The sequence below is a fragment of the Diabrotica undecimpunctata genome, chromosome 1 (genome assembly GCF_040954645.1).
Source record: "Diabrotica undecimpunctata isolate CICGRU chromosome 1, icDiaUnde3, whole genome shotgun sequence".
NCBI lineage: Eukaryota > Metazoa > Arthropoda > Insecta > Coleoptera > Chrysomelidae > Diabrotica > Diabrotica undecimpunctata.
Window position 1 is genome coordinate 177,167,111 of NC_092803.1, and position 576,716 is coordinate 177,743,826.

Below are 576,716 nucleotides of genomic sequence, written 5' to 3' on the forward strand. Positions count from 1 at the left end.
TTCGATGCACACAAATTTGGTAGTCAGACATAATTACTTTGGTGTTTTGTAATAAATCAAAATATATTTAGATAGATACCATTTTTTTACAGTCAGTTTGAAAAAAATACTGGTTACTGTGTAAATACCTCACTTATCTATTATAACTTTGTTTCAGGATAATAATAGCTTAGATAACGACAAAGATAGTTATCCAAATGGTAAGCAACATGGTGCAAGTGAGGACAATAGTGCAGCTAGTACAGCACATAATACAACTGTGGAAGGCCGGAACACCGATTTATCTGAGGAGAGTGACTTTGACGACAATATTGCAGATCCTGATTTTCAAAATGATGAAGCCCCATATCCAGAAAGTACCGATGATTCGTCAGACAGCAGTGCCAATACGGGACACTATTCTAACAACGAAAATGATCCTCAACAAGTAAACCAAGAAGAGCATAGGAAAGGAAGACCAAGAAAAGGAAGAAAACGGAAGTACATTGGACAAACAGAAGCAATTCGGAAAACTTTAAAAAACACCAATAAACCATATATTTCTAAAAGAGGATTACACATAGATTCTAAACAGTTTATTGACTATAAATGTAACTGTAAAGAAAAATGTTACACAAAAATTAATAGTGACATCCGCAGAGAAATTTTTGAGAAATACTGGAATGTTGGTAGTTATGATCTTCAAACATCATTTATTACCGCCTTGGTTCAAGAAAATTCAGTTAAAAGACGAAGAAATCATATTCAAGGTAGTCATTTAAGATTGCATTCAAGAACATACACGATGAATAGGTTTACGGTGTGCCGCGATATGTTTGTAAAAACCCTAGGAATATCCACGAAACGCGTAAATACAGCACTTAAAAAATCAAGAGTATTAGACTTAAAAGATAACCGCGGTAAGCATCAACATCATAAAAGGTTGTCTGAAATGAAAAAGGAAGAGGTTAAGGCACATATTAACAAAATTCCAAGGTATAAATCTCATTACCGACGAACTCAAACAGATAGAGAATATTTACCTACTGATATGACACTTGAAAAAATGTATAACTTATATAAATCAGAAAACAATAGTCCTGTAAGCTTCTCATATTATAGGCGTATTTTCTACACAGAGTTTAACATTACACGTAAACCTTTAAAAAAGGATACATGTAATAAATGTGATACTTTTTCTGCAAAATCAGCGGCTTCAAATATCGTTAGTGATGTAGAAAATTTTAACCAACAACATTATGAACACTTGGAAGCAGCCGAAAAAGCTAGAAAGCAAATGAAAGAAGATTTTAATGAAGCAAAATCTAATCAACTTGTGGAAACTATAACATTTGATCTTGAGAAAACGTTACCAATGCCAAAAATTCCAACCAACATTATTTTCTACAAGCGACAGATTTGGTTGTACAACCTCGGGATACATACAGCCACCACCAACAAAGTCCACTGTTTTATTTGGCCAGAAGGTGTCGCTGGACGAGGATCGCAGGAGGTTGGATCTTGTTTAAAAAAGTTTATAGATCTCTATCTAGGCCCCGAGATCAAAGAAATTCGTTTTTGGTGCGATTCATGCGGCGGCCAAAACCGCAACATTAAAATATGTTTGTTACTGAAGCATGCCTTACATAATCACCGTACATTAAACAAGATAACAATAAATTTTTTGGAATCGGGCCACAGTTTTTTGCCCAATGACGCTGATTTTAGCGATATAGAAAAAGCCATAAAATTTCAGCAAAGATTGTATGGGCCAGAAGATTATGCAAATGTCATGAGAAGCTGCAGGAAAAAAAATGCAATAACAGTGAACACCATGACTACCAATGACTTCTTAAGTTCAAGTAGTCTAGAAAAAATGATTGTCAACAGAAAAACCGATATTATAGGACAAAAAGTAAACTGGTTGTTGGTTCGAAAAATTAAAATCGAGAAGGAACGTCCATTTAGTTTATTTTTTAAATTCTCACATAATGATGATGAACAGTTTACGGAAGTTGATTTAAAACCAAAAGCTAAAGGTAAACCACAGCTGTCATTAACAACTGACTTGGAGCTATCATGGCCGACTGGAAAACCTATTTCTACGCCCAAGTTAAATGATATTAAATCTATTATGCATTTGATTCCTGAAAACGAGCAAAACTTTTTTACATCATTGCTTGCTAATGACGCTATTATAGATGATGTAGATGGTTATGATGGTGACGTTGATTTTGAGTTTGAAACTGAAAGTGAATAATGAAGCAGATTTTGTTAAAAAGTTCTATCAAAAATACTAATTACCATTTTTTTCTTTTCTTTTACCTTTATTGATACCTGTTTGTAGCATTAAATATTGTTTTTACGTTTTTGTACAAGGAACCACATTACTTTGTTGGAAAATAAACGTGTTTTATTTGGTGACTTGACATTTTCTTGTGTTTCCTGAAACCCACTCGTTGTTACTTTATCAATAAAAATATTTTGTGTTTCTTTATAAAAAAAATATTCCTATTTATACATGGAACCAAGTGACTGGTTCTTTTTAAAATTGTATAAAAATATTGAAATTAAATTTTTAAAAAAGGAACCAAGTAGCATATTTATTTTATGAATGATATTTTTTAAACAACTTTCAGACAACAGAAGTATAAATTACCTATACTAATATTGGACGTGACCTACAATATCTTAAAATAACCGTTGTTCAAAATAATCGATTCTAACTGATGACAAACAATTTTGTTGATTTTCTCAGCTGTTACTTGATGGTGCTTGGTTCCCTGTTCTATATCTACATCCAAACCATGTCTCGTCCAGATAAATTATTGGTCAATCTTCTGTACGGTACTTTCTTATGGAAGTTATATATTCAGTACGCCACTTTTGTAAACGATGGGACTTCATAAGCACTTGCCTTTTGTCAATTGTACGATATCTGAAGCCCATTTTAGACAAAATCCTCCAAAGACTAATGCGGCTACAGTTTATTTGTGTATCATCATTAGTAAGCCGTTGTTTTAAAGCATCTAATGTAGGTATCCGTTGCTCTTCGTACATTGTGTAAATTTTTTGTCTTATTAAGTCCTTATCACTTTCGTCAATACATTTGGTAGAACCGGCATCCTTACGCTTCCTTCTTGACTTAATGGGATTTGATGTAATTCTTTTCACTGTGGTTAGAGGTATTTTCGTTAAATCAGATATTTCACTGGCAGCAGTATTAGCAGTAAGTCCTCTTGTAAGTAAAGAACTATATATTGTTTTTACGATTTCACTAGCGTCAGCAGATAAATGCTTTTTCTTTGCTGGAACACTGGAAGAAGCACCGTCAATGTTTTTCCACGGACGCCACAAAATGCTGTTTTATAGGTATAAATAGGTATAACACTGGTAACACTTGTAACACTTTCAACTAAATGAAACAAAATTTAAAAATTTCTCATCGGTTTTATATATACAAAGTGACATAGAAATCCGAACACCCAGTTTAAATGATTTTATTTTAATAAAATTTTGTATAAGTACTTAATGAAGCATAATAAGTAAATGATTAAAATTTCAAAATGATTACATTGCTTTAAAGCCCTTTTACCTTTAATAATGTATCAATGCACCCCGATGTGTTACGCATTCTCCAACGCGCCTAGACATGCTTCTGATCAGGTGGTCAATGTCCTCTTGTGTATCTCATTCCAGGCAATCACCAACTCCTCTCGAAGGGCTTGTAGAGTCTGAGGAGGACGTTGCAAATTGAGCAATCTCCTACCCATCATATCCCACACGTGCTCAATTGGGGATAAGTCGGGAGATCTTGGTGGCCATGCTAACAATGTGACATCATTATGTTGAAAGAAGTCTACTGTGGCTCTTGCAACATGTGGCCGGGCATTATCTTGTTGGAAAGTTGGATTTGCTAGGGTGTCAAGATAGGGAAAAAGGTGGGGTTCTAGAACTTCTTGGATATAACGCTGCGCGTTCATGTTACCTCTGATGAAGATTAAAGGTGACCTGGAACCATAAGGTATAGCACCCCAAACCATAACTCCAACAGTGTGATGAACATGTCTTTCAACAAAAAACTCTGGATTCCTCCTTTCACCACGTCGCCTTCTAACCCTCGCTCGACCATCGTGCATGCCTAAACAAAATCGAGACTCGTCACTAAAGACAATACTGTTCCATTCCTGATTCCAGAGTGACCGTTCTCTGCACCACTGAAGGCGATTACGGCGGTGTTCTGGAGTTAAAGGGAGGACCCAGTGTGGTCGGTATGAAAACAGGCCAAAACTTCTCATTCGTCGGTAAACACTTCGCATGCCAATAGGTCTTCCGTGTTCTGCAAACCATTCATTTGCAATGGAGCTGGTAGTGGAGAAACGGTCTCTTAAGGACAATAATCTTAGGCGGCGATCTTCACGGTCTGTTGTTCTACGGCGGCGTCCAGTGCCCCTTGCTCTTTACGTACGGCCTTCTTGAAGCTATGCCTGACAACATCTAACCACGGTGTATACACTTCTTTGCACTATAACTGCAACTTCCCGAAAAGAAACTCCAGCTTCCCGAAGTCCCATTATACGGCCCCTATCTAACTCACTAAGTTGACGAAATCGTACAGGTCTCCGTACTCTAGGCATCGTAACCAATCGTAAAGAATGTCAAGAACAACAATCCGCCAAATTTGGATCTTTACTGCGGCTGAAATATTCAATTTTAGATTGTTAGTGAATTTAAAAACAAAAAGTATAAAAACCGGAATCTCCAACTGATAAGGCTAAATACTTTATCACTTGTTTTTTTCAGTAAGATAAATAAATTACACCAAATTTTATTGAAATAAAATCATTTAAACTGAGTGTTCGGATTTCTATGTCACTTAGTATACTTTTACAAATTATACAGAATAGAGGAACCCTGTATAATTATTCCAGGAAATATTTAACGATTAACAAATTTATTGTGGTCATTAAAAGATCAACCATTGATAGTGAAACTCACTGTTAAAATGTTTACAACTTTATGAAATAAAATGTATTCTAATCGTTTTTATAATTTTATACGATTTTTTAATCGTTTTTATATTACCAGGAATTTATTATACAAACAAGATAACGACACTCCACAGTAGCTTCAATTTTACCTGACTACTTACCTGCTCAACTAATGTTGACTAAGCTGGGGTACTTGCGGTACTATAGACTAGGTTACTATATATATAGGTTTATATATATATATATATATATATATATATATATATATATATATATATATATATATATAAACTATACCAGTGTTACAAAGAATTAAATAATGTCATAAAATAAAAATCCATGTATAATACATTTAAATAAGTATAGGTGAAATATAAAAATAGCCTTAAATGTTAAATAAAACTTGGAAATACGCCACCTGCCAATTATGTGAAGATTTAAACATAAGTAATGACACCGACATATGAAGCACGTGTCTATTTTAAAGTTAAATTGAAAACCAATGTAGTTAAAAACGCAACATTTAATAGTAAAATTATCACATGATTATTAAAAAGCAATTAATAATTACTTATTAGAAAGCATTTAAAAGTGCATAACTGCAAAATTGATGATTTAAGGCATGTTTTCGATATTAATTGCCAGTCGCCGTTGTGGCATTAATTCATATAAATTGAAGTTAGTTCACCTTGCAAACTGGCGCTCAGGTGTTTTGTTAAGACTTCAAGGGAAGTTCGCTAATATTAGCATTACTAGCATCCATGCTCCAACGGAAGAAAAAGAGGATGATAAAAAGTCATGTTCTAGGAGGCACTAGACCGAGAGTACGATGAGTGCCCAAAAAATAACATCAAAATAATAGCAGGAGACTTAAATGCCAAAGTCGGAAGAGAGAATATATTTTCGCCCACCATCGGAAAAGAGAGCCTACACGTAGACTCTAATGATAACGGTCTCAAAATCATAAACTTTGCGATGTCTAAGAACATGGTACTAGGGACATGGGACACGATTTTCCCATAAAGATATACATAAGGGAACTTGGAAATTTCCTGATAATGAAACTATTAACCAAATACAGTAAAACCTCCCTTAACCGAAACCTTTTTAACCGAAACATCGATTAACCGAAACGGCTGAGAGTTTCAATAATTTCGTCAATAAAAAGTAAATGTTTATCGCAAAACGTAAACAATTCCATTAATTTCAGTCACCGATTGATGTCTATGTGTGTTGAGAAATCACAAAAACCAAGAGCTCTAAAAGATATTTCCGAAAAAGCACTTTCAGTTATAGAAGCCAAAAAAGGTCATGGATGTCGACCACTTTATTTTCAGAATGGTTCAAAAATGAATTCCTCTCAAGTGTAAAATCCTTTTTAAAATCAAAAAAACTTCCCATCAATGCATTGTTCCTTGTTGATAATGCGCCAACTAACCCTCAAAATCTACAAAATGGTAACAATTGTCAAATTTTTGCCACCGAATGTCACAAGCTTAATTCAGCCGTTAGACCAGGGAGTCATAGAGACATTCAAGAGACATTATAGAGGAGCATTCTTAAGACATCTGATATTACAGCTTCCCGAAATTCTCAAATCTTTAACAATGAAACACGTTTATTGGTGAGCTGAGTCGTGGGCCAAGATCAAATCTTCAACTTTGGAGAAATGCTGGAACAAACTTTTTGATGGGATTTTGATTGACGATCCTGAAGAAGAAAATGGTAAGGAAACGACAGAAGAAATTAAACCTTTTATAAAAAATTTGCCGGGATGTGACAATATTAACCAAGAAGAGATACGTGAGTGGTTAGCAGCCGATGACATGGAAAGTGAATTCATCGACTAGGACATCATTGATATGGTTCTTTATCCAGATAACCTGAGCATATCAGATGACGACCCAAGAGGCAACAGGCAGCACGAGACCGCCGACGAGATTTTCAACGACTTAGAGCTAAGAATTTTATACAGTAGGCCTAATTAGTTAGGGACACGACTAGGTTCTTAATTTTTGTTGTTATTGCATAAAGTTTTGTCCTTTTCAGATAGCTTTCGTTTCGTCGAACAATCGAATGACGCAAACTCATGACTTTCTGCAAATGAACGATGGAGAGAGAGAAAAACATCGTTGTCAAACGAAAACGCAAAAGAAAATAGAAGATTTCTTTAAAAAAGTATTTTAAACTTGTTCATTTTCCTTAATTTTATTACTTTATTCTGGATTTACTTATTCAAAAACATTACGAAATCAACTCATAGTATTTTTTAATACCAATACTTTGATCAAGAATATTATAAAAAACAATGTTATTTTTAACCGAAATTCTTGTTATCCGAAACGGCCTCCCCCCCAATTATTTCGGTTAACGGAGGTTTTACTGTAGATCATACAATCATCGATGCAAGACACTGCTCTAACTTATTAGATGTTAGGTCTTTTAGGGAGCAAACATACATAGTGATCACTATTTAGTTAAAACACGATTTAAAGAGAGAATATCCAATTTAAAAAAGGAGATCCTGAGAAAGAGAGAAAAAAACGACATTAATAAACTAAACGATTCCGACATTGCAAATGTATACAGACAGCAAATAGAAGATCAAATAAGTACAATAAACTTAGAAGAAGAAGAAGAAGACATCAACCAACTATAGATAAATATACGAGATATTGTGTTACAGGAATCGATTGAAATATTGTCAGAAAAAAGAAATCATTGGTTTGATCATGAGTGCGAAATGGTCACAAATAGAAACATACACGGAGAAAAAAAAGAAGAGTATAGACGTCTTAGAAGAGAGGAAAAACGTATCCATCGACGTAAGAAGAGGGAATACGAACAGAACACTCTTAATGAGATACAAAGTTTATTCGATAAAAATGAAACGAGGAAATACTACAAATCCATAAATAATAGCCGTCTAGAATTTAAACCACGATTAAAAATTTGTAAGACACCAACGGTGAAATTCTACCTGATAAAAACTCAGTTCTTAGCAGATGGGCACAACATTTGAGCGAACAACACAAGAAGTGTCAAATGCCATCCTAAAACTCAAAGAAAAAAACGGGTGTGGCAGTCCAGTGGGACTGCCGGTAGAAGTTATACTTCTATACACGCGTTCGCCTTTACAAATTTATATGGGAGTCAATCTGCACAATCATTACATATGTAATGCTATAGGTAAGAGAGAGCAGAAAGAGAAAAATAATTAGGTATACAGGTACATGGTGCATCGTTTGCTGTATATAAACATTTGACTTTTAATGGGAGTATAGTAAGTAAATGAAGGAATGAATCAATATTTTAATGAAAATATATATTTTTATTTTTATATATGTATAAAAGGGGTTGAATGCAAAAAAATTTTTTACACATACTCTGCAGTAAAATTTATTGTTAATTTTGTTATTAATATAAAAATACAATACAATACACTGCCACATAATTCAATATTATAATACAATACAAATTAAAATGCAATATTCATAAGTATTTAAAAATGACAATATAAATAATTTACGCATATGTTTAATTTACCATGATAATAATATTAATAAAAAAATAATAATATTAAATATGTTTACAAAAGGAACATTTTTATTCTCGAGAGGGAAAGAGAGAGAAAATATATCTTCTGTCTCTCTCTTACTTATGTCTTACATATGTAATGATTTTGCCGATTCACTCATTCCAACGTCGGACGCGCGTATAGAAGTATAACTTCAAAAAACGTTTGTGGAAGATAAAAATAAAAAACCAACAACTCGGATTATGTTGTAAATTTTCATTTTATTCTAAAATTTAGCATTTTCGCGTATGTTACATATATTTAATAAGACTAACGTGGAGTTTTTAAATATTTCAAAAATAAAAAGGGAAATTAATATTGGGATTCGAACTCACATACACCAGCGTATGAACCAAACACGTAAAATATTTGCCAATTAGACATGACACAAACGTATTTCAAAATTGACAGTTTTCGGTCATACAGTGATTTATTGAGATTATTATTTTGAAATACAAAAGGCTAAAATAATTATGAACATTTAATAAATAACACAAAACATATCACATAAATAATAATATTAATAAATATTATATATTATTATTATATTACAAAAGGAACATTTTTATTCTCCAGAGAGGAAGAGGGAGAAAATATATCTTCTGTCTCTCTCTTACTCATTATCTTACATATGTAATGATTTCACCGATTCACATTCAAATATATGTCTGTTTCTAAAAACCCCCTAAATATCCAAGAGAGAATTCAAATTAACAACCATAACTTTTAAGGATGTCAAAGAATTCATATATCTTGATCGCTCGTAAGCGCAACAAATATGACAAGCGACGAAATAAAAAGACGCATAGCAATAGCAAACAGAACTGTTCACGATCTTCAGAAACATTTAAAAAATAAAAATATAAAATGTGCAGTAAAGCTCAATATATACAATTGATAAGACCGGTTTTGATATATGGGGCTGAAACGTGTACCTTATCTCAAAATATGAAAGACTTCTTGGTATTTTTAAGAGAAAAATTCTTAGAAAGATTTTTAGATGGGCTGAACACATTGCTAGGATGTCAGATCACGAATACATGAATAGATTAACATTTTCAAAACCAGAGGGCACAAGAAGCAGAGGACGACCACGAATAAGATAGATTGATGATGTGGAAGAAGTCCTACAGATTCTAGGGGTTAGAAGATGGAGGGAAGTTGTCAGGAATCGACAGGAGTGGCGACTTCTTTGTGAGCAGGCCAAGATCCACAACGGATGGTTGAACCACTTATGATGATGATATTAATGTTTGAGTTATAACACAAAGAAATTCACCAAAAATACTTACTTTTGGTTGACAAAATACAATAGGCATCACTGTAAGCGTAATTACCGCACGAAAGGTGGCGCAGCACTGGAAATCATGTCGGGGCACGTTGTCTGCGTACCCCTTCCCTTGTTCCTTCACATATTGTACACAGTTTAGATAATATTCGAGTTGTTACAACCGTACCCACGAATGGCAACAAATAGAGTGGTAAAAACGGCAAGAGACGGTTCCCCAATAGGAAGACGATCAGTAGGAAGACCACAAAAACGATGGAACGACAACTTACTGGAGGCACACTGAAAAACAGACAGAATCACGTCTACATAAAAACAAGAAGAATAACTATCTACTGTTGCACATATTAGGTATATTATTAACTAACTAATTCTTTAATTATAACCCCAGACTTATGAAACCAAGAAAAGTACAAACTGCCAAGTCGATCTCCTATTCATATTGAAAACCAATAAAATATCTAATTCATCTGCTATCTTGTTCTCTGTTCATTTGAATAATTAAATAAAATCTAAAATTATTGATTGGACCTCGTATATTTAAGAAATTCATTGGGCTTTAGTAAGGTTACAAGTTTTTGTTGTGTCATTAGTGGTTTTTTATTTATGTTAAAAAAAAAATTAAGTAAATAAAAATTTTAATCAATATGAACTCAAAAAATTTATAGTAAAATGAACTTTTTTAGTTCATTAAGTATTTCCTTCAAAATTTTACTAAAATAACTAAGTACTTATAAGTGTAGTAAACTTTTTCTTCAACCAATTTCTTATTTAATAGAGTACGTAGTAGCTGAAGGCTTTAAAATAAATGTTCAGTTATTTATAGATCTCTGAATAGTCTGAATACTATTTATATACTACAACATCTATTTACACATGTCACATTATTACTAAAAATAGAAATCTTCTGGTGCGCCATTTTGTTTAGGACAAAGGCGTGGTGATGAGACACTTATCTCTGCTCATCCGACTATCCGATCGAAGCACGGTTTTGGTAGTAGGGCGGTGAAGACACAAAACATGCGCGTATAAACGGAATCATCCTCTTATCATTCGATTCGTTGGTTGTATTTCCTTTTTCGCGTTGACGCAATAAACACAATAGCCTGATAAATTTGTTATGTAAAAAATATATTTATCTAGACGACTTAAATCTTTTATAAAATATGTACTTACAAAATTCGGTGACAGGGCCTGGAAATACCCTATCTGATTGTATTTTTAATTGAATAGATATAAATATTTCTCCCCCTTTGACAATTAACGAAGTAGATAGGTATATTTCTAGGTACCTGACACTCCACGTGTAGGAGTGTAGGTACCTTATGATAGGATGATAATTAGAGCGATTGAATAATAACATGCAATAATAGATATTGATTATTAACTTTTAAAGTTATATTGAAAGGATATAAGTACGTACCTACTTTCATTTAAAAAACTGCAATTTAAATTATCAAAATACTAAAATTATGTTTAAAAATTTACATTAAACTTAATAATAATTGTGGATGACACAGTATAAGAATACAGCTCAATGTTAAGTGAACTTAAACTGGCACAATCAAGACTCTGTCCAAAAACTAAAGAGATATGAACAGATTACTTTAAGATTACGTATATTCTAGACGCAATTTGAAAAAAGACGGGAAAGAGACGAAAAATATTAAAAAAATAGACCAGAAGTTTTTCAGCTAGGGTTTAAATATGGTAAGTAATGTGATAACAGACAAAGAGAAAATCTTAAAAATAGTTGACTATTTCTACACGACATTGTATAAACAACAAACCAAAAATCATCACACATCAGATCCACAAAACCAAGGGTTTGGTATACCCGATATGTATCACCGCTATATTTATTCTTTATGAGGAAGACAGAGCGCTCTTTTGTCGTTTAGTGGAATTAGTTAGGTGAGTGCTGAAGTTTTACAACGTTCATATTTGTCGATTTTGTTTTATCGAATTTTTTGTAAGTAGGTATTTCATGGTGTTTAAGAATAGTTTTCTAGTTTCATATGCAAGGTTACAGCATCTTTAAAGGAATGTGCAAACCATTTTGATTCATAAATACAAGAAAAGCATGTATTTAGGATTTAGGTATATAAAACTAAGTTGTTTCCCTTTGCCGGACCATTTTTAGGTTAGGAATCGTACTTAGTTTATCTACATAAAGTGCAAGTTTCCCATATTGTACCGGTACAATTTTAGATACCATTCGGTATTTAAGACCTACTTATTTTCAAAAATAAATAAATAAATAACACACACCGTTCTTGTGTGTTTTAGATGCCCAAACGAAAATATGGGACTAGGAATGTGGACGACATGAGCCGGGCTCCTCAAACATTTCATAATGGAGATAAGGGATTAAATGAATGCTGCAGGCAGTAGTGCTGCTGCAGTAGCACGACTACTGAAAATAAGCTGGGTCGACAGAGTTAGAAATGAGGAGGTCCTTAGACGGCTGAACCAAACAACACGACTGGTCAATATAATAAAGAAACGCAAGCTGAAATACTTTGGTCACATTATGAGACACCCTGAAAAATATGATCTTTTACATCTGATCATTCAGGGAAAGACCCAAGGTAATCGTGGTCCTGGTAGAAGAAGAACATCATGGCTGAAAAATCTAAGGCAATGGTATGGAAAATCAACTACATCGTTATTTAGAGCTGCTGTCAATAAAGTCACGATAACGAATATGGTAGCCAACATGATATCCAACGATCGATAACGGTCATGGAACTAGAACAAGAAGCAGGCAGTATGGAGTCCCTAAGCCTACCTGAAGCCCTCACAAACCTAGACATGGGAATCCGAGTGAACGGTGAATACATCAATAATATCCGCTACGCCGATGACACTGTGTTACTAGCAACCAGCCTAAACGATCTGCAGGCCTTACTAGACCGTAATAGAACTGAATATTAAGAACTGAACCTTAATATTAAGAAAACTAACTTCATGGTTGTCAGCCGTACAAATTTAGATCCCGGGGCACTAATGGCAGGTAGCGAAGAGATCCAGAGAGTCGACAGATTCACTTACCTCGGAACTACCCTCAACGTACAATGGGACTACGCTCAAGAGATTAGATCCAGAATTAAAATGGCACGGTCTGCATTTATTAAGTTGAGATCCTTGCTGTGCTGCAGTGATCTCAGTTTGGGAACCAAGATGCGGATAGTGAGGTGCTACGTTCTTCCAGTGTTACTATATGGAGTTGAAGCCACTGAAAAACGAATCGAAGCCTTCGAGATGTGGATATACAGAAGGATACTAAAAATATCTTATGTGACCATGTCACCAACGTTGAGGTCCTACAGCGCATGACAAAAGAAAAAGAAGTGCTTAATTTAATTAAACAACGTAAGCTTGAGTACCTCGGCCACGTGATGCGGAACGAAGAAAAATATCGAATTCTTCAACTCGTTATGCAGGGTAAAGTATTTGGCAGAAGAGGACCGGGACGCCGTCGTATCTCGTGGTTGAAAAATCTCCGACAATGGTTTGGGATGACCTCAGCGGAGCTGTTTCGCGGAGCAGTCAACAAAACCATGATAGCCTTGATGATCGCCAACATCCGGACCGGATAAGGCACTGAAGAAGAAGAAGCCTACCTTAATCCGTCATCTTAAGGAGAACTATGTCAAGTCAAATGAAGAAACGAAGGCTTCTGGCCGAGGCAGTATGTTACCAATAGCAGTGGAGAAGGAGCTAGTTGATCACATCTTAAAACTGGAGACGTTGATGTTTGGCCTAACGATCAATGATTTTCGACGGCTTGCAATTCAAATCGTCGAGAGAAATCAAGTACCACATAATTTTGTTGATGAGAATACTATTGATGGAACTCGCAAGTTGGGTCAGTGTTCAGTGGAGAACGTGGAGTCAACGCAACAGTTGTTTGCTGTGCGAGTGCTTCAGGAATTTACGTTCCACCTATGCTTATATTTAAGCGTATGCGAATGAACAATATTTAAGGGTTGGTGCTCCACTAGGGAGTATGGTTCAGATATCAGAATCAGGCTACATGGCTAGTGATCTCTTTGTAAAATGGTTCCAGCATTTTATTAATTCAGTAAACACAACAGTAAAAAAAAAATTCTTTTGGTGCTGGATGGATGGGCATACAACGCACTCCAAGAATCTTGAAGCAATTTTACGTGCTAGATAGTACGGTATAATAATGCTACAATTGCCTGGGCATACGACTCATCGCGTGCAGCGATGATGTCTGATGATTACTTTAAATAGATCATTCTTTAAGCCTTTCAAAGGCTACTACGCTCAATCAGTTGAAAAGTGGCATAGTTCTAACCCCGGATTATGTGTCACACAACTTCACGCAGCTGGTTTGATATATGAAGCTTATGGGAGAGCGGCAAGCATTGAAATTGCAGTCAATGGTTTCCGAACTAGTTGATCGTATGGTGAAAATTTAAATGACCATAAAGGCAGTGAAACGCGGGAAAATGATGAAAATGAAGAGTCTAATGAGACAAAAAAGGAACCACTTAGGTTTACAACAGGAGCTAATGTAGAGTATGAAATAATCTGGTCTAAACTACCTAGTCCTAAAAAGAGTTTAGCTATGACTACTACACCCACTAGGCCTACTAAAAAAACTCATGAAGCAAGTCCAAAACTTAACATTTCAATTGATTCAATTTCCCCGATACCGAAGCCGCATCCAAAATCCAAGAAGGGAACAGCACAAAAGGCAATGGTTTTGACGGGAAGTCCTTATAAAAAAAACAGAATTAGCTAAACAGCTACAGTTAGCGCAGGAACAGATAAAACAAATAAAATCGATTCGTCCAAGAAACTTGTAAGTGCTCCAAAAATAAAACTAGAAGGTAAAACTAGTCTTAAAAGGAACACAGAAGCTATCAAGAAAACCTTGAAAAAAGAAATGTGAAAAGCCTACAGAGTCTGTTCTTCTAAATGCCGCGTGTGCTGTTAAGTGTGTTGATGAGGACCATGCAACTGGTTGTCAACGTTTTGGGAGGATATGATACTTGGAGAATAAGAAAAGACTTAAATACCTTGCCATTACATGCACTATCCAAGCTCAGACGTCGTATCTTAATATATTTTACGATATCTGGTTCCTGGTATATTCTATAACGTTTGAAGTTGTACCGTGATCTCCACACTCCATTCTCATTCACTGCTCGGTAGATTTGTCTTAGTATTTTTCTTTCGAAACATCCTAACATGTTTTCATTAATTTTTGTTAGAGTCCAGATCTCTGAACCAGAATACCAAGACAAAATTCTTGAATGGCAACCAAGAGGTAGGTGAAGACCAGGAAGGCCTAGAAGAAGTTGGAGAGAAAAAGATGATAAAGAAATCAGAGAAAGAGAACTGGAGGACGATCTATGGAACGATAGAATGAGATGGAGATTGGAAATCGGAAGACGTCGAAGGACGTTGTAAACTTCTTCTTCTTCTTCAAGTGCCATCTTCGTTCCGAAGGTTGGCGATCATCAGGGCTATACGTATTTTCGAAACTGCTGACCAAAACAATTCGTTGCTGCTACAGCTATACCATTCCCGTAGATTCTTTAGCCAGGAGTTTCGTCTTCTTCCTATGGACCTTTTTCCTGCTATTTTCCCTTGCATAATTATTCGAAGCAGTTGTAAACTGACATTATATATATATATATATATATATATATATATATATATTTAGGTATATATATATATATATATTTATATATATATTTTTCAAATTATTTTTTCGACCGTACTGTTTTAAATATTGATTTAGAGTATCAGCAATCGGTCAGGAAATAAAACTCTATTTGTTCAGTCTCTCAATATTTCGTCACGATTTTGTGACTTCTTCAGGAGAAAACTGTAAATTTATTAGAATAATTAATGATTATATGTAAACAAAATGAATATTTTAATACTTACAACTATAAGAATGAAAATTTAAATTTTTCTAGCATATCTAAATAAATGACATATTTTTGTTTGATTTTATTAAGGAGTTATGGTAACCATAACTCTTAAGTTATTGCGGTTACCATAACTCCTTAATAAAATCAAACAAAAATATGTCATTTATTTAGATATGCTAGAAAAATTTAAATTTTCATTCTTATAGTTGTAAGTATTAAAATATTCATTTTGTTTACATATAATCATTAATTATTCTAATAAATTTACAGTTTTCTCCTGAAGAAGTCACAAAATCGTGACGAAATATTGAGAGACTGAACAAATAGAGTTTTATTTCCTGACCGATTGCTGATACTCTAAATCAATATTTATATATATATATATATATATATATATTTATATATATATATATATATATATATTTATATATATATATATATATATATTTATATATATATATATATATATATATATATATATATATATATATATATATATATATATATATATATATACTACAGAGTTTTATTTTTGTATTTGTCGGTAGTATTATTTTTAGTGTTAAGGAGCGCTCCTAGGTATATAAATTCGTTCACTGCTTCGATGACATCGTTTTCTATAACAGGTAAGAAATCAATTTAGAGGTTAATTTGTTTATTATTTTTTAAGCAATTTAAATAGACGACACAGTAAACTGAAGGACGATAATTTTCTATGTTCTGTGTTACTTTTCTAAAATAATATAAAAGTATCTGTAAAAGTCTGGGACAAATCTATAATTTCATCATGAATCACTTTTTATTGGTATTAAGTTAATAAATAAATTAGATTGATGTTTTCACTTTAAATTTATTATATTATTGCATGCACCCTTTTAACGAGACGCCGGTGATTTTAGAAAAGTTTTCTTGCTTTTCTTTATGTAAAACCTTTGAGAAGAGCACCATTCTCTTTCACCGGCATGAAAGCAAAAATAATAAATTAACTTATTCTTCGAAGCAAACATCAATTCCAAAGAAGACCTTCAAGAGCGAGCGTTTCCTATAGACACAAAGTTAATCAACGTCATTGTTTCTGTTAACTCAAAATGATATTGGAGGTTTTCCGAGGGCATGAGACAACCTATTTCTAAACATCAAAGAGACACAGATTTGCAACAAAGGGGGTAACTGATTCCTTTAAATATCATAGAGTACATGCATACATAACTAAATCAGAAATGTTGGGAAAAATGGGCAAGCGAAGATATTTTCTAGTGATTTTTATTTCTTTATTCATTATAATTTTGTATAGGTAAATAAGGTGTAAATAATATTATTATAAAAAAAGTGGTACAGTACTTGGTACTGTCGACTAGCGCGAGGCTTCATACTACGGTTTCTGCATTTTTTAATTTTAGTAAGTAATTTTATTATTTATTTATTATTGTTTTTATTTTACGATTTTTTTACAATCATCCTGTTTTTATTGTGGTTAACTTTGCTATAGATTTTAATAAAATTCAAAAAGTTTACATGTTGTTTAACGGACTGTCCTTGTCTCGTAAATTGACTCTTCCAACTATTTCATGACGCTATTTTCATGACGATCGCCTCAGAATTTTACTAGAGAGAAAAAGTAATACAAGTGTGTGTGTGTGTGTGTGTGTGTTTATATATATAAGAACATAGCATTAGGACTACATGTAGTACCTGGTATGTTGGACTCGTATGTTATAATAGCGACTAAACCCTTTCCTTCTATTGCCTCTGTTTTCCCCACGGAACTGCCATAAGCCATTACTTCACGGTGGGAGAATCTAGCTATTGCTCTTCCTTAAGGTTGTTGAAGTCATTGCTTTTCTACTTCTAACCGACTCTATAAAAGCTCGTTTCCTTTGAATGCGACGAAGATCTTGGATGACTTCTATCACAAATGTGCTGGTTGCATCCCAAGCTGCCTTCGATGAAAGCATTTCTCCTACTAAGGTTTCAGAGTATGGCGTAGCAAGCAGGGCCTGGCACTCTGGAAAATCGTCATATTTCAAGTGATAAAGATATGCTCGAAAGAAGCCATATTCTGAGAGCAATTGCGTCAGATAGTAGTGGACATCGCCATGTTTGCGGTTTAGCCAAACATTCACCTTTTGCTTCATTCACCATGCTGTTTTGCTGTTCTGTTTTTCTGAGTTCATTTAGGCACAATTATAAAGGACTTTCCTTTCTTTAGCTAGCACTCCAATAGGTAACATCCATAGAAATATAATACAAGATAGACTGAGCGTTGCAATACCAGCCCGTTCCCCTAGTGCGACAGCGAAAACTGACGCAAAGCAATCCCTGCATTCCTTTCTAATTTACCGACTTTCGGCTATGTTTCCTAGGTTCCGAGTAAATGTATATTCCGGTTTGATTTAATAGTGATAAGGTTGTCTTTACTACTGATGATTTAGCACTGATATGCTCCACATGCTACTTGAAACTGAGTCGGGCATCAATAAAACTGAATTAATTTTTATTATCAATGGCTTACATTAGACACATGTTGACCTGGCAGGGTTTTTAGATATACAGGACTGGCCCTGCCATAGGGTTTAGGTTTAGAGTCCACAGTTTTTTCTTTAATTTCGAAGTTGTTGAGATTTTTTTGTTTGCCTATTTTTGTTGCTTCCCTTAGTATCCTTATTTTGTAATGTAGAAGTGTGGAATAACTGCAATCTGTTTGCACGAGCTGATTCTGATTGTGTGACCTCAAGACTATGCAAACCTACTGTACTAGATGTTTTCTAATGTTGCAGGAGTTGCTTTTATTTTTAGGGCTTTAAATAAAATTGATTTTTCACTTATTCTTTGTAGTGGTTGTAATCAGGTGCAAAATAAATATTTCAAAAAAGTTTTCTCTATATTTATATGGATGGTCTATACAGTGACAGATCTAGAGATTTGCCCTGGGGGAAACTTCCAACTAGGGGTAGAACTTGCAATGAAATATCAACCAAAAGACATGTACCCACAGATAAACCCAAACTACATAAAAGACATATATAACGGGTTTTCTTTAATTTTGGACCTCTTTTAAGTAACAGGAAACTAATATAGTTTGACCTACAGACAATTAATTACAATTTAAGGATAAAAGGATATAGTATATTGGTTACTGTGTGACGGATAACTCTTTTAGACAGCAGACTCAGTAAAACACAGGTTTAAATTAAATAAAAATATATTCGAAATAAATAAATAATAAAATAAAATTAGATCCTAGGTAATATATACAAAAAAAATTAAAACGTTAATGCTGACAATGATGGCATTGACGACGATATGACCCTCTGCTTAGTATATGCGAAAAATAAAATACAATTACTGACATAAAATCTAAATAGCAATTACGGTGCGTTAATACACACAGATGGTAGGGAACGGGTCGAAGGAATGGAGATAAAACCGGCCAATAAACACTCGGTCCGGCGAGGAACAGACGGTGACCAATCAGTACTTGGGCACAGGAGAGAATAGGTATGTTTCAGATCATTACTCCAATATCGGGTACGGAACTGCCACTAGATCAGTACTCTAGCAGAAACAGTTGACCTTCAGTCAATTCCCTAGGGCCAGTGGAGTTGTCAGATCAATACTCTGATGGAAGTCTCTTTCTCTTGCGACGGCTGTCCAAGATACCAGACCGTTCTCCCAGTGCGACAGAGAAAACTGACACAAAGCAGTCCCTGCATCTCTTTCTAATTTGCCAGGTTTATCGACCACGTGGCCTAAATGACCAATGTGAAGGTCACGTGGTCGATAAACCCGGCCTATTAGACAGAGATGCAGGGACTGTATTGCAACAGTCAGTCTATCTTGTATTATATGTCTATGGCTAAAACCCACAAATTTTTATTGCAGCGCTTAGGAAGGAAGAACAAAAATAATCACAAAAATATGCAAGCAAAAAAGTGGAATCATATTATGACTAAAAGATCTAAAAAATACAACAATCATGTACATATGAATTAAATTGTAGGTATAGAGGAAGGTCGCCTAATATTAGGATAACGCCTAATATTGGATAGCTAAATATTTCAAAAACAAATGCAATAACAGGTACCATATATCCACGGAAGCCTAGATTATGTAAAAGCCTACTTATTGTAAAAGTCGTTGTAGAATCTAACGATAAACCATCATAGCATACTTGCAAATTTATTGAACCACACATCCCTATTTTTTTATGTTTACCTATTTTTAGTGCTGAAAATATTTCAAATAAGGAAAGAACTTTAAATGGTTTTAATCGGTAGTGTAATGCATGTTAAAGTTTACATATTTATGTAGTTTTATTAATGAAATCTTTGTCTGTTTATCTTAGAAAAATTGTAAACTGCAATTAAGAAATGTGCTTAATATTGGACATAGAAGTATTCTCAATATTCATATCAATAATCATGTATCTACATTAAAGAACGTATTTGTTAATGTCCCCTAAAAAAAGAAAGCATAGAAATAAAGCAAACTAAGGAGATGGGATATTTGAAAGTGGCAAAGCATACGATGCACCAAAAGCTTTATTAGAATTTTATTGTAAGAAATAAAATCCACTGGAATACCTCAAAAATTCAGCTCTATGTCGTAAGCCATTGCTTTCCGAAGCATTAGAGAAAGAGTTGGTTGCATTCTGCATTTGAAATGAGGGTTTATAGTTTAACGTCAATAGATATTGACCATTTAGCCTTTCAGTTGGCTTTAGCCAATAATTTATCACATCCATTTTCTAAAGCGAAGGCTACTGTAAGCAGAAAATGGCTGTAGAATTTTTTAAAGCGTTACAAGAATATTTCTTTTCGAATGCCACAAGGTGTATCTGAAGCTAGAATCAAAGGATTTACTAAAGAAAATCTTTATGATATTCTTGAACCAAAACTAAAAAAATACAATTTAATCCAATCGGGATCTATAATGTTGAGTCGGGATAACAGAAGTTCAACACAAGTATACTAAAGTTATAGGCTTGACAGGAAAAAGCAGATTGGAGTATTTACAACTTCGGAAAAAGGTTAGCTTGTCACAGTTGTAATATGCATGAATACAAATGGGCATTACATTCCTCCAATGGTGGTCTTTTCGAGAAAAAAATTTAAAGCAGAGCTGATGGATGAAGCACCTCCTAGAGCAATTGGAAGATATTATCTTCTGGATTTAATCCTATTTATTTACGCAGTGAATGGATCATATTATTTTCTATACTAAGCCATTCGCCTTCTGTTAGGTTAATTTTAGACGGACAATACTCGCACACAAGAAACTTGGATGTCATTAATAAGGCTCGAGAAAATAATATTATTGTAATATGTTTACCTCCACACTCAACTCATAAGACACAACCTTTAGGTTTAGATGTAGCTTTCGTGGGACTTTCAAAGACCATGGAAAAACATTATCCTGGAAGAAACAATTTCCCCGTACCAGATTGCGGGTTTGTTTGGAAAGGCATATTCAAGGACAGCATCAATAGAAATTTCTTTGCATGATTTTCGAAAATTTGGCATTATGTCATTTGATAGAGATTTGTTTCGTGACCAAGATTTTGCAATTAATGACACATTAGAAACTTTCCTTGTTGATTACAATAGTAGCTTTCATGGGACTTTCAAAGACCATGGAAAAACATTATCCTGGAAGAAACAATTTCCCCGAACCAGATACCTGGTTTGTTTGGAAAGGCATATTCACGGACAGCATCAATAGAAATTTCTTTGCATGATTTTCGAAAATTTGGCATTATGTCATTTGATAGAGATTTGTTTCGTGACCAAGATTTTGCAATTAATGACACATTAGAAACTTTCCTTGTCGATTACAATAGTAGCTTTCATGGGACTTTCAAAGACCATAGAAAAACATTATCCTGGAAGAAACAATTTCCCCGTACCAGATTACGGGTTTGTTTGGAAAGGCATATTCACGGACAGCATCAATAGAAATTTCTTTGCATGATTTTCGAAAATTTGGCATTATGTCATTTGATAGAGATTTGTTTCGTGACCAAGATTTTGCAATTAATGACAAATTAGAAACTTCCCTTGTTGATTACAATAGTAGCAATGAAACTAAATCTCCAATTAGTATCGAAAAACCAAAACAAATTATCATTCGACAAGGCGTTTCTGTACAACCTGGCGAAATAACTGCCAGGGTTGGTAAAATAAGCAACCTTATCTGTTTCACCTGGTCCATAAGGAATTAAACGAAATAACTCATGCAATAATGGTGCAACTACTTTAATTACTGGATCGCCTTATAAAAAGCTCTTGAAGAAGCATAATCGCCTAAAACTGCAAGTAGAGTTAACAAAGTGGTAAACTTTGACTATAATCCATTCAGAGAATTAATAAAAACGAAAGAAAACATAAACGCTGGCATTAGTTTACGCAAAGAACTCAAGCAAAAAATAAAAGGAAAATAGAAGTCGTGTCTTCGGATTCATCAGAGTCTGAGCAAGAAATGTCAGTTGTTGATTATCAAGATGACATGGATCAAGAAGAAGAGGATGTGGAATGTATCTACTGCTTTGAAGTTTTTTTTTCCGATAAAGCTGGACAACAATGATAAAGCTGCTATAAATGCTATTTATACAGATGGTGTCATGAAGCATGCTGTGGGTCTGAAGGCAACAATAATTTCATTTGAGAATTTTGTATGGATGGATAGTCACTATTAACCTGTATTAATTATTTTTGTACCTTTCAGAATAATAAATATCGTTTACTGATATTTTGTAGTCACTAAAATAAGAATTAAATTGTTTACATTGTAGGATAAAGTAAGGTGTATTCGTGAATATTCGTATAATTATAGGTTATTTAATTAATGCGGTTAAAGGTTTTAATTTTATACCGTAAAAATTATACCGTTTTAAAATTTTGTTCAGGTAAGATAATTTCGTGATATGGATATTCAATTTCGAGATAGAGGTAAGGTAAATTCGTGACAATCCAATTTGTGCGCATAAAATTTGTTTAATAATAAAAATTCAGAAACCACTTTCTTAGGTTTTTGATTGGTTGGGGCTAGAACACAGGATGATGACGTAGATGGTGCATAAATTGGTGAAGAAGGAACACTTTCAGGATTGAGGCCTAATATACATGGTGATGACGTAGATGGTGTATCTTATTGAAGAAGGCACAACACTTTTACAATGAAGGCACTTTGCTCTTGAATCGCGTTTCTTTCTATTCGGATTTACAGCAACTGGCTTTGTTGGAAGAGACAATATGTTGCCAAATGGATTTTGTTGAGTAGGAGCTCCTACACATTGATTAGGTATCTCATTAGAAGTGAGTAAAGAAGGTGCAAGAGCTTTCTTAGGAATAGCATTTCTATCAAAGGGGCATATTCCAGATATTCTGAACGCATTTGTAATGTTTGATGCGGAAAAACTTGAAAGGTATGCCGGATTCAATGAGCCTTTAATGACTTACAAACGCCTACATCAAGTGGCTGTAACAGATGGCTAGTAGTAGAAAAAGATCTCACTTTTGATCCATCCTTTTTGGAGAAAGTTTTACTTGTGTATTTGGTAGGCAATCTTTCTTTAAATTATCGTTCCATCGAACCCCTTTGAAAATAATAAACGGTGCAATCCATGTTCCATTGGCACAAATACATCCCATCATGGTTTAAGATTCGCCTCTACCTGGATATGCTCTTTTGTAGACATAACGTTTTCCAACAGAGGTAACGACTTTACTTGGTTTGACCACATAAGTTAGTCCGGTTTCATCGCAATTCCAGAGACGATCGGGATTATTCTGAACTCCAAGTCTAACCATTATTGTTTCTAATTTTGTATAAAAACCCCCAGTATTTCATTATTTGACATTGAAGCCCTGTATGCAGCCAAATTTTCAGGAACACGCAGTGTTAGATTGAATCGCTTTTTGTACTGAGCCCACCACCATTTACTAGCAGACTCGTTTTCTTTATTGAAGAAGTGATCTCTCTCCGTACGTTGTGCAAGTTGAAAGGCTATCTTTCTTATCATCTGCACCGTCAAACCAAAACCCAATTGTTGCATTTTTATAATGTAATTAAACAACTGAGTTTCAACTTCTGCAGTAAGAGCAAACGGCCTTCCTAGTTTGGCAACTTGGTGATTGTCATCTTCATTTCTACTTAAAAAATCTTTCAGTGTACTCCAGGCTATTCCACTTTGTTTACTTGCCCTGTAGATGGATAGTTTCTCTACTCTTACAAGTCTTGAGGCTTCTAATAAATCGGAGATTTCATATTGGCGATATTTTCCTTTGGATATTTTAGGCATTTTGAATTCTGAAAAAAAAAGACACAGGTAAGTTCGTGATACCCTGGATGTTAGAAAATCTTCATAATATTTATTATTTAATATTTATAGTTCACGTTTTTATTATATCTATGATAAAAATCCAAATAAAACTAGAGTAAATACACCGCGAATAATTAGCTACATTTTACCACGCAAACAAACGTTAAAATTCGTAAGAAAACCGTCTCACAACTTATAAACTATAAATAATAAAACACCGAATGCACTTCCGATTTCAAGCTCTCGTCAACACAAGGAATAACACTGAAAAATAAGTTTTATCCCGGTTCAACAGAGCTTCGCAATTTGACTTGCAGTGATGGGGAAGGTTGTCGAGTCTTTCCGCTAGAGACTGCAACAAAACTGCTGTTATAATGCAATAGGCTAGATCGTGACGAATTATTAGAAATTTATCACAAACTTACCTATATCACGAATATTCCTTACTTTACCCTACATGTACACGAAATATGAGTTACCCTTATATCGGATACCCTATCCAATATTAGGCGACTATTTTGTAAACTGCCTAATTTGGGTTTTCTTTATTAACATTTCATTATCGCCTAAAAGTATCTTCTAGAATTATTTCAATCCTACCAGAACATAATACAAAGTTATACCAGCAAATTATTAAGAACAAAACAAAATTAGTATAATTATTTTTTTGTAAAAAGTAGCGTTTGGAAAAAATGTATCTAATAGTAGGCGACTCTCCTCTATCTACTACAGTATATTTTAAATAATGTTTAATCGTAATAATTCTTTTTAAAACCCAATACATTATGTATAGTTTAACTTAAAAACAGGAAAAATATGAATTCTCAGTAAGATAGATAAAATTCTTGTCGGAGAGTGTATTAACAAAATCATCACCTGTCGACAAACGTAGATATTTTTAGCAAGTTGTAAGTGGTGTGAAGCATTGAGTTAATAGCTTTCTAAACATCAAAGCTTTTGCGGTTAAAATGGCTCTGTCACAAACAGTCACCGAGCGTGACCGCACAAAGCAAAAGTTAGCTGGACATGCACATTCAACTGTCCTCGTTTTCACAGAACACTATTGGCAACTTTATAAATTTTCAATTCACTGTCACAGCAGAGTTCTGTGCTGCCCTTTATATACCAAGTATGGATATGAAAATTAGATTGATCACTGAATTTGGCAGTACATTTATAATATAAATAACATTCGACAATTACCAATTCATAGAATGTATTTACCAATTATATTAAAAGGAATCTACATAATTTTATTCAAATTTAAATTTGTTATTGCTTAATTTGAAATATATTTATTTACTTTTTAGAAAGCCTTGGAAAATAAAAAAAACAGCTATTAGAGGGCACGCTATAAATAGAGGAATTAATAGATCCGAAACATAAGAGAATGCATGGATTGACTATTTAAAGAAGTTATACACAGAGAAACAATAAATGACGTTGGAACCACATATACTAGAAACTACCATAAACGAAGAATAACAAGTAGTAAAATGGAAGTCGATGGAGCTAGCATTGAGCAAGTTACGGAAATGAAGTACCCAGGAATGAGAGACGTCACTTTCCAGCTATGGAGACGTTTTAAAAGAAATAAGAGATCAAGAACAAAAAGCAAATACATCAGCAGGATTCCTTATTAACTCTACATGGCGTAACTGACATATTAACTGTGAGATTAAATCAAGAATCTATGGGGCCAGTACAAGACCAATGACGTACGCATCAGAAACAAGATGTGACTCAGCTGAAACACAGCGAGGACTGGAAAATGTAGAAATACTCTCGTATCAGATTGTACTTATGACCAACAAATAGTCAGAAATAAGTATTTAAGGTTGCCTTCTATCGATATTTCGTTTTTTATTTTCCTGTTTTGCAAGATATGCCATTACATTTTACCTTTATATGTGGATCATCATCATCATCATCATCATCATTGGTGCTATAGCCCTATAAAAGAGCCTCGACCTTCCCAAGTCTATTACGCCAGTCAGTTCTATCCATTGCCAACTGTTGCCAGTTTGCTGCGCCTATTTGTCTACCATCCTCATCTACACCATCCCTCCATCTGAGTTTTGGCCTACCCCTACTTCTACTTCCCACAGGTTGCGACATAAGGATTCTTCTAGGAGGGTTGTTCTGCTGTGATCTTGCCAGATGTCCTGCCCATCTTAGTCTTCCTATTTTTATAAAGGATACTACGTCTTTACCACCAAATATATGTTTATATCTGTGATATATCTCGTAGTTGTACCTCCTTCTGCAAACACCATTTTCACAGATGCCACCGAATATTCTTCTCAGGATCCTTCGTTCAAATATAAGCAGGAAATTTTCATCTGCCTTGGAAATGGTCCATGTCTCCGACCCATATAATAATAGATAAGGGTCGCGGACCCTTAGCCTTCCTGATTATCCAATATGCTGTACTCTGTTGAGAATGCCACTGAAATTAGTTTATGCTTTCGCCCCTAAGTACCTATTGGAGCGCTTGCGTCACTCGGTCAAACTGTCGCACAATGAGATAACAACAAACGTTTTGGGGATCATCAAACAATTAAAATCGACCTATTTCTTGATTGTTACTGACAGGAAACTGGAAGGTAAGTGATAATCTTAATATACATTCTTTAATGGGAAGGATTGGGATCATTTTTAGTTAGATCAAAGTTATTTTATTTCGGCTTTTGTCGAAAAAGTTATTTTAATTATAAATCTGATAGTATGGCTGCTCAAATTGGATCCCATGTTTGTTCCTAAATCGGACCCCGCATTTTTAATGTAGAAATGTCAGTTTCCATCGCATATAACGTATCCTTTTGGTTTTCTGTTTCAGAATGCCAAAAACAGAAGGGGTGGAGTCCATCAAAAATGAAAGATGGGTTGGAAAAAAGTAAGTAAGCATTATAATGTACCGAAAACTACGCTGATGAGATTATCCAACCTGATATACTGCGTTTCAGAGGAAACAATGAATGTTAAAAGGGGCAGACGTACAGTTTTAAGCAATAGTCCTGAGACTGAGCTGGTCAATTATTGTCTTGCTATGAAGGCTTCGTTTTTAAGCTTACTCGTAGTGACCTGAGGAGAATGGCTGTTCAGTTGGCAGAAAAGAACGGTATCGAACTTCCGTTTAAAAATGACTTCGCAGGAAGGAAGTGAATTCGACTTTTTTTAAAACATTATTAAGCTAAATATTCAGAAAGGAAACCGTCTGGTACATCTAACAGCAGCGCCGTTGGTTAGCAAAGAAAATACAGAGAAGTTCTACAACCTTTTAGAGGATGTTTACGATAAAGAAAAGTTTACCCCAGGCAAAATTTATTATATGGACGAAATCGGAATCACTGGTATATTCCAAATTTGCGAAAGTAATCGGCATGAAGGGGAAAAACAAATGGGTGCTTTGACTTCAAGAGACAGAGGAGTTCTTCTAACTATTGTCTGCTGTATGAAGGCTGCAGGTTCTTTTGTACCTCCTCTAGTAATTTTTCCGCGCAAAAACATGAGTGAACAATTAAAGAAAGGTGCAACGCCCGGGACGATATTTGCAGTACAACCTTCTGGTTGGATACAATCCGATCTTTTCAGCCAATGAATTCAAAATTTCATATACTGGTATCATTCTACAGAGGAAAAGCCTGCATTACTCATTTTGGAAGGACACTTTACCCACACACAGAACATTGACGTCATTAATCTAGCTTGAGCAAACCAAGTTACCGTAGTGCCACTGCCTCCCTGTTGTTTATACAAATTGCAGCCTTTGGATAGGACGTGAATGAGTCCTTTGAAAACCTACTATAGCGAAGAAGTGAGGCTGTGGCTGAGGCAAAATCAACGTGCTCTCTGCGCTTATGATATAATGGACCTATTTGGGAGAGCCCATGCTAAATGCCAAATAGCTCAAATTGCTATTAATGGATTTGATGTGACGGGGATATACCCTCTTAACAGACATGTGTTCTCAGATGCAGAATATATTGAAGAGGCGAACAAAAAACCATTATCTTCTTTGTATGAAACCGGTAAAAGACAACCATTAACATCAGGCGAGCGATCGACATTTTCTGCAGCACACGAAGGCGAATCGTCAACATTTTTGGGGTTGACCTGTCGAACATCACCAAAAATTAGCTCCTCTAACGCAACAGGGCCACAACTAGGGGCAGAAAGCTTGTCAGTCTACAGTCATTACTGCGTCGTCCTACAAGGCACAACTAATTGAAACCAAAAAATGCAGAGAAGATAAAGAAGCTCGGCGTGGTCAAGATCAAAAGAGCAGACGTGGTCGCGTTTCCGCATCAGGGATCTCTTCGGGAAAAGGGAAGCAACTAGCGATTTCAAGAAAGAAGATGATCATCTATCTAGCAGTAGTAAAGAAGAAGCGAGTATTTCTAGCGGAATGTCAGATGTGATGGAAGTAATTCCAAGAATTTTAGTACCTAATGATGATGACGCGGAATGCATCTTTTGTCTCGGTAAATTTTCCAATGACACGAGAGGAGAATTGTGGGCAATCTGCATCATGTGCAGTTTGTGGGCCCAAACAGACTGCGCAGGGGTTGAAAAAGATATATAAATCTGTGACATTGATTGTGTTTTATTTCGCTGTGTCATTGCTTTGACTCATTTTCATTGCTAATTAGAATATTTTTATAGGTGGTTCGAATTAGGCACCAATTCTTTAAAATGTAAAAGTGTAAACTACTTTTGATTTTTTTTTTAAATAAGAAAGGGATTTCAAACTCTTGAAAATATCAGTTAAAGCCATGGAATACATGAAATGCTCATAGAGCGTGAATTTTCTGAGTCTACCTATTTTAAATATATCTATAATCTATATAAGGATTTTTACAGCTTTCGCCGCCTTACTTCTTTAAGCCGACGTCTCCAGTCCTTTCTGTTCTGCCATTCTCCATCTCTAAGGTCTCGTCTTTCCATGGCCTCGTCCACTTCATCCCTCCATGATCTTCGGGGTCTACCTTTTTTCCTCCTTCCTATTGGGCTCCAATCCGCAATCTTTGCTATCCACCTTGTATAATCTGTTCTTCTCACATGTCCATACAAAATTAAACGTTTTTCTTCAATGTAGCTGAGTATGTCTTGTTCTACTGCCATTCTTCGTTTTATCTCCTCATTTCTGATGCGATCCATTTTTGTCACTCTACAGCTTCTTCTCATGAACTCCATTTCAGTTGCTGTGATTTTGGACCTGTTTCGTTTATTTATTACCCAATTCTCTACTCCATAGGTCATTATACTGCGTACCAAGGTGTTATAAATTCTCTTCTTTGTATTTCTGGTAATCTGTCTATCCCACAGTACCCCATTCATTTGTTTAATACATGTTCTTGTCTGTGCTAATCGGCTGGTTATCTCTTGCTGGGTGGTTCCATTTTTTGAGAGCATGAATCCTAAATATTTGAATTTGTCAGTGCCGTTAATTTCCCTATTATAGTCTATTTCCAAGTTTCTCACTGGTTCTTGCTCTGTTGTTAAATATTCGGTATTTTCTAGATTTATTTCCAGTCCATTTTTTGTGTATTCCTTTTCTAACGGAGCATATAGCACAGATCTTCTTCATATTGAGCCGTTACCACTTGGTATATGTGGTCTATACAAGATCTTCCTGCCGTGAACCCCGCCTGATCTTCTCCGATTTTATTTGAAATAGATTTTTCCAGTTTTTCTTACAGTATATTTCCATATAACCTGCCCATACATACTATCACACTGATGCCTCTGTAGTTCCCGCATTTCTTCTTATCTCCCTTTTTATGTATCGAGGTTATATATGCTTCGGAGCATTCATCTGGTATTTCGTTCAGGTTTATGTCGTTACTGAATATTTCGTGTATAATTCTGTGTAGTTTGTCCATTCCGTACTTAATTAGTTTATTAACGATTCCTCCAGGTCCCCCTGATTTTTTGTTCTTTAAAGTCTTTATGGCATTCTTTACTTCAATTAATGTTATCTCAATCTGTTCTTCATTCTGATTTTGTTGATGTTCCTGTTCTGTGTCTGTCTCTATGAAATCTGAGCGGTATTCTGTGAGTAGTTCTTTATAGTAGTCTCCCCCCCCCTCCGAATTCCTTGTTTCTCCTATGTATTGTTCAATTTGTGCACATGTTTTTTCCCATTCTTCATTCTTTTCTTTTGCCCTTCTTCGTTTTACTTCTCTGTTTTTCTCTTTGTACTTCTGTGTGTCTTCTGGGGATTGGGTGCTCATACTTTTCATATATAGAATTTTCTTTTCCTCAATATATTTTTTGGTTTCTTTGTTTATTTTTACTTTGTGTTGGGTATTTCTTTTCTCAAGTTTCCCCAAAGCTTCTAATGCCGCCTTTTTTATGCTGTGTTTGACGTGCTCGTACGTTTCTTTGACGTTTCTGAAACCGAAATTCTGTAACTTCTGGTCCAGTCTTCTCTTTTATAGGTCCCTTATGGATTCCTCTTGAAGTAAATTTATGTTGAACTTCATTTCTTCTTCTTTCTGTTCATTTTCTACTTGGTCTTCTTCGTGTTCTTTCTTCCTTCTAGTTTGGGTGTTCAACGTGTAGGGAAACCCAATTTGTAAAATTATTAATCGGTGGTCAGTGCCACATTCGGCTCCTCTCTTTACTCGTGTATCTCTAATTTTGATAGTACTACTTTTGCTGACAATTATGTAATCGATAATGGATCTGATGTTTCTCGTTGTTTGTACATACGTGTATTTATGTATGTCCTTATGTCTGAAAAAGCCGTTAGTTATTTTCAGATTGTTCAGTTCGCACATCAATTAGTCTTTCTCCATTATCGTTTGTCACATCTTCTCCAAAACGGCCTATCGTGCTATCATTTTGTCGTTTCCCTGTTCTTCCATTTAGGTCCCCTGCTATTATTATTTCTTGTGTTGGTCTCACTTTTCTGATCTCTAATTGTAAGGTATCCATGAACTAATCCTTTTCTGAATATATATATATTAAATATATATATACATTGATTTTGTCGTTGGTTCATACTTTAACTCCTATTGGCCACCATATTTCTTAATCAATGATTATGCGAAGACCAATTTTCATGATAAAGTGCCTGATTTGAATAATCACAGAACAATAAAAAACCCGCTAATAAAATATAAGAAGGACAATAATTATCTTCAGTAGTGAATATGGAAATTAGTTTTTGACACTGTCACGATATCTCATTTGCATTTATGACGAACAGGAAATTAGAACGTGTGTCAAAATAACTACATGGCTAGAACGTACTTATAGCTATCCACATTAACTGCAAACAAAAAGCAGTGGCGCATACAAATTTCCATTGAAAATGTAGGTGACAAAAATACATAAAGAAAATGGTGATAAAGAAAATTAGTCTGTCAAAAAATTATTGTTTTATTAATTGACGATACTATTATTTTCTTAGCACATTAAATTCATCTATAAATCCAAAAATTACACTTTTAATACCACATTCACGATTTCTAAATGAAGATATAACTGAAAGAACGTCGATATGTAAAAGCCTTGCCTTGTGGTTTACCCATTTGTCAAAAAGAATCTTAGTTTGCTGTCGGTTTTTGGTATCGTCAAAATTGTTAGCTCTTGGATTTTTGTAAAACCAATATATTAACAGGTGGGAATTAATAACCAAGACATCAAAAATAAAATTGATAATTACTTTAATGTTAAACAAATAGCCAGAGGCACTCATGGAAAACTGTGGGTTTAAAACCTGACATGTTATATTACAAGATATAGAAAAAAGTGCCATCCTCAAACTAGGCAAGGAGCAAAGACTTGCGGAATCACACGGGCTCTAAGGTGCATATTAACACCAGATATGCAAGCCCAATTGGACTTCCCTCTTTTGCATATCGTTATAGGGGGGACGCGACAATAGACTGCGAGAAAACCTGAACAATGTATTAGTTATATCGAACATAGTAACATCATAAATGAAATCAGAGATACCGAATGGACGCTAGATAAAGGTCTAAACTACCTTTATTAATTCGATCTATGCAGACGAGAGGGAAGGAGCAGGAAAAACACTCGACCCAAACTGCAGGGTTATACCTGGTATACAGACAGGTCTAAAATTGTAGAAGGTTAGGGTGTAGGAATATTCAGTGATGGTGAAAATGTAAACATTTGGATTCACTAGGAGAATATAGCTGTGTATTCCAGGCAGATATTTATGTAATTCTGCACAGCGCAAGATCAAACTGAAGCGGATCAATATATGGATAGTTCATCGGTCATCGGGCAAATTAGCTGGTGGTATTGTCAGAAGAGGATCAGTGACAAATTACTTCGGTCCAGAGTCCCCAGAAGCTCCACCTACGATCGGAAAAAAGCCAGGATCCGGAGACAACATAGCTCTCAGTAAGAAAGTATACTCGGTCAAGCACATGGTAAAATGTGTATTCGACGGATCTACGCTTCTTCTTCTTAAAGTGCCGTGCATTTCTGCGTAGGCGTCCACCGTACATCGTCTTGTCAGGTGAGATGTTAAATAGTCAGGATTAAATAATTCTGTTTTTAGCAGCATTAAGAAGCATTTCATAGCTGTGGATTCCTGTCCATTGTCGAATATTGCACAGCCATGACATTTTTTTACGTTCCAGACCTCTGCTACCCTCTATCTTCTCTTCGAGTATCAGTTGCTGAAAAGTATATCTTTCTCCTCGTAATATGTGTCCCAAGTATGCAGTCTTCTTACTTTTTACATAACTAAAAAGTTCCCTATCCTGTAAGCCCGCTCTTCTGAGTACCTCATTTCTGACCCTGTCCGTCCATGATATTCTAAGCATTCGACGCAGGCACCACATTTCATCAGTCAGAAACTTACGAAGCCTCGAAAAAGCATTTCTGGCTTGTCCAACTCTGCTCTTTATTTTATTCTCGGGGTCCCAACTCTCGTTCAGAAAACAACCCAAGTATTTAAATTGCCTGACCTGCTCGATTTCTTCTCCAGAGACATATATCTTTGCGTTGGGGTAATCATTTCTACTTATAATCATTGTTTTTGTCTTCTTGATATTTATTTTCATACCCCGAGCTTCTACGCTAATAGGGCTGAAGTACTGTAGAAAACAAGCAAGAGTTAGCTTAGAGTCATAACAGATTTCCTTAGAGGACACGCACTAATCATGGGACACCTGCATTCAATAAGGCTACTTTATTTAACCTTAAACTACAGAATCAGTAGCAGAGAACCTGAAACAGTCAACCATATCTTGAATCACTGCGATTTATTAGATCACAGGCAGCAAACACCTTTGTGAGACTACCAAGTGACTCTAAAAACATGTAGTATCCATCCACTAGACCTGTACAATCTAATACAGGATCCCAGAATTTTAGAATGGGTTTTATGAAGGTATGGTAGAAATACAATAAGACGCTTAATTGCAGTACAATCAATTTACAATGGACACTAATGAAACAATTGAAAAGTTTGAGATGGGATCTACCAAAAAATTTACTGAAAGATACTTTCTAATTGAATACCTGCCACAGAACTTCTCTGGGACCCTATTGTACTCTTTCTTAAGACCAATGAAAACTAGTTAAGTCTTTGTTTCTTTATTCCTAGAGATTTTCATCAGATCTCATAATAAAAATTTTATATATTATTGATGTGTCTTGCATATAATGCACGTATCCTCAAGTATCCGTCTATTCATTATTACTCTCTCTCATAGTTTTATGGTCTGGCTAAGGAGATTTATGGTCCTTTGTGCATCTCTGAATCTTTCTTTATTGTTGTTCTTTGTTTTTGAACTAAGACACTGCTTTCCTACTTATCTGGCATTTGACTCACTACCACAATTCTTTTAAACAAACCTATAATAATTTCTTTCAAATTGTTCATTTAAGAAACTGTAAAAAGTATTTTTTTCTATCTGCATCAATATTTTAATATTTTCGTTTCAGATCCATCTAATCTAATATATCTTCTCATTTCTTGAACACTTATCGGGGCGTGGTGACAATACAAATATTATCAGATTGCTGTTTCCATTGGCTGCGATCATGTGCCAGATGGACTGCTTCATATAGGGATTTTTCCACCAGAGTCTTCATTTGGTTTGCCCATCGGAGATTTTCCTGTCGGTCTTCGGCCTTTTACCTTTCCTTCTACTATCAATAGTTCCAAAGTCTCCGTACTTCTGGATATTGTGCCGAAGTAATTTATGCTCAGTTTACTTATTGTAATAGTCTGTTTTTTATGAGAAGCTCTCCCAGAATTGACAGGATAGTTCTGCTGTGTGCTGTCTGGCCAATGTCAGACTTGTACTGATTTAAATGGGAATGCTTATTATCACACATCGAAGATCTGTGGGTGGTAAAAACTCTCCCAGCTGGTTTTTAGAAAAAACACTTTTAAATATAGCATATATACTCATCACATCAATATTAATGGCGTACCAATAAGTAATTTTCGATATGCAGATGATACTGTTTACTGGCCCATAATATCGAGGATTTACAGATGATGCTAAATAGAGTAAATACAACTGGCAACCAATTAGAAAACTAAATTTATGGTGATCAGTAAAAAGAACATTCAACATATCGACCTGAATATTGAAGCCGAACGTATTGAAAGAGTACACCGATTTAAATATCTGGGATATACAGTAATTGATAAGTGGGACCCAGACGTAGAGATTAAGATCCGAATTGAAATAGCCAGATCCAAATTCATCAAAATGAGAAAGCTTTTAAGCAACTACCATCTAAGCGTTAACCTCCGATGGCGCGCCACGAAATGCTACGTACTCTCTACGCTACTTTACGGAGTTGAAGGGTGGACGTTAACAGCAGCAACTATAAAGAAGTTAGCGGCTCTAAAATGTGTCTGTATCGACGCATACTGAGAATACCTTGGACAGACAGAGTGACCAACACAGAGGAATTAAGACGAATGGGTAAAGAGGTGGAATTGTTAACAACTGTCAAAAGGAGGAAAGCGTCATACCTGGGCCATGTGTTCCGTAATGATAAGTACAGTCTGCTACAGCTTATCTTGGAAGGTAAGATTTAAGGTGGAAGAAGAGGTTTGGGCAGAGAGAAGAAATCCTGGCTAAGAAACTTGAGAGAATGGTTTCAAATACCAGAAGCTGCAAACATAATACATGCGGCACAAAACAGAGAAACCTATCGTTTGATGGTCGCCAACCTTCGGTAGAGGACGGCACATAAAGAAGACTCTTCACATATTTATACACTACAAAGCAGCCTACGACTCTGTGAATAGAAGAGAAATGTTCAAAGCAATGAAAGAGCTAGGAATCAGTTGGTAAATTTAATAAAATTAACTCTTGAAAAATTTGAATATAGAGTAAGAATTCAGGGGGAACTTTCTGAACCTTCTAAAACAAATAACGGGTTGCGCAAAGGAGACCCTCTCTCCTGTATACTGTTCAATCACGCTCTGGAAAAAGTAATACGTATGTCACAAATCACAACCATTGATTCAATATATAACAAATCAGTGCAATTCCTTGCCTATGCTGATGATATCAATACTGTTGGGAGAACGGAGAACGCTGTAAGATAGGAGTATGTAGCATTAAAAGATTCAGCTACAAAAATGAGTTTAAGAATAAACACCAACAAAACGAAGTATATAAAAATAAGCACGCAACCACAACTCCTACGACCACTAGTTATAGAAAACGACGCCATCGAAGCAGTGAACGAATTTGTATACCTGGGAGTGTGCCTTAATAATGAAAATAATACTACCGCAGAGATAAACTGCAGAATTTGCACGGCCAACAGATGCTATTTTGTGCTCAATCTCTTTCTTAAATCCACAATTATATCGAGAAATACAAAAATAAAACTCTACAAAACAATAAAACGCCCAGTCCTAACATATGGTTCAAAGAAATGGACCCTAACAAAAATTAATGAAAACATGTAAGGATGTTTCGAAAAAAAGTACTAAGGCGAATCTATGGAGCAGTCAATGACAATGAAGTGTGGAGAAGACGATACAACTTCGAACTTTATAGAATATACCAGGAACCAGACATCGTAAAACATATTAAAATAGGACGTCTGAGGTGGATAGGGCATGTAATGTGGATGGAACGAAATGACCCAGCTACAAAAACGCTCTTTGATAAACCCATTAGTAAGAGAAGAAGAGGAAGACCCAGAACAAGCTTCCTTGATAACATCGATGAAGACATGAGAAATATTGGAATACGTACTTGGCGGAGGAAGGCGCTGGATATTGACGACTGGGGAGAAATTCTTGAGGACGCTAGGACCCACGCAGAGTTGTAAAAGCAGAATGATGATGACTTAGTTGTCGATTGGATTTCACTTCTCGGCGTTTGTCAATTTAGATAAACAATTGGATTATGTTTATTCTACTCGAAGATTTTAAGACGCAATTCTTGTTTCTTTTTCGAAGATTTGTAAGATATAAATTAAAATCTCATAAAGAGAGGAAGAAAAAAATGATACAAACTTTTAACCTACTCCATTTGAAACTTTGTTTTCCCTTCAGTTCATTTAATTTTGTCTCACTAACTATTACCTTGCAGTGTAGTCCTTACATTGAAGTATATTTTCTTTTCTTGTCATAAACTAATTTATTTGATATTTACGTTGTATATTTTTGTATGTAATAAGACGGAATTTTTACAGAATAGCTGTACATGAACTTGTATACCATCTGAGTGGACATACAATTTAAATATATAAAGAGTAAACTAAAAGAACTCATAGTTCAATTGAAAAGATCAAAGCAGTGATATTAAATAATCTGGATTTTAAAAGAAAGATAAAATGCATAATTTATGTCAATAAATTAGTATGATTTAGTGCATTATTATTAGCTCGAATATATATCATAGATAGGCTATAAAATACAGTAAAAGAAAAATGATCTTATAATATTTTACCAGCTTTCTTTACAACGGTATTCTGTGAACGTCTACCCCGTCTTTATAAATTTACGAGCGTATTGATTTCCTTGTCTTTCAAGTAACGTATGCTCGAGGTCGCTTATAAAACTAGTGATAATAATTTTACCCTCGATTCCGAGAGCTGACAATATTCGTTACATAATTCAATAATCGAACTTTAATTATAGAATAAATAACGATAGGTGTCTTATTTGTATGTTATGGTATCAATTTGTACCGTTTTGAAGGAGTATCGCCTATTTATGGTATTTACATTGAATGTTTGGAATTAATTTATCATGTTTCAACCGAGTGTTGCGTACGGACTAAAAATATAGCCGATGGGGTTAATTATCTAGCACGAACTAAACGTCAGTCAAATAAATAACTCTTCTCATCCCTTTGTAGATTAACTAGGTAAACATTACGGTATTACTTGTTTGCACTTTATCGGCATTTACTTTAATTTGTAAAAGGTATGAATATTTAAATTAAAATTAAAATAATGTAAATTATTTAAATGGTAAAAATAAATGGGATGTTATAGGTATCAGCGAAGTTAGAAAGGGAGGTGAAACTTTGAAACACTGAAATCGGGCATATATTCTGATCAGATTTGCCCTGAAACTACATCAGTTGAATACATCGGTTTCGTTGTCCATAAAAACCACGCGAACAAGATAGTAAACATCCAAAGTATATCATCTAGAGTGGCATATCCTATTCTGAAGCCGAACAGTAGATATTAACTCAAAATTATCCAAAAGTATACGGTATACTCCAACAACAAACCATACAGACGAAGAAATCAAAATGTTTTATGACGATATATCTACTGCGCTTAATGACTTTCGTACTCAGTTCACAATTTTATATGGTGATTTCAAAGCAAAAATAGGTGTAAAAAAAGCAGAGCTAGAAATATCCTTGGAAAAATTCAGTTTCCCAGGAAGAAATAACCGAGGAGAAAGGCTACTAGAATTCCTACTCCAGAATAATTTATTCAACATGAACAAAAAGATGCACAGAAGATGGACCTGGGAAAGTCCAAACGGTAGAACAAGGAACAAAATCGACTACATCATAAGTGACAAAAACAAATAATTAAAGATGTAACAGTACTCAACAAGTTCACCACAAGCAGTGACTACAGAATAATATGCTAAAGTCCAAATTAATATAAAAAGAGAAAGCATCATAATGATTAAAAATAAATCTTATTGTATCTGGATACCCCCACTAGATATCAACCAATATCAGGTACATATCAATAATAAGCTACTACTGCATGAAACCCTGAGAACGATCTTAACGACTAGAATAATTGAATCACAAACGCCTTACAAGGAAGTCACCGAGTGCACTGTCCTAAAAGAAAATCAGATAGTAACATAAGTCCATATACTAAAACGACGCTGGATCAAAGAAGACAAATGAGAAGCGATATACAGACAGCCACACTCTAAGAGAAATAAATAAAAGTATTTCGAAGGAAATCAGGAGAGACTTAGTTCTACATAGATCTTTTAGGCTGCTCACAAATGGGAAATGCGAAATTCATAAATTAAGAAACAAACAAAATGAAATAATAATAGATACGAGTTAATACAGGTCGTCGAAGAGTTTTACGAAGAATTATATGGAAGTAGACGAGAAGATCAAACAGGAATACAAACAGCCATTTCAAAGAAGATCATGAATTAAGGTTCCGAACTTATGCCAGAGATAAAGGTAGATGATATTCGACAAGCATTAGGAAAAATAAAAAATAACAAAGCGCCAGGAGATGATGGAATTGTAATAGAAGCTATCGTAAATGGAGGAGATATGCTATTAAATAAATTAAGGAAACTGTTTAATCTATGTTTGCAGCAAATAGAGTGCCCAAAGAATGAAACAATGCTATAACCATCCTTTTGCATAAAAAAGGAGATAGAACGGATCTAGAAAATTATATACCTATTAGCCTGTTGAACCACATATGCAAGCTCTTCACTAGGTTAGTGACATTAAGATTGGAAAAAAATTAGATTTCTACCAACCGAGAGAGCAGGCAGGATTCCGATCAAATTATGGTACCAATGATCACCTCCATACCGTAAAGGCGCTCATTGAAAAATCTATAGAATACAACAAATCTCTTGTCCTCACTTTCATAGATTTTCATAAATCGTTCGACACGATCGAAATAGACAGCCTTATAGAAAAAATGAATGACAGCAGTATTGACGATAGGTATAGTGAACTTATTTACAATATTTACAAAAATTGCTGATGTTGTGGAATTTTGGAAAGCATAGTAGAACTGAAATGGAACTGAGCAGGCCATGTAGTGAGAAGGCACGACTCACGATGGTCGAGAAAAAATTACAAATTGGAGGCCAAGAGCAGCCACACGTAGTAGAGGAACACCACCTACACGTTGGGGTGACGATATTAGGCGTATCACCAAAAATTGACAACAAAGAGCACACAATCGTAAAGAATGGAGGAGTTTAAGGGAGGCATATGTCCAGCAGTGGACGTGATAAATGAAGGCTGGATGATGACGACGATGATGATGAATATTTATGTTGCTGTTATATTTTACTTCATCTCTTCATCAGTATTATTCTAATTCTCTGAAAATTAGTAATTTTTGTAAATCGAATTCTATTCTTTCAGAAACTCCTCTAGATTCTTCTTGTATTTAGAACCACTTCACACAGGGACATATTTAAACCAGTAGTGTTTAAAAAATTCAAAAGATTCGTGATTATTTATATGTCACTAATGTCAGTTGTTGTATAAACGACACTTATAACACAGAATGCAAAGCTTGGATATGAAAAAAATTTCCATAATTTAATCGTATTTTTCCATAATTTTAATGCCTATTTAAGAGATTTTGATGAACTGTAATAATTATAAATATTAAAAGGGCACAATTCTACAAATTTTAATTCGTTAAAATTTTGAAATCGAGAATTCATTTGTTATAGAATATTATCAAACATTTCGACGTAAATCGTCGATAGGTCACTGTGTCGCGACGTTATTAAGTTTCATTTTTTTTCTTTCAAGTTTTAACCCCATATTTTCAATTATATCCCAAATATTTTTACAATGCTATCGTTTTTTAATTATTGTATTTCGAAAGTCATCAATTTGTCTTACACAAAATGCAATGTCATTTGACTTTGTCTGTAAAATATCAAATAAAATTCAGTAAAAGAAAAAATCTCTACAAAAATATTAAGAAAAAATTGAAATCGAAATTTTCTTTAAACCAATGTAAATACCCCTTAGAGGCATAAAGGTCTTAGCATCCCATTTTTCTCCATTATCCCAAACGTCTTAAAAAAAAGTCTATCAGCGAAACACGGTGTTGAAACACTGTTTGCACTAAACGTCCATTGTAGTTCCATCTCGTCTGAGCAACTTTGGAAGCCTTTTCTGAACGTGCATATCCAAAACATGTATTATTTTTGATGATTTTGAAAAATAGGAAGCCAAGTCATTTAGCGTCGAGAAGAAAACTTTAAGATTATCCTTGCCTTGAGATAAAACCAAATTAAGTTTGTGTGCTAAACAGTGAACGAAAAGTTCCTGTTTAAATTTTTCCTTTCCTTATATCAATTAAATCTTTCCTTTAGCTGGAAGACTTGCTAACTGACCAGCCATTACCGCAGTACCATCGTAACTCTGCGCGACAAACTTGGGATCATATTCTAACTTCGAAATAGTATCACAAACAACTTTAAACATAGCCTCTGCAGTTCGATCGCTAGTTATGTTAAAAAATTCTAAGAATCGCTCTTGAGGAATGCCATCAACCACATATCGCACAACAATGGATAACTGACAAAAATTAGTTAAGTACATCTGTTGTTTCATCAAGTGAAGTTAAAACAAAGAGTGGTTTTTGAATCTCATTTTCAATGTGATCCATTACAACTTCAGGAGTACATTCAATTGAATCGTTTTGGATTCTATCTGTGAGGTGACTAAGAAAACTGTCAAATTAATAAAATGATTTTTTAGGGTGTCATCATATTTTGTAAATAATTTACAAGGTCTATACAATTTGACCCCTTTACTAAAAATTTAATTTTTGCTCTCCCAAGAAACAAGTTATATCAATTAATCATTTTAACACATCTCTTTGTTTTACTCTTTCATTCTGAAGTCTGTGGTATATTTTCAAATCTTTGTCCAAACTATGTTCATTGTGATATGTCTCGAATGTCTCTTACTATTTACATGGCGTTTACACTTTTGTGAAAATTCTTTAAATCTGTAATGCTGACTGAGTTTCAATTTCCAATTTTTTGCTGGTATTAAAAAGTAAAAGTAAGGCCAGCAATATAATTTTGATACAATTTTGCAGCCGGTTAACCATTTATACTTCTTATAAAATCCCACGTGAAAATGTCTGGTAAATTTCAACTTTTGACTTATTTTGTTTTGTAAATTAATAGGGTCCTTTGACCTACTAGACTTCATAACTTGCAGTTTCTCCTGATAACCTCGACTTGAAAATTCTTTTTTTTAATAAACAACACACAATACAAACACAGTTTTCTACAGTGTTCACAAAACCACACGAAAGTCCTTCACTCGCTCCTTCCATTGCGGAAAAAGATAAACAAAAAAGAAGAACAGCAGCACAAAATTTACAACTTTTTTTTATCTCAATGAATGACCCTTATTCTTTTTTTAAATGTAAATTCAAAATTTTTTATCAGACTCCACCTCTAGAGTTGCACGTAATTTAGTAGTTTAAGTGACGTTTAACAAACGTCATTTAATTTTTTTATAACTTTGTTATAACAACTCGAGAACAGCTGGGCCAATTTGATCAGTTTTGTAAAACCAATATTTGTAAAACTAAAAGGAAGGTTTAAAAGGCGAGAAAATATAATGTCATTGTAAGGAAAATAGTAAAAACAACAATTTTATTTTCATATATAGTATTTTTCATATAAAAATGCGTGCACGTCATTTAAGATTTACGACGTCAGAACCCCACAGCGTTGCCAAAACATCAGAATAGTTAGTAAGTGAGGAATTTTTAAAATGTCAACTATTTGTCAAACTATTAAATATCAGTAAATACACTTAGTTTTAAGACTATTGCAACACACTAAAATAAATAAGAAAACATTTTAATACAAAATTATATATTCTAAATCTTAAATTTACCTCTATTTAGAGCATTAATAGTAAAAACGTCCCGCCATTATTTCTTGTTCAAAATAATCTATCTTATATGAAAGCTTATCAGCTTTCTACAGACTATTTAGTTGTTTTGGCATAGCACAATCACAATACGTAACAATAATTAGTTTTTAAAGCTATTAATCCAAATTTAATATGTATTTATAAATACAATTTATTAATATTTAATATATTATGACCAAATTGTGTAAGAAATCAAAATATAAACAAAATTCTTACTCTAAAAAAGCGGCAACACTTTAAACAATTTTGCCACACGCTGAACTGTCAAAAAATTTGAAGAATTCCCATATCAGTTGCGTACAATTGTCTAATATATTTAATTAAAGTTTTTATTTTGCGGAATATTAGACTTAAAGAGTTCTTTCATAAAATTTATATTATTAATAATAAATAATGTTTTTGGTTATTTAATCAATATAATTCTAAAATTCCCAATATAATGATGATTACATTTTTCTGTAAGTTATTATACCATGTTGACGCCTATGAAAGATCGAACAGTTCCGTATGTGTTTCGTATTATTAGCCGTGAGGGAAATTTGAACTCTAAGGTTGACGTTCTGGAAATTTTAAATATAAGTGATGTCACTTTATATAAATTGTGACGTTCACGCATTTTTATATGAAAAATACTATACAAACAGGTATATAAATACTGTTTTGGATTGACGTCACTAAAACCGTGGCTATCTTCACATCTATTTACTTTTTTATGTTGCGTTTTCATCTTTTACTACTTTAAATCTTAAAAATAGTTTAACAATCAATAAAATTAAAATGAAATAAGTAACCAGTGTATATCTTCCACGTCTAATTCATATTTAACATAGCCTGTAATTTTTTTGTCTTTTGGTTTTGAAATCTATACCTATATGTAAAAATACAATGCTGTTTGTTAGCCTCACTTAGACTCGAGAAAATATGATGAAATTGTAAGAAAAATAGTAAAACAGCAATCTTATTTTCCCATGCACACAGTTTGTATACTCGGTTCGCTATTCCCAGTCCCAACTGTATAGTGAATTTAGTAATTATTTTTTTGCGAAGTTAGTTAATTTTTGACAGACTAAAAGTGGCTGGAAATAACTATACAATCAAGCATACGTACTCATAGCCAATATTAATAGTAAACAAACTAAATAGTAAATAAAATACAACTTTGCGAATTACCGACAATCAATATTTATTTGTCTGCACCATATAATAAATAGTTATGTTAAATTATAACAACTAAAATATATTTTTTAAATATATACTACACACAATTTGACGGGTTTAGTATACATTTCCACTATTTAGAATAATTCTTCTTTTTTTTAAGAAAGAAGTCTGCAATAGTAGGATACTTGAGCTATTAATACTGAGAAGTAGGAATTGTTGTGTTGTAGGTTTCCGACAATGAATCTGTCAAAATATGCCCGAGCTAAGCGAATGGAGTATACCTGTCAAATAGGGTGCAGTGCTTTCAGAAACGCACATAAATGTTAAGTAAGAAAGATAGTTTGGACTATGGGATATTAAAAGACCCGTAGTATGCTCATTTCATTGTTTGGTCTGTCATTTACTCTTTTATTTTTTTATTTTAGTTTATTATCAAGACATAGTTTTTTATGCAGCTTGATATATCTTTCTAAGAAAATTTCTAAACGTTCGACTAATATTTAACAGTAAACAAATATGTTATTGATTTTTTTTGTGACTCAATGAAAGTACTGTCATTTACCATTTTTTGTAGTGTGATTAGTGAAATAGTTTAGTTGTTAGTGTAGAATTTATTACCTTGATGCCATGAGAGTGACGAAAAAACATTTCTAATTTCAGTGATATTGGCGAGGATCAGATCGCAAAATCAAGTAGCCCTAACGTTGACTTCATCTGGAATAGCTGCAACTTTAGGTATTAGAAAGCGGATGAACTGCACATTTTTAACAGCGCAATGGCGAAGATTTTACCGGTATGCATACAGATCGTTTCAGACGAATGTCTTAAGACGTCCTCACAAGAGGTCATTGGAAGCACTGGACAGAACTTCAAAAGGTATTCGTGACAATCAAAACATTTTTGGTGGAGCCATGATTCTATCGTCAGGTGATTTTCGTCAGACTCTTGCAATTATTCTCCGATCAACTGCTGCGGACTAACTAAACTCATGCCTAAATCATCCAATTTGTGGTGGTACTTAAAGACAATTATTGACAACTAACATGCGAATATTTTGTAACAAGATCAAAGTGAAATTGTGTTTTCGAAGTAGTTGTTAGACATTGGAAACCTTAAAGTTGCTATTGATATTTAAATGGGAATAAGCCACAATTAAAAGTTAAAGTACGTTTGTTGACGTTTCAATTTCCATATAATAGCTTCAGAACAATATAAAGTCGCTATTGATACGACCAGCACATTACCTAAACATTTCCGTTACTTTACAGACTCGATAGAGGAGCTTGCTAATTCAGCGTATTTTTCTGGACATAGCGCAACCGTTCATTAACCATAATTGCCTGATTCAATGAGTAATATTGGCGTAATGAGTAATATCAAAAAATGCATATGTCGAATTTTCTTTCCGGAAAGTTGTTTTTGTTCAAATCAGTTGACTAACCAGGATGACGTAGTTAACTATCCCACACGGAGTTTTTGAATTCATCGGAATTGCCTAGACTCACTAAAAGTAGGATCAGTTGTCATAATACTGCGTAACATTAATCATTCTCGACTGTGCAATGGAATGAGACAGACTGTAAAAAAGCTAATGAATAATGTCATTGAGGCAACAATCATCAAGGGAAAATATAAAGTCTTGATACCGCGTATAACGATAATTCCAACGGACTTAGAATTTGATTTTAAGTTTCTACAATTTCTCGTGCTTTTGGCTTTTGCAATGACGATAAACAAATGAAGTTTTCATGAAGTTTCCATGTTTCACGTATGGAAAATAATACGTCGCGTATTTGTCAGCAAGAATTAAATTGATTCAACTTTTTCATTTATACTATTAATTTTTTGGTTTTCTGTTAATTTTAAGTTATTTAATATTGACCCATTATTTAATTCCAAGGCAGTACGAAGCAAAAAAAAATAAAAATGAAAATATATTATGGAACTTTTCTGTCTCTAGGTATACTGCATAATTTGAAATATTTATATTATACTACTGCTATTTATATTTCATACTTGAATATATGAGTGGTTCAAATCTGTTTTCTTAGTGTAGACTAATCAATTTTGCTACGGAATTACAAATTGGTTATAAAGTGTTGCAGCCGCTGTCTTCAAATATGTATGAAGGGCAATTGTTAAAAAGAGCAATCTTATCGGAAGGAATATCGGAATATATGATCTCCAAATAAAGCAAAACAAAAAGAATCTGTTTTGTTTAATGCAAACATCCAACAAGCAGCAGGCCAAAATAAACAAATTTCATATGCATCAATCTAGTAGGATTTGTACACAGCCGAAGGGCAGTGTACGTTGTGCTTGTGATAGGAATCCGGGAGAATACCAGGATTGTCCCGGAGTATCGACCGAGATGTTCTTATCTACCCACCACTGGCGGGGCATCTTTGTAGGCGTGACCATGCGCTAATGGATGCGCAACCCAATAATAAAAACTTGCGACTTACGCTGTATTGATATCTGTCCTGTCAGGTAAAAACAAACGAGAGAGACAAAAAAAAGATCCTTTTCCATTATTGTGCCGGTAGCTGAGCTTCATCCAAAATAAAAATTACAGCACAGTCGCCCCGGTGAAGTGATAAAACATGACATCCAACAACGGTTTCTGATTGGTCTACTCTATAAAAAAGACTATTCAGATTCTTCTTGTCTCGATCTATACTGTCTTGATTCCGTTTTTCGTATGATGTGCTAGTTGATGACATGAAGACGGTAGAAATTTTAGTGATTTTTCCCGGTTGTCTACAATGAGATTTAAATCTGTAGCGCGAAAGAGGAAACTCTCGGAAAAAGGTAGGATTCCTACAATTTTTCTCATAGCACTTTCAATAATAAAAAACGCACTATACTTATGAATATTTCGACATCCTTAATTTTATCTATTATTTTTTAAAATAAGTTATAATTTTTTTAACGTAAATTATGTTAAAATAAAAAATACTGTTAGGACAATTAAGGAAAACAACTACATTTTTCCGAATCCATCCTCAAATCGCCTTCATTTCTATATTTAAAGTTAATCGCAAAAAAGAAAAGAATAAAGAATAGTTTAGAATTTCCGATGCATTTGTAAACTTAGAGGTTATGATTTTCTCCTATTTATCATTTCTTTTCAATGTATACCATTTTCACTTTGGTTTATATTTGGCTTTAGAATTAAATTAAATTAAAATTACTGAAGATGGTTTTAAAATATGATCAACACTGTCTATTTTATTTCCTAAATCTACTAAAACTGTTATCATCATAATTTCTGTGCCTTTATCTCTGTTATTAATAGATATTGATATATTAGTTTTAAAAAGTAAGAAAAATAATGCTTAAACCGATAAAATGACATGGATATCTTTACAAAAAAACCACAGACGTTGCTCAGTAAAATAATTTAAAACATAGACATGATCTATTATATTTTAAGGATTTTTCGTTCAATTTTTTAACTATAAAGAAGACTCCATAGCAACATCCAATTTTTCAGTTATGACTTTTGTTGTTATTTTGAGTACTATCCTCGGTATGAAATAAGTCAAACCACCTTGTTCCTGGATTTTTTTATCTTTTTTAAACGATTGTGTTTCGTTGTTTTGAAGTGCTGAGGAAACATTGCTTTTTTATCTTCTTTATGTTCCTCTTCTATCAGAGATTTGCTGTATTGGTTATAGAGGCTATTCTGTTTTGTTCAGAGCTTCTTTAAATAATTCGTTTGTGGTGCAGCCAAATAATTCATCTATCAAGGATATAGTTGTACGGCTAGGTTTCCTTCGCCCTTCAATTTTTCCTTACACTATATTTATGGAGAAATGTGTATTTTTGTTCAGTACTACTTCGGGTTTCCAATCACTCGAGGTAGTACTTCTGCATTTGTAAACCGTCTTACTTTTACTTCGTCTGATATTTGACCATCTATTCTTATATTTGCTCTCTAATTGCTATATAAATTTAGATTATTCGCAGATATTTATTAACAATGCCTTTACTCGCAAATATATCTGAATGAATCGTGGTGTACACTATCGAAAGCTTTTATAAAGTCTGTGAAACAATGAGAAGAAATACATAAACTCTCTATAGAGCAAACATAACCTCTCTACTATCAAACATTTCCTGAATACCATCTGTATTTTGCTAATATCAAGTTCTAGCTTCTGGTAAATGTGGCTATGAATGATTTTAGAAAAGATCTTCAGCATCTTCTTCTTCTTTCAGTACCCTGTCCGATTATCGAACGTTGGCGATAATAATAATCGGCAAATAATATATACAATGTAAATATATAATTGGCAATAATAACTTTGTTTACGGCGGCTCTAAATAAATTAGCGGTGGTCTCTTAATACCAGTTTGGGAGATTTCGGAGCTAGGATGTTCTTCTTCGGCCTGGGCCTCTCCTTCTGGCGATCTTACCCTGTATTATGATGTGTAGAAGGTTATACATCTCTTGATGTCTCATTACATGACCGAAATATTGTAACTTTCCAATTTTTATCGTGTTTGTTATTTCTGTGCTTTTTTTCGTTCGATGTAAAACTATTTCATTTCTTATTCGATCAACCAAACTTATCCGCGATACTCGTCGATAAATCCACATCTCAAAGGCCTCCAATTTTTTCATTAATGTCTCCGTAAGGGTCCAGCTCTCCATACCATACAGCAATGTGGAGAATATGTAACAGCGTATTAATCTGATTTTAAGGTTTAACGTAATATCTCTATTAATTAGAATTTTCTTTAATTTATATTCTTACTTCTTTATTTATATACTAGTTATCGTTAACGTTTGCGCCCAAATAGGTAATATTGTGGACTCTTTCTAACTCTAACAACCATAAATGGCTGACAACCCATTAAAGTTTTGTCTTAGAAGTATTAAGTTTTAGCCCATATTCATCACATGTTTCGGTTACCCTGTTTATAAGTCGTCACAGGTCTTCCTTAATGGAGGCAATATGTACCGTGTCGTCTGCATATCTCAGATTGTTGACATTAATTCCGTTGATCTGAATGCCTGTATCTTCAACTAAGGCTTCTTTGAAAATAAATTCGGAGTAAATATTAAAAAGTAGAGGCGATAGAATACATCCTTGCCTCACTCCACGTCGTATTTTCACTGCTTCCGTCGTGTTGTGTCCAATTCGTATGTTTGCACATTGATGCCAATACAAATTTTTGATAATACGGAGGTCTCGGTCATCAATTCCCACCTGTTGCAAAACAACCATAAGTTTGTCATGGTTTACTCGGTCAAAGGTCATTTCAAAGTCGATAAAACACATACATACCGATTGTTCGATATCACCGCATCTTTGAACCATGACCTGCAAATTGAAGAGTGCTTCTCCGGTTCCAAGGTTGTTTATGAAACCAAATTGTGTTTCACTTAGTTGTACTTCTATTTTGTTGTAAATTCTCGAGTACAGTATTCTTAGGAAAATTTTCATTACATGATTCATCAGACTGATCGCTACACTGTTTGGCATTTATTTTTTTCGGTATCATTACAAATGTTGACAGTAGTCTGTTGGTATATGTCCTGTTTGGTATATTTTATTGAAGAGGCTTATAAGAGAATGTTTACCCTATCGTCGAGTAGTTTGATTATTTCGCTTGGAATTTCTTTTGGACCGGTTCCTTTCCTATTCTTTGATAGCTTTATAGCTCTTTTCTTCAGCATATGACCAATTAACGAATGTGTTCGATGAATGTGGCTATGAATGATTTTAGAAAATATCTTCAGCATATGACCAATACCAATAAACGAATGAGTTCGGTGATAGGTGATTTAAGCTGCTGTAGGTGTTGTGATGAATGTGGACAGCAACCATTCTTGAGGCATTATGCCATTTTTATATATAGTGTTAATAAGTTTTAAGAGTGCTACATTGATTTTGCAGACTCCACTTGTTTTTTCAATTCTAATATTTTTATTGCATTTTCTATTTCTGCCTTTAATATCTCTGGTCCCGTTTCACTTTTTACCTCTAGAAGGTTGTTTTTGTTATCTGCAAATAGTTCATGTGTCTATTGAGTCCATCTTTACAATTAGTTTTTTAGACCTATGATTATTTTACCATTTCTATCCTTAAGTACACCGGTCTGACTTTTCTTCTCTACTCCTGATATCTCTTGTACTTTTTTACACATATTGAAGATGTCATTTTTACTGATATAATTTTGTATTTATTAACATTGTTCTGCAGATTTATTTTTCTGTCTAGTTCTTTGAACTTCTGTGTATATGTTGTTATATCTTGTATTTGCTCGATTAACTTCGTTATCGCTTTTGTTATCCAGACTTTGTTTCTCTTAGTAGACTTTTTGTTTGGGTACTTGTGATATGCTGCTTTTATCGGTGTATTTATACAATTTAGCTCTTATCTGTGTCACTACTTTGTAGCTTTTTTTTTTTAAATGTGCTTATTCTTAATATAGATAGATAGATTCAACGAGGTGGCGTTTGGCCTATTTCACTGCGACCTTTTCAGATCTAGTGTGGTTCTTCCAGTCCGAGATTAAATTCTCAAGCCTTATTCTTTTTAAAAGGTCTAATAACTTCCAGACTGAACATATAGCTCCTTGTCGGTGCATTTTCTTCGCCTAATGTGAAGAACCGTACATTTACCAGGCTCTCACACTGATATAAAATGTGCTCTGCTGTTTCTTCTTCTAGGTGACATAATCAGCTTTAACAGCTTGTTCAGCTTACAGTGCCCTGTTAGCAAACCTACTATTGCTTTGACTGCTTTCCAGTCTTTATTTTTAGGTCTGCCGCAAATTTTGGCAAATGTTCTGGAATAAACTGTTTCCCGTATCTTTGTCCTGGTGAATTCCTTCACTATTCTAGAGATTTGTGATCTACCCACTTTCTTGTCATCATCATCATAAGTTGCTCGACAATCCGTTGTGGATCTTGGCCTGCTTACAAAAAAGTCGCTACTCCTGTCGATTCCTGGCAACTTCTCTCCATCTTCTAACCCTTAGAATCTGTAGGTCTTCGTTCATATCATCAATCCATCTCATTCGTGGTTCTCTGTTTCTTGTGCCCTCTGGTTTTGAAAATGTTAATCTCTTCGTATATTCGTGATTTGACATCCTGGCAATGTGTCCAGCCCATCTAAGTCTCTGCACTTAACGAATTTCACAATATCTGGATCGGTGTATAACTGATATAGTTCAAAGTTGTGTCTTCGACGCCATAGCCCATTTCAACCCATAGACAAGAAGTCTTTTATCATTTTGAGATAAGGTCCACGTTTCAGCCCCATATATCAAAACCGGTCTTATTAAGGTCCTGTTCATGCTTTACTGCAAGTTTTATATTTTTATTTTTTAAATGTTTCTGGAGACCGTGAACAGTTCTGTTTGCTATTACTATGCGTTTTTTTATTTCGTCGCTTGTCGTTTTTGTTGCGTTTACTAGCGATCCAAGATATGTAAATTCTTTGACTTGATCAAAGGTATGGTTGTTAATTTGAATTCTCTGTTGGATATTTTGGGGGTTTTTAGAAACCAACATATATTTGGTTTTTTCCTTGTTTACCACAAGTCCTAATTCACTTGCTGCGTTCTGCGTAAAACACTGCACCATGTCTCTCATACTTCTGCCTACTATAACTGCATCTTCAGCGAATGCGAGAATTTGCGTCGATCTATTAAAAATAGTTCCATTCATTCTAATATTTAATTGTCTGATTAAGCGTCTAATTAACAGCGTCCCCTTGTCTTAGAACATTATTAATGTCAAAGAACGTAGAGTTTTCTCCTTCAATTCTAACGCATGAGCTTACGTTTTGCATTGTTAGTTGGGTCAACTTAACTAACTTAGGTATAATTCCAAAGTCTATCATTGCATACTATAATGCAATTCTTTTCACACTGTCATAGGCTGCCTTGAAATCAATGAAGAGATGGTGTGTTTCTATGTTATATTCTAGTGACTTTTTTAGAATCTGCCTATGTGCTTGAATGTGATGTGTAACCCACTTTCTTGTAGCCGTTGTAAAAAGAAACTACCGAGGAATAACCCTTGTGAATACTGTCTATAAAATATTGTCAAACATCTTATATACAATATTGAAATTCTACACAGAAGTCTGTCTGGGAGAATATCAAGCAGGTTTTGGGCCTGGATATTCAACCATTATCCAGGTTTTTACTGTACACTAAATTCTCGTAAAAACTTAAGAGTTCAACATCGATACATCAAGGGCGACTCATCAACTCTCTTTGAAATATACAAAAGACTTAGACAAGGCGACACGCTGGCATGCCAGCTCTTTAACACAGCCTTGGAAAATATCATTCACTACGCCAACTTAGACAACAGAGGAACTATATTTAAAAAAATCAGTCCAGACTTTAGCATAATCTGATGACGTAGACATTATAACAAGAACCAGGGCAAGAGTCACAGAAGTTTTAACAGAACTAAGGGAAGTAGCAGATAAAAATATTACATACAACTCTGAGTTATACAAGAGCTAGTAATGTTCATGCAAATCTTACTAATAATGACCAAAATTTCGAACGAGCTAGTTTATCTATCTGCGTATATATTTCCTTAACAACAACAGACAGGAGAAATAAACAAACGTTTATATGTTTTCTTTAAACGTTTTAAAATGCAAGATTAATAAGAGTGTGATAGTCCCGGTCTTCTTATATGGATTAAGGGTATTCTTCTTCTTCTTGTATTACCTATCCGTTTTGGATGTTGACGATCATCATGCCAGTCTGTATTTTACACACTGCTGCTCTGAAAAGTTTGTGGTTGTTGTGTTAAACCACATACGTAGATTTTTCAGCCAAGAAATCTTTCGCCCTCCTGATCCTCATTTTCCTTCTCCTTTTCCTTTTAGAATTAATTGCAGCAAGCCATATCTTTAGCTGTTCTTCATGATGTGACGTCCTGGTTAGTAACGTGGTAGGTAAAGGATATCTTCAGGATTTGACGATAAAGCCATATTTCGAAAATCTCAATTTTCTTGCTGCTAGCGTCTGTCAGAGTCCACGACTCATCTTCGTACAATAGTATAGAAAAGATATAACATTGTAGTAACCTGATGTGCCCTGCCCAGTTCCACTTAAGCGTCGTGGTTCTTTCGATGACGTCTTGAACCCCTGATCTTTGCCTAATTTGTTGGTGTGTTACGTGGTCTTGAAGGCTCACGTTCAGCATTGCACGTTCCATGGCTCATTGTGTAACTCTGAGTTTATTCGCAGATTTTGCCGTGAGTGTTCTCTGCTTCATAAGTTTGTACAGGCACAACACATCGGTTATAAACCTTTCGCTTGAGACACATGGGAATTGAACTTTTTAGAATATGGCTTAATTTGCCAAATGCTGCCCATGTCAGGCCTATTCGCCTCTGTATTTCACGTGTTTGATTCTCTCTGCTTATTTTGATCTCGTGTCCCAGATATTTGTAAGTGTCTGTTTGTTGTATGGTGTTATTGTCGATAGTTATATTTCCACTCATTACGAGATTTGTTATAGAAGTTTAGTTTTCTCAAAGTTTATCTTTAATCCTGCTCTTTCAGACAGACTTTTAAGCGAATGTATCATAGAAACTGTATCCTGTAAGTTATCTGCGATTAATACGACATCATCTGCAAACCTTAGATGATTTAATCTTTCTCCATATATATTGATGCCCATATCTTGCCATTGAGTGTTCTTAAATATTGACTCTAGAGCTGCCGTGAACAATTTTGGTGAAATATTGTCTCATTGTCTAACTCCTCGACCTAAGCTAAGCTGAATTTTTATGTGTCTTCGTGTTGTCGTATACTTGATGTAGCGTTCTCGTAGATGTTTTTGATTAGTGTCGTGTACCTGTAATCTATTCGGCTTTGATTTAGGGCTTCCAGTACTGTTTCAAACTCTACAGAATCAAAAGCCTTCTCGTAATCGACAAATGCAAGAACCAGTGGTATGTTGTACTCGATGCACTTTTCTATTAAGATCTTTATGGTATGCAAATGGTCATTTGTGCCATATCCTGCCCTGAAGCCTGCCTGTTCCTTGGGCTGATAGAAATCAAATTTAGGTGTTAGTCTCTCTTTGTTAAGATTTTCATAAAGAGTTTGTACATATGTGTCAAGAGGCTGATGGGTCTATAATTTTCTAATTTAGTAATATCGCCTTTTTTGTTTAACAAGACTATCACTTCATTGTTCCAGTCTTTTGGAATCCAAAATCAAGTAATTTACTATCCAATTTAGATGATCAGCTATTAATTTATCAAGACCAGGAGATTTATGATTTTTAAATTCATAATTATCTGTTTAACTTCCTCTTCTGTGGTGGGTAATAAGACAATGGAATTTTCTATATCAGTATGTAGACATTTTCTGTTTGATTTTTCCATTTTTTTTTGTTAGTTTGGTTTTATTTTTAAATAAGTTATAAATACATATTTTACTTTTAAATCCCATATCGATGCAATAAAATTAAATATTTATATAATTTTATTTGTGTAAAATACAAAAATATACAAATAATAAGATAATAAATAATTTTATAAGACCCAACTGTAAAATCTAATCTAATCTACGAAATGAATAAGAAAAAATGATGCAATTTTATGAGTGAAAATTCATTTAAACGTAAAAATATGGAAAATAAATAACTATAAGCTTTTAAAAGTCTCATATTTAAAGGGTTTAGCTCAATGGACGCCAGTTTAAAAAAAAAAATTATCAAAATTGGTAGACTAGAAGTTAGAAGGCGCACCACCGCCTCTCATCGATTTTTCTATATTTTTAAAGTCGCATAAAAGAAACAAGGTGAAAATTTATATCTACGTAACTTTGACACAGCAAAGGTATTTGTGTAAAAAACAGACCTCAAAATTGAAAAAGTTATTCTATTTATTTATTAGCTTAAAAATTGTACAGTTCTTTAAAACGTCTTTAGACTCTTCTATTCAACGGATTTGAATGATTGGAATTTTGTTTGAAAGCATGAATGCCCTTTTATATGTAAAAAAAATTCAAGAAGAAGAATTTAGAACTTTTTTCTTGGTTCTGCATAATTTTGAAAACTTTTTTTTCAAAAATTCACATTTCAAAATTATTTTGCGAAAACTTTTTATTTTTAAATTTAAAAATATTTTTGAAGGGGGTAGAGGGAGATTGAAGACTACATTTGAATGGTTAATGGTTTTAGCTAATTTTGTAATAATAATAATAATTTTTTCAATTTGGAATCAATTCTGTCTTATAAGAAATTTAATTGTAAAGCTTTTTTGTCTTTAAAAATCTTTTATAAAATGTATAGGTGCCGAGATCGCAACCACAAGGAGAAAAAAAATTTTAATTTTTGAACAGATTGTTTAATAAACAATTAAGCCCACCATTTGAAATGTTGCATAGTGAAATTATCATTTCTAAATACGATTTACCTATGTGTATGAGGGTGTTCTAGAACAGATACCACCTGGACTATTATATTCAGGATAAAATACTCTTTTTACCTAATTATTCTTAATATATATATATATATATATATATATATATATATATATATATATATATATATATATATACTTATATATTCTTAACATTATCGTTTTTAATAAAATGTGTTAGCTGTATTGGCGAATTAGCTTAGAAAGGCCCGCAGTCATATAACAAAAGAAAATTTAGTTTCGCCCACCAGAGGTAGATAAAACGAACTAGGTTTTAAAGTATACTGCCAATATATCTTCTAGTCTAGATTAGAATTCTTGCACAGTTCCGCCACTGTAACCTGTGACCCTAAATAAATCGGCAACCAAAGTAACCAACTTGATTTACCGAACTCACACGGACAGTAATTATTCTCCTTTGAATCGCGAAGACCCTTTCCGCATCAGCCACACTATTTTCCCCTTAACACAAAAGCCCCTGTCCTTCGTGTTATGTTTTAATGGAGATTTCAAACAGCTTTAATGCGTGCGATGATAAAAGCGCATCGGGCTTTGCTAAAAAATATTGTGCTGCTCTATATTGCTTTTCTTTATTTAGCAAGAGTGTGATTTTTTGTTTTCGATTTTTTTATGTCGATATGAAAAAACTGGATATGGGTTAAAATTTAGCTAATTAAAATATTAAAATATAAAACAAAGCAGAGGCATTGTTAGGAACTAAGACAATATTTTAAAAAACCCAGCGGCAGGCCAATTTTTGATTAAAGGGAGACACATGTTTCCTGAATTTTTAAAATTATTTTACTTTCACCTCTAAGCCAGGACAATATATATATATATATATATATATATATATATATATATATATATATATATAAGGTTCTTGAACTCCTAAGTGGAGCATAGAGCTTCAGTGAAAACGCGCCATCGGGTTCTATTTTGCGCTAAGGCCTTCACCTCATTACAAGACTTTCCTTGGCCTCTTATCTCGTCCATGATGGATCTTCTCCAAGTTTGTAGTGGGCGACCTTTTTTTCTTTGCCTTTGGGGATTTCACTCTAGGGCAGTCTTTGCGATACTGGAACTATTTTTTCGGAGTGTGTAACCGATCCAACCCCACTTTCTGGACTTAATTTCATTTTGTACCCTCTTTTGTTCGGTCAGGTAAAGCAGATCTTCGTTTCTGATGGTGTTAGGCCAGAATATACGAACAATTCTTCGTAGACATTTGTTAACAAAGACCTGCAGTTTGTCTGTGAGGGTGTTTGTCACTTTCCAGGTTTCACATCCGTAGAGTAAAACAGACATGACATTTGATCGGAATATTCGGATCTTTGTCCTTGTAGTATACTTGCCAGATCTCCAAACAGGGTTGAGCGTGCTGAAAGGTTGTTGGGCTTTTCGTATCCTCATATGAATATCGTCTTCTGTATCTCCGTTTTCTGTTATGACACTTCCAAGATACGTAAAGTTTTCCACATTTTCAATCTGCATATTGTCGATAGTAAATAGCGTGTTGTTCCTTGCATTTATTCTCATGAACTTGGTTTTACTAATATTGATTTTCAAACCTATTTTATTGGCTTCAGTGGAAAGTGTTTCCAATTGGTAAGCCAGATCTTGGAACCTTTGACTTAATAGGAAGATATCGTCCGCGTATTCTAGATCGATTAGGCGTATGGTTGACGTTCATTGTATCCCTCTTATGTCGGAGTCTAGTTTGGAGAGAACATAGTCTATAGCTATGTTAAAAAGAAACGGAGAAAGCACGCATCCCTGTCTAACTCCAGTAAGTACGTCGAATTTGTCACTGTTGATCCCATTGTGTGTCACGCTGCATTTCGCATCAGTATATAGTGACTATATAATAGAAATTATTTTTTGCGGGATGTTTCTTAGCTCTAAAATTTTCCATACAGCAGCGTGAGACAAGCTATCAAAGGCACGTTCAAAATCAACAAAAACCATGTATAAAGGTGTGTTCCATTCAACCTATTGTTCCATTATTATCCTCACAGTATTAATGTGGTCTATGCAGGAGTATTCTGGTCTAAAGCCTACTTGATTAGCTCGAACCTCAACCTTGTTTGTTATTCTTTTCACAATGATGGTCGTGAAAATTTTATTTATGACAGTAAGTACAATTTTTGCACAGTGTGAGGTTGCCTATTTTTGGAAGCTTGATAATGTTACCTTTTTTCCAGCCCGCTGGAATGTGGTTTGTTTCCCAGACCTCTCGGATTATGGGGAGCAAAAATTCAGCAGTTAGATGCCGATCAGCTTTAAGTATTTCAGCAGCAATGTTATCGATTCCCGGTGACTTGTTGTTTCTCAGAGATTTGATAGCTGCTAAGCCAGGACAAGAATCACCCCAAATTTTTTTAATAACAGTGTATGTCAAATAACATTGTTTTAAAGCCCTTACAATTCCCTATGCACTAGTATTTAAATTTTTAAATTCAATTAAATCGAAAGTATAAAATCGATTTAAATTCGAAAGAGGGACATTACGATAAATATCCCTGAAGTATACATCCGTCATTAAAAAAAAAAAAAAAAATTATATTATTTATTTTACTTTATTTATTTGTCATAATTCTGTCTTCCACCCATCGTAAAAGTACCATTTTCACAATCTATAGTAGTTCTTTGTAATGTCCCTGTGAAGAGATATTGTGTTTTGGTAAATCAAAATAATACAAAACTTTATTCACGAAATATTTAAGAAATTTAGAAATATTTACTTACATAAAAATACTAAAAAAAACATTATTTTGAATGAAATTTTGAGAAACAGTTCCTTCCCTTCATCAGACACAGATGAACTTCACATTTTTAACAAAATATATGAGTCTTATTTTTGCATCACTCCAATTTGCACCTAGAATTGTTTTTTTCATCTACATTGGGAGTATGATTGTAGCCGTCATATCTCATTTCTACAAAAGGTCTTGCTTCACACTTTTTTTTTGCTTGAACTGGCGAATCTGGCCTTACTTGGCCTTCCTCTCTTAGATGTATTTTTAAATAGTATTAGATGCTCTGCTACACCTTCGTGAAATGCCAGAAGGTCAATTATCTTGTTTTTGGTGATTCCTAACGCAAGATCTTGGTGTTTGTATTCTAGCCATGAATTCACTGAAGCCAGACCAATTGCATGAAATATCATCCTAATAGTCCATTTTCTAGATCTGACGAATGAACGATAAATGCTTAACAAAAAGTCAACCTCATCCACCCTTCCCATATTTTCATTATACATTTTTATTGCTTCTGGTCTTGGGATGTGGAGGTAACTATTTGTTTTTCTGTCCCATCTAGTACAACAGTCCTCTTTTCCGATTCCAATGAAACTGGACGCTGTGATAGAATTCCGTCTTTACTAAGTGCAATAGAAGAAGAGCCACGTCCTTTTTTCTTTAATTCTTTATCAGTGGATAGTTGAGCATTTAAAAAGCGGTTTACTCTTATCGTACCCACTGCAAAAATTGATATTGTCAACAAAAATTGGAAAAGATGGTATTTTCCGAAATAGTTGTCGAAGTAAAGACCATGATTTTCTTCACTCATTCTTTCTGTGAATTGCATGACAACCCCGGCGGCACTGCCAAAATGTTTGTAGACCGGCTGTATTTCAGTAGTGCTACCTTGATATATTAAAAAGCCATACATTATACTACTTTGTCCTGCCAAAACATAAATTTTAATTCCTTACTTTTTCCGCTTATTTTTGAAGTACTGTTTGATGTTCAGTTAGCCTTTAAATGGAACTATTTGTTCATCAACACAGAGACTAGTTTCTAGAGGAAGCTCCTGACATCTCTTCTAATACAATCATATAGGTCCCGAACTTTCCAAATTCGGTCTGTGTTATTTTGGGGACGACTAGAAATATCCACTAAATGTAATGCAGGTCTCAACTTGAAAAATCGGTGTAGGCTAATGGAATGGAATCTTTTATTAGCGATTGCCAATTGCGATATGTACACCAATAAATTTTTTATTTCCTCCAATGTGGTTGGACACATTCGTGGTATATTCTTTTGAGTTATATATAAATTAGTCATGTTCACCATCTGCTGCATTACTTCTTCTGGAATATATCTGATGAAAAAAACAATAGGAGGAGGTATTTCATAAAGAAGGTCTGGAATAGGTTTATATCACTTAATATGTCTTGTTTTATATGTAATATTTCTGTTTTATAACTATTTCCTATTTTAGATCATCAACATTTTCTTCTAGTTCCGTTTCATTTTCATTTGGTACTTCTAAGCATGTTTTGCCTAGTTCTCTATTTTCTACATCATCTGCAACCAGGATTGAAAAAATTTTATCTTTGACAGTTGTGTCTTCTTTATTGTCGTACTCTTCGTCAGACAACAACGGAAGAGTCGTCTTTATTTTCTAAATAGTACAAAAGTTCCTGTTCAGTAATGGACTTTTTCTTTTTCACATTTCCTGAAATAAAAAAGATACCATAACTAGCAACAAGTACAGTTATATTAAAAAAAAGGGTACAAGTATTAGAAAGAGAAGTTAACGTCATCCTATTTGTGTAAAACCGGCTGGGATTTTTGGAGGTTATCAAATGTCACAGGTTATTAAAAATATAAATCATTGGCGTTGAGAATTAATTAGACGAAACCATTTATTCAACAATTATATAAAGAATAATTTTAATGACTGTTACAAATAGAATTTAGTACTTGGTGATAGAACCGTCTGCTTCTATAACTTTATTTAGTCTATTTGGCATACTTTGAATTATATTAGATATCATATTTGGATCAAGATCTTCCCAGCACTCTAAGATTGTATCCCACAATTGATCTGAATTTTGTGGCATAAAATTTCTTTTATATATTTTTTTAACAATTATGCCCCAAATGTTTTCAATTGGATTTATATCTGGACTGTGCGCAAGCCATGGCAATACTTCCAGGTTTTGCGTTTGAAACCAATTCCTTACGGCATGGGCAGTGTGGACTAAACAATTATCTTGTTGATATATAAAAGTATTATTAGGATACAATTGCTCAATAGAAGGGAGCATTACGTGTTCCAAAACGTTAATGTAATTGTCGGCAGTAAATCTTCCCTCTAATCGCCAACAAACACCAGGTCTCTGTATACTAATCCAACCCCATACATTTACAGAAAAACGTCCAGATTTATTATGAGAGTGAATATATCGTTCTTCAAACCTAGTATTGGCTGGACGATAAACACGGATTTGACCGTTATAGGTCGACTGAAAAGTCTTTTCATCAGTAAAAATGACGTTGTTCCAAAATTGTGGGTTGCGGTAAATATAGTTTAGTGCAAATATTACTCTTGCTTGCCGATGTTCAACAGTTACTAATGGTTTTTTAGCAGCTGGTCGGTTTTTTAATTCAGATTCATTGATCCTTCTGCTTACAGTAGGTTGGGCACCAGGAAATCCCGTATGAATCCTTAAATCCTTCGACGTCGCAAATGGATTATCTCTTAAGAATTGAACTAAAGCAGCATCTTGTTGAGGAGTGGATACTTTGGAACGCCCTGAACCAACTTTTCTTTTTAATGATTGTTGTTGGACCCATCGTTGCTTAATTCTGAAGATTGTTTTCAAATTTCTATTATAGAAATTTGCTAGCGCACGAATTGACCATCCTTCTTCCATTTTCGTAATTATTTGAGCCTTTTCAATCTCACTTAAATGACGAGGCATATTAATTTTTTTGTTGTACGTAACGTTAAACCTTCTATCAAATTAAACGTCTTTGACGTCTATGAGTTGCATTTTTGATCACTTATGACATTTGATAACCTCCAAAAATCCCAGCCGGTTTTACACAAATAGGATGACGTTAACTTCTCTTTCTAATACTTGTACCCTTTTTTTTGAATATAACTGTACCTAAGTCAAAAGGTCCAAATCATAAAAATAGTAAACGCAGCCAAGACTCACATAGAATTGTAGAGCCAAATGATGATGATCAATGAGTATCTCCTGAAAGGTTGATTTAAATGGAATAATAAAATCTAGTTCCAAATTTAACAGTACTTATTGAACCTAAACCCAAGAAATACTGATTTTATATTAAATCTAGTATGGTTCAAGAAACTCAATTTAAAGTTAATCGAAGGTTAATTTTGCAAAAACAAATAAATTAATTTTAATTAAAATTAGATCTCAGGGCTTCTTTTATCGTTAATTATAATATTCAAAGTATTCTTTAAGCAGTTGGCTTTGAGAAAAGGATGGACAATAGGAAAATACATTGAACTAAATAATTTTGTGATACTAAACTATTAAATAATTTAGTAAAACACAATAAAAAAAATAAAGTCAATTTTACAATTAATCAAAATCATATATCATATGCGCTAATCTGAAGAAAAACTAATGTTGTATCACCACCTGTTCCTTTGAATGACCCCTTCTTTAATTGGGTAAGATTTATTATAATTATTTTCTTAATATCCCTTCATTATTTTATTATTTTTCTTTTTTCCGCCGATCCGAATATCAATGTTACTATTTGTAACTACTTTACAGGGTCCCAAGTTCGACCGGTGTCGCAATCAAAATCATTCTTAATAACGAACCGTATTTTGTACGACCACAGTAATTTTTTAGATCCATTACAACTTCTTCAGAGAATTCTACAGTGTCGAAGTACTTAGTGAGCCGTAATTCGATCACCCAATCGTGCACTAGTTGTCAGTATCATTCATTTATCTATACTAAGGCAGCCAGATCAAGTTGTATGTTTCAGTTATTTTAAGAAAATCTAATAAGCGATCTAAAGACACTGCATTTTAATAACGACGTAGCCCGTAGTAGCATTTAGCATTTAATATTTAAAATCTTTTTAACGCTTAAACAATACATATTTTATTATTATTATTTAAAGTTAGTAGCATTTTTTTTGTACCGTCTCTATTTTAATCATGATTAAAGGTAAAATGGAATTATTAAAGATATTTTTTTTGCTCTTTTTTTTTGATGGTATGTTTATTTATTTATTTCGATATACAGTTAATCAGTTCCAAAGGAGACTTAGGAGTAGGAGTAAGTTAGGGCCTTTTTTATTTTCATAATATACACCTGAGTTTATATATAGGATTTTGCTATATTAAATATACTTGTTTATAAAGTGAATTTTACAATTTTTTATTTTAATTTTATTTGTTCTTTACTTACAGCATTATAAGATTTACTTAAATCCGTCTATATATTGCTAATATTTTTATTTCATTTTGACATTCATGTCTTTCTTTTATTCTCATTTTACTGTAGCATGGGCATCCTATTTCTGTTTTTGGGGATTCGAATATCTAAAACCAGTAGCGCAAATTTTGTGTGAAGAATTGTTCTTTTCATTTTTCTTTTTGTTTTTGTTTTATGAACGACTTTCGCGTGCTTTTTACCTTCCTAAACGACCTAGCCCATCATCTACAACGTCTGAGCTGCGGTGCCTTCGAGTGCAGTGTATCCAGTGTCCTGTGCTTACTTCTTAGTAGTTCAGTTCACTGTGTATGTAGTACAGTATAATACAGTTGTCCCTTGATAATCCGACCAGGTATGGGACCAAAGGTGCATACATACAGTGTTTTGAAGAAATCTTTGATTGTCTTTTGCTTTTTCTTGTTTAGACAGTATGTCATAGCTTGTTCTTGTATCTCCTTTAACATCAACATTTTTTCAAAGTCATATGCTCTCTCCTCGCACCAACGCATCAAAGTGTTTGTAGCCAATATAGTATCATCACAGTTGAAAGTGAAGGTCTCACAGCATTGAGATTGTCATCGACAATCCACTCTTGTAAAGCTTCTCTTGATTCTGATGAATTGGTCATCGTTGCAAATTTGAAGAGCGTCATCTAGTACAACTTACACAGGTTGGTCATTGATTCTTTGTTAAATTCGATTGGAAGGAGTGGGTTGTTGAGCCAAATATTCTCCCACGATTTAATCAGTCTAGTAGGCTTGACTTGCTGCCAGGCAAAGGTAGCATTGGTAATCGCTTCTTTGATGTAAATTTTTTTTAAAACTGAAGTGATGTCAGTATTAGGTTGACTTACAATATACACAAGGAATTGTTTCTTGTAGTGTGCCTTGAGAGTTTTTATAATGTTTTGATCCATGGGCTGAATCAATGCAGTAGTATTTTTCGATAAGTACATTGCCTCGATATATCCATGGGCAGTTTCGATCTTTAATTCGTCCTTATCAGGATGTCCTGGAGCATTGTCTAACAAGAAGAGAGCTTTGACTGACAGTTTCTTTTTTCTTAGCTTATCTTTAACTTGTGTGACAAAGCTGTTCTTGCACCAATCCAGAAAAACTTCTTTTGTCACCCAAGCACGGCTTTGCCACATGTACGTAGTTGGTAGCTTCTCAATTAAAACATTTTTGAAGGCAGGAGGTTTTTTGGACTTACCAACGATTAGCAATTTCAATTTGTGGGATCCTGATGCATTTGCGCATACCATGAGAGTGAGAAGTTCTTGCTGAAGTTTTCTACCAAAAACTTTTTTTCGTCTGAAGTAGCAAATGCCTGTATTGGAAGTTGCCGCCAGTTTAGACCGGTTTCATCATTATAAACTGGTTCGGGAATTAGGTCTAATTCGGTGATCTTTTTGCTCAAATTCTGAATAAATTCAGATATCTCAGACTCATCTGCACTCAACTTCACTCCACTCATCTACAAAAATCGTATTTCGTACCGTTTTTTGAACGTTTGAAACCAACCCTGACTAGCACGAAAATCAGTTTTCTTTGTTAATTCCTGATAAAAAAAACTGAGCTTTATTTTTTAAAATGTCAGCTGAAATAGGAGCTTGTCTGCTTACTGGTTCGTTGTTGCTTAAACCAGATGTGCAGAGCTTCTTCATGCCAAAATTGTAATTCACTCATTGTAAGAGTTTTTATGTCCTTACTCCTTTGAATCATGCTCTACAGATTTTATAAATTTTTCGATTTTGTCTTTGTTTTTCATAATGTCGTACACTGCAGCTCCTCCAATATCTTAGAATCTAGATATCGCAGTCGGAGTTTCACCACACTCGCATCTCTTAATAATAAACCATTTATATTTTAGACAGCGTTTCGTGCTTTCGTTTTGAACTTGTGCTTGCCATTGAACTGAATCTTCTAAACAAATTAAATAAAAGTTTGGCATTATGTATTACTGTATCTAAAAACCCTATCGAACCGAACTGCTCACGGAAAACACACGAAATGAAGCATCCGGTAAGAATGAGATTCATGTCGCGACAGGTTCAGTACAAGCAGACACGGCGGCAACCTTGACGGGAGGTGCGTCGGACTACCGAGAGTGTCGAATTGCAAAACGTCGGAGTATCAAGGGTGTATTGTATTATTATTTATATTCTTTATATTTATTGGAAGTTACAAAACACATTCTCAAAAACCAGCTAAACGAAAATTTACTCATTTTTATAAGATCCTTAACTAACTTTAACAGGAGCCCGAAAATAATAAATTAAAAAGCACAAACATCGTTGACTGACATTTGACTTGATAAAAGTATTTTAACGGAGTTGTTGTCATTGTTGTTTATCATTATTTTTAAAAAATATTAAAAAATGTCCTGCAAATTACATTTTACTCCCTCGCATCAATATATGTCAAACTGAGTATATTTAATAGCCGAGAATTACCTGGATTACCACTTCAATATCCCCTATCCTGTTTCTATACTATAAAATCAGTTAGGGAGTGACTAGGGAAGCGTGATGCATATCGCGTTTAGTAGCTAAGCGACCGCCTGTCCGCATCCCCTTTGCTCGATGCACTTCAAAAAGCTCGTCCACAAATCCGTTGTTAAGGAAAAAGTATGTTTTCTAAAAGGCTTTTTATTTCTATAAAGGGTCTTAATAATACAAATTCGAGATTCAATCTAACTTGAAGATCCATATACAGTAGCAGAAACAACCAAAGTTATCAGATTTGGTTGTTTCAATTGACTTAATAGTACTAGCTAAAGTTAAAGGAACTGCAAGTGCTTGTTTGACGATCAAAGCAAACTATTAGTACAAATTTAGTACAAAACACACGTAGGTAAATGAAATCTGTAGAAACAAACATTTCAAGTCAACCGAAATATCACCGCACTCTACACATCGAACTTGGGAATATTTTAACAGAGTAATACTTTTGAAAACATACAACAAAAAAATTTCTACCACTCATTATTAAAAGCTGAAATAAACTTAGTGTTGCGAACTTCTTTAAATGAAAAAAATAAATATTTAAACCTTTGTTTTATTATTTTAATTCATTTAGTTTTTTTCGTTGATAAACAGCATGTGAATATTTTTTTACTTTTAAATTACAATTAAAATTGGCTATGAATACATGTGCTTGCAGCCACATCCAGTGGAAGTCAACATTTTACCAACATAAAACAAGATAATTACTAAGTGAAGTATAGTAAGGTCCTTTCGTTTAACACGGGCATATTTTGACAGATTCATAGGCATACAAACAACAAACAAGGCGACTACCAAAAGAGCACTACAGAGTATCTTCATTATTAATGAACGTATAGCAACATACGAAATATCATAGGGCACTATAGATGAAAATGGATTTACTATAAGACAAATTTTGATTTATTGACTTAAAGAAGGCCTCTGGCTGTATACAAAAATAAACAACTGATCGAATCCTAACATGTCACATAGCAAATGAAAAAAGAGGATATAACGAATATATTTAGATACAAAAAAGAAACAAAGCGACTACCAAAAGGGTACTACAGAGTATATTCATTATTAATGAACATATAGCAACATACGAGATATCATAGGGCACTATAGATGAAAATAAATTTACTATGACAAATTTTGATTTATTGACTTAAAAAAGGCCTGTGGCTGTATAAAAAAAATAAACAACTAATCGAATCCTAACATGGCAAAACAAGGCAACTACTAAAATGGCACTACAAAGTATCTTCATTATAAATGAATGTATAGCGACATAGGGCACTATGGATAAAAATTGATTTACCATAAGACAAATTTTGATTTATTGACTTACAGAAAGCCTCAGGCTGAGTACAAAATAAACAACTGATCGAATCCTAAAATGCGACATGACAAATAAAAGGGAGGATATATAACAAATAAATTTAGATAGAAAAAAAAAACGGGTATGGCAGTCCAGTGGGACTGCCGGTAGAAGTTACACTTCTATACACGCATTCGCCGTTACAAATTTATTTGGGAGTCAATCTGCACAATCATTACATGTGTAATGCTATAGGTAAGACATAGCAGAAAGAGAAACAGAATTAATAACAACTTACTAACAATTAATAAACAACATTTGACCTGTAATAGGAGTATAGTAAATGAATCAATATTTTGATGAAAATGTATATTTTTATTTTCATATATGTATGAAAGGAGTCGAATGCAAAAATTTTTTTACACATACTCTGCACTAAAATTCATTGTTTATTTTGTTATTAATATAAAAATACAATACAATACACTGCAACATAATTCAATATAATAATACAATACAAATTAAAATGCAATATTCATAAATATTTAAAAATGACAATAATATACATAACTTTTCTACTTACGCATATGTTTAATTTACGATGTAATAATATTAATAAAAAAGTCCTCCCCGACTGGGAATCGAACCCCGGTCTCCCGCGTGGCAGGCTGGGATACTGACTACTGTACTACCGAGGACATGACAATAACGTATTTCAAAATTGACAGTTCTGGATCATACAGTGATTTATTGAGATTATTATTTTAAAATACAAAAGACTAATATAATTTAATAACATTTAATAAATAATACAAAACATATCACATAAATAATAATATTAATAAATATTTTATTATATATATATATATATATATAATATTATATGTACATATATAATATATAATATAATATTAAATACAAAAGGAACATTTTTATATTCGAGAGAGGAAGAGAGAGAAAATATATCTTCTGTCTTTCTCTTACTCATTATCTTACATATGTAATGATTTCACAGATTCACTCCCATATAAATTTCCAACGTGGAGCGCGCATATAGAAGTATAACTTCAAAAACAAACAAAGAGACTACTAAAAGGGCACTACACATCGTCTTTGTTATTATTAGACATATAGCGACATACGACATATCACGTGACACTATGAATGATTGATTTATATATAAAGCATAAGGTAAATATAACGTAAATTCGCTTTATTGACCTGAAAAGGGCCTCTGAATAATTACAAAATAAACTCTCGCCACTCAGGGCGTTAGGTCCCTTTTTGAGCTGGGAATTTATATGTTGCCTTAAAACATGTAATCTATGATGATGATCTAATAGGATTGAAAACGTTCTGTAAATTTATAAATCCATTTTGGATAATTTTAAAATTTTAACAAAAATTTTATACCATTTTACAAAGGAAGTTTTTACTTAATTTTAATATATTTTAATCTGAAATAGTACCATACTGTATTTTACCTGATGGTATGCAATTATTACTTGAACTTATACATCTGCTATGGGCCATATTATTCAACCAATTAGCGAACGTATCTAAGCAGTCGAATCGCCTTTATCGGAACTATATGGGTCAGCTCTATTCACGCAACATAACATGGCAATTCTTGCATGGAAAAGCGACTAAGTTAATGTCACTTGCGGGTGGAGAGATAAGGGCGGATTAAGGGGGCTATTAGTTCTCGTCTGGATGTTCGTGTTAGAAGTTCTTAAAGGATTTATGGAGGAAAAATAATAAATTTGGTAATAACTTTATGATAAAGATTTAAAATATTTAGTCATATTTTATAGAATACTATCAATATGAAAGAAAATATATTTACGAAAACGTCATTATACATTTTGGTCAACAAAAAAATTTTGGTTTCATGAACACTTTTAATAGGTCCTACATTTTTAAAAGCACCAATCACAAGTCCATTGTTTTACCTTTGCTTCTTGACAATCCATTCCAGTGCATTCAGCGTGAGCCCATTCCCTACACCTGCTGCAGCAATACCATAGCTCATCTTTTCCTCTTTCATTGCAGATTATGCAATCTCTTTCTTCCTCTGAATCGTTATTAGTGTCAGCATATTCCATATCTACTGACGAGTTAGACGAGTCGTCAAATTTTATTTTTCTCTTAGTCATTTTTCCTTTGCCTTTATTGAGAGTGAATTTCCTATTTTTTTGCTGAAAATTAAAGTCTTTGCTTCTATTTTGTTTTTCAATTTTCTTCTGTTCTTTTATATCCCTTTTCCTCTCTTTTGCTAATTTCGCAGCTTCCTTTTCTTCTAAAATCTTTACTATTGGTGTACTAGAAATAACGAGAGATGGTAATTTCTTTCTGGGTCGTTTTGCTCTCACTTCAGCAACAGGTAATTTAGGTAGACCATTATTCAATATATGATTTGATACATGAGGGGGTGTCTGGCCAGCTATTCCTGATGTAGATGGACCTGGCATATTTGGAATAGAAATATCTGAAATTTCGTCAGATATTTGAACAGATTCTTGAGGTACTGTTTCTTTTAAAACAGATATCGGTAACATTCCTTGAATATCTGGCATTTCCTCTTCGACCTCTACATTTTCCAAAGCAGAGGTAGTTTGAACTTCCGTTGAAATTGGTTTGTCTTTATTTGTTGTTAAAGATGCCTCAAAATAAGTATATCAAATACCTGGCTATCAACAGGATATATGCCAGTGGCTCGAAAACCACTAAGAGCATTTGAAACAGTTGCTGCTTTTAAGTACGCTTTCCCAAATAGGGTTGCAATGTCATACAATATTATAAGACGACTCGGATTACTAATAAAAAAAATCTTCGCAAGCTCGTGAGTATGCTGTTTTCAGAGGTCCATATATTGACACATCCAATGGTTGCATACGATGACTGGTATGCGGTGGGAAACCAAGTAGAGTAATGTGATTTTTCCGGCATAGCTTAATGACTTCCAAAGAAACGTGACTGGTGTGATTATCCATTAACACTAACACAGGTTTGTTTTCTCTTGGACAAGCGTGTTGAATGAAATGTTCCAAATATTTAACAAAATTTTCAGAAGTCATCCATCCAGAAGGATAAGTTACTGCCATGGTCCCTTCGGGCGCTCCATTTTTAAGAGCTGGTTGCATTTTTACTCTTGGAAATATTAGGAACGGTGGTATAAAATTTCCAACGGCATTCATGCCACAAACAGCAGTCACGTTAACTCCTCTTTCTGCCGAAGAAATTTTCACAACTCGACGGTTGCCTCTTGGGGTTAATATTTTAGGATCCTTGGTAGGTACTGAAGAAAAACCGGTTTTGTCAATATTGTAAATTTGATAAGCAGAATATGAATATTTTTGATGCAATTCTTTGTATACCTTAAAGAAAATTTCCACATTTACTTTATTAAAAGCCATTAATCTAGCAGCGGAAGTTGTTTCTGGTTTACGGAGTGATAGATTAAATTTCTTTATAAAGGATTGTGCAAAGTCTTTACCAACCATTTTCTTTGTAGTGTTAAATCTATCAGCAACACCACAATGAACGGCAAAGTCGAAAGCAATTTTTCTAAACTGATCCGTGGTTAATCCAAATACCCGTTTATCTATATCTATCACATATTTTTTAAGTTGATTTAGTTGTTCTTCATTAAATGTTGGTTTAAAGCGGCCAGCATTTTCAGGAAAATTCTGAAATATAAAAGTTGACTTTTAAAAATGAAAATAACTAGGATACACAAGTTACCTCATTAGGATATTTTTTAACATATCTTCTCAGAGTAGGTTCTGGAATATTATATGCTTTTGAGGCTGCATTGACACTTAACTGTTGAGCAGTTATTTCAGCCATTGCTCTTTTCATACTTTCTTTCGACCAAGATTGTCTGTCTGTCTTTCTTTTGTATATTTTGCCCATATTTAAATCTGAAATTGAAAATAGGTATGACTTACTGTTAATTTTAGTTAATTCGGTAAGATGACGAATAACTCGTCATCTTACCCACAAGTGTCATCTGAACAAATTCCCTTCGTTGGCTCAGTGAAGATGTTCGTTCTGTTGTAATGGAAACACCAAATAATAGTAACAGAGTTTATTGTTGAGACGTACACTATGGGTGTAGACCCGGGATTACTTTGAGTAGAGACTGATGAAGTTGATCGTTGAAGACTATATGTTCGTTGAGTGAATATTGATTGAATGCTTCTCTAGTCAAGAGATATTAGTTTTATATAAATTCTATTTGGGTCAATATTTTTCGCGTACCTAGCGTGATATGTGTATTTAATTTATGTAAATTGTTTAACTTTGTCAGTACTTTTGACTGATGTCCAAATTATTATTTATAATTGACCAAATGTGTATGTAACCTAATTAACTACGTGTGTGTATTTAATAACAAATAGATTCATTCGGTCTACTGGGTGATAAAATTATACTGTCCAATTTCGGATATGAATTCTGAAGATTTGATATTGGACACATCTTTTTTTCTAAAAATCGTAAAGTCAAATTTATTATTCATAATGAATATTTTCTGTAAGTAATTTATTCGTAAAAGATATTAGTTTCGAACAAAAAATACAACAGTTATCCAATACTTACTAAAAACCTTTAACACCTTATTTTCGAAAACAATAATATTGTTAGCACTAACAGAATATCGGTACCAACACTTGTATCATACTAAACTCTGGCCGCTAACGTATTTGTAGTCAAAGGCGAGAAACCTTGGAACATCTGTTCGGTCCTGACTGAAGACAGTGTTGCCAGAGTTGTATGTTGGAAAACTATCGGGAATTCGTCATCTTACCTGATTCGTAATCTTACCTGATTCGTAATCTTACCCCCTTTACCCTACATCTACGAAACAAATTCAATTTATGATATATATTGGAGAGATCTTTAACATCACTCTTATTATTGATAGAATTTTGATCTTTCTTTATCATACAATATAAAGGTTTATTATTTACCGCCGATATACACATACGACTATTTTGTTTTCTTGATATTTTCGTCAGTATCTTCATACTTTCCTTGATAATTAACACACTTCAGTCTTTTCTTTGCCAATCCGTTTCAGTAAGGAAGCCGAAACAACAATGCTCCGTAAATACCTGATTCAGATGATGGTTTACTCCGCGTATTCACGGCCGACCCACATATTGAGATTAGAGATGAGATGCCGGGTCCAGTCAGCTAATCATCATCGACCGCGCACTCTCCTCGCACTCACCCTGGATCCCACACATTCGCCATCATCTATTCATGACGCCTAATACCGTTCTTGCATTCTTCTCAACGTACGCAGACATCCTAAGGTTCTGCTGTAAACTCAACCATAGGTAACGCAGACACTCATTCGTCACAACCTGCACTGCTTTTAGATTGATCTCTAACTCCCTCAGTTTTTGCCGCCTTATTAACAAAATTGCTTATCACAGTCATTTTTCATTCTTCTAAAGTACAATCTACTCAATAGCTCTATTTACCCTTCCTTTTCCTTCTAACTATGACTCCCAGATATTGTGGGTAAAAAGCTGGAGACCTGACGTCATCGAACCAGATTGGCAGTCACTCCTTCCGCTTATCTTCCATGGATGTTGCCGGACCATAGTAATATCCAAGGGGCTGAGCTGAAAGCTTTCTTTACTTCCAGTGTCACTTCTGGCATGTAGTGATTCAGCTTTACGGTACCTCGGGTAGTTCTCCCACACTGTTCAACTTTTCCATCAGTCTCTTATATAACAAGCCTTCAAATACATTTGCCATCACGTTTAGCTAGCACAGTAATCTATATTTTGATTTCTTTTTCCTTCTTTCGTTTCTTTTCGATCATAATAAGCATTACCTCCTGCACATTCGAAAAAATACTACCCGACATTAAGTTGCTATACAAATGCATCATCGGTTTCACACATATCTCCATAAATACTCTTCCTAGTTAAGGTAGTAACACATCTGGTAATGGTGCCTTTATTATCTTTGATATTAATTTTCTCTGTTTTTGACTAGTCTTTCTTTGTATGTCTTCTGTTCTATCCATTATATCTATTGTGTCGGTTATATCTACTGCCATATTTGCAAATTTATCGATTAGCTTGAAGTAAGTTTAGTGACTAAGATATAATTTTATTACAATCTGCTCCTAGATCTATATGGTTAATCTTTAACTCCTATTCATTTAGTGAGTAGGTACTTAATAGAAGATTTGTTGGACTCAAATTTGATTACTAAGTTCCCTACTTCCCTATTTAAGCTGGAAATGGGATAAGACAGGGAGATTCCCTGAGTCCTCTATTGTTCAACCTGATTATGGATGAAATAATAAAAAAAGTAAGAACTAAAAAAGGATACCAAATGGGAGAAAAACAACTTAAAATAATCTGCTATACAGACGACGCAATACTACTCTCTCAAAGTGAAGATGATTTACAACGTATGCTGCACCAATTTAATATAACCGCCAAAAAATTTAACATGTTAATTTCCCCAGCAAAGACAAAATGCATGGTTATAACAGCAAATTTACTAAGATGTAAATTGGAGCTGGAAGGTCAGATCTTAGAACAAGTGATGGAGTTTAAATATCTAGGCATCACATAAAGTGGAAGATCAAGTGAATTGAGCAAACAGAGCCGCAGGCTGCCTAAACGAAACAATATGGAGAAATAAAAATATCGGGAAAGAAACGAAAGGCAGAATTTACAAAACAGTCATCAGACCAATAATGACATACGCGGCAGAAACAAGACCTGACACAGAGAGAACAAAAAGGATGTTAGAAACAGCAGAGATGAAAACACTTAGAAAAATTGATGGTAAGACACTATGGGACAGAGCTAGAAGTACAGATATACGACATAGATGCAAGGTGGAGAACATCAAAAACTGGGTAAGAAATAGAAGAGTAGAATGGAATGCCCATATAAGCCGAATGACAACAAATAGAGTAGTAAAGACGGCAAGAGACGGTTCCACAATAGGAAGACGATCAGTAGGAAGACCGCGCAAACGATGGAATGACAACTTACTGGAGGCACATTGAAAAACAGACAGAGTCATGTCTATATAAAAAGAAGAAGAGAAGAAGAATTTTCCAAATTTTCACTAAAATTATGTTCACGAAATTTAAACAACCAGTCATTATTTTTTTTAATTTTAAAAGATTCCGAATGGGCTTTTTTGAATAACAAATCTAAAAAATCCATAAACAGTTATATATTATAGCCATTATATCTAATATTCATCTTAAAAGAGCGCTAAAAACATTCTACATGCTCTTTCTTGAATTCGAACTTATTAACATCGTTGATGTTCTATCTGTTAAATTAACTGTCTCTATTTCAATCTGTTTTGCCAAATCACATTGGATGGATATAGCGCACAACAAGTGCAAATGATAAAATTGTTTTATCCAAATGGGTGTTCTGTTAGGGCGACGTTTCACACGCTTCGGCCATTTTGCGGTCACCATAATCTTCCTGCAGAAAGATGTATTCGCAGTGTAATGGATAAATTTGAGACCACTGGTCAGTAAACAATCATCCTACATTAACGAAATCAAATGCAAGATCTGCCCAAAACATTACTACTGTCTTTCACAGACCACTATTTGGCAAATTTTTCGTCGTGACTTAGAACTATCTCTGTACAAGATTCAACTGCCCAGGAGCTGAAGGTAAAGAACTATAGACAACGACGTGCCTTCTCTGAATGGGCTCTGTAGCGGTTGAACACTAATCTAAATAATTATCTTTAGCGATGAGGCCCATTTTTGGATGAATGGGTATGACAACAAACGGATTTATCGAATTTAGAACGATACCAAACCAGATGAGATCCAGCACATCTCGAAAAGTCACTGTTTGGTGTGAACTGTGGATTGGCTGCATCATCGTTTCATATGTTTTTTTGGAAACTGAGGTTAACCAGGTTGTCAACTGCGAGCGCTATAGGTCTGTGATAACCAACTTTTTTTGACCTGAATTGGATGATATGGACACCAACGACATGTGGTTTTAAGAGGACGTCGCTATATGCTATACAGCTCCGGCCACATTCTGTATGAGAGATTTGAGGGTATGACTGTTTCACGTTGAGATAATGTGAACTGGCCACCAATAACTTGCGATTTGACCCCATCAGACTCTTTCTTGTACGATTTTCTTAAGTAGTAAGTCTATGTCTCATGTAAAATTGGACAGTTCGGATGCAGTGAAATACGTCGAAGGTTTAAATATTTCATACATAATGGCATCGAGAGACCTTTCAACCGAATTAAACATTTCTTTATCTCAACTTTATTTTATTTAAATTTAAAAATCCAAAATCGACAAAACGATTGAAAATATCTACCAAAACAACACAATAAAAGTAAAAGTAGAAGAAGAACTAACTGACCCTATTAAAGCTGGCAATGGGATAAGACAGAGAGATTGCCTGAGTCCTCTATTGTTCAACCTGATTATGGATGAAATAATAAAAAAGGTAAGAACTAAAAAGGATACCAAATGGGAGAAAAACAACTTAACTCTCTCAAAGTGAAGATGATTTACAACTTATGCTGCATCAATTTAATATAACCGCCAGAAAATTTAACATGTTAATTTCCCCAAAAAAGATGCATGGTTATAACAGCAAATTTACTAAGATGTAAATTGGAGCTGAAAGGTCAGATAATAGAACAAGTGATGAAGTTTAAATATCTGGGCATCACATTATCTAGCTACGAAACTGAAAGTGGAAGATCAAGTGAACAGAGCAAACGAAAGGCAGAATTTACAAAACAGTCATCAGACCAATATTGACATGCGCGGCAGAAAGAAGACCTGACACAGAGGGGACCAAAAGGATGTTAGAAAGAGAAGAGATGAAAACACTTAGAAAAATTGATGATAAGACACTATGGGACAGAGCTAGAAGTACAGATATCCGACGTAGATGCAAGGTGGAGAACATCAAGAACTGGATAAGCAAGAAAAGAGTAGAATGGAACGATCATATAAGGCGAATGACAACAAATATAGTAGTAAAGACGGCAAGAGACGGTTCCCCAATAGAAAGACGATCAGTAGGAAGACCACGAAAACGATGGAACGACAACTTACTGGGGGCACATTGAAAAACAGACAGAGTCATGTCTATATAAAAAGAAGAAGAAGAAGACTTTTGATCGTCTTCTTATGTCTTCATTGGATTTGCGATAGCTGAGCTTAATGTCGAGCATTCTCTGTTTTACAGCTCTCTGAGTCACTTGAAGTTTGTGGACTATGTTATTATTAAAAACCCATGTTTCAGTTCCATGTTTTAGAACCGGCAATACATACTTATCAAAACACAAACTTTTTTATTTATAGTATTTGGTAAGCTTGATTTAAATACTGATTGTTATCTTCCAAATGCTGACCATGCCAAGGAACATCTATTATTTTTGTCAGCCTTTAGGTAAACCTTTGTCAGTTCGATTTTTTATCCTAAGTATATATACTACTCAACCTTTTCTATATTATTATTTTCCAGAGTTATATTATCAGTTTTGTCTGGAGATTTGTTTGTTAGACATTTTGTTTTTGCTAAATTTTTCTTAATCCTATTCCTTTTGATTTTGTATTAAATTAAAGACAGGTTTAATTAAGGATCCTTTATAACATTTATATATTTTTCGTGTTTTTCGAGCATTTTTTCGATTTTCATCAAAGAAAATAAATAAAGTATAAAAATATTAAAATTTTTGAAAATATACTCGATAATTTTTTCTGGTTTAGCTAAAATCTGTTTTAAATGAACCCCGGTAGCAGGGTGCGGTTTATGAACAGCTTGTTTTCTGCGGGAAGGGATGATCTCTGTGAGTGATTTTGGATCGATGAAGCCGTATGTTTCACTACCAGGGTGACAACAAAGTGCCTAACAGGAAGATTTAATCTTTGCGGGAAAGCCGGAAGAGACTGCTTTTACTTTAAAGTGTTATAAACGTAATTAGTGCTTTCTACAAACCGATATTTGATTGCAACCAGGGCAATAGAAATGTAAGCGTAATTACATAGGATGTAACATTGAAATAGGAAACTCTTCAAATATGCGATAATAAGAGAGAAAACAAGAAAAGAGCTATAATTTTTTATTTAGAAACTGCTAAAGAAAGTTGAAGAATTGGCGGTAATAAAATAATTAAAAAAAAATGCAAAAGTTTAATCCTAGTTTATTTTTCAATCTATTCATATCACTGGACAGAAAAAGATAGTAAATCCGAAATTCAAATATTGGTTTTTATATTTCCTGTATTTCTCCCGTTTACCTAAAGTACATTATTGCTCTCGCCTGAGTTTTCATTTTGTTTTCAATTTTTTTTATTGAATAAAATTATCCATAGTCAATATCAAAACTCCACGTGCGTAATTAAACAAACAAATGCTCAACACTTAATTTTAAACACGTTGGACAGAAGGTAACGTGTGGCAGGGAGAGGTCCAATGCGCTGGACGGTAGTAGCGGCCCGCTGCCGCCCGCGATATATGTAAGAATAAGAATGCGCACGGGCCGCACGGCGCTCACTCGACTCAGTCGCATCGACACGCGACGCCCTAGGATAATGCTGCGACGGTCCAGGGCGTCACGACGCACAGTTAAGGGAAGTGCAGAATTGGATGTTAACCTGAAAATATGGTACTGTGTGCTTGTTTGTGTGACATAATCCTTAACATGAAATATAGAGCCATCTAAAAAAATAGTTATTTAAGAAGGCCATGAAATTATTTATTTATACGGCTCATTAGTAACCTAGTAAGGCTTCTTTCCGATTTACGATGTACTGCTGAGTTAAGTACGAAGGAGAACTATGTGAACAAATAAATATTAAAAAAGAAGTTAGACAGAGATGCATTCTGTCAACTACGCTGTTCATAGTAATAATAGATTGGATAATGAAGCAGGCCGAAAGTACAAGAACATGAGTACAATGGGGATTATTTAACAAACTAGAGACTCATAACATCAAATAAACAACATATGCAGAATACAACGACCAGACTAAAACACATAACAAAACCTTTTGGATTAAAAATAAATGTAAAGAAAACGAAAATATCTCAAGCAAAAAAAAAACAATGACGAATATATACGATACTGGGGGATACTGGATACCTGGAGGACAAACAAACAGAAGAAGTAGAAGAGTTCTGCTATCTGGGTAGTCTAGTAAATACAAATACAACAGCTGGCACGAAAAAAGACATACCAAGGAGAATAGGCTTAGCACAAAGCGTATTCAAAACATTACGTAAGACATGTGCCTCGCCAAGTATTAGAAAAAACTAAACTGCGCCATTTCCAGACAAATATTAAATCAGCTTTCATATATGGAGCTGATACATGGAAATATAACAAAAATTTAAAAAGAAATGCAATTCTTTGTGAACAAAACAAACAAAATCACAAATGAAGAACTATGGCGAAAGGTGGATATATCACACGTTACGGAAACCCCTGTCAAATATAGCGAGACAAGCTTTACGTCAGTCTACCAAGTAAAAGAAAACAAGGAAGACCACTCGCCACATGAAAGAGAACGATAGAAAAAGAACTTGGACAAGTTGTTAACTTGGAACGAAGTAGGGATGGTCTCAAGCCGAGCCAAGCAGAGCTTTGGACAAGCTTGGAAGAGCTATGGAAAGCGGCGAGAAAGTTTAAAGGGCCACAAGACGCCATACCTCCTTTAAAAAATGCAAAAGGTAAATGGGCAAGAACAGATACAGAGAAATCCGAGACATTTGCAGAGAAGTGCCTGCAGAACAAGATGAACCACTTCATTCTTTTCTTGACGCTCCATATGAAATGGAACTACCAATCTCCCAATTTAACATTAAAGAAGTAAAGCAGATAATAAAAATAAGATAAAACCCAACAAGGCACCAGGATACGATCTCATTACAAGTAAGGTCCTTCAAGAACTAACCCATGATTGGTACAAAATAATTACTATGATTTTCAACGCTATGTTAAGTCTGTACCACTTCCCTCTGCAATGGACACAGATGGCACAGATTATACTTATTTAAAAACCTGGTGATCCAAAAGATGTCAACTCATACCGACCAATTAGTTTACTCCCAGTCATTTCTAAGGTTTTTGAAAAACCGCTGTTGAGAAAAATCAAACCAATATTGGACAAAAAGGGTCTTATACCTGACCATCAATTTGTATTTCGTAAGCAACACGCTACAATACAACAAGTTTACAGATTATACACAACAGTAAGAACTAGTCTCGTAAACAAGCAATACTGTAATGCAGATTTTTAGATGCCTCTCAAGCATTTGACAAGGTGTAGCACACAGGATTTCTGTACCAGTTAAAGAAAAACCTACCTTATACTTATTTCAAACTGCTTAAATCAATCATACCTTACAGAAAGAAGATATTTAGTAAGGTATAGTGAAGCCTATACAAAACTCTTCCCCATCATATCTGATGTACGAGGTACCTCAGGGTAGTGTGCTCGGACCGATCTTTTACCTGTTATATACGGCTGACTTACCAACAAGCAATAACCTTACGCTTGCAACATTTGCAGATGATACTGCTTTCCTCACGTTTCATAGTAATCCAGTAAGAGCATCCGAGATACTGCAACTACATCTAAACAAAACTAATGAATGGAAACTCTGGAGAATTAAAGTAAATCCCTTAAAATTCACACATATTACACTTACTCTAAGAAGAGGTATATGTCCACAAGTTAACCTCGATGGACATCCTTTACTCCAAAAGGATGACGTAAAATATCTAGGCATTCATTTGAATAGACGATTAACATGGACCTAACTTATATGGACAAAAGACTACAACTAGGAATTGTATACAGAAAACTTTACTGGATGCTGGGAAAAAACTCACACCTATCGATAGACAACAAGCTGCTGATATACAAAGTTATAATAAGACCCGTTTGGTCATATGGTTCTCAGCTCTGGAAATCAGCTAGAAAATGTAATGTTATAAAAATACAAAGATTTCTATCTAAAACTTTAAGAACAATAGCTAATGCCCCTTGGTATATCCAGAATGACGCCTTGCATAGAGATCTGCAGGTACTAACAGTCTCTGAAGAGTGCGAAAGAATTTCTGAACAATATCAAAACAGGTTGCGCGTGCATTCTAACACTATGACATACAATCTTCTCCACAACCAACAAGCGAATAGATTGAAGCGGTATGATCCCTTGGACTTACCAAACCGTTCCTGACAGTATCTACAGTATTGGAAGCTATGCCTTCAACAGCTCCCAGCCATTGTGATCTGCGCCGCTTTTAGTATTCGTGTTCGCGTATCTGTGTATGTGCGCATCCCACCAGTAAACAAACCAATATTTGTGTCATGATGCTTTGGTCACTGGACCTTATATCTCTCCGACATTGTAAAGACAAACAATTTTACTTATTGTTTTTTATTGTGAAACAGATTGTAAAAAATCTTAGATGTTATTAAAACAATATATCTATTCAGTATTATATTTTTAAAAGTTTCTATTTTTTTTGTTCCAGTCTTTCTTTAAAACCATTATTTTTTCTTTATTTCCGCTTTGATTTTTTTTTTTTCAAAAACGCTTTTTGTAAAAATTTATTTCTTTGTTCTCGAATCGCATAAATTCTTCGAATGTATTATTATTTCCTAAATTTTATTAATTCTCTGTAAAGAGTGCAATTGCTTTCGTAGAACAAATCGATTACAACAGACCTACAAAATCAACTTTATGGTTTTGCTTGCGGTGATTATTTATTATAACAACGAACGCTCGGACCCAACGGCAGGAATTGAATACCAGAAAGGACAAACGGTGGTCGTCATAAAACACACATTAGTCCGTGGTTCTTCATGCGACGCGGCATGAAAAGCATAACGGCCGAGCTTTCGCAAAAGGTTTTTGGAGGAAAATCTAAGACGACACGCAATCTAGCTATCGCACGCGAGTTACGCCATATTGTCCTTTATGTCACCGATAAGACTGTCCACTTGCATGTCCGGTGATTTAGTGCTTACCCCTGTTTCTGTTAGAATCTCGCATATGAGGGGAAAGAAAAAATTCTCCTCGGGCTTAGATACGCTGCCAGATAAGGCCAAGACAAAGAACAACTACTATGTCACGAAATCTGCTCGCTATTGCAGTAATATTAGTAGTAGCAGTTAAATTATATTTTCTCTAGATATTATTTAAGCGTGCTTTACCGTACATTGATTGATGAAACATTTTATCTATACAGTGTGGACAAGAAAAATATTTTTTAACTAAATTATTTTTTATTGCTCTTTATATAACATCGAAAGTGGTTCATCATACGTGGTATTTATTGCTCATCAAACTATATCTGTATGTACAATTATTTTTACGACCATTTATTAAAAACACTTTGCTTTCCAAAATTCAATAAATTGTTCATTAGCGACGATAAATCTTATAGAAGACCTTTTGCCATATTTTCAAACTTTGAATAATACTCAGGAGTCTGGTATAACAAAATTAACAATATAAAAAAGAATAAATGAATACTACATAAAAGGTATTCCTTAAGCTTTTGTAAACTTATCATCACTTCATTTCTCTCCTTAACAAACCAAACGTTAAGAAATGTAGCAATTGAAGACTCGTTAGTTTGATGAGCCATGCCGTTAAAATACTCTTGCATGACCTTCTAAACAGAACAATAACTGTGAGGAAATAATTTGCCAAGAGAAGTTTGAGTACTATTTTCAGTAATCTGTATTTAGTGCCGTTTCTCATTATGTGTTCAAGATATTCTAACTTACTCCTTTTAATCCTATACATCACTTCGCATTTCACAATTTTCCAAGGCTTCACTAAATATTTCCTCTGAATATAGGTTGAATAAGATAGGTGAAAGTATACATCCTTGTCTAACTCCTCGCAGAATCTGGATCGCTTCCGTCGGTTCATCTTCAAGATTTGTTCTTATTGTGGCTGATTGGTTCCAGTATAAATTTTGTATTATACGCCGGTATATATCATCTATTTGGGCTTTTGTTAGAACATCCATCATTTTTCGGTGTTGAACTGTCTCAAATGCTTTTTGGTAGTCCACAAAGCAGGTGTAGATATCGCAAGTCATATCTCTGCATCTTTGGAATATTACCTGTAGACTAAACGGTGCATCACTTGTACCTACGCCTTTCATGAATTCAAACTGTGTATCTTGTATTTTCTCTTCGCATAGCTTGTATATTCTGCGATGTATAATTGTAAGAAAAAGTTTTAGTGTATGACTCATTAGACATATTAGCCTATATTCTCCGTACTTTTTCGCTTCCTATTTCTTTGGTAACGTAATAAATTTTGATTGAAGATTTTACATAGTATTCTTAAAGATTCATCATAAAGAAGTTTAAGAAATTCAGACTGTACTCCATCTGGTCTTTTAGCTCTCCTTTTAGTGATATTATGCCTGCTCTTATTTCTGCCACTAGTATAGGTGGTCCTATTTCCGTAGGTATTGGGGACTGGTTCTCCCTCTCATCAAAATAAACTTCCTGAAAATTAACGTAAAGGCGTCGAACTGCCGGCATGATCTCATTCTGTAAAAGTTGTAAATATTTGGGCCCGTTTAGGTTTCTATCGATAAAAAATGGACCGACAATATAGTCGCCTAACATCCCAGTCCAAATATTTAACTTTCGCGTATGATGCGTTCGCACTGCAAGACTGAGGTGCTTATTTTTCCGAGAATAATACCTTGCAACGAATGGATTGTGTTTTTTATGTAATGAAAATGAAGATTCGTCAGAAAATAAAATATTTTTTAAAAAGTGTACATTTTAATTCTGTTTATCTAACATAATTTCACAAAACTCCATCCACCTAAAGTTATCTTCTGGAAACAGTTCTTGTGTTGTATCTTAAAACAGTTATACCCATTCCTTTTGACAACTCGTTGGACAGTTCGAGCATTCACGTTAACTTCCCTAGCAATTTGTACACTATTGCACGGTTCACTAGCTTCCACATAATTACAAATATCAATATCCCTGTTTTGACGCTCCTCGTCGACAGGTCTAACACGTGATTCATTACCCTCATAACACTTTTTACAACTGTTTACACATCCCGAAGTTTGAAAATGTTTAATGGTATTTTTAACTGTTGTAACACTTGGTGGGGGTCTATTTTCGAGGGCAACAATAAATAAATCAATTACTTCGCATATCGAATGACCCTAAAAGTACCATGTTACAAGTTGCACTTTTTCTTGGACGGTATACAACGTAATAGACATTTTATTAATTATTTGTTTATTCTTTCAGAACTTCGTTTGAAATTTTAATGTCAATGTGACAATTACGACAATTTGTACCTACTGTGAAATGAATATAGAGGTGAAAAGTAGGTTTTAACACTGTCGAAACTATTTCGATATCTTTTGTTAACAAGTATAGAGTCTATTTGGTTTCTTATAATAACGTCTTCTCCGTTGTCTCTAGGTGATTTCCACGTATACAGCCGTCTAGGTGGTAGTTTATAAAATGTGTTTAGCACGATTAACTCATGTTCAGCTGCAAAGATACTTATTGTTTCTCCTCGTTGATATCTCTCTCCTAATCCATAAGGACCAATATGTTGCCCTTCTTTTCCATTACCTATTTTAGCATTGAAATCTTCCATGACTATAAGTAATTCATGTCTCGTTATATCTCTTATAAGGTTGCTTGTTTATTTGTAAAATTCTGATATTTCCTCATCACTGTGGTCTGCCGTGGGTGCATAGACTTGTACAACGTGTATATTGTTCACGGGTATAAAGTTGTTGACATGTTTAGCATTACTTTTATGTGCGATAATTTTGACTTCATTTTCATATTTACCATTTTCTGATCCTGAATAGTATACTCTGTATTTTTTTATGTCATAATCACTTCAGTCCGGCCACCTTATTTTGCTTGTGTCTATTATTGCTATTTTCATGCGTTACATTTCTTTGATTGCGCATTGGATTTTTCCTGATTGAGCCATAGTCCTAACGTTCCAAGTGGATATTCCCTTCAGACAATTCGTGTTGATTTTTCTTATAGGTCACAGGGATTTTGCATATTAACGACCCAAGAGGCCCTATGGTTATGGAAATCACCTCCATGATCATGATCAGTAAGCGAGTTTGTGTTGTGTTTTACAGCCATTATGATTGTACTAGAGATGTCCATAGGGATCTTTAATATAGTGGTTTCTCGTTGTCTTCTATATTATTATGCTGTTGATCAAACCACTGATTCTTCCGCCTTTGGGGCCGGTTTCTCAGCACCAGGACAAAAGTGTACCCTATCACCTACCAACTCGTCCGCCCGAACCCGTTGGTCAGTAAGTGGGGGATTGCTTATACCGGCAATCATTCGGTGAATTACCTGTTGGTCCACGGGATGTATTTTATTTCTCTCCTACCCACCAATAAATCGGGTCGGGCATTCCCCTAGCCGCCACCTGGGAACGCGTTCTCTAGGAGTTACTGGTTCTCCTGAGAGTCCTGTAAGTAATTAAAAAATAAGGACAGTGTCTTAACGAAAATGATGAGAAAAAGAAGATAGCTGATATTTGTATTACCTGTAAGTAATGTGCGTGTAGACTGGATGTTACAGTCATTTGTAGGTACTAAAAAGTTATAAGCGAAACAGTAAAAAAAGCAGAATGCTTACAATCCGGCCTATAGTTATTATACTCTTCCCTCATCTATTTATTTGGACGTTTAAAATCCGACACTATTTCTGTGTTGTGGATCATTGTTAGCTGAGTATTAGATTGTGCTATTACTTTCTTAACAAAAAATGCCATTATCTTTCCATCTTGTCTTCTAAATATCAAATATATTAAGGTTCACTCAAGCAATTATGCCGCATAGTAAAATATACTGATCGAAAATTAGTAAACAAATCGAAGGTAAACAAAATATTCCATAAATTTAAAGAGGTTGTTAATGTTAATAAATATACGATAGGGAGAGGTTGCCGTAAACTGACCGGATACATTTTTATTATCCGCATTGTTTTAAAAAGTAAAACATGAATGTCATTCGAAACTGCATATACGTTTTAACAATCACACGTCATAAAACTTCATGAGATATGTCACGTCGCAAAACTGGTGAGCATATATAATTAGCTTGTGCCTGACTGAATTCTTTTCGAAGACAACTGCACACACCCATACGCATATACACAAGTCAATTTTAGGGCAACCGCATCATTGCTGTTTATTGCGGAGGAACAAATTCTTTTAAACCTCCACGGTGCTCATTCTTGTCTATAGACAAAACAAAATAAAAGAGATGACCCAAACATAAGACAGGATGTTCTTTGAAAGATGTTACGGAGAGACAAGTAAATGAGTTTTGAAAAATAATACGAGTGCATACACAAAAATTAATCACTTTACATTACGGCGGAAATATGTAGAAACTTAAGAATGATGAAGACGATTGCTCGGAATTGTTTGTTTGATAACGGACCGGTAGTGCATGAGCTTTTATTCCCGATGACTGAAAAGCTGTCGCCAGGGACGGCTTTATGTGCAATTCATAACAGGATTTCATCAGACCTTTGAATTAGTGTATTTCATATCAATGCGTCCATCATTTTTATAGTTAAAATCGATTTCGACATGATAACAATTTCTGCAAACAGGTTTCCCAAATGTTTAAATGTTGAACAAAAGATTGTAAATGTAGAAGCATCGTGTTCTATCTCTGCTAACTGTTTGAAAGACTTCCATATCTTTATGCAGTCTTCTTAATACTTCTTTGTCAGATATATAATCGTTTTAGAGAATCCTAAGGATCTATGTTTCAGCACCGCAGATAAGTACCAGAAAACACAAGTTTTAAGTAGCTGAACTCCATTTTTTTTAAAGGCACGAATTCTGAAAATGTTGAACCTTTCTTAAATCTGTGGCAAAGCCATGATTATTCATTTAGATATTTGTTTTATAGTAAATTGCTCGCCAAACGTAAGGGATATTGTTAAGTATTTAAAACCAAATTTAATTTTTGTCATTCCTACATTATTGTTATCTGAAATTGTGGTTATTTTCCATTAAAGATGGTAAATAAAATAAAAATTCTACAAAACATAGCTTTAGAAACAACCATTAATATTATAAAAATGTTAAAGAACCTTGATTGTGAAATACATTTAAATCAAACAACCAACAACAAATTTCATAAAAAAATTTTCATAAAAAATGAAAAAAGGTTTCATAAAAAATGAAAAAGTTCTTCTTCTTTTAAGGGTGCCTGTCCGTTCCGAACGTTGGCGATCATTCTGGCTACAATGACTATGTTGGTTGCTATACGGAATAGCTGTGTTGAAGTCTTCCGATACCATGCTCTCAGGTTAGCAAGCCACGATATTCTTCTTCGTCCTGGCGACCTTTTTCCTTCAATTGTTCCTTGCAAAATGCATTGAGGTAGCTCATATCTGCCTTGATTTCTCGTTATATGTCCCAAGTACTGCAGCTTACGGCCCTTCACGATGTTGACTAAATCCGCGGTTGCGTTCATCCTCCGTAGTACTTCTTTATTGGTGACATAGCTCATAAGCCTGAAGTTTTGATAGAGTCTCCGCCTTCAATGTCCACGTTTCTACTCCGTACAGAAGTACTGAGTACACGTAACATTTAAGGAGCCTTATTTTTGTTTCTAGGGTAAGGTCATGGCTCTTGAATACAGAGCTCATAGTCAAGAATGCACTTTTTGCCTTTCCGGAGCGACATTTAATCTTTTGGGTATTGTCCTACGACTCATTGATTATAGTTCCCAAGTAGTTGTACTGTGAGACACGTTCAATTCTCATTTGAATCACATACAGATTTGCTTCAGTTATGTTTTCCTTGCTGATTATCATTAGCTTGGTTTTGCTGGTGTTTATATCCAGTCCATATGTTCTACTTGTTTACGTTATTTTGTTCATTAAGTTTTGCAGCCCTTCTATATTTTTGGAAAATACTATTGTATCATCTTATACCGCAGCTTATTGATCGTGACTCCATTTGAATTATGCATCCCTCACTACTCACTCGCCTTGAGATTTTGACCTGATCTATATATTATCCATCTATTCGGAGCACCGCTGATTGATTACAGTACAGGTTAGCTATTATTTTTAGGTCTCTTCCGTCAATCCCTGTCCTCTTCAACACTTACATGATTTGTTCATGCCTGACTCTATCTAATTCCTTCTTGTACTCAATCAGGCATGTAAAAACATCACAGCTGACATCTCTACATTTCTGAAGTAATACCTGCACGCTAAATAAAGCTTCCCTCGTACCAACGGCGTTCACAAATCCAAACTGGTTGGGCTCAATTTGTTCCAGGAATTTCCGGTAAATTCTTTTGTGGATGACTTTTAAAAACAGCTTCAACAGATGGCTCATTAGGCTTATGGTCCTAAAGTCTTCACAAACTTTTACTCCTAGTTTTTTGGGCAATGGTACGAACTCAGATTTGAGCAACTCTACTGGTATTTTTCCTGCCTTTTATATTTCATTAAATATTTCAGTTATTATTTTTATTTGTTCTGCATCTAATAGCTTCAGCAGTTCTGCAGGAATTTCATCAAGTCCCGGTGTCTTTCCATCTTTCATTTGTCTGACGACTGCCGTTATTTCTTCTGATAGGATTTCGGGACCTGCATTTTCTTCAATGGTGGGTTATTGTATTGCTTTAAGATCGTGGAAAAGTTTATATGTTAAGTCAATATTTTTTTTTAAAAACAAACGTTGGTTTAAGGAATGTGACACATCTCAAGGAAAGTTCGTTTAAAATAATTATTTTCAGTGGCTTAAATTTCTGTATTCTCAAAATCAGCCTGGTGAATTGTTGATAAAACGTGTGTAGATAGAGCACACGTATGTTTAGAGCAATTTCTATCACTTTCATGAAAAATGGGGCGTCTTTTTAACGGAACGACCAGTTTGTCCAATATAAAACAATTCACAGTTCTGATTAGGGAACCTATTGACTATATTAGGTTTTTCCTGTTTGTATAAGGGAGTCTTAGTGTTGGAGAATAATTTTCCTATCGACCTAATATTCTTTATCCCAATCTTGACAGGCACAATCCGGAGAAGCCCTGAAATGTCGTAAGGAAATTGTGGGAAAAAAGGTAATGAGCAATAAATGTTTGATGTCAGGACAACTCTGAGAGATAGCTCCTGGTGGACCATTTGAATGTAATAATAAAGCATCTGATTCTCCAGCATCAGCCAGTTGGTAAATGTCTCTAATATGAGACAGTAAACAAATATTTATTAATAAAACGTAGAGAATATGAGTTCTGTAACACACTATCATTTAGCATTAAGAGGGAATCGATTCTGTGAAAAGCATGTGTCAGCCTGTGAACTCTAAAGCTAAGAAATTGGAGTAGGTTGTGTTTAAACCTCGTGGGATGGTATGAGTAGTAATTCAGACCATATCTTTTCTATACCAGGAGATCCTTAATATTTGATCACAACTCCAAATTATATTGTTTATTTCAAGCTCATATGTGAATTGTAGGTGGAGATGATAGGAATTGAAAATTTCTAAGGTAGTTTGGACTTTGTCCGGTGGCAAGGCCAAACAGAGGTCGTCTACATATCTCTTAACAAAAGGGATGTAAAAATCCAATAGTTTAAGTCTATTTAAGATCAAATCGTCAAGTACAAAATTTTATTGAAGATATAGATGACCCCATCTCCAATACATTTTCAATTTGTGTACTTTTGTAATAAATAATGCCTCACTTATGTTATCGTATGGTACATTTATTTAAAACACTAGATACTCATGATTTGGTTTATTAGTTATCAAAGTACAATACTGGATAGTACTCAGTTGACGTTGACAATGTTAACTTAGACCGTTCTCTTGATTCTCAATTCTTAACAATAATGATAATGCTCATAATCCCGTGATTTCCAGCTATTTAACACACGTGAGTTTGTTATCATAATACGTTTGTTATTTGTTAATTGATACAAGTTATTTAATAATCTTTCGACTACATTGCAAATTTCACTAGGTCAGAGTGTGTCCTCGTTACAACGATATTTTCAATGTCGTAAACAAATAATATATTTTCGCAAATGTGTATCACGTTATTAAAAAGATTACTTGAATCTGATGCTTAATTAAATCCCGTTACACTTTCAATACGTTAGAATACAATATACCCACATTCGTATGTTTGATCGACTTTAAGAAGACATTTGACAGAGTAAGATTTAAAGATGTGTCATACATCTCTTGAATAGTAAATAGAATCGCTGGATATTCTAAAAACAATTTAAAATGTCTATCAAAACAATAAGATGGAAGTCAGAATATATGGACAACTCACAAAACCTATAGATACAGGCAATGGAATAAGACAATGGGATTCACTAAGCCCTATGCTATTCAATCTAGGCATGGATGAAGTCATAAAGAGTGTCAGAAGAGAATCATCATCATCATCAACTAGCCTCTAATGTCCACTGCTGAACATAGGCCTCTCGCATGCTTTTCCACTTAGTCCGATTTTGCGCCATCTGAATCCAATTTGTAGTCACTCATTTCATGTTATCTGTCCATCTCGTTGGGGGTCGACCTCTATTTCTGTTAGCTTGTATTCGGGGTCTCCATTCCTAAATTCTTTTTATCCACCGGTCATCAACTGATCTTGCTACATGACCTGCCCAATTCCACTTTAGTGTTGTTATCCTTTCAATAACGTCTGCTACTCCTGATCGGTTTCGTATAGTAGCATTGGGTATTCTATCACGTAGAGAAATCCCTAACATTATTCTCTCCACTGCCCTTTCCGCAACTTGTAGTTTACTCACTGTTGTTCTTCTGAGTGTTAGGGTTTCTGCGCCGTAGGTCATCTGGCAAAATACACTAATACTTTTCTTTTCAGATACATTGGAATCTTAGACCTAAAAATATCCTTCATCTTTCCAAATGCAGCCCAAGCGAGTCAACTGGCTCAATATCTTTGTCTTCTACTGAGATGTTTTTGTTGTGGACTAAATTTGTCATAAATTGTGTTTTTGAAAAATTTATTTTAAGACCAACTCTTTTTGTGGCAGTATGGAGTTCTTGGAGCATTATCTGTGCCTGACAAAGCTGTCTGCCATAAGAACAATAAGAACGTCAGAAGAGAATACAGAATGGTAAACACCGAAATTAAAATTCTCTGTTAGGCAGGCGATGCAATATTAATAGCCTAAAATAAAGATAGTCTTCAAAGACTACTTCACAGATTTAATACAAGAGCAAACGAATTTAATATGACGATTTAAACTCAGAAAACTAGTACAATATTATTCAGTAAAGAGCCATTAAGAAGTTAACTGGAAGTCGATAGAGTTAGCATTGAACAAGTATATATATACACCGGTATTTAGGCGCCACGCCCTTCCGGAAGGGATCTTGTGGAGGAGTATCACTGAGCCGCAAGCCCTTATCTCTTGCCGTACTGCTCCACCATAGGCCGATCAGACACCAGAATATTCTAGTCTAAGCCGCAGATTCATCTAGAATTTTAAACTGCTGCGTAAAGATGGGTACACATATTCGAGCCGAACTGTTCGCGAACTGCTCGTGAGCTGTTCGCAAACAATTCGTTGAAAATATGTTTATGTTCGTTACTATCCAATACCCTAAGTATCTAATAACAAACCGAGAATTAATTTACTTCGTTATTCTAAATATTTTGGTATTTTGTTTACACGGTAGGCGTCATTTTGTTTAACCGAATGATCTCATCGCACACTTAGCAGAAACAATTTATAGTCTCGAATACCGTCCGAATTTAACTGCGAACATTCTTTGTGTTCGTTTCAAAAACCGACAGGCCGTGGTTCCTGACGAGCAACGAACGAACAGTTCGCAAGCGGTTCGTCCGTCGTACAAATTAACGAATATAGCGTTCACAAACGGTAAGCGAACAGTTCTGCTCGCATATGTGTACCCACCTTAAGCCTTTTTTATTTTTCTGTACACCGAGCTGCGGCTCGAACTCACATCCACTGAACCATTCGACAGTTAAGCGAATGAGAATCGGTCGCCTAGCCCGCTTGACTATCTGACCGACCGATTGAACAAGTAATGAGAATTAAGTACATTGTCGACATTTAAAAAAAAGTAAGGTTTCAAGTACAAAGAGCAAATAGATCGGCAGTATATCTTAATGACACTATATGACGTAATCAATATATTAACTGTGAAATGAAATCAAGGATCTATAAGGCCAGTATAAGACCAATAATGACGTACGTATCGGAAACAAGACCCGACACAGTCAAAACACAGAGTGCTGGAAACAGCAGAAATGAGAATACTTTAGAAGCATTACAGGAAACAACTAAGAAACCGAATAAGGAGTGACAATATTAGAAGAAAATGTAATGTACAGGGTATAAACGACTGGAGAATAAATAGAAGAAGGTCTCGGTCGACTGTGCAAGAGATGGAGTGACAAACTTCCGTAGAGGCAACAACCCACCAATGAACAAGCAAAATTGCTTCTGTAGAGGAAGAAGAAGAAGAAGAAGAAGAAGAAGGATATTCATTGGTTGCTCTATTTTCAATCGTACTTCCTATATTCTTCGACATATTTGTCTTTCTATAATTTTCTTCTTTGTTAAGGATATTTTGAGTTTTTTTTATTTACACTTTTTGTTGTCAACTCAAATGACAAATGTAGATTTTTGTTTGTAATTATGTTATTGATATAAAAAATCAAGTGTCGATATGTCGATATTATTAAATTACTATAAAGGATCTGTAAAGTCGAAATTTATTTCTTTATTAGTATAACTGTGGTGTTAAATTAACCCATTTGGAAATCAACCCTTTCCTCCGAACCTAATCTGATTCTACCCATCAGTTTTGTAGTGAGCTACCACGCAACATTAAATAGATAACCCATTGATTGTTTTATTAGGTCCCTATCTCGGATATTTCGAACAAGAGACGTAACTTTTAAATTAGAATCGCTGCGATCCATTCAGAAATAAACAAATTCCAATTAGATAGTTATTTCCACTTGAAAATGAAATGTAGACACGCGATCACGTGACCTCTAACACATCCTAAATTGCACCTTGATATTGAAGGCATTAAACAGACTGAAGAGTATCAATTTGATATGTAATGATTGTGAAGTATACGTCGAACACTACACAAAAGAAAATCACAGTCATTAGTTTAGTGATTCACTGCTAACGAGGGATGGGATTGACTTTTGTAATAGAAAATATTCCAATATCTTTTGGGATCATGCAAAGACGAAATTGTATGTTTTTGAAATATGAATATTTATGTTTAAGGTCCAAGTGAGTGTATTAAGGTCATTTACCCTTAATTATTAAATAAAAAAAACACTCGACACGACACGTCACTCGACACTGAGGAGTAGGCAGATTGAGACCTCAGTGCCGAGAGACAGTTCTTGCAATATAGAACACGATACTGGTGCGTCTCGAGTGAGGGGAGTAGGCAGATTGAGACCCCGAACTCGAACCGAACCGTATCACTCTTGATAATGGCTCCAAAATGGGTGCCGAAACGTCGAGTTTTAAATTCTCAACGCGGTTCTTCCCGAGAACTCAGTAATTTTCATTTATCTGACCGCGGAAACTTATCCGAACATTATATATATATATATATATATATATATATATATATATATATATATATATATATATATATATATATAAACATTTAATACCTAATAATCTTAATAACCCAGTTAAACTTGAACTAAAAAAGGATACCAAATGGGAGAAAAACAACTTAAAATAATCTGCTATGTAGACGACGCAATACCACTCTCTCAAAGTGAAGATGATTTACAACGTATGCTGCACCAATTTAATATAATCGCCAAAAAATGTTGATGTTAACAGGTTAATTTCCCCAAAAAAGACAAAATGCATGGTTACAACAGCAAATTTACTAAGATGTAAATTGAAGCTGGAAGGTCAGATAATAGAACAAGTGATGGAGTTTAAATATCTAGGCATCACATTATGTAGCTACGGAAAGCTCGAAACTGAAGTGAAAGATCAAGTAAATAAAGCAAACAGAGCCGCAGGCTGCCTAAATGAAACAATATGGAGAAATAAAAATATCGGGAAAGAAACAAAAAGCAGAATTTATAAAGCAGTCATCAGACCAATAATGACATACGCGGCAAAAACAAGACCTGGCACAGAGAGGACAAAAAGGATGTTAGAAACAGCAGAGATGAAAACACTTGAGAAAAATTGATGGTAAGACACTATGGGACAGAGAAGAAGATATACGACGTAGATGCAAGATGGAGAACATCAAGAACTGTGTAAGAAATAGAAGAGTAGAATGGAGCGATCATAAAAGTCGAATGACAACAAATAGAGTAATAAAAACGGCAAGAGACGGTATACCAATAGGAAGACGATCAGTAAGAAGACCACGAAAACGATGGAACGACAACTTACTGAAGGCACATTGAAAAACAGTCAGAGTCATGTCTATATAAAAATAAGAAGAAGAAGAATCTTGAACTGTCGCTGACATTGTTATAGCTAAATGTTTTTTAGCGGCTGTTTACCATAATTAGATATACAGTACGTAAAACTTTCAGCTGGACTTAGGTAGTATACATTAAGGTAAGTGTGACAACGCGCTTTCTCGAGTCTATCCTGGAGCTGATACACATTCTGATCATACTCCACTTGTAGCCCAATTACGAGTTCGACTAAAATCCTTAATGCAAAAACAGATTAAAATGGTCAATGCAAAAGATTAGATATGGATCAACTCAGATATCCCGAGATAAAAGTCAAGTTTACAAAAAGCATTAAAATAATGTCGCATTAACAGTCACTATCAATGATATTGAAAGATACTTATTCAACTTAAGAGGCTCTCTATGCAACGGTGTGAATAAAATTATTGGTTACTCTAAACGGAAAGAGAAGAATGAGTGTATCACAGACACGAAATATTACAACTTTATAAGTTATAAATAATTATAAAAATATATTTTCTTGATCTCTCAGCAAACTTCCCAGATCGATCTTCTTCAGGAATATGTGCATAAGCATTACATCCAAATGTAACCGGTAACCTTACCATACTTCAGCTGGTGTACAGTCATTAGGCAACGTACTTGCAGGAATTAGCCAATACAGCTTCTCCCCAAAATGACTTGTCAAGACCACTGTCCAAAATCAAAGATCTAGATTTATCTAAAATGGTACGATTGTATTTTTCCGCAAATTCGTTCTGGTCTGGATTCCTGGGTACAAAATATTGAATAGGTATTCTTTTACTAGTACAAAAATCTTTAAAGCATTTAGAACTATTCTCCCCAACATTATCATATCTTAAATACTCTATTTTCAGGTTGAATTTTGATTCAATTATGGCTACAAAATTCATGAAGCATGTTTCCACTTCATTCTTTTCTTTAATAAGGTATAACATTTAAAAATAACTGTAATAATCAATGAATGAAACATATTAAACTCAAAAGAAATCTATAAAAGTGTCCCATCCACTTATGCCACAATTCAGGTGTATTACGAACAATGTTAACCACATCTTAATACAATTGCTATTCTATAAAATACAAATTACCAATCAATTTTCCAGTAATAACTGCAGTATCATCCCCTATTGTTTTTTACTTTTCAAAAATCACACGAAAATCTTTTTCTTCTATTTGTCTTACTGATAATAAGTTGTAAAAAAGATTGTCACAAACAAAAACATCATTCAAAGTAACTGAAAGCCCTTATTTAGATTTAGCTGAGAAACTACCTTGAAATTTTGCTGCTACAGTTTCACGAACCTTTACTACATTTATTTGTCTATCCACTGTTTTGGAATTAGTCAAAAGTTAAATGTATTTTGACATAAACACGCGATTTGTACAACCACTATCCACAACCAGATGTACACTATTTATTACATTTGAAACACAGCAGCATTTGAATCTACACAGGTAAAATCCATAATACAATACAAGAAATGGCACACATGAAATTAAATATTCTGGGAATAAGCGAAATGAGTTAGCCAGATTCAGGAACCGCAAATATCGGGGAACACCGCGTTTACTATTCTAGAACAGATAACGGCAAATATTAATTCGGTGTCGGCATTATATTGACAAAAGAAGTGGCAAAATCTGTTGAGAACTTTATCGCAATCGACATCAATATAATTCAAATGTATGCACCTACATACATATCCTAGAAAGAACAGAAGAAGAGGTAGAAGAACTATAAAATAGCATTAATCAAATCGTGAAAAGGTTGAAAAAGCAAGACCTAAACAATTGTTATGGGTGACTTCAACGCCAGCAAAACATCATCTGCAGGTGGACCATTTGAACTAGGAAAGCGGAACGATCAAGGAGATATATTGGAGATTTGTGGAAGCACATTAATTAGTAATAATGAACACCTGGTTTAAGCTACACCCAAGGAAATTGTACATCTGGAAATCTCCACAGGATTCTGTGGGAAGGATTGTAAGAAATCAGATTGATTACTGGTTAGTAAATAAGAGGTATAGCTCTGTATTCAAGAGCCATGACCTGAAACTCACCCTAGAAACAAACATAAGGCTCCTTAAATGTTATGTGTACTCAGTGCTTCTGTACGGAGTAGAAACGTGGCGGACATTGAAGGCGGAAACTCTATCAAAACTTTAGGCTTCTAAGCTATGGTTATACAGAAGGATCCTGAAGATACCATGGACAGACAAAGTCACAAATAAAGAAGTACTACGGAGGATGAACACAACCGCGGATTTGGTCGACAACGTGAAGGGCCGTAAGCTGCAGTGCTTGCGATAAATAATTAGAAATCAAGGCATTCTGCAAGGTAACATTGAAGGAAAAAGGACACGAGGACGAAGAAGAATATCTTGGCTTGCTGAGAGCATGGTATAGAAAGACCTCAACACAGCTATTCCGTATAGCAACCAACAAAGTCATCATAGCCAGAATGATCGCCAACTTTCGGAACGGACAGGCACCCTAAGAAGAAGAATCGCAGCTGACTGCAATTTCCTGTTTTGTGTGACTACTAAGTTTATTTTCAACATTACTCATATTAGCGATTAGTTTCACGATTTTTAAACAATCTTTTTGGACATTTCGAGCGAATATGCCCCATATCATGACAATGATAACAACAAACTTTAAAAGCATGTTTGATCTCATGTTTATATTTATCATGACCAACAAAGGTATGCGAAAGAACAGGAGCTCTAGTAAATTCCTTTGTTTTTAAACGAATATCTTCTGCCATTAAACTATTGTTCACAAAATCTACAGTTACTTTGGATGGATCAGAACAAATTAAAATATCAATGGATGTTACAACTGAACTAAATTTGTCAGACATTGCAGATAAAAGTATGGTAATCTTTTCACTATCATCTATTTTACCTCTTGCATAATTTAATTCTCTTAATGTTCTTATCTTCTTTAAGTACTAAGTTATGCAACTTTTTCTGGATTTGTACTCGAGACTGAAGTCCTGTCTTTTCGTAAACAGGTTTAAGAGCTTCCATCATTCCCATCGAAGTTTCTTGAGCTTTAAGTATTTCCAAAACGTTATCCCCAACTAACTGAACAATAATATCCTTTGCAGTCGAATCACTTTTAACAGTCTTTGTACTTATCGTCAGTGCTAGCAGGTTTCTCTTAAGAAATGACATCAAGAACACCATGTTCCAATGTTCTTTCCAATCAAAATTTCCACGAATCAAAACCGGCTCCTTTAAATTGTTTTACATTAGCCATAAACAATTAATTGCTGGACAAAGCCATAACTAAATGACACACGTGCAAAAATTGTGAACACAATTTTTCCTGCAAAGTACACTTTTAGCAGAACAAATTTTACTTTGTTTAAAAACACAAACTTAAACAACTCAAAAACACTTCCAAATTTTTGCAGCTGTGAACATAACCTGTTTACGCAGGTTAATAATAATAACACTATTATTATATTTAATTAGAAAAGAAATACGTTTTATTGTTTTACAAGTAGGTACAAGTGTAAGGTGAACAGAGACAGGTGACAAGTGACAAGTAAGTCATCAGACATGAATAAAAATAAAGCGTGTTGCCAACTTACATAAAATAATTATAGTACTGAATTGTACAGCAACAACTTAAACAAAGTATTAAATCCTGGCAAACATGTATTGGTCGATTACCTCGTTCATTTCTTGTTCCCAAGATATACTTGATAACGTTACTCATTTCGCCTCTTTCTATTCTGGAGTTAAAATCCCCATTAAATGAAATTATTAGTTAAAAATTGATTTGTTGTTAAAAATTGTTAAAATTTTTTTTTTAAAATTTGCTGAATACTTTTTTCAAATAAAATTCAAATTTTTAACTAGATAATAAAATATCTAGATAGATAATAGATAATAAATGTTATAATTAATTTGCTACCGAAAAACTCATTTGCACATAGTATTCCACTGTTTGCTTTTAGTAATAAAGACATTTCCAAAATAATGATAACTGTATGATTGTCGTAATTTTATTTCCGTTCGTTTAATGAAGTTTTTCGCAAACGAGGAGACCAGGAAAAGTGAATTCGCTTATTAGTTATGAGGCAAGTTATGGGCCGTATCTTTAGCAGGATTTAATTAGAGTTAATTAAGTGAGTGAAGTCTCGTAATTGTTCCGAGTTATTGAAGGCGTTCAGATATCCCAAGTTGGCACCACTTGTCTCCTCAATCTTTAGGGTCGTTCTTTGTTTAACTACACCCCGTCATTACTTACTAATTGTATACTGAAGTGGGTCTTAAATTTGTAAAATTTTAATTTTAACTTTATCTTCCAGATGGTTGGATTATTTAAAGTTACGTCTTTTAAATAAAAGCCACCGGTTTTATTATTAATAACTATACGAGAATAACCATTCACTGCTAGATAGAGTAGATACAGAGTATCCCCAAAAATAAACTTTAACAATAATTTAAAACAAATATACAAACGAATTAGTTTATTAAACTTAAAATGAAATGAAGAATACAGGAAGGTAAATACAGGATTTCTTAAAGTATTCTGAAATAATTTTAGCCTTATAAACTGCTCGTCAAAAGGATTTTGCTAGTATTTTTAAAAGTTTTTTTTTTATGAAACTTTTTATGGTAGTCTGTTCCTGAATAGAAAATAATAAAATCTTTAGCATATTAAAACTTCTCTAGTGTGGAACCATACTATAAATAAAATAAAATATAATACACGAAAGGTTGTCTTTCGATCTTTCGATTATCTAATCATTACAACGATAATAAAACTGCTGCAGAACGGCTTAAAACTGGTAGGCTAAGCTTTACTAGCCCCCCTCAGAATTGTTACAGTTATTCTTTGTTTGTTATTTTTGTTATTTATGTATGTATTTATGTTTGTTGTTTGTATTGTTAGATTTCATCGTAACTATATCCACAGCATGGTTCCCATACAAATGTAATTTTCGTTTTGCCAAGTGTGCATAAAGCTTTTAGCGCCGCTCGTGTTTGGAAGCTTAATTCTAAATATTTAGCGGCAAATTCAAACTATATGTTATAAACATCTTAGATCTAGTGACACATCATCCAAAATATCACTAAATTTGCCGTAAGAACATATTGCTCTATTATATGGACGCCTATAATACAACTCACGTTGTATTATAGGTGTATGTAACACCTATTTATAATACAACAAATATTATATTTCAGTTTAAACATTCAGCTTAAACTCACACTGAAAATTTATGTTTTTAATTGCATGCGGGTTTTCTTCTTCTAAGTAATGGGCTTAGAAATTCCGTGTTAATAAAAAATCGGTAAAAATATTTTCCCAAATTAGTGGCATATAGACTATTGATTGATGAGATAAAGAGTAAAATATATCTAATATTAAAAAATAATAACATTAGAATGACTTTAAATTCCTTAACATAAGTCAACTTTGCCCACTCTCTCAAAGTTGCCTAAATCTCATCCCATCTCCCTATCTCCTTACCGAAGTGCGCCCAATTCGCAATATGAATGTGGCTAAAATATAAAATTCACTCAGAGCTGACTCCCAGATAGGTGGGAGTCAGTTGAGCATATCTTTAAGTGACTGATTTTTTTATCCAAGCTATGTACCGGTTTCGCTAAGTGACTAGAAATAAAATTAAGTCATATAGACAAGCGATGCTGTTTCGCTTGGCTGATCTGTAAGTGAAGGGTACACGGTTATATGCATAAATGGAAACCACAAAAATCATATCAATAGGAGCATCTCATCATCAATCTTTGCTTGTCCACAGCTGGACATAGATCTCCCTCATAATTTTCCATCTGTTTCGATCTTGGGCCTCTTTAATCCAATTTCTATGGCAATGTTTTTGATCTTCAGTCCGACGTGTTATTGGACGACCTTAGGTCGTCTCTTAGTGAATCGTAGTAGATCTCGTCGTGCTTAGGTAGGCATCATCTCTTGGTCTATAATCCAGTATCCGCGTTGTCCATATGTTATCTGTCGTTCGAGCCACGTGACCTGCCCAGTTCCACTTCAGTGTTGCTATGCTCTCTACAGTATCAGCCACTTCTGATATTGTAAGTGTATACAATCATGGCATATAGACAGTACACATTCTTTCTCGCGATATGCTTCTCTACAGCCTTTAATCTGAAGTGATTATGGGTTTAAAAACTATTCTGTTCCACGAAGGTATATAACAACAAAAATTGTAAATTCAAATTTATGGCCAGATTGTCAAAAAGAATAAAAAATTTTTATCCATACAATATGTGCTATCTGCTCTCTTCAAATATGAAAATTGTAAATGAATGTTTAACTATTTGTGGAAGGACTTTTTTTTTTGTTTATATTAAATGGTGAATAATTTGTTTTTAGGACATATTAGAGCAAAAAGTAGACAAAAATAGAGGTTTTTTCTATCCTATTTTTGTAATAATTATTAGAAAAAAAAGGTGGTACCATGCGCAACCACTAGGCCAAAACGAAAAAAATATTTAGCGTGAAATGGAATGAAAAAATTTTTGTTTTCGGATAGGCATAAACCTACATCACATGTAGTACAGTGTTGTCTTGTACGATGCCTTGATACTGCAGTATGCACAACGTGCTTTAGCTCCAAGCTGAGGCATATCTGCTTTGTCAGTTCTTATTTCTAGAGGTACTTTTTTTTAAATCTGTTACTGGTACTTGGTTTGTTCATGGTTCTTCTTCCAAACTTAGGCATTTGGGGATGTGCTCCAATCAAACCAGTGGTTACAGCAAGCTTAAATTCTTTAATTGTTAAAAGACATTCCCGTACCAGTTGTAGAGTGTTTGAACATTATACATGAATTTAGTATTGTAAGCTCAACAAAATAAAAAAAAAATGCTATTCTACCACTTTTTGGATTTCCTACCCAATTCGTAGCAAGACATTAACATATCAGATTTATCTACAAAGCCCATATATTTTTTGTAATATTTTACTAATTGTTTGCTTCTTTCCTCTTCACAGTAACATTTTCTTCAAGTTTGTGAAAATTGCTTAGACAATCAATGGGTTTTTATCATCCATTGCAAAGATAGCACGCCATCTTCAATCATTCTCCAGTTTGAGTCATCCCTTTTCATTTTTTATTTGTTTTATGTATATTTGGAAAACCTTTTTAATCTTTTCGATTCGTTCAACATGCGTAGATCTTGTCTCTTAGCAAGTCGCCTTGTAATGCAACAGAATTATAATAGTTATCGAAATAAACTTCATAACTAAATCAATTAACTAAATCTCTTGTAAGATCTTTTATTACTCTTGTCCAGAGGTGTTGCTTCCTTAAATCTTTTACGTTTCTGGTGTATATTTGGCACGCACCCATACCTTATAACCTTTTTATGGGCTTAATCGACATATATTGGCGTAAACTACTTTGTTCCTTAAACCCCATCCTCGATTCGTCTATTGATTGTTGCCTGCTGGGATAAAATTAACTTTTGTGAGTGGTTGAAAGTTCCTCTAGTAATGGCCGCACTTTGTAGAGTTGATCATAATCGCCATTACCTTTCTTAGGTTCTAATGAATTGTCATTTATGTGAAGATTAGTAAGTAGCTATTCAAGTATGTCACGCGAGATGCATGAAGAAATAAACTGATCCCTGAGAGCAAAATTGGCAAACCAGAAATTTCTATAACTGGTCAACTTTTTCACTCCCATCAAAGGTTTATTTCCACAAAACACCTAATTTCTTCAACTGTTGTGGGAGTGTTGTTTTTGTTATTTTTTGGTCTACGTATAAATTCCGTTATTTCGGTCATGTAATGAGACATCCAGAGAGGTATAACCTTCTACACCTCATAATACAGGATAAGATCGCCGGAAGAAGAGACCCAGGCCGACGAAGAACATCCTGGTTCCGAAATCTCCAAGAATGGTATCAAGAGACCACCGCTAATTTATTTAGAGCCGCCGTAAACAAAGCTATTATTGCCAATATGATCGCTAACGTTCGATAATCGGACAGGGTACTGAAAGAAGAAGATAAATTCGTTTGGAAAACAAGTGTATTTAACAGGTTCTTCCTCAACAAATGAAAGCAAAAATGAAGAGGAGTCTGCAAAGTATCGGGAATATTTGGTCCAACGTTTTCTGAGAAAGGACGGAGTTGAGGGGTATTATTTGGGCCGGTGGTTCATTTTAACTCATCAAAAATAATAACTGATACCTGTCTTCACTATCACAGTCACTGCCATGCACATTGTCTTCATTGTCTGTAATATAGTTTTGTTCATCTAAAACAGCTGGCTCCAAAGTCAGGTCGATATCTTCATCCTCGTTCTCATCAGAATCGGATACGTCATATTCTTCGATGGGATATCTCTTAGTAAATCGTAAGCGTCATTACTTGTTATTTTACTCAAATTAAGACGTCTTTTCATTTTGGAAATCTGTAACAAAACATACCTATTAGTTACTCGGCCTAGTGGCACCTATTGGAACCACCAAACAAAATATTAAAATTCACTTAGTTATTTACATAGTTCATAAAGACCCAATACGGTAATACATAAATACATCTATTTATCAACAAATTAACATAATGCATTCTAGTGAAAGAATATTTGTTTATTTACAAGAGTAAATAACCTCACTTTTATTCACTTGTGAGCGCGCCAAATGTATGATTACACTGTGCATAACTCCTCCTAGAATTTTGTACTCGCGTTGTAGGTGAAATATACAACGTATACATCGCTTTCCGTCTAATGGTCCCAGCGTACGACTACTCGGGCAGTAGGAGAAATTGTTTAAAGGTGGTTCCACCGTGGAGCCACTAAGAGGCAAAGGGTTAATGGAATTTATCTGCAGAAGCAAGCTTAATATTTAAGTGTAATTAGAATCCTAACCAGGAGAATACAAGAACCAAATCGACTACATATTGATAAACAATAGAGGTAGACATGTTTTACAAACGTAAAAACTAGACCATGAGCTGAATGTGGATCCGATCATAAATTGTTATGAGCTTGCTTCAAGATAAAGCTAAAAATAACAATGCCGCACCAAAATCAAAACAGGCATGGAGATTTCAAATCCGAAAACATTTAGAGATGCATTAAAGAAAACTACAAGACAACCCAGAAGAAATGTGGAAAGGTTTCAGAAATGCCATAGAAACCTCTGCAGAAAGAACCGGAACCGAAAAAAAGATCATCAAGAGAAAACACTGGATGACAGACAGAACGCTGCAACTTCTCGAAGAGCGAAGGATAATTAAATCTCTCATGTATTAAAGCGACAGCAACAAAAACGAATTAGCAAGGTTAAATAGAGAAATTAAAAGAGCATGTAGGGATGATAAAAATACATATATAAATAAAAAATGCGAAGAACTAGAGAGACATGCAAACTGGTATGAATCCCATGAGCTATTTAACAAAGTCCGATATCTATCCAGTGAATTTAAACCAATCACACAAACAATAATGGAACAAAACCAACATATTATAAATGACGAGAAAGGGATTGCGGAGGTATGGAGAAAATATTGTCAAAGTCTATATGCAGATGATCCCCAGAATGCAAATCACGACGAGTTCACTGCAAAGAGAGAACCAAACATTCTAAAGTCAGAGGTAGAAAAAGCAATCAAAAAGTTAAAAAATAGAAAATCTCCTGGCGCAGACCAGATCACCGCAGAAGTTTTAAAAGAGACTGGAGATGTTGGAGTAAATGTTATGCATATGACCTGCAAAAAGATTTGGGAAACCGGAGAGTGGCCCAACGACTGGACAACATCCACTTCCATCTCTATATTCAAAAAAGGAACAACGCTAGATTGCAGCAACTACAGAACAGTAACCCTAATATCCTACGCAAGCAAAGTTCTACTTCATGTAGTACATGAAAGACTAAAAGCTTTTCTATTGCCTCAGATATCAGAAGAACAAGCGGGATTTGTCCCAGGAAAAGGCACAAGAGAACATATCCTTAATGTCAGACAGCTATAGTCTATAGAAGTCTATATGAAAATAATAAGTGCACAGTAAAAATAAAAAACACCCATTCTGATCATTTCAGAACAGAGGCAGGTGTCAGGCAGGGATGCATAATTTCGCCAACTCTGTTTAATATCTACAGCGAACACATTATGCGAAAGGTACTAGACGGATGGAAGGGTGGAATATTAGTAGGAGGTCAAAAAATCAGTAACTTGAGATATGCTGATAACACTTTAATAATCGCAGCAAATCAAGAACAAATGGAAGACATAATGAGATGTCTGGAGGAGAAAAGCAAAACATGGACTAAAGCTAAATAGAAGTAAGATAAAGATCATGATAGTAGACAAAGCTTGGAATAATCTTTAACACATTAAAGAAATTGGGGGCTTTGAAGTAGTAAATAGTTTCATATACCTGGGATCCCTAATAGCAAATGACGGAGGGTGTGACAGAGAGATACGTAGAAGGTTGACTATTGCTAGAACAGCTATGATGAAACTGGTAACAATTTGGAAAATTCTAGCAAAACAATACACACAAAACTAAGGCTGGTAAGGACACTCATTTTTCCCATAGCCACATATGCATCCGAAACGTGGATCTTACAGAAAGCGGATAAAAATAAACTAGACTCTTTTGAAATTTGGGTATACCGACGCATGTTAAGAATATCCTGGATTAATCATCGCACTAACGTATCGATATTAGAACAACTTAAAGTAAAGGATATATTGCTTAAACAAATACAACAGAGATATTTGCAGTATTTTGGACATATTGCTAGAAGAACAGGTACGATGGAAAAACTGATAGTCGAGAGTAGAGTTGAAGGAAAGAGACCTAGGGGAAGATCTCCAAGCCGTTGGGTAGATCAAACAAAAATATTGATTAACCAAGGGTTACATGAAGCCGAACAACTAGCCTAGGACAGGGAAGCATGGAAGAAAATTGTGAAAAAACTGTAAAGGCCTGATGGGATCTGGACTGAGGAGGAGGAGAATCCTAACCTCTGTTTTATCCCATTTGTCTCTTGTTTATCATTGTTATCTCCTGTTCGTGACCTAGTTTAGTTTGTCTTAAAAAACAATGTCTTGATGAGTGCTTAGACGAGAAACGAGTGTCTATGTTTTATTCTTATCTTAATTTATTTATATTATAGTTTTTTATTATACTGGACTTCCTTCTATTGTTTAGAAAATGTTGTAGCAAGTTATAACTGGTTGTATGTCACTTCTTGCCTATGCCAATTAAAAAAAACTATAAAGTTAAAACAAACTAACAACAAATTTAAATAATCAGTGTTCTGCTCCCTGTAAAATTTTTATATTGGTTTTAATTCTCAGGACCTCAATTACTAAATAGACATTAAAGATCGATTCCTTTCTACTCGGTTCTGTTTTGTCGATAACATATGAATATCGTAAAATTATATTTGTTTTTCAGTAAAAGTAAATACGCGGAACACTAAAAATTTTCAAAAAAGATTCACCGCAAGGGCCACGCAAGATGATGGGTGTCTGGCGTTAATCCTCATTTTATTGCTGTGAAAACAGGACTGAAAGGCGATAAAAGTGAACACCAGTTTGCGAACATATCGGATAACCAAAGGATACGCCTACTTCGGCAATAGTAAAAAGTCGATTTCATTTGACTAGAGTTTAATGTTTGTCTAAATTAAAAAGATCGAAAAAAGGCGATAAATCTCAAACATAAAAATTTCATGGGTAAGATTAAAAGACTGAAGTGTTACAAATTTTAGCGGTTGTTTCTTAACTGCCAGCTGGCTGTAAAGGGTGCCGTGTTCGAGTTATTAATTACACACAAAATCAATGTATCAAAGTTCCTTCTACGTAAGGATGAAAAACGATGTGGTCCGGAAAATAGAACACGTTGCATTTTATTGCAGTACGTATTGATATGACAAATAACTGCAAAATGAATTTTATATGGTGTAATTACTGTTGCTGTGTTAAATTATCTTTATACTGTAGTGACAAGGTTGTAAATAGTTCGTCCTTTAAAACAAAAACACATTTGTAATTGAACTTAAATTAGGGTTGATATTTTTTAATTATTATGTCCAAAAGAAAATTTTTCCGATTTTCGAAAACGAATTCTTTCTATTAACATATAACATATAACATTTCTTCGTAGGTCTATATTTTGGGTAATACCAATATGATTGCTGTTCACAGCCATGTCTTGTCTAAGGGCCTTCCACTTCTTTTTCTTGCGGTGCGTATCCGTTCCGGATATTGACGATGTTGAACTACTTTTTCAGGTTTTTGAAGCAAAAATATTCTTCTCTCTGATCCTCCCTTCTTAAATGCCTTGCCCTGACGAATGAGTTGTAACAAGCCATATATCTGTTGATTTCTTATAACATGGCTAAGATATTCTAATTTGCGCTCTTTGATTGTGTTAATCATCTCGCATTCCTTTCCCAGTTTACGTAGGACTTCAACATTAGTCACACGATCCTCTCTTAAAATTCTTAGGATGTGTCTGAAACACCACATCTCGAAGACCTCAAGATTTCCTAAAGAAGCTTCAGAAAGTGTCCAAGCCTCTACTCCTTATACATAGAAAATACATAGCCTCTGATGATGGAGATTTTAGTACCAAGTGGTAAATCGTGACGTCTGAAAGAGACTTACTCTTGACGAACGCTGATCTTGCTTTCTTTATGCGTTGTTTTATTTCAGAAAGGTGATCCCATTGGCTGTTTATGTTGGTAACGAGATATATGTAGGTGTTTTTTCTGTCAATTGGCTGTTGATTACTCAAAAGCCGTGCATTTATTATTCCGCGCTTACTGACTACTATGTAATACATAGTGAGACAAGGATGCATTATGTCCCCAGTTTTATTTAAAATGTACTCTGAATATATCTTCAAGCAAACACTGGCAGCAGGAAGGCGTATTAGTCAAACAATAATGTCGCGCATGTTAGATAAGTAGAGAATATGGACTAGATCTCAATACAAAAAAAAACAAAATACATACCTACTATGTATGACTAAAATGTATGGCTAAATCACAGAACGTTTTCGGAATAAATATTCCATCTTTAGTGTTGCTGCTAGGTATACATGTTTAAAGCCCCTACATACATGGATAAAATCAGTGATAGTCAGTGATATTATAGACATTACTTTACATATCGTGTTATTCTAATAAGAATAAGAAACTCTTCTATAATTGCTACATATGTATTTGCCTCACTTTTTATGGATGGACTATATGGCCTTTATGCCACTGTTTGGCATTTCTTCTCTTTGTCACACTTCGCTTGTGAGACGATATATCTTCCGATATATCAATTTTCTCCCCATTTTTGGAAGTAATTCCTCCCAATGCTATTTGTACCTAGAGCTTTATGATTTTTAGAGACAGAATTTGTGTCTTTGTCCAGTGGTGGTATTGCTATCTCAGATTCAGATGACTGATAGTGTCTTTGTTCACATTTCGTTGTTGGCTTCTCGGTATTTGACAGTTGCTTGAAGTATTCTCTCCATGGATGACTTATCTCCTCATCGTCTGAAGCAATTTTTCTGTTACTCAGAATTTCATACATCCATAATTTTACAAATAAGACGGTGATCCAACGTATTAAAATAGATCTGGTAGTTATATATACTGTGAAAATCAGAAAAATATCATACTTAGAGCGTATGACGTATAATTAGTAGAACCAGCTAATTCAGCTGATTTTACAAACGAAGATAAAAGAAAAAAGAATTTAGGAGCATCGAAGGACATCGATGGCTGAAGAATATCAGACAGTGGGCGGGAATGAAAAATGTGTATTTGTTCAGAGCAGCTGTCAACAAGTTAACTGGAACAACGTGATCTTCAACAGAGAAGCTTTAACAGAAGAAGACTAGAAACATTCTGCCGCATGTACTATCTTTGGTAGTGTTACGAAGATGGATAGCAACAATTCTTGGGGATTAATGCTGTTATATAGATCGTTTCGAATAGGCTTAAGTAGGCCAGGGAAATAAGCAAAAAAAGTACCCTGTTTTTGACACTCGTCCGGCCAGGCAAACGACAGTTGTTTTTAGTAGTATGGACCTCTGTAACAAAAACCTATATGTTTCCTGCAGTCGATTTTTTGGACTTAATTAGTTATTAACAAATTAAGGTCAAAAAACAGAAAAATTTTGCTTTTTTCGTCTATCACCAAAAAGTGAAGCATTTTAAACAAATTTTACAAGAGAAGAAACTTTTAAGTCATATAAAAACCTTCAAAATGGCGTTTACTAAATGTTTCCATCCTTATTTGTTGCTTAGGAAATTGCAAAATAGGTCAAAAATTTCGGTTTTTTATAAATGTTAATAACTTTTTTGAAAATAAACTTATAACATTTATATTTCACAGAATGCTGTGTCTATAAGTGATTAAAATATTGTTAAAATTTCAAAATGATCGGTCAAATAGTTTAAGAGTTATTTTATTTGTTTATCCCAAATTAATTTTTTTTGCAACAATATAAGTCAGAAAATTATATAGTTTTAGTAATTGTAATGATAGTTTCTTGAAGAAAAAGACTTGTTCTATTATTAACATTAAAAAAAAATTAAGAAAATTAATTTTAAATATTGCAAAATAATTTTGCAAAAACATGTAGATTTTTTGCTTATAAACAATTAGAATAACTTTTTAGCCATTGCCTGTAAGAACATTATTTTTTATATTTTGAAAAGCCTAATTTTGTTTACAAATTTAAAAGAAAAAAAATTTGTCCTAAAATAATTTGAGACAAAGTTAGCCTCTTTTTTTATTTAATTCATAGCAGCTTTGTTTATTTATAACAATTAAGAAATCTCAGTAAATCTGTTATAGTAAGAATTACAAAAAACAGTTGTTGACAAAAATTGTAGGCAGCTTTAAACTCCACATTTTAAAATTAGTTAAAATCTTACAGGGTGTTCCATAAGATGGTGGCAGACCAAACTTATGTTTTTTTAAATGGAACACCCTGTATTTTATTTTAAATTTAAAATCTGCTTGACTTCCACATCACAACAATGTAAAGTTTTATTATGTTATACCAGGTATTTAAAAAGTTATAACCAATATTATCTGAAAATCGTATCAAGTTTAACTCTCTGTATAATTACAAAGAAGTATAGGAACATTGATCTATTGCAACCATAGTTTTTTAATAATTGTTAAAACTTATAAAACATATTCGTTTTTATAATATTCGTTAAATCAAATACAGGGTAAGTCAAAATGCAAGTACATTATTTTCTTGGTAATTTTAAATAGAACACCCTGTATTTTATATCACTATCAAAAAGTACTAATATCCTACTTCAAATTTTATAAAGTATTCCCTATACCTAAAGTTATCAGTTTTCTAGATATTTTTATTTTTCTATCAAAGTATTAATTTGGTAGATATTTTAACGTTTACCAATAATAATTATCAAATATAATTATTAATTCAGTAACGAAATAGCGACACATAAAAGAAAACAATTTATTTGAAATAAAATTTATAAAAAATAACAGACGGAAAATTTAAAAAAAAAAACAATAACAACAAATAGAAAAATAAAAAACAACAGTAATTTTAACTTATCTTACTTAGGTAAGGTGTTCAAAATGACCTCCCAAAACAACTGTGCATACTTGAAAGCGGTCATTGAAAGAGTTGCTTACATTACCTACTAAGCATTTGTAAAGAAATATTTTGAAATGCAATTCGGATTCTATTTTTCATAATCCATTCTTCTTGGTGGTATTTTATATACTTCGTTTTTAACGTAACCCCCGAAAAATGCGTCCATTTTATTGAATTCCGGTGACCTTGGGACAACCTTACCAGTGCGGTTAAATCGATCTTTCAATTTTTCAAATGTATCTTGTATTTCCTTACACTAATCAATCACCATGTATATATATATATATATATATATATATATATATATATATATATATATATATATATATATATATTTTAAAGTAGATGACTTTAAAATTATCTTGCCAATATTACTGAGTTGCACTCTTGGGACGACTTTATTGTAGGATAGTTCATTCGATAACATGAAATTAATTCTAACTTGAAAAGAATAATTATAAAATAATAAAGAATAGACATTAGAAAAATTATTAATTAATATTATTTATTAATTATTTGAATTAATATTTCCAAAGCAATACTATTTTTAGAAACAATTGAATAGGACAATTTGTTGTTTTCATAAAATCTATTATAAATAAATTATTTACAATTTTATTAAAGAGGTATAACTTAATTATAAATATTTATGTTTTTAAATAAAAATTATATCAAATATTATAATAAAAATTGAAAAAAAAAAATTGAAGCAAATTAGATAGTTTATTTACCAATTTATTGAAATAATGCATATTCGTAATGTACGCAAACAGTACATACAAATTAAAAAAGGAACGTTGAAACCCATAAATAAGAACCAGATATACAGCTAACAGCTCCTTCCTCCTCCCTTCGGCTTCCGTGAGTTTCGAAGCCAGCCGATTTTAAGGACCACATTTTGAAGCTTTGTGGACGATTTCGTTGAAAGGCAATCTTTTTAGAATTTGGTACGTTAAAACTATAAAGTATTTTCTTTTAAATAACGCTAATTAGATTTCTTAATTATTATAAACAAAGCTGCTATAAATAAAATAAAAAAAGAGGCTAACTTTGTCCCAAATTATTTTAGGACAAATTTTTTTTCTTTTAAATTTGTGAAAAAATTCAGGCTTCTTAAATATAAAAAAATATTAATCTTGCAGGCAATGGTTAAAAAGTTATTCTAATTGTTTATAAGCAAAAAAGCGACATGTTTTTGCAAAATTATTTTGCAATATTTAAAATTAATTTTCTTAATTTTTTTTAATGTTAATAATAGAACAAGTCTTCTTCTTCTAGAAACTATCCTTACAATTACTAAAACTATATAATTTTCTGACTTATATTGTTGCAAAAAAAATTAATTTGGGATAAACAAATAAAATAACTTTTAAACTATTTGACTGATCACTTTGAAATTTTAACCATATTTTAAGCACTACAAGGTACAACATTCCATGAAATATAAAGGTTATAAGTTTATTTTCAAAAAAGTTATTAACATTTATAAAAAACCGAAATTTTTGACTTATTTTGCAACTTTTTAAGCAACAAATAAGGATAGAAATATTTAGAAAACGCCATTTTAAAGGTTTGTATATGACTTATAAGTTTCTTCTCTTCTAAAATTTGTCTAAAATGCTTCACTTTTTGCTGATGGACGAAAAAAGCAAAAATTTTCCGTTTTTTGACCTTAATTTGTTAATAACTAATTAAGTCCAAAAAATCGACTGCAGGAAACATATAGGTTTTTGTTACAGAGGACCATACTACTCAAAACAACTGTCGTTTGCCTGGCCGGACGAGTGTCATGAAAAAATGCTTATTTCCCTGGGCTATAAGAGTTTACGCAGGGCTTCAGCATCAATGCACTTAATTTACCTGAAGGTATCTATTTCTTGCAAAATAGTTATTAAATATTTATCTATTCATGAGATTATTTATATTCTTATGGTTTATGTAGGTATACCCAGTCGCTAAATTCAGAAAAGTATATCGACCGTTTTTATTATGAATGGTTTAAACAGTATCGGTAAAAGATATAGAAAAATCCAATACCCACTGACGCCAGACAGCAGCCTATTTTTCTAACCTTAAGTGACTAAAAACACACCATTGATACAGTCAATAATGTTTGTGGAAGAAGACACAAGCACTAGTAGTGTCTTATAAGTACTTACTTGTATCTGGTTAACGACGTAGAAAGTACCACACCAATAATTTTTGTTACGGTTTGTATTGTGATAAGTGATTCCTCGCGGTCAATTAGTGGATGCTGCCAGATCGAGCTGCAAGCCTCTACTGCGTATACTAAAAGCGCATAGTTGCGCATAGTTGACTAAAAACTAATAACTCTTCCAGGTTGCAAAGCAATACTACTCTTAAAACGGAATTTAAGGAAAACGTTAAGTTGGTACGCCTCTATAAAGGTTTGGGTTTTAATTTCAGGGAATTGAAAAAGTTTGCTTAGCAGGTGATTACAATTTTTGGTAGTACATACATATCTGTATGAGCATACTTTTTCAATCCTTAATTATGGAAAAAATGAGCATTGTTCTGGATTGACCGATGAACATTTAGATCTGAGGCTGCCTGTTTCTATGTCTAAAATGGAAACAGACATTAAAACACTTTCAAGTCAACTACAACCTCAAAAATTACATTAGATTTTTTACTTAAAAGTCTTACTTAATTTTGTACCTATTGCAATAAATTAGAGTAACAATAAATATGGATAAGAATGGAAAAATTAGTTTTATCTAAAAGAAGTGTTTGACGAAATTTGTCCCGCCGCAATATCCTCTTACATTTATATTTGTGGCCCTTATATCAGAAAAGGTTGCCGATCTGTGGTAGTAGGTTATCATATGTACTATGGTTAGTACATTTTCGTAGACAGCTGTCAAAATTTCAGCCGAATCGGAATCTTAGTTTTGTTTTGTCCGCATGTGGAGATATTGGGCCGATTTGATGCCAACAATGCAGAAAAATGTCCCCATTTGGCGAAAGAAGTGCTCTTTCACCATGACAACGCACCGACTCATATCTCTGTCATCGCCACGACGAAAATAATCAACTAGATCTAGTCCCGCGCGACTTGGAAAGGAAACTATGTTGAGAAATAAATCACCACTTTTCAAAAAAGTTTCGTTTGTTTTGTGGGCTAAGTACTTCTCGGACCGCCGTATGGGGAAGCTTATCTCGTTTGACTTATTATGTATAAACTGAGCATTTAGATATATAAGTCTCTTGCCGCCATTGCTTCATCAATATCGTTGCGCCAACTTCTTCGTGGTCGTTTCACGACCACGACCACGACCACGACCACGACCTTTGACACACACGGATCTTTTGAACTGTTCTCCTTGTCATGGTCAAAGTTTCCGCACCGTAAGTTAACACTGGCAAAACACACTGATTAAACATTTTTCTTTTAAGGCATATTGGTATATCAGAAGATTTGAAATATGGTTCAGCTTGCCAAGTCAGTCTTATACGATACTATAGAATAGAATATTCTTTATTAATCCCATCAGATCATTGTGATATAGGACAAGTCATATAGTACATAAAGCATGATCAACAAGTTATATAGGACAATTACATAAAACAAAATCAATAAAATATAAAAAAAAGATATGCGATATAGAGCGTCTCTGAACCCGTCGGTCCTCATTCCCTGTAGTCTTTTATTAAGTCAAAATAATTATTTAGGTTGTAAACGCATAATTGGTTCAAGCATGCTTTTAATTTATTTTTGAATTTTTGAATATTATTTTCATTTCTTATATTAAGTGGCAAACAAATGTAAAATTTAGATCCTGCAAAATCAGGGCTAGTTTCAAAGAGAGTTGTGGAGTGTTTACACACGCTTATCAACCTCCCGTGTCTTGTCGGGTAATTATAAAAGTCAGAGTTGAGGGTAAAATTTTAAAATTTAGTTTTGACGTGAATAATACACTTATAAATATATAAAGCATGAAAAGTCAACAGTCTGTGTTCAATAAAATATTTACGACATGATTGTCTATTATCAATATTGAATATCAATCTAAGAATTCTCTTTTGAGTTATAAAAACTCTAGAAGAGTTTCTAGAGTTTCCCCACAAGACAACATTATAGGCCATATATGAATAAACCAATGCATAATACACACTTATCAATTGATTGGTGTTAAATAGAGTTTTCAACTGAAGGATCGCATAGTAACCCTTATTCATTGTTTTGCAGACTTTAGTGACATTTTCATCCCATGTCATACTACTTTCTAGAATCATCATCATCACTGGCTCGACAATCCCTTTTGGGTCTTGGCCTGTTCTAGGATTCTTCTCCATTCCGATCTGTTTCGTGCTTTTTTTTTCCAGTTTTTTATTTTTAAGGTTGTTATATCACTTTCTGGAATGCTACCAAGAAATAGTGTCGTATCACCAACGGGTATTTCCTCAGAACTGACTGTGATTTTATAACCATGGGATGGCTTACAGCGCGAGTAGAACTGCATACAAATAGTTTTCTTTGCATTTACCATTAAAGAGTTCCTTTTAAGAGAGATCGACTTCAGTTGACTATATAAGTTGAATGTTGAATATATAAGATACTTTGGACTATACTACCGTAAATGTGTTTTTTGGTTTCTCGTCGAATTGTTTTTTGCTAGAGAAGAGAGTTTAAGGCACGGATGCTGCTCTGCCCTTGTTTATTCTTTCCCTGATTTCATCTGCGCTATTTCCCTTTTTGTTGAAAATGACCCCCAAATATTTGCAGGATTACACGCCTTTGATTGTGTCGTCTTCCAAGACTAGGTCACATATTTCATCTGTTCCCACTGAGAGATATTCACATTTTGTCATATTCATGTTTAAACCTGCCACCTCATATTCTTCTTGCAGTTTTCTTACCATATACCTAAGATCGTAGCTGTCTTCGGCAATTACTACCTGGTCATCCGCAAAGAAAAGTGTATATAGCTTGTTTTCTTCCACCGTTATTCCCATGTTTCTACATTTTTTTACCTATTTCACTAAGGTTGTGTCCAAATAGATTTTAAATAAGGTGGGTGACAGACAGCAGCCTTGTCTTAGTCCCTTTGTTGTTTGAAAAGGAGAGGTGATTTCTTGTCCCATTTTAATTCTTCTAAAGTTTTGTTCGTAATATTTTGAGTGGTGTTAATAAGAATTGGGTTTTTATTTTTAGATACAATACAGTAAAAGTTCCAGTTCCAGCTTTTTTATGAATATAATCTTTAATGGTATCAAAAACTTCGTATTCTCTCATTATCCTGAGATTTGCGTTTAGATTCGCAAGTGCACCTTGTCTAATTCCAAAACCTTACTGAGTGTTATTTATGTTTTTGCCGATTTTCCCCTTCCCAAAAATATTTTTAGCTTATAGCCCATTAAATTGATTAAAGATGTCACAACGCGTATTGTATTATTTTTTATATGGTAATAAATATTGGGAGCATTCATTACACTAGTATTTTACTGGTAATATATAAACTGATAATTTAACTTTCATAAAAAGCAATTTGATAAGTTTTATATATATTTAATTCATCAACGTCTATTTTGTGCTTTATTATTTTTTTAAATATTTTTTAATAGAAGTTAAACATATTCAGGCAATTTAAAGCCTCTTTTTAATCTATTAAATTTGTTTCACTTTCGATATGGCAGGAAAGTGGAAAAGACATTAAAAGTAATATCTCTCCCGTTTTTATTATCCAATTTATTTTAATAGAAAGCTTTTTTTTCTTCTGACAGCTAAAGTAAACACAACTCAGTACTTTGTCCCTTTCTCTTTTCATAATATGTAAAGTATTAGTCATCCATGGTGCATAATTCCTCAAAATTGTATAGGTTACGTAGGGGGCATGGCCACCCAATAAGCATATTATATTGTTCTGAAGCCATTTTCTTGTGGCATGTTAAAGAAACTACTATTTTAATGGGAATAAGTCATAATTGAAGTTTAAAATAAGTTTATTGGCGTTTAAATTTAAACTTCGGAAATCGTGCTCAAATTACAAACATTAATATTGGTAATACAAAGAATTATTCAGACATATACATGTTAAAGTAGATGTCTTTAAAATGATATTGTTAATATTTTTGAGTTGCGTTTCTGGGACGACTTTATTTAAAGATAGTTCACTCGATTACATGAAATCAACTTAATAATACCCGTCAAAGAAATCATAGCATGTGATTTATATTAAAAAAAGGCAAATACACCCAATCATGAGGGTAAAAGTCTCTCATTGGTTATTATATTGTAAATTATGAGCAAAACCCTTTTATTTTAAACTGAGATTGTTGTTAATTTGTTGGATTACTGTATATACAGTTAGGTTATTGTAAGAAAATAGCTTCAGGACTTTTATTAGTTATTTGATATTTATGAAAATTTGTAATAAAACAATTTTAAAACCCTAAATGTTGACGATCAATCAATACAGATCACCATTTCTTCTTATGGTTTCATGTAAGTTTCAAGTTCAATTGCATGCTAAAATCAAATCGCAATGTGCAAACGAAAACAATAAAGTTTTCTTATACTATTATTTCACGTTCGCTATTAAAGTGAAGAGAGGGTGGATAAAAAATGAAGTAACAGACAGACAGCTAAGGAACTGGAGCGGAAATAGGACTGTCATGAATCCGGAAGACGCAACGAACACCAGCACTGTTTTCAAGAGAGGCGTACGCAAGGAACCGTTTATTGAATAGGAAATTGTTAGATTGAAGTCTGATTTTCTTTTGTTGATGATATATTTAGTTTCGGGGCTTGGTTAACTAAATACAGAAGGCAGATGTGCATGTCTAAATGGTGATTTTTGTCTTTAGCACGCGAGGGCATTTAACCCGGCATTTATATAGATTGGAATACTATCGGCATGAAAACAAATATTTATTAGTAAGATAAAATAATTAATTAGCAAGATAACGAATGGACATAAAATTGGACGCCTAAAAAAGTTATTGTAAAGACAAGTCTTGATATGAAAAAAAAAAAAAATAGTTTTAAATGTAAATAAAATTGAATTAGAATTGGATAAAATTGAATTGAATATTTAGATACTGTCCAATAAAGAACTAAATTACTTGTATAGAAATGTGTTATGGTAAACCTCCAAACAGGTAGGTATGGCTCTATGCATGTATCTCCATATATTTCCTGAACACTCTGTAGTACCCATCTAATAGATATTTTTCGTCATTTATGAAGGGATGTACAAAATATTGAAAACATATCCCGGTTCTAGAAGGTTGGCAGATCCGCCTTCCAGCGTCATTTATGCTCAGAGGCCTGTGATGGATTGTTTTCTTGCCTAAAGGGAAAGTCATCATTTCACTGATTTCCACAAATAGATATGAACTCTGTACACTGGTCGAAAAACAAAAAATAACAAATTATTCTAAAATGAACTCTGCACACTGGTAAAAAAAAATAACAAATTATTCTAAAAACATTATGAAAATACTATAGGGAAACCTATTTAATTGGTTTTCTATAAATATGCTCGCACCAATCTAGTGATTTGTTTTTCATTTTTACACAAACCTTAAGTCCATGCATCATAGTTTGGATTTGATCGAAGACATCGATCGTTTTTGGCATTTATGAATTTAATGGCTTTTATGACTCTCTTGATCTAGAGAACTTCTCAACTTTATTTATAAGAAAATAATTTCTCTAGAACCAAAATACCGAAAGGGTTGTTTACCGAAAATACTATAAACAATTAGACTACAATAAAATTAACATTGAAGAAATTGACTTAATAATTGTCTTAAATATTTATAGGAAATAATTAGGATTAATCAATGTAATAAGAACATATTCAAATAAGATTTTAAAATAAATTTATTCTTTATTCTTATTTTCGCTACATGTATTCGTTGTTCTTCTTTAGGTACTTTTCATTGCCTAATATTTAGTTGGAAACTCAATCATTATAGCTAATCTTATGACAGTTTTATAGAATTTTTCATTTGGTCATTTATATAGAAGTGTAAAGTTTTTGTTTCAGAAATTTATCGAAACAGGCGTGTATCACTTAGTAGAATATTGTAGGCATCAGAATTAACGTTAACGCGAATATTAACATACATAATAAAAGTGGCTGTGCAATAGGAAAATTTCTATTTTTTAAAATAACCAAAAACAATACAAATACATTACAAAAATAATAGGTACAACTGGTACCTACAAAAAAAGTTACAAACTACAGAAATAGATTACAAAGCATTGGTGTATACAACATTTCTCGTGAACACTTTGTTTCTGTATTTTAACAGTTTTCCTTATAGTGGTGTGTTCAAAACTTGAACTTTGATATTGAAGCTCTATCTAAACACAAAAAAGCTACGTAAAGCTGTCTTGACCAAACACAGGTTTCGGTAAATAGATCCCAAAACGTTGCAAAGACCGTCACTTGCTACAGGCATATAAGTTTTTTTGTGGATAGATGGTGCTGGTGTTTTCGTTACGGACAGATAGACAGACAGAATAAGCAAATTTATATATTGATATTTAAAATTTATCCAAAAGAATTACAAATCAACGTCAACGCCAAAGACATATCTGCTACCCTCCGGCACGGCATTCCACCAGTTCCGTGACTAACTGCCTCTCAAGTAGGCTCCTTTTAGCTATTCATCTATCACATAACAACAGAGTGTATCAAGTACTGTTCGATATTTAGTTCGCAATTGCCTTTTCTGCCTTTTCGAATCTGTAATGGTGTGCTCTGAAACAACCATGTTTTGTATGCATTATTTTAAGAAGTAATCCAAACGCCGATGCTCGCAGTCGACCCATCTTCTCTGTGTTCTTTTTTCTCTCGTACATTCTTTCTCTTTTCTTCACTAGTACGTGCATCAAAATATACCCGGTGATAACTCCCAGCAGACACTGCTCTGTATGTACTGTAACGATAAGACTACCAAAGAGAATTGAAATACTATTATAAAAATAATACCTCAATCAACCATGGGAGCTTATCGTCTATGGTTTGTTTGGCTCAGACCCTCAAGTGTGAATTCGTCTTGTCTTAAACTATGAATTAAACCATGAACCCTTAGCTGGTAGCAAATAAAACAATTATTTAACTAATCATGTTTATTTAACACATGAACATATTTAAATAGCAAAAACAAACCTGCCAATGCTTTACATTAAGCAAATTTGAACGATATGGCATCGATGGGCTGCTTGCTATTATACTTATGTGACCTCCCAATAAGGTGGTTAGGTCCTCCTGACAGCTGCAGTTATTCCATATTATATTTTGTGTGGCCTCCCAATTAGGTGGTTAGGTCCTCCAATAAAGTGTTTCGGAAATATCCCATAAAACCAATAAAATTATCAATACTGCCAATAAACTTGAATATTAAACAGCCTGTGTTAGAGAAACATCAAAGGGGGCTTAACTTCCTTGTCAAATATTTTACAAAATTATAATGAAACAAATAGCAAATGGCAAGGATGAAACGAAATAGAATTACTATTAAAATTAGCTACATTTTGTTAGATTCCTACATACATAAAATTGAAAACGTGGTTTCGACAGAAGTGAGGCTACGAATATTGAAAATGCTGTCAGAATTATAGAATATAGATTACAATGAAAGTACTCACCCCAAGAGAATTCTGCAGACAATAAAATGAACCTTATAATAATTTTTGCCTTCTTTTATAAATTTCAATTATAGACAAAAAAATAATATCCCACCATGTCAGAAAAGCTGATGGACAGAAAGTAAGTGAGAGACTGCAATGAAGTTAGCACATATGTCATTGGAGGTATGCCTATGATGGAATTAGCTCTTCTGTCAACATAGAACAGAAAATTATTTAGTCTACCGGACAGAGAGAGAGAAGGCAAATATTTATTCTACCGAAAAGAAAGAGAAAGAGAGGGCGCCAACTACTTTTTAAAGAAAAAATAGTTAAAAAGAAACTGAAGGTAAACGAATTAATAAATTAATAAAGAAATTAAAATTAAATAGTTATTTAAATATAAACTAATAAAGATGTGACGTTTATAACGTTACAGTACATGCCATCCTCAATAGGCTTATCCTGTCTGCTTGGGTAAGTTGCCTTCCGTAGAAAAATAGGTGCCACGTAGGGGCTGTAGGGGGTTTTCACTCAGAGTCACATCTAAATATCTTCCACATTTCTTTGAAATCACTGTTGTTTCTGCACATTCGAATTTTAATCTGTCCCTTTTCCATGTTCCCTTGAACTATGGCCCCTAGTTCATGATTTAGTTTTTGGTCCATGATTTAATTTAGTCACGCAAAGTTATCGTCTTGGTTTTTGTTCTCTACATTTTAAAATTCTTTCGTTAAAAACTGGTTCTCACTCATGAAATGATCGCTTTCAGTAGGTATGTATTTCCTACTATACTTCGGTCTCCAGAGACGAAAATGCTAGTTACGCGCGTGAAATTATTTTTTTTAGTAAAATTGGTATCAATTCGACGGTAAAAATTTTTTTCTACGGCGTACAGATTCTTTGTAAATTGATGATTTCCGTTTTCCCCCCTGGGAGGCGGTTTTTAGGGGAAAGGCCAGGGGTAGGGGAGGCAATTATTTGGATCTCTTTGGGGTCCCAAATTAACATTCTTAGCTAAATTCTGTTTGTTCGTATGATTTATAGAGGTCAAATCTCTGAGGATTTAATTACTAACTCTACAATATCAACAGCCAATGAGCTCTAGTGAATGTAATCCCACAATTTTGGGTGTTGTCTGATCCGATGCTAATGAAAATAAATAAGGACTAAGCACTGAATTTTGAAAAGATCCTAAGTTCACATGGAATTTATCAGTCTCTCATACATATGTTCTAACAATTGCTATTACTTCTCTATACATATCTCTTAAAATCTTCTCATACCGACTACTACTTTCTTGTTAACAGCCCATCACAGAACGTCTCGAGAAACTATATCATGATTTTTTAAGACCTATAAAAACAATATCAGCATAACGTCTTAACTAATAAAAAACGAAAGGGGCCATCCACCAAAGTGTCAACTTTTGAAATGCTATGAAAGTTTTGTAATTCCTGATAATGCTATAAAAGTTTTTCAAGCTTTCAAGAATTATATCACAGTTAATTACAACGTAGCTAAAAAATATAAAGTGGCTAAAAAGTTACACCATTCATTAAAAATATTTAAAACTTGCCACTGCTACTGAATATTTTATACAAACGAAATCAAATGCATCCATATGATCTGCCAAGTTAGCCTCTAGCACATCGTCGTCTGGCTCTCCAAAACGTACTTTAGGCTTTGCTGAAAATCAGATGCTTAGAGAATGAAATAAACCAAAAATTGTTAAAAGTTAAAATCTGTAAATAAAAGACAAAAAAGCTGCATACTAGATGGAGAAAGACCTGCTAAACCTAAGGAAGGTAAAAAGAAATTCGCACCTACAACTGTATCATCTTTGCTGTAAGTAAAATTTTCCTAAATGTCAAATACAAACAAAAACTAAAACGAATAAACGAAATAAAGCCAATCATACCAAAAAAATATGCAGTAAGCCAAGAACAACCAAAGCTGTCGAAAGTTTACCGAAAGTTGTTGTCGCCAAGAAGTCCTGGGACATTTAATATCTTTAAAATTATAATCATACTTTTTAATATCTTTAAGATCTTTATTAAAAAAAAAATATTCTTTGTCTTATTAGTTATAAAGTAGCTTGCGTAATTTTTTTATAGAACTCTTTTAAAAAATCATTTATGATGATGGAATTTACTCAAGATCGCAGTGGTTATATACATTCTATTAACATTAACTGTATATAGGTTTTAATGATGTAAGTGTCTCTCAGTATCGTTTATGGGAGATTATCTTTTATCAACGATCTCCCGTTCTCAGCAGGAAATAGAGTAAAGCGCGTCGACCACGCGCTATGGGGCTATAACGTGATTGATTTAAAGTATCCTATACATAGAAAACAGCTTATTCTATCATCAAGTAACTTACATTGTCCCGGTGATAATAACATTGTTACATTACTTTTTGTATGCCAGGGTTTAGTAAGTTATTGTATGTTTGTTTTGTGATAATAAAATATTGTATGTTTTGTTGTTTCCTTAAAATACTTTTATGCACTTTTACAACGTTTAAAGCCATCCGAGCATATGCTGTATATCTTACGCTGTGACATAACTTTTCTAATTACATTTGTTGTTAAAATCTGATTCATGTGTTAAAACTAGTGTTCTTCTTCTGTCTCTTTATAAGCAATTCTGCTAGTTCATTGGCGGATTAATACCTCTATGTGGTTATTCTATTCTTTTTTTTCCATTCAATTCCATTTCCATTCATTTTTCTTTCTATCAATTTCTATTTTACACCTGGTTGGATCTTTGCTGACGAATATTGTTTTAGTTTTCTGAGATGAGATTGTCATATTAAATTCTTTTGCTCTTATGTTAAATCTGTGGACCAGTCTTTGCAGACTATCTTTATCTTGGGCTATCAATATTGCGTCGTCTGCATAACAGAGTATTTTTATTTCTTTGTTTCCCATTCTGTATACTTTTCCTTTGTTAACCCTTTTGATGATTTCATCCACGATGAAATTGAAGAGCATGGGACTCAATGAATTCCCTTGTATTACGCGGCCTATTTCTGTAGGTTCTGTAAGTTGTCCATCAATTCTGACTTCCGTTTTGTTGTTTTGGTAAATGTTTTCGATAGTTATTATATTATTTAGGGGAACTTCTCTATTATTGATATGTTATTGATATATACTTGTATATTAGGAGCTTATTTTCCAGTGACAACGTTGAGTTGCAGCCCATAAGCCAGTACATTCTGCCAGTGGTGGATCTAGACATTTGCCCTTTGAGGGGAACTTGCAATTTGGCGCTGGGGAAGAACTTCCAATGAAACACCAATCAAAAGACATAAAAAGATAAAAAAAACTACCCAAAAGACATAAATAATGAAGGAAAATTTCGCTATTTCCTCCACCCGTGTATCCTCACGCCCCTGCATTTTGCTGAGTGTGAGTTACAGTTGCTCCCTTTTTGTGAAAATATGTTTTTCCATGTAAGTCATTTGTCCAGATGCATACTTAGGTATTTGCCATCTTCTTTATGGGGAAGTTGCTGATTGTTAAGGATAGCTGGTGGATAATTGTCTCTGCGGTTTGTAAATGTAACATGTTCCGACTTACTTTTATTTACTTTGTTTCGTCATTTCTTTAGCCATTGTTGGGTATCATATACCATTCTCTGGAGTCGATGTGAAGCGATAATTGGATTGGAGTGTGATGTTAAAATGGAAGTATCATCAGCATATGTGGCTATGGTAGAGTTAACTGTCATTGGTAAGTCGGCAGTGTATAAAAGCTACAAAACGGGTCCAAGCATACTCTCCTGAGGAACTCCAGTCTGGACTGGACGGACGCTAGAGTATTCTTTATTCTTCAATTGTCGGTTTTGTAGGTAGGATTCGACAATCAAGAAATGATTAACAGGTAGAAGTTTTTTGATTGTATGAGAAGACCAGTATGCCAGATTTTATCATTTGCCTATGGAATTTCTAAAAATGCCGCAGAATAATACAGTTTGTCTGGATTTATCCTTTTTGTTACTCGATGTATTTGTTCGATATTAGCGTCTTGCGGCCTGAAACCGAATTGATGATTTGGTCTTAACCGAAGATTTTTTATTACAAGTTCTAATTTTACGAGCAAGAACTATTTTAGTTTTTATGGAATTACCAACAGACTAACTGGTCTACAGAAGGTGGCACTATTTAGAGGTTTCCCAGTTTTTGGGATGAGTATTCTTCTTCTTTAGGTGCCGTCTTCTTAGCGAAGGTTGGCGATGACCTCTGCAAAGTCTTCTCTATTTTGGGCTTTCCTTATTAAACTTTGAAAGTCTAATCCTGTCCAATCTTTGATGTTGCGCAGCCAGGTCATTTGTCGTCTACCCGGGCCGCGTCTGCCTTCTATTTTCCCTTCTATAATAAGCTGAAGGAAGTTATACCTGTCGTGTCTAAATATGTGTCCAAGATAAGACGTTTTACGCTTCTTGACAATTTCTGTGAGTTCACGTTCTCTATTCATACGCCTTAAAACTTCTTCATTTCATACCACGAAATACCCACATCTCAAAGCTCTCTAAACGTCGTAACGAGCTGACTGTTAACGTCCAAGCTTCCACGCCGTGTAATAGTACATTATATACATCACTTTATCATGCGGTATCGTAGGGACAAATCAAGATTACGGGTAGTGAGTGACTGTCGCATCTTTAAAAAGGTGTTTCTTGCCTGTTCTATTCTACATTTAACCTCTTGTTCTTGGTCTAAGGTTTCATGTATTCAACAGCCTAGATACTTAAACTTTTTCACTTGTTCAACTAGATTGTTGTTGACTAGTATGTTTATAAGTGGTGTGTTTTTTTTAAATTACCATTGTTTTGGTTTTTTTACATTCACCTTAAGGCCGTATAGTTCTCCTTCTCGCACTACTTTGGTTAACAGAATTTGTAGTTCTTCTTCACTGCCAGCAATTAGTACTGTATCATCGGCATACCTGATATTTTTCACGATTTTTGATCGTGAATTATTTGAAGTGACCGGTCCTTAAAACGGAATTAGAGATTTGTGCTAAAAACTTTAGTCATTTGGTGGATAATTCTTTAAGTATTGTAGTTATAATGAGATGGTGACCAGGAGACTACTTTGGGTTACTTGTATTAAATTGTTTTTTTTTCAATTCTTTAATGGCAACTAAGTAAGATTTTCTCTCGTAAAGAAGTTTTCGTTCAAAATTCTAATTAATAAATTAGCTATATACTTGCCGCATACATCTCTCGTTTCAGAGAGATTTTTGAAGTACATTCTGCATACACAACAAAACTAAACTCTGATACAGTAACCGACTGTACAACTAATAATTGTTTATTGAATAAGGAAAAAAGGTTAGAGACATCCTAATAGTCAAGTCTCAAGTCTACCAGGTAAATTTTCCTAGAAATATAATATAAACAAACAATTGATATTTTATTAATGGCCCAAAATTTTATTATAGAAAGCTTTAGTAATAGTAGTATGGATAATATCATGGGTAGTATACAATTTAAAAAAAGACACAAACAAGCTGAATTTGCGAAAAAGGCGAAATGTACAAAAAACCGCTAGAATAGGCAAAATAGGAAAAAAATATATTTTTCCTACACTCCTAGCTTTATTGATAACACAAATGGTAGAAAATCATTTATATGATAATTATGAATTACAGTTAATCCACAGTTGGCCTTCTTCTTAAGTGGTTACCAGTACGCTTTAGTATTCTTGAGTTAAAGTACATATACATAAACATGCTCTTTTATACTACGATCATTAGAGAGGCTTTCGACAAACTGAAAAAAGTATTCTGTAGCAGGGACAATTACAATTCTTTTAAAGATAAGACTTCTAAACTCGGATTCACCAGTAGATTTCAGCGTTGGCTCTTACGGACAATGTTAATCAAATGGAATAGAACGCTGCAGCGTTGCTAGTTCATCGTCGGCCTCAACGTGGCAGAGCCGGCTTCGAACTTAACTCTCCCTTACACATGGAGCACTTGCAATTTTGCACTAACATTCACTGATTTGCTCTAATGACTGTTCCAGAAAATATTCGGACGTCGTCGTAATATAGTGCTCAACAATTGATCATAATTAGGATTTCAAATATTTTAAAAGTTTTTTGACATCCTAGTATGATGACTTAAATAGAATAAATGAAAATAGACGACTTTAATATTCAACTTTTTGCTGACCCTAGTAAAAAATGGCCATAATGGCAAAATTTATTTTATTTCGTTTAAAATTGATAATAAAATCGGGGTATTAATATTACTTTAATTATATTAAATTTTTACAAACTTCGGGTATTTCTGGAGTAAAATATTACTTCGATCCTTATCAATTGTTGAGCACTGTTTTATTTGACGATTAGAAAATTTCTTACATCTCTTGTCATATTTACGGAAATGGATGTTTCGAGACCTTTTGAATAGAATTGAAATGAATAGAAAGAAAATGCCACGATTATCATTTATATTTTAGTATTATTTATACAGGGTGTTTCATTAACAGTTATCCATATAGTAACTGGAGATACCTTAGCACAAAATACGAAGATTCAACCTAAAACACTAATCACGTGCTATGATTTTTGTGACTGATGTTTTTAAGTTAAAGTTGATTTCATATATACTCTATATCGACTATTGCGAGAGATGGGGTTTGTACATGAAAAAAGTGGAAAGAAAGCAGTAATGATGGAACGTCCTGACATAATAAATTGGAGGCATATATTTCTTGGAAAAATACTGAATTATCCATAAAGGATTGTCGAGTCAAAGATGGGAGGCTTGGACAATAAAAGAAGACGTTTCGGACAGATTGGAAGCCTTTGTATTACAGACCTACAGAAGAATATTACGAATAAGTTGAGTGGATGGAGTCGCTAATGCCGAGGTGTTGAGCAGAGTTGGTAAAGAGAATGTTTTAAATACTACAATATCTGGGACATGTCATGAGGGTAGTAAGAATACACGGCAGAAGGAGTCGTAAAAGAAGACGCATCTCCTAGTTAAACAATTTGAGAGCTTTAGAACAGCGGTATTAAAAGTGCGAATTGCCATGATAATTGATGATTGCCCACCTCCTTAGAGGAGGATAGGATAGAAAAATTTAATTTTCTACTATATATTGAAATTGCTATCAGTGAATTGCAAATTCTTTTTTGCCAGTGATCACAAGTTGCCAGTGATGTCATTACTGAAAGGAGGTTGATCCTGTATATTTTCTTGTAGCGCAAGACCAATTAAAATTAAAAGTAGAAATCTATATTTTTGAGGCATTTTTTTACAAATAGTCTGTTTGTCTATTATCGACAATATTCCAAACTTTTGCCTCTCTCTGTATAACACTGGTACTGATCCCTCTATACGGTATGAAGTACACTAACTGGTAAAAAACGTGGCAACCCTATAAATTTCCGAAAATAAAAATTCATTGAAAGTTTTATGCACTGTTCCATGTTGTATACTTAACATCTTTCATTTTTAAAACAAAAAATGGCCATTATTGCTTGATTCCTTAGCATGATATATTTAATTAGAAAGCTACAAAAGAAAATAGTATAATATCGAAACGAATTACAAATAATAAAAATTACGAATGAACTTAAACAAAATTGTCTAATATCGGATATTATGCCCCAAAACATAAATAACCGTTTGCATACGATTTGGAAGAGACAGGAACAAATTTTTGAATAACAACTTGAGAAATACGTTCATATTCTTCATGAAGCATGTTTTAAAGTTCTGCAAGACTTACTGGTTGGCCTGGTTGACTTCTAACTCTGCGATGAATTTCATCCCGAAGATGTTCGATGATATTCAGATCGGGTCTGCAGGCTGGCCATTTTAGAGTAATAATTCCTACTTCCTTTAAGTAATTTTTCACGATTCTTGTAGTATGCGACCGTGCATTACCATGCATAAAGACGAAATTGTCCGCAATAAATAGACCAAATGGAACTACTGCTTCTGTCAAAACATTCTCTATACCGGTGAGCATTTAGAGGACCATTGATGAAAATAAGTTCAGTTCGAGCTTCAAATGAGATTTCAGCCCAAACCATGACATCACCACCGCCAAACTTTCTTCTCTGTATATGCTAGTGTTGATGTTTTCGAACAAAAATTAATCGATTTCTACAGTGTCTGCGTTGTAATTCGAGAACAATAGCCGGTCTTATTGCCATTAGTCCTCTTTAATTGAGGCGTCAATGGGAAGCGATGGAAAGCTCTCCGCACTGTAGTTCTCGGAATACCTAACGTTTCAGATACATAAACTTGACTTCTTCCATCTTGTAGCAATGCAATAATTCGAGTAGCATCTTTTGTAGATAACACCAAATCTTAATTATTCACTTAGTCGAAATCCACGTTTGAAAAGCTAAATTACTGTTTGGTTAAATGTTTTCAAGTTCAGAATATAAGCAGCGACTACGGAAAACAATAACATAAATGTCAAAACTGGCAAAAAATGCATACATGATCGCAATAAATATTTAAATTGAGACGCAATATGAGACAGTGTATAAAACTCCCAATGGATTTTTACTTTCCGAAATTTATAGGCGGCCACTTTTTTGCCGTTCAGTGTATATAATTTCATTTACTCATCGATTTCCTTAATTATTTTTGTTTACTTTTACTGTTAATTACATGACTCTCAATTTATTCAAATATTTACTCTTATAAATTGAGTATAAAACAAAGCATATTTTATTACCACCCTTTTTTATTAAAAATATTTATATGACTTTTTATACACGTGACCATGGAGGACCTAATGACTAAACGAGTGTCTCCCTTTGGACTTTTAGAGGACATCGAGTCCTTAATGTCTTGGCGTATCGTGCTGATTTCAGGAAGTGATACATTTTTTTATGGTTGATATTCCGTGCAGTCCTCTAATAACTTTGATTTTCTTCGCATGATCAATATTTTTATGCTGATAAGACAACTGGACATATTCTCAATACAGGGTGGTTTACGTATATTAATTAAGAATTCAAACTGGCTTCAAATAAACAAGACGATTAAATATCTTAATAAGGTATTATAAGAATATCATTTAATTTATAACTCATTTTCCAATTATGTGCCTTGAAAATAAATTAAACAATATTATATATTATTACAAATCATTGCCAATATAAAGGTAATGGTACTTCATTCTACATTAATTTTGAGTATAATTCTACATGAAAATTTGAGACCTTAAAGTATTGACAAATCACCTGTACAGCCAATGAAATAAACAAATATAATTGTTTAAAAACTACTTGACCGAGTGTGCCCATCTTTTGCAAATGTAGTAATGACATAAAAACTCACATTATGAAATATTTTTTAAATGTTTTTACTGTTTATTTTATTAATCATAAACAATTGAAAAACATGCTTAATTTTTGGTTTAATTTGCAATAACTATCTGTTAATAAACATTTTTAATTTAATAAATCTCATTTTAGAGAGCAAGTATTTTCAAGAAAGTCCTGTCTTGAACGTTTTTATCTAGAATGCGTAGTTTTTCACAATAGTAAAAATAAAAGTAAACAATAAAAATTTCGATAACCACGAGATAATACACTTTTTCTATTGACTTTCGCTAGATAATCCAGAAAATAATAGCGCCCAGTAATTTTTCGACGATTCAAGTGATTTTTCTACTTCGTTTCCTGGGGTAATAAACTAGAAACAACTTAAAAAAACTAGTGTTATTTGTTGATAAAGAAAAGTGACTTAATTGATTTAAAAAATTGTATATTTTGTATTGTTGTTTTTATAATATTAAGCAATATCCCTAACTTATGCCTCGCAGTTTATATAGGGCGAGGCATTATTGCGAGGAAGTCCAATTACTCGTTTGTCGTAAAAGACACGAAAAAAATTATTAGGTTGAAGTTGGAGCACAGGTAGGACTGTACCCTAAAAATATTTTCCAATATTCAGGGCTTCCCTTATTAAAGGGGTGAAATAAACTTCTTTTTTTTTTAATGAAACACCCTGTATATTTGTATATTTTGGACTTTTTGGAATCTTGGTCTCATTTTTGGACTTGATCTTTTCTTTTTTTTAATACTATGTTTGGTAGCGTTATACGTGGTAATTTAAAAGGTAATTACGTTTTTTTATTAATTTATCAGGGTGACCGTGAAAAAATACATAATAATCCAGACTGATCTTTAATTCGTTAATATTTAATAAAATATCAAAATACCTAAGTAGTTCAAAGTAACATGACGTTTAATATGCTGTTTAATCTCATACATTAATTTTTAATTCTCTCATTTATATCTTCTGTAGTTGTAGCTGGTGGTTTATACACCTTATATTTTATTTAACCCCAGAAAATAAAATCTCGCTTGTTTTATTTTGGAAATCGTGAAGACCACCTTCTCGCTCCTTTCCTTGTATATCCACATTCTCACACATTATGTTAAACGGTACTACTTAAAATAATTAAGAAAGTTTCAATCTGTTTCAGAAATGGAATTAGAGGTTCTTTACCAGAAATTTTTTTTAAACCCCATTTATAAAAAGGAACAGACTTAACAGGTGAGGCTGAAGATTGAGAATAATTAAGGTTTACTCTATCACGAGTAGAAGCAACAGGTTGGTCTACAATATCAGGTTGGTCTACAATATCAGACAAAGTACCCTCTAATTTTAACAAATTATAGCGGATAGCTTTATTCAATTTTAATTCATCTACAGAAGTTGGCTGTAGACGGGAGATTCTACCAGACAAATGAGTTAAATGAGAACTAAAAGCTTTAAATCTGCTATCAGATTTTGTACCTGGATAATCAGATATAAGACCTAACAGATCAGAATATAAAGCTAAAGCTTGGTGGTAATCAACATCAAAAGATGAAAGACTTGTGCTTGTGTGTCCCCCAATTAGATGTTAGGTCCTCCGGAGAGTACCCTTGGTACCCTTGTACAATTTGAGTGTAGCCTCCCAATTAAATGGTTAGGTCCTCAAATGGTCAACAAATTTTCATAATAAGGACAATAAACCGTGAATATGGTTAATTAATTCGTCAATAATATGTGGATTTGGTTAATAAACCCAAGAGAATGTTGCAGACCATAAAAATGAAGTTTATAATAATTTTTGCCTTCTTTTATAAATTTTAGAAACAGGCAAAAAAACATATCCCACTATGTCAGAAAAGCTGATTGACAGAAACTAGGAAGGGAGATGAAATGAAGTTAGCACAGATGTCATAGGATGTTCCTATATGATGGAATTAGCTTTTCTGTCAACATAAAACAGAATATTTAGTCTACCGGACAGAAAGAGAGAGGGCGAATATTTATTCTAGGTGACAGAAAAAGAAAGAAAAGAAAGAAGAAGGGCACCAACTACTTTTTGAAGAAAAAATAGTAAAAACGAAACTGAAGGTTAAGGAATTATTAAATTAATTAAGGAATTAAAATAAAATAATTATTTAAATATAAATTAATAAAGATGTGACGTTTACAACGTTACAAGGTGCATGTGTATCGCGAGCCGCAGTTTGGCCACCCCTGATCAAGAAGGTGAGGTGTGTACGTAGAATCGGTTTTTCTATTATTGAAAGCTCTTTTGTGTTCTGCTATACGTTTGTTAAATGTTCTATCCGTTTGACCCATGTAAGTTTTTGGACAGTCGCCACATGTAAGTTTGTATACACTACTGTTGTTGGTATTTTGACTGTATATGTAATCAAGCAGAAAGTACTGGATTTGTTCTCTATTCGTGAAAAGACCAATTTCAGAACTTCTTTATGCAGTTTTTTGTTTAAAATACCAATTATTTACTGCTATTTGTCTAATGATATTCAATCCTATCTCGAAGTTGTTTTTTGACATAAGAATTTCTATTAATCTATTATAGTCTATATATATATATATATATATATATATATATATATATATATATATATATATATATATATATAGATCTATATCAGTTTATAGAGAACTCATGTTTGTTTTCAAGTTTGATAATTTTAAAATCTAGAAAATTTATGGATTGATTCTGTGCTGTTATGTTTTATTGTAAATTCAATATTACTATGGAGTAATTGATATAAGATAAGAATTGGTCAAGTTGTCTGTTAGCTCCTGTAAAGTAAAGTAAAGGTCGTGTTACCTTCTGGCTAAGGTCTAGTGTTAGGGTTTTCAGGTCGCGCAAGCGCCTCTAACATGACTTAACGACTACTTTCGTAGCCGGGACCGACGGCTTTACGTGCCCTCCGAAGCATGATGGCAACTCAGTTAAATTAGAAATTGAAAATTTTGTCGGTGCCGAGATTAGATTTAGTTTCTGTAAAACATACCAGTACAGCGTCCACGTATCTCCATTAATAGATCGGTCAAACGGTTAGAACCTTTAACAGAAGTTTAGGAGAACACAAAAGGGCTTTCAATAATGAAAAAAACAGATTCTACTTACACAGTTCACCATCTGGATCATAGTCATTCTTTTAATATCTAATTTCAAATTATTCACATTCAAAATAAAGGCCTTAAGCTATCTCAATTAGAATCTATGAAAATTAACAAATACCAGTACAGCGTCCATTAATATATAAAAACTTAGATCGGTCAAACGGTTAGAACCTTTAACAGAAGTTTAGAAGAACACAAAAGGGCTTTCAATAATGAAAAAAACAGATTCTACTTACACAGTTCACCATCTGGATCATAGTCATTCTTTTAATATCTAATTTCAAATTATTCACATTCAAAATAAAGGCCTTAAGCTATCTCAATTAGAATCTATGAAAATTAACAAATTAAAAAATACAGATATAATTCTGAATGTCCAACTTGAGACAAATAGCTCTTCCATCCTCAGTTTATTTAGTTAAAGACTATAAAGTGTAGACACATAACAAAAACAGCTCACTTGATAAAGGCATTCTACCGAAAGAGTTGTAGTGATAATAAATTTTGTGAAAGTGTTGATTTGTAATTTGAAAATGTAATACAGTACATGATTTGTATAATTGTTCTAAAAATTGCTGAATTACTAAATTTATCTGAACTTATCTAACTACACACCCCACGCAAATGAGACTGCCGGCAGTGCCGGAGACAATTAAAATTGCCAAATTAAAAAAAAAAAAGTATATTCGCATTCGCGAATGTTTAAAAACTGACATTCGTTACATCACTAATGCAAAACATATTACGATAATCATATTGGCTATAAGGGTTACAGTGACGGGGCAGCCTTGGAAATATGGCAACAACCATTCGATACTGCCACTCCTGCAATTTGGGAAAGAGTGTAAAAAATTACTTTAGTGAAGAATGGTGGATTCATAAAGGTCGCTTATAAACAGTTAATCCTGCTATAATTTATCATCCGAATCTGATGGATGTTAATAGTTTTCTGAGATTAGGAGAATAAGAGAATTTGTAATTGTGTTTTGTTTTTGTACTACTAATTGAATATTTTACTAAACGAATATACACAATTGCGTCACTTATAGCAGTTTTTTTTTATTTAGTTTGTTGTGTCTCAACTACAAGATTATTGACACTGGGTCAATTTTTTGACTATACATTTTACATTACATTATTATAGTTTACATTCAATTTTGTAATACAAATTCGTTTCTCGAAGAAAATCTAGAAAATCTAGCTGAACAACTTCTAATTGGCTGAAGATCACATTATTTGTAAGACCTTGTATGTGGTATTGACTGTAGATTTATTATTTATAATTTTATTGCTTTTGTAGATAAATGAATTTATATCAAGTAATGGTCTAATCCATAACGGGCTACGTCAGGGAGACCCACTCTCCTGTATACTATTCAATCTAGCTCTGGAAAAAGTAATACGTACGTCATAAATCACAACTACCGGTTCAATATATAACAAATCTGTGCAAATCTTAGCATATGCTGATGATATCAATATTGCTGGGAGAACGGAAAACGCAGCACGAGAGGCGTACGTAGCATTAAAGGAAGCGGCTACAATAATGGGTTTAATAATAAACACCAATAAAACAAAATACATGAAAATAGGTACGCAACCACAAACACTACGGCCACTTGTTATAGAAAATGACGTCATCGAAGCAGTTAACGAATTTGTATACCTGGGAACGCTTGTCAATACTGAAAATGACACTACCGCAGAGATAAACCGCAGAATTTGCACGGCTAATAGATGCTATTTTGGGCTTAATCTCCTTTTTAAATCTACAGTTATATCAAGACATACAAAAGTAAAACTCTACAAAACAATAATACGCCCAGTCCTAACATATGGTTCAGAAACCTGGACTTTAACAAAAAGCAATGAAAACATGTTAGGATGTTTCGAAACAAAAATACTAAGGCGCATCTATGGAGCGGTAAATAAAAATGGTGTCTGGAGAAGACGATACAACTTCGAACTCTATAGGATATACCAGGAACCAGATATCGTAAAACACATAAAGATAGGACGTCTGAGGTGGGTAGGCCATGTAATGCGGATGGAGCAAACCGACCCAGCTAGAAAAACGCTCCTTGATAGACCTATTGGTCAAAGAAGAAGAGGAAGACCCAGAACAAGATTCCTAGATAACATCGATGAAGACATGAGAAATATGGAAATACGTGCTTGGCGGAGGAAGGCGATGGATAGGGACGACTGGAGAAAAATTCTTGGGGAGGCTAGGACCCACACAGGGTTGTAAAGCCAAAATGATGATGATGAATGGTCCAATCCGTCATTTACATAATTTTCTCTTCATTTTTTTAAAAGCATTGTACATATTTATATACTTTTTGTAAATTAAGGTATAACAAAATAATTCCAAATCATTCGGTCATTTTCAATTCCAATTAACACATGCCAATGTTATTTGTTTATAAGCATTAATTTTCAGTATCAATATAAGTTATATTTTCCCGATATTAAATAATGTTATTAACAGTTTTATTTATTTCTGTTACAGGTAACAACTCTAATAGACATTATTCAGTCGATAGCAAAGCCATAATGCACATGTACGTAATACGATATTTAAATACGATTAACCATGCTAAATTGATTTGCTAGGAAGTACAGTTGTCAATAGATTTTATTGAGCACGAAACATCTCGGTTTCCGCTGCATGCATCCACAGACATTTGTCATTTTCTCAGAGTAAATAATAATATGCTTCAGTGTTATAATAATATTGCAAATTTTAGTTGTACTTTAAATTTTGTCTGGAATAACATTAGAAATGTACATTTCATTACTCTTTTGACTTAAAATCCTTGTTGATTTATTATTATTAGTAAATTTCAAACACGTAAAAAATTCAATAATTCTCAATTCAATAATTTTTTTAAATTTGAAGAAGCTACATCTTGGGTGACAGCAGGAGAGAGAATCTTTCTCTCTGTTTGTCCTTTGTCTAGTGTTGTGTAAATGTATTTATTTAATGTTTATGACATTCACAAAATTGTTGGATAGCCTATAAATTTGACGAAATGCCTCTCAAGCTCTCAATGCTCTTCAAGCAGCCAAAAACGATTTCTCTCACCATCTGTCTGCTAGACGTCCCATATAGATACCTTTTTAGATCTTTACTGGAATTTATCAACAAGGCGAAAAACAATTTTTAGCGCTTCCCACGATTTTCCGTAACTACCTTGCACAGGAGGCTTTTAATCTATTACAAATTGTTCCAATTGTATATGTACTACCGAAGCGAGTACAAAAACGTTAAGTATTCAACATTTTTAAAATGAATTGTTAATATTATAATAGTACTGAACTGTTACTATTTTGCTATAATAACACCACACATAAATTCTTTAAATTTTAAGAAAACTTATTTTTTTTATTTAAAAATTCTGTTTAATCATTTTAATCATTTTCAAAATTTGTTAAATACCTATATTATAGAATTTATTCATTATTTGCATTTTCATTATTAGCTTGTATTTATATTTAATTACTTCATTTTAATTATGATTGTATTCTAAAAAAAATAATATTCATATGAAGTATGAATATTATTTTTTGAGCATAAGTCGATGAGCAGAGTAATAAATATTTATTTATGTATATTACGCAATAATGAATATTTACTTTAAAAAATATATATAGAATTTAAAGTACAGGGAATACTTGTGATATAGTCGGTTCGCTATTTCCAGTCCGAACTGTGTGGTGAATTTAGTAATTATTTTTTTGCGAAGTAGTTACTTTTTGACAGACTAGAAGTGGCTGGAAATTACTAGACAACCAAACACACGTACTCATAGCCAATATTAATAGTAAACAAACTAAATAGTAAATAAAATGGAACTTTACGAATTACCGACAATCAATGTTTATTTATTTGCACCATATAATAAATAGTTATGTTAAATTACAACAACTGAAATATATTTTTTAAATATATACTACCCAAAATTTTATAGGTTTAGTATATACTTCCACTATTTATAATAATTGTTCTTTTTTCAATGAACGAAGTCTGTAATAAAAGTTTATTTAAGCTGTTAATACTGTGAGCTAGGAACTTTTTTGTTGTAGGTTTCCAGCTATGAATCTGTCAAAATATGCCCGAGTTGAGCGAATGGACCTTACTAAACATTTTTATAGTTTTGGAAACATCGCAGTCATTTCTCATTATGGCCGCCTAAAAACTGTGATAATTTCTATAGGACTTTTCATCAGTCGCCATGTTTTTCGTACAAACAGCTTTGAGAATGACGTATAATAGTATACGTTATACGTCATACGTACTGGTGTGTATTATAAAGTTATTATTTATTGAAGATATATTTTTATTTAATAAAGAATTAACACTGTTTATAACGAAATAAAGGCTTTAGAAAATTTATAAAATAATATATGTATTGTCTTTAATGACTTAGAGCCTGTATCATTCTTACATATTCCATAACAACACTGCTTCGTTGTGACTTTTCGTACAGATATCATAATAATAATAGATTTATAAAATTCATTTGCTAATTGTGGCAATTTATTTATTTTTTTTAACTAGGTTGACTTTCTTTGGGATTTTTTTATTATTTATAATATTTATATTCCTCTTCTTCTTCCTACTTTATAAATGGGCTAAAGACTGTTTTACTTTTAAGCCTCAATTGACATTGTCTGACCATCTTTTCCTCGATCGTCCCAATGATCTTCTTCTATTTGGCGATTTGTCTCTTGTTATTCATACTATTCTATTTTCTGTCATTCTTTCGATGTGTTGATTCCATTCCACTTTTCTTCTTTTGGTCCACACGTTTATTTCCTCTATACCACATCTCGCTCGTATTTCTTCACTTTTTAATCTGTCTCTTAGAGTTTGGCTTGTTATTTTTCGTAAGACTTTCATTTCTGTTGTTTCCAGTAGTCTTTGTATTTTCGCCGTATCTGCTCTTGTTTCCGCTGTGTACGTCATTATCGGTCTTATTGTTGATTTATATATCCTGGTTTTTGTTTCCGTTGTGAGGTATTTGTTTCTCCAGATTGTGTTGTTGAGACATCCTGCTGCTCTGTTTGCCATGTGCACTTGTTTTTGTACTTTTTCTTCCACTTTTCAGTAGCTTGACAGTTTTATTCCCAAGTATTCAGTTTCCATCACTTGTTCTATTATTATGTTATTTACGACTAGTTTACATCGTCTCGGTTCCGCTGATATCACTATCGTTTTAGTTTTCTCTGTTGAGATCTCCAAGCCGTATCTTCGAATTCTTTAATTAATCTTGTAGGTCATCTTCAGTTTCGGCTGTTATTATGGCGTCGTCGGCGTAGCATATTATCCTTATTTCCTTTTTTCCCATTCTATATCCTCTTCTTTTTTTAACTTTATTTATGATTTCATCCATTATCAGATTAAATATTAATGGGCTCAGCGAATCTCCTTGTCTAATGCCAATTTCATATGTGATAGGTTGCGATAGTTTTTCTTTACATCTTACCATAGCTATGTTATCTTTATATATATTCTCAATGGTTTTTACTAAATCCAATGATATTCCCTTTTCATATAATAAATGTATTGCGTCCCGAATTCTCACTCTATCAAATTCTTCAAATCTATCGACACATATATGCTGGTTTGTTGTATTCCAGCGACTTTTCTTTTATTTGTCTTATTACAAAAACTGCATCCGTGCATGATCTTCCTGTCCGAAATCCTTGCTGTTCCTCTTGCAGAGATATCCTTTCGTTTATTTTTATCGCTATTATTCTTGTTGTCAATTTGAGTGTTGTATTTAATAGATTTATTGCTCGATAATTATTGAGGTCTTTCTTATCTCCTTTTTTGAAGAACATCACCATGATCGCTCTCCTCCATTCATCTGGTATTCTGTTCGTGGTGATTGTTTTATTAATAAGAAGTTGCAGTTGTTGTACAAGGTGATCACCTCCATATTTTAAGAGTTCATTTGGTATTTGATCGTCTCCTGGTGACTTTCTGTTTTTTAATTTGTTTATTCCTTCTTTCACATCGTTTTGGAAGATTTCGGTCTTTTCCTTAGTTATTATATTTGGCGTTTCTGGTAAAGGTTCTTCGTTTTGTTTTTTAAACATTTCTGTCAGGAAGGCCACCCATGTATCCTCTTGTATTTCTTCTATTTCAACTAGTTCTTTCATTTCGCTTCTTTGTTGTCTTATGAAGCGCCATACTTGTTTCTGCTTGTTTCTGTAGTCCATAGAAATCCATCTCTAGTACTTTTGTAAATCTTTCCCAGTAATCTGTTTTTGTTTTTCTTACCAATTGATGAGTTTCAGTTCTTATTCTTTTATATTCTTCATATGATTCATTCGTTTTTTCTGACTTATATTTTAGGAAAGCTTTCTTTTTTTGGTGACATTTTTGTTTAACCTCTAGTGTTAACCATGGTGTTTTCGTTGACCACTTTTTGTCGTTATTATTTTCGTTTCAAGGGCTTCTCGGGCAGCATCCAAAATATTTTTCTTAAGTTTTCTCCAGCTAGTCTCTACATTGAGTATCGCTTCCCACATTGAGTGACGTCAAACTTCTCACATCCACTATCTGTTTATGGTGAATATTTCTGTTTGTGATCACATAATCTATCATTGATCTATGTCCTCTTGTATTTTCAAACGTGTATTTGTGTTGAATTTTATGATCAAAAAATGTGTTAGTTATCCTTAGTTCATTTGATGTGCAGAATTTCACCATTCTTTTTCTGTTTTCATTGGTAACTCTTTCATCAAACCTTTGTTTTATTCCTGGTATTACTTCATCTCCTATTCTGGCATTGAAATCTCCCAATAATATAAGTAATTCATTTTGCTTCACTTCTCTTTCCACTAATGTTTGCAGCTCATCATAGAATTCTTCTCTATCGCTGTCAGGTTTGCAGTCTTCTGGTGCATATATCTCTGTTATGTTAATAATTTTGCTGTTGGCCCTAATGTTTACTAAAAGAGTTCTCTGAGATATGTACTGGCACTCTTTAATTTGATCTTTATATTTTGTTTTAATCATTATTGCTAAACCTTCCTTTGCTCTTTCTTGTTTCGGAATCCCACTGTATATTAGTAAATATTCTCCAAGCTGCGTCTTTCCTTTACCTTTCCTCTTTGCTTCCTGTAGGGCGCAGATATCTATTTGATATTCTCTTAACTCTTTTTCTATTTCCTGATCTCGGTTATTTAGGCTTTTTATGTTCCACGTCGCCACTCTCATTATATTTTTAGTTTTCCAGTTCGTCGTCGTTTTTCTCGCTTTTATCGTTACCATATTTTTTGTCCTAGTCCGAGGCTCGTCACCGGTTCTTTGAGTTTTTTTTTATTTTTATATATGGCAGGCTGCTAACCTAACGCTACAACCCTCCTCCTTTATCCGGGCTTGGGAGCGGCAACATCACCCACCAAGCTACTCAATCCACCTAGTGGGCAATGCAGGCGAAGTTATAATATTTATATTGCTAACCTAAACCTAACCTAACATGTTTGTTTACAAAATGTATGTTCGAAAAAAATGGCTGACACTATTTTTTGATGAAAAGTATTATTTTCAGAGTCGTTTGTTATTTAAACAAATGGAAATCCCGCAATGTTTTTTTTTGAAATAGCTTAAAATAATGTATATTCATATTTTCCAAAAATTTTTCCCAAAAGCGTGTGGCTAATAAATGGACCAGAATCGAAAAAGTATCAAATTTGAGTGTTGGAATATTTAGAATGTTATTTAGAAGTTCGCTGTGACAGTTTATTGACAAAGTGATGAAATTGAAAATTTTGAATGAGTTAATGGCCGACAACCGTCACTGATTCAACTGATTGTGTGTAATAGCCAGAAGTGTGTGTCATTCATACCGCGCTATAATAATTGTGGGGTGATCGCGTTTCTGTGCCCATCAAACAATTTGGCGTAGTGTGTGAAATGACAGGAACTAAACTCGGTTTCTTAATACTTCGGCCACGTGTCCTATCCCCGAAATTACTGCGGGGTCGTGTCTAAATTGGGTGCTGCCAGAATCATATCCTCCATGAAAAATGACTTACATCGCTAGAAGGTTTCCAGTATGTGAGCACATTCTGATAGCGAAAAGCATCGCTAAGTAAAAAGCCGTGTCAGGAACAAGTGAATAAAAATCTTTCAAATTTTAATGAGTTCGATTGACGTCCTTTAAAAATATTTATTGAACTTGCGAAAAATTTGAAGAGCTTTGAACATCATCGTATTAAATGCGAGCGAAGTTTAATATTTTAATTTTTAGTGAATTTTAAAGAGCATTACAATTTGCAAACATAGAATGTTTTAAATATGAATAGTCTGGGTGAAATGGATGTCGAATATACAAATAAAAATTTTCAGCTATAACGGAACTATTTTACTTTATGTATATTTTTATTTTCAGTTAAATAGTGATTACAAGAAATAAATTGCATTGGCAATTGATTTTTTCTCTAGTGTTAAACATCATGTTTAAACAAAATTTATTAAACAATATAGTGGCAGTACGGATACGATCAATATGACCACATGAATTGATTTTATTGATTTTCTCGGGGTTACAAATAATGTATAATATATAAGGTACGCGACCTAAATAAGGCAGGTCTTAATTAATTATTTTTAAGTAATTATTTCCAATTTTGAAATAATAATATATAAATAAATAAATAAATTAGAAATAGATGACAAGGTGCTGAAATGGAATGCAAAAGATAATAAACTCAAAGAAATTGAAAATGTTCCAAAAAACTAGAAAAAGAAGAATGGATAAATAAAAAGGAAATAGACAATGCAAACGAAGAGAAAAATGAGTCAAGGTATATTCAGAATAATAAGAGAAATACAAAAAGAGAAAGAGAATTAAGATAGTGACAAAAAACATTAGAACTTGGAACGTGAGGACGCTGCTGAAAATAGGAAAAATGGAAGAACCAGCAACATACTTGAAACAGTACAATATAGATGTTGCATGAATTCAGGAAACCAAATGGAAGGAACATGAAAAATCAAAAAAGAAAATTATGAAGTATGGTATGCAGGCAAAGAAAATCAGGGATATGGAGGAACGGCTTTTATGGTGATAGGGGAAATAAGACATAAACTTATGAAAGTTAAACCCATAAGTGAAAGAATATTGTACATAAGAGTAAACAGCAAACTGAATAAGTTGTACATAATAATTGTCTATGCACCCACAGAAAACAGTGATGACTTGAAAAAACAACAGTTCCACGAAACATTGGAAGAAAACACCAAAAAAATCGCGGGAGGAGATATATTAATCTTTATAGGAGATTTCAACGTCCAAATATGCAAAAAAATTGATTCAGAGAGATTGCATGTGCAAACACATGACACAACAAACAATAATGGAGAAAGACTATAAACTTTAGCAACGACATTAAACATGGTTAAAAGTAACACGAGATATAAACACAAATACATACACAAAATAACATGGATAAAACCAGGAAGACTGGAGGGAAATCAAATAGATCATGTACTGTTTAAAAAGACACACAAACAATCGATAAATAACGTTAGATCTCCTAGAGGAGCCAACATCGATTCGAACCATATACTAGTGATTAAAAAGTGTTAAATAAAAACAACGAAGAATAAAAGGCGAAACGCAAAACAAATGAAGAAACCAAATCAAACAAGGAATAAACAATGCAGCAGAGAAAGTGATGGAAAAATGCAAAATAAAAGAAGAAATAATTGGTTTGATGATGAGTTCAAATTAGCAGTGGAAGACAAGAATAAAACAATATTGAAATGATTAAACACACGCAAAGAAGCGAAACGAGAACAATACAAAGATCAGAGGCAAACGACAAAGAAATTCTTTAAATCGAAAAGAATCAAAAAGTCGAAGAAATTATGAACGAGATAGAAACATAAAATAAAAGACGCAACTCAAAATTATTGTACTCATACTTAAAACTAGGTAACCGAAAAGAGACAGCTAATATACGGATAGCTATAGAAGCAGAAAAACGACAGAAGTATTTCGAAGAAATATATCAAGAAACGGATAGAGAAAAAGAGAGAGAAACAATACGGAACAAAATAAAGAAGAAGAAGAATTGACCTATCCAGAAGTGAAAAAGAAACTATGCAAACTTAAAAAACTTAAACTAAAAAAAATAATGCAGTACAAATAATAGGATATGTGAAAGATATAACCATAGTAACAACAAATAAAAGGGCATTAAAGAAAACCTTCCAAGAAATAGAAAACGAAGCCAAACTGAGGGGACTGGAAGTAAATGAAAATAAAATAAAATTCATGAACGTAAGCAAGAAAAAGAAGACACAAATGACAACTGACAATAGACGCACACAGTTTCGAAGAGGTTGTAACATTCAAATATTTGGGAGTACTAGTCAACAGAAGAAATGAAAGTGTAGATATGAAACGAAGAATTCAAGCGGGAAACACAGCGTTTTATAGAAATAAAAAAATATTTCGAGATAAGAAGGTAAGCCGAAACACAAAAATTAAAATCTACAAAACGACAATAAGATCAATAGTAGTATATGCTGTAGAAACATTTACATTAATAGCAAGAGAAGAAGAGCAACTGAAAGTTTTATAGGGGAAGATTATCAGAAGAAGATTGGGACAAAAGAGGGGAAACGGAGAGGATACTAGAGAATGGATGAATCACGAAATACAAGAATGGATGAGTCAAGAAAACATAGTTAGAGCAATAAAAGCACAAATAATTAGATAGTATAAACACATAATGAGAAGAAAGAAGAGCAATCCGTTAAGAGTTATAACAGAATACGTTATTTCCAGTACACCAATAGTAAAGATTTTAGAAGAAAAGGAAGCTGCAAAATTAGCAAAAGAGAGGAAAAGGGATATAAAAGAACAGAAGAAAATTGAAAACAAAAATTTGCTTCTATTATTTTAATAATAATAGAAGCAAAGACTTTAATTTTCCAGCAAAAAAATAGGAAATTCACTCTCGATAAAGGCAAAGGAAAAATGACTAAGAGAAAACTTGTCAGTAGATATGGAATATGCTGACACTGATAACGATTCAGAGGAAGAAAGAGATTGCATAATCTGCAATGAAAGAGGAAAAGATAAGCTATGGTATTGCTGCAGCAGGTGTAAGGAATGGGCTCACGCTGAATGCACTGGAATGGATAGTCAAGAAGCAAAGGTAAAACAATAGACTTGTGATTGGTGCTTTTAAAAATGTAGGACCTATTACAAGTGTTGCATTAGTTACAGAATAAATGCATTTTACTTTAATTTGTTTACTTTCCTACCTATATATATATATATATATATATATATATATATATATATATATATATATATATATATATATATATATATATATATATATATCTATATAACTTCTTTTTTTTTCTTAGAATAGGCATACCTCGTCATCTTACCCTTCACAATTATTCATCTTACCCTCCACGAAGGGTAAGATGACGAATATGACATAGGTAGATAAATTTTAATTTGAAATATTAACCCTTACGTAATCTAATTTTAATATGTAAAGTACTACTATCAGCCAATTACCTTGTAGTTGCATGCATTCGGTACAAGGAAAAATATCAGTTCTAGTAATTTTTTAAGCTTACTATCGTCATCTTGCCCTCCTTTCCCCTATATATAGGATGAAATAAAATTTCGTTAGTTTATAATAAAATAACGAAAGATTTTTGACACGTTACAATTATACAAATACAGTCGACTCTCGTTAATTCGAAACTCGAGGGACTCTTAAAATATTACGAATTATTGAGTGTTTGAAATATCAAATGATTCAAAATTTGTGAGAGAAAATAAATAAAACTTCGAATTATTAAGTGTTGATCAATTATTATTTATTAACTGCTATTCTATAAGGACGACAAAAGTTTAGAGGCACTTTCGTGTACATACATGTATGCGTTCATAATGTGAATTAATCAATCTTTCAAAAGAACTGTATTATACTGGTTTGTTTCAAAGCACATTACTGCTGCTCAGACTGCTCAATGCTTTTTTTTTGATAGAAAAAGTACCTGAAATGCTTTTTCATCACTTTTGTTTTGTAGACAGAAGGTTTGTAAGATATCGAATGAGGATCTTGCTTTCTTAACTGACACCTCTGCCAAAGGTTCTGATGTATCGTACTCATCTTCATCGTTACTTTTTTCATTCGTATTTGTCGCAGATAAAATTTCGCCATCGGCTAGTGAACCTGAAATAACAACATCTCCATCCACTTGAACAAAGTCAGAAAAACTCACACCGCTGATTTCAACCAATGGTTCTATTGCTGGTTCTTCATGATCCATAAATATTGGAAGATTTTCCCGATCTTATTTTAAGAAACTGGATTTTATGAAGCACTTGAAAATTGTTAGGGGTGTTAAACCTCTCCATGCTTTGTCGATCAGTAAAATAGCTGTCAGAACCGTAATATTTGCAGTTAGCTGCTCGTCCAGAGATTCTAAAACGAGATTAACAATTTCTTTGCGATAGAATGTCTTAAAATTATGGATGATCCCTTGGTCCAATGGTTGCAATTTGGAAGTTGTATTTGTCGGAAAGAAGTAGAGTTCCACGTTGGACAATGTAGAAGGACTGTTGTGGACAGTGCAATCGACTAAAAATAGTAAAATTATATAAAATTATAAATAAAAACTGTTAAAAGACAATTGCTAAAAAAGTTCTGTCGCCATCCAAGCTTTTTTGTTAGCACGATAATTTGTAGGAAACGATTTCATACTTTTGAAACATTGCGGTTTTATTACTTTTCCTGTCACTAAGGGTTTAAGTTTTTCCAATCCGTCTATATTTACTGCAAGTAAAACTGTCAACCTCTCTTTACTATGTTTTCTCCATGACATCTTTAATCTTTAAAAAGCGTCTTGTCCAGTAAACATTTGAAAAATACGCCAGTTTCATCAGTATTAAAAGTGTCTCCGGCATCATAGTTTTCAATCAAAGTCTTCAATTTACCGTGCGAATCTAAGCAAACTGCATCATCAACACTTCAACTTTTGTTTGAGCATCAAAGTTTTTGATGCTTAGGGTAGACGCGAACTCTTTTGCTTTTTCCTTCAACAAGTTTTCGCTAATATACACTTATTGTCCTCTACATTGTCTTAGCCAAATGACCAGACTTTCTTCCAGACGAGGAAATTCACCTTTAGTAGTTCTTTTCCGTACACCAGCAGTTTGAGCAGCACTAATTTTCTCCTTGTGCTTTATTATGGTTAAGAGAGTACTCAGATGAATCTTAAACTCTTTTGCAATATCACTTTTCTTCTCACCTTCCTCTACTTTTTGGATTAACTTCTTCTTTTCAGCAATCGACAAACATTTGATATTGAGAATGTTATATCTTCCTTAAACTATATCAGTTCTGTAGGTATTGACCAAATCCCCACTAAAATAATTAAATACATTTCTTCATATATATCTCCTGTTCTGTCTCACATCATCAACCTATCTGTCAAGGATGGCAAGTTTACAAGTGAACTTAAAACGGGAGTAGTTAGTCCAATTTTCACAAAGGAAGATCCATGTTTGGTTGATAATTACAGGCCAACCACTGTAACAAGTGTACTCTCTAAGATTATCGAAAAGTGTATTTACAATAAAATGTTAAATTTTCTGAATAAATATAATATCTTAAATAAATACCAGCATGGGTTTCTTCCTAATAAATCTACAGAGAGTGCTTCTGTTTCATTATTTAATTATATCCACACTGCTTTGGATCGAAAAAGGTATGTAGGTGCACTCTTTTTTGTCTTAATTAAGGCTTTTGACTCTATCGACATTGAAATTATACTGCATAAACTAGAAGCCCTAGGTTTTCGGGGTCATTTCTTGAACTGGTTAAGGTCATACTTACAACATCATAAATTCCTAGTAAAAGTAGATAATAAGAAGTCATCTGTTTTTAATCCTGATCAAGGTGTACCGCAAGGCTCCGTATTGGGACCCTTAATATTTCTTTTATATGTCAATGATTTGATACATTTTTTAACTGCAGATCATACAGTTCTCTATGCAGATGATTTAACAATTATAGTTGACCTACCAACCTGGTGTAAAAGGAACTCTTTAATGGTAAATGCAAAGAAAACTATTTGTATGCAGTTCTACTCGCGCTGTAAGCCATCCCATGATTATAAGATCACAGTTAGTTCTGAGGAAATACCTTGTAGTGACACAACATTATTTCTTGGTAGCATTCTAGAAAGTAATATGACATGGGATGAAAATGTTACTAAAGTCTGCAATACAATGAATAAGGGTTACTATGCGATCCTTCAATTGAAAACTTTATTTAATACCAATCAATTGATAAGTGTGTACTATGCATTGGTTTATTCATATATGGCCTATAATGTTGTCTTGTGGGGAAACTCTAGGAACTCTTCTAGAGTTTTTATAACTCAGAAGATAATTATTAGATTGATATTCAATATTATATATTATAATAGACAATCATGTCGTAAATATTTTATTGAACACAGACTGTTGACTTTTTATGCTTTATATATTTATAAGTGTATTATTCACGTCAAAACTAAATTTAATAATTTTACCCTTAACTCTGACTTTCATAATTACCCGAGAAGATACGGGAGGTTAATAAGCGTGTGTAAACACTTCACAACTCTTTTTGAAACTAGTCCTGATTTTGCAGGATCTAAATTTTACAATTGTTTGCCGCTTAATATGAGAAATGAAAATAATGCCAGCCAGGATATACGTCTGCGTCCAAGGCCTCTCTTACCCTCAATCTTGCCTTGTAGAATCAACTGTAGAATTTATCATTACGCATGATGTGGCCGAAGTAAGCCAAATCTCTGTTTTTTATGGTGTAAATAATTTCTTTGTGTTTTCTTAGTCTCTGAAAAATAGTTATGTTACTTGTGTGGTGTATATATGGGACCCTCAACATACGTCGGTAGCACCACATTATAACTAATAACAATTGATACGAGTTGGAACTGTACTTACTACAATCTTCCCGCCTCTTTCTCTCTGCAACTTTGAATTGTCGAGTGTTGGAAGCCGATGAGTTCGAATTAACGTGTCGTTTTGTTATATAGTAATGATTTTTTTTTCGTTTTTCGTTCGAATTACCAAGTGCATAAAAATGTATTGATTTAGTTCAAAATATAAAGAGATTTTGTAGTGAACTCGTTATAACTTTGAATTATAAATAGGTTTGATTATCGCAGGTTTGAATTAACGCGAGTCGACTGTAATAAAATATGCAGGGTGATTAATTTTAAAAAACAAAATTTTCTGTATTTTCTGAAAACAGATCTGACAACAATGTAAATACCATATAAAGACCATAATATAAAATCGCTATGAAACAAATTATATAATTTTCTTATTGGATGTTTCTGAAATTATTCAACCGTTCAATAAATTTGCATCTTCATGTATTCTGCGTTAATTAAAAAACTGTTATGTTTTGGTAAAAGTACCTTTGATATTCCTCGCAAGATAACTCATTTTAATTTTACTTTATTTATGCTGATGTTAAGCATGATTTTTTTTCTTTGAGAGAAAGGAGAAGTCTCATCCCCTACGAAGAATTACAAGTGTTTAATGCCTCTCAGAAAGTGTCTATATTGATGCCTGTTCCTGTATTACGACTCGTGACTGACAACATTAAATATAACATGTCTGTAGCATACCTAATTTCTCAGAATAAATAAAACGGAAACAAGATATGACTCTAAATATGACAAAGGTTTAAGTTCTCTTCTTTGGTTTTATTTTCAACAACACTTGCCCTGCAACACCACGACTGAAATGCATCATTGATCAAAAACAAAGGTCGTAAATCTACGTTGAGCTATAACTATTGATGAAAATGATTCTCGAACGTGACTTTGAAGGAATTCTTTTTTCAGATGGCCTCCGTTTCCAGTCGAGCTGAGTGTTATAGCGAGTTTCGACGAGAAATATTATTCATGCTTAATCGCTTAAACAAATTATATGTGCACTAACATCACTGCAATTAAATCTTTTTCTTCCGATTTAAATTACAACTCATTTGTCTCACATATGCAACATTACTTTTCCATTTAGATAAAGGGATACTTTAAAATGTTTACATTTCTACTGGTATCCGTCAATATTATTGATCGAAAAATAGATGAAATTCACTAAATTTGATGGATATGTATTTCAATTTTACTATTTATTTAATTAAGAGTTAATAAAAATTGATAAAGTAAATAAAATAATAAATATATAGGTAGTTAGTTTTGTAAGCACTGATAACGTACACATGCAATGATATTATTTCGAATTAATTTACAGGACTAGTAAGAACTCTTTTTGTGTAAGTCAGACGATCACGAAAACGTCTGCTCAAGTAAAATAAGTTTCTACGGAGGAGTTAGATGTGGTTATGATTAACATAACGTGGATAAAGTGAAAACGTGGTAGACGGAGCGGCGTAACAAAATAATTACTTTTGTTTAGATTCGTCTATCTAAAGGCCTTTATTCGTTCAGTATGGGACATAGGCCTCTGCATCCTGTTTACATGCATCCTACATCTCCCTATTTCTGTGGATCTGTTTGCCAATATTGTTTCTACATGTTCTCTGATGTCACCTATATCCTTACGGCGGTTTTCAAATCAATTTCGGTCATTTTCGGTCAATTTGTGACCCGCAAATTTCCATTTAAGTATAATTATTGTTTGTATAGCATCTTTTACTTTAGTCCTGCTCCTTATTCAATCATTGCTGCTTTTGTATTTTAGTTTGATGTGAATGATATGTCATTTCATGGCTTTATCTGTTTTAACTATTTTTTTAATGTTCTCTTTCGTACGATTCGACTACGATTTCTTCGATGGCTCTTTATATATATTTAAGAAGAAGAAGGAAGTCTTAAAAAAGTCAGCCCAAAAAGCAATTGTTACCATAACAGACAGCAATGCCTAATGTATAAAGTAAATAAAGCAAAGACCTTTGCACTTCTGAAACTGTTGACGGTGAAGTTATGTCATCAATATTTCTGGCCCTATTGTTGGGTATTTCTACGATGCCCTTGGTTTCTTCGACATTCCATTTAGACATTTTTAGATCCATATTTTCAATGCCTGTTCAAACAGCTCTTACTCTTTTAAGAGATTGGCGATGACTTCTGAAAACTCATCTCTACTTTGAGCTTTTCTTATTTAGGATTATAGGTCTAGTTATGTCGTTTGCCAGGACCGCGTCTTTCTTCTATTTTTCCTTCCATGATTAGTTGAAGGGTGTAGAGTTGTGTTGCAGAGATAGCACCTTTTATCGGAACGATCACATCGAGCGTCATAGACGGGAGATGGTTCTTGATAACTGGTCATCAGAAGACAACTAACTCTCACTTATAGCTCCACGTGCCATACCCCGGGCAACTGCGTTGGTCTGCAGGCTAAACTAAGTGAGGGTAGCCAGATATGGCAAAAATTCCATCGAGCGATTGCCACTATAAGCACTCACTTAGTCCTGGAGTTGGAAAATTGGCTTCAAAGGCAAAAGAACCGTCGAAGCGGTAAACGGCATAGAGATGAGAAAGAAAGATTGGGACAAGACACCTCATTAAAGATCCGGATTGGATGAGTCCTAGTAGAATCAAATGACTGTGCTTGCAGCAAAATTCAATTCCGGAGTCAGCACCGCAATCGGATCTCCGGGAGGAGCAGTTACAAGTATAACAAAAAGATTAAAATGCAAAGAAGACATTAGAATAGGCACATGAAACGTAAAAACTATGGCACTCTTCTTCTTCTTATAGTGCCGTGCACCTATACCGCGTTGGCAAATTATCTTAATTCCAGACGTCTGTCTTTGCGGCATGCAAAAGATCGCCAGTGTTATTTATGCCTCTCCAGTTCTTTATGATCCGTAGCCACGACATTTGTTTGCGACCTACTCTTGTCTTACCTTCAATCTTTCTCTGGGTGATTAGTTAAGGGATTGCGTATTTTTTTCCTCTCAGAATATGGCGGAGGTATCCAATTTTTCGTACCTTGATCAAATTGAGTAGTTCTCTCTCAGTATTTGCCTTTCTTAAGACTTCCTCGTTTCTCACCCTATCTGTCCATGGTATGCGGAACATTCTTCGCAACGTCCGCATTTCGAAGGCTTCCAACTTATTAATGGAAGGTACTCTTAACGTCCATGTTTTCCAACGCATGCCTAATTGACTACAAGAAGGCTAAAAATAATAGCGAACCTGTATTGGAATCAATCAGTGGTGCTCCGAATAGATAGAGAATATATAGATCAGGTCAAAATCTTAAGGAGAGTGAGACAGAGGTGCATAATTTCACCACTGATATTCAATTTGTACTTGGAGCAGATTTTTGAAGAGGCTCTAAAATATATTAATGAATGCATCTCAATAAATGTAGTCAAGCTCAATAACCTGCGGTATGCATATGATACAATGGTGTTTTCTAATAACATAGAAAGGCTGCAAAACTTAATGAACGAAATAATAGAAACAAGTAGAACATATGGACTGGATAAAAACTCCAGCAAAACCAAGCTAATTATCATCAGCAAAGAAAACATAAATGTAGCAAATCTGTATGCGAACCAAATGAGAATTGAACGTGTCTCACAGTACAATGACTTGGGAACTATAATCAATGAGTCGAATAATACCCAAGAGATTAAATATCGCGTAAAGACAAAACGTACATTCTTGACTAGGATCTCTGTGTTCAAGAGCCATGATCTCACCCTAGAAACAAAAATAAGGGTCCTTAAATGTTACGTGTACTCAGTGCTTTTGTACGGAGTAGAAACCTGGACATTAAAGGCGAAAACTATATCAAAACTTCAGGCTTTTGAGGTATGGTTATACAGAAGAATCCTGAAGATACCATGGACAGACTAAGTGACCAATGAAGAAGTACTATGGAGAATGAACACATCTGCGGATTTGGTCAACATCGTAAAGGGCCGTAAGCTGCAGTACTTGGGACATATAATCAGAAATCAAGGCAGGTATGAGCTACTTCAATGCATTTTACAAGGTAAAACTGGCTTGCTAACCTGGGAGCATGATATAGAAATACCTCAACACAGCTATTCCGTATAGCAACCAACGAAGTCATCATAGCCAGAATGATCGCCAACGTTCGGAACGGACAAGCACTCTAAGAATAAGAATTAGTTGAAGAAAGTTAATTCTTCCATGTCTGAAGGTAGGTACGTCCAAGATAAGATGTTCCGGTTTTTAATAGGTTGTAAAAGATCACGCTCTCTATTCATACATATTAAAACTTCTTTATTTTTAACTTGTATAGTCCATGAATTTTTTAGAATACGGCGAAATATCTACATCTTAAAGTTTTCCAGGTGTCATAACGAGCTAATTCTGATCGTACAGGCTTTCATGCCATCTAGTAGGATACTATGGTGGGTGGGTATTAGACCTCGGGTGATGAAAAATTGTCTTATGTTTAGAAATGCATTTCTTTCCTATTCTATTTTACATTTTACTTCTTGTTCGTGATTACCATTGTTTTTGTTTTCTTTGCATTCATTTTAATACCATATTTTTTACCCCCGCTTACTATCTTGTGCAGCAGATTTTGTAGTTTTCTTTCGTTGAATTTCATATTTTTTTTGTTTCTCATCCCCTTTGCTCGTGCAAAGATCTCCTCTGAGAATAGGTTAAATAATAACAGAGAAAGTATACAACCTTGTCTACCTCCTCTTTAGATTTTTATGGCCTCATGTCTCCCATCTCCGTTCTAAGAAATACATTTTGGTTCCAATAGAGTTTACATATTATGTGTATATCACTGCAATCGATGTTCGTTTTTTCTAAACATTCTATTAGTTATTGTCCTTTACTTTACTAAACGCCTTCTTGTAATCTATAAAACAAAAATATGTATCTTTTGTTGAATGCGACTCTTTTGCATCGCGTCATTAAACTTGCATGTCATACTAAAAATTGAGCTGTAATTTTTACCGATTTATCAAAAAATAATTCCAATGTTACCTAATTAGGTCTATCTTAGCGCTTTTTCAGAACTATGAAACAGTATCCAAGCGAAGGCAACTCTATATGTCGTAGTCCGATATATGTTTTTGAATGATAAATATTTGTGAATGTACCTTCTAAATTTGTACTTTGCATGTAACTTTATGTATCATAATCCTCACCAGTGTCATTATTTGATAAGAGATAATATTAATGCTAATGCTAGTTTACTTTTAGTGCACTATCGGAAGTTGATTAAATTTTTTCTAAATAGTTTCGAAACTATTTTACGGATTTAATATCAGATGTCGCTATTGCGTCCGTTTTGAAGCCATTTTATCGTTGCTTCCCAAAGACAGAAAAGATCTATTTTTCACGTTGAGAACGCCTATGAATAACTGTTCTGATGAGCTTTATTAAAGCGAAATAAGTATAAACAGATACATAGACGATTTGTACGTGAAATGGAATCTTTACTGTCTTTTTCATTAAATTTTTTCTCTTCATTCATTTAAATATTATTAGAATTATAAACAAGCATAAATTGAATTTCTCTTCAGCATTGTATTTTTGAAAGTCAAAGTGCATTTCACGGATATATGTATTTCGAACATTTACAAAAAGGCAATAAATCCTTTGGAATAAATTTGAAAACAAACCCGGAAACAATTCAGCAATGAAATCATCGCTTACGGAAATTCGTTGCTCTGTGGTGAAATATCCCCGTGTACGCAAACCTCGTTTACATACCCGCTCCCTTTGAAACAATAAAGTCTTATGTCATAAATATCTGGAGGCGATCATGCCAGATACCCGCCAACAATATGCTTTCCTGAATTTGAATTATTAAAAAGGAGGGATCCAGTATCCGCTACAGGGTTTGTTTCCCTAATTAACGTAGATATACTCGTATAATTAAAGTGTAAAATGAAATAGAAGGACTTGTTATCTAAAATTTTGATCAGAATTGTTTTTTATAATTTTGACATTTACATTTAAATACAGAAAATATAATTATATAAAGGGTGTTTCATTGGGAAATAGAAATACTTAAATGGTGAATAGAGGTCATTGAGTCGGTTCTAGATATACCACATTTATTGGCTCTAACGGTTTTTATAAACGAGTTACAGGGGTTGTATCGATTTTGCACATTTCTTTCTAAATCCCTAACAATAGAATTACCCTGTATATTTTTTAATATTTGGTACACATATGTCTCATTTAGAACCCAAACGATCTACTTACTAATCAGAAGAAAAATCCAGCTCCAAATTAACAAAAAATATATAGTAATTATGACCTTGAAACAACGCCCTGTATATTGGAATTTCCAAAATCCGTGTGCGTATTTAAAAAGGGCACAAAAAACTAAGTTTAACGGTTCGCTTCAATTTTTTGCGCAGACAATTTAATGCCTTTAATTTTGAAATTATATTCAAATTTTTAAGTTTTTTTTTTATTATTCATCATCATCATTCTGGCTTTACAACTCTACGTGAGTCCTAGCCTCCTCAAGAATTTCTCATCAGTCGTCTCTATCCATCGCCTTGTTCTCTCGTCCTCTAATTTTTCCTTGCTACTTTTAAGATATTTTTAATCGATTTTCTAATTAGGTTTGGATTGTTCTTTATTTCCCTGACAGCTTCTTTTATTCTTGTAATAAAATGGCTACGAGTATTTATTGTATAAGAATACATTTGTGATTTTAAATGACCCCAGATATAATAATCTACTGGATTAAAATCAGGGGATCTTAAAGGCCAGTTATGAGGGCCGCCTCGGCCAATCCATATATTACCTAAATATTGATTTAGAAAGTAGATATCTATTTAATATCCGCGGATTCTGTAGGATACATCTACTAAAATGTATTCCAGGAATGTTATCCTTATCCTCCAATCTGTGTCGGTATCTACTTGTTGTATATGATAAGAGTGTAGTCTATGTTATTTTATTCTATTTAAAATCTTAGCATAAGGGATATTTATAGCATTACTAATCATTCTACTGCTAATTTCTTCCAGATTGTTCTTCACTCTGTTTTAAGTATGGTCTTTAATTCCAATATGCCTCCTTTCACGGCGGTATTTTAATGGAGGGTAGGTTAGAGTTTATTTTCAATATTTTCAACATATTTTTAAGATTTGTTTTTGAAAAATTCTTAAAATACAACAGTAGAACATTATAGTGCAGAGTAATCTCTGAAATTTTGGTACAAAAATATTAAAAATTAAGAAAATGACAGCAGAAGTTGAAAAAAAAGTTACTTTGCTGTGTTTATTGTAACTTATTATAACTGTATTATCTGTTGACAAAAAACCAAAAAGATTTCATCAGTTTATAAGTTTCTCTTGGTTTGCAACGCCGAGATATTGTTCATTTTATCGTTTTTTCAAATTTTAGAAACAAAAAAAGACGAATTTCTATGAATTTTCGAAAAAAATTTTTGAAATTTGACGTATTTGAAACGAATTGTAAAATTAATTATAATACCAAAATGAACAATATCTCGATGTTACAGCCTTGTAATTTATCTATAAAAGAAATGTGCAAACTTTAAGAATTATCGATCAAGTAGCTTTTGAGATACCGTGAATAAAGACTTAACAAAATTATTCCGAGAAGAACGCGTTTAAAAAAAAAGTATTTTTTTTAATACTGCTTTCGACGAATTCTACCTTTTTTTATGGCATCTGCAGCCATTTTATCCGCTCTAGTAATTCGATCGTTATCTGTCACAAGTGCATAATTATGAGATCTTGACACTATTCTAAATCCTATATCTATGTGAGTGCTCACTTACCTTACTCACTTGCCAAGCTCATTCACCTCACTCACTCACCTCACTCACTCACTTACCTCAATCACTCTTCTTACTCGCTTACCTCGTCAGTTAACTTACTCAGTCCATCAATTCTCTTCCGATGACTCTGAAATGTTAACGGGACACTTTTGAAGAGTTATATTATCGAATAAAACTATAAAAAACGCAAAAATATCCTACCCCCCCTTAATGCTACGGTTGGAAACCGTCTATGGGTTGGTGTATAATTAAACACTAACCCAAATGTTTTGTTATTGGTAATCTTCGACAAGGATTTCGTCTTGCGTACTCTCTCCTTGCAGCTAGCGCATTTATATCACAAAATCCATATATAAAGATAATATATACATATTCTTCACTAGAAAATTAATGAGACATTTTGACATAACGATACTAACAACAATGAAAAGAAATTCGTGAATAATCTGAATTCTCTGACATAAACAATTTTTTTGTTAAAATCAAAGTAATGGGTGTCTCGATTAGAGCTTGGATACAAATGCTAGTATGTACATAGATTCTTACAAAATACTAGCTTGAACTGATTAATCACAAGAAGCATTAGGAAAATTAATAGAAATAATCCAAATTAATCCTGAAATCACTTTAAAATATTTTAAGCGATATCAAGTTTCCTAAATTTCGATTTAACTTTTTTGAATTTATATATAACTCAAATTTGGGAATGCCGAAAAGTATTTTTTTTTTTAATTTATTAGAGCTAAAACAACTAAGATCAGATTCTAAACTGAATAAAATATTAATTAATAATAAGAGATATACAATTGCAATTGTACAATTCACAATATTACGAAAACATAGCGTCAGCACTCTTGAGTTCAATGTCTTTGACCATGTCAGCACTCCTAAGTCCAAGGCCTCAATAAAGTCATAGGCGTGGCTCTATAACTTTTCGCTTTCGACGTTCTCTCTGGTGTCTTTTTCAGGGCTTCCAAGGTATTAGTCTCCCGAGCCCCCAGACACTACTACACTGATCACCAATTAATTCACTACTGCCGCTGAGAACAGAGGACCGTTCATTTATGCCCTCAATGGTGACGTGGTTTGGGTGGAGGTTGGCGTAGGGCTTAGCGTGAGGATTAGCGCGGAGATTGGCGCGGAGATTTTACGAAGAGGTTGGCGCGAACATTTCTGACAGTGGTATTTTGATTCGCGGAGGGAGAGGACGATATTTTTTTTATGAGAGGTCTACGTGTCAAAGGACAATTTGGCCTTTTTTGAATTTCTATGGCTTCTTGGATAATTCTTGGTTTATATAGCCCCTATCCCTATATTTCTTGTATACATCTTTAAACAATAAAAATAATCTTCTTACCCGTGTGTTATGGTCATCATGCCCTGATGTATAATTTCAAATATAATAGATATAACCCGAATATAAATTCGAATGACCTTATGTCCAAACTTCTTATGTAAAAAATGTATATGTAATGTTATGTAAAAAAGTGTAACTACAAAAGATCTTTTTATTACCTACACCTTTGCCATTTAACTTTTTTTCATAGCACTTGTAGTTTTACCGGAAATCGTAATAAACCGTTTTTAACCCCAAAGTGTCACCCCCTTCCACTTCCCGACTTCAGATCGCCCGTAAATTAGTTTTCCTTTAATTATTGTTTTTCTTTTTTTCCAATGGGTTTCATCCTGTTACTGATTTTTTCACTTTTTACCATTTTTAAAGGCTTAGGCCCTGTTCTATATTCAAAAAGAAAATATATAATATTTTCTTATTGGTTGTTTGTTACTTTGATAAGTCGTTGCTTTAATTTTTTAAGAAAAATATTGTTATAAAGGTTATTATTTAGCAATTGAGTGTCATTTGATTCTTTTATTATTGCATATACTGCTTCTTTGCTCACCTCCCAGTCTTCATAGTCAATACCTTTCTAACGAATGAATTGTCGTAAATATTGTAATTCGTTTTATAATTTTTGTTTATATTCAGTGCTTTTATAAAGTAAAGTGGAGGGTACATATCACACACACAAAATTGACCAATAAATATAAACGTCAGATATAATGAAAATCAAAATCCAGTTAGTTGAGAAATAAAAATACTAATACGCTTCCGCAGTAGGGACTCTACTGCATTGGGGAAATCTCTTTAAACAGGGGAAAACAAAATGATCAAAATTAACAAACCGAAAATGAAACCTCTTCACTGCCGTATGCATTTAAACGATTCAGCGCAATCTGCGAGGCAGCGCTCATTTGTCTGCCGTTCAGAGAACACTTGATGAGTGCACTCATCTAAGCGAGCTATTACAGGAGAGGAGCACAAATTGTTAATAATTGAGGGAGCCTTTATAATGTGGCTTTGTTGAGAGCGCCCCTATCATGTTTTTAGGATAACTTTTGAGCTTTGGGGCGCTTCTTATACACGTGTTCTTTTTTACAAATACTGAAGTAGAGGGTGGGACAATTTTTAAATTTTGTTGGTTAACCATGTGAAAAAGTCAAAGTTAACGGTTTGTTTAAGCATAAATATGATATCAGAAGCAAATATACTAGGAGAGTATCACCAAAAGAGTAAATACCAATGTATATGAATTGGTATTGAACAGAAAAAATTAATAATGAAACATATTTTTCCAAGTTAAAAAATATTATGTTTATATGGTGTTAAGCCAAACAATTAATTGCAATGAAAATTATTATTTTAACTGCTGTTTGACGTTTCCATTTCTACTCAGGAAATCGTTTTTAAAAAGATTATTTGAAAAATTTTGCGAAAATGTACAAACTTATAATACAAACAGACTGAGCTCTGCAATCTACGCCCGTTTCCTCAATGTGACTGAGAAAACTGACCCAATGCAGTCTTTGCATCTCTTTCTAATGGGCCGGATTTATCGATCACGTGACCTAAGTGATAGAGGAGCAAACGCGGTCACAGACTATTTTTCTAGTAATAGGAGAAATCAAAATGAAGATAATTAAAGCAGAGAGAACAAGACAAAGAAAAGAAGATGGAATCTGGAGAAGTTAAAAGTACAGGAACTAATAGAACAATATGAGACAACCCTAAAGGAAAATCTAACAGAAGCTAATAACACGGAGGACATATGGAAAAATATAAAAGAATCCATTTTGAATTCAGATGAAGAGGTGCTAGGACAGAGGGAAATAAAAAGAAAGAAAAAGTGGTTTGATGCAGAATGCGAAATCAAAATCAAACAAAAAAACCAAGCAAGAGATAAATGGATATCAATATCCATTTATCTCTTGATAGATAGAACATCATCGAAACGAATATAAAGATAAAATGAAAGCAGTGGATAATTGTTGCAAGAATAAAAAAAAACTGTGGATGGAAGAGCTGTTAAAGGACATAGAAAAGAATAGTAAAGACAGCGCCAAACTATTTGGATACCTAAAAGCTCAACAAAGAAATGGTAAATCAGTAGTTAAAATTGACAATAAATCATGGGAAACACACTTCACAGAACTATATAGATGCAAAGAAAGCCCGGAAGAGGAAGTAGGCGCGATGAAAGACATTAGAGATAATGAAATAGGGATACCAACATATGTTGAATATTTAGACATCATTCAAATAATGAAACAGAAAAGAACACCCGGCCTAGATGAAATTCCCAATGAGCTGATTAAAAACGGAGGGCAAAAGTTATTAACAAGCATCTATAACCTAATAGTTAAAACATGGGAAGCAGAAGAAATGCCCGAGGATTGAAAAGAAGGCAGAATTATACCAATATTTAAGAAAGGAGAAGTAACAAACTGTAACAACTATAGAGCAATATCTCTACTGAGCACAACGTATAAAATTCTAACAGCCCTCATCAAGCAAAAACTCACTCAATTCACAGAGAAAAAATTGGGGACTACCAGCAAGAATTCAGAGAAGGCAGATCCACTACAGATGCGATCCACATAGTTACACAAACAATCTAAAAATGCCACGAACACAACATAGAACTCCACATCCTCTTCGTAGACTTCAGACAAGCCTTTGACAGTATTGGAAGAAATAAATTATTTATTGAAATGAAAAATCAAGATATAGCAGCAAAATTAATCATATTAACAAAAATGACCATGGATGGAGCTCGAGCTAAAGTAACAACAGAAGAAGGTAGCACAAAATCAATTGCAATAGAAACAGGAGTGCGGCAAGGCGATTCCCTGTCAACCACATTATTCAACATAGCAGTAGAAGGAACAGTCAAGGCCAGCAAAATTAAAGGAACTGTAGCCTACTCCTCAACACAAATAGTTGCATATGCAGATGATTTAGTTCTTATGGGAAGAGACAAGGAAAGATTAAAAGAAGCAGTAACAATCCTGGCAAAAGAAGCACGGAAAACAGGTCTAAGAGGTCCAGAAATTAACAAAGAAAAAACAAAATATCTACTCTTCTCTAGAAGAGAAGAAAACAGGACGAGAGAAATCAAAATAGAAAACTACACTTTTGGAAGATTCCAACAATTTAAATAGTTGGGAGTAATAGTGAATGCCCAAAACAAGAGAAGTGAAGAAGTAACGGAACGAATACTAACAGGCAACAAAACATACTGGAGATATCATAGGCTCATGAAGGACAAGAACTTATCCAGAAATACAAATATACAGAGTTGCAATCAGACCAGTAGTTACGTACGCAGCTGAGACAATGTGCCTCACGGAAAAAGATAAAGAAAAATTGAGAATTTTCGAAAGAAAAATCCTCACACGGATTATGGGCCCGATAAGAATGGACAACGGAGAAATGAGAAGAAGAATGAACCATGAACTAAGAGACATAATGACGGGAGAAGATATAGTTAGATTTATTAAAGCACAGAGGCTGAGATGGCTGGGGCACATAGAGAGAAGGAAAAACGACCTACAGATTAAGAAGATCACCAGATGCAAACCAGCAACTGAAAGACCAAGGGGAAGACCCAGAGAGAGATAGGAGGATCAGATCATGAGAGATATCAAAATTCTGGAAGTGAGAAACTGGAGGAAACTATGCACATTTTGAAATAAGTGGAAGAAAATTGTAACGAAAGCCAAATCATACAACAAACTTTGACAACATACCAGTGGAATGCGGAGTGATTCACCGCAATAAGTGAATCAGAGAGCTCTAAGTAAGAGCGGCAAACATTCCACCCGGAATGAAAAGCCCTGATGATGATGACCTAATTGACCAATGAGAAGGTCACGTGATCGATAAAATTGGCCCATTATTATTGATATGCAGAGACTTCTTTGCGTCAGTTTTCTTTGTTGCACTTTGTTGCGTATTGCAACGCTCAGTTTATTAGTATTAATTATATGTATATGAAAATGTATAACAACGACAAATTGTTAATAGGTTATGTAAACAATAGCCTGCTTTTGGTTAAAAATTGTAACGAGATTTTATATATGTTAAACAACAAATCGCAACAAAACTTACGCAAAGAAAAAAATTGCAAGCAACCAGGATAAAAGTAGGCAAAAAATTTAACAAAGCTTACAAAGAACTAAAGAAACTGCTACTTGATATACAAAATCAATCTGTAAATAAATACCTAAGTGAACTGACTACTACAGAAAACACTGATTATTCCCCGTGGAAAGCCAGAAAAGAAATCAAAAGATCTCTACAACATATCTCACCTGTTTAAAAACTTAGAGGTGGATGGGCACACACTGACACCGAAAATACTTGCAAATAATCTCACTTAAATATTTAAACCTCAAGAATCACGAATCGAACACACCTACGGAACATGCGACAACAAAAAATGTTTGATTACATTCAAGCACCTTATCAAATAGACCAATTTATTTTCTAATAAAAGAAATAAATCATAAGAAAAGCCCTGGATGTGATCTAATAACCGGTAAAACTATACAAAAACTACCTGTTCTGTAAAAGTACTCCAGTAAATAATCAATGCAGCATACAGATTAAACTACTTCCCCTATCCCTGGACAATTAGTCAAATAATAATTATATTGAAATCTGGGAAAAAACAAAAGGAGCTAAACTCGTATAGGCCAATAAGTATGTTGGTAATTCTGTTAAAACTACTAGAGAAAAACTTATACGTGACTGACAGACAATGAAAAAAACCTGACCATCAATTTGGTTTCCGAAACAAACATGACGCCTTGGAACTGATTCACGGTGTGGTAGAAAACATCAGCAATGATCTATAAGGCAAAAGACACTGTAGTGCAGCCTTTCCAGACATGAGTAAGGAATTTGATAAAGTATGGCATGAAGCTTTACTTTAAAAAATAAAACAAAACTTACCATACCCTTTCTATGAAATGATAACATCTTATCTGGGTTTGCAAAACTTCCAAGTCAAAATAAACCCAAACCACTCCGAAATTTTTCTCATCTCTTCAGGTGTACCACAATAAAGCATATTGGGTCCAACTCTGTATTTGCTATTTACTGCCGATCTACCAAATCAACGCTAGTTGCACCCTATGCTGATGACACTGTTAGTATGGCGTCACATACCACCTGCCTCTAGAAGCTTACAAGTCGCTCTCGACAAAATACAGAACTGGTTGCACATTTTACATATGGAAGCAAATGCCAGTAAATCTGTTCATGAAACGTTTACTATGAAACTAGATAACTGTCTACCAGTCACTCTTAATGGACTTCAGCTTCAATACTCCGATCACGCTAAATACCTGGGGATGCATCTGAACCACAGATTAATATGGCAAAGCACATCTTTGCTAAAAGGAAACAATTAGGTCTAAACCTACAACAGTATTATTGACCCATAGGAAGAAAATCACAACCCCGTCGGTTAAAACGCTGTTGTGTGGAAATAAGGCGATTAAAACGTTGTTTTAGAAATAAAAAATGTAGTACAAGTGAAATTAAGAAACATAGATATTATTAAAAAATTACTTATAAACATGTTTCACTCTTAAAAATATAGCTAAGCTATTCATGTATGTACTAGTCTGGAAAGAATAGACAATAAATTTTATGAAAGTGGGCATTCATACATTGAATGCGATCGATCGTTTGGCCAAATTGAAAAAAGAAAGAAGAAATACCCATAAGTATTTATACCTGATGATTTTGTTGATATTATTAAAAAGACAAGTAAAAATTTCATTGTCACATGCATAAGTGATACGGATTTTCTGTCATTCCAATATCTTCATGACAACATAAAGGATCCAAAGAAAGACGAAAAAAACCGGATATTCAGACGGCGTGAAAATGTATGGTATATTTATACAAAGAATGACTTCTTAAAGTTTTCTTTTAGGATGTCGAGATATGAATGCTGGACTCCAATTTATATGGAAAGTTGCTCTAAAGTAACAAAGGGAAGACCAACCGTCACACCCCAATAAAAAACTCTACAATGAAGCATTAAAAATTTCATATGAAAGGTATGAAAATTTAAGGACATTATTGTATTATATACCGCCTTGCCATCATCAATTTTATATTGATTTGCCTCATGAAGGTAAAAAAGACAAGAAAGTAAGAAAAACAGCTAAACCAACCCAGTTAGATATACCGACAACTCCCGAGGTAGATGTGAATATACTGCCAACTCAGGCATCAGAAACCGAAGGTGATATTGACAACGATGTTAGGACCTGTTGGACTCCGATTATAATGATTCATTAATTAATGTTCATGTTATTATGTTTATTATCTAAGATGTAAAAATAAGTTTGCTATTTTCACTAATAAAACATTGCGAAATAACAAGTTTTATAAATTTATTTGGAGAAAAAAGGCACAAGTGCACAAAAAAACAAAAACGGACCATTTTTGAAAAAGTATCTTACGCTAACAAAATTTATGAGATTGCAACATAAAAGTTGCTAAAGAAATAAAAAATGCAATACCTCTCTGGATTTTACAATAAAACAAAAACTTTAACATTGAATAACTCTATTTCTCATTTTTGTCACTGGTACCCTTTTGTTTCTAACCCCTTCAATTGAGTTTAAATCTGGTCATTGTGCAGGCCATGGTAAAACCTCAATTTCGTTATCTTCGAGGAATGTTCGCACGACATTGGCAGTATGCAGACGTGCCTTAATAAATAATAATAATAATAATTGAGTTTATTTATAACAATATATATTTATATATTTTATACAATATATAAATAAACCCAGTTTCTCACAGAAGTTGTGTATAACATAGACTACAACTTTTTTTTAACATACTTTTATCGCACAAATTACAATTATAAAAACTTTAAAGTAGTAACATGAACACGGTTGACACATTACAATTAGGAAAATATAAAATTTAAAAATATTGAAATTAGGGACAAACTTGTTGAGTAAACGGGACAACAATAGGTTCGAAAATAATATTGCGGCAGTCTGTTGCATTTAGAAACTGTTCCAGATAAACGAGATTGGTTCCTCCACCAAGAGTGATCCATCCCATACCTGCCGCCCCCATTATACTGCAGCCTTTCTGTCTATGAACCTCCTGTACGGTGGCCAATCATTCACCATTGCCAGATCATCTCCAAATTCTTGTCGGTCTTGTATCTGGTGCAAATCCAAATCAGAACTCATCTGTGAACAAAGTAGAGCATTTTAACTCTTGAGCTCTTCGAGCATTTAACCCTACTTCATGCAACATATTTCTAATGGTTTGGCCACTTATAAACCTGATGGGTCTCTTGCACCCTCATTTATAATTGTGATGCAGTGCGATGTCGCAAAGTCTGCAACCTAATAAAACGGTCTTTAATCTGGTTGGTTAACCTTGTACGGCCTGTATGACGTTTAGAAACATCACCAGTTCATTGACACCTTAACGACAAACGATTAATGACACATCTGTTCACAGCAACAACCTCTTTGACTTCTACCAGCTTGAAGCATCCCGATATCACGCCACTGCATTTCGCGATTTAAATGATGTCTCTCCATTATTGGCAATTGCAAAACTAAATAAAAATCCACATAGACATCTAAAATCAAGTACCAATAAAGAAATATTACTTTTACTTTTTATCAAAAGCATTTTTTTGACAAAAAACGCATATTGAAGTTTTGTTAAATTTTTTATAGCCATTTTTATCAGCATTACCGGCCAAGTTGATACAATAATCGACAAAATAACAAAAACGATTAAAATCAAATTTATTTTTGTATTTGTAGCTAATATTGATTTAAAGCTATTAATATAGATGAACAGTAAATTATTTTGATGTGTGTATAAATCGGTTCGCAAAGAAAAAATTAAATTTTCTTGAAAATATATTTGGAATCGAATAAAGAGCATAAGTAATTTTTTAATATCATAAATCAAAAACTCCCAAACAACGCTTTATATAAAATCTTGATAAAAAATGTGCACTCCATCTTTCTTATATAATTTTATAGCATCCACTTTTAAGACGAATCCCTAAGCGGCTCTGTCTTTAGATCAAATATCAATTTTAAAGCGGGGAATCTAATATACAAAGCGACGGCTTTTCTATACTGTCACTTGTTTCTGACAGGCGGGCTGTTTCCTATATCTCATCGGGAATATAACAGCCGAAACAAGGATGATAAACGCCTGAAGTGATGTTAACTTAAGATTTAATTATCCACGAGTGTTTGGATACTAATTGTTCTTTAAGTGTTTGTTACTGTCTTCTTCATAATGAAGTTACTGTATATCTGTATAAAAAAATAATAATTAGTCTAGAAGTACATAATATGAAAAAGAGCTCTAGCAAGTTTGATGACCTCATTTTATTATTCACAGGTGTCTTCCCGTCTATATGAAAATAATTTCGTTGAAAATGTGTACATCATTTATACATATTGAAATTTATAACATGGGTAACATAAGCGTATACAAGGCACAATCCTTAAAAAATTTTAATAATGATTAAATATGTATATCAAAATTAAAAAAAAACTTTAAAAGTTTATTAATGGATTAAAGTCACTCTTCAATTTCTATCATCAGGTAAGTACCGGTGTGTACACGTGGTGACTACATAGAATCAATTAAAATTCATTTGTAGGCGCTTCTTATAGCAGCCTTCAATATCTATTTCGAACTCCGGTTTGCACAATTGGCAGAATTGTAAAGGAAATAACTTTGGCAGACTATGACATGCTAAAGGAGTCTTACTTAATCATCATCATCATTCTCTTTGCCTTTATCCCTACGCAGGAACTTGCAGATCAGCAATTCTTCGTATTGTGTGATTTACGTCTTTATGTTGAACATGACCAACTCATCTTAACCTATGCTCTCTCATATTGGCAACAATTGGGGCCACCTATAGACTTCCCCTTATATACTCTTCTTCTTCTTATTGCGCCGTCTCCTTGTAAAGGTTGGCGATCCAAATGGAAATTGTAGCTTTGGAAATTGCTGCATAAAAGATTTCTGTGGATGAGCGGTCAAACCATCTCTTCAGGTATTTCAGTCACGAGTTCTGGCGTTTTCCAAGTGATCTTTTGCTTTGCACTTTACCTTCCAATATGATTTGGAGTAATTTATATCTTTCAACTCTCAACACATGACCCAAGTATTGTATTTTTCTCTTTTTGATTGTACTGAGTAATTCTTTTTGTTTACTCATGCGCCGAAGTACCTCACCATTAGTAACTTTTTGTATCCATGGAATTCCCAGCATCCGTCTGTATATATACATTTCATTTCTAGGCATCTATTCTTTTTTCTGTTTCAGAGTCTATTGTCCAACTTTCACAGCCATACAGCAAAACAGAGAAAACGTAACATCTGATCATTCGAATTGTGAGCTCTAGACTAAGGTCTGATCTTATAAAAAATGTTTTCATGTTCATGAGTACTTTCCTCGCTTGTTCGATTCTTGACAGGATTTCTTTTTTTGGGTTTCACTTGCTCCCAAATATTTTATGGAAGTTACCTGTTCTATTATTTGTCTCTTGGCGTACGTGCGTTTGTTGGTATCTTTGAAAATACTAGAATTTTAGTTTTGGAAACATTTAGATGTAAACCGAACATTTTGCTATGATGAACTACCGCATTTATTATATTTTGTAGTTTTTGTGCGTTGTTTGCTATTAGGACAATATCATTAGCGTACTTGATGTTGTTTATGCTGGTTCCGTTAATCTTGATTCCACCTTGAATCTCGTCTAATACTTTTCTGAATATAGATTCCGAATACAGATTAAATAGTGGTGGTGATAAGATGCAACCTTGTCGCACTCCTCGTCCAATTCGTATATCTTCGGATGTTGCATGCCCTTGTTTTGAGATAATTAGTCTTGGTCGTCAATTCCAGTTGTTCTCAGAATTTCGATCATCTTTTGATGGTTAACGCAGTCAAATGCTTTTCGATAATCAATAAAACATGCATCTACATTCATGTCTCTGCATCGTCGCGTCAACATATTTAGGGCAAAAAGAGCTTCTCGTGTTCCCAATCCATTTCGAAATCAGAATTGAGTGTCACTTATCTGAAACTCATACTTCTTGTAAATTCGTGTATGAATAATTTTCAGAAAAGTTTTAAGGACATGAGACATCCTGCTTAATATTCGATTGCCATCGCAGTGTGAGGCATTGCATTTTTTATATACTCATTCCTAATTTTATCTTTTTTTGTCACTCCACTCATCCATCTAAGCATTCTCATTTCCGCCACATGCATTCGTTGTTTCTCTTTCTTTTTTACTGTTCATTCAACATTCAGTTCCGTACATCATAGCTGGTCTTATGACTATTTTATAGAATTTTTTCTTCAGCTTCATTGGAATTTTTCTGTTACACAACATACCAGTTGCTTCCTTCTACTTAATCCGTCCTAATTCTACTCCTACTTCTACTGCATGTACCTCCATCTATTCCCCACTTACTCTGTAACACCGATCCTAGATACTTAAAACTATTACTTTTTATAATCATTTCACCATCCAAATATATAATTCTATTTGTACTAACTCCATCTTTAAATAAACATTCCAAATATTCTGTTTTTGTCCTACCACGTTTTAAACCTTTTTCCCCAAGAGCTTGTCTCCACTGTTCCAATTTTTGCTCTCGCTTTCATTATTGCCTACTAACACTACATCATTAGCATACATTAAACACCACGGAATATTACCCTGTGGTTTTCCTGTTATTTCATCCACAACTAATGAGAATAAATAAGAACTAAGCACCGAGCCTTGGTGCAATCCTACTTTCACACGAAATTTATCAGTCTATCCCACACATGTTCTAACACTAGTTGTTACACCCTCATACATGTCTCTCACAATCTTTACATATTCACCGGGGACTCCTTTCTTATTGAGTGCCCACCAGAGAATCTGCCGAGGAACTCTATCATATGCTTTCTCAAGATCAATGAATACCATATGAGCAAGGAGTCTTACTTAATAGTATAAGTTTATATTACGTGTTTGGGCTTTATTCAAGAAATTTAATATAACAAAGTCCAATTCGCAAATCACTAAATGTTTGCAATAAGTCGGCACATGATGAACTTTGTTGAGTTGGATGAAAACTTTCTGCGTATGCCGGAGATGGCAATTGTGTTAATGACGAGAAAGGCGTAGAAAATACCTGCATATCGTATTCATCTACGATGCGAGCAAAGGACTTTTTAATCTTACTTTTCATTTTTCATTTGTAAAAGTCACTTTTAATCCCTTTTAACTGTGTGGCGATATATTGCCCGTAAGTAATTTCTTCATCTCTAGGTTTTTGGAGAGTTTGAATGGCTGAAGGAAATAGTTAGTTATAAACATCATTTTTGTAACGTTTACGTTTCTTTTGTTTGTTATCAGTTGTAATGTTGGTATTTTCGTTTATACCACCATTTGCTTCCTCATTAAGTTGTGATTCAATCTGAAACAAAAGAAAGAAGAAAACGACATCATTTTATTTTCATGTAAATTTTTCATTTAGCTTTTTTTTCAGATTCCAAACACAAAATATGTGTGGTTGAGCATATTTAACTACAGGGGCACTTTATTATTGTTTTATTGACCGTTGTTGATGCAACTTATAACCTAATATACTTTGACGTTGGATGTAATGGAAGAATTTCGGAGGGGTATTCCAAAATAGTTCTTTGCATCAAGGACTTAAAGATCAAAAAAACCTCTCCCTAAAAGAGAAGAACCTGTTCCATATTGTTTTGTTGATGTCGATGCTTTTACTATGAAACCGTACATGTTGAAGCCGTATTCCTATCAGAATCAACCAGCTCCGAATCGTATTTTTAACTACAGACTATCAAGGGCTTGACGAATAATTGAAAATGTAGTATGTAGTATGTTGGTATAATGGCCAATAAATTTCGTGTTTTGCGAAAGCCTATTGCGCTTACCCCAGAAACAGTTTCAACAACTTTGCAAGCAATTTGCGCATTTAATAATTATTTATTGTCAGAAAAAACTTTGAAAGGATATACTATATCAAGGATTGGTTGAAACAGAAAATACAAAAAGGCAATCTCAGGTTGCAGGAGAGATGACATTCCTAATGATGCATACTTTTCATTGCAAAAAGGAAAACTCTCTAAACTCTAAAATATTCTTTTAATTATCAGATACAGGTACAGTTGGGATAGAGTATGGAACTAAGTAAATATCTTTAAAACAAAAAAGACAGTATTCAGAAAACTGTGCATATAAGTACAATGACAGTGTTTCCAGTTTCACCGGAAATATCCCTAACTTATTTATTTTAAATGGGACATTCTGTATATCTTGCAGATTTTTAAAGAACTTACTAAACCAGTGCATATAGAATGGGAGGCTCTAAATACATATGATTTACCTAAACAGATAAATCAAACATTCGTAGGTATCTTTTTATTTCGTTTAATTAAAAACCTCATTATTAGGTAATATAAATTTGATTTATTGCATTATTTCAATCGATAATGGAAGATTTTTTTTATTAATTAATACAATTCCTCATAAAATTAAACGCACCTACACAATGAATACATTCTTTATTCTAGTTATAATATGGTTCGATTAAATATATATGATAATTTTTGTTTATTTAATCGATTGCCATCCGTGTCGATGTAACGCCATAAGATATTTCGCCATATCAGTGAACCGGATTTTGTTTAGCCTAACACTGATTGAAATGTGCACAAATTAGTAATTCTTAATAATTTTCCTATATACATTTATTTTTTTTACCTTAATTTGCCATCTTTCTGCACAGCTTTGAGATTTTCTGATTGAATTTTGTACTTTTCGATTTATTAAGTTCTTTTATTATTCTACTACTATTTTAATATTTATAATCTTCTTTGGGGGAGATCTTCTAATTTTCATCTTTTTTCCAAATACGTTTGGGGTGTAAATGGGTAGAATGCGAAAAAATGGAGTAGGTTCCAGTTTACTTCATTTAGTCTCTTCTATTTAAATCCAATTATCACCTTCACGCTGGTGCCTCCTGTGAAACCGAGCAACCCAACTGGAGATCCAGTATCCAACCCGGGTGAAAATTTAGGTCGGGAACTACGCCCGGGAGGGTGAAATGGTCCTCTTAAAAGGGGGTTGTACTATGGGCCGGCGTTCCGTATATGTAAAAATTTGGAGCCACGAAACAGAAACTATTGTCTCGGAACAGAATGGATATTCAATATAAACGACACACGCAACGGAATAAGTATATTTGCATAGGAACGTGAAATGTGTTAAGTTGGCCAAGATCTGGAATATAACATGGGTATAATAGCAGTACAGGAAATATGGACAGAAATGAGAAATTTGGTTATGGAAGGTGCTAAAGTCTTTTGGTCTGATAGTGAGAACAGACATGTGGATTTGTCATTGCAAAAAGATTAAAAATAGCAGTGAGAGATTTCAAACCAATAAACGAACGAATCTGCTATATTAAACTCAAAGGTAAGTGGTTCAATCTCACTACATTCCCAATATATACCCCAACAGAAGATGCCAAAGAAGATATGAAGGACAAGTTTTACGAATTATTAGACCAACAGTATAAAGTCGCTCCAAAACGCGATGTCAAAATAGTAATGCGGAATTGTAACGCTAAACTGGGTAAGGAAGACTATTTAAGGGAAGTAATTGGTAAACATAGCCTACACGACACAACAAATGATAATGGATACCGGCTAACACACGGCTCTAATAACATGATTGTTAAATCCACCCAATTTGAAAGAAAGGACATTAACATGGTACATGGGTTTGAAAGGATGGAAAAACAAGTAACTAAATGGATCGTGTCATCGCTGCAAGATACTCTAGTAACATTATTAATTCGAGAAGTATGAAAGGAGCTCACAGTTATAGTAATCAATTTCTGGTAAAATCTAAATTGAGAACACAAATATCAGTACATTAGCTGAAGCCACAAAAATAAAGAGAAAAATGGGAAATAAAAGCTCTTCAAACACTAAATAAAGAACTGGAGTATCAAATTACTATAAGCTACATATTCCAATTGCTGGGAGAGAAGAGTATAATGTAGTGTTGGGGCAAAATCGCTTGTTTGGATAACTCGCTTGCGTAAAAATTGATACATTAGTTTCTACTTTATTTTAACTGAAACAAACTTACAAAAATTGTACATCTACGCTCAAAATTAAAGTCTATAGCTATCTTCATGTTCTTCTTCTTTCTGCGCGTCTGCTGTCACTTTTCAACCAAGGTGTGGACAACTGCACCCACTCTAACCACAACTGCATCATCATGCAACCTCTTCTATCCACTGCTGTACATAGGTCTCTCCCATTTTTCGCCACTCTTCACGGTTCTGTGCTTCTTGTTGCCATTTCTTGGATATTCGTCCAATGTCCTCTATCCAGCGTGTTGGTGATCGTCCTCTGCTGAGTTTGTCTTCTCTTGGGCGCCAGTCAATTAGTTTTCTGGTCCATCTTGTGTCTTTCAGTCTCGCTATGTGACCTGCCCAATTCCATTTCTCACGACATCACTGATAACTGTTCTTTTCCTTAAGTCTTGATTCCTTATTTTATCTTTTTTTTGTCACTGAGAATTGATCTTTCCATGAGCCTTTGTGCCACTCGCATTTTTAGTGCTGTTGTTTTTGTGAGCGTGAGAGTTTCTGCTCCGTATGTCATAATAGGAAGAACGCATTGGTCAAATGTCTTCCGTTTCATAGCTATCGGGATGTTGCTCTTAAATATGTCTCTTAGTGAACCATACGCCACCCAAGCAAGTGTTACTCGTCGTTGAAATTCGCAGGTCAGGTTGTTCTGGCATATTCTGATTTCATGACCAAGATATATGTAGTTTTCTGTTAATTCTACCACTTGATTTTAGATGATTAGGTGTTCGCTGGGAACTAAATTTGTCATAAATTTGGTCTTACTGATGTTCATTTTTAGACCTATTGTTGAAGATACGTTTTCTAATTCTTGTACCATTTGTTGTGCTTCACCCAGATCTTCGGTAATAAGTACTATGTTGTCGGCAAAACGCAGATGATTGAGCATTTCTCCATCTATTTTTATTCCTCTATTTTCCCACTTTAGCATTTTAAATGTGTAATCGAGGACCGTTATAAATAATTTAGGTGAGAGAGTGCCGAACTGTCTCACACCTCGCTTGATATGAATTTCTCTGGTGGTATCATGTAGTTTTACACGCATTGTGACGTTTTGGTATAATGTTTGAACTAGCTTTGTGAGCCGGTAATCTATTCTACTATTGTTCAGAGCAGTTATAATGCTGTCTAATTCCACAGTGTCGAAGGCTTTGTGAAAGTCTACGAAGATAAGTATAAGTGGTCTATTATATTCTAGCGACTTTTTTATTAAGGTTTTTACTGTTTGCAATTGTTCTTGGGGCTGGTAGAAATTTAACTTTTTCTCTAGTCTTGTCGTAATTATTCGGGTAAACATTTTATAGATGTGGTTCAATAGGCTGATTGGCCTATAGTTTTCTAGGTGCGCCTTGTCTCCTTTCTTGTGTAGTAAAATTGTTACTGCATTGTTCCATGTTTTTGGTATGCAACAATCTGTTAGACAAAGGTTAAACAACATTTTTATTTGGTTGAGAAGGGCACGTCCGCCCATCTTTATAGCTTCTATTACGACTCCATCTTCTCCTGGCGCTTTGTTGTTTTTCATCTTTTTCATTGCGTCCTGGATTTCGCTTAGTGTGATCTCTGGCATGAGCTCTGAACCCTGGTTGATAATTTTGCGTGATGCGGCGGCTTCCAAGTTCTTTTGGTCTTCTCTTTGGCTTGTGTATAGTTCTTGATAGAAGTCTTCAACTATGTGTAGTAGTTCTTCTCTATTTGATGTGAGGACTCCTTCTTTGCTCTTCAGTTTGTGTATTTCGCATTTTGCATTGTTTAGTCGTCTTCTCAGGACTTTCAGACTTTTATTGCTTCTATAGTTCGCTGGACTTTTTCATTCTTAAATTTCCTTAAATCTTTCCTTATAGCTTTTGATACTTCTTTGTTTATTTTTCGCAGTTCTTCTTCGTCAATGCTTTCTTTTCCTTTGATTTTTCTTCTAGTTTTCATTAGCTGCTTTGTTTCAATGGTTACTTTTTCGTCTTGGCGTCTTTTAGGGCAGCATTTTACTTGAGCCCCTCGAATAGCTTCTACGATATTTTCGTTTAGGGCATTAACATTATTCATGCATTCATTTTGTTGTAGGATTTTATTGATATTGCCTTGATATTCATTTAAATGTGTTAGGTCGTTCCATATTGGGTTGGCTTTGTTCCTAATAATTTTGGATCTTTCTGTTATTAAGTCTAATTTTAGTTTGGCTCTTACCATTCTCCGTAACATGTAGATTTACGACAAGAATGGCAGCGAGTGGGATCAGCTATAGAACAAGCAGCGAAGAAAACCATTGTAAAAAAGATGACTCGCCCAAAACGGAAATGGTTTGACAAACAATGCAAGGAAGTGCTGGAAATAAAAACTCACGCAAGACCCTGAAAATGCTACAAAACCCTACAGATGAAAACAAAGCAACTATTGACAGCAACTGTTGCTATCAACAAGTCCTCAAAGACACTTCGTTTAAGGACTAGCAACCCCAGTGGAGTCATACGTTACCATGTGACCAATTTCTTTTATAACCTAAACATCATAGTTTTTTAATATCAAAGATGTAATTCAAAGTTAATCTAACTACATTTAAAGGGTTTTTAATCACATTATGTGGCTTCAAACATGTAAATCCTGATAGCACTGATGATGGAATAGTTATTCCGAAAACGTTCTGTCTCGTAACTCGATAGGGTTTTTATATTAATATAAAAGGTTTTATAAAAAACCTTTTATAAAGGAATTTTTTTAAACAAAATTTTTGTGATACATGGTATACAGCCAACTAGAAGAATTTAGTTTGCTTGTAGATCATTATACTCTATATTATTATTAATAAGCTGCTAACATGGACTCTACATCAGCGGGAAATAAATAAGCTGCTGGTATTTGAAGGGAAGGTTCTCAGATTGATATTTAGGCATCAAAGAGATGAATTGACAGGAGAGTGGAGAAGGCGCTGCAGTGCTGAATTGGTGACTCTGTATCGTACTGAAAACGTCGTTAAAAGCTCACTGGATAAGATGGGCAGGTCATGTGATAAGATCAGCGGAAGACATAATGTTAAAGACAATGCTTTTTGACAGACCAAACGGTAGAAGACCAGTAGGCCCCCTGAGAAAGAGATGGAAGAATGATGTTGACGTCGATTTATCTAGAATTGGGGTAAAACAATTGGAAATAGAAGCGCAAGATCGTAGAAGATGGAGGGCTATAGCGGATACGGCGAAGACTCACTCTGAGTTTTAAAGCCAGTCAAGAAGAAGAAGTTAAATATGTTTATATGAGATTAAGAGATAATTGATTGGAATGAACATTACATTTTATAATTGTTTTGACGTTTCGATTTACACTCCGAAAATCGTTTTTAAAAATGATTATTTTCAATTAGGGCCTTGAAAATTAGGAATGAGTAGGGAATCGTAAAAGAGGGCACAAGATATGCAACCAAACTTTATAGAAAACCAACCCACACCAACAGTTTAAAGATAACCATAAATATCTAAAAAGGCATTATTACATCATAATTATATGATAGAGCCCAAACCTGCTCCAATGAAAATGCTTTAAAAAAAAAACCTGCTAACAAAGGATTTAACAAAAAATGATTACTGATTACTGAGTATTTGCGTATTTAGTCAAAATAGAATAGAAAACTTTAGATGTACAATTTGTTAGTCATGCTTAAATTTAAATAATTTATTTTACAAAATTCAAATATCTAATCGAATCAAAAGAGAGTTTCTTTCACAACAAACATTTGTGACACATCCAGATTCGGCGGTTCAGAAACAGATTTTGTGTAAAACTCGTAATTATAGGATCGGCGGGAAGTCGTGTCTTCAAAGTGTTAGAAAATACACACCATAAATTCAATTTGAAATTAAAATAGGGCTCTGCCGTCGCATCGTAGTAGGTCCCTTTGTGCGGACTTGATTTTCGCCCTTTCAGAGGCGTACTTACATATCGTTGACCTCAAATAAATTAATGTCTTAAGACAAACTGGTTTTATGCTCTAATAGACAGTTTTTTCAAAACAGGCTATGGTCAAATATAAATCTTGATTTAAATATAATCCAAATACATTTGTTTTAAGACAATTTTTGGGAATAATTAAAAATAAGAAAATACCTTCATGAAAGGCCAAACATAAAAGTAAAAAATCGGTTGCCTGTAAAGTCGGTTTTACGGGCGAAGATTTTACGTCACAACGTCTTTTTCTCGGTAGAATATTTATTGATATGAATATTATTAAATTGCACAATAGGAACAAGGAATTGAATGAAAATAAGAATTGCACAAATTTTAACTATAGAAATATATTTTGTTTACTAAAACATTGTACATGTAAACTTAAACTTAACTAATTTCTATTTGAGTGATTTTGTTGAGGATAGGACGATGATAGGAGAAATATGAAATGAAAGGAAGTGTTTCTGCTGTAATGTGTCTTGCGAAAGTCAAGTCGATGGTTGTTCCTTTTAACGTAGTTGACTTAGAAACGTTTGATACGCAATCAAGATTATACGTCATTTCATGAAATTTAGAAACGAGTTGTCTGACTTTATAAACTCAGTTTCTCAACTTTTGTGTCAATCTAACAATTAATCAGTTGAACATTTGAAAATATATTAATTTCTAAGACTTGTAAATTAAAATAATTCATTTTAAATTAAAAATGATAATAATATCATTAATATTAATTTAATATTTTTTATTTTATTTAATATTTATTTTATATATTATTTTATATATTATATATTATTATATTATTATTTTATATATTATTTATATTTTATATATTATATTTTTATATATTATTTTATATATTATTTATTTTATATTATATTATTGATCTTATTATTTTCTACAAAATTTATTTGAAAATTTTTTCGATATATCAATTAGTTGCGGAGATATCGATCATTGAAGTTATTGTTTGCTACCAGTATTTTATATATTTATTTTTTTCAGTTATAAAAAATTATTATTTCCAATTGTGTCTACCAAGTATGGTCACATGTATTTGCCTACATATTAAATAATAATAAGTACAGATAATGTTATGTGATGTTCACTTCTGATTATATATATTTTAATATTTTTAATTTTAAAGAATCAATTTGAAAATCAAAACACTTATTCAGATCGAAGGTTCAAATTTTTGCTAAATAAATTTGAAATTAATTAAAATTTGTAAATGTAAATGGTAAAGTTGAAAATTAAAACATTTACTAAAATTGGAATTTGAAATTCTTGCTAAACACAGTTAAATTCTAACTCCGCGCGTGGTGATTGGTCGGTTTAGTTCGTTTGTTTGGTCGCCCTGTTTTGACAGGTTAGAAGTTATAATTTGTTATTTTAAATGTTTGACTAGCAATACGCGCTGTTTCTTCTCAATCGACTGAATTACGATTGATTGCAGAGTGATTTAAACTAATAATTTACTTAACACTATCAACATTTGTCAATAGTATGACATAACCTATAAACTCAGTTTCTCAACTTTTGTGTCAATCTAACAATTAATCAATCAATCATAGTTTACGATAATGAAATATTAGTGTACAATTATTTACCTTTATTGTTGTAGTTGTTGTAAATGACGAATCTAAGCACTCCACATTTTCACTACAGACACAGCTGACGATACTTTCAACGATTTTCAACTTTAGCGATTCAACGCGCCTAATTCTCTAGTGCCGCGCGCAGCGGAGCGATCATGTTTGAGTGGGAGAGAGACGCAAGGCATTCGCCGGTCCGGCGGGCCTCTCTCTCGTTCGGCGACTCACTGTAACAGACGTGAGCGGGCGTTACACTTTTTCTTAAATGACTCCGAGCCACAACCTAATTTAAGACGTTGTCACGTCAAAAACAGTAAAACTATATGATTAAAAAATGTAATACTTACTGTAATAGTAATCTAACTTTTTAATAATTTAATTAATTACTAATTAGTCTAACCATAGATATATAATACAAATAAACTGAGCGCTGAAGTACAGGCCCGTTCCTACAGTGCGATAGAGATAACTCACACAAAGCAGTCCCTGTATCTCTTTCTGCCACACGACCTAAATGACCAATTGGACGATCACGTGGTCCATAAACTCGGCCCATAAAAAGAGATGCGGGGACTGCTTTCCATGATTGTCCAGTTTGTCTACTAAAATTGTCTTGATTGGCCCCTAGACGAGAAGCAAGTGACCCGTATGTTTGCTTATCGTATTTTCTTCTATTAATTATGTGTTAATTTTTTATTAGGGATAAGATTGTGTATTTTTTGTCTGATAAGAGAATCTATTGCAACTGGCTGAATACTAATGTCTATGCCATTTAAAAAGAATGTTCTGAACGTATAGCATAGTTGACAATATCAAATTCAGCCAATAAACAACAAGATATCCATCACGTGACTTAATGTTGATAATGTCATTTTAGTATGCTTGTAAACATAAAAATAGTAATTGTTTCGTGAAAAACACAATTAGAAAATTTATCTTATTATAAAAAGTATTTAGATTTGAGGAATGTTATAACGCATTATAAATTATGGAATTATACTACTGACATCAATTGAGAAAATGTCAGATAGAGACCTTCAAATTCAAAGAATTCTAAAAGAATATTGAGGAAAGAAGCAATTTATATAGGGTACAATTATTATATTTTGACGAAGGTTGTTGCTAAACCGTTAATAAAATTATTAAAACATTGAAACAGATCTAAATAAAAGATATTATAGGGTTTTAGATATAAGTCTACATCCCTTCCAATAAGTCCAAAATGTAGCCATTATTCTGGTGCATTCCAGAGTAGAAATCATACCATGTTTGATATAAAATCATTTCATGATAGATTCTATTCGAGCTGCAACAAACTGAAATAGGATGCTTTAATACTTAAGTTCACCAAGACAGTATGCGTAAAAAGATGTCGACCCAAGAACGAACTGCATTTAAAAAAGGAATTTCAACGTAAATATTTCATTAGCACCAATGAAGGTACTCTGATTCCAGTTTGCCAAGTAGTATTCCTAAATATACTCATATTAAAAGAAGTCGTGTTGAACTTGTTTTACAAAATTTTATATATAGTTGTTCACGCCACTATCTATTTTAAGTTTATTTCATGCATTTTTTCCAACGCGGTAACGCAGCAGTCTATGCAGATATAATATGTTATATGTGAAGATACGAGAAGAGTCACTAAAAGAATCTCCAGGCGACAGCACACATACAAGATAGGAGAATTCGAGGCGGATAGCGAGTGGAACAATACTTCAGCTGAGCGGTCCTCTATTCATGTATTGTGTTAATTCAAATAAAGTCTTTTGTCACACGGAGTTTGACTATTTACCAAAGGCACATTCGAAGTGCAAATCAAGTTACATTCAATAGTGGTAGAGTTCCAGCAGAAAACAGGGAAGCAGATCGTAAATCTAGTAAATATAAAGAAAAACGATAGGCTGTAATTGCTTATATAAAAACATTTAAAAGTAACGTATCATATATTGAAGAAGTTCGTCATACCGACAGTATCTAAGTTCTAAATTAAGCAAAAAACAAGTTCACAAGCTTGTGGCGAAAGCCTTTTTTTGATTTGGCGAAAGAAAAACGTAATAAAATTTTGGTTTGTTTGCAGAAAAAATTTACCTCTTCCTAAAATTCCGGATCAAAGTTGTTATTATAGTCGACAACTCTATCTTTAAAATTTTACAGTTACTGGCGGATGCTCAAACGACAAACTTGAAAAAACAACACGTTTTGTTATAGGTACATGGACGGAGATGAGCACAAAAAGGGCTCGAATGAAATTGCGTCTGCTTTCTACCATCGACTAATACATACACATTTTCAAGGAACAAAGATCATTCGTTTGATTGCTGATGGTTGTGGGGGTCAGAACAAGAATCTAACGGTTATTGCCGCATGTTCATTCTGGTTCCTCCAAAAAGCACTTTAAAATATTGAAACAATTGAGCTTGTGTTTCCTGTAACAGAACATTCATTTATACCACCTGATAGAGTTTTTGGAAATACGAGGGTGGAGTCATATAAAACTAGCCTTTAATAGAAAAAACATGTTTTTTGGAATTAAATCGATTTATTTCTCAACATAATCCCCTTTTAGCTCGATACACTTAGTAAGACAATGTTCCAATTGTTTTATCCCATCCGAATAGTACTTTTGCTCGAGCTCTTTAAAATAGGCCGAAGTTTCAGCGACGACTTCATCATTTGTTACGAAACGGCGTCCTCCGAGCCATTTGTTTAGGTTTGGAAACAGAAAAAAATCGCTAGTGGCAAGATCTGGGAAATACGGTTGGTGTTCAACCAATTTATAGCCCAGTTCGTGTAATTTTGAAATGGCGACGGCCGATCGGTGAGCCGGTGCATTGTCTTGGTGAAAGAGCACTTTTTTGCATTCCAAACCGGGCGTTTTCGACGAAATTCGGCATCGAATCGATCCAATAATGCTGCGTAGTACTTACCATTGATTTGTTTCCTTTTTCCAAGTAGTCGATGTGGATAATGCCCTTCGCATCCCAGAAAACAATCGCCATCACTTTGCCGGCCGAATGTGCACTCTTTGCCTTTTTCGGCAGCCCTTCGCCGCGTTTGCGCCACTGTTTCGACTGTTCTTTGGTTTCCGGTATGTAATAATTCATCCAGGTTTCATCAACGGTGATAAATCGGTGAAAAAAAGCCTTCGGATCGCGCCGTATCATAGCCAAAAGCGTCTCCGAAGTGGTCACATGTTTTTGCATTTGATCGATTGTCAGAAAACGCGGCACCCATCGCGCGGATAGCTTTTTCATGTCCAAATGATGGTGAATGATGTGTACGCATTCGTAGTAAATGTTTAGGACCTCTATTAACTCGCGGAGCTTAATTCGACGATCGGACATGTCCTTGGACTTTGTTGATCATTTCCGGCGTGGTGACTTCATTTAGCCTCCCGGGACGCTCATCATCAAAACACTCGTGACCACGAACAAATTCAGCTTTCCAAAATTTTACTGTTGCTAACGAAGGTGCAACCTCACCATAAACTTCTTCCAGGTCGGCTTTGATTAGCACATTCGTTTTACCCATTTTGTGGAGGAACTTAATCACCGAACGATACTCGACTTTTTCCATTTCTCCGAAAACACAAAATTTGCTTGCTTTTGACGGCTGTAAAAACAAAACTGTTTTTGTAAATTGTTTTTAAAACTTAAAATTTTGACAGACGTCATGTCATGAATGGCAAATGTCAACACCGAAACCAATTCGGTATCAAGTAGCTCCATCTATCAAAGGCTAGTTTAATATCAATCTATCCTCGTATAGAGAAAAAAATCAGAAGTCAGAAAATATTGTAAATCCAGATCAGTACAAAGAAATGATGGCCGAGCATGGAACTTGGAAGCGATTGTGCGCTGTTCGATTTTAAGAAAGCTGCAGACAGTTATAAAATTCACAAATTCGTTACATTTTAAAATCAGTAAGTGTAAAACATTTTATATACTGAAGAGGTCCAGATCTAACAAAATACTAGTAAAAGGGAATCCTGTTTATCGACACGATATAAAGGAATATAAACCAGTCACAAAAAAGAATACAAACATGCCCAGTTTTGTCCTGGTATAATACCAAAATATACTTTACAAGTAAAGCAAGAAAAAGTAGTTTATGTTAGAAAAACATTATGGCTTAAACTGGAAGAGTATTGAAGAATAGCTATTTTAAACACGATTTAGAACGAGACAACTTTGGAAAACATCCACCTGCAGACAAGTCCATAAATAATTAGTTGACTTTCAACAACAATATTAGTAAAATAAACAGGTTCCCTTGGTTTTCTGTTTATCGACACGATATAAATAAATAAAATGGATGGTCTCATGCCAGAGTGTAGTATGTACATTTTCTTCGTTTTTACTTTTTCATTACCAATATGAGGCAAACTTTTGTTTGAAACCTATGCCAAAATGAACAATGTTTATAAAACAAAACATCAGCTGGAAACTAATAAATTCTATTTAGCACAAGGGTGGTGGTATGGTTGTAATACGCCACAGTGAACCATCATCCAGTCCAAGATGGCTTCCCGTGCACATAGTTCACATTGTCATAATATTGTTGATAGAAATTCTAGTGAAGATGAACTCGCTGATTTTGGTAGTTTCAGATGATTACGATCCAAGTTCTGATTTGGATATCATAGAATCAGGTACGATAATAATATTTATTAACATAAAACTTCATTATAAAAGTATGGTTATGTTTTGGAATGTTTCTTTTGTCAAAGTCAACCATGTGAAAATGTATCTCTTTCAGTGTCCGCTGGGATCGCTTGTGAAATATTAGCAGTTGTACCAACGTACAAACATGGTTTTTACCTATCTATATTAGAATAAAGCAATATATCATATCATTTTTGTATTGGAATTGTAAAAAAAAAATTAAAATCACATAGTTCACTTTGGCAAAAGAAATTGTCTGTTGCATAGTAAATGGGAGTTTGAAAGTATTTTTTGTGTATTATAACATAAAAAAGTAATGTTACTTGTATTTACGTATGTAAAATAATAATAATTTTGTGTTTTACAGATGAACAAAATAAAGGAAATGAAGTCCAGAAGACTCCAATGGGCAGGACACCTCAGAAGACACTCTGACGAACGAACAGTAAGACTGGTGTGGGAGGAAGTCCCAACTGGAAGGAGACCACGCGGACGCCCTTATATCAGGTGGCGAGATAATAAAGCAGGAGACCTAAGCACTATGGGCGTGGAGAATTGGATGAAGGTTGCTCAAGACAGAAAACAGTGGAGGCATGTTGTCGAGTCGGCTAAAACCCACGAAGGGTTGTAACGCCCCGAAGTAAGTAAGTAAGTAAGATGAAGAAAATACCAGAGATCAGGAAGAGCCTCAAAACAAGAAAAGAAAATCTAATCCTATGAAGTGGAAAAAAATATTCGCTAGCAAAAAAGGACCCCTGGTAAAGAATACGTCAATACTTCAGGTACTGTCATACAGTCTAAATCTTTTAATGACTATTCTTGCAATTGCAAAATGAAATGCAAAATAAGCTTACAGCACAGCAAAAATAAAGTTTTTTTAATTTGTTTTATAACTAGTCACAGTCGTTTGAAACTCAAACAAGCATAATAAGTGGTGCTGCAAAATGTAGAACGATCATAAGACGTCGTAAAACACTGATATTTAAAAAAAAAGAAAACAGGAAATCGTGAACTTTATATCCTTTCTGAAAACGGAGGGATTAAAGTACGCAAAAAAATGTTTATGGAAATATTAAAAATCAATAGTAGTACAGTACATCGCGCTTTGCTTAAGAAAAAAAGTAAAAATTTAAGTGATTGTAGAGGGAAGAAAGTGCCTCATAACAAAACTTTACCATCCACAATGGATTCAATTAAAAATCACATACAAAGTTTCCCTACCATAGTAAGTCATTACTGTAGAACTTAATCCCAAAAAATACTTGGATTGTAATTTAAATTTGTCACTAATTTACAGACTCTATGTTGATAGTTTAAGAGAAAAAAATGTTGACAAAATTCCAAGCCAATTGCTTTATGAAAAAGTGTTCAGACGTGATTTTAATCTTAGTTTTAAACCTCCACGAAAAGATACCTGTCAAACATGTGATAGGTTGAACATTGAAATATGGGCAGCTGAGAAAAACAAAGATGAAGCAATGTTAAAGGAAACTAAACCAGGAACTACACAACAAAAAATTACAGTTAGCTCGCTTAGAACTAAATGAAGATGTAAAGATTAGTAAAGAAGGGAAAGCTACAGTAATTAGTTTTGATCTTCAGAAAGTAATGCTTCTTCCTAAATTAACCACAGGAGTTGTTTATTCTGCCGTCCTAACATGAAAGGTCCTATCTGCAAAATTTGGTAAAATGACTTTATTGGCTCATGGTATGCGTAAACATATTATCTATGTATGTACAAAATGAAATTGTCCTATAAGCGTCTTAAGTGCCTTATTATATACCTAAATGGTTTGTCCTAACTGACTAAAAAGCAATGTTTACTAACATAAATTGTCCTATCTCACATATGCTAAGAAAAATTGTCCGTTTTAACTTTAAAAATGCAGTTAAGACTATTTAAGGTAGCATTTTATACTGAACGGCATCAGTTAGGACAATTTAGCGTAGTACGACAAAAGCATGTTTGTAACATAACTTCAAATAATTAATTATAAAAGATATTTGTTATGTCAGACATTGGGTGTACGCTCATGTTTTTTGTAATTTAAGTAAATATATATTGTGAGAAATGGATGAAGGGTAAGTTTAATAATGTTACCTTACGTATAAGCAATAACTGATTGTAATTAGTGTTTGTAGTAGTAGCAAAAAATATAGACGCATATGCGTCCATATTCATTGGTAGTAGCAATGTAGCGTTACTTAGCCGGAACAGCGATAGATGTAAACTTATGGTATTTAGCCAAAATAGAGAATGATCCAGATTATATTCCTGGGCCGTCCAATGAATATCCGATATATAACCAGAAGAAAACGAATTTAACTTCGTTCAGGATTTTATTCGAGGTATTCATTTTACAGCTCACAATTATAAACAACACAGTTGATAAAGCTAAGAGTAAACTGTATACAAAAACTGGGAAAATAAGAAAAAGAAAACAAATTGAAGAGCCATTTGTCGAAAGAAAGAAACAAAAAAGAGAGAGTTACATAAGAGCTTATAAAGTTAAAAAGTCACGTAATTTCAAATTCAATTGCCCTTTTCAATTCAATTCAATTCAATTTCGTATACTAGGCAAAAAGACATTAACGCACAATACTGGCTATTGGAAAAGAATACCAAAAACAGTTTTTTTTTGAGCTACCTAAAATAATTTTAGAAAAAAAAGAAGTACATCTCAGAATCAAACATTACCAAGAGTGTATTCCTACAAATACTATCTAACATCAAAGAAAGCCGAAGAGGTGTGTATTTGTACAATGAAAAGCGTGAAAAGATATTTCTTTTGGCGACATTTGGCTACGAAAAAGACAATGATAGAATCATTGCTGTAGAAAATATAATAATCAAATTTTTTGAGCTAGGTCATACTTTTATGGCAGCAGATTCATTTCATCGCCAAGTTGAGCTTGCCCCCAAAAGAAAAAAAAGTATACGATTTTGACGATTTTTTCGAAACGGTAAAACAAGCCAATTCATCAAAAGTTAATTTAATAAAAATGCTACTTTTTAACTTCACTGACTGTACCTCCAAATATAAGTTACAAAAGCTGATTTGTAGCGTTTACTTAAAAGATATAGTTTGTCTACAAAACAGAATTTGAAACCAATTTTATTGATTTAAAAGATATTTTTATAATGAGATACGTTAAGGGTAGACTAACGAGTACCCAAATTCGTAATACATGTCGCGGTGTAACTTCGCGAAAAAAATCTTCTATCCAAATTAAAAGCGCACATTCCTCAAAATCGTATTTTGAAAAGATAATTTAGATATAATTTAAGATATAATTTTGAGAAGATTTGCCGGTTAACAAACATGCTTTTAAGGAAGAAAATGATTATTTGTATTATTTTATTATTTTTGTCGATACATATCATTTATGTTACATATATTACGATGTAAATTATGTATTAAGTGTAAAACTTATTATAATAAAATTAAAAGTGTTCAGTTAATTGAAATTTCAGTTTCATTTAGGACAATTTCAGTAAGTAATGCAAAAAAACGTACTTCATATACACTAAGTTAAATTGTCCTAAGTGACAATATAATCAAAAATCGACTAACCTGGAAAGAATAAATCAAAATTATGACCAGCAACTAAATTCTATTCTCCGACATAATATATAAAATAAAACATAAAAAGTTTCTTAAATTACCAAGCGTTATACAATGGAAAGAAACAAAAACTGGATTTTCTCAAAACCTAAATTTTGCAGATAGGACCTTTCATGTTAGGACGGCAGTATTATAAGAAAAAGTTTTCATGCTACAATATTGGTATACATAATTTTGAAAATGATGTCGGGACAAAGCATGTTTGGGATGATAGCACTGCCTCACGAGGTTCCAAAGAAATGAGATCATGTATTTTAAAATTCATAAATACCCATGATAATAAGGACATATTGGTTGCTTGGTCCGACTCATGTGGCGGCCGGATATTTATATCTACAAAACGATAGCGATTTTGGTGATATAGAAAAAAAGTTAAGATATCATCCTGAAATTTATGTGCCTACACAATGGCATAACAACATAATTTCAAACTCAAGACTTGAAAAAAACAAATTTAAAGGAGTATGTATGGAAAAAAAGGATTTGAAGAGTATGGATGCATTAAAACAAAATCGGGTAAATCGCAAAAAAGACTCAGATGAACAAAAAGTAGAATGGTTAAAAATAAAACAAATGAGATTTACTCAAGACCATCCAGGAGTTATGGAATTCAAATACACACATAACAAAGAACCACAATTTTATTCAGTAAATCTAAATAAAAGATTGAAAGACCGACCTGTAAACCTACCTTCCTTAAACTTAAGCATTCTTTAAGCTGAAGGACGAAAATTAAGTCAAGCAAAACTTAATGATATCAGATCACTTTTGCAATTCATACCACCATGTCATCACAATTTTACAATAAACTTCAACAAAGTGAAGTATTGGAAGATGACATGGAAGAAGAGAACGACAATAACAATGAAGAGGAAAATGAGATGAACAATGCGATCTAAATATTGCTACTATTATTTTTTTATTTTATTCATATGTATTGTTAGTTAAATTTTAATGATGTGTTAATAAACCTGCTTACAAACAAAAAGAACGATTTATTTATACTTCTCATGCAAAACAGAACTAAATGCTAAAAAGTTTGCCAAAGTGAACCATGTGCTGCAAACACTGATAAAAGATCGTTAAAAGTAAACAAAATCATGTGCTGCTACTAAAAAAATTAAAGAAATGTTCTCTTGAATAGGTCCTAGAACCTTTTATACTTCAAACAAGATTATAATATATACATTGTGTATAACTTTACTAATACCAAAGTATAGTTTACAAGTAAGACAAGAAAAAACAGTTGATGTTATGTCGTTTAAATTTAGTTCATAAATAATTTGTTTACTTTCAATGACAATAAATTATAATTTAAGTTAAATGCTAATCATTAATCCGTGTCGTCACTCATAAACGAATTTTAAATTATTTGGTGCAAAGTCACCAATCTTCATATGCAACCACAACAAAATAAACAATCTCCAACGGGTCATATAAAAGTCGCCAATATTACATTAATGTGAATTTCTTTCTTATTACTTAGACTACAAGTTATTTATTCTCTATATTTTAGTTATGAATGTATAATAATAGTAATAAATATGTTAAAATTTCAGATTTTTGTGTCTAAATCGTTTTTATAAATTTGCTGATTGGTTTAGGTGGGGAATTATCACTTTTGGTATGGTACGCCTCAATATACTAATTTCTTTTTTTAGTTTTTGGTACTTTGCCCCCTATTCAATTCTTACACTTCTTATATTGACAACTGTGTATTGCAATAAAAAAATTAATATTTATTATCACATTTTGTATTTTTTGCGGAACTCACTCAATAATAAAAAACCAACAATATCACGTGCGGAATATGAATTGCTGTATAAAAATAATAACTAACGCTGGGGCATGACCAACGATCGTGGCAGCAGGCGCGTGTCTATCTGTTTAATTTAAATCGAGGTCTAGAACATGGGAAAGGCTGTTTTACTAGGGGAAGAAGCTAATTCATAATAAGTGAGTTAATACTTGTCGGGTAATTTGTCATTTTATATATTAGTAACACTTAATATGTATGTATGTTATAATGAAATGCAAAAAAACCTGATTTGTCCATTTGAATGATGCAGATTTAAAAAGAGTACCTAAAGTAATCTATTTTTTATTTAAATTTTTGTATTTTTTTGTAGATTTCTTTTGTTAAAACATAACTAAGTTGTTATTACATACCTAATCATATATGTATGTATATGTTCAAGTTCGCAAATTTTATTTAAAATTACTTTATAGTTGACGTTTTGATTAATATCTCGTATTTAGAAATAAATCAAAACTTCTGGAGAACAAAGCCATGAAAAAATTCTCAATAATTGACGACAAGATGCCCATCCAACAAGTGCTTTTAAAAGAACTCCGAAGTGAACTAGAAACTCACAAAAATAACGGTGAAGATGATTTAACTATGAAATACATTAATGGCACTCTCAGAATCACGAATTTTCGTTTATAATTTTTTTAACGACAAATTTAATGACTGACTGTTTCTATATACTATAATTTTATAATTTAGATTTACTTTCCGCTAAGTTTGACGAATCTGTATGCACAGTGCAACTTCTTAAACCGGACATTATTTGTATTGCCGTATCCTGGCTTAAACCCTCAATTCCTGATCCTTCTGTTAATATAAATGGATATACAATATATCGTAAAGACAGAGAAAATCGTGTGGGTGGCGGTGTATGCATTTATTTATCTAATCTTACCACATTTTTCAAAATTAATATTAAGCTATTAGATATTCCTGGAATAGATGCAATTCACTTACATATCTGTTACTAAAAATTCTTTTTGCCTTAATTTAGTATGTTACACCTGTTACACTACTTGCACATGATAATGTTTTCTTCACAATACTTGAAGAACTATCATCCCAGAGATCACCTGGCCAATAACTTCATTATCTGACGCCGAAAACGCTACACTTCATTATCTGATACAGAACCTACTAGATATAGAATTAATAACCAACCATCTACTTTAGATCTAGTGTTTGTTAATGACGAACAGCTAATTATGCAGTTATAACGGCATTCAGTTTAATCAAATACTATTCTGCAAAAGAAAATATTGTAACATATGCTACTACTGACTTTTCTGAAGTTGACACTGAACTCTCTCTAATCGACTGGCATTTATTTTTTGCAGACTTAAACGACCCCTCATTAATGTGGACTGCATTTCTCGATACCGTCCACAATCTTTTCTACAAATACTACTTCCGTAAGATTTATAAAAACAACCTTAAACCCTGGATAAATTGAACAGCAATAAAACAAATTAATCACAAACGACATCTATCTAACACACCGGGCTTCTTAGTGATTTTCAAAGCCATCGCAGATTTTTTAATAACCAACAAATATATCTAAAATATCTAAGACAAAATGTTGAAGCAAATGTTATTGAAAGTGGTAACATTAAAAAGTCTACAAATACATACCCTCCTCCTTGACGTCTAAAGTTTCTATTACTCTACTTCAAAAATCCAACCTGACTTTATGCTGTTCTGACAAAGAATCTTCCGAAACTTCCTCTTTAGAATCGTCACAGGTTTTTACTAAACAATCGAATGATGGCTATCTACCTGCTATTAACTGTAATCGTGTCGGCTCATCCTTACAGCAAGTTGAATTCACAGTGGATCATGTCAAACAACACTTAATTAAACTTCGCACAGCCGCTTCACCTGGTTTAGATGGTTTAACACCAAAACTGTTAAAAAGATGCGCAAACACGCTTGCACTACCCTTAACGTTAATTATGCAAACTTCTTTCATCCAGAACTTCTTACCCCCTAGTTGGAAATTAGCATCCGTCGCCCCTATTTTTAAAAAAGGCAACAAACTCAACTCAAACAATTATCGTCCGATTATCTTGCTGCCCGTAGTTGACAAAGTTATTGAAACCATTATTTCCGAGGAGATGACCAAATTTGTTCTCCAGAAATATGTTATTCCAACACAACATGGATTTGTCTTTGGTCGTTCTACTCTAACCAATCTCCTACATTGTGTTAACGACTGGACGTCATCCCTTAACAGTTTGCAGCCGGTCGCCATTGTTTGTCTAGATTTCTCTTAAGCCTTTGACCGTATACCTAAGCGCAGACTTCTACATAAGCTACAACATTTCGGAGTTCACGGTACTTTACTTTGCTGGATAGATGATTTCCTGACAGATCGACATTACACAGTTAGAATTGACGAATCTTTCTTACAGGACAGGTTAGTGGAAAGTAAAGTGCCTCAGGGCTCTGTCCTTAGACCTATGCTTTTTACGGTTTATACCAGCGAGGTTCCTTATTATGTCTCAAGTAAAATATCGTTCTCCGCCGATGACACAAAAATATATGCCAATCCAATCAAAAACCAGCAAACCCTCCAAATGGACTTGGACTTTATTTTAACTTGATGTTCCCAGTGGCTACTACCCTTAAATGCGGAAAAATGTATAGTGCTTCGAATTGGTAAAAATAACACACAACGACCTTGGTGTTATCGTAAACAGCAGCCTAACTTGGTCCGACCATATTACCTCTATTTGTAAACGTGCGAACTCCAGACTGTATCTTATTCTGAGGTGTTTCGAAGACATGAAATAACAGAGACTGTGGATATCTCAAGTACAGAAGTTTATTTTGAAGATTGAAGCTCAAAAGTGTTTCTCTTGAAAATTGGTACGTAGTCTTGACAATCCGAAGAACGTTAATACTGAATGTGTTTTACTAGTCAGAAAAGTCATCATATTCTGCCTACTAGTACTCAAAAAACTATAGGGAAATCATGTTTTAAACGTTTTTATCGTGATTCTTCATGCTTCTTTGTCTTGGACAACTAGAAAAGCTTCGTATAAACTATGACCAACAATTTCTGTGACTACAATCACAGAAATTGTTGGTCATCGTTTATACGAAGAAGAAAAAGTGAGAGCAAACAATGACGAGGATGTGCGAGATCTTTCTAATGGTTGTTTGTTATTATTTTTACCTCGACGATCAATTTTTCTTCTTTTTTAAATGTGCCTCCAGTAAGTTGTTGTTCTATCGTTTTCGTAGTCTTCCCAATGATCGTCTTCTTATTAGAGAAGTGTTTTTCACTGTTTTCACTACTCTATTTGTTGTCATTCGGCTCATATAATTGTTCCATTTTACTCTTTTCTTTCTTCAAAGTCCTTGATATTCTCCACCTTGTATATCTACTTCTAGCTTTGTTCTGTAGTATCTTACCATCGATTTTTCAAAGGGTTTTCAACTCTGCTGTTTCTAGTATTACTTTTGTTCTCTCTGTGTCACCGCATGTTGCTGCCGCATATGTCATTAGTGGTCTTATGACTGTTTTGTTTATTCTTTTCTTCTTTATATTTCTTTCCAGATACTTTTAATTCTCATTATTGCTTCATTCAGGCATACTGGTGCTCTGTTTACTTTAATTCCTAGATCTTCCACTTCTGTTTTAAGCTTTCCGTAGCTAGATAATGTCATACCTAGATATTTAAACTCCATGAGTTTGTTCTATTATCTGACCTTCCAGCTCCAATTTACATCTTAGTAAAATGGCGGTTTTTTTTATTTCGCCATAACCTACATCATAAAAAACTACAATAGACACAATTTATCTTCCAGATAACTTATTATTCAATACTTTATTTGGAAAATAAATATTTTACATTTTATGTGTCAGATAAGTTTATTCATGTCAATTGGTAGTTTAGATTTCTTTCCTAGGTGGCGCTAGGTGTTTAAATTTTTTATATTTATTTATATAATTATTTTGTTTATTAAATCTTAAAATTACAGCAACCAATATTTTAACAATTTTTCGAAAAATTTAACCGTATTATTAATTATATTAATATAAAATTAATATTGCTAGTACTATTAATTAAACGTATCGTTTCAAGTACAAAATATGATTGAAATGTCAGATGTTGGTAGTTCAGATTTCTTTAATATATATTGATTTGAAGCTATTTTCTTGTGGCATGTTAAAGTAATTACTATTTAAATGGGAATAAGCCACAATTAAAGGTTAAAGTACGTTTATTGACGTTTCAATTTCCACTTCGTATTTTGAACTATTTTGTATTATTATATACAAAATACAAACATTACGGAACTAATGTTTGTATTTTGAGAACGATTTCCGAAGTGGAAATTGAAACGTTTAATTCTGGCTTATTCCCATTTAAATACAAATTTCTTTCCTATATGGCGTAGTTACCCTACCGGACAAACAGTGTGACTTATCGTCCTAGCCTTTTATATAGACAGATTGAACTTCACGTCGGGAGAGTAGGATTGCGTCGTCTGCGTAGCAGATTATTTTAAGTCGTATTCTACCATTTGGTATCCTTTTTAGTTCTAAATTTTTTTATTATTTCGTCTATGTCAGGTTGAACAATATATGACTCAGGTAATCTTCCCATCTTATCCCATTGCCAGCTTCAATTGGGTCAGTTAGTTTTTCTTCTGCTTTTACTTTTATTGTGTTGTTTTGGTAGATACGTTCATTCGTTTTGATTATTCGTTTTGAGTATTATTTTGTTCATTTGTTATAGAGGTATCTCTCTTACGTACAATAAGTGGATAACATCCTTTAATTTGACCCTGTCAAATGCCTTCCTAAGATCCCCGAAACAGATATGCCGGTTTGTTGTATTCTAATGATTTTGTCTTGCACTTGCCTCATTACAAATATAGCGTTGGTGCATGATCTTCCCGACCTAAAACCTTGTTGTTCTGCTAGTGTTATAATTTCATACAGTTTATCTGTTATCACTTCAGTTGCTAATTTCCGGGTCAGATTTGTCTTCCTTTTTGAAGAGATGTATTGGGATGCGTGATTTCCATTCTTGTGGTATTCTGTTTTATTCTATTATTTTTTGAATTAATTTCAATAGTTATTTGGTCAGATCTGATCCTACTTTTCCAGTTTTTCGTTTGTATTTTTCTAACTAAAGTAATTGTTTCATTTATTGTGACTGTTGTATGTTAGTTGTGTTTGTTGTGTTCTGTATTGTAAAAAGGCTTTCTTGTTCTCTTCACGTTTGGCCTTCACTTCCTTTCTAAACAATGATTTTTTTAGATGTTAGTGTTCGTTAGTTTTGCTGTTTTTGAATCAGGTAATTAATTTGAAAAATTTTCGAATACGCCAGTTTAAACAAAATATAAATGGCTTTTTAATAGTAAGCGAACTTACGAAAAATTTGCATTTTCTCCACAAAATTGTTAATAATTAAAAAATCACCTTAAATTTCTGCAAAAAACCTTTAGGTGGACGCTTAATATAGGTATATGTATTATCAAAAAATCTGGTCACATATCTGGCGATTGAGATGTGCTGAGAAAAACTTATTTCTCTGGACTTATTTGTTAATTTATCGATTCCTTCTTTTACGTCTTTTCGAGATATTTTGGTCTTTATTTTAAAATATAAGCATGCGCAGTTTTGCTTCCTTTACTACAGTCCTGTATAAAGGTCGCCTGTATTTTGAATTAAATAAAGTCCAGAAAGCTTTTATTTAAAGATGCCCTCATTTTGACGTAACATGTCAAATTACAGTTCTGTTTTATTTAATGAATACTATTTTTAGTATTATTATTATTCGCAATTAGTAAATCTTCATGATTATATTTTTGCTCTATATCGATAATATGCAACAGTAAAATAGCTATTTCTAATTGCACTCCCATATTGTAAGGTGAGTATTATGGATTATAGTATTCTTTTATTTATTCAGAAACTAACCGCATTAACCACGAGGGTCATAAGAAATATATGTATAAGAAAATACAATAGGTGTACCGAATACGAGATAGGACTTGGTAAATGTGGGTTCCATGGACCAGTATCTTCTTTTGTCTATCTTAGTTTGCTTGTAGATGTCTTCCATTTTTCTTTCCACAAATTGAGGGTCATCAATTTTAATAGTTGCTTTATATCTGAGGCTGGAATTGATTATTCTGCCAATGCAGCTGTGTAAGCCCTTTGATTCCAGAGTGAGAGGCAACCCATAGAAAAATTATGTTTGACGAAAACTGTGCACTATGTCTTATTAATATGGTATAGTGTTGTTCGTGAATGTTTGCTGTATGAGCCTTAGTGAATTGAGTGAGTCAGACATCATTATGATGTCTGAATGATGTCCGTATGAACAGTAAAGCTTAAATAAATATTTGGTATCGTTGTTTATGCATACTACTGCTCCTGTACCTTTGGAAGACTTAGATGAATTAGTTAAAATTTGGGTGTAATTTTTATAATTCGAAACTATTTGTTTGTCTATTTGATATATAAAATGTGGATTGTTATCATATTTATTATATTGCGTGAATTGGGTCATAAAGCACATCAAAACAAGAAAGCTGGTATATTTAGACCACATTACCAGAGGTGCGAAATATGAGATATTAAGGCTCATAATGCAAGGTAAAATCAAGGGTAAAAGATCCATAGGAAGTCGAAGAATTTCTTGGCTGAGAAACCTAAGAGAGTGGTATAGTTGTAGCTCAGTAGATCTTTTTAGAGCAGCCACCAATAAGGTACGGATAGCTGTGATGATAGCCAACCTCAGGGCCGCCGCTACCATGTGTGCCAAGTGTGCATCGCACACGGGCGGCCAAAAGCAGTCCACTGATGATAATACTTTTTTGAAACGAAAATAAATTCAAATAATTAAATAGTAATGATTCAGATAATTCTGTGAACTCTAATATTCCAAACAATAATAATTATTCAATACGTGATAATACTCAAATGCGTTTCATTTATCATGTATACTTCTTTTTTTCATCCTAATCTAAAAAAAATGTAAGAAAATATTATTTATTGTATGAACTGCCGCCCTTTTGCAGGTACAGTCATAAAGCAGTTTCGGGAATACTTTTTAATTCAAAGTGGCTGGCGGCTTTCGGACTTCAGTTATTTAGGATTTCACACTTCGATACTTTACAAGAATATAGAAAAGTGGTTGTAAAGTTTCTGTTATAATATTGTTCCTATGGTTATGTTTATAGATGGGTTATTATGTCTTATGTTCAGTCTTAGTTGAGAATTCGATGAATTTAGACACCCCTTTGATAAATGATTTTGTTTGTAAAATATAGTAGTGCACCCGTTTATTTTGCATAGTAGGTACTATATTGCGAAGTAACGTCGAGATCAGAGCAATTTTATTCGTATACGCGTTACGGCTACATATTATTTGGAGAAACATTATTTGCACAACTTATTTGAAGTGTTTTTGGATTTATTTTGTTATATTCACCCGGCTTCGTTCTGAAGTGATAATTTCAAAATGTCCGAAAGGACATTTGGCTTTCAGGCTTTCAATATAGAAAAATAAAAGAGGCAAAAACTGAGGAGAAAAAAAAAACTTAGCTGTGCACTGGAATCATTTTTGATGAAAAACATACATGAAAATATAGAAGACTCGGATATAAATTTAGGACCTTCAACTTCAAGCGAAGTCCAAACCATTGAAAAAAGTATAATACCAAACAATTGAATATTCCCGCGGATAGAGACGGAGGATTTGATGACAATAAAAACTTAAGATTATTAAAAACTATTTGCGATCCTTAATAAAGCAAAATAGACTGTCTGCTTTAGCAATGTTATCTATAGAATATGAAGTGTGTGCGACATTGAACATTAAAGATATTATCAAAAAGTTTTCCGAGACGAAAGCTCAAAAAGTGCGTTTTTAGTTTTTTATGTGTTTATGTTTCGATTCAGGGTTTGTTTTAATTAAATGGACGTTTAAATTAGGATATTAGGATAAAAGACATTTAAATTAGGATATTAGAATGGGATATTAGGATATTAGGATATACGTTAAGATATACATTAGGATAATATATGGACGTTGGATCATGGAGATTAGTCTAAATGTCCAAGTAAGTATTTATCTATTTACAAATTATTATTGTTATATTATGCATCTTCTGCACATTTCTTTAAATAATAGTATGTGTGTCTAAAGTGTTGGAAGGGGGGCGGCAAATATTAAGTTGCACAGGGGCGGCCAATACCTTAGCGGCGGCCCTGGCCAACCTCCGATAGGAGAAGGAACTACAAGAAGAAGAAGTTAATTGGGTGTTTACATAGGGGGTTTTAATAATCCACGGAGGAATGCTGTGTCCATTCATTAACCGTATTCTGGAAAAATTTTGGAGATTTAAATTGATATTTAGCAGTGAATTCTAATATAAAAAGGTACAAAAAGTATTTTTGTGAGCAGGAATTTATGAAAGCGATGCTACTCTTGAGACATATGATAAACTGAGAATTTGTCGTCTAAAAGATATTGATGGTTCGCCCAGTTCGCAGTATAGACTTTCTACAGACGTTGTTCTGTAAGCTCCCAGAATTATTTTTAATGCAGTGTTGTGTATAGTATTTAGGCAATTGAATATTGAAAAGCGAGCAGATGTATATGCAGCACATCCGTAATCAATTTTCGTTCGTATAACTCTGCTGTATATTTTTAGTAGCATCAGAGCTTCAGATCCCTCAAGATTTATTTGCTAAGAATTATAATAAATTTAAGCCATTTTGGCATAAAAAAAAGACTTTCGATATGATTTTTCCAGTCAGTTCTGTAGTTCTGTTTATTTTTAGAATAATTTGCAGTTTGTTCTGTTTGGGAAAACATTGTATCCAGACATTATAGACCAACGTTTAAAGAAGATAGATAAGATTAGATTACAGACTGCAGGGTTGAAAGTGACGAGGAAATTTCGACCAGACTAGAACTCGCACGGAAAAACTTTATTAACTGGCGTTCTGTATTATGCAGTAGAAGTCTGTCGTTGACCACACGTCTAAGAGTATTGAAGTGCTACGTCTGGTCTACTTTGTTCTATGGATGTAAAACCTAGACAACAAAAATAAAAAATCTTAACAAATCAGAAGGACAGCACACATATCTAACGAACGCGTGCTAGAGACCGTGCACAAAAAGCGAGAATTGATCAACATCATCAAAATGAGAAAAGTCCAATACTTCGGTCATATAATGAGAGGACCTAAATATCGCTTACTCATTAGACATTAGACAATGGACAAATCGAACGGTCGAGGAACTGTTTTATCTAGCTGCCGATCGAGAATCATTTCATCAGCTTGACAATATGACGATAGCCAACGCTTGAATACAAGCACGGCACACAAAGAAGAAAGAAGTTCAAAGAATGTTATGCATTGCTGAAGTCTTTGAGACATAGTGCTAAGATATTTTCCTTTGATAAATACGATCTGCGTAAAGTCTAGCTACAACTGGTTGTTTTAATTATTTTAAGACGTCGTTCATAGAAATTAAAAATATCGTTGGGCAATAGTATTCTTTAAATGACAAAATAATTAAATTCAACGTTTTACTCTTTTCTTCCATGATCTTATTTTAATTTTTATTATATTATCTTATCGTGAGTAACAAATAGGATATTATAGGTTATTTTATATTATACAAAGATCCCTTTAAAATGTTGGCAATAACTCTCTTCCAGATACTTTATTAAAGTATACTGTAATAAAAGCGTCTTTTATCTTACTGTTTATTATCTTATATATTGGGCGTTCCTGACAAGGATTCTTTATTTTATTTTTTAAACATTTCTGCAAAGAAAGTCACTCATGTATCCTGTTTTATGTGTGTTATTTCCATCAGTTCTTTCATTTCGTTTCTTTGTTGTATTATGAAGCGCCATACTCGTTTTTGTTGTCCGTAGAAATTTATTTCTAGGCTACTTGTATTCTATTAAATATTGTTTTTAGTAATTACAACTGTGTCGTCAGCAATTTGGATTTATTAACCATTTTCCGTTAACTTTTATACCATTTTGTATCTATGTGAAGCTCATACAAATGTATATAATCGAATTTTTTACATTTACATATTATTTTTTACAATGAAACCTAACAAAGCACTATAAAAATTTAAATTCAATTACATATCCGAAAGCTCTAATTTTGAAATCACTAACCGCCATCAACACAATCAACTTGTATACTTCCGATCCTTTTTTCAATAAAAAGAACTAAGTTTAAATCCACCGTTATTTCCCATTCTTGATCTTTGTACCTGTTTTGTATTTCCAAACAAATGTATGCAACTATCTGCTTCCAACCCTATCCGTTAGATCAGTTGCGACTGCTTTTCAAATTTAAAGTAAAGTCAAGCAAAAGTAACAATAGAGTTCATTACAGACATTTTTAATGTAGAGAAACTTGACTTTTTTACTGATAAAGGGTAAAAACGGACATACGGGATGGAGCCCATTTACCTGACCTCTTGTACCTGATTCCGTCAAGAACAGATGAGTAAAATATGACAAAGCAATTTGAAAAGGGGTGGTTGCACGGTGGTAACTCTATTTTCACAAATTCATGAAACTACCTACTTTGATTTGACACTTTTACATGGATCGTGTGAAATCAGTTTTTTAGGGTTTTAGTTCTCAGATATATATTAGACCTAAACAAGATTGGTGTATTTTCCATCAAAGCAAGATTTTCAATAGCTTTTTGATTTTGTGAACATTTAACGCCCAAGTACGGTCAATAGATGCGTTATTTTCATTCAACTTATGTATGTCCTATTTTGTTTTTGAAAATCATCTGCAACATATTTTTTCTGAAATAGAAATAGATATAATTATATTTATATCCTTTTTATCTGAAACATGGCTTTAAATTGCAATAAATTGATTGAATCCAACTTACCTTAGTACAAAAGTGTACACAAAAAATGTTACAGCCCTGTGGAGTTACAAAATAAAAATTGTTTTTTTTTTTGCATTATCTCCTAAACTGCTTAACATTTTGTAATAAAAATTGACACGTTACTTTCTTGTTCTGAAAGCATTTTTCATAAAAAAAACAGCAAAATCTAAGCGCACAGAAAAATTTTAAGGGAGGTGTGCATCCCTAAATCCCCCCAAACTCTTGAGTACATTCAAATCAAATGAATTTTATGGCATCATTAGTTTAACACATTATTTTTGAAACTTTTTTGCCTCACTTTTCCGAAAAACTAGTTTTTTCCTAGTTGGCCATAAAATTACAATTAGTTTCTACGTATACAATAATTACAAACAGTCAATAATAGTCAATAATTTGAAGCTATCATTGTGTGAATAAGAATAATATTAAAAATTTTGATATTACAATGGCCTACACATTTCAGGAAATGGCAGATATGCATTTAACTTTGGGTAAGTTGGATCAGATTAAATTATGATTTCAATACACTATCGGGAATATCGTAGGTGAATGTCAAGGAAATAGTGCAGCAGCCGCAAGGCGTTATGCAGTAAAATACCCCAATCGAAATACACCCGATAGACGATTATTTCTGAACATTGATCGTCGTTTACGGGAAACGGATAGATTCCAACCGCAAGTTGCTGGCAATAGTGGTCGTCCAATAATACATGCAACTGATGAAGACATTTTAGAAATCATTGAAGAAGTCCCTGGAGCAAGTACAAGGGTAATAGCTGCTCAACTAAATGTTCCTCACGTAAGGGTTTGGAGGCGTTTTAAGGATCAGCTGCTTAAACCCTATCACTTAACAACGGTTCAAGAGTTATTGGTTGAATATTATCCTAATAGGATTGGATTTTGCGATTGGTTGTTAATGGAAAACAGTCGAAATGTTAATTTTATTAGAAATATTTTGTTTACCGACGAGGCTACCTTCACTAGAAATGGAATAACAAACCATCATAACGAGCATATTTTGGGCCGACGAAAATCCTCACGCCAAAAAAAAACGAATCATCACCAAAGGACTTTCAAAGTTAGGCATGTTTGGGCAGGAATTGTAGATAACAATCTAATAGGCCCAGTATTTCTTCCCAACAATTTAAATGGTGATAATTATTTGCAGTCCTTAGCAAACGATTCACAAGAGTATTTGGAAGAAGTGAATATTGCAATAAGGCAAAATATGTGGTTTCTACAAGATGGCGCTCCACCGCATTACAGTAATGAAGTCCGGGAATACCTTTGCAGGCAGTATCCTGGTCGGTGGATTGGAAGGGGTCGTGACCCACCTATTTCTTGGCCACCTAGAAGTCCAGGTCTTAACCCCATGGACTATTACTTTTGGGGGTTTATGAAAGAGAAAAAGGTATTCTGTAACAATAGAGGATGAACAACAATTGAGGGTTAGAATAATTGAAGCTGAAAATCAATTTCGTCAGAAAAATATGATTTTTCAACGCATTCGGTTTTTCTTAATAAAACGATACCGAATGTGTATTGAAGAAAATGGAGGTCATTTTGAACATTTATTGTAATATCATATTTATAGGGGTTATAGACATTGTTTGTACTTGTTAATTCAGTTAAGCCATTTATTTAGTTGCACGTAATTTTTTAAAGTTTAATGAAAAGGGCGTAACTCAATTAAAACTGTTTTTAAAAAAAAGTGATAGGAGGCAAAAAAATTTAATAAATAATGTGTTAACCTTAACCCAATAGAACATTTTCGGGATATCGTAGAGAGACGACTATGACAACTACCGAATCTGTCAAACACAAATATATATTGATCAAGACGAAAGAATTAAGAATAGTAATTCTTATTATAGGAGATGACTAGTAAGCCGTAATAAATGCAAAAAATACAATACTCGCCATTAAATTAATTTTTTCGATCGAATATATATATATATATATATATATATATATATATATATATATATATATATATATATATATATATCTTCTCTTCTTCTTCTTTTTATGTAGACATGACTCTGTCTGTTTTTCAATGTGCCTCTGTGTGTATGTATGTATCGAGAATCAATTTACTCATGGGTTTTGAATTTCATAATAATAATGAGCGTAGAATTTAAATAAATAATTTCGTTCCTACTCAGCTGTTCTAACTTTTCGCGTAAGACGTCTTTAGTCTGCTTGACCTTCCTAATGAGTAATGTACGGACACGTACATGTAAAGTCTGCAGTTTTAGGTACACCATTGTTTAGTACTGTAGAAGCGTAGATACAAAAGTGAGGATATTGGGATGAGAATTGTTAAAACGGTTGGGAAAATGGGAATAAAAGGATTCGCATGGATTTGTGGTCCAATGTATATGGCGAGATTGGGATGCCCAAACAGTTAGAGGGAAAAGAGACTTATTATTTATGTAGTTTTGTACCAGTTATTTTCATAAATAAAGGCAGGTTAGGGATATTCGCATGAAATCGTTGACAAAACAATCGCCGACTCGTTCTGAGTCCAAAAATGGCCACCCAAATAAGTGGTGCAGCTACTTGCCGTTGAAATCTCTCCTCTTGTAAGTGGTTCCCATACCAAGTTTAGGGAATTCAAATCAAACCAATTCGCTTCGCAGATGGCCGAACGGCAATTATGGCCTGCATCAAAGTTTCAAAATCCGCCACAAGTCTTGATGGACTTAAAACGACACCATCTTCTCCGGAGTAACTAATTAATTGAGTTAAGACCGTTACGTAGGTTTCTATGCGTTTGCCGGGAAGAGAACAATATAAAAGACACATAATGCCCATTTAATAAGCTATGGATGTTAAATAAAGGCAAGTCAAATTTTGAAGCGTATTGAAATGTACCATCCATGTAATATGCCTCTCCTTTCGCGAAGTATCGTCAATTCTCAAGAATGTCAAAAATAATATTAATATTTTGATTTTAGACTTTTATGACTTTTATCTGTCGGATTGTTTGGCGCGCTTTTCCCTTGTCTTCGCTACACGTGGCATAAAAGGCCAACGATCGTGGCTCATATTCCTTCGAATACAAGAGATGACCGTTGTTGTCAGGTGTTCTTTCGAAATAAGAAGTTAAAATCTTCTGGTGAATGATTTTTGATGGCCGCTCCGATAAGTCCTTTTGTGTTTTCATCTTGCAGGACTTGCTGTTAACTTGACGGCTTGAGTTTTCGAAGGCACGTGATTGTGTCTCAATTCGCAGTGCAGAATATTTTTCGAAACTAAAATAATTCCATTGCAGTCTTATTAATATCCTTGATTCGTTGCGTAGGTAAGGTTAGTAAGACTTGGCCTGGTATTTTAGGTTGAATTCTGCGTAGAGCTGTATCAAAGTTATTCCAATGAGCTCTAGCCATTCCAATGACAAGATTCTAGGATTGACTTTTTAAACTTAGCTTTTAAGGTTTTTGCTTAATTGGATCGTTGTTTGGCTAATTGATGAAGTGCCCAATTGCTGATGATAGCATGGCGATCAGCAGTTTCGTTACCGACAAGGCAAATGCGCGATGGAAGCCAGATAAGTGAGCCTTTTGTTTTTCGAGCATGAAGAGATTGATATATGTCGTGTGTACCCTAAACTAGTGGAATGTTAGTAACTATTGATTTTAATGAGAATATGGAGGAAAAGGACTCAGTGCAAATTGCTAAATTTTTGAATGAAGTGGAATTAAATTTAAATGCTTGGAAGATGCTAAACAGCTCTCCTGTTTGAATGCTGCATGATGAAAGCACTTATAATATATATATATATATATATATATATATATATATATATATATATATATATATATATATATATATATATATAAAGCAGAACTTATAAGATTTTTTAAAGTAGTAACTGCGCAACCTACTCCACAAAAATTTTTGGAAGCACCAGTGTAAAGAACTAAATCAAAAAGGTATTTATTAATTAAGGCTGATATTAAAATTTTAAAATTATCCGTTAATTTTGTCGCGCATTGTAGTAAGTAGGGCCTAAACATTTTCCAAACTTTTAAAGTATTGTATCTTTGCAATTGCAACACACATGTAATTAAACCGAAATTATTAAAATCAATTAATTATAAACAATTAAAGCAAAAACAACTTTATTGTTATTTTCCAAACAATATAAGAAAGATAAAACTTATTAACCAGCTCTAATATTGAAGAAATGATATCTGCGATTGATAATGCAATAAAATAAAAACAATAAGACATCAATCAGACAATCATAAACGTTACTGATTGATTGATTAAAAATATCATTTTGAAAGGCGTAGAAATTAAGTAATAAAAGCACATAATGCTACAATTAAAAGAAACCCACGAACAATAAAACAATAAAAGAGAGAATCTACACATTAATCCTAATTGTTTTAGAGAGGGCTAAAAATTGACTGATAACTATAGGCTATTTAATTATTTTTTAATGTCTTCTTTTAGCAATTTATACGTACCTTTTAGTTGGTACTTTCATTTGCCGTTGCTTTATTTGTTGCTGTTTTTGATCTTTGTTTTTCTGCCCACCAGATATCAATTTTGTCACTATTGTTTTTTCAGATAACAGTCAATTCGTTAAAGATTTTTTTCGTAAAATACCTCATCCGCAATTTAAACTAGCCTTCGGTCCAATTTACTGACGACTTCTAAAACTAATAGCCCATCTTATAACGTTTTCTATAATACACAGGCTATTTCCCAAACTTTTCCCAATAACCAGATCATATATGTTAATAATTCTTCTACACCAAAAATTATTTTTAAACTTAAAGACAAGCCACACAGACCGATTAAAAGGGTAATAATTTTGAAAATTTTCATTTTTTTAAAGCCTACTGTTTACCTTAATAAACTACTACTTACTCTACGGATCTACTCTCGGATGTGAAACCTGGAAAGTGACATAAACCCTTACAGATAAACTGGAGGTCTTTATTAATAAATGTTTACAACGAATTGTTCGTATTTTCTGGCTTAACATCATTAGAAACGAAGATCTACTACACCTGACCGAACAAAAAAGGGTAGAACATCAAATAAAGTCCAGAAAGTGGGGTTGGATTGGTCACACTCTCAGAAAAAAATAATTCCAGTATTGCAAAGATTGCCGTAAAGTGGAATCCACAAGGAAGAAGAAAAAGAGGTCGTCCAGTACAAACTTGGAGCAGATCCATCATTCATGGATGAGATAAGAGGTCAAGGAAAGTCTTGGAATGGGGTGAAGGCCTTAGCGCAAAATAGAATCCGATGGCGCGTTTTCACTGAAGCTCAATGCTCCACTTGGGAGTTCAAGAACCTATATATATATATATATATATATATATATATATACTGTTTAATAATTGCTCATCACAATCGACAGTTATAAACTCATATTTTTACATACATTTAAAATTAAGAAAATTCATTGATAATAGGTTGCCTGACAAAAAGTGATCGAAAATTAGGATTGCAAGCTGTTAAAAACGCACTCACTAGGCTTGTACGTTATTAGGAGGTGAACAGCGAGCATTTTGAATATTTAAAGTGATTTTTTAAAATTCTAATTCTTGTTGGACTTAGTTGGTAAATGAATTAACCTTTAACTATAAAGAGATAAGTTTTTGGGTTTAACAAATTTTTCTACACACTAGGTAGGTATGAATAGAATAAGTTATTTTACAATCTGCAAAAATGTATAGGGTATCTTGTCGACAAATATGTCATTAGATGCATAATGTACATCATAAATGTGCTTTACACAGAATACTAATACTAACATCGAAAATTGTGTCGAGTCGAGTCAATATATATGTATATTGTATATATATATATATATATATATATATATATATATATATATACATATATATATATATATATATATATATAAATATATATATATATATATATATATATATATATATATATATATATATATATATATATATACATAACAGATTTAAGAACTACAGTCCTCTATGCAAATAGATAACAGGAAAGCCCTCTACACAAAAAATGAATGTTCGACACAATAAAATATTGAGAAGAATTTTTGTTGGTATTAAAGAGTGGAAGCTGAAAAATCAATACCAAGATCATGAGTCTTTTTAAAAATCCTGCTATACCAGTAGTTGTAATTGCATCAAGATTGAGATGGATGGGATATTTAGAAAGTATGCAAGAAATAATACGAAAAATAGCAATAAATATAGAAATGGGCGATAAAAGAAGAGTAGCTAGATCAAGAAAAAGATGGTTAGATGAAGCAGAAAAGGACCCTAAAGAGAAAGGTATTGGATATTAAAGGGAAAAAACTAACCACCGTAAAGAATGGCGAGCCTATGTCAAGCTTTTGGTCTATTAAGACAAGCAAGCAATTTAATTTAACCCAGCCTGTGAGACTTGTACACCCCTTAAGAATGACACTCGGCTGTTACAATTCATTGGGGCGAGGAGGATTAACTCTTGTACTCAGTGTATGTCGTGTGGAAGTCCTGGGTACAAGAACTCCAACACGATATTCCATCCCGATCAAAGCAGGTTAGCGAAAGGCGCTCTTTTCCTGCTATCTCTGGTGACTTATTATCGATTGCTTGCTCGGGCCCTCTGCTTCGTATTCGGCGACTTGGCGCTCGAGGATGTGGGCCTCTCGTGCACGGGTTTAGGGTTTTTTGTTAATGTTTTTGGTGGCTTTCGCCTTTTTGTTAGTAGTTTTGTAATTTTTTAGGGGGCCGAAGTCGTTTTTTTAAATTTTTTGTAATTTTTTTTGAGAGAAAAGTTATATCATTAGTTATTATTAAAATTGTCAGTGCTATATGCTGGGTTGTCTTCTGTTGATAGAGCTACGATTTTCTAGACCTTATATATTGGCCATGCTTTGCTGTTTTGGTCTTTTGTGCTTCCATCCATGGAACGCATTATATCTTATTATCTCGCGCAGTATCGGGCTTGAGTGGTTCTCTAGCTCAGCGAACTTTGTTCTGGCTTTTTCTTCCATCGTGTCTGTCACCCTTACTTAGTTCAGTTCTCCGAACAGGAAACGTTCAGAAACGTATCGAGGTATATTAACCGCTTCTCTGAGGCTGTTATTATGTGCTGCTTGTATCCTCGTTTTGTTTGATTTACTTGTGTTTACTCATGCTAAAGATGCATTAGTTATTATTGAAAGTATGATGCTGGTAATCAGTCCTATTTTCGTTTTTAGTCTTAATTTGATTTTTCTACCTATGAGTCCTGTTATTGCCGCTCCGGCTGTGGTAGTTTTTTGGTTTAGTCCACATGTTTCGTGAAGGTTAGTCCTTAATCCATTGTGATTCTTAGATATTTTGCTCCTCTTTTCCACTCGACGGGATTGTTTTTTACTGTAAACTGTTCGTCTGTTGTTTCTCTTCTCTTTTTAAACATGACTGCTTAAGTTTTTTCTGAGTTGATGGCTATTTTCCATTAGATACTCCATTCTTCTATGTTATCCAATGCTGTCTGTCAGTTTTCTATAGCTACGTCAATGTTTTTGTGTTTAGTCGCAATTGCTGTGTCATCAGCATAAAGACTGAGAAGTGTTCTTGGTGTTATTGGAACATCGTCGGTGTATATTATATACAATAGAGGTGTCAGGAACGCTACCTGTGGCGAAGACCTGTAGACTTGTCCTATCCGAATCCTAAACCTCCGGCCGCCCAAGTAAGATAAGATTAGTCCTGTCATGGCTCCGCTGTATCCATAGCTTATTATTTTGTTTGTCAGTCCTTCATGCCAGACTGTCGAAGTCATTGCTTACGTCCAGGAAGGCTGCTCCTGTATACTGGTTGTCGTTGAATCCAGCTGATATATAGGAATGGGTTTTCTGTTGTTACCATGTTACCTAGGTATAAAAAAAGGGTCTAAAAGGTATAAATCATTTATGTTAAATTACACTACAAATATTTATGTTAAATTTTGTTTGTTTAACCATAATTTTTTGGAAATATTGTACTTATATGGGAATAAGCCACAATTTACTGTAAATATTATTACATTTTTAACGAAGAAAATTTGACATTTCGATTTCTACTACGGAAATCGTTTTCAAAAAAAATATATTTAAGAATTGTGTTAAAAAGTGTGTATAACCGCCAAAGTTGTTGACAAGGTTATGTCATTTAAAAATGTAATTATCATTGCAATCAATTATGGCTTAATCTCATATAAACACAATATTTAACTCAGACATGCCACAAAATAACAGTTTTCGAAAACATAATGTTCCTAAATTTACAATACGGTTGACAATTTTTTTTTGGTTTTATCTTACCCAATTCTAGTCCTTAAGAATTTCAAGGTTTATGTTATCGATGGAAACTCCTTTTTTCTTTATTTGGAAATACAATAATTCTTATTTTATCTTCTGATTACCGTAATGTTCGCTTAACTTTGTATTAAAATAACAAAAGTTGCATGCTAGCCTATCATAAACCATAACAGTCTTAAATATATGTAAGTGTAACAAAAAAATAAATACGACTAGCTAAAATATTCACTTTATTTCTTTAATATTAACTCTTATCCAACATCATTAATTTCAATAATCTATTCTCCCTTGAAACGCAATTTGTCAATTTTAGTCATTTCGGTCAGGAGAAAGTTGCAATAAGCGACAATAAACAGTCATTTTTGTTACATTAATCAGTTGTAATAACAGAAATACTTTAGGGCATTGAAGTCAAGTTATTTTTTCTATTTTGACATCTAGTAATTATTGGCAAACTAATAGAATACAAAGTGAATAAAAAATGTCAGTCAGGTTAATGATCTTCAAGAGATATTCTTAAACAAAAGTTGTGTCAGTGAGGATACCATTTGCTATATCATCTTTTTTAAAAATCTTATATTCACGGAGATTAATTTACTTAGAAGGCAATAAGAAAATTTTATCTCCTGGACTGTCTAATACAGGCCTGCCGCAAGGTAGTATTTTAAGTCCACTTTTGTATATTTGATATACTAGAGATATAGAAAAGATTGCACCAAATAACACAAAAATACTCGAATTCGCAGATGATGTACTTTGTATTCCATTTAACAAACAAATCAATTGATCTTTATAAAAATAATTTAAGATCAACTAATTCATCAGTTTACGCATATTATGAATCAAATGGATTAAGGGTATCAGAATCTAAGATAGAAATCTGCCTTTTCTTCTAGAAAACAGAATTCCAGAGAGATATATAAACTGGAGTCAATACAAATTTCCAATTAAAAATTATGTCAGGTATATTGGAACTTTTATGGAAAAATTATTTACAACATATCATGAAAAACCGTAAAATTCTATGAATATCCTAAGGGCTTTGTGTAAAACAAACTAGAGTGCAGATTCCAAAATTAGTTTAATGTTTTATCGATCGATGATACAACCAATTTTGATTAAGTAAATGTCAACACATGTGTCTTGGGCATCTTAAATCTACACCAATCAATCTAATGGAATTTACAACAGTTGATCCACCATTGAATTTGCGGAAGCAGTATCTCACTTATATGTAGCTCGTATCATTAACAAAAACCCAGTATTTCCCAACGATATACACAATTTAGCTATCTTATATTGACCAGAAGACACTGGTTTAAAAAACAATCTCTACTTATAGCGGAAAGCTACAGAAATCTTTCAAAATATAAAGATGTTCTATATAAGAGTTGTCTTTCACCAGTTTATATTAAAAACCCCATGTATTGTTCTTAATAAACATCGAAACAGAACTTCTTTATGATGTCTATGGATCCATGTTTAATGCAAAATTTCAGAAGAAATGGCCTAATTATTATTATGTGTTTACTGGTGATTCGAAAAAAAAAAGAAAATAATACTGGATAAGCAGTATACCAACAGAATTCTGGACAACAGTATCTAAGTAACAGTATATAAGTTATCTGATGAAACCACCATCTATATAGCGAAAATACTGGCAATAAGGTTTGCTTTTTCCCACGTTTTGACAAAGAAAATGAAGGACTGTGTATTAGTTACAGATGGTAAAATTACAGTAGAAAGAATAGGCATAACAATTAAATTCAAGCAATAATAATCTTGACATAAGATGTGAAAATTGTATTAGGTAGCTACGAGGTTTCAAAGCTTAAAGAAGAAGTTATTATTGCTTGGACCAAAGGCCATTCCGAAAAAAAGAATTGCATTATTCCTCATGAAAGAAAATCTTGTTACATATAATCAATTAACAGCTTAAGAACTTAAAGAACTTTCTACTTCCAGAGATAGCCAAAAAACAATGCGGATTCGTACCAGGAAAAGAAACACGTGAGCAGATACTAAACACCAGATAGCTAACAGAAAAAACGATGAAACAAAATATTCCAATGCTGCTCTGTTAAGATTACAACGCTTTCGATTTAGTAAAATGTTATCTCCTTCGGAGTATAATAGAAAATATGGGAGTACCAAAACAGAGAAAGGAACTAGACAGGGCTGTATACTATCACCATTATTATAAAATGTATATTCTGAATATGTAATAGCAAAAGTACTACACGAATGGGATGATGGGATCACCAAAGGAAGCAGAACCATTGACAACCTTATACTAGCGGCGAATGAAGTCAAAAAGACTACCATCACCGAACGGCTAAGGCTGATAAGGTAAGAATTCGGACTTAGGATCAACACCGAATAAACAAAAATAATGATAGTAGAAAGAGCAGATAATTTTCCATCGCACTTACACCAAGTGGCGAATTTTGACGTGGTAGATAGATTTGTATACTTGGCTAATAACCTGGATTTCCTAATAACCAACAATGGCGATAGCTCCTCAGAAATCAAGCAAACACTAGCAATGGCCCAATCGGCAACAGCTAAATTAATTAAAATATAAAAGAACCAAACAATAACAGGAAATACTAAGCTTAAGCTGGTCAGTGCCCTTATTTTTTCCATTGCTACATAAGCAGCTGAAATATGGGCTCTCAAAAAATCTATAAAAGTAACATCGGAGCCTTCGAAATTGGACTACAGAAGAATTCTACGCTTGTCCTGGACAGAACACAGAACAAGCTTGTCAATTTTAGAAGAGTTTCATTTAAAAGACAGACTATTAAAAAAACTAAACCGATCATACTTAAATTACTTCGGCCACATAGCCAGAATAAAAGGAACCATGGAGTTATTGATAGTAAAAGGAAAGGTAGAAGGCCGAAAACCAAGAAAAAAATCTCCTACACGATGAACAGACCAAATGAAGTCTTTGGTAGGAAAATCCTTACATGAAGCCGTCCATTTGGCATAAGATCGCAGCCAATAGAGACAGCAAGCTAATATTTAAAGTGTCATCACGCCCTCACATGCTGTGGTGTGAATAGGAACACCTGACACTTGTATAAATCTCTAACTTAACCAATTTTGAATAATTGCAATAATTCTTGAAAAACAAAACCAAAAAGATAGCTTTATTCTGATTTATATAAACTACGATTTACTGAATCAGATTGTACTAAATAACTAATAACTAATATCTAGTTTTTAACCACATAAATGCTGATTTTAATAGGAAAACCCCATGCTTATATCAAGTTCTAACTTCTCTATAGTTACCAGTAACCAGTAAGAATATACTAACACTTTATGTATTAACCGAAGGTAATAGACACAATATCTGTAATTAACAACAATACAATACACAATATGCAGAGAAAGATCAAAAATTTGATATCAACATTTTTTTCAACTCTAAAAGTGCAAATACGGCTAATAACTTCATGGTCAAGTAAGTTTAAATGTAAAGGTGTTTTTTACCGCCAACTGAAAATAATATTTATAGGCTATACCAATTTTTCAAAATTAAATTTCCAGCAATTTTTTGAAAAAAGATTCCGGAGCTGAAACTTCTAGACCACAAGTGCATTGATAGATCTCAGATATATAAACATGCATATCTGGTTGATAATGAACATGGAAAGATGCGTGAATAGTGTTGAAGCAAACATATTGCAAAAAGTCCAGGATATGACGGTAAAATGTACCTTATGGCAATATGTACTTTTCGTCTAGGGGTCGTTACCACCCTAACTCAGGGGTGGAAAAATCTTATCAAAAAAAAACCACACTAGTCGATAGAATATAGAACTTAAAAATGTTTTGTAGAGTTATTTATATTGTTTTCTGATCATTTAAATAAACGTTAGTAAATATATGTTTTCATTGACAATATGTATATTTTCTAAAAAAAAAAACCACATTGAATGCATATTTTCTAAAAAATGCATATTTAATGCATATTTTTGTGTAAATTAGTGCATATTTATGCTCATACTTTTCACTTTTTTTAGCATATTTAATAAGTATATTTATTATGCTATTCAATCACCCTGTAGATAGTATAAAATGAACTAAATAATAAATATATCAGCACCATTGCGCCCTACGCAAATTTTCGTTCCTATTTTTATTGTCTGTGTGGTGTATTTATCCAAAAATGTACAGACGGTGTTGTTTATTCCGAATAAAGTGTCCAAATAAATAAACGTTAGTACGGATATAAAAGAAGGCCATCAATAAAAAACTTTCATATGTACAAGTCTAATATACATGTATGCTAACAAGAAGCCAACCCCAATATTTTAAGCATATGTGCGAGGGGAGATTCGAGCACAATATCTTCTTATTTATAATAGTCATATTTCAGCTAGTTACAGTAAGATATTTATGTTATGAATACGACTTTTAAAATATATAAAACAAAATTATTAATCCTATAACTATAATTTTTTTAATATAAAAACAAAAAATTGAAATATAAGGAAAGAATAAATACAAAATTCCATATACAAAAGTGTATAATTAATTTTGGAGGAAACGGACAAATCAAATACAAGTCAATAAAAAATAAATAGAATATGAAAGTCTTTATAAGATCAGCTAATATTAGAAATTAAAGGATGGAAGATCAGGAATTAAAAGTAATAAATAAAAATAATGTTAACAAGAAAGAGTCCAAAAATTTAATGAAAGGCAGTAAAGAACCCTAAATACATTGTTGTAACATAAAGAACAGAATATTTTCTTAAACTAATTAATATTATGCAATAGAACTTCACAAGCCATTTATACCATTTTCTTTTTATAAGAAAAAAAGTATCTAAGCGATAACGGGATTCAAGGTAACATACTAGCATTCGTAAACAATTTTTTAAATAATCAATCAATAGAAATTAGGATAAATGTCCTTAAAAGCTCAACAAGTACATTAGATAATGGAATCCCTCAAAGTTCCTTAATAAAACCAACAAACATTATTCTTAATTGCTATCAATAAGGTTATTCATGAAAGTAGGGCACCTACTAAAGCCAGTGTTTATGCAGACGACGTCGTCGTTTATACTAAATCAAACAATATAGAATCGGCAACTAAAATTTTATAAAATTTTTTAACTAGGCTTGAAAACTGGACGTTAAAAATTGGGTTTAACTTCTATACAGAAAAAACCCAATACATAATTTTTAATAAAAACAGATCTCGGTATTCAACTGACCTAACTTTAAATAATTTGTCATTGAAGCAATCAGAAGAAGTTAATTTTCTAGGTTTAACTTTTACCAGAAACTTAAATTGGACCTTGCATATCAACAAACTATAACATTCTTGTCAATCTAAATTAAATATACTCAAAAATTTGTCTAATCAAGTTTGGGACGCAGATACTAAAATATTAATAAACCTATATAAATCACACATTAGGGGTAAACTAGATTACGGTTGCATTTGTTATAACGCCGCAAGCAAAACTACCTTAAAAAAGCTTACCAGTATTTAATCTACAGCTTTTGAGATTGGCACTTGGCGCATTTAGAACTAGTCCCACTAGTAGTCTACAAGTTCTGGCTAAAGAGCCACCTCTAAACATAAGGCGACTACAATTATCACTAAACTACATTGACAAAATTTCAATTCAAAAACAACATCCTCTTTTCTCTCAAAGTTCCACCCTGGCATCTTCTTCTTTAAAAAAATAACAAACTGTATACCTCTAATACAAAGAATAAACTGCATCAACTTAGTCTATTGCTATATACAAATGCAATTTCTCCTCCATGGACAATCCGCCTACTGACCATTGACCTAACACTAAGAAAGTACCCCAACTCAAATAGAAACTTCTCGATAATTAAACATCTTTTTGCAGAAATGATATTCCATTACCCCAACCACTTACAAATCTTTACCGACGCCTTTAAAACCCTAGATGGACATCCTGCTGCTTACTATTCTGATGAAGAAAACTCTTACAGTATACACTTACCTACAAATTGTAGTATACTCACAGGCGAGATCACAGCTATATTAAAAGCCTTAACTTTTTTTAAAACGAGTATACAACAAATCCTATTATACAAGCAATAAAAAATAATTAGAAATACTTCATTTCATGGAAAAGGATACAGCTTTTATTTGGGTACCATCGTACACTGGAATATGGGGAAATCAAAAAGCAGATCGCAATAACATTTGGCAAAATTACAAAATTACTGCGAAAATTCAGCAACCAAATTAAGCCCAATATGCCCAAAGTGAACACTTCTTTTAATAACCACACAAGTGTTGACGAGGTAAAGTAATTATAAACCGTTTAAGAATTGGTCATACTTCCGTGACACACAAATTTTTAAACAGTAAAGATCTACACCAATTTGCATTAACTGCTCCACTTCATTGACAGTGAAACACTTCCTGCTTGACTGCCCATGTTTTCAAAATCAGAGAAGAATGCATGGAATTTCAGACGACCTGACCTATCCTTGCGTGGTTGATGTAAAATAAGTGTTTTACATAAAAAATTTAAAAAAAAAAGAAAAAAAGTAGCATTCACCAAAAGGTGGACGGAACAAAATATAAATAACAAAAGTAAATACAGATTATAAAAAATATTTTTAGATATTAGATATTTAACTATTATTATCATAGGAACACTTTTGACCTAGAGCTTTTGCTAGAGAGTTTAGGATATTCTTACGCTATCTTTCATGATCATATTTACCACAATTTATTAAAAAGTGTTCGACTGTTAATCGAACGTTATACTGATCACATATGGGGGGTTATTCTTTGTCAAAAGGTAAGAGTGCGTTAACTTGGTATGTCCTAAACGTAAACGCGCAAGCACAGTTTGTTCAAGCCTGTTACTACTGCTCATTACGCCACAACCACAACACTTTATTTTTAAAATAAGCTTTTAAGTCACTGGAAACACACTTATCTATAGGCTCCGAATAATCGCTTAAAATTGCCAGTCGTATTTCCCGTTATTCCGACGTGTACCTACAAAAATTGAACTCTTCTTCCACATTGATGAGCCTAGGACATATGGTATTTTAGTAACTTTTCAAAAGGGATGTTTCGGAAAAATATGTTTTAATGTGTTTAGAGAGCTTAGGGAAGCTGTTAAGATCAGGACTTTTGTAAAGGTAAGCTCGTTAACGATATATAGCGTAGAGCTCAGCTGAATATGTGCTACATACTGGGGGTAGAAGGAAAAAAAGATTGTTTTCTAAGGAAACGATTGATGCCCCCACTCCGTCTTCGGACTTGGATGCATCTATGTAGATTTTATGGTGGTCGGGGTATTTTTCTAAGAGGGCTTCGAACTTTAGTTGAAACAGGGAATTATTTGTACTGGACATATCGAAATAGAGATGTACGAGTATGACATATTGGTACATCAATCAGCCAAGGCTTAGGGTATTTAATATTCAAGGAGAAAACATCCAGCAAATTAGTGTTTTAGTTAAAGATTTTGAAGCATGGATTTAATTCTTTCGTAGTGTGGTTGTTTAATGTAGCGAATATCCGTGAATTTGTTTTGATATTTATTTGTGACATTTATACTATTGTATTTGGTCTAGGTGTGACTTTGGTCATTCTAAACATAATCTACGTTAGTTAAACGATTACTTATTTACTCCGTGTTAACCACGACCATAGCTTTAAGGTCTCCTGCTGTATTAGTTCTCCACTGGAATCGAGGTCATCCATGTCTTCTTTCAGTTGAAGCTTCTTCCCATACCAGCCTTACTTTTATTTCTTATGACTGTCTTAGGTTTCTTGACCACTGGAGTCTTCTGGACTTTATTTCTCTTATTATGTTAGCGTCTGGATATAGTTCTTTGAGTCAGTGTTTTCGTCCACGTTTCCCAACCATACATCACTACGGATCCTACGATTCTTTGATATAGTTGTATCTCTGTATGTCTTGTTAGTTGTTACAATTTTATAAAGTTTTGAAGAACATAAAGACATTTGCTGCTGGCTTGTATTCTATTGTTTATTTCTTCTGATCCGTTATTGTCTTCAGTTATAGTTTTGTTTTCATTGATTAGGAACCCCATCTTCTCTGCTTCCTTCTCGAACCTGACGAAAGTCTCCTTAATTCTTAATCTGGTGTTTCCTATTAGATCGATATCGTCTGCAAATTCCAATAGTAGGTTTGGTCTAGGCATTGCAATCCAGCAGCGTTTTCAGACTAGCTGGACTTTTGTTTGGTCTGATTCCAGCTGGATCCAGGGGAATCCACCAAAACGTGGAATCAAAATCAAAATACGATAATAATATTCGCAATCAATCTTATCTCTTTTTTGCTTAAAATGGCTAAAGCAAAATAAAAATTATCTCAGGTATATATAATAAGGACGTAGAATCAGTCGCAATTCGCAATTAATATTATCTCTCTTTAACTTAAAATGGCTAAAGCAAATGCTACAATTATCATGAGATTCCAAAAAAAAAACTCGTCCTCAGTAAGCCATGGAAGTGAAACATAGGGCTTTGCTTGTATCGGCTGAGAATTGTCACGAATGAAATTTTGTCTAAATGAACTTATCTGTTATAAGAATAGGTCATTTAAAGCCAATCTCATTCATGGTAATTTTAAGCTGACACAAGCTAAGTAATATATTTTTCTTCGATGGTTTACTGAGGAAGAGTTTTTTTTGATCTCTTGATTAAAATGAGTCTGTATTCTAAATTTCTAAACAACAGAAACATGAATTACTTAGTTTTTTGGAAGTGAGACCTTAAAAAACATAGTTCATCTATCGTCTTATCGCCTAACCTACTTCGCATAGAACTGCACATATAGCCGGTTGCGCAGGAAGCCCAACGCTGGTCGGTTTTAAGGCCATCAAATTGTAATATATAATATATTATAGAACTACAAACTTTACTAGAAGCAATAAATAGTGAATGCATTCAAATGGGACTTGACATCAACACAGATAAGACCAAATTTATGATAGTATTAAGGAGTCCAATAAATAATAAACAACTAACTCTTGGTGGACAGCAAATAGAGAGAGTGACAAAATATAAATATCTGGGAGCTTACATCAACACAGAATTAGATCCAGACCAAGAGATCCGGGTACGAATAGAAATGGCAAGGGCAGCGTTCTTAAAATTCAAACAATTGTTCTGTGACAAAAATCTGAATACTGCGCTGAGACTGAGGTTTGTTGAATGCTACGTATGGTCGCAACTATTGTACGGGGTAGAAACATGGACACTAAAAGTTAAAAAGATTGAAGCCTTTGAACTTTGGATATACCGGAGAATGTTGAGAATTCCATGGACTGCCAGGGTCACCAATGAGGAAGTGCTGAGAAGGATGGGTCGAGACAAAAAATTGTTGAGAACGATAAAAGTACGCAAGACTGGGGGAAATAGGTAGAAAGAGGAAGTCATGGCTGCGAAATATTCGAGACTGGACAAACATGACTGTAGACGAATTATTCCACGTTGCAAAAGACAGAGAAGCTTTTAAAAATGTGGTCGCCAACCTCCGTTAATGGGGATGGTATAGGAAGAAGAAGAAATTGTAATAAACAATGGACAAATGATCGGCTTCCTCTTCTTCGATCTCATAAACGGTCATGTCCTTTTTCAGAATATTTTCGTAATCTTTTTGAGAACCAGTTTTTTTTTGTTATAAAAGTTTTCTCTCCCTCGTTTCAGTTCTATCTCAAGTTTTTGTTTTAAATTAAATTTCACGGGCTGTGTATAAGCTGGCCCATCTTCTACTTACATTATGCCCTCTTCCACTGGTTCCACAATCACTTGTTTATTTATAGGACTCAACAAATTTTTCATCTATTGTCGCATTGCATTTTTTTTCGGCATGGGGAACTAACCAGGATTGTTTAGTCTCTCGTCATAGGTGTTTGGATTTTGTAAGTACACTAATGTACCTGTAATTTCAGAGAGTCGCCGTTTCGCGATTCTGTTGCGTAATCCTTCTCATAGCTCGGCACTAAGGCTAGAGTCCTGGCTATTTAGTTGAAGCGAAGCTTCTATACTGACGTATCTTACTTTTTCTCTATAGTGAAATGCTGAAGTAAGTGTCACGGAACGACACACAAGATGGCGTCGTCACGAGTAGCGTCATAAAATAGCGGGTCTTTACATAGATTCACTACTCTCGATCAATTCGTTTCTAGTCATCATATCATTACTCTAAGCAGATTTATATTTATATTTCTTTTGATACAGTCGGGTCTTTATTTAAATAGATCGAACATTTAATAAATCTTCGTAACAAAGAGGTAAGTAATATCATTAGGATATAATAAAATTTGTCATCACTAGACTTCGGCAAATATGCAAATAAAAATGTAGAAAATATGCGCATAAATATGCACGTGTTTACCCGAAAATATGCAAATATTTTACAAAATATGCATACAAATAAATAAAAAAATCGTAAAATAGTAACAATTTTATTTAAAAAAAAAAGTGTACATAACTAAATATTTCCTACTATTCATTAAAATTTACATTTATTTTAAGTAACTACATCATTTTTAAGTATGAATAAACTTATTTAGAATTATGGTAACAATAAATGACCAAGTGGTGTTCAAAATTTTCTAACAAAAACTTGTGGCTTCTGTCTGAGTACATATATTTATATATGGAAAAACTTCGTTCAACATCAACTGATGTAACGGGAGCATTTTTCAAACTAACCAAAACATTTGGTTCTAAATTAATTGTTTCCGAAATATTTTCAGCTAGAACACTAACTACTTCAGAAAAAATATGGTAACCTTTATTTTTTTCCATAGTAGCTTCAAATTTTTTAAAAATATCTTTTCCAATATTACCTCTAACGTTCCGACAACATGACGCAAATTCTTTTATTAATGCTGTACTTTCGAACAATGACAGTTTTGGTGATTCTAACTGAGTAATTGTTTTTTGAACAAAACTAAAATTTGATTTTATAAATGAAAGTTCTTGTTGAAGCAAGTTACTCTGAAAAGTTTGTTTAGAATCCAAAAGAGATTGGGAACTTTCATCTGTTAACGTATCAATTATGTTCTTTATTTTAACAAAATGATCTGCATAAAAATTAGCTGCTTCTAACCATGTTCCCCATCGCGTTAAAATAGGTTGTGGTGGAAGAGGAATGTTAGGTAGCATTTCTTTATAAAGTTGAATTCTTATAGGAGATTTAAGAAATACTTTTTTGACACTGGATATCATGGTATTTACAAGAGGAAACTTTTTTCGTATTTCCTCTGCAACTCTGTTTAATCCATGCGCTACACAAGTAACATGTATTAAATCTGGGAAAAATATTTTTAAATTTTGTCCTGCTTTCACCATATAAGGAGCAGCATCCGATAATATAAGCAGTAATTTATTAGAAGGAATAGTTGTCGGAAGAAAAAAAGTTGCTAATGTTTCTTGTATAAAACGCGAAATTGTTAAAGCATTTGTTTTCTCAAGTTGCTGGCATGAAATAAGATGAGATTTTGGTAAGGTATCTTATTTAAGAACACCAATGAATAAATGAGCAATATACTTTCCTGAGGAATCAGTGGTTTCGTCTACAGATATGTAAAAATAATTATCTGCAATTTCTTCCTTAATATTAATTAACACCGACGAGTATAGCCCGTTCACATTATTTCTTCTTAGAGAACAATCACTTGGAACATTAAGTTTGCAATATTTTTTTAGAAACGAACTAAAATTTACATTTGCTAATTTTGAAAGCGGTATGTTTGCAGACACTAATGCGCGACACAAGTCTTCATTAAAAGTTTCTTGCTCATCTAATTTTTTTGAAGTAGATTGGAAACATTTAGCCATTGAAGTTTGATGTTTTCCTCCTATTTTTCCTTTTTTTGCAATGTGTGAAGCAGTTCTCACATGTTGGTCTATCTGAAATTTCTTCTCACATGCTATCTATAAATAAAAATAAAAACCTTTATTTTAACCCAACCTTTAAAATATAAAAATATACAAGGTGTTTTTGGTTAATCAAATAACTGGTTTGGAAAAAAAAACACTCGCTAAGTGTTTTAAATGCAGTATTAATCCACAAATTAGTTTTTGTTACTAACCATTAGTACATCATATAACTTATTTTAAAATTCAACAAAAGTTTTTTTTTGTTAATTCAATTACAATAAAAATAATTGTGTTTTAGAATAGCTGACTTCATAAAAAAAAGTAAAGGTGAAAAATTTTTCTAAATACACACCATTGTATTGTACCATGGACAATTTTTTCTCACTAAAGGAAGCTATTTTTCATTTAAAAACAACCTACGAGTACTAAATTTCAAGTAAATACGTTTATTGGTTTGAAAGTTATTGTTGTTATTAACTAAAAGAATTTAATTTTTTTTAATTTTAACACCCTGTATCTCGAAAAGTAAATAAGTTTGACCCCTCATTAACTATATCGTTTTGTTCAATTTTTCGAGAAGTATCTACAGTCAAACGTTGTAAGTGTCATTTGGAAACACCCTGTATGTATGAAATATTAGATATTTAATAGAAAGTATTAGATACTTACAATTTTGCCACAGACTGAACAGTAGATTTTTCCCATATCCATAGACAGCTCTTTATAAGGTTTAATCCAAGTTGAAGCACTGGTTGTTTTAGGCATTATAAAATCACAATCTTCCTTTTTGTTACGCACAACGAGTGTTTACGCTTTGAATATCAAAACAAAAATGATTTATAAATCTGAGCATCAAATTAGAAATGTTTAGGTACCTAATTCAATAAACTGGGAGATTTTGGAAAATCCCTAAATTAGGAACAAAACTATTAGCCGTTTACCTGCTGTTAAGATACAATAAATTGTAGATAGATTTGGGGATTAGATCATAAAATGCAAATGAGCGAACCCTTAGCGATTATCCAATAACTGAATGCCTCAGTGACCGAGACTTTCTAAGAATGTTGAGGGCTACTTAAATTGATCTTCTTTGAAATTGTAAATGTTTTGTACCTGTAGAGATTACGTACTTCAGATATACTTACGTAGATCATTTCTTGATTAAAATAACTACAAAATTTTATACAAGAATTGAAATAAATTGGTATGTTTAAAAATTTTCAAATACAGTATAAAAATCTGAACTTTTATGCACTTTATGCAAACTTTTATACAAATATGCCAAAATATGAAATATTTGCATAAAATATGCACAATATGCAAAATATGCAATATGCATATTTGCCGAAGTCTAGTCATCACATTAACATTGGTGGATTAAAAATCATTAAAAAGTCAAACCAAATAACATTAATGTTCTAATGTATATAGAGAAAATACTAACCAGCACATATTTTCAGGGGAGAGGCTGTTACACCAGTCCAACAGATATTTTAAACATTAACAGTCGCATACATAGGTAGATTTGAAGCTGGAGACTTTGTTAGGTATTTAATATTTTTTATAGTTGGTCAGTGTGGTTACAGTTTGAAATCATATTTGATGATACGGCTAAACAATATGCCAGAATCTTTATAATGAACGTCACATACAAACTAGGAATGTTGTGGAAAGACAACAGAGGTATGGAAACAACGATTCCCAATTTTTAAAAATCGAATGAGATTAAATTTGAAAGTGACTATGAATGTAATAGAAGCAACAGCAGTATTTCAGAACATCACCATAGAAAATGGAGTCTTTTATCCCGAAAAGGTCTTTTAATTATATACATTTTATAAAAAATTTTTAAATAAAACCTTTGTGATTTATGGTATATAGCCAACTACAAGAATTTTATTTTCCTTGTGAATTTTTTATTTAGTTGAGTGCTAATATTTTCTTTGAATGATTTTTTTAGGTTTTATGTTCGTTATCACTTTAATTTTTGTACGTGTTGTGGAAGCTTTTTTAGATAATATTGACGATACTGTGATTTTAAAAAATCCTGTAACACATCTAACCCCGTTAACTAACCGATCATTCAGGGTGCACGATTTGTATAAATTTCGGTACAGGTTTCACACTTTTAATCAAATATAATCAAAAAGTTGGATCATAGTCGGTTATATATGACAGAATTTTTTTTTTTTTTTTATTAACAAAATCGCATCAGCCAAATTGGCTATTAGCGAAACAATGATAGTGAACAATAATTTGTATTACATTTATAATGTTAGTTTAGATAGCATTTAAAACGTTAATTGAGCTTTTTATGTTTGAAATATTGTACTGTAGACCTAAAATATCACTAAGTTTGTTTGGTATATTGTACAACATGCGCTTTGGCGTTAGTGCTGGACATTTCTCTAATATATGTTTGGTTGTTAATTTTTCATCACAGTTGTCACATCTTGGTTCGCGTTAATATTACCTGGTCTCTCCGACTTGTTGGTAACGTGGGCCAGGGTTTTATCGATTTTTTAACATCGCGTAGCTTGGCCGATGACACTTTCCACTTTTCTTCCTACATGTATCGCACTTTATATTTAACCGCCGCTTTCATGTCCGCACTCGTAAATGTTTTAGTACACTCCGCACTATCACTACTTGCAGCTTCTTTTGCAGCATTGTCTGCCTGTTTATTTCCTGGGATTCCAATATGGGATGGTATCCAGAATAATATAATGTTTTTTCCATTATATGACAGAATTATTTACGCGATATTTCATAGCAAAATAGGTCTGACAATTACTTCTTTTGATCTACACAAGTTATTTTTTAATAAAATATCTAAATTTAGCAACACCTTTGTTGTGGGGGCCACAGCTCCCTAATTGAAAAACGGTATCTGAGCCTATTACTTCTTAATTTTTAGTTTCTCTCTACTTAATGGGTTCAAAATGATTTCCATTTTATTTCCACTTAAATGTATAATTTAACATGATCTTTTCGTAAAATAGAAGTAAAAATCACTGAAGAGGAGATGTGTTTATTGTAACATAAATTCTCTCTTAATTGTGTCTTACCTGTAAGCAGGTAGGTACTTGTCTGTCAATAACATAATTAAAACCACAAAGAATGTCTTGTCTGGCTTAGTCGAGCTTCACATACCTGCTATTGTGCTCATCTTTATTGACCCACAGCATTGCTCGGTGACGCTCAGTGAGAATTCAATTTGGAATTTCTAAAATTTGCAGATATTTCATGAATGTGATGTACGAATTACAAATCTTCTTTGTTACATCACACCCGGTCCTAACGGAAGCAGATTAGGGTTGCGCTGTAAAGACATATGCTTCCTAAAGGATGCCGCACACCGTTGTCCAAATTGCATTAACAATGACATCAAATTAAAGTGAATAGGGGGGTTTGGGTGTGGAATAAACGACTGTGTACGTACACAAGGTCTAAGTTTTAAATATTTTGAATTTGAATTGATGGATAGCTGTAAACTAAAAGGAATTATTCGATGCAAATATTATTTGCTTGGCTTTTTTTATAATAAATTAAACAACATTGTTTTGCATGATAACATTTTACTAATTTTTCTCATTATATTATATTTATATTATCATAACTGAATAAAAGAGATTTCGTTTATTATCCAGAATTCTAAAAACCTTCAGACATTGCTGGTAATTCTTGAAGTAGAGTATTGGCCAATTGATCCAAAGTATTGTTCTAAAACTTTATTAATTATCCAAGAAAAATAAAGCCAGTTATTATTGTCTATTAGAAGTAAATCATTTAATTAAGTGATTGTCAGGAGCACAAAAGGGACAAATAAAGCATAAATAATTTTATACATGCTCTGGAGTGAGCCTTTTACCGCATGAGATATTTAAAAACGATATAGACGACATGAAATGGAACTTCCGTGAAGAGGAAGACTTTTATAATGATTTCCAAGATGCAATGGAGAGAATACAAAGAAATGAAAAATGGTAATTCTGAAAGATCTTAACCTAAGAGTAGGAAATCACGATATCGTTAACGAAGACACAATAAATAGTAACGGAAAATATCTCATTAAATTTGGTGCTTATAACAATCAATCCTTATAAAAGGCTAGGACGACAAGTCACACTGTTTGTCCGGTAGAGATTTGACTGTAGCAATAAAGTAATGAAATCAGTTAAAACTTAGCCAGGTGCGGACATCTGATCACAATCCCATAGTAGTTGTAACCCAATTAAAATTAAAAAAGGTGATCAAAAAGAAGGAAAGAAAATTTAATTTGGGAAAATATTGGTGATAATGTCGATGACGGCTTAAATAAAATCGTAACAAGAGTAAAAGAAATCTGTGTGAGAAATTTACAAGGCAGGTCAAAGCAAAAAAGCAGGTTTGGATGACAGATGACGTAAAATACGAGAAGCAAAGAGTCAACATCTAGCCAAACAGTGTCATGACATTGAAGAACTTGAAAACAGATACCTACGACACAGAAGCGGCTAGTATCTTCAATAAGAAACAAACTGCATTGCTACAGCATGAACATGGTAAAGTAATATTTGAAGTAGAGGCCAAACTCTACGGGGATCTACGAGGGGATCTCGGCTTCCGATTTCCGTGATCGGTAATGTCTACTGGTTTTGTTACCATTGCGATCATTGCCATGATGATTGTTCTAGGGATATCCTTAAGGATCTTTAATGTGGTAGTCATCCCGTGGCTTTCCACATCCTTATGCCGTTGGTTAGTTATTTGTAACTCATCCGCCTGAGCTACCCTTACTTAGTTTAGCCTGCAGACCAATGCAGTTGCTTGGGATGTGGCACGTGGAACCATAAGTGAGAGTTAGTTGACTTACGAGGACCAGTTATCAAGAACCATCTTCCGTCTATGACGCTCGATGTGGTCGTTCCGATAAAAGGTGCTACCTCTATAGCACAACTCTACACCCCATTTTCAATGAAAATCTTTATTCTTCACAACAATAACAAATATAATCAAAAGAAAGAAATATTGGGTTGAAATACATGGTGATTTTATGTAAGTTTGGTTGTGTGTATGTACCTAGGTGGTCTTACGAATGCAACTTGTGGGAAAATATTTATAACAATTAAAATGTATGAACAGGGTGAAATGTAATGCATCGGGATTTTGAAATGTTGCAATAATATAAAATAATACAAAAATAATAAAACATTTGTAAATCTGAAAATAAACTTCCACTTGTACAATCTATGGCTTTGTTGTGAATGGTTTGACAAAAATCCATTCACAACAACTTGCATGGATAAAGCCTAAGGAATGTTTAACAACAAATAAAAAATGGGGTCAACACCTAGAACCATAAACATTTCTTAATGTGAGAGCCGAAAATCGAACTTAAAGAGAACAAAATACAGATAGTTGTACAATATGTAGAAATCGTTTAAAATAAGAAATCTTGTTTTAAACCTTAAAGACAAGATTATTGATAAAACGAATGCTCTTTGCAGAAGTTTGCAAAATTAAATTCTGCGAATTTTAATATATTTATCACAGCTGTGGATCACATAGATAAACAAATATTTAGATAACTATGGTTTATATATGTGTTTTGTCAGAAATTTTGCGAATTAGGGATGAGCTGGAGACGACGCGTCGCGTTTCAAACTGAAAATAACCGGTTATATTGAATTATTAATATTGACATTATCAAAACATCCTTAATACATGGTTAACGGAATCGCTCACTGTAATTAGGTTATCTGTCAATCAAAAAATATTGAAAGTAACGTAACATACTAACTTAATTAGAATATTTTGAGTTTATATTGAAGAATTTAACTAATAAAAATTATATAATATACATATTATATATATAATACAATAAAAAAAGCGGCGACTCATACGCACAAAAAAAGAACAAAGATTTTTTGTCAGAACTTAAAGAAAGAAATCAAAAATGATTTTTAATTTGAAATAGCTCAATGACGTATCATTTTTTTTCTTTTAAAAAATTTAGATTACGCATTACTCGTATGCGCCTCAAATTATCGCGGCTGCAATGGTCATTGATACAAACAATATTAGATATGCAATCATTAGAATGAGGACTTATAACTAATTTATTATAGGTAATCCTAAGTCTTATAACTGTTAAAGATTATAAAAACAAAGTCATATTCTGCTAGATAAATGAATGGTTAAATAATTAGGTTATGAACTAAATGGGATTACAACAATATTGGATTTACAATCATTACACTCGGAACTAACAAAGTAACAACTAATTATTACAGTCTAAATCTTAAATGATAAGTAAAGATTATAAAAACAAAAAGTCATATTTTGTTAAATAACTGAATATCCGTCAAAAACTAATTAGATTATAAATTTGATTGGATGAGTGTAAAATACCCTTAATAATTGGCTTAAGTTTGTGTTAAGTTATTTGTGTTGTATTCCGAGGACACTCGATGGGATGTGTTTCAGGGTTAAAACACTAGAGCAAGATTTGCAGTTGGGCTATGGCTCAGAATTCACTAAATATTTATGTGTTAATCGGGTATATCGAATTCTTAATCTTCGGATGATTGCTTTTTCTTTTTTAGGCATAGTTGGAAGTTCAAATATATTAGCAGTCTGTCTTATCTCGTGTAACGTGCTCTTGATTGTGTTTAAGTTGATTGGCCAAGAATAATGTTGTTGTTGCTTGACCATATATGGTTTAGGTCATTGCAAATTTGAACATGAACTTTTGAATGTTGACCATTTAGGACAGAAGCTAGTTTGGAAGCGTGATCTACTTTTTCATTACCGGGAATGCCGATACGGGAAATTATCTGGATGATATAGACATTACACCTTGAGAAGTGAGTTTATTGTAAGTGTTATGGAATTCTTAAACTAAAGGATGCCGAACATATAAACATTTTATGAAGAAGGGTGTGGAGAATATCGCATAAAATTCTCTAGAGTATACATTATATATAATATATAATGTATATATCTATATATATATATATATATATATATATATATATATATATATATATAGATATATATATATATATATATATATATATATAGATATATACATATATATATATATATATATATATATATATATATATATATATATATATATATATATATATATATATTTTCCATCTCACTCTGTTGTCCCATTCTCCATCGTTTAGGCCTCTCGTACTCATGGCGACGTCTACTTCGTTCCTCCAGAATTTTCGGGGTCGTCCTCTTTTTCTCCTTCCTATGGGGCTTCATTCGGTTATTCCCTTTATCCATCTGCTGTCGCTAGTTCTTCTTACATGTCCATACCACTTTAGTCTTTTTTGTTCTATATATGTTAGTATGTCTGTTTCTATTGATATTCTTTGCTTTATTTCGTTATTACTTCTCCTATCCATTCTTGTTACTCTGCAGCATCTTCGCAGGCATTCCATCTCTGTTGCTACTATCTTACTGCTGTTTTTCTTGTTTTTGATCCAATTTTCAGCCCCATATGTCATAATACTTCGCACTCATGTTTTATAAATATGTGTTTTTGTCTTCATATTTAGTTGTCTATCCCACCATACTGAGTTAAGTTGTCGGATTGCTGTTCTTGTTTGTCCTAATCTTTGTGTAATTTCTTCCTCTATTGTTGCCTTTTTCGTGATTATAAACCGCAAGTATTTGAATTTATCCTTTCCTTTGATTGTTACGTTGTCATCAATCTGTAGATCTTCTATGTCTTCTTCACTTGTAGATAGGTACTCTGTTTTCGCGAGGTTAATATTTAGGCCAGCCTTGGTATATTATTTTTGTAGTTTCTTCATCATGTAGCTGAGGTCGTCCTAGTCTTGTGCAATCACTACTTGATCGTCTGCAAAGCTTAATGTATATAGGTATTCGTTCCGTACCGGTACTCCCATGCCTTCGCATTTTTTTTTCCATGTAGTCAAGGCTTTCTCTAAGTATATTTTAAATAGAGTTGGAGATGTGGAACAACCCTGCAGAAGCCCTTTTGTTGTGGTGAAGTCTCCTATGATTTTTGTTCCTATTTTAATGGACACTTTATTTTCTTTATACAGAGCTTTTGTAGCTTCTATGAGTTCTGTCTGTACTTCTAATTTGTACATTGCCTCCCATAGTTCTGACCTTGGTACAGAGTCATATGCCTTTCTCAGGTCCACAAATGCCAAATGTATATCTCTATTTTTTGCTTTTTTCTTTTCCAACAGTTGTTCCAGTGTGTATATGTGGTCTATGCATGATCTTCCTGCCGTGAAGCCTGCCTGATCCTTCCCGATTTTGCCTTTTATCGCTTTCTCTATCTTTTCTCGCAGTATCTTTCGATGTAATCTTCCTGTTGATGATATTACGCTTATTCCTCTGTAGTTTTCGCATCGTTTTCTATCTCCTTTCTTAAATATAGATGCCATATATGCTTCCTTCCATTCCTTTGGGAGCTGTTCTCCATTTATGGCTTTCTGAAATATCCATTGTATCATCCAGTGTAATTTTTTTGATCCGTATTTTATAAGCTCAGGTGAGATGCCTCCAGGTCCCGGTGCTTTCTTATTTTTGATTGCTTTTATGGCCGTTCTCATTTCCCTATCTGTTATTTCTATTTCTTGTTGTGGGGATCTGCTTCGTCTTCGCCTGTTTTCTTCTCCAATGAATTGTGGTCTTTTTTCTGTTAACAGTTCCTTGTAATAATCCTTCCATTCTTTGTCCTGTATATTTCCCAATTTAATTTTTTCTTTTGAGTTTTGTTTCAATCCTCTCAGTCCTTTCTATGACTCCGAAGTTCTTGTACCTCCTATGTATGTTTCAATATTTAAGCATGTTCTTTCCCATTCTTCATTATTTTGTTGTGTTATTTGTTTTTGCCCTTCTCTTTTTTTTTCTCTATATTCTTTATAAACTTCGTCGTTGTTTGTAGTCAGCCACTTTCTGTATAGTTGCTTTTTTTCTCCAATTATTCTTTTTGTTGGTTCATTTATTTCATAATAGTGCTGTTTATTTGTTATATGTTCTTTTTCTCCAAGGGCTTCAAATGCTGCTTGTTTTATACTTGCCTTTATATGCTCGTATATTTCTTCGATGTTGCCGTATCTAAATCCTATTAATTTTTGGTCTAGACGTTGTTGGTATAGTTCTCTTATTGATTGTTCTTGGAGTAGTTCTATATTGTATTGTTTTTCTCTTATAGTATTCAACGGTTCTTCTGTAGAGGGGGTCTTGTTGTTTCCAATTAATGCCGATTTTTGCTGTAAGTAGTTTATGGTCCGTTCCACATTCTGCTCCTCTTCTGACTTGCACACCTTTGATCTTTATTGTGGTATCTTGTTTGATTATTATGTAGTCTATTATCGATTTCAGCTTTCGTGTTTCTTGAGTCTATGTATATTTATGAATATTTTATGTCTGAAGAATTGGTTGGTAATAAAATCTGTGTATAATTTTTTTTTTGAAATTTTGTATAGGATTTCTTCAAAGCGTTGACATATAAGAATGTTTGAAGATTCGTGTTTTTTATAGGCCAACAGAGAAGCGTTTATATGTGTGATGATGCCCAACATTGATTTTTTAAAAATATCAGATATCAGCCATTTGAAAAATATTGACTTAATTCTCAATAAACAGATATATGTTAAGAGGCTTTCCTTTGTTAGAAGTTAGAAATATAGTTGGCTTTGAAATCCCTTATTTATAAGTCTTGCTGGTAATATAGTAATCACCAATATTCGTCGAAAACTTTTCAAGTGGACAGTGCCCTAAATTTGCAGCTGGGAATAGTCAATATTGTAGAGATGATTCGAGTTTTTGAAGCCACACTTACTGTTGTAAAAGGTGGACTATATTCGAATTTTGCTCTGGACGTTGAGTGTTTCTTTTACTATCGCAATGATCTGTGTTGGTATTAAACTCTCTCAGTGTCTAGTTGAACAATTTTGTCGCAAAATCAGTGAAAAGATGGTTTGTGTATTTATTAAATTCACTAGTTTTTTTCTAAGATCTATCTCAAAACGAATATCTGGTCTATTGTGGATTTCTACCTGCAGAAGCTAGATTGATACACCAACAATTTGTCCGATATACGATATTTCGTAGTATCTTGTGGGGTATATTCAGCAACTTTATTGCCCGATAGTCTTGAATTCTGATATTATAATTTGTTTTAATCAAGCACTTATTCTGCACAAACTAAGGCTTTTGGATATTCTTAAAAATACTAAATTTTTTCTATATCATGTATCGAACCCACATAAAATATTTCGAACTGATATACTAACATTTAAGTAATTTTAATTAAGTTGGCTCACGCATTCCTGGATCGAAAATAGAATGTCTATAATCTATAAATATTTTAAGTATCCTTCAGAAATAACCATATAATCAATATACTACTGAAACAATTCTTCCTAATGCTTGATCTTGATATTGCTGCGAGGCGACGTTCGTTATAAATAGACGTATCTGACTGATACGTCGATATAATCACATTTATGATAGATATTTTACTGAGGATACGGCACCAAATATATACAGGTAATTTAAGTTAACTACTACTTTTGGTATTGTTACGGGTAAAAGTGCTTTATAAAAAAGTGCATAGACTGCTTCTTTTTTAACGAATCGAATAATTGATACCATCTGCGATCTTTAGGCAATTCCATAAGTGAAAAAAGCCACCTTATGCATATGCAAATAATATACAAAATAGATATTTGAAGGAAAAATGAGGAAGAAATTAAGGAAAATTACAAGTTAACATCGTTCTGTTTTATTATGCTATGTGGAATAATTATTTCGTTCACTATAGAAATTTTAGGTATTTGCAAAATGTTCGAAGCACAGTTCATCTTCATTTCAAGAGAATTGTTCGTCCTTTGGCAACTGCGGTAAAGGACGTTTTAATTAAATTTATGACCTTTATATCTGGTTGTAATAATTTTAAATCTTTAGCAATGAGACATTAAATTTTTAAAGAAGTATTTATACTATCTACTTGATTCATAAGTTTGTAAAAGGAAACAAGAAATGGTTGCTTGCGTTTTTGGCCAAAAGATAGGCGCATTTTTATAAACATATCTAATAAGTACAAAGTTTTGATGTTTAAGGAACCATTGGGAACTATCCAATTTTTACTACTGACTACTACTATTTTTACTACAAGTTTTACTACTTACGACCGAAATAAATCAATTTTTTACTAAAATTACAGAGAATATAATTACATCTCTTCCCACTATTAATATCGATGTCCTCTTCAATTAAAGAAATTACCGTTTTTTTGTCCTGTTGTGAAAAAGAGATCTCTCAAATAATAAAGTCTCTTAGTAATTCTAATTGTAGGGACGTTCACGAAATTAATAGCAAAATTTTAAAAGAAACATACCAAATACTCGTAGTTTTAACAGTTTTAACGCATCTTATTAATTTAATTCTATTAACTGGAGTATTTTCGGAAGTACTAAAATACTTAAAAGTACTACCTATTTATAAAAAAGGTGATTCCTCAAAAACTAATAATTACAAACTCATAAGCATTGTTTCTACTTTTGGGAAAGTGTTGAAAAGGTTGTCAAACAACATTGTTATTCCTATTTTGAGATAAATAATTTCTTCAGCAACTCACAATATGGATTCAGCAGTGCTCGTTCTACTACGAACTCGGTATTTAATGTTGTTAGCGAGGTCATTGAGAGGCTTGAACGCGCCAATCGCATAGCAATTTCTCTTTGCGACTTATCGAAGGCTTTTGACTGCGTTTCACATGACATTTTGCTTCACAAATTAAATTACTATGGAATCAGAGGTATCCCCCTTAAGCTTATAACTACTTATCTATGTGACAGACACCAGGCGGTAGTGTCTAAAACTCATCTCTCCGATTTTATATCTCTAAAACATGAAGTCCCACAAAGTTCGGTTTGAGGACTTCTTTTGTTTATTATTTATGTCAACGATTTTCCTAAATTTATGTCTCTGTACAAACCCGTACGATTCGCAGATGATACGACATACGTTATATTAGAAAAAAATATTGATTTAAATATGTCTTATGAGGAAGTTTCTACTAAATCCAGCACTTGATTTTCTGCAAACAAAACATTTTGCTTAAAACTTAACTCTGATAAAACCCAAAATTTAGTTATATCTACAAGTAATTTACATAATGATCAAGATAACATTAGAACAAGATAAACAGCATACCATTTTTGAATCTGCGTGTCATCAGGAGGGCTGATAACAGTTTAATTACAAGTTGGTATAAGAAATTAATGGCTTTCATTTCAACAGGTTACTTAACTACCATTCTTGTCATCCATTTAAATATAAAATCACCCTCATGAAAGCCTTTAGTTTTAGGTTACACAGGTTAAGACATACGTTTTATCTAAGGAAATCTCTTCTTTTATTGAGAAGTATTCTTACTGAAAATTCCTATCCTCCTTCTATAATAAATGAGTACGTTTTTTCTAAGAGATATGGTAACTTACCTAATGACTTACCTACTGGTGACCAATTAAGGTCAATATGAAATAATACAGTTCTGCAAGTGCCAACACTTGAGACACAAGTTAAGGATAAACTATCAAATTGTCTAGAAATTTTATAAAGTAAAGTAGTAAAGAGTACTAAGACTGCCAGGAACTTGTTTTTCTAAACCAAAACTCCTTTGTCTCTCCTTGAAGAAATTAATGTTGTTTATCACATACCTAGTGCAGAATTTAATATGGGTTACATAGGACAAACTAGACGTTTACTAAAGTGTAGATTAAATTCACACTGCAAAGACATTAACTTATGCAAACATTCTTGTGCCTTAGTACAACATTTCATCATAACTAAACATTAGGTAACTTTAAAGAGCTGAAAATTATTTGTAGTGAAAAGAATTATACCAAATGACAACTTTTTAAAATGTGGTATATACTTAAACATCCTACTGCACTTAATAAAAGAACTGACATCAGTAAATTGAGTCAAATATGTCACCCTTTTGTTTTATTTTGATTTACTTTACATATTCCAAATAATAATTATTATCATTACATTAATTATAATTAATGTAATGGTCTTTTGACATATATACTAACTAACTTGATATAATATCATTTATCTTGATATCATTTAAATAAATAAATATATTACAATAAATAAATTATAATATAAATAGTACATATTTTAATTGGTGTAATGAACTTCATTAAGATTGAATGAAAAAGACAGTCAAGATTTGATTTCACGTACAAAGTGTCTATGTATCTGTTTATACGTATTTCGCCCTAATAGGGCTCATCAGAACAGCTATTCACAGGCTTTCTCAACGTGAAAAATAAATCTTTTCTGTCTTTAAGAAGCAACACTAAAATGGCTTCGATATAGACGCAATAGCGACATCTGATAAATTGTGCTTCGAAACTATTTTACGGATTCATTAAGATTATTTTTGTACCCGGTATGTTCTCAATTTTGAAATTGCCGCCTTAATTATTGGAGACAAATGTCATGTTACTTTTTGATTTCTTGAATGTGGGAAAGTTTGTAAAACAGCTTTTAAACACTGAGTTCTTTTTGATTTTTTTTTTGTAAGCCTTTAAAGTTGTAACTACGTTGACAAAAATACACTGGTAACCTTTTTAATTTTTAAAACAACGTGTTCGTAATATGTTACCTAAAGTCAAATATAAGCAGTTTACGAATGGTTACTAATTTTTCCTATTAGAGATGAAAACATTATTCCTATGAAAATATTAAAATTCTGTGGTTCCAGAGTTGAACTTCTTTTCTTTATATAATTACTTTCATCAAAATGACAACTACATATTGATGTAAGTAATTCTCTGAAATTTTTTCTATAAGTGTAAGCTTATTGATTTACTTTTAGAATAAAATGATGATGTATATGGATTCATATAAGAAACACTTTCTTCTTGCTTTTTATTAAAAAGTAATATATTTTTAGGATTAATTGCAAAAGACCCCAGTTGATACTTCTGCTCGCGAAACTGTAAACTTTGCGATGATATTAGAAAAAGTGAAATAAATAAATCATGTGTGTCGTCAAAAGTTCGTTAGACGATAACAAAAAAGTAATAAGTAGTTTCTCCCCTTCGAAATATCTTTAGAATCGGGCGCAGACATAAATTGCATTGTAGTAATGCCGCAACGATCTGACTTGATCTGATCGTATTGAATTCCGCTTTCTTCTACGGAATAAAGGACTTCCGCGCACCTTTTGTGTCACATATTCATCATTCCGAGGGACTTCACTAATTATATGTTAGACTGACTCGTTGATCTTAAAAATTCTGAAGTGCGCCCATAGTGTTTTGTCTGCAAAGACTTCTTGCAGTTTGCTTTTTTCTTGAGGCCCTATATTTTGATTAATTGGGGATTATATTGAAAGGGTGGGGCAGATATTGTGATGGGAGATATATCGGTTGGTACTGAGAGTGTACTTCAAGGCGTTTAAAATTCATGTCGATCTGATGTTTTCTCTAGGGATAAATAATAAACAAAGAGACATTGTTTCGATTAATTTAACGGTCTAGAGTTGAAAAGAGATACCTGCATATCTCCCTCTCATAAATGTATTTGGCTATGATTATTTGTTAGAATGACATATTGCTGAATATTATCATATTTATATAAATTAATTTTTATTTGGTTGTTTATTATTTATTATTAAATGGCAACATAAGACCTATTTTCTCAGATGGCCTCTATTATCGAATAGTTCGACCGATGTGAGCCCGAACCACTTCCGCAGATTTTGGAGCCACGAGTGCCTTCTCCGGCCCTCGCTTACTGTCTAATTTTCCCTGGACAATCAATTGCACTAGACGGTACTTATCGTGTCTCAATATGTGGCCCAGATATTCAAGCTTTCTTTGTTTGATTGTGCTCACGATTTCTTTCTCCTTTCCGATTCTTTGGAGTACCTCTATGTTGGTGACATGTTCGGTCCAGGATATACGAAGCGTCGGTACACCCACATTTCGAATGCTTCTAGTTTTCTCGTGAGCGTCTCTGTCAGTGTCCAGGCCTCCATACTATATAGTAAGATCGGAAAAATGTAGCATTTAACTAGACGTTGTTTTAGGGGAAGAAACAAACCCTTGCTTATGAGGAGCTTTTTCTTATTGTTAAATGCTGCTCTAGCTCGTTCTACTCTCGCCTTAATTTCTGTGGCCTGTTCCCATTTTGCATTTACGTTGGTGCGAAGGTACACATAAGATTCTACATGGTCGATTAGTATGTTACTTATCCGTAATTGTCGAGCAGGTTATTGCTTTTTGCTTATCAGCATCCACTTTGTCTTCTTGAAGTTGAGGCTCAGGCCGTATTTCTCACTAACTGAATAAACTCTTTCCATTACCTGTTGTAATTGGTCTATGGTACTGGCAAGGATCACCGTGTCGTAGGCATATCTTATCTCTCTCTATTATCGTTGCTTGTGAGAAATGGAATTGGGACTAATCTAAAATTGAGGTGAAAGAATAGTGGAATAATGTCGAAAATGAATAATACTTAAAGAGGTACATTTGGATGAATATCGATTTTTAAATAAAAGTAATTCTCAATTCGAAGTGAATTGTTAGTTTATAAAATCATGAAATCAGTCCTTTTAACTTAAATTCCATAGATCGAAGTGATGTACATTACTAATTTAATTTACAGATTATAAAAGGGATGATAAAACTTATCAATAAAGAAAATCTTAAGTCCTTAACACTACTATTTAACAAAATATATACCACTGGAATCTTCCCAGAAGACTGGCTTAGATCGGCATTTATACCTATACCCAAGAAAAATAAAGCAAATAGATGCTCACCGTTCAGATTATTTAGCCTGATGAGCCATTTTCTGAAAATTTACTCAAAATTGTACATCAACGTATATACAGAGAATGCGAAAGAAATCTGAGCGACAATCAATTTGAAGTTCGTATGGGGCTTGGTACGAGGGAGGCATTATTTGGCCACCAGATATTACTACAAAAATGCCGAGATCAACGAAAAGACGTGTTTCTCTGTTTATCGACTACAAAAAAGCATTTGATCGAGTAAAACACACAGAACTCATAGAAACCCTAACACAACATGGTATAGACAATAACACGGTGGCCCTTATTAAAAACCTATATTGGGGTCAAATGGCGTCGATTAAAATAGACAATCGTATGACAGCAGAAATGTCAATAAAAAGTGGAGTTCACCAGGACTATGTACTTTCTCCACTATATTTCAAAATGCCCTCGAAAATATTGAAGAAAGAATCTAAATCAACGGAGAATATGTAAACAACTTAGACGACACCGTCATTATTGCGGACAGTGCTAAGGGTTTGCAATGACTTTTGAATGCCATAACCAGAGAGGGAGCTAGCTTGGGGATGAATATAAATAAAAATAAAATAAAAGTAATGGCCGTTACACGTGCATCAAATGCCGACATTAATATTCGTCTCTACAACAAACAGATAGAACCCGTACAAAAATTTCAGTATCTTGGTTGCTGGATAACAAACGATCTTGACTACGAAGTTGAAATACGTGGTCGTATAGAGTATGCTAGGTCCGCTTTTCAAATAATGAAAAAATTCCTAATAAACTCTACCTGATCGTTGGATGTCCGATACCAATTAGTAAAAACATTCATTTATTCCATATTGCTATACAGAGTGGAAACATTGACTCTAGACGTATAGAAGCCTTGTAAGTTTTTCGAAAGATGCTGAAGAGCACGTGACCAACAACGAGGTGCTGAGAAGAATGGGGACTAAGAGGGAACTCCTAAATATTGTAAAAACCAAAAAAACGAGTTATCTAGGACATATTTACAGAGGAGAAAAATACAACTTCCTACGACTGATTGGAAGAAAAAGTGGAAGGAAGAAGTTGTCCAGAAAGAAGAAAATACTCCTGGCTGAAAAATGTAAGAGACTGGACATGCATGGACAGACATTCGATACTAAGAATAGCTCAAGATATAGAGCAATTTGCTGTAGTTATGGCCAAGGTCAGATTTTTTAATGCGATCCAATTTTATTTTTATAAATAATTCTTTATTGAGGCGCTAGAATCACAATATTCTCTGTTGACATTCCTGTAATGCTTTGAAGAGTACAACCAAATATTTTGCGATTTTTCCAAATATTTTTTCCTTCGTCAATCATCAGAGCCATATATGCAGATACCTAATAAGGTTGAAATACGTATAAGCGGATGGCAGATGCCCTGCATTGAAATTAAATCTAAGACCGTCTTTCTGTTTTAGTTCTTTACTCAGTTTAGAGTACTAGAAACTAAATTCACTAAGAAATTTTATCGTGATGAGCGGCATGTGGAATGCGTATTATGGATTCACTTGTCGACTAATTCATCAATCGGTCTGCTTTGCACGTTGTAGACAGCGCAGTGGTAAACATTTGAATTTAGTTTCGCCAAGTAGGAAATCTTAGGATTTCTAATGTTAGAAACTTTTTTATTTCCTGAATTTGTCGGTTTGTTGTAAATAAAAACACTTGACTATTGCTTAAACGTTTCAAATGCTATTTGAAATTTTCAATAAGCAGTTTATTTTATAAACATTACATTATACGATTATATTTCATGTTTACACTCTTTAGAAGTTTAACATGGATTAAAAAATTGGTATCTGACATTGACAGATGACATCAGGCAGGTATCTTAAAACACGAGTGGTTCAGGGTAGTATCATAAATATCTGCCATCATAGTGCATTTAAAAACAACTCAATTTATTAAATTATGATACATATTGGAAAGATCTTTGATATCAGTCATATTATTGATTAAATTTAGATCTTTTTTATGGCAATCATCTGCAATATGCATCTTTTGTTGTAATTTTGTTCTTTTTTCAAAATCAGTATATTTAAAAAATCAAAAGAATGGCTATTTTCTATAGAATGTTTCGCTAGGGCTGTTGTTTTTAATCCGTTAGTTTGTACACTATGTTTGTGTGTAACAACCCTTCTATGCAGGTATTGGTGTGTTTGCCCAATATATGTTGAATTACTTATTATTAATCTTGGGTTTAAATTTTGAAAAATGATAATAATTTCAGAATTTTGTGATGATTTATGTCCAACAACTAAAAAAAGTTGATAACTGATGGTATAGGGTATAGATCAGTATATTATAACTGTTTTCACGGTAAAATAAAACTGCTTCTACTATTTTCCTTACAATTTCATCATATTTTCCCGAGTTTATGCAAAATAAAAAAAGTAAATAGACCTGAAGTTAGTTTATTAGTACTTTTGCGAGTAGATTGTTTATATTTACACTTTCTAAAGGTATGATTTGTTTTATTACAGTAATGACACTTTACCTCTGCCTTCTCTTTTGATACTCCACTATTTTCTTTCTTTTTCTCTAGGTGTTCCACTTTTGTAAGTTGTTGAAATCTATTAACCTCCACTTTGTTATCTTGTTCCCCCTGCTGCTTCCTTGAATTAATTGAATAATAGAGGTCATGTCCCAAAATACATAGTGACTTGACAAATGGCAGCATCTATTTTAAACTAAACATAGAAATACAAAAGTAACAAAACGCAATTCTTCTTATTCTTAGAACATCATTATCTTACAAATATATAAGTATGGAAAATTTTGTGGATTTACTATACTCAATTGGATTTTTATATTTTTTAATATTTCCAGTGGATTTTAAAATTTAAGTTTATTTAAAATTTTTTCATTAAATTTATAATTGTAAAAATGTATTGAATTAATGCACAAACTTCAATTTTTAACTTTATTGCAGAGAAAATCCTAAAAAATATATTTTTTTTGTAAATAAACAATGTTGAACATTTTAAAATTATTTTCAATTCTAATCATACATAATTCTGACAAAAATAAAAATATTTTACTTTCAAGTAAAAATCATTTTTCTAAAACACTTCATGTACAAGTTATAAAAGTTGATATCTGATATGGTATAGATCAGTATATTGTAACTATTTGCATGGAAAAATAAAACTGCTTTTACTATTTTCCTTAGAATTTCATCATATTTTTTCGAGTTTATGCGAAACGAAAAAAGTAAATAGACGCGAAGTTAGATTGTTAAACGCCATTTTATGTTTAAATGAACTACCACTGTAGTAGAGGTATAGTCTTATAAAACATTTTGTATAAGGGTATAGTGTAACTGTTGTTATGGGAAAATAAAACCGTCGTTTCTAGTATTCTCCTTATAATTTCATCATATGTTTTCACCTATTGGACCTTCCTAGGACGTCAAATCGATTCAGTCGCTCTCGATTTATTATAAAAAAAGTTATAAAATCGTAAAATGACGTGTGTAAAATGACGTGTGTAAAACGTCATTTTATGATATTTTATATGTAGTTATAAAATATCACAAAATGACGTTTAACAAACGGATCAAATGAACTAAAACTGTAGAGGTGAAGTCGTATAAAACATTTTGAATTTACAAGGAAAAAAAATTAAGGGTCATTAATCGAGATAAAAAATATCTCATCTCCTAAGGTGGACCAACAAATACACTTACACCAACTTATATATATATATATATATATATATATATATATATATATATATATATATATATATATGTTCGGAAATATTTCCGCGGTTAGTACAATTAAACTTAGAGCTAAGATTAATACTATTATCAAAATTAATATTAAACTCACCAGTCTTCCGGGTTGAACCGCGTCGATATCCATTTTGCCGAGCTTTCGACATCCTCTCTGATGTCTTCTTCAGGGCTTCCGAGGTCTCAGTCTCCCGAGACCCCAGACACTACTACACTCACTAGTCACTTCTAGTTCATTCACTAGTTCACTGTTCACAGTTCACTAGTTCACTATTTTCCTTACAATTTCATCATATTTTCTCGAGTTTATGCAAAATAAAAAAGTAAATAGACGTGAAGTTAGTTTATTAGTACTTTTTGCGAGTAGATTGTTTATATTTACACTTTCTAAAGGTATAATTTGTTTTATTACAGTAATGACACTTTACCTCTGCCTTCTCTTTTGATACTCCACTATTTTCTTTCTTTTTCTCTCGGTGTTCCACTTTTGTAAGTTGTTGAAATCTATTAACCTCCACTTTGTTATCTTGTTTCCTTACTGCTGCTTCCTTGAATTAATTGAATAATAGAGGTCATGTCCCAAAACTATATAGAGGTTGTTCACTGTTCACAGTGAACTAGTGAGTGAACTAGAAGTGACTAGTGAGTGTAGTAGTGTCTGGGGTCTCGGGAGACTGAGACCTCGGAAGCCCTGAAGAAGACATCCGAGAGGATGTCGAAAGCTCGGCAAAATGGATATCGACGCGGTTCAACCCGGAAGACTGGTGAGTTTAATATTAATTTTGATAATATTATTAATCTTAGCTCTAAGTTTTATATATATATATATATATATATATATATATATATATATATATATATATGTCTATATATATATATATATATATATATATATATATATATATATATATAGACAAATATGAAATTCACGAAACTATAATTTTAAAGAATTTCATATTACAGGCTATTTTTAGATATAAGATATTAGATTAGATATAATATATTATTATTTTAGGTTTTATAAACTATATTTTCATCTCATCGGGGATTAATTTAAATATATTATGCAAAATTTCGGAAAACAAAATTGTTGTAGGTAGTTCTTGCTTTCCAAACACAGATAGGATAGAGTCCAATCTCGACCCATTGATACATACGAATATATTGCATTCGTACAAAAGGACTGGAAAAATAGATGGCCACGTCTTATCTAAATGCGCTTTAAAGTTGGGAGCCATTGCATTTAAATTTGGTCATTTCTCTGACTCCTAACGGCTTTCGCAATAACACAAAGTGATCTTATCAGGTGAAAGATTGATTCATTTTAAACCTAACGTATCATCTATCCCTTAATCGAATGACATCATTTAGAATGAATACGAATGGTTTCTTGTTTGTGTATTTGTGTTTAAAATATGGTTAAAACTAATGGAGTAGAGAGATAAGATGGAAACAATTGTTTTGCTGAGATATGACTAATTTTTTAGTTTATGAATAACTCTAAGCGAGATACATGAGCGTGCATAATAATTTTAGGAAATCCTGTGCTTATGGATACAAGTTATCAACATATTGTATTTATATAGAACTAAACCACGTTGATTGTAAAATTTGCTATTGATTTTTTAATGGTTTTAATGGTTTTCAATAAATATTATAAATTAAGAAATAATGTTAACCTGTAGATGTTTATCAAATGGGACTTTGCGTCAGCTAATTTGACAGTTGACTTACTGGCCTCGAGTTTCAGCAAATAGCCATGTTTTGGATTGAAGTTCTGAGGAGGCTATTGTACCCTCGGGTTGATATCAAATTCTGATTTTTGTGTGCTTATTCTATGCTATTAGAATAGCTAAGAATATACATCTAAGAAAACAGTGTGAGGAAATACAGCAATTGCAACATAAACAAGATTCATTTAATATGCACAAAAAAGTTAAAGAAGCCGCAGGCTTATACAAACCTAGAAGAGTTGGGTGTTTGGCAGATAACCAAGGCAAACCACTGTTAACTGTGGAAGAAAAACTAGACACTTGGAAGAATTATGTGGAAGTAACTTTTGCAGATGAAAGGCAGAATACCATTGAAGACACTGAGTGCCAAACAGGACCCCCGATTACCATTGAAGAAGTCACGTCAGCTATTAAAAGAACTAAAGATGGTAAAGCGGTAGGACCTGACGAATTTTGTGCAGAATTCCTAAAACATGGATGAACAGGGAATAAAATGGATAACAACTGTATTCAACAACATATAAGTAACTGGAAAAATACGCCAAAGCTGGTTAAAGTCGACCTTCGTGACCATACCAAAAAAAGTAAATGCCAAGACATGCGAAGACTACAGAACAATTAGCCTAATTACTTAAGCCACTTACTTAAAACGTTCTTGAAAGTGATACACGGCAGAATATATAAAAAATGCGAAGAACAAGTATCATGGACGCAGTTTGGATTCCCCGATTCCTTAGGCACCCGAGAGGCTCTATTCGCTGTCCAAGTGCTTATGCAAAGATGCAGGGATGTTAACTGTGATGTGTATACTTGTTTTATCGACTACAAAAAGGCATTTAATAGAGTAAAGCATGATAAACTTATAAACATCTTGAAAGAAGTGGGGTTAGATGATAGGGACTTAAGAATCATCTATAATTTATATTACAACCAAACAGCCAATATTAAAGTGGATGACCAATTGACAGAGGCAGTCTCCATAGATAGAGGAGTGAGGCAAGGATGCATTCTTTCCCCGGTGTTATTTAATATATACTCTGAATAGATCTTCGAGCAAGCGCTAGGCGAACTACAAGAAGGCGTATTAGTCAACGGAATACGTCTAAACAACATTAGATATGCCGACAACGCAGTAGTTTTTGCAGATAGTCTGGACGGTTTGCAAAGAATAATGTCGCGTATATCAGATATAAGTAGAGAACACGAACTTGATCTTAATACGAAGAAAACAAAGTACATGGTAATCAGTAAATGCGAAATATTAAATACACAGCTTTTGGTTAACCAACATCCAATTGACAGAGTGGACAGCTACACATACCTTGGTACCAACATTAACAGCCAATGGGATCACTCCAGTGAAATAAAACAACGCATAGGAAAAGCGAGATCGGCGTTCATAATGATGAAGTCTCTTTTCAGAAGTCACGATTTACCACCTGCTACCAAAATCTCTCTCATTAGATGCTATGTATTTTCTACGTTATTATATGGAGTAGAGGCCTGGACACTTTCCGAAGCTTCCTTAAGAAAACTAGAGGCATTCGAGATGTGGTGTTACACACGTATTTTAAGAATTTCATGGGTGGATCGTGTGACTAATGTTGAGGTCCTACGTAGAATAGGCAAGGAATGCGAGATTATTATCACCATCAAAGAGCGCAAACTAGAATATCTTGACCATGTTATGAGGAATGAACAGAGATACGGCATGATGCAACTCATTCTTCAGGGCAAGGTATTTGGAAAGAGAGGACCAGGGAGAAGAAGAATATCTTGGCTTCAAAACCTGAGAAAGTGGTTTAATACATCGACAACCGGACTATTCAGAATAGCAGCAAGCAAAGTTAGGATAGCCATGTTGATCGCCAACATCCGGAACGTATAGGCATAGTAAGAAGAAGAAGATGTAGTTAACCCGTTAATGTTGATATATTCTTATTGCAAGTTTTGGACTAGGGAAATGTTCAGGTATGGAAAATTATAAAAAAAGCTACGCCAATCATGGGTCGATCCTTAGCGAGCAATAGAGAGATAACTCTTCAAAAACTTTCATAACCACATTGTAATAGCGATAAAAGCTTGTAATCAACGGTGGTCAGTCACTACAAACACAATTATTTGGGTATACAGCGGAAGACAGAACAAAGAAGTACTATTTTTAGTTTACCAAGCTTTCGCAAATCTTTATTTGAATCATCAGGGTGCTACACTAAACAAAATTAGTACAAATTACAGAATAAAAATTATTTTGTATCTTACACCAATTGAGGTTAGTTGCCATGGTGTTTAGAAAATGGAATAAACAACTTATCTGGTTTCTAAATCTAGCTTCCTGGCTAGAGAACATCTATCAGGGTGTAAACTAATGTCACTTTTGTGAAGAGTCAAACGGCTGGAAACTTTTTGGGAGGTGTGACCTAAATACCTAATAACTTTCACAGCCTAAATAACTAAGTTTGTATACAACATCACTTTGATCTGAGTTTGGTACTTTGTCTTTCAATGACTTATACAAAGATCCCACAACTAGAGTGCTTTTATAAGTAATTTTTACATTTGGTTAGTATTGAGCAAAAATTTTGGTTAAGCCACACATGCTAACACAACAACACACTCTTTCGATTTTCCAAATGTAAAAATCTTATCCACGGAGAGTAAGTATTTAAAAAGACTGTTTCTCTAGATGGCATTCATTTTTCAAGAGAAAGAAACCATTAATAAACAGACATATGTATACCAGCAATTTGAGCAACTTATGCTGATTATTTATTTTTTTTTTATTTAAAGAAACAAAGTCGCATCCACCCAAAGGTTATTAGCGACATTCCTGTAACATTTGTAATAATATTAAATTAACATTTGTAACAGTCAATCATTGTAACAATTAATTACAATTTGTGAACAATTGAACATTTGTAACAATTAATTAAGTTAAATTTTGTGTAACATATTTATAGATTTTAAGTAACCTAATAAATTGTTCGGAACTAAACTTTTGTTGAGGAGTGTTTTCAGGTTATTTGGCAAATTGTAAGACTGTCTTTGATTTATATATTTAGGACAGTCCATCAAGAAGTGCTTTATACTGTCTACTGTATTGCATGCTTCGCATTTTGGAGGTTCATTATTTGAGAAGAGATAGGCATGAGTATACCTACAGTGTAAAAGTCGTAGACGTGTAATAATAGTTTGGCATCTTCTACTTCTGGCTGTGCACTTCCATGAAAAAATATCACTTTTGATGGTTCTGAGTTCCGAACTAGAGTCATTCCACTCCCGATTCCACGCACTTAACACCTTAATTTTGAAATAAACTTTTAGATCGCCTGCGATACTCCGATACTCTGTTTCTGATACGTCACTGGTGATAGCGTTACGCGCACTAGTATCTGCTTCTTCATTCCCTTCTATGCCTATATGAGATGGTATCCACAGGAAGTGGACTCCTCTGAAATTTTCTTGAGCTTTCATTAATTTGGCCCTGATAATTTTCTCAATGGGGTGTTTAGGATATACATTTTGCATAGCTTTGACTGCGCTGAGAGAGTCAGAAAGGACTAGACAACAAGGGATGTTTTTAATATTTACTTGCTTGATGGCTTTGAGCAAACCAAATAGTTCTGCAGTATAGATGCTTGAATTTAGAGGAAGTTTAAATTGAAAAGTGTCATTTGGGGTTACCACTGCCACTCCAACGCCAAGTTTACCTTTGGACGCATCTGTATAAATTTTAATCCACTCATTGTATTGTTGATCTTGGATTGAATTTAGTTTAACTTTAAAAATAATAGGACTAGTTTCATGTTTATTATATATACTTAACGCTGCAATGACTTTGGGCTGTTCAATAGTCCAAGATAGATAGTTATTGGTATTCGTTTGAAATACTGTTGGGAATTGAATGTTCAGTCTGGAGCTATATAATCGGATTCTCTCGTAATAAGGTTTGGGAGCACGGGGCTTATTATTGTAATAATTAATATATTTGTTACTAAAAGTATTACAGTAGAGGGGTTTTTTTATATTTGAGGCTATAGATGTAGCATGCGCTAGAGCTAAGTATATTCTTCGGTAATTTAGAGGGGGTTCGCCGGCTTCGCTCAGTATGCTTTCGGAGGGAGTTGTTCGGAAGGCTCCGAGTGCAATTCTAATACCAGCGTTGTGTATGCTGTCAAGTTTTTTAAGTAGTTTTTTTGAAGCAGATGCATATGCAATTGATCCATAATCTAATTTAGATCCAATTAGTGTTTTATATATTCTCAACAGAGTTTCCTGATCTGATCCCCGATTTCGGTTTGCCAATGTTTTCATTAGATTCAGTCTTTTGTGACATGTTAAAACTGTTTGTTTTATATGTTCTTGCCAAGTAAGTTTTTGATCAAACCACATACCTAAGAACTTTGCCGTTGGTTTAAATGGTAGCATAGTGTTGTATAATTTTAATGTAGGGGGCATTGATGAGACCTTTTTGGAGAAGAGTATACCTGATGTTTTTGTTACTGAAAATTTGAATCCGGTCGTTAAAGACCATTGTTCTAATTGGTTTAGAAAACACTGCAAAGCGTTTGTCATTGATTCGGTGTTATTTCCTTTGATATAGACAACAAGGTCATCTGCAAAAAGTCGAGCCTTTAGAGGTTTAGTAAGGTTTATGCTGATTATTGTTAAATTTAAATAACCACAAAAAATCTACTAATAATGGCAATTCATTGTTAATAATGTAAGTTTCATAATATTTGTGATATATAATATCCTGTTCTCCTGTCAAACAGGTGTAATATTAAGGTTAGGTTGTATCGCTCCGTGTTTTGTGCCAAATTACAAGCGAAAAAGGTAAGTTTAATTAGAGAATTTTTTTAACTTAGTTTTTAGCTTGCTATTAACACTTTAATAAAATATCCTCATAATAAGAAAGTTTATTTGGAAAAATTGTACTGAAACTTAACCATGGAGTTGGGCGGTATTGTTCTTTGTAACTGACATTACATACGTATCAAAATTCAAGTAGATAAGCAGTATTTATTTAAGTAAAATTAATAATCCAATGAAGACAAATTATAGTAGCTTAAATTTTTGTTTTTATATTTGTATTATATTAGTTCTTGGCATATTATTTAGAATTATGTTCTTCTATATATCTCACAATGCATTAACTTATTTTATGTGAGTTAATTAAAAATAAACAAATATTTTATGTCTGTTTTTATTTCAGATAATATGGACTGGAAACTAGAAGATAGTCAGCAATCTGATAAAATAGAGGATTACGATGGCGTTTTCTCGAATGACGAAGAAAGGTTGTAAAAGTTCCAATATTAAGGATCATAGATAGAAAACTCCTAAATTCCTGTTCTCATCTCCGGGAACTTCAACATCTGCAGATTTTTCTACGTTAGATTTTTTTAAAGGAATTTTAAACATACACAATAAAGAAATCCATACCGAAAATGCATCAATATTATTTGCTGAATTGAAAACCGTTCCTTTGATTTGTAGTATATTTGAAAAAGAAAATGGACCAGCTAATTTATCTTCTGTTCATTTGGACTATTGTATATCAAAGACATTGTAGCTGAAATTGAACGAGAAGACATTGAAGTAGAGGAGACTCCTACAAATAGAACTAATGACCATGAAATGGATGGTACTAATATAGAACCAGCTTGTTCATCTTCTGAAGATGCGAAAGGGACACTTTTTGATGGAAATACACAGGCACTAAAGAAAAGAAAACTTATTAACAAAAAAGGAATGGAAAAAAGCTAAAAACAAAAATTTGAGGGTGCAAGGGGAAGCGTATTTAGGGTATCGAAGCACCAGAGAGAGAAAAATATATCAAGTTGTTGAGAGAAGTCAACCACAAATGAGATCACCCTGTTCTTCTGATGTGCCGAAAATCGAAGGTTAGAGCCTGTAATGAAATTATCGAGCAGAAGGGGCAAGAACTTTTTAGTTCGTTTTGGAAAACCATGATATGCGACCAACGAAAAACATTTATTGTAAATACAGTTGAAAAACACACTATCAAATGACGAAGAAGCCAAGCTGATAATTCTAGACGCCAGCCATCGCTACAATATTTCGTTATTATTAATGGGTGTAGAAGACAAGTTTGTTGTAAAACTTACTTAACTACATTTGGTATTAAAAAATGAACTGTACGCTACTGGCTTGACTTAAAGAAAATAGTGGTGGTATTACTCCTGCTTCTAATGTTACTTACTCAAAATGTACAGAGACTGTTGCAAAACGGCACACACAGGACAAAGATTTCGTAAAAAGTTTTTTCAGTTCTCTACCCAAGATGCCGTCCCATTATTGCAGACAACAACAACAAGGAAGTACTTAGAGCCAATCGTATTATCACTTTCGCAACTGTACAGTCTTTATCTCGAAAGATTGCCACAAGAAAATTTGAAAAAAGTCAGTAGATTTACTTTTGAATCGATTTTTAAAAAAGAGAACTTGTCACTGTTTAATCCGAGGAGAGATCAGTGCGATTTATGCTGTGCTCATAAAAGTGGAAACATTTCTAAAGCTGAGTATAATATACATCTACAACATAAAAGAGAGCACGAATTGAAAAAGGACAAGACAAAGAAAGAGCCTTAAAGGTGAAGCACATGTGATTACGCAAAACCTTCAAGCCACTAAATTAGCTCCGATAACCCAAGCCAGCGTATTTTATTATAAAAAAAAGTTATATTTACATAACTTTACTATGTATAACCTACACACTAAGAACGCGGTTTGTTACTGATTCGACGAAACAGCCACAGAATTGATATCCTCTTCACTTGCTTCTTGCATTATGCGTCATTTGGAAAACACTTTGTAAGAAAAACAGTTACCAGTTATCCTTTGGTCAGATGGCTGTAACTATCAAAACAGAAATACAGGTTTATCTAACGCACTGCTACACTTCAGTAAAAAATGGTATATTACTATCGAGCAAAAATTTTTGACCAACGGACGTACGCAGATGGAAAGGGATTTCGTTCATAGCGCGACTGAAGCAAAATTAAAAAATCGAGATATTTCTCTTCCATCTCAGTATTCTGATATTACAAAAGAGGCCCGACGTAAACCATTTCCATATAGAAGTTACTATCTAGACTATAAGTTTTTTAAATATTATTCTCAGAAATTTTTTTTAATTTATGACTTCATAAGACCAGGTAGATCAGAGTAACGGAGAAATAACTGTAAAAACGAATTTTGATGACTATTTTGACTATTCTGCTTTACCAAGAAGACAAAAAAAATCATTCACGATAATTCACTCGAGAATGCTCGCCCTTGGCCTATTCCAAATGGAACAACCTTCAAGAATTAAAACTTGTTTTGACGCATGATTGTCATTCGTGTTACGATCAGCTGCCACATGATCAAAAGGATAGTTAAAAAATCTTTTTCATTATCAATGTTATTTTCTATTTAACAAATAAATACCTCCTTAATTTTGTAAGTTGTTTATTTATTACGTAGTAAAACCGCCTATCTTATTTTTCTATAAATTTCTAATACAAAGTACGGCCTAAGTAACAAAACAAACCGCAGTTATGTAATTTCGCTAAAATAATAATATTATACCCTTTTAAACAATCAAGAACTTAATCATTTAGGTCAAAATTGTGTTATTTTATTGATTACTTTTATAATTAACTACTTTTTACTGGCTCCTGAGAAATTACCTTTTTAGGCGGTTTTGTCATCAACGACGATATACTTCTTCTTAAAGTGCCCTCTCCTCAATGGAGGTTGGCTACTACAATTTTAAACTCTTCTCTATCTTCAGCTGTTCTTATTAGCTGTTCAAAATTTAGCCCTGTCCATTGTCGGATGTTTCTGAGCCACGATAGTCTTTTCCTTCCTAGGCCTCTCTTTCCCTCGATTTTTCCTTTCACTATAAGTTGGGCATATTGGTACTTATTATTTCTCAGTATGTGGCCTAGGTATGATGTTTTTCTAACTTTTACTGTGTTAAAAAGTTCTCTTTCCTTGCCTATTCTATGCAGCACTTCTTCGTTTGAGGTATGCGATGTCCATGAAATTTTGAGTATTCTACGATATACTACTGCTTCTAAATAAAAACTAAGAAACTGTCCATGACTCAAGCTTTCAGATAATTAACCAAAATAAATGAAACATTTATATTGCAGCAGAATTACAATGTTCACATCTATAGTACTTTACTTAATCAGTAGACCCATTTGTACCTTTCGGTGTTGGGCCTTTTAAAATACAATTCATTAAACTACAATATTTGACAGTCTTTTGAGGTGTCCTAGCTCTTAACGAACTTTCTCCATTCCTTCCTATTGGATGCCATCTGTGTTACTTCCTGCCAAATCTTACCCTTACTCTGCAGTATCTGCGAGATGTCACTGTTCCATTCTTTAATGGGTCTTCCTCTTCTGTTCTTCTCTATTGGTTTGGCGTCCCACACACTTTTTACTTGTCTATTATTGTCCATTCGGGTTAGATGTCCGAACCATGCCAATTTTTTCTCCTTGATTGACTCGAGTATCGGTTTGATTTTCAGTCTTTCTCTTATTTCTTCATTTCTGATTCTATCAGTTTTTTTTACTCCTATCGTTCTTCTGAGGTATTTCATCTCTGCTGTCTGAATTCTGCTCTGATGTCTTTTGTTTAATATCCAATTTTCTGCTCCGTATGTCACTGTAGGTCTATATATTGTTTTGTATATTGTCATCTTGGTCTTTGTTGATATTTCTTGTTGATATTAAGGAATCCTCTATTTAGTGCTTGGAATAGTTTTCCTGTGTTTTCCATTCTGTTGATAAGATCGTCCTCGATGTCTCCTTTGTTGTTGATTACTGTTCCTAAGTATTTGTATGAATTTGTCTGTATTATTTTTTGTTGGTCTATCATTACTTCTATTTGATCTTCCGTCCCTTGTTTCCTTGATATTTTCATTATCTGAGTCTTCTCTTTGTTTACGTTTAAGTTGTATTTGCTTGCTTCTAGGTTCCATTTCTCCAAGTTGTATTTCATTTTTTCTGCAGTTTCCACAATTAATACTATGTCGTCTGCAAATATACACATCTCAGCATTTATCATTTGCATTCTGTTCCAACCGATGCAGTATTTCTTGAATGTTCGCTTACATTCTTTCACTATCTCATCTATCACATGTATGAATAGCACTGGGCTTGTCCTTCCCCTTGTCTAACTCCTTGATTTGTTTCAAATGGTTCTGACTGTATATTTAACATTCTTACTGTATTTGTTGTTTTCATGTATATAGGTACTCTTTGTTACTTCTATCAGTTCTTCACTTACTTGTTTCTTCTTTAGGCTTTTTCCCATATAGCTTTTCTTTTGACTGAGTCAAATGCTTTTTCCATGTCTGTAAAGCTCAGATATATTTCTTTATTTTTCTTTATGGCTTTTTCTATTACTTGTTGCATGGTGAATATATGGTCTTGTGTGTTGTGTCCTTTCCTGAATCCACTTTGTACGTCCTCTAATTTATGTTCTATTTCTTTTCTAATTTTCCTTTCTATTATGGTTTCGTATACTTTTGCTGCTACACATAGTAGTGATATACCTCTATAGTTCCTACAGTCTCTTGTGTTTCCTTTCTTGTATATAGGTATAATTACTGCATTTGTCCATTCTCTGGGTATTACTTTTCTCTTCCATATTAGGTTATATATGTATAACAATTTTTCTTTTGCTTTTACTCCAATATATTTCATCATTTCTGGTGCTACTTCATCGCTTCCTGGTGCTTTTCCAATCTTTATCTTACTTATTGCTTCTTCCAGTTCTTCTTTTTCTATAGTTTCTGGATTTTCCGTATATCTCATGGATACTCTCTTGTTGTGGCTTTTCTTCTCCATTGTATTCGCTTGATTTTCATTCAGTATCAGCTGAAAATGTTCCCTCCATCTTTCCATTATTGTCTTATCGTCGTTTATTATTATTCCTTCCTTGTTCATTATTTGTTTCGGTTTCGTTTCTTTGTTGCTTCTTAGGTTTTTCAGTGTTTTACGTAGTAGTAATTTTACGTTTTCTGTGCTGTTTTCTTCCATTTTTCCCAACTTTTCTTTTTTTCTTTCTCATCTATAGTAAATTGTGAAATTGTATTTTACACTTAATAAAGCTTATTCCTTTTAATATTTGATGCTGTACGATGGAAGGCTAAATAAAAAAACAATATTTCTTTACAAATTTTTAATCAAGACCAAATATCAACGTTCCCTGAAAAAAAAATAAAGTTTGAAATACAATATTATTTTTTAAATGGTTATGCAGAATTTAATGTCGTTAAAATCTTTCGTAGACGAAGAAAACATAAAATCACAATATAACGATGGAAAATGAACAATCCTTTCTACTTTGCTAGTCTCAGTCAGATCTTTCTCGTTCTTATTCTTGGACAATTTAGCTGGGAGCGAGACGATAAGAGAACTGAGAAATCGAATATAATCCAGAGCCGGCTTATACAGAAATATTTTCGACAACAAAGTAGTTACTTTTAACAATATATATACCAAATTTTGCTGGAGGAACTTGAGTTTCCCCGTTAGGTTACTATCTTTCACGTGGACTGAATTCAAGCTGGCCAGCTATATTTTCAAATTTTGGTGCAAGTGTAGATCTTATTGACATTCTTTTGCTTTTGGTCGAGTTATTGTTAAATAAAAATAATATTGTTATACTTAATGTATAAAATTTCAAGAAAGCTACTGCTTTAATATCGGTTTCCAATAATGACAAACTATAAAATATTGAACGTCTTAGAAAGGTCGCAGATATATTGAATTGTTAACTACCTGATATCATTTACGTGACAACATTATATAAAGAAAGCAATTCGTGACTTATCTAAAGAGAACACAACGTAACAAAGGTGTTGTAGACAGTTAAAATGATTTACAGATGATTGTAACTAGACTTTAATTACATTGGAAATATGACAAAACGAGCACACTACATGTGTATATTATATAAGAACGAGAAAAAAATATTTTTTTATATAACTGTTCGATGTTTTGAATAATCGTTGTGAAAAATAATTTGTATACAAAAGATACGAAAAGGAACTTCACGAGCCATTATTTTAAATTCCACAAGGAAACAAAGTTCCTGTATTTGGCTGTATACCATATATTTAAAAAAATTTTTGAATAAAATCCTTTATAAAAAGGTATATAAAAAACCCCGTTGGGCTATGTTGAATTGACAAAACGTTTTCGGAATAAGTATTCCATCATCAGTGTCTAGTTAATACATGGATGTAGCCACTAAATATGTGGGTAAAAACCCTTTCAAAATTATTAAATGAAATTTAGTTTACATTATGTCTAATTTACAGTTAAGATGGTAGAGTTACCGTTGGATTGGTAACATGGCGTAACAACGCCATGTTGCCAATTTGTTTAAAGCTTATGAGAGATATCATTATCATCTAGCCTTCTGAGTACAAAGTTTAACATATGCCTCCCCTTATTTCTTCCAGTTCTATCAGTCTTGAGCTTTCTGCAGTCAATTACTAGCGATTCTTTTGGCGTCGTCTGTCAAAATTTCTGCTTTTTTTGTCTACTTGTAGTCTCTACCTGTAATTTTTTGGGTCCACCACCTGTGATTCTTCTTGATACCTGGCCCGTCTAGATCCACTTCAGCCAAGCTAGGCGCTCTATGATATCTGTGACGTCTGTGCTTTTTTTTGTAACGACCGCTCAATTCTTCTTTGGGCCAGTCTGAGTTTGGTTGCTGTAGCCTGGGTTAAGTAAAGTGTTTCGGCGTCGCAGGTCATGACTGGAAGCACACATTGGTCGAACGCCTTCTTTTTCAAATAATTTGGTATGTTGCTCTTGAAGATGTCTGCTACAGCTCCATATGCGATCTATGCTAAAGTCATTATTCTTTTTAGTTCAGCAGTATGATTGTCCCTGGCAATTTTGATTTTATTTATAAACTAATGCCATTCATGGCAGACGACTTTTGGAGTTTGGCTTGATACCAGATTTGTCATGTATTGTGTTTTTTTAAAATTTATTTTTAAACCAACTTCCTTACAGACGCTACCTACCTCAGTAAGCATAGTTAACTTTCTTTTAAGTTATCTGTTATCAGAACTCTGGATATTCTTAACGTCCCACTCCAATTGTTTGAAAGCATGTGTTAGGACTGCTGTAAAGAGATATTGCTGTATCTTACGGTTATACTTACATTATTGTATATATTGTTGATCAGTTTGGGGTACCGATAATTTATACGACTTTCCTTCTTCTTCTTTTTCTTTAAGTTCCATCTTCTATCGAAGGTTGGAAATCATCATGGTTATGCGGAGGCTGTTAACTGCCATTCTAAATAGTTCTGCACTACTTTATTCAAACTATTCCCTCCATCGTATCGAATCGAATACGTTGCTGAAGTCCACGGCAGCTAGGACCAATGGTCGATTGTATTCGCTGGATTTTTCTATAATCTCTTTAATGCAGTGTAGTTGGTGATTAGCGACAAAGTTTTTCCTAAAAACTGCCTATTTCCTAGGTTCATAAAAGTCTAATTTTGTTTCCAGTCCCTTTGTTATTATTCTTGCGAACAACCTGTAGAAGTGTTTTAACAGGCTCATGGGTTGGTAATTATCGTCTGCTGCACTTTTTGTGTAATAAAATGGTAAGTGCACTGTGACATCTGACCTGAAAACAAATCTTCTCGTCCTCAATCACCATCTATAAAATCATGATATTTGGTAACAAATAAAGTAGAAAATAAGCAGGATACAGGCAATCTCACACTACATCCCAAATGTGACTGGTAGTTTGATAGATTCATAGATCTACTAATATTTTGAATAACTCAAACTTCTGTTCGATCTCTAAAGACGAAATATATAATAAGAATTTTAAATAAATTTACTCGTGATCTTGATACATTTCGTATGGATCTACTAAAGCACTTATCTCTTTCTTAGAATTTTGATTATATAGTATACTACTAAAGTATATTATCAATTATAATTATTTGTAATTCAGTGTAATATACTTATCGACGTTTAAAAATTTTTATTCAGGTCCTGGCGTCAAGCCGCCGATACCACGATGCTCTCCCGATGCTCCTACGAACTTCTATCGTCGTATTTTTCTGAGTGGATGGTGTATTAGGAATCGCTTAGAGTTTTTCCGGATCGATAATAAGTTCACGTTGATAATGTCCCCATAATAAACCGTAATAGCGCAGCTTGACTCTCAAAACTCCACACGGAAAAGTCAGTAAAACTCAATTAATACTATCCCAAGTACTTGAAGACTTTACGATTTTGATTACATGGTGCTCCAAAAGTTAACATTTAAAACTTGTTTGATACATATTACATTTAATGACTAAAAAATATCTATTCAAATAGTATAAAAGCAAGCGTTTGATGAAAAAAATAAGATGATTTTTTTTCTTTGTTTTCTTGTTTTTGTGTTAACTCGTTAAAACTTTGCAAATTTGTTATGTTCAACGTGGAAATTTTATGGGAGGTATCAAGCCTTTCAAAAGAAAACGTACTTGAGGAGGCTTTGAATTTGGTATTTATATACCAAAGGTCGTCAGTGTAGCTATCCATTAAAATTCACCTAATAACATGACCCTTATGATTTGGCATTGTCAAAATAAATTATATTTGTATAATGTTGATTATATAAAATATAAAATATAAAAGATAAAAAGAGGTGTGCGACAGGGATGTATATTGTCCCCATTAGTGTTTAATACATATTCAGACCACATTAGGAATGTAGCGCTAACGGACATAGACGAGGGAATACTTATAAACGGAGAACGATTGAACAACATAAGATACGCTTATGATACTGTCATTTTTGCAGACAGTCTTCAAGGTCTGCAGACACTTGTCTCCAGGGTGGCAGAAGTAAGTAGCAGGTTTGGGCTTGATTTTAACATAAAAAAAACCAAATACATGGTTATAAGCAAAAATAGGATACCACCTAGTCAATTACTAGTTAACCAACAACCTATAACACAAATCACCAACTTTTGTTATCTGGGTGCAAACTTAAATGAACAGTGGGACCAATCGACGGAAATTAAGATAAGGATCGAGAAGGCAAGATCAGCTTTCGTCAAAATGAAAAAAATCTTTAACAGCCACGATATAAAATTGACAATAAAAGTTCGTTTACTAAAATGCTACGTATTCTCCGTTCTTTTATATGGCGTCGAATCATGGACCTTAACTGAAGCATCGCTGAAGAGACTCGAAGCATTTGAGATATGGTGCTATCGACGCATGTTGAGGATTTCCTGGATAGACAGAGTTACCAACGAAGAAGTACTACATAGAATGGATAAAGAGCGTGAACTAGTCATAACCATAAAACGTCGGCGTCGCAAACTAGAATATCTGAGCCATATAATGCGCAATAAACAACAATACAACCTACTTCGGACCATACTTCAAGGTAAAGTGCATGGGAAAAGAGGTCCAGGACGAACAAGAATATCCTGGCTGCATAACCTGCGCAAATGGTTTAATTTAACCACTACCGGACTTTTCAGGGCAGCAGTCAACAAAGTCAGAATAGCCATGTTAGTATCCAACATCCGTAACGGATAGGCACCATAAGAAGAAGAATATAAAATATGTATGTTTTTAAACTTTTAAATTTTATTTAAAAATGGGATTTAACACAGCAAAAATTAAAAATTTATAAATATTACTTCCGTACATTTAAAAAATTATACGGCAAATGGCGATATTTATTTCGGCAATGTTGGGATTTGTTGTTATAAATGTTATAGAATGAATAATGCACCAGTTCTAAGTATGTAGTTTTCCAGACAATTTAATAAACTGAAAACTTGGTTAAGGACAATCTTCTAAATCTAAAGCTAAGTATCGAAAAACTATTTCTACTTGTTCTTCTTTTTTGATTCTATGGATTCCACGCCGTGGTGATGCCAGCTCAATTTGGTGGTGACTACGAAGAGGTCTGGTTCTAAACCAACTAGAATCCAGTTACTTGTGCTAAATAATTTTGTAAAAATCCATTATTATTTGGAGGTTATGTTAGTAAACACAAAAAAAAGTAGTAAACATTGAGCAATGTCAATTATAAATTTTATTTATTAATTGAAAGGAATTTTATCAAGATGCTAACTGAGATCAAGAAGTTTATTCTTTAATTTTTTCGATTGTACTGATTCTTCAGTACCTAAGTTTATTTAAAATGGAGTATATAATAATTGGTGAAATATAATTCATATAAAAGAATTTTACGAATAGGTCAAAGCTCGGAATAATCCTTAGGGATTACTCAAAAAAGCTATTTAACAGCAAAATTCTTTTTCTTTTTCTTCTTCTTTTTGTGTAGAGATGACTGTTTGTTTTTCAATATGCCTCCAGTAAGTTGTCATTTAATCGTTTTCGCGGTCTTCCCATTAATTGTTTTTTTTTTTATTTTGGAACCGTCTCTCGTCATTTTTACTACTCTATTTGTTGTCATTCTGCTTATATGATCATTTCATTCTACTCTTTTTTTTCCAGTCCTTGAAGTTCTCAACTTTGCTTCTCTGTCGTATATCTGTACGTCTAGCTCTGTCTCATAGCATCTTACCAATTTTTCTAAGGGTTTCCATCTTTGTTCGTTCTAGTATTCATTTTGTTTTCTTTGTGTCGTGTAGTGTTTCTTTCGCACATGTCATTATTGGTCTGATGACTGTTTTGTCAATTCTGCTTGTAATTTCTTTCCCGATATTTTTATTTCTTAATATTGTTTCATTCAGGCATCTTGCGGTTCTGTTTGATCCACTTCTGTTTCAAGCTTTCCGTAGCCAAATTGTATGATGCCTAGGTATTTATAAGAAGATAATTCTATTATCTGACACTCCAGCTCAAATTTACTTCGTAGTAGATTTGCAGGTATAACCATCCATTTTGCCTTTGTTGGGGAAATTAACACGTTAAATTTTCTGGTGGTTATATTACATTGCATATTACATAGCAATTACTTTAAGTTGTTTTTCTCTTATTTAGTATCCTTTTTCGTTCTTACTTTTTTTATTATTTCATCCATGATCAGGTTGAACAATAAAGAGGTCAGAAAGAAACACCCTTATAAAATAATTAGTGTTGTATTTAAGCAAAATATTAAAAAAGATCTTCTTTCTTATTCTTTTATTTTTATTTTTCCAATTAACCACTTATCTCGTTGTTTTTCCAACGGGTTTTCTACCTACTCTGTTCCTAACATGTTTTTATTTCTTTTTGTTAGAGTCCAGGTCTCTGAACCGTATGCTAGGACTGGGCGTATTATTGTTTTGTATAGTTTTATTTTTGTATTTCTGGATATAATTTTGGAGCATAGCATCTGTTGGCCGTGCAAATTCTGCATTTTATCTATGCGGTAATATTATTTTTAGTGTTAAGGAGCGCTTCCAGGTATAAAAATTCGTTCACTGCTTCGATGATATCGTTTTCCATAACAAGTGGTGGTAGGATTTGTGGTTCCGTGATTATTTTCATATACTTCGTTTTGTTGGTGTTTATTATTAAACCCATTTTTGTAGCTGATTCTTTTAATGCTACATACGCCTCTCGTACAGCGTTTTCCCTTCTCCCAACAATATTGATATCATCAGCATAGGCAAGGATTTGCATTGATTTATTATATATTGAACCAAAGATTGCGATTTGTGACATATGTAAAACTTTTTCCAGAGCTAGATTGAACAGTATACACGAGAGAGGATCTCCCTGGCGCAGCCCGTTATTTGTTTTAAAAGGTTCAGACAGTTCTCCCTGAATTTGTACTTTACATCCAACTTTTTCAAGAGTTAGTTTTGTTAAATTTACCAACTGATTTGATATTCCTAGCTCTTTCATTGCTTTGAACATTTCCTTTTATTCACAGAGTCGTAGGCTGCTTTGTAGTCTATAAATATGTGATGAGTATCAATGCCATATTCCAGTGTTTTTTCTAAAATTTGTTTCAGGGATGTAATCTGATGAATTGTCGATTTACCACCTCTGATACCAGCTTGGTATTTCCCTACTATCCGTTCTGTATATTGTGTCATACGGTGACATAGAACTGTGGAAAATAATTTATATGCTGCATTTAAAAGCGTAATTTCTCTGTGGTTAGAGCATTCAAAGATATCTCATTTTTGGTGTATGGTGTAAAGTATTCCAATATTCCATTCATTAGGGAGAGATTTCTGTGTCCATATTTCTTGTATAAGCTGCTATAATGCCATTATGGTATCATGGCCAACTTCTTTATATATTTCAGTTGGGAGATTATCTAGTCCGAGTGATATGTTTCTGGTTAGATTTTAACTGCATCTTTAACTTCAACTAAAAGAGACATGTTTAAGAAAAAATGGGATCATTGGAAAACCTTTAGTAATACGTACGTCCAGGAGTGAGTGAATATTGGTTAAAAAATAAGATAAATATCGTCATGGCTCTGATTCATGTACTACTGAAACATATGCATCTGCTATTTTAAATTAAAAAATGATGCAATGATGCACTCGATATGTATATTTTTTTTCATTTATCAACTTATATATGTCAGTATATTTCTTTTTTAGCTAGTTCTTTTTTTTAAGTTCAACATTATGTTTGTATGGGGTTAAGACACGATTTATTGTAATAAAGCTACTTCATACTGCTGATGAGTTTGCTACACATTTTTCTTCATTAAGTAGAATGAAAGTTGCTTCTTTGATTTTTCTCTTTTTCATGTCTGTTTCTTTCATGATTATTGGTGTATCTTTCTATTTTACTCTGTGCTCGTTATCTCACGCATGTTTGCGTATCGGAGATTTGTCAAAGTCTTTGTTCTTGATGTATGTTTCATGCTCGTTTATCCTGATACTTAGTGGTCTTGCGGTTTCTCCCACATAGAAATTGTTTGCCTTCACAGGGTTTTATTTTTGAACATTGGTTTGAACATTTTGTGAGTGGTTCTACATTGCTTGTGGTATTTTGTTTATTTTCTTTCTTCAACCTTGTGAAATTCCTTGTTTTTAAATAACAATGGGTAGTCAGTTTTTGCCAAAACCTTGGTTAGTAGGTCTTTTCTTTCTTAAATGCATTTTTATCGAAGTAGGTGTTTTGGCCTCTATCATATAATGATTTGATAATTCATTTTTTGATGTTTACCTTCTTTGAGTGGTAATTTAATGGTACATTGGTGAATAGACTGGTAATATCAAAGCTGACTAGCATATTGTTGAAATTGTAATCTATTTCTATTAATATTTACAAAAATTGTGGTGGGTTTTTGATTGTGTCCTAAAGGCTGTATTATGTCTAGGAGTAATTTTGACAGTCTGCTGCAAGGAGAACCTATGCTGCTGCAAATTTGTCTGAGGGGTACATTCTCTTTGTGAATTTTTGAAACTTCGTATAGGTGTAGTGTCCTGCTGTAGTGTGGTGTTAATGTTCTTCTTTGGTAGTATGTTAGGTATTCCCTAAATTTGTGTTTTATATACATTTATTTTTCAGTGATTTGGTTGGGTACTTTTTTAGTTTGGTGTAAGATCCTTTTCTGACCAATTCTTGTATTTTAACCTAATATTTGCTTTTGTTCATGATTATTGTTGCGTTGTCCTTGTCGGCTTGTTATATTATTATGGACTCATTTTCTTTAGAGCTTTGATTGCCTTGAGTTCCTCCATTCCTGTGCTGGTACTGGTAGTACCTACTTGACAGACTTTTTTAACTGCACTGATTAGGTCAAGTTTAGGAACTGTTAGGCGTGTTATATCATACGTCAGACCATTTTTTTAAGCTTCAGTTTCTCTGTTGCGTTCAATTGGCTTTTAGATAGATTGACAACTGTTGTGTTGTTTGCATTGTGTCTTTTTAGCTAATTGTATTTGTTGTTTTCGAAAAGTCTCCATAACTCCATATACCTAAACGCAATATTTAACTTACATGCCACTAGAAACCAGTGTAGAAATCTTCTTTTAATGTTGGTATCTAACCAGATCCTTCAAATTTCTAACAAAACGTCAAATAAAGCATAAAAATTAAAAAACACAAAAACATGACCGGTAGAATGTTAATTTGTTAATTGAGTTGATTTGTATAATACAAAACATGTGGACTGACCGAAAACCAAAATATTTTTCGTAGTTCTCGCCAATAATTATTGTTTAGACGCTCTAAAAAAGAAGAACTTTATATGCATTTAAAACAAAACCGTCTATAGACCTAAAAGTTTGCTGTTTTCATTAGTAAACCTTATTTATTTACGTAATTTTTAATGACCTTAAAGAATTAACCATTTCTTTTGTGCATGGGGTTTGTGGACATCCTGTATAAATATACCGTTTTATCAATAATAAATAAAACAGGTACACATAAAGGTTTACAGTTTGTTAACAGAGCGAGATAACGTTCTAATCTGAACGCTTCTCGTTTCACAAGTCGAGCAACGCTCGATATACCTGCATCAAAAACACAAAGATACCCAGCACAGCATCTAGCATCTATACTATTTAAGTATTAAATAGAGGCCACCCCCACCACTAACGCGTCAATCTCTAACTTAATAAAGCTGTTATCAGCCTTGACGACAAACTGTCTTACCCCAAACACGATGGGCCGCTTTATCGAGGAGTGGGGCATTTATCCTGTGGGATAGACCATCCTACTTGCCCCTCCCCGAAACACGCCCCTATCAGGAAGCTCGATTTCCAGGAGCATCTTGATTGCAGTGTCGAAATAGATTTCGTGAATGATATGTTAACTCTGGCGTAAAATGTTTTTCTGTTGTTATGGTACTCAGTGGCTGTGTTGTGCTTAAATGATAACGGTTGCTTGTGATTTATGCTTTGATGGGTGACCTTAAGTGATGCTGCACAAAAATATGACAGGTAAGGGAGTTTGTGTGTGGTTAATTGTCGCATAAAAATATACAACCTATTGTTTTCGAGAGTAGGATTAGAGGCGCATCTTTGCGCAAAATCAGAATGTAGTTTGGGAGTGCGATCTTTTACAAAATATTTAATGAATTTAACTTAATTAATTTTGAAACTGAGAGAAAAATGTATATTTTAAATCAAATATTTATAAACAAATTTAAAATAATAAAATTTGTATAAATATTGAAATCACAGTTGTTTTTCATTCTAATTACACAATAATGTATTATATAATTTATTACATGCCTACACAGGTTGAAATTATTTAGTACAAAAATCAATATCGAGTATTTCGTTAATCAAAGAATTGTTTTACTGTTGATACATGTGCAAAATTCTGGAACATATTTTGACTAAAAGTGAAAAAGCTAACAATTTAAAAATCTAAATTTAATATTATATCAGATTTAGGTAATTTGCAACACTTCTGTAATTGAAAATTAATAAATAAAAATATTTTCTGTACAATTTTCTCAAGAAAAATAAACGAAAAACAAAAAACGGATGCTTATTAAGGATATACTTTTTTGGTGCCTTTTCATGATGTAAATTGAAATTAGCAAGTAATTAGAGGAAGACAGACAGTATTGTTGTAACTACAATTTAATCGTATTTTGACAAATGCGTTTATCCTGAAAGTCAATCATTTAATAAGGTCTTTACGCTTCACTGTAATCAAAACAATAGTTTTCAGATTTTAATAATTTTAATAGTTTCTTGCCCGTATCAAAGATAATACCTATTGCAAAGAAGATAAAATATAGGTAAAAAATAGAAAAATAAAATTGATTTTTGCAATTGGCAATTGGTTTTATAATACAATAATATTATAATATGGACGACCGGTTTCGGACTCCACATTTTCAGTCCATTTTCAGTTGCCCCTTAAAAGTTTGTTTATTCACTAAAAAAGAAAAAATGTTACAGATTTCTGAATATAAATTATGCCAATATCAAGTCTATAATGGGGAATGTTTACATGGGATATAATTTGCAAAATTTATATGGTATACTTATATGAATATAAAGATACAATAACATTGCCGTAGATTATAATTGGAGTGCAAAATTAACCGGACAGTCAAGTTTTTCCTAAAAACTGCCGTTTAAAATAGTATAAGATGTTCCCAATTGAGCATTAAATAATAAACAAACTTTACAAGTAAAATTTATTACAAATCAAGAACTAAATAAACAAAAAAAAAAATAATAAAAAATTCAAAAAGTTTGAAAACCTACAAAGAAACAAAAATTCATTTTTTTAATTTTAAACATCTTTTATTGAAAAACCTTTTATTGAAAAAAACACAAATCTGAATTACGGCTTTCATTCGATAAGGCTTATTTCAGATTAAGGTAGTAAATTCTTCCTGAGGTATGTGCTCCCATTCGTCACGAACTGCTTGCTCCAAGCCATTAATGATTTGAAACTCGACATCGACATTCTTCTTCTTCTTGTAGTGCCTATCCGTTTCGGATGTTGGTGACCATCATGGCAATCTGTATTTTGCAAAATGCGACTCTGAAAAGATTTGTGTTGAACCACGTACGTAGATTTTTCAGCCAGGAAATTCTGGTTAAAACATTATCGTTCGTATCAAGGTAGGTATATGTTTTCACTCTGTCTATTGGTTGACTATTCACACTGATTCTTTCAATTTGCTGTTCCTTCTTAAAGATCATCATACATTTTGTTTTCTTAATGTTCAGTGAAAGTCCATATCTCTGACTCACTTCTGTGATTGTATTCATTAAATCCTGGAGGTCTTCATAACTGTCAGCGAATACCATCGTGTCATCCGCGTATCTGATGTTATTGATACATTCTCCGTTAATTCGAATTCCGGCTTCAACATCTTCTACTGCTTCTTGAAAAATTTCCTCAGAGTATATGTTAAACAGCAAGGGTGATAGTATACATCCCTGTCGGACCCCACGACATCGATATTGTTCATGTCAGATATAAGTCTAGACTCCTTGAGGGCCATGGTTTTAAATAAATCCCAATTTCATCCACGTAATCCCGTATTATTCTTGCAATCTGTGGACGAGTAGCACTACATTATCTTTCAAACATTCTTCAGTATACGTTTGAGTGTTTAAATTGCCTTCTAAAAGTGTAACAAGTTTTTTATGAGCCTCAAGGGAAATGATCTGTTAAATCTTGATTTTCCGAGGAGAGAGTTGTACCTCATTCTTTAACACCTCAATTGAGATGTTTTCGAGCACAGGTTGCGACGTAGCTTCCGATGATCTACTTTTAATAGAGGTCCCGTGACAGGTATTGTTGACCTTAATCAATATTTATTTAAGCGACTTCGAGCGGTATAAACGGAAACTGTGTTTCTATGGGTACACGTAACCTCATCATCAATTAGCATAAATGCACTCGTATATAGTACAAACTGATCACTGTTAGAAAACCAGGGATTTTAAAATAGACTCGAAAAGATTTGCAAACTGATCACTGGTCTACTTGTACCACGTGGCAGGTAAAGATCATAAAATTCTTATAAACAACTAAGATTTAATAATTTAAAAGAATAATACTTTTTATTTGCTTTGGTTTCTTTCAACATTTATAGTGAATTGCTAATTGATTACCTCTAATACGTCTAATAGGCCACTCACCGTCAGACACCCGATATAATTACTAAATTTAATAGATTACCACGTAAACAGGATGAATAACAAATAACAGGCAGTCTATTAGTTCCGCATTAGAAACCAACGACATGGGGCAAAAATGCTAGTGACGAGTTTACCTAAGTATTTGCAGTGACGAGTTTACGGGTCTCCAAAGAATGCCGGTGATCTGTATTCTGTATCTCATAGGGTCTAATAATTTTATGGGGCGCTATAAATTGATGAGACTGTACACGTCTGTGCTCATGAATATGGTTAAATTATCATCATGGACCTCATTAATCGTTAAACAAGTACTGGTGCTGATATTATGCGATCGCATAACGCCTGCAATTTAATAAAGCGATCTTCAACTTGACTTTGCACATCTACCTTGACCTAGACTCCTGGTGTATTAACCTTTTTCTTGAAATCTTAGTATTAAACACTGTACTTCGAGAAATTCCTTCCAAGTCTTTACGGTGTAACGAATGCTCCGCACATAATCCTGTAAAGCAACAGCTTGTGCTGCTTCTTCTGGTGTCATAATTTTTTAATTGTAATTTTTTAAACTAAAAAAAAACTAAATCCAAACTTGTGAGCACTAAACTACCTAGATAAACTTAAAATAATACTGTTTAATTTACAATATTATTTTACACTAATAGAAAAATGATGTGTACAACTGTTGTTTTTCGCAAAAATCATTAGACGTTATTGCTAATAAGGCATTAAAAAATTAGCAAATTTTTACCTAAACACTAAAAAATACATAAGTACATAAAAATCTGAATGTTCAGGTAATTTGGCACTCCAGTGTAGTTGTTAATACCTTTATGTTGGAAATTTCAATTCTAAAACCTTTGATTTTATTATCATTTTTTATATAACTGGGTCTTCAGATCCATTTTTTGCTACTTTTATTTGTTGAAAACGTTACTAACCCGATTCTTCTTTTACTTGTACTTGTCGTATATGTGACGATGTGATATTTTTCCGCTGCTGAAACATTCCTTGAGAGGTAGACTGCCATCTTATCTTTCCATCTCTCTGTCTTTGCTACCCTATCTCAATGCATCTTGTGCATCGCATTATTCTCTGGTGTTGGGTAATAGTAATCGGTAAAGAACGTAATTGGTACTTTACTGATTAGGTACTATTGTGTTAGTATTGTGTTCGTCATTTTAAATTCTTTTGCTCTTCTTTAAACCTGTGAACTGGTATAAGAAGGCTATCTTGATTTTGGTCTATCAATATTGCATCGTATGCGTAGCAGAGAATTTTAATATCATTATTCTCCATTCTGTATCCCTTTATTGACGCTGTTTATTATTTCATTAATGATTAGATTGAAGAACAAAGGGCTTAGTGAATCCCCCTGTCTCATTCCATTACCTGTATCTATGGGTTCCGTTAGTTGTCCATCTATTCTGACTTCCATCCTATTGTGCTGATAGACATTTTCAATTGTCTTTATAATATCCAGCGGGATCTCTTTATATTGGGATATTGCTCTTAGTATCTTCATTTCGGTTGTACGTAGCATACTTTTTGTTTTAATGTTGTCTTTCCGTGGTTATATTCCATAGATATATACAGCTCTTATAAAATTTTAACTATGAAAAGAATAACATTTTTTTAATTTTGTGTGTTCACTACCGACCAGTAGATAACTCAGTTATTGTAAACCTCTGTATTGTGAAGAGTCTTTTTATGGTATTTGCCAAGATTACATATATCTTGTTGATTTATGTTGATAGTATTGCGCTTGTTCATTACATGAATTCAAAGAATGTCAAAACCTCTCTCAATTTTGCTGAGCAATTTTTTATGTTTTCTCCTTACAGTCAATTTTTGTTGTTAATGGGCCAACCACTACCATATACTGTCGTGGCGGCCACAGTTCAGTGGCTAGGTAATGGGTTACTAAACCGGACGGTCCAGCTTAGAACCCGGCAGTGACATCAGAAATTTTTATATATATTTTCTTCTTTGCAAAACTTATCGGTTAAAATTATTCTTCAATCATGAAAAAAGTTGGATAATTTCTGATGATTCCAAATGAATTACATATTTCAGAAACCCCATAATTCCATTTTTATAAAATGTTGAGAAATTAGAAAAAACCTTATTTCATGAAATATTTTAAAAAAACCTGTTGTGCTTCTGTAATAAAATCATGAGATTAATGTATTTTAATTAGTTTGCATAAAAAGTGGTAAATTTTAGCTTTATATATGTTTTTTTTTTCTTTTTTATTTTTTTGGATTTTTGGGGTTTTTGAAGTATACACATTTTCAAGGATGTAAAAATAAGAAATCATGTTTTATATAAACATTTATTCATAAATATGGTCATACAGAATAATATTTCAGTAGTAATCACTCATCTGGTTGTATTATTTCATTTGAATCTACCTCGCATGTTGGCAAATTAAAAATTCCTCTGTAAAAGTCCTTGACTTCTTCATTATCTGGTAGATACTTTTCCAGTTTTCTCAAGTCTTGCATCTTCTTGATATTAATAGGAATATGTCCTTCGGTGTATGCTTTTCTTGTAGAGAAACTAATAACATCCTTGTTGGTGTTTCATAGCCGAAAAAGAATGATCTATCAAGCCATCTATGTACTCTTTTGTAATAACAATTCCATCGTGATCACTCGAATGAATAAAGTGTCGAAAGTTGGATATTTTAAAAGCAATTTTTTGATCTCTTGGAATATTTCTGCCCAAAGATTCATTGGAGAGCATCGTCTTTTTAAAATACATGGGACACCATCCTTTAAAGTTCAATATGTTATCAGAATTCGGCAAAACTACAGTAAATCGGTTTAAACTCTTGTTAGATGTTATGATAAGCTCTACAAACTCTTTTAACGTGTAAATCCTGTCTGATTTTTTAATTTTCCTTTTAAGAACGAATAAATCCCGATCACACGGTAGAAATGAATGTCCTCGTTTGGGATAATATTGTTCAATCTTTTTGAATCTATTGATTGAAACTAATGCAGAAAAAAGTCTAACTATTGTATGGTTCTTGTTCTGGGCGGCACATGCATCAGAAAATATGTAAAAATGGTTAATATTTTTAAATTCTGGATTGTTGGAAAATGTAAAAAAAATGATACGACTTCATTAGGCCCTTTAGTTCCTGTTCCCTCATGATACACATAGAATGTTACCTTATCAATTTTCAAATTATGAATACATAAAACATTAACAGTAAGTTGTCTTAAATATAATGTTTCCTGGACAGGAATAACCGGTAGTTGCAGGTTTTGCATATAATCAATGCAAATACCACCTACATTATCATCTACTTTACAAAGTTCTTAAATGGTTTTAAGTTTGTTATAAAATTTGTTTGCCCGCATCTTATGAACAGTTTTTTCTGCCAGTGCCACTCTTTTTGCTGTTTCATTTAAGAATTTACTTTTTATTTTAGTTTCTAACTCTTCACATGTAGAGCAGGTGTAGACTTGTGGGCGACCGAAAGATAATGAAAATTGTTCTTTAAAAATCTTTTTATAATATGAATATTTAACGTTTTGTTCTGGGTGAACCTCTTTAAACAACTTATACATTATAAAAATATTTAATTTTTCATTTAGATACCTATATTCTCTACTAGTATAATGGGCAGTTTTGACCGGAAACGAAGCAATATGTTGTATGATTGAATCTATAACAAGTCCTAACTTCGTATTGCCAAATTGATTTTTACCTCGTTTATCTATAGGAACTTGCCCCTCTCGTCTTAACGTGGTTAAGCGACGCAACCGATCATTGATAATGCCAAAAATGGCAATACATGATTTTCTACAGATTGTATTTGTACCTATTGGTCCCTGAATTGTATATTCAAAAGAAGCTAGTCTATCAGGCTTGCAAGAAATATCAGCTGGTTTTATGCACCTTCGACGTGCAACTTCAAGGACTGAAATAAGCGATTGTAGCAAACAATCTTGTTCGTTCTTGGTGTTAAGTCTCCTGAAGTTTCGGAATAATTGAATGCGTGTTTCTTCAGAAATTCATAAAAAGCATTTTTGGCGACATCTAAAAATAAGTATCATTAACATTACGATAATAAAATATTAGATATTGTTTAGCTAGTTAATAGTAATATATATTTTAAAGCTTTAAGGCTTACTTGCAGACCCTTTAACTCTAGAGTTTTTAATAACTTCTCTTTTATATTCACTGATATTTCACGCTTTTTGGCACGTTGAAGACTCATTTTCAATTTCCATTACTTAAATTATAATTAATTTTTACTGTAATAACAACTAACAATATGTAGAGGTCACAAATAATGTGCATAACCTAAAAAACTCAAAACCTCCTGTCATGTAAAAAATCAGTGTGTTCAAATATTATATTTTAGAAACATCAAAATTCCTGGAGTTTTGGTGTTTCTGCAATACATGATATTTTCAAATGGCAACAAATGTATGTAAATTTAGTGAGTTTTGGGGTTTCTGTTTACTGTTAAGTGCGTATACCTATATACTACCAAAAATTACAGAAAACTGTAATTTCATAAATTTGTGATTTTTGGGGTTTCTGAAATACGCGATTCAAATGGTTCCAATGGTCCAAATGGTTCCTTAATGTCATTTGAATTTCAAATGTCAAAATCGGTATACGTAAAAAATGTATTTTCTCGGCTTTCAATAAAGCGATTTTTTTTTTCATTTTTTTTAATCCGACGTAAATCGAATAGAGCCTAAAAAACGCATTATTAAATGCCAGAGATGCTTTAGTTTTACTATATATAAATTAATTAATTTAAACTCCAGTCAAGACAATCGCTTAATTCTTCAATACTTTTCCAGTTTAAGCCATAATGTTATTCTAACAATTTTCTAACATCAACTGCTATTTCTTGTTTTACTTGGTATTTTAGCATTTTACCAGAACAACACTGGTCCATATTTCTTTTCTTTTTTGTGACTATTTATATTTATGCATATCGTGTCGATAAACAGGAAAACAGAGGAACCGGTTTATTTTACTAGTATTGTTGTTGACAGATCTATCCAAAAATAAAGGCGACAGAAAAGATTGTAAGAACTACCGAGGGCTTAGTGTAACTAACTCAATCTGTAGAGTCTACGGGAAGATAATTAAAAGCCGAATTGAAGATTGCTGGGAAGACGCTGAAGATCAGAGTGGTTTTCGTACTGGTCGTTCTTGTATAGACAATGTGTTCTGCCTAAAACAAACAATAGAAAAGCGTTTGAAACATAATATGGAGACACACATGGTATTTATTGATCTTCAAAAAGCGTATGGCAGTGTCCCATTAGCCAAGCTATGGCAGGTGCTAGAAGACAAGAATATTTCACCGATTTACATTAATGCTGTAAGGGAGTTGTACGATGATATGACGAGTGTAATAAAGATTGGACAAAAAGTGACAAAAAAGATAAAAGTGACCAAAGGACTTCGCCAAGGCTGCTGCATTGCATCTACACTCTTTAAGATTTATTTGGAGGGGGTTTTGGATATTTGGAAAAGAAAATGTGAACCTATGGGTGTTAAAATTGGAGACCATATACTGTACAGCTTGTATTTTGCTGATGACCAAGTAATACTTGCAGAAGATCAAGATGATATCTACTACATGTTACGAAAAATAGATGAAGAATATACTAAGTGGGGCTTATCAATTAATCCATCAAAAACAGAGTACGTAGTAGTGGGAGGTGAAGGAAAGCACTTAGAACTAGGAATTAAACAAATTCAAACTACTGATAGCTATAAATATCTCGGTGTAAACATTACAAACAATGGTCGGAATACAAAAGAAATAGCTACTAGAATTGGTCAAGGAAGTTCAGCAATACGTCAACTGAATAGTATACTTTGGAATAACCACATCACCCGAAACTCAAAAATTAGGATATACAACAATATCATAGAAATCATTGCTACATATGGTTCAGAGCTTTGGGTAATAAATAAAAATGACGCATCCAAAGTAAAAGCAATGGAAATGAATTATTGGAGAAGATGTTGCCAACTCACTAGAAGAGATAGAGTAAGGAATACTGAAATCAGAAAGCGTATGGGCATAGACATTGACGTCCTGGAAACTATAGAATGCAAAAGGCTGAAATGGTATGGCCATGTAGAAAGGATGAATGATCAACGATAGCCAAAGAGAATGTTACAGTGGATCCCCACCAACCGCAGGAAAAAGGGAAGACCAAGAAGATCGTGGAGACAAGAAGTACAAGGTGCAATGGAAGATAGGGGTCTACAAGTAGATGACTGGAACGATCGCAAGCGTTGGAAGCTAGGTTGCGAGAAACGGCGGCAGCTGTAATAAACTCGTTATATATATATATATATATATATATATATATATATATATATATATATATATATATATATATATATATATAGATATATATATGTTGTTGAAAGTAAACGTTCTCGTTCTAAATTTTGTTTAAAATAGCTTAATTCTTCAATACTCTTCCAGTTTAAATCATGTTTTTCTATTAATTTTCGCTCTTCAATTCAACTCTTCAATCTGCTTTTTTTGTTTTAATTGTAAACTATATTTTGGTATTATACCAGGACAAAACTGGTCAATATAAACCGCTTCTTCCTCTAATCTTACCAGTGAGTAAAAGTTTTAGAAGGAAATATATTGATCTACGTACGATGTGGCTCCAATAAAAAACCTTGGTTGTTTTACTACACTTAACATTTCTCGGCCCATTCCAGTTCATCGCAGAAACTTCTCATTAGTAACTCGATATATCCAAGATATCTTAAGTACTCTTATTGATTTTAATTTTATTGGCTCTATATCTGCTTCATACAATAAAATTGGCAATAAAATTATCAAAATTCACTCATCTATGATTTTCTCTAATTGCTTTTGTTTTGTAGGACAATTTGAAATGTTTGTCCAATGTATATATTAAAAAGCATTGGTAAGAGTATATAGCCTTGTCTCCCTTCATAATTTGTACTTGTTCCGTGGATAATAAGTTGTTGATTCGAATCTCAGCCATCTAGTTCCAATAGAACGTTTTACAAATCCGCATATCTTTTTTATCAACACCTATGTCCTGTAAAATGGACATAGGTAGACTATGGCGTACATTGTGAAAAGCGTTTTGGTAATGATAAAACACAAATAAATACATCCTTGCTTTGATCGTAGTTTTTTTTGTACCAGAAGATGCAAGCAAAATGGTGCTTTTCTGTTTTCTAATTCTCCATTAAAACCAAACTACGATTGATCTCTTCACATCTTTTTTATATTCTCTTATGAATAAGTTTGAGAAATGCTTTAAGAACGTGTCTCATGACAGTAATCAATTATATTCAATTTAATCAGATTCGCATCCAAAACTATTTAAGGGTTTGTCAAAAAACCCTTATCTTATAAAAAGAATCTAATAATGTAGCAAACGGAGCGTCACTAATAGCACCTATCAATATGATAGTATCATTGAAAAAGAGTGTAACTTTCTTTGATGCAGGTACATGATCTAATGCATTATGCAAAAAGTATCACCTGGAATAAGAGTGTAATCAAAACACTTGTTGTTAATCTGAAACCAAAAACCACAATCAATTTATAAGTCTTAATCTTATTATGCATTAATTACATTTTTTATGATTATCTTATAAAAGTTAATGTATGGTTATTATTGAACATTTTGCTAAATTTTAATGTACCTATGCCTTATAAATGGCAATAATATTAATGTTTGTAAATAATTATTGTACTATGGTTTAAAAAAATATACATGCCTTTTGGTAGCAGAATTCTTTGTTTTTTAATATTGTTTTTTATAGGTTTTGAATGATGAACTTTTGTTGTAGGATTAAAATAACAAAGATATTTTAATTATTTATGAGCTAAAGGGATTATCTATTAAATTACACATAATATTTGTAAACTTCAAAAAAATATTTTAGTTTTTGTGAACTATTAAATACATATAGTACTCACGAAAATTAACGTTTTAGTCGTTACCCAGTCCACGGGATGGACAATTAAATTTTTTTAATAAAATCCGGAAAAATAATTAGATTTTTTAAAAAACTAATCAATGCGCTCACACATCAATTAAATACATAAAAACACGATTTAGGAATTTATTATTAAATAAAAATTATTAACGATTACAGAAAAAGCACAGAAGCTAAAATTAAAGTAAGTTTGTGATCGATTCAACCGTTACTTGATGGCAATTTATCTTATCTAACAATGAAACACTGAAAACTTTTGACTTCCACAAAATTTATTATATTATTTATTTTTTATCACTACAGCTGTTTCGGCGGAGTGCCTTTCTCAAGCATCCATTTTTGGTATGCGTTTACACTTTATAGTCTTTAAGTGTTTGTCTCAAGTTGGTCATTCAGAATTATGTCTGTATTTTTTAATTTGGTAATTTCCATAGATTCTAATAAAGACAGATTACGGCCTTTATTTTAAATGTGAAGAATTTTAAATTCATCATTAAAAGAATGATTATGGTCTAGAAAGGTGAAGTGCTTACGTAGAATCTGTTTTTTTATTTGTTTGTTAAAAGTTCTACCAGTTTGTCCAATGTAAGTTTTGTGCAGTCATTTTTACATCTTCTTATACTCGACATAAATTGGGACTACTTTGAATTTATTAATTAAATATATCTTATAATGAAGAAATAAATCACTTCTAGTAATTTTTATATTTAACAATGGTTCTTTGCTTTGATAAGTAGGAGAATTATGGAACTTACACCAAAAACATATAAGCTAATACTTGTACCACAAAACATTTAGAATACAAACGTTCGACTATTCGCTACTCCAAAATACATAGATTTATGAAAATGCTTTTATTGTAAATGTTTGTAAATACAAAATATAATTAAGGCATCTAATCAAGTATCTAGTACTAATAGTTCGAAACTAATAATTTTCTTAAATCACTAATTTCCTTTTGATGTTAAGACATGGCACTGCTTATCATCCACAAGCTTTTCGTAAGACGGTACTTGTTAACATACAAAAATTTGGTATAAGATGGTCTGGTATTGAGATAGAATATATCTAAAATTATCTGTAATACTTGAAAATGAAGGGAAATCATCGTTGGCTCGACACAATCCACCAAATCCATTTTTGTTGCCAGTCATGGAAAGTGCTTCATCTGTTTATTTTAGAAACTTTGTGTAAATATTTTCTTCGAGTTTTTCCTTTCAGAGGGAGTACTATTACTAATTTTTCTTTAGCCGGAATATCAAGAAATACTATCTGGATGAAAATACATAATTGGCAGTATCAATTATATCGATAGACTCATCAAACTGTGTAGATTTCATAATATCACTTTTAAGTTGAGATTCTAAATCTTTGGTCACGATCTCGATTCGTCTGGTTACAGTTGGACGATAACGCATTATAAAGTCATCAAATAATACATTAATACTCTCTTTCACTACGGTTTCGTCTTCGAAAAATTTCTTGTGTTTCACCACTATGTAGAAAATTTTAAAAGATGCGATTGATGCAGCTACTGATTGTTTGGCTGGTCTAGAGAAGATGGATTGCTCTTTCCTGAAACTACTTCGACTTCTTCTTAATTCACTCTTTGGCAAAAAATCATTTGCATACTTTTACGATAAATCGATAATTTGGGCACCACTGTCTATAGGAATAGATGATTTGGAAGTGTACTTTTGTAAAAGAAAGATAAAAATAACAGAGTATGAAACATGATAAAAATTTCGATCACCAACATGCCAAGCTTTTAGGCATTCTTTGTAGTGAATTATTTCCTCCTACCTGTGTTAAAATAATGATGATTTCAATATTTATTGTTTTCTATTGTTCGTTAAAGATCAACATTCTATTGATTTTTATTAACCAAGAACATAAAAACTAGTACTTAAACTTTTATGAACTTCAGTTTTTTTATTGGAGTTACTTATCTATTATAGTGTTATATTTGTATATAATTTCGTCATCGGTTGAAATCTCATTACATATACGTATATGAACGATTATCAACATCTTATAGGAAGATGGTTGCAGTACTGTGTTAAATTCGAGTGTCATTGTTGTTTACGTCAGTGATTGGTCTTATTGGCGAATAAAGTAGGTATTGTGAATACTGTATAAGTAGGAATATTGTCTTAATTTTTAAAATCAACTTTGTTCACAAAAGCTGCTCCGTATTACGTGTCTGTATAAATGAATGTTAAAATGGATAATTCCCTTATAACTCAACTGTCTTCCAAAGATATCTTTGGACAAAGCATCAACTATACATAATTTCAAAAGTTATGCATCACTCAAAATTTTTGTTATTATTAACTATTTTCAGAAACTACTGTCGTATATTATTTAAAAAAATGTAACGTTGACAGATAATTTTTGTTTTAAAAGAGATACAGTTTTCATTTAATAAATAAAAAATTAAAAACTAAAATATTTATTTAATTAAATTGTATGAAGCTATTTTAATATTGTGTATCTCTATCACGGGCAACAATGCATGCCGGGATTTGAGCTCTAATACTGCTAACAATTCGATCAATCATTTCCCGTGGCAGATTCTTCCATTTTTCTCTACAGGCAATTGTAAATTTATGATGGGTTCTAAGGTTTCCTGATGGGAGGATTCCTTTGGGCATGAATGTCTCTGGAGAGAACATTCCATGCATGTTCAATGGGATTCATGTCTGGAGACAACGCAGGCCACTCCAAACGGCGAGTACCTTCTGCCTCAAAATAATCATTAACCGCTTAAATTATATGTGGGCATTAGTTATCTATAAATAAAAAATTTTCACCCTCAGCTTCTCGTCATAATCTCACTTAAGGTTTTTTGTATGATGTACCTTTGTCCTGTTAGAGTCTCGTCAATAACCATCTTCTTCAACGAATGTTCAATTGTTTGGTAATGTTATTTTAAAACGCAAATTTTCCTTGATCACTTATCTTAAGAAATCTTTATCTCTAATTTTGAACAGATGTTTCTTTGTCCAATGTATAGGGAAGTAATAGACAAGGCGTGTTTAGGTAGATTGGTTTGTTTTCTTAGGATATAATTTACCTTAATAAAATGTATCATCTCTTACAGTTGATCATCTACCTAATTGCTTTCAAATTTTGCTTTACTGTTCACCTCAATAATGCTAAAGTCCAATTTTTTCTTCAAAATCTTGTTTGCAACCTTAAATACAATGATAAAGCTACAAATGATGCAAGAATTTTAAAAAACTAAATTCTTTTAAATGATTTCAATCGGATATCTAAACCAGGTACATACTTTAAAAGTGAATTTATCTTGGATTAATTTAGAGGTAATCAAAACAAGGGGAACAATATTTACTTTATTTTATAAGCGCCTATTTATGTCGAAAATGTAGATAATATTGAGTACCGGAAAATTCATACACCACAGACCTATTCGTAGACTAAATTTTTTATTAGATGTTATGCAAACATTTGCAAACAATAATGACACGTTTATAAGGAACACAAAACACTTTTTATTTAAATAAATTATCAGAAATTGGATTTAACGCAATAATAGTTTGGTAAGTTTTGACATAAACGGTCTATTTATAAATGTGTTAAGATAAAACTTTAAAAATAATTAGAAAAAAGTTGGAGAATGATGGTACTTTGACAGACGGAATATAACTATTTGTATCAGCTATAATGAAGCTATTGACAATATGCAATGACAATATCTATTTTCAGCTAAATAATAATTTCTAGAAACAGAATTTTTATCTAGCAATGAACTCTGCTATATTTTCATTATTAGCAAACATATTTTTATGGACTTAATTTAAAACCCACTTACAGTGGACATTATATACACTAGTCCAAGATAGTGAACATAAGTGAGTTCTAGGTACTCAGTAGCTTCTTCTTCTTCTAATGGCGCTACAACTCTTTGTGAGTCTTGGCCTGCTTAACAATGTTCTTCCATTCTGCCCTGTCGGATACTTTCCTTCGTCACTGCCTGATGTTCATAGTTTTAAGATCCCTCTCTACGTCGTCTATCCATCTTTTACGGGGCCTTACTCTTGTTCTGTTTCCTTGGGGCTTACATCTCTAGACTACTTTTACAGCTCGATTATCTGGCATTCTTTCTAGGTGACCAAGCCAGTTTAGTCTTTATGACTTTACACATCTAACAATATCTGCGCTCTGCATTAGTTCATCCAGCTCGTGGTTCATTTTAATTCTCCACGAACCATCGCTGCATTGGGTTGGTCTCCACGAACCATCGCTTCCTTGGTATTTTGCGCTCAAATATTCTTAGTTGATTTTCATCAGTTGTTGAAGAGTCCACGTTTCACATCCATATGTAACCACTGCTCTAATTACTGTTTTGTAGATTCTAAGCTTAGACTCACGATTCAGTAACTTACTTTTCATTAAGTCTTTGTATGCATAAAAGCACTTATTACCGCTAAGAATCCGTGCTTGTATTTCTTGACTGATGTTGTTGTTGTCATTTAATATTGAGCCTAGGTAGGGAAAAGTGGAGGCATATTGATAGGTATGGTTGTACCTTCAGACTCTCATGCTGATTCGATTTTGTGCACTCCATATATTTTGTTTTGCTTTCATTTATATATAGACCAAACGTAGCAGCTTCTCGTTTCAGTTCTATAACTTTTTCGATTAATACTCTTTTGTTGCGGGTTATTCTGCAACATCATCCACATATGCGCATATTTGCATTGATCTTGTATTAATACAGCCATTTATATCCAGTTTTCTAACAACAGCTTCTAAAATTCGATTAAAAAGTGTTGTTGATAGGACATCACCTTGTCCAACTCCATTTTCAATATCAAAGGCCTAAGTCATATCTCCATCTATTCTCACCATAGCTTTGGAACCCTCCAGAGTCATCCGTATAAGTTTAACCAACTTATTAGCTATCACTAACATAGATAGTTGCTTTAACATCCTTTGTCGATCTACTCCATCAAACGCCTGTTTGAAATCTATATACAAGTTGTAAATAGGTTTGTTATATTCAACACATTTTTCATGTATACCTCTTAACATATGTATTTGGTCTATAGTTGATGTTTTTGGTTTGAACCCACATAGGTATTCACCAAACATCTCCTCCGAAAACGATTCCAGGCGGCTGTATATAATTCCTGATATCTTGTAGACGATATTTAGACTTTTATACCCCTATAATTTTTGCAGAGTCGTTTGTCTCCCCCTTTGTACATAGGAAGTATGATTCCTACTTTCAATCTTCTGGGATGACTTCTAGTGTCCATATGGGGTCGATTAGTTTATGGATACGCCTCCATAGCACATGTCCACCATTCTTTATCAGTTCCTTTATTCCATCTATGCCAGGTGTTTTGTTATTTTTTAGATGTATTATGACGTTTATCGTTTCTTCCAATGGTGGTTGCTCAACTAGTTGTTCTGCTGTGTGGTGAATTATTTCTTCATCTTCGTTTTGTCCTTTTTCTGCGTTTTACAGCTCTAGAAAATGCTCCTTCCACCTATTCATTATTTCCTCTTTCTCGCTGATAATTACTCCATTTTTGTCCTTGCAAACCGTTGATCTTGTCATGTATCCTTGGGTGTATTGCTTGCTTTCCTTGTAAAATTTTCTAGTCTCTCTTCTGTTATTATAATCTGTAATTTGTTGTATTTTTCTGTTCAACATTTCTCTCTTTTTCCTAGCTAAATTTAAAAATTTAGCAACTGCGTTGTAAGTTCTAAACTATCAAACGCAAGAAGTAATTGATACCGTTTAAAAATTTACAAAAAAGCAGAAAATGGACAATTGTTAATAGATTTAAGGAAAGTGCTGGAACGCATGGGAAAAGTATTTTCTCCTTCGAGAATATCAAACATTAAAATGGATGCATTTCATGAGTATGTACTTCGTCGCACTATTATTTTCATATACCGGAGAAACCAGATCAATCGTCACATTTTAATGGAAAATAACGATATCCCAAAAATTGCGACTACATATATAATTTACGTAGAATTCAAAGATAGCGAGCTGAAAACAAGAAACTCTTCTTCACAAGTTCATGTCATCCCATTAATAACAACATTGAATTATCTGTTTAAATTTTAATAATAAAAATTTCCCGTTTAAAATAATTTTTGTGATAAAAATGTTATATAAAGATATGCTCAATAAAATTCATGCGGCACAATGATCTACACAGCTTTAAAAGCAACAAAAAGATGCGTTTAGTTCAATAAGAAGTTTCGTTCAAGTAACGTTCAAATGGTTTAGCCACTGAGCACTTTAAGATCAGCAACAAATAGAAATTTGTCAAACATTAGTCTCTTTGTATTCTTTTCTTGCTCGATATAATCACTTTTACTTGTTCATTTCAGAGTAATACCTCGAAAAAAGGTTGTTTTTTTACCGCTTAGTGATTTATCTGTTGCTATTTTGATTACTCTGGCCTCGTCTATTAAGTTGATTTCTTTATTTCATTCTTTTCTTTGTGTTTAGTATGAGCACATTATATTTAGTGTGTTCGATATCGCAAACACCAGAAATTTCTCAATTTCTAATTTAACTGAGTCGCCACCGTCCTTCGGAGGGCACGTAAAGCTGTCGGTCCCTAACACACACAAAAACCTGAGCTAGGAACTTACACGAATGGAAGGTGTACAAGTGTGACCTGTTATAACAACAAATGGTTTTCGGAAAAACAATATCCCGTATGTTATATATTTTTTAAATATTTTCACTCCTGTTCTGGTCTTTTAGTGTGTTTCTTGTCATTCTTCTTAGTATTCTTTCCGCCGTTTACAACAACCTTTGTTTCGTGGTTCTGTCGGGTCTTGTTTCTAATCCATATGATATTATTTGGTCTTCTTGATTTCATTTGGACAGTTTAATGTCAAATTATTTAACTTTATTACTTATTCAATGATGACATAATCGATTTCTAATTTACATATGGTTGGTTTTCTACTCATATCTATCGTTTTGGTGTCGTGAGTTGAGATCTTAATATATTAAATTATTTTACTTTTGGGAGCAATCTTTGTATACTATCTTTATCGATTAATATTGGGCCCTCTGTATATTGATTAATATTGCGTTTATTTTAATTCTGTATCGTCTTTCTTTTTTGACGCTGATCTTCTTCAACAATATTGTAAATGTATTGACAACAACCTGAGAAACATTGATTATGTTTTATTTTGTTACAATTGCTATTTCAACACAAAACTATTTGACCTATAATTTTAAAAGTTCTTGAATCTACACACTTATGTTAACTGCAATATTTCCTGTATAATCTCGATGAACATTTGAAAGCTTTTTGATGTTTTCCAGCGTCTTTGCCAGTATTTCATTTGCTAGAACTTCAAACGTTTAAGCGAACGAAGTCTAGACCTGTAAGAATGAAGTGCCAAGTTGCAGCGTCTTTGATCTCATTTGCGGAAAATTTCCAACATAGAAATTGTTTGTTTAGTTCGAATTCTCTACTATTGTTTGCCAATTTTTAGCTATATATTTTTTTATGATCTTCTATTTTCATTGCAATTTTAATTACATAGAACTGAAAGGTAATTGGATTTTTTATTTATCAAAACTGATAAGCACATAAAACTTAAATTGTCTTAAATATTTGTTTAACGGATACAAAGGATAAAAAAAGGTACTATTAAAAACATCTTTAAACCGACTTAAATTATAAAAAAAGATCCTAAAATTTTTACGCGATGGAAAAAATATTCGAAACCATTTTTGTTGATTTATTACATAATATCTAGTGTAAAGTTTAATTCAGTTAGGGAATTGATGGTCTCATATATCATTCACCTTTTTCCACTATTGAAATTAGGACCCGCTCAAAAGTCTCCGAAAAATCATCCTGTTTATATATGCCCATACTATCCCAGTAACTACAGAGGTATAAATTTATTAAGCACTAGTTTGAAATTATGAACAAATATCATAACAAGTAAGCTTACAAAAATGCTTCGTGTATTAGATGAACAACTAGGTTTCTGAAATCTGAATATCTGGGAAAAAGCTTATCGAGTGATAATACCAATAAAGAGAAAGTAAGGAAACAACTGACAAAAGCAAGCAGTGCAGCAGGATACCTTAATGACATAATATAGAGGAACAGACTTCAGAATATATACCGTGGAAATAAGACGAGATGCAAGCGCGAACAGAATATATTGAATGAATATGAACAGAATATCCAGAAAAACACTATTAGACGTAACAAGGAGTTAAACAAAATTAGAGACGTAAGCAGAATAAACAACATTATTGAATGGGTGTAGTGAAAAAATGGAATAAAGTAGCCTTTATATCATTTATATGTATAGGTCGTCCTATATAAGATGCATAGGTACTCCAGGAAAAAGATGGAATGATAATATTCCATAGGATTCGTGGTGACGTCGAAGAAAAATAGACAATTTGCCTATATAAAAGTAAATGAAGAACAAGCTTAAGTAACCACTCTCATCTGTACCTTCTTGCAGTCAATTTTTGTTCACGCTTTTTAGACTTTTCAGTGAGTAAATAGTCTTCTTCTACTTTTTTTTTTCAGTTCCTGGTCACCGTTCCAATTTCTTCATTAACATACCATAATTCATTCTTTGGATTTGATAATTCGTTTGATTTAGTTTGGTAATTCGTTTGATGGTAAACGGTTTGATGATTTAATTCCTTATATATAGGGTGATAAACATTTTCTGATAAAGTCCGTTATAACGTTTATTATAGGAGATATTATTCATTGAGAAAATCTAAGACATATCCTCTTCAATTATGCACAATATATATGCAACTCACAATACAAAAACATAATACACAAACACACAATATTCAAACACACATAGTGCAAAAACACAAAATAATTAGAATTTAATGTTCTAAAAACATGGCTGTAAACTCGCTCAACAACTTGTTGGTTATACTCTTTTCACACAATTTCTTAAATATTCTTTTTTGAAAACAATTTTCGGAGGCGAAATCGAAACGTTAAATATTAGTTAAGAATCTAATTTTCATTACAATCAATTGTGACTTAATCCCATATAAATATAATATTTAAATGTAAATATTGTATTTGTTGAATATTGTCGTAATTTATTGTATTGTTACTTCTTAGCTTTCTGTTGTTATCTGAAGATGGTATTTTACTCTGTATTCATGCTGTGACTGGATACCAAATTGTAAATTTTAGATCGGATTTGCCACCAAGAGGGTTAGTCAAATCAGTCAAATCAAATCAATCAAAGCAAGCCACTTAAATAGAGCTAGACAAGTAGCAAGTCTGTTGTAGTGTATGTTGTAGTAAAATATTTTTTTATAAAAGAAAGATTATTTTAAATACAGTCTACAAAACGAGAATACTTGTAAAAGAAAAAAATGGATGGACTGAATACACTGCATATATGTATAGAACACATACTGTGCTGGATTGTAAAGGAAAAAACAACGAGTAAAGGTTGAAATTAAAGTAACATGTGAAACAAAATATCTAATTTTAGCATCCATGACTCCTTAATACATACAACTTTTGAAATATCTAATTTGGTGCTAATTGTTTCAGTGAAAGCAAATGGGTTACCACAGCTAGTACTATTTTATTATAAATTGGTTTATTATAAAGTGACATTTAAAGATCGGGATTAATTGGTTTTTAATTAATGCACATATTCGTAAATAATCAATATCAAGATAAAATTGTAATGCAGTAGCTACATTGTTTACAGCTTCCAACAAAATCTGATAAAAGTTTCAATGCACATATCTATTAACCAAATTATTTCGTCTTAACTCAAGTATACTGATGCAATTGTTTATATATTTGAAGCTATATTGCTTAAGCCAAACTAGGTCCGCTTAAATATAAATACTGTCACTATCTTTCAATTAAAAAGGATGATAAATTTTAAGAAATGTTTATAAATAAATTATAGTTATGGGTTTTTGCAAGTGAGTAATTTTATTACCATTTACATCCTATTTTTTATGACTGGTAAATTGTGTTTCAAATATGGACACGAGAGTAATTTTAAAATAAACAAAATGTTAAGTAAAAAATCATATTTACAGTTAATATTTCACGATTCAAATTATTTCGTTTGATTTGTTATAACATTGTGGCGCATTTCAAATATTATTGTCTACATATTTAATAGTTTTTTTAAGAGCACATATTTCCACGGCTCCTTAGAGTTCACATTACCATCAATTAGTAAAATATCTTTTTACCTGACATAATTGGAAGACTATTGTCTAAAACGTCCTTATCCATTGCATACAATCTCCCAATAATGAGGATAAATACCACCCATGAGCGTCAAGCAGTCCTTCTGCCATTAGAAATTTGTTTTTATGTCCTAGATATTTGGTACTTGCTACTATATCGTACACATCTAATAAATTTTAACGTTGATGCTTCAAACTGAAAATGAACCACGAGCTGGATGAACTAATGCAGAGCGCAGATATTGTCAGATTTGTAAAGTCACAAAGACTAAACTGGCTTGGTCACCTAGAAAGAATGCCAGATAATCGAGCTGTAAAAGTAGTCCAGAGATGGAAGCCCCAAGGAAACAGAACAAGAGGAAGGCCCCGTAAAAGATGGATAGACGACGTAGAGAGGGATCTTAAAACCATGAACATCAGGCAGTGGCGAAGAAAAGTATCCGACAGGGCAGAATGGAAGAACATTGTTAAGCAGGCCAAGACTCACAAAGGGTTGTAGCGCCATTAGAAGAAGAAGAAGAAGATTAGCAGAAACCAAATGTATGACAACATCTAAATACCCACTACGATGTAAAATAAAGCAGGAAGCAAGGTTTAGATTTAGGTTTAGATATCTGAGAATAGATATAACTAGTTACGGAGATGTTGGAGAAGAAGTACGACAAAATAGATGTTCAATTTTGCGAAAGTAATAAGTTTATTATTATTTACTTCCAAATAATTTGTGGATGCTAGTTTAGTTTCTAATATTGCATAAATCTTCTTCTTCTTCAAGTGCCATCTCCTCTAAGAAGGTTGGTAACCATCATGGCAATTCGCACTTTCGATACCGCTGCTCTAAAGAGGTCAGCAGAAGTGCAGTTAAACCAAGCTCTCAAATTGTTTAACCAGGAGATGCATCTTCTTCCGCGATTCCTTCTACCCTGTATTCTTCCTTGCATTATTAATTGCAACAAGTTATAACGCTCATGACATGTCCCAGATATTGCAGTTTTCTGACTTTAATTGTATTTAAAACTTCTTTATCTTTTCCCATTCTTCTCAACACCTCGACATTCGTGATTCTATCTACCCAACTTATTCTTAATATCCTTCTATCGGCCCATAACTCGAAGGCTTCTAATCTTTCCGAAACATCTTTCTTTAATGTCCAAGCCTCCAACCCATAAAATTATACGGAGAACACGTAGGCTGGGTGTTCTCCGGTGATCAAGTGCATAAATGCTCATACATATTAGCTACTTTTTGTATTTATATATATATATATATATATATATATATATATATATATACATATATATATTCAGTTTTGTTTTCTTAGTGTAGACGTGCAGACAATCTACAAAAAATTTACGTAAGATAACTTTCACGAAAGCAAAAACTAAAAATCATTATCACTTCATTATAATTTCTGTTATCTTTTCAATAGTGTGGGGGTTCAACCAGAAGAGTACTTAATTTAAAATCAGTTTATTCTGTAATTAACATTTAAAGATAGTTTGTGGTTTCTGCGGCTACCGCTGACCACAGTTTAGATATAATCGTAGGATATCCGTCTAGTGTTTTTACTAAAATCTAATTAGGCGTTTTCTTTTCTAGAAGATAATCCCTGATACGTGGTCTATTTATAAGACGACCCCTTAAGTTAATTGATTAAAAGGAAGGAAAGTGATAATAAGATCGATTAGGAATTAATTTCAGTCGCACTTTGAGATCTATTTAAAAAACAGTTCGTTGTTTTCGAGATATAACATTGGTTATCACGAAAAATATCTTTGTCGTCCTGATTAGGATACAGTTGCTTATCACACCGACGTTATTTTTTTCCTCCAGCACTTCTTGTTCTTAAAAATATGTGTAGTCATTATAAATTTTATATATTACACCAGGTATTCAGTGTTATTGGTAGTTTGATTATTATTCTTACTATAACGTCTTCTTTCAAAGTATGTAATTATAACGATTAGTGGAAGGTTGTGTAATTTGGACTCCTGCGAAACTACGAAATATTACACGTTTTCCATAACAAGATATTTTTTTTGAATCTTCTACTTCTATGTTCTAATTAATTTTACACCCCAGAATGGAGAAAATAGTTATACTATTACAATAAAAATAACAATTTTAAATAAAAACTGTATGTGTAACTATTAGTTTCATCGTGTAAGTTTTGATTTAGATGGACCAGGAAAAGACATAATTAAAAGAGCATTTTCAAAAACAGACTTAATTGTATCTATTTTTGTTTCTAACAAACGCGTTTATAACAGAAGCGTTGTCTTATAGGACTGACGCTTATGTGGATTGCTTCGTTTCGTCAGTAAGTACATTATTGGTCCCTGATTGTAAGAAAGTATTAAAATCTGTTTGAGAAGATAAATGTTGATACTTACAGATTGGGAAAGATTTGCCTACCAGTTCGCTGATCTGATCAACAGTTAAACTTTTTCCTGTTTTGTGATACATTTACCGGCACGAAAAACGGAGCACTTGCATTTTAAAAATAAAAACTAAAAATTTGATTTCTCTTTAATTTTTTATTATTATAATAACGTAAACACAAACGAAACAAACCGTTTTAAGTAATTTCTAATAAAAATTTAACTTTTGAACAAAGAACTGTTTCAGTAGATAAAAATTGAAAAATTAAGGAAAAAAAGTAATTAAATGTTGTAACAAAATGACGGTCAATTAATGAAAACTTAAACCATGTGTCTGGACCAATTGATGAATGTTTAATCCACGTGCTCGAATTATTGCCTAAATTCTCCTTGGCATGCGTAAAATCAAATAAAAATGTCCTGTTGAGGAATAAGTTCCTATTTCTCTAAAAGGGCTTTTTGTAACTGATTTAAGGTTAAAGGAACACGACTTTGTATCCTTCGCCCAAGCATGTCCCAAACATGTTCGATTGGGTTTGCGTCTGGACTCAATGCTGGCCAAACCATTACAGGAATGTTTACTTCATTTAAAAACTGTTGAGTGATTCTTGCACTGTGAGGCTTGGCTATAGGAAGATTGTGTGACGTGGGTATGCCATTAACCCCCAAAATATTACGAAAAAACGTGTATATGCTTATGTCAAAGAGACAGGAATAAGGCATCCATTATCGGTTAAAAAGGAGATAGCTGGAAAAAAATGGATGAAATTGTTTTTTTCTAGGCATCCTGACATTGCAAAGCGTCGTGCTCAAAAACTCAATTTGGCCAGAGCCCAAAAATTAAATCGTACAGTTATAAGTGACTATTTCGAGAAACTTCGACAGATTTTATATGAGAAAGGCTTAGCAGGGAAACCTGCTCAAATATAAAACATGGACGAAAAAGAATGCCAGCTTACACTTGGCTATCACCAACAAACTTGGCTAGTAAAGGTGCTAAAAGGGTGCATATCGTTGCACCAGAGCACGGCGAAAATATAACAATCGTGGCATGTGACAACGGCATAGGTAACAGCATTCCGCCACTTATCATTATGAAAGGGCAACGAGTTAAACCAGAATGATATTGTAATCTTCCAGCAGAAACAAAAATTATAATGATATAAGATAAGATATAAGAAAGGAAGCATGACAGCAGATGCATTTATACAGTGGTTAGATCACTTCTGTCGATTCAAAAATCCTGGACCAGCCCTTTTAATTTTTGATGGAGCTTCATCTCATTTAGATATAAGAATTGTAGAAGCTGCAATAAAAAAAGATGTAACTCTGTTTTGTCTACCATCTAACACCACCCATGAGCTTCAACCACTCGATAAAGCAGTCTTCAGGAGTTTTAAATCTTACTGGAATGAGGAGGTGTTAAATTTTTTGGGTGAACCATAATAACGAACGTACCAATAACCGAGCAAGATTTGGGCAAATATTTACGCCGGTTTGGAAAAACGCAATGACGCAAAAAATATTTGTTCTGGATTTGAAGCAACTGGAATATGGCCATTCAATCCAAATGCTATTCCGGATGCTGCCTTTGCACCTAGTTGTCTGACACAACGAGAGATTGAAACAATCGCCGAAGATTTTCAAGAAAATCCTACAACCCAACCAGAAATTGAAACAACTGGCAAAAAGAATACAAATTTTGAAGAACAGCTATCCTGCAGCGGTGTAAACAAAAATGATAAAAGCAAAGCATTCTCGAGCAGTGAGAAAAGGAAAATTACCAAAAAAAAAGAACTCACCAAAGTTTTTCAAACTTAATCTCAGATGAAGACAGTGACTCATCTGGGTCTTACACAAGTGGTACAGCTTCCAGCGAGGATTATAGTGATGCAGTTTACACGTCAAATAAATATGATAAAAATAAAGTTGCAAAAATAAGTGAGACAGAGCCATGTGAAGAACTAAATGCAAGTTTTAGTTCCAGTGGTTTGCTGATTACACCGGAGTTAAAAGTATCAACAAAAAAACGTCGGCAGGCCATTAATGCGAAAGCACAAGAAGTTACCAGAGATTTATTTAGTGCACAATCTCATAGCTCAGCAAAACTAAAACCGAATTTAAAAAAAGATTTATGGTACTGTTTCTTGTGTGATGAAGATAGAGTGTCTGATATGGGCAAGAGTGTTTGTTGTAATAAGTATATCTACGAGGAATGTATAGGATTACCAAAAGACGACAAGGATATATTTGTATGTCCTCGATGTGTGTAAATGTGCGATATATGTACTTAATGTATTAACAAATTATTGTTTTTAATATGAATAAACGTTTCTTTCACTAAACTTTGTATTTATTCTTTAATTCTTAGGTTTAAAATTTATTAGCCATGTAAATTTCCTTCAAAAATGAAACTGGCCTTATTAAGTTACCAGTTCCAAATAAGGCCAAATATTCAAGATTTATTGAATGTTAAAATTTTATATTTTTTTATTTATTTCTTAAGTATTTTATCGTAAAATTCGATAGCTAAAATGTTAGGCAATACGTATACAAGACTATTCCCCCCATATTTTTGCTGAATAAAATATTACAAACGTTTAAACCTTAACGTGGCCTTAATTGGCGTCCTTACCTTACACAAAATGATTTAATAATAAATAACACTTTTTAAGCATATAAACATTTACAATAACTCCGTAGAATTAGGTTCAAATTAAATGACATAAAATATTCGTAGAGCTGGTTAAGAAACATACCTTTTTAAATAAAAAACAGATTCTACGACCCTTTCTAGGAGCCAAGAGAGCCTATATCCTTGTTTCCTAGACTAAAATAAACATGATATTGGAGACATTTCTAAAGCTATTTTTTTCTTGATATTCATTTTTATAAATCAGTTCGTTATACCAAAAGTTTAGTTCGTATTGAAGGTGTTAAATTTATTATAGACATACATATTTCTCTTCTTGTACACTATACCAAAAAAGCAATACATACATGTAATGCACACGTCACAGGCTAAAAATACAAAAACCAGATGTGTGACAATAAGTTAATGTTTTGTCTTAGTGTTATCTCCCGACCCCTGCCACATAATAATCTTAACATCGCAGAATCATGTCGAATGCTCCATCGCTCGGATTTCACACAATCCTCTGCAAACAAATTATAACAATACGCTCACTGCTACTTTGTCGACATAAATAAAATGACCATCAAACTTGATAGTCTGGCTTTTCAGAAATCATACAGATATGGTGTTTTTTCAGAGACGTGTCTGTAAAAGAATTAAAAGTAAAACATGGAACGAATGAGAAGGTCTCTTAAAAAGAGCAGTTTAAAATGTAATAAATAACATAATATATTGTGATATGACAGACAAATCTAAATGTATTTAAAACAATGTAATATTTTAGTAAAAAATCCTGCTAAGTATATTTTAATATCCATCATAATATAAATATGTGAAAACTCTACTAGCAATGAACCCATCCCAATTTTTTTGTCACGTTCCAATATACAGGGTGTCCAAAAACTCACGTGACAAACAAAGACCGGAGATTTGTCAGATAATTTTAAGACAATTTAACCCAATTCACCTTATCCGAAAATGCTTTCTAAGGGAGCTAGAGCTCTTTAAAGACGGCGCCTTGTAATTAGTTTTTTTTAAATATCTTCAGAACGCTTCTATTCAGTAAAACGAAAACTAGTAGGATTATTTTTATCCTTTAGACTTAAATCGATTTCATTAATTGCAAATTTCGCATATTTTAACTCACAACTTTTTTGTCTTTATTTTTTTAACCATTATTAACTTTTTAGATATTCTAGTACTACAAGGTACTTTTGCTTTAAGTTGTAAAATACACAGTTTTCTAGAAAAATTGATTAGAAACTTTTTCGTTTTCTTGCCAGTTAGCTTTGGACTCAGGGCCGTTCCTGGCGGATATGCAATGAATGCCCCGCACGCAGGCGCTAAATTTTAGGGGCGCCAAATATTTGGTTACCATTACAAAAATATTCTCACTTCTAAAACAAAAAAAGTCAGTGTTCAGTACTTCCCCGGTAAGCGCTAAAGCAATCACTTCATCCGATTGCTATTCCCTATTATAATACCAAAATTACTAATTAAATTACCACCCTACAATTTTATTAGTGTCAGCACACGAAGCGCCGTCTAATGCCGCTCGCCGCGTTTGAGTAAAGAATGTACTATTGATAAAGAGCAACAAAAATATTATGAAACTGAAAAACAGCGATGGCGTGGAATCATTAAAAGAATGATTTGTATTATGCAGTATTTACCTGGTCAAAATTTAGCTTTTAGGGGTGACAGTACGAATCTTTATGAGACTAATAATGGCAATTTTTTGAAATTAGTTGAAATGATTGCTAAATTCGATCCAATTATGATGGAACACCTGAGCAATATTCGAAGGTCTAAAGGGTTGCGCCGAAATATGCCTCATTACCTGAGCAATCACTTCCAAAATGAATTAATTCGTTTATTTTCAAGAAATATTCAGAAAGAAATTCTGAGTTGCCTCAGAACAGCAAAATATTACTTAATTATTTTGGATGAATCTCCAGATGCTAGCCATGTTGAGCAGCTGACGGTCATAATTCGCTTCGTTTATTGTTCTCCATATGAAGTCGAAATTAGAGAACACTTTCTGGGTTTTTTCAAAGTTTTAAATACTAGAGGATAAGGGCTCTTCAATTTTTTAAAAGAAGAAGTATTATCAAAATTTGAAATAAACCTTGATGACATGAGAGGTCAGGGTTACGACAATGGGGCAAATATGTCTGGCAAGCATGTGGGCCTTCAAGCTCAAATTCTAAAAATTAATCCCGGAGCAATGTTTTTGCCTTGTTCAGCTCACACTTTTAATTTAAGTGTCAACGATGCAGCTAAAATTTTATATGAGACTAGTTTTTTTTTCAATTATTCAGGAGTTGTTCAATTTTTTTTCTGCTTCACCCTACAGATGGGACATTTTAAAAAGGAATGTACCAAACTCAACTTTAAAATCAGTAAGTGAAACACGATGGGAAAGCAGAGTCAAAGCCATTATTTCGCCCACTTAGGTTTCAATTCCTCGAAATTTGTAAAAGTTTACATGATTTGGTGGAAGATAATTCAAGAGATATGAACACGAAACATTCAGCAAGGTCACTATTAGACAAAATTAAAACGTTCAAATTCATTTTTTCTATTATAATTTGGCATGATGTGTTAACAAAAGTTAATATAGTAAGTAAAATGGTCCAGAATCCAAATACAACTTTAAATGAATGCCATACAGAAATAAAACATCTTATTATTTATTTCACTGAAAAAAGGTCAGACAAACATTTCGAGATTTTCAGGAATGAGGCTGTAGCAGAAGCAGAAAAAAGTGATGTAGAGCAAACATTTCCATTATTAAGACAAAGAAAGACGAAGCTTCAATTTTCGTATGAAAACAATGATACGGTACAGATGAAACAGTATTCGATCCAAAACAAAAATTTAAGATCAGTTTTTATTTTCAAATTTTGGACACAACAATTCAATTCCTACAAAGACGCTTTGGGGGAATAGATAAGTGCCACGATGTATTTGGATTTTTGGGTAATTTTCAAAATCTAGATTCTGATGTGATTAAAAGATCATGTATGGATTTGGATTTAGCTTTACAAATTCAAGACGAAGGAATCGTATGCAAAGATATTGATGGTCTTGATTTGCATAATGAAATTCTGTCATACAAAGTTCTTAACCCAATCACAGACTCTAGCAAAATTTCGGATTCGCCCATAGATATTTTAAATTATATAAATTAAATTATATATCACAAGAACATGTTATGATATAGGTATCTTAAAAACATAATATGGGGGCGCACAAAAAATCCTGCACGCAGACGCTCACTACCCTAGGAACGGGCCTGTTTGGACTGTCAACAAATGTATAATCTACGTTTTTCATTGTCAAATTGCTGTCAGTTCGCGAAGTTTTTCATTTAGTTTTTTACTTAATGGCATTTAAACGCAACAATTTTAATTCAACAAAATTGATTTTTACAATTGAGGTATACGCTAATGCACTTAGTTTATGACGAAATGAGATGTACAGCTCGAGAAGCACAACGTAGCTACGCTTAAAATGTTTTCAATCGTGAGCATCCCACTCACTCAATATTTACAGCTCTTCATCAACGTTTAGGAGAAACAGATTCAGTGGTCCCAAAATATAATGAAACAGGGCGACATAATGATGTAACAGTAGCACATGAAGTCGTTATTTTAATTGAAGTTGAGAAAAATACAGACATTACCGGTAGAAGACTATCTGCCATGTATCACACAATATCAAAATCTTCCGTAGGAAATATCTTACACTACGAAAATAATAATCGTTTTAATTACCCACTTTTACAAGGAGATTTTCCTGCTCGTGAAGAATTCATCAATGGTTATAAAATCAGAAAACTCAAAATGAAGATTTTTTCAGATAGGTTCATTTTGTTTTGTGACGGAGCTACATTCACAAAAAATGGAATTTTTAATATACATAATGCACATTATTATTCGTACGTTGGTGGTAATCCCCACGTTGTTTAAGAATTTGAGCATAGGTTTGGCATAAACGTCTGAATAGGAGTAGTTGACGATTGTCTACTTGGACCTATGGAATTGCCTGTTCGTTTAAATGGTGCTGATTACTTAAATTTCCAGCAAAATATTTTATTTGATTTGTTAGACGATGAGCCTATAAATATTCGGCAAAACTTATGGTTTCTACATGACGGTTTTCCGACCCACTTTAGCAGAAATATACCAGACTTTATTGATAAGATCTACGAAGACCACTGAATTGGAAGATGCCATACAATTTCTTAGCCATCAAGGTAGGCGGATTTGAATCCTTGTGATTATTGTGTTTAGGAATATTTGTTAATTTTTTTTCGATACAAAATCGTGCACAACTCTGGCTAAGGTTACAAGATGCTTGCAACGAATTTAGAAATAACTGGAAATATTTTCCAAGAATTCGGAGTTCTCTTTGCAAAAGATCAAATTTATGCATAGAGACTAATAGCTATCATATCGACCATCTTTTGTAACTATCTACCTTTGATACTTGCTCATTTGTGTTGGTTTCGTTCCATCGGAATATACAGGGTGAGTCACCACTAACGAGACGGAAGATTACAGCGACACGGTAAAAGATTTTGAAAAAATTTTAAATGTGTAGTCTGTAGGTTGATAAAGGCTACATTTTAAAATTTTTCTGAAATATACAGGATGTCACAATAAAGCGCGGCGTTTCAAAGTTATATTTTTTCTTATGGAACACCCTGTATTTTATTAGATTTTCTAATTGTCTGCAAAAAAATAAGGTATAGTTTCATAAGACTTCCCCATACCTATGTACAGAGTGTTCTGAGCTATGTCGAATTTTCTTAAAATGTAAAACTTTAAACGAGGACTCATTCTTAATTTATTTAAGCAATTCTAATAAAATTACTCATACATCTAAATAGCTGGATATTGGTCGAATGTATTTCATGATTAATTATTACACATTTATTTACAGGGTGTTCAAAATTTGTAGTTTCATTATTGGATTATTCAATGTGTAATATAAGGCTTATTTTAAATGGAACACCCTGTATATTAATGAATTATTAAATTAAAAAAAAATTTCTCTTTCGAATGATATACAGATATCGTATAACTTGAACTAATAGGTTTGCCGTAATTTAAAATTTTGTTAAACGGAAATCGATTTCATAAATTTATAATAATTACTTTACTTTCGATTTTTAAACCCATCATATTGACATATTGTTATAAACAAAACCAGTGTAGTTGTAAATACATTTTTTGTAAAAAAATTAAAATTTTTATGTCTTTGGATTTGTACTCGTTGGGAATAGGATAATTAGTATTAAAATATGATGAAAAGAAAACAAAACAAATTTGTTGAAAATCTGATGTTTTTTAGATTTTCTACGATTCATCAAGTAAAAGGCAACTGAGCAGAGGTTACAGTTTCCAAAAATGACGTTTACCGTTTCGTATGCAACATTACCAGTAGCACGGAATCTATTAAGCAATCTCTCAAAAATTTCCTTTTGGGGGTGTTTTCTATCAAAATACTTTTGAGCATAAACTTTAGAAGCTAAGAGACAATTTTACAAACATTCTCCAATGCAAAGTACCATGTCGACTCTTTTATGGATAGCGTAATTCTTCATTTTTAGGAACAATGAAAGTTAAATATTACACACGAATGTTTATATTTTGACAATTACCAGACCGTCATGTCAGAAAATGACAATGTCATACAATGACATTAACTAACTATATCTTTTGTTTTAAAATCAATATACCGATGAAGAGTTTAAATAATTGTAAATTACGCAAAAACTATGAGACTTAAGTATAGGACATCTTTATACCATTCAAAAGAGGAAACTTTTTTTAGTATTACGATTAATTAATATCCATGTTGTTCCATTTAAAATAAGCCTCATATTAGACATTGAATAATCCAAAATTGAAACTAAGTTTGTAACACCCTGTTAATAAATGATTAATAATGAATAATAGAATAAATTTAACTATTACCCATATTTCGCTGTAAGAAAATTTGTTATAATTGCTTAAATAAGTCGAGAATAAGTCTTCTTTAAAAATTTTTTTTGCTTATAATGTAGTAAGTTGTGGTTTATTTTGTATTATTTATGTTCATTTTGTATTATTTGTTTTATGAAAATGCTTTCTGATTCGTTGTGTATCAGCAAGTAAAAGTATAAAATATACACATTTGTTTACAATTACATTGGTTTCATTTATAACAAATATGTCAAAATGATGGGTTTAAAAATCGAGAGCAACAACTAAAATATTTTGAAATCGTAACGAAAATTTTAAATTACGCAAAATCTATCACTCCTAGTTATAGAACTGATAGATGTATTCATTAATATACAGGGCGTTCCATTTAAAATAAGCCTTATATTACACATTGAATAATCCAATAATAAAACTGCAAATTTTGATCACCCTGTAAATAAATGTTTAATAATTAATCATGAAATACATTTAACCAATATCCAACTATTTAGAGGTATAACCAATTTTATTATTTCGCATTTCTTAAATAAGTTAGGAATGAGTCTTCGTTTAAAGCTTTACATTTTAAGAATATTCCACATAACTCAGAACACTCTGTACATAGGTATAGGGAGATCTTATGAAACTATACCTCATTTTTTGCCGAAAATTAGAAAATGCAATAAAATATAGGGTGTCCCATAAGAAAAAATATAACTTTGATACGTCGCACTTTATTGGGACGCCCTTAATATTTCAACATAATTTTAAAATGTAGCTCTTATTAACCTTCAAACTGTAAATTTAAATTTTGAATCTTCCATCTCGTTAGTGGTGATTCACCCTGTATACTTTGATTTTAAAAACCTTTAAATAAAATTTTGTTTCAAATTGGTTTTTTTATTCTTTTCCCAAATTTTTTTACGAATTGTGTGTAGCATTTATTGAAACAAAAGATAATTTGTAGAATTAATTAAGGTATCTATTAGTTTAACTTTCATGACGAAAAAACGAAAAATTTTCAAATCGATTTTTCTAGAAAATGGTGTATACTTCAGACTTAAAGTAAGAGTACCTTTTATTACAAGAATACCTGAAAATTGAATAATCTAGCATTACGAATGCTTAAAGTTTAAACCAAAAAAGCTATGCGTTAAAATAACTGCTGACTTACCCAAAACGGACGCCAATGACCGGTACTATAAATTCGCATTTTTCGGAAAACCAGTGGAACTTTTCAACGCCGAATCCTCGCGAAATAAAAAGTTCTGCAGAACCGTGGAAATATAAAAAATCTTTAACAATGCTTAGCCAGTTTATATTACTTGTCTTCGTCTGCGCTAGGAGATACCCTTCCTACACCTGGGCTTATAATTGGCCACACTAATACTCCTTTCTATCATAAAATGTAATATTCTACTTAGGTACTCAGTAAAATCTTAGAGAAAATTGAACAATTGATAAAATTCCTTAAAGATATTAATATACATATACTATTGAAAATTACAAGTATATATAGGTAAACTAACTTATGTATATGATTGTTTTTGTAAAATAACAAAAATTAAATTAACCAAGCAAGTTTTAGCTTACTTAGTTTACTAGCATTGGAGATTACTCCAGTCGCCAGAGACGAAACTGCCACTAAAAATTATGCGAACAAGCTAAATTTTGGTGAGAATGTCAATTTTTGGACCCCAAAAAAGGTGCAAAAAAGTTTGGCAATTTGCATTTTGGAATTTCCATTGTTAGAGCCTAATTTTCAGAACCTGTAGCATAAAATTTCGATCTTTAATTTCGGCAACAAATATGAGGCATTTGAAATATGCTTAAAAAACAGTGAATTTATACTCACATTACAATCGATCTAAAACATTTAAAACTGCTTCTTTTTGATTGCGCAACTACGTTTTTTCTAAACTATACTACTACAGCTATAAATTTTACCTAATGCGGTCTTCGTGGAAGCATTTCCCGTGGCGTGGGATCGCTTGTAATGTGAAAGTTTAAATTCAGCATTTTCTAGGCATATTTGAAATATCTCATATTTGTTGCCACGACTCAAAATTGACATTTCATGTTATAGGTTTTAAATATTAGGCTCTAATAATGGAAATTCCATAGCGACCGGTTAATCGAAGTGATACATTTTGTTGATCTCATGAAAATCGTAAAAAACTATAAAAATATATCATATGTCCACAATTCAAACTTGCTTTTATAAAATTTGTATGCTTGTTATTATAAAGCTCCTAATAATAAAATATACTCAATTTGCAAATAATTTTACTAAAGTATTTTCTTTTGTAATTGTAGAAGGTTCTGATGATGAAATAGAAGTACCAAGTAAACAAATTTGCGTAGACGAACAATCCATGGAAAGAACGATGGTTCCTCCCAGGGTAGAATCTGAAAATATCGATTATTGTCCCATCGAAAACTACAGAAATAAATCCGATCAAATTGAGACAGCGAAAAAGACACCAGAATTCTATAATGATAAGCAACTAGAATTTAACAGAAAAGTAAACGACAGTACGAACGAGAACAACACGTATCTTTTTCTCCCTAGTGAATTAGAAGTAAGAGAAACAGGTGTTTTTACTACATCAGACGTTCCTAAGGGAGTAAGGTATGGACCATTTCAAGGCGTATGGGCGCCTAAACCACAAGATATTAGGTTTGCTTGGCAGGTAAGTGCATATTGTATTTTATTTTTATATAAATGTGGAACTTACACTTTTGTCTTTAACCTAATAGGAGTGCATATCAAATGTTTTTCTGTTTAAGCTTTTCCAGTCAATACCTATTTCTCTTTTATTATCAGTTGAAATTATGTAAATGATTTATTGCATAAAACAGGTTCCAAATTATTTAAAATTTTCATACTTTTGAACATCAATGATAGTTGTATTGTAGCTGAGGCGTTTTATTATCAAATGTATGCAATCACATTGGCTGTATTTACAAACAAACAACAATGTTGGCAAACAACATTTTGTTTGTATGAAATATTCAATTTTAAATTATATAGTACTTCTATAGTATTGAATTATTGAATTGTTAAACTTTGGGAAATCTATATTAAATTATAACCTAATACAAAAGTTTAATACATAGTAGTTGACTCCAAGATATCAGGAAATTATCCCTTTCTTGTAGATAAATATTGATGGAGGGAGATTGAAGCAGCGAGTTGTGTTGTCTTGAAAGGAAGCGAAACATAAAGGTCAAGTAGTATAAGCCATCAAAGGCAGCTGTCTGTTGATAAACGAGCTAATAACAAACGCGACATTTTGATTACGCTATCACCCCTTGCTAGCAACACCGCTCACTCTCCCGAACAGCACCGTGCTTTCCGCCCTTAAAGATGACGATTTACTAATTACTTTCAGACATTATTTTCGACACCCCACTATCTCGGCTCAAACTTACTAAAGATTCAATTAGAAATCTACATTGATACTTTGTTAATTCTTGGTGAATATACCAGGGTTGTGAGATGTATAATATATATATATACCGTGACAATGTTTGCGTTGAAAACCTCAAAGTGTCTATTTGAAGCAAAATTAAAAAACTACAAGCTCTACAAATTGCAGATTCGATTTTATATTCTTTTCTTTATTCACTATAATAGTGATGTGATAGCACTGCCTAAATAAATAACTAATTGTCTATAAAGATATTCAACTACAACTTGTTTAATTCTGAATATTGTTTTGAAGTTATACTTCGAAAATTGTTCTGAAAAAGTAAAACTTTAGCTTATTCCCACATATAACTTTGTTTAAGACAATAAGAAAAATTATTAAGAAAGATATAAGAAAATACAATAAAACTGGTAGAAAATGCAATCGAAAACAGGAAAAACTATAAGAACAAAGAAAAGCATTATTCATTGGGAAGAAGCAAACAACAAAGCAAAGCTCTAACAAACGAAAACACCAGAATTCTCTCCAGCTCTACCAGAAATCCTTCCGGAAGAAGTAGAATCGACAATTACAAAAATGAAAAGCGGTAAAGCAGCTGGAATAGACTGGGAACTAGGAACTGCTTAAATTCGCTAGCCTGTGCATTATATGAAAAGGCATTCGACTCCATAGAACTTTGGGCAATAGAGACAGCGATGAACAACTGCAGGATAGACTCCTGATACAGAATGCTCATACATAATATATTTACAAGAAAGCTACAATGAAAATACAAATAGATGCCAAAGCTATACCAATCAACAGAGGAGTTCGCCAGGGAGATGTTATCTCACCAAAGCTATTCACACTTGGACTGGAAGACGTGTTCAATAACTGGGTAGATAAAGGAATAAATGTTAATGGAAGAAAACTGAGTCATTTGAGATACGCTGATGACATTGTAATATTCGCTACAAGTTTCGAAGAACTACAGAGCATGATAACGGCACTATTTCAAGCTTCGAAAAAAGTAGGTCTTAAGATGAACTTGGAAAAAACAAAAATAATGCCAAATACACCGAACATTAGAGAAATAACTTTGAACGACATAAATTTAGAAACAGTAAGCGAATACATCTACCTGGGACAGATAATAAAAGTTAACAAAGAAAATCAAACCGCCGAGATTACCAGAAGAATAAGGTTAGCATGGGCAGGATTTGAAAAACTGAGTTGGATCTTGAAAAGCACTAAAATAGAACAATATTTGAAAACCAGAATTTACGATCAGTGTATCCTCCCTATACACACGTATGGTTCACAAACGTGGACACTCACCAAGTCTAATATGGATAAAATAGTAAAAGCACAAAGAGCGAAGGAAAGATCAATGCTTGGGTGAGACTTATAGACAAAAAAACAAACAAATGGATTAGAACCAAAACCAAAGTAAAAGACGCTGGAGAACATGCTGCCAAATTAAAATGGAGCTTCGCAGGACACAATGTCCGACTAAAGGATAAAAGATACGAACCACGAAATATAATAATGGAGACCATGCTTAGGAAAAAGAAGCAGAGGAAGACCACAAATGAGATGGGCTGATGATATTAAGAAGATCGGAGGACACAACTGGAAGCAAGTGGCGCAAAATAGAAAACACTGGATTTATTTGTGGGAGGCCTATGTTCAAAGTTGGATTACATGTATGTCCAAGATGTAATAATAAACCACACTGTACTTGAGACAGTGGACGAGTATGTATACCTGGGACTATTAATACATAAATCTGGCTCCTTACTTCCCGAAATCAACAGAAGAATGAAACTGGTTTAAGCATCTTTTGGTAGAAATTCAGTTATATTAAAATCAAAGATGCCAATCCACCTGAAGAAAAAAGCATTCGATCAGACTATAGAATGAAGAGAATAATAGAGAGAAGAATAGAATCGGTCAGACAGAAAACCAAGGTTACTGATGTACTCCATAGAATTAAATCTTTAAAATGGCAGTGGGCGGTATATTTAGCGAGAAGAACTGACAATAATTGGTCCACTAGAATTACACTGTGATATCCAAGAGGCGTCAAGAGATCAAGAAGATGTCCAAATTTAAGATGGGACTATGACATACGGAAACAAGCCGGTACAACATGGCATAGAAAAGCGAATTTTAGACAATCGTGGGCAGAAATGAAGATTGAATATATGTAAAGGATGCAACACCATAATCGGTAGAATATGCTGAGAATGATGATGATATATATAAACTTACCCGCAAAAGTTTCTCACCACCTAAAATCATGCTCATAATTTTCATAGTTGGTTTTCTCGTTAACGGATTAACGGATTCAGTTTTTCTTTTATTTTAGAACTTTTTTTGGTACTTACATAGTAAAGTAAAAGTTTACTAAAACTTCCCTTCTGAGATTATACCGTGTGGAAGAAAGAAAATGTTTTTATGTTAAGTTTGGGACACCCTATAGGGAAAACAAAGTATAAGGGTGAGTTGAAAGAATAGTAAGAATAAACCCTTCTAATTGCTTCTTCTTCTTGATGTGCCTATCCGTTACCGATGTTGGCGATCATCATGGCAATCTTTATCTTATCTGCAGCAATGCGGAAAAGCTGCACATATATTGTATTGAACCAGATTCTGAGGTTCTTTAACCAAGATGTTCTTCTTCTTTCTGGACCTCGTTTTATAAATATTTTTCCTTGCAGGAGGGCTTGAAGGAGAGCATATCTGGATTCATTTAGCATAATATGTCCGAAGAACTGTAACTTTCGAGATTTGATGGTGGTCAGTACCTCTCGGTTCTTATTTATTCTTCTGAGGACCTCCTCATTTGAGACTCGATCAGTCCACGGGATCTTAAGCATTCTCCGATATAGCCACATCTCAAATGCTTCCAGTTTTCTGCACATATCTTTGTTCAAGGTCCACGATTCAACACCATAAAAAAGGACAGAGAAACGTAGCATCGCAGCATTCTTATTTTTGTATCAAGAGAGAGGTTGTGACTCTTGAAGAAGGCCCCCATCCGATTGAAGGTGGATCTAGCTTTTCCGAATTGCTTAGTTTAAAGATATCAGGAAAAAAAAAACAAAATGTTCATAAAACATGAGACTACAACATGATTTCGATGTATGCACACTCTCGTACATTGTTCTCCCTACAGGGTGTTTTAAATTTAACATTAAAAAATATTTTCTTTCTTCCACTCGGTATAAATTTAAAAAAGTAAGTAAAAATAAGTAATAAGTAAACCTTTACTGAACAGTATTATGATCAAGGAAGAGAGTATAAAATAATATATATATATATATATATATATATATATATATATATATACATATATATATATAGGCAACGGACAAACGGACAAGTAGTATAAAGACCAATATTGTACGTGACAGGTTCCTAAACGATAACTACATCAATAAAGCAATTTTATATATTACAAAATATAATCTCTTCGTATGTTTGTCTCCACATACATATATGCAGTGTCTTTACTAATCCTCCACATCTGCAACTCTGTTTCCCCTAGGGAATAAATCAATTGAAAACAATATGGATCTGACCTTTATGTGATCGGGACAAATGTTATCGAGCTCCTAACTTCATGTCCATCTGTTATTTGATGTCAAATTAGAAAACTTGAATTTTATCGGGATATTCTACTTGTGTTACTTGCCATAACTGTCTCGTATATTGAGGATTAGCGGAAATATGGTAGGCGAACGTCCACTTCAACGCAGAATGTGAGTTTATCCATAATGTTTTTCCTTCTGTTAATAATCTTACAATTTCTTAAAATATAAGGAAAACGATTTTATTGTATTTACTTTATTATTTCGTACTATAAAAAGTTTTAATTTAAATCAGTTTAGTAAAAAGCATAGAAAGATAACAGCATGTTAGCGCGAAAAACTCACTGTCTATGTCCAATTACGTTTCATATCGATTTAATTACATGGTTTTGTTTAAAAGCAAAAATTATTAACTTTAACTCATTTAGATATAGTGCAAATATCCAAACAAAGCATATTAAGTACTTTAACATATAAGTAATTGAATAGAAATGATTATCGAAGTAGATTTGGGAGTCTTTTAATTATTATTTATCTGAAACATGGTTTGGAAATCTACAAAAAAAATTTAGATATGCTAGAACCAACTATCAACCAGCATTCAAACTTCCAAAACTTTTTTCCAACTAGTGCTACTCCTCCAACACTGTCAATGAAACACGTCCCACGTCTTATTACTTTGTTATTACTTTGACTAAATAACCTGGTCCCTCTCAATAAAATAAGGTTAGGTTAATATTGGCCTAAAAAACTTCTTCACTATCAAATGACTTGTTAGGTACGCATATAGCAAAGTGCTTAAATTTATGATACGATAAATAATTGTTATGTTTATTATGCACTATTAAGATTTTTGCCTTGGATGTGATAAAAGCAGACCAAATATTTGAATTTTATTTTTATCCAGTCTCATATGACTGGCAACTCCTCTTATATCAATTAACTCTTCTTGACGGTTCGCAAAGCGCAGATGGTTTAATTTTTGGCCATTTATTGAGATGTTTTTTTCACGTCCATAATGCGCTCTTCTCATAATATATTTTCTTTATATAACAAATAGTCGTGGAGACAGAATATATTATTGCCTGACATATTTTGGGTGGAATTTATTTAAAAGTGTGTCAGGCACTTTTACTGATCCAGTGGTGTGTTTGTAGAGCTCAGTTATAAGGGAAATCAGGTATTTTGGTAAGCCTACTGCTTGCGCTATAAGTGATGCCATTTGACCTTGTTGAATGCCTTACAATAATCTATAAAGCAGATGTGTAACGAAATATTAAATTTCCTTGATTTGTCGAACTTTTGTCTAATATTTAAAAAATGTTCAAGTTTACATCTACCTTTGGCAAATCCAGCCCACGTTTTTGGTATTCCTCTTTGTAGGAAAGTTTTCAACATCTTATTGAAGATTTATAGCATTATCTAGCTGGAATGATACTATTTAAAAAAAATACAAAAATATACAAAAAATATTAAACAGATCTCCACAAAGTGTTAAAAAATATAGAAACAACTTTTTATGGGTGCCATCACACGTGGTAACCAAGGGAAACGAAGCAGTGGACCCACTTGCGAATGAAGCTGCACTGGATGAAGGCATCCCTGAGTCAACCATGCTAACAAAAAACGACTATAAAGGTTCTATCAAACAACATATTACTAATTTATGGCAGAATAACTGGAATTCCACAACCAAAAAATTAAAAGATGTTCTAGAAGCTGTTGGCACCACTTTACCACTTCCTCCCAAATTTAGTAAGCAAGTAATAATAACTCAATTGCGATTAGAATTTCTATACCTAATAAACCATATCCACCCAATAAATAAAAAATTCATCCCTTTCTGCCACAACTGAAAGATCCGAATCACTGTTAAACATACCTGCCAAACTGCCAAACATATATGCGCGAAAGAAGAAACAATAACTTCACTAACAACATGTAGGGTCTACTAAGCTGCTAGTTCAACCCAGTACTGAAATATTTAAAAGACACTAAATTTTACAATATTTAAAATAATATATTTAAATTATCAGTTGTTGACGCAGGGATATTTTTGTTTAAAGACACTGTCGAATGCCTCCTTTAAAGTAGACATACATTTTATTTATTTTGATTCATTTAAGGGTATTAGTTATACATTTTAATTAGATAATTTTCAAATAAAGGGTTTATTGGTTTAAATGCTAAATAAAAAATACGATTTAATACGAATGATGAGCATAAAATCAATAAGGAATACTTCCCCTCGATTAGAAAACTTTTAAAACAATTACAATTTAGAGATCGACATCCTGTCTGTCCAACTTTATAAATGGAAATCCCAAGCGAGACGACTTTTAGTATTTCGAGTACATAATAAATCACTGGAGGGATCCAATATCAATAAATGTAATTTATAGTTGAGATATTAAAAAAAGTTACAAGAATCTTGTGTAAAATGGTTTAAAGCGTCATTTTATAATTTAGACCTTCACAAAATTGTATCGTATGTCTGTTTTAATTTTTATCAGAAATTCATATAAAAGTCTGTGAATGTAAATAATGCTAATTTTTTCAGTACTGCCCTCTTAATTCAAAAGAAATATGTTTACTAATGGATAGTTTAGAAAGACATACATATTATGCTTGTAATATTTGGCATAATTCGGTTACAGCATTATGTTGTTGTACTAGGAAAAATAGATGAAATTACATGGCGTTAAAACTTCTTTTCAAATCAGGAATAAGGTTTTTTCAAAGCTTTTTGGCATCAAATGTTTATTGCAATCTGTTCTATAACAAACAATAAGCAATATCTATAATTTTGTAGCATATACAGTAGTTCCTCACTAATTTGGCACTTAATTAAACCGACACGTCTAAAAATCTAGCCCCTTCTTTTAGTTTTTACATCACACTATGTCGCATTAAAGAGTCTAACCTCCAAAGGTAACATATGTACGTGTCTACATATTTATCTGGGTCTTATAAGTCAGAATATATATATATATATATATATATATATATATATATATATATATATATATATATATATATACATGTTTACCTGCTATTGTATTTAAAAATGTCAAATAAACGGACATTAGACTTTGACTTTGACAAATAAAATGGACATTTTAAAGAACTCATGTAGTGGAGAAAAATGTGCAAATTGGCAAAACATGTAGGTTAGTCGTGCTATTAATCACGATCTTAAAAAAAAAGAACAAAATATAGTGTTAAGAGTTAATGAATGTCCAAAAATAAAGAACGCTCTCTAAATGTGCTTCATGCAAGAGCGTTTTTAACACATTCCAGTATATACTGAAATTCTGAAAGCAAAATCGTTCGAATTTTATAAAAAAAATTACAAAGAAATATAATGCGATTTGTAAATGTGCAAAATGTCAATTCGGTTTTGAAATTTGTAAAGCAAACACACACAGAATACAAATCGACAAGCCATCACTCGGCTTACTCTGTAAGAACGCGGAATAAGTGTTTCCATTTTTTTGGCAACAATTCGTTGGTTATGTTGGGTGAAGCTTGTCGCAGATTTTTTTTTCCGTCCGACACCAATTGAACAATTACTCGCCTTGGAGAGACTGGGACAGCACAAGATTCTCCCAAGGTTGGCCAGCCCCTGAGCAGTCGTTCTCCTGAGAATATCGCTACTGTTTCCCAAGATGTCGCAGAGGAGCCCGGAAAATCAACAAGATGACGTGTCACGCATTTGGGCATTAGCCGGCTCCCCACGCAGAGTTTAAGTAAAAAATTTAAATATGTCCACTTACTTAGTCCTGAGAGTGCAGCAGCTGTTAGCTGTTAACCGCCAAGCGCGTCTAAAGTACTCTCGAGCCATCATCAATCTCGACGACGAGGAAGACAATTTAATCGAGAATTATGATAAGCCATGAGGGCCATTTCCATCTTACCGGTTACATAATTAAATAACTCCGCTCTCATAAGGTATTGCGTGTGATGTGCAGTTTACGCTGGAGGAAATTGCATTATTAATGAATTTTTTTCTTTCTCAATTGGATGAATTGGGACTGGAGGACATGTGGTTTTAACAGAGTTGTTGTGTGGTTCAACGGTGTCTAGCCTGATCACCCGATTTAACCATTACACTTTACTTGTATAAGGTTTTTTTTTGAATTTAGGCGAATTTACGTCAACAAGCCACAGATTCAATGAGAAGCAAAGTTTTTCATTAAAAAAAATTACAGCAAAAGTACATCGGTTGATTATTTTTGCCCCACCTTGTACTATTATATTTTTATTTTTGAAGACAAATACCTAGTATTTTGGTACACTTATAAGTATTTGTTCGTGGTACACTCACTATACCTAATTCTTTAAATTTTCGCTTAACACCAAGTAGAATCCTAACTATTTTTTCTGTAGAATAAAAACTTTGGTACTTCCTTCCCAGAAAATTATCCCAAATCATATAAATGATTACAAGTTTGCAAAATAGGCAGCTCATTTTAAGGTGGCATCTAAATATAATGTAAGAAACTAATGTTAACTTGGCGCATAATTTACGAATCTAATTCTGGTCGATATGTATACCCAGAAATTTGGTGTTATCAACTAAAAATATTGTTTCCTCCTATATCTGAATATTTTTTGATATAGTAGTGTAGTTGTAGTGTAGTTAGTATAGCTCTAACCACAGAGGAATTACGCTTCTCAATGTAGCGTATAAAATATTTTCTACAGTCTATGTCAGCCTCTCTCTCTGTACGAGAGGCGTATGTAGCATTATAATAATCAGCTACAAAAATGGGTTTAATAATTAATACAAAAAAACGAAGTATACGAAAATAAGCACTCAACCACTTGTTATAGCAAACGACGTCATCGAAGCAATAAACGAATTTGTATACCTGTGAGCGCTCCTTAACACTGAAAATAATACCATCATCGAAGTCATAAACCGCAGAGTTTGCACTTCCAACATATGCTATTTTGGGCTCAATCCTCTCCTTAAATCCACAATTATATCGAGAAAATCAAAAATAAAACTCTACAAAACAATAATACGTCCAGTCCTAACATATGGTTCAGAGACCTGGACTCTAACAAAAAGTAATGAAAACGTGTTAGGATGTTTCGAAAAAAAAGTACTAAGACGAATCTATGGAGCAGTGAATGACAATGGAGTGTGGAGAAGACAATATAATTTTGAGCTTTATAGAAAATACCAGGAACCAGATATCGTGAAACACAAAGATAGGACGTCTGAGGTGGATAGGGCATGTAATGTCGATGGAACAAAATGAGACAGTTAGAAAATCACTCCTTAATAGACCCGTTGCTCAGAGAAGAAGAGAAAGACCCAGAACAAGGTTCCTTGATAACATCTATGAAGACGTAAGAAATATGGGAATACGTCCTTGGTGAAGGAAGGCGATGGATAGGGACGACTGGAGAGAAATTCTTGAGGACCCACGCAGGGTTGTAGGGTTGCAGGGTTTAAGATTAATATATTCCTGTCGTCGGCAAAGTTTTCAGGATAAAAATTGCTCCTATTTTTAACAATGATTATTAATAGATGAGTAACCTAAAAACAAATGACAAAGGACCTATAAAACAACCTTGTGGGATGCCTACACTAAGAAATCCCTCCTCGGAGAAGTACTTGACTCCTTGATACTCATTTAATGGTAAGATTAGTACCGATAATCCTCCTAGTACCATATCTTCCAAATTTCCTTCAGTAAAATTAAGTGATCTAGACTGTCGAAAGTCTTTAATGAAAACGACAACGCTGCTTGCTTTTATGTGTCATAATCAAATTTTCTTCTTTCTTTTTGTATATAGAGTAATTTTGAGTATTTTTCAATAGTATCTTTTTATATTATACAATATTATCTTATCAAAAAAAGAAGACAATTTAAATATAAGACAGTTAACGAATACAAAAACGTCGCTATTGAAATAATACTGAGTCAAGGCAGAAGAGTAAAAACAGAATAGTTTTCTCAGGCGTGCAGAATGCCGTCATTATATAACACAATGTTTTTTGTGTCGTAAAAAGACTTAAAAACCGAAAAATACAATAAAATGTAACTAATATTTTTATCTTGCCACACCTATCTATAATATATCAATTTGTTATGATAACTTAATTATGCGAAATACATTTTCCTTTCCCCCAACTTATTTGACAGAAACCGAAATCTGGATTTACTTGAGGAAGGTAATCAAGCGAAAGGCTCAGAGGAAAACGGCAGAAAAAAATGCAAGTAAACGATGTGGCAAATGTGCAACTGACTTCATGCAAGCTCTTGTGAACATTGATGAGTTATGGTTTCTAGGAAATTGCCAACGTCTACAGATGATGGGAAACGAAAGAAAATTTCAAGTGCCAGACAATTCGGTTTTATTATTTTCATAATGGAATTTTTACGTCAAACTAATCTTACAAATTGTTCGGGGAAAATCAAATAGTCTGGGTGGGTGTTTTCTTTAAGTCGCAAAAGATTATTTCTCGAAAATTTGTCATTAATATAGGTAAAATATTCAACATTACATTAATTTTTTAATTATATAAAACATTTTTAAATTCAGTTAACAAATTATTATATGAATGTATTCAGAAAAGCATATGTTTGTATTTGTCTGCAATCATGAAAGAATTATCACATTAACTCTTAACACTAGCGATTTTGAATTGCTTATGCCTATACGAAGTTTAGTTGATGGCTTGTTAATAAGTATGTATGTTTGTTCCCTGGTATCCCCTCTAGTTTTGGTAGGTACTCATATTAAAGATATCCGGTTGTCTTGTGCCAGTTGGTCAAGTGGATCATTGTAAATACTTACTACTTTTTATTTGGTAATAAAATGTTGTATTTTGAGAAAGATTTCTAAAGTGACGTCAAAATAAACGTATTTTCGAGTAAAATTGTGGCTTATTTCCAATAAAAATAGTAAATTGCTTCTCAGTATAGTTCTGGGTATAAATTCAATAGCAATTAAGCACGCAACATTGACAGACTTCTGTCGATTTTTTAATATCGCAGGTTTGGTTATCTTGATCTCTTCTAATTTTAGTAGCCAAAATAAATACCATGTACTGGCTTTTTATGGTTAAACCCACTTCAGTCAACCCAAACATACTTCTTGGGTATCCCTGTAATCATTGGAAATTAGCAGGATATCGTCAGGATTAAGCGATTTAATCTTTCATCATCGCTGTTGATTCCAGTGTTCTCCCACTCAAGTTTTTTACACACTACGTTTAAATTCTAACAGAATTATAAACAGTAAATATTGATGAATTTTATAAAATTCTGCTTGCTTTTGAATAAAACTTCATGCTGTGTTAACACAAATTATTATGAAAATATTTACTCTTCAAAATTGATAGTTTTTATTGATTGATATAACGAGGTATATTTTTAGCTCAGGGGGGAAGTAAAAGTAGAGGAAATGAACTAATCAGAAGGAGGTAGGTATTTTTAAGTAGTGGGAAATTAATGGAGGTATAGGTTTTATGATAAGGTGTTGGATATTGTTATTGGAAGAAGACGGCATTGTGGTAATTAGCGAATAAACGTGATTAAAGGAATTTGCTGATGTCTCTGTTTTGCGAGTCTGAAGGTTTAATCCAAGTAGTGACACTAGTTATTTTCGGCATTTTAAAATCAAAATAATTAACAAATTAAACAATCTCGACTGACGATGCTTAAGTTTTCACTTTTACTTTTGACAACAAAATGATTTGCAAAAGGAAAATTCTATTCATATCCCACGCAATAAACTTTTAAAACACCCTTTTATTACGGGATTATAATGGGTTATCTGCTACAACCATACTAAGAATATTAGGTAGTATCTATAGCTACTATCGGTAATTGAAGACTGAAATGTTAACATAATATAATAATGTTGTATGTATTCTTGTAACGTTTATGGGATTGATTCTATCAAGAGTTCCATATAGTGGAACTCCAGGGTAGTTTACCCCTTGCAGGTGGTTAATTATTTGAACACACTAAAGACTGTTTCAAGTTAAGAATTCACAACTGAACAGATAGGCCAGTGCATTTCTTACGGGCGTATGTTGCCAATAGTTCACGGGACTATGCAGGGCCGGCCGAAATAACCCATTCTTTATTTATATTCAAATTTTTATTTATATTTTCCAATGTTAATCAAATTTATTTTAAAAAGATAGGTACGTATCTATTTAATAAGCTTAACGACTACAATTACTTATAAATATGGTTACATTTTCAGGGAAGTGATTTTAAAGATTATTAGAAAAATGTCTTTATTAGTGGTTAAAATATTAGGTTTTACGCAATTGGTTAATTATTATGGCACAGGTAATTCTGACAGCTTAGGTGTCAACTCTCAAAATTATTTATAAAATATTACTTTCACAATAGTTAATAAATAGAAAGCAATAATAATTAAGATATTGTGCTTAAACTTCCATTATCGGGCAAGCCGGGCTAACAGGCCCTAACAGTAAACAATATTGATTACTTTATAATTGACTATTAATAGTTTTCTAATTCTCTTTATGTACTTAGTCATTCCAAACAATAGTGTCATTTGGAAAGCACATTTGGAAAGCAGACAGATTTATGAGTTATAGATAAATGAGCGGTATGTTTTTCAAAATAGTGTAATTAGGTGAAGTGGAGATTATATGTTTGTCTGTATACATAAGCCCAAACTGCCCGATTACGTTTTTAAATTCTTCTGCCCGGACAAGGGTTAAGGCATAACCATCGCGCACTCAAATCTCAAGTGTAAAAAATTATATTGTTAAAATGGATCCAGTTTTGCCGTTTAAAAGTGGTCAAATTTTACATCTGAGTGCTAAAAAAGTGATCTTAAACGTAGTGAGATACCACATTAATTTGCTTCGAGATGAAAGTCAACGTATTGTATTCGACAAAGTATCCGCGATGACAGGAGTGTCAGTTCGTACGATTCAAAAAATCGTACAGGAAGACAAAGAAGGTGAGCTTTCTGAGGTAAAAACAAACAGAAAAAGAACCCGTTGCCGAAACAACTCCAGAGACTATACTTACGATGAAGGTGTTCGTATCGGCGTTCGTCGAACAGTGCATAGTTTTTTTTTTGAAAACATTCCTCCTACTTTGAATCGTCTTCTGCCAAAAGTGAACCAAGACGAAAACTTGCCAAATTTTACCCGCAGTACAATGTACAGGTTGTTAAAAGACATGAACTTTGTTTATGCAAAACGTGATAAAAGTGCCGTGCTAATAGAACGTCCTGATATAATTGCATGGAGGCATGGATATTTAAGGGCCATTAAACAATATCGGGCTGAGGGCTATGACATTGTGTATTTGGATGAGTCATGGGTCAATGTGGGGCACTCGGTTTCCAGAGAATGGAAAGACAAAACCGTCACCTCGGCAAGAGATGCGTTCATAAAAGGGCTAAGTACTGGACTAAAGCATCCCACTCAGCGTGGACCACGTTTCATCCTTGTCCATGCCGGAAGTGAAAATGGTTTTGTAAACGGTGCTGAAATGTTTTTCCTTGCAAAAAAAAACAGCGCTGATTATCACGACGAAATGGACGGTCCGTGTTTTGAGAACTGGTTTGAAAACAAACTGTTGCCCAACTTAGTTCGAAAAACGGTTATTGTTATGGACAATGCTCCATATCATAGTGTAAAAACCGAGTTGTTGCCTAACCAATCGTGGAATAAGAATAACATTATGGACTGGTTAAGACAAAAAGACATATTTTTTGAAGAAAATTATCTGAAGTGCGAGCTTTTGGAGGTAGTCGCGCAATTTAAACAAAATTTTGATAATTACAAAATTGAAGAACTTTGTAAACAACAAAATAATGTCAAAGTGCTTCGTTTGCCTCCATACCATTGCGAATTAAATCCAATTGAAATGGTATGGAGCCAAGTAAAAAGGCATGTGGCCGTAAATAACAGCACCTTCAAAGCGAAGGATATGGAGGACCTCATAAAAAAAGCGTTTTCAAATGTTACGTCTGATAACTGGAAAAACTATATTCAACATGTAATGACTCTGGAGAAAAAATTTTGGGAAGTGGACGGTCTAATGGAAGACGTAACTCCCATAGTTATAGATTTATATGATAGTAGTGACAATTCCGATTTGGATATGGACGAAGAATGTACATAGTTTTTGATAATTGTAATATTGTAAATATATAAATGTCAAACTAAAAAACCAAATAATTTGTTACATTTCTATGGTTCTGTTGTATTTTTTTTAAAATATACAGAAGTTTTTATTGTTTTTTTATGTTTTTTACTGACACTAATAATATCTACCACAATACTCACTCAATTTGTTCATTAAACAATTAAGAATATTTTTAAGAGTCTGATGATGACCTAAGCCGAAATTTAATAAATAACTGTTGTGAGAAAAAGACATGTCTTTAATTTTTATTTTTCAAAAAAACAAAAAAAATTTAAAGTTACCTAAGTGAAAAAACGTCTAATGTGCAATATAACATGCAGTTCGGCCCTGCTTTTTCGCTGCAACTCCACTACTCTCGCCTATCTCAGTCTATCGGTAGTTCTGGCATCACCGCTTCCCATAAGGCTCCTTTATGAATTCTTAACTTGACACAGACAGTAGATACTTATAATTCCGTTTATTAGTTTTCTAAGTACAATAACAGATAGTACTCAGTTGACGGATGACAACACTAACATCGACCGTGCTCTGGATTCTTCATTCTTAATAATATTCTTAATTCCGTGATTTCCAGCTATTTAACTGACGTGCGTTTGTTGATATAATATTGTTTTTACTTGTTTAATTTGTACACATTATTTAATAAGCTTTTGATTACATTGCAAATTTTACTAGGTCAGCGTGCGTCCTCATTACACCGATATTTTTAATGTCATAAAAAAGAAATCGCGTTTAAAAATAATAGTGTAGTTGTTATTATAAGGATTTAAAATTTTAAACTGAATTAGGTTATTCAGATCCGATACTTAATTAAATCCCGTTACAAACATATGCAAAACATTTAATAATGAAACATTATTTTACAATCATCAGACAAAAATATGATTGTAGTAATCCCCATTCAAGTAGACTGTTAAAGAACAATAGAGTCTTCGTAAAAACAAATTTTTTGTATGGACTATAATATTACATTTATTGTTACTTTAATTATTTATAGTTCTTACAATGTCCTTATTTATATTTGAAAGAAATGATAACAGTTAGTACACTTTTAAATATTAGTATGTAGATACCCCATTCTCATATCTTTACGAGATGATTAGATAATATTGAAAATACTTCAATCCAAAAAAATGTATCTTCTACGAAATTACTTATCAACATAAACTGTCGATGGTTCCAGGAAGACACAAGGTTTTGTTAGCTAATAGATAAATTTTATAATAATCGTGTTCTACAGAAATATATACGAAATACTTTAGTATATTTGTCAATTTATAAATAAATACATGCAGAATTCTTTGGAAAATTTTATGCGATTGATAGTATTAATCAAAATACTTAGAACCACTTGATCGTAAATAATAATAAAGCTTACCTCTTTATTCAAGTAGCGAACACGAAGAATTTTTTTATGTTTTAATTGCTCGTTAAAGGTAAATATAGATTGGCCAAAAAATTACAACTCAATTAACTTTTATCCAGTGATTTTTTGTTTGGTATGATGATACACTAAAAAGGGAATCACACAGAAAGGAAATAAAAAAAATACGTACTTTAAGATAACGGAAAGAACGATATGGTAACGTTAGTGCAGAACGTTATACATATTATAACATAATATTATGGGCCTACATTTAAAGAAGTAGTAATTAGGCACCCAAGAAGTACCCTTCTCCTTTTTTTTCACCTTAAGGGTTTAAGCTAGTGCCTGTTCTACCTCCAAGGTGTCTTGTTCTGCAAGGAGTCTTGCTGCATTTTTCTGGGTATTCCAATATTTCTTTAGAATTTCGGTTTATAGTACAAAGCGAGTTTGGCTATTCTATTGAGTTGCATTTTCTCTGTGTTGCATTTCCAAAACTTTAATGCTACTATGGCTCAACAGACATATTCTTAAAATTCGCTCGACTGTTAAAATCACAAATGAAGGAGTATTAAGACGCATTGGACACAATGGAAAACTAATGAAGACGTTTAAAATAAGAAAAACAAAAAGGTCATACCTGGGGACATACTTAAAAATGATAAATATTCTAAATAAGTAAAAAAAAATAAGAATAAGACTTACTTACAATCAATTTATTCTACCACCAACGACCGGTTTCGCATATTATAATTTGCTATGCATCTTCAAGTCAACGGTACATGGTAAAATAATTACCCGCATTAGGGTACTATCTGGTACAAAATATATAGCAATTATGACAATATTATGTGTGCGATTTATTAAATATGAATTTAAATTCATTAAATAAAAAATTAAGTGAAAATATAATTTAGTGAAAATTGAAATTAAATACATAAATATTACTTACATGCGGATACAAGGATTATTATTAAATATTAAAGAAAACATAGTTTCTCTGCAGCCGTCCAGAAAATGAAACTTTCGGTATGATTTAGTAAATCAAAAGTACCATTTTACACAACTCGTTCCGAAAGTAGCTACTTTCGGGACTAATTTTTTCACTTGACAATTTTTGGTAGCTAGGTAACGGTAACGGCTTTGACAATAACATCAACTTTATATTTATATAATATTTGTCATTACGTCAAGCAAACACACCGCATCGTAGATTATTTGTTTATTATAAAAATGGAAGGTGTAGTATACAACCTATTGGTACTCACACTTTTGGAAAAATCGCCTGCACTATTCGCAGCGTCCGTAGCGGCGAAATATGACAAAATTGGACCTATCTTTTTACGCATAAATTTTATCAAAAATGTGTGCAAATACATATTGCGTATTTAATTGTGCTAATAATAGCAAAAATAGTAAGTGTATAGGTGTATAGGTTCCCAAAGATTACATATAAATTAGAGAAAAGAAAAAGATGGATCCATACTATTAATATGAAAAAGTAAATATCACATAACTTCATTTTTATGCAATTGAAATAGGAAAAATTTAAATAATTTACCTTAAATGATATTTTATAAGGCTTCAAGCTAACTGCAGAGTGCCTGATGACTTTAGCTTTTATATCCTAACTTTCACTATTACTGTTTTTAAATATATGCTCTTTCACGTGAAAAACTTTGCCAGTTTTGCCAGTACTAGATTTTTCCCTTTCTTTTCCGTTTATGGTTGAAAATTTTCCGTTTATGGTTGAAAAGATATATTATGAATAATTTTGAGAAACCCAGTTTTTAATACTACATTTATTTTGTATATAAACTGAAAAAATATAATTAAAAAGTTAATTATTAATAATTGTCAATTTCGCATGTATTTAACAATGTCAAACATATGTCATATGTTTAACCTGAAAATTGGTAGGTCCAAAACTGTCAGATGCAGGCGGTAGGTGTCGCGTCAGTCACGCACGGAGCGAATAGGGAATATCTTAAATTACCGCATCTCAAAGAATACACTAAAGAGCGCAGACAGTTTACTGGCTGATAGTGGTGGTACTATAACCAACTTGAAGGTTACGTAGGACACGGAGGATGGAAATCAACTAATATAGCAGAGGGATGCGTAGAAAATTCTTTAAGAAATAAAATTCACATTGCTTCACAGATTGAAAGTGGCCACAACCAAGTTAATATCTCAAAAAATACTAAAAGTACAATAATAATATCAATTTAAATAATTGTTATAATTATGTTATTAATATTCATAACTAGATTTTTCTAATGTTGAATTCACGAGAGTAACTTTAAAGTGTTTAATAAAAGTTCGTAAGTAAAGTTTATCCATATATTCTTTTTAACATACAAAACTGTAGAAAAAATATTGTACGTAAGTAACACGATCCCAAAGTAATTTTACGAGACTCGCATGATTCCTGCACTCGCCTACGGCTCGTCCTGGAAACTTCCTACTCATCTCATTAAATATCACTTTCGGAACTTATTGCGTAAATTACGATTTAAAATCCGTTATGGTAAACTGGTGACAGATGATCATCGCTTTTACTGCAACCATTTAATGAGTAACAGGTAAGTTTTTCAAGGGGAAAATGATAGTAACAACTATGATCGGAATGTAAATTTTTTGTTGAAAATTAAATGTGATGTTATGTTATTTAAAAGTTATTTATATTTATTGAAGATATTTACAATACTATTAAAAGAGAAGAACTCATACTATAACCTCTAATTACGTTACCTATGTCACTTTTACCTCTCAAAACTTATGAGACAACAAAAAAAAAACAATTCATGTTAGCCAGTTCCTCATTCGCACAAGGAATAATATATAATAACCTACAAACTATCCCCTTTTTAAATTAAATGTCTGTTTTGTCTATTGCATTTGTTCTGTTTGCCTTATAAATGTTTTTAATTTTAATTTCTTGAAATTTATTTCTAATTTAATTTTCTGACTTCATAATAATCTCTTTCTGCCTAAAAATGTGAATCTGAACCATATATACTTCAAAAAATAGTACTTAAAGAAAATATGAAATTTTTTTTCGATTTTTCAATTTTTTTAAAGATACATTAATGAAAAATTTTGAATATAAAATTAATAATGAAATGGGGGAAAGACAGGAACATTTAAAAAATGTTTCTGATAATAGATAAAATTTAATTTCTTTACATCTAAAATAGATCTGCAAATTCTGAAAGCTCTAAAAATAACCTTATAACAAATTATCAATTTAACGTTAAGTGAATAATTTGAAGATGTAATAAAATTAATAATAGTCCTAGTAATAAATAGTACAGATATATGGAAATTAAATATTTTTGAGTTGCACACTAGAGTCAATGTAAATTTTAGTGGTTTCTCATAATAGAAATATTTATAGACGGACAGTTAGAAACATGTGAACTATAAAGAATAAGATTTATCACTATCCATTAAAATTATTTTCAACGCACCAATAAAGACGCCGACAAGCTAAGATAAAAAATAATGTCCACATTCGAAGAAGACTAATTATTAAACCAAATATGGCGACTAAATTTTATGTCAAGTTTCTATTAATAGAAATTTGACTCTATTACCATGTTTTAAACTACAGAAAACTCTATTTCTAACAGCTAAGAAATTGCAGTTTCCGCCATAGTGTTTTTTTAAAATATTAAATCCGTTTATCATGTAAGTATATGCCAATAACTTAGGCACCTACAGGAAATAAGACTTTGCAATATCATCTAATAGTTTTCAAGAGAGGATTAATAACACATAATATGATCGAAGTGGTCGATACCTAACGTACATTTATTATAAGCAATAATACATTGTGGTTTACCTATTTGCTTTCATTACTGTTCGCAACATTTAACATTTCAGTTTATATTCAGTAGTTACTAATCATTTTTATCATATCTCATACTTATATCTACTTATAATATAACATCAATTATATGGTTGTGTATTGTGTGTTGCATATGTATTGTGTGTGAGTTGTAAGCGATGTCCCCGCTTCCTATTACTCCCCTATTATTGGCATGTTCTTGTTGATTTCTTTTTTTAGTTTTGGCAGCCAAACCTGCTACATCCTGCTTATGGGTTTGCTAAATATTTTTCTTCATTAAGTAGGATAAGAGCTGCTTCTTTGACTTAGGGTAAGGACATACCCTAAGGTCGCAGTGGAGGTCGCGGTCACGGTCGAGGTTTACATTGATGCCGGGCAGAACATATCAAAGATACCTTTCTTTCAGTGTTCTGTACGGTTCTGAGGTGACTTACATGTGTTCCAGGAAAGTTAGCTTTTTTACATTATAAAATTATGTACATGAGCAACAGTAGTGAGATGGTATCTGGGAGAATACCATCACCTGTTTAAAGAGCTTAAGAAACACCACTCAAACAGATTTTATGCTTATATGAGAATGAGTCTGGATATATTTTAGTATATTTATCATACCATCCGTATCTTCGGCGAATGCCACGTGGTTTAAAAACCACCAATAAACTTGTAATTAGCCACGCGATCAACAGCTCGATCGCGATGTAAAACAAACTATTTTGTTCTGGCATCGACATCGCTGTAAACCGCGATGATAGGTCGCGAGAGTGAACGGGTGATACAACCTTGGTATGTGCGATCTCATAAGAAAATCCGCGACCACGACCTCACACGACCATAGCATACATGCATGTATCTTCGGTATGTCCGTACCTTTAGACTTTGGAGCACTAACGCTTAGGTTGTGGTTCCTTAAGAGCTTTCTTATTGCTATGAATCTAGTTCTGGCTATTTCAAATTGGATGGACATATTTTATGTACATCTCCTTTTTCTTCTTCTGTCATCATAACCCTAGATAGGTCTTTGCCTGTCTGGCCATATCCTTCCATTCAGATCTCTCGTAGGCCCTTCTCCTCCATTGTCTTATATTCATGGTTTTCAGGTTGTCTTCCACGTCATCTAGCCATCTCATCATGGGCCTTCCTTTTGTCCGCCTTCCTACCGGCTTCCACTATAACATTTTCTTTGTCGTTTTCGTATCTTTTTGTCGCTGAACATGCCCCAGCCATGACAGTCTTTGACTTTTTACATGTCTTACAATGTCATACCCTTCATTCAGTTCATCAACCTCGTCGTTTCTCTAGATTCTCCATGTGTCGTCTTCCTCTTGCACCAGGCCATATAGTTTTCTCAGTATCTTTCTCTGGAATGGCCAGATTTAGGCTTCCTCTTTTTTTGTCATTACCCAGGATTCACAACCATAAGTTACCACGTGTCTAATCAAAGTTCCTTAGATAGTCATTTTGGTTCTTTTGTCTAATAATTTCGTTGTCATCATTTTTTTATTAGCATAGTATGTAAGATTTCCATTGGAAATACGTGCATTAATTTCGCTACTTACGGAATTCTTCTGATTAATTTCTGTGTCCAGAAATGTGAAGACATCCACACGTTCAATAGTATAGTTGTCTATTGCTATATTGTTTTCATTCTCAGGTGTTATTTTAATGGTTATGTACTTAGTTTGTTTTGTTTATTTTAAGTCCTGTTTTTTGTGCTTCAGGATCAATTTCCTTGAACGTTTCCATTAGTTGTGTCTTTCTTCTACTAATAATGGCCACATCGTCTGCATATAAAGTATTTTGTACTGTTTTGGTGGTTATATGGCCGGTTACATTGGTTTTGATATCCCACTGAGGTGGGACATCCCCATGTTGATGTCAAACAGGGGAGACAGATCTTCATCTATTCTAACTGCGGATTTTGAACCCTGAAACGTAATTTTTATGAGGCTGATATATTTTTTTGGTATACCTAGATTTCGGAGGTCTTCCAGCATTTTGTCTCCTATCAAAAGCTTGATTAAAGTCTATATACATATTATATAGTTCTATTGTCGTATTCATAAGCTTTTTTTTATTGTTCTAAGTATGAATATGTTGTCTGTAGTGGTTCTATTTGGTCTGAATGCATTTTGATAGTCACCAATTATATTTTCGGAGTATTCTGACAATTTAGTGTAGATAATGCCAGAGAGGATTTTGTATATTACATTTAGCAATGTAATTGGTCTGTAATTCTGGCATTCCCTGTTATCTCTTTTTTTATATATTGACTGTATAAGATCAACTGCCCATTCTTCCGGCATTTGCTCCTTGGTCTATACCAACTATATCAGGTAATGAATTCTTCCCCAGAGTTCGGGTCGTCCATATTTTAACAATTCAACAAACAACTGTTTTTTAGTTTCTTTATTGTTTGAACTACTTCTTTATAATTCGGACTTTCAATGTACTGCTAAGCCGTAAAATATATTATCTCGTTTTGATCACTTCCATTGTCTGCATTTAGGTTTTCCTCATAGTATTCTTTCCATCTCATTATAATTTTTTGTTTCTCTGTTGGTAGTTCTACATCCTTGCATATTATCAATTTTGGTTTACATGACTGTGTGTTATGTTTTAGGATTTCTTGTACTTGTTTTTTCAAAGCCTCTCTTTTTTTCTTCTGCATATTCTAGTCGCTTGTATTCTCTTTTCGTTATAAATTTCTGTGCTGTTTCTTGTGTTTCTTTGAAATTGGATACGCCCAGCTTGCCTTTTTTCCTCTACTGCAGTTCTGCATTCATTATCATCCCATTCCGCATTTATTTGCCTTTTGGTTTTTACGAGAGTTCCTCTGCAGATTCCGTTATTATTGTGTTGAATTGTCTTCATTCTTCCTCTGTAGTATCTATCTCTCTGATTCCGTTGAGTTTTATTTGTAGAGTATTTTGATATTCTTGTGTCTTTGTTGGACTTTTGAATCCTTCAACATTCCATTTTTTTATTTTTCCCTTTTGCCACTGTTTTGCCCTTTTTATGTACATACAATATATTATTTAGATCTACGTATTCTAATAAGTAATGTAACAATAAAACACTGAAAACTTTGTTTTCAAAACTTCCACAAAATTTATTTTAAATTCTTATCACTACAGCTGTTTCGGCCAATTGCCTTTCTCAAGTTCCTTGCCAATTGCCTCTCTCACTTGAGAAAGGCAATTAGCCGAAACAGCTGTAGTGATAAGAATTTAAAATAAATTTTGTGGAAGTTTTGAAAACAAAGTTTTCAGTGTTTTATTGTTACATAAAATGAATTTCCATCAAGTAACGGTCGAATCCATCAATTATCTAATAAGTAAGATTATTTTTTGGTGCCGGTTTTCTTTAATTTGAATGACCTTGCACGGGTTACAAATAGCCTAAATTTCAGATAGAAGAAACTCCTAATTATATAATATATCTAATAGTCCTGGCAGATAAATAGTTGTCAAGTTATCAAACAATAACAAACATAACGGAAATTGTGAGTTTTAATTGGATACCTTCCTTTCACAATGTTATGATAGTAGTATTATCATTAATTTAAAATATAATATGAGGTAAAATGTTATCTGGATATAGGTAGTCTTTATCGGCAGCCAGTATTGGTTTGATTGTGCAAGACACTTCATGTCAATATGGGTATTAAGGTAATATTATTATATTTTATTAAAACAAAAATTTATTTCGTCGTTTCCAATTTTATTTTTCTTCAAAAAACATTCTCAACTCTTTCAATACCACTATTATATATTTAAGTATAAACAAATTTGAGGCCCAATTGATAAATATTATGCGAGACAAAACAAAAATATATTTGTATTACTTACGATAGAGCGCGGAATATGTGCATCTTTTTTCATAAAAATATGCACAAATATTGACTTTTATATGCAGTCCAATGCAGTCCAATATGTAATAAAATTGAATGATGTAATAGAACAAAATAGGGTGCAAAAAGTACTATGTGTATACTAAAAATACACATAGCAAGTAAGAAAAACATAATCAGATACCATTATTTACTATTTTAAAATGGTACAAAAAAGTATTACAATATCTTCTTCAAGTTCCGCTCGTATCGGAGATTGGACATCATTCTGGCAATTATAATTTTGTTGGTTACGCGCCTGAATAGTTCAATTGAACTGCATCCAAACCATTCACGGAGATTGCGTAGCCACGAGATTTTACGTCTTCCTACGCTTTTTCTGCCTTTGATTTTACCCTGCATTATATTCCTTAGTAGTTCCTATTTTTCACCTCTCATGATGTGGCCCAAGTATTCCAATTTCCTGATTTTTATGGAATTTAAAACTTCGCATTGTTTTCCTAGTTGTTCGAGAACTTGTTCGTTTGTTTTGCGATCCATCCATGATATCTTGAAAATACGTCGGTAACACCACATTTTGAATGCTTCTAGGTTTTTAATGTTGTATTTTTTAAGCGTCGAAGCTTCAACCCTATACAAAAGGGTAGAAAAATAAAACATCGAAGCATTCTTATTCGGAGCGATATATTGATATAGCGATTACAAAAAATTTTCTCATTCTATTAAAAGTTGACCGTGCAATTTCAATGCGGCATCTTATTTCCTTTGTCTGATTAGTATCTTCTGTGATCCATGCTCCAAGGTATTTGTACGAAGATATTCGTTCAATTTCTGTATTATCTAGTATTAGCTTAACTTTGATGTTTTGTGCTTTTGTAAATATCATGAACTTGGTTTTCTTCAAATTTATTTTTAGTCCATAATCGTTGCAATATATTTTTAGTCGTTTAGCAAGGTGTTGCAGTTCTTCTAGTGTTCCTGCCAGCAGGACGGTGTCGTCAGCATATCTTATGTTATTAAATGGTTCACCGTTTATTATAAGGCCCTCACTGACTTCGGCAAGCGCTAATTCTGAGATGGCTTCACTGTATAAATTGAATAACAAGGGTGATAAAATACACCCTTGGCGGACTCCATGGCGAATCTGGATATCCTCGGTTAGTTCATTTTCAACTTTCACTTTTGCTGTTTGGTTCCAATAGAGGTTACATATGATTCTAATGTCTCTTCTGTCTATGTTTTTATTAAATAAAATTTTTTTAAGCCGATTATGCTGCACTCAAAATCAATGAAACAGACATATACTTCCTGATTTATATCTAAGCATCTCTGCGAAAGAACACTTCCTGCAAACAGTGCATCTCGTGTTCCCAGTCCTTTCCTAAATCCCATTTGTGTATTACTTATGCCTTCATCTAATTTCTTAAGTATTCTATTGTGAATTACTTTTAAAAACAATTTCAAGACATGACTCATTAAGGCTATGGTGCGATGTTCATTGTACTCCTTTGCATTGGCTTTTTTGGGTAGCAGTATGAATGTTGATTGGAGCCATTCTTTAGGTATTATACCTGTTCTATATATGGTATTGAATAGATCTAAAAGAAGATCAATAGATTCAGTATTTACAATTTTGAGTAATTCGATAGGAACTTTATCAGGCCCGGGAGATTTACCACCTTTAGCTTGTTTCATTGCATATTTAATTTCTTCTCGTATAATGGTAGGCCCAGTATCACCCTTAAGTTCTTTTGGTGCTTCTGTTCTCTCTTTGTCTTCAAAAAGTTGTGCTATATATTGTGTCCATCTCTGCATTTTTTTGTTTATATCTGTTATAAGTGCACCACTTTCATCTCTTAGTTGCCTAGTTTGAAGTGTTTTTCTCATTCCTGTTATTTCTCTAATTCTTTTATGCATGTTATAAAAGTCATATTTTTTCTCAATTTCTTCTAGTTCTTGGCAATGCTCGTGTAACATTCTCTCCTTAGCTTCTTTTATTCTCTTTTTAATTAATCGATCAGTTTTATTATATTTAATCGAATTTTTTGGTTTGAATGATTTTCTTTCATTCATTAATACTAGTATTTCTTCAGTCATCCAGTCTTTATGTTTTCTTTTCTTTGGTTTTAAGTTTTCATTTGCTGTTTTAATTATTACTACTTTTATATTTTCTCATTTCTGATCAATGTTATAACAACTCTTATTCAGTTCTTTGGCATGACGTAGATTTTCAGTAAGAGTTTTTATACAATTTACATAGCCTTAATAAAAGAAATTGGATCAGCGTGCCAAAATGTTATGAATGACGCTGGAAAAGGTATTTTTAAAAAATTTGAAACAATAATTCAAAAAAACAATGGTTATCAGAAACTTACTGAGGTATCTGACGTTCTTGTTTGTAATTTTTGCGAAGAACTACGTTTAGAACCAAATATTTTGTGAATTAAAAATATACTCCCATTACATCCGTTGTTGTGGAAAGAAGTTTCTCAATTTACAAATATATGTACAAAGATAAGTTTTTATTTGCCATAAGCCATAAGTTTTTATTGGAAAATTTTAAAACAAATTTGGCCATTTATTGTTTACACAATTCTAATGAATAGTATTTTACTTTTTTACTACTTTCATTACATTTAATTAGTACATTACAATGACCTACTCAGTTTTTAAATTTATTTATATTGTTTTTTATTATTAAAATAAACATTAATTAATATACTATTATTAAATATATGTTTCCATTGACAGTATGCATATTTTCTAAAAATATGCATATTTAATGCATAATTTCAAAAAGAAATGCATATTTTTGGTAAATTAGTGCATATTGTGCGCATATTTTTTACTTTTTTGTGCATATTTGTCTATTTATAACCTTACAGTGCTTTTGGCTTAGGATTTCATTTTTCACGACCATTTACATTATCTGGGAGCGACGGCTTTACGTGCTTTCAGAAGCACGGTGGCGGCTTAGTTAAATTAGAAATTACAAAATTTCTGGATCTTCCGTTAAGGTTTTTATCAACATAAAGCTTCCAAAAAAGTTTAGTAAGCTAATCCTTGTATTTACAGTTTATTGTAAAACATACAATGTGATTTTAAAATTATTTTTTGCTCAATGTTTGTACTTCCACGAAACACACGACATATTTTTTGAAAGGAATGTTATTAATATCACCAATATTTAATTAATTAAAATTTGTTGTTAAATCAAATATTATATTTATTTAGGAAATACTTATTTTAATACATCAGAATATTTTAACATTTTAACATAACGCCAAAAGAAACTTAAACAGTACCCGCATATCCCCTATTCAAATTTAAAAATGCGAAAAATCAAGCTTTCACGGTTCTTTTAACAAGAAGCATCCTTCGCACCTTGAATTGACAAAAATTGGGATTCTCTAACCAAAATGGGTTTACGAATCGGTTTATTAACGGATGGATACCCAATATCGGAAGTTAGACTTTTGTGAATGGCTCTGACAAGGACGTCCTTAAAAAAATTTTATAGGAATTTCTATAAAAATTGTTATAGGAAAAAGTTTATATAAATCTAATTAAGTTGATAATATATTATAATTGATAATATTGGATTTTAACTTAAATAGAATAATATAATTATTACGTATCTGTATATATTCTTACCTACTGCTCGGGCTACTTCATTTTTTCTTTTATTTGTCAGCTATCAGTTAGGATTTTCTGCTTCAAATTTAAATTTCCATTCTTAATAACTTACTTTATATGAATATATTCAGTCAATTCTCCAACCATTCTTCTTCTTTGGGTGCCGTTTGTTATGAAGATTGGCGAAAACTTATGCAAATTCAACTCTATTTTGGGCTTTTCTAGTTCAGTTTTCCAGGTTTAGTCCAGTTTAGATGGTAAGCAGCCATGTTATTTCCATTTCCATTTCCATTATAATGAAGGAAGCTATATCTCTCGTGTCCGAATATATGTCCAAGATAAGATGTATCGCCAACCTAGCCGGTTTAATTATATTTCTACTGACGATTTTGGACGTTTTTTCTGTGGTTTCTTGCCTGAGTCATCTATTAAAAAGTATTTACTTAGATTGTCACATATTTGACTTTGATTTTTAATGTCAAGTTTTAATATCATATTGATCTAAGACTAAACTTTTATGGTTTATCATTTCAATAACTAATTTTACATTATTTTCTTGTTTTGTATTCATTCGTTTTCGTTTGTGTCTCGTCTACGAAGAAATAATTTCAGACGGCGGCCTATAAGCCCGGAAAATGTATCAGTACAAAACATTGGCCTTTAAAGTCTATATTCTTTGGTTTCTTTATCTATTTATAATAATAATAATAATAACGGATTTATTACGGCTGTCGCCGCTTCTCCGCCCCCAATTTCCATCTTTTTCTGTCATATGCAGTTGCCTCTTCTAAGTCTCTTGCCGCCATTGCTTCATCAATATCGTTGCGCCAACTTCTCCGTGGTCGTCCTCTCTTTCTTCTTTCAGAAGGGATCCATTCCAGTACTCTCCTAGGCCATCTGTACTCTGGCATTCTTTTAACATGTCCGAATCAGATTAATTGTTTTCTTTCTATATCATCATTGATATTTCTCTCCATTTTCATTTCGTTTCTTATTTGTTCGTTTCTAACTCTCTCCAGTTTCGATCTACCGCAGCTTCGTCTCAGGTAATCCATTTCTGTCGTCATAAGTTTGTTTCTATTAGCTTTGGTGACGTCCCATACTTCCGAACCGTAAAATGTAATACTTTGGACTATATTACCGTAAATGTGTTTTTTGGTTTCTCGTCGAATTGTTTTTTGCCAGAGAAGAGAGTTTAAGGCACGGGTCGCTGCTCTGCCCTTGCTTATTCTTTTCCTGATTTCATTTGCGCTATTTCCCTTCTTGTTGAAAATGACCCCCAAATATTTGCAGGATTGCACGCCTTTGATTTTGTCGTCTTCCAAGACTAGGTCACATATTTCATCTGTTCCCACTGAGAGATATTCACATTTTGTCATATTCATGTTTAGACCTGAATATTCTTCTTGTAGTTTTCTTACCATATAGCTAAGATCGTAGCTGTCTTCGGCAATTACTACCTGGTCATCCGCAAAGAAAAGTGTATATAGCTTGTTTTCTTCCACCGTTATTCCCATGTTTCTACATTTTTTTACCCATTTCACTAAGGATCTGTCCAAATAGATTTTAAATAAGGTGAGTGACAGACAGCAGCCTTGTCTTAGTCCTTTTGTTGTTTGAAAAGGAGAGGTGATTTCTTGTCCCATTTTAATTCTTGCAAAGTTTGGTTCGTAATATTTTTGAGTGGCGTTAATAAGAATTGGGTTTATTTTCAAGTTACCCATTTCTATCCATAGTTGGGAGATCGGTACACTGTCATATGCTTTTTCCAAATCTATTAAAGCTATATGAGTTTCTCTATTTCTCTGCACTCGTTTTTCCATTGCAATTTTTAATGTGAAGATATTATCCATAGTGGAGCGTCCGGCCCTAAATCCCGCTTGTTCTTCTGGTTGTTTGTCTTTAATATCATTTTCTATCAGGTTTCGTAGTACTTTTGAGTATAGTCGGCCTATAGTAGCAATCACTCCGATCCCTCTATAGTTTTTAAGATCCATCTTTGGATTTAACCAACTAAAAATATTCGTCCTCATATATGAAGACGCTCTTACTTTTTCCATTACATTTTCCAGGAATTTGAATTCTGTGATATAGCGCTAACTGATATTCTAAGTTGTATCCATTCTTTTCTGACTTTTATTTTGATTTCTCTAAAAATCCTTTAGTTTGTGCTATTTTCGATATTATTTTTCGTAAATCTCTCAAATTATATCAGTTACCTTATTATAGCGGGCGTTCTGCAATTATTAGATATATGCAAATATTGTTATTGAAGTAATGCGTCTATACCGGCGTTGTATTACTTTTTCTCTAACGTAAAATGCTAAGGCAAGCGTCACGGAAGTAGCGCCACGACACGCCGTGCATTTATTTAATTTTTAGGACACATACATAGCACGTTTTAGGTTAGGTAACTCACTGTAAACAATTAAAAGAGCCACTTATGCAACAAGGGTTAATATATATACCGTTATATATCGTTATAATTACAATCGTTATATAACATACTGTTTTTCATTTTTTTTATTATTATTTAGTATTACTTTAAATAAACTCGTCTTAATTTTGAAAACTCAATCTCTATGAGTCAGAGTAATTTTGTAAATATTGTTGATTTTTGTTTAAAAACAAATTGGTAAAATAAGTAAATATATTTCATTAGCATAAAACACAGCATAAAGCACTTTTTTTAGTATAAAAATGTATTGTAACCATAGTGACAGTAACTGAATCAGTTTGCAGCAGGTCGTTTATGAAAATTTTTATGTCTATCTTGATATTAACACATATACCTATCAATGTAAAAAGTGTTCAACAGTTTTACAAATAAAGCATTCTTTTACACTGGAGGCCGAGGTTTATTAAATAGATACAAGAGTTAGATGTTGAACAGAAAAATCAACCATAACTGAATCAATTAATTTTTGGTTCTCAGTCTTGCCTGAGAGCTTCAAGTTTCACTGTTTTTGCCTGTCGTTTCTGTCTATTGCCAACTGTTGCCCATTTTTCGCGGCGTTCTTTATTTCGTCATTGTCTGCATTATATTTCCACATCAGTTTTGGCATTCGTTCTTCATTAAGTACTACATACTTCCAGCATGTAACATTCATCTGTCATATATTTGTAATTAGTTTTCGCTTGAAACTGTAACAATCACCTAGATTTCGAATTCAGTACCAAATTCTTATATCTCGCAATTATGAATATTGTTTTCTCTATGATCTCTTCTTCCCTCTGCCCTACTCATTAAAATTATTAATATTAATATCTTAATCTTAATATCTCATATTTATTTTTCTCTACATATCTTCGATTCGTTTTGTTTCGTGCTGGTCCAGGTTTCTGAGATGTATATGATGACCGGCCTAATATTTTTTCTATACATCCGAATCTTCAATGTTCGATGTTTATTGTTCATTGCAGTGTATTCATCATTGTCATGAGTTATGGTGGCACTTAAATACTGTCTCATTCAATACTTATTGTCAATTACTGTCTCATACTGTCTCAATACTCATTGTCAATTAGTCAAAGTAGAACAACATGCGTGTTCTCTTCATTGATGTTTAATTCTATTTTTTGCTTCTTTTTCTATTTTCCCAAAAATTTCCTTTATTTTGGTGGTACGGCTGCCCACCAGTCACCTCCATATTTATTACTTCCCATTATCTGTCCAAATAGGAAACTTTTCGTTGTTCTATAGTTTATAGTATGTACTTTAACTTAGGTTCCATTTTTTTTAGCACTTTTTTGTTTGTCACATAATCGATCCATGATCCTCAGTAGGTTCTGCAATGTCCACATTTTGAACGCTTTTATGTGATTCATTGATTCTAATTTAAAATACCATGTTTCATCTTAGTACGTTTTTATGGGTTATATATAATACTTTACCATGCGTAAAAGTAATTCTTTTTAAGTACTTTTGGATCTTCTTATTTTTATTTCTACATCACTACTTATTTTTCCATTTAATGTGCATCCAAGATATTTAAACTTGTCAACACCTGATAATGTTTTTGTCTGATAATGATTATAAACTTTGGTCGATATTGATTCTTAGGCCAAATACTTTTCTCATTCTGTCGACAATATTCAGATGTTCTTGTAAAATCTCTGAATTATCTTTGAGTATGGCAGCCTGATCGGTATAACGTATGTTGTTTAAATGTGTCCCGGCTATTGCCATTTATTTTGCTTGGTTTTGAATCGCTACCTAGAATATCTCTACATAGACATTTAATAGTAGAGGGAATATAATACAGCCCTTGCGTACACCTTGTGATATTTGCATTACTGAGTTAAAAGTGAGTTTTTAATTCTAAAGCTTCGCCGATTAATTCCAATATAGATTTTAAATAATCTAGAGATCCTTTATTTTAATAAGATTTGTCTGTAAATGGCCTTCCTCTACTGCTATTGTCACAGGCAGCGATAACAGAGTTCGTCTGGAAGTAATAGTTTTTCTTCGCCCTCATTCACTCTAACAGCTGTCCTACCCATATTAACCTCACTATTTTTCATCACTTTCTTCAAACAGTTTTAAAGATTGCATCAGGCATTCTTTTTAAAAATTTTGGTTTGAAGAATAAATGATTTTAACCTGTTTTAAAAATAATCTGTATGTGTTCGACCTACATTAATGGCATCACTGGTAGGACGTCTCATATATTGTTGGTTTGGTTTTTGGCGTAAGTTTCTATTCTTCTAAGAATTTGTTGATCCAAAGTAATACTCGCTACTAGTTTTCTTTCTAATTTCTATTTTGTGAAGTTATCACTGGTCATGAAGATACCTACCTATCTGATTTGTAATTCTCTATGCTAAATTTTTGACATTTTGAACTTTTTTTCTTTAGCTCCGATGTTCGGAATCGATGTTAGTACTTTGATTTGTCCAAAATTTTTAGTGACATCAAGAAGAAAGCAGACGCTTCCTTCAACAAATCGTTTCCTTCCTACACATGTATTATGGATTTGGGTATTTAGGTTTCAAAAGCCATGGTCTCTTTGAGACCACTAATATTACTTTAATGGGTAATCTTTAACTAAGTCAGTTTTTCTTATAACTAATAATTCTATCACTTCACACTTATTAATGTAAATTGATTTTAACATACTATTTTCGACGATCATTAGTATTTACTTTTATTATTTATTTGTCTATTTCTGTTTCACCCCAAAATAAAATATTGCACGCCCTTGTTTTCGCCGCTTCTATAGAACATAAGCCCGACGTGTTAAAATAGTGGCCCACTGTAACGCCAGAGTGTGATGCTGACAAGATCATTCCGTAATGTATTTGTTCGACTATCGTATTGACAACTGAAAGTGATGCATCTGTTTTGGCACACAAAAGTGTCATGAAAGGAACAGTGATTGATTTTGCTATATCTCTTTTAGTGTACATCGGCAGAAATGAATGTGTGCTGTTTATCAGGGCCAGACTTAGTTGATGGATTTGACCAATTTGTTGTATAAATCAAGTATTGCAGTATAAAAACATGAAACTACTTGACAGTACTTGAAACTGTAGGTTTCAATCAATTCCTCGAAAAAAAAAAACTACCAGGAGACCATGGAATCGCTTATTTTTAAGTATTTATAGGAGTATAGTGACCTTACTGAATGACGAAAGTTTGGCAAGATCTTCATTTTGAACAATCATTTTTGGAAAAATTACATATGTGAAAGTAATTAGTCGCAAAACAATATTAATTGCAAAATAGAAATTCTAAAATAATGGTTTAACAACATATAAACAGAGAAAGGATTTAATATCTTTGATCTTTTAATGACAGAATAAGAACAGGAGCAGCCTGTTGCCATGTCTGTTGCCTATGACAACGAAACCAAGTGACAAGTAAGTCAATTCAGGCCTTTCAATTTTTTGAGAAGACATAACCTCAACTTTGGCTGTTATATTATACTCTCAATCTCTCAAAGACATATAAGAGCATAGACATCTCTATGCTCTCAACCATAGAGATATAATATGTATATGCGCTTAACAATGGCATATTATTTAATTAGGAGTAAAAATGATACTTTTGTGACGAGGCTGTACGTTTGACAAGCCGAGGCACAAAAAGTAATTTTTATCAAAATTAATTAGATAACCATCTTTTGTGTTTAGCGACCACATTTTAAATTCAAATCTGATTGGCTTTCCCTTTTGAACTGTTTACAAGAATGCTTCCCATAGTATTTAACCATAGATTCGTCAAAACATATTTGTTCTTCTGGGACGAAGTTCTTTATAAACTTGTTTTATAAATAGTCCATAAGGCACGGATTTTTCATGCTTTATCATTTGGTTTTATGCTATTATTGTCTGCCCAATGTACAAATTGCATAATTTGTTCGAATCGATTACGCCTCATTGCATTTTTAACAAAAGGATGCTCCATGTCTGATTTGTCGTATTCACTAAAAATAAAAACGCGAAAAAAGCATTTCAGTTATTGAAGTGAGATACATGTATCAGGAGTATTTTTGAAAAGAGTATATTTTTTAGTTTCTGACTCTTAAGTATTACAATAATGGGTCATTCCAAAATACCTCGAACAATTTAACAGGTGTTAAATTCTCATTCAGATAAAATTGGTTTTGGAAAAGTATTCGGACGATTTTGAAAATCATCTCATTTTAACGAAGAATGTACATTTTGATGGCGTGCCTCTAGGTGCGTTGGCTTCAATGGCGCAAATTCTCTCATTATTTGTAAGTTTTACCTCGGCTTGGACACGAAGTTGTCTCCCTGGCAAATGGTCAAGATCTTTATCATTATTTTCATCTCCAGATTCTTCGTCTGAGAGAACTTTTACTTAAGTGATTTGAAGTGTCTCTTCTAGGGTAAAACCGCGCCTAAAAATGAAAAAAAAAACCGTAAATGCTAAGAAATACACTCCCATATATTCATTTATGTATTAAATAATAATATAAAATACCTCGCATCTCACAGTTTCCATAAATTCTCTGTTTATAAATCTCCAGATGTTTTTTACATAGGAAAAAGGAGGGCAAGATGACGGTGGTATAAAATTTCCAACGGCATTCATGCCACAAACAGCAGTCACGTTAACTCCTCTTTCTGCCGAAGAAATTGTCACAACTCGACGGTTGCCGTCTGATCCGTGGTTAACGTGGTTAATCCAAATGCACGTTTATCTATATCTATCACATTTTGAAGTTGATTTAGTTGTTCTTCATTAAATGTTGGTTTAAAGCAGCCAGCATTTTCAGGAAAATTCTGAAATATAAAAGTTGACTTTTAAAAATGAAAATAACTAGGATACACAAGTTACCTCATAAGGATATTTTTTAACATATCTTCTCAGAGTAGGTTCTGAAATATTATATGCTTTTGAGGCTGCATTGACACTTAACTGTTGAGCAGTTATTTCAGCCATTGCTCTTTTCATATTTTCTTTCGACCAAGATTGTCTGTCTGTCTCTCTTTTGTATATTTTGCCCATATTTAAATCTGAAATTGAAAATAGGTATGACTTACTGTTAATTTTGGTTGATTCGTGTAAGATGAGAATAACTCGTCATCTTACCCAAAAGTGTCATCTTTTTTTCTAAAAATCGTAAAGTCAAATTTATTATTCATAATGAATATTTTCTGTAAGTAATTTATTCGTAAAAGATATTAGTTTCGAATAAAAAATAAAACAGTTATCCAATACTTACCAAAAACCTTTAAAACCTTATTTTCGAAAACAATAATATTGTTAGCACCAACACAATATCGACACCAACACTTGTATCATACTAAACTCTGGCGGCTAACGTATTTGTAGTCAAAGACGAGAAACCTTGGAACATCTGTACGGTCCTGACTGAAGAAAGTGTTGCCAGAGATGTACGTTGAAAAAATATCGGGAATTCGTCATCTTATCCGATTCGTCATCTTACCCCCCTTTACCCTTATAATCGCTGTTCGTCAAATCGCCGAGAAGATCGTAATAATTATTGTATAAATATCTTTTGTTACACTGCGACAGTGCAGTTAATATAATATAATATCTAATATGATATAAATTACGTCGAATAAATCACTGGTAGTGAAATCAGGTCCCATTAATAATGCGTTTATTTTTGCAAAAATCTGGTAGTACTTTATCCTAGCCTTGCATATACGTAATACTGAACTTTGACACTACACCGAACTAAGTGGTAACGAAATATTTTAATAAAATTTGAAGGATTTAGGTTATATGTACCTTCATGTAAGGTTTAACTTATTTTTTGAGATAAAAAAAATTCCATGATAAAACACTCATACTCTACATCGACGTCCATTTTTTTTTCAATATTCATTAACAGCTTATTTTAAAATGTATACAGGCACAAAATTTTTGCACACTATATCTGCAAACCAGTAAACATGCATTACAGGAACTGTCAAATTTCACTAAACTTACACCATCTATGCGATGTTATCACTGGTTTCCTTGCAGCGCTGTGTTTAAATTTCATAATATTGCGTAACTTATATGTAACACTGAGATGTTCAGGGTTAATACTTTTGTGACTTTTAAAAAAAATTGTTTAATATGATCATATAGACATATAATACAAGATATACTGATTGTTGCAATACCAGGGCGTTCCCCCAGGGCGACAGAGAAAACTGACGCAAAGCAGTCCCTACATCTCTTTCTAATGGGTCGGGTTTATCAACCACGTGACATTCGCATTGGTCATTTAGGTCATCTGATCGATAAACCCGATAAATTAGAAAGATATACAGGGACTGCTTAACTCCAGTTTTCTCAGTCGCACTGGGGGAACGCCCTGGTATTGCAAAAATCAGTATATCAGTAGTATTATCGACTACATACGTAGCTAGGATTGACGACTTTACTTACCCTCCGAAGCATGCTAGTGGCAGTTAAATGGCAATTTAAAAAATTTGTACCACTGTGCTACAACTACCACATCATAATCTTCAGAAGATCATAACGCTTATTTTGATACGTCTGCATGGATTCTGTATTGTTTATGTAACTCTCCACTTACTGCTATAATTTTTAGCATATAATCTTCAAATCAAATTTTACATGATATTTTTAAATTACTCGTCTACTGTTCAATTTATATGCAGTTCGACCCTGTATGGCCAAATGTTTGCTTGTATCTAGTCTTCAATTGTTATCTGACGTTTGGTATTTAATCTTTGCGAGAACCGAGTTTTTCTAGTAAATCTTGGAATATCTTGATTAGGGTGTTTGGTGTCACCCAAAACGCCCATTGTGCTCGGTACAGATAAAACATCACAGGGCAAAATCAATTTGGATTTGCAACTAGCAGTGAAGGGATTCTTTTATAATATTTACCGTTAAATGATCCCAAAATCCAATTAATAGTTCACAGCATTAATGTGTGTCTACTAATTTTATTACGTATGATCATGTATTATGATATTATTTGTAACAAAAAAATATTTATGTTGTATTTATAAGAAAATTCTTACTTAATTTCTTAATCTTTCTAGTCTGAATAAGATAGCGGTAGTGATAACTAACACGAGGTATTAAAAACTGGATGTCATTTCCTTAACGCCGATAAATTTGTGATAAATGCTATTGGTCAGCAATTTCGCAGACTAATAATGTGTCCTATATTGTAAAAAACTAAACTGATATCGAATAGTAAGTAGATTATTATATGCGTTCAAATTTGAAATATCTTAAAAGCAATTGTTATGGTGGTTGAAATATTTAATGTTTGTTCTTCCTTACTGCAACTTTCTGGTTTTAATTATTTCTTTCTGAAGTTTATTTCTGTACTCTTATGCACTATTCCCGTTTTCAGGATTATGGATTCAGGACTGCTTTATACTTACAATTTTAATGCTTTTCCCCTCCATTCTCCATTCTATACAGTAGTACCGAAAAAATATAACACCTTGACAACCAGCTTTAGATCCCATGTGCAAATGCGATTTTTATATGAGTTGAAAAAGTCATAATTATATAAAAGTTCTTCGATTTCTTTACCTTTATCCTCAAAGTATATTTGTTTTAAAAACAAAAAGTCGAAATCCGAAGATTTCTTATGTTTTCGAAACCAAAATTCAGATTATTGCCTAAATCTGTGCATTGGTGAGACATGAGGAATCTAAATTTGCATTAGACAACATATACCTCCTTGAATACCTGTAAATTTCATCTCTATGCAGATGATACACAAATTTACCACTCATTTTACCCAGTTGACACAGCAAGTGCTATTGAGATTGCTAATCAAGATATTAAATCATTGATTGCTTGGGCAAGAAATCATGCATTAAATATAAACTCTAAAAAAACTAATCTGGTGGTTTTTGGTAAAAACAGGGTGTGTTTGGAGATGAGTAACATCATTGAAATAGTTGTTGATGATGAAATCATTAAACCTGTAACTAGTGCAAAAAATCTAGGTTTAACTTTAGATAATCACCTCAAATTTACAAAACATATTAACACCTGTGTGAGTAAAGCATTTTTCAGTCTAAGAACAATTTACCATAATCGCCGCTGTCTGTCATACAAAGTAAAAAGAATATTGTGCGAAAGTTTAGTATTATCAAAATTTAACTATGGAGATGTTGTGTATGGACCTTGTATTAGTTTAGATGACAGGAGAAGAATTCAGGTGGTTCAAAATTCGTGTCTTCGTCTGATCTGTGGTGTAAGAAGACACCAGCCTATTTCTCACAAATTAAAACATTTAAATGGTTGAACATGAAAAAGAGAAGATTTCTACATGCTGCTTGTCTTTTCTACAAAATTATCAAAAATTTTCTACCAGCATACCTTTTTAAAAAAATTAAATACAGAACTGACATACATAATGTCAATACAGGATACAAAAATACATTTACAGCTCCGCCACATCGTACAGAACAATTTAAAAATTCATTTACATATCAAATATCAAAAGTATATAATGGATTAGCTAAAGAATTAAAATTAAAATCGATTATATCTTTTAAGAAATCTAAATTGCTAAGTGAGTAACACATGTGCAACTATTTGATGACCTGTTATGAAGTATGTATAAACTTTGTGATAGTTTTTGGACAATATTTAAATGTTAAATGTTTCTATTGGTTATGGTTTTTAATTGATTGTTACAGAACATGCAAAAAAATATATTATATATTTTTTTCTCTTGCTTAAGATGAAAAGCAGAGGTACTTATTTCTTGAAATCAGCACCAACTGATGTTCGGCATTTTTTCTTTCTTATTGTATTTTATGCATATATAATTTATACATTTTGTGTTTGTATGAATTTGAAGGAAAAATAAAGACCTTTATTATTATTAGTATTATTATTATATCAATTCACCTAGGTAAGAACCTTTTGTGAACTGGTTTCTTATATTCAAAACGAGTAAATAAATATACAGATGCTGTGTTTTCAGCATATTTGTTTCGTTTCTCTGATTTTGTTTCTGTTTTTTTTTTGTTTGTGAGAGTTCCTTTGTTCTTGGCTTGCCTAAGCTGTTCCATTATATTTAAGATCTCGTCGTTCATCAGTTTGCATGTATCGAGAAGACAGCTTTTTAACATGGAATGTCTCCCATTGTTCATTGATATCCTCGATACAAGTATCCGTTAGTTTCCGATTAATCAAAGCTCCCACATATTTCTTGTTGTAGACATTATTTTATACCAGGGTCCGTCAACTCTCTTAATTCTACTTCTTTTTTTCCCTCTTTATAAGCAATTCTGCTTGTTCATTGGCGGATTAAGACCTCTATAGAAGGTTGTCACTCCATCTTTTGCGCGGTCGTCCGATACTTCTTCTGCCCATTGGTGACTTATCTCTTGCTATTTTGACGACACGGGTCTTCTCCAATCTGCTTATGTGGTTATTCCATTCTTTTTTTCCATTTTGTGTCCATTCATTTATACACTGTACGCTACATTTTCTTCTAATGTCTTCACTTCTCTTTCGATCTCTCAGCGTATTTCCTGTAATTCTTCTCAGTATTCTCATCTCTGCCGTTTCTAGTAGCCTTTGCGTTGTGGCTATGTTGGGTCTTGTTTCTAAGGCATATGCCATTAATGGTGTTACACTGGCTTTATAAATTCTTGATTTGATCTCAGTATTAACGTATCTGTTTTGCCATCTAGTGTTATTAAGGTATCCTGCCAGTCTATTTTCGTCTATTTATGTCTATCTCCATAGCTAGACAGTGCAATTTCCAGCTATTTTATTTCCATTACTTGTTCAATATTGATGCCAGCAATTTCTATTTTACATCCGGTTGGCTCTTTGCTGATTACTATTGTTTTAATTTTCTGAGGTGAGATTTTCATATTAAATTCTTTTGCTCTTATGTTAAATCTGTGGAACAGTCTTTGCAGACTATCTTCATCTTGGGCTATTTATATTGCGTCGTCTGCATAACAGTATTTTTATGTCTGTGTTTTCCATTCTGTATTATCTTCCTTTTTTAACGCTTTTGATGATTTCATCCATGATTAACATGAAGAGCATGGGGCTCAATGAATCCTCTTGTCTTATTCCGCTGCCTAAATTCTGCTGCTTTCTTATTTATAATGTAGCAATTTTATCTTGTTTCTTGAAGCATTGAAGTTTAAGTAAAATATTGGCAATAATTAGGTTGTGATCGGATGAGATATGCTGCAACTCCTGGATATGTTTTCACTGCTTTGATAATATTACGATATCACTCTTTATTTATGACAAACTCTGTCTAATTTCTGGAGAGTTTCTTAGCTTAATTATTGAATGCGATGAGTTAATATGAATTCCATCCTTCAAGGCAACTGTAAATAAAAACAGTAATACAAATGTTTAAAAGGATGAGATTTTAAGTCAATAATTACAAAGTTCGACCCAAGAAAAGAAAGAATTAATATTTTTTTGCATTTTTTAAAAATAAAATGCAGTCCACATAACCAGTGTTTTGACCTACGATTAGTTTACCGTGAGATATATTTGCTATATTATTTTATTAAATTAAAATAATATACGACGACAACTTTCATAAAACTATTTATTGTTTACTATACATGTTTACAAAACTGAGTTTCGTTTGATACTACTAAAAATACATTACAAAACGTATAACAGAAATCCCTGGTAGAGGTGAGTTCGTTACAAGGAACTATACTATACTTTTACCTTGGGGTAAAAACGTAAATTACAAAATCATTCATATAGTCCTTATTAGAACCATATACAGACGCAGCGGATGCGCAACAATAGCCGACGGATTTGCCGGGTACATACTTTCTAAAGGGAGGAATTATAATAGACAAGTTTTCCCCAGAAATATGTAAAACTAATAAATATTTTAATAGATTTCTGGAAACTAAAATTTACCCAAAAACTATGAATCTAAATAAAATAAAATCGAAAAATAATACGGAACAACCAGAAATCTTATAAATTGACCATCCACAAATATCATGTAGTTCTCAAAGCGGAAATTCAAGTTTTCGCTGTTAATGCTGTAAAAAATTAGATACTCATAATCATTTTAAGCTGTCGAAAAATGGTAAATCTAAAACAAACTTAAGTACGGCATTCCAAACTTTATTACATTACGAAAATGGAATTCTTAACGTTCTCTAATACACAGTAAGACCCAGACGAACCAAATAAATTCCTAGAAGATATCTCTATTGAGTTTAAAAAGCAAAATGTATAGAAAAAACCGAAAATGCTACCTCTCGATGATGATGTCCACAAAAGAACCAAAGATGTATTCAATACTAAGCCCAGTAGGTAGAGTTTTACCATGTATAGTCCTTCTAACGCCATGGGAGTCCTTTTATCGAGGTGTCTCTTTTTATAGAGGTGTCAACCGGCAAATGATAACTTATTTCTTTCCGCAACCTATTATGTTAATGGCTTAAATAAAATTGCTTCTAATCCAATTTATGTAAAATGTGGGAACGCCATTGTCAATGTAATTGATATGGGCAATTTAAAGCATTTAATGATATTCATATCTCTTTTAAAACGAGTTTAACCCTTTGGCTATAAATATTGGTACGCGAACTTATGACAAATATTATGAAAGGAAGCTTTTGTATCGAAAAAGAGGATGAAAGAGTTCAGATATTTACTTAAAATAAACTGAAAAATATGATTTAAAGTCAACTGAGTCACATGGTATAAATTTGTTTAATTCTGTGTAAAGTCAGTTTTTCTAAAACGAATTTTAGAACCAGTTTGTAATGTTTTAGAAAAAACATACATTGTATTAGAGAAACAATAATATGGTTTCAAGAAGATGAAAAACATATCCAAAAAATATATAAAAAATGTGAAAAATGAATCAAGGTCTAGAGACAACATAGAATAGAAAAGTAACGTAGATGTCTTGAAAGCGGAGATTTAGAAGCATACACGTCTAATATTATATTTCGCAGGTGTTACTGATTTAATACGTATGAGAAAAACAGAACGCAAATATTTCGAAGGAATTTGAAATTATCTTGAAAGAAATAGACTCTTCCATTAGCTTCTATATGAGAACAATCTGACGTAATTGGTTCATATAAAGATTACTTACAAAATGGAATATATAAACTATATTCGATTTGGAAATGAATAGTAGCACCGTTTTATGACAGATTGCAACAGTCTTTATTCAGAACTGTTTAACTGCAAAAAAATTGTAAATATTGGTTTTGTATTCCCTGAGTCGTCTATTGTTCTACTTGAATATGGATGAAATAATAAAAAAAGTAAGAACTAAAAAAGGGTATCAAATGGGAGAAAAACAACTTAAAATAATCTGCTATGCAGCCGACGCAATACTACTCTCTCAAAATGATTTACTACCACGTATGCTGCACCAATTCAATATAACTACGAGAAAATTTAACATGTTAATTTCTCCAAAAAAAGGCAAAGTGCGTGGTTATAATAGCAAACTTACTGTAAATTGGAAAGGTCAGATAATAGAACAAGTGATGTGAGCAATAAAAATATCGGGAAAGAAATGAAAGGCAGAATTAACAAAACAGTCATCAGACCAATAATGACATACGCGGCAGAAACACAACTTGACACAGAAAGGAAAAACAGGTTAGACTTCGTTAGGGACGTAATATGGTGCATTAGCAATCTGCTTAAGGATCTTCGATTTGAACCTCCACAGAATTTCAATATTGAATTCGCTTACACACCCCCAACGTTGAATGCCATAGGTCCAGACGGGTTTTAGTGTTACTTTATACACTAAGTTTATATTCTAGTGATTTAGTGGATCTACTGGTTTAGATCGTCAATCAAGTAGGCAGTTAATTTTAATTTAAATTGTTTTCCTTTATTGAAGATTCTCCAAGTAAGTCATCTCTCAACACAATATACCTCTCAAGAATGCCGAGGTATTTTGCACTATCGGATTTGGGTATATCTTAATTAATTAGGTGTACAGGTGGGCATGTCTGACGTTTAGTTGTAAAAGTTACATGATTTGATTTACTTCGATTAACCTTGATTCGCTATTTCCATCCAGTTTTTATTTTTTCTTCTTAAATCGTCAGCCCATCGTGTAGGTGGTCGACCGACGCTTGTCTTGCCTTCAGTTGGTATCTATTCCAATAACCTCTTTGTCCATCGCAAATCGGTCATTATAGCTATGTGCTTTGCCCATCTTGACTATAGTCTGGCTCTCCTTTCGATGACACCAGTCACCTTGGTTTTCTCCTGACCTCTTCGTTTTCGCTTCCAGCCATGTATAATAGGTAAACCTATATAGACGAAGCCGTACGTTGAGGTACGTCGTAGTTTGTATGTTTCAATTCTGTTATTATCGTACCGTATTTCACCTGGCAATATCTGTCTGTTACGTAGGATTTGAATATCCTATGGTATTCAGATTTCAGATTGTAGTTGTTTAATTTTACATAGTAAACCTGTATACCACACTTTAACAACCGCTTTTGTGATGTCCAAGAAGGCTGCAGAACAATAGCGCTTCTCCTCCAGATCCTGGTTTATGATCCAAGCGACATTTACAAAAATTTTCAGGAGACGAATTTTAAAGTTTGCTGTCAAATAAAACGGTTTTAACAATATTGTACTTTGTCAGATATGTTATATATTATTGTTTAAGGATTTGGTAATACAGTGATTCTTAAAACAATGCTGTCGTTGTGATATAAAATGCAAATTTCATGGTTTTTTCAAAATGTTACACTTGTACTTGGAACCTTAGGGCACTGTAACAGCTGTACTTGGAACTTTGTGTCCCTAAATAAATTTGAAGTTTTAAAAATGTCATATTATGACATATTATGTCATCATTGTAGACTTTATTGCCTTTAATAATAATAGCCTATACCATGACGTTGGAAGGATCAAAGGAAGAAGAAAATTAACGAAGAGTAGAAAATTAACTTTTATTTTTATAAACTGCTTCGTTTCAGAAATCAAACATTTCATGTAATTCTGATCTTCCAGTGACATCCATTTATACGCAAACTCAATATGCTCAAGCTTTTTCGCAGTCAGAGATTTGGGTTTTGTGTTATCGGCCGAAGCTACTACAAAGTTAGCAGTGGAATTATTTATGGGAACCACTCTCTGTTTCTTCCTAATACTGCTGGTAACTTTACTAACATTGACTGTAGAAAATTCGGCGCTGTGATCATTCAGCTTATACTGAAAAGTAAACATGTCTCCTTGCACAAAACGTAGTTGACATACTTTAGTGTAAGGTATTCTATTATATTGGTATAATGATGCTGTTTTTTTTGAAGTTTTTAAAGTGTATTGGTTTCATATTAATCACACAGAATGTCTTTCGTTTGTTGACTTTTAACAATAGTCTAATAAACGCTAGTGGAGACCAAATATTCGTAACCTTCATAGCTTTTTCTATGCGAGAGTGGATATTATCGACAACCTGTATGCACGAATGACCAGGTATTTCATAGTTGCCATTTGGATATTAGGATGTCTGTTAAGAAAGTCAGTGATTGCTACTGACATCAGGGAATTCCTGTTCTGAGGAACACAACTATCACTCCACATGATTATCTCATTTATTTCTGGATGTTTTAAAACTACTTTCTCTAAAATTTGTATTAGGGCACTAGACAAATCATTGCCTGATCTCCCACATAATGTTTCTGGCCATACTACACAGTAAACTTCTGCATCAACAGAACTGAGCTGTCAGATTGTATACGTTTAATTTCTGTTTGTAAAACAGCACATAGACTTCAGATTTAGGTAGATTTATGACATTTTCCAGATCAAAACATATAATGGCACAGTTTGAGTTCTCTGTTTTTTTGTTATTTTCACGTTCTTGGCGCATTATCAATTTCTTTTTAATATGGGAATTATATGCTTGTTGCTCTTCTGCCTGCACCCTCTTCTCTTTTTTGACCAATCTATAGTCTTCGCAGACGTCACACCTATCCGTTTTCGGTTGCAAGACTCTAGATTATGCTCAAAATTAAAAATGTGTCTATACAACGACAGCTTTTGTGGAGGTATATTGTTTGCATTGCACATTTTAATGTACAATTCATACATTTTTTGTACGTTAAGTGTTGGGTCTAGATATCTTTTTTTTGAATCTTTCCTGCAATAATGTGCTTCTACATATGGAAAATTGAAAATTATTTTCTTTGCTTTAAATGCGATCTTTGGTCCCTTTCCCTCTTTTATCAGAGTGTAGTGTGCCCGAATCACTCTTCTGTAAATGCACAGTATATATGGGCTTTTTCTGGAATATATTCAGAACCGGAGCTACAATAGTCCTCCCAAGATTCATTTTCGGACACAGAGGACATTGTAAACAAGAAAATGATAATTTTAACTGATAAAACTCACATGTAACTTTCACCAATACTCTCACTATAGTACATGGAACCATATGGTTCTAACTTTAAACCATTTCGTGCGCTTGGAACTAGATTTCACTGTTGATTGTGGGGCTATCTGTCAACGAATCGCAGAACTTTCAATACCATTATATGCAGAATTTAAAAAACAATAGATTTCTGTTAAAAAACGAGTTTTGTATAAACTGTCGCTTGGAACCCTATGGTTCTCAGCCCTCGAAGTGCCGACTTCACTAATAAAGGTTAGATATACCCATTGCAAATTTTATTATCTCTAGCTTACGCTTTTCTTAAAAGCATTTGTGTGTTTAACCCTGTCCAATCGCGAAAGCTTTTCAGCTAGGATATTTGTCGTCTATCAGGACCCCTTTCTTCTTCGATTTTACCCTTCATATTTGGGGCATAAGAATATGCCCCAAATATGCTATATTTTTACTTTTAATGGTGGTCAAAAGTTCTCTGTCTCTTCCCATTTCGTTCGTAATATGATCGGTCCATGGTATTTCCAAAATTCTTCTTAAAAGCCACATCTCAAAAGCTTTCAACGTTCCCATTAAGTCTGCATTAACAGTCCAAGCTTCGGCAACATAAACAAGAATAGAGTGGATATAACATTTTACCGTACGATATCATATTTGCAGATTGAGTCTTTGATTACTCAGAAATTTTCTCATACTCAAAAAGGCTGCCCTTCATATAAATTGGTAATTTGGTTAATTGGTTATTATATCAATTGGTAACAAACTACTGGATCTATAATATGAAGTTACAGATTCTAAAGGTTTGCCTATTTTATGGATTAAAATAACTTTCAATTTTACAAGAAAATATCCTAATCTTAATACCGCATTGTAGATTTGTCTTCACAAGAGGAGTGAATTTTGTTTTCTTGTTTTCTTTTCCATTGTCAACTTGGTACACATAAATGATAACCAATTTTAATGTTTTTAAAAGACTTTTTTTTTCGGAGATTGCATGACTTTGTCATATATGTGTTTTTAATTTCTAGTGCTTTAATTATTTTGCGATGATTCAAAAAACCTTTTTAACAAAACTTTTTTTAACCTAGCATAATAAGTAAATATACGCATATCAAGCTAAATATACACCTAACATATTACTAGACTTCGGCAAATATGCAAATAAAAATGTAGAAAATATGCGCATAAATATGCACGTGTTTACCCGAAAATATGCAAATATTTTACAAAATATGCATACATATAAATAAAAAAATCGTAAAATAGTAACAATTTTATTTAAAAAAAAAAGTGTACATAACTAAATCATCATCATCATCATCCAGCCTCAAGAGTCCACTGCTGAACATAGGCCTCTTCCTCATGTTTCCAACCCCGTCTATCTTGCGCCGCTCTCATCCAGTTTTTATCGAGTCTTTTTAAATCGTCAGTCCATCTTGTAGGTGGACTTAATAACTAAATATTTCCTACTATTCATTAAGATTTACATTTATTTTAAGTAACTACACATCATTTTTAAGTATGAATAAACTTATTTAGAATTATGGTAACAATAAATGACCAAGTGGTGTTCAAAATTTTCTAACAAAAACTTGTGGCTTCTGTCTGAGTACATATATTTATATATGGAAAAACTTCGTTCAACATCAACTGATGTAACGGGAGCATTTTTCAAACTAACCAAAACATTTGGTTCTAAATTAATTGTTTCCGAAATATTTCCAGCTAGAACACTGACTACTTCAGAAAGAATATGGTAACCTTTATTTTTTTCCATAGTAGCTTCAAATTTTTTTAAAATATCTTTTCCAATATTACCTCTAACGTTCCGACAACATGACGCAAATTCTTTTATTAATGCTGTACTTTCGAACAATGACAGTTTTGGTGATTCTAACTGAGTAATTGTTTTTTGAACAAAACTAAAATTTGATTTTATAAATGAAAGTTCTTGTTGAAGCAAGTTACTCTGAAAAGTTTGTTTAGAATCCAAAAGAGATTGGGAACTTTCATCTGTTAACGTATCAATTATGTTCTTTATTTTAACAAAATGATCTGCATAAAAATTAGCTGCTTCTAACCATGTTCCCCATCGCGTTAAAATAGGTTGTGGTGGAAGAGGCATGTTAGGTAGCATTTCTTTATAAAGTTGAATTCTTATAGGAGATTTAAGAAATACTTTTTTGACACTGGATATCATGGTATTTACAAGAGGAAACTTTTTTCGTATTTCCTCTGCAACTCTGTTTAATCCATGCGCTACACAAGTAACATGTATTAAATCTGGGAAAAATATTTTTAAATTTTGTCCTGCTTTCACCATATAAGGAGCAGCATCCGATAAAATAAGCAGTAATTTATTAGAAGGAATAGTTGTCGGAAGAAAAAAAGTTGCTAATGTTTCTTGTATCAAACGCGAAATTGTTAAAGCATTTGTTTTCTCAAGTTGCTGGCATGAAATAAGATGAGATTTTGGTAAGGTATCTTCTTTAAGAACACCAATCAATAAATGAGCAATATACTTTCCTGAGGAATCAGTGGTTTCGTCTACAGATATGTAAAAATAATTATCTGCAATTTCTTCCTTAATATTAATTAACACCGACGAGTATAGCCCGTTCACATTATTTCTTCTTAGAGAGCGATCACTTGGAACATTAAGTTTGCAATATTTTTTTAGAAACGAACTAAAATTTACATTTGCTAATTTTGAAAGCGGTATGTTTGCAGACACTAATGCGCGAAACAAGTCTTCATTAAAAGTTTCTTGCTCATCTAATTTTTTTGAAGTAGATTGGAAACATTTAGCCATTGAAGTTTGATGTTTTCCTCCTATTTTTCCTTTTTTTGCAATGTGTGAAGCAGTTCTCACATGTTGGTCTATCTGAAATTTCTTCTCACATGCTATCTATAAATAAAAATAAAAACCTTTATTTTAACCCAACCTTTAAAATATAAAAATATACAAGGTGTTTTTGGTTAATCAAATAACTGGTTTGGAAAAAAAAACACTCGCTAAGTGTTTTAAATGCAGTATTAATCCACAAATTAGTTTTTGTTACTAACCATTAGTACATCATATAACTTATTTTAAAATTCAACAAAAGTTTTTTTTTTGTTAATTCAATTACAATAAAAATAATTGTGTTTTAGAATAGCTGACTTCATACGCTTTGAATATCAAAACAAAAATGATTTACAAATCTGAGCATCAAATTAGAAATGTTTAGGTAGCTAATTCAATAAACTGGGAGATTTTGGAAAATCCCTAAATTAGGAACAAAACTATTAGCCGTTTACCTGCTGTTAAGATACAATAAATTGTAGATAGATTTGGGGATTAGATCATAAAATGCAAATGAGCGAACCCTTAGCGATTATCCAATAACTGAATGCCTCAGTGACCGAGACTTTCTAAGAATGTTGAGGGCTACTTAAATTGATCTTCTTTGAAATTGTAAATGTTTTGTACCTGTAGAGATTACGTACTTAGATCATTTTTTGATTAAAATGACTACAAAATTTTATACAAGAATTGAAATAAATTGGTATGTTTAAAAATTTTCAAATACAGTATAAAAATCTGAACTTTTATGCACTTTATGCAAACTTTTATACAAATATGCCAAAATATGAAATATTTGCATAAAATATGCACAATATGCAAAATATGCAATATGCATATTTGCCGAAGTCTACATATTACCAAAGCATCGTCTTTAAGAAATTTGAATTACAACGGTTGAGGTATGGGCGAAGGAAAATAAAGTACCTACCAAAGTACAAAGTATATAATTCTTTTTCGACTTTCAGAATAGGCAGGAATCACAGAAAACAGGAGACGAATGAAGGAGCATAAAAAAACTGGTGTGTGCCGGTAGAAGTTATACTTCTATACACGCTTTCGTCGTTACAAATTTATATGGGAGTCAATCTGCACAATCATTACATAATTATGTAATGCTATAGGTAAGAGAGAGTAGAAAGAGAAACAGAATTAGGTATATGGTGCATCGTTTGCTGTATATAAACATTTGACCTGTAATAGGAGTATAGTAAATGAAGGATTGAATCAATATTTTAATAAAAATATATTTTTATTTTCATATATGTATAAAAGGAGTTGAATGCAAAAAAAATTTTACATATACTCTGCAGTAAAATTCATTGTTTATTTTGTTATTAATATAAAAATACAATACAAATTAAAATGCAATATACATAACTTACTTACGCATATGTTTAATTTACCATAATAATAATATTTATAAAAAAATAATAATATTAATAAAGTATAAATATAGAAGTATAACTTCAAAAAATGTTTGTGGAAGATAAAATTAAAAAACCAACAACTCGGATTATGTTGTAAATTTTCATTTTATTTTAAAATTTAGCATTTTTGCGTATATTACATATATTTAATAAGATTAACGTGGGATTTTTAAATATTTCAAAAATAAAAAAGGAAATTCTCATTGGGATTCGAACTCACATATACCAGCGTATAAACCAAACACTTAAGCAATTTGCCAATTAGACATGACACTAACGTATTTCGTAATTGACAGTTCTCGGTCATACAATGATTTATTGTAATTATTGTTTTAAAATACAAAACCTAAAATAATTATGAACATTTAATAAATAATACAAAACATATCTTATAAATAATAAACTTAATATATATTATATTATATATATAATATTATATATATAATATTATATAAATATATATATATATATATATATATATATATATATATATATTTATTTATATATATTTATATAACAACCAAGGTCTATGTATAGATGGAGAATACCTAAACCATCTTAGATTCGCTGATGACATCATTCTAATTGCTAGAAGTCCTGAAGAATTACAACTGCAAATTAATGACCTTAATACAGCCAGCAATGAGGTAGGCCTAAAAATGAACCTAGCAAAGACTAAAATAATGTGCAATGATCTGATCGCCAACGTGGAAATAAAAATTAATGAAACCTCGCTAGAAGTAGTAGATGAATACATATACCTGGGACAGCTCATACATAAATCGGGATCACTACATCCGGAAATCAACAGACGAATAAAACAAGCGTGGTCAGCATTCGGACGAAATTCCATAGTCTTCAAGTCCAAAATGCCACTATACCTCAAGAAGAGAGTATTTGATCAATGCATATTACCCGTCTTGACATATGGATGTGAAACTTGGATATTAAAGAGAGAAATAACGTCGAAACTCCAAGTAACTCAAAGAGCAATGGAAAGATGTATGCTAGGGATAACAAAGAGGGATCGTAAAAGAATTGAATGGATACGGAGGCAAACCCAGGTGACTGATGTAATCCAAAGAATAAAATCCCTGAAATGGCAATGGGCAGGACATATGGCAAGAAGAACAGATAACAGATGGACCACTAGAACAACTATGTGGTACCCCAGGAACGCTAAGAGACCAAGGGGGCGCCCGAATCTCAGATGGGATTATGATATTAGAAAATTAACAGGAACAACGTGGTCTCGAATAGCACAAGATAGAAAAATATGGGCGCAAATGAGCGCAAATTATTAGAACAACGTATAACTAAGACATCGTCGAATAATAATAAGAACATAGAATAACATTGAAATAAGGGAGGCTACACCGTAATTGGAAACGGTTGATAAAGCTGCACATGATGATGATGATGATGATATATAAATATATATATATATATATATATATATATATATAATATATATATATATATATATATATATATATATAATATTAAATATATATACAAAAGGAACATTTTTATTCTTGAAAGAGAAAGAGAGAGAGAAAATATATCTTCTGTCTCTCTCTTACTCATATCTTACATATGTAATGATTTCACCGATTCACTCCCGTGCAAATTTCCAACGCCGACCGTGCGTATAGAAGTATAACTTCAATAAAATATAGATATGGCAATGGTTGTATTAAATTAACGAATTAAAAATTAAAATTTTGGAATAAGCTAAGTAATATATATATTTAAAAATATTAGCAGCAAACTGATATAAATTTATTAACTATATTTAATGGGAATTAAACACAATTTCGGTTTCAAATACGCTTATTTTGACGTTTCGATTTCTACTTCGAAAATAGTTCTCAAATTGCAACTAAAACACATAATTTTGTTTTGTTATTTGTTTATACAAAAAATTATTCTAATAATTTAATTTTATGTAACAATAAAACAATAAAAACTTTGTTTTCAAACTTCCACAAAATTTATTTTAAATTCTTATCACTACAGCTGTTTCGGCTGATTGCCTTTCTCAAGTGATCTGTTTTTCTCTCATCTCAATACTGTGTAAGTGTTTTTTATGTTGGCTCTTGTTGTTTTTAATATATTTGCCTAGGTTGTTATTTGTTCTGAAAGCTGGTGTTATTCCTTTCTTTTTTATGTGTTTGGCTATTTTTGTTGATATTTTGCCTGTGTATGTAATCGAGCAGAAGGTACTGGGTTTTTTCTCTGGTGGTGGAAATACTAAGTTCAGGGCTTTCTTGTGTAGTTTTTGATTTAATATTTTATTAATTGTTTGTTCGTTGTATCCATTGTTTACTGCTATTTGCTTAATGATATTTAATTCGCAATAAGCAAATAGCAGTAAACAATGGATACAACGAACAAACAATTAATAAAATATTAAATCAAAAACTACACAAGAAAGCCCTGAACTTAGTATTTCCACCACCAAAGAAAAAACCCAGTACCTTCTGCTCGATTACATACACAGGCAAAATATCAACAAAAATAGCCAAACACATAAAAAAGAAAGGAATAACACCAGCTTTCAGAACAAATAACAACCTAGGCAAATATATTAAAAACAACAAGAGCCAACATAAAAAACACTTACACAGTGATGTGTACAAACTTAAATGTGGTGACTGCCCAAAAACTTACATTGGTCAAACAGGTAGAAATTTTAATAAACGAATAGCAGAACATAAAAGGGCTTTCAATAATAGAAAAACAGATTCTACATACGCACTTCACCTTCTAGATCATAATCATTCTTTTAATGACGAATTTAAAATTCTCCACATTCAAAATAAAGGCCTTAAGCTACCTTTTTTAGAATCTATGGAAATTAACAAATTAAAAAACACAGATATAATTCTGAATGACCAGCTTGAGACAAACAGTTCTCCCCTCCTCAACCTATTTCATTAGAGACTATAAAGTGTAAACCCATACCAAAAACAGATCACTTGAGAAAGGCAATCAGCCGAAAGAGCTGTAGTGATAAGAATTTAAAATAAATTTTGTGGAAGTTTGAAAACAAAGTTTTCATTGTTTTATTGTTACATAAAATGAATTTCCATCAAGTAACGGTCGAATCCATCAATTTCATTTTATCTGCCTCATTTATACTAACAGTTCAGACATATATATTTTAAAGTAGGTAACTTAAAATGATATTGTCAATATTGTTAAGGTGTGTTTCTCAGATGAATTTGTTGGGGAACAAAGGAACAACCCAAAAATAAAGGTAGTTTGACTATTTATCTAAACCGCGTATTGACAATAGATATATCAATCGCCTTTAACGAAACAGAACCTTACAAAATTTAATTGTATATCAAACGAGATAGACTTTTGTAGTTCTTTCTATACTGCATCAAAACTGCCAATCAATCACTGAATATCTAATTATTTTCCCATGCATTTTTAATCATATCATTGATATTAGCTTCAGTTCTCGTTATGTAAAACATGAGGGGACAATATAAAAATAATCGATTCGTGTCGTTATAAATCATAAATTCATATCTAGATGAGTGAAGGTATTTGGGCTTATCCCCTTAACCTACTAATATATTGCTGGGTGGTTATTTTAAATATTGAATGGTTGAGCAAAGAAAACATAGGCTTGTATCATTGCTTGAACACTGATAGCCGTTTAAGTTTTTAAAAAATACTGACGGTTTTAACCTTAGAATAGGTAGTGTAGTAAAATAGTAGTACATAATTCTCTATCTGAAAACATATTTATTTGATTGGGTTTATTTGCCATTTTATTAACTATCATATTAACAGCGTTTTAATACCATCATGGAAATGATTCTCACAACTGACGAGAAAGTGTTTATATTAGAGCATTATTTACGCTTATACGGAAATTGACTGAAAACAAGTGTGGAAAATGTCGACAAGTGTTTTAATAGGCATCTCCCGTAAAAGTGTGAATTTTACTGTCATCATTGCATATGAATGTTTTTTTAAAGAAAAATTAATGCTATGATTTTTCTGACGGATATTCTTAAGATAAAGTTGATTTCATGTAATAGAATGAACTATCTTACAATAAAGTCGTCCCAGGTACGCAATTCAAAAGTATTGGCAATATCATCAGCCATCTTCTTTAAAATGTAAAATATATGTCTGAGTAGTCAATATGAATGAGTGAGATAAAATTTATTTACAAGAAGAATTTTTTATCAACCAACACAAACACTTTTTGTTCTGTTTATTATGTGTTTTGTATTTTGATAATGATTTCCGAAGTGGAAATCGAGACGTCAAGTAAACTTAATTTTAAAGTAAAATTTTGGTTTATTCCCAACAAAAATATTAAACTGCATTAATACTGACACAATCTGCAAACAAAAGCATTGTAAATATCCAGAAAAAGGTGTGACCAGTATGAGTATATCCATTTTTTGTATTAAAAATACAAAAATAATTGAATCAAGGGAAAACTATTAAACAATTTATGTTACTCGGATGGCATTGTCGTAATAGCAGATCATCAATAAAACTTCACAAAACATTCTAACAACACCACTGAAAAAGGAAACGTTTATCTTAAAACCTTTTGTGCTCATTTTTCTTGCCTTTTTAATAAATCGTCATTAATTAGATCGGACACTTCTTGTACCAGACGGCGATTTGTCTCTTGCTATCGTGACTACCCTATCATCTGTCATTCTGCTTCTATGATTGTTCCATTCTCTCTTATTTATTATCCAGTCGTCTATTTTTTCTACCTTGTATGCTGTTCTAATTTCGCGACTTCTTTTTCTATCACTTAGTGTGTTTCCGTGATTCTTCTTAGTATTCACATTTCTGTTCATCATTTTTGTTTTGGATGTATAAGATCTCGTTTTAGCCGTGTCTATTATTTGCAGTCTTATAGCCGCTTTGTTGCGGATAGTGCTGAAGGATTACAAAAACTGATAGATCAAGTAGTTAACATCGGTAGAAAATATGGAATGAAACTTAATAATAAGAAGACGAAAATTATGATCATAAGCAGAAACCAAGATACAGATGCAAAGTTTATGGCCGACAATGAGGTATTGGATAGAACAGAAAAAATAACATACCTAGGATGCAACATCACATACAGCTGGGATCACTTATACGAGATTAGATGTAGGATCGGAAAAGTAAGGGGTGCCTTCCAACAGATGAAGAAAGTTTTCTGCAATTTAACCTTGAACTTACATCTCCGACTCAAAATCCTTAATTGTTATGTGTTTTCTATTCTTATGTATGGAGCAGAGACATGGACACTCACTGATGCGTCTTGCAGACGGTTGCAGTCTTTCGAGATGTGGTGTTATCGTCGCATGCTCAGAATATCATATGTACATCATATAACCAACGACGCAGTAATGCAACGTTTACGAAAAGAACCTGAAGTCTTGAAATCCATTAAAGAAAGAAGTTAGCATACTTCTTACATATAGTGAGAAATAAAAATAAATACAGATTCCTACTATTGATATTAGAAGGGAAAATAGGAGGAAATAGAGGACCAGGACACCGCCGAATATCCTGGGTTAAGAATTTGAGACACTGGACAGGTATGATCACCACAGACCTATTTCGAAAAGCTGCGAAAATAAAATACGATGGGCCATTGTGGTAGCCAACATCTATAGACGATAGGCACTAGCAGAAAAAGAAGAAGCCGCTTTGTAAATTCTTGTCCCAGGTTCCACCCTTATGTGTTTGTTTCTCCATCTCGTATTGTTTAGACATCCTGCAGCTCTATTTTCTTTGTGTATTTGTTTTTACTTCTGCTTCTACATCACCGTAACTGAATAGTGTTATTCCTAAGTAGTTGATTTCCATAATATGTTCAATGCTGGATGCGTCAATTTCTATTTTACATCAATTTGGTTCTTTGCTGATGATTGTTGTTTTTGTTTCCTGAGCTAAAATGACTATGTTTAAAAATCGGTAAGATAGTTTCGAAACAAATTCAGATTTCTGCTTTAATCTGGAGCCTTCTAAAAATTGCAAGGCATGACCAGACGATGATAAAGATGTTGACTATGTTTAACTTCTTTACCATTATGTTAAATTTATGGACTGATCTTTATAAGCCGTTCTCATTTCCTGGTGTTAGTATGTCATCGTCTGCATAGATATGATCGTAGCTTCTTTATTTCCCATTTTCAAACCTTTAACTCTCTTCAAGGTTTTAAATATATCATCCATTATGAGACTCAGGAGGATGGAGCTTAAGAAGCTTTCTGTCTTATACCTGTACCTGCGTCTATTTCGTCTGTCAGGTATTCCTCTATTGTGTCCTGCATTTTGTTGTTCTTGTATATATTTTTGATTATTTTAATGATATCTAATGGAATTTGTCTATTGTATAAAAGGTGAATAACTTTCTTTAGCCTTACCCCGTACAAAGTTTTTTTACTTTAATCAAGCAAAAAAAACCGCCAGTCGATTTTATTCCTTTTTTCCTTTTTCTTTTCTGCGATTTGTCTTACAACAACTGTACACGATCTTGCGCTTCGACTGCCTTGTTGTTCATCCTCAAGTGATATTCTCTCGTTTAGTAATTTAATTAAAATTGTTGTCGTTAGTGTCAGAGTAGTGTTTAATAGATTGATTCCTCTATAGTGTTCCTATTTCCTTTTTTACTTTTTTTAAACATCATGATTAGTACGTTTATTTTTCATTATTTGGATGCTTTGTTGTATTCTAATATTTTGTTGATGAGCTGTGCTAATTGATGTGTCATCATTGTTCAGCAATATTTTAAATGCTTATTGGGCTAGTCCGTTCATGCCTGCAGCTTTTCTGTTTTTTAATCTGTTTTTAGTTTTCTTTGTGCTTTCTTCACTTCCACTGTGCTTATTCTGGTTTGTTTACTAGTTGTAATTTCCAGTGTTTCTGGTTCTGCTGGTGTCGGCTGGTCTACTGAGTACACTGTTTTCAAGTAATCTATCCACGTTTTGGTCTCTATACTATACCTTAAACTTTTAAAATTTCTCTCATTTCTTTTTGTAATACGTAATACGTAGAAGTCTTGTTCCAGATCTTTTAAGATGTGTTCTCAGTGGTTGTTTAAGCTTATTGTACCAACTCTATGTATCTCATTGCGAATTCTCTTACAGTTTTCATATGAATGTGCTGTCTGATTATTCATGTATTTCAAATATGTAAAACAAAATGTAAAATAAAATTTTTAATAAAATTATTTGTGGTTTAATTCCATATAAATACAAAATTTAGCGGCATTATGAATATATGTAATATTATAAATTATTATCAGCGGCAACTCTATGAATTTTATTTATTTTAGTTATACAGTATCTTTCTAATATTTGTCGTAGGGTACTTTGGAGACAACTTTTATATGTAAAAAATACAGAAATAAAAGGATCGGTCAGTATTTACATACTTTTCTCAGCAAAATCAACGAGAACATCTAATAAATAGCTTCATCAATCGTTCATAATAAATGCAGTGCCAAGAGACAAACGGATAGCTGTTAATTGTCCTACTATAAGGGTATATTGCGTGAGGGGACACCGAATATATCATTCTGAACGAGATAAATTGAGGGCACTAAAAAGTGTATGTTGTCCCCGACACTTTGGACTGTTATCAAATTTAATAATTACACATCATTTAGTAGCAAATGGTGTAAATGGTATCTGTTAAGTTCTACATATTACCGATATTAATCATTTTCTTTTTACAAGTATCACAACTGCTGAAACGTATTTAATTAAAGGCAGCTGTAAAAGTTTTAAACTCATCTAAAAACTTCAATAAAAAATCAAATAAATATATCTGAATTATTTGCTTATATTCTAATGGTGGATTAATAATCAATTTACTTATAAAAATATTTTTTATATGTACAAAACGCATGTGTCATAAATCTTCGGTAGAAAGGTTTATGTTTTTCTATTATCATCTTCATCATTATCATCATCATCATCATTTAAGGTCACTACTAAAGGTAGGCCTTTGGTAAATATTTCCATTGCATCCGATCTTGAGTACCTTGAATCCAGTTTAGTCCAACTATCTTGTTAGAGGACGCCCTCGATTACGATAAGCATCGTATGTAGGTCTCCATTTTAAAATTTTCTTGGTCCATCTGCCATCTCTGACTCTGACAACATGGCTGCCCAGTTCCATTTTAGAGTTATAATTATTTTAACTGCGTCCGTAACTCCAGTTTTTCTACCATTTAATTGTATGTTATAGTAAATGTTAAATGTTAAACATAGTTGTTAAGCATAAAGTTGAGATATTTCTTTTTCATCTAGTCCCCTGTACCTAATACCAGTACGTTGGAGTCAACTGTTCAACTTCTTCATCATTGAATTAATAACGTGAATGATGTTCCTCTCGTTCGCGTTCTATTTTGGTACCATTAGGGTTTCCATTTTAGAATTTGTTTTGGGTAGTTCTCAGCTCTCCTCTGTATGTGGTCGAGTGAGACTAACTGTTTTATTTTAATATTTTTTGTTAGCATATTTTATGTACCGATGATCTCTCTTATATGGTTGTTTTCACCCTCTCTTTGGTCTCGAGTTATGAGATAATCGTCACCAAAAAAAATTTAAGTTATGTTAACCAATTTCTCCATCGTACTCCCAATTTAAACGAATTCCTGTGAGAATAGAATGAAAGAAAAGAATAAGTGAAGTTAGAATTCGAATAACAAAATTAATTAATAATGAAGAAAACCAGAAATAAACATGAAGCCATCCAAAAAATAACCCTAATCTTAAAAAACTAATACCAAATATTACACTAGAGTTAAAAGCCAAACAAGTCGCAGGTAAAGAAGGAAAGTACCGAATAACAGATAAAAAATGTTGAATTTGAAAATATACTAGACACAACAGAGATAAAAATAAGAAACACGATGATCAACAAGGGAAAGATGGAATACTTAGTATTAGAAATGATAAAGTTTGGGAGACAATCCGTGATGGAAATGCTAAAAATTATTTTTTATAAATGTATAGCAATATGTAAATATTTTGCATCACTAAATGCTCTCATATTATTGATATTTAAAAAGGGAGATAAATATAAATTAAAGAATTATAGAGAATCAGTTTACTAACAGTTTTGTATAAACTGTTTGTAAAGATAATTGTCTTGCGAATAACAAACAAATTGGTCAGTCAGTCTTCATAAAGGAGGGGTTTAGAAAGGGTTATGCACTAGGTACAGGTCATATATAAGTAATACATCGAGTTAGGATGAAGTAATAAAAACATTAAAAAAATTAATGGAAAATCAATGATATCTAGTAGTTTAACACTATGCATAGCATAGCTACATAAGTAACAATAGAATTGATGATCAATACAAAAAAATCATTAAGTATATTTACGATAATTCAACATTCAACAGTAGCAGCAGAGGAAAAAATAGAAAAAATGAAAATACAACCAATCAATTAACTGAAGTCATACAACTAAAACAATACGACCTAATACCTAGACGACATAATACTGAAACTCAAAAGACTAAAACACTAAGACGAATTAAAATAAAAAAACAAAAATCAAGATCTCAACGAAAAGCTATTATTTACTAAGAAATTTTCCAAATCTCTAAAGGTCATATCCTGTTTGCACTTAGACCTTCATCATCAATATGTTACAATTACAAGCAAGATCACCGATTCTTAAATTTAACAAGATGTAGACCTCTAGTGACGTATAAAGGAATTAATATCGATTCGGTCAATGTTCGCAGTGAATGTACTGGCATTTTCTTTCAAAGAGCACAGGTGGATAATGAACTAACGAAAGAGCGAACTTACGAATGGCGTGTAGAGATGGCGCTTTAGAACTTGAATTTAAAGTTTGTAACGAAGGTTTTGTTTCAATAATATCGTTGTTTTTTATCAGTAACACACACGAAAATATTTCTTATATTATTTGCTTATAGTAAACATAAATTAAGTGAGATTTTCATTTAAAATTTTTGATAAATTTGGCAATTTTTTTTTATAAACTTGCGAAAGATTGACACGGTTTGGTAAAGTCGTAGAATAAATTAATTATTGTTTGTAGACATTAAAACAAAAAATATGAAATCTTTATCAGAAACAAAAAAAGTATCAAAAAGCTAGTAGTAGTAACATATGTAAGTATATACCTCTATAGGCCTAATTTAAACTTTATTTAATGGAATTGGTCTCCATTCCTCTAAAACAGGCATTCTAAGCTGGTTCAAAGTAGCTAAGAGGAGCAGGTACCCGGCTTCGGATGCTATGGAATCGGTCCCAAACCTGTTCCATGAGATTTAAGTTAAGATTGTGTCGTGACCATATATGAATCGCTAACTGCAGAAAGGCATCATGTCCAATATGTACGAATTTTGTGTATTTTATTAAAATTGTTTCCAGTAGCAAAATGCAACGTTTACTACAAAAAGGAAACACGTCTGCATATTAGTATTGGCATGGCACCACTTGCAATATTCTATTAACTACAGAAAGGAAACTAGTCCAGGACAAGTTCTCTTTCTGTGGTTAACAGTTGCGGCGCTAGAACTGCGGGGCAAATATTCGAACTATCCTCACAGCTGAGTTTAGTCAGACAATATTGTGCTTTGTTTATTGATGATTGTTGTCGTCTTTACTGTGGTTAATAATTAGATTAGAATGAGTGGTCCAGATGAGGAATGGCGTGTAAACAAGAAACGAAAAAGTTTTACGAATGATGACAAATATAAAAGGAACATAATAAAGAAGTATAAAGTGGCTGGACAAGAACACGTAAACTGGGTTGGCAAAACTGTACCAGCTAAAAAACCAGGCTTAAATTTTTGCAGGTACAAATTGTTTTATTCATTGTTGTTAATTTGTACAGTTTGGTTTAAAGGCTACTAAAACCTAACCTCAAAGTCATTTACTTATCTTTAATATCTTTTTCATACTGTTACAATAAAGTCTTTTGTTGTTTTAGCTGCAAATCCAATTGCCTTGGAGTTTTCACTGAAAAAAAAAAATGATTGAAATATCCGCCAAACTACATAACAAGACAACCAAAACGGAACAGGACATTTAAATCCAATTTGTTATGGAAATTAATCAGATTGCAAGGGAAAGACCCAGGTCTAGTTCGTCAACCGCAAAACCCAAGGCTTTCAGTGTGATTTATTATGTAGTACACAATGGAAAACGTACAAAAGTATGTAAAAATTGATTTATGAAAACCTATGGATACACTGCAAAGCAGTGTTACAGTTTGTTCTATTTATTGCAACTAAATGAAACACCAACTGACAACAGAGGAAAAAACGTTTCAGGAAATGCAATACCTGGGTCCGTACTGTCTAAATTAAGGGTCCATGTAGAATCATCCCCCACCAAAGTACATCACTATTTTTCAACTAATATGAATTTAAAAATCACGTAGATGTTCATTAAAAAAGAACATAGTTTGCTTATTTCAACATTAGGAATTGAGAAAAGGCTCTCCTACAAGTTTTTTTGGACATATTTCAATTAAAACTATCTTTCTATTGGCTTTGCCCAACCAGTTAAAGATGCATGTGTTGCATGTGAGAAACTAAATTTAAAAATAAAAAGTCCTGTTTTGAATGAAAATGCAAAGCGAACAGCAGTCGTTGAGCTAACAGTACACAAGCGTAAATCTGAAAAGTTCTATGCTTCACTGAAAGAAGTGACCACGCAGTGTGTCAGTACGGCTGAAGAAAATGTTGGCATCTACTTAGATTTCGCTACCTTGTATTCCTGCCCAAGATACCTATTACCTTAGACAGCTCACTGTAAACGTCTTTGGTGTGCATAATCTCGCGACACAGGAATGTACAATTTTTATCTATCATGAAGGTGAAGGGAGTAAAGGCTCAAACAAAATTTGTACTATGTTAGATTCGTACATAAAAAACAAAATTGGCAGTGGTGTAAATAACCTTTATCTGTTTGGGGACAACTGCGCAGGGCAAAATAAAAATAATACTGTGATTCGCATGATGATGTACCTGTGTGAGATAAAAAAGTTTAAAGAATTCAAACTAACCTTTCCTGTTAGGGGCCACTCTTTTATGCCAAATAACATAGATTTTGGTATCATCAGAAGAAAATTAAAGCAAGAAGAACGATATTATACTATTAATGAGGTTGAAAAGCTTATAATGAAAGTATCAAAAATTGACGGCAAATTTTCTGTTATTAAAATGACTTCTGATGATTTCATTGACTTCAGTTCATGGTGTCCCAAGTTAAAAAAAAAACCACCTGCCTAAGTGATCATTCGTATGGCAAAAATGTCCCAAAAAACTAAAAAAGGGCTTTTGCCATATCACAATACAGAGAAATGACTTTTTCATCAAAGAATCCTAACACGGTTCAATGTAAGATGAACATCGGCGGCTTCATAATGGATGAATTCAAACTACGGATTGCAGTATAGCCAATTCTGGCTCTTACTAGAAGAGCGTATTCAACTGTACTTCCAATTAACAAGAAGAAAATGGAAGACATGAAGAAAACATTGGTATATATCCCGGAAGAAAAAATGAATTTTTGGAATCCGATTTTGTTATAGCCAATTACACCGGCATTTACAGAGGAAAACTAAAAACTTGAACTGAAATTTACTTTTCTTTATTTAGTTTTAATTTATGATTTAATTGCTTTATTTCATGTATATTACATTGTTTTATTTCATTAAAATTAATTCTCATAAATATTCTGTTTGTATAATAATTGTTTTCCTTAGAACTTCTTAAAGTTTCTTGTTTACGGCAGAAAGGGAACATGTCCTTAACACAAAAAAATTCTCTACCCTCTCTTCTTAAAATATTTAAATATTTTAAAAGTATGTAGGTAGTCCAGAATGCCCAATCCCATAAACCTTAAATGCAAAAAAATAAATACCAGTAGTGTGTTTGAGTTTACCAAGTTTTTTGTCTCTCCTGAAAAATTGGCAAAACTGGACTTGTTGCCTTTCTGCAGTTCGCGATTCATATATATTCAAAGGCGTTTAAAATAAAAAAGGAACTAAACAGGGCTTCATCAAGATTATTATACAATATACCTATTCTGAATATATACCTACTAGATGAATGGGATAGAGAAATCACTACACGAGGCAGAAAAATCTGAATGCTTCTACAAAGATGTTTAAGTTTAGTTAATAAAAATATATGTAAATTATTTATTTATTAACTACAGTCTGATTTTTACAAAAATGTTAATTTTGTTTTGTTTGCTCCTAAATTGTTTAAATTATCCCACTATCTTTTTCTTGGTCTGCCAATACTTTTTCGTCCATTTGGTGACTTGTCTCGTGCTATTCGTACTATCCTATCCTCTTCCATTCTACTTATGTGTTCGTTCCATTCCTGTTTCAGTTTTGTCACCCATCCATTTATGTCTTCTATATTGCATGCTCTTCTTATGTTTTCGCTTCTCTCCCTATCCAACAGACTTTTCCCTGATATTCGTCGAAGTAATTTCATCTCTGTTGCTTCTAGTAATCGTCTCGTTTGAGATGTGTCAGGTCTTGTCTTCGCTGTGTATGTTAATATCATGGACGTATAAAAGCTGAACATGTGATATTATATAAAAAAATATACAGAAAGCTATTAACATAATATATTAATACTTAAAAATATGGCAACTGGAATGAAAAATAAAAGTTAAAGAATAAAGAAAGAATGAAAAAGGAAGAAATTTTAAAAAGAAGTTATAAAAATAAACAAACTAAATAAAAATAAAGGTAAATATATGTTTTTTATACTCCAAATTTTATATAGGTGTATAACAAATTTCTAACAAAAGAGGTAATACGTATCCAATAAATAATATTAACCTCGAAGATCGCTTAAATATGTTAATCTTTAATCAACAACCGCAAATATGTATCTTCTTTCACAAATAATTTATGTTTGGACCATAATTAATCAATGTGACATCCTGAAAGGATAACAGACCGACGCTACATTCGGGATTCGCTAATAGAAATCTTCCATGGGGCGGATTTTCTCCAACACCTTACCAATTAAAGCTGGGTCATGTTAAAGCGGGGCGAAACAAGGGTAGAGCGAAGTGTTGAATGAACTCTAATTGTCAGAAGCAACTACCCTTAACCCCTAATGGTCTGATCCTTAATCCTGTCATTATAAATCGCGTAAGGACATGAAAGAAAAGACCACGAGTGAATCAAGCTAATAGTAAAATTGCATTCTACAGAACGCCAAGCTTTATAGGGTGACTTATACTATAGCAACGAGAAAAACTGTGTTTTTGCGTAAACAGCACAAAATTCGATTCAAAGGGTAATTTTAAAAAAATTAATATACTTTTTTATATACGAGTGTCTTTTTATAAATTAACAAATTTATATTTTATGCAAATATTATATATTTATTATATTTTTGCAAGATCTTAAAATGAGTAATTCTGTCACATTGGGAAGTACTTACATATGGATTTTTTATTCTAAAAAATATCAAATATATAATTCCAAAAATGGCTAATATAATAATGAAGATGGTGTTTCCACGTTCGAATAATAATTCATTTTTTAAATACATGTGGTAAAAAGTACAGATTGTTTATATTTAATATCGACTGCAGTTCTAGTCAAAACAAAAAGATTATACTATTTTAGAAACGTGTTAAATGGCGTTGCATAATTTTAGTTATCATATATTTCCACTTAGGTTAACAATTTATGATCTACTATATTCACGCGCATAATATATCAACGATGTTTGGAGAATATCCAAACTATTGCATCTATGATTGGTTTTTCAAGGATTTCTATTAATAATATCTCTATTGTCTCGCTGTTTTCTCTCTAAAAATGAATAGATTTATGAATGGTTATAAATTATTCACAAAACATAAAAGAAATAATTGACTACGTTAAAACAAAGGCTACGAAGACAATCACCATCTTATAATGTAGTGAACTGTCTGCTTAAAATTGACTGGTATTAAATAATAAAAAAATATTTAATAATAAATATAAAACTTTTATTTGAGAGCTTCGCGAACAGACATACGCAACAATTCTGATGAATTAAATTTGAAAATACAGGGAATTCAGAAAATAGGTTGAGTACCTGAATTATTTATGACAAGCAGATTCATCAAGAAACATGTGTAGAATAATTTCGATTTACGGAAAGCCTTAACCTGTTCAAAGTTGACTAGTTCAGTAGCGCAGTATAAAAGAAATCTTCGTTTATATAATTTAGGAATACATTATTTTGATCATAAACCGGGATATATGTCTGTCTGGGATGAAGTCGAAAAGGTGTAAGAGGTTCCTAAAACGTTGCAACATGTTTTATTAGGCACTTAAATTTTCATGCTGCGTCAAAATCATGCCATCGTGTATTACTATTTTTTCAACGGACCAAACGGAAAGAATAAGACAGGGCTTTTCTTGATGGAAATTCATTTTATGTAACAATAAAACACTGAAAACTATGTTTTCAAAACTTCCACAACATCATCATCATCATCATTTAACCCGGATCTATCCACTGCTGGATATAGGTCTCCCTCAGTCTTTTCCATGTATTTCTGTTTTGTGCTGTTTGCATCCAATTTTTGTCGATCCGTTTTATGTCACCAGACCATCTTGTTGGTGGACGACCTCTACTTCGATGTGCTTCTTGTCTCGGTCTCCACTGTATTATTCACTGTGTCCATCTGTTATCCGACATTCTAGCCATGTGCCCAGCCCAGTTCCACTTAAGGGTCATAATTCTTTCTATGGCATCTGTCACTCCTGTTCTCCGTCTTATTTCCTTGTTCGTGATCCGATTCCTACTAGAAATGCCTAACATCGATCGTTCCATGGCTCTTTGGGTAACACAAATTTTATTTCTTACTTTCTTGGTTAGTGTTAATGTCTCTGCACCATATGTAAGTACTGGCAACACGCACTGATTAAAGACTTTTCTTTTAAGACACATAGGCAGTTCTGATTTAAGAACATAGCTTAGCTTGCCGAATGCCACCCAAGTGAGTCCTATGCGGCGGCTTAGTTCGCACGTTTGATTATCTCTTCCTATGCGTATCTCATGTCCTAAGTACTTATATGAGGTGGTTTCTTCAATATGCATGCCATTTACTGAAATCTTTTCGGAAAAACTTCCAAACATTTATTATAAAATCTTAACACTACAGCTGTTTCGGCTGATTGTCTTTCTCAAGTGATCTATTTTTGGCATGCGTTTACACTTTATAGTCTTTAATGAAATAGGTTGAGGAGGGGAGAACTGTTTGTCTGAAGTTGGTCATTGAGAATTATATCTGTGTTTTTTAATTTGTTAATTTCCATAGATTCTAACAAGGATAGCTTAAGGCCTTTATTTTGAATGTGAAGAATTTGAAATTCGTCATTACAAGAATGATTATGATCTAGAAGATGAAGTGCGTATGTAGAATCTGTTTTTCTATTATTGAAAGCCCTTTTATGTTCTGCTATTCGTTTATTAAAATTTCTACCAGTTTGACCGATGTAAGTTTTTGGGCAGTCGCCATATTTAAGTTTGTATACACCACTGTGTAATTGCTGTGATTTTTTTTGGCTCTTGTTGTGTTTTATATATTTGCCTAAGTTGTTATTTGTTCTGAAAGCTGGTGTTATTCCTTTCCTTTTTATGTGTTTGGCTATTTTTGTTGATATTTTGTCTATATATGTAATCGAGCAGAAGGTACTGGGTTTTTTACCTGGTGGTGAAATACTAATTTCAGGGCTTTCTTGTGTAGTTTTTGATTTAAAATTTTATTAATTGTTTGTTCGTTGTATCCATTGTTTACTGCTACTGTAATGATATTTAATTCTGTCTCAAAGTTGTATTTTGACATCGGAATTTCTGTTAATCTATGTAACATACTATGATAGGCTGCCAGTTTATGTTGTGTGGGATGGGTATGTATGGATGATGAATTGTGTATAGTCGTGTCAATATGGGTAGGTTTATGAAATATGGAGAAGTAATTTTTTTTAAGTCTGATAATTTTTAAAAATTATCAGTATATATACTCGTCCTAATATACATTTGTCATTTATCACTATGATGAAAGGTGTACAAGATGAGAACCTCGAATTAAAAAGTAAAAATAGACAAAATCCAGTGTTTTAAATGGCTGTTATTAAAAAAAAAGCAAGACAATCTAGACAAGAGTATACTGATTATAAAAATCATACTATTCCAATCAAAACTATCGGAGAATCAAGCAGCTATGTTTTTATAACCTCAAATATGGTTAAATATTTAATTCTTATTAGACTTATTATATTGTAGATGTAAGAATAAATTGATTCTTGGGATTCGCCGAGAATGTAGAGAAGAGATTTTTACAAAATTTTATAAATTTGACAACAAAAATACTCAAGACGCTTATCTTCAATCCCTTATTGAAATATTGACAGTTGTCCGACGACCTTTTAAACGAAACACTGAAGAAAATAGGAGAAAACCATACGAATACTCACTTTCTTACAGAATGAGAACAAGCACAGGAGCTTATTTTGTTTGTAAATCCAGCTAATGCAAAACCTGAATAAATAGTTAACAGTATAAAAGTCCATATTAAGTCAATGCCTATCAAACTAGCACACCACACTGGACGCGCAGTGAAATATTTAAAGGACAAACTGAATATAAATATAATGCATTCGTTATTTTCAGAAAAAAATCCAGATATCTCAGTGAAATATGGATTTTACAGAGGTCTCTTCATCAACTTCTATTAGTTACACTTCGGTAGGCCTCAGATTAATACCTGCAGCAAATGCGAGGAACTAGATCTAAAAATAGTCTCAATATTTAAATGATAGGTAATGTTAAAAGTGTAGCAATAAACGAAAAGGTGGTGCAGTACGCTGATCAGAAAAGTTTTTTTCTGAAATAAATCAGTTAGAGGCCCTTACCAAAGTCGATCCATCAGTAGGAGTAATTAGCACTAACTATGTGCAAAATCTATTTCGACTAGTAACACATTATCCAAGATACATTTTACCTGGTTCAACTGACAGTCAGTGTTATTAAAACCGGTAAAAGCTACGTCTACTTCTAAAACATATATGTATCTGAGGAAGTAAAACTCTTTTACATTTTCACTGATGGAGCTGGAGGTCAAAACAAAAACCACAAAGTTCTAAGGTTCGCCAGAGATCTCAGAAAATTTGAACCGGCGAACCGGTACTACCCTATTCGTGGTCACTTATTCATGCCTTGTGGCCGTAACTTTACTGTAGAAAAGAGAACAATAAGAAAGGCTGACAGAATTTACGCATTAAAAGACTATGTAGAACTCATTATAACTGCTGGTGATGAAAGAAATTTCACCGTCCATCTAATCGAGAATGATAATATTATTATCAAAGAGTAGAAGTCCTGGTGGACTTATAATCTTATACTGGAGGACTTAAAATATTAAAAAATAAATGTTTTATCCCAAGGATCACTATGTAGGCATATTCCCAAAGAACAAAAAGTTTCTTTTTCTATCAGCAAGTTCATGCACTTGTGTTATAACTCGCAGGCCAAATATCAAATTTTTGCTCGTGAATTTATTAATGAAATTGTTTGGTGTTTCTACACGCACCAAAGTAGAGTCACTTCCTGTCAACTTGGTCTATCCTTATGCCAGAGTTCTTATGTCAACATTCTTTTAGGAGTAGCAGTATTTAATGCTGCTTGTCCTATTTCCAAAACTGCTGCGTCACTGTATCTGTTACATCCAATTACTCTGAAAATTTCGAATGAATTTCTCCCTTTTAAAAAGAGGTAAAAGAAGTGTCTCTTTTAATTTTTTTTTAACACCGTCTCTACACAAACTTGTTATGTCTTTTCACGCATTCTGTATATACCTAATGTCTCGAATTTCAACCATACAACCGTCAGGAAGATCATTTGTCTTAGGGTGTGGTCTAATTTTTAATTGTGCGACTTCTACTTTACTATTTACACTTTTTCTGGTTTTCAAAATTAATTTGAGTTTTGTCTCACTAGTACAAAATGCATCACAAATTTGTTTAATAGTTAACACAGTCATCATTTATAATCAAAATGAAGATACCGACGACAGTGATTATAAGTATGAATCTAATTCTTCATTACACTGTAAAGTTATACGTGTTCGTTTTCTAATTAAGCAAAAGTGTGAGTATTATTGTTAGTATTATGTCAATAAATACCACTACAATTTAGAAACAATAGAATTTGTAATTTTCTTCTATTCTTGCGCTAATAATTGTATATTTCTTTAAATGAATGTAAAATACATTATCAGTTAAACCGTATTTTTGCTTGTCTTCGACAGTGCTTCAAATGTTCAGAGAATTTGCTATTAACTTTCTCAGCACGGAGGACCGTTTAAGTCAAAGCTTCCATCCCTAATCCAAAATTGTGACAAATTCGTGAAATGTGCTGTATTGAAGATTATCAATAAAGTGAACAACTGCTATAGTTGCTTACGAGCTGTGTACTATCATTAAATTTCTTTTTTGAGAAGTCAATGTTTAGCGTATTTTATGTCTAATAAAACTATAGTAATGTAAATACTAAAGTATACTATCACATAATGATATATTTGTATTTTTTATGTACGTATTTCAAAAACTTTCCTTGTTGTAGGTCATCGCACGAGATGGCAGTAGGGGTTGGTTAGATGGATCGCGGGGATTTCAAAACTGGTTGAAACTAATTCGAAGCAGTCCAGTAAAAGATGAGACAAATATGAAATATTATCTGCAAAATGGTCAAGTAAGTATAACTAACTCGTCCTCTTAAAATCAACTTTATATAAATTACAAAATTCTTATTTAATCCAGTCGTCAGAGATTTCTCATCTCTAAAAACGAGACGAAGAAGCTGAAATCTGCTGAGAATGTCAATTTTAGAACACGACAAAAGATGCAATAAAGTTTACCATCAGAGTGCCCTATAGACAAAAATCAAAATGCGTTTTAGAGGTGGGGAGAACAAATTTCGTATGCAATTTTTGCATTTTGCCGCAAAATGTCTCGATTCTCATGAGATCAATAAAATGTATCACTTTCATTGGCCGGTCACAGTAAAATTTCCATTGCTAGAGCCTAATCTTCAATACCTATAAAATGAAATTTTGATTTTGAATTTTTGGCAACAAATATGAGGCATTTGAAATGTGCCTACGAAGTATAATTTCCATATTACAATTATATATAGTGGAATAAAAAAGCAGTTTTAAACTGTTCAGATCTTTTCTACTTTTCAGATGTAATGTGAAAGTTTAAATTCAGCATTTTTTGGCATGTTTTTAAGATTTGGCTCTAACAATTGAAATTCCGTAGTCAACAGTCAATGGAAGTGATAAATTTGATATTACGGGGATCGTAAAAAACGGCAAAAATTGCGCAACGTTTGTTTATTTAAAACCTTTATACAAATTGACTATATTTACGGCAAAATTCAAACATTACGTACGGGAGCTGCACTCATCACTTATCATCATTTTTATTAACTCTTGAGTTAATAAAAATTTTATTTAAACTTGATTTTGAGCACATAACACTCAGAATGGCCGGTTACTTGAAGCGTTGTTTCTGAGAGAACGGTTCATTCTACACAAAAAGTGCTAATAAACATTTTTGTTCAGAATTATCTCAGCTACATTTTTTATTTAAAATATTTCGTTCTACAGTATATACATTCTTAGTAAATCTGTTTTTTCCCTTATAGGGGGGTTTAAGGGAAAAGGCAAGGGTAGTAGTGGTAAACTTTTTGCATATTTCTTATGGTCACAAAATTGACATTGTCAGCAAAATTCATCTGGTTCGCATTTTTATCGGTTCAGTGGAATTTTTGTCTCTGACGACTGGAGTAATTATTATAATTATATTAATTACATTAAACACTATACACTGTAAGCGGTCTAATTAACTCAAATATTGTAAGTCTCATCGGTGCGTTTAAAAGCATATACAGGGTGAAATTTTTTTTGTATGTACAAAATAAACTACTTTTCTAAAACCGGCCCCAAATTTGCTCTAGTTTAAAAAATCAATTAATCAGATGGTGCAGTGTAACGTTTTACTAAAATAAAAGATGCATCGCAGTTACTCTTCAAAAGTTAAGATGAACAGAAATATTAGTCAAAATTCACAATTTTGACAGCAGACACTTTTTAATGGTCATTTGACATTTCCGATAGAAGTTTCTTTGACAATCACCATACGAGATATTAGTATATAGATTTTTTTATAACTCACCCTGTACATACATATATCATGTAGATAATCTTATTTAAAGCTTGCCGTCATTATGCTGGTAAATAATAATTTTTTACGAATTTCGCCCAGATAAATAAAATTGCTGTGGAAATAGAAAAACTAATTTAGCACAACATTTTACTATATTTGTTATTTTACAGTTATGGTATGAGTCATTTAAAGATATGCCAACTGGAACCGAGTTGATTCTAGTACCAAAGGAAGCACTGCTTCTTCAGGATATGGCGGATTATATTTCGGCGGATGAAAGGTCAGATAGAGAAACAGGTAAGTAATAATTGACACTTTTGATTTATTACACAGTCGAACAAATTTTTATGAAAGAGGATAATGGATAGAAATCGGGAGTCAATGTTCTATCGCACTGCGACCTCTGCACATCAAGGGAGCATCCCCTTTGATAAGGTTTCACAGCCATGAGTCTTAAATCAGCACCATCATTAGTTTTTTAACCCAGACTGGCGTGTTTAATTAATACACTTCCTTCATTCCTATTTCTAGCTTTCGTTCTACAGTTTCTAATTTCGAGTTCCCACACATAATTCCTTGGAATGTGTGAACGGTGTGAAAGCGCCCCTTGGGTCGCTTTCACACCATTCAAACCACTTGTTGTTAAGTTATGATTCTTGTTCGTTGAGAGGGTTCCATGCACTATCCACATAACCTATAAATCTCAGTCTGCAAAGCTTTATCAGCTTCGCCACATTAGGATATCCGTAGGTTTGATACAATTTGAAATTTTATTGTCACATTTAAATGCCGTTTACGCATATATCACCATTTATTTGTCAAAGGTTTTTTTTTTAAATATGGCGGATCTTTGGTCTGATCAGAGTTTTATAGACCTGGGATTTGGATTCCTTGGTAAATATATCTGATTTCAGATGTCACAAAAGTTCCTTGTACTCTTGATTTGCTAGATATATTGGCTTATCTTTTACTATTTAGGCATCGATTTGTTTTTATCAAACTTAACCTCTAGTCCTATCTTGATGGCGGATCTTTTTAAGTAGGATAAAAACTCACTTTTTTTGGGCGCAACCAATGATATTTATATCTTCTTCACATGCCATACTTCACACTCAAAAAAGTTATTGTTTACTATTTGACCTCTTAAGTTTATGTTTGAGACTCTTACAATGTTTTTAGGGCCAGATTGAATGGAATATAAGACAATGCATCTCCTTGTGTGATGCCAATGTTTGCCGAGAATGCATTTGTCAAATTTTCTTGGATTTACCATAATAGTTTATTCTGGTACTAAACATGGTGCATTTAACTAGTTCTACCAATGCCTTTGGTTTAAAGTTTACCATTGCTCTATACACCATGTCACGAATTACACAAAATCTACAAAAAGTTAATGAATTTCAACATTAAATTCATCGCACTCCTCTAAGATTTGTTTTAATAGTAAAACTTCGTCTTAAAAAGTTTCTGCACATTGCTTCATTTTTCTACTATTTCCTCTACGAATTTCATATAAAGCTTCTTGTAATGCTTTCGCAGTGGAGTAAAATGTGTAATGCGACCTCTTTATCCCCTAGACAGAATCGAAAAAAAGTTCTGTCAAATTCAAATGATTTAAACAACTTTTAAGCTTACAGTGTCCAGTCAGAAATCCCACTATTACCCAAATAAACTTTTCGTTATACTTTAGTAGATTTCTTGTAAATTTGGCTGAATTTGGCTGAATGAATCCCACATGTTATAACCATGTGGGAATGGCTGTCTTTACCGTGTCAACTATCAGGATTTTGGAGCAATTAGTGGACTATATGTTATTTCTCGGGTTAGTTCATCAACCTTTCCGTTGCCTTGGTTGCCTTATGCTCCGATTAGTGAAAGAGAAACCGGGTTCGTTACCTGCGGCAAGTAAACGTTAAGGAAAACATGGTTTTGGATTTGGTGAATCCATACAAAGGATCTAGTAGAAACGTAACTACGGACAATTTTTCACTACTCTACAATTTGCCTATACATTGAATTATTGGAATATGAGTTTAGTCGATACAGTTACAAAAAAATACAAGCAGTTTCTACCATAAAACACGCAACTTTCAAACAAAAACTCGAAACATTTATTCGTGTAATTTTGCATGTACAAAAGAGGTCACTGTTTAATCTTAAGTTTCCAAAAGAATAACTCGCTGGTATTGCTGTTATCAATGCGCATGTCTCCAGAAGTATCAACAACATTTTCTGCAAAACTAAATATGATTCTAAAACCTAAGGAGGAGTTGATACAATGGATGTTGTCGAAATATACCGCTAAGCGAAGAACTCGTCGTAGGCCACTGACACTTTTTTTCAACCTTCTAGACATGGCAGCTTTGGATACATATATTTAAGTGGATCATAAACCTAAACTTAAAAAAAAGGAACGCGCATCAAATGTTTTTCTAAGAACTCGAAAATTAACTTTGCGTTGCATCGATTCAGACTATCGTTACCCTTCCAAAGATAGTACTAAATTACTCTACCAAAAAGGCTATACAAGCGTGTCTTGGACATCAATTATTACTACCTATAATACCAGAAGTATAAAAAGGGAAACACCGTAACGAATCTGCCCACGCCATCGTGGTTGGGAGTTATTACATATGCTGCCAAGAAAATCACAAGCAAAGAAAGACGACAAGAAGTAACCGCTCACATAAATTTGTATGGTTATGATGGTAACCAAATATACCGAGGTATATCTGTACCTTTTTAGTAATTTACGTCACTAAAAAATATCATCCAAGTCTTTGGCACTTGACTGTATTAATTGAAAAATTCTAAAAATGTTTATTCAAATTTTTTGTACCTTATTTTGAGTTCTCCTAGGTAATCAGTTACTTGGATCTTTTTTAAAGGCCAAATAAAAAGAATTTAAACAGCAATTGTTAGATGTGTACCTTCGCAGTCATTTAAAGGCTAAACTAATAATGTGTATATTTATTCATTCCAGTTCCTGAAAGGCGTTTCTGAATTTTTCCTTATCAAACATTGTTCGTATATTTTATTCAAAATGTTTCTGAAGTTCTGAAATTTCTTCACCGTTTCTACATGCATACTCTGATTGTTTAAAATCTGCCAGGGAAAGATGGCTATTTGATTTGAGACTGATGTTAAAAAACAATCATTACTTGAATCAAATAGTTAAATCAAGTAGGGGAAGTTTTTTTTTAACCATGATTATTAAAAGTATTTGAATGTTAATTTTTCCAATAAACTAATACTCTAATACTCGTAAAATTGGAATACTTAAACCGTAACGAGTGCATGATTTTTACAGTCATCAGTTTTCGTGTCGGGAGTAAATCACCCCATTCAATCTATTACCCTGTCAAGTGAAGTCAAATGTCGACATCTGGCCGGATATGGTCAACGTCTTCCTGTTCGATTATTAAAAAGGTCCTTTTGCCGTTACAAGTCGCGTGCTCTCGATGCCATCAGGATATAACTAAATTAATTAGATAATGAGAATAATTTTGGCTGTGATTGGGGAATTAAATAAGTTTTTAGACCATCATTTGAAAATTATTGTTTATTGGCGGAAAACTAAAGGACTATGTTCGTATACGAAAACATTGAAGACATGCATTAACACATCAACCAATCGATACATACTACAGCATCACAAGCGTTGAAACAAAGTGAAAATAGAAATAAGTAAATAAAACGTATAGTTGCCAGACGAATAAGTAATAATAAAGAAAAGTAAAAAACTGCCATATTTCAGTTGTTATTTCCATAGCTTCTGATGTTTCTGATTGAACTTTTACATAAGTTTTTTTTAAGTATATATTTTAACGATAGCTATCAATTTTATGGTGTCCAATGCAATTGTACTTATGTATTTATTTATCCATGAAATTCACGACGAATTTTATGGCTTAAGAGCATGAGAGAATGCTTTGGATGCAGCTCAAAACAACTATTTAGAGCTACTGCCTCAAAAATTAAAACAGTTATGATGATTGCCAACCTCCGTAGCGGAGATGGCACCTGAAGAAGAAGAAGATTTATTTATCATATGGCATACACATAACACATAATTAAAAATCAATATAAAACGTTACATAGAGTATGACAAACGAACATTTAATGTATTATTATTATAATGTAAAACATTTTCAGTCGCATTCAGTAACTCATCAATAACTCCAGGGAATCGCCTTCGGGTGCATTCTTCAACAATGTGACGGACGGCCTGTCGTTGCCCACCACAGTACACTGAGTAGTAAGGGCTTTTCCCCATCTATATAAACTGTCAGCACATCTACCGCTGCTTCTTCTTATTCTGTTTAGCGTTGTCCATGTATTGCGAGTCAGTTCAAAGCCTAGCGGTTTCTGGTCAATACAGGCTATTTGGTGTGCTTCCTGTGGCAAGTCACTCTCCCATTGTCTTCTCCAAGCGTTGGTGAGGTTGAAATGTTCCTGATGTAAGTAGTTTTCTCTTAACAATGGAGGATATCTGGAGCACAGTCTGTTTATTACGATATCAAGCTTATCATGGTGGATGGATAGTTAATGGTTAGCCTTGATTTTTCGATATTCTCTGAGAAGAGAATGACTTCTTCGCAGTTTTGGCGCAATTTGACTCAGAATGAGAAGCCAATAGTTCGGTGGGGGACTAATTGTACCTGAGATCATTCACATTGTCTGGTTTAATTGGGTGTCAATAATCTTCGTGTGTTTGCTATTGAGCCATACCGGGGAAGCATATTCAACCGCCAAGTATACAAGACCGAGAGCGGATGTTCTGAGCACGGAGATTGATGACCCCCATGTGGTGCCACATAGCTTTTGGACTATATTATTTCACGTTTTTAGTTTTACTACCGTTCTTTGCTCTAGGTGTTTTTTAAAACTTAACGTTCTGTTCAGAGTCACTCCAAGATATTTTGGTTTTGAGTTATGAGTGAGAAGTCTGTTTTCAAAGTGAACAGAGAGTTTTTTGTTGACTTGGGCATTATTCAGACGGAAAGAGCAGACTTTGGTTTTCGTTGCATTGGGCCGTACCCTCCATTTGCGAAAGTATTATCCCATAACGGCAAGGTATTCCGTTAGTATTGTTTCTGTAATATCAATGTTATTATGTCTTGCTGCAATGGTCCAGTCGTCAGTGTAGCCAAATTTCTGCGAAGGTTCCCAGGTAGGTCCGCGATGTATAAATTAAACAGTAAGGGTGTCAAAACATATCCCTGTGGCAGTCCATTGCTAAGCTTAATTTGAACACTTTTAAAGTTGCCCATTGTGACTTGAAAAGGTCTGTCGGTGAGCATACTATCAATGAGTTTAGTTACCTTTTGACACGGGATGGCACAGATTAATTTCAGGTATCGTATGCAGCTGATAGGTCAATAAAAGCGACGGATGTTTTTTGCTATATACACACACATATATATATATATATATATATATATATATATATATATATATATATATATATATATATATAACCACAAAATAATACGTTGAAATTATCGGATAAAGTGGTCTCTAAAAAAAATCTTTCTTTTTTCCAAGATACTCAATATTTCGCTATTTATTTGATAGTGTCCTCAGGAGTAAACTGAAACAATTTGAACATTACAAAAAATGGCGTACAAATACATTTAAAAACACTCAAAGAAATTAAAAGATTTCGCAAATAAAAACTGACGTTGAAGTATTTGAAATATTGAATGTCAAGATTAAATTGTCTTAAGCACGTTTGTTATAGCAATACGATAAAAAAATTAAAATTACTTCAAATGTAAAAATAAAAATAACAATAAAAGAAACGTTAGAAGAATGATATTTCTTTGATGAATTAATAAGGTTAGTTGTTATTAAGGTGAATGTTACCTATTTTGAGTATTTATAAATTTTGTTCAATATATTACAATATATGTTACTTAACTGTCCAGTGTCCGTTTTTTTGTCAATGTAATACAATTCAAGAAATAATCTACTTTTGTAGTTATCAGTCTGTGCTGAGTGTGAGATTTGTAATCGTCTAGCATATGACCAGTGTTTTCATAGTGCTCAACTACTGCGCAAGTATTTTTTCCCAACCGGCAATCACTTTTAGCTACATTGGCCAAACATCACAATGGCTAAAACAACGCATCACACAACATAAAAGTTTTTTTTCACTTACTTTCTGTTATTTATGTTAATATTTTGAAGTTATTTCCGATATTTCAAGAGTTTTGTTGATTTTCGTTGTTTGGTTTAGTTATTTGAGGTATTTTATCCTTGTTATGTAATGTGAACCAATTAGATCTTTCATTTTGCTCCTTTGTCCTCTTATGAATTATTATCTTTTTCTGTTATCCATAAAAGTTATGGTCCATTTCTGTGGAGCTGTTTTGTTTTCCTCTTTCTTACTAGTTCATGTATCTTACTATCTTGTACTTTTCACAGTTCTTGGATAGTGCAGATATTGTGTACTTTTCATTTTATAGAAGAGATTACCAAATTCTTCTCCAAATTTTCTCCTTCTGTTTATTCCATCTGTCTGATTTTTTTACTTAGTTTCCTAACTTTCCTTAAATCTATGAATCTAGTAACTTATTATATTTGTTTGTTTTTAAATTAAAGGGTACTATTAACAACGGATGTCCTTGGTATAATTTCCTTTGTACTTATATGAATCAGAATGTTGGTGTAAATCAAGTGTACCGCAAGGCAGCATGTTAAAACAAATGCTCGGAATTTTTCTGATAAGCTACTTTGATCAATTATTTTATATTCGGGTTTCTCTAGCGTCTTTTTATTAGTTTAGTTAACTTCTACGGTAATCGAATTATTAGGAGGGCTTTATACTCACATTTTCTTACCACTGAACGACAATAAAGTCAAAATGAAAAGTCTAATTTTTAAACTATTGGTACTAAGTACGATTGGAGAATTTTTGGTACAAAAATTTAATCAATGATAACTTTTATCTGGCGCTAGGGATACTCATTCATTGAACCCTACCGGAAGATTCTAGAAAACCGGAATAAAAATGAATAATTTCTTTATTCTTGAAGATGAGACTAATAATGAATGTTTCTTTAAATACCCAGTCGTGAGTGCTATAACGCTAGGGCTTTGTATTTTCAAACTGAATACGAAAGTCGAATTTAATACTAAATAGTTAAAGTTCATTCGTTTACCAAATTCTCATCAGTAAACATGAGCACGTGTTGATATTCGCCGTATCATTCGTCAAGAGGCTATTAAATATAATTTATTACCTTAAGCGAGACAGATTCTCATGTTACACATCCCAACTTGCCATAATTTAACTTCAAAGTGTATCGTGTTGATTTTTAAGTTAATATATTGTGTCATATTTATGTTATAGTTATTGTTAAGTTATTTACTGGTCGTGTTATTTTTTAGAGTTTAGTTTAATTGTGATATAATGATTAAATTTCAAGAAATTCTTACACTAACAGTTTCAAAAGTAAATATTTTTAAAAATCATATGATACATAGGTCGTACATCAGTACGACCCTGTTTGGCTTACACGTGGTTCTATTGACGATTGGGAATTTGTAAAATGAATACGGTATAATTGTCTAATTTGTGGTTTATTCACAACGAGGTATTTGATAAAAGCTGCCGCAATGAAACCCTTTCAAAACACTATACCGACCCAAATTCTGGTTTGTAGATTAGATAATTTTATTATCTACTCCAGTCTGGGAGTTTCTTCCTGGTATCTAATATTGTAGATTAAAAAATGTTACGTTTCTCACGATTATCGTTCAATGAATTAGGTCTTTGTCTCATTTAATTTGTTTTTCTATTTGTGGGTCACTAAATTTTTTCTTTTATATTTTGTTACTTTTTGTAAGATAATTAAGTTCGTTTTATAAAATATCTTTATTTATACTTATAATTTGTATTATTTTTGTAATAATTGGTAATTTTTTTGCAGTAATTTGTAATTTTTGTGTATAGTAAAGTTGATTAAAATTGCCATACCTATTAAACATGAATCAAACCCCTTTTAAAAATTAACCCAACATTGACCCAACAATCATGTCAAACACGAACACCGACAAAGATTTTTCGGTTTATGACTTTAATGTATTCCAAACTTAACATTTTTATCTCTCAGTGTCAAGGAAGGGTGAGTGACACAGCTGCTGCCGATTTCATAAACACCTCGGCTAGGGTTAAGGGGTAGCACTGACACACAACTTCGCATTGCTCATAACAAATATCATAAATAAAGTTTGGCATTTGACGTACTGACAACTCCATCCATATTCGGAGGGTAAATGTTCGGTAATAATTGTAATCTGCCGGAGCCGTCGCATATGGTCACGTGACGATAATATAATCTTGGGATGACGAAGCTTATGTCCCGGATAAATCGGGGGAGTTCACAGGATCTGTTTTTAATGTTTTTAAACGTGTTTTTACATATCGTCATCTTACTTATAGATCTTTTTAATAATTGTTGTCCTTTTAGTTTGGTTGGCATTCTTCTATTTAACACAAAATTTATTTATTTTACCTTTATGTATTTTCCCTTTTTTAACATTGAGTTTCCAGTAAGACTAGCATCGGGTTTTGTTTCTGATCCCTCTTGTTCCATGGAAAGATGGGGAATATACGGTTACTTCCGACAAACTCCTGAGATGACCACAGCAAGGATGGATCAAATTAGACTTAGTTTCACTTAAGTTTGTGAACAATATTAATACACCTTTAATAGTGGTCCGAATAATAATTTATCGTTGAAAGATGCGCATTCTTTTCTTATTAGCCTTTTCTATAAAAAAAAACATCATAAACTAAATGTAGAAATGAAAATTCCAATACTGCGATAGCTATGATGGAATTGTATGCATTTTTATTATTATTAGATTCTACTAAAAAAGAATAAATAAAAACTAAGTTGAAATTCCAACATTCTCACTCCTACACAGTAATGTGCAGTATTTTAAGTGGAGAGTTGATTTACTGATCACTTCTATAGTACAACACATGTAACTGGAAATATTTATGATGAGCGATATAACTATAAATAATAATAATACCGAAAAAGAACGCTAAATATTGAAACATTTTCTTAAGAATACTGCATTCGAGAATTCACAACAAAATAGAAGTACCACTAATTAAAACAAAGTTTGGCTTCATAAAACAACCTTGAAACTACAGAAGCATTATTAAGTTTGAAGGTCATGGTTTAAAGGTGTAGGAATATATAGAACAATCGGTATATATGTGTTTTATCGATTTCAATAAGGTCTTTGACAGCGTAGAACACTACAAACTGATCTTCTTCTTCTGGTTCCTATCCGTTTCGGATGTTGGAAATCATATTGGCAATCATGACCTTGCTCGCTGCGGCTCGAAACAGCTCCGTTGAGGTTTTCTTAAACCATGTTCTTAAATTCCGCAGCCATGATATTCTCCTTCTACCGGGTCCTCGCTTACCTTTGACTTTACCATATAGACTGCAGCAGGGAGTAACGGTGCTGATTTCTCATAACGTGTCCCAGATATTGCAATTTTATGCGTTTGATCGTAAACACAATCTCTGGTTCCTTCTTCATTTTTTTCTAGAACTTCCTTGTTCGTGATTCTTGCTGTCCATGATATTCTCAGCATTCTTCTATAAAGCCACATCTCAAATGCTTCAAGTTTTTTAATAGTGGTGTCTGTAAGCGTCCATGCCTCCGCCCCGTACAACAACACAGAGAAAACATAGCATCTCAAATGTCTCATTTTTGTATCTAGGGATATGTTGTGACTTTTGAAGATGGCGCTCATTTTGTTAAAGACCGTTTTTGCTTTTCCTATGCGGCACTTTATTTCCTGTACATTGCTCCACTGTTCGTTTATAATAGTTCCCAGGTAGCAATACTGTTTTACTAGCTCTATCTGCGTCCCATTAATGTATAGATGAGCCCCATTTATATTCTCCTTGCTGATAATCATTTGTTTCGTTTTGTGGGTATTAATGTTTAGTCCGTACTGTTGACTGTACTGGTTTATTCTGTCCATTAGCCTCTGAAGTCCCTCTAAACTATCTGCTATCACCATCTTGTCGTCGGCATATCTAACATTGTTTACTCTTTTACCATTTAGAAGGATGCCTTCGTCTGATAGGTGTCTTGAAACAGGTGAGAATTGATGACCAAGACCTCCGTACTATCAAAAATTAGTACATATTAGCATTAATGTGCCAACATACGAATTAGCCAGAACACGACGGAAGAAATAGAGTGAGCCAAGAATTTATTTATTGCCTCTATTTTTTAATACCTACAATGAATTTATTTTCAAAGGAGTCTTAGAAAAAGATGCAGGCATTAAAATCAACGGAATTAATGTCAACAATCTCAGATAGGTAGACGATACAGTATTGATTGCTTCCAATGAAAAAAGTTGCAACGACTTATAAATAGGGTGACAGAAACATTATTGAATATGGAATTAAACTTATACTTTCTACGACAAAACTTATGATTGTCAGGAAAACAGAGTTACAACCAACGAACATGAAAATGTGCGCATGAAATAAAGCTAAAAAGAGTCCAAAATATGAGCTATTTGGGCGCCAATGTTAACGATAACTGGGACATGAGCAAAGAAAGAAGAATACACATTGAAAAAGCCAGAGCCACCTTCTATAAACTAAAGAAAATTCATACTCTATACATAGCTATATGCCATGGAGAGTTAAACTACATACTCTATACATAGCTATATGCCATGGAGAATTAAATTCTTACAGAAACGCTAATGAAAAAATTGGAGACGGTTGAAATGTAGATCTACCAACGAATATTGCGGATAAGTTGAGTTATTCGAATAAGAAATGAAATAGTTTTACACCGAAAGAAAAAGAGCGCAGAAATAATAAAAACCATAAAAACTTGAAAGCTACCGTATTTCGGCCATGTAGTGAGACATCCAGAGAGGTTTAACCTTTATACACTTCATAATATAGGGCAACATTGCGGAAAGAAGTGGCCCAGATCAAAGAAAAACATTTTGGCTCCGAAATCTCCAAGACTGGTATCAAGAGACGTCCGTTAATCTGTTTCGAATTGCCGTAAATAAAGTTATTATTGCAAAATATGATCGCCAATGTTCTATGATCGGACAAGTTACTGAAAGAAGAAGAAGAAGAATCTTCTGAAAAGAAGACGACTTTTAATAAAGACCTATATGTGACATATATCAACTTGAAAGACGGAGTATGACATAGTTAGATAGATTAACTTTTGGGAAGGCCTAGAGAAAATTAAAATAAGTGTGAACTTGGTAAAAGTTGTTCAGAAAGAAGACAAAAACTTAGTTTTTTGCTTTGCTCTTATTAAAAGAGGAAGCAATGCTTTGCATAGTTTTCTTTTTACACAAAGTCTTGACATACAGTTAATTTATTATCTCAAACATGTTAAAAGTAATTAAAAAAAAAAAAACAAGTAATAATGTACGGAACAAAAATGTAGAAACATAAAAATATGTTTTGATTTGAGGATGACCAAATAATTTTAGACCAAAACTTCTATGAAATCAAACACATTACATGTAAGGTTATGGATGTATATAAAATACTGGACATAAAAGTTGATATAGATAAAAAAACGACACACGTTTAAACGGGGTGTAGCAGAATACATTGCATTACAGGGTACACAGATGGGGTAAGGGTGACTTTGACTTGTTTTTGTTGAATTTTGAGAATGTCATAACGTCCTTGCTTAGTACAGTAGACAAACTCATATTCAAAATCTATTAACATCTTTTGGCCTAAAATTAGCTATAATCGATTATACTAGATCCGTAAAATAGTTTCGAAACACAATTCAGATTTCTTCTTTAATCTGAGCCTTCTAAAAATTGCAAGGCAAAACAGACGTTGATAAAGATATTAATAGAGACATGGGGAATCTAAAATTTGCATTCCACGACATGTCTCCTCAACTAAGAAGAAATCATTAGCGAATTGGTTTCTTGTACTCATACAGAGTAGATCCGAATAAAATGAAAAAGACAGTCAAGATTTGATTTCACGTCCAAAGTGTCTATGTATCTGACTACTGGACTGGGATGTGATTATACTAGAATCACATCCCAGTCCAGTAGTTGCATCGACAAAATTATGACAAATTATTCTGAAAATATCTACAGAGTGGGCGTATTTGAACTTTGTTTTTTTGACCATCGAGCTCAATTTTTATTTATTGACTCTGAGCATAAAGTTGTTGACACTAATCAAACATTTGAAAGGTTTATTACTTCTTCTGGTTTAGATAAGCTTAAACGTGCGCTAGCTAAAACAAATATCGACTTTTTCTATGATATTAATAATGATCTAGATTTTTTAATAGTCTTTCTTACCGAGACTTAGAACAATTTAATATTAAAGCATTTTCCACTACAAAAGTACGACAATCTGCTTAAAAAACACCCGTGCAATGGTTTAATAATGAATTAAGGTTGTACAGATCTAATCTTTTTCTTATTAAACACATGCCACTAAGGATCCCGATTTGTTCAAAGTATATAAACAACAAAAATATAAATATAATCGGCAATTACAAATTGCTAAAAAATCAGCTTACAGAGAATATAATTACATATCTTCCCACTATTAATGTTGATGTCCTCTTAAATTATAGAAATTATCCTTCTCCGAGCAAGTCCTTTTTTTCGTACCGTTGTGGAAGAAGAGGTCTCTCAAATAATAAAGTCTCTTAGTAATTCTAATTGTAGGGACGTTCACAAAATTAATAGCAAAATTTTAAAAGAAACTTACCAAATAGTTTTAACATCTTTCACTCATTTTATTAATTTAATTCTATTAACTGGAGTATTTCCAGAAGCACTAAAATACTCAAAAGTACTAACAATCTACAAAAAAGGTGATTCCTCAAAAACTGACAACTACAGACCCATAAGCATAGTTTTTACTTTTGGGAAAGTGATTGATTAATGAAGCAGTTTGATGTCCATGTTCACAATACGCGAAACTGTCACTACCTACGTACAAATCGCTGTAGATTAAGTCTTTACAGACGAATGATAAAACAAAATTGAGTAGTAGTACCTACTCTGTAGTGCCTACTTTGGAGCAATCGAGAAACTAAAATTAGAATACCGATATAAAACCTAAGTAAAAAATAATATGCGACTGAGGTCCAGGATTTAACTGAATCAAAGAATCAAAGAAGTATTGCAGCAGACAGATAGCTGACACAATTTTTAAAACGGCTGTCAACAAAGAAAGGGAAGAGGATATTGCAGAAAGATATGAAGAGATGTTGTTAGAATCTCAACAACTGCAAAAAGTCTGCACGAAGAGGTTGAAACGAGAAAACGTTTGAAGCTAGGTTGCGGAGAGTATTATAAATTTGTATTTAATCCAGTTTTATTGATCCCCATTTTATCCCCTAGTTCGTTGATACGATGCAGTAGAATCTATAGTATGTGATAAATTTTCACCTTCACAAATTTCAATTTAAATCATTTATCATTGCAATAAAAGTCAGTCTGCATTCCTTCTTAAAGTAAATTAATATAATATAGTGTTCAAAATTATCCTATCTCTTTGTTTAATCAAATCATCTGATTCAGATGATATTTAGTAGATACAAGTTAGTCACAACAATAATTTGATTAAGAACATATCGAAATATAAGAATCATTGACCATTAAGTAGAAAGAAAAAGCTAATATACGTTAAATTTATATAATTATTGAAATCATTATACACTAAATAATTTATAATTCCTTAACTTCTTTGCAATTGCACTGTCCAACCCGATGTTTAACAGTAAACTCTCACGCTTATCCCACTTTCTGGGATCAGTACTGACCGCATTTTCCATATGGTACCACATTTTTACGACTCCCTCTTTAAAAATTGTTCTTGTTCGTTGAGATCATTAAGGATGTGTTTACATAATTCAGTTAGATGTTACGGAACGTTGGATCTTCGCACGACGAAACAGGTGTTCCCTTACACGCTCGCAATACTGGCCGCGAGCCCTTAGAATCATAAAGCACAAAATTAAATTAATTTGTTAACGTCTGCTTTAATCATCGTGAGAATTTTTTCGTCTAGGTAGAAAAGTAAAATCATTACATTAGACTAATATATGTACCAACATAGTTTTTATAACATAGTATTTATAAATTTATAAATAAACAATTTGCTTATTTGGACTGGACGTAAAAAGGTACAACAAATTAAAACAAATAATTATTCAATTAGCTTACAGAGATATCTCTTAAAAATAAATTCGAAGAACAGATATCAATTTATGTGAGCTCGGATTTGACGATTTGTCCTCTTCTTAACGTTTTCATTTTAGCTTGACTTTTAAAGCTTTACTAGGACTTTCCTTATGGAGCTATCGTTTTCTATTTTTTGTTTTGACAAAAGGTTAAGCTTTTTTAATATTGTTCTGCAGCTATTTTCTTGTGGCATGTTAGAGTAATTATTATTTAAATGGGAATAAGCCACAATTAAAGGTTAAAGTACGTTTATTGACGTTTCAATTTCCACTTCTGAAATCGTTCTCAAAATACAAACATTAGTAAATTAAACAAATTTTGTTTTTTTGTTACTTGTAATGATGTTTATATTGCACTGCAAGGCGTTTAATTTTATAAGTGTAATTCTGTGCGTTATAGGTATAGGTCTTTGACTCATCTTTCGGTTTCTTTGTTGATGTCAATAGCTACTACATTGCAACTTTGCGGGGTGTTATCTCCATAGTAATAAAACACGTAGTTGTCTATTACACTTCTGCCGCTGTTAGGCCATCGAAATTCACTACATCCAAGGATGTCTATCTTTATGCATTATATTTCTTGCATCAGGTTATGAGCTTTTCCTTTGTTGGTATAGACTTCGTACATTTTACATGCCTATTCTTTTGTACGTTTTGAGTTGTATTGCAGACTATATAGGTGTTTTCTTCAGCATATCACAGGGATTTTGCTTCCTAACGACCTAAGAGGCCCTGTGATTCTCGTGGTTTATGCCTTTTCTGTCGGATTCCGATTACCGTGATCAGTATTGTTTACTATTCTTGTAATTTCCATGATGACTGTTCTGGGGATAACTTACAGTTCTCTGATACGGTAGTTTTCCGTTGCTTTCCGCACCTGCACGCCATTGATCATTCTTGATTCATCCGCCTTTAGAGGAAATTTTTCGCCTCTAGGATAAGGGGTTGCCCTTACTCCTACCAACTCGTCCACCCAAAGCTGTTGGCTAGTAAGAGAAAACTACTTACACCAGCAGTCATTCGGTCTCTATGCTTCTATACTATGCCTAAAAGTCGGGCTGCCACTTCCGCCAAATTCGTCGTTTCGAATTTCCGTATCCGTTGTAGTCTTCATGTAAAGAGTATGTATTAGAAGGAAACATAGTTAGAGGAAATATAATAGCCATTCGGGGTCGGAAGAAACAAGAGTTAGCCGAAAAAGGCTAATAGGAAAGCTAAAGAAAACCTTAAGATAAGTTAGAAAGAGTAAACTATTACACCAGCAGTCATTCGGTCTCTATGCTTCTATACTATGCCTAAAAGTCGGGCTGCCACTTCCGCCAAATTCGTCGTTTCGAATTTCCGTATCCGTTGTAGTCTTCATGTAAAGAGTATGTATTAGAAGGAAACATAGTTAGAGGAAATATAATAGCCATTCGGGGTCGGAAGAAACAAGAGTTAGCCGAAAAAGGCTAATAGGAAAGCTAAAGAAAACCTTAAGATAAGTTAGAAAGAGTAAAATGTGACGGCCCTAATAATCCGCCAGGTGCGTTATATAAGCGTATGAGTATTAATACATCTTGTGTTCCCGCTCATACCTCGGGGTATTGACTACAGACTGTATGGCTCGTCCAGCTTACCATAGCAGGAAGTGCACTCATTTTTTTAAAATGTTGACACCCCAACTCAATTATCTGACCTTTTGTCATTTTTGTATTGTTTTTTGGTAGGCACTCTTATATCGTGCAATTGATGTAGTCTTCCTGATTCATCGTATTGTTCTTGAATCCATTTTTATTTTTAGCTACATATTCATCTTTTTCATCCAATATTAGATTTTAAATATTATATTCCGAAACTTCACAGAAATATATTCTTTTCATCTTGAGAACACTTTCTGCAATGTTTTCGTTCAATTACTGATCCTTTCCATGATAATAAATCAGCGTTGTATTGTTATTGGTATACATATCTACGGTTTATGGAAATGGTATTGCTATAAAGTTTCTAACACAAATTATGTTATAATGATTGAAACGAAGTATTTTACGTTACCAATGTACTAGTTATTCGAATAAAACACCGACCTATCCTATAAATCGATATCAATGTGTAAACGTTTCAACTACACTTTCACAATAACCGTGCGCCCTCAACATGAAAAAACTGATGATTGAATCATCACAACCTCAACCAACATCTCGGTTAGCAGTCAACCATAAAAAATAAGTAAAACTGCACGACACACGCCTATTACAAATGTATACTTTCGCGAGAACCATTAACAACACAAAATAAATGTTCCACGGGCGTAGAGAAGGCTGTTGCCATTGTACTCGGATGCCTTTTACAATAGGTGACGATATCAATAGGGCCTATAATAAATCCGATTAATTCCAGCTGTGCATTCGCCGAATGTAAACTGATAGTATAACCCTTAAATAAGTAAAATCGCCCTTTAAAAGCCCTTAACTGTGACGTAACTTCGTACGGGGTCCGGATAGATGGATCCATCATGTATCATAAAAAAAGTATTTATTTGCGGAGGGTGTAGGGTTGAATACGAATATTAATAAATTATGTCCTCACTTTTTTAGACAATATCCCCATGAAATTGAAACTAACTGCCGTAACAAAAAGAATGTCAGTAATAGGTGAGGATATTAGAGAAGACAAATTTAGTGAAATTCTCTAACTAGCCTACTCGGGATCTTTAAGGGTTGATTTGAGTACCTTGAACTTTTGTATAAATACCACGTGCAGGTTCTTTATAATTAGAATTTGAATACATTTTTTCTGAAAAAGTTGTGTAAAATTCAAGAACAATTTTACAGTGAAAAATTAACAGATTCCTATTACTCAACTTCTTCTCTGAATATTTCGAAAAATATATCTACGAGAAAAATGAATAAGAGTGGATTTTTATCACAATAAAATGTTCTATAATATGCTTGTTTGTGAAAGATACCGTTTGAAAATCACAAAACTCTTTAAAGTTTCTGAAAATTTATAAAAATTTAGTTTTCTCCAGTCCTCCTCATACCTTGAGATCTTGTCAGGGCGTAGTGACACTCTGAATATTATTAGCTTGCTGTTTTCATTGCCTGAAAAACTGTGCTACATGGACGGCTTTATGTAGGAATTTCCCTACCAGAGTCTTCATTTGGTCTTCCCATCGTGTTGGAGATCTTCCTCTTGGTCTTCGACCCTTTACCTTTCCTTTTACTACCAATAGCTCCATAGTCTCTGTTCTTCTGGCTACATGGCCGAAGTAATTTAGGTATCCTGGGTGTACTTCTTTTAATAGCCTGTCGTTTATATGAAGATCTTCCAGAATTGACATTTTGATTCTGTGTTCTGTCCATTCCGTCCGGCTCGCGGAAATAAGAATATAGCCGGGGCGAGTTTCCCTGTCTGTCGTAAGAGGGGAATTGGGAAGGAATGAAGGGGTGAGAGCCGTCGTTTGAGGGGTCGTAGGGTTTGTAGAAATGCATGCAGGGCGCTTCGGCGTTATGGTTACCAGTCTACACTCCAAGTATCCGAGACGAGCCTCTCGTGGGAGCACTGTACTCTCATTCCACAGAACCAGGTGAGGTTAAACGTGCTGCGTCCCTAATACACCCTTTCCTCATTAAGGGTGTGGGGTTACGGCACGTACCTACCTGGTAGACTTAAGAGTGGTAGAGAAGAGCTCCTCGGCGGCGACCTGTCAAACCTACGAGGTCGACCCTCGACCTGCGTTCACCTTTCCGCCCCGGGGGAATAACGGGGGTGTGTGTACCGCAACACAGGTACTACGGGGAGGGTAAAGGCCCGTGTTACTTTACGTAACACGCTACCCTCAAATGGTATCGGACTCATAGGAGCAAGTGGTTAGCTAACGGTCGTATGCCGAAAGGCCAAATAGATGCTTAAAATCATCAGAGGGTCACGAATTCGTCCATGTGATCTGTCCAGAATATGCATAGAATTCTTCTTTAGACCCACATTTTGAACGTTTTGATCTTATTTATATCGATTTTTTTCCAAGTTCATGTTTCAGCTACGTATGTAGCAATAGCCAAATAAAAACATTGCCCAACCTAAAGTTAGTATTCCTTGTTATTGTTCGTCTTTCTATATTTTAACTAATTTACCTGTTGTGGTTCGGGATACTGCTAGTCTACACTTGATTTCTGAGGAACTATCGACACTGTTGTCGATACTACTACTACTACTTCGAAATTCGCTTGTTGGTGTATGTGCAGTAAATTATTATTTGCCCTGTCTACAATCATTATTTTTGTTTTTCCGGTGTTAATATAAAGTCCGAATTCTTTGCTTACCTGGCTTAGCCGTGTTAGTGATGGTAATAATTTCTACTTCATTCATTTCTAGTATAAGTGTGTTATCTGCGCATCTTATGTTACTGATTTTTCTGCCTGCTGTTATAGTGATTTCTTCATTCCATTTGTCTATTTTTTTTCCTCATTCAATATTCAGAATATGTGTTGTATAATAATGGTTATCGCATGCAGCGATATATCGTTGTTTTGACCACATTTGAAGATATTCCTTGTACTATAACTTGGGCTGAGTTTTTATCATACATATTTTTTATTAGGTTTACTCCCATATTAACTCTGGTTAGGTACTTCCAGTACACTCCAGAGGGGATCTGAATCGAAAGCATAATCTATGAAACAGAGCAGCATTGTTATATTGTGGTCTCACGATTTTTTTATTATCTGCCTGGTGTTCAATATCTGCTCACGCGTTTCTGTTCCTGATACGAATCCGCATTGTTCGTTGGGTATCTATGGAAAAAGAAAGTTCCTTAACCATTCATTGATTATATGTAGCAGGATTTTGCTTGTATCATGAATAGGGGCAACGTTTCTTTAATTTGTACATACGGTTAGTGATTCTTTTTTATGGATAGAGAAAAAGGTTAATTCGCACCACTTATCAGGCCATTCACCTATGATCCATAGCATGTTGCGCGTATTCAGGATTACATCTATTACAACTATACCAATTTTGCCCATTGCTTTTAGCTGTGTTTTTTTTTGTTTCTTAATTAAATCTTCATTAAAATGATTAGATTTGTCTCTTTGATTGCATGTTTTTTGTGTTCTAAGACTGATGTATCTTTTGAAGTGTCTTTGTATTATACTGAGCACTAATTTCTCCATGTTTTCGCTATGCTAGATCTGTGTCCATTTTTCTTTTCCATCGTGGTCTTGAATGGCTTGAAGTTGTGGCTTGAACACTCGGGCCAAATATTTAACCTTTTTAAATATTTCATGACTTTCATACCGGTGTTGCATATTGTTCCAATTCTAGACATACATTATTTATATGGGTGTTTTTATCACTTATACACATACATATTATTTTCTTGATTAGCTCCTCTATTTCTTGAGTGTTGTTTCCTATTTTTGTGGTATGTTGTAGCATAACTTTTCTTTTTCCACTAATTCCAAGGTTTCTCATGACATCCAATGTTTATTCTTATGGATTTTATGCTGCATGCACTCTTTTTTCGCTGAATGTATCCATCTGCAGCACAATGTATGTATCTCCAGTGTAATGAGATAAAAAAAGCGATATAATTTTTCTCTTTTTGCATCATAATTATGTAATCCGGCTCTGTGCAAACAAGTAGAAAATTCTCTATAGAAAATTAAACAAGATGGCAAATCTACTTTTAAAACTTGAAATTGTCCAATTATGTCGGCCTGGGGGATTTTTTAAAGGGGCTATAAAAGTAGTTTTTTTATTTGTTGATATTAGTATATAAAAAATTTATCTATATATTTAACTGCCAGTTCCAATAACTTAAAAATAAATCTTTAACTACAGAACTCTTTTTTATTTTAATTAAATCTTTTTCTTCCTCATGTTCCTTTACTACTATAAATTTCTTCTTATTCCTCCAATGAGGAGAAATTGGCAGACTGAAAAAGGTGGAGATCGAAATGCATGATGCGCCAAAGTCTGTAGGACTACCCTAGATATATACTATTAAAAATTATATATTATCAACACTATTCTACTTTTTGTTTACAGATTTTCCAATAAATTTGTTTGTGATGTAGCCAAACTACAAACGTAGCCAAACTTCTATGATTTGGACTTATTAGTTAATCGATCATTCCTTGCGATATATTGTGTGCAAGTCTATATTTTTGTCTCCTTATTGGATGACCTAAATATTTCAATTATCTCTTTTTTTTGTATTCGAGTACTTATTCATTCAACGTAGCAGTTTTTCATTTATGATTCTGTCGACCCGTTTTATTCTCAATATGCGGTGATGGTACCACATGTCGATAACCTAGATCCTTTTTTACCGTCCTGATTGAGAGTCTGGACCAAACAACTACTAAAACTAATCCAAAACATAATAGAACTGAACAGAAAAAGCCATTTGACCGAGTCAAGTTGAAGGACGTTATCCACCAATTAGAAAAGAAAAGAAAAGAAAAAATAGCTTTAGGAATAATCAAAACGATTGAAAATATCTACAAAAACAACACAATTAAAGTAAGGATAGAAAAAGAATTACCTGACCCTTTTGAAACTGGTAATGGGATAAGATATGGAGATTTCCTAAGTCATCTATTGTTTAACGTGATTATAGATAAAATAATAAAAAAGTAAAAACTAAAAACGGATACCAAATGGGAGAAAAACAATTTAAAATAATCTGCCAGGCAGACGACACAATACTACTCTCTCAAAGTGAAGATGATTTACAACGTATGCTGCACCAATTTAATATAACTGCCAGAAAATTTAATATATTAATTTCCCCAAAAAAGACAAAATGCCTGGTTATAACAGCCATTTTACTAAGATTTAAATTGGAGCTGGAAGGTCAGATAATAGAACAAGTGATAGAGTTTAAATATCTAGGAATCACATTATCTACATACGGAAAGCTCGAAACAGAAGTGACAGATCAAATGAATAAAGCAAACAGAGCTGCAGGTTGCCTGAATAAAACAATATGGAGAAAGAAAAATATGGGTGAAGAAATGAAAGGCAGAATTTACAAAACAGTCATCAGACCAAGGTGGAGAACATTAAGGACTGGGTAAGAAATAGGAGAGTAGAATGGAATGATCTTATAAGCCGAATCACCACAAATATACCAGTACAGACGGTCAAGTATCAGTAATAGGAAGATGATCAGTAGGAAGACCACAAAAACGATGAAATGACAACTTAATCGAGGCACATTGAAAAACAGAGTCACGTCTACGTAAAAATAAGAGAAAGAAGATTGAGAGACTATGCTTCTGTACTATTCAGTGGGGAGCTAAACACGTAGCATATTAATATTCTTATTCGTAAAGAGAAAGAGAGACTTATGTAACGGTTATTAAGCTTGGCACATTTAAAACCTCTGTGAATGTCAACGCTTTTTCACTTGTTACATTTATCCAGGGTATTGGTAATTATTCACTTTTTGAAAGGGTGTTATTAATTGTAATGTTTGTATTTTGAATTGGATTCTTATCATTTGGAATTATAAATTATATTGGATCATATACTTAGTTTTCTTGATATTAATTAAGTATCTCTTGATTATTGAATGTTATATTCATAATTTTTAATAAAAGTTGAATATCTTTTGGTATTAGTGCTAATATTAGCTAATACATATTACAATATCGACTGTGTATAGAATCTTATTTATTCTTATCCATTGATGATTATTGCTTCATTTGCATTTAATAGAATTTCATGAAAAATATCTTCACCACATACGTAAACCAAGAGTCTAACTTACACTTTTGACTAATATTTGCCCTTTCATTTGTATATTTGCTTTATGATTTTATTATAAATTCAGGATTAGTCGCAAATCTTTCCTAGCAATACCTTAACACTTAAGACTATCTTTACATGAATCTCTGGGTAGTCTATCGAAAGCCTTGTCAAAATTTATGAGGACTCTTATTTCTAGATTAACATCCAAGCATCGATGTTAGAATATATTTAGAGATAACAAAGCCCTCTTGGTGTCTAAAGTTTTACCCACCTTAGCCGTCTAATTATCGATAATATCATGTTCCAGCTTCTGGTAAACGCAGTTAGAAATGATTTTAGACAAGTCTACTACAAATTGTTCACCATCATCATCATTCTGGCTTTACAGCCCTGCGAGCTAGCATCCTCAAGTATTTTTCTCCAATCGTCCCTATCCATCGCGTTTCTCCGCCAAGCACGTATTCCTATATTTCTTATGTCTTCATCGATGTTACCAAGGAACCTTGTTCTGGGTTTTCCTCTTCTTCTCTGACCAATGGATCTATCAAGGAGCGTTTTTCTAGCTTGTTCCATCCGCATTACATGTCCTGTCCACATCAGACGTTCTATCTTAATATGTTTTACGATATCGGGTTCCTGGTATATTCTATGAAGTTAGAAGTTGTATCGTCTTCTCCACAATACATTGTCATTTACTGCTCCATAGATTCACCCTAGTATTTTTCTTTCGAAACATCCTAACATGTTTTGATTACTTTTTGTTAGAGTCCAAGTCTCTGAACCATCTATTAGGACCGATCGTATTATTGTTTAGTAGAGTTTAATTTTTGTATTTCTCTATATAATTCTGGATTTAAGGAGGAGATTGTGATTTGTGCAAATTTTCTGCGATTTATCTCTGCGGTAGTATTGTTTTTAGTGTTAAGGATCGCTTCCAGCTATACAAATTCGTTCACTGCTTCAATGACGTCGTTTTCTATAACAACTGGCGGTAGGATTTGTGGTTGCGTGCTTATTTTCATATAAAGCACGTGGTGTTCGTGTGTATTAAGGTATAAAAAATGCTTATTAAAAGCTTAAAATTTTTTATTTTAAAGAAGATCTTTTCGGAATTAAATCATTCCATCATCAGTTTACTAAAAGAGAGAGTAAAAATACCAATATTAAAAAACAAGTAAGTTTAAATTTAAATATATAGAAATACCACGTTGGTTTTTTACTATTTACATAAAAAGTTGTTAAAAACATTGTATGGCCACATAAAAACATTGGAAGGACATCCGTATTAAAAAATAATCCTCATGGTATTTATCAAGGTAAATGCAATAGACTGTTAACTTGTTGATTATTAAAAACTGAAAATAGGGGCATCTTACATGACCCCCTGTAGCTGGTGAGGTTTGATGCCCCCATTTTCAGTTTTTAATAATCTATAAAGTTAACAGTCTATTGCATTTACCTTAATAAATACCATGAGGATTATTTTTTAATACGGATGTTTTTAACAACTTTTTATGTAAGTAGTAAAAAACCAACGTGTTATTTCTATATATTTAAATTTTAACTTACTTGTTTTTTAATATTGGTATTTTTACTCTCCCTTTTAGTAAACTGATGATGGAATGATTTAATTCCGAAAAGATCTTCTTTAAAATAAAAAATTTTAAGCTTTTAATAAGCATTTTTTATACCTTAATACACACAAACACCAAGTGCTTTGTATTCAACAGGTATACTAGCCACTCCTGGATATCTCCACTTCATGGTTTGTTTCAGTTTCACTTTTATTTTCATATACTTCGCTTTGTTGATGTTTATTATTAAACCTATTTTTGTAGCTGATTCTTTTAATGCTACATATGCCTCTCATACAGCGTTTTTCGTTCTCCCAATACTATTGATATCATCAGCATAGGCAAGGGTTTGCACTGATTTATTATATATTGAAATAAGGGTTGTGATTTGTGACATATATATTTCTTTTTTTTAGAGCCAGATTAAACAGTATACAGTAAAGAGAGTTTCCCTCGCGCAGCCCGTGGTTTGTTTTGAAAGGTTCAGACAGTTCCCTCTAAATTCGTATTCTATATTCAACTTTCTCAAGATTTTGTTTACAACAATTGTTTTATACTCAACATTTTATTAAATTTACCAACTGATTTGGTATTACTGGCTCTTTCATTGCTTTGAACATTCCCTTCTATTTTCGTAGATTCGTAGGCTGCTTTTTAGTATATAAATATGTTATGAATATCTATGCCGTACTCCAGTGTTTTTTCTAAAATTTGTTTCAGGGTTGCAATCTGATGAATTTACCACCTCTGAAACCAGCCTGGTATTTTCCTACTATCCATTCTGCATATGGTGCCATGCGGTGACATAGTACTGTGGAAAATATTTTATACGCTGCATTTAGAAGCGTAATTCATCTGTGGTTAGAGCATTTAAAGATATCTCGTTTTTTCTATATGGTGCAAAGTATTCCAATATTCCAATCATTCGGGAGGGATTTCTGTGTCCATCTTTCTTTTATAAGCTGCTGGATTAATTTTTGTGGCATATATTGTTTAAAAATTTTTGATGCGTTTATTTAAATATGTTAATGCTAATGCATATTCTATAATATTTTCAGAGCACATTATTTCATTCGATAATCCGATCATTATTCCTTTACGGTAACTCAGCGTAAAAGTCAGGTGTAACTTTTAAAAACGAATTTAACCATCTGTCTCTTATCCCCCGAATCAGAACATTACATTACGAATATCATTAAAAAGCTCGAAGCGACTAATATAGTAAAACAAAAGGGAGCCATATGTCGTGCGCTATTATACAGTGCAATATTAGAACGATCAAATCAGAATGTAAAATCAGAAAACGCTCGGTATGTGCTTGACAAATGTACAAAGCGTTTATTCTTTCAAATACGAGAGGTACCTAATAAAATTTAAGAAGGGCGTTGGAAGTGCACTTCAATGTTGTTAAATAATAGTAAAATTATCAGCTTTTGTTATTACTAATGCGTTTTATTCGTAATAGGTACTTTGGATAAAATAAATCTGTTCTAATAGTTTGTTGCTAAATTGAGAGGTTTTTGGTGGTTTCGTCTACTGAAAATAATGACAACAATGGACGGAATTTTTGTAGTTTGTGCGATTTTGTTTTATAGTATTTCATATTCATTTAAGAGGTTATTCAGTATACCCTAGTGAATCTGGGGAAAATCATCGATTTCACGTAAAGATCTTATACAGGGGTTTTTTGAAAGTTACAAAAAATAAATGGGGGATAGCTGATGACAAATCCTTAAAGACGTACAATTGATTTTGCTTTGTTTTTTTTAACAATCATAAAAACTAAAAAAATTATTTTTTAGCTATACAACGTTTCTTATACATTTTAGAGGAAAATGGTAAATATAAGTTGTAGATCTTAAAAAGTTTTTTAAATTGCGAGAGATAAATAATTGACCGATACAATTGCAAAAGCCCTTATTTTTGCAGTAATTTATAAATCTTAATAACTTTATTTTTTAAATAATGACATGTGATATAACTACTTAAAATTATGACAAATAATGAGTTATTGAGGTGTGCTTAATATTGAGGTTGTATCTTAGCTAGATCGTCGAAATAGTTTGTAAGTTATTCAATTTGTTTATCCCGGAGAGCGAATATATATATTTTTTTAATGGCTTTGGCTTGAAACCTTTAGCCACGTAATTACATATAGATATTAGTATTCATTCATACAGGATTGTACAAGGAGGACACTTTTCACGCTCAGGGATTCATCAGAGCGGCTTTATTGTAACAAACAAGACATAAACCACGGTTAGGTAGGTGGGCAACATATATGGTAAACATACAAAGGAAATATTCACGCATACGATCAATTTTACACTCATACCTTTAATTTAATTTTTACAAGAAATATCATAATTATTTTAAAGATTTTTATATTGTCTTCACTTAATAGAAGATTTACGTTTAATGGTTTACTTAAACTCTCTTTATATTTAAACAACTGTACTTTCTCAAACAATGACTCAAAAGGTATTCAGCAGATCGCAATCGATTCTCTAAGGCTCAAATTTTGAGATTAATTAAAAAAAATTTCAAATTTTTTTTTCAAAATTCAGAGACATCCAATGATGTCTCCTTATTCTATTTTGGATTAGTTTTAAAGTAGGTCTTGGGACCAGGTTATATTTAGTCTTCTTATGGCTGGACCATTGTTGAATAATTCCCTTACTAGCTCATTTACTGCAGAGCTGCTGTCAATAAAGTCACGATAGCGAATATGGTAGCCAACATGATATCCAACGATCGATAACGGTCATGGAACTAGAAGAAGAAGAAGCTCATTTACCTACATTTACATACATAGAATCCATATGGTGATGGATTTCACTCCGTGGCCCGATGGATTTCTTCTCTGATGAAAGGAGTCTTTAAGACGTAGTGAAGTGTTTGATTACTTACGTACCATGGTGCATCCACTATCGATCTCAGCACTTTAGACTGGAATCTTTGGATAATATTCAGCGACGTTGGCTTTGCACAGCTCCATAGGTGTAGTCTATAGAACCAGATAGGTTCGAGTATGGCTTTGTATAGAAGAACCTTCTTTTGGATGTTAAGTTTTGATTTATGTCCAAGGAGCCAATACATTTGTCGAAATTTTTAGTCGAGCTGCCTTCTTTTGGTCTAGATATGTTTCTTCCAAGTGAAACGTTGGTCAAAATGGAAGCCAAGGTATCTAGCATCTGTTACTGTTGGTATTGGTAGTGTATGACTGACTTTTAGCTTAAAAATATTTATAATAACTTTGATATTTTTTATGCTACGCTCTTGTTAGTAGGCTTACTGAAAATATGATAAAGAACACAATTAAAAATAAAGCTTTTATGGCCAATTACAAGCTGAAAATTGAACATATTATAAGTAACGATCTAGATTTTATGATCCAATGTATAGATAGCATATACAAAGAAGGTGTTAAAAATTATAATACGTTAAAGTGATTGTACTTTTAAAAATGATCATCATCATCATCAGTGATGATTTTGTCAGTTTGCTGCGTCGATCTTTCTCACGTCCCCGTCCACACTGTCTTCCCATCTTAGTCTTGATCTACCTCTCTTTCCGTTTCCTACTAGTGCTGCCAATAGAGTTCGTTACATACTTTTAAAAATACCGTCACATTAAAGTGGAGGAGCGAACTTTCCGAGATCCGTTTTTTTTAGAATGGAACTTCAAATTGAAGCGCGCTGGAAAAATTTGCAATATGTCGCCTTCCCTGGCAAGCAGAATATAATATTTTTTTAAACTGGGACAAATCCAGAAAATAATAAAAACTGGTCTACTTTTACCTTTACTTAAAACATCGGAAAAATTTTTACATAAATATATTGAATTCAATTGATATGAATTACATATTGAAGTTTACTATTATTACGTAAGAAATATTTAAATTTTACTAATTAATGTTTATTATTTGTATAAATATGTATTAATAAAAAAATAATACTCCAAATTGGTTATTAAAATATAAAACAATTATTAAATATTATTATATATTTAATAAATAATATACATTAATCAATAAAATTTAAATATTTCTTACGAAATAATAGTAAAATTCAATTTTTTTATGAAAAAATGTTACTAATTGATTTTTCTGGAATTTTCGATTTTTCTGGGTATGCCCTGTATGCCACAGAAACCGAGACATTGCCAATTTTTTCAACGCGGTCCAATTTGAAGTTCCATTTCCGTTGGAATAAAAAACAAAGATAGAGCAGGCGGTATTTTATGAGTATTACTTTGAAGGGTTACACAGCTCTTGTATTTTCAAGCAATAAAAAATCCGTATTAAAGTATAGTACTTTAAGAGTATTTACATAAAATTTGAAGTAAATTCGAGCAATATTAGCCGACTTATAGAGATTTGTATATTGGGCGATCGGTATGTGCGCTCTGTCCACGTACCGACCACGCGGTCAATGTAAAAACTTTAAACGCGTTTTTCTCGAAACTTCTGGAGAACGAATCAAACGATTTTGCTCAAACTTTGCATAGTTCATCTTTATAGTATTGTTTCATGGTTAAGAGCGTAGGCGCAAAATTTCGGGCCAATGCTTTTTGAATGCATTCATTTTTTTCGAATCTTGGGAAAACTAATAACTATTTTTAAAAAATTTAAACGCAGAATGAAAGATTACATTATTATCGAGGGCCGAAAGTCCCTGAAAACTTCTATGTTTATTTTAGTAAGTTACAGGAGTGAAAAAGAAGAGAAACTTAAGTGTGATTTTGAATTTTAAATATCTCATTTAAAAGAAACTTTTTGTTTATTCTAAGGGTCTTTCGGCGCTCGGTAATAATATAATATTTTATTCTGCGTTTAAATTTTTTAAAAATATTTATTAGTTTTCCTAGGATTCGAAAAAAATGAATGCATTTAAAAAGCATTGGCCCGAAATTTTGCGCCTACGCTCTTAAAGAAAGAGAATTTCTATCGGTCGACTCGTTCTCGTTATACGAAAAAAAAATGTTTCAATAGGTAAGAATCAGAAAAATGTTAAAAAATATCAGACGAAATTTGAAAACTTAAAATTTTTTTTTTTTTCATTTTTCATTTTTTTCCTCTATTCCTTTGTTTAATCACGAGCCTAAGGCATAAACTATAAAAAAAAAATCGAGTTTTTTAATTCAGATGAACCTGCACCCAAAAATTATGTCCTCAAAATACCTCAAAAAAAGGCTGGACGAGGAAAACTGCAGGAAAAATCGACAATTTTCAATATTTTTAGCTAAACATTTTTTTACAACTTATTCAAATGCTAATCTTTTCTTGTGTAAACTTTAAATAAAAAGATTTTTGGTTTATAAAATAACATTATTTGAAACAGTTTAGTTTTTTTTTTCTTCAAGTGTTTTGTTACTCCTTAACGGGTTATATATTTGTACTACATCCCGATATATGCCATGCATAAAATGGATCATAAAATTTAGACCTTCGTTTTTAATCTTTTTAATTTTTAGCTTTTAATTTTTAACGTTAATTAAGAATGAAAAGATGATTTTACGAAAAAAAAAATCTTCTTTTCTTTTTTTTCTTTTTTTCTTTTTTTTTAAAGATTGTATTTTTCACCATCTTTTCAGTGAGACTTACAAGCGTGTGGAATAAAAAATATCAGTTACTTTTAAATGTTTATAAGCTAACAAGTCGAACCCTTCTTTAAATGGTTTTTTTAATAACAATTTTGATAAAATGTTAAAATTTTTTTAATATACATTAAAACTGAATCATCAGAGAATCGAATGTGATCTGCTAAATACCTCTAGAGTCACTCTGAGTAAGTAGATTTGTTCAAATAGTTGCTTTCCGGGATAAACAAATTAAATAACTTACAACATGTTTGGTCGATCTATTTGAAATTTAGCTTTTCCTTTTCTTTACTTGCCTTGTATAAGTTCCAACATTCCAAACATAAACAGTCTCTGGGCATCTTCATCAGTTGCATTTTTCCCATTCTTAAAATTGGCCGATATCAAATAAGTGAACGGATTTTAAATTAAACTAAACTTTTTAGTGGATATTTTTTATATTTATGTATAAAAGAAAAATCTTTACTTTTGAGCTTTGTTAAAACATTGCTAACCACTATTGATCACAGTAGAGGTGATAAAATTCCTCCTTTTCATTTGATGATATAAGGTGGTATGTCTTTTCTTTTTGCAGCAAGTTGAATACATTCTAATGCGGTATTATCAAATGATCACCCTTTGTCTATCTTCTTCTTTTAGGATTGTGTGTGATTACGGAATGTTGTCGATTTTATTGGCTATAATAATTTTGTTCGCGACAGCTTGACGTAGATGTTACGAGTAATTTTTATATTTTTAGAATAATAATTAATAATTAAAATAATAGATTTATAGGACTGTAATTTAAAATATTGCCTTAAATAAAACTCATTTTGAAAATGGTTTATATATATGAGATAGTAGGATATCAAGTAGCACTGGAAAGGTTTGGAACAATTCTCCCCAGAATATTTATAGAACTTGAAGCTGTTGGTGAACTATTTAATTCTATTTCTAGTGGAGATTTTGTATAAAGCTCAATCTTTGCTTCATTTTCCATACATATTGCACTCAAAAAGTAAGCATTTATAAATTAACTCATACTTAGCTTTTAGTAAACAACAGAACGGAATCAAATTCGCAAGAGAATAGAAGAAAAAATTTTTCTCGTGGTGGTCAAGTTATTTATAAATAAGATTTAAATTTTAAGAAAATTAATCTTACTTTCCAAAATTTCGAAACAAAACTAATAATACAATTATTCAAGCATTAAAATCTGCGCAGACAAAATTTGAGAGTAATTTGAGAAGACTGTAGTAATAATTTTTTGTAGGACACGAAACAAAAAGAAAACATTAAATTATTTTAAGGGAATCCACAAAGTAGAGAGCTAAGATATTGGATTTCAATTACAAAAAAGGAATAGTATGAAGTACTGTAAGTTGCGTTTGAAAAAATTATTACCAAAAGAAGTGGGTTCAGCAGAAATAATATCGTATTTGAAAAATCTAATAACTAGCTCAACATTAAAATAGATTAAGATAAAAATATATATTTTTAATATTAAACTAAGATTTATAGCGATAAATTAGTAAATTCGTTAGTTATGCTCGTAGTTGCAAGAATCCTTGCACAGAAATCACAACATGAAATGTCCAACCCTTTAATTGCTATCCAATTATCTTCAAAAATCATGTAAATCAAATGATTCGTGGTAACCCTCCCTTTTTTAGCAAATCACAACCGAACCAACCGACGAGTTATAAACAGCGGAAACAGGTTGCCTTCCAATTCCCAACAAATATCGTTATAACATTTTGTAAACGGGGTCAACAAAAATCATTTTTTCCATACGGTTGACGTTTGAACCCTTCTTTGTCACATCCTAGCCTGTTTAACCGGGGGTGGAAAGAGGAAAGGGTGAAAGTTAGTAAAATCGGCCAATAAACTAGCAGGTAGAGGTGCAATATGTTATGCCGGAATTAAAATAATTCAGTTTGAATTTGGATTTCGGGGATTCTACTTTTTTCGAGTTACAAGTGTTTTGAAGTGACTAGAGTTTAAAATATTGAAATCATCTTAATTTTTTCACTTGTTGGTGAGTTACTCCTATTTTAAATTTACATTTAAAACTTTACTTTACATTACTTTAAAATGAATGTCATTAAAGTTATTTAAGTCTATTTGCTTAACATTATTATGTAATTATTGAATACAACTTTTCACTCTCATTTTTTTCATAGAGTTTTGTATAATTGTGTTTTAAATCTACTATTTATTACAATTAATAATGGTCGAGCATAATACGATGCCACTTAAACGTGCAATATGGCCAGTTCATCTTTATTTGGCTTGTGAAAATCTTTTCTATGACATCTCTTTTATTTCCCTCTCTTACTATTTTATTTGGTGTCATATCTCTTCTTGTTATTTCCAGAATTGCGATTTACATTGCTCTTTGCAACCAGTATAATTTTTTTTGTTTTAGTTCTTCTCTTTTTTATATATGGACATTTCAACATAGTCTTGCATCAAGAAGCATACCCAGGTACCTCGAAGTATCTGCAATAGAGACATTTGGTGCTATTTAATTTTATCCCCCATTTTTTCGCCCAATTATCGATCTTGTTCACTGAAGATTGTATGCAGCTTCTTCGTGAATATTTCTCACTGTAAGAATAGCTTTGACATCTAAAAAAGTTGCGATTGTTCCATTTTCGTGTTAAGGGATATCTGAGCCTACCACACTATCTTGCTCTACTGCTGCCTTCATTTCTTTTAACTCTGGGTAGGAATCCTCCTGTTTTATTTTGAAGTATCTTTCGTTAAGTACGACTCTATTAATAATTGTGAGTACTGCCTCGGTAGTGCTCTATTCAATTTATGAATAAGTCCTTCATGCCATCCGTTATCGAAAGCTTGGCTCTTATCCAAGAAGATGGTTAAGCAGAGTTGTTTTGCTTCTTGTGCCTTTTAAAATATTTAGTAATGCTATGTACATGGTTTGTCGTTGAATCGCTCTTTCTAAAACCAAGCTGATGTGTTGGGCAATCTCTTTTCTTCGATAATGACCTTTAGGTTTTTCATTAGGATATTTTTATATAATTTTTGAAGTAGAGGCAATGATGTAGGCTAAGATTATAATTGGCATAAGATATTTGGCAGTTTTCTGGTGTTTTAATCATTCTGACTTCTGCCACTTTCCACATTTTGGAATGTGGCAGGCAGGGCGTGGTGAGACTCTAAATATTATTGCTTGCTGCCTCCATTGGCTGCGACCCTGTGTCATATGGACGGCTTCATACAGGGATTTTCTCACCAGAGTTTTCATTTGGTCTCCGTTCTTCTATCTATGTGGCCGAAGTAAATTAGGTATATTCGGTTTACTTTTTTTATATGAAGCTCTTCCAGAATTGGCAAGTTGGTTCTATGTTCTTTTCAGGACACTTCTAGAATTATTCTATAGACCCACATTTTTAAAGCTCTGATCTTATTCCATTTGTTTTTTTAAAGATCCATGTTTTAGCTGCGTATATAGCAATGGGAAAATAAGAGCATTGACTAACCTGAGCTTAGTATTCCTTGTAATTGTTCGGTATTTCCGTTATTGTTTGAAATAACATACTCTATTCAAAATAATGTATTAAATAAGCTAAGTAATGGCTTTATTTGGTAATCATTGTAATATTTTGCCTGAGCTTTTTAGGATCGATGCTCTCTTTAATTTCCTTATTAATTTCTTTAGCATTAGAAGGTTTAATTTCCAAGAAATCTAGTTCAAAGTCAATTCCTATGTTTTGGTTGAAATGTGTTATCAATATGCTGTGCAAAGCAACTGGCCTTTAGAGCATTGGTTCGGGCCCAGTGCAGTGCTTCCATCAGTGCTTCTGATTGGCGAGGTATATAGTATAGGTCTTTTGAGTTGTTTGGTGGCTTTCTAGAGAGTGTATTTGATTTTTTTTAGCTGTTAACTTGCTAAGTTATGTCCCTACCTATCCATTATTCTAGATGCGTTGTATTCCTCGCTTGAGATGTAACGCGTTATTTACAAACATTATACAAAACTTAATTATATAATTATATAATTAACTTAATAATATAATTTTTAAAAGATTTTTATAAGAAAACTTAAAAATATATGAAAATCTGGCACATTATCCCAATTTTATTTGCCATTTTTATTTTTTAAACAACTTTTAAAATCCTGTACGTAGATTTTTTAAATATTTATTTTAAATATTACACTGAATATTTATTTTTTTTTAGCTTCCCAACATAGTGGTACTGTAGACGACGGGGAAGAAGAGGAAGATATTAACGTAGTGCGATGTTATGCTTGCGATGAGATCTACAATGACGTTGAAAAGTAAGTATATTTTTTTTTGTTTTCTATTGTTAATTTGTCTTTGTTTCTTTCTAAAGTCCTTTAATATAATTGGTCAGAAATCTAGGTGTGTTACTAGGTTTACGGTCACGATTACTGATTATTTTAGCCCTGTTATTTTATTCGTACCATCAATTTTTTTTTATATAGGCTGTAGTTGCCTTCGTATTTTCAACCGATGCCGTCACTTATTTCTATTCTGACATTCTTCTCCGAGATACAACCTTTTCAAGGACTCGCCTACTTCATTCTCGTAAAATCTTCACGGTCTACCCCTTCTTCTTCTTGTCGTTGGGCTAAATTCCAAATTTTTTGCTATTTATGTCGTTTGATTTGATCGTACGTGTCCATACTAAATCAAGCCTATTTCTTTTATATATGACGTATTATGTTTTATTCCAGTGTCATAACTTTTTTAAATCTTTAATTTCAAATACCCGTCTTTTTACTCTACAGTTTCTTCTTATTAAATAAATTTCGGTTGCTATAATTTTGTTCTGGTTTCATTTGTCATTATACTGGTTATAGTATTTCAATTTCTTCTTCTAGTTCCATGACCGTTATCGATTTTTGGATATCCTGTTGGCTAACACATTCGCTATCGTGACTTTATTGACAGCTCTATCGTGGCTCTAAATTATGATGTAGTAGATTTTCCGTACCATTGTCTCAGATTTTTCAGCCATTATGTTCTTTTTCTACCAGGACCACGTTTATTTTGGATCTTTATCTGAATAATCAGATGTAAAAGTTAATATTTTTAGGGTATCGCACAATGGGACCGAAGTATTCCAGCTTGCGTCTCTTTATTATATTGACCAGTTTTATTGTTAGGTTCAGGTGTCTATGTAAGGATACAAACACCTTACGTGTCCTTACATAAGATGTTTGAAAAAACCTCCTAAAACATTTATGCACATCTGAAAAGAGTCATTAAATGAGTCACTTACATTATGAAACATTTGTATACTCACATTTCGAAATAATTTCGTATTCTGTGGGTCATCTCATCCCTTGTTGTTGGAGGTATTTTATAAACTTCATTCTTAACGTAACCCCAAAAACAATTAATCAATTTTATTAAATTCTGGTAATCTGGGTGACCACGCTACTGGTCCATTTCTTTCAATCCATTTATCAGGAAACTGATCGTCAAGTTCACCTTGAATCAATGCACCATGGTGAACAGGAGCACTGTCATGCGAAAACCACATTTGTTCGCGTATACGAAGTATAACGTCATCCGATAATATGAGCAATTGATTTACTAAAAAATCTAAATACATCTCACCATTGAGAATTTCTTCAAAAAGATATAATCCCAGGACATGGTTACCAACAATACCTCCTCAAATATTCAGCGATCGTCTAGTTTGAGTATGTGTAACTATGTTGCATGAATAAGTTGTGACAATAATGAAAGTTGTGCCTATTAACATAACCATTTTTATCAAACGTAGCTTCTTCTCCAAATAGTACATTATCGAAGAAATCTCTCTGTTGACTCAAGACGATTCTTTTTAAAATATTCCTGAATTCATTTTTGGTTCAATTGAATATGGCAAGGGTTGATTCTGTTAATGGCAAGAATTCTTTGCACAGAGTAGTAATTTCTTTTCTTTGAAAATGTTCCATATACATGTCTGTATTTCCACATTTATTTCGTTTTCCTCTGTCATAGTACTTTTTGTTTGTTCGTGTTTTTGTAAATAATTGAACCAATGTGTTTATCGATCCTTCAATCTTTCAAAGCTTACTGTTGTAGGTTGTGTCGCCTCTCAGGAAACCGTCCATGATAAATTCTTACTTATAATAAAGCAGTTTTATTGCATTCCCCCAATATCCAGATCATATCTACCATTTCATCAACAGTAAAATTCATTTTAACTATTTAGTAAGTTTATTCGCTCCGTGCGTGACTGACGCGACACCTACCGCCTTCATCTGACTGTTTTGGACCTACCAATTTTCAGGTTAAACATATGACATATGTTTGACATTGTTAAACAGGCGAAATTGACAATTGTTAATAATTAACTTTTTAATTATATTTTTTCAGTTTATGTATAAAATTAATGTAGTATTAAAAACTGGGTTTCTCAAAATTCATCATAATATATCTTTTTAACCCCAAACGGAAAAGAAAGGGAAAAATCTAGTACTGGCAAATCAAGTTTTTCACGCAAAAGAGCATATAATTAAAAACAGTAATAGTTAAAGGTATGATATAAAAGCTAAAGTCATCAGGCACTCTGCAGTTAGCTTGAAGCCTTATAAAATATCATTTAAGGTAAATTATTTAAATATTTCCTATTTCAATCGCATAAAATTGAGGTTATGTGATATTTACTTTTTCATATTATTAGCAAGGATCCATCTTTTTCTTTTCTCTAATTTATATGTAATGTTTGGGAAGCTAAAAAATCTACACTTACTATTTTTGCTATTATTAGCATAATTAAATACGCAACATGTATTTGCACACATTTTTGATAAAATTTATGCGTAAAAAAATGCCATGATTCCAATTTTGTCATATTTCGCCGCTACGCACGCTGGCATCGTTTCAAGGTACCCCTACCATGGTCACGCACGGAGCGAATACAGAAAGAATTATGGTGAACTGTCAGTTTCACACAATTCAGTCATGTCTTACTTAAAATTTGTAAAAATTTACACACAAATATTGAATAAAAACTGAAGTATACTAATGGTACTTTTCCATAGTGACATAAAAGACAGGGTGTTCCATTTAAAACTACTGAGAAAATAATGTTCTGGCGTTTTGACTTGCCCTGTATTCGGTATAAAAAATTGGCAGTATCAATTATTTTTTAAAATTTTGTGGTAGCAATAGATCGCTGTTAGTGTGTTTTTTTTAATTATACAGGAAGATTTCAAATATAAAATAAAATACAAGGTGTTCTGTATTCTGCCCCTATATTATCAACCACGCTGTAACATTCTAACTAATTTTTGGCTAGTCTATTTGTCTAGTGATTCTGGCAGGGCAGTGTTTTTCATAAACAAGTATATCTTTATTATTTCGTGTGTACGCCAAATTTTATCAATATACATAGTATGTTGTATAGTATAGTAGTACAAAGTGTACAGTATAGCTGTAATTCAAATAAATAATTCATACTTTTCCCTTGTATGGCTTTTAATTAGTCATTACATTTTTTATCCATCAGAATATCTAAGTTTTTTTTACCGTTCGTGACTGTCAGTTGTGGTTTTATTATGTGGCGAAAGGATTCTTTCGTACGGTATTATTTACAGATGACCAAGCCGTAAACAGATAAATCATGGCAATCGTTACAAAAACAGAAAGCTGGAATTTAAAATATCTAAGTAATAAATATTTGTAGATTCGCTTTTAGCGAGTATTTAACACTAATCAGTCTTACTTTTTGCCCTTTGTCCAGATTTTTATTGATGCTCACCTTTTTTTCTTCCTATCGGTACCCTCAGGTTATACAGTGTGTCCAGAACCTGACAAACAAAAACCGGAGATCCCACAGATACTTTTAACATGATTTACACCAATTCACCTAGTTTGAAAATGCTTCCTAATGGAGCTAGAGCTCTTTGCAGATGGCGCCTTGTAATTCGTTTTTTTTAAATACTTCCAGAACGTTTTCATTTAGATAAACGCAAACTGATACGATTATTTATTCTCCAGGGGTTGAATCGATTTCATTAATTGTAAACTTCTAGTACCGATCATAGGCGTCCGTTTTGAGTAGGTCAACGGTTATTTTAACACATAACTTTTTTGTCTTTACCTTTTAAGCATTCCTGATACTAGATTATTAAATTTTCAGTTATTCTAGTACTAAAAGGTACTCCTACTTCAAGTCGATAGGATACACCGTTTTCTAGAAAAATCGATTTGAAAATTTTTTGTTTTTTCGTCGTGAAAGTTATATTAATATTTTTTGCACTAGTTGGCCGTGACCTGTCAACAGAAGTATAACTTACGATGTTCATTATCAAATTGTGGTCAGTTCGTAAAATTTATCTTTACTTTGTGGTATTCAAATATAATATTTTCAATTCAACAAAATGGTTTTTCCTAATGAGGAATACGCTGATATACTTTAGTTTATGGCGAAATGAGGTGTAACAGTCGAGCAGCACAACGTAGCTACCAAAAGAAAAATTTCCCAATCGTGATTCCACTTACTCAACATTGACAGCTCTTCATCAAAGATTAAGAGAAACAGGTTCAGTGGCCTCAAAAAATAATGAAAGAGGGGACGTGATGATGTAACAGCAGCACATGAAGATGTTATTTTAATGTAAGTTGAGAAAAAGTCAAAAATTAGCGTTCCAAGATTATCTGCCATGTATCCCACAAATCTTCTTTAGGAAGATCTCAAAATCTTTCCAAGGAAATATCTTACAGAACAAAAGTTTATATCCTTTTCATTTTATAAAGGTACAAGCACTGCTACAAGGAGATTTTCCTGCCTGTGAAGAATTAGCTAGATGGTTACAAAATCAGAAAAATCAAAATTTTTTCAGATACATTTTGTTTTATGACAAAGCGACATTCACAAAAAATGGAATTTTTAATGTGCATAATGCACAATATTATTCGTACGTTGGTGACAATGCCCACATTGTTCAACAATTTAAGCATCAGCATAGGTTTAGCATAAATGCCTGCATAGGGTTAACGATTATCTATTTGGACCTGGGGAATTGCCTAGTCGTTTAAATTGTGCTAATTACTTACATCTCCTAAAAAATGTTTTACCTGATTCGTTAGATGATATGCCTTTAAATATTCGCAAACCTTATGGTTTTTACATGACGGCTGTCCGGCCTACTTTAGCAGGAATGTATGAGACTTTCTTTTTTTTTTCCCATTTCTTTATCTCATCATTATCTATTAACTATCTCAAAGGTCAACGTCTGAAGAAGCAATGACGAAGAGCGGAAGAATCAAACAGGATAAACTAATCTCCGAATTTGTTGTAGTCAATTAGTCTAGAGGAAGGAATCCTTGATCGCTAGTCCTACAGGTTAGAGGTTGGGACGATAGATCTAAACTTTATCTCCTATAAAAATTCGATACAGATGGATTATTTACTGTGAAACTAGGAATGTACAAGGAATTGAAATAAAACTTAAGGTAAATAAAAAAAAGCACAAAAATTAAATATGAATATCATGGTTCTACAACAAAAGACGGAGAGAAAAGAAAGAGAAAAAACAAAAGGAACTACCAAAAACAAATCGGAGAGTATATGTTCATCTGAAGTAGAGCATCAAAATAAAAAACGACACGAAAAGGGGTACCAATATTATTTAAAAATAAAAGAATAACGGATCTTTATAATAATATATTTCACCAACAACGATTAAACGATTTAGTTAGGAAAAGAATTCTTTGAACAAATTAGACAAGTAATGAAGAAATAAAGAAAAAAAAACAAAAAATATTGCTGGGATAATTTAATTGCCAAACTGGTAGAAGAAATAACATTAAAATAACTACTGGGCAAAATAAAGAAGACAAAGTGAAGGGCAAAGACGAACCTTAACAAACCAAACAAACAGAATACGAAATAAAAAATTATTTAATTTAAACAATGGTTGTAAGATTTAAACTATATGACCCGAAAATTCATTGAGAAGTATGACTTATGGCATCTAGAAGTCAGTACAAAAAAGAACAATTATTTGTGCATTGGAGAGCATGACAGATCTAAAGATATTATATTTTGCATGATGAACAAAGCCATAAGAGAAAGAAATACGGCAGATAGAAAAGCCACTACGATATAAAACAGTGTTTTAAGGTATCCATTCATTAGCAAAGAAAATAAAAAGAAGATATTTGATTTTTTATTAATTTTCTTGAAGAATATATTATAACAAGTGCAAGCAACTATACGACTGAGCTACTGTAATATGTTTTTTATTTTACAAACATAGTCGTATACATGAGATAATTTACTTATAAATATTAAATTTTGTTTTACAAATTTCTCCTAAGAATTCACTTGTTGATCCGATGATGTGGTTGGTCTGTCTCTGCAATTCGTATCTTGGATACTTTACAAGGACCTGCTTAAGAGCTGACGCGCACTACAGCGGCTCCGCCACGACCACTGCTCGCCTTTGATCTCATCGAGTCCGATATATAACGCGACCAGAAACAAGTATTGGCTGCACTTCTGGCCAGGCTTTCTACATTAATTTTTCTTTTCAATTACGAGATGGATGTCACGGAGGTAGCCGTTGCTCCGAATATGTATAATCGTATAATAAAACGGAAGGAAAAAATATTGAGTAAATCCCAATAGTCCTATACAACACAAATTATACAGTACACCTACCGATCACTGTCTAGCCGCATTATGACTGTCCGTCGTGCGCATTGTTTAATAAGAGTACATACTAACTTTCATCGCAACGACCGACTGGCCGGAAGCTGGTCGTGTCGACGAAATGTGGCCGGTGCGGCCAGTTGGTTGCAACGGCCACGTGCTCGTTGGCTCATTACAACCTGTGTTAAATTGACCTGATCAGATTAGCCGCAATCGCAGTGGCCAGAGTCATAGTAATGTGCGTTAGCTCTTACACTGAGTGGAATATTACAGTTGTCAGTAATAAGTTAGGTATGTCCTAGACGAAGAAGAGTAACAACGACTTGATGAGCTCTGTTGGGAATCTGATATTTCTATGGTTTCACTTTGCAAAGTTTTTAGGTTAAACTATTGCACTGGTTTTGCCATAAACTTTCGACTTAACAAATAATTTTAAATCATTTAGTTGTACATTTCTCACTTCACTCGCGATTTTACTGTTTTTTGCTTGTTGGGCTGTGCGATCCGTTTCTTCATTTTCTTAAAGGTCAATGTGTAAAGGAACCCATAGAAATTGTACAGTATGGTCGCTGTTTTGTATGGAAGCTAGTTCTTTTTTTATTGAGAAAGCAATTGGATGTGTTGTGTAAAGTTTGTTAATGGTATTCATGAAACTGAGGTAATTAGTAATTATAACAGAATTGGATATATAACTGGAGTTAATAGGAGTGAGAGCTTGATAGATGACATATATGTCCTACTCCTGTATGTATACAGCTTAAGGATGGTAGTTAAGACTCAAGTATAATATTTGGAGTAACGACAGCTGCCATTACCCCAGTAGGTGTTTTAGAGGCGTCTGTATGTATGTGGCAGAAATAAGGAAATTTTGTTAGTTTGTTGATAAAGATATTTTTTATTAAGGAATAGAGAATATCGGTCTTTTTAAACACATATAAGGATGTGTCGGATTGAGCAATGCTTATTGTCCAAGGAGGAGTGATTGCAATTATCAAATGCTTCTAAAACTCTTCCCATAAGAGCCACCATGTTGTTACTAGTTAACTTACAGTATTAGTTATTTACTTATTAGTAAATATATATTTATATTTATATTGGCATCAATACTTAGCTTTGGTTTTATCTTTTCAGATTGGACGAACATGTTATAAAAAACCACAACCATAGACGTGATGAACATCAATGCGATTATTGTTCGAAGGCGTTTTCTTATCGACCGTTGTTGATCAAACACTTAGCTATCAAGCACGGTCAAATTAAAAGATATCATTGCGAAAATTGTACGAAGGTAAGTCATTATACAACAACTTTTGCTACGACGTGATCGAAACAAAGAAGGTATCTAAATTTTTAAATTGTTTTACTTTGACTTACGATTAGTTATTTTATTTTAAATATTTTATTAGGAAATAACTGTACGATTATTCACGAATACACTATGTAGAATACTTCCAGAAATATAATGATCTGTTTGGTTAAAAATTTTTATCCGTTAGATGTGCTAAATTTCTAAAATTTTATTACATATTTGTAAGTTGATATCAGTACGAACTCTTCAGTTTCGTGTAAGTCAAACTTATTTGGTCATACTCACAATATAGTTGCGAGACTATGGATTATATACTGCTCATTTACCAAAGCGCAAAACTATTTTGGATTTTAAATTGACACGTTCGAAAGTTTTGTTTGGATGACATGTGGTCAAATCAAAATGCTAGTACGCTACTCAATTTCTGTGTGAATTTACCTGCCGTTAAGTTTTTATCCAAGATAAAGGATAAAAACTTAATTGTCGCATTCAAGGTCCAAGATATGGAATCTTGGACCTTGAATGCGACATCAATGAAAAAACTGGAATCATTTGAGCTGTGGGTGTACAGAAGAATTCTGAAAATATCATGGACAGAACACGTCACAAACAAAGAGGTTTTGGGAAGGATGAACAAAGAAATGGAAATTTTAAATTCAATAAAAACAAGAAAATTAGAATATCTCGGACATATTACACGTGGAGAGAAATACACCTTGCTCCAACTGATTATGCAGGGAAAGATCCAAGGAAAGAGAAGCATAGGGAGGCGTAGAATGTCATGGCTGCGCAACCTGAGAGAGTGGTACGGATGTACATCAAATGAACTTTTCAGAGCAGCCGTCTCAAAAGTCCGAATATCTATGATGATTGCCGACCTCCGCCGCGGAGATGGCACTTGAAGAAGAAGAAGTTTTTAAGTCAGACGTGTAGGCTATTAATTACATTCAAAAATAGGGCTAAAAGGAACTACAGCGTTGATGGGTTTTATTATTTCATATGGTCAATGGACCCCCAAATATGAAAAAAATCGTAAAGTGCTACAATTTAAAGGTATCTGTGTAAAAAGGAATTCTATGAATTTTTGATACATAAACATCTACAGAAAAGTTGTTAAAAATTACACTTTCTATCGAAATTTTTAACAAAAATGTATTTAAAAAACGAAGTAAAAAATTCGATTTTTCGCAGGAACACATTCGATTTTTCTTTTTTGCACCATAACATTTTTTACGGACATTCACAATTCACATTGCTTAACAGAAAAAAGTTCTTATCCTTCCTCTTCAAAATGACATTTAGTAGAACTAGGGAAGAAGAAGAAGTAGTTTGCAGTATTCTAGAGACGATTTTTGAAAGTTAGTCACACTATTTTGTGGCCATTTTTTCGCAAAGGTTGTTCTAAACTTTGTTTCTACGCATTAAATCTCTCATTACAACTTTTTCTAGTACATTTAGGTATATGCTTTAATACATAAAAAAGAAAGCTCATTTTCTGTACTTTAAAATAGTCCATTGTAAAATATCCTAGGACTAATGATCCTAGAATATTAGAATAGCATCAAGATATGGTCAAATTGTGATGCTGGCAACGGAAAATAATACTCCAGTCGTCAATGACGAAAATGTCAATGAACCTCTAAAAATTATACGAACAAGCTGCATTTTACTGAGAATGTTAATTTTGAGACCCCAAAAAACAAAGTATTTGCTACTCATACTGCTGGGCTTCCCCCTAAAATCTCCTCGTATAGGGGGGGGGGGAGGACGAAAAACATCAATTTACCAACAAGGTAAAACGTAGAAAAAATGGTTTAACCAAGAAATGAAGCTGAGATATTGTTGATCTTCTTTTTTACCCTGCCATTTTCACGACGGAGGTTGGCAATCATCATGGCTATTCTTATCATAGATGCTGCCGCTCTGAATAATTCGATTGATATGCATCCGTACCATTCCCTCAAGTTACGCAACCATCAGATTCTTCTGCTTCCTACACTTCTCTTGCCCTGGACTTTCGCTTGTATAATTAATTGAAGTATGTTGTATCTTTCATTATGCATAACATGCCCCAGGTATTGCAGCTTTCGTGTCTTGATGGTTTTCAATATTTCCATTCTTTTGTTGACTCCTCTCATGACTTCGTTGTTTGTTACATGCTCGGTCCATGATATCTTCAAGATCCTTCTATACACCCACAGTTTAAATGCTTCCAACTTTTTAGTAGTCGACGCGTTAAGTGTCCATGCTTCTATCCCGTAAAGCAGAGTCGAGAAAATATAACACCTTGCCAGCCTATCTCTCAAGTCTAATTTCAGTTCTCTTCCACAAACTACCTTTCTCATTTTATTCAAGTTTGTTCGTGCTTTCTCTATTCGAAGTTTGATGTCTTTGGAGTAATCATTTGTGTGATTAAATATTGTGCCAAGATAGTTGTAGTTTTCAACTTGTTCTAAAGTTTTACCGTTAAATTTTAGGCTTTCATCATTAGTTTGGGTTTTTGATAATCTCATAAATTTAGTTTTCTTAATGTTTATTGATAATCCATATTCTTCTACATACTCAACTCTCTTGTTCATTAGCTTTTGGAGGTCTTGGAGGTTGTCTGCTATTATGATAGTATCGTCAGCATATCTAATGTTGTTAATTGGTGTTCCATTGACCTTTATTCCTGCTGTTTCTCCCTCAAGAGCTCTTTTCATAATTTCTTCAGAGTATGCATTGAATAGTAGTGCTGACAATACACACCCCTGTCGCACTCCTTTTAATTTCGAATTCTTCTGATGTGTGTTCATTAACGCGTATGTGTGACTGCTGTTTGTAATATAGATTTGTTATAATTGGAAGGTTATTGTATTGTAATTGTTTTGCTTTGAGGACGTCCATTAGCTCTTTGTGGCGGACTTTATCGAAAACCTTGTCTACGAAACAGACGTACATATCTTGGTTCACATCCAGGAATCTCTGGATTGTTGATCAAAAATGTTTAACAGCACTTTTTCTGTAGAATAAATTGTTTTTTTAGAAGTAACGCTTGAAGCGACCTGCGATTTTAAACGTGTTACGCCTGCGAAATTTCAACCAATGTCTCCAGTCCTTTCTGTTCTGCAATTCTCCATCTCTAAGGTCTCTTCTTTCCATGGCCTCGTCCACTTCATCCCTCCATGATCTTCGGAGTCTACCTCTTTTCCCCCTTCCTATTGGGCTCCAATCTGAAATCTTTGCTATCCACCTTGTATGATCTGTTCTTCTCACATATCCATACCAAATTAAACGTTTTTCTTCGATGTAGCTGAGTATGTCTTGTTCTACTGCCATTCTTCATTTTATCTCCTCATTTCTGATGCGATCCATTTTTGTCACTCTGCAGCTTCTTCTCATGAACTCCATTTCAGTTGCTGTGATTATAATATGATGTCTTATAAATTCTCTTCTTTGCATTTCTGGTAATCTGTCTATCCCACAGTACCCTGTTTATTTGTTTAATATATGTTCCTGTCTGTGCTAATCTGCTGGTTATCTCTTGCTCGGTAGTTCCATTTTTTGAGAGTATAAATCCTAAATATTTGAATTTGTCAGTGCCGTTACTTTCCCTATTATCGTCCATTTCCAAATTTCTCACTGGTTCTTGTTCTGTTGTTAAATATTCGGTCTTTTCTAAATTTATTTCCAGTCCATTTTTTGTGTATTCCTTTTCTAATTTTCGGAGCATATAGCACAGATCTTCTTCATCTTGAGCCGTTACCACTTGGTCATCTGCAAAGCTTAATGTGTACAACAAGTTGTCCCGGATTGGTATTCCCTTCCCTTCACATTTCCTTTTCCATGGTTTTAATGTTCGTTCGAGGAATATCTTGAACAGTGTCGGAGATGTAGAGCATCCCTGCAATAAGCCTTTTGTGGTCTTAAATTTGTTGGAGTATTTATTGCCGGTTTTAACTCTTACCTTGTTGTTGGTGTACGAAATTAGTTTTTTAAATAAAATTTGTATAAAGTCGACGGTAAAACTTCGATAGCTTTTAATCAGAGTGTTCTGTCGACAAAAATTAAAATAGTTTTAAAGGTGAAAATGTAGCTTTCGCATGCAATTTTTCCATTTTGCCGGAAATAGCAAAAATTGTTAAAAGTAGAAAACTTGGAAGAACCTTATATTGCTGAAAATTAGTCCTAGACCCTTCTGCTGTAGATTACTGTAAAGGTAATTTTTTTCCATTAAATGTACCATAGCAAATACCTAAAATTGCGTAAAAAAAATTTATAGGACAATGTTTGCCGAAAAATAGGAAAAATCCGGTCAATTCCCGGTCGGGAACATTTTTGGTGTAAGGAATTAAATTTAATGATGATTAAATTTGTATCCTTTTGTGTAGTTGGCTCTCGCCCATTGTAATATTGATAATGACCGTCAACTGTTTTACTTATTTTTTTTTTAATCAGTTGTGAATTTACTTTTATGTAGTGATTTGATGAAATTCTGTTAAATTAAGTTTTGGAAAGACTTACACAAGGGACACTTGTACAAATTACTATTAAATAATTGTTGATTTGTGAATTATCTGGTGATTTCGATAACGTTACGAATAGCTGTTGTTAACCGGGTGATGGTTCAACTGCCAACTGAATGCAATATAAAGTGTTAAAAACTACTGTTAGAAGAAAAACAATAAATAAATACTCTATTTTACTAATGCAAAACTATTTTGACTCGTCTTACTATGAGAACGTACTGAATACAAATGAATGTTTTCAGTAATGTCTGATTTTATAGTTTTGTTGGTAGATAGACGTGAGTCAGGTTCATGAAATTTTGTAAAACCAATACATCTTCCCTACGGGGTTTTAGTTTTAACGAATACTTACGTACCAGGACTGGCAGCTTTACATACCCTCTAAAGCACAGTGGCAATATAGTTAAATTAGAAATTGTAAAATTTCGGGCGTCACAAACTCGTTCATCGCTTTTTCTTTAGTTCCTTTCACTGAGATGTACAGTTGCATTATGTTAATTGTTTCTTATTCTAGTTTTAGTTTGATGTGTATTAATCTTGATGATGTTGCCTTGTATAATGTTACTCTTTTATATAGTTACTTGATTACAGCTATTTCCACTCTTCCACTAAAAATACTTATATTTTAAGAAGAAGAATTTAGAAACTTAGATACCTTTTTTCTGCTGTAAATAGAATTTATTACTTGCATTTGTTTTAACACGTTATTGTATACTCACCCAATCAATCTGCTTAACATTAAACTAAATCAATTTTTCTTTTACACACTTAAAGTATTTATTTACAGAGACATTTTTAACTCACGTACAATTTGAATACATGTTTCAGGTTTTTACTGATCCTAGTAATTTGCAGCGCCACATCAGAACCCACCACCAAGGAGCTAGGTCTCACGCTTGTCCAGAATGCGGAAAAACATTTTCTTCGTCTTCGGGCTTAAAGCAGCATCAACATATCCATTCTTCTCACAAGCCTTTTCAATGTGAAGTCTGCCTAAAGGTAATTTTAATGATAAAGCAATAATAAAGTACTTCATAACGATATAATAAGCAACTATTTATCTTTTCAGATATGTTTAATTTAAAAATTGCAGTTTTTTCATATCTTCTATAATAACGTCCAAACCACTTATCTTGAAACACACACACAATACTTTTTTTTATTGTTTTAAATTTATTTATTTTGAACAACCAAAAAAATGTAAAAATTACTTTTTAAATATTATTTTAGCGACCATAAAACTAAAAACTTTTTTTATTTGTTTCAGTCTTACACGCAATTCTCGAATCTTTGCCGTCACAAACGGATGCATTCAAGTTGTCGAATGAAGATCAGATGCGTCAAATGCAGAAAATCCTTTCCAACACTTACATCGTTATCCAAGCACAAACGTTTCTGTGATCCATCTACTATAGCACCTTTTCCTAGTCGACCTCATCCTTTAATAATGAATCAACCGATGGCTGGCAATAATGGTTTTCCTTTTTACCGACCACTTGGTTGTCCGATACCATTTTTTGCACCACAGTTATCATTTTTTCCTTCTACACCACTTATACCACCTTTGTTGTTCAACCAAATACCCAAAATTGAAGATGATCCTCTCCAAAAAAGGGTTAAATTATCACCCAAGCTTGAGAGATGTTCGCCAGATATGGAAAGAGTAAAAACTGAGATGAGTCCTCCAAAAGGAATTGAAGCTACTGGCTCCTCTTCACCTAGTAGGCCACAAAGTTTTTTACCTAAGGATCAATTTAATTTATCATTTCCATCATTTTCCTGTAAGAGAGAATTTGAAGAAGATATGAAACCTACAATTAATTCGATACATTCGAATATAAAAACCGAACCCTACTGTAAAACAGAACCTCCTACATTAGCAGGATATGTACCCAAACCACAATTTCCAATGTATACACCTAAACGAGAATTCAAACGAGAATTTGAAGAGAATACAAAGAAATCATCCGAATCTACATCTACAGCCGAAGAAACTAATGATCAGCCATTAGATCTAAGTGGATGGAAACCAAATAATCAGGTTATAGTCAGTGCCGAAGAAGAGCAACAAGTACCTCACACAGAAGAAGAAAACGTCGATGTACTAGATGTAATCGACGACAATAACATATCGCCTCAAAATGTTTCAGTCACACCTCCTATGGCATATCCAAGGCCTATTCACCCCATGATGCCAGATATTTGTAGAAACTTTCCATATGGTTACCCATCTCCAGCCAACGAAAAACTGCTTCCTTTTTCTTTTCCACCTCATAGGTTTCCGTTTCTCAATGGTCTTCAACCTCAAAGAATGGAAATGATACGATCGACGGTTAAACCGTTTCAAGATGTTATGCAACAATATACACAAAGCAAGGTGAAAGATAGGTACACTTGTACGTACTGTGGAAAAGTTTTCCCAAGATCAGCAAATCTGACCCGTCATCTCAGAACACATACCGGTGAGCAACCATACAAATGTAACTACTGTGAAAGATCCTTTAGTATATCAAGTAATCTACAAAGACATGTAAGAAATATTCACAATAAAGAAAAGCCTTTTAAGTGTCCGCTGTGCGAGAGATGTTTTGGACAACAAACGAATTTGGACAGACATCTTAAGAAACACGAAGCTGATGAAGGAAATGGTAACTATAATATTTTCAATTACTTTTTTTTAACTGATAGTACAATTGACGTATCTTAATTTTGATACCCCAGAATGTTTGCCAGTACTACCTCCAGTCTTCTACCTAAAACCCGGTGAGGGGGTTGGGGAAAGGGGAAACGGAGCACATCGATTTACCAAGAATGTGTACACTGTAGAAAAACTTATTAAAAAAAATTAGCTGAAATATTTTTGAAAAAAAATTTTTATTAATACTTTTTCTGTAGAATGAACCGTTCTCTCAGAAATAACGCTTGAAGCGACCGGCAATTTTAAATATCAGTTACTCGCGCGAAATAAATTTTTTAAATAATATTTGTATCAACTGGACGGTAAAAATTCGATATCTTTTGATAAGATGTGACCTATCGACAAATATTAAAATGAGTTTTAGGGTAAAATGAGTAAAGGCGAAAAACGCAGCTTTTGCATGCAATTTTTGCATTTTGTCGTCTGAGCCTTATTTTAAAAATTTATAACATAAAATTTCGATTTTAAGTTTTCGCAAGAAATATGAGGCATTTAAAATATGCCTAAAAAACGCTGAATTTAAACTTTCACATTACAGACGATCTCATGTAACGAGAAATGTCTCCACGAAGACAACATTAGGCGACATCATAAAAAATGGCAAAAATCACGCAACGATTATTTATTTATCAACCTTATAGACACTGATTTCATTTGCGGCAAAACGCAAGAATTGAGTATACGAAAGCTACACTCTTAACCTTTAAAACGCATTTTTATCGATAGGACACTCTGGTCAAAGAATATCTGATTTTTACCGTCAAGCTGATATAAATTTTATTTAAATTTATTTTAAATTGATTTTACGCGCATATCTGATATTCAAAATAGCCGTTCGCTTCAAGCCTTGTTTCTGAGAGAACGGTTCATTCTACAGAAAAAATGCTAATAAATATTTTTGTTTAAAATTATATTTTTTAAACAAAAATGCTACATTTCTTGTTTGAAACATTTTTTTCAGCTTGTTCGTATGATTTTTAGAGGTTTAGTGGCATTTTCGTCTCTCACGACGGGAGTATTGTTGCAATAAATATTACTTAGATACTACAGACGATCCAGAGGTTTGAATAAATTTTCGTTGTTGCTGATTAGGGCGTAAAAAATGACTTGCATTTGAATAAAGGAACAAAAATCCTCAAAACATAACATCTTTTATTAAAAACGATAATCAATAAATATCTAGACAGCATCTTTTACTAATCCGTTGGTCAATTTGCCTTTGTTTATGAACCTAAGGAGTCAAAGAAAGAACGGAAAGCTGGAACTTTAACAATAATCGGCCATTATAACAGTATCATCTGCATATCAAAAATTACTTATTGGTATGCCATTAATCTTGATGCCTTCATTGTACTTCTAGAGAAATTTTTGTTCCGTGTATAGGTTGAAAATCAGTAACGAAAGTATTCAACCCTGTATAATTTATGTGGGCTGTTTGATTTAAATACAGAATAATAATCTGGATGTCCTTAGTGTCAAGTGCTGAAATATGTAATAGTTCTATTAGTTAATCATGTTTGATAGTGTCAAACGCTTTCTTGTAGTCGCTAAAGGAGGCATAAACATTTAAAGCCGCATTTAAAGCCGACTTGTGTTTTACATGCTTTTTTCTAATCATCTTTTATTACTAATTGTTTTTAAAATAGTCCGTTTATTTCAATTATCGTTGAAATATAAATTTATGCATTCAATATTGCGTTACTTAAATTCGAAATAAATGTATAGTGGTATTATTAAAATCACAATATTTTTTAAGAATTAAGATTTCTCTTGTAAGTTTTAAATATTTATGATTAAAAATTATTTTTACCAACAGGTGGCGTTACACTCGCCGATTCTCCTGGCAGCAGCAACGAAAATGACAGAGAAGATGCCTACTTTGACGACATTCGATCTTTTATGGGCAAAGTCAGCGGTTCCGATTACTACAACAATATGAGGGAGTTCGTTTCTCCGTCAAATAATAATATCGATGTTGTCAAAGAAGACAACAACGACGAATCTGCTTCTGAAGGAGGTGAGGACTATTTAACGTCAAAGTTAAACTTTGACACAAAGTGCAACCAAGAAAAAGAAGAAATACTTAATAATAACGACCAAACTGTAGAAGTATCGACTTAGTATCTCATTTGTACAAAAATTTATAAATTTGTTTATATATTTCCATGTTTGTTAGAATTTGTATCACACGGATTAGTAATTGTGTAATATCATGTACTGTAAACGGGTAAAACCTGTTTAGATTGTTTATGAAAGGGTGAATATTTATTGTAATAAGTTTGCAAAACAAATTTTTTTCGTATTGAACATTAACAAAATGTCAAAGGTCTTTTAAAGCCACACAAGTAATAGTCCTGGTTAAACAACTGATTTATAAACTGCAATTAACACTTAAAAAATATTTGAATTTGAAATCTGAAATTTAAAAATCAAAACAATTTGAATTTTAAGGTGAATAAGTTTAAATGGTAAGTTGTTTTAATTTCAAAAAAAGTATTATATAAATAAAAAAATGGCATATAACACCATTCCACATAAAACCAAATTTTGGGAGAGTCAATACAAAATGATCATAAGCCTCAACCTAATAAAATTAATACACATTGAACAACTTTGCATAAATTAATAAAATCTCGTGTGGATTTAGAATTAGTTAAGGATTGAAGAAGGTACAGAGAGTAAGAAAGAGAGAGAAAGAGGGAGAGAGAGAGAGAGAAAGAGGGAGGAAGAGGTACAGACAAAGAAAGATACTTATAAAAATTAGAGATTAAAAAGATTGTCATCCTAACTTTGTGCGATAACGAATTATCTCTTGCTATTTTGCCTACTGCTCTTCACTTGGTTATATCCTGTACGTTACATTGTCTTCCAATATCTTCACTCCTGTTTCGATTTTTCAGCGAATTCCGCTCAATACTCTCATCCAGCTCTACATTACGATATAACTTTTTCTTACTTTTTTTTAGTAGGTTTCTTTAGCCTACTCTATATACACACAACACAGTTCAATCCTCTGTCTTCGCTGATTAATAACTTAACATCCTACATGTGTCACAGTAAGACACATACTACTAGTTAGATTAGCGCCTGCGTTGTTCATACATCCGTTCAAAAGTGTCATTTTAATCAGTTACCACCTTAGAGCCCATTCAGAGACATTGTCTCAGCGTTAGCAGCAACCCCTATTGGCAGCCTTACGTTGCCACGCAGGTTATCTATTAAAAACTTTACGTTTGCATTCACTTAAGTAGTAATACTTATTCCAGGTAATACACTGATGATATACTTTTCGTACGAAAACGTTCTGTGAAAACGTTCTGCTCGAAAGAGTCTTTTAATTATATACCTTTTATAAAGGATTCTTAAATAAAACTTTCTCTTTTCTTTCTTCAGGCCTCCCCAGCTGGACAGTAATTAAGACGTATTATTACTTCCATTGCTTATTTCGTGCTGTTGCCATTAATTTCTAATTTACGTCTGGTTGGATCTTTACTGATTACTATTGTTTGTGTTTTCTGAGTTGATATTGCCATATTCAATTCTGCTGTTATCTTGAATCTCTGATCTTTATAGACTATTTTCATCTTGTACTATTAGTATTTCATCGTCGGCATAATAGAGTATTTTGACTTGTTAATTCTCCATTGTATATTTTCTTCATTTGAGGATATTTTTGACGACTTCATCCATTAAGAAATTGAAAAGCCAGGGCTTAATAAGCTTGTCGATAATATAGTTAAATTAGAAAATATCAACAGTTCTGACCAAGTTAATAAGATTTTAGAGAGTATATTTGTTAGTGTGCGCGGGTGTAAGAGCTTACCTCAGAGCCCAGTGTCAGGTTAGAAGACCTACTGCCAATTGAATGGCTTTTTTGCATATTTCAACCAATTGTTTTAATGTATTTCTTCTTCTTCATCTCATTCTTCTTATTTTTCTTCTTTTTCTTTTAATGTAAACATGACTCTGTTTTGCAATGTGCCTCCAGTAAGTTGTCATTCCATCGTTTTCGTGGTCTTCCTACTGATCGTCTTCCTATTGGAAAACCGTCTCTTACTACTCTGTTTGTTGTCATTCGGCTTATATGATCGTTCCATTCTACTTTTCCATTTCTTATCCAGTTCTTGATATTCTTCCCCTTTAATCTACGTCATATATCTGTAGTTCTAGCTCTGTCTGCTCTCATTATTGAACTGATCACTGTTTTGGAAATGTATATAACTTTATAAATATTTTTAGTTGCCTCATTCCTGACGACATGTTTAGCCATTGTGATGAGTTATAGGATCCGCAGGTACGGAATTTTTTATCTGTGTTCATATTCCTGAGTTATTCCACAGAAAGTTCAGTTCTTTCGTTATACATGGTTTATATTGAAAGAAAACTGTGTAAATATCTAACCTTAAGGTACTTTTCGACAGGATGTTTGACAGGAATACAATTTTTATTTACTAAATGTTCTACGTAATGTACTAGTCAGTTTACAAATATGACATGCCTTTTAAAAGAGATTTGTGGAAAAATTTGTCTTGCCATCGAAACAGTTGTTGAAAAATAAGGAAATTTTAATATAATATTTCGCAAACAGACAGTTTAAAAATTTTCATTACCTTCATTGTCTGTTCTTCTATATTGTACTAATAAATTGTAATACAAATGCATTTTTGAAGAAAGACGTTGAAGTATACGAAAAATATTTGTTCTGCAATTTTTCTCTGTATCAAATGTACATAAATATTTAATAGTTATTAAGTATAATACAGGCAAGATTAAAAAAATTACATATGAAGTTCCTATGCTAATTTAAATATAAACACATTGCACGACGAATTCTTCATTATGCACTGTTTCAATAATCAAATCTATTTATGAATATTCGATAGAAATATTGTTACGCCAAGAAAAGCATCTTCAGGATTTTCTTCACTAAGATCTTTTTATAGAACATTAGTGTGGTAAGAATAGTTAAATACGGGCTTATTTATTACCATAAATAATAACAATTTGACAAATATACTAAAAAATATAATAAAAAAAGTTTAAAATTTATCTTAAATCAACTGCAATGTACACCAGAAGTCGTAAAAAGACAAAAAACTAAAATGAAAAATGGGGCGCCTGGAAATTCATCATACACCTATGGTGCAGTAGACTTTTTTTCTTTGAATTTATCGTAGAATCAGAAAATAATTGCCTCCAGACGACAATTTTTTTTCTATATAAAATAAATTTTCCAGTAAACGCCTACAATGTTGGAACAGTATACTTACAAAACAATTTGTAGTTTTTCAGATGTTCTAGAAACTTTAAAGTTACTCAACATATAGAGTAAATATCTGAACCGAAAACTCAACTAACTGCAAAACACTTAAGTCCAGTAATTTAATTGTCCGGTGAATTTAAATTTTACCGACGGCTTTATTTAGTTTTCTTGTGGTGACAAATAGAAGACACTGCGTCTTGCTTTCTTAGAAAATAGGAGCATTCGCACATGCAATTATTATATTTCTCAGTGAATGGTCATACCTTCACAGTGCGAATTGTTGCAAAGAAATTGGTAAAAAAATATACGGGGCTCGTGGAATAATTTCTTCGAAGTGAGGAAGAAAAACTGATTGAAGGCAATAAAGTAAATGTAAGTATAATAAAAACAGTTTAATTCGTAGGAATTGTTTAATCCAAAATTAAATTATTGACCAAGAATAATTTCTACTATAATTTGACACGTCGCATACACTCTTGTCAATGTAGAATTATCAAAACTTGATGGATTAGTGGTAAGAATACCGTACTTTTACGCGAACTCTCACGGTTCGAATCCTACATGAGGTTTTTTGTGCAAAAATTAAATATTGAAATTTTTATTTTTGTATTTTACTGCTTACAAAGCTAAAATCTTTTGTCGTTTGGCTCAAAATGTCTTCTTCTTCTTCTTCTTCTTCTCGTAGCACTACAAACCGGGGTGGGTTTTGGCTGACTGCACAACTTGCTTCCATCTTGAACGGTCGTCCATAATAGTTGGGTCAGCCCCATTGTTCTTAGATCTTACCATATATTGTCTCTCCATCGTATTCGTGGACGTCCTTAGGGCCTTATTCCTGTGGGGGCTTCCTCCCATATTAACTTGGCAAAGCGGTTATTAGGGAGTCTATGGACATGGCCAGCTCATCTTAGACGTTGGAATTTAATCTCTTGGACTATATCGCTCGCTCTATACATCTGCTTGACGTTATCATTTGTTCTCATTCGGTATTAGTTGCTATTAATATCGTGATAAGGCCCAACGTTTCTTCTGAGAATTTTCCTCTCAAAACATCTAAGTTTTCTTTCAGTTTCTTTGGTCAGGGTCCACGTCTCACACCCATACATGAGCACCAGTCTAATCACCGTTTTATATATTCTAATCTTTGATGTTCGTGTTAGGCTTTTAGATTTAATAGTATTGTGGAGGCTGTACATAGATCTGTTTGCTGCCTAAATTCTTCCTTTAATCTCTTCCGCGATATCGTTATCTGCAGTGATTGTTGCTCCGACATATTTAAAACTCCACTCTTTCAAAGTTATATGGGTCTATTGTAACATTTTTCCCTATTCTATATCATCCCTTTTGTCTGTTGATGCACATGTATTTGGTTTTCTTTTCGTTTACCCTTAAATCAGCTTTCTTTGCGTATGCTAGTAGTAATTTTGGTCCATTTACTGTCAGTAATTCTGTTTTAAATTGTGCTGCTCTTACTACTTTCTCCAGAATGATATTAAAGAGGAGAGGTGACAGTGCATCTCCTTGTTTCAGGCCAGTGCTTATTTCGAAAGATTCCTAAAAGAGTTTGTTACCTATCCGTACTCTGTATTTACAGCTATTCACACATAATTTAACAAGCTGGATAAGTTTTTTTGGAACTGACAGTTCTGTCATTGCATTCCACATCTGATCCCTTTTAATGCTGTCGTACGCTTGCTGGAAATCTATAAAGAGATTATGGATAGTTCTATTGAATTCCCATCCTTTTTCAAGCAGCTGCCTTAGAGTAAAGATCTGATCTATGGTCGATCTATGTTTTCTGAAGCCGGCTTAATATTCCCGCATGAAATTTTCTATAAACGGTGTCAGCCTACTTAATAGGATATTCGATAAGATTTTATATGCCGTATTAAGTAGGGAGATACCTCTATAATTAGAGCACTTGGTGTTGTCTCCCTTTTTATGGATGGGGATTATTACACTTTCGTGCCATTTTCACTTTTTACTTCTTCAAGGAACTTGGATGAGCTTCTGGGTGATATAATTTTGACGTTCAATAAATTTGTCATGTGTAGACTTCTCCTAAACTTAATTCTGTCTTTGCCACTCGTCTCACCTATTTAAGCAGTCTTATTTAATATCATTTCAAGTTTGTTCTAGTTTTATTGAGACCTCTATTTAATGATAGTTATGCTTTAACTCTATTTCATCATTGAATTGTCATGAAAAATTTTAATTCATTTCTTCGTTCAAAGTTATCATCTTATTTGTAGTACTCCAATAGAACTCCATTTTAAAATGAACATTATTCTAGATAGGTAAATGAAATAAGAATAAGACTTACTCACATCAATTTATTCTACCACCAACGAGCAGTTTCGCATACTATAATTTGCTATGCATCTTCAGGTCTTAAAGTACATGCTAAACTAAATGATGCCGATACAAGGATTATTATTTAATGTTTTAGAAAACATAGTTTAAACTGTTATGGTAAACTGGTGACGGGTGATCATCGATTTTATTGTAAATATTTAACAAATAGAGGGAAAGTTTATTATATTTATAGTATGCGAAACCGGTTGTTGGTGGTAGAATAAATTGATTGTGAGTAAGTCTAACTCTTATTTCTTTTACCTATTTGAAATATACTCACACAGGCAACATATTCAAGATTGTTCTAGATCTTTCTTTTGTCCGACTAAGCTTTAAACTTTTTCTTCTAGAGCCCGTCTCCGCTACATTTACTAGGACATGATATTTTGAAATTCCCCTTTTGTCATATGCATATCTTTCAGTTCTCACCGGGAAGTTATTTCGTAATGGGTAAGAAATACCAAAGAACCACAAACACTTGGACTTTGATTCCACGCAAAAAAATATATATAACAAGATTTGGAACAAACGATGAATAAAGAGCGTTATCAAAAGAAATAAAAAGGGAATGTCGTAAAGGGGATTACAGATCCCAAATAGGCAGAAATAGAAGAACATGGTTGTCGGAATGAACCCAGAGATTTATTTTAATAGGACAAACTCCTAAGGAGGGACGGTCAAACCATTGGAAAGTTTGGAACTCTCGAAGGTCACCTCTTTATCGGAGTTTGGGTATATCAGAGCAGTATATTTTGCGCATCCACCGCATTTATTGGATTAAACAAAATTTTTATGTAAATTTGAGATTTCATGAAATATTTAATATTTTCATTGGAAAAACTGTCAAAAAATAGAGCTTATATATTACGATTTGTTAAGAACTTAAGTGAATACAAGAATTAGCATAAAATTAGAAGGTAAAATCCAATGAAGAGTTTTTCTCGGCTTAGCATATCAATTTTTTTTTGTAACTGAAATTTTTATTACAAATCAGTAATATAGTACTAAAATTTCACGGAACAGTCAAATATCCTGAGTAATTATAGGCAATGCCAATAAACTTTTAATATACTTTGGATTTATAAATAAATTACTACCAAATACGATAATATAACAAAAGTCATGAATCAAAGTATCTATATAATTTTATTAGATTTTTTCTGTTATATTTTCTCCTCAATTGTGAAAGATTTTTACAAATTAACATCTTAATGCCATCTAGTAGCAATTAGCGAATAAGCGATATCAATCATCGATATACTATCTTTTATTGTAGTACTCATCTATTGGATTGTTCGATTCCCATTTGATCTAATTTGGAATTTAAAAAATTTCTGTTTATATTTTGATTTTCTTTTGCTAAATATTTTTTTTTATATCTTAATCGGTATAAATACTTGTTGAAACATTTACTAGGATGATTTTTAAGTAGATCTTCTTCATTTTAAGAACAAAATATGCTACGCGATCTGATATACTCTCCGTAGTCTATACATGTTGAACAATTTTTCTATTTATGATGAACCAACATCAATTGACGATATTGTCATCATTAAATTTAAAATACATCTATTCTAGGAGTTTAGTAAGTATTATTTTTGGTTCGTCTGTTCTTTTAGTTTTGTCACATTGACCATATTACACTAAATTGGGCAGGTACTATTTTTTTAATTCATGACTCTTTATGCCTTCGTTCATGGATATTATAATATAATCATTATCATTATCTTTGTCTTTGTCGCTATGAGAAGTCGGTTACTTTAATTGCATTTTTCCATAAGTTTCTATCTTGGGTCATATCAAAATCAATTTCTTTTACCGACTTATCTGGTTTGAGCGTCTCTTCAAGTCTTCTTTGGTCTTCCTCTCATACTTTTCCCAGAAACTTGCAAATGAGCAATTCTTCATATTGGGTAATTAATATTTCGACTTTAAACATGTCCAAACCATATTAAACTATGCTCTCTTATGTTAGCATCAATTGGTACTACTCCTAGAGTCATTCTTAATTTTCCACTCATCTATCCAAGTATCCTTATTTCCTCCACGTATGTAATCGTTGTCCCTCTTTATTTTTAACTGCACAACATTCAGTTTTGGCAGTTTTTCTTTTAGTTTCATAGGAATCATTCTGTCACACAACACACTACTTGATTTCTTCCACTTTTTCCATCCGACCCTAATTCTACTACATGCATTTTCACCTATTTTCCTATTACTCTATAACACCGATCCGATAGATACATAAAACTATTACTTTTCACCATCCAAGATTATCGTTTTATTTGTAGTAACTCCATCTTTAAATGGATATTCCAAGTATTCTGTTTTTGTCCTCTTTCAGTATTTCCTAATGACATTAACATTGAGCACCAAGGATTTTTAGTTTGCAGTGTTGCTGTTATTCACACAGTATTTCTCGAAGAACTCTACCACATGCTTTCTCAAGAAGAATGAATACCATATAAGTGTTTCTTTATCCCTGACTTTTTCGATCAGTTGCCTTATAACGACATATACGAAGAAGTATCACCGAATCGCAAGCCCCCATCTCTTGTCATATTGCTTATCCATTGGTCGATCCAATACACTAGCATATTCCAGTAGCAAGAACTACTGGGCTATCCTTTTTGTTTTTTTGTCCGGGGTCCATGGCTCGAAATATAGCATCGTTCGTTAAAGCATTTCGACCTTAGACAAGGAAAGAAAGAGGACAGGTAACCCTTATTTAATAAACCTTCGAAAAGTGAAGCCAGTTTCAATTTGATCGCCATGTTTGGTGCATGTACGTTGCCCATTACTACCTCTCGCGTTGTTACCAGGTCTACTGATTTTTCATTACTGATTTCAATTTCAACTTACTGATTTACTGAAACACTATATTAATGTACTAAAAAATATGTAATGATAAAATCATGTTCAAAATGTGATCATTATGTGAGTGTTCAATTATAAATTTTGAAAAAAATCCATTTATTCATATATCCATTATTTTCAATCTGCTGGAGAAATAAAATATGGCTTGGCAACCTTTCTGGTTCCAGTTTGGCTTCAGTGAATTCCATACGATTACGCGTCCTCTTTCTTTCCTTGTCTAAGATTTCGATCGTTATAAGTTTCCATATTTAATTTTGTGAAATATTTGCTTCACAGAATCTTTTATCCAGCTTCTCAGGTTACCTCTACTCAACTAGGGTAATAATTTTATTTATAATTTGGCATGTTCATTATGGGCGATTCTTTTGACATGAAATCGCTGCTCTTGTCAAACGGATTGGCTATTTCTTTAAACCTGAAAGAGCATTATTTTCTGTTTGTGTTTATTCCTGCAGGTTTTAGTTTTATGTCGCTGGAAACTCGCCGTTTACCTTTTTCCTTGGATGCATAATACTCTGCCATTGTACGCCACTCATTACCCAGGAGTATCGATGATGACGTAAAGTTATTTCAATATACAGAACTGTAAAATAGTATGTAAATACTTATTCTTCTTTGCAAAATAGTTTCATGTGTTTTATTTTCTATTTATGTTCTATTTCCGTCTATTTATTTGATGAGAAGAGTTTTTGGTAATTTTGTCATCACACTTTAATTTATAGTTCTCCAAAATATTTTATCACTTCTTATCATATCTTTTATTCATGGGTATCTGGTACTAGAACAAGTTATGCCAATATACGTGAATATATATAAATACAATTAAAAAATTTGTTTTAGAAACATTTAAATTATGTACAATATATTTGCCTTTGTGACCTAAAAAAAATTTATAAAATGTTTTCTGGCATTCCTATTGACTCAATCTTCCATTATTTTATATAATTAACAAACCAATGGATATACTTTTAATTCAAAAACTGCTTGTAGGTTTATTTCACATTTCTTAAGAGTTTTTGACTTGAAGGTTTTCCACTGTTTCAGTACTGTTTGTATAGATTTTGTTATAATAAACGCGTACTTTTCACCTAGTCTCTCTGGCTCAGTAATGTCTTATTTAGTGATATTAAACTTGATAGTAAAATAAAAAGGTACAAGAATACAAATTCGCAAATTCCAAATTGGCAAGTTATGTAAAATTGGAAAGCAATGTATAAATTATATCGTTAAATTAACCAGTAAAACATTAAAGATTCTTGTTATACGAGGGGTGTATTATTTCTGATATACAATTTTAATTATTACTAATATTGTTACATTGTTCTTCTTCTTCATGTGCCATCTCTTCTAAGAAGGTTGGCAACCATCATGGCAATTCGCACTTTCGATACCGCTGCTCTAAAGAGGTCAGCTGAACTGCAGTTAAACCAAGCTCTCAAATTGTTTAACCAGGAGATTCGTCTTCTTCCTTGCATTATTAATTGCAACAAGTTATAACGCTCGCCCCTCATGACATGTCCCAGATATTGCAGTTTTCTGACTTTAATTGTATTTAAAACCTCTTTATCTTTTCCCATTCTTCTCAACACCTCGACATTCGTGACTCTATCCACCCAGCTTATTCTAAATATCCTTCTGTAGACCCATAACTCGAAGGCTTCTAATCTGTCCGAAACATCTTTCTTTAATGTCCAAGCCTCCAACCCATAAAATAATAGGGAGAACACGTAGCATCTCAGAAGTCTTATCATTAAAGAAATTGAAATGTCTGTGCTGCAGAGTACTTTTTTCAGTTTGTTGAAAGAATTTCTTGCCTGTCCTATTCTTGCCTTAATCTCTTCTGTATATTCATTATTTTCGTTAATTATTGTACCCAGATATTTATATTTTTCAACTTTTTTAATTTGTTCTCCATGTATTGTTGTTTTCTTGGCGCTGTTGGGCTTTTGTAATTACCATAAATTGTGTCTTTTTTGTGTTTAGGGACAGTCCGTTTTCTTCACTGACTTCTACCACTCCGTCAACCATTTTTTGTAAATCCTCAATACATTGTTACATTATTTGGATCATAATGTGCATAATGGTATTTTTCTAATTTTAATGACAGAAAATACGGGTATATGTTCAAGTTATCATCTTCATTATACTTCTTTGTTAGTGACACTGCTTGAAAATCGTATTTGTCACATATGTCGGTATATCTACATTTCATATGCGAATAATCCTTCGGGGTGATCTTATTTCAGTGTCCATGTTTCGTATTCGTATAACACTAAGTTGTGGGTCAACAAGAAATGCCGTACGCCGCGTATGGCGACCACCGACTATGAACCATCTATAGCATTTTAGTATTTTTAATAATTCTCATAAACAACCATCTTAACTCTTTGCGTTTGCCTCTCTGTCCAAAACCTTTCGCGTTTGAATCGGAATCAATAGAACGCTATAACTGTTAATTACTATTTTAATGGGAATAAGCCACAATTGAAGGTTAAAATAAATTTGTTGACGTTTCAATTTCCACTTCGGAAATCGTTCTCAAAATACAAACATTAATAATTAACGTTTGTTTTTACGCTATTAATCTAAAGTCCGAACTATTTTCTGTTCTATTTTAGCCATTCGGTGATAATCGTCATGACGATTTTATTCGCTGCTACTATAAGTGTTCATCTGTGTATCGCAGGTGACTAATTTTTTAATTATATAATCAGTTAATTATAGTGATTCCTCCATTCCATTCGTCTAGTACTTTCCTCATACTATATTCAAAATATATGTTGTATAATAATGATAATTGTATACTATTACTTATTACATATTTTCAAATCAATTTAACGAGTACTGAATTCACTTTCGAAAGTATATAAAAATGAAACAAAAACCTATATTTTGAAAACAGATAATATGGAATTTGCGAAAGGTGTATTCGTAAATCTTATCATGCGATTAATTATAAAATATTAATTAAAATATGTGATGTTTTCATAAAATAAAATGCTTAGAGGTTCACAAAGAGAGTTGAGCTTTTCCAAAAAATTAATGTAGTACAAAAACATAAACATCAAAAGTTAGCGATTTAGCGTAGGTTATTTTTAAGAGTCCAAAGATTTTTTATTTAGAAAATGTTTGTATAAAAATTGTATTGTTTTTACATATGATATATCTGTATCCATAAATACACGTTTCTTTTCATTGTTTTCTTACTTATTTCTTTTAAATTGCACCTTTGATTTTTGCGATGATTTAACGTGCGAAACAATATTTAAAATTATAATAAACCGAATTAAAAATAATATTAAAAATAAATATATAATATCGTACCAATAACCCAAATGTGATGTTTTGAGCAAAATAGTAAAATAGAAGAATGTGGTGGGAATAATTCAAAGCAATAATACGACAGTACGACAAGCTAGAAGCGGCCTATTTTGATATTGTTAAGGACCCTTAAGCTAGCGGGGAAAAATGAGCGGAATCTGATTTAACATACGTAATATTTTTTCTCTCATTTTTCACTAATTTATTACCACCCTAATAATTTTTCGCCACCAAACCAACCTTAATGGGAGCGATTTTGCTGGCTTAAGGTTCAAGCTAGCAGAATTCAGAAAAAAAACTTTTTGCCGATGGTATATTTTTTTACACATTTTTTACTAATTTATTACCACACTAATATTTTTCCACCTCAAAATACCCTTAAGGGGATTTTGCTGGCTCACGATTAAAACTATTAGAATTCTAAAAATAATATTTATGACATAAAACAGTGCTCTGCTAGGTTTTTATGAATTTATTTCCACACTAGTAATTATTCACCCCCCATCTACTCCTTATGAGAAGTCAATAATTCTGTTGGGTTAATTTTTAAGGTGATAAAAAATCTATTTTTACAATTTTACTGTACTCTTTTACTGAATTTTATCTACCCTCATAATTTTTGATCCCCTAAGCCACAGTGAACGGAAAACATTAAACAAGCTACGCATTCACGCCAGCTAAATGCGAAATCTTTTTGGAAATACAAAAGTGCTCTGCTAGAATTTTATTATATTTTTACCAGCCTAGTCATTGTTTTCTCAACTACCCTAATTAAAAACATTCTGAAATATTACTCTGTGCTAACTAATATTTATTTTTTAAATGTTTAAATATTGAAAATATGAAAATACTTTATTACAAAAATTATAAATTTTAACTGTTTTAAAAAATTGACTCTGATTATAGTAGCGAGTGCATGGCTAAGTTGGAATTCCTGCCATGGATTGGCCTGCGAGAAGTCCTGACCTCAACCCAATAGAACATGTTTGGGACATCATAGGCAGACGACTACGACAATTACCTAATGCACCAAACACAATAAATGAACTGTTTTTGCGGTTGGTTGAAATTTGGGATCAAATTGATCAAGAAGAAATCAGAACGATTATTCTCAGTATGAGAGATCGTTATCAAGCAGTAATAAATGCCAGAGAAGGCAATATTCTCCGTGTGTGCCGTGTACTACTCGATACTAGTACACGGTACTAGTATTTTCTTCAACTTTAAAAATTTCAGTTTCGTCATTAATTTATAATGTTAGTTTGTTTAGATCAGTTGTTTCTTCAGATGTTTAGATTTATAATGTTGTATTGTTAATTTCAATACATTTTTTGTAAAAAAAAGTTTTTTTATTTAGGATGTTCTAAAACAACCATAAAGCAGAAAAGAACAAACAAAAATTTTTTCATTACAACTCAAAATAAGAATTTTAAAATTATGCGTTAATTTTGGAGAGCGGTGTAATTTGTTACTACAATATATAATTGATAGGGTCCGAATTTTAATCAAATTTTTTTGTTTAAATATTTAAATGGCTAATACACGTACGTTATTTACTGATAAGTTTCATGGAGTTATTCTTTTCCAGTAAAGCCTACCAATTTTTATTATTTACATTCTTTTCAGAGTCGACATCTCATAACAGACTCCGCTTACTTTCATCTCGCATTGAAGAGTACCTATTGCTATACAATGTCTTCAGTTTAATAATACGGTTGTATCCTACAAGATGGATCTGTTGTCATTAACAACCGTTGGATTTACAAGTAATACATATATCAAATGTCCCTGTAATATTTCTACTGAAGTATATATTTAGCATTATTTTTTTTGTTTATTTTGCAATTAATCTTTCCAAGAATCATAAACACATTTACATTTGGTTTACATATTGGCGCTACGAGAAATATTTTAATAAATATTTACTCTACATCAGTGCTATAATCTTCCAATGCTTATTTTTTTACAAAAAATATGGTAACTTTACATGTAATTTTCATTTGAGACTACCTCGCAGCCTGCAATAGTCCGGGATTCAGGAAACTGTTATTTGCGAATAATAACGATGATTTTGGTTTTGTTACAGTTAACCATGATCAGTGGCGGCTTTTGGGGGTAGGCAGGATAGGTCGGGCCTACCCAATAGTTTTAAGAGCTTTAAAATTGAAAAACATATATTCAAAAATTATGTTAATGAATGTAAATAACTTTTAAAAATACATTAGCGTCCTTTAAAACAACTATGTTATTATATTACCACAGAAAGCATCGAATCGTATTAAGGCATTTTAAATATCATTAATAGGCCCGATCGGAACTGGCCGACCAAGCTCACATATAAGATCCCTGTACAAAAAGCGTTTGAAGTTAAGCAGCTTGCCGGACAACGATTTATATTGTCGTATTTATGCTTGCTGTTTAGGCACCAGACGATCGGTCCTACGCCGATCATCCTTGTCACTTGTAACGTAATTATCGAATTGTAATATAATTTTTTTTTAAATTATGATAAAAAAATATGTAACATAACGTATAATTGTAACATATTTTTAAACAAACAACACAATTGCAAACAAGTGCACGGTTGCCCAAATAAATTAAAAAAAAATCGTAAAATTCGAAAAATAAAGATTCCCACTCTCACAAAAAAAATATGTATAACACACACTGGCGGCTACAAAATTTTTTTTGGGGTGGTCATGGATCTTGAGGGTGATTACTTTTCTCTGATGCAAGGACACTTTTAGTCTTACCACCAATAGGATAAGTGGGTTTTCAAATATTTTTAGGGGGGTGGGGTCATGACCCCGTGACCCCTTCCTCTGGATCCGCCACTGATTACACATAGCTGTTTGTAATTTGCTGGCTTGGCCTACCCAAAATTTTAACACACCAGCCGCCACTGCCATGAGTACAAACTTATCACTTTCTGGCAAGCAAGTGTAAAGGTTTGGGTTAAAAACCTCAAAATATCTTAACCATAATTTCACCCTGACGTTGTGCTGACGCCACCCATTTGTTGTTTTAAAAATAAACGTATATTTTTCATGTCAAAATTATACTGTCTTAATCTGTCTAATTATCAGTCTAAATTTAGTAGTTTTTGATGTAAAAGCTGTTCGCCCTGTATATCTCAACAGTTTTAAAAAAATATGTTTATTTTTTAACAGCAGAAACAAAAGTATTGGTTATTAATATTGTTTAAATAAGGTGCTCAAATTGAGATTTCATCACTTCTTAGCACTAAGTCAACCTTTGAATTCTCGGAGCACTTTTCAAATGTTTCATGTCGAATAGGTTTAGTTTCGATGTGTATGCAATATATTCAATTAAAAATATCCTCATGCACAGGTAGTTATCAATTGTGACCATCATAAAAATTTTATCAATTTGGAAATATTACAAATGGCTTTTTAGAGAGACGTAAAGTATCACAAGAAATTTACAACTAAACAGACTATAGATGCTCAAGATAATCTACATGTAAAATCTAGAACTTTATCCCTCAAATAGGCAACTTTAGGTAAAGTTCAATAATAAAGTACATAAAACTGGCCTTAAATCACTGGAGTTGGGCGGAGGACGGGAAATGGCGGAGGAAGTGAAGAAACTCCTCTCTGATAATATATGCGCGTCGAAAGCGATGGCGAAAGGGAATATCGTGAAGAGAAGAATCTTAGTACAGGAAATCCCACCGATTACAACAAAGGAGGAGATCCAAAAGGCCACAAAGGAAGCAGATGGCAAAAAGCGGGCCTGTGACATAAAAATTTGGACCGAGACACGAGGTGAAGTAAGAGGGATGATGAATGCCGTGATGGATGTGGATGAAGACGCGAGTTTAAACAGTACAAAAAGCTTTTTGGCAAACACAGGAAATAGTACTCGAGAGCTGAGGGTGCTCCAAACTAACGTGAGAACAGCAAGATTAGCACATGATCTTACCCAGGCTGCCGAATGAACATCGATGTGCTGGTGACGGCGGAACCAAATCCAACAGCGGTAAGAAGAAGAGGATGGTTTGTAGATTTGACCGCGAGGGCAGCTGTACGAATCTAAAATAGGAAGCTGCGAGTGTATGAAATTAAGCCGAAAGAAGGATATGTGATTGTTCGAATAAAGGAGGTGTGGCTGGTCTGCTGTTATATTTTGCCAAACGTGACAGTGGTCGAGTAGAGATGAAGATGGACGAGGTAATGCAGGAAGTGAGAAACACAGGAGGAGAAAAAGCAGCAGAGTGAAGATCTTCACTACCGATACTCGCGGCAGGACACTGACTGACTGGGTAAATACTCTAGACCTAGTGTATCTGAACACAGGTCTGGAGCCTACGTTTGTTAGGATAGGTACGGGTACGTACATCGACGTGACGATGGTGACACAAGGAGTAGCGGCGAAAGCAAAAGTCTGGAAGGTTTTGAGAGACTACACCGGAACTGAACATCGAGTTCTCGATAACCGGAACGGGGACGACTACTATGTCTACGGTGATGCCGTACTAGGAGCGATGAGGGTCTTCTACGCGCTACCTGGAACGAGACATGCGGTCTCCTTGCTGATGAATAAAGTGTGAATGTGGATGAATGGATAATGAATGAATGAAGGTAGTGCTTCGGAGGTGATGCCGGCCTTACAGCGGCCATTTCGCTTCCGCATCGCTAAATGACAGAGCAGGGTCTGCTTTAGCAGGTAGGCGTTCGGCGTAGATTCGGCGACGAGAGGGCATTTTAAAGTACCTCGGGAACTATCGCCGGGAGTACGAAGAACGAATCCTGCACTAAGGTCAGTCAGGCGGCGTCTAGGACTGAGATGTCTTTTGAAGATTTCAAACCCCCCTCTATAAAGACGATCTGATTGGTGGGTTATGTAGTAAATGACTTTTGAGCCGTTTGGTGCTCTTCCAGAGAAAATATCCACTATTTTTCAGCTGTTAACTCACTAAGGTATATCCCAATCGACTCATTCTTGATGCGTTGTATTTTTTGCTAGAGATGTTGAGACGTATTTTTTAAACTTGTCGTGTCCTTGGAAGATCTGGTTTGTTGTCATTTACGACGCAATTTTCTTTTTCCAAAAATTAGAGTTCTGATTTCTTTTGGATTTTTTCCTTCTGTCCTATTAGGTATAATTAGAGTACTGTTTCGTGGTACTTGCTGAATCTGTTTGGTAAGCAATTCAACTTCTGCATGTAACTGATTTTTAGTTTTCAAAAGAACCGAAAGATTAACTGAGACTTCTTTTTCATTTAAATAACCAACGTTTTGCTTTTGCTCTTAAAAATTAAACATAGTTTTTTAAAAGTGCCTAACTAATTTTTTAAATGTTATTACCTTTTGTATCAAAAACTGCTCATTATAATTGCGGTTATCCAAAATAAAAGCAGAACTAAACTTAAAAATCGACCTGCTTCGGCGTTTTTTGCTTAAACGCTACTCATCATCATGAGGGCTTTTCATTACGGGAGGAATGTTTGCAGCTCTCACATAGAGCTCGCTGATTCGCTTATTGCGGTGAATCACTCTGCATTCCACTTATATATTGTTAAAGTTTGTTGTATGACTTGACTTTCGTTACAATTTTCTTCCACTCATTTCGATATGTGCATAGTACCCTCCAGTTTCTCACTTCCAGAATTTTGATATGTCTCATGACCTGATCCTCCCATCTCTCTCTGGGTCTACCCCTTGGTCTTGTAGTTGCTGGTTTCCATCTGGTGACCTTCTTAATCAGTAGGTTGTTTTTCGTTCTCTCTATGTGTCCCAGCTATCTCAACCTCTGTGCTTTATTAAATCTAACTATATCTTCTCCCTTCATTGTGTCTCTGAGTTCATGTTTCATTCTTCTTCTCATTTCTCCGTTGTCCATTCTTATCGGGCCCATAATCCATCTGAGGATTTTCCTTTCGAAAATTCTCAATTTTTCTTCATATTTTTTCGTGAGGCAATTGTCTCAGCTGCGTATGTACGTAACTACTGGTCTGATTGCAACTCTGTATATTTTCAGTTTTGTATTTCTGAATAAGTTCTTGTCCTTCATCAGCCAGGATATCTTCAGTATGTTTTGTTGCCTGCTAGTATTCGTTCCGTTACTTCTTCACTTCTCTTGTTTTGGGTATTCACTATTACTCCCACTATTTAAATTGTTGGACTCTTTCAAAAGTGTAGTTTTCTATTTTGATTTCTCTCGTTCTGTTATCTTCTATTCCAGAGCAGAGTAGATATTTTGTTTTCCTTCGTTAATTTCTAGACCTCTTTTCTGTGCTTCTTTTGCCAGGATTGTTACTGCTTAATCTTTCCTAGTCTCTTCCCATAAGAACTAAATCATCTGCATATGCAACTATTTGCACTGTTCCTTCTACTGCTATGTTGAATAATGTGGTTGACAGGGAATCGCCTTGCCGCACTCCTGTTTCTATTGCAATTGATTTTGTGCTACCTTCTTCTGTTGTTACTTTAGCTCGACCTCCATCCATGGTGATTTTTGTTAATCTGATTAATTTAGCTGGTATATCTTGATTTTTCATTTCAATAAATAATTTATTTTATCCAATACGGTCAAGGGCTTGTCTGAAGTCTACGAAGAGGATGTGAAGTTCTATGTTGTGTTCGCGGCATTTTTGGATTGTTTCTGTAACTATGTAGATCGCATCTGTATTGGATCTGCCTTCTCTGAATCCTTGCTGGTAGTCCCCAATTTTTTTCTTTGTGAATTGAGTGAGTTTTTGCTTGATGAAGACTGTTAAAATTTTATATGTTGTGCTTAGTAGAGATAATAGTAATAATACTCTCTTAGTAGAGTATAATTCTGCCTTCTTTCCAATCCTCGGGCATTTCTTCTGCTTCCCATATTCTAACTATTAGATTATAGATGCTTGTTAATAACTTTTCCCCACCGTTTTTATTTCGCTCATTGGGAATTTCATCTGGGCAGATGTTAGTATCCCTATTTCATTATCTCTGGTTCCATTGCTGCTACTTCCTCTTCCAGGCTTTCTTTGCATCTATATAGTTCTGTGAAGTATGTTTCCCATGATTTATTGTCAATTTTTAACTACCGGTTTGCCTTTTCTTTGTTGAGATTTTAGGTATTAAAATACCTAAGTTCCACAGTTTTTTTTTGTTCTTGCAACAATTATCCGCTGCTTTCTTTTTTTCTTTATATTCGTTTCGATGATTTTCTTTTTTGGTTAATATCCATTTATCTCTTGCTGGGTTTTCCTGTTTGATTTTGATTTCGCATCCTGCATCAAACCACTCTTTCCTTCTTTTTATTTCCCTTTGTCATAGCACCTCTTCAGCTGAATTCAAAATTGATTTTTTTATATTTTTCCATACGTCCTTTGTGTTATTTGCTTCTGTTAGATTTTTCTTTAAGGTTATCTCATATTGTTCTCTTAGTTCCTGTACTTTTAACTTCTCCGGATTCCATCTTCTTTTGTTTTGTCTTGTTCTCTCTGCTTTATCTTCATTTTGATTTCTCCTATTACTAGAAAATGGTCTGTGTCCGCGATTGCTTCTCTACATGATCTGAAATCGTGCATTATTGCTTTCCATTTTTTGGATATTAGTATGTGGTCTATCTGATTGCCATCTGTTGTGCCAGGTATCATCCATGTTACTTTATGCTCTCTTCTGTGCATGAAGTTTGTGCTTATAATGTAACTGTTTGTTATTGCTGCTAGTTGGCATAATTTTCTTCCTTTACCGTTTGTCTCGTCATGAATGGTTTCTTTCCCTGCTACTTCCTTATACTATTTTCTTTGCCTTCTTTTGCATTGAAGTCATCAACCATTAGTACTATATCATTTCTGGGTAACCTTTCATATAATTCTTTCAGTTGTTCATATAATTCAATTTTATCATTTTCTGGTGTATTTTCTGTGGGTGTATGATTGTCATATTGTCTTGTTTGTTTTCTATTTTATTATATGACATTCGTCCATTTATCGCTTTACTCTACTACTTACAGATATATTGTGAGGTTTCCAACCCAAATTCTCATACTATATGTTGTGTATTATTATGTCCTTCGTATTCCTACTAATGTAGACTGTTTGTTTTTATTTAACATTGTAAGATCACTATTTATTCATCCCCGAAAGTAGATATGCCTAAGCAATAGTACTTATATTTTAATGTTAATAAATATTTTCTTTAAATTTGTTAATTTTTATAAATAAAACTAAATTACAGCTTCTAAACTTTTGTCCACTCAACAACAGTAGTATTTTAAATTATTTTAGAGAGGATTTCAATATTGGGTCAGAAGAGAAACCAAAATAGCATTTAAAAATTATTATATTGGGGAATATAATGCTCGGTCAGACCAGAAACCCAGAAAGCAGGATGTCTGAGATCTGAGCTTACAAATAACTGTTTTCTATTTTTTCGGAGCTGGAAGTAAATATCCGAATCTTTCGCCAGGTTTTTACTTGTTTTACTTTTAATTGCACCAATCCACGGAAAGACAGGCGAGTTGGATAAAACTAAGGTAATGATTATTTTTATTTCGGACCAAAACAAATGTTTCAAAAAAACTTTTTCTTGACTAGCTTTACAACTCGGGGGAGTCTTCGATTTATCCACTATACCCATCCATCTTCTATGAACTTGCGCTTCCATTTCTCATTGGTGTCCTCCAATTCTAGATAAATCAGCTTCAACATCATCTTTCCATCTTTTTTTGGGATGGCCTACTGATCTTCTACCGTCCGGTTTCTCAAAAAACACTGTCTTTGTAGGTATGTTCTCGTTTGTGTTATTTTTAGGTTTGCGATCATAAGACCAAGAAATAGATAAAATGTTTTTTACTATCTTTAATCGCCACAATTTCAGTTGATATCGATAACATTATCAGAACCTTACAATATACAACTGTAATAAGCAGAGCATCTTAGTGAAAATAAAACAGATATTATAAATAAAAGAAAAACATTTAAATATAAATATACAGAAAATTAGGTTGTACACCAACAGTTAAATAAAAATATTTTAAAATCAATACGAAAAGATATCAGAAATTACAACAGCAAACACATAGCTCAAGTCATTGATAAAAATAAAAGTTTTAAAGGTTTTTCTCCGAAAAATGACCATCGTATCGTATCGAAAAATATATGTAAACCTGTAATTAAAAAGGGAGACATCAAAGTAAATAAAGAAGTCGCTATTTGCGTCCATTACGCTGAGTAGTCACAAAATCGATGAAGATAAGACTCCATGGATGACAGATGAGATCCGGTAACTAATAGACAAAAGAAGATTATACAAAAACAAAAATGTAAACGAATACAAAGCCACACACAAGGAGATCAGGATAAAAATACGGGCAGCTAAAGAGAAGTGGTACAACGACAAATGTTTAAGAGATAGAAGAACTCCAGAGAAATCATGACAGTTTTGAATTGCACAAAAAAATTAAAGAATTAGCAGGTATAAGACGGTCCAACAATAGTAACATCCTTTTTGATACGAATGGTAAAATAATATCTGATATCAAAGGCAAACTAAACAGATGGAGAGAATACTTACAAGAATTGTTTGAGGATGACAGGACACAACAAGATAGCATGAACGATTGCGAGAAACATGATATAGGTCCAAATATAATTAAGGATGAAATAATACATGCAATAAATCTGACAAAATCCAATAAAACTGCGGGGCCTGACACAATTGCAACTGAAATAATTAAATTAATATCAGATCACATCAATGTATTAGTAGACTTATATAATACTATATATAATACGGGTATTATTCCGAGAGATTGGTTAAAATCAACATTTATTACATTACCAAAAAACCTAATGCAAAAAAATGTAATGACCACTGTAGAATTAGTCTAATGAGTCACACACTAAAAATATTCTTATAGTCCTTTTCCATCATATTGATAGCACATTATGTATGCAAATCCTCAACAGGTCAAAAATACTTGTTAATAGAGACATGGAGAATCTAAAATTTGAATTCCTACATGCCGTGGTATGCAAATTTTAGATTCCCCATGTCTCTATTAACATTTTTATCAACGTCTGCTTTGCCTTGCAATTTTTAGAAGGCTCAGATTAAGGCAGAAATCTGAATTGTGTTTCGAAACTATTTTACGGATTTATTATCAGATGTCGCTATTGCGTCCGTTTCGAAGCCATTTTAGTGTTGCTTCTTAAAGACAGGAAAGATTTATTTTTCACGTTGAGAACGCCTATAAATAGCTGTTCTGATGAGCCTTATTAAGGTGAAATACGTATAAACAGATACATAGACGCTTTGTACGTGAAATAAAATCTTGACTGTCTTTTTCATTTCAAAATACAGATATCTTGAGATACAATGAGAATTGGACAAGCTAGAGCAACATTTAATCAGATGAGAAAAGTATTATGCAGTAGAGACCTTAGTTTGCAACTCAAAATAAGAATATTACGTTCATATGTGTTTTTGGTAATGCTGTATGGGGTGGAGGCCTGGACCTTAAAGAAAGAGGTGAGCGATCGACTTGAAGAATTCGAGATGTGGACCTACCGAAGAATATTAAAAATAAGTTGGGTAGACCGAATAACAAATGTTGAGGTCCTCAGAAAGATAAGAAAGGAAATGGAAATCATGAATATGATTAAGATAAGAAAGTTACAATATTTCGGCCACGTTATGAGAGGGGATAAATATCTGTTGCTACAAACCATAATGCAGGGAAAAATACAAGGAAAACGAAGTATTGGAAGAAGACGCATCTCCTGGCTCAACAATCTGAGAAAGTGGTATAATTGCAGTTCCGTCGACTTGTTCAGAGCTGCAATCTCAAAAGTAAAAATAGCTGTGATGATTACCAACCTCCTTAGAGGAGATGGTACCTAAAGAAGAAGAAGAAGATTTGCGTCCATACGAAGTCATGTTAGAGTTGCTTCTCAAGACAGGAAAGTATTATTTTCAGGTTCAGAACGTCTGTGAATAGCCGTTCTGCAGATCCCTTTTAGGGTGAACTACGTATAAGCGGATATACTGACGCACTATACGTGAAATCAAATCCTAACTGTCTTTTCCCTTAAATAAAGAAGATATTTAAAAAATACTTAAGATTTTTACCAACAATTGTATAAACGAGAACTTCCAGATCTTGATCAGAGTCCAATATCAAAAGTCTTAAATGTAGGTTCAGAAAACATCTCAGTTATCACAACAGGGTTAATAAATAAGAACCCTCTGGGACATTAAAATCAATAAATCACGTGGAAAATATTAGATAGTCATTGATCAAATCAAAGAAGGGAGGAAACATTGAGAAATGTTACTATTTTCGTTGGGTATAAGCCACAATATAAGTTTGAAATAAGTTGATTTTGTCGTTTTGACTTCCAATTCAAAAATCGTTCTCAAAATATAAACGATTTTTTGTAAGTTTTAACGAGTTTGTATTTTGAGAACGATTTTTCAAGTGGCGATCGAAACATTGAAGTAAACTTACTTTAAATTTATATTGTGGCTTATTTCCAACGAAAATAGTAATTGGATTAAGATGCCACAAGAAAATAGCTTTCGAACAGTATTCATAAATGTTTTGAAAAAAAAACTTCAATGCTTGTTTGACAGGGGGCGTAATCACCTGCAAATATCATAATGTAATAATATCCATAATGCACAAAAAAGGTGACATCGCAGGTCTAAAGAACTACATACCAATTAGTTTTCTCTCTCATGCAAATAAACTATTCATCAAGATAATAACAAAACGGCTTGTAAACAAACTAGATAGTTACCAACCTTGCGAATAGACTCGGTTCCGCTGTAGATACTACTCCTTGACTGCCGCTAAAACACCTTGGTTAAGAGTATCTATGAAACAGGTACAGCTTACGTTCAACTTTATGAATACACCAGAATGTTCCCGATAGAACATCGTAAGGTGATACTATCTCTCAGAAATTGTTTACAGTTGTACTTGAATATATTCAAGCGAAGGGAAAGACGATCAAAGACGAATTCAAACGAGTCTATGAAAATAATTAAAAATGGAGACGATCTGAACCTGATAACATCGATGAAGCTACAAAAATACTGAACACACTATATGAAAAAATAAACAATTGGTCTTGGTAATATGTGGTGACTGTCCAAAAACTTACATTGGTCAAACTGATGGAACCTTTAACAAACGTATAGCAAAACACAAAAGGGGTTTCAATAATGGAAAACAGATTTTTCGTATGCACTTTACCTTCTAGATCGTGATCATTCTTTCATTGTCCAATTTCTTCAATAACATATTTCTCTTCCTCGACTTATTGAGTTAAAGACTATAAAGTGTAACCGCTTGAGAAAGGCACTTTTTTGAAACAGCTGTAGTAGAAATACATCACTAAAAAAAATAAAAGTTTTCAGTGTTTTATATTTAAATAAGAATACTTCCAACAAGTAACGGTCGAATCCATCACTTAATTTTCATCCAATAAATTTCCATCTTTCTCCCGTAATAAACAGGATCCGAATATACATAAAGATTTCACTATATATAGATGTTATGGTTTAAAAAATGTTTCAGTCGCATTCTTGTGTCAGTGCGTATATTATGCTCTATACTGCATTGTCTAGCTGAGATTTCTATTAAACAGGTGTTGAACAGATTTAGTACTTTACATGATTTAATTTAATAGAAGAAGTAGAATTTTAAAGTGGAGCAATCAATAAATTCTATTCACTATTTCTCATCGATTGCGGGAAAAATATCGTTTAGTTAAAAATAGCACTGTCTCTTGAACGATCTCAAAAAAAGCAAATAACAATATATAACTAAATAAACTGTGAAAGGCTTTACGAGCAATAAACTTTAGTTAGTGCCAGAATGATTTAAGAAATATAAATATTACGCGAGAATAACACGCCGTAAATTAAACAAGAAAACTTATAACTTTGAGTCGAAATAACCACAATTAGATGTAAACAAAACGATCCTTAAATTATTTGTTATTTGGGATTAATTTGTTGGTCTGGGTTTCCTATTACCATCATATAAGTTGTACATCCTCCCGTGGATCCTGTAGTTTGGATAGGAGTTTGGTTTCACAATTTCTGATGTATTTGTTGTTTTCTACTACATATTTCTCTTCATTCCTATATCAGTTATCTTCTTTTCGTAATTCTTATCCACAGTTTTCTTAAGTCCTCCTTCACCTTTTTGCTTTTACTTATGCTCCTTTTACTTATCCTGCATCTTAATCTTTTAACTAATAGTAATCAAATTGTTAGTGGTATCCCTTCTTAAATTATGCTCGTACAATGATCGCTACACAGAATATGTCAACACTACCGTTATTTGACATATAAAAATTCATAAAGTTTGACACTTGTGTCACCGATGAAAAGTTTCAAAATATAATAATAGCCAACTGTTCAATTTCCAGCTACATTATATTTTTAAACAATAATTAAAGACGCAAGGATTTTAATCGTTAACGTTACCTAATAATTGCATTTGGTGATGAAGCAATATCAACATCAATTGCATTTTAGTAGTATTAAAAATTTAAATTTGATCAGATTCGGTTAGGTGGGTCAAATGGTCGGTACTACACCTCTGAGGGGGCGAAAGTTGCTGAAGCCTTGACTACGTTAAATTTAGAGAAATATCCTCAGTTTGGTAGGAAGTACTGACAAATCCTATTTCCACGTTCTCGTCGTGATTCCTGGATAATGCATTGCGTACAATAAATGTAGCTAACGAAAGAAGGCGAATTAGTCCATTAAAAAGTTACATTGAGATTACATTTTTCAAAGGACGCAATTTTATTTTTTTTATGTGTGGGGGTATTTAGTAAAAGCTTAAATTTAAGTTTGTTTGGTCGCTACTCTTGTTTCTCGACCACCATCTTGGAAAAAGGAGGGCAAAGCGTTTTCGCGCTGTATTTCGTAAATTAGCAACTCTACAGAAAATTTTCTCCTTCTTCTTAGGGTACCTGTCTGTTTCGAACGTTGGCAATCATTCTGACTATGACGACTTTGTTGGTTGCTATAAGGAATGACTGTGTTAAGGTCTTCCTGTACCATATACTTGCAATCCAGTGTATTCTTTTTTGTCCTGGGGCCCTTTTTTCTTCAATTTTACCTTCCAAATTGCATTGGAGTAACTCAAACTGCAAAAGTTTAGAAAGTTAATTTATGCAGATTCTGTTGTTGAGAGTGTATCAAAAACAAAAAAAAAAAAACGGGTGTGGCAGTCCAGTGGGACTGCCGGTAGAAGTTATACTTCTATACACGCGTTCGCCGTTAAAAATTTATATAGGAGTCAATCTGCACAATCATTACATATGTAATGCTATAGGTAAGAGAGAGCAGAAAGAGAAAAATAATTAGTTATATAGGTATATGGTGTATCGTTTGCTGTATATAAACATTTGACTTGTAATAGGAGTATAGTAAATGAAGGATTGTATCAATATTTTAATGAAAATATATATTTTTATTTTTATATATGTATAAAAGGAGTTGAATGCAAAAAAAAAATTACAAATACTCTGCAGTAAAATTCATTGCTTATTTTGTTATTAATATAAAAATTACAATACAATAAATACACTGCAACATAATTCAATATAATAATACAATATAAATTAAAATGTAATATTCATAAGTATTTAAAACTGCCAATATAAGTACATAACTTACTTTACGAAGATAAAAATAAAAAACCAAGAACTCGAATTATGTTGTAAATTTTCATTTTATTTTAAAATTTATGTTTTTTGCGTATATTACTCATATATTTAATAAGATTAACGTGAGGTTTTTAAATATTTTAAAAATAAAAAAGGAAATTCATAATTGGGATTCGAACTCACAATTACCAGCGTATGAACCAAACACGTAAAGGATTTGCCAATTAGACATGACATTAACGGATTTCAAAATTGACAGTTCTCGGTAAAACAGAGTGATTATTTTGAAATACAAAAGCCTAAAATAATTATAAACGTTTAATTTTAAATAATACAAAACATATCACATAAATAATAATATTAATACATATTATATTATATATAATATTATATATATGTATATATATATATATACAATATTATATATATATATATATAATATATATAATATTAAATACAAAAGGAACATTTTTATTCTCGAGAGAGGAAGAGAGAGAAGATATATCTTCTGTCTCTCTCTTACTCATTATCTTACATATGTAATGGTTTCACAGATTCACTCTCATGCAAATTTCCAACGCCGACCGTGCGTATAGAAGTATAACTTCAAAAAATATAAATTTAATCGATGTCGAAGAAACTGGGATTTCTGTTTGTGTGATTAAAATACTAAAATAGATTGGTTGCAAAGAAAGAATGTTAGCGGTAGTTGTTTGTAGGTTTGATGGAAATTTGGAAGCAGAGAAGACATAGTCTGTTTCTGTTCGTAAAGAGAATAATATTTGAAAACAAAAGAGATTGAATGCCGGTAAACAGTAGAAGAAAATTAAATTGTGTGAGTAAAAAGTAATTTTGTTTTCGGAAGTGTTTGAAAGAGTGGTAGCAGTTGCGGTTCCATGTAGGCTTATTGGTAGCAGTGCAGAATTTCATGTTACCGGTATTTGTACAATACTGTTATGTATGGTTCTCATGTACGCATATACTTGGCAACATTGCACTTGGTAAACGGAACCACAAGTGACAGCTGTGACATGACAACCAGACATTGACAACACACTAAGGTTAGGGACATGATACTAACAGATTTCAAAATTGACAGTTGTCTGTCATACAGTGATTATTTTGAAATACAAAAGTCTAAAATAATTATGAACATTTAATAAATAATACAAAACATATCACGTAAATAATAATATTAATATATTATTATATATTGGTCCATATTTCTATTCGTTTTTGTGACCACTTATATTTGTTTATATCGTGTCGATAAACAGGAAACAGGGAAACCTGCTTATTTTACTAGTATTGTTGTCGAAAGTAAACTAATTATTTATAAACTTCGTTTGCAGATGGACGTTTTTCAAAGTTGTCTCGTTCTAAAACGTGTTTTTAGAATAGCTTATTTCTTTAATGCTCTTCCAGTTTAAATTATAATGTTTGTCTATTAATTTTCTTACGTCAACTGCTTTTTCTTGTTTTACTGTCTGATGTCTATTTTTTATTTTTTCCTCCTTCATAATATTTTCGATACGGGACATTTTTTATTCAATTTTTATTCGTTTTGTTTGTTTGTTTTCTACAGAATATATTATTTACCAAAACTTGTTAAACAGTATTGCTATGAAATACCTGTTTGGTAGTTTATCATTTAGTGCATATTATTTATGTTAATATATATAATCTATATCGTTATATCGACCGATATCAAACGTATCATCATGTATGTATGCAATGTAGGTCAAAGTAATAATGATAAAATGCAATGGCATATTTGGAAATCCATTTATAAGTATATATAACTGAATAATGACCAGTCTTTCGATAAATAGATACTTACACACACTTAAGGAAATGCCAGCAACTGTATTAAAAAACAACTATACTTGATATTACTATTATGACTAAATCTTGGCTTGGCTGATCGTAAAATGATCATGCTCATGGACTTATTGACCGGATATCAACTGGTATTGCAAGATCATCTTAAATAGCTGATTACTTTAATAAGATCAACTGTATCTCGGTTTATTAGAAATCAGTTCTTAACATTATTGCTATAATATGACGAATAGGTACCTTAGAATGACCTTACTTAACTTGTGTAATAATAATGCAAAAACTATATTTTTAGAAATTTACTCGCTGAATGGCAATTAACTCTAAACCGATCAATCTGGGCGAAGGGCAGGTTTTTTAAGGCAGCTAATTTAAATTCCAGCACTACTAACTACTCTCCAAATTTTCTTCAGTTTTAATTTATAAATGAAAAGAAGGAGATAATGATCACACACAACACGGATAACTACATGAATTCTCCAATTTCACGTCCTCCAAATACTAAGCACAAACACAAACAAATATTATTGTACCAAATTATAGTGAAAATATATGAAATCGTAGGCTTCCACGGCCAGAGTCAGAATTATAGTTTATTCGTCTTCCGGGTTTGGACCGTGTCATTTGTGAGTGACCCAAAAGTGGGTTCATCTCGACGTTTCGCTACAATTGTATGTAGCTTCTTCAGGAGAACAAAAAAGAAAACAAAAGACAGGAAGATGGGTAGTTAGCAACGGTAACTCAGTTACTCAACGCAACCAGAGGCGAATACTAACTACCAAGATGGGCATTTGGTCACAGTAACTCAACTACTTAACGCAGCCAGAGGTGAAAACCAAATGCCAGGACAGGGATTCACATCCAACAGCTCAGAACACTAACACGTCGAGAGGCGGGGAGTGAATCCGACGATTACTCCGCTACCGCTCTATTTATAGTGGCGGTGACCTGTCGTGTCGGGACGTATCGGCACTCTCCGTGGCCCGAACGTCAAGGAGCGCGCGCTGGCCAATCATGTGGCTGCATCGTGGTAGCGGGACCGGACGGCGGCTCTAAACTGAGATTCCAGATGGGAGACAAGTAGTATCCTTCCTCTCGATTGATATTATGTGGATTTTTTCGGATCTCTAGAGATTCGCGGATTTTCCTGGAATAAAAGAAGGGGCTCTTAGAAATAATATGAGTCTACTCATCCAAACTTATAAATGATTTATTAAAATATAAAATAGCAGCTCCTTGGAATATACTATATTTATTTCCTTAATTAAATTTTTAAAAGACAGCAAGTTATCATTATAATTTTCTAAAAATTATTTAGTTAATCTTGTTACCTTTGTTTTAAACCATTTGTATAACTTCCTCCTCTCCGTGACCCTAGGCGAGAAGAGTGTGTCCCTGTTCTCCTAATATCGATGTAATCTTTTATTTTGATAAGGCATTTAGGTAAATAATTATAATGATGACTGTCCTAGTCCTTTTGTGTCTGGCTGTATGACCATAAGTCTAAGCCAAAAAAAAAGCACAAACGCTAGAACTTCTTAATGTTTTGAACCAAATGTGGATACAGCACTACTTTTCAAAGTCTTGATCAGAATCATATATTATCTCAATCCCTAAATCTCAAAAACTGAAAACAGATCTCCAGTCCTATAGACCAATATCCCTAATCTCGTCAACCTGTAAGCTATTCGAAAAGATTATAAACCGTCGCCTTACATGGTTTCTGGAAGATGAAAAATTACTTATCCCGAAACAAAACGGCTTTCGTCAAAATAGATCAAACGACGGATAACCTAGATGATCTTGAATCCGAAGTTCACGAAGCATTCATTAACAAACAAACTGTCTAGCTATTTTCTGCAATATAACAAAAGCCTACGATTGCACATGGATATATTGATTATTAAAAAACTCCAGTCCTGGGTTATTAATGGACAATTTCTCAAAATTTATTGTTGCAATCTTTAATTGTTGCAATTTAACGATATCTTGGAACAATGTCAACAACCAGTTAAAGGAAGACTGTACGCAGATGATCTGGTTCTCTTACTAAGAGAAACAAATCTAGAATCCACCCAAAGAATCCTTTAAAGCGTATTAAATAATCTCCAGAATTGGTCTGACAAAACAAGACTAAACTTTTCTAACGAAAAAATAAAATGCTTGTTCTTCTCAAAAAAGCGAAAAGAGGATAATCCAATTTTAACGTTGAGTGGTAAGAATCTTGGTTCTATGGTTCTTCGATCCTACATTTTACAAAACATTAGTTTGGAAAAGTCACATAAAAAATTTAAAAGGTACTTGCGAGCAAAGCATTTATATTTTGAAGACACAGTCGAAAACATCCCCTTGGGCAGCGATACGGTAACTTTTTTACGAATCTTTTCATTCTTAGTTTGATCAAAAATTGAATACGGCTCAGTGGTTTATAAGTCAGCCAAAAATATGTTCTTAAAGAACTAGACATAGTTCAACTTACGCAAGTCACGGCAAATTCCTCTAGAATTTAAAAGATATTTTTGTTCTATAGAAGATAAGTTCTATTCACTCCAGATAACCCAGTCTACCATAACGTTCATAACAATCGTTTCAGCCACTACTTCTCATCTCACCCTCAATGCAATCCGCCTTTCTATGAATGATTTAACTGACTACTTCATAAATATAGCATAATATTCCCGACAATATACCACCCTTTCGAAAACCTCCTCCTCCATGGACTATAAATAAACCACCAGTGATCACTGGTCTATCCAAATTTAATAAACATGAATCCCCACCAGCCATATTAAGAGCGTAGGCGCAAAATTTCGGGCCAATGCTTTTTGAATGCATTCATTTTTTTTCGAATCTTGAGAAAACTAGTAACTATTTTTGAAAAATTACATTAAAGATTACATTATTATCGAGGGCCGAAAGTGCCTGAAAACTTCTATTATGTTTATTTTAGTAAGTTACAGGAGTGAAAAAGAAGAGAAACTTAAGTGTGGTTTTGAATTTTAAATATCTCATGTAAAAGAAACTTTTTGTTTATTCTAAGGGACTTTCGGCCCTCGGTAATAATATAGTCTTTTATTTTGCGTTTAAATTTTTTAAAAATATTTATTAGTTTTCCTAGGATTCGAAAAAAATGAATGCATTTAAAAAGCATTGGCCCGAAATTTTGCGCCTACGCTCTTAATAAACCACTTTAAAGATATTATGGATAGATTTAGCGACTACCGACAGATCTACATAGATCATCGAACGGAGTAAGAGCAGCACTTTTGCATTTTGACAAACAACTAATACTTACTGGGCAATGATATTATAGCGACCGGTAAAAACCATTACAAAAATTTATAAAAAAATACTTTATTTTGAAAATCGTCGTCGTGGATGTGAAGAGAGCTAACCCACATTTTCTTAAAAATGAGCTAACTGCAGCATCGCAATCAAAAAGAAAGATTTTATAATGTAGTGAAGAGATCTAAGTGAATATGTTGTTTCAAATGGTTTATATTTCAAAGTGTGAAAGGACGCTAAGTGAATTCACAATCCTTATTTTTTAGAGTGAAGTGATCTATGCCACTTACCACCACCGGGTACTGAACATATTGTCAGTGGTGAACAGAGCTATCAGACGCTTAAGCTTAGTGTGCAAATAATAACAGACATATAAATTATTATGACACAGTCGATTAGTCACCTTATCGTTAGCTGGGGTTTGCTGTTAAAGCAAAATCTTATGGTACTGGATTGTAACAAGTATTAAATTTATTTTATTTAAAAGCTTCTTTGTCTGCGAGTAGTTATAATCGTAAGATAATTTTATTGCTGTTCATTTATATTGATATACAATATTTATGGAATTGAGCTTAGGTTTAAGACAAGTAGGTGTACGTGTACGATCTGCAGATGATAATAATATTTCTGATTGGGTACATTGATTTGAGTGTAAAATCTTGTTGCAAAGAAAAGTTTAATCAAATTAAAAACGTACAATGTCGTATTCATCATAAATAGTAATAATAAAACTCCAGATATTCAAAAAGAGGTAGTATGTAATTACATTAAATCACTACCGGTGATTGATTCTCACTATTGTCGAAGTTCAACCAAAAGGAAATACTTACCTTCTGGTTTATCTGAAAAACGACTTTACCAGGATTATTTAAAATACTGCGAAGGGTATCAGGAAGATTCAGTGTCGTTTTATTATTATAAACATATATTCAGCACCGAATTTAATTATGGTTTCCATAAACCAAAAAAAGGCCAATGTAGCTCTTGCACGCAATTCACAAATAAAACCGAAGACGAAAAAGAAAAACATCAAGATAAATACAATTTACATCAACTTCGAAAGAAGGAGGCTAGAGAGCATAAGAAAATTGACAAAGATCGTGCCAAAATTGATAATATTTTCAGCACCTTCACTATGGATATGAAAAAGCTTTTACTGACTCTCCCATTTAGAAGTGGGGCAATTATATTATAAACGGAAACTAAATACCTATAATTTTATGGTGTATAATCTCAAAACTACTGTTGCTATTAACTACATGTGGCATGAATTGAATGGTACAAAATGATCATCAGAAGTAGCTACATGCTTATGGAACATGCTTTCTGAGCTACCATCTGAAGTGAGTAGTATTGCCCAAAATCGGTCTTGGTCTTGCAGTCTTAAGATCGCCTAATTTTAGCAAGACCAAGACCAAGACTGACCGTGCAAGATTTACGCAAGAACAAGACTAAGTCTGCGAGACTCTTGCGTCTTGCAGTTAGGACGGAGTGTCGTTTTAGCGAGTATTGTTGTTCGGGTATATGTTTAAATACTCTATGAGACGCAAAAAAATATATAATAAAAATTTAAAAAACTGGACTTATGCGCATTACGAACAATACCATAAACATACATCAAAATCATCAATCAAAATATTCATTAAAAACAACACATTTGACAAGTGCTCAGAGATCATAATTACTATGTAAAAATAAAATATTTTGTACATTCCTTTCTAGCATACGATTTCTTCACTCTGAAATTAATTGTCCAGATTTATAGCCGCCCTCTAATCATAAAATAATATCGTATCGAAATTTTTTAAAAATATGTCACCTTAGCTATAAAAAATATAACACTTATTATTACGGACACCCACTTCCCACTTAATAATTCAATTTTTTTCCCATTATAATTTAGTTAGGAGGAATCTAAATAAACAAACCTTATCGGCCTAAGACTAAACATTGTTTCTGCTGAGTGTGCGATGAGATCATTCGGTTAAACCAAATTTGCTGAAAGAGCGCGATAATATTCAAAAGTTTATTAATAACAGATAATGAAGCTTACAGTGTAAACAAAATACCGAAGTAAAGATATATAATTCTCGGTTTGTTATTAGATACTTAGGGTATTGAATAGTAACGGACATTTATAGTAGGTAGTAGGTACTTTTTCGACATCACTAAACTTTATTTGACAAGTTTACAATTTGACATGGGGGACAAAGATTCAAATAGTTTTAAAATAGTCGGAGTAGTGAGCGTTGGAATTATAGATATAAAAGACCTAAAAGCAAATTTGATGAGTTTTTCGAAATAATTTATGCGTCCCAAATTGCTTTGTTTGAATTGTGCCTACATAGAAAGGTTAAAATGAAAATGAAAAACAGAAACACTTCAGGTTTAAGGAAGCATCTAATATCTTTTCACAAAAAAGAATTACAAATATTTCTTCCTGAAAAACCAAAATTCTGGTTCCTAAAAAAATATTCCTACTACTTTATTTTGGTAAATTAATATATTTATTAAGTAGATATCTCCTTAATTTAAAATAACTTCTTTTGATTATCATTACTTTCTTACCTATTCTTTATTTTTTCAAGTTAGTTTTTTATATAAAAGTAGAGCTAAGATTGTTAATAACATTTATGTTGCTTTAATAAGTGGATTATAGTTTGTTATCTTATCACCTAAAGTATATGTGCCCTTGATACCTGTATTTGGATTTTTGCCACGTACCAATCTTTTTTAAGATTTCCATTTCATATGTGGTGGAGGTCCATCAATACCTTTCTAGACAGAAAATGTTCTTTAAAATACAGTCAAGTTTATGTCATTAATTCGGTTTTTTTGTGTTTTAACCATGTTTGATTGACTTTCATGGGGCATGGTAGATAGCTGGGTTAGTTAAAGCATAGGCACGGATCGCTTAGATCGTGGCTTCAAACTTCCATAGTAACGTTTAATAAATAGCAATAGGCTAATGGGTAACTGCAAGACTTGCAAGACTCTTGCTGCAAGACCAAGACCAAGACCAAGACCGGGAGTGCAATACCAAGACCAAGACCAAGACCAGGTGTATTGGCGCAAGACCAAGACCAAGACTGTCTAAGTCTCGTCTTGTTCTTGCATTTGGGCAACACTAGAAGTGAGTGAAGTAACATTTTATTCTGATACTGCAGTAGGTCAAAATAGAAATTCCATTTTATCTGCAATGTTTATAAAAGCTTTGTCTTCTTTTGATAATTTACAAACTATTAATCAAAAATTCATGGAATCCGGACATTCCGAAATGGAATGCGACAGCGTTCATTCTGCGATTGAAAGTAGGGGACGAAAAATAAATATATATGTGCCTGACGGGTGGTACACAGTGGCAAGAACAGCCAAAGTAAATCACCCTGTACACGTCGTTAAGGAATTAGATTACAGCCATTTTATAGATTTTAAAACTTACAGCGAAAAATTAATTATTAACAAAACAAAGACAGTCGATGGCGATGTTATGAAGTGGCTAAATATCAAATGGCTGCAATATAGAAAACAACACCTTGATAAAATCTTGTATAAAACACAACTTAGTCAGGTAGACTTCAAACAATTGTGCATTCGTAGAAACACTCGAGTTGACAACAATGTTCTCAGTGAGGTTCCGAAACTGTATCATTCTGCTTTAGGAATAGAGCCTAAGAAACTAAAAGATCTACAAGATCTTTGTAGGTCAGGTACTATCCCAGCCACCTACCATGATTACTACCTCCGACTTTTAAAACCAATAGAGAGAATCACTGCAGACGATTCGGAATCCGAGTAGCGATAAAATAATAAGATTTCTGTATATTCAATGTTAAATAATATTCAATGTTAAATAATATTCAATGTTAAAGACTAAAAACTAAATTAAATTTATTATACTTTTGTGTTATTTTTGTATCCAAAATTAAACATTTTAAGCATACTATCACCTTGTATTATTTAATTTCGTAGACTTAGATCTTTTCACACAACAAAAAAACAGTATGACTCGTGAAAAGTTATCTAGTGGTGAATGGAGCTAAGTGAACGAAACCCTACTGCCCTCATATAAATCAATGTTTTATTAGTGTTTGGTTCAGTACAAAGTAGGTAACAATTTGTTTGATAAATCCTAAAAAAAATTTAGGAATACTTCAATGAGCAGCAAAGTTATAAGCTAAAATGTATTTTTTCCTGGACATGGTAATCTAAAATGCTCATTATCTCGAAACTGACTTTTGTTGGTTAGCTCTCTTCACATCCACGGCGACGAAATATAAAAAAAGAAACTAAATACAGGAATATTTTAAATTTATTATCTAAGAACCATCTATCTACTACTATGGTAGGGTGCAAAGCAGTCTTTGCATAGAGCAACGTTACAAACTAGTAAAGGAAATTGTCGGAAACACAATACTCTTTATCACTTGGTTCGCTATATACTGCAGTTTCTGGCTTCTGTAAGCGGTCTGTTTTGAGACATTAAAAAATATAAATAATGCACAGGAAAAATTGAAATAACACATAGACCTAATAAATAATTTAAAGTCTTGTAGAATGTTGTTAGAACATGAACTGTCCGAGATCTTCACAGTCGAAAAAAGAGTTAGACAGGGTTGCATATTTTCACCGGCATTATTTAACATATTCTTTGAAAACATTTTTAAAGAGGCCTTGGATGAATCAAAATTGGGATTGCTGTGAATGGCCAAGTTATAAACAATATTAGATATGCAGACGATACAGTGCTGCTGGCAGATACTGCGCAGGGACTGCAGAGGATGATGTTGTAGAAACATGTAACAAATACGGCCTAAAATTAACTTGAAAGAAGACGAAAATAATGATTATTAGTAAGAACTCCAACATAAACACCCAAATTACAATAGGCAACACACCGTTAGAAAAAGTGGAAAAAATATGCTATTTGGGCTGCAATATTAAGGGTACTTGGGATCATAGCTACGAAATAAAACCTCGTATTGAAAAAGCCAGAAATTCTTTCAACAGCCTTAGGAAGATTCTCTGCAACTTATCTTTAAGTATCAATATACGTATAAGAATTATTAGATGATACGTCTTTAGTGTCATCTTCTATGGAGTAGAAATCTGGAGCCTACAAAAGATGCCATAAAACGATTAGAGTCATTGGAAATGTGGTGCTACCGACGTATGTTGAGGGTCTCTCATATATACACCATACAAGTAACATATCTATATTCTCTAGAGGCTAAGAAAAGACAAAGAAATTGTTAACACCATAAAAAACAGAAAATTTGCTTCCTTCGGCCACATCATGCGTAATGATAAATACCGACTTCTACAGTTGATTATACAAGGCAAGATTGAGGGTAAGAGAGGCCCTGGACGCAGACGTATATCCTGGCTGTCCAATCTTAGGAAGTGGACTGGTCTAACGTCAACTGAATCTATTTCGAGCTGCTGTGAATAGAATAAGATGGGTCATTGTGGTTGCCAACATCTCTAGAAGATTTAGAAGAAGAAGCAGAAGAACCTTGTTTGTAAATGTATCCGTAAAAATTTTAGTATTGTGCGTAAACTACGATCTCGAGATTTTTGCTATTTCACCGGTAATTATAGCGACTTGAATCTCCAATATTTGAAGAGAGACGGCGCAATACGAAGAAGAAGAAGAAGAAACCTTGTTTCCAGAAAACGTTACTTCCTTAATAAATAATTTACTCGTACTATAAACTGCAAGCAGTCTCTGTCCATGTTTATTTTTCTGACTTTATCGTAGTTTCCATTTCTATTACAGTATTATCTACTTTACCTGATTGTAATGACTTTATTAATTTTACTTTTAACATGACTTTATTTACATTTGCATTTAAATGGAGCTAGTCAAGGATGTTTCTTCCATTAATTTTATTATCTGCCTCATCCCCAATTTTAGTTCGTTATAAAAGTTTTGTACTTTTTCTCCTTCGTATTCTACTGTAAAAGCATAAACTTTGAATGATATAGTATTAAGTAGAATGGCTGCACTTACACATCCAGTTTGCAGTTATCGCTAGTTTTGATAAATGTTTACTACCAAGCCTTATATCGATGCCGGTATCTTCTTAAACGCCACGGATACAGTAATAATCTACTTATTTTACATATTACATAAAATGAACGTTTAATTAATACATTCTATATTTTATTAGTTTTAAATCGGAGGTTAATGAATTTAAAATGAATTAAACAAGAGGTTAAGCTGTACTAAAGCAAATAGTCCCAGAGACCTTTAAATATGAAACCGGACTTATCACCGCTGTTATTTTTATATTTTATGTAAAACAAAAATTGTTTTTTAATTATCAATATTTTTAACTACCTGTAATTAAAATCGATAACCTAGTAATTATATTAAATGAACTTTTGTGTAATTAAATTGATTCTTTTTAATCGTTAATCTCACACGTCTTTTTTATTAGCAAAGAAAAAAATATTCCTGGACAATAAAATCATAATAGAGGATTTTAACGCCAAAGTCGGTATTGGTGGATGTGGTGATGCAGTAGGTGATGGGTCGGTCTGGGTAATAAAAATAAGCGAGGAGAGTTACTAATTGAATTTTTTGAAGAACATGATTTCGTCATATCCAATACATGGTATCAGGTCCCACCAAGAAAATTGTTCACATAGCGAGCAGCAGGATATAGACTACGTCGTATGATACGAAATCAAATTGATTACATCTTAATAAACAGAAGATTTCGAAACTATATAAAACGAGTGACTGCTTACCCTGATACGGACAACAACCCTCACGTTACCTACTCTAAAGAGTAGAGTACGCTTTAAAGAGCATAGCGTACTCTTCTTCTTCTTCTTCTTCTTCTCGTAGCACTACAAGGCGGGGTAAGTTTTGGCTGACTGCACAACTTGCTTCCATCTTGAACGGTCTTACATAATAGTTGGGTCAGTGGGCAGCCCCATTGTTCTTAGATCTGTCCATATATTGTCTCTCCATCACATTCGTGGACGTCCTAAGGGTCTTCTTCCTGTGGGGGCTTCGTCCCATCTTAATTTGGCAAGGCGGTTATTAGGGAGTCTATGGACATAGCCAGCCCATCTAAGACGTTGGGATTTAAACTCTTGGACTATATCGCTCGCTCTATACATCTGTTTGATGTATAGAGCGTACTCTACCTATCGTACATGATGATGATACATATGAGAAGTGTGATCGATTAAATCTTCGCCTTGTCATATTATAATAAAACAAAGAAGCTACCAGACTCAAACTCATTATTTGAGATAAATCACTACTTTATGGAGCCATGGCACACTCATATGGAGGCCGATACGATACATGCATCCATTGAAAAAGGTAAAAAAACTGCTATAGAAATCGAGGTGCCACATGACTACACAAATTTTAATAAATAAAGCACTTTACAGAAAAAACGAACTTAGCGTATTTGAGGTTGGCTAAGAAGTTTTAAATTATGGAGATTTATGTGCACAGAAAAAAAAATGAAATCAAACAAATAAAGTTTCAAAAAATCTTCCATATCAGTTTTTGTATAAAACTGACTTTAATGATAGTGATTTTTAAGTGGATCTCAGAAGGGGATCCATGCGAAATCTCTTACATTTCATGTGACGCTCGTCTGAGCATTTTACTGGAGAAAAAAAAACTAATACAACGCTAATATAGAGTCAAAGAGATATATTGATATCGGGTTGACGTGTTTATCGATAAAGTCATTAAGCTCCCAGTTTTTGTAACAATTAGAATATTTTAATTTCGTCGTGTTTAAAAATATTTACATATTGTAGTAAAATAGTGATAAAAAAGTGAAAATATTCTCCCCTGATGGGGAAAAATATCAATAAGACGCCAATGCTCGAACTAAATACTTCTGAAGTTGTTAGTGTTAGTGAACAACATATGGATACAGGAATTAATACCACCGTTTCTCCTGCTACAAGCAAAGTAAAACTTTTTAATATTAATTCTAGTAATTATGACTTTCAAAATTGTTGTGTATATGTTGAAAAGACCAATGATCAGAATATAGGCTGATTGCACCCAATGGTTGTGGGTGATATTTTACATAAAAAATTAAAGATCAACAATATTAAGGAAATTAAAAGTATAGGAAAAAACCGTGTTAAAGTAATCCTCAAATCTATTTTGGATGCAAATAAATTAGTCAGTAATAGTCATTTAAAAGACGATAATTTGAAGGCGTACATTCCCAATCACCTCTTAGAAATCAAAGGGTTGATACGTGATGTCGATACCAAATATAACATTGAATATTTAAAAAAATATATGACCTCTAATTCACAAATTATTGATATTAAAAGAATGCACAGGAAAATAGAAAAGGATGGAAATACAGAATATGTACCTAGACGTAATGTTATAATTACATTTAAAGGCAATACACAGGAATACTGCATGCGATGTGGAGAAATTAAAACTGATACACATACATGTGATGAAAAAAAAAATGTTTTGCATACACTGTAAAAGTGATAAGCATATATCGATCTCTAAAAACTGACCTTTTTTCGAACATCAAAAAAAAAATAAAAAATATCATGATTGAACATAAAATTTCATATTTGGAGTCCAAAAATTTAAACGATTCTTCTTTTTCTGGTCTTATTTGTAATAACAGATTTGAAATATTGTCAAGTTCAGATAAAGAATTTCCAAAATTAACCAACACATCTGAAGTTAATATACCTGCTTATTCCAACCTATTGAGGCCTCATTTACAGAAAACCAAAAATATTAGTCAATCAAGTTGTAGTAAATCAAGCACTGATTATAGGGAAAATAAAAAAACAAAGTATCATCTCCAACGATCAGCTGTTGCTAACAAAAACAGCCTTCTTAACTTTTTAATAACCGAAGATATTGATATAGCATTAATAAGTAAAACCTGGTTTAAACGGGATGTTGTTTATAGTTATAGAGGTTATAATGTAATACGCGAATATCGGGATGACGGCTATTCCGGAGTTGCTATTTTAATTAAAACTGGTATTTCCTTTGAAAACATAAAAATTAAAAAAAATTATAATAAAGAATTGCTTGCTTGTGGTATTAAAATCAACTATAACAAAAGTCATTTAACTTTACTCTCTGTGTGTAGGTGTCCGAAAGGTAAAACTAACACCGACGATTGGGATAAGTTATTTACTCAACTTAAACACCCTTGTATCATTGGTGGAGGTATGAATGCATATAATTCTCTGTGGGGCTCATCTAAAAATGATAAAACAGGCCATCAAATTGTGGAGACAATTTAGAATCTAGATTATGTGATAATGAATAATGGACAACCAACTTGCCAAACGAGACCACAAAACACAAATTCCATGATTGAAGTCACATTTTGCTCACCTTCTCTCTTTGATAAAATTTCGTGGTCTGCAGATACTGATACTTTGGGATCAAATCACTTCGTTATAAGGGTTGTAATCGATATCTTGGGAACTGATGCGAATATCATTTATCCCAGTAGTAAGTGGAACATTAAAAAAGACAATTGGTCATTATACTCTCAGTTTATTGAAACCTTATTAACTAACAACCCTCACGCCTCCTCAGACACCCAAGAAAAATATAATTTCCTTATTGACTGTATTAATGAAGCTTCTAAACAATATATTTGCCAATCTAAATCATTTAAATGTAAACGTACTCCCCGTCCGTGGTGGGATTCGAAATGTGATCCGTTGCGGAAAGAAAGAAAGCATTAGTAAACTAAAAAAAAATCCCTCTCCTAAAGAATTTTTGTAAATGCAAAGAAGTGAATGCTCGTGTTAAAAAATTCCTGAAATTAAAGGCTAAACAAAGTTGGGTTGAATGGTGTTAAAATTAAATAAACAAACTTCATCTAGTCTTATTTGGAACCAAGCAAGAAAAATGAATAGGAAAGAAGTGAACTTTCCACTGCCTCTAAGTAACTCATGGGTAGACGACTTTTTTGATAAAATAGCTCCACCTTACGTAAATAATCAAATATATGTAATGTCATCTAAAACTCTCCCATCTGATCAGAATCATTTTCTCTTAACACCTTTTTCAAGAGCTGAATTAGAGTTTGCCCTTGATAATCGCGTTAGTACCTCACCAGGATACGATGCAGTCAAATATCCTATGATACAAAATTTGCCAGATAACGCAAAAGAATTATTACTTTTAAATATTTTTAACCAGATATTTATTGAGGGTAACGGCATAATCGATTTTAAGTGTATTATAGTTGTCTCTATTCCCAAACCGGGAAAAAACCCTAAATTAGCTGAAGCTTACCGACCTATATTACTATTATCATGTATATTGAAGACTCTTGAACGGATGATTAAAATTAAGTTAGATTGGTGGCTAAGAGATCAAAGTCCCTTACCCGCTAACCAACATGGCTTTAAGAAAGGTTATGGAACTTAAGATTCCTTAACAACTCTTGTTGTAGACATTCAGAAAAGTTTTTTCAGAAACAGTTATGTACCTGCTTTATTTTTAGACATCGAAGGTGCTTACGACTCGGTATCTCATACAATTCTCAAAAAAAAATGATTACATTTCTTCATATTCCAGCACAGTTTGCTTCTAACGTTGTGAACTTGTACACAAATAGAATAATTTATTTAAAAGACAAACATGCTCTTATAGGACCTAGACTTAATAACAAAGGATTACCTCAGGGCTCCGTTTTGAGTCCTATTTTGTTTAACATTTACACAGCAGATTTACACAACATCACTATTACTAATATTGCATTTAATATTGTACAATATGCTGACGATTTCTGTTTGTATACATTGTATATATTTGCATACAATGAAGTGTATGGATTCCATAAAAAATGGTTTATAGAAAATGGTTTCGAATTATCTTGCAGTAAATCACAAGTTTGTTTATTTACCAGACATAACTTTCCTAATGCCAGTACAATCAATTTAGGTGGGCACCAATTTTCGCTTAAAAACACAATTAAATATCTGGGAATGATACTCGACCAGAAATTGACCTGGAAGGTACCTATTGAAGACATGTTGAACAGATGCAATAAGGGATTAAGATTTCTTAATTCAATTAATAAAACTTGGTGGGGATCGGATGTTGAAGTAAGTTTATTATTTTACAGAGCTTACATACGATCTATTTTGGATTACGGAAGTGTTTTATATGGATCAGCAAGTAATGTACTACTAAACAAAATCAACGTTTTACAGAACTCAGCCTTACGAATATGTTTAGGAGCCATGAGATCCACTCCAGTACAAGCTTTATATTTGGAAGCCTTAGAACCTCCTTTAAATATAAGACGAAGGTTTATGTCTAAAAGATATTTAATGAAAGTATACTTACTGAACTCATCTCTATATGAAAAGATAGTGACTTTGAATTGCAATGACCTGACAAATAAATATTGGCAAAAAAAGAAATCTCCCTTACTTTGCGAAGCGTATAATCAAAATATATCACTTTTAAAAAGTATAGATAGAACGAACTACATATTTAAAAACTACTCTTCTTTCTTTCTACATTCAAATATTATTGTACCAAATTATATTGAAAATATATATTTAAATAATAATATTGTTCTATCTATAACGGACAATTACAAAGAGGCAATAGCTCTATATACAGATGCGTCTAAATCTCCAGATGGAACCGGATGCGCTTTTTTTATACCATCGGGACATATAGAAAAGAAATTCAAACTGAACCCAGAAACTTCGAGTTATACAGCAGAGGCTATTGCAATATATATAGCTGAAGTTGATTTTGCCCATATGATAAGTTTGTCCCACTTCTTAGCAGTGTCTAAGGTATTAGTATATTACCAAAATCCATTTGTAAATATGGACTACCAAACTTACAAGACTGCCCATACATTTATAGAATTAGACATATTATTCAAACTCTTTTAACCAAAGGAATCAATGTACATTTTATCTGGATTAAAGCACATGCAGGATTTGAACATAATGAATATGTCGACTTATTAGCCAAAGAAAGCATTTCAACCGATACTGATATTCTATATAAAGTAACGCTATCTGATAATATTGTTTCGTGCAAGTCAACATCACTTCGAGAGTGGAGCTACCAGTGGAAGAAATACTCTTTTTTGAACCAAAATAGATACCCGTTAATTCAGCCAGATATTCCCAAATTTCCTTGGTACAAGTCTTGTAGTGCTTCCAGGAGGCACATAACTTCCATTAACAGAATAAGATTCGGACACGCATGTTGTCCAAAACACTTATTTAAAATACAGGTTTTGGATGATGAAAAATGTGAGCATTGTGGGAAGGAAGGTGATTTAGATCATATATTTTTTGGTTGTTCCAAAAATACAGTCTACTCATCCAAACTTATAAATGATTTATTAAAATATAAAATAGCAGCTCCTTGGAACATACTATATTTATTATCACTTGGCTCTGTAGATATTTACAACTCTTTAATTAATTTTTTGAAAGACAGCAAATTATCATTATAATTCTCTAAAAATTATTAAGTTAATCTTGTTACCTTTGTTTTAAACCATTTGTATAACTTCCTCCTCTCCGTGACCTAGTTGTTGTGTCTTATATAAATCAATGCCTTGATAGGTCCCTAGGCGAGAAGAGTGTGTCCCTGTTCTCCTAATATCGATGTAATCTTTATTTTGATAGGGAATTTAGGATTTAGGTAAATTATAATGATGGATACTGTCTTATTCTCTTTGTGTCTGGCTGTCTGAGGATAAGTCTAAGCCAAAAAAAAACGCTAATATAAAAGCTTCCCCTCAAAATATTGAGTATATTGTGTGGTTTTCTGTTAATGTTAAACATTATTACACTTTGACACATTATTTAATTTTAAGGTGGTCTGAAGTTTGCCGGATCAGCTAGTTCCTACTCGCGTTCTCAAACGACTATACGTGGCAGCACTTGTTTTGAAAGATGGCAGTTGAAAGTTTATTGACATTGTAAATTTTATAGGGAATTTTAAAAGACCCCTAGTTGAAGGGCAAGTACTTTTAGATTCCAACCATATTATTACTTGTGTAATATTATCATGTAGTGGGAAAACTGCAGTGATATAAGCATTGTGCCTTCAAACAAGCAATTTGAGAGGAGACCAAATACAAGTGAAAATTGAAGTGATTGATAATATTAAAAATGTTGTTTGTAATTGTACATGTAAGGCTGGAAATTCGGGCAAATGCAAACATATAATTAGATCATTACTATATATTTTTCAGTAAGTAATTACATAGTGATTTGATAAAAGTAAAAGAACCATTTTGCTATAACTTCATGTTTATAATTCCTTTTTATTGCTTACAGGCATACGATGGAAAAATGGGAACAATGAAGCACCACAGACATCAAGCAACAGTGGGGAAAATTAAAAAAAATTAATGTGTATAAAAGTATGGTGCCAATTAACCAGTTTTGCCACATGAAAAAAAAATACTGCAATAAGATAATTAGATACGCGTTTAGCAAAACCAGCAGATACTGAGATATAGAAGATATTACTCTCCGGAGCAGAAGATTCAAATTTAAGTCTTGCTTTAAAAGGTGTGGCTCCTATACATCAAGACACAAAGTTCGATGAGGAAGAAATGCTTCAGATAACTCTATGTCACAGTGTTATGGGCAACAATAAAGTTCTAGCAGTCTTTGCTAATACATGGGCTACTGACATTGTACTAGAATATAATTTAGCTATATTTTATACAAATAATGTTGAAGTAAGCTTCAGTAATTCTGTTGAAATGTGTTTAGCTACGCTAAACAAAACTGGAAAAGCGTGGAAAAACCTGAGATGACTGAGAGTAACGGGAACCACTTGTTACCAGATATTTACATATGAGAAAAATAAAAACCCAAATTGGCCATTTAAAGTCAACCAATTGTATAATTCCAATTTTAAAGGAAATACTGCAACATTACATGGGAAAAAGTAAGAATCAGTTGCTTTAAAAATGTATAAAAAATAACTCAAAGTAAAGTTAAACATTTGGGAATTCTTATCTCATATAATGTACCATGGCTGGCAGTAAATGTCAATAATAAAAAACTTGTTTTAAAAGAATGTCTTATTTCTTATACGTAGGTACTTTTACTTGGAAAAAATATTTACACTTCACTACACTCACATTTGTTAATTTAGATATATACACATATAAATTAATATTTATAATTACTAAGTATTGGTGGAGAAAGATTATCAATACCTGAAATAATATTTATAACAAAGTCCATATAAGGAACTAGGAATAAATTAAGTCCTGCTTTAAAAATTTTAAAGATTTTTAGCCATTGTATAGTTCTTTCAACGTTTACTCTTGCTGAAGCAACTTCAGCAGTACAAAGAGCATCTTGACTTCATGGCGATCTTATTAATTCGATTTTCTTTTCAATACATTCATTTTCTATCAAAAAGCCCTCATCTACCATTATAGCATCCCCATTTGGAGTCAAGTTGTTCAATAATCTTGATTGAATAAAAATTTCTTTGTCTGAGATACGGTCACCAAAAACAGGACTTACAAATGTAATTAAACCAGATGGTACTATTCCAAACATAACTTTTAATGTGTGGTCCCCCTTGTAGTGAGAATCATTACACGACACTACTTGAGACACTTGCTTTTTGGTAAAAGTAATTCTGCGCAGTCCAAAATAATTCTTGTTTTAGGGAATTTCTTAAAACTAACAGGTATCCTATTTTGAATGTCTTCTTTTCCTGCCCAGGATATTGCAGGTTTTAATACTTCAGAAAGATCTTCCACCCTTATCTGAAAATAATTTCTACATGTGTTTGTCCAGACACTAAATATAACAGACAGGTAAAGAAAAGTAAGGTCAGTTTTTAACTTAGCAAACACTAGAACAATACGTTGTTTTAGCTGAAGTAATAATGGTTTCGAATTTTTGTTTTCTAACAAACTAGCAGCTGCACAATTTTTTTTCAGAAAATTTAGAATAGGTATTCCAGTGAATGCGTTTTAATCGCGATTTGTTTGTATCAAATCATACAAAGTAACTTTTTTGCCTTTAGTTGATACAGATAGGGTTACTTGGATAGCCTTCATTTTTGTGCTGATTTTTAGTAACTGATCCCGCTGTAACTCTGGACTATTTCATGGCATATAACGTTGTTGGATCTGAGTCAATCATTACATCTTTTGAAATAGATACTGTACTAAACAGATGCCTTTGTTTTGCTCGTTTTGATCTTTCTTCTCGAGATGATCTTTGTGAAAAGGGCCACACTTTGTCCAAAGATCGAATAGGTAGATTCTCAGATGAAATGGAACCTTTTTTAAAAATCGTTTAATATTCCTTACATCTAAAAAATAAGTAAAACGTTATTTCAATGATTAAAAAAAAACCAGGCTGAGACAATGTTACCTAAATAAATTTCCTATCAAATATTATTTGATGGAGTGAATATTCAGAGGAGCTTCTTGGCGAATATCAAAGTGGTTTTAGGCCTGGTCGATCAACAACAGACCAGATCTTTGTGCTAAGGCAAATACTGGAAAAAACCAATGAATTTAATATCGACACATACCATCTTTTCGTAGATTTTAAATCGGCCTATGATAGTGTCCTAAGAAATAAATTGTATGAAGCCATGGATGAATTCCACATCCACGATAAACTGATAAGATTGGTTAAGGCTACAATGCGTAAAGTTGTTTGCAAAGTCGAAATACAGGGCAAAGAATGACAGGCATTTGAAACGCATGTTGAGCTGCGACAGAGAGATGCGCTGGCGTGTCTCCTTTTCAACATAGCTTTGAAAAAGGCGGTCAGGGATGCCCAAATAGACAGCAGAGGAAACATTTTTAATAAATCATCCCAAATTTTGGCATATGCAGATGATGTTGATCTAGTTGCCCGCACAACACGCAAGCTAGAAGAAATGTATACCATCTTGTCACACGCCTCAAAAAATATGGGCCTGCAAGTAAATGAAAATAAAACTAAAGATAATCTCATCAACACCCAACAATAGAGCCAGAAACATCGGCCACCAATTCACGGTTGATAATTCTACCTTTGAAGTGGTGGACAAATTCACATACTTAGGCTCCCTGATCACCAACGAGAACGTCATAACAGAAGAAATCAAGCGAAGAATAATCCTAGCAAACAAATGCTATTTTGGACTGAGTAGACATATGAGAAGCAGAAACTTAAGTCAAAAAACAAAAATAACCATATACAACCAGTGTTGACATATGGGTCGGAGGCATGGACCATTTCCAAGGCAGATGAAAATCTTCTGCTTATATTTGAACGAAGGATCCTGAGAAGAATATTTGGTGGCATCTGTGAAAATGGTGTTTGGAGAAGGAGGTACAACTACGAGATATATCACAGATATAAACATATATTTGGTGGTAAAGACATAGTATCCTTTATAAAAATAGGAAGACTAAGATGGGCAGGACATCTGGCAAGATCACAGCAGAACAACCCTCCTAGAAGAATCCTTATGTCACAACCTGTGGGAAGTAGAAAAAGGGGTAGACCAAAACTCAGATGGAGGGATGGTGTAGATGAGGATGGTAGACAAATAGGCGCAGCAAACTGGCAACAGTTGGCAATGGATAGAACTGACTGGCGTAATAGACTTGGGAAGGTCGAGGCTCTTTTATAGGGCTGTAGCACCAATGATGATGATGATGATCAAATATTATTTAAATGAAAAAAAGTAATTTGATTTCATAAAGATTTCGCAATATGAAGAACTACTTGCCAGTTTTTTCGTAATTTCTAGTCTTTTGGAAAGTAGTGCAGATGTATATATTTCGTACATCGAGCAAATCATTGTGACACTGAAGATTATCTATTACTTTTCGTCTTGTCGCTCATTATTTTTAAAATTAGATGGAATTTATACCAGTTTTAAACTCCAATTTATTCAAATTTTTGGCATTTATCCTTATTTTATTAGTTATTTATTTTGACAGCAGCTAGTATCACGGTCGTTTGAGAACGTGAATAAAAATTTGTTATTATTTTGATGTCACGCGATTAAATGTTGATTGTTTTTATAATGTTAATTAATTTTTTATTCTGGACCCTTTCAAATCAATAAAGCATGTATAAATGAACCTAGAAATTTCAGAACACAGAATACATAGTGCCAGTACATAATTATAGTATACTACAGTTATAGGTTATCGTACAGAATTTTTAGAATTCTTTTTACTAATAAAGCAAAAATATAAGTTCATAAATCTGGATACTGTTTATTTCATGCAGCAGTGGGATCTCAAAAAGTCCTAGCCACAAAGCTGAAGTAGACACAAAATAATTACTATTTAAATGGGAATAAGCCACAATTAAAGGTTACATTACGTTTATTGACGTTTCATTTTCCACTTCGGAAATCGTTCTCAAAATACAAACATTAGTCAATTAAACAAATTTTGTTTTTTTGTCATTTCTTGTTTTTTTTTATCTATATTGACAATTCAGACATACATTATACATTTTAAAGTAGACGACTTTAAAATATTATTGCCAATACTGTTGAGTTGCGTTCCTGGGACGACTTTACTTTAAGATAGTTCATTCGATTACATGAAATCAACTTTAACTTGAGAATATCCGTCAGAAAAGATCATAGTATGTAATTCGTCTTTAAAAAGACAAACACATGCCATGATAACAGTAAAATTCTCCTGTTAGTGATGCTATAGTAAATTATGAGGGAAAAACCAGGAAAAAAACCTCATAATACTATTCCAACATGGTAAGTATTTGGTCGTGCATTTAATTTACCTTCAATAAACACCAAATTCTGATTTTATATGTTTGTTATTTAAAAAACATAAATGATGTACCCTCTATGTGTTACTGACCTACCAATACTGGTATTTTCCTTTTAATAACTTCCTCTTTCAATATGGGTAACCAGATCCTACTACATTCTGCCGAGGAATTCGCGATACAGTTGGTCTCATTTAGCATAATTAGAGCCGCTTCTTTGATTTTTCTCTTTTTACCATCCGTTTCTTTTAGGACTATATTTGAATCATTCCATTGAACCCTATGTTCATTATCCCATGCGTGTTTACATATTTGAGATCTATCAAATTCTATATTTTTAATATAGGATTAATGTTCACTTATTATAACATTTAATGGACTTGATGTTTCACCTAAATAAAACTGATCGCATTCACAAGGTATTTTATAAATGCAATTCTTTGTCCTTTCTTGTTCATTGTTAGGTTTGGTTTTGGACAAAATAGATCTCAACGTGTTTGTTGTTTTGAATGTTGTTGAAATGTTGAGTTTATTTCCTATCCTTTTAAGCTTTTTCGACAATCCTTTTATGTATGGTATTGTTATTTTCCTCGTATTATTCCTTGTATATGCTGTAGGATCTCGTTCCAAGTTGTTCTATTCGATCTATATATGTTCTTTATAAACGATAAAGGATAATCATTTTTTAATAAAACAGATGTTAACAAATGTTTTTCCTCCAAGGACGAATTTTCGTTTGAACAAATAATTTTGGCTCTATCGTATAAGGATTTAATGATTCCCTTTTTAATATTAATATTGTGATTTGATTTGAAATTTAAATATCTGTTGGTGTGTTGGTCTTCTATACACCTGAGTTTCGTACCAAGTATCGTTCTTAGAGATTAAAACATCCAGGAAATGTAGTGTGTTATTATATTCCTTTTCCATGGTAAATGTTATTGTCTGTTCTTTATCGTTTATATCATTTAGGAATTTCTCCAACAACTCTGATCCATGAAGCCATATTGAAAATACATCATCTACATATCTCCACATAAAGTCGTCTACTTTAAAATGTATAAGGTATGTCTGAATTTTCAATATAGATGAGTCAGATAAAATGAAATTATTAAAAGAATTTTTCACTAAGTAACAAAAAAACAAAATTTGTTTAATTTACTAATGTTTGTATTTTGAGAACGATTTCCGAAGTGGAAATTGAAACGTCAATAAACGTACTTTAACCTTTAATTGTGGCTTATTCCCATTTAAATAGTAATTACTTTAAAATGCCAGAAAAAAAATAGCTTCAGAACAATATTTAGACACAAAATGTATTATATCCAATGTATATGTCCAATTTTTTAAAGCCAATTATCCAAAAAAAGATAGTGAGATAAACAATTATTAAATTCAACAGCTGTTAGATGTTACTATAACTTTGTTTAATTGTTTTTATAGTGGTCATAAATTGATTTATATGCGGATATTATTATAAAATTTCGCAAGAAGTAGATCAATATTTTATTATCGTATTACGCAGTTTGGTTTGTTATATAGGTATCGCTTTTTATAATGTTATGGAATAGTCAGTACCCGATGATGAAAATGTATCTCCTAGCCACTGAGTCTCTGGTAGCTCTGCGGGGGCCGTAGCTCGAGGCTTAGGCGGTGCCCCGTCGAAGATGATGCCCTTCCTTTCACCGCGTTACACAACAATCGAGATTGTGTGTATATATGTTGCAGTACGTTCTTCTATTATTGCAAGGTTTCTTAATGCTGACGACTTATAGTCCGGGAAGTCATCGAAAAAATCTTCTATTAGATTATAATTAATTCAATGTTGACTTATATAGAGCACTTTCGATTTTAATTGCGCACATACCTTAACTGGCTGATTGCTGTGACAGATTTTAAATAATCTTCGTTATTTTAACAACCGCTCCGACTACTCGTGGGACTATACAAGGTGTTTTGGAATGTAGGCAAAAAATTTCGATATAAAAATTTAATTAGACAGATTTAGACCATAAATATTTAAATGGGAATACATTCAAAATATATTGTGAGATTATAAAACGTTTATCTATAATACATCATAAAACGGTAGCTTATGTTTATTGATAAACGATAATAAAATTGGACCTTTTCCCAATAGATCTAAATTAACTGACCTCGTAAGTAATTTTTCATTCTTGACCAAGTCATAAAAAATTATAAATTAATGTTTTCTAAATATTAACTGATATTAAATTACCTATTTTCTTTCCATAAAATTTCCATTTTAAATTATCTACTTCCACATTTAAAAGTTATATATGTCATTAAGAAATGAATTTCAGTCGGTTTTTTACTATGCATATCTATAATAAAAAAATGAATCGCAAAATGTGTTGGTAAGCGCATAACTTAACAACGCATGGACCAATCTTAACAATTGTTTTTTTAAAATGTTCCTTGAAGCCTACGGATGGTTTTTACGGCGAGAAAAATTCGAATAATTTCCGGGAAAACCATAAAACAGCTCGTTTCTTTTTCCCATACAAATATTTTCTAACTAAATTCCTATTTTACTATTCATGAGAGACACCCTACTGTTGTTCATTTAGCAGTACAAAGAGCTGCTCAGCCACCATCTGCCACATTAACCAGTTTTTTTGAGATATGCCAAAACGATGCTTTTGCTCAAACATTGTTATATTCTGAAATGCCAAAATATTATACTTGGAATCAATCCTCAAGGAGATTTATACGACGGAAACAAGGAGAACCAGTTCCAGCATACCCAGATGTATATTCTACCGATACGATTGGTCGAATTTATTCAGTACATCCAAGAAATGATGAATGTTTTTATTTACGACTGCTATTAGTCAATGTACGTGGTCCAACATCACTCCAACATTTACGAACTGTTGATAGTAATTTGTGTGGATCATATAGAGAAGCCTGCCAATGTTTGCAATTGCTAGAAAATGACGCTCATTATGATCAAACTCTTAATGATGCTGTAATATGATCAGAAGGTCATCAAAGACGAACATTGTCTTCTATAATCTTATCTACACGCTTCCCATCAAAGCCAAAAGATTTGTGGATCAAGTACAAAGATAATATCTGTGACGATATTTTGTCATACGTATCAAATACGGATTAGAAGGGGAAATCCAAATATACAAATAAGCGAAGAAATTTACAATGAAGCATTGATTTCAATTGAGGGCATGTGCTTGATGATGTCAAACAAACTATTATTTCAATTAGGCCTGGCCGAGCCCAATTGTTTAATTCATAATGCTTTTAACCAAGAGTTGCACCGAGAAAAATTGTATGATCTCAACACTTTAAAAAAATTAATTTAAACAAATCTTCCACTATTGAATGAACAAGGGAAGTATATATTTGTTACACTTATGAAAGTAACAAATAATAAAACAGGAGGGATTTACTTCTTAGATGCACCTGGTGGTACAGGAAAAACTTTCAGTGGTACAGGATTTCATTGATATTAGCAACAATTCGCTCACAAAATGAAATTGCACTTACACTCGCTTCGTCGGGAATTGCAGCAACTTTGCTTGAAGGTGGTCGAACCACATTCAGCACTAGAATTGCCATTAAACATGCAAAGCAACGAAACTCCAACATACAACATTTCGAAGAACTCTGTAATGGCAAAGGTTTTGCAGCAATGTGAATGGATTGTTTGGGATGAATGCACGATGGCACATAAAAAATCTTTGGAGGCTTTAGATAGAACCTTACAAGATCTACGGAGCAATCATAACCCATTTAGTGGTGCAATTATTTTATTAGTACGAGATTTTCGTCAAACATTGCCAGTGATTCCACGATCAACGTCAGCTGATAAACTCAATGCATGTTTAAAGTCCTCCAATTTGTGGAAACATATTAAGGTATTACACTTAAGCAAGAAAATGCATGTCGAGTTGCAAAAGGACCAATCTGGAGACATATTATCTGAACAACTCATTGACATTGGTAATGGTAGATTTCCTATAGACACCTTGACTGGTTGCATTAACTTTTCTCAAAGTTTTTGTCAGTTAAAAAGATCAAAAGATAAACTTATTCAAAAAGTGTTTCCAGATGTTGCTCAAAATTACAGAAACCGTGATTGGTTTAGCGAACGGGTTATATTGGCTGCAAAAACATAGATGTAAATGAATTAAATTTCAAAATTTAAGAACAAATTACAGGCGAATTGAGGATCTATAAATCAGTTGATACGGCTACTAACCAAGATGATGTCAACTATCTGCCTGAATTTTTAAACTGGCTGGATTTACCAGGGTTGCCACCTCACAATCTTCAATTATAGGTAGGATCGGTAGTTATAATGTTGAGAAATATTAACCAACCGCGTCTTTGCAAAGGCACACGGTTAGCGATAAAAAAATATTGAACAACGTGATAGAACCAACTATACAGAAAGGAAAGTATAAAGGAGAACACATTTTGATACCACGCATCCCAATGATTCTGACTCATGTACCATTTGAATTTAAACGACTACAGTTTCCAGTGCGGCTTGCTTTTGCTATGACCATTGTGTTTGTGGTATTAATCTAGAAAACCCATGTTTCTCACATGGTCAATTGTATGTTGCCTGTTACCGTGTTGGAAAACCATTAGATTTCTTTGTATATTCACCAGGTAATCAAACAAAAAACATTGTATATCATAAAGCACTACAATAAAAATAAAACAGATTTTTGTTAATAATTATGATTCACTTGATTTACAATAAAGCGATTACTGAAAATACTTATATACGTTTTATTTCATTATTCTTTATTACATCGGTTATTAGCCCCACGGTAATAATAATAACAAATAATTATCACTATGTTTTGTCATTGGAGCACCCACTTTATAAATATTTGTCAGCATTAGGTTCTCACTATCCCTTTAAATTGACGGTGGCGGTTCTCTTCAGGAAAATTAAAGAAATAAACTGCCATATTCCAAATCTATTTGACAGAACGAAGTCTGTCGGGTCCGCTAGTTGGTAATAACTATACGCCGATTTTTAGGGATAAAGTCGATGTGGTCTAAGTTACCTTTATGTAAGGGTACACCCAGAAAAAGTTAGGATGGGTTAAAATTACAAAATAAAAAGAATTTTTTAAGATCGCTGCAAAACAGTTTAAAACTTATTTTTGGAAATAACTTTATATTATGTTTAAGCATGCCATGACCCAATAATAAAACAAAAGTAGCCCAAATTTTTTTTGTTTATAAAATTAATAATTTAGAGGATACAGCCACTTTTTTAAATGTCAAGCTAAAATACTACAATAATAATTTTAGAAAATATTATGTCTATTATTCAAGTGGATAAATTGTTGTTATGTTTTTTATCTTGAGAGTGGTTTGACCATATCCATTTCTTAGGAGAACTGGATCAGCCTTTCTTCTTTTTGTTTCTTGTGCCAAGATCATAATGTGCCTATAACGTTCTCGACTGTACCTTGTCCAATTGTGACACGATCGCGATAAAATCGCCCATGATAATTGATAATTCATTATTTTTGTAAGTTTTAGAGAGTCTTTTAAATTTTGATAGAAATTTTCTATTTCTTCTTCAGTAGATTCAAATGTCGTTGCGTAAACCTGAACGATGTTTATTATAGAGTGATGGAGTTCAATATTCAATCTTTATTACTCCTTCTCTCTTTACTACTATTTCTCTTTTTAATATTATAGCTACGTAATATTTGTTTCTTGTTGTGTCATCTCCCGAATAACAGATAAGGTGATTACCTAGAATTGTTACTCCAGAATTTGGTCATCAAACTTCACTGCAGCCTAAAATACGTATGTTCAGGCGTCTCGTTACTTGAATACTATTTGCTGCCTTGCCTGCTTGGACATGCTTCAAGTGCTCCACGTGCCGATCCTTTTCACTTTTGGGACATTATTGGGACAATAATACGCGGCGTGGGTTCTTCCTAGTAAAATTATATTACAACTTTACCACCGGATAAGTAGTTGTATTTGATATATGTATATTTAATAGCTGTATATTTTTTACAGATAAAGATGCTACCGATAAACTGCCTGGTAAAATATCGGTTTGTTTGTTGTTATCTTGTTTTATAGTTAAACTTCCTACTTTTCAGTTTTACATTCAGTCCAAAGTAACACTTGTTTGATCACAGTTAACACAGTTTGATCCTCTGTTTAATTTATTTTGTGATGGAGATCTCTTTGGTTAAAGGAAGGTCTGAATACTTGAATTTTGTGCCATTTATTGCTAAAATTTTCGTTGGTCAAATTATAATCAACTATTTTGACTCTGCTGTTGGGGGTTTGGTTCATTCTCTTTTTGAAGTGAACACTTCTTAGCGCTCGGTATGATGTTTTTCACGGGTTGGAAATCCTATTTAGCGTGACTCGAGACATGTGTAGTAACCTTGCGGTATACTGTAATATATCATATATATACATAATATATACTTATTATAAATTTATATAATATATTTTTTTTGCAACAACTCGAGAACGACTGTATCGATTAGGCTATTTTTTATTTTAAAATATTTGTATAAAATAAAATTCGACGAGAAACCAAAAAATACATTTACGGTAGTATAGTCCAAAGTATTACACTTTACGGTTTGGAAGTATGGGACGTCACCAAAGCTAATAGAAACAAACTTATGACGACAGAAATGGATTATCTGAGACGAAGCTGCGGTAGATCGAAACTGGAGAGAGTTAGAAACGAACAAATAAGAATCAAAATGAAAATGGAGAGAAATATCAATGATGACATAGAAAGAAAACAATTAATCTGGTTCGGACATGTTAAAAGAATGCCAGAGTACAGATGGCCTAGAAGAGTACTGGAATGGATCCCTCCTGAAAGAAGAAAGAGAGGACGACCACGGAGAAGTTGGCCTAACGATATTGATGAAGCAATGGCGACAAGAGACTTCGAAGAGGCAACTGCATAAGCCAGAAAAAGATGGAAATTGGAGGCGGAGAAGCGGCAAGAGCCGTAATAAATCCGTTATTATATTTATATATAAAATAAAATAAAATTGAAGAAAATTAAATAAAATTGAATCAAATTAAATCAAATTAAATAAAATTAAATCAAATTAAATCAAATTAAATCAAATTAAATCAAATTAAATAAAATTCAATAAAATTAAATAAAATTCAATAAAATTCAATAAAATTAAATAAAATTAGATAAAATTAAATAAAATTAAATAAAATTAAATAAAAGTAAATAAAATTAAATAAAATTAAATAAAATTAAATAAAATTAAATAAAATTAAATAAAATTAAATAAAATTAAATAATACTAAATAAAATTAAATAAAATTAAATATAATTAAATAAAAAATTAAATAAAATTAAATAAAATTAAATAAAATTAAATAAAATTAAATAAAATTAAATAAAATTAAATAAAATTAAATAAAATTAAATAAAATTAAATAAAATTAAATAAAATTAAATAAAATTAAATAAAATTAAATAAAATTAAATTAAATTAAATAAAATTAAATAAAATTAAATAAAATTAAATAAAATTAAATAAAATTAAATAAAATTAAATAAAATTAAATAAAATTAAATAAAATTAAATAAAATTAAATAAAATTAAATAAAATTAAATAAAATTAAATAAAATTAAATAAAATTAAATAAAATTAAATAAAATTAAATAAAATTAAATAAAATTAAATAAAATTAAATAAAATTAAATAAAATTATAAAAATTTATAAAAAATTATATAAAATTAATTAAAATAAACAAAAGTAGATTTTAAAAATGGTCGACTCGGTTATAAATCAGTATTTACAAATCTATAGTTTTTAATGAAAATTAATTAATATAATCTCCTGTTATTCATTATTCTTTTTAAAATATAATGACAATCAAACTAAAATAATTCAGTCTAAATATTCAACAAATTTTGAAAATTATTAAAAGCAATCAACAATATATTTAAAGAAAAAATTAAGATTTTTTAAATTTTATTGAACTTAAATGTCAAGTGTGATTATAAAAAATACTAAAAATTCAATAATAAACAGACATAATTAAGCTACATTAAGTAATATCGCCCTATAAGAAGTATTCACTTCTTATTAGAAGCATTAGTACTTTTGTACCAAGAGAGAGTTTGTGGCTCCTGAAGAAGGCCAAATATGATTGAAGATGAATCTAGCTTTTCCGATACGCGCTTGTATCTGCTGGTTATTGGGCCATCCTTCATTTATTATGGTGCTGAGGTAATTGTAGGGTATCACTACTCTTTCTACTGGAATTTTGTGGATGTAGAGGTAACCTTCTGTTGTCTTTATCTTGTTAATTATCAACTGTTTTGTCTTTTTTACATTTATATTGAGTCCATATTGTTGACTGTAATACGCGATGTTCATAAGGGCTTAAAGGTCTTCTAGGTTATCCACAAAATACTTTGGTGTCGTCATTTAGTAGTAGGATAGTGAATTTAAATTATCTCCCTGACAGGTTACCAAGTTGACATCTACTTCCAACGGTAGTTCACTTTTTATTTTAATTTTTGATATGTTGTTATTGTTGATAAATTTGATTATCTTTAGCATTCGGTTGACTTTATTTTCTTTTATTAACCGTAATCCGTTTTCTAATCTAACATAGTCAAAGGCTTTAGCAACATCTACATAGCATTATTAGGTACGTTTGCAATATTCCGATGCTTCTCTTACTTATTTGTCTGGCTTTGATAATAGTATCTTATCGCTTAAAGGTGTCTTATCGCTTTCTACACGATTATGTTAACAAAAAGACATACGTTGCCCTGTATGTGTTGTAAACACATCTGAACGTTTGATCTGTATTTATACTTAGCAGATATTATTTTGCAAATTTACCATCATCAGTCTTATTAATTAGTCAAATTCATTTATGACTTCAAAAGCCTAGACATATATATCTTCCATTTAATTAAATTTAAATATTTCTTTAAGTATTTTGTTTTATTTTAGACATCGATCTGCAGCTTTAAAAATTAATTCACCCCTAAATATTATTACATAGTGGATACAGCCTTTACAATAAAACAAACTGCCCAACATTGTTCTGAAGCTATTTTCTTGTGGCATTTTAAATTAATTACTATTTAAATGGGAGTAAGCCACAATTAAAGGTTAAAATACGTTTATTGACGTTTCAATTTCCACTTCGGAAATCGTTCTCAAAATACAAACATTAGTAAATTAAACAAATTTTGTTTTTGTTACTAATTATTAGAAGAATTTTTCACTAAGTAACAAAAACAAAATTTGTTTAATTTACTAATGTTTGTATTTTGAGAACGATTTCCGAAGTGGAAATTGAAACGTCAATAAACGTATTTTAACCTTTAATTGTGGCTTACTCCCATTTAAATAGTAATTAAACTGCCCAACAAATTAACATCCCTATTATTTAATATCAATTTTATAATTTTATAATCTACAGTAATATTATTATGTATTATTATTATTTTTATTGCAGTATTATCCTAGCTAACATAGGGTAAAACGCCAGTTATTGGACACTAGACAGTTATTGGACATTACAGTGTTAACTTACGAGAATAAGATTTCTGCAAGTGCCAACAAGAGTATATTTCACTAGGTGGCACTACTCGTTTCTATATTACGTTCATTCTTATGTCTATGTTCTGCCTTTAACGGGTTCTGTGATTTTGGCGGTAAATATTTTTAGGTTATGTGAGTGAAGTGACATTTAAGCATTGTGTTAAGCATCTGCTCTGACTTTTTTTTTAAAACTACGTGGTATTTTTAAGGTAAGATTGTATTTTTATTTAAAAGGGTGTAGTAAAGGCACTTATAGTCCCTAAAGTAGATCTGGTACAGTAATAGGGATTTTAATTCGGATTTAATTACATCTGTCCAATAACTAAACTAGAAAACTTGCTTAATTCTATTATGGGACACCTGTCCAATCACTAGAGAACTACACTTACCACATATTTCTACAATTTTCAACGGATTTACGTATAATTAACTGGAGATAGCAGTAAAATTAATTTAGTAATCGATTTGACAGTTATTGGACAGCTGTCCAATAACTAAATTTGACCGTCCAATCACTAAAAATGGATTTTTTAGGATTGTAGTAAAATGCCTAAACTTAGAAAATATGATAAGATGAAACTTATAGAAGCTGTTAAGGATGTCCAAAATGGCACTGAATCATATAGAACAGCTGAAAAAAATATGGAATTCCGAAGTCCACTATAGCATTTAAATTAAAACATCCGGAACATAAAGATACACTTGGACCGTCTCCTATTTTAACTTGCGAGGAGGAGAATACTTTGGTTAGGTAAATTCATTTAATTTATCTTAACCCATAGCATTATTTTATTTTACATTCAATATTCCAGATAGATACAAGAAACTGCTTCAAAAGGTTTCCCCAAAAAGGCTAACGATTTAAAAAGCAGCGTGCAAAATTTTTAATCGAAAATCCGCGCCCCAATAACTTTAAAGATAATCGACTTGGACATGGATGGTTTAAAGTAAGTCACCAAAAAAATGTATTTTAATCTGTATTCATCGTTTGATTTTTTTTAGGGATTTTTGAAGCGACATCCAGGGGTTTCTAGAAGGACAAGTGAAGGTGTGACGGCAGCTAGCGCTTGTGTATCTGAACGAGACATCAAAAACTGGTTTAAAAATATTGAAACTTATGTTAAAGAAAAACATTTAGAAGAAGTTCTAACTGATCCATCAAGAATTTTTAATGGAGATGAGTCAGGATTTCAAATATGTCCATCTACTGGAAAAGTATTTGCTATGAAAGGTTTCAAAAATGTTTATAACGTTGAAAAAAGCTCTTCAAAAGAAAACGTCACTGTGATGTTTACGTTTACGTTATGGTTATTTATCCTTATCAACGTATTCCTGAAACGGTTGCTAAAGGTATTAATCCTAAATGGGGTGTGGGCAGAAGCGATAATGGTTGGATGACGGCAGAGACATTCTATCAGTATATTGCGAATGTTTTTTACCCACACTTAATTGAAAATAATATTAAGCTTCCAGTTATTCTTTTTGTAGATGGGCACAAGAGTCACTTAAGTTACCAATTAAGTCTATTGTGTAATGAACTGCAGATTGAAGTGATTGCACTTTATCCTAACGCCACAAGGATTTTACAACCCTGTGACGTTTCTATTTTCCGTCCATTAAAAGAAGCTTGGCGGCAATCTGTGAGAGAATGGGAAGAACAGCATCCAGGAGGGGTAGTGAATAAGGTTGTATTTGCTTCTATATTGGAGCAAGCTATAAAAAAAAGCTGTAAAACTGAAACAGTAGTAAATGGTTTCAAGGCTTGCGGATTGTTTCCATTTAATGCAGATGCTATTGACTACACAAAATGTTTAGGCAAAGAAGTAGTAAAAAATTTAATCATTTCAGATCATCAAAAGAAACCCAAGATGGACTATAATACTTTTGTAAATATCTTAGGTCCTGAAAAAGTTCATAGCTTAGAGAATTTAAAAGAAAATCCAAAGAATAATCTACCTAGCGATGATAATTTGAATTTGTTGTTCAAAATTTGGAATTTTTTTGAACATGATCCAAAATATTCGGACAACCCAATGGTTCTAAAAAATAGAGACACAAACATTAATATTATTCAAAATGTGGTTATCACATCTCCCGTTAAAAATACTGAAATAAAAACATCAGAACAGAGAGAGTAGCAGTACCAATGATATCCATTTTCAACAATATAAAACTAATGTTTATGACTTACCCTCTACAAGTAAAATTATTGTTAAACACGAATTGTTGGGTAACTTTTTAACTTCTCCTACTGTACCGGAAAGAAAAAATAAACGTAACACGGAACGACTTCCTTTTGCTATTACATCTGCACGATATCAAGAAATGTTACGGAAAAAGGAGGAGATAAAAGAAGAGCAGGAAAAACAAATACAAGAAAGAAAACGGAAAAGAGAAGAAAAATTAACCATAAACCAGTGTAGCAAGAAAAAGAATTCAAAAAAAGTCAAATGTTTTATTTGTTCAAATGATATTCAATTAAACAAATTAAAATGCGATGACTGTAATCTTTATTATCACGAATCTTGTATTCCTGTTAATCATAGACAGCATATACCTAACGATGGTGATATATTTATATGTCACAACTGCTTCAATCTCCAGGATAGTGATTCTGATGCTAATAACAGTAACCAAGACAGTGAGGATAAAGACATTGACGAACTTTTCACTCAATAGAAAGAAGCACAAAAGCATTTATAAAATTTAATTGTGTCAACTGTATATAGGTACCCCATACCGCACAGAAATCTTAGGTTTTTCCTGTAATTTTCATTTGTTTCTAGTTTTTTATTGTGTTAAAGCAGTCGTCCAATAACTAATTTTGAGTGTCCTGTAACTAAATAAACTGTCCAATAACTATAATTTTTGTAACTATTTTTAATAATTATATATTGACAAAAAATATTTAACACCTTCTTTAAATCCTTTTATCCATATTGTAATAAACTGTTTAGACTACCTTTTGTATAAATTTCAATTCAATCTGCAGAGAACAATGTGAATTACGAATTTTTAAAGTTGAAATTTTCTTAAGTGTCCAATAACTGTATGGTTTACCCTACGATTTTACGAAAAAAAAACGTATTGTAATCCGCACAAACAGAAAGTGTTGTGAAAGTACCATTCGGACAATACTAACAAATTCACGTGAAATACTTAGAACTGTAAGCATTTTTCCGAGTATTTAAATATAATCTGATATCAGATTATATTGTAATAATTGTTAGTGTTTAATCCGGTTCTGGCCGAGGCCATCGGCCACCGATAAGAGCGTTGAACATTTCCCCTTTTGAAGCATAACAAGCCTCTCCCGACCACACTGAATTCTCGACGCGAATTGGAGTATGGCGTGTACGTATCTTTTACATATAAATCATATAAATTATATAGTTCTTGAATTTTACGGCTTAAATATCGTTGAAGTGTATTCATGTTATGAATGTAAATACAACATAGAATACACAGGAAATATAATAATAAATATAGCGCGGTCGATAAATTTTATTTTTTCATTATAATCATTAAAACAATTGATCACAGGAATAACCTTATTAGAGAGATAAGTCTCAACAGTTCAAATGTTTAATATTATGAAAAAATAGCATCATTCTCTTCTTTGCTCTGATCCCAGTAACATAACAATGAACCAAACAAGTAAATAGACTCAGGATACTAATAGCTGAAAAAATCGTATACAGATTTTGGAAGGTTCTAAAAGGTATATGACGAATCTTCTTCTCATTGCGCCGTCTCCTTTCGAAGGTTGGCGATCCAAATGGCAATTGTAGTTCTGGAAACTGCTGCGCGAAAGATCTCTGCGGATGAGCGGTCGAACCATCTCCTCAGGTCTTTCAGCCACGAGTTCTGGCGTCTTCCTACTGATCTTTTGCCCTGTACTTTTCCTTCCAGTATAACTTGAAGTAATTCATATCTTTCGCCTCTCAGCACATGACCCAAGTATTGCATTTTCCTCTCTTTGATTATTCTTAGTAATTCTTTTTGTTTACACATGCGACGAAGTACCTCAACATTAGTAACTCTTTGTACCCATGGAATCGTCAACATTCGTCTGTATATATACATCTCAAAGGCATCTATTCTTTTTTCTACTTCGGAGTCCATTGTCCAACTTTCACAGCCATACAGTAAGACAGAAAAAACGTAACATCTGATCATTCGGATTCTAAGCTGTAGACTAAGGTCTGATCTTGTAAAAAATGTTTTATTGCTCATGAATGTTTTCCTTGCTTGTTCGATTCTTGACAGGATTTCTTTTTTTTGGATTACACTGACTATTGATATTTGTTCCCGAATATTTTATGGAATTTACCTGTTCTATTATTTGACCCTTCGCATACACCTGTACGTTTATTGGTGTCTTTGAAAATACTAAAGTTTTAGTTTTGGAAACGTTAGATGTAAACCGAACATTTCGCTGTGGTGAACTACCGCATTTATTATATTTTGTAGTTCTTGTGCGTTGCTTGCTATTAAGACGGTATCATCAGCATATCTGATGTTGTCTATGTTAATTCCGTTAATCTTAATTCCGCCTTGGACCTCGTCTAATGCTTCTCTGAATATAGACTCCGAATACAAATTAAAGAGTAGCGGTGATAAGACGCAACCCTGTCTCACTCCTCGTCGGATTTGTATGTCTTCGGATGTTGTGTGCTCTATTTCAATTGTTGCCGTTTGGTGCCAGTATAGTTCTGAGATAATTCGCAAGTCTTGTTCGTCAACTCCAGTTGTTCTCAGAATTTCGATCATCTTTTGATGGTTAACGCAGTCAAATGCTTTTCGATAGTCAATAAAACATGCATATACATCCACATTCATGTCTCTGCATCGTTGCGTTAACACATTTAAAGCAAAAAGAGCCTCTCGTGTTCCCAATCCGTTTCGAAATCCGAATCTGAGGAATTCGAGTTTTTTGGTAATGCTACGAATGTTGATTTTAGCCAGTCTGTTGGTATTTTACCTGTGTCATATATCTTATTGATTAGTGTTGTTATTAAATCTAGGCTTTTACTTTCGTTATCTGCAATTAGTTTAAGTATTTCGACATTGATATTGTCTGGACCGGTGGCTTTTCCATCTTTCTGAGATTTTACTGCATGAATCACTTCTTCTTTGGTTATTTCTGGGCCTTTTTCATTTATTCGATTATCTGTGTATGGTGGAGAACAAGGTCTATCGTCGTCAAAAAGAGTTTGTATGTATTCTTTCCATCTCTCTAGTTTGTCTTCTGTACCCATAATTATTTCGTTATTATCATTTTTTAATATTGTTGCTTGTCTCTTTTTGTGTCTACCTGTCATTTCTTTTACTTTTTTATGAATATTAAAGGTGTCGTATTTTTCCTGAAGTTGTTCGATTTCTAGGCATTTTGTTGACATCCAGTTTTCTTTCGCCTCCCTGCACTTTTTTCTAATGATTTTGTTGATTCGCTTGTATTCTATTGGGCTTGCTTTATGTTTTCGTCTTACGTCCATGAGGTTCATGATCTCTTGCGTTATCCATTCTTGTTTTTTGTTGTGTTTTATGAACCCGATGTCTTCTTCTTGTATCTTTGTTATTTTTGTTTTTAGAGCAGTCCATGTTACTTCAATGTCTGTCTGTACCAAGTTTTTGATCGTTTTTATTTCTTCCTCAAGCTTGATACTTATTTTTTTTCTGTTCAGGGTTCTTCAGTTGTGAGATGTCTATTTATATATATGACGAATAGCTGATGAAAAATCCTTGAAGACGTACAGTTTATTTTGTTTTGTTTTTTTAAACAATCATAAAATGTAAAAAAATCATTTTTTGCCTATAAAACGTTTTTTATACATTTTAGAGAAAGATGGTTCAATAACAAGTTGTTTATCTTAAAGAGTTAAATATTATGTTTTTATGGAATAGAAAACCAACTTACACCAAGAGATATTTAAATTAGCACTCCAACCACAACGTAAACCTTAAAAAATCCCTATATAATAGAGTCCTAAACATCTGCTCTAATGAAAATGCATTTCGGGAAGAGAACCTGCTAACAAAGTTCTGACTAAAAATGGCTACCTTTGTCATTTATAAACAAGAATTTCCACAAGCTTGAAGAGGGCAAACAACACGACACCCCGAGCACTCCAGAAACACAAGAAAGGACTCAAAGGTCCTCAAAGGAAAAATGAAACAATGCTTTCTTGGGATATGGATTGGTAGACGAGGACCAATAGATCAAAGATCTCCAGATCTTACACCTTTAAATTTTTTCTATGGGGTGATTTACAATGAAAGGTTTATGTAGAGAAACACCAAAATCTACAAAAGCTTTATTACTTCTGAAGTTATTTGTAATGTGCAAGAAGCATGCATTCGTCGATTTACTTATTGTCAAGACACCGGTGGACGGTAATTTAAGCATTTAATTTAGCTAAAAAGTATTATATAATAATTAATTTATTATTGCAGTCCATGTATTCTAAAATTATTCTCTGAGTAAATTACATTAATTTTGTTTTCCCTGTATAAGCATTAGTCAGTTAAGTATGATACTGCTAAATACATTAATAAAAGACCTTTCAAATGAGTTATTATAAGACCCATAATTCAATTAAAAAAAATCAACGACTACGTCACCGTGTCAAAACTGATGAGGTGATCATGATCGCATATTAAGAAAAAATTGGCATTTAGGTTGATTCCAGAGTTTTAACCTTGTAAGCTTTTCGCTTCTTCAAGGAAGAGTACTCCTTTTTTTGTCGGAGTAATGGAGGTATAATTAAACGTGATAAATGATGTTATGTGTGGAGAAGTAGTGGACTACTAAGGAACTGGGGTTCAGAAGGTGGCGTGTTTGTATGGACGATGTGTTGAGAAGCGCACAAGAGGAATTTAAGTGATTTGTGCCAAACATGTCGAAGGAGGTACTTCAGGGGTTACCAGCCATACAATAGGAGTAGCTCTTAAGCCCTTATAAATAATTTAATACTAAGAAAAAGGCAAAAGTACGATTTCCACGACTCAAAGGCAGAAGTAAAAAATATTATTTTGAATTCATCAAGGACCTAAATTTAAGTTTAAACCTTGTTCTATCATTTCCTGATAAGTATTTTAGACTTATTTTATTTTAAAATATTGTTTTTTACTCGCTGATGAAGCGATTATGACAGGATGGGCACTCGGGCTGCGGCGTATATAAGAAAGAGAAACAAGATCTAGGGCACAAATTTTGGCTGGTTCAAATTTTCATTATACAAATAAGCGCCCGTCCTGACGACACAAGTGCTTCCTTATCAATTAAAAAACAATGATTTATTAGTTATTGAAATACCAAGGGTATTGTGCACCCTTCGTACATAATTAACTATTAAACCATTGTTTAATTGATAATTAAGCGGGTATTGCAGGGCGGGCGCTCGCGCTCGTTTGTACAATGAAAATTTAAACCACCAAAAATGTGTGCCCTAGATCTTGTTTCTCTCTCTTATACACGCTGCAGCCCGAGCACCCGTCCTGTCATAAGCACTTCATTACCAATTAAACAATTATGTTTTAAAATAAAATAGTTCCAAAATACTTATCGGGAAGAACAAGATTTGAACTTAAATTTAGGTTAGTGAATTCAAAATTAATGTTGTTTATTTGTGTTCTTGAGCCTTGAAAATCGTAATTTTGCGTTTTTCTCAGTTTGAAATTATTTATTACTCGAAAACGATAAAGTTTACAGAAAAACCACAAGAGACTTTTGTTGAGTATAATAAAAAAATTTATCCGGGCCAAAAAAAAATTATTGTTACAATCTGTTATAAACTGTAACAAATTACGAACGAACTCTAGCTTTTCGCCCTGTCTCTCAATGACAAAGCTGTTTCAAAAATATTTCAATAATATCTACTGTTTTACTCTATATGCAAAATATAAAAGACACCCTATATACTCATGTCCCTTGTTTAGGTATAAATTTCTTTTAAATGCGCCTTAAAATGCAAATGTCTGGTATTAAGCCATATAAGCACATAACTGTTCATTCCAATAATAAACGCGAACATCTTATTTTTCCAATAACTATACTAGGTGTACATGTGAAAAAACTGTTAGGTTTTTTTACATTTACGAACATATTATAAAAAAGTATGAATATTGAATGAACCATTTTTCCTTCATATTTTTTTTAATTTAAACAGTTTTAAATGCACTAAGCTATAAAAAGTAGCCATTAACACTAGAAAATCATTTTCTGCTAATTTATTTATTATTATCATTTAGTATTATTGCTCACCATGAATATTGTACAGTAATATGCATATATTTGTGTAAATTGAAAAACACTTGATACAGATAAAACATCGGTACCCGTTCTCTTCAATTCACGCACAAAAAATTTTTATAAAGCCGATAAAACGTAGCAAAACGAAATTTTTAAACAATAAGTGTTATGTGGGACTAGAAACCTTAAATTATTTTAGTGATGACAACTTTAGCATGGTTCTGATTATTATTCGTTTTATAAGATATAAAACAGATAAATTATTTTTGTTTCTAGAGGAATTAGGATTTCCTTGATAGTTGCGGTTACAGAGCACTGGCTTGATGTCATCGAGCCTTGCAGAAAAATATACAACAAATGCCAGGTATGATCTTTCAAGTTCAACTCATGGTGGCACCCTAATTCTTTCTACAATCTCTCCGGTAACCAAATACGACTTTCTGTTGAATAAAGCCTTGTTTGAGTTTTCTTTAATTTATAATAAGAATCTTAATCTACACATTCTTTGCATTTATAACCACCTGACTCTTATCAATATATTCGAATTGTTTGGTCTCATAATGCACGATAAATCTCCTACAAGAATTACTAAAATAACTGCTCTGCAATTGTTGTTTTGCTTGGCCCGTCGTTCGCCAGACGTAATTGGCTGAAGTGTGTGCAGCCGGAGTTATCCAAACCTCTCGTAAGAGGCCTTCAGTTTTATTTGCGTTTGGGTGAATGTCGTGTTTCATCCTTATCACATAAAATCATCCAAGTATATACCTCCTCTTTGGTAGAGCTGGGAATCCATATTCGTTGGATCAGAAATACTAGCACTTTTTAGAGCAAGTACTCTGATTCGGCGAATAGTGATTACTAATTCTACAGGGAGTATGCGATTAGTAGTGTGAGCCATATTCAAGATTTGCCGGTCCCTTTGGGATCCTTGAGTCAGCGCACCAGTGCAGTTACTAACCAGTCGGATTTTTCGAACTCCTTTAAGACTGTACACCCTTCCAGTTTCCTGGAAGCCTTAGTTTTTAGAGTAACGTAGATCCCAAATTATCTAAGTGGTAGGTAAGTTATTAGTTCCTACTCATCCAGTTACTCTACAAACCATCGAACGAGATGGTCATACATTTTTTACAATGCCAGACTAGAGTCAAGTCAAGTCCGTTCCCTTGGCAGTGGTTTCGTTAGATAGTGGGTAGGGACAGTGGAAATCTCTCTCATGCGCGTCACTAATTAAATAACGAGGCAGTTGGCTATTCAAAATATTTATTCATAATAATAAATACATGTATACAGAGTCATATTACAGTAAAGAATTCACATATAAAAAAATAAATATCCGCCGTGGAACGGCACTCGTTCATTCCGGCTAATACAAATAATACATATGGACAACACAACACTTTTAAAATAAACCAACACTTTCTAAGAATTTAATTAAAATATAAAAAGGTGTAAATGAGTCAAATATAAAATTATATAAACAAGGGTTACAACAGAAATGTATATGATAAACATAAACATATTAAATTAAGGCTAAAAGTATGTTGCCGAGAGGGGGCATTTGGGCCTGTAGGACCCATCGCCGGCTCTTCGGGCTTCTTCCTATCCCCGGAATTGGATCCGGTATTCACCATCTTTGGTTTGTCGCTGGTAGAAAGGTTAAATACCACCGCTGTTATAAATAACAGTTTCAGTGACAAATATCTGTTATAGGTAACAGAGCAAAAATGGAAAACAGATAGGTAAAAATGATCTAAGTATTCCTTGACTTACGGAAGGAATAACTTAGTAAACGAGTAAATTAAATGGTATAAAAATATAATGCAAAGAAAAATGTTTTCTAAGTGTTTCTTGACTTACGGAAGAAACAACTTAAGACAGAAATATAGATAAATGAAATATGTAAATGTGAGGGTAAAATATAGAAATATTTCTAAGTGTTTCTTGACTTACGGAAGAAACGACTTAGAGTGGAAAAATAAAATACTCAAAATATAAAACGAGAAATGCAAAAATGAAAGAGATTATAGAAATATGTCTAAGTGTTTCTTGACTTACGGAAGAAACAGCTTAGCAAAAAATGGAAAAATGAAATAGACAAATATATAAGTATTTTCTTAACTTACGGAAGAAAATATCAGAAATAATAATGCGATATGAAAATATTTCTAAGGGTTCTTTTGACTTACCGGAAAAGAACGGCTTAGATAAATTAAAAGATAAAGCACAATTAAAATAACAAGTTAAATATTCAGAGAAATATTTCTAAGAGTTCTTTGACTTACCGGAAAGAACTACTTAGACAAAGTACAAATCAAAATATAAAATAGAAAAAGCTAGATAAATATTTCTTAATTAATCTCTAAGTGTTCTTAACTTACGGAAGAACAACTTAGACACAAAATACAAGAAAAATAAACAATCAAAATAATCAAATAAAATATCAAACAATCAGTACATGAACAAATATAGATCAATGTAATATTCTAACCTGAAAAGGTCTGAATATACAACAATGCTAAAATAAAATGGTATATAGGAAATCAGAAATAAAACAATAACTTAGTAGAAACAATAATAGCACCGACTAGGTCTACAGTAGAAGAGGCAAGCTCGACTGACCGATGAGAGAAAATCTACCTGCTTTTATGTAAAACAAATCCTTTGTTTTACGTAGCAAAAGTGGAATTTCCCTGTATCGAGTCAATTAGAAATTTGGATTTGGCCAAACTTGGAATTCCCAAGTATTTTGACCGATATCCAAATTTCTTGATGCGTCCGGCACGGCTGTCAGCTCCCGGCTGACAGGCCTCCGGAGGACAAGTAAACGTACAGCTAAACAGATTTAACTGCAACGGTGACGATTTGACACGACCAGACACGACAGACGTTGGTTGATGCGGTGTTGCCTAATCGAATATTATTTTAGAGGTATTGAACTGTAATATTAATACTTCATAATTACTGTAATGAGTTTATAATTATACTTATTATTAGAGCACTAATATCAAAGTTAAAATGTTGTAGGTAATTGATAAAATATGTCATTTGCTGAAGTTATGTCATAATCATTAAAATGAACTGAATGAATGGAAGTCTATTAAATTAGAAAGCTAAATTTGTTTCATATTGAGAATTGCGATATTTAGTTAAAATAAATTGTTTCCAACGGTTGTGGAAATAAGCTTATAATAATAGATTCTCTTAGAACCTCTTAGTTTTTAACATGAAAATTCAACAAACAATAACTATTTCACGAATTACGAAGTTATCTGACAACGTAGGAAACGCACTAAAATTTATGTTCAATGTTAAGTATATGGATGTTTACGCTTCGGGTGTTTGGATACAAATGATTATTGGCTCCTCCCTTTATCGATGAAGTGACCTTGAACGTTGAAGTTATATCTTTTAGGTTATACTGGCTCCAATGGCAACTACCCGTGCAGAAGTTACAACTAAAGCAAATATTATACTAATAGGACTTTAAAATACTTTAAAAACTTAAATTCAATTTAAAGAGAGTCATAGTTACTCACATCAAATAAAATCTACCATAATTGATTATATTATCTCAGATTTCTCACCCCTTGATGTACGCTTTACAATTATTAATGCAGGACTATCTGATCATGAAGCAGTATATACTACCCAGTTTAATACTGTCAACAAACTCTCCTTAAAAACGCGACGTTTAGGTAGGATTTTTCCGCTTAGAACGTTCATAAATTCCAAAATTTATGATTGACTTCTGGATGGCACTTTCCTACTGTGGACGTGGACCAAAATTTCGGTGATTTTTTAGATAGGCTATTTTCAATAAGGCATTTGTTTAATACAATTTCCAATTACAGTTAAGCCAAAACATCATCACCAAAAATATGCGTTCACTAATGTACATCAAAAAATTTAGAACCTATCTAACACTTATCAAAACAGCTAAAAAAGAAACTTGGTCCATAATAAACGACCTTCAAAATAAAACTAACACAAATCAAACATTTTTTCTTCCAAATCCTGCAAATAAATAACTCTGCCTGCAGTTTTGTTGGGTAGCTCGACAGAACTGTTACCGGTTCCAAGCTCGGATAAAGAAAGAGAGGGTCTAAAGCCAGGTTAGCACTCTACTGTTAGACAATAAAATTATACAGCTTATAGAAACAGGATTATGCCTCGGAACAGGAGTGATTTCATTCCGCCGACTAACGCAAGAAAGAGGACAACTAATTTACGGAAAACGAGAAAAATACTACGCATCGGTACTTGGAACGTGAAGTCTTTAAATACAAGAGAGCAGGAAATTACAGAAGAGCTTATAGAAAAAAATATAGACATATGTGCACTATAAGAGACGAAAAAAAAAGGAAAGGGTCAAATTATGCTACATGATTATTTGATGATTTAGAGTGGTGTTGCAAAAGAAACCAGAGCCAAAGAAGGAGTCGCCCTGTTAGTACACACAAATATTTTTTTCACCAAGTACAAGAACGTAAATATACCTCTGAAAGTAAAGAAAGTGTAAAAGTTAAAAGTGTAATGTCAAACCTCTGAATATGATAGCAATCTATGTACCAGAGAACAACACAGATAGAACCACAAGGGAAAACTTCTACGAACACCTTCAGACTGTAATAAACGAGACCCCAAACGATGAATATATAATAATTATGGGTAATTTTCACGCTTGTGTTGGCAATGATATAGTTCCAGGAATAAAACAGCGATATAATGAAAATATCAGAACTGAAAACGAAGACCTTCTGAAGGACCTCTGGAGCATAAACGAAATTCGTATTAATAATACATTTTTGCCTCACAAAGAACAATACAAATACACTTTTAAAAACAGTAGAGGACAAAGATCTATTATAAACTATATTCTATCGAATAGAGAGTTACAGAGATTATAAATTGTTATTGTGCAAAATCCGAATGAAAACACATATTATATGTGATAACAAAACACCCGAACACATCACAAAGATAAAAATCGAAAGCTTACAGGATAACTCTACCTATTTCAAAAAAGAATATCTGAAAAAAGCAGAAACACATATATCACAGAAAGTAATGGAGTCAAAGAAAGCTTGAAAAAAATTAAGTCCAATATCTTAGCCTCGGCAAGGAAGTTCTTGGTGAAAGAAATAAAAATAAAAATAAAAATAAATCGTTCCATTCAATGATGGAGTTTCGAAGAACTTCATGATTTTCTACAGAAGTGAAGGAAAAATGCAAGAAAAGAAAAAATGTTACTTAAAATACATGTCTACCAAAACAGAAGAGGCATATCATAATTACAAGACAATTAGAAACGAAACACATGCACTTGTAAATAAAATAAAAAATGATCACTCGAAACGCTTTTCGAAAAAAATGAAACATGATTTTTACGGTCTGCAAAGGATATATGGTGCTTTATAAGAAGTCAAAAAATGGAGCTAAAGGAACAAATAGAACTAAAACACATAGAAACGGATACGTGGATTGACTACCTAAAAAAGCACTATGCAAAGACAGAACAAACGACGCTAGAACCGGAAACACCAGAAATTACCACAATTAAAGAACTTCATATAAATGTACGAGAAGTTCGGAAAATACTTGAAATCCTGAAGAACAGAAAACCAGCTGATAAAGACGGAATACCAAACGAATTACTGATATTGTATTGTAGAGAAGCAATGACAGAACAATTAACAACATTAATTAATAAAATTATAAAATAAAATAAAATACCGAAAGAATGGAGAACGGGCGAACTAATTCTACTATTAAAAAAAGGAGATAAAAAACAACCGGAATACTACGCTAAAACTTACAACTAAAATTTTATAAGTGCTAATAAATCAGAGAATAAGTTTAGCAGATGAACAACAGGGTTTTCGTAGTGGAAGATCGTGTACATATCCAGTATTTGTTATAAAGCAAATTACTGAGAAATTACTAGAGTATAATAGACCACCATTTCTGTGTCTAATTAACCTAAAGAAAGTGTTTGACAGAGTAAGACTCAAAGATGTAATCCATCTTCTGTATATATAATAGAGAAGTTTCCTTAAAAATATTATAAAAACTATAGAAAACATCTACCAAAACAACAAAATGGAAGTCAGAATAGATAGACAACTTACATAAATTATAGAAATAGGCAGTAAATTAAGACAAGGGAATTCATTGAGCCCCATGGTCTTTAATTTGATCATGGATGAATCATCAAAAGCGTTAACAAAGAAAGAGGATATATAATGGGAAACAAAGAAATAAAAATACTCTGTTATGCAGACGATGCAATGTTGATAGCCCAAGATGAAGATAGTCTGTAAAGACTGGTCCATAGATTTAACATAAGAGCAAAAGAATTTAATATGATGATCTTATCTCAAAAGATTAAAATAATAGTAGTCAGCTAAAAACCAACCAGATGTAAAATAGAAATTGATGGAATCAGTACTGAACAATTAATGGAAATAAAATACCTGGAAGTTACACTGTCTAGCTATCGAGACCTAGACAAAGAAGTGAGAGATCAAGTACAAAAAGCAAATAGACTGGCACAATGCCTTAATAACACTATATGGCGAAACACACATTAACACTGAGATGAATTCAAAAATTTATCCATTTATATTTAAGGACAGTGTAAGACCAATAATGACATATGTGTTGGCAATGATATAGTTCCTCATAAAGAAGACCCGACACAGCCACAACGCAGAAGCTAGTGAAAACGGCAGTGATGAGAGTACTGAAAAGAATTACAGGAAATACGTTGAGATATCGAAAGAGACGTGAAGACAGAAGAAAATCTAACGTACAGTGTATAAATAAAGACATAAAATAGAAAAAAAGAATGGAATAACCACATAAGCAGTATAGAGGAGACCCGTGTCGTCAAGATAGCAAGAGATAAGTCGCCAATCGAGAAAAGAAGTATCGGACGACTGCGCAAAAGATGGAATGACAACCTTCCATAGAGGTATTAATCCGCCAATGAACAAGCAGAATTACTTATTAAGAGGAAGAAAAAGAAGAAGAAACCCTGAAAATCTAAATGAATACTTCGTTAATGTGAGTAAAAATTTAACATCAACTATTTTGCCACAACAAGATCTCATTTCCTATCTCCCAAATTCAAAAAAGAAAACCATTTTATCACAAAGTCAGTTCGGCTTTTTATCTAATAAATGTAGCAGTGATGCTATGTTTTCTGTACTACATGAGGTCTATCAAGCACTAAACAATAGTTTTTACACTACCACTGTTTTTGTGACTATGCTTATGATTTTGATTGATTTTTTTTTAGTTTTTATAATTTGTTTAGTTTTTTAACTCCCTTTAGATAAATAAAGAATATTTAGCTTTTAAATATTCTCTGTAAAAAATATATATTACCTTTATCCAAAAATATGGTATACACTTATGCATTTTTATGTCGATATACACTCTGGGCCAAAATTAACCGGCCACCTTAAAAATGGGTAATTTTTGATTTCTTATATCTCCTAAACCTGTTGTCCGATTTAAGTGATTTATTTAATATGTTATAGCATTCCTTGACAATATCATTATAATAAGAGCTAATGGTAAATTGGTTGCCAAACAGGTAAATTTTCATTGTATACCGGGTGTACGAATTAAACTGTGTTTTTTTCTGAAAGTTTGCATCACTCTGTGGAAAATTCTAGCATTTATATGAACGCATAAAAATATTGAAATTATAACTGAACTGTAGCCTCATGTTTTCTTAACATTTTGTTTTTTGATTCATTCGCTTATGTTAAATAATACAAAAGTTAGGTAGTTTAACAACTAGCCATGTTTTTTATTAATACAGATGATTTAACTTTTATTATTGTTTTGTTTACATTACCTGTGACAGTCTGTTTCCTTAATTTGTGTCATCAAAGGATTTTTGACATATAGTCGTTGTACGACATTGTTGCAAATCTGTTTCCGTGTTAATAACAATTCTTGAACAATTTGTAATTAAAATTAAATTTGTAATAATTAAAATTAACAATTAAAATTTTAATTTTATATCATTGTAGGCGAATATTGTTTAAGTTGAAATTTTAGTGTTTATTTATTGTTTGTAATTTTAAAAATGCCACTCGTTCCAACTGATGCTGCTAGGGCAGTGGCTTTAGTTGATGCTGGTTACAGTCAACGTCATGGCCGAAAACGATGCACTTAAGTTCGAGATGACCGCTTCATTGTCACTATAGTATTGAGAAATCGCTTTTGCACCGCTCCTGAAGCTCATAGGACTCTTCTTGAGGTGAGAAACGTTAGTATTAGTAGACAAACGATTAGAAGAAGACTGTCAGAAATAAACTTGAGGGCTTTTCGTCCAGTTCGCGCACTACAACTGCTCTCCCAACACCGTAGGGCTAGACTTCATTGGCGGAATGGAAGAATATACTATTCTCAGATAAAAGCAGAATAGCCCTAAAAGGTCCAGATGGACGCCAACGTGTCTATAGGCGTCAAAATGAAAGGTTTGTTGCATGCGCTATAACCGAAACAGTGGCTTACCGCGGAGGGTCAATAATGATTTGGGGAGGTATTTCTTACGAAGCGCGTACTGATCTTGTTGTGGTCGGTAGAGGCAGTGCGAATATCCAAGTATACGTGCAAAAAGTTCTCCAAGGCTATATCATGCCTTTTGCACCATTCATTGGTGATAACTTTAGACTAATGCATGACAATGCACGTTGCCATACAGCAAGATCTACCCGTGAGTACTTTAATAAGGTCGGGATTCAAGTTCCACCATGGCCACCACACAGTCCCGATCTTAACCCAATTGAGCATATCTGGGACAACCTCAAAAGAGGGGTAAGAGCAAGAGTACCATCCCTGCATCCTTTGAAGAGCTTTGACAGCTGCGGTAGAGGAGTGGCACAATATCTCCCAATCTGATATCCAGGATATCATGAATGGATTGCCAAACCGGCTCCAAGAAGTCCTAAGGGCTAGAGGCGGCAATACCTATTATTGATACCCAATTTTTTCAATTAGTATTTAATTTCAGTATTCTACAAATGCTAAAATATTCCACAGGGTGATGAAAACTTTAAGAAAAAAAACACAGTTTGACTCGTACACACAACAATTAGCAACAATATTATTATAAAGATATTGTCAAGGAATAAGGCTATAACATATTAAAAAAATCACTTAAATCGGACAACAGTTTTAGGAGATATAAGAAATCAAAAATTACCCACTTTTAAGGTGGCCGGTTAATTTTGGATCAGAGTTTTGTTTTTAGAAAAATCGTAAAAGATCAAATTACCAAGTTTTATTATTTATTTATTGCAATATTCACCAATTTTTAACCAGGTATGCTACTGAAAAATAATATTATCTCAAAAGTAAAAAATGTCCCTTTGTATTAAAGAATTTTTAAGAAAATATGTAACAGGTAAAAGTGTACCTGTGCCGTGTGCTAACGTTGTAAAATTATGCCGATTGACAAAGTTTAAACGAAAAATAAACATTAATAACAATTTCTAACGCGCATTCACTAATACCGCGTTATAATCGCCAAAACGAGAAGACAGCGCATTCACCACTTAATACTGTTTCACTTTCTCAATTACCAGTCAAATGATTCCGAATAAGCAATATAATAATTAGATATATTTATATTTTATATTAAATAATTATGCTAGACTAGCCTTAGTTTTTATGTTTATATTTAATGTCAAATAAAACGAATGCTGGGCTTGTCTTAGAATATCTTTAAAAAATAAAATACTTATACTTTGCAGCGGAAATATGAAAGAATTGTATGTATATTTTATAATAAAATTATTTGACTTAATTTTTTTACCATATAACTGTAACCGTATTCTTTTGTTGGTGATGTATTTATACAGGATTTAACAAAAATGTTGTTCAATAATAACTTTTTCTTTTAATAAAGAATGTTAATACTGAATTATGCTTTATTTTTGGAAGTCGATAATTTATTGATGAAAATATTTTTCGCGTCTACATCATTTTTATTTTTGTAAATTCCTAGTAGAGACCATCAGTAGTAAAGCTAGATGTTATGAAAACAATTAAAAATGTCAATCAAAACAAATCTCGGGAAAGAGAAATGTGGGACGTAGGAGGATTTCCTGGTTGCGAAATTTAAGGGAGTGGTATGGGTGCAGTTCAATACAGTTGTTCAGAGCTGCAGCCAACAAAGTAAAGATTGCTGTGATGATAGCCAACCTCCGATAGAAGACGGTACTGCAAGAAAAAGAAGAAGAATCAAAACAACAAAATGCAAGTATAGACAACTTGTGGAAACTGTAGATACAGGTTATGAGATAAGACAGGGGCAATGTTATTCAATTTAATCATGAATGAAGTACTAAAGAGCGTCAATAAAAGAAGAGGATATATAATGGTAGATAATGAAATTTTAACAATCTTCTGTTATACATGGGATGTAATATTAAGTAAGCCAAATACTGCCACCTTAACCTTTGGTTCTAAATAAATCCTACACTTTTATTAATAAATGAAAAAAAATTTAGGTAGTAGTAGAGAAATGTATTTTTTCTTCAAACGTCAAATAATGATGACATTACTTATCTAACTTGATCTTGTCAAAGTTTGATGTCTCCGCCGGCAGCAGTTTTTTTCGCATTTCTTTACGGCGGAGGGAAAAATGTTGTCATGGCAACAATATGAAACATGTCACAAAGCAACAGTACAAATGTCATTAACAACAATTAAACATCATTTTTATTTATAGTAATATTAAAAGAACAATTAGTTAATAAGGCATTTTCAAAATTGAAACCGTGCAAAAATGTTCCCGATTCTTGATACGCATTGGTAATTGTTGATGATACTGATGGTCGAGAACAACTTTCAGCAATCATTCCCGATGTTGGCGAATCATGAGGGTTTAAAATTTTTTGAGCATTATCGTTCTTATCGGACTTGGAGGGCCCCAAACGTGCTACTGCATCATTAGCCGCGGAGTCAATTTCGTTTAGGTTTTCCATTTTCGCACTAAATTTGCGCTTGCGGTTGCAACAACAATAAGCTGTCTTTAATAATTGCAAACAACTGTCAAACAACTGTAACCAGGGAGACGCAAATCCCACCGACGACTTCAATATTTTAATTTCTAACATCTAGACGACTTTGATAGTTGTCACAGTTAATTTCGAGTAAAAATAGCGTATGAATTCTACTATTTATGGTTGAAAAATTGCTACGTTTGAGGAAAAAATAGTATACTTTATTCGGCAAAGAAGCGACTTTTCTTGACTTGCCCTCTATTACGCGCCACACTTCGTTCGGCGCGTAATATCGGGCGCGTCAAGAAAAGTCATGCTTCTCCGCCTCATAAAGTAATATACTATTCCTTAACAATATATTTTAATTATCTCAAAAAACTAAACAAAAACAAAATAAGGAATACTTTTTAATTCACGTTGCGAATGGCAATACTAGGATTACAGATCTCCTATTATTGTCACCCATGTAAATATTAGGCACTGCAGAACTACAGTTAACAGTAACACATTTTTCGAAAAAAATAAAGGCAATTAATTAATATAAACGTAAAAAATATTTCTGAAAAATATATCTTAAGACCAGTGATTACAAGTAAACTTTTCTTTGTTATCTTAAGTCAGTCCTATACAGGCGTGAGCATAATGATAGCACACACAAGAACACAATACTACGATTCTTCATTATTTAATTTTTTTGTCGTACTGCTCGTTGCTTTTTTGACAACTTTGATTGGATTATTCAATTTTGATATTGGTGCGAACAAATCTTTGGTAACTTGCTGGGCTTTACTATTTAAAGCTGGCTTTTTCTTCACTGTAGGTAATTTAATTTCCGGTGTAATCAGCAGTCCTGTATCTTTAAAAGAACTGTTTAAGCATTTTAAGTCAGAAGTTGTTACTTGATTAGATCCCAGATTACATTTTGTTGTTTCTTTTGTAACCGTATTGCCTTTCCGTGTATATTTTAATTCAATTAATGGACTGTCGTCTTCAGAAATGCTGCTCCTCTTAGATCTTTTTATAGGTTTATCTTCACTAGAAACAATTTCATTGTAAAGACTATAATCTGATGATGATTCGCTATTTGAAACAGTATTTAAATGCTTCTTTTTGTTATTATTACTTTATTATCACATGTCTTTAGAACTTCTAAAGACATGTAATAAATCTTGAAAGCTACTGTGGTTTACTTCGTCTTTTTCTCTGTAAGTGATCAAACTTGATGTAAAGACAGCTTCAGGTATAGCGTCTGGTTTAAACGGATAAATGCCGGTAAATGCAAAACCGGTGATAATGTTGGATGGTGTCATTGCTTTACCTTGTAAGGGTTTGTTTTTAAAAACTGTAAAACTTCTTGGTCCCGAAATGTCTCAAAGCTTGTCCATAGGTTTCAACTCATGTGACATGTTGCTAGGAAGACAAAATAAAGTTATGTTTATGCGGTTAGCTGCCTCAACTACACAAATATCTAGGTGACTTTTAGCTCCATCAAATATTATTAGAGTAGGACCAAGAGTTTCTGAATGAAGAGAAAAGTTTAAGTTACAAAAGAAATGCTTTGCATGTCATACTACCTTTATTTGTGACAATACCTTTTGAGCCAGAGTGCAAGTGATCAAATGAAGTGAACAAATGACGTACAGAAAAAAATCCGTAACTTAAAATTGCATTTTAAATAATTCATGCAATTCATAAAATAATAACCACTGCAGTGTACTTAAGTAAACTTAATTAAAAAATTCCAAAAAATTTTAATATAATTTGCGTAGGGTCAACGGGAAAAAATAGGTTTATTTATAACTAGGATACGAAAAACAAAAACCGGACTCCTACATCTGATGGATACCACAGACTGAAACCGCCGAACAGAAAACAAATTATTGCTGATAGACAAAGAGACTGGCCACTTTTGCCACCTTACTTGCAACGTCGATACTATCTGTGATATAGAAATTGGCAATATTAGGAACAGTGGCAATATTTAGCACACCTACTTAGCCCAAAATGATGATAGCCTTCAAAGACTAGATCACAGATTTAACACAAGAGTTAAAGAATATACCATGACGATTTTAACTCCAAAAACTAGAACAATTTTAATCAGTAAAGAAGAAATAAGATTTAAACTGAAAGTAGGTAGAGTTAGCATTAAACAAATACTAAAAATAAAGTACCTAAAGATTACACTATTAATTTCAGGTATTTTTGTAGTTATGAAATTACATAGGTCTACTAACCAACATATTCGATCTTCTGATATTAATTTAATTTCTATTGGAATTTTGTCATGTCCCGTGCTTTTGTTGAAGGTTGTTATTTTTTTTTATTTTTTTATTTCACAACAAACACATTTTACAGAAAAAAAAAATGTAATTACAAGTATGAAATTTACATGCACACATATACATGTAGATAAAGATATCTATATCTCGATGTATCTATGCCAGATATACCCACTAAGATTTAGTGGTTGAAGTAGGTAGGAAGCTAGATTTAATGACTTTGGTGTTGGTGTTGAAGATAACTATGTTGCTATTTTTTAATATTATATTGCATTGCCTCATCATGATGTTTATGGGCGAACAATCTGTCTCACAAATAGAAAACAGCCCTTTTTGACGTAACCTTAAGTTAATCTCAGGTACAAAGAACTTTAACTTTAACATGTAGTTAGTGAGGAATAAATCTTTATATTTTAAGTTATTTACGACAACATATACAAACAGCATTGCTTGCATTCTCCGTCCCTGTTCCAGTGTTACAATTTTAAAAGTTTCAAGCATACTTCTGTAAGACACCAAGAATAAAAGTTATATTTTCTACCATATAGGTATCTTAAAAAATTTTTTTGTACCTTTTCCACTAAATCTATATTTATTTCTGCATGAGGTACCCAAACTACAGAAGCATAGTTGAGGTGTGGTCTAACCAAGAAGTTGTATAATTCAATTTATGCTAATTTACTCTATCTGTCATCTTAAAATGTCTTGTGCAATGACCAAACCATCATCACGAATTTTAATATTATCTCTATCTCTTCTGGCTACATTATACCTTTTGTCAAACAACTCAGCATTCTGGACACTAGTATTTAGTAACGATTCAGTAGTTAAAATGATGTCATGGTTACAAGACAACATACTGGTATAAAAATCATGTACTTTAGTTCTTAAAACATGAGCATTCTGATAGTATACTTCTAAAATTGTTTTAACAAATATTTTTAATTTCATGTTTTTATGATGTGTTATTAAAAACTACATACAAGCCTTAACATTCACCTCTCCATTACTAATCCCTATTTTTAAAAAGCCATACTAGTGTCATAGAGTTAGTTTCGTTACTTTTCCGAAACGGCTAGAACGATTTTTATGAAATTTATGAAATATAATGTATATTCGGTAGTTCTAAAAATAAGTCGTAATCTATTTTTCATACCCCTAAAGGGTAAGGGTAGTTGAAACCAAATATATTTTTTTATTTTTTGGACAATTTTTTTTTATTTTTTTATAATGTGGCATTAAAAAATACATACAACCCTTTAGTTTTACCCCTCAATTACTAACATCTATTTTTTAACAGCCATCGTAGTGTCACTGATTTAGTTGCCATAATTCTTCGAAACAGTTTAAACGATTAGATTTAAAATTTAATATGTATATTCGATAGGTCTGGAAATAGGTCGTTATATATTTTTCATGTCCTTAAATGATAAGGGTAGTCCAAACATTTTTTGAAATCTCTTAGATAATTTTTTTACTTTTTTTATGATGTGGCAATAAACAAAACATACAACCCTTAGTTTTTACCCTTTTATCACCAACCCCTATGTTTTAATAGCCATAATAATGTCACAGGGTTAGTTGCCATACTCCTTTATAACAGCGACTGATTTTTATGAAATTTGTAAATGTATATTTTCCGGGAGTATTTAAGCAATTGTATCTGGGTACGTTTTCTAAAGCTTTTCCTTTAACGTAGACTGTTTCGTCTTTAATCTTATTTTTACTGACAATCCTTATCATCATTTATTTTTTCTTTTGTGTTCAGAACCATTCCATACCTCTCGCAGTAGTGCGTAGTGCGATCAACCAAAATTTTCATCCCCTCTATACTGTCCACAAGGAGTATTGTATTGTCTATATATCTGAGATTATTCACTAGTGTTCCGTTAATTGATATGTCTTTAATGATGTCTTCTACTACTTCTTTAAACATCTCTTCTGAGCACATATTAAAAAGTAGAAAAGATTGTACACGTCGTTCATCAAGCTGATCGTTCTATATTCTTCAAATTTTATTACATCAAGATTTTTTGGGTATTGGAATAAACTCATTCTATCAGAATTTCTCCAGTAGAGTAACTTCCATTGAATAAATCTACTAGTATATCAATGTGGTTCTCTATTAGTAGTCGTAAGATTTCTGTAGGTATTTCATCCGGTCTCTTTAAACAGTTCTTTTATATATTCTTCCCATCTTTTTATTTTCTCCGCACTTTCAATGATTATTTTGTTGTTTTTGTTCATTATGTTTCGAATGCCTCTTTTTGTATATGTCAGCTGTTTCTTTAATTTTCCTGTATATGTTTATATCATTTTATTTTCTTAATGTATTTCTTAAGTAAATTTATTAATAATTTGAAGGCCCAGGTTATTCAGCGTGTTTTCCGGACATAACTCACCAGTATAAAAACCATAATTGGATGAGCAATCTTGGCGGCAAAAATACAGATGTCGATTATCGAATGCGACGATTCTGAAATTTCTTCCTGCTAGCTTACAGACTTTTTGAATTCATTGGAATTACCTGGACTCCTACCTAAAAATTTATAATTAAAAGTAGGATCAGTTGTCGTTAATCAACCTCAACTGTGCAGTGGAACGAGACTGATCGTAAAAAAGCTAATGAATAATGTTATTGAGACAACGATCATCAAGGAAAAACACAAAGGAGAGGATGTCTTGATCCATCGTATACCGATGATTCCAACGAACGTACCATTTGATTTTAAACGTTTACAATCTCCCGTGCGTTTCGCTTATGTAATGACAGTAAACAAACTACAACGACAACCGTTGGAGGCGTGCGGAATTACCTTAGAGTGTCCATGTTTCGCGCATGGACAATTATTCGCGTGTCGGAAAACCGTCATCATGCAACGCAAAAAAAAAATAAAAATATTGTTTATCAGAAAATATTAAATTGATTTAAATTTTTACACGCTAGTTCGGCGTGCCAGCTAGTATTATTATAATATTAGTTTGTACACTACTATAATCAGAAGGTAGCAGAAAAAATTGGGCGTAAAATATCCTAAGAAGTCAAAAGTATAAAGGGTGTCAGAGAAGGCTTTATATTGTTACCCCTATTATTTAAAGCTTACGCCAATCTTTTAATAAATGTTATTTAGATTCTTCTTCTTTACGTGCCACCTCCGCGACGGAGGTTGGCAATCATCATGGCTATTCTGATCTTAGATTAGCGTTAGATAGATAACGTTCTGCAATATGTACCTGTAATTGATGGTCATTTAAGATATAGACATATAGGGGTTTTTATTTTATTTTAAAGGAAACGATAAATATTTTAATTGAGCTTGAGTCCAGTTTAACAGTAACGATAATGACGTTTTTCGTTGGCGATCATTATTGTTAACAATAATTTGTTATAAAAGATAAAGAGAAGAAGACTCGGTGATAATATAATATAATATAACATAATATAACAAAAAGAAGTTTATAAAGATTAGTTATTAAAGAATGAATTATTTACCTGATCAAACCAATTCTTCCGGAGCAGTTTTAGAAAAAAAAAACGTTATATTTGTACATTGAAATTACATATAATTATTTATGAAAAAAATTTGAATTAATTAGGCAAAAATATATATATTAATTGTTTTAGAGATAAATAATTTTGTTTTATTTACAAAGCATGCATCATTTTTTTAATGTACAAGTTTGTGGTTTTCCAATTAATTAATCTAACGGTAACCAGCGTCCATAGTAACAGTTGATATAACGTTTTATTATTTAAACTGGTGTATATTAAATAATAATTGGAGTACAGTAAAATTTCTTTTATTGCCAAGACCTTGAAAATTTCTTTATATAAATTCATATTTATTAAAATGTCTCATGGATTCTAATATGTCGCTTGATCTTGGGAGAAAGATAGCAAGGTCAAACTGAATTATTTTTGAATCGATGTCGATGTGTGTAATGTGTTTAGGAAAAAAGTAACCTGTGTTAATAAATTATACATATGCTAATGACAAGCGATATAATAAAATATAGAACGTGAAGTATAACACGAAAATAAAAGGCATATTGGTTCAATGAGTGTATGTCAAAATATAATCAATAAGAGAATAAATCAAGAAGGAGTAACATGCAAAAATTAGCTTTGATTTATGCAAGGCAGTTGAATACCAGATGCAATTTTAAGTATGACTGTTAATGAAAAAAGAAAGACGAATAAATAAGCAATCATTAATACCCGATAGCCCTCTGTGTTGTTTTTAATCTATTGGCTGATAATTTTATAAGTATCTCGATCTTCATTCCATAGGTTATAATATTGAATACCCTTTTCTTTAGATTTGTTAATACCTTTTGGTTTTTCAACACAATACTGAGTATTCCTACTGCTACACAAGTCATTCAGATTCTTCTAGTGATCTCTGTCGTTTGATTCTGTTTGCCTAAATATACATTTTTCTATCTGACTATCTAAGTATCTTATAATATTTCGATTTGTATTAATTTTTGTTTTAGTTAAATTCATTTTTAAACCGATGTTCGCAGATTCTCGTTTAAGTTTCTTTAGCACGAAAAGAAGTTCCTCTTTATTGTTGCTTATGAGTACTACGTCATCGGTAAATTTTAAATGAAATAAAAATCTGCCATCGATTTTAATTCCGCATTGTCCCCAATTTACCTTCTTGAGCACCTCTTCTAATGCAAAAGTAATTAATTTTGGAGATTATAGTGTCTTCTTGTCTAACACCTCTTTACGGTTTTATTTGTCTTGTTATTAGACCTTCTGCTACATTTACCTGTATAGTTCCATTGTCATATATTTATTATATAGTCCTGTCGTCCGAGATTTGACCTCTAAATATTATGCGAACAAGCTGAATTTTGCTGACTTGGACCTTAATTTTAAATAAAATTTGTATCAACTCAACAGTCAAAATTTGATATCTTTCGATTAGAGTGTTTTATTGACAAAAATCAAAATACTCTTTAAAAGGGAAATGTGCAGATGTATATAATTTTTGTGTTTCGCCGCAAATGAAGTTAGTTTCTATAAATCTGATTGCTTTAAAGTGTTTCGCATTACAAACGATCGCACGTCACAGGGAATGCATCCTTCTTCTTCTTGTAGTTCCTTCTCCTATCGGAGGTTGGCTATCATCACAGCTATCCGTACCTCAGTGGCGGCTGCTCTGAAAACATCTACTGAGTTACAACTATACCACTCTCTTAGGTTTCTTAGCCAGGAAATTCTACGTCTTCCTATGGATCTTTTACCCTTGATTTTACCTTGCATGATGAGCCTTAGTATCTCATATTTCGCACCTCTGATAATGTTGCCTAAATATTCCTGCTTTCTTGCTTTGATGTGCTTTATGACCTCGCAATCCTTTTGTAGCCTTCTTAAAACTTTCTGCATAGTTGGGTCCATGGTACTTTCAAAATCCTTCTATAGCACCACATGTCAAATGGTTCCAACTTATTTTATATTATCCGCTTTTAGTATCCAGCTTTCCATTCCATACAACAAAGTCGAGAACATGTATCATTTTAAGGCTCTTCCTCAGCTACAGAGGACGGTCTCGATTAACAAACATTTTTTTCATTTTTATAACTGCTTGTCTTGCAATTTCAATGCGTGTCCTTATTTCTCTACCTTGGTCATTGTTTTCATTTACCCAGATTCCCAGATATTTGTAGTTATTCACTCTGTCTACGTGTTTTCCCTCGATATCTTGCCTTAATACTGTATGTTGCTTAAAAATATTCATGCACTTGCTTTTCTTAACGTTCATTTGTAGTGCATATTTTATACTGACTTAATGTAAACTATTTACTAAGCTGAGTTAGTTATCATAGAAGATGTATTACAATTATTTATATTGTTACATTGAAATCTAATTATTTAAAGTTTGTTAAAGTATGCCAATATTAACACATCAAATAACTTTGATATCTAAATTTAAAATTAAAAATTTTTAGACATTTATTAATATCAGCTTATTTCATAAAACTAGATAACTTAACTTACAGCTTAACTTACAGCATTTAAAATAGAAGAAGTTTACCTCTAAAATCTGATATATAACACATAAAAAACTCATTGTCTCCAAGTAAGAGATGTAGTTCTTTTAAAATCCTCCCCTTTTTAAATTTAATGTCTGTTTCGTCCCCCCGTTTTTTAAGTGTTTTCTGTGTGTTTTCTGTGTGTCTTAAAGTGTCTCAATTTTAATTTTTAACTTTATAATTTGGACTTTACAACAATTTGCCACATATTGTAACATAATTTTATCAAAGAAATTTGATAATTACAAGCTGATATAATTGCACACCCACACAATTTGTACACCTATTCTTATTCATTGTCTCACAACTGTCACCTTCCAAAACAAAAATAAAAATCTCAATAAATAACACACATTTCATAAATGTATCTCCAGAATAAATATAAATAACTTTAAAGAACTTAATGGTATAGAACATTACTTTCATCAAACAAACAATTACATTTACCTATCTCTACTTCATTGGATAAAATCTGTCTCCTCAAGAACTTCCCCGTTTACTGTTAAACAATTACAATAGTTGACTTGAGTTCTCCAATCAACAATACAAGATAGTTTGAAACATGTTCTTTCAACCATCAATTAATAGAGTACCGGCATGTAAGTAATGTTTTATTTATTTGTTTATTTATTAATTCATTACAGTTTAATAGACTATTTTACCAATTTGTGGGTCTTACCTTGTCTGCTTAAACATTTTATTCATTTTTAAAAAAACCACAGACATGTAATATTGGCATAATTACTGTAATTTATATAATTTATATCACCTATCTTTGTTTTACCTTTATTAGACAATACCCTAATATGGGTTTATTATTTTCAGCATTTATTTAACTTTATATCGTGACCTGAAGATGCTTTGCATATTGTAGAAAGCGAAACCGGTCGTCTGATAGTTAAATTAAATTGATTGTGAGTAAGTCTAATTTATTATTTCTTTTACCTTTTGAAATGGACTCACACAAGAAACACATTCATGATTATTTACTAAGCGTTGCAGTGCTTCTAGACTTTCTGCAAAAACAGCGGTGTCGTCTGCCAATCTTATGGTGTTCAAGATTTTTCCGTTTATTGATATACTCTGTTGTTCCTCTGATATTGCTTCCTTAAAAATAGTTTCGCTGTACAAATTGAATAACAATGGGGACAGCACGCAACCCTGTTTAACACCTATTCTAATATCCTCTAACTATTTATTGTAATTGAGCATCAGACCTATTCTTTAGTACGAGTTTTTCTCCCATACGTTTACTGTTTAAAAACAAGTGCCTTCGTGAAATTAGTTCCCTTCCAAATAAAATTTCAAATATTTAAAACCAATGAAAGTTTAGAATAACAAATAGCTTTTTTTTCAATTTATAGGAGTGAGTTTTTTCCTAATTTTAGTAAGCGATCGTTCGAGATGCTTAAGATTTTTTATTATTTTTATGTTTTTTAAGCTTATTGCTATCAGTATTTTCTATTCAGCTTTCAATTGCAATTCTTACCTTTGGGTGGTATTAGTTGCGACCGTTTGACTTTAGCAAGGCGGTCTACTTATAGGCCAACTGGATTTCCTTGCCGAACGTGTATCTCATGTGTTCGTATACTCCTAGTAATACGTACTGAATTTTTTTTCTTAGTCGCTGGAAAAAGCCCCATAACTATAACAACAAAACAAAAATTCAGCCGCCCAAAAATAGAATGTCGAAAGTCGAAGTCGAAAATCAGCGGAAAGTACCACTGAACAATTAGTTTCTTTACTTATTAAATTGCATTAAGAACTTTAATTTTTCTTTAAAAAACAATAAATGCATATATGATTTCTTTCATGATTGTTAAATAAACAAATATGTAAAGTTATTTTTGAATTTTATTGATTTACCTCCTTTCGACCATTGGAAAGATGATTTATTTATTTTGGCACAGCACAGGACCTACGCCCGGCTAAGCTAGCCACTAACAGTAATAAAGGTCACAGTATATATAATAATTTATAAAAAAATGTAATGCTAACTATATTGTTACAATCCATTTTGGTACAATTTGAAGCACTTTATACATTAACCTTACTCGGTATATACTTCTTGTAATAATGCCATATTTCTATATTAAACTAAATGTTTATGACGTGATTTATTTAGAAATTTACCGCATAGAACTATCTCTACACCATAAAACAATATAAAAACACTTTAAGAATCCTCCGTACACTACGTATCTGTTTATTGCTTCATTTTATATCTTTAATCTTTGAATGCACTCATTGAATGCAGTCGCATTCTTGCACGTTTGAAGCTGTTCCAAAAATTGCACTCTCTAAAAAACATTACAATTCTTTTGTGTGCACTACTAGGTGGACGTACCGCTCTTTAATAAAATACTTAATAAAGCCAAGAGAAATCTCATTCGTAATTGCTGGACATAGACAACGACGTGAGCGGAACTACTATTTTATGGTGTATGGTTCAGATGTTATCAATTTTTAATAGGGAAGTTTAACGCTAAAGATAAACAAAATACTTGTATATTTATTTAGTTAATAAAACTTAATAAAACATAATCATTTAGTGATCCTATTTGGTATCAGAGAATCGGAATTTTTAGTATATGCAATATAAATATTTTGTTTTACAAAATTATTTTGTGTATTCCGGACAATGGTAAAAAAGACAAATTATTATAAATTGTAAAGTATAATTAATAGACCAGGGCGGATCTGTTTTGAGGTAAATGTGAGAGGTGGCATTCGGATTTTTGCAGAAATAGTTACGTGATAATAATTGTAGTAATAATTATTGACTTATCCTTCATCCCAATTAGGTCGGGAACATTATTAAAAAAATAAAAATATTTAAAAATTACTAAAAACATCGATTTTTTTCAACTTTCTTTGCGTATAACTAGACTTACGCAAATATGCAAATTGCATATTTTGCATATAATGCATAAAAAATGCAAAAATGTCAAATTTTGCATATTTTTATAAAAGTAAGCATAAAGTGCATATAATTTGAAAATTTGGTGTTAACTGTATATTTTTATATTCAAACTTACAGATAGCATGAAAATGCCAATATTTAATTTTGTTTTATAATCACTTGGTATTCAAATTCTTGGTAAAGTAACTAATAAAAGACAACGGCTTATAGTTTTGTCACGTTTTGTCCTGGAATTAAGGGTTTGTGTTTGCCAGTTTATGTCTCTAGGTAAACATTTTTATTTTGACGGTCAGTTTCACTTGGTTTCACTTTTGTTGTAAAATTGGAGGCGTAAACAACGTGTATTTCTAATTGTGAATAATTATTGTGCTTTGAAAATGCCGAAAATAAGCAATGTTTCAACTTGGATAAAACCTTACGGAGAGCTATCTATGGATATGGATAAAGTTTATTGCTCATGTTGTGGCAAAACCGTAAGTACACACGTAGTATTTTTTATTTTATTTTAAAAATTTACACGGTGGTACAAATTGGAGATTATGTTTAAGAAAAGTACCGACACAAGGCTAGTTCGCAATAAATCGATGTATTTTTTCTTTTTTCAAGCATTTTTTAAACTCGTGCTAAAAAATAGGATACATTGTTTAAAATTCAAATCATTCAATAGTCTACTGAAAGGTCGCTACCATTTTTTTTTCTAACATAAGCATAGTTTGCTTTAATTTTGCTAATTAATTAAGTGCTTTTCATTTATGCTCATAGTATTTTTTCTTTAAATGTAAACAGAAAAGACCAAGAGCCTCTTGTAAATATTTGGTGTTCTTCCTTGTTGCACAGTCATTTCTTGACATTTTCAAGATTAGTACACCAATTTTTATTTGATTTTATTTAAATATTTTAATTGTTATGCAAAAACGGTTCATTTTTAGTTTATTTCTACAATTTTAGATTTTAAAAATGGGTACAACTATAGAATATTTCTATTCTTTTTTAGATTTCATCTGAAAATTTTTTTTAAATAGATCAGCATCTCAGAACCGCGAAACATTTAGCTAAAAAAGTAAAAACCACATTCTGTGAAAAATATCAACCTTCAGTGTCCAAGTGCTTTCAGTCAAGTTCCAAAAAACAAACCGAACAAGAAACTTTTAACGATGACTTGTGTCGTGCATTAGTATCTTCTAATATACTGCTTTCAAAATTATTTAATGAAAACTTTCTTTTTAAAAAAAAAATATTGCAAATAAAACATTCCCAGTGAACGAACTTTAAAGAGGAATAATGTCACTTTGTTATGCTCCTCAGTTATCCACAACATAAAAGCCGAAATAGGTAATAATTACTTTTACATATGTGAGATACAAGATATATTGTGCACTTATTGATTGGTGTACTTAGCACTAAAACCTTTCCAAAATCGTATTTAATTTCCTGTAAGCAAGTGGAAAAAACCAACGCTCGAACAATATCACGGTTTATACAAGAAGCATTAGCAAACTTTTTTCTTCCTGCTGCTGTGCCTAATGATAAATTATTGCTTGTTTTATATGATGCCGCACCATATATGGTGAAAGCAGGACAACATTTAAAAATATATTATCCAGACTTAATACATGTCACTTGTTTAGCGCATGGAGTAGACAGAGTTGCGGAGGAAGTAAGAAAAAAATTTGGTACTAGTTAACAGTTTAATAGCGATCGTCAAAAAGGTATTCCTGAAATCACCTGTAGGAATACAATGTTACAAAGATATGCTTCCTGCTGTTTCAGTGCCACCGCAACCCATTTTAACACGTTGGGTAACATAGTTGGAAGCAGATAATTTCTATGCTGATCATTTTGTTGATTTAAAAAAAATAATTTATCTTTTAACGGATGGTAGTTGCCAATCTTTATTGGAAGCTAAACAAGCCTACCAAAATAACATCCTCCAACAGCAACTGTCATTTATAAAATCAAATTATAGTTTTGTCCAGAAAAGTATAACTCAATTAGAATCCTCCAAATTATCATTGTTAGAGAGTACAGTTTTAATAAAAGAATTTGAGTCATTGTATCAAAACGTTAAAGGTACTATTGGAAAGGAAATTTTTCAAAAATTTAAAGTAAGCATGGGAAAAAATAGTGGTTACCAGGATCTTTCTGAAGTGGTTCAAGTACTAGCTGGGACATTTTCCGAACCACTTAATTTAGAACCATCTATTATAGTAAATTTGAAAAATGCCCCAGTTACATCAGTTGATGTCGAAAGAAATTTTTCCTATTCACAAATACATGTATTCAGATAGAAGTCATAAGTTTTACTAGAAAATTTTGAACATCATTTGATAATCTATTGTTACCACAATTCAAAATAATATTTATATGTTAAAATAATTGTATATGTTTTGTATTTATAATATTGTAAGTATATTTGTAAATAAAACAATTACATGCATATTTTCTAGATAATTATGCATATTTTGCATAAAATACTGCATATTTTTGCATAAAATACTGCATATTTATGCGCATATTTCATACTTTTTTATATGCATATTTGCCTAAGTTTACTTATACCTTTAAAACTGCTCATCTTGGAGCAAAGTCGTAATAAAATAAACTAGCGACAATTGAATTTTCTACAAGATATGACTGGACAATAATGTTTTAATTTATAAAAGAGGAACACAAGCCTTTTCTTACTCAATATTTTTCAACCACTTAGATTGCACTTAAGACCTTCATAATTTGTCTGAAAAATCTTTATAGTGTATTAAAACAGCTCACCACATTTCATTAAAAATGCTTTAATAGATTTTGCATTATAATTTTAGAATCAAAATATTTTTTATAAATTTTTTTTTTTAAATCCTGCACAACAAAGACTAGACCATATAAAAGTTTGCTAATTTTTTTTACTTATAAAAACGCACTTAACCTTAACTTCTCTAACGTACTTTATGGAATTGAAATTGGATTATTTGGACGTCCTCAGGAATATTTTAAAATTATAAATAAATTTTGTCCTTATAAACAAATAGAATATCTCAGTAACTATTAGGTTAAATTAAATTCAGAAAACGACGTTGAAAAAAAACCTGGCAAGTCGTTTTGTATAAAAGAAACGTCAAAAAAAAAGTTGAATTACAAGCAGTGGTTCTTGAGATACAACCGGTCAAAGTTGACCAGCATTTGCGACGAAGTTATACACAATAGAATGATAATCTTTAAACCATTATCTTTTTGTTTTGGAGCTTTTTCTCAAATAAAATTTTCATTTCTTGAAGATATGTATAACATATATTATAATAATTGTAGTAGTAATACTACTAGAATTTCTTTTACAATAAAATATATACCAGATAAATAGTTGCTTCTCTAAAAACGACCACAGAAGATAAACGTGGATAAGACCAGATCACAGGCAGCGATCATAGAATGGTAAAAGCCAAACTAAAATAAGACTTAATAACAGAAAGATCCAAAATAATTAGGAAGAAAGTCAACCCGATATGGAACGACCCAACGAATTTAAATAAATACCAAGACAATATCAATAAAATCCTACAACAAAATGAATGCATAAATATTGTAAATACCCTAAACGAAAATATCGTAGAAGCTATACGAGAGGCTCAAGGAAAATGCTGTCCTTAAAGACGCCTAAACGAAAAAATAATCATTGAAACAAAGCAACTAATGGAAATTAGAAGATAAATCAAAGGAAAGCATTGACGAAGAATAACTACGGAAAATAAATAACGAAAGATTTAAGAAAATTTAAGAATGAAAAGGTCCACCATAGAAGAGAATAAAAGTCTGAAAGTTTGGTCTGAAAGACCAAACGAACTTATAAGCCTCTCAGGAAGAACTTTGGTTACGGACTATTTTTACACTACTGTCAGTTTGGCACACGAATTAAATGATAACAATATTCGTGTAATAGGAACACTTCGTAAAAATAGGAAATACAATCCTAAGTTTGAAGCAAAGCTAAATAAAGGATATATGATGGCGCTACAGAGCAACACAAAAGTTATTGTAGGAAAATGGATCGATAAAAGAGAGGTAACATTTTTGACTACAAATCTTGTCCAGAAATGGTCGACCTTCATACAAAATCAGGAATAAAAAGAAAACCATCTACAATAGTAGAATATAATTCTGTTAAATCTTACATTGACATCTATTTTCAAAAAGCTTCCTACAGTAATCCCATCAGACGTTCTATAAAATGGTATCGGAAAGTGGGAATAGAGTTATTGACAAATACAGCCGTAGTGAATGCTTTAATTCTGTCAGCCATTTGCAAAGACAATAATGTTACAAAACCTCAACAAACACACCATAGGCTGGAAGTAGATGATAAAAGAGGACGATGTGTTATATGTTACAGCACACTGACAAAATCCTTTGGTCGCGCACATGCATTTAAGAATTCTAAACCAGTACACTAGGTGTACTAGTACTGAATGTAGAGAAAAAAAATTTATTTGTAACATTTGTTTTTTTAAAACACATAATGTATATTTACGATAATTTGTTTAGTTGTTTGCTTATATTTTTTCTTAGTAAAGTTTCATAAATAAGGTGTATTAATTTCAATAGATATAGGCTATGGTTAATGACATTATGAAAAGTCGTCTAGGTGAACTGCGTGTATCAAAAATAAACACACCCTACAAAGCCCTTTAAAAAAAAAGGTTATTATATGAATTCACACATACATACAGGGCATTTTATTAAAAAACATGAACAAAAAGTGGCCAGGCTGTGACAACTTATGCGGTTAAATAGGCCCAGGAGTTAAAGTGTTGACGAATTTCAAATTCTTCACATCCAAAATAAAGGCCTTAAGGCATCTTTATCTTTATTCGAATCTATGGAAATTAACAAATTAGTAAATACATTTTATGAACGATAAACTAGGGACAAACAGTTCTTCCCTCCAGTAAAGACTATAAAGTGTAAACACATACCAAAAATAGATCACTTGAGAAAAGCACTCCGTAGCTGTAATCATAAGATATTATAATAAATTTTGTAAAAGTTGTGAAAACAAAGTTTATTATAACAAAAGTTTATTGTTATATTATTGTTATTTAAATAATTTTTTTCATAATCGTGTTGATTACCGTATAATGAGAAAAATCCTGCCGTAAATATAGAGAAAGCTAAATTAATTGTAATGGACTATTATCTTTATTATATCTAGAAATAGTAACAATGTATTCTACATAAGTATCTTATAAGTCTTATGCAAAAAAGCTGTTGATCAATCACCACTCATTCACACAATCAAAACCTTTACAAATGATTGATTATTATATCAATTACGACAATATCTAATTCGTTTTATGACTGTCAATAAAAGGTAAGTTAATAATAGTATATATTATTATAAATCATTATAAACTAAAGTTTTTTTATACAAAATAATCGGTTATATTCTCATTCTTAATACTTTTTCAAGAGATCGGAGCAATTATATTTAAAAAAAAGTAGGTACCAGGTATTCAACCAGAACACTAGTTACGCACAATTTGTCTTTGGTTATACTTTCTATAACAACACCGATGCAGTCGCAAGGCATTTTGGAGTATCCCTTTAACACACTAAACAACATTCTCTTACGAATATAATTAACGTACAGTGTGATGTGTAAGATGTTTGGTTGAAAATGTTATAGGCAGTACAACAAAATGTATTATTTAAAAAAAATTAAAGTCAACAAATTATTTTATTTGTTCTTTTTTAGTACAGACATACTTTGTTCGTCTGCGGTAGCAGCGCTAAAATATTGTTTTAGTACAGGGGTGGTCAAGCCTTTTGATAGTCCAAGTCATTTTCAAAATTGGAAATTTTTTGCGAGCCGTAATTAAATACGTAGGTATTAAAAACGCATGCAAAAAAGGTAGGTATTGAAAATTTGTGTTTACAAAATATATTTATTTAAAACCTATAAATAAAAGTATCAAATATATTCATTAAATTTAAGTATTGAAAAGATTCAAAAGATTCAAAAGATTTAAAATTTATTTAACTACGTTTACAAATTTTACATTTGTTTGTAACAAGTCAATTATATGTATAAGTAAAAAAGATAATATATAACATACAAAAAATATAATAGGAGATGAAAATACATTATTGCACATAACATAAACTAAAACATAAAATATACAAAATAAGACATATACCAACATAGTGAGTACATCCATGTTCATGTTACTGCCTTGAAGTGATCAAAGTATTCACTAACAGAGTAAAAAGCAAATCTCAAAATTTATCTTCTCAGACTTACTTTAAATTTATTCATCGAAAGTTGTTTTAAATTCTTAGGTAGGACATTGTATATATTATTATAGTCAATTGAGTTTTTTTGTGATTTTCTCAAACGATACTTAACTGTTCTGATGTTATTTGCACCTCTTGTGCTATAGTTACGTAAGTCAGAGTATTTAATTAAAGTATCAGAGTTTTTATGTATTTCTACGTTAACGCTGTATAGCCATAATGTCGGCAAGGGCATTATCTTATATTTAATAAACAATGGTTTGCAAGATTTCAAATAGTTAACTTTTGCAATTAGTCTTATTGCTTTTTTTACAATTTAAATATTGTTAGGGCATTGCAAGAGTTTCCCCACAGAATAACACCATAGCTTAAAAATGAATGTGAAAAAGGATAAATATCAATACTTGTAACAAGTTTTAATTGTCTGAGTAAAAATAAGGTACTAGAAAGTTTACCTTTGAGATGGTCAATATGGTTATACCAAGTCAATGTGTTGTCAACTGTTATGCCCAACAATTTGACATTATTTTTTTCAACACTCACATCGAAGGTAGACGAAAAAATTAAATTTTGAGTTTTGTTATCATTTAGTTTAAGTTTATTTGCTAAGAACCATGATTGTGCATTGGAATTTACATACTCAGACGAGGTTTCTAAAACTCAACGATTTTTATCAGAAAAAACAAAAGTAGTGTCATCTGCAAATAAAACTGTTTTAAATAGAGACATGAAATTGGGCAAGTCATTAACATATATTATAAATAATAGTACTAATCCTTGTGGAACTTCATGCTGTATCTGCTTAAATTCAGAGAGACAATTTCCGTACTTGACTGCTTGGTATCTATCCTTTAGATACGATGAAATTAGTTCCAAAGGAGTACCTCTTATACCGTAAAAATGCAGTTTTCTTAGCAAAATATCATAAAAAACACAGTCGAAGGCCTTTGAAAGATCACACAGCATTATGGCAGAGTGATTATGCTTCTCAAGGCCATCAACTATGGCACTCATCACATCTAAAAGTGTATGTGTTGTAGAACCGATATTCTGAATCAGTAAAAAAGTTATTTGTTTCGAAGTACGATATAAGACGCTTCTTCAGAATTTTTTCGATTATTTTACTGAATATCGAAACGATGGAAATTGGTCTATAATTGTCTACAAGGTCACGATCGCCCTTTTTAAAAATAGGAACAATCTTGGAGTATTCAAATGAAGTTGGGAATATCCCGATTGAAAAAATACTATTAATGAGATGTGTTAAAGGTTTAGTAATTATTTCACTAGTGCTTTTGATAAAAGATGCGTTTAGCTCATTAGTATCCAAACAATTTAAATTTTACAAACAAACTTTTTTTAAACAAAATTGTATCGTCTGGTTTATTTGGAAGGGATTTTATATATTCTCAGCAATTTCAACAAAAAAGTTATTGAAAGAGTCACAAGATATGTTGGTTATTGAATTATGTAAACCATTTGTTTTATTTCGCTTATAGTTAATTACCTTTCAACACGTCTTGGATCTACTCTTTGACGTTAATATCAATTGATCATATGCCAGCTTTTTCGTTCGTTTCAACTCAGCGTTGTAATGATTTTTATATATTTTATATTCGCTGTAATGTACTGGGTTTTAAGTAGAATCATATAGAACATATAGTTTATATGTTTGCAAATAATTTCTCATATTTTTTAAGTTGTCATTGAACCAGTTTACCGGACATCTCCTGTCTTTGATAACCAGTTTTTTTAGTGGAAAATATTGAGATACTGCAAGATTATAATTATCTATTAGAAACGTTGCTAGGTAATTTACATCAAGATTATCGTTAAAAATGTTCCAGTCTAACACGGATAAAAAGTTTCGCATTTTTAAGATACCTTTCTGCGTAAAGGCTCTAGTGCAAACACTTGACTTTTGCTGAATTGATGTTAAGCTTATACTGATATACTGGCCGCGATGATCAGAGAAACAAGGTTCAAGAACATTTGCCCGAAACTGATCTTCTTCAACATTTGTCATAATATTGTCTATACAAGTGGCATATGTATCAGTAATCCTAGTATAGTCATGGATTGTTTGTTTTATTCCAAATGATGATATTATAGAAGTCAGCTCACTAGTATTTGCCGTTTTCGCAATAAAATTAATATTAAAATCTCCCAAAATTATTACTTTTAAATTTGGCTTCATAATGGAACCTAATAAATTTTCGAAATTTGTAAAAAAGACTTAAAATCGTTACATTTACTCGATCTTCATACTGCCAATACAACCGTGTTAATATCTGATAGAACAATTCCACAAAATTCAGATGTTTGTTCGATATTAACTTTATTACAGTTAATAGCTTCGAATTTTAAAGTATTTTTAACATATATTATAGCACCGCCGTTTTTTTTATTTTTCCTACAGAAACTGCTAGCAAGTAAATACCCATCGATAATTATGTATCGGAGATTTGCTTCACTCTGCCAGTGCTCTGAGAAGCAAAGAACATCGAAGGTAAATTCCAACAAAAATAAATCTATCATTTGTACTTTATTTGCTAAACATTGAAAATTAACATGGAACATACTCACCATTCTTTCGCTATTCAAAATATGAATTGGTTTTTCAGGAACTTCTAAACTTCCTACGTCTCGATCTAGATTGTTTTCATTTGTGCGGACTGCTGCATTTCCACTACAGTTTTGTAATGTCTCGATATTTTTGATTACAAAGGAGTTTTCTTCTCGTGTCTCTGCAGCATGCACATCTGTAGCTGTAGTCAAAGTTATGAATTGTCTGATGAATGCGTTCTTTCCCGAAAATTTTTAATGAATTTGAATCTTCTTACGACAGATCCATTGGGCCATATAGATGGGTTGTATACGATTTCAAGTTCTTTTTTAATAACGTCATAATCTTTCGCAAGTCTTCCACAATCACAAGATAAATTTTCACTCGTGTCATGAAATTTGTCTTCTTTATCACTGTCTGTAGCAGTAAAATAAAAGCAGTAAAATAAATGAAACACATTTATTTTACTGCTTTTGATAATTCTTTAAAACTTATGAAATATTGGTGACAGTGGTTCTCACTAATTTTTTCAGATGCTTGTTTGTTAATGCACATCAGTGTTTGTATTTCGCGACTTTAAAAGGGAAGTAAAATAATTCACATATAAACTACGTTGTTAGTCCAGGTGGTGAGGCCGCATTTGTAGGAAAAATGTTTCTGATTCGGTTTCTTTCCAAATTTATATTAAAAAATGTCCCCTTTAACCCTCCGGCGGTCGCGCCAGCTGCAAACACACCGCACAATTTGTTTCAAACTGTATAACACAAGAAGCGCTGAATGTCCAACTCTCTAGTGCCAGATATTCCTTCCTTTCAGTATGCACAAGCACTATCTGCTAATGAAGATGATCATTAAGAATGCATACCTTCCTGGAGACTTCAAGACCTTTCTGGAGATTACAGATTTTTTATTGGACGAGATGATGAAAATTTTTTTATAAGCAAACCTCTTACTTCAAGTAAGACATAGTCAAAAAATATTATTAAAATATTACATGGACCAAAATTGTTGGCTAGAAACGCTTCAAACGGTGTGGAAGCATTTAGCTTATTCATCACAATATTTTTATCACATCAAATTCCTCTATACCACATTTCGCTCGTATTTCCTGACTTCTTACTCTGTCTCTTAGAGTTTGGTTTGTTATTTTTCGTAAGACTTTCATTTCTGTTGTTTCCAGTAGTCTTTGTGTTTTCGCCGTATCTGCTCTTGTTTCCGCTGTGTACGTCATTATCGGTCTTATTGTTGATTTATATATCCTGGTTTTCGTTTCCGTTCTGAGGTATTTGTTTCTCTAGATTGTGTTGTTGAGACATCCTGCTGCTCTGTTTGCCAGGTTCACTTGTTTTTGCACTTCTTCTTCCACTTTTCCGTAGCTTGACAGTTTTATTCCCAAGTATTCAGTCTCCATCACTTGTTCTATTAATCCCGTGGTTAATCATATCAAATTAACAAATAAAGTTTATTTTTATTTTTTGTTGTGCTGCAGAAATACTTGCCTAGTAATATTTATTAATTGACTTGCATTGTAGTATCTATTTTATGTCAACTACACCCCGTATGTTAAAGAAAATAATCATTGTCGCATTTAATTATTTATTATCAGGACGAAGACATATACTTTGTCGTAGCAGTCGAAGAAACGCAAGAACATCCGAAGAACAAGACGAGATAATACATCTTTATCTCCAAAAGAAATAAGTAATCTCATAAAAATTAATTCAACAATAAAAGCACCTGGTCCATATAAAATTACAAACAGGATTCTGAAGTATCTTCCAGCAAAATCCATAGTATACTTAACCAACATAACAAATACGATACTAAGATACAGGCTCTTTCCAAACCAATGGAAGAAAGCTCATGTCATCATAATCTCTAAGTCAGTAAAAGGCTTCCGGCAGTCAGCAAGATAGTAGAAAGATTAATACTTAGCTTACTGCAAGCAGAATCAGACAGGCTAGGACTAATCTCAGAAGCTAAATTTGGATTTAAAGCAGAACATTCCAGTAAACTACAAGTGCTCAGACTAACATAGTACATATCAGCTGGATACAACGACCGACAATACACAGGAGTAGCCTTCCTGGACGTAAGCAAAGCTGTGGCATAAAGGCCTGTCATACAAAATGAGAGATTATGGATACACCGCGATCATGACGAGACTCACTACTCGTACTTAAGCGACCGGAGGTTTAGGATTCAGATAGAACTAGTCCTATCTGAGCATGAAGCCCCGGAAGCCGGAGTGCCACATGGGATAGTCCTGTCACTCCTTCTGTACACCGTATACCCTGCCGATGTTTCAACAACACCCGAAATACTACTAACTTACAGAAGAGGAAGCAAATTAGCTATGAAAATAAAATTAATATTCATGGACAACATGATACCACTAGATAACTATAGCTACATAAAAAAATACATTACTAATGACGATTTTTTGTTTCAGAAAATCCTCACAAAAAAATTTACAAAAAACACAAATATCGGCTTCGTTCACCAAAAAAATTAACAAAAGAACCAAGCCACAAAAAATACTAACAAAACTCAAAAAACGAGTAAGGGGGCCCACATCCTCGAGCGCCGAGTCGCCAAACTGGGCCTAGCCCGGTACGGGGCTTAGACGCCCAAATAAGCAATACAGTTCGATCATAAGTCAGTAGAGACAATAGTGGGATTATAGCGCCTCACGCTGTCCTGTATAGTTCGGGATAGGATATCATGCGAGAGTCCTTGTACCTGAGACTTCCACATGACCAGCATTTTGCCGATTTTAAGCCTCTGTAGAACATCAGCTTGCTGTCGGGAGGTGAAAGATGGTCTGGAGTACTGGGGCGGGTAGTGGTCTCTGATTTACATGGATTAATCCCCCTTAACAAAATGAATTGTAGCACACTAATGTCATTTTAATGGGTATGCAAGTCTCACAGGCTGGGATCAATACTATTGCTCGCTTGCAGCAGGTGTCGAAGCAAAATAGGTTATTTGCCACTACGACGTAAATTTGCAATTATAAAATGATTAAAAATTTAATCCCACATGTAAAAAAAATCAAATTTTAAAACAAGCAAGTTAACAATGAACATCCGTTGAAGAACAAAAAGAATACCTATTATAAATTTAAATTTCGTATATTTAAATTTATTTTAAGTTCAGCGGTTGTTGTCAATAACCATTCATATAGTAATTAACTTAAAGGAAAGCAAATGATTGCTAATATTTAGTTATTCGGTCGATTTCATCTTTTGACTTATATAAGTATTTAAACTAATCGAAATTTTCTGATTTATAGCTTTTTCTACGCACTATCACTCATGGTACTAGAGCAATAATCGTAAAAAATTAATGTGTAAAAAACCAGTTCTTCAATTCAACAAACAATTAAGAGGAGTAGAAAGAAAATTTAATCAACCATATCAGTAGCAACGCATATTTTATTTTTATCGCACTTTCTATACAGAGTGCTTCAATGATTTATTGTATATAGAATAAGTACAGTAGTCTAAAATCCTATTAGATGACTGGTTCTGGAATAATTGATAGTTCCATTTTTGTTCAGTAAATCAAATTATTCAGTAGGATTTAAATGTTTCTTAATTTGAACTAAAATAATCTTATTTCTGTTTCTACATTTCCCCTTCAGAAATCTAGGACAGCAAAAACCTCATATAAATTTTTCGGAAATATATAAATAAAGCACTGCTGAACGTCAGTGCTCCTCAAGCAAGATATTTTTTGAGCCCATCAGTGCCGACTTTTTTATTAGAGCTTTCAATCAATATTTCTTAGGAATCATCTTTGTTTAGCCGCTCTTAACAATTCCAACAATAAGCCATGTGATAATACCGGTATACGAGTATATTTGACTACATAAATTTATGATACAAATCACCTCCACTTTTTCATTAATCTGTTGGGAGTCCCCGGGATACGATTTAATCGATGGGAGATTCCTAAAACATCTACCCAGGAAAGCAGTTCTCATGCTGACTGTTATCTAAAATAGAATGCTGCAGTTAAACCATTTTCCAATCCAGTGGAAATATGCTCATAATATAATGATTGGAAATCCAACTAAATTGCCTACCTACCTTTCTTCCTATCATACGATAAGCTTGTTACCCTCAATCTCCAAGATATTTAACACTAGAAGCACCAGAGCGGGCATTTTGACTGCTTTTCATTTTTGACACTCTGTATTACCTATTCATAAATGTTTTAGAAACTTGACAATATATGACTTTTCCTAGATCTATTTGAAGATTATAATTTCTCTTTTACAGGTACTTAGCGTAATTACTTTTTAAGATATGGTAACGTATACCTAGAACTACCATATAGCAGTCATTGTGACTGCTTTCTATTTTCGACCCTCATTAGTCCAGAGTATTACTCATTTATATTTATTTTACAAAATTTATGATTTGGGACTTTATTATTTACTTGAGGATTATAATTTCTCTTTTACTGGTACTTAGTATAATTACATTTTGAATATATTTATGTTGATGTGTACCTAGAAAAATGCGGTCCTAATGACAAGGTAGTCTAATTTTTGTTCTACTTTTCTGGGAAGTTTTTACTTATTTTATGTATAAAATACATCGAAAATATTGTTATTATGTAGTTTAAGTATACTCTTCTGCTGTTATCATGTCTCGCCGATATTTGACTCAGCAGGAGCTATTAGAGTGTCTACAGAATTTGTCAGAAGATGAATCTGTAGCAGAGTTATCTGATGAAGATGTATCCGATAATGAAGTTGACGAGTATGTGCCTAATACAGTTGATCAAAGACATTCATCGGGCAGTGATTATGAAGGTGAAGTTGAGATTGAGGTGATGCCCAGTACTTCTGCTTCAACTTCGAATGCAGACTTCAATACATCTTCAGAAATGATTACCAACCAGGTAAGAGGAATTCGCAGAAGCAATTTAGACAATTCTTCCATAGATACCATAGGATGGGAGTTACTTGACAACAATACTAGTACACCAGGTAAACAACTATATTATATTAGTAACTTCTATTTATGTATTCACTTAATTGTATAATATTTTTGAGCATATTCTTCCTGATGTCACGAATATTGGCGATAATCATGGCAATTATAACCTTATCTGCAGGATGCTCTTCTTCCTGGACCCCGTTTTCCAAATATTTTTCCTTGCAGGATGGCTTGTAGAAGGGCGCATCTAGATTCATTTAGCACAATGTTTTCGAAATATTGTAACTTTCGAGATTTAATAGTGGTCCACGGGATTTGAAGTGTTCTCCGATTTAGCCACAGCTCGAATGCTTCCAATTTTCTGCATATATCTTCGTCAAGGTCAACTATTCAACACCATAAAAAAGAACAGAGAAGACGTATGGCTCTTATGGCTCTTGAAGAAGGCCCCCATCTGGTTGAAGGTGGATCTAGCTTTTCCGATGTGCGCTCTTGTTTCTTGGTTGTTGTTCCATTCTTTATTTATTTATTTATTTATTTAAATAAATAAATAATTGAGTATATACCTGCATACTAATTTATCTCGTTCATTTTAGGAAGGCGTACCAGTCAAAATGTTCTAAAGGAAGCTGCTGGACCAACTCCTCATACTAAGAGAAGCATTATTAGAGATTCTGCAGCTAGTGCATAGCGGCTGTTGATTAATGAATGCATACTCCATAACATAAAATCATGTACTGTTGCTGAAGGTAGAAGAAAACTCAAAGATGAAAATTGACAAATTTCTATTGAAGAAATCAAAGCATTTATATCCTTACTGTATGCTAGGGGAGCTTATATGGCACGAAATGTTAGCATAAAGATGCTGTGGTCTGGTACATGGGGTCCAAAATTTTTTCAAGAGACGATGTTTAGAAACAAATTTACACAAATAATGAGTTTTATCCGTTTTTATATGAGAAATACCAGGTCTGAGCGATTATCAACAGATAAATTTGCACTTGCGTCGGGAATATGAAACCCATTTATAGAGAATTGTATATTATGTTATACACCTGGCGAAAATATAACTATCGACGAACAACTTTTTTCCACGAAGGCAAGATGCCGCTTTACCCAGTACATGGCGAATAAACCCGATAAGTTTGGAATTAAATTCTGGCTTGCAGCTGATGACGAGTCCAAATATTTGTTGAACGGATTTCCTTACCTAGGGAAAGATGAACAACGACCAGCCAATCAACTTCTGGGAGAACCAGAGCCAATGTTGTTAGCCGTCTAATGGAACCATTTATAAATAAAGGAAGAAATGTCACGACGGATAATTTCTTTACGTCCATAAAGTTGGCAAAAGAATTACGAAAGAAGGCTACCAGCATTGTTGGAACAATCAACCGAACAAAAAAGGATATTCCACTGTCAGTAAAAAATGAAAAGATGGAATTGTACAAAACAAAAATTTTCAAACACGAAGACTTGACGCTAACGGCGTACCAGGGAAAAGTCAACAAAAATGTTTTAGTGCTGAGTTCTTTATACTCGAATGATATTAAAATGGGCACAGATAAAAAGAAAAAACCGGAAACCATCATCTTCTACAACCAGACAAAATACGGAGTAGACGTTGTAGATTAGATGGCTAGACTGTATTCAACCACATCTGCTTCAAGAAGATGGCCGTTGCAAGTTTTTTTAAATATTTTAGATATGGCAGGAATAAATGCTTGGGTTCTGTATAAGAAAGTTACGGGCAGTCAAATATCTAGGCAGGATTTCCTACTTCAGTTAGCAGAAGAATTGCAAGAAGATCACATGACTAAGGGCAGGACAACATCAACGGATACAAATCCAAGAGGTACAAAAAAACCACCAAATAATAAACGTAAGCAGTGTCAAACAGGGAATTGCAACAAAAATAAAACATTTGAAGTTTGTCATATATGTAAAAAATTTGTGTGTGGGTCATGTACAAGCAAAATTGAAAAATTTGGCTACTGCATAAGTTGTACTTAAATAATTAAATAATTTATTTAAATATATTAAATATGTCTTTTATTATTAGTTAATAACTCAATATAGGTTTTTATCAAATAAAAAAGAATACAAAAACGGCTGGCAATAGAAAATTCTAATATCCGTCATTTTGACTGCCGGTGGTGCTTATAGGTATGCACAAATGCTGGTGCTTCTAGTGTTAAAAGACTCCTGTTAAATAGAATAAGCGAAACTGTACCACTCGTGAACATAATACAAGAACATCAGCTTGGTTTTCGTCAAAAATATTCCAACAGTGTCACAGAATAGTAAATAAATTCAAGAAAAATTTGGAAGAAAAGACTGTATGTGCCTCAGTATTTCTCGATATTTGGCAGGCTTTTAATAACGTCTGGCACAACGGTTTGCTATATAAATTAAAATCTTTACTGCCTAGCGATATGTACCTTATCCTGAAGTCCTATATTAATGAACGTTCGTTCCAAGTAAAAATCTATAATAATTTCTCAACGTATTACTGAATCCAATCTGGAGTTCCTTAGGAAAGTGTACTCCGTCCATTCCTGTATCTAATCTTTACTGCTGACATACCTACTACAGATGACGTGACAGTGGCGACTTTTGCCGATGATACAGACGTTTTAATTTCAAACAAAGACCCAGACATAGCATCTAAAAAGCTACAAAATTACTTGCATACATTAGAGAATTGGTTAACAAAATGGAAAATTAAAATCATCATACACATATGTCCAAAAGTTTGGAATATTGGAATATTTAATCTTTTTATTAATATTTATATATAAAATCTTCTGAATAGTTAAACATTATTTTGTTTTAATTCTCAACAATACTAAATAAATCTCAAAACCAGATAAATGATATACAAAAAAATTATTTATTCTATTGGAGTGAAAAACTTAGAATGTACAACTTACATTTAAAAATAAATTAGTATAGAAAAAAATAATTTTTAATAAAACTAATAATTAGTATTTACTCCATTGGCCTGGATGGATGCCTGTAGGCGATTTGTCATGCTACCCATTAACTGGTCGAGCTGGGCTTGCGGAATTCTCTCCCATTCTTCACTAGCAGCATCTTTTAGTTCTCGAAATGTAATAGGGGGATTGTTTCGCTTCTTGATGCGTGTTTTTAGAATGTCCCAAGCATGTTCAATAAAGTTCATGTCGGGGGAATTCGAATGCCACTAATGTAGATATTCCTTCTACTTCCAGAAAATTTTGTACTGATGCTGTTCGATGACGAGTTGCGTTGTCATGCATAAACACAAATTCATCACCTACTGCTCATCGGAATAGACGTACGACAGGATTTTAAACTCCCTCGATGTACACAGCACCAGTGACTCTTCTCTCCAGAACCAGCAGTGGCGTCCGTGTACCATTCATAATACCACCCCAAACCATAATACTGCCAGCTTTAAATGGGACACGCGGTTGGGCTGTTTCTAGTCGGGCTGGTCGTCCTGGGGCCCTCCAGACCAGTGTTCTTCGCAAATCAGATACCAAGCCAATTTTTGACTCACCAGAGAACATCACGTTATTCCAGTTAGGACCATGATGTACCATTTCTCTAAATTGTTGTTAAAGACTAGAAATTTCTCTGGATATACCACTTGTAGATTCCAGACGATTTCTACGACCTATTAATGTTATTTGCCAATCTTGTGCTGCTGTTGTACATCGACTTTTACCACTTCTGGGTCGATCCTTGACGTCATTTGTATCTTGGATTTTTTTTAAATTTTTGAAACAGCACTCTGAGTAACATCAACAATATTCGCGATATAACTTTGACTAAAGCCCTGTTGTAACAAAGTAATTACTCTAGATCTGTCAAAATGAGATATCACGTTTCTAGACATTTTTAAATGGCTCAATTCAAATTTAAATAAAGACTGAAATAATTTGTAAATACGCTAATCAGTTGAATGTGACCAAAATCATACAAAAATGATTAAAATTTTTTATTATTTTCATTTAAAAACGCTCTAGAATGGATATCGACAAAAGGTTTAAAACCACCATAGGCGTAGATATATTATTTGTACGTATTCCAAACTTTTGGACATGTGTGTATATCATCAAATCATCAAAATAGGATAAATAATAATCATCAAAAAATTAGACTAGCTGAACTGAACTGAATAAACATAAGATTGAACGGAACCATATTTAATAATCGACACTAATTCTCGCATTTACTGATGATATCGTTATAGTGGGCAGAAGTATGAGAGACGTACTGCAGTATTTTACGAAATTTAAGAACGTGGCAAGTGAACTAGAACTTATTGTAAACGAGAAAAAAATTAAATAATTGTCCGTTGCTAAAAACCCTCAAAATGTTTAACAGAAATCCAAATGAACGACTATATCTTTAAGCAAGTCAAATAATTCACATATCTTTGATCGCTAGTAAATACAATTAACACGACAAGCCGTAAAAAGAAGCATAGCAATAGCAAATAGAGATCTCCATGGTTTTCAAAAACATCTAAGAAATAAAAACCTAAAACATTCAGTAAAGGTTAAAACTTACAAGACCTTAATAAGATCGGTTTTAATATATGAGGTTAGAAGATAAGACGAGAGACTACTTGGTATCTTTAAAAGGAAAATATTTCAAAAGATTTTAAGCCGTAAATAAAAATAGTCTGTGGCGTCGAAGATATATCTTTGAATCATACCAGCTATAGACAGATCTAGATATTGTGAAATTTATTAAGGTTCAAAGACTAATATGGACTGGACACATTGCTAGGATGTCAAATAATAGGTATATTAAGGGAACAATCTTAAACCCAAAGGGCAGAAAAAGTAGGAGACGACTCCGTAGAAGATGATGAAGTGAAAGAAGACATTGGGATTGTAAGGGTTTGACGATCGAGGGAAGTTGCTAGAAATCGACCAGAGCAACGACTTCTTTGCAAGCAGCTCAAGATCCACAAAGGATTGTTGAGCCAATTATGATGATGATAATAAACTTTCCACTATGGTTTATCCATCTACATTAGGCTTATCTAACCTTAATTCAGCAAAATATGTTGTTTGTCAGTGATCTTACCTTATTATTTTTATTTTCAATCTATTTATAAATTACAAGGATTTAAATTTTTAGTTTTGAAATTTTTTTTCGTGTGCAGATGACGTTTAACTATAATCAAGAACTAATTGTATTGACAACTAGGAATTTTGACAAGAAAATATTCATTTAAAAAAGGGACATTGCTACTTTTCAGAATTGTTTATTAGTTAATGGAATGACTTTAAATGCTTTAAGTACTACCATGTTACATTTACTAGATCTAGAGATCTAATAGCTTTCAATTCCAATATTTTTAACACTAAAGAGAGTAACTATAATAGACTTGGTATTTTTCGTTTATTCGCAGATGCCTTTAATTGACAACTATAATTTAATTACTAGAACGGCTCATCAAATTCTTGGTTTTGATTTTCGTAATTTAAAGGATTTATTTATTAATGCCACAAAATTAGTTTACAAGGCATTCATTTGCTCAAAAGTATGTTCCAAGTGCATTATCCCCATTATATCAAATCCACGATGTGTTATTCAAAAAGTATAACAAAGATTTCTAGCGTTTGTTCTGTCGAAATTAAACGAGCCTCAAAATTTAAGACTATCCAAGCTTGATCTCTGGAACATCGAAAGGTAATGACAGAATCAGTACAGCTTTTTAAACTTTTATCTGGCAATAATCATTGCTCTTCTTTGCTTGAGTTGTTCTTATTTTGTAACGAATATTTTGCCTACCACATTGGGATCCTAGGAGGTTGAAAATTGGGTACAGACATTATTGGGGTAGAGATAGGGCAAGCACAATAAGCGAAACTATTGCGAACGGCACTCAACGTTTATTTGGAGAGCTGGGTCGTGGACAAGTGAATGGCAAGGGGTTGGATTGGGGAAACTACAAAGATGAAACAAAAGGGGTTAGAAAGTTTTTGTTTTAAATAAATAAACAAAATGGTTTAAAAAAAAAATTACACATTTATTGTTTTCTCACAACAAACAGTTACAAAAGTAAATAGTACAAAAATAATACTATATAAATAGTTACAAAGATAAATACCAAAATAACAAAGAAAAATATTTACTATGTCCTATTCGTTTATCAACTCTAGAAGTTGGAGATACTACAAGAATTTACAATTGTTACTGGGCGATAATTTGTAGTAGAAATAAATTATTACAAATGAAGAAATATCTTTTTAAGTTAAACTATGCATAGAGGTTAACCTTTAAAAAAAAGAAACAAAATCTCAAATATGATTAGATATTTACCAAATGTCAAAAATAGTGCTAGCTGTCATATGTCAATAGTAAATCTTAAAACTGAGAACAAATATCTCAGATGAGAGACGGCTTATAAATAAAAAACAGTGATTACTCGTTCAAAATTGACACATTACATTGAGTATAATTCACTTTTTTCCACAAATTTTAAACCTTTACTTAAACTGAAACTATACATTGAACTTAACACTGCTACACATTTTCCATGAAAAGGGACAAAAAACACAAAACTTTACAAATTTGACGCAAAATTTGGACCAACGCTGAAGCAACTGCCCCTGGCAGCGACCTCAGCGAGAGTCATGTAATTATCTTTGAAATTCATTTGCCCAACTTGGTATAAACAAAACATAAGAACGGGAATATTTATTTGAAACGCGGAATATTAAGCGGCTTCGATCAAAAGAAAATACCAAAGAAATACGCGTCCGTAATATATTAACAAACTGTAAAATGTGTTTATATCAACTCGGTGACGCAAAAAGATAGGGACGACTGGAGAGAAATTCTTGAGGAGGCTAGGACCCACACAGGGTTGTAAGGTCAGAATGATGATGATGGTTTTCAGAGTATTGTGGCGAATTTTTTGCGAATTGAATTCAATGATGAGGATGTAGGATTTACTGATTTCTTATTAAAATATTAATATTTTCTTTTATAAATGAAATTTATTTTTAAGGAATATCCTGATATTCATGTGGATAATAAACTAATATAACGTAGTACGAAAGAACCCGAGAATGACACAAGCAGGAATCAACCTTTAGAATTTGAGTAATTTATACTTTTTGTGGATTTAACTCAATTAGATGATATTGGACATGTATTGTTTAAAAATGTTGTACCTTTACTCTAAATTTGATTACTTCATTACACCTTCTCTATATGGCGTTAAACAGTACTCTTCTACAATCCAATAGAAGGACAGACTTACACCAGTCAGCTGGCATACGCAAGCCTTGATTTTCTCTAAACTGCTGTACTGGACAGAAACATGTCCTAACGCAATTCCTACCCAATACCTACCATGTCCTACCAATTTTCCAAACCAACTCACCAACCCGCCTGGCAAGCGTAGAGTTTGAATGCCACAACCCCTTCAGCATAAACAAACATTCAAGAAAAGGGCCCATGGATAGCGAGTAGAGGATGCGAAAAATTCCCGGGTTATAGGAGTCTAAAACAACGACGAACGCTGCATATAATTACATATAATGTACAAACCTTATCTAAAGATAAGAAAATGCTGGAACTGAAGGAAGACCACAAACATGTCAAATGGGATATTATAGAAATTACCGAAGTCAAAAGAAGGGGTGAAGATCAGGTCAAACTAAAATCAGGCAATATATTCCACAATAAAGGGAATAATCTACAACTCAAGGAATGGGTATATTAATACACAAAAATCCAGGTAAACGCCCCCACCAACGATTACGAAGGTGAACTTTAATAAAGCCTTTAACGAGATGGAAGGAGTAAGAAATAAGGAACCGGCACAGTATAATGTGATAATGGAAAATGAGACGATGATTGAAAGCCAAACTCGGAAGAAAAAAGGATAAACTAGAAGTGGTAGTCGGAGATTTAGGAATTGGAGTAAGAAACGTCAAAGGCAAAATACATAATAACTTGCTGTTTGAAACTATAACTACCTCTGAAAGTTGGGACTCAATGTAGAACAATAAGACTCACGACTTTCTTTGAGACCCAGTTGTTAGGCCTTGTCTAGCGCAGTCTCTTAGGTATGACAACGTCTTATCTTAGAAGTAAAGATAAAAAATGGGTTTGTCTGGGACAAATAAACTAAGATATGAACTAATCATATTTATTATGCACAAAAAATATAATTTAAATTTGAATAATAAAGAAAGCACATAATACAGATTTACAAAAATAATTTTAAAATGATACTTATGACAAATATTGTTGTCTTCAACAGTATTGTAAAATATAGTTGTTGGTTTCAGATGTAGCTGAATCTAGATACTTGCATGTATGTATCCTCAGGTGGCCATTGAGTTCTGAATAATAGTTGCAGTTGTTGGTCGACCGTGTGCTATGGAAAGTCGTTAACGATGCTTAGGAAGTACTAGAACGACTTATCTACAACAGAATAAGTCCAAAGCTACTTGAATAACTACCGGTTGATCAGACAGGTTTCCGACCGAAAAGACCAGATCGGGTTTTTTCACTTACCACATTTATTGAGGCAGGATTCAAGAGAAAACTTAAAACTGCAGCCGCATTCATAGATCTAACAGCGGCCTACGATATCCCAACAAAACTGAAGAATGGACTGTCTCAGGGATCTGTCCTAGCTCCTCTTCTCTTTAGCCTGTAGATCGCTGATATACCAGAAACCAGATCAAGGAAGTTTGGTTACGCCGATGACTGGGTCCTTGAAATAAGGTGGAAGTCATTTGAAGAAACTGAAGAAATCCTCACAGCGGACTTACACAGAGTAAGAAAATATTTCCGTTAATGAAGGCTCCAACCAAACGCTACCAAAACAGAGGTTTCCAGTTTCAACCTAAATAACAAGCTTGCAGAAAGAACCAAAGTACCTTGAGCTGACTCTTGACAGAACCCTATCTTTTAAGGAACATCTGTCAAAACAGCGGAAAAACTTAAATCCAAAAACAACATCATTCATAATCTGGGAGCATTGGCTTTCACCTTGCGATCATCTACCCTGGGCCTTGTTTTCTCGACCGCGGAATACTGCTTTTCATCCTGGCTTCAATAGCCCACATAGAAGTACAGAGTACAGAAAGATACTTAGTAACGAGATCCTGCCAATCTATCAAGATATAGATGCTGCCAACGGAAACCGTCTACGCTCCAGATGACCGTCAATAAAACCTGTACTGCTGTAGAAAATGAGTTCAACTAAACGACCACTTAGAGTCGATAATGGATGGAACAACAAAATAGCAGCTTACCCTGCATCACACAATAACTACCAGGTTTTGACTTACCACGCAACACATGGATTATGCTGCACCGAATCAGAACCCAACACGGTAGATGCAGTTACTTGATGCCCAAATGTATGGTAAACGACCATCCCCACTCTGCGACTGCGGACAACCACAAACCATCTGTCACATCACAGAAGTACAGAACAGTGTCCCACAAGATCCTATCAAGGCAGGTCAGAGGATTTCCTAACGGCCACTTCAGAGTCGATAGATTATATAAATAAGTTAGACGTTTGTTTGTAAACATATTTATTATGTTTTATACAAAATATATGTAAATTTAAATAAAAATGTGTCAAGTGCCATACGATAAATAAAAAATCTTCTTAAATAGATTAAAAATGGGAAAAAATATTGCCACCACCATCATTTAGAAGACTTAGAAGTGAAGACTGACATGACAGATGTCAAGAGGAGCCAAATGACAGATATACTTTGTCGACTGAAGGGCATAGAAATTTGATGTTTTACAGCATAGAACATAATGGGATCTGAATAAAGCAATTAGAATATTTAGTCAAAGTTAAAATTGGAATTTAGATTTTGACGAAATATTTAGTAAATAGAAAGTTGAGTAGAGAGTTGAGCGCCAATTATTTTTGGAATAAAAATAGTAAACTGTAGAGAAAGGCCTATGTCCAGTAGTGGACACGATTGGCTAATTGTTGATACGGCGTTATCTTAACTTTGGTAGCATTTGGCTAACTGACCCAGAATTAAAAACAATCTTCCTTGGACCAGGAGAAACGTACGTATCAATTTTCAAGTCTCTAGAACTTTTTCTTCAATGGTTATTGCTTAGATATACAGGCAATTCCTTAATACATTTGAACAGTTGATTTAAAATAAAAGGATCGTAGGTTAATCGGTATTTCGTTATTCTCCGACTAGATTTTAATAAGCTTTCTATAGAAAATTGTAGAAAAGAACTTATACATGAAACTTTAAAAAAATATGTCCTTATTTTAAATTCACCCTGTATGGTTCTCATCTCAAAGCAGAAGAACAAACTCGTGCCCCTTTTTCGAATCCGAACCCATTATATGTCCGTTGCCCATGAAGTCGGCGCCTATGAATGCATTTGTCGCAAAATGCTCCATATCGGGTAATCACTCCGTAGAGTTTAACGGAATTACTTTCTAACGGGTGGGGCCGGCCTACGCAAGCAACTAATGTTTTTTGCTCACTCACCATGCTACCATTGTGAACTGCTACTATTTTATACAATAGCCTTCACGTACATTTCGTATCTCCGTTATATCTCTGTGTTGTAATATTAAATCTTTTCAGTTGAAAGTCAGCGCTACGATTTTTTTTGTAACCCTGTATACGATCGTTACTGATGATTTTTTTTATCGAAACGCTAATTTAACTTTAAGTAGCGGTATTGTTGTTGACGCAATTGAAAATTAATCAACAAATGCTACTATTGTTATTAATCAGTCCATTGGTGATATAGCCGTTTCTATAAGTCAATTTATCGTTTATTTCTTTACAAAATTGCATATAAAACAACCATTTAATACGATATACGAGTAGAAACAAAGACGTTATCGTTAAAAAATCTGATATTGAAAATCAGATATGTAGTTGCTTGTCATTTTAATTTGCAAATATACACTTTTAAAATGACTTTTTTACTATCGTCATCATCATTCTGGCTTTACAACCCTGCGTGGGTCCTAGCCTCCTCAAGAATTTCTCTCCAGTCGTCTCTATCCATCGCCATTCTCTACCAAGCACGTAATCCCATATTTCTCATGTTTTCATCGATGTTATCAAGGAACCTTGTTTTGGGTCTTCCTCTTCTTCTCGGACCAATAGGTCTATCAAGGAGCGTTTTTCTAGCTGGGTCCATCCGCATTAAATGTCCACCTCAGACGTCCTATACACTGCTCCATAGATTCGCCTTAGTACTTTTCTTTAGAGACATATTAATATGTTTTCATTATTTTTTGTTAGAGTCTAGGTCTCTAAACCATATTTTAGGACTGGGCATATTTTTGTTTTGTATAGTTATAGTTTTGTATTTCTCGATATCACTGTGGATTTAAGGAGGAGATTGAGCCCAAAATAGCATCTGTTGGCCGTGAAAATTCTGCGATTTATCTTTGCGGTAGTATTATTTTTGGATGCGGCAGTAATGCATGGATTTGCAAAAAAGCCTCCCCATACGTATGTTAACTAATAGAAAATCGTTTTATTTAAAGTAGTAATGGACATTTAATTGTAGCTAATGATAGTACTACCGAAGGTTCATGCTTCATGTGGGACGAGTTTAGTGAAAAAAGTATTGGCAACGGGATAGCTTCCGCTGTGATAGAGTGCTTAAAAAATTTACCTTCTACAACAGAAGATGTAACATTTTAGTTAGACAACTGCTCTGGCCAAAACAATTTTTTTATTTTGTATGTATATGTGGGTCCATAATACCTCAGTAGTTAGAATTCATCATAAATATTTACTCAACGGGCATACACACAACGAAGAAGACACAATAGCTACATGCACTGATTGAGAGGAAGAAGAAAAGACTGCTTACTGTCAGTATTTCTGTACCACATGAATGCGCCCATTTTATACGGACCTGCAGTTCTTTAAAACCGCTTATTGTTTATGAGCTAAAAACAAGTGACTTTTTCAACTTTGAAAAAATGGGCAAAGAATCTACAACTCCTCTTGTTAATGGAAAAGGAACACAGACAATAAATTATTTCTATCCCTAAAATTATGCACTTGAAAGTCTAAAATGACCACCCTGGCATATGTTTTATTAAACAAAATATTTCCAGGAAAATTTTAAAACTGTCAATTTTAGAAGGCAAATGAGAAGTTCTCTCGATGGTCTCTTACCAAAGAGACCGTACCAAATAAAAATCAATTCCAATTAATAGTTTAAAATATAACCACCCAATGAAATTGCTAGAATGGGTACCTTCTATTTACCATTTCTTCTATAAGTGTTAAAAACAACAAATTCTTTATGTTCCGAATATGATTAACTGCTTTTTAATTTAAGTTTTATATTATTTTTATAATGTTAAGTTCTGATTATAAGGTTCTTTTCTTAATGAAAGTATACCAAAAGGGCGGTTGTTCTGTTTTTATTAATATAGTATCACAGAACAAAAAAGGTTGTAGTCCTAAATTATTTATTATTTCAATACAGAACGATTTAACGCTGACTATATTATTATAAAATAAAATATAAAGCATGCTTTACCACTTTCTTTAAAAACATAAAACATAAAGCATAAAGCTAAAATCATTTGATGATTTTAAAAGCATTTTAAATTATTGTGTACAAATTAAGAGCACTAATTTTGATCTACTGCAAAACAAAGTGAAAGTCCTGTAAATTCCAAACTCCAAAGATTACATTTTCAAAGCAAAACAGACGATAAATTGGACTGACATGGGGAATCTACAACAAGCATTCCACAACATATCCTTAAAAGTTATAGAAAGCTTAGATTTCGGCAATTATCTGAATTTTGGTTTCGAAAACTAAGAAATCTTGGGATTTTGACCATTTTTTCTTAGATGGCACCTTATGTAGATATTTCACGTTTACAGATTCTACATAGTCGCTCTCAGTTGTTCTGATAGGACGAAGTACGTACAAGCGAATACTGGAAGCACTATACTAAAATCAAATCTTAACTGTCTGCTCTAGAAATAAGTATTACAGATTCAATTGGAGGAAAAGAGAGGTAAATGAAAAGTTTTTTTGAGTGTGGAATGATTGGTAACCGAATTGAGTGGAGGGTAAGAATTAAATAAATTAGATATAGCCAAAGAAAAGAAGATATTTAGATAGGGAAAGGTTGCAATACAGTAAAAACCTTAGAAGAAAGGAGAGAAAATCTCAAAAAATATATGGAAAAGAGTAGATGGCTGGACGAATATCACCGAATGAGATTTATTCGTGTTTGTATTATGAAGGGCAGAAAGACAGATGCCAATTAAGAAGAAAGATACTAGACAAATATTAATAAGAGAGAGAATACGAATTGTAAAGGACGGAATAGAATATAAGATTAGGAAAATAGTTGTCGGTGTATGGAAGTGAAGTCACGAGTAACGATTGACCCAATTTTGGCTAGTCCTCATGTCTATCTGACAGTTTCTAGATATTCATACATATCTAAACGGAGTAAGTTTTGTCTTAAATTTTGTGAATCACAGATACCGTCTGGGATGTGTTTACTTTGAGATGATGAGATAAGGTAGAAGTATTGTCTCGTTTAGAGTATTCTGCTGATCTGCTGGATAATGATCTGTATGTTCTTCCGATATAGGAAGCATCGCAATCAGAGTATGACAATAAATACATACTATGAACCGTTAGTCAGCATTTCCAGCTTTCGTGTGGGTGTTAGTCGGCATAAATTTGATTGTATTTTGATTTATAGTAGTCCGATTTGTTCTGCTTCTGCTATTAGGACGATTAGGATTTCCGTGGTTCTCGTCCTGGTTCTTGTTATATTCTCATCATTGTCAGCATATGCTAAAATTTGGACTGATCTATTAAATATAGATCCCTGCTATCAAAATAAGTGTCTCGAACGACTTTTTCTAAGGCTGACGCGTCACAGCATCTTCCTGACTTAATGCACTATATGTTTCAAATAAAATTTACGCGTCATTCTGAGTTTTTACTGCTGACAGCATCTTGGCTATCGTTAAATGTATCATGCGTTTTTTTTTTGATAAATTGCATGTTCCTAACTCATTGACAGCATTGTACATTCTTGGTTTTATGACACTGTCATATGTAGTTTTAAAATCTACGAATTGATGGCAGATTAATTGATGGCAATTGAGAAAATATATATTTTGGGGTGGACCTACCGGTAGAGGACCCCAAAATAGATGAACCATTGCAAGCAATTAACAAATTTAAAAACGGAAAAGCTCCACATAAAGACTTATATGGAACGAAGAGAAAATACCAACACAATGACACAAAAGTGTAATTATCCCCATCCATAAAAAGGGAGAATAAACCAAGTGCTCTAATTATAGAGGCATCTCCCTACTTAATACGACATATAAAATCTTATCGAACATCCTATTAAGTAGGCTGACACCATTTGTAGAAAATTTCATGGGGGAATACCAAGCCGGCTTCAGAAAACATAGATGGACCATCGATGAGATCTTTACTCCAAGACAGCAGCTTGAAAAAGAATGGGAATTCAATAGAACTATCCACAATCTCTTCATAGATTTCCAGCAAGCGTACGACAGGAATAAAAATTTTTTTAACAACAAGCCTAGTTATAAAAAGAACGAAACTAGTGATATAAAGAACTCTTATCTTTGAACGTAAAATTCTCCCGCATTTCTATGGAGGAGTACAGGAGGGCGAATTATGGCGTAGACGCTATAATTTTGAACTTTATTGCCTCTATGACAGACCTGATATTATTTGGTCCATCAAAATAAACCGGCTGCGGTGGTTAGGTCACATAGAGAGAATGACTGATATGGAGCCGCCAAAACATATTTATAACCAAATAATGGTGGAGTGAGAAGACTTGAGAATGTTGGGAGTACGAAACTGGAAAGCCAAGGCGAAGAATAGGGGAGAATGGAGACTTATCCTTGAGCAGGCCAAGACCCACCATGGGTTGCCAATGATGATGATGATGTACGGCAGCATTAAAAGGGATCAGATGTGAAATACAATGGCAGAACTTTCAGTTCCAAAAAAACTTTTTCAGCTTTTTAAGTTATGTGTGAATAGCTGATCCAGAGTACGGATAGGTAACAAACTCTCAGAATCTTTCGAAATAAGTAGTGGCCTGAAACAAGGAGATGCGCTGTCACCTCTCCTTTTTAATATCATCCTGGAGAAAGTAGTAAGAGCAGCACAACTTAAAACAGAATTACTGACAGTAAATGGACCAAAATTACTACTAGCATACGCAGATGACATTGACATTGTGGGAAACACAGTCACCAATGTGAAGGAGTCTTTTAATAAATTGGAGGTAGAGGCAAAGAAAACTGGTTTAGGGGAAAGGAAGAGAAAATTAAATACATGTGCATCAACAGACAAAAGGGACGAGATAGAATAGGGCAAAATGTTACAATAGACCCATATAACTTTGAAAGAGTGGAGAGTTTTAACTATCTCGGAGCAACAATCACTGCAGATAACGATATCGCGGAAGAGATTAAAGAAAGAATTCAGGCAGCAAACAGATTTATGTACAGTTTCCACAATCCTAATAAATCTGAAAGCCTAACACGAACATCAAAGATTAGTAGCAACCACTACCAAATGAGAACAAATGCTGAGGTCAAGCAGATGTATAGAGCGAGCGATATAGTCCAAGAGATTAAATCCCAACGTCTAAGATGGGCCATGTCCATAGACTCCCAAATAACCGCCTTACCAAGTTAATATGGGAGGAAGCCCCCACAGGAAGAAGGCCCTTAGGACGTCCACAAATGCGATGGAGAGACAATATATGGTCAGATCTAAGAACAATGGGGCTACCCACTGACTCAACTATTATGGACGACCGTTTAAGATGGAAGCAAGTTGTGCAGTCAGCCAAAACCCACCACGAGTTGTAGTGCTACGAGAAGAAGAAGAAGAAGAATTGATGGCACATATCTATATGAAACACGTGTGCATATTCGAGAATTTGGCGTAGTGTGTAGATCTGGTTAATAGTTGAAACTCTACACCTAAACCTGCCTGATATTCTCGTAGGAACGCTTCCTTAGTCATATTACTACTGTTTGTAATACTGATACTAATACAAGTTTATAATACTAACAAACAAAAGCAATAGACACTCTAAAGAAAGTAAGAAGAATGAAGTCAATAACACAATTATAGTGGACCTGGAATATTGCTATTTAAAATCAATTTCATATTTACAAACCTAATATGGGATGAGGAAGAATATGGAAACCGATATAAAAGATACATTCTAGAAAGAAAATTGCAGGAGTTTTTAATAGATGCAGGAAGAAAAATAAAGAAAACATCCAAACTCTCGACTAAAATTTAAGAATTTAATTCGATCCCATTAATTTTGTTTTCTCTTCAACAATTTAATGATACCACAGAATATGTTAAACTAAATACGTTGTTTCAATAAATTAATTCATTTTAAATACTTAAAACCTTTCGGAAGAATATCATTAAAGAATAACACAATAACTTACCTTGGAGCCAAAATTGATACACATCTTAAATGGGACAGTTATGTTAATGCGACCGAAAAAGATCTAAGATTCATTCTATTCACTTTTAGGCATCTTAGACAGGTCCTTGAAGATAAAATAATTTATCACTCATTTGTGGGAGTGTACAATAGTCATGTACGAAACCTGACGTTATGCAAAAATAATTTTTAAAAGATTCTTAGTTGGACTGATAACATCTTCGACCTTCCAATGTTAGTTTAACTAGCGGAGTCGTTACAAAATTATAATTACTATTCTAATGGTAGTATTTTCTTGTTGATTGGTATTTCAAATTCAATGAAATACTGCCATTACCGCATGCCCCATTTTATCTATTTTTTCAGCTTTTACAGTCTTTTCCTATTTTTTTTTTTTTTCAGGGGTTTAAATTGTCCAGCGGCCATAATAATCTATTAATATATATAGCTGGACAAACAAGTTTTTATGAGAAAATAATTGCTTACTATCCCTTACAGCCTCCCTTATTTCAATGTTATTCTATGTTCTTATTATTATTCGACGATGTCTTAGTTATTCGTTGTTCTTATAATTTGCGCTCATTTGTGCCCATATTTTTCTATCTTGTGCTATTCGAGACCACGTTGTTCCTGTTAATTTTCTTATATCATAATTCCATCTGAGATTCGGGCGCCTCGTTGGTCTCTTAGTGGTCCATCTGTTGTCTGTTCTTCTTGCTATATGTCCTGCCCATTGCCATTTTAGAAATTTTATTCTTTGGATTACATCAGTCACCTGGGTTTGCCTCCGTATCCATTCAATTCTTTTACGATCCCTCTTTGTTATCCCTAGCATACATCTTTCCATTGCTCTTTGAGTTAGTTGAAATGTCGACGTTATTTCTCCCTTTAATATCCAAGTTTCACATCCATATGTCAAGACGGGTAATATGCATTGATCAAATACTCTTTTCTTGAGGTATAGTGGCATTTTGGACTTGAAGACTATGGAATTTCGTCCGAATACTGACCACGCTTGTTTTATTCGTCTGTTGATTTCCGGAAGTAGTGATCACGATTTATGTATGAGCTGTCCCAGGTATATGTATTCGTCTACTACTTCTAGCGAGGTTTCATTAAGGTTTATTTCCACGTTGGCGATCAGATCATTGCACATTATTTTAGTCTTTGCTAGGTTCATTTTTAGGCTTACCTCATTGCTGGCTGTATTAAGGTCAATAATTTGTAATTGTAATTCTTCAGGACTTCTAGCAATTAGAATGATGTCATCAGAGAATCTAAGATGGTTTAGGTATTCTCCATCTATACATAGACCTTACTGTTCCAGTCTAATTTCCGGAAGATATTTTCTAAGGTTGTAGTGAAGAGCTTAGGGGATATGGTGTCTCCTTGTCAGACTCCTTTCTGAGTGGGAAATTCTGGGGTATTTTCATATATGCTTACTCTAGCTGTGGCCTCTTTGTATATATTTGCTAGCGTTTCGACATATGGTTTATCTACTCCTTGGTCGACAAGAGCTTCTATGACTGCTCTTGGGTAGACGGAGTCAAATGCCATCTCGAAGTCTATGAATGCTAGCGCCAGTGGTATATCATATTTTTTTGTTCTGCTCATTACTTCTCTTAATGTTTGAATATGATCCATTGTGCTGAAGCCACTTCTAAAACCTGCTTGCTCTCGGGGTTGTGCAGCGTCAAGTGTGTTCTGTATTCTGTTGTTAATGATTTTGGTGAATACCTTGTATATCACAGGCAGCAAGCTGATCGGTCTACAATTTATAATTTCTTCCTTGCTACCTTTCTTGTGAATGAGGATTATGTTGGCTGAATTCCACTTTTTCGGAATATGTCTTGATTTTAGGCAGTCTGTGTATATTTTTGCTAGGATTTTCCAAGTTGTTTTACCAGCAATCTTTAGAAGTTCGGCTGTAACACCGTCATTACCGGCTGCCTTGCCGTTCTTCATGCTCTTAAGAGCTGCCTCTACCTCATCCACGAGAACATATATATATATATATATATATATATATATATATATATATATATATATATATATATATATATATATATTATTTACGGTAACAATTGACTTCCCACATGTAAAGTTGTAGGTTCAATTGGCTTCCGCTGGTCAATTGGCATCCGGTATTCGGATGCCAATTGACCTCTTCAAAATAATATCAGAAACGCATAGTGGATGATATTATAAGGCTCTTTACGCGATATGAACCCGGAATCCAATTGGACCGTTTTTTGATTCGTAAATAAATCGTAGTTCGAGGCAAAAAATAAGCAGCGCCACCATCGATTTGTGTATATTGAGTTGAAGCGATATTCATGTCGTTACAGCTTAGCGGTTCAATTGGCATCTACAGGATGTGATACGATTTTGGAAGCCAGTTAGTCACTTAGATTGTCTTAGATTCCAGGTTTATAAAGGTTCGAGTAACATCTGGTCGATTCGCGTTTGAGTTTAATTCTTAGAATGGATATTTTTTGTTTAGTTTTTGGATTTACAATATATTATTGGTTTTATCTTACTTTCTTGTTATCTGCAGTCTTTTATTTTTTTTGAAAGGTTTTATAACCTTATTTCTCAGCGCCATGTGTATAATTTTTTGAAGCACATTGCTAAAACGTTGTGTATTAAAAAGCATTTAATGTTAGGGGTTGTAAATGCATTAAAAATGTTGTGAATTTTGAAAATGTGGTTTGGCGCTGTGTTAATAAGATTCTTTCGTTAAGATGCTTAGTTTTTATCTATCTCTGGTTATGCTTTGTCTTTTTTTCTGTGAAAGTATTAACTAATATTATAAATGTGAGTGAAAGGTGTTTGTCGGCTTGTTTTTTTTCGCATTCCCTGTTTAACTTTTTAACCGATCATATTGATTATTTTTGCAATTTTGACAGGGACACAAATAAGCACAGATGGTACATTTTATTAAAAAAAGTTGTATTTTCAAGGGAAACTTCTCGGCAGAAGACGCCATCACAATCGAATCGAGGATAAAAGCTAGTATTTTATATGTAAATGAGAATGCAATCCACTCTTAACTGATCAACATTTAATATGTCATCACAGGTGTTCCGTGTGCAATGCTGCCAGGTCACCCATGTACAGCTTGGAACAACAAGAGCCATTTGCTGATCGGTTTAGGTCACCGAAACCCAACCAATTATGATTGGATCAACAGAAACAACTACTCCGTGGGCTAATACCCCTACCGGCATTGAATTATACTATTGATCCAATGGTCGCAGAACAACACAACCCATCAAGTGTGAAACGCCAAACAGCTGTTTCGGTCCGCCAGACCTTATCAGTGACGCTTGGCTTCTCCATTGGAAAGTTGTCCGTTCTGCTTAAGGGGACAAGGTCCTCTGAATCTCAATTGTAAATGAGAATGCAATCCACTCTTAACTGATCAACATTTAATATGTCATCACAGGTGTTCCGTGTGCAATGCTGCCAGGTCACCCATGTACAGCTTGGAACAACAAGAGCCATTTGCTGATCGGTTTAGGCCGCCGAAACCCAATTAATTATGTTTAGATCAACAGAAACAACTACTCCGAGGGCTAATACCCCTACCGGCATTGAATTATACTATTGATCCAATGGTCGCAGCACAACACAACCCATCAAGTGTGAAACGCCAAACAGTTGTTGCGGTCCGCCAGACCTCATCAGTGACGCTTGGCTTCTCCATTGGAAAGTTGTCCGTTCTGCTTAAGGGGACAAGGTCCTCTGCATCTCAAATATAAATGAGAATGCAATCCATTCTTAACTGATCAACATTTAATATGTCATTACCGGTGTTCCCTGTGCAATGCTGCCAGGTCACCCATGTACAACTTGGAACAACAAGAGCCCTTTGCTGATCGGTTTAGGTCACCGAAACCCAACCAATTATGTTTGGATCAACAAAAACCACTACTCCGAGGGGTAATACACCTACTGGCATTGAATTATACTATTGATCCAATGGTCGCAGATCAACACAACCCATCAAGTGTGAAACGCCAAACAGCAGTTTCGGTCCGCCAGACCTCATCAGTGACTCTTGGCTTCTCCATTGGAAAGTTGTCCGTTCTGCTTAAGGGGACAAGGTCCTCTGAATCTCAAATGTAAATGAGAATGCAATCCACTTTTAACTGATCAACATTTAATATGTCATCACAGGTGTTCCGTGTGCAATGCTGCCAGGTCACCCATGTACAGCTTGGAACAACAAGAGCGTACAAATGTCTGCTCGAAGGTACATATTGCAGCTTACTACTTTTTAATAAGAGACGAGTAGGGGAGCTGCAGAGATTACCTTTAGATATTTATTTAAAACATCATGATTCTCAATCTTCTAAAGAGTTTGAGAAAGTCCTAACAGAAACCGAGAAAATTTTAGTTCACTCTTTAAAACGCATAGTAATAAGAGGTAAGAGAGGTAGAGGCGTACCTGTTCTCTTTGACAAATTGACCAAAAGTGGAGTTGACACTTTAATTAAATATAGGAATAATTTTTTTACCTCTTACAACGAATACCTATTTGGCATACCGAATACTATTAACTGCATCAGTGGATATCATGTTCTCAGAAAGCATGCTTCTAAGGTGTTGAATGATGCAAACAAAATCACTACCCTCACGTCAACTCGCCTCAGAAAACACTTAGCAACAATAATACAAATTTTAAAAATGGAAAAGGGTGAACTAGAACAACTAGCAAAATTTATGGGGCATACCTCAAAAACTCATGATGAGTGGTATCGTCTCCCGTCAGACATTTACCAAACCGCAAAAGTTTCCAAAATATTATTGCTCGCTCAAAACACTAATATTGACCAATATAAAAATCGAAATTTAAATGAGATTGAAGTCGATAACGAGATATTGGAAGACGCAGAAGAAGCTGATAGTGACGAAGAAAATACTAATCAACCTATTCTTCAACAAAATGAAGTAAACATCCCGTCACAAAATAGAATACGGGAGAAAGGTAAACGTATTTTAGTTCCATGGACAAAAGAGGAAAAAGAACTTACGCAAAAATTCTTTGCACGTCATATTAAGAAGAAAATTCCGCCAAAAAAAATGGAAGTTTTAAATTTGGTAGAAAAGTATCCAAATGTTTTTAAAAACAGGAAATGGGACACAATAAAAGTATTTGTACAAAATAAATATAAATTACAATAATTCATTCAAGTGATTACGAGTTTCAATAAAATATTCTATTACAATCCTATAGTTTTAATGTATCCTTCATTACTTTCTTATTGAATTAAACCTAATTTTATTAACGTTTTAAAACGTCGTCATATTAATATTTTCTCTTGGATTTTGTAAATCCAATGAAATGTTGTAGATAGAATTTGAGGTTGGACAAACATTCATTTTTTCTTAGCTGTTCTAGTTTTAAAATAAAGTTTCTAACTAGTCTATGTTTCTAATGGTAATAGTGGGTTTTGTACAATTGCTAACGTATAGACTTTACCTATTTTACGTTTTTATCGAGGCTATTTTTTTTTAAATAAACCCGGTGTGGTCAATGTTGATTATTTCCATACGACATGTGAGTCCTAAAGTTACGGATAAATTCAATATTTTTGTAACTAAAAATATTTTGACGAAATCCTCGTACAGGTCGATTTTTGTTTTTTGTTGTGCATTTTTTCAATATAATCTTTTTATACAGGGCGTGTCGTGTAAGAGTGGCCAATACCAACTTTCTTATTTTAAATACAACACCCTGTATATTATTATATCTTTTGATTTCTAAGAATATTCTAGATAAAATTTATATTCAATCTTCTATTCCTATCTTTAACTGTTTTTGAGTAATCGAGGTTGGAAAAGTGACAATTGCTCACAAAATCTAAACAGTTCGATCTAGAGTAAAATGGTTTTTATATTAAGACAAAAGATTTTTGTATTTACAAAAAGCTTTTGTCTTTATATTGATTCAGGGTATACAGCCAACTATTGGATTTGGTCCATTTTAATTAGTTTTTATATTACTATCTTAGTTTTTAATATGCTATCTAGTGGTATTAAATAAAAATAAAATACGAAAATTGTCGTGGTCGGCCCTAAATTTCAAAATTTGTCATTTTGAATATAATCCTATCATCTCTGGGTTTGATACCACTAGATAGCATATTAAAAAGTAAGATAATAATGTAAAAACCATTTTACTCTAGGTCGAACTGTTTAGATTTTGTGAGGAAAAATACACGAAATGTCACTTTTCCAACCTCGATTACTTAAAAACGGTTAAAGATAAGAATAGAAGATTAAATATAAATTTTACCTAATATTCTAAGAAATTCAAAAATATAATAATACACAGGGTGTTGTATCTAAAATAAGAAAGTTGGTATTGGCCACTGTTACACGACACGCCCTGTATAAAAAGATTCTATTGAAAAAAATGCACAACAAAAAATAAAAACCGACCTACATGAGGATTTCGTCAAAAGATTTTTAGTTACAAAAATATTGAATTTATCCGTTACCTTAGGACCTCACTGTATATAAATCACAATGGATCATTTTATGTACCATTATAGGTATGTGCCATGTATAGCCTTGATAAAGACTTAAAATAAAGTAAAAACGGAAACCTTAAAAGAGGTTAAAAACGGAAAAGCCGCAGGGCCTGGAGACATTCCCATAGAGCTGGTTAAATATGGGCCGACTGCACTTTTAGAATTAATAGTAGACCTTTTCAATAAATGTATGTGTGGAGACCAGGAAATTCCTAGAGATTGGAATAAATCTTATATAAGCTCCATATATAAAAGAGGGAATAAAAGAGACTGTTCCAATTATAGAGGTATAAGTGTGACGAGCTCTGTGGGCCGGTTGTACGGCAGAATATTAAAGAAGAGGGTTGAAAGACAGATACAAGATATTGAAGAACAAAGCGGCTTTCGTACCGGGAGATCCTGCCTTGATAATATATTTATCCTACGACAAATAATTGAAAAGCGTGTCGAAAGAAGTAGAGAGACCCATTTGGTATTTATAGACCTTGAGAAAGCATATGATAGTGTCCCGTTAAAGAAAATGTTTGAGGTCCTCAAAAGGTCCGGATTGGATTCGACGTATATCCGAGCGATATATAAATTGTACGAAAATGCAGTTAGTTGTGTAAAAATTGGAACCAGAACCTCAAATGAATTTAAAGTCACTAAAGGCCTAAAGCAAGGATGCTGTTTGTCACCGACACTCTTTAAAATATACGTCCAAGAAGCATTGAGGAATTGGAGAAATAAATGTAGATTTATGGGCATCGAAGTGGGACAAGAAACTCTGTATACATTGTTGTTTGCAGATGATCAGGTGGTGGTTGCAACCGATGAGGAAGATATAAATTATATGAATCGAAAATTATTTGAGGAATATGCCAAATGGGGGCTTACTGTAAACATAAGCAAAACAGAATATTTAAAAATTGGAGGAAATACCACAGATCTGAGGCTTGAAAACGCAGTCATAAAAGGCTGCAACCAGTATAAATATCTAGGAAGCATCATATCAGCAGATGGCAGAGTTAAGATAGATGTACAAAACCGAATAACCCAAGGGAAAAAATGCATCCGAATACTGAATTCATTACTGTGGTCTAATAAAATAAAGATGCATACCAAACTTCGCGTATACAGAGCAATTGTAGAACCAATTACCACATATGGTGCCGAATGTTGGACGATGACAAAGAATGAACGAGATAAAGTAGACGTTGTGGAAATGGATTATCTTAGAAGGTCATGTCGAGTATCGAGAATGGAAAGAATCAGGAATGAGGAAATACGAAACCGTACAGGAATTAGAGATACTCTTTCAGATAGAATACAAGGAAGGCAATTACAATGGTATGGTCACGTGATGAGAATGGAGGAGGAGCGGTGGCCAAAGAAAGCCTTAATGTATGTTCCGCCAGAAAGAAGGAAAAGGGGAAGACCACCAAATTCCTGGAGAAGAGAAATTACAAAAACAATGCAATCTAGAGGCTTAGAAGAGGGAGATTGGAGAGATAGGAAAAGATGGAGGCTGAAATGCGGGAAGCGGCAATCGCCGTAGGACCCCCGTTATATGATGATGATGATGAAAAACATTGGCAAATTTTAAACATTAACTAGGTTTTAATTGTCCCTAAACCACTATTACCATTAGAAGCTATTAAGTGGACACTACTCCTAAAACTTTGTTTACGTTGAAAGCTATGTATCGCCATTTTAAAAAGAGAGACCAAGAAATTTTGTAAATTATATGTTTGCAACTGTGTTTCTTACAAAAACCTTTTGTATGTATATAACTTCTTTATTATTCACTTCTAATGAAGTTAAGAGATAAAATACTGATTCTGAATTTTGTTTAAAAGAAGTGTACCTTTAAACATTTGATTTTCAACTTCTTCAAAGTTACAGTAATTTCAACATCTTTTCAATTCTTGAGTACTTCAATTCCCAAGAGATTTCAGTAATTTAATTTTATTTTTTTCTACGTAGGGCAAACACAACCATGAGATATAATCGAGACTCCATATATTTCAAACTAGGTTGATTTTGATAAAATTGGTTTTTGTTAGGTACAGATAATAATTACCTATGTAGTGCCTTCATAACAGGTAATTCTTATTTTTATGTTACAGCCTTAAAATAAAACATTATGTCGAATAAATTTTGATATATTATTTATTAACAAACGGTTAAAGAAAAACAAATATGTGTTAAAATACGACTCTTTTTTAATTATTGCTTTTCATAGTATATGGACATAATATTTTATCTCTTTTTAATGTAAAAGAATCTGGTTCGTTTTGATTGTGCATCTATTATTATATAATACCACATCAAACCAGATTCAGTGACGTACGAGAAGTATGGGCAGAGGAAAGAAAAATACACACAGTTGTAAGAAGTCAGATACCAAAATATAAAGCAGAAAGTTATGTGCACTTTGCGTTCGGCAATAATGTGCCTGTTGTCTTAAACATCTTCACTTGCAAAAATTTTCACAGTGAGTGTTATCAAATGGTCGTATACTCTTATAAGTACTTTTGTTTGCTTTCTAAGTATTTTTCATGGACTTTGAATTTGCTAAAATATTGGAAAGTGTCATCGAAAATGCAAATCGAAGAGAAATACGAACAAGAACGAGAAAATACAGCCCATATAGCCCATAATGCGACGTAACAGCCCAAGACATGAAGTTACAATCATTGTAACATTTAATTTTAACATTTAATCCTACTATACCAGAATTTCTTTAGTAATACCAAATAATTCATTACAACAGAGCTCTTTTACTCAGGGAATAATCAGACTAGAAGTTGTTAAAAGACGATAAAACATTTTTAAATTACTGAGCTTAAAAAATGTAAAATAAAAGTATTTAGCAAATTAAATCAAATTTGAAGCTGTCATAATTTTAAAAGAAAAATATTCAATCTCGAAAAAAGCAATTGCCTGCCTACAATTTATAGATAAGGAGTAATATACTCTAACAAGTTAAATTTTTAAACATCCGTTTCGACAACAAAATATTACAATGACTGAACAGATGAATTGACTCAGGTAGAATTCCACCGAAACCTTTAGGTAATATTGTCGACTTGAGTCATAAACCAATGGATGCTAAAGGTCCAAAGCCAATCGATGCCAAAGAAACCGCAACAGCGATTGATGCCAATTGGTACCGCAACAGAATTCGCTGTATATTGTGGCCCGTGAATATTCACGGATGCCAAATGGGAATACTTTTCGTCCAGAAGTCAATTGGTACTACAAAGAAATATATATATATATATATATATATATATATATATATATATATATATATATATATATATATATATATGCTGTCACTATTTTTCCGGGTTTGACTCCGCGTTGTAAAATGCTGGTTTTCTTGAAAACCATTGTTTTGGCGACGTTTCGGCAAGGTCTCACTTGCCATTCTCAAGCCTGGTGGAACTACTTCTCGTCGTTACTCGATTAGTACTGTCGCGGAAACCTCAAAACAAACATATATATATATATATATATATATATATATATATATATATATATATATATATACAGACGGTTGAAGATAACCGGGAACGACCCAATACTAAGGAAGCAGTAAAAAACGGGTGCTTCTAAGTGAGTGTCTTTTATTAAAAGTCAAGCTTTCGCCACATAATTTTGGGCTTCATCAGAACTTGCTGTAATGGAAAAACATCTTATTTTAATCTTACCTTAATGCCGACAGAAAATTTTTGTACAAATTGTAAAAATGTAATAAAATGTAATGACATTATATCAAATTATATAAAATAAATTTCTCTTTTAATGGGAATAAGCCACAATTGAAGTTTAAAATAAGTTTATTGACGTTTCAATTTCCACTTCGGAAATCGTTCTCAAAATACAAACATTAATAAATTAAACAAATTTTGTTTTTTGTTACTTAGTGAAAAATTCTTCTATATTACTAATTTAATTTTATCTGACTCATTTATATTGACAATTCAAACATATATTATACATTTTAAAGTAGACGACTTAAAAATGGGACGACCTTATGTAAGATAGTTCATTGGATTACATGAAATCAACATTAACTTGAGAATATCCGTCAGAAAAAAAACCTTAGCATGCGATTCGTCTTAAAAAGACAACCGCATGTCATGATGACAGTAAAATTCTTGTGTTAGTAATTCCATAGTAAATCGTGAGGAAAAAACAAGGCAAACTTCATAATACTATCCCGACATGGTAACTATTTGGTCTTACATTTAGTTTACTTTCAATAAACATCAAATTCTGATTTTACATGTGTGTTATTTAAAAAACATGAATAGGAAAAAAAGTGAAGATGTTAAAAGAACGAGTAAAGTCGAAACTATACACTAATAGTTATTGAACAGAAAAAGAATGAAACAAGCAAATAAGCGGAATAAATGATATCATGGCAGTCAAAGTAGTACGAGAAAAATATTATGGGTTTAAGTTGAAGATCCACTGATAACATCAACAAATAAATAACAAAGAATTTAAAAAAAAAGACTCATATTGTCTACTGAACACTCAGAAAAAGAAAAAGAAATTTTTATTGAAATCTATGGTAGGTAAAAACCATTACAAAAATGCAGTACAAGAAATATGTACCTGTAAAGATTATTAGAATTAATATGCATGATCGAGCCTTTCTTTAAAGTGACATTTAAATTATAACACACGAGGGTACAACCTTGTCTTTCGATTTCAATTGATTATATATTATAATCAATATTAGATCACGCAGTGTCGTAGATATTTCGTGTTACATTCATCCATTTTATAGGAGAGGTTACAGAGATTTTTAAGGATGTACTCAAGGAAAAATTGATTTGTTGCATTAAGTAAATATGACTTTTATTTTTTATATGACACCAATATCAGAGTGATAACTTTAATATTTATAACTGTTTTATTACAGCGATAAAAATTTCAAGTCGTGTCTAGACTTTAATGATTAAATATTCATTGGTTGATATGTGAAAAATATTTGAATATACCAAAATAATGTTTAAGAATCTTAAGTTTGTTTTTCTTTTATTATTTTGGTAGGTATTTTTACCATATTGCTTCTATATCTCATATAATTGATTATTTTATTGACAAATTTACTACTTTTGTTGGAAATAACATACAATTCTATTTTTTTATTAAGTTTATTTGACGTTTCGATTTTTTACTTTAGAAATCGTTTTCAAATTACAAAACGAGAACGATTTTCGAAGTGGAAATTAAAACGTCAAATCGATGGAAATCAATAGTGACTTAAATTGGTCTGATCACATAGTGTCGGTGTGTAAACGTGCAAACTCGAAACTATTTTTGATCCGTAAATGTTTTATACGTATATCTCTAGCCTCTGTTAGGAAACTTTACTCAATATACGTTAGACCTATTCTTGAGTTTGCCGGACTAGTGTGAAATCCAAATTTGGGATCCTACTTGAAAATGTTCAGCGTAAAGCCACACGACTGGCATACGGCCGTGTAAGACCTAACTATGAAGATCGTACCTAAACCGTGAACCTAAACACTATATTCACTTTAAATCAAGACGTAAGATTAAGAGGCCATTGTTACAAATTTAAGTGGAAATAAACTACTCGTATCTCGTGGTTGAAAAACCTCCGACAATGCTTTGGGATGACCTCTGCAGAGCTGTTTTGCAGAGCAGTCAACAAAACCATGATAGCCTTGATGATCGCCAACATCCGGACGGGATAAGGCACTGAAGAAGAAGAACAAACTACTGCAAGATCCAGGGTAAATTTTTTACCAAATAAAATATTTAATATCTGAAACAATCTGAATCAAGATAACTATCGGCAACTACTGTTAACATCTTTAAAAATAAACTTAATAGCGCTTTATTCTATTTATAGGATTGTGTAATTTTCGGACCGCACTATTTATTTATTGTTTCACAATTTTTGTATGATGTACCTAATAATTTAACTTTACTTAACTTTATAATTAGTATTAATTTTATAAGGATATTTTTTTTGCTTTTTGGCCATAACAGGAGCTCGCACCTCTGCCCTTATTTGTTATATACTAATACTAATAATAATAATAAACTTAACCCATAACCGGTGAGCTGGAGTCACGCAGACTTATAGTACTTTAAAAGTTATTGTAACTTTTTTCCGATGACCTTGAATCTTGCGCGCGCCCATGTAGCTTCAAGTCACTATTGGTAGTTATTGGTGTTCAGTGGGTATCCAGCTAGGGCACTGTAAACACGTTCAAATTAGAAATCAGAGTCTCAGTGACTCCACCTCACCGTTAAAGTAAGTGTTGTAATTGTTATAAAATTAAAGATTTTTCTGTAACACCTGTAATTTTTAGATGGATTTGGTTTCTAGTACACCAAAAAAAGTTATTCCATTAGACAATAATTTTGAAAGTACTGTTTTAAGATGGTATAATGACGAAGAATCTGACTTGTCTGATATAGAAAATGGATATGATATTAAAGAAGAACATGAATATCGACCTTCAAGTGAAAGTGATGATAATGAACAATCTTTTTCAAATTATGAAAAGATTGATGAAGAATTAGACCAAGCGAATGGGGATGAAATTGGAAAAAAGTACTATTATAAAAAATATTGTCAAAAGTGGGCGGTAAATGAACCTGTAAAGAATGTGCGAACTCCACAACATAATATAGTCAAAACTCTACCAGGATTAAAACGTCCTGCTCGTACTCTAGGAGATGAAGCCATTCCAGAAGATATATGAAACCTTCTCATCTCTGAAGCTATGATAAATACTATAGTGCAGTATACTAATATAAAGATTGTAGAAATTCGAACAAAGTTTGCTGTAGAGACACGAACAGATTTGAAAGATACGGATAGTACTGAAATATGTCTGTCTAATACATATTTTTTATTCCAAAATCATTTTTATCGTCAAATCAAAGGTGCCCTAATGAGATCCCCCCTCTCCCGTAATAGCTGATCTCTACATGGAACATTTCGAAACAGTAGCCCTGTCCTCATCAAATCTCAAACAAACCTGCTGGTTACGGTACGTTGATGACACCTCTGTGATTTGGCCCCATGGTAAAGACACTTAGATCTCTTCCTCTCCCACCTGAATGGAATACATCCCAGCATTCAATTCACGATGGAAGTTGAGTCTAAAGCGTCTTTGCTATTCATTAATGTTCTTATTCAGAAAAACTCACCTCACAGTTTTTAATATTCCATGTACCGGAAACCCACTCATACAAACCGTTATCTCAATGCCCAGTCACAGCATCACCCTGTCCAACTCAATTTAGTTATTAACACTCTTATTTCCCGTTCTATAAGACTTAGCGACAACAATCACAGATCATCTGAAATCAATTCAATAAGCCAAACACTCTTACAAAACGGCTACCACAAAACCCAAATCAATAGAAGTATTCAAAAACATCTAAACCCCATTCAATTCAAAAAAGAAACCTTGCCGCCAGATCAACCCAAAATCTTTCTATCTTTTCTTAAAGGTGTCACTGACAAGATCAGTAGAACTCTAGTCATACATCAGTAGTCCCTCTAAATATCAAAAGCATCTTCATTACTCACTCCAAGTTGTGCGATCTCGTCAGATCCGTAAAAGACCGAATCCCCAATGAAGACCATGGTATCTACGAAATACATTGTTCCAGTTGCCCACGTTCATATATGGGACAGACAAACCGACAAATCCATAATCGTATTTACGAACATTCTCTATTAGTCAAACATTTCGATACTAATTCAGCCCTAGCCCAACATCATATTCAGACAGGCCACAAAATAAATTTCGAAAAAGCAAAAACCATCGCTCCCATCGGCTCCTTAAAATCGAGAATTTTTCGTGAAGCTATCAAAATTGAAAAACAGCCCAACAGCTTAAATACGCTAAAAGACTGCCGGCGACCGCTACTTCAGCGACTCCTCCACCCCAACCCACACCGCTTAGGCCACGTCAGCTCAGACCACGTCAGCCCAGACCACATCAGCGCATACCGTTCCTGCACGTACTGATAGTATATTAGCAGTAGGAGTAGGCAGATTAAGACCTCAGTGCCGTTTGACGGTTCTTGTATTTATACAGAACACGATATCGATACGTCACGAGTGAGGGGAGTAGGCAGATTGAGACCCCGAACTTAAACGGAATGGTTATCCATCTTGAAAATGGCTCCAAAATGGGCGTCGAAACGTCGAGCATTAAATTCTCAACGCGGTTCTTCCCGAGAAAGTGATTTTCATATATATATATATATATATATATATATATATATATATATATATATATATATATATATATATATATATATATATATATATATATATATATATATATATATATATATATATACCGACAAAGATTTGTATGAGACTGGTCTTTCAAATTCAGAAAAAAAAAATAACCAAACCCACACAATTCGTCCATCAAAACCTCTATCTGGAAAGTAGCAAACCTGAAATAATATCATTCTATAATTCAAAAAAAGAAGGCGTTGATGCACTAGATGAGAAATGCACCATTTACAGCTCATCAAGGAGAACTCGACGTTGACCAATGTCATTTTTTTATCAAATATTAGACATGAGTTCTGTCAATGCATTTGTCATGTCCATGTCTAATTGTTTTATAAATAATGAAAATACATCCCGAATCAAATGAAATAAAGGCACTAGCGAAAAACCTGACAGAACCTTTTATGAGGAAACGATTTGAAAATCCTAGAATTAGCTTAGATATAAGAAACTCGATAAGACGAATACTTGCACTTGAAGAACCAGTAAAATTTCCACCCGTAGAAAAATTAGAGATACGGAAATATTGTTATTTATGCCTATCTTAACTTCATAGAAAGACATTTTACTTATGCTATGATTGTAAAAAGCCTATATGGATATCATGTAGTAAGAAAATAGGCAAATTAATTGTTTCTATAAAACTGTTCAACTGAAAGATCAATTTAAAATCAATTGATTATTGAAAATACCATTACTGTTGATTAATCGTGATTGGTTTAGATAAACGCGCGTTTACAATTCGCATTTTAAAGTTTACAATTATTTTAAATCAGTATAATATTATAGTTTATGCTTATGTTTTTTTTTTCAATTTAAACTTTATTATTACAATAATATTTTAAACATTTTACAAATTATAAAAATACTTACTAGCATTATAGTAATTAATAATATTATTTATTTTTCATTAAATTTAATTTTTTCGATCTAAATATGGATTGTGAAAATTATACTTAAGAAATTATTGTTAAGGCATGAAAATACATAGTAAAAAGGAATGTAATTATAATATGTCTACTATAATTATAGTATGGTTGCTAACAGTAGCTCAGGGGGAAGATGGTGTAATCATTGAGGCAATTAAACTAGAAGGTTTACTTCTAATGTTAAAAATTTAAACACTTTAATAGTGCATAATAAAGAGCATAACAAAAAGTCCCAAATAAATATAAAAATTCAGTTTTAAGCCACTTCATAAAAAAGAAATAAATTAGATCTTGAAAACTATAGGCACATTACCTTACTCAACTGCCTATATAAGCTTTTTACTCGAATACTCGCAAACAGATTGGCGAATCTTATTTGAAGTCTATACGAAAATGCAACAATTGTTAATGTTTATTGCATAAATGGGAAGATAAAAATTGACAGAGGGGTGCAGCAGGCACTTTGTCACCAAAAATATATATTTATTTAAATATTCACGAAGCACGCATTTAAATAATTAAAGTGGGAATAAAATAGTATTAACATTGATGGACAGAAATTAAATCATCTCCGATATGCTGATGACATTGTTCTCATAACAGACGACTTGGGGAAAGCCAGAGTTACGCTAAAATAACTACAGCTAGTAGCAAAAGAGTCGGCTTAAAAACAAACTGTGGGAAACAAAAATAATGACAAATCTCGTCCCTAGTGAGCTAATAGAAATGGAGGAATCGCCCATAGAAGTTGTTTAAAGATTTGTGAATTTGGGCTACGAAATAAGGCTAAGGTATTCTTCATCAATGGATAGGCCTTTGTTCTGCCAGTTGATTTTGCTGAATATATTTTCTAGAGTTGCAGTGAAAAGCTTTGGTGATATTTCGTCTCCTTGTCGAACGCCTTTGGTAGTGAGAAATTCTGGAGTGTTTTCATAAATTTTTACCTTACCTTTACTTTTGCTTGTCCATATATATTTGCTAAAGTCTCTATGTACGGTTTGTCAATGCTTTGGTTAGTCACAGCTTCTATTATTTCCTTGGGATATATGGAATCAAAAGACTTCTCGAAATCTATAAAGGATAATACTAGCGGTATTTCATATTTTTTAGCTCTTCTCATTAGTTCTCGAAGTTTTTAGATATAATCCAGGGTACTCAATTTACTTCTGAAGTCAGCTTGCTCTCTAGGCTGTGCAGCATCTAATGCATTTGTTAATCTGTTGTTGATGATCTTTGTGAATATCTTGTATATGATTGTTAGTAGACTTATAAGTCTGTAATTTTTTATATCCTTTTTGCTACCTTTCTTATAAATGAGAATTAGGTTTACTCTATTCCAGTGGTCTGGTAGGCAGTTCGTAAATATTCCTGCTAAGATTTTCCCGGTTTTTTTCAGATCCACTGTTATGCCATCTATCATATATTTCCACTACTTCTTTCTGACTTCTTTGTTACTGAAGAGAATTCCCATTAACGGAAGATACTTGAACCATCTTAGATACACTGAATGCACTGAATACGATGATTGAGGAGCTACACACAGAATTCCTAAAAAAATGTTAAACAAAGATGACAAACCTATGATAAACATCCAAGGGACAGAGATAGAACATGTAGATGAATATATATATATATATATATATATATATATCTGGGTCAAAATGTCAAGATAAGCAAAGAAAATCAGACTACCAAAATAAGCAGATGTGTAAAAATGGGATGGGCAGAATTAGAAAAACTCTCATATATACTTAAAAATAAAAATATACCTCAAAAACTGCGAACTGTTTAATTCCTGTATCCTACCTGTACTTAAATATGGAGCTCAAACCTTCATTTCATTGGACATTCACCTATGGAACGATATATGCTGGGTATCTCACTCAAAGACCATAAATCCAATGTAGACATTCGTAATAGAACAAAACTAAAAGATGCTGTCGAACAGGCAGTTCGAGATGGCCGATGGAATAAAGAAATCGGGAATTGGCGGCCATGTGAAACCAAAAGACCACGAGGAAAACCGCACATGCGCTAGAGCGACGATATTAAAAGAACTGCAGGACCAATGTGGAAACGTCTTAATTAATTAGGAGAGGCCTATATTCGGCAATCCGACTAGAGAGAAGGGCTTAAATATATACATATATATATATATATATATATATATATATATATATATATATATATATATATATGTATATATATATATATATATATATATATATATATATATATATATATATATATATATATATATAATCTTTATTCATGTTGTATTTTTTTAACTAATATTTTATATTGAGATAACGACCAAATCAGAATAAATATAATCCGGAGACCCCATTATCGAAGCGCCAATTTGCATATTATTTAAATAATTAAAATATATTAATTTACTTGTAATTACTAGAGAACATTGTGTGCAGATCACGCTCATCAATAAACAAATAAAGATCCTACGCCTGCAGCTTGGAATTTTTGTCATTTCATTTGCTTCTGATTACTTCAAAACAATATAATATTCTGACATGATAATGAATACTAATACGAGTGGGTGTATATAAGCATGTTGTTTAATGGTTAAACAAAAAAACTAGCCTTTCTGCAATAAGAACTTTCTCTAAGTGAGTTTTAAGTTGATTTTATTGTTTTAGTTATTTTGAATGAACAATTTTATTATAGTAAATTGATATATTTAATACAAGTCATTGAAGACGTATGCAGAGCTAAATCCTTGCTGCGGATCGTCCGTTATGTTGCAGTGAAATCGGTGTGTTTTTAATATACAAAATTTATTGTTGCCCAAATACTTTGACTAAAATTTGTTGTGAATATTCAAATGGCAAATACCTTACATTGAATTAAAAAACTATTAGTGGAAAATGGTATTTATTTAAAATTATTTTTATAAAATATTTAAAATTATTCAAATAGATTAAAATTTCAGAGCATTTTTGGTCTTATCAGATCATCATCAGTGAAAACCTAAAAGTAAGTATTTCCAGGTAAATCTTATTAATAAAAAGAGATTAAATGTTGATTGTTAAACTGACAAAAAATTTGTTAAATACTCACATTAATTGAAGCTAGATACTTAATAAGACGTAATAACCTTTGAATTACATATCAAATGTATTAGCTATTAAAATTAATATGATACGAGGTTGATGTTAAAAGATTTCACTTAAAGGGACCATACTGAACCCTACTCGAAAAAAAGAACCACATCGAAGTCCTGAGGAAGATACCAGCTAAGTGATCTCCTGAGTACTAGATCAGGAACTGAAGTTAATAAAATTTAACAAGATCTTTAAGACAAGTGACAGTTTATTTTTAGTTGATACTCAAAAATTCATTGCCTATTATTGGTTATGGTTTGAACCAAATTTAAATTTGAATTATTTCGTTGTTTAAATTATATTAACAGTAAATAAAATTAATGATTTTAAAGTAAACTTAGAAGTTAGTTGGGCAATATGGAGGTTATGTTTGTCAGAAGACTTTTATAAATAAGTTAACAAATTAATGATTTGATCAGGATGATGATGATGATGAAGATAAAATTATGTGAGCAATGACGTCTTGTAGTCACTTAAGTCACTAAATACATAACTATATTTTGTACTTGTAATTATTATTTTTGTATTTTTGTACTTTAGTAAAAAAATATATAGAGATAAATAATAAAACGTTCACAGAAAAATATCAACTTTTAGATAACAAACGAGTTCCGTGGTGGAATACACAATGTAAGGCAGGTATTAAATTAAGTAAAGCAATTTGGAACCGATACAAAGAGTACAAAAATATTAATCTATTAATAAAGTATAAAAAATGTAGAACTAAAGCAAGGAGAATTATAAAAAAGCAAACAAGAACTGTAAATAAAAGAATTCCAATACATATTATTTTACACATATCCATGACGAATGACTTCTGAAAGTTTAATCGCCCTTATTCCCGCAGAATCCATCATGCAATGGAATTACTTAACTGGAATGAATTTCCATCCTTACTTCAATACAAAAATATATCTTCATCTTGTAACAAAAAGGTATGAATTGGACGCCAATGTACCAAAAATGTGTATGTATAATGTAACAAAAGTCTTTTGGGATAATGTAACAAATTACAACACAGCGCCAATGTACCAAAAAACAAATAAATTAAAGCCGGCTAGCAGAATGTGCTGGAGAGTGACTACTTGACACTCAAAAGAGGATTCGGCCAATTTTCATGCCCTATAGAGACCGTAAAATGAGAAAATAAATGACAAGATAATAAAAAATATATATATATATATATATATATATATAAATAATGTAAATAAAAGTGATAGACTATAGAAGTTACTCTAAGACGTGATTGGGCGCCAGGAAAGTATTAACATATACTTTCCAAGGTATCTTGTAAAGCTGTTTGCTGAAATAAAAAGGGAAACAGGTATTAATTGAAATATTTAGTCTTCACAACAAATTTAATACCTAGCCAAATATATGCAGTATAATTTATATGCTACCCTCCACCATTTATGTACAGTTAACCTAGTTACTTATATACTAAAAAAAATTACCTGATTATACACAATTGATCCCTGATGATCTGAATTTACAAATAATAAAATATAAGAAAAAATTTAATGACTACCTAAAAAGGTAATTTACTTGTCTACTAGAGATGTAACTCTGTACTTTCAATTAAATGTCCTAAAAAAGTAATAAGGACACTATCCTGACGAGATAGATGTCCAAGGTTTAAATATATAATAATAAAATATCAATAAAGAAATCTCTGATTAAATGTGTACACATAAAACCGTACAACAGAGTTGATAGGGAGGATTTAAAACCTCAACTTGTAGTTGACAATTAGTCCTTAAATGTGAGGTATTTAGTGTTATTTAAAAAAATGAAGGGTCTTTATTATTAGATGAAATAGTATTATTTAAGGTTGAAAAAAATATATAAAGAGATTATTAAAATTAATGAATAAAACTTAATAAAAATGAACAATGTTCCACACTCTAAATGAGGGAGGTCTTTCTGGCTTGTTCCCTGAAGTTGTCCGGGAATAATCTTAAAGAAATCTGGACCTCTGAAGGAACAGCTAAGGGTGACGGGCAAAGGTGAAAATCCAAAACTTAATTCTTTTTTTATTTAATCAACCCCAACAAAAATAAAAATGAAGAATTCTTGACTCTGGATTTTTAACTTCTTAAGTAGGCGGCTAAGAGTGGCTATTAATCAAATGGTACATACTACCAAACAAACTGAAACGTTTCCATCTTCTTCTTCCCAAAAAAATTGATATTCTTTAAAACAAATTTAGTACTTCTCCCGCCACCTACATTTTTAGTTAACCGAACTTATCTTCCCAAAAATTAAAACCAGAGTGAGTGCTAGTTGCTAGCCGGATAAGCATGTGTGCCAAAAGTACCGCTTGGAGTCGCTGTTTAATACCAATTTAGAAATTACAAATTAAGAAATTAACTGATTTAAAAATGATTAAAGAATTATTGAAGTGACGGACTCGTTACAATCTCCACCTTAGATTGTAAAATTTCCAATAGTCAATTGAATTTTATTATAATTCCAAAAAAATAGCGCCAAACCTAATCTTATTATACAAGACTTCGAAGATCTAGTTAACTCCCATTCCCAATACACAGTATACTATACAGACTCGTCTAAAACTGAAAATGAAATCGTAGTGGCAATAATTAACAACACAGAGATGCTCAAATATAGAATTCCAGATAGGTACTGCAACTATATTAACAGAAGGAGTCTATGCAATTTACCAAGCGATACTGCATGCACATGCAAATAAGAGGAACGAAATATTAATCGTGGCGATTCTATGTCATCACTACACATAATCAGGAAAATATACACGCATCATTAATTATAAATAAAGATCTTCATAAATTACAAGATACTGAAGATACAAGCCTCAAGTTTTCTGGGTCCCATCATATGTTGGAAAAGCAGGTAATGAAGCTATTCCTTAATCTCGAGGCTTGTGCTTCTATCTAAATTCAAGACAGGAAAATATCATCCTATTTGCCTTCTTCCTTGTATTGGAAAGTTGTATGAAAGAATGCTACGTGCACGTATCGATTGTGATGTATGAAGGTCTGTTTCCGAGACAATATGGTTTCTGCCAGGGTAAAAGTACAGTGAATGCGGTGACCGATGTGCTTCGGGCGGCACGGGGAATTGGGGCTGATCATCGATGGGTCATCCTGATTCTCTTTGCCGTCCGAAATGCTTTTAATACATTGTAGTGGGGTCACGTAATGAGCTCTTTGGAAGCAAGGAACTGTCCTGGGTATCTGAGGAATGTGGTCGCTGATTTTCTTTCCAAGAGGAAGATTGTGGTGGAAAATGGCGTGATGGTGGATGTAACGGCTGGGGTCCCGCAAGGCTCCGTCCTGGGTCCAACACTGTGGAACCTGGCATATGGCGGGGTCTTTAACTGCGAATATGGGGAGGGTGTGACCCCCTTCGCATTCGCAGACGACCTTACTATGCTGGTGGCGGCACGGGACATAGAGGAACTCTTGCTTTGGTTTACGCGTGCTTGTGTCCTCGTTGAGGATTGGATGAGCAAGCATGATCGAGCAGAAAGAGAGATAGGGTTAAATTTGAGTGCGTGGGAGCGAGAGTAGCGCCCAAAAAGTATGTCAAGTATCTGAGAGTTACTTTTCACCAGGGTGGGAGTTAGGGGAAACATTTGAGAGGGTGACCCGCAGAGCTATTTAGAGAATGGCGGCGTTGGGTAAGATAATGCCTAATATCGGTGGACCCAAATCCGACAATAGAAGGGCGCTTCACGATGTGCAGTATGTTGTCCTCTACGCGGCCCCAGTCTGTAGTGAGGCAGTAGAAATACCACCACCCACAAGAGATTCACGGTACGCATGAACAGAACTAGTCTGCTGCGGGTAGCATGTGCCTGCGGGACTGTGTCAGCTGCTGCTCTGTGGGTGGTCACCGGCTGTGTTCTTTTACATGTGCTGGCAGGTGAAAGGGCCAGAATTCATAGTCGTAGGGGGAGAGAACATTGGAGAGCGAGAGATGAACGAGATAAGACTGGCCGAGAGATTAGTTTCAATCGGTCAGTGGCAGCAAGAGTGAAAAGCAACACGTGGTGTGGCGGAGTGGACGAAGTCACTAATCCCAAACTTTCAAGGCTTGGTGGACTGTGGGCATAGGCAGCTGGATTATTATCTGACGCAAATGCTTACAGGCCATGGATGCTTCGGCAGCTACCTTTTCAGGTTTAGGAGGGCTTAGTCCGATCAGTGCCTTTACTGTGGTCTCTTGGATACTGTGATACATACGACGTTGGAGTGTGAGCAATAAGTGGATGAAAAAGAGAAATTTGTAAGAGAGTGTAACTGCAGAATGTTTGATTCCGTGAGAGAAATGGTGTAGAAAATGATAGGTGATGAGGGTGATGGACACTGATCCGCATATTTATGAGGAAGCTGCTCTCTTCAAAAGAACGAGAGGACAGGAAACCTGCAATAGAATTCTAAAATAAGCGAGTAGCACCTCGGTGAGGTTCGGACTGTCGCAGGTCGAAATAAGAGTGAATGAGAGACAGACGACGCGAGAGAGATGGCAGCCTTGGCTAAGGCAGGGGGTTAAAAGTCTTCGATGGTTCGTGTGGGTGTGGTTTTCTCGATGAATGTGTCGGAGAAAGAATGGGAATCTGGTGATAGCAGAGCATCAGGAGAGATGTTTACCTTAACCGGCCCTTCCTTCCTGATATCTGGTGTAACAGGAGATTTTTTTTTGGATGCGAACCGTCTCCGAGTGGTGATGGGACAAAGTGTCAAAGGTCTAAATCCCTAGGGCATCTCGTCCTGGCACAACTTTGTTATTGTATTAGGAACCCAACACTACATGTGTGAGTCACAGGTGTCTGTATGCAGATTTTCCTTCTTCTCTTTAAAGATGTAAAAAAAGGTAATGAAGCAGCCGACAAAAATGCCAAAGAAGCTATAAACGATAACAGTATCTCCATATCAACCCAATCTGGAAGTGGACGTCCATATCTCAATGAAAAATCCACACAATCAATCCAAACAATCTTATTGACATTTTAAATTTAAAAAACACTATCTTTTTTTATTAAAATTTAACTAACTACTACTTATTTTAGTTAACTACTTTTTTTATTAAAATACTTTTATTTATTAAACATAGTGTAATTAATTACCGTTCCGCTAAAAACTTTATTAGGTTTAAGCGGGTTTTTTGTAACTAAAAAAAATAACAGAACGTTTGGAAAAACGTAATCAGTGCAAAATTAATAATTTTCGACATAAATAAGAGACCGTTTCGAAAAACGTAGTCAATACTACTTTTTATTTCTATAAAGAGGGATGCACATAAAAATTTCTTTATAATGTCCTCTCAATAAAATATTCAAATCAATTACTTTGCATTTATTTGCATCAAATCTTTGTTAAAAAGTTATAGCTACTTAAGCTATAACTTTTTTACTTGTTTTTAAGAGCATTTTATCTTCTTGTAAAAAACATTTCATAACAACATTAAAAAAGTAAAATTTATGGAAACTATTTCTATCAATTAACTACATCTCTAACATTTTTTTAATTAACCTCTGAATCCTCTATTGACTATTAAATACTAATGTCGGTTATAAAACACTTCAAGAAACAACATAGTAGGTATTTAAATCTTCTGGTACAAGTGTAGATACTGTTAACACAAAAAATATTTAAAAGTAGGAAATTAAACACAGAAATAAATAGCTACACCTTTTTCAGAACCAAATTTATTGCAGGATTTCTTGATTTAACGGCTTCTAATCGATTAAACTGGCGAATTGAATTAGCACTCGAGCGATATTTATTGAGACCGTTCTCCTTTGGCACAAAAATACAAGCATAAAGTGAAATTTTATTTTTTATATAAAGTCTTGTAATTAAGTCAAAAGTTTTTTCCCGTTAGTAGTAGATAAACTGTAAAATTTTATTTTATACCTGATACCATTAACTTCTGTGTGGGTATTTGATATAAATAGTCTAGGAGCCAGGGGGATACAGTATGCCCTTTTCTGTCCCCTCGGTCCTTGACGGTTTTTGAATATTTTTTGGTGGGTCGATCGATTTTTTGAGGATACCAGGCTAAAAATCCGTCAGATAATTTGTTATTAACAAATTAATTGCTTAAATGTTTAAATTAATAATGTCTCTTTTGAAAAAAATTAACAAAATGGCATTTGGTAAACTTTGATTCACTAGTTAAAATCGGAGTTATAACAAATTTTGTAAAAATTATTGCAAAATGGGCATTCTATGGGGCTTTTTCAAGTATAACTTAGCTTTCATAGTGCAATTAACCTTCAAAACCACCTCATTTTAAAGGCAAGTGTTTTAGCTTTAAAAAAAACTTGGCAGGATTACTTTACCTTTATTAATAAAAAAGTTATGAACATTAAACATTTCAAACAAAATTTCACTAAAAAGTTCCGAATTAATTAATCTGTTTATAAGAGATTTAAACAAAATTAAGCTATACACTTTGGAATCTGGCTAATGAAAGTTATAGAACAATAACTCAAAATAAATATTTTAAGCTTTTGTTAATGTTTTTGTCATAATTCAATTTTCAGTATCTCGGCAAAAAATTAACATAGAAAGATTTACCAAAGCTTAAAATGTTTGTTTTGAGTTATTGTTCTATAACTTTCATTAGCCAAACTGCCAATGTTTACGGCTCAGTTTTATTTAAAATACTTATAATAAACAAACCAATTCACTACTTCTTAACGAAAATTTTAACTATATAAGGGTATAACATTCTTATTTATAATTAATAATGAAACTATCTCCAATTCGTTTGCTTGTTATTTTACAGAAATTGGAGAAACTTAGGCCAAGAATATACACCACCAACATCGTATTTCCCACAATACAACAGCGTGATGCATCTATGTACTTAAGACCGATCTCTGAAAGTGAAATTGAGGAAATTATTAAAACACTTAAGAAGAAAAAATCACCCGGTATTGACAACATTAGAGCAGAAACAATAAAAATGATAGATAAACAAATCTAATAAATTTAATATTTAAAACTGGTCAATGTCCAGATAAATGTAAGGAAACAGTTGTAGTTTCTGTACACAAGAAAGGAGATAAACTAAGTTTGTCAAACTACAAACCAATCTCACTAATTACCACTTTAACAAAAATATTTGAAAAATGTCTTAAAATCAAATTAACATCTTTCTTTGATAAACACAACATATTGCAGTTTGGATTTCGTGAAGGTTTATCGACAAATGACGCAATATTATTGGAATACAATACAATTAGAATACTCATCTACTGCTTTTGTGTTTCTAGACCAGGCAAAAGTATTCGGTACTATAAGCCATCCAAAACTACTAAAAGCACTAGAAAATAGTGAAAACGCGACACTGCTCATAATTAACTGAAGTCTTACTTGGACAAAAGACAACAAATTGTTAGGATAAATTATATTAACAGCAATAAACTTCACTTAATATGCGATGTGCTCTAATGTACAGTATTAGGACCATTACTATTCAATATCCATGTCAACGGTCTATATAATCTTAATACTGAGGAGTAGGTAGTAAGTTTTGCCGATGATACTGCAATTTTATATCTTCTTCTTGTGGTGCCTATCCGTTACGCATGTTGGACACTAACATGGCTATTCTGACTTTGTTGACTGCTGCCCTGAAAAGTCCGGTAGTGGTTAGGTTAGGTTAGGTTAGGTTAGGTTAGGAATGGGCACAAGAGAGGCACTATTTTCTTTTAACGTGCTGACCCAAAGATGTTTGGATGTTAATCGAGATCTTTATGTTTGCTTTATAGATTGAAACAAGGCATTCGATAAGGTAAAACATGACCGACTTATAGAAGTACTCAAAAACAAGAATCTGCATGTGAGAGATGTAACATTGATATCAAATTTATACTAGAGACAACGATCAAATGTGAAAATTGGAAGAGAAGTGGAGATATGGAGAGGGGTCAGGTTGCATACTGTCGCCGTTATTGTTTAATGCTTATTCTGAAGAAATCATAAAAGAAGCTTTGGTAAACGAGACAGTCGGCATAAAAGTAAAGGGAAGTTTAATTACCATTAGGTATGCCGAGGATACAGTCATAATAGCCGACAACTTGGAAGACTTAGAAAGAATAATGAACAAAATATTATGATATAGTGGAGCATACGGACTCTCTTTTAACATCAAAAAAACCAAATTCATGAAAATTAACAAGAACAACAATACAAACGGAATATTACCGGTAGGCGGCCAACAGATTGAGAGAGTAAAAAGATCTACTTACTTGTGAATGATAATCACAGAAAATAACGATTATACTGCAGAAATAAGAGTCAGAATTGAGAAAGCACGTGCCAACTTCGTGGAAATGAAAAAGATTTTATGCAGCAAAGATCTGACATTGACCCTCAGAATAAGACTAATTAAATGCTATGTACACAATATACTCTATTATGCAGCTCAATCATGGACATTAAACCGGAATACAATAAATCGACTTAACGCGTTTGACATGTGGACATTTAGAAGATTGTTAAGGATTCCATGGGTAGATAGTCACGAATATAGAAGTGTGAAGGACAATAGGCAGAGAGAGGGAAATGGAAAATATAATAAAAGAAAGGAAATTGCAATATCTCGGACATGTGATGAGAGGCGAAAGATACAACACCTTGAGACTCATAATTCAAGGAAAAGTAGAAGGTAGGAGAAGCGTAGGAAGAAGACGCGTTTTCTGGTTGAAAAACCTGAGAGAGTGGTTTGGTTGCAGCTCAAGGCAATTGTTCAGAGCAGCTGCCTCGAAGGTCAGAATAACCATGATAATTGCCAAACTGCGTCACGGAGATGGCACTTAAAGAAGAATTCATTAGAGCAGTTGACGTAATATTACGTGTTAAGTACGCTATAGTACGTGTTAAGTAATACACAATAAAAAAGTCGAAACAGTAGCCAAATTATTGGTAGCAAATGTTATCGTATACTTGTAAAATGATGTACCATGTGATTCCTTCCTTCTCTTTTAAAGTTGTCTGGGCAACATTGGCCTTGCTTGGGGCTGAACCTTGAGAGCTAAACTATACATTGACTCCTCCCTAAAAACAAAATTGATCAGTCTTTCCGATTTTTCATAGTATATTCGTTTCAAATTGTCACTCTGTATCTAAAAATCTACATTTTTGTGTCTTCCTCTAAAGATAAATATTCGTAGTAGTCATATTATTATGAAGAACTTATTATATCAATAAACATACCTAAAATATATAGGCAACTAGAAAAACACAAATTATAATTTTAAAATAAAACCAAAGTAATTCAGCATTGCGTGTAGTTATTTTCATATTTGTTAGTGGAATATTTTTGCAAAAAACGAAACCTCGTTTGTGGCGGCTAATAACAATATTATTAAAAGGGTAATTACGTAGATACTGCACAGTTTCTCCGCGTCTCACTATGTGTATGTGTTACTCCATATAGCATTGTCGCCGCTATTTTTCCACATATTCCGAGCCTTGACTTTAACAAGATATATCTCTAATGTCGCTGCTTATTATAATACGTGTGAATTCATCTCGCACTTAAAAAATGGAAGTGGCTAGTAAAACATTCAAACATAAACTTAACTTACGCAATGGATTTTATTTCTACATATTATGTTAGTATCTAAATTATTTTCATATCTTATCAATCATATTTTTTAATAAAGGTAGTCTATGTATAGAGCTATACGATTCATAAAACAAGTAATAAAACAAAAAAAAAACATTCTTCAGTTAGAGAGAAGCTTTTTACACAGAGCTTTTCCAATGATTTTTAAGTATCTTATGATTTAAGCATAGTAAAATTATTAAGTACCACGTAATATGTCCTTTATCCAACAAACATGCTCACAACAATATTAACTACAACTACAACCCTTGGCTGACAAAACGACAATATTCACTTAATCCTGATAACGCCTCAAGAAATATGCCAGATTTAATTAAGCAATTGTACAAATGGAGGATAAAAGTTAATAATATATAGCAATATCTCAAATATCGAGAATAGGTTAATCTTACCGGTAAGCATAACTGGCAAAAATATAATAACTATCTGGGCCCTGATTCTAATTGAGATTTCGACTCAAAACATGTCGAAATTAATATGGCGACGTCGAAATGCGACTTTGCGAACCTTGTGGATTTCAGCTGAACTAACCAAACGACGTCACTAAATTTCGATTTATCGAAATTAATTTCAACTTCAAGAAAGTGGTTGAAATTTAATTTCGAGTCGAAATTAATCTGACATGACTGACTGGACTGGGAGAAGTGAACTTAGGTTCAGTTTAGGTAGGCGGTGTTTTGATCCTTGCAAGGAAAACTGAGGCAAAAAGTATTAATATGGCTGTGTTTTACGGACATTTGCTAGTTTTGGAGGAATTAGAGAGGATAGATATCCGACGCTCATAACGGAGGATAAGAAGAATGTTACGGGATACTCAAAATTCTTTTTCACTAAGTGATGCTCAATTTAGGCAGCAATTCCGGCTTAATAAACAAGCTGCAAATTATTTAATAAGGGTATTAGAACCATATTTGGAAGAAGATGTTTATGCCTCTAGGATACCTAAAATGTTTAGGGTTAGTATTACTAAGCTGCAGTAAATTTAAAAATATATTAGAATATAACCACTAAGTCAAATCTTAGTGGTTATAACTTAAGGATCTCCCACATCGCCTTTTTTTTCTTGCCATCTTTTCTTTCAATTCAAAATATAATTGAGAATGGCCACTATTTATGATTTAACAACTCAAACAAGAAAAAAAAGACATTCACGTAACGTAAACAAAACAAACATTCAACAAGCGTAGTGCAGCCAATAAACAACAGGGCCAACCCAAATTTTTAGCAGTGTCAAAATGATAAAGTAAATATCCCCAGTTTTACATACAATCGAAATGAATCAGAATCGCTAGCGATTGCGACTGTCATGGCGTAGTCGCTTTTAAATTTCGACATCGAAATGAAATAGAATCAGGGCCCTGGTGTATTAGAAATTGACTGCCACATAAAAGTATTATCAATTAAAGAACAAATACAGCAACAAAGTATAAAATTTTGAGAAAGAATTAGGCTGCATCCCTATCAGATGACTTAGATGGCAAGTATTATTGAATTATTAAAACCACGGAAAGAAGTTAGTAAACAATAGTTTAGATTAATAAGAGCATAGCCAGATAAGAATGTCAAAAGTGTCCCAAAGGGAAACTTGATACCAAATTTTGGGACGCCATTATTGTTCGGCGTCACAAATAAAGATTTATTAAATTTTAGCACGAAATATTGACGCATAACCTCAAAATTCCATAAAACGTCAAAAATCGTGTTTTGGTCATAACTACCTTAATTTTTTAATTAAGTTAAGTGACGTCACTTATATTTAAAATTTCTAGAACGTCAACCTTAGAACTCAAATTTTCCTAACACAGCTAATAATACGAAACCCATACGGAACTGCTCGATTTTTCATAGGCGTCAACATAATATAATAATCAGAAAAATGTAATCATCGTTATATTACGAATTTTAAAATTATATTGATTAAATAACCAAAAACATGTGTGTTATTATTAATACTATAAATTTTATGAAATAACTCTTTAAGTCTAATTTTCCACAAAATAATAATTTTAATTAAATAGATTAGACAATTGTACGCAACTCATACGGGAATATTTCAAATGTTAATGACAGTTCAGCATGTGGCAAAATTCTATAAAGTGTTGCCGCTTTTTAGTGTAAGAATTTTGTTTATGTTTTGATTTCTTACACAATTTGATCATAATATATTATTATATATTAATAAATTGTATTTTTAATTACATATTAAATTTAGATTAATAGCTTTAAAAACTAATTATTGTTGTGTATTGTGATTATGCTATGCCAAAACAACTAAATAGTTTGTAGAAAGCTGATAAGCTTTCATATAAGATAGATTATTTTGAACAAGAGATAATGGCGGGACATTTTTACTATTAATGCTCTAAATAGAGGTAAGTTTAAAATTTAGAATATATAATTTTGAATTAAAATATTTTCTTATGTATTTTAGTGTGTTGCAGAAGTCTTAAAACTAAGTGTATTTACTGTTATATAATAGTTTGACAAATAGTTGACATTTTAAAAATTATTCACTTACTAACTATTCTGATGTTTTAGCAACGCTGTGGGGTTCTGACGTCGTAAATCTTGAATGGAAGTTTAGAAATTAATTTAAGAGAAAATATTTTCGATTTTTCGCTAAAGTCCTTTAGTTTCAAGGCAGCGGTATTCAGTACTCATAATAACTCAAAAATTAAGATATTTTTTTTTAGCGTTGATGAAGTATCAGACAGTTATTCAAACTGATATTAATTGAAAACCCATACGAAACTACTCGATCTTTCATAGGCGTCAACATGGTAATAATCAGACAAATGTATTCATCATTATAGTGCAAATATTAGAATTATATTGATTAAATCACCAAAGACATTTGTTATTATTAATAATATAAATTTTATGGAATAACTCTTTAAGTCTAATATTCCACAAAATAATAATTTTAATTAAATATATTAGACGATTGTACGCAACTGATACGGAAATACTTCAAATTTTTTGACAGTTCAGCGTGTGGTAAAATTGTTTAATGTGTTGCCGCTTTTTTAGAGTAAGAATTTTGTTTATGTTTTGATTTCTTACACAGTTTGATCATAATATATTATATATGAATAAATTGTATTTATAAATACATATTAAATTTAGATTAATAGCTTTAAAAACTAATTCTTGTTGTGTATTGTGATTGTGTTTTGCCAAAACAACTAAATAATCTGTAGAAAGCTGATAAGCTTTCATATAAGGTAGATTATTTTGAACAAGAAAAATAATCGCGGAGCGTTTTTATTATTAATAGTGGTAAGTTTAAAATTTAGAATATATAATTTTGTATTAAAATGTTTTCTTATGTATTTTAGTGTGTTGCAATAATCTTAAAACTACGTGTATATACTGTTAATATAATAGTTTGACAAATAGTTGACATTTTAAAAATTCCTCACTTACTAACTATTCTAATGTTTTGGCAACGCTGTGGGGTTCTGACGTCGTAAATCTTGAATGACGTTCACGCATTTTTATATGAAAAATACTATAAGTAAATACTTTCTTGTACAATTGTACTATTGTAAATGTACAAATATAAATGTTTTAGAATAATATTAATTTGTTATCAGAATATAATCAAATAAAAGTATTCGTTTTTATTTTTGCTACATTTTTATCTTATACGATTTTCTAAAATAAATTGATAATTTAAAACAAATGCCTAAAAGAAACAAAAAATTGTGAACACTTTATTTATTTGTATTTTTATTGTTACCAGCAATTTAAAATGAGCATTTACATGATATCCTATTTTTCATACTGCTACATAGACCGGAGTCTGTCCAAAGACCGGTTTTAAAACTAAAAGTTTACTATACTGTACTACCTATAATATAAAAATGAATCGTAAAATGTGTTGGTAAGCGCATAACTCAACAACGCATGGACCAATCTTAACAATTCTTTTTTTAAAATGTACCTTGAAGTATAAGGATGGTTTTTACGGTAAGAAAAATTTGAATAATTTCCGAAAAAACTTTTTCACTTACAAATATTTTATATGTATTCTGTGAAGTGGCAGAAACGGGAATTGCCACATGCACACATTTTGATTTGATTAGTTGAAAAGATAAGGCCAAATGAAGTTGATGCAGTAATATCAGCTGAAATCCTTAATGTAGAGGTAGATCCTGGATTGCATGAGGTAGTTATCAAAAACATAATACATGGTTCCTGTGGAACTCTTAATCAAAATTCACCGTGTATGATTCTTCAGAGAATTCCAATTATGAAGTTACCAATTACCAAATGGGTCGCTATGTTAGTAGTAATGAAGCAGTTTGGCGAATATTTTCTTTTTCTATTCATGAGAGACACCCTATTGTTGTTCATTTAGCTGTGTATTTAGAAATTGGACAAAGAGTATATTTTACAGCACAGAATGCAGTACAAAGAGCTGCTTAGCCACCATCTACTACATTAACCAGTTTTTTTGAGATGTGCCAAAACGATGCTTTTGCTTAAACATTGTTATATTGTGAAATGCCAAAATATTATACTTGGAATCAATCCACAAGGAGATTTATACGACGGAAACAAGGAAAACCAGTTCCAGAATACCCAGGTGTATATTCTACCGATGTGATTGGTCGTATTTATTCAGTACGTCCAAGCAATGATGAATGTTTTTATTTACGACTGTTATTAGTCAATGTACGTGGTCCCACATCCTTCCAACATTTACGAACTGTGGATGGTGATTTGTGTGGATCATACAGAGAACACTGCCAACTTTTGCAATTGCTATAAAATAACGCTCATTGGGATCAAACTCTCAATGTATCTGTAATATCATCACAAGCTCATCAAATATGAACATTGTTTTCTATAATCATATCTACATGCTTCCCATCAAACCCAAATGATTTGTGGATCAAGTACAAAGATAATATGTGTGATAATATTTTGTATCAAATACGGATTAGAAGGGGAAATCCAAATATAAAAATAAGCAAAGAAATTTACAATGAAACATTGATTTCAATTGAGAACATGTGCTTGATGATGTCAAACAAATTATTATTTCAATTAGGCCTGACCGCGCCCAATCGTCCAATGCATACTGCTTTTAACGAAGAGTTGCACCGAGAAAAACTGTATGATCTCAACACTTTGAAAGAATTAATTTAAACAAATCTTCCACTATTGAATGAACAACAGAAGTATGTATTTGATACACTTATAAAAGTAACAAAGGATAAAACAGGAGGGATTTACGTCTTAGATGTACCTGGTGGTACAGGAAAAATTTTTTTGATTTCATTGATATTAGCAACAATTCGCTCACAAAATAAAATTGCACTTGCACTCGCTTCGTCAGGAATCGCAGAAACTTTGCTTGAAGGTGGTCGAACAGCCAATTTAGCACCAAAATTGCCATTAAACATGCAAAGCAACGAAACTCTAACCTGCAACATTTCGAAGAACTCTGCAATGGCAAAGGTTTTGCAGCAATGTGAGTTGACGACATCATCTAACCAAGATGATGTCGTCAACTATCCGCCTGAATTTTTAAACTCGCTGGATATACCAGGATTGTCACCTCACAATCTTCAATTAAAGGTTAGATCGGTAGTTATAATGTTGAGAAATATCAACCAACCGCGTCTTTGCAACGGCACACGGTTAGCGATAAAAAAATTATTGAACAAGGTGATAGAAGCAACTATACTGAGAGGAAAGTATAAAGGAGAATACGTTTTGATACCACGCATCCCAATGATTCCGACTGATGTACCATTTGAATTTAAACGACTACAGTTTCCAGTGCGGCGTGCTTTTGCTATGATCATAAATCTCTAAACAACCCATTGACATTGGTAATGGCAAATTTCCTATAGACACCTTGACTGGTTGCATTAACTTTCCTCAAAGGTTTTGTCAGTTAACTCGATCAAAAGATGAATTTTTTTAAAAGGTGTTTCCAAATGTTGCTCAAAATTACAGAAACCATGATTGGTTTAGTGAACGGGGTATATTGGCTGCAAACGGGCTAAAACATAGATGTAAATGAATTAAATTTCAAAATTCATGAACCAATTACAGGCGAATTGAGGATATATAAATCAGTTGATTCGGCTACTAACCAAGATGATGTCGTCAACTATCCGCCTGAATTTTTAAACTCGCTGAATTTACCAGGATTGCCTCTATACAATATTCAAAAAAAGGTTGGATCGGTAGTTATAATGTTGAGAAATATCAACCAACAGCGCACGGCACACGGTTAACGATAAAAAAAATTAATGAACAACGTGATAGAAGCAACTATACTGAAAGGAAAGTATCAACGAGACGACGTTTTGATACCACGCATTACATTGATTCCGACTGATGTACTATTTAAATTTAAACGACTACAGTTTCCAATGCGGCTTGCTTTTGCCATGGCCATAAATAAATTCCAGGGGCAATCATTAGGTGTTTGTGGTATTAATCTAGAAACCCATGTTTCTCACATGGTCTGTTGCCTTTTCCTGTGTTAGAAAACCATCAGATTTGTTTGTATATTCACCGGGTAATCAAACAAAAAACATTGTATAATATCATAAAGCACTACAGTAAAAATAAAACAGATTTTTGTTAATAATTATGATTCACTTGATTTACAATAAAGCGATTACTGAAAATACTTATATACGTTTTATTTCATTATTCTTTATTACATCGGTTATTAACCCTATATTAATAATAATAATAATTAATAATTAATTATCTCTATGTTTTGTCATTGAAGCACCCACTTTATAAATATTTGTCACCTTTAGGTTCCCACTATCCCTTTAGATTATTTTTCAATCAGGTTTGAACCTTAAGTTCCCCTCTTAGTTTGAAGCCCTCTGGCAGACATCCCAGTCGGGGTTTTTAGTGGGTCCAAAAGGGTGGCCAAAGTTCGTGGAAGAGAAGATACTTAGGTCACTCGAGCTGACATTCACCCACCGCCCTATCATCATGGTGACGGTTCTGTTCAGAAAAATAATTAAAGAAATAAACTGTCACATTCCAAATGTATTTGACAGACCAAAGTTTGTCGGGTCCGCTAGTCATCTATAAATAAAAGAGATAAAATAAATTCAGTTGTTTTCAGTATTTAATAAATTAATAGTTATTTATTGTACAAGACGATAAAATTGGACTTTATCTTCGAGAGCCTTTTTGTAGCGTCGAGACGCTAATTATGCTCGAGAAGATAATGCGATTTTATCGTCGTGTGCAATACAACATTTTTTTCTATAGCAAGACTTCAAGTTCAGGTGAAAAATAGAATTTCAAAGAAAATTAAAATTTTTAGCAAAAAAATCGCAATTATGTTGCTCCGTTGCTAGGAATATGAATTACTCTGTATCCAATATAAAATCAATCCAGTACCTCAAATCAAGTGTTTAAGCAAACGAGTACAAGTTGTGATGCTCCAAAAATAGATATTTCTAATAATGTTAATTGTAAAATTTCAGTCGTTTTTAATCCTTAATGGGTTTGAATTTGTAAATTTTATTGAATAAAAAAAAGTTAAAACATTTTATCTACTCTTGCTGTTAAAGTGTCACTTTATCTACACTTGCGGTTAAAGTGATACTTTATCTACTCAAAACAGTTGTTATAGCAACACTTTAACATTAGCTATGGAAAAAAATAAAAAAATGCATTGTATCAATAGTTGCTTTTCCCAATTCGTTTTTTTTTACATGAGAGAACCTTGTTAAACTAGTAGATATATTTATTAATTTAAAAATATTATTATATTAAGCAATGTTAAAGTGAGAAATAGCAATGTTAAAAGAGAGAAAAAGTTAAGACCTTTCATATAAGTATTTTGAGCTGAGCCCCAAGCAATTATTGCATTAGGAATACTATTAGTATATGTAGGAATACTACTAATAGTACTACTACTAGATCGAGAAGCCTTCACAGTGGTGATTACATTACAGATGTTGAGAAATATAACATTTATATTGTATGTAGCGTAAGTATTGACATCGGTAGGTATACTGCGCATGAGCGTTCAATTATATATGTGTGATACTGTATCTGTGAGTAAGCGCTTGTGCGAGACAAGAGCGAGTAAGCTTGGCCTCGGCGTGGAACGTCAGAGATTTGTGAGATGACGACGTAAGAGTAGCACCGCACTGTAGTATGTAATTATATTTTATATTGTTGTAGGCAATAAAGCGGCTGACAACTGTAAAATGTCAATTGTCATGTCAACTGTCAGTTCTTTTTTTTTTCGTCTGTCAACTGTCAATTTTTCTTCTTTTTCTTCTGTCAAGTAATCGGTCAATTTGTTTTTTCCCTCTGCCAAGGCTTCTTCTTTTTTGTCTCTTAAGTCATCTGTCAATTAGTTTTTTCTGTCCTTCATATCTTCTTCTACTTTCACGCTACAAATGCCAAACGTTAGCGTTAGTTTGTAGGGTAACGTATAAGACCTCGTTGGAAAGAGGCGAAGATAGCGAATACGGTTTTCATAGAAAAAATAAAATCTTTGGAAAATTATTCCCAGAATAATTTTTAACTTAAACACGCACAAGAAACTAGTTACAGAACTTCTTTATTATATGATTTGATATTTATATTGAACAAATCCCTACGTGTATCCGTATGAACTACGATTGAACAGATCACAATATGGTTGACTAGACAGTACTGCAAATGATATGAAGACCTCGTTACTTTTTTGAGATGATGAAGACCTCGTTTAGCTTGCTTTTTTAGGCTCTCGTATCGTATCATATCATTATTGTCGCCTTTATTTTGAAAGAGATAATTTTATACCGAGAAGTTTTGTTTTGTATATGTAGTTTTTATTTATAATTTTGACCTATTTAAGGGGTAGTGTGTAAATTTTATTGTAATGGATCATATCGCAGGAGATCTGCTAAAAAACCGTAGGCTTACGTTTTTTAGCTATCTAAAATTAAATTTCGGTGAAATTCAAAAAACCAAGATACAGAATAAACAGTTAGTTTTGAGTTTATAAAATAAGCTTATCAAAGACTTTATTGATATTAACATTTGCTTTTAATAAATTTAATAACACATTTTTTCTTAGGGCATGTATATCTATAATAGGATAATTCGTTTTATTCAAATATTTTTCTACACTCTTGATATTGTTCTAAAGCTGTTTTATTGTGGCATTTCATTGAGAATAAATCACAATTTTACTTTAAAACTATATATAATTAAAAGTAAACCATTTTGATAGGTTTGAAACTTTGAAGTCTTATGGTCATCGGCAAAAAGCGAAATTTGATAAACCCTTATTACTAGACTTAGACAAATATGCAAATTGCATATTTTCCATATAATGCATAAAAAATGCAAAATTTTGCATATTTTTATAAAAGTAAGAATAAAGTGCATATAATTTGAAAATTTGGTGTTAACTATATATTTTTATATTCAAACTTAAAGATAAATTGAAGGCGTAAACAACGTGTATTTCTAATTGTGATTAATTATTGGGCTTTGAAAATGCCGAAAATAAGCAATGTTTCAACTTGGATAAAACTTTACAAAGAGCTATCTATGGATATGGATAAAGTTTATTGCTCATATTGTGGCAAAACCGTAAGTACATACGTATTATTTTTTATTTTATTTTAAAAATTTATATGGTGGTACAAACAAAGATTTTAAAATTGGAGATTATTTTTAAGAAAAGTACCGACACAAGGCTAGTTCGCAATAAATCGATGTGTTTTTTCTTTTTCCAAGCATTTTTTTTAAACTTCTTGCGATAAAAAATAGGATACCTATTTAAAATTCAAATCATTCAATAGTCTACTGAAAGGTCGCTAACATATTTTTTCTAACAATAGCATAGTTTGATTTAATTTCGCTAAAAACAAATATATATATATATATATATATATATATATATATATATATATATATTGGACTTAATTAATTCAGTGCTTTTAATTTATGCTCACAGTATTTTTTCTTTAAATGTAAACAGAAAAGACCCAGAAGTTCTTGTAAATATTTGGGGGTTCTTCCTTCTTGCATAGTCATTTCTTGAAATTTTCAAGATTACTACACCAATTTTTATTTGATTTAATTTTAATATTTTAATTGTTACGCAAAAACAGTTTATTTTTAGTTCATTTCTACAACATTAGATTTTAAAAATGGGTACAACTATAGAATACTTATATTCTTTTTTAGATTTCATCTGAAAAAAAATTTCAAATAGATCAACATGTCAGAACCCTGAACATTTAGCTAAAAAAGTAAAAACCACATCTGGTGAAAAATAGCAACCTTCAGTGTCCAAGAGCTTTCAGTCAAGGTCCAAAAAACAAACCTAACAAGAAACTTTTAACGAAGACTTGTGTCGTGCATTAGTATCTTCTAATATACCGCTTTCAAAATTATCTAATGAAAACTTTAGTTCTTTTTAAAAAAAATATTGCAAACAAAACATTCCCAGTGAACCCACTCTAAAGAGAAATAATGTCAATTTGTTATACTCCTCAGTTATCCACAACATAAAAGCCGAAATAGGTAATAATTCCTTTTACATATGTGTGGACGAGACCACTGACTCGTCAGGAAGATACAATGTGCACTTATTGATTGGTGTACTTAGCGATGAAACCTTTCTAAAATCGTATTTAATTTCCTGTAAGCAAGTGGAAAAAACCAACGCTCTAACAATATCACGGTTTCTACAACAAGCATTAGCAAATTTTTTTCTTCCTGCTGCTGTGACTAATGATAAATTATTGCATATTTTATCTGATGCCGTACCATATATGGTGAAAGCTGTACAAAATTTAAAAATATTTTATCCAAACTTAATACATGTCACTTGTTTAGCGCATGGAATAAACAGAGTTGCGGAGGAAGTAAGAAAAAAATTTCCACTAGTTAAAAGTTTAATAGCAAGCATCAAAAACGTATTCCTGAAATCATTTGTAAAAATACAATGTTACAGAGATATGCTTCCTGCTGTTCCACTGCCACCGCAACCCATTTTAACACGTTGTGGAACATGGTTGGAAGCAGCTAATTTCTATGCTGATCATTTTGTTGATTTAAAAAAAATAATTAACCTTTTAACGGATGATAGTTGCCAATGTTTATTGGAAGCTTAAAAAGTCTTCCAAAATAACATACTCCAACAGCAACTATCATTCATAAAATCAAATTATAGTTATGTCCAGAAAACTATAACTCAATTAGAATCCTCCAAATTATCATTGTTAGAGAGATTAGTTTTAATAAAAGAATTTGAGTCTTTGTATCAAAATGTTAAAAGTACTATTGGAAAGGAAATTTTTCAAACATTTAAAGTAACCATGGAAAAAAACAGTGGTTACCAGGTTCTTTCTAAAGTGGTTCAAGTACTAGCTGGGACATTTTCCGAACCACTTAATTTAGAACCATCTATTATACTAAATTTGAAAAATGTCCCAGTTACATTAGTTGATGTCGAAAGAAGTTTTTCCATGTACAAATATATGTATTCAGATAGAAGCCATAAGTTTTTATTAGAAAATTTTGAACATCATTTGATAATCTATTGTTATCACAATTCAAAATTATATTTATATGTTAAAATAATTGGATATGTTATGTATTTATAATATTGTAAGTATTTTTGTAAATAATTTTTTATTACATGCATATTTTCTAGATAAATATGCATATTTTGCATAAAATACTGCATATTTATGCGCATATTTCATACTTTTTTATTTGCATATTTGCCTAAGTCTACTTATTACCTTAGAAGTATTAATACAATAACAACATATATATATATATATATATATATATATATATATATATATATATATATACAGAATAATATATTAATAATATTTGGTGATATAGCGTCCGACAAGGAGACGCAATATCACCAAAACTCTTCACTGCAACGCTAGAAAATATATTCAGCGAAATGAACTGGCAGAACAAAGAGGTATCCATTGATAGAGAATACCTCAGCTATCTGTTTTACAGACATTATTCTGATTGCTAAAAATCTTGCAGAACTACAAGAACCCATAAGCGACCTAAATGCAGCTAGCAATGTAGTTGGCCTAGAAATGAACTTGACAAAAACAAAAACCATGTACACCGAGTTAGTGGATGTCCAAGATGTAATAATAAACAACATTGCACTTTAGACAGTAGACGAGTATAGTATTTTTCATATAAAAATGTGTGCACGCCATTCAAGATTATCCACGTCAGAACCCCACAGCGTTGCCAAAACATCAGAATAATTAGTAAGTGAGGAATTTTTAAGTTGTCAACTATTTGTCAAACTACTATATTAACAGTAAATACACTTAGTTTTAACATTACTGCAAATAGAAAACATTTTAATATAAAATTATATATTCTAAATTTTAAACTTACCTCTTTTTGAGCATTAATAGTAAAAACGTCCCGCCATTATTTCTTGTTTAAAATAGTCTATCTTATATGAAAGCTATCGCATGCATTTTTATATGAAAAATACTATATGTATACCTGGGACAATTAATACATAAATCTGGACATCCTTTGGTAAAAATGCAGTTATATTCAAATCGAAGATGCCAATCCACCTGAAGAAAAAAGCATTCGATCAGTGTATACTACCAATCATCACATACGGCTGCGAAAAGAAAAGAATGGATCAGGCAGAAAGCCAAGGTTATTGATGTAATCCATAGAATTAAATCTTTAAAATGGGAGTGGGCGAGATATTTAGCGATAAGATCTGACAATAGGTGGTCCACTAGAATTACACTGTGGTATCCAAGAGGCGTCAAGAGACCAAGAAGACGTCCAAATTTAAGATATCACATAAGGAAACAAGCCGGTACAACATGGCACAGAAAAGCGAATTTTAGACAAATGTGGGCAGATGAAGAATGAGTATGCAAGGGAGTCTACACCATAATCGGTAGAATATGCTGAGAATAATGATGATATACACATGTGTGTGTTACAATTGAAATTTCCGCAAGAGCTATATGTACTTTTAGTGGTCTTCCGGGTTTGATCCCGTGTTTACTAGAGGTAAACACTCAAGATCTCGTGTTTACTAGAGGTAAGAGATCAAGAAGACGTCCAAACAACAGCTGGTATAAAATGGCACAGAAACTTGTAGTAACATACGTAACTTAATTTCATATTGAAGCCGATTAATATCAAGATAGCCAACAATATGTTTTTTATTGTTTCTGATTTAGTCGGAAACAATATAATGTTGAATTTAGATGTTCCTTTGAGTATTAAGATCTTTCCAAAACAGCTATGCAATATTTTTACAATCAGTTGTAACCCAAGTAAAATCTGCGCAGTTCGGATATATCCGATATACCTGCCCGTAAATTATTTTTATATATTTTTACATATAGTGTATATAAAAGGTTATGATATGTTATTATACATAATTCATTTTATACATAATCGTTCTATTTTGATTTTTATGAGCCAAATTTCGAAATCGCCTGAATATTTAAAATTAAATGGCTCCATCTCTGCAGGATACTGCGTATAAAAAAAATACTAAACGTCTAAGAACCGGTAGCAACTATTTAGGAAAGCTTTTAACCGAAAACTATTCGTTAATCGTATAAAAGTAATTATCTTTAAAAAAGCGGCAATTAAACTATTGCTGTTTCACTTTTAAGACTTAAACAATTTGTCTAGCGCAAATTTAGCGTTAATGATACACTTCATCAAAAGTAAAAGTCCTCGAGCTAATGTGTAATTAACAGTATAATTGATTCCTCACCAATAGGAATACAGAAAATTTCGATTGATTAGCTGTTTTAATCAGGACCGTCAATACGGTAAACAAAATATTAAGTAGTATGTATATGTATTAAAATAGGAAGATTTAAAAAACCTATTAATCGATTAAGTAAGTAACAAAATACTTTCAAACTAACTTCAACTAAATTATATCGAGTGCTTTTTAAAATTATTCGTTTACGCACCTGGAGAGCTGTATCTCAATCCGTAATTCTTCGTAATTTTATGGTATCACTATGGAAACCCTGTACAATGCACCAAATAATTTGTTGATGGGTTTTGTGCCCGAAGACAGAATATTTACAGGTAAACGTCAATGGATTAGGGCAATAATAGATCAAACGAAAGATGGGAAAGCAACAGGATGCGATGAAATACCAGTCGAATTTTTAAAAGTTTTTCACGAGAACAACCTGAATGTAGTATTGGAACTGTTTAATAAGATATACGATACTGGTCAAATTCCAACGGACTGGTTGAAATCTACATTTAGTGCCCCTTCCCAAGAAATCGAATTCTAAGACGTGTAGTGAATATCGCCTTATAAGTTTAATGAGTCACACCCTTAAAGTATTCTTGCGTATTATCCATTCCAGAATAAGAGCAAAATTAGAACACAGCATAAGTAAAACACAGTTCGGTTTTAGATGCGGTTTTGGAACTTGAGAGCCGCTCTTTGCAATACAAGTCTTGATTCAAAAATGTTTGGATCAACAGAAAGATGTTTACGCCTGTTTTATCGACTATGAAAAAGCATTCGATACTATCAAAACAAACTCATAGAACTATTACATCTTACAGGACTTGACACTAAGGACATCCAGGTTATAAAAAATCTATATTGGAATCAAACAGCCCACATGAACAATGGACATATGGTGAGTGAAAACGTAACCATTTCGAGGGGGTTTAGACAGGGCTGTATTCTTTCGCCACTGCTTTTCAACCTGTACACGGAACAAATATTTCTAGAGGCACTGAAAGAGTACAACAAGGGCATCAAGATTAATGGCGTACCAATAAGTAATTTTCGATATGCAGATGATACTGTTATACTGGCCGATAACATCGAAGATTAATAGATGATGCTATATAGAGTAAATACAACTGGCAACCAATTTTTACTGAAGAGCAATAGAAAGAAAACTAAATTTATGGTGATCAATAAAAAGAATATTCAACATATCGACCTGAATATTGAAGCCGAACGTATTGAAAGAGTACACCCATTTAAATATCTGGGATATACAGTAAATGATAAGTGGGACCCAGACGTAGAGATTAAGATCCGAATTGAAATAGCAAGATCCAAATTCATCAAAATGAGAAAGCTCTTAAGCAACCGCCACATAAGCGTTAACCTCCGATGGCGCGCCACGAAATGCTACGTACTCTACGCTACTTTACGGAGTTGAAGGGTGGACGTTAACAGTAGCAACTATAAAGAAGTTAACGGCTCTAGAAATGTGGCAGTATCGACGCATACTGAGAATACCTTGGACAGACCTGTGTATACCTGTGTGTTGGTCACAGGGTGACCAACACACAGGTATTAAGACGAATGGGTAAAGAGGTGGAATTGTTAACAACTGTTAAAAGGAGGAAAGTGTCATACCTGGGCCATGTGTTCCGTAATGATAAGTACAGTCTACTACAGCTTATCGTGGAAGGCAAGATTGAAGGTAGAAGAGGTTTGGACAGAAAGAAGAAATCCTGGCTGAGAAACTTGAGAGAATGGTTTCAAATACCAGAAGCTACGAACATAATACATGCGGCACAAAACAGAGAAACCTATCGTTTGATGGTCGCCAACCTTCGGTAGAAAACGGCACATAAAAAAAAGGCAATGGATTAATAAACAAAATTAAAAAAATTTAAGAAAGCATCAACGGAAGAAGAGATTAAATAAAGGTGAGAAACAACAATGATACGAACTAAAGCGTTCCATCGTAGTCACAGGTGGAGGATAGTGAATAACCTTCATATGTAAAAACTAGCTATATATTGAATAAGGCCTTTGGTTATGAAATTATACATGCCCATGCCCATTATACCGGTTCACGGAGAACAGAGTGATGTTCTCTGTCGCTCTTGTGGATAACTTTAATCTGACAGGTATATCACTTTCAGATTGATCCAGATTGGGACCCAATTCTGTAGGGTATAACACAGTCTCCTAACCAGGAATACGGGTGAACACCAAAACGGTAGGCACAGCTGAAAAGAACATCTTCGGTGATGGAAGAATTGGCAACCTAGAGTTTAGTGATGGTATAAAATTAAATTTGTATTAGTTCTCTCTGGTAGCAACACTTAATTCATTTATTTCATTTATTTACATTATTAGTTTCTTGAAGACCAGTCGTTATAGTGTCTGGACTAAATATTAATTCAACTTCATTCGCTTCACCAATATGACAGTTTCTTACAAAATTCAACATGTTGCGAGCCTTTCTCTCCAGCTTCAACGTCACCTAAAATATTAAAAGCCGGGATCAAAATTCAGTCAGTAATGTGATACACAGTTAAACCTCGAATCCGGACTTTCAAAATTCATAAATCTCTAAAATCTGCACATTTTTATGAGTTATGTTATCATTTTTTGATTAAAACAGTAATTTCAGATTGACACATTTCTGCACAGAATGTAATTAAAACTGTTTTAGCTTTCAACGGGACATAAATGAATAAAACTAAATATTTACTTACCTGATTGTTAGTTTGATCATTCATCTTAATTAACATTAGG

The 576,716-nt window shown here is 32.8% G+C and overlaps 1 protein-coding gene across 5 annotated transcripts; it reads left to right on the plus strand.

Annotated features, from left to right (window-relative positions):
* The first annotated feature begins 45,988 nt into the window (after positions 1 to 45,988).
* ham (hamlet) lies at positions 45,989 to 423,551 on the plus strand. Of its 5 annotated transcripts, none has more exons than XM_072520632.1 (9): positions 45,989 to 46,197; positions 290,606 to 290,982; positions 359,908 to 360,036; positions 361,685 to 361,811; positions 394,880 to 394,979; positions 402,473 to 402,629; positions 407,987 to 408,157; positions 408,426 to 409,806; positions 411,673 to 423,551. In XM_072520632.1, exons 1-9 carry the CDS (start codon positions 46,152 to 46,154, stop codon positions 411,975 to 411,977), a joined length of 2,793 nt encoding a protein of 930 aa, XP_072376733.1. In that variant the 5' UTR covers positions 45,989 to 46,151; the 3' UTR covers positions 411,978 to 423,551. The 5 variants fall into 5 exon arrangements, with proteins under 5 accessions (XP_072376733.1, XP_072376735.1, XP_072376734.1 ...); XM_072520634.1 differs by having other exon boundaries at positions 408,014 to 408,157; XM_072520633.1 differs by lacking the exon at positions 45,989 to 46,197 and adding an exon at positions 255,971 to 256,381.
* The last annotated feature ends 153,165 nt before the right edge of the window (positions 423,552 to 576,716 follow it).

Bases quoted from the DNA above. Each gene is read 5' to 3' on its own strand.
- ham (XM_072520632.1), top strand. From the start codon at position 46,152: ATGAGATTTAAATCTGTAGCGCGAAAGAGGAAACTCTCGGAAAAAG. The intron at 46,198-290,605 runs GTAGGATTCCTA...TTGTAATTGTAG, and splicing joins GAGGAAACTCTCGGAAAAAG to AAGGTTCTGATGATGAAATA. The intron at 361,812-394,879 runs GTAAGTAATAAT...ATTTTTTTTTAG, and splicing joins AAGGTCAGATAGAGAAACAG to CTTCCCAACATAGTGGTACT.